The 576,716-nt window shown below is 37.3% G+C and overlaps 3 protein-coding genes across 5 annotated transcripts; 2 read left to right on the forward strand and 1 right to left on the reverse strand.

Moving 5' to 3' along the window:
* Positions 1-87,355: 87,355 nt before the first annotated feature.
* On the reverse strand, positions 87,356-407,646 carry LOC150085456 (jouberin-like). 2 transcript variants are annotated; one of them, XM_090373258.1, is made up of 24 exons: positions 407,611-407,646; positions 393,183-393,219; positions 380,467-380,980; positions 363,168-363,363; positions 356,386-356,481; positions 353,053-353,146; positions 343,579-343,674; positions 326,072-326,170; positions 309,685-309,810; positions 303,280-303,359; positions 288,521-288,664; positions 274,675-274,729; positions 259,440-259,558; positions 246,932-247,230; positions 232,429-232,481; positions 227,125-227,219; positions 222,524-222,657; positions 218,880-219,020; positions 177,921-178,189; positions 157,199-157,264; positions 152,048-152,213; positions 134,748-134,794; positions 119,278-119,360; positions 87,356-87,460 (listed from the first exon to the last, which is right to left on the reverse strand). In XM_090373258.1, exons 1-24 carry the CDS (start codon positions 407,625-407,627, stop codon positions 87,391-87,393), a joined length of 3,096 nt encoding a protein of 1,031 aa, XP_090229384.1. In that variant the 5' UTR covers positions 407,628-407,646; the 3' UTR covers positions 87,356-87,390. The 2 variants fall into 2 exon arrangements, with proteins under 2 accessions (XP_090229384.1, XP_090229385.1); XM_090373259.1 differs by lacking the exon at positions 87,356-87,460 and adding an exon at positions 118,793-118,854.
* A 29,614-nt stretch (positions 407,647-437,260) lies between these two features.
* Positions 437,261-439,117, forward strand: cass (apoptosis inhibitor cassowary). The gene has a single exon (XM_090373260.1). The coding sequence runs from the start codon at positions 437,386-437,388 to the stop codon at positions 438,982-438,984; it is 1,599 nt and encodes a 532-aa protein (XP_090229386.1). The 5' UTR covers positions 437,261-437,385; the 3' UTR covers positions 438,985-439,117.
* Positions 439,118-482,483: 43,366 nt separating this feature from the next.
* Positions 482,484-510,256, forward strand: Nthl1 (Nth-like DNA glycosylase 1). Of its 2 annotated transcripts, none has more exons than XM_090373261.1 (4): positions 482,484-482,907; positions 494,817-494,987; positions 504,072-504,337; positions 510,109-510,256. In XM_090373261.1, exons 1-4 carry the CDS (start codon positions 482,506-482,508, stop codon positions 510,245-510,247), a joined length of 978 nt encoding a protein of 325 aa, XP_090229387.1. In that variant the 5' UTR covers positions 482,484-482,505; the 3' UTR covers positions 510,248-510,256. The 2 variants fall into 2 exon arrangements, with proteins under 2 accessions (XP_090229387.1, XP_090229388.1); XM_090373262.1 differs by lacking the exon at positions 510,109-510,256 and adding an exon at positions 509,418-509,710.
* Positions 510,257-576,716: the final 66,460 nt, after the last annotated feature.

The following is a 576,716-nucleotide window of genomic DNA, read 5'->3' on the forward strand; positions in this document are numbered from 1 at the left end:
CACTGTGATCACTGCCACCTAGTAGTTCATTTATCTGCAGATTCTTAATGCATGAAGAATCACTACTGATAATCAAATCAAGAGTATTACTCCCTCTAGTTGCCTCCAGAACATGCTGATGTAGAAAACAATCATCCAATAAATCCACAAAGGCCTTGCTACTGTGTGGGTGACCAGCCCCAAATTCCAGTCAATATCTGGGAAATTAAAATCCCCCATTATAAGACTCTCTGATTTACTGGCCCACTCTATTCTCCGAACAGTTTCTTATTATACTCATCAGAGTCATTAGGCCTATAGCACACTCCTACTCTCAATTTTGATCTCCCAATGCTTATGTCACACCAAACTGACTCGACACTGCACTGTCCAGCGATGTCGACTGGCTTCACTTCCTTGGATTTTATTTGTTTTTTAACTAATAGCATAACCCCTCCTCCCTTCCTATCCTGTCTATCCTTTCTGTAGACATTGTACTCCCCAAATTCCAGTTCTGCATTCCTTATATCTGTGTGACACCACGTCTCTGAAACCCACACAATATCTGCCTTTGATGTTTTGAGCAATACCTCAAAGTCATCAAATTTATTTACTAAACTCCTAGCATTGGTGTACACACAAGTATACATGCACCTGTTCTTTTTCTTAGCTACCCTAACACAACCCATGTGTTTACTTGTACCCCAATGATTCCCAGCAGTCTCTGAAATATCCTGCATCTTATTTTCCAGGCTGCGGCTCATTCCAATAGAAGCAGTGCAAGAATCACTTTCACCTCTGCCAGTGGCTACTGTTAATCTATTAGTCTTTGTATCCCCCCAATCTAGCAGTTTTCCGACCCACCTAACACTGCCTCGATAGCATCAGCAAACATTCTTGCACCCTTTCTATTTAAGTGTATCCCATCCCTGTAGAAGCAGTCTCTCCTGTTAACAAGTACAGACCAGGCTGAAAAAAATTCTACCCCTTGAGCCCTGCACAATCTTTCCAGGGCCGAATTGATTGACAGGGCTCTCATCATATACTCCCTCCTATCGTGTCTGGGCAGAATTGCAGACACTTTCAATTTCAACGCTAATTCACGGCTTTTTTTCATCAATGACCTGTACTTGTCAAGTAATTCCGCCGGTCTCCTGCTCTTAATATCATTAGTGCCAACGTGTACAACTATATCACCTTTTGTGCCCTTAAAAGATGATATCCGCTCTACAACGTCATCAACTTTTGCCCCTGGCAGACATACCCTGGTCCTGTTCCACCTAGCCGACCGGGCTAGCCGATTGGGTAAAGTACCTGCCCGGCAACCCAAAGGTCGCGGGTTCGATTCCCGCCTCGGGCTTGGATCAAAGTACTGCAAAAACCTTGGGAGGTGCAATATGGCCACAGAAGCCGATGCGCCAACAACTACCAAATCAAAAAAAAAAAAAAAAAAAAAAATCCTGTTCCACCTATCCTTTTTACAAAGCATGTTTCCCGTTTCCCTGACAATAGATTCACCAACAACTACTAGTTCCTTTGGGACCAGCGCATTCTGCCTTGGGGGTTGCCGCTGTGTTGCGCGATGACCAAGTGCAAGCTCTGGCATTGGTGTGGGCAGCTGAGAGCTTGATGGGCCCCTCACTTGTAATCCTTCGAGGGCATCCACCCTGTCCTTCAAGCTCTCATATAGGCCCATAACAACGCTGAGTTGTCGCCTTATCTCCTTACACTCCTTGCATCGCACACATACAAAGACATCCCCCATGGCAGTATCATGTCCCATACTTGACTGCTCCGCAAACATCAAGCAAATAGTGCATCTTAAAAGGCTGTGATTCAGAGGACACTGCCCCCCTCAGTTCTCCCCTGGGCCACAGCATTCCCATTAGCTTGAGCCTTTTGCTGAGTAAGCGGCAGTACTAAAAGAAATGCCACTTTTTTGAAAGACAAACGGGATTGTTGATATGAGTGCCGGATTACTTTTCATTATTTTCCCGGATTGGAAAAATCATGATTGTTTTTTTTTTATATATATATACAGGGTGATTCACTACCAGTGCAACAAACTTGCAGGAGGTGTAGGGGGCACAAAGACGAATCGGAATCACATAGCATTGCAGGGTCCGAAATGCCTTCGTCATGCGGTAGAGGACGTTGAACGGGAGGTCGCGTGAACAGCGATCCAGGTGGAAGTCATCATTTGCGAACCGGTTCCCGAGGCAGTAGGATGGACGAGTATTCAAACGTTGAACTGGCCGACATGCACCTCGCGTATGGAGCTGCAGACTGTAACGGGCGCGCCGCTCTTCGCTTCTACCAGGAACGTTTCCCGCACAGGCGTGCTCCTCATCGTACGATTTTCGCACAAGTGCACAGAAGGTTACGTGAGACTGGTTGTTTCAGGAGAGGTACCATGAATCGAGAGCGAAAGACGAGGACGCCAGACAATGAGGAGAATGTCCTACGTCTTGCAGAAGGCAATCCGAGTACGAGTACTCGAGCGATAGGCCAACAATTGGGTATTTCCCAATCCACTGTATGGAGGATACTGTTAACAAACCAAATGAGTTCATACCATCTGCAACGCGTCCAATCATTGGAGCCTGCGGATTATCCACTCCGGAGGACTTTTGCTACTTGGTTTCTTCAACAGAAACGGTTCGCAAATGCGGACTTCTAGCGGGATCGCTGTTCACGCTACCTCCCGTTCAACGTCCTCTACCGCATGACGAAGGCATTTCGGACCCTGCACTGCTATGTGATTCCGATTCGTCTTTGTGCCCCCTACACCTCCTGCAAGTTTGTCGCACTGGTAGTGAATTACCCTGTATATATAAAATGTCATTACAATCCGATAAAGGATTCCGGATTGTAAATGCCATATTTTGCAATTTCCTATATTTGTACTTTAAACTGCATATGCGAGAGACTATCAGGCAGGTGACTATAGTGGAGAGAAATTCATTTGGCGGTTGAATGTCATTTGTTACCTGTCCTCTTCTCTCTTATTTAGTATACAGTATCTTTCACAGTATCTTGCTTACGTAAGTTAAAAAACCCACCCAGTACCACCATCCTGGTTCTCTCCAGAGACCTCTTCACTACTTATCTCCTGACTGGTCATGGTGTCATCAAAGAAAAACTAATTACCCTAGGCTTGACTGAAAACCCGTTTTGCTCCTATGGCCTCCTGGAATCCTGGGAACACATAATGTACCACTGTCCGCTATATGAAGACCTCCGCTGCATACTGAACGCAACCATCCATTTCAACCCGAAGGACCAGGAGCACTATCCTCTGGAATCAAAGGAAACATACAACGCCTTCACAAAATTCGCCCATGACCTGTTTGAGCGACGAAGAACAAGCCTATCACCATAACATAACTCTCCCAAAGGAAAAGACACCATTCATATGCCAAGGGAACTGACCATTCCAAACTAACCCATGGAAATAAATCACGTTTTCATGACTATGAATCTCGGACGGGATTCCTCCCACGAATGATCCTAACAGCTTGGAAACCAAGACTGGGATGCTGTCCTAGTCACGATTTTTTTACTGGCTGTCAACCGACAGCTATTGCCAATGTGCCGTACAGGCGATTTGAGCCAGCTCCCTTGTCGGCCACTGTTCCTCCCCTTCCCTGGGCGTGGGGGTGTAGACGGCCTCACTGTCCCCTCCCTCCCGCGGCCCCCACTTTCCCCTATGGTGGGGCATGGGCATGTCCCACTGTAACTGGAGTTGTCTCCCCTATCGGCTCCATATTTCTGTCTATCTTCCCCCGTGGGATAAATCCCAGGTTCGAATGGTTACTAGAAGATTCCTTCCTGATGTAACCTTTACATCCTCTAATTTGGCCCAATCCTGGCTTTCCCTCACCATGGAGACTTCCTTCCTAGTTGGTGAAAAACTGCACCAACTAGGCCTCTGCACGACTGACCTGTGCTACTGTGGAGTCAAGGAAAACTGGAGGCACATCCTTTTTGACTGTATTTTGTACGAAGACTTGAGACAAGGTTTAGTGAATACCATCCCAATATCGGAAAACCAATTGGACCAGATACTCCAAACCCCTGAACGTTTATTTGCCCTTCACAACTTTGCTACGGAAGTCTTTGCTCGAAGGAGGAGATCATATAGAGTGGTCAACACCCCTGGCATTGGGCCTGAAGTGGATTAGACAATGTTTTTTTTTTTTTTTTTTTTTTTTCTTCTCTTTGCATTCTGTTTGGAGTTAGCCACTCCAGACTTACTTTTCTTTATTATATATATTTTTTTTCCAATCTAAATTTATTTTATTTTATTTTATTTATTTTTATTTTTTAAAATTTTTTATTTCTTTTCATATATCTATTCATTTATTATCATTATTATTATTATTTTATTTATTTTTCCCCCATAACCTGCACCACGGGTGCGGTTTTTTTTTGTGTTTATTTATTTTTATTATTTTTATTTTTATTTTTATTTATTTTTTTCCTATTACCTACACCATTGGTGGTTATTTTTTTTTTTTGTCTGCCCCTCTGGAATGGGCCCCCAGAGGATACTGACCTACCTGCTGGCAACATCATGTGGGTCAGAGTCTCTTTTGAGAGAGTACGTGCATTACTGGGATTGGCCCACCTTCCCGTGGTGTGGACGAGTACCCAGAATCATCTCTCCAGGTGATTGATGCTTCTGGGTAGCCACACTTGTCTACCAGACACAACAACAGAACACACACAAATCTACGTCACACACATATCTCGCCCATTTGTAGTGATACTGTTCTTCACAGAGATACAAGGCAGAGTTTTTTTTTTTTTTTTTTTATGAGAACCCCAAACACGAGAGATATTATAACCTATAGTACTTAGTACCGTGCTTGGGTTGGAGGTTGAGAAGACGAAAGAAGATATTTGTTGATATTGGACTTGAAATTCTGTAGATTGTAATTTTCAGGAAATACGTACGAAGCAAGGTTGTTCCAGAAAACGGCAGTTGAATGAATAAATGAGGAAGATGAAAAGTTTGTTCTGTGGGTTTGAAATTGGACAGTAAATGGATGTTGGCTGGTGGCGGCACGTGTTCGGACTGTTTTGAAAGAGAGAGCGGGAATTATAGAAGCCAATTCAGAAGAACAGTGCCCATGGAAGTATCTGCAGAAGAGGCATGCAGCAGAAACAGTGCGTCTATGAGAAAGCGAGTGGAGAGACACTGTTAGAGATGAATCATTAATTAACCTAACTGCCCTCTTCTGAATGGAATCAAGAAGCCTGAGAGAGGTTTTGGGGGCACCCCAGATGTGGGAACAATATTCCATGGCAGGACGGATTTGCGATTTATACAGAGTGAGCAGCTGTTTGGGAGAAAAGTAACGCCGAGAGCGAAAGAGAAAACCAAGTTTTTTAGATGCAGAGGAAGCAATATTTGTAATGTGCTTGTGCCAAGAGAGATTAGAAGTCAGGGTAATCTCCAAAAGAGATATATCATTTTGCCTAGAAATCGGAGTGTCACTAAAGATAAGCATAGGAGCAGAAGAATCCTTTTTGCGAGATACAAATGTATAAGACAAGATTGAGTTTTAGAAGGGTTGAAATCAACTAAGTTGTCTTTGCCCCACTGGAGAATTATCTGAAGATCGGCATTTAAGGAATTGGCAGCAGATTTTCGAGAACTTGAAGCTGATTGAGCTGGACAAGGTTTCTCAAAATGGAAAGTTGAATGCAATGTGCTATCATTGGCAAAACTATGGATAGGATTTCCAGTCAATGGAAGAAGGTCATTGATATACAAGAGGAAAAGAGTGGGGGAAAGAACTGAACCTTGGGGGACACCGGCATTAGTGGAGAAGTTAGAAGACAGAGAACCATCTACCATCACCCTCAGTGAGCGATCAGAGAGAAAACTGGATAACCAATTACTAAAAACAGTTGGCAAACCATAAGATGGAAGCTTGTTTAGAAGACCTTTATGCTAAACACGATCAAAAGCCTTTTAGATGTCAAGAGCAACTACTTGTGTTTCACCGAACCTTTCCATTGAATTAGTCCATAAATGGGTAACATAAGCCAGAATATCACCAGTGGATCGACACTGACGGAATCCATACTGGCGATCGTTGATCAGACGGAAGGTTTCTAGGTAGTTTAAGAGTTGGCGGTTAATTGATTTCTCCATTACTTTAGAAAGAGTAGAAGTAATTGCAATGGGACGATAATTGGATGGGAGGGATTTGTCACCCTTTTTAGGAACTGGCTGGATATGAGCAAATTTCCAAGCAGAAGGAAAAACACCTCGGGAATAAGAAAGTGAAAAAAGGCGGCAAAGAATAGGAGTAAGTTCAGGAGCACAGGTTTTGAGAACAAGTGGAAAAATACCATCAGGACTGGAGCTTTCTTAGCATCAAGATTCATCAAAATCCTTCTGATATCCTTTTGACGGTAGACCGCAGGAGGCATTGAATGGAGCGTGTTAGGAATGGTGGGAGGTGTTTTACCAAGATCATTAATACATGAGCTGGAAGAAAAATGGGATGCTAGCAGGTCAGCTTTATCCTTGGCTGAAGTGACAACAGAACCATCTGGTTTGGACAGAGGTGGGAGCAGAGATGGGCAAAAGTTGCGGCCAATAGCTTTGGCAAGAGACCAGAATGCTCGGCTACCATTAGGGCAAGAAGCAAGTTTTCTACTCTTAGCCTGTTCAAACTCTAGTTTGGACTGATTAATAACTGCTTTACAATTGTTGCGAGCTTTGGTGTAGGCAGAAAATGAAACTGAAGAATTGGAAACAAGCCAGTTAAGATATGCAACGTTCTTCTCTTGGACAGCCTTAGCACATTTATTGGAAAACCAAGGTTTAGATAAAGGACGAGATTTTAAAGTGGAGTGTGGGATAAAGGATTCCATTCCTGCAAGAATAATTTCACTAACACGATCTGAGCAAACGTTGAAATCAGAAGTTTTGAAACAGTAATCCGACAAAGGATAAGAAATCTCGCAGGTCATCTCATTTTGCATTCTTGTAATGCCAAACAATACGAGGTTGGGAATAGCCATGAGATAAAGGTTCCATTGGAGAAGAGACAATCACCAAGTTGTGATCTGAAGTGCCTAAAGGACCTCTCACTTCAACCTTGTACTTAGAAGGGTTGTTTATGAGAAAAAAGATCAAGCATATTGGCTGTATGATTAGGATTGTCCGGTATTCTTGTAGGTAAATGAACAATCTGTGCTAGGTCATTAGTAATTGCAAAAGCCTCAGCATCTCGACCTGCTGGGTCGGTGTGACCAGAAAACGGAAGCCAGCTGGAATTGTGAACGTTAAAATCACCAAGGAAAATTACCTCACTGTTAGGAAAGTTGGACTGGAGAAAGTCAAGTTGCAAAGAGAGGAAGTCAAAGAGCTCCAAGTGATTAGTGGAGTTGGGAGAACGGTAGAGACAACAGATGAATTTTACACAATGAGGTAGAGAGATTTTAAGCCAGAGAAGATCAAAGAGAGGAGATTCCAAATTACCAAGTCTCTGACAGGGAATATCAGAACGGATATATGCACAAGTACCACCTTTGAGGCGAAAGGAATCATACAGCAAATAATTTGGACATCTGAGATGAGCAGTAGTTGAATCAACTGATAACTGAGATTCAGTCAGAAAAAGTACATGGGGTTTGGCAGACTGCAAGTGGAAATGGACATCGTTGAGATTAGAATTGAGACCACGTATATTTGTGAAATGAATTAGGAAGTCCTTGGGAGGTTTAGATCTTTTCGCAGATAAGCTTGCTCTATTATTTTGACAATTCATGGTGTATTCAATAGTAAGAAAAAGTATGTGGGCCATGCTGTATGAAGTAATGAAATTTTTGGATATGGCGTACATGTGGTAAGAATATACCCAGATCCTTGACATAACGTGGCCTCGACAATGCTCTCCGCATACACACTACTCGGACTCCCTCCAGTTACTATCTGGCAGAGTAGAGGTAGCAAGATTATACACTAGCTGATCCGGAAGCTTCCTAGAGAGTTACCAATAGGTTCAGTCCGGTGTACTAACTAGCGGCCGGCCTGCGAACACCGTTTTAGAGCTGTACCCTCGAAATGTAAGGAATATTGGATCTCGCCACGACATTCATCATAACCTCAAAAATCATCAATCATACTGTATGAAGGAAGAGATACGGAAGGGTTGGCCGGAACTTAGCTCTAGAGATTAAACATGGGTTCCATCACTTCAAGCCTCCAATAAGCAAAGTGGTGGTATTTCACCGGTTGATGAGAGTCATCTACCACCTAGTACTGCCTGGTAACATAGAGGGGCGGCGTTCCTCCATGTGGTGTGGGCGCCACACCTCGACCCCTGCTTACGTTGGTTCACACCTGGGTGGTCACCCACCATGTACTTGTGCATGAAGGTTATACCCAGGATTACTAACAGTCCCACCATCGTGAAGTGCAAGCAGAGGATTTGGCTGTCAAAGACCGTCCGGACTTCGCCGAAATTGGGTCCACTTTGACTTGAGTGTCACCCGAATATCAGTTCCATCAGCGTTTTAGACTCCCAGGTAGCAAGAACAGCTTGTCTGGCATATCTGAGAGAATGTCTGTGACAACCTCAAGGACCCGTTGAACAGATGTTCTAGGTGCCGCCCTTTACAAAAACACATGTCCACACATCTTTCTCCCGTCTTCAATCTTACCCCCTATGACAGGATGACAGCAACCTTTGGCCTTGCTATGGGGACAGCATCTTCACCCCCATCACGAGGAGGTAGGTCGCCCTATCTAGCAAAATCGTCATCATCGACGCCCAAAAAAAAAAAAAAAAACCTGCACGCAAGTGAATTCAACACAAACTAAATTCAACAATCTAAAATCAATTTCGCCCACCATTTTTGGCTTTCTTCTAGTGCTTCCTCGCTACGCTACGCGATCACTTTTTTTTTTTTTTTTTTAGGTCCAAGCCACTGAAATCTCAGGAAATTAGGTGGCAGGATCTGCCAGAGTAAAACTTAAACTACTGGTTGCCTGGTCTGCCTCCAAGGGGCGAAAGTGGGGCAACGTCGGGCCTCAGCAAAGGTCTGGCGGCTAAATGCCCAGAAGAACAACGGTACACGACACCACACACTTCAAGATCCATACACTTTTAAATCTCTGGCCTTTACAGTGAACTGTATCACCACACAATATAAACTACGCGGAGATGGGGGAACCCCTGGTGCCGTCTGACCCTAAATACACTTTACACTTTACGTAAGTAATGCGTTTCTTAGACTAACAGTTTGTTGACGAGAAGGGGTGGAATTTCAATTTGATTGCATAGCGGAATAGTTAGTCAATGACCTTGGTTCGGCTATACACGGTTTTCATGGACAGCAATTTTTCTAGAAGGGTGTTCATATATTCTTACAATACATATCAATTAAGTAAACTATAGTTAACACATCATATAGGGCTCCGTAGCCGAGTGAGCAGGAGCGGGAGTGCAGTAGCACACGCTCTTTGAGTAGACCGGGGTTCAAGCCCTTGACTGCTGAATATGGTCGATCTGCCAACCCGGACTGGACCAGCGTGGCAGATTATGGTCCATTTCCCTCAGCATGAATTGTTGAGGAGGCTTCCACCCTGCAGTGGGTTGATAATGGCTGCACTTTACTTTTTTACGTACATATTAACTTACACAAGTAGGTAATGAACATTTTATTTTAAAATTAACAGTTCGTTTCTCAAAGGACATTAATTTAGAGACCCTCGTTACAGAAAACAAGCAGTGGGTCCAATCAATCGATTCGCAAAATATATGACAGATACCCTATACCTGGAGAAAAACAATTACAGCTTGCCCTTCATTGGATTTGGGGTTGGTGAAATATATATACTTTCTGTAGAATTGAGGACCTATAGTTTCTATCAGAACAAAAATTTTCGGTACCAATTTGATGAGAATTGCAGCATTCCAGTTTATATTTGGGAATAACAAATTTAAATTTCTAAAGTTTAATGTCTGCTTCTAAATCGAATCCTGTTTCTTCTTGTTGCATCGTAAGATACAATATTTTTGACTTCAAGTCTCTCTCCATCTGTTAGATAATTAGTTGTTATAATTATGTTTAAATTCCTATAGACGACAATATATTTCCATGGGATAATGCCAAGTGTGCCAAAGAGAATTTAGTTCAATACCGTGGGAAGGTTATTCAAACGTCGATTTAGACTTCTCATCATCCAGTACTGCAAGGCATATACACGGCTTTTGGTATGTAGGAGGTCATTTGTCATTTGTGTTAGTGCTTATCTTAGTTGCCACCTGGGCTTTCGCCCATATGCAACTAGTTCTCAGCTGTGAATCTATCTTTAACCTTTTCTAGGTTAGTTGTTAGTCATGGTACACAACTCAAATTAACACAATTCAATAACTGAATGACAGGATGACAGCAACCTTTGGCCTTGCTATGGGGACAGCATCTTCACCCCCATCACGAGGAGGTAGGTCGCCCTATCTAGCAAAATCGTCATCATCGACGCCCAAAAAAAAAAACAAAAAAAAACCTCCCGTTTCACTCATCCATTCACTCCAAATGCCTGTCTAGTTCAGCCTTAAATTTATTTAAGCTATCAATTTCCACAACAAGAGATGGAAGTCTGTTCCAGCAATCAACTACCCGCTGGCTAAAGGCAAATTTCCGCACATCTATTCTACAACTGTCTTTACCTCAATTTGAATCTATGCCCCCTCAGGTTCGTAATCTGAGCAAGAGGAAGAATCCCATCAGCATTGAGCTTGCTCAACACATTCAAGGTCTTACACACCTCAATCACGTCACCTCGCATGTGTCTAGTCTCCAGGCGCTGCAATTTGCAGAACTTAAGCCTTTCTTGGTAAGAGCACCCCCTTTGTTCCTCTCACCAATCTTGTCGCCCCTCTTTGTATTCGTTCTAGCAACTCTACATCCTTCCTAAAATATTTAGTTAACTCAACAAAATAGTCACATCTTAGACGTAACTCCCCCAAATTAGCCTGGGTGTAGGAGGTGCAGATATCCAGGCTAGTAATGCATAAATGTTGATGGCATTAACATATATTAAGAGATATTAGAAGGAGCTTCTAGTTTGTAAAGTCTATTAGTTCTTGATGAAGACTTCAATGTACAGCATAAAATTTATTTTTCAGATCACAGAAGTGATACTGAAAGGTGAGGTTCTTATGCCAAGTTATACTCCGTATACATATTCACTTTGCGGATTTAAACCATACTAATGAAGATAAGAACATCATTTTCAACACGGTTCTTTGAAAAAGTGAGTTGTGCTGATTTTTTTTTTAGCTGCAGTACAATTAATAAACACAATTATTTATGTCAAGAAAAATTCAAGGTTTATCCTTTGCACAGAGTCACCAGTAGCTGAGTGAATGAAGAACTTCTTGAGGTCATCAGCATAAGTCAAAAAATTTGAATTTTCTGATAAGAAGAGAGAAAGATATCAACAGCTGTAGCAACGAGCGTTTAGGAAAAAATTTCCACTTTCCGATACCTTTGAAAACTAATTCTTCACCCTTGTTTTTTTTTTTTTTTTTTTTTTTTAGTAGTTGTTTGGCACATCGGCTTCTGTGGCCATAATGCACCTCCCAAGGTTTTTGCAGTACTTTGATCCAAGCCCGAGAAGGGATTCGAACCCGCAACCTTTGAGTTGCCAGGCAGGCACTTTACCCACCCGGCTAGCCCGGTCGGCCTTCACCCTTTTGCTTAACAAGCAGTAAACTACTGTGAGGATTATAGCCAAAACTCAAAGAAGATTCCCAGTAATAAATGTGGCCTTTATGTCGAGGGATGTTACATCCAATTGACTTTTCCTGTTAAATGTCCTTTGTATTTCAAAGGGAGTTTGAAGCAGGTTAGTGATAGTGGTGACTGATGGTTAGTGATACCGGATAGCTGATGACATTACGGAGATATGGTCTATTGCCGAAACAGTGTTCAATTATTCTTGTACAGAGTGTTTTTTTTTTTGTTTTTTTTTTTTTGCCAACTCGTAATGAGCACCTAGTAGAGATCGGTCTGTAATCGCTCACACATTTTCGGGATTTGAATTTTGAACATGATTTGGCATAATGTTTTGGAACTGGTTCTGTAGTGATATTGGTCTTTTTCAATTATGGTATATGAAACAGACGTATTACTTTAGACTGCGTGTGTTATTCAATCCTCAACATAAAAATGCTCCATCAATGGCATCGAATCTAAACCACACAACTAATTCATATTGCATGCACACTATCCTCCAACATGTACTGGAAAATTTAACCCCAGGGGACGTAATGGTTAATTCCAGAGTCCATGGAAGTTGATAGCACCAGTTAAAATAAAAAAAATTTATATATAAAAATTATGCACGCTCAATAACAAGTAGTGGGACTGAACGAGAAAAGCACTTGGACCCCTTCACAAACCATAATAGTAGACAGTACGCCTATCCATTCACCAGACAGCAGAAAGAATGCGACACTAAAATTCAACTTCTGGAAACATCGCACACCAATGGTGGAGAGAAGAGAGGTGCTCAAACTGCAGTCTGCAATCTAATGCAAACTCAAAATCATTTAACTATAGTGCGATGATCAATTGTTATTAAAATCCAGGAAAAAATAAGCAATACGAGGAAAATGTTGACGGCACACTGTGATCTGAAGAACGTCAGTATTAGTAGTCGTAGTGGCAACTGATACAAGAAAGCAAGTTCATATAGCACCAACGAAAAAAAAAAGTACTTATCTAACCGTCCCCTCTAAATTTGTCTAATGCTTCCTTAAATTTATTCACACTTTCCTCTTCCACAACACCAAATAGAAGTTTTCTAACAATGAATTACTCTGGCTAAAAGCAGTTTTCCGCACATCTATCCTGTAGCCATTCATTTTCAATTAATACTGCAGTACATTGTCCGAGAAAGAGTAACGATGTCACATGTTACCATTTACATGTATTTATAAAATCAAAGAAGTTCCGTGAAATTTCCGGATTTTAATAAAATTAAACACAATTTTTATTAAAATCTAGACGAAAATAAGTAAAGTACATTACAAATAAGCTAAGTGAATATTATGCTGTGAAGTATGTGAAGTGAAATGCAAACAATTACTTTTATATATTATTAGTTAACCTATTAGTCATCAATTGGCAATAAGTTACAAAATTATTTACTTTTCGCTTCTGTTAATCACAGAAAGTGAAAAGTCAATTTAAAAATTCTAATGGGACACATGAATTGAAAAATAAAAACTAATAAATTGAGAATTTTCGGTTAGAATCCTTGGTTAGAAAAGTTCAGAATCCTTATTTAGAAGTATAGTTATTATTTTATTCGCCGGGTCTCAATCGGTGGATTGTTGTCACTGCCTTTTCACACACACACACACACACACACACACGCTCAACACCCGCGCACAAAAACATAATGATTCAGAGAAATGTTTTTGACCATACCTTGAAAAAGATAAGTATATCAGAAAATGGCTTCTGTCAATTTAAATAAGAATTTTTCTATTTCATCATGTAATGAAAGCTAGCAGCAACAAAAAAAAAAAAAGAAAAAAAAAAAACCCAGAAATAAAATTGATGTATAAATAATTGAGGGCATTCAATCGTCTGTAACCTAGAGCAAAACTGCCTAGTAATCTCCTATAATTCATTTTAAAATGACAGAATTCTTTGTAAAGAAAGCAGAAAAAGAAATGAGTACCCTCTCAGTATGTCCTCTAAGAACTAAAAAAAGCTCCTCTCCCTTCCCGTAAGAATTCTCTATTGTATATTTTTGAGTTCATTTAAGCAGCAGATTCCTCCGCATTGCGGCTATACTACGTCAATGCTCTTCATCGGGCAGGTATGAAAACTATAGCAGACTTATATACACTAAATATAATCATTATTAGTAGGTTACTGTAGATTATAAAATCGATTTTTTTTTTTAAATTTTGCCCCGAATGTCTGGTGCAGAACAACATATTCAACAGAAAGAACACTACTGGCGCTCTACAAAAATATAAAAGATATTTGGCTTCTTTCCAGCATCATTTATCAATTTTATTTATGTGTTACACGCCACATCGTTATGTTTCCGGTCTCATAAGGCATCACCTTAGTTCTCAAAAAGAGTTTGAGAATTTCGTATGAATTTCATCAGAGGTTCATATAAATATGAATTTTCATTAGTCAAGCTAACTAATCAATTTGGGTTCTTGCTCAGAATAACGACAAATCTTAAATACAATTCCAGTCGAATGTGGATACCAATAACCTTTATTTCATGATCCCCCTATATTTCATTACTGAAAATCTCAAAAAGGCTCATCATTTACTGGCATAGATAATTAATCAATAAATTATACTAGAAAGATAGTCTGGAGTTATTCTTTTTTATTAAATATATTGCCATTTCTTCTTAAATACCTTAAAGAAACACAATCTCATATATTTATTTATGACCAGCTGAGAAACATAACAAAATGCAACATTTTCCTTCAATTTTAAAAACAACAGTTGATTATTCTTCTTTACAGTTTAAAGACACACTTTATGCTGAAAATAGTAGTAGTAGTGGCATGTGATGCAAGAAAGCAAGTGTATGAGCTTATGCAACATCAGCTAAAAAAAAAAAAAATACAAAATAATTCCCTCTAAGTGTTTCTCCAGTTCCTCCTTAAATTTATTTATCCTATCAACTTCCACAACGACAGATGGAAGTTTGCTCCAGCAATTAACCACCCGCTGGCTAAAGGCAAATTTCCGCACATCTCTTTTCTACATCTGCCTTTCCTCAATTTGAATCTATGACTTCTTAGGTTCGTAATCTGAACGAGTGGAAGAATCCCATCAGAATTCAGCGTGCTCAACCCATTCAAGGCCTTATACACCTCAATCAGATCACCTCGCAGATGCCTAGTCTTCAGCCACTGTAATCTGCAGGACTTAAGCCTCTCTTGGTAAGAGGATCCCTTCATTCCCCTCACCAATCTTGTTGCCCTTCTCTGTACACGCTCAAGCAAATCTACATTCTTCCTAAAACGAGGCCTCCAGACCTGTACGCAGTACTCAAGGCGTGGCCTGACCACTGCCTTATAAAGAGGGACAATCACCTTTTCCCTGCTAGCAAAATTCCTACATAGCATTGAGAAAATCCTGTCAATCTTATTGCACAATTACTCCCAGGTCTTTTTCATTTTCTACCACCTTAAGTGTAGAACCACACAGTTGGTACGTTTCTCTGTGATTACTTCTACCGATATGCAGTACTTTGCATTTGTCAATGTTAAACTTCAGTTGCCACTTCTCAGCCCATCTGCCCAAATTTTCTAGATCCTGTTGCAGTAGCACACTGAAATTACTGTCATTAACAACACTGGCAACCTTTGTATCATCTGCAAACTTTGACACTAAGCCTGATATACCTTCATCAATATCATTGATAAATATACAAAACAACAGTGAACCGAACCCTGTGGGACTCCACTAATAACATTAGTCCAAGAAGAGCAGCACCCATTGATTACCACCCTCTGTCTTCTCCCACTCAACCATCCTTTTATCCATTGTAGCAACTTACCCTTAATACCATTCTGCTGCAATTTTTACAGTAGTCTTCCATGCGCAACAGTGTCAAAAGCTTTCCTGAACTCCAGGTATATGATATCAAAATTATTTTTTGCATCCAGTTCCTTTGTAACCACATCATAAGACTTTCCCTTAACAAACCCATGCTGTGTCTGAATTATTGCTACAGTCTTGTCTAGATGATCACGCAATACATCTTTAACCAATGACTCCATTATTTTTCCCGGAACAGAAGTTAAACTAACTGGTTTGTAATTACTCGTGTCATCCTTCGATCCCGCTTTGTGAACTGGGGATTCATTTGTACATCTCCAGTCCATGGGGAACTCCCCTGAATCCAAGGATGCTCTCATAATTATGGCTAAGGGTTTGCTTACTTCCTTTGCCGCCTCTTTTAATATAACTGAGTAGATCCCATCCACCCCAGGTGCTTTTCTTATGTTTAACTTCAACAATTTCTCCTCCACTTTGTTCTCAGTTATTACAAAATCATTAAGCACCCTGCTACAATTTGATAACCTTCTGGCATTTTAAAATCTTAATAATTCCTCATGTGTGAATGTAGATGCAAAATACTCATTCAGTTTGTTTGCTATCTGAGCAGGATCATCAACAGTAGAACCATCGATATCAAGTGGACCAATCAGATTCATCCCCTTCCTTTTAGAGTTTATATAAGTAAAGAAATCCTTGCTGTTTTTCTTAGCATCCTTTGCCAAAGATTTCTCGTAATCTGCCTTCGCCTGCCTAACCTCCTTTGTGACTTGATTACAGACTAGCTTATATTTGTCATAGGCTTCTGTGTCGCCTGATAATTTATATGCAGCTCGTGTATTTTTCTTCTCTGCTAGGAGTCTCAATAGTTCATTCGACAACCATTTAAGCCTAAACCTTGAACAATATTTCTTAATAGGTATGAAACTTTTAGTAGCTTCCACGATTAATTCCTTGAATGCTTCCCACTTAGAATTTGCTGTTGGTAACATCGTCAATTGATCCCACTGTACAGAATTTAAAAACTGTCTGAGACCACTGTACTCACCTTTACGGAAGCAAAAACCCTTTCAATTACCCCTGATGGTAATTATATCTTGAAGTACATGCCACATCAGTACACTATGATCACTGCCACCTAGTCGTTTCTTTATCTGCAAATTCTTAATACACGAATCATCACAGCTGATAACCAGATCAAGAGTATTACCCCGTCTGGTTGAATCTCGAACATGCTGCTGCAGAAAACAATCATCCAATAAATCCACAAAAGTCTTAGTAGTGTGTGAGTGACCAACCCAGAAGTTCCAGTCAATATCTGGGAAGTTAAAATCCCCCATTATAAGACATTCTGATTTACTAGCCCACTCTTTTCTCTGTACAATTGTTCATTGTACTCATTTGAGCCATTAGGCCTATAACCCACTCCGACTCTTATTTTGGCAGCGCTTATGTCACAAACCAATGGCTAAGTTCCTACCATGTACGAGTCGCTCGCATCAGCAGTTAGTAAACTGACACATACAAACCCTCCTTTAATTTATGCTAATTTTGCAACCTGTAGAAGTAGCCATATAACCATTTGGTTAACAAAGCATAAGTAAGAAAAGAGAACTTTTGTGTTTTTTATTTTTATTTTTTTTAGTACCCTAAAATTTATTATTTGAAATAGTTCAGGTTCATAGCAGACGTTCCAGCTTTACCAGCACTACACTAATTATTCATGATTATAGTATTTTACTCGCAATTATACTTAATCAGTCCACTGGCTCTGTGAGCATCAATATTATGAAAAGTTTAATATATAATAATATATTTGCAAATGTTGTTTCTTGTTATGACTCTTGTTTTCTAAGTTCATAACAAGCACACATTAATATTAGCTGCTTAAAATTAAATAATTAATTAAATAAGTTTATAAATAAATTTTAAATAAATCAATAAATAAAATATTGTACCTATCTTCACAGGCGGCCTGACTGAAGGTGATCGCTCGACTGCCCTACTGGCCTTTTAAAATCCTAAGAATAAACCAGTTCATTTTAATAGTAAGAATAGAACATAAATTAAAAGGTACAGTCTGAAATAAAAAAAAGGATTTTATTGTTCTGTGGGAAAACATAAATGGCAAATTTCATTAAATAAATAAAAGAAGAATATAGTGTTAATATTTATCTTTGACTTATGTAACACTTCATTAAACAGAATCAAAAAAGTTTCGCAATACTGCCCATGCCACATATTCGGCACTTTAATTTGTATAAGGTATACCACGGAAAATTCTGTTCACTTAAAAAGACGTTTACAACTCTCAAGAATAATGTATTGAAATATAAACCTATTTGCTCATAGTCGCAAAATGAAACATGAGACAAAATAAGATACAAATGAAATAATTTATTATTTCATTTGTATCTTATAAATAATGGAATACACGTACGCTAGCGATAAGTTTACGCATGAGCTGCAAAAGATAAGCCAAGTGCGCCATTACGTTGATGAATGAACTTTAATGAATGAAGTCAACGTCGACAAATTAAACAATAGGGGGACGCTGACACACTAAACAACGAAGGCTGTAGCAGTGAAAAACACGCCACCTACCTTTTTCTTCACTTACGTAATTAACGAAGAAAATTCTGTTGATTTTAATCGATTGAATCTTGACTAAGTAGTAAGGAGTTATTTTTAATGAATAACAATAGCATGGAAAGTACGTTGCGTCATAATTTGGAAAAAAAAAATAAATAATAAATAATAACAGTTAAGGTTAAGAGCTTTTTAATAATATAGGTTGTTGATGTAAGTTTTGGCAAAAGAGCTACAATGGCTATACATTGGTCCTTCAAGATATCTTTTATAAGTTTTTTTTTTAGATGCGCGTGCTAATCAGAAGTACGAAAATGTACTTATCTTCTTTACAAAGTGAAGAATTCATCTAAATTTGCGTCATTTCTCAAGATATACTTCGTGTTATAGATTCGTGTAAACTTCTAAGAGATAAAAATGTTTCTCGTCCTTTCTTGCTGATAACAGGGGGAATCACGCAAAATATGTTTTACTGTAAAAACAAAAAACAATATGGCTGTGAGTACACCGCGGGGGGGGGTCTTCCCTTCTGAGAAGGTAAAGATAATGAGTTATATGAATGTGCCCGATATATGTTCTAGCAAGAACCACTTCTTCTTGTGTTACTTTTCTGTTGTCTGCGCGATAGCACAGTGGTATCGTCATCGTCCTCCCCACACCGAGTGGAAAAGGCCCGGGTTCGAATCCCGTCGATGACGCGAGGAACTCTAATGGGCTTTTATCACTCCGTCGATGAGTTAGTCGGTCTCAGACGTAGAGGTTTTTTCCCCCAGAAACTGGGGGAAGGGGGTTTCCTCCAGCAAAACAGGCAAATCGACCTGAGAACACGCAATTTACAGACACAAATACACGTTTATGTATTGAATTACGGGTAACCTTAATATAATATATATACAGGGTGTTTCAGTTAAACGTTTCAGAACTTCTAAGAGGGGTAGGGTACATCCTGACAACTCGAAATCGTATAGCAATGTGGGGTCGGAAATGCTTTCCTGAAGCGGTGTTGTACACAGAAGCACCATAAAGAAAAGAGACCGTAAGTGAGAAATCGTTTTAATAATACATGAAAAGAAGCAAAAGGTACATGGATTAAAGTAAGTGTTCGAAGTTTCTTCCACGGGCTACAATGCACGCCTCACATCTCCGACGCATGGACATCCGAACATTCTGGAATACTCCAGGCGAATTTCGAATTTCTTCGGCAGCTACTGCGATTCTTGCAACCAGCTCCTCAGCATTGTCAACAGGGGTGTCATAAACTAGCGATTTCATATGACCCCAGAAATAAAAATCAAGACATGATAGGTCGGGTGACCGAGCAGGCCAACGCACGGGACCACCACGTCCGATCCACTGTTGACCAAATGTGACATCCAGGTAGTTACGAACATCTCCGCTATAATGGGCAGGGGCTCCATCGTGTTGGAACCACATTGTCTGTTGCGTCGATGCAGAAATCTGTTCATCTCTCAAAAGTTGTGGCAATACTTGCTGCAGAAAGATAAATAAATAAATTTTCTGTTTATACTCCGGCACGACAACCAAGTCAGTAGAGTTTACAATAAATCGTCAATACAAATATTTATCGTATTTAGTAGTCACGGGCTCAAGTAGATAGGTCCGGTTAGACCTATCTACTTGATAATCCATGTACCTACGGTAATCCATGTACCTTTTGCTTCTTTTCATGTATTATTAAAACGATTTCTCACTTACGGTCTCTTTTCTTTTTATGGTGCTTCTGTGTACAACACCGCTTCAGGAAAGCATTTCCGACCCCACATTGCTATATGATTTCGAGTTGTCAGGATGTTCCCTACCTCTCTTAGAAGTTCTGAAACGTTTAACTGAAACACCCTGTATATATATATATATATTTTTTTTTTTTTGTTGTTACGTTTCTGTTGTTGGGAGTCCAGAAATATGGTTGAGTCTTAATTTCCATAAATTTGTTCTTCGTATATTCTTGCCATATCTTTTCTACTGCAAGTCATAAACTTTTCGAAAAATGGTTTTCGTCCACATATCACATCTATATCACATATCAATCACATTTAAATTTATTGGTCGCTTTGCTGCCTGATCAGCGTTTTCATTTCCGAAGATTCCGAAAATGGGTTGGGATCCAGCAAAATACTACAGTATGTTGTCTATCTTGTAGTATGATAAATTTGATTTGTTTCAACAGGGGACGGTAATTACATCTTTCATTCTGCACTGAACTGTAGAGCTCAGAGTCAGAACAAATATGTAGCGTAATGGTTTGGGAATCGAAGTACTTTGTAGCTAGGTTGATGGCAAAAAGTTCTACAAAGAAATTGCTAAATTATCTTGGTAGCAAGAGAGAAACAGTAAAAGCATGAAAGAATGCAACAGTATCTATTATTTAATCTGATTTTGAGTCACCATTGTATATCTGATTATAGTGAGCACAATTTGCAAGCATGAAGTTTTTTTTTTTTTTTTTTTGTAGTTGTTGGCGCATCGGCTTCTGTGGCCATAATGCACCTCCCAATGTTTTTGCAGTACTTTGATCCAAGGCCGAGGCGGAATTCGAACCCGCGACCTTTGGGTTACTAGGGAGGCACGTTACCCACCCGGCTAGCCAGGTCGGCGCATGAAGTTGTCAATGTCTAGGTCTGCAAGAGAATGTTTAACCACTGGCTGAAATAACTATCACATTTGACCAAAATTGTAATTCAAAGAGGATCGGACGGGTTCAACTCTTGATAGATTTTAATAAAATTACTTGAAATGAAGAAACTTCACTTGTGTATGTATGTGTAGAATTTATTTGTTACTAACAGTCTAAAATCATACATTTCGTGGATATGTTCTCTTCCGCTCCTTCAATGACTGAAAAACTAAAAATAAGATGGTTTATCTATTCATTATTTTTACATTAAATTATTAATTTTTGTCTTTCAGTTATGACTAAAAAATGAATAGCAAATGCTTAAAAAACGGTACTCACCTTGTATAAATCTGCAATAAATTTATTGGTAGATGGTGGCTAAATTTAGGTTGGAAGAAGCATTAAAAAGAACTAAGGCGGAGAATGGGGTGAAAATATTTTAAACAGATTTTAAAATGAGCGCAAGGAAGTAGAAGCGCAGATCTCCGATCCTTGGTTGTCATAAAGAGGTTAAAGGACGCGAATGAAAAAATGAAAAAAATGAAAAAGAGAGAAGACCGGTGGTGCCAATGAAGATTGGGAACCGAAGTACTTTGTAGCTAGGTTGATAGCAAAAAGTTCTACAAGGAAATTGCTAAATTATCTTGGTAGCAAGAGAGAAACAGTAAAAGCATGAAAGAAGTATAATGTAAAAGCATCTTTTTCATTTTTTCATTCTCGTCCTTTACCTCTTTATGACAACCAAGGATTGGAGATCTGCACTTCTACTTCCTTGCGCTCATTTTAAAATCTGTTTAAAATATTTTCACCCCATTCTCCGCCTTAATTCTTTTTAATGCTTCTTCCAACCTAAATTTAGCCACAATCTACCAATAAATTTATTGCAGATTTATACAAGGTGAGTACAGTTTTTTAAGCATTTGCTATTCACTTTTTAGTCAGATTTATCACGGTATTATAAGATTACTATAATTTCACTTTCAGTTATGTTAATTTTTATTTTTACTTTTAAAATCTTTAATGTTATGTAATCCAATTAAAATTGTTAACAAAATTATAATAAAAAATAATAAATAATAATAATAATACAGTAGGCCCTCGATTTAACGGACCCCGATTTAACAGACTTCGGATTTAAAGTACAAATATTTCTGTCCTAAAGGAAAAATATAGAACCTATTTATATCTGATGTGCGACGCTATCAGACAAGATGTGCTGAAAATTCCTTCTAATGAAATAAAGGCTGTTTTACTGCTAGATAATGCACCCTGCTCACCCTAATGCTGAGAGGTTAGTTGGCAGGGATGGGAGAATTAAATGTGTTTTTCTGCTTTCTAACACTACATCACTGATACGGCCCATGGATCAGGGTGTAATCGTTGCTTGTAAGAGGTTGTATTAGACGTTTTTTGAAGAGGTGATGGTTGTTTTGAAAGAAACAGAAGACGCAGAAGAAGAAAAAGATACAAGAGGCATCAGGACACTGCAAAATTTACAGGCATACAACATCAGATCCTGCTATATTCAACTTAGCAGCTGCGTGGAAAGATATGAAGATTATTACCTTGGCCAATGCTTGGAAAAAGTTGTCGTACGACGTAGAACCTGGGATGGACTTTGATGATGATGACAAAGACGAAGAATCAGTTGCACCTCATTCTATATGGTCTGTTATAGGACAGCATATGGATGACATCATACCTTACAATGATTTATCATCAGACCCTGATGTGCTTCCTTACTATGAACATTTTAGAGAATTTCAATGTACAGTAATAAGGAAGCAGCACCAAGGTGTAAGGCAACTGAAGCTTTATGATTTCTTCAAGACCAGTTCAACAACTGGATCTGTTTCACCAGAACCCTCTACCAGCAAGGAATTAACACCTCTGCCTCCATATGGCAGTTGTTTCTGACTCTGAAAATTGTGATTCTTTCAATTAAGTTAATATTAATATTGAATATTATATATCTGCATTTAAATGTTTTTTGTATGTTTTTGATTAAATGGAGTTTAAGAATTTATAAGTATTTTTTCCCTCTAAAATGGATTTTAATGAAAAAACTAATGTTCACATTGAAAACAATTTTGTGTGAGCTTTAAGGGAAAAAACGTGGTGGAAACACTCCATTAGTTACATTTTTTTTTTTTTTTTTTTTATGTGAATCCCAAACACGAGAGGTATTAGAACCTATAGTACTTAGTACCGTGCTTGGGTTGGAGGTTCAGAAGACGAAAGAAAATATTTGTTGACATTGGACTTGAACTTCTGTAGATTGTAATTTTTAGGAAATACGTACGAAGGAAGGTTGTTCCAGAAAACGGCAGTTGAATGAATAAATGAGGAAGATGAAAAGTTTGTTCTGTGGGTTTGAAGTTGGACAGTAAATGAATGTTGGCTGGTGGCAGCACGTGTTCGGACTGTTTTGAAAGAGAGAGCAGGAATTATAGAAGCCAATTCAGAAGAACAGTGCCCATAGAAGTATCTGTAGAAAAGGCATCCAGCAGAAACAGTGCGTCTATGAGAAAGCGAGTGGAGAGACTCTGTTAGAGATGAATCATTAATTAACCTAACTGCCCTCTTCTGAATGGAATCAAGAAGCCTGAGAGAGGTTTTGGGGGCACCCCAGATGTGGGAACAATATTCCATGGCAGGGCGGATTTGCGATTTATACAGAGTGAGCAGCTGTTTGGAAGAAAAGTAACGCCGAATGCGAAAGAGAAAACCAAGTTTTTTAGATGCAGAGGAAGCAATATTTGTAATGTGCTTGTGCCAACTGAGATTAGAAGTCAGGGTAATCCCCAAAAGAGATATATCATCTTGCCTAGAAATCGGAGTGTCACCAAAGATAAGCATAGGAGCAGAAGAATCCTTTTTTGCGAGATATAAGACAACACTGAGTTTTAAAAGGGTTGAAATCAACTAAGTTGTCTTTGCCCCACTGGAGAATTACCTGAAGATCGGCATTTAAGGAATTGTTAGCAGATTTTCGAGAAGTTGAAGCTGATTGAGCAGGACAAGGTTTCTCAAAATGGAAAGTTGAATGCAATGTACTATCATCGGAAAACTATGGATAGGATTTCCAGTCAATGGAAGAAGGTCATTGATATACAAGAGGAAAAGAGTGGGGGAAAGAACTGAACCTTGGGGGACACCGGCATTAGTGGAGAAGTTAGAAGACAGATAGCCATCTACCATCACCCTCAGTGAGCGATCAGAGAGAAAACTGGATAAGCAATTACTAAAAACAGTTGACAAACCATAAGATGGAAGCTTTTTTAGAAGACCTTTATGCCAAACACGATCAAAAGCCTTTGAGATGTCAAGAGCAACTACTTGTGTTTCACCGAACATTTCCATTCAATTAGTCCATAAATGGGTAACATAAGCCAGAATATCACCAGTGGATCGACACTGACGGAATCCATACTGGCGATCGTTGATCAGACTGAAAGTTTCAAGGTAGTTTAAGAGTTGGCGGTTAATTGATTTCTCCATTACTTTAGAAAGAGTAGAAGTAATTGCAATGGGACGATAATTGGATGGGAAGGGTTTGTCACCCTTTTTAGAAATTGGCTGGATATGAGCAAATTTCCAAGCAGATGGAAAAACACCTTTGGAATAAGGAAGTGAAAAAAGGCGGCAAAGAATAGGAGTAAGTTCAGGAGCACAGGTTTTGAGAACAAGTGGAGAAATACCATCGGGACCTGGAGATTTCGTAGCATCAAGATTCGTCAAAATCCTTCTGACATCCAATGGAGCGTGTTGGGAATGGTGGGAGGTGTTTTACCAAGATCATTATTACATGAGTTGGAAGAAAAGTGCGATGCTAGCAGGTCAGCTTTATTCTTGGCTGAAGTGACAACAGAACCATCTGGTTTGGACAGAGGTGGGAGCAGAGATGGGCAAAAGTTGCGGCCAATAGCTTTGGCAAGAGACCAGAATGCTCGACTACCATTAGGGCAAGAAGCAAGTTTTCTACTCTTAGCCTGTTCAAACTCTAGTTTGGACTGATTAATAACTGCTTTACAATTGTTGCGAGCTTTGGTGTAGGCAGAAAATGAAACTGAAGAATTAGAAACAAGCCAATTACGATATGCAACATTCTTCTATTGTACAGCCTTAGCACATTTATTGGAAAACCAAAGTTTAGATAAAGGACGAGATTTTAAAGTGCAGTGTGGGATAAAGGATTCCATTTCTGCAAGAATAATTTCACTGACACGATCTGAACAAACGTTGACATCAGAAGTTTTGAAACAGTAATCCGACCAAGGAAAAGAAGAAAAGAAGTCTCGCAGGTCATTCCATTTTGCATTCTTGTAATGCCAAACAACACGCGGTTGGGAATAGCCATGAGATAAGGGTTCCATTGGAGAAGAGACAATCACCAAATTGTGATCTGAAGTGCCTAAAGGACCTCTCACTTCGACCGTGTACTTAGAAGGATTGTTTGTGAGAAAAAGATCAAGCGTATTGGCTGTATGATTAGGATTGTCCGGTATTCTTGTAGGTAAATAAACAATCTGTGCGAGGTCATTAGTAATTGCAAAAGCCTCAGCATCTCGACCTGCTGGGTCGGTGTGACTAGAAAACTGAAGGCAGCTGGAGTTGTGAACATTAAAATCACCAAGGAAAATTACCTCACTCTTAGGAAAGTTGGACTGGAGAAAGTCAAGTTGCAAAGAGAGGAAGTCAAAGAGCTCCAAGTGATTAGTGGAGTTGGGAGAACGGTAGAGACAACAGCTAAATTTGACACAATGAGGTAGAGAGATTTTAAGTCAGAGAAGATCAAAGAGAGGAGATTCCAAATTGCCAAGTCTCTGACAGGGAATATCAGAACGAACATATGCACAAGTACCACCTTTGAGGCGAAAGGAATCATACTGTGAATAATTTGGGCATCTGAGATGAGCAGTAGTTGAATCAACCGATAACTGAGATTCTGTCAGAAAAAGTACATGGGGTTTGGCAGACTGCAAGTGGAAATGGACATCGCTGAGATTTGAATTGAGACCTACCAATTCTAATCTCATGCGATTCTACCAATTGTGCTACCCATGTGGGCTGAAATAGAGAATCAAAAGGAACACATGCATCATGCGAGTATACTAAGAAGTAACGAATCAAGAGACAGACTTGACATTGTACAGAACGAAACTACACACAAGTGGTTGGTACGGTTCCCGACTATTCAGTTTACTTGAACAGCGAATAGCAGACCACAAAAGGACCAACATAAAAGACAACCTGACAGCTCTTGCAATCTTGGAAAAAATCAAGAAGAATGTGAGCGGCCAACTACAAACGACAACCAATACGATCACAACGGAACCAGAACTGGAGGAGGAGCAGCAAGTACAAGAATAACAACCCGGAACAACAACCTGTTACAGGGAGAGGGTCCAGAAGAAAACAGACAACAGGACATTTGATGAAAATCAGACAGCATTCTACAGGAAAATCGTACACGAGAAGGAAGGCAACGAATACCCCCCTCCCAACCACAAGTTACTCGAAGAGTTCTGGGGAAACCTGTGGAGCAGATCTAGAAAGTAAGAAAACCAAGGGCGTACAATAGATGACAGAATGGAAGGTTCGGGAGGACAATAGTAAATAACGAGGTCCCTGGCGAACCCCAGGAATAGATAACATCCACAACTACTGTTACAAGAAGTTCAGCTGCGCGCGCACACACACACACACACACACACACACACACACACACACACACACACACACACACACACACACACACAGCACTAATGTTGTATTATAAGGCAACCTTCATCCCTGCGATAACTTATGCTGCTGCAGTGTGGTACAGCAAAACGACGCTTGCAGTCAATAGGAGAACTCTGGATACGATACAAAGGACCATTTTACTAACAACCACACGAGCATGCAGAACAGTAAGCACACCAGCGTTGCAGGTGCTTGCTGGAGCGCTCCCCCTCGATTTGGAGACTGTAAAAGCTGGCTTGCTCTTCCTGCATGCCAGGGGGGTTGCTGCCACCTTCCAGGATTTCATAATTGACCCAGCGAGTAGTACAAAAACAGAAAAAGTCCGATTACAGGCTTACCTACTTCGGGAGTGGCAACAAAGATGGACCGATACAACAAAAGGAGAAATCACAAGAAAATTCCTTCCCAACCTCAGCAAAATATATCCCAAGCAACCAGCCTGGTACTTTCCGGGGAAGCATTTGACTTCGCTCCTTACTGGTCATGGTCCCTTTAAGGAGAAGCTGCTCGGGTTCTGCTTTGTTGAGGACCCCAACTGCACATGTGGGGAGATCGAGAACTGGAACCACTTGGTCTACGACTGCCCAGAATACGAAGATCTCAGAGGCATCCTGATCACAAAGATACACTACCTTCCGAAAGGACTGGAATCCCACTTCATTGACACAGAAGAGGAATACAGAGCACTTTCTCAATATGCGCAGGACCTCTTCGAGAGGAGAAAACTGCTAATTACCATAAATCGTGTCTGAAGAAATATCACCACAAGTTAAACTGTACAAGACCATAAAATACTATCCAACAGAGTTACTACAGAGAAAAACCTTGAGACAAGTGAGTGAAAAACACAAGGACGGCGCTTACCCCATGAGCGACTGGACTGAAACCGGCTCAATATTGAAGAAAAGAGACCTAACGCAGCACAGCTGCCAAACGCCATTTGGCGAATTGAAGAGGGCACCCTAGCCTCCTTCATCTTTAATACCCATATCCCCGGTGGGGGGGGAGACGGTCTTACTGTCTCATCCCCCTCTCACCATTCCCACTTTCCCTTCTGGTGGGGCATGGGCATGCCCCACTGTGACTTGGAGTTGCCTCCTCTCTCGACTCCATACTTCTGTCTTTCCCCCCCCCAGACTTCAGTATCCCCACCCACTCTACCTGCACATACGCAAGCGAATGCCCTACACATCGGAATTGATTTAGTCATCTCCAAATTACGTTTTTCGCCCATACACTCGGCGTTTCAAAAATTTAGCGTTATTCCCTATAGAATTTACCAAAATAAAAAAAAAAAATAAAAAAAAAAATATATATATATATATATATATATATCTTAGTTTATTTTTTAATTTTCATTTCCTCTTTTTATTTTATTATTTTTTTTATTTTTTATTTTTATATATATATATTTTTTTTTTTTTTTTTTTTTTTTAGGTCCTAGCCGCCGAAATCTCAGGAAATTAAGCGGCAGGACCTGCCAGAGTAAATCTTAGTCTACTGGTGTTTCCTGGTCTGCCTCCACGGGGCGAAAGTGGGGCAACGTTGGGCCTCAGTAGGGGTCCAGCGGCTAAACGACCAGATGAACAACGGTACATGACATTACACATATACAATATCCATACACTTTTAAATCTCTGGCATTTCCCAGCGAACTGGTTCACTCACAATGAAAGCAACGCGGAGATGGGGGAAACCCCTGGTGCCGTTTGACCCTAAACACACTTTACACACACACACACACACACACACACACACACACACACACACACACACACACACACACACACACACACAAGCAGAGCAGTTCACCAAGATAATAATGCACTCTGACGCAATCCCAGAGTCTCCGACTCAAGGAATCGCCTACCTGAAGGCCAAGGATAAAGACATCACAAACACCACAAAGTTCAAACCAATCACCTGTCTCTCAACAATGTACAAGATCCTGACCAGCTGCATAATTAAGATATCAGATCCCTTAGATAGTCAGAACGTCATGGCTGAGCACCAAAAGGGACGTAAGCAGATGAGGAAAGGATGCAAAGAGCAATTGACATTGATGCTGCAGTTATGGAGCAAGCCTACAAGAAGCATCGCAACCTGTACACGACCTACTTCGACTACCCCATAGCTGGCTGATAGAGACACTGAAGATCTACACAGTCAACCTGACACTGATACACGCCCTAGAAGCAACCATGGCAAAAGGAAGGTCCACCATCAAGGTCAAGATCATCACGACCAGACCGACCCATCAGAAGAAGAAGAATCTTCCAGACAGATGACTTGAGCCCACTGTTTTACACTCAACCCATTGTCCACCATGCTCAATAACAGCAAGTACGGATATACCCTAAAAGAAGGGAGAAAGAATCTGTACACGCTCTTTCACCTGATATACATCGATAACATCAAACTCTATGTCGCAACCGAGAATCGACTCCAACAGCTACTCTGGTTCACCGAAGAGTTCTCCACTGTCATCAGGATGCAATTTGGCCTAGACATATGCAAAACCAATGGATTACATCAAGGCCATCTAGTCGGACTAAACTACCAGCTGAAGACCGGTGAAGAGATTGAAGCCATGACAGAGGAAGAGACATACAAATATCTGGGGATGATGCAGGCCCACAAGTTAGGATCCAAGGAGATCAAGGCCCGCCTATCTGAGAAATACCATCAGAAATTCAGAAACCTATTAAAATCAAAGTTGAATGGCAAAACATAGTTACAACCATAAACACTTACGCAGTCCCAGTACTAACGTACTCCTTCGGGATCGTGGATTGGAACAACACCGAGCTGGAGGAGATTATGAGATCGACCACGATGATGACCAAGAGCTGCTAACGTCACCCAAAGAAGGCCATCGAGAGACTCGCCATAGCGCGTAAAGGAGGTGGGAGGGGATTAAATGATTTCATCGTACAAGAGAAGGCGATTAAGAACCTGTGCGATTAGTTCCAGGAAAACAAAGCACCACTCTACCAAGCCATAAGAAAGAGAGACAAATGCACACAATACTCAACTTCAACAAGGAGACCACACTCACACCGATAGAAGAAATAAAGACAGAAAGACGGGCGAAGAAGGCACTCCATAGCAGACACTACAATGACCTCCAAATTATGATATTAGGGTCCCTCGTAAATGAGTACATCTACCTATATATTTATTTGTCTCTTAATTGCGTGTATTCTCTGGTCGATTTGCCTGTTTGCTGGACGAAAAAACCCGTTTCTAGGGGAAAAACCTTGCTATCTACGCCTGAGACCGATTAACTCAGCCACGACACGGAGTGAAAAGAGCCCACTAAAGTTCCTCACATCATCGACGGGATTCGAATCCGGGCCTTTTCCACCCGGTGTGGGGAGGATGGTGGCGATACCACTTTGCTATCCGCGCAGACATTACAATGACCTCCATCAAGATTACATATATAAAATGGGTTCCAATGCTTGGCTCACGAACGGAAAGCTCTTCACTGAGACCGAAGGATTCATGCTCACTGTCCAAAACCAAATAATCAACACCAGGAAATACAGGAAATATATAGCCAAGACCCCAGAGTAACAGATGACACATATCGTTGATGCCACCTGGCCCCAGAAACAATCCAGTACATCACCACAGGATGCAAGGCGATCACTCAAACGGAGTACACTCACAGACTCGACCAGGTGGCCAGGATAATACATCAGAAGCTAGAGCTAAAATACCAGTTGATCAAAGAAAGTTTACCGTATTACAAATACGAGCCTCAGGCCATACTAGAGACCTCTACTCACAGACTATACTGGGACCATACCATAACGGACAAGACGATCTGGCACAACAGACTAGAAGTAACATTCATCCCAAAGAAGGATATGGCTACCTACCTGATCGACATAGCGGTGCTCAACACCAGCAACCTCTAGAAAAACAACGAAGAAAAGATCAGGAAGTACAACGACCTAAGACAGGAGGTCAAAGAAAGGAAATATGTCATAAGGAACAAGCAATGACCATCGAGATCACCGCTTCAAAGACCGGCATAGCGCCAAAGGGTCTTCACAAGAATCTAGTAGCAATTTTACCTCACCAAAAACACCTACAAGAAACTCCAAAAAGTAGCAATCCTGAATACCTGTGGGATATCAGAGTTACCCGACCAATAACAATAATATTCGAACACAAAAACCATCCCATGCACTTGGTAGGAATACCCCTCATGGGATGGTAAAAGAAAACGCCATCAAGAGAAATAATAATAATAAACACTAAGGTGAAACACTTGTAATCCTGCAGTTGCACCGTCAGAAAAACACCAAAGTGCTATATTGACAAGCTATTTCTTGTAATATGGATACAGCTATATTTGACTACGTATTCCGGGTCCAAGTGTTTCTTGTAGACAGATGCCATGTGGGTTGTAATCGTTTATTAAATAGTAAACATCATCGTTGTTGCTCTACAAACCTTTGCAGTTCCATTAAATTAAGTGTGTCATTAATTCTTCTTAGGACAGAAAATCTAATATGACTGTTTTTCTAGAATTCTTTTAACGAATCTCAGTTTTGACTGGTTATTTTAGAAAAATAAGTTGGAATTCATATCACTTTGTGTGTATCTCGAGGATTGGGTTCTCTTCTTCCTTTAATTGGTTATCCAGATGCATGTGTGATCCTTTGGGAACAATAGTTGTTGATGAATCGGTTCAGGTTTTTTTGCATTTATGAAGGCGCACTTTCTGGAAAGATTGATAAAGCGGTGTTACAATCTTGTTCTGCATTTTCTAGATTCATAGATTGTTTTGGTATCAAGAGAACCGTAAGTTCCGGGTAGTGATTGAGATGTTGAGTGAGACAGAAACGTGTGCCCATATCTCAACAATCTGCTTATTTCTTAAAGAACATGGCACAAAAAGGTTTGAAAGTGAGAAGTATGATAATAGCTTCCTGACAGATTTTGTTCTCTGCATTTCTCGATTTTTTTTTTTTTTTTTTCAATCTCTTCCAGTGTTCACAAGATTTAGAGCATGCTGCATGATTTCCATTGCAATTTGGTCAATTAGCTATGCTTTTTGGCCATTCTGTTTGATCATGCTCGATGGAATCATATCTTAGATAGACTGGAATACCACAATATTATTTTTGAGATTGAACATATTTTTGACATTTATATCATCTTAGCTTACTAATAATATAAGAAAGTACTTACTCGACAGTTTAAACAGCCAGCTTTTACTTGATTGAATTGGATTATAAAATGTGAAGATAATAATGCTTCGCGTAGGTACTAGAAAGCTATCAAAATCTTATCAGAATAGCTTGAGCAACCTGCTGATCGCTCAATTCTTGTACAAGTTTGTTTTCTGAGGCATGCACGACGTCCCATTCAGAATGGCACCTTGGAGCTATTTGGAGTCGCGTGTGGCGAAACTTGCATGTTTACTCCTGAAGGATGATTCAGGAATGCAGTATCATGCTTTTGATTGTGTTTCAACCAACAGAAAGCGGGATTTAAGTCTTCTTTCCATTTCTGGTAGTCAGCAGCATTCTCCAAGTACTACTGGATGTTATATGGAGATAGTTTACTGGCTAGTTCATAAACGAGTGAAATATCAAAAATGTAAGACAAAAAGTGCCTCCAATTTTTGTCTCTTTGAACTGATCTTGAATTGTCATTGTCATTTTGATGCAGCTCTTTGAATGGACTTAGCTTTTTGATCTGTGTAAAGCTATCAAAATCCATATCCTCCTTGACCCCTAGGAGTAAGAACATTTTCTCCCATATTTACGACCTAGTCTCGTAATGAGACATTCACGCAATTGGAAACGAGTTAGGCCTAAAGGTTATAATTCAATGAAAAATAGATTCTTATCCGCGAATGGAGTTCTTATACCACAGGTATTTTCGATTATTCCCCGTGAATTATAAATTATGATTCTCCTATAATCGGGTTAACCCTGGGGGTGAGAAATTTATCTCTAAGGTTTGCAACCGTTTCTTAAGAGACAGTTAAGCAATTGTAAACTTGTTAGGCCTAAGAGTAAAAAATTCATGAAAAATAAAAAGAAATACTCACCTGTTGATGTAGTTCTTATATCACAGGTATTTCATGTTACGTAACTGTGTTTCACAAACTCTATTTTGTAATTAAAGCTTCTTATACAACCTAATTAACTAATAATCACACTAGAACAAAATTGTGTTAACGAATTAAATACGACGGCTCTGGTGCGCCCTCCTAATAATATATGTTGGTATTCTAATAAATATTAAATATATTAATAATAATTGAAATAGGGAAAATTTTAAGGTCGCTCTTTATAGATATGCTCAAAAATACCAAAATAAAATAATAAATAAAAAATTTTAAAGCGAAAAATAAATAAAATAAAATAAATAAATAGAAATAAATAACATGCGCAAATAATGGAAATTATAATCAGAAACTATACAAACGTATTATAATAGCCTTTGAATAAGTATATTTTATGTGATGTGTCGCACGGTAGAAAATCATATTTCATCGCAATTTTCAGTTGGTTCTGATGTTGGCATTTGAATGGAGGGTTTTTTTTTTTTTTTTTTAATAAAATACAATTGCAGCTATGATATATGAGTTTCTGTTGAGTTTAGCAGGTTTTATTGCTAGTTATTAATAATTTGCTTGCATCTATATAAGAAATCTGTAGAAAACAAAACGACATTATTTCCAATTTGTATGTGGAAGCAAACAGACTGACAATAAAAACAGTGGCAGAATTGTGAAGAGGTAAGATCTGTGTAAAGCTATCAAAATCCATATCCTCCTTGACCCCTAGGAGTAAGACAATTATAGTCTTGCGAATTGGTATTCAACTAAAATGAATATTTTTCTATCCCCCAAGTAAATTTATTCTAATAATATGTGGTTCAGTTTAGTGCATAAAGGAATTTTAAATTTAATTATGAGAATCGCCATTAAACCCTACTGTACACCAGTCAAAAGACCTTAGGTTGAGAAGCGAATGGGCATTTAAATTCTTTCGTCCACATATTTCTGTTTCTTGATATGCCGTCCTAATCAAAGTGATTCTCATCAGATATGTAGAGTGATACTCATACATTGGACATAAGCTCCAAGTTGGACGGATACTGCAAATAAGTACGTAGTGCAGGAACACCAAATCAAACGAGGCTACCGCTGATCGAAATTGAAATTTCTCATATATATATAATGTAAACGATTAATATGTCAAGCAGAACGACGCACAAGAACGTCTAATAACGAGTATGTTACTTCTCTGATGTAGAAATTTGAAGATGCAAAAATGTGTGTAAACGTTGGTTGGTTGGTTTTCATTTTTTTGGCGCATTAGCTACTAAGGCTATAATGCGCCAAGACCACGTGTAAACGTTAGCAACCAAACAAGATGGTTAGCGAATGACCACCAAAAAAGTGTTTACTGGCTTTATCACATGTAAGGCAGTGATAAAGCCAAACTGTCACAGATGACAGTTTTTGAATGGGGTTAGATTATTGGGCTGTCAGAAGCTGGAATGTCAACATAACGATTGCCATCCGTGTGGATCGTGATACCCGAATGCTTGAAAGCTGTTGGCAACAACAAGAACTCAGACAAGTTGTCAGAGCTCTGGTAGCATCAGAGAACGAGAGGATCGACTGATTTGACGATTGGTGAAAGGAAATAGATCTGTCACAATCTGCCAGATTTCTAACGTTGTAATGCCATCTCTGTCTACAACTAATTGGGAAGCACAGCTAGCAGACGACTGCGAGAATGTAGGAAGAATGCTTGGAAGCTGCCAAGAGTTTCCAAACATTCAGCTATCACGATCCACACGGATGGTAATTCTATGTTGACCATCCAGCTTCTGACAGCCCAGTGATCTGAGACCCCTTTCAGAGGACCGTCAGCTTTACATTCCATCGTCGTCAGCGTCTGCAATGATGTAGGAAGAGAGCTGCTTAAGGACAAGAATGATATCAAGTTGTCTTTGGTAACTTATCACGTTTGTGTTTGGAGATAAGCCCAGGAAAGAGGTAATCCAGCCTGCATAAGGGGAGCGGCATATCGAGTCAACACCCGGGATTATAGTATGAGGGTTCGTCAGTTATAATAACTTCTGGTCATTACTGATGGCACGTTGACAGCAAGACATGATGTAGAAACCAGTCTAAGACCAGGAATTTCGCCCTTTCTATGCTCGATCCCAAACGTCATTTTTCAGCAGGACAATATTTGCCCGCATACGGCTTTCATACCCGACAGTACTGTGGACATGCTTCCTTCGCTTACACATTTACTTGATCTGTCGCCCCTTGAAAAATGTGGAAAATATGATAAGACGTTCGCCGACTTCCACTTCTCAGTCCTTTACCACTGTTGACAAAATTAAAGAAGTGTTGGAAGCATGGATGTGTTCAACAAGATGGCATTCGCCACCTTTTCGATGATCTACTGCAACGTTTGGTCCCTTGTATCGCTGTTCATGAAGGCTGCACTTCTTTTTGATGTGTACCGCATTTTTGAAAGCATATTCTGCTGAACTGATACACAAACTTAATCATTTCTTGTCTACATTCAGAGGCGGATTTAACGGCGGGCGCACCGGGCGCGCGCCCTGGGCCCCGACTTCTGAAGAGCCCACGCAAAACCCCAACAAATTAGTTGAATATATTAGTTCAAAACTTTGTGATTATTATTATGCTATTATTAATTACATTATACATATATTATATTCAAATTTTATTGGAAATAAAACATTAATAGTAAATAATATTTTTTATTTATTTAAAAAATTGGTTAACTTTTATTTTTATTTTCCCTGTCTCTCTCTTTTTTTTAAGGGCCCAATATTTTCTTCTGCGCCCGGGGCCTCAACCGACCTTAATCCGCTTCTGTCTACATTGATATCAATGACTCCACTTATTTGGATCAAAGCAAGGTGCTGCTGCCGGCGTTGTTTTTTAAGGAAGCAAGTGTAACAAGAACTAAAATGCGCTATTAAAGCAGGTTGTTCATTTAGATAGGACAATAATTTCAATGACGAATATTGTAATTTAACTTCACAACAAAAAATGAAATGTGTTTGGAGAAATATGTTTCCTGAATGTGTTTGGGGAAATATGTTTCTTGAATGTGTTTGGTAAACAGAACACATACAACCTTCTGTTCAAAGATAAGAACAGAAACAGGTTGCCATATTCAGAGACTAATTAAAACAATGTACGGATTGCTTCTTGGACTCAACATACTATTCTTCAATGAATCCTATCGCATTTAAGTTCAACTAGCTGCAAATGTTAAGAGTTGTGTTTTCTAGCAAATGAACTGAGATGTGCCCATCTGCTGGCACTCACTTTTTCTTTTAGGGGTTAGTCAAGGGCGTGATGTACTCCTTCCAGGTTCAGATCAGCTCCTGAATGAGTTGAAAGGCCAAACCATCCGTACTATGCAAATGTTAAGTGTGTGTTAAGCGCCAAAGCGACTAAAGATATGAAGTGTCAATATATTGTATCTACAAATTGCGTGTATTCTATGGTGGTTCATTTGTCTGTTTTCTGGAAGAAAAACCTGAATTTCCGGGAGAAAAACCATTTATCTCTCTCCTAAGACCGACTAACTCATCCACGCATTGTGAAAAATCCCATAAGAATTCCTCACGTCACTGGAGGAATTCGAACTGAGGCCTCTTCCACCTGGTGTGGGGAAGAAGTTGATTATAACCGCTGTGCTACTGTGGAGGCAATCACCATAATGAGCACCTATTCATCTGATTTTGAACGCTGCTTGGCATTTCATTGCAAAGAAAATGCACCCAAGTGGGGGAAAGTAAGATGAAAAAAAGTCCACTAGTTTACTAGTTTCAAGTTCTTTATATAGCGGAATATTTGGAGTGGCGGAATATTCAATAAATATTCATAAACTGATACTAAATTCCATGATATTTACAGATATCATGGAAAAGAGTAGCCATAATAAATTAATTTAATTTCTTTAATTCATTTTATCAATTTCAAGTATAATATTTAAATAATAAATAAATAAATAAATAAATTTCAAATATAATATTTTAAAAAATAGAGAAATAAATTAATATAGTATAATATGTCATATGATTTGGGACTATTACAATTAAATCATGGACATGTTAGAACTGTCAACTTAACGTGAAGGTTAATTTTAGAAACATGACCAATACGTAATTAGTAGATTAAAAAAAAAAAAAAAAAAAAGGCCTCCAGCCCCTGGCACGTCGATCTCCATAATTAACTATGAATTGTATTTTATTTATATTATTTATTGTGTCTTTATTTTGGATTTACGCTTACTATACTAAAAACTTCTATCATATTCATTATTTAATTAAAGTTTTACGCAGAATTTACGCTGTTGTTAACGAAAGCATAAATCTAATGAAGTGGTTAGGAGACAATCCATGATAGTTATAGGTCTGTCCAGGATGTCACCTAACCATTCGCTTTTTTTCAAATATACGGTTTTTAAGTAGACCGTGCCATCGATTATTGACCGACTAAGTGACACCATCCTTGTTATTGTCCCACATTGCTCGTCAGCGAGCAGCTTTTAAATAAAAATGTTTGTGCTCCGAAGGGAAGAGAAATTTGCAACTAAGATAAACTTGCAATGTTCATAGTAGCTAGGCACAAGTTTAGGTGAAGAATCGATCATGAACTTGTGAGCGATCGTCCAATCAAGGTGATTGGACGATCACCTTGATACCCATAATATCTTCTGATTGTGCGGTGGATCCGAGGACAAAATAACAAAAGCATAGAGCTGGATCGAAAACAGGCATCTTTAAATGTGTAATATTTAGTTTGGGATCACTTACCCTCCCTAGCTTCTGCCTAATCACTCACATGGCTCCACAAGTCGCAAGTCTGCCCTTCATTCTTTCAAAATACAGTCCAAAAATTAGACCTTTGTTCCAGACCAGGGAAACTTTCTTAACTAGAGCGCTGCCTATCCTTATATCTGAATTGCTTTCTTTCTTTCTTTTTCTTTTTTTGCCTAGGCTGATTTGACAGAGCTAAGTTTAAGACCAACTGAGGTTAAGACGTTAATAGATAATCTACACATTCATGTAAAAGGAAAATTTATTCATCATTGTTTGAGATTATGAAAAAAATTTTGTCTGCGCAATAACTGATAACTGATATCCGGTGAGAGGGGGCAAGAAAAGGCCACAAATAACACCTTCGATAGGATCCCCCCTTCCCTCCCTGAGGTATCTTTACTGATTGTGTACATTGTCTAAAGATTTTTTTGGGTGACCAGGAGACATAGTTTTAATGATTGCCTCAATGGTATCTAATAGGCAATGCCAGATTTCAGTTGTCTCGAGCTCTGGTGCACATATTTTGGAGAACTTAAAAATAGGATTGCGGGATCACCCCACGGATCAGCAATAATTATATTAATCCATGGTTAATACAATTATCGCTTATCGATTTTTGGATTTGAAGAAATTGCGCCATTATGCCCTTCCCTTATAGTAAATTTGGCCTTGCCAATAGGTTCTCATCTATATTAAAATATCTTCTAAGAATGTGAATTAGAGATAAATTTTATGCAAGCCAAGTTGGAGATTCACAACTCAATAAATAGAATTAAGTTAAACAAGGTAGCATTAATTTCATTACACTTTCTTTCCTGTACAGGAATGAATCAAAAGTCCGGACACATCAAACGATATTGGTCGGGGACATGTCGAACCGTTTCTTTAATGACCTTCTGTTTCTTCAATGGTTTACATAAGATAAAATCATAATGAACATTTTAATTTTTGTTCTTTATATGTTTTTACACCATTCCAACCATTCCCCCGGATTCATTTGTTCATAGTTTACTCGACTTCGTCACACTGTTAATATCAGATTCCAGCCGCTTAGTTTCCAGTATTGAAATTAACACTGTTTTTGTTTTCAATTATATGCTGCATTCCGTTATTTTATTTCCAGTATATATATAAAGGAAGGCATTACCAATAAGTTTTGTTTTTTGCTTTTCCAAAGAGCAAACTCATATAAGACTAGAACGCGTAATGTAAGACGTTAGTCTTACAGTACGTGTTCTCATGATGTTAGTTGACGATAACGCACCTGCTGGGGAGGTGGCCAACAATAAAACTACAAGTGGCAGCTGGCAACCAAGTCACGATCTTAGATATATGAACAGGCTTCACTCACGTTTTCATCCTTGAATCTTAAAAAAAAAAAAAAAAAAAAAAACCTCCCTCTGGGGCATTGCTCTGATCATAAGCCTCGATTTCAAATACGTGAAAAAGAAATTTACTGTCGGTGCGATGGCAAACACAATGGTGAAAATCCCACGCAATGATTCCTAGAAATCTGCTTTTTTTAAGATTTTATTCAGTTTAGGCCAGACTATGCTTTTGAAATATTCAGTGAGTATTATTACGATGTTAATTTTTATTGATTCAATAAGTTAATAATAGGTACATCTTGATAAAGCCATATACAATAATGTTAACTGTGAGTGACCGAAGTCTTACCGTCAAAAATTTGGTAGCTTGTCTTGAAAGCGGTGACCTTTTCTTTCTAATGGAATTCTGTAGAATGCTTATTCTGAAGGGCAAAGAGTTCCGGAAAATCGGCGTTTATGGCAGAGATTTTACCGAACTCTAGCAATTGTTATTGTTGTTTTGCTGTTTGGCGTTTTTTCTTTGGCAAAATTTTCTCTTGCCTTAAAGTGATTTAAATCTAAGTATTTTCCACAAGGTGTAGAAGGACAGATCATAACCATTGTGTTACCCCAGAAGGTTATCCCTGGAAAAATCTAAAAGAGATCCTCTAAAAGTCTGCATCCTGGTATATAGTAGAGCGATTTTAATTAGTTTTAAATAGTGAAGGTTATTCTTTTCATATTTACACCTGGATGAGAGTTATTCGTTTTCTAAAGCAGCCAGCTGTATCCATTCAGTGAACGCATCTCTATAAAAGACAGGAAATGTGAAGTTCCCCTTTTCTGTAACGTTATTAATATGGAATACTGTTGAATAAAACGGTAGGACTAATCCAGTCCCAAGTTAACTTCATTGGCTCCAACGCTACTATGTGTAAACTTGCTCGTCTTTTTGTGTGTGTTATTGATACAATAATTCAGCGTTGCCCTGAGAATTTATATCTCAGATATTTATATTTCATATCTCAGAGGAATGTCGCTTCTTAATTCACTCTGCTAAATCCCATTATGAACGTGTCGAACAATTCTGATTTCCAGAACTTGCAAATCAGGAGGGCTATAAAGGGCACACTACAACATCCACACTCATTTCTAATTTAATGTGTCCTAATGACCTGTTTAGGATTTCTCCGTCTGCAGAATGCATCGAAACCTTTTGGAAGATTCGTAGAAGTACGAAGTTAATGGTAGGAAGATGGCAAAACAGTTGCAAGCTTAGTGCGGTCAAAACGATAAATGTATAATGAACAGTAATTTCTCGGTTATGGTAACTACATCAGAAGAGGTGCCACGAAGTCCTTATTAAACACGTGAACTATGCAGGACTAGCCCATCAGTTTTCGGTGCTCATAGTCTCATAATTATATTTAACGAAAACAGGCAGTATTTTCACAGTCAGTATAACTGAGTTTTATAATAATGATAATATTAATAATACTCTTCCGTAAAATATTTTATAGAATTCCATGAAGTTTTTCTTTGATATCTCATGTCTTATAGTTTTAACTTAACTTTCGGACATCAGTGTACAATGCAGTGTCTAACTCAAAGGCGTATAGCAGATGCTATTTCATTCTCCAACTCAGGGAGTTCTTTCGGTTGAGGATTAAACTTGGAATCAGTGGTGCACCCATAAATTTTGTTTGGGATGAAGGAGGGTGATCGCACTTCCTATATTGGTAACTTTTACAACAGTGAACACCTGAGAGTACAGTTATATATCATAAACAAAATATTCTTGAGGAGAGGGTATTTATACCTCTTATCCCTCTTACAAGTGCACCTATGCATGGTACTGAAAGCTTGGGATTGAAGGTAATACTAAGATCTGTAAAGATCCACATTTATTTTATTTCATTTTGTTAGAGATGCACTTTTACGTATTGACAATAACGATCTGAAAGTAACACAAAAATAATTAATGAAAATTCCCTTCTGAAAACATAGATCATAAATATATATTTCGCACTGGAACAATGGTTTGTAGTCTAATAAAAGAGTCAGATGTCTAGCAAGTTTTTGAGAGGAGAAGGAGCAGTACCTTAATCATGCCCTTTGTGATGCTCAAATATTATTAATAATCCGACCCTTCATTTTCTAAGGTAGTTCCTATCCAAGAAGGAAGCCAAGGATGGAGATTTTGTCATTCAGTGACCACTTTGAAATCTTTCCATTCCATTCGCACATAAATTTTGCACTCTTAATTCAGAGATTACGAGTATGTACAACCACCGCCGTTCTTTAAGCATGCCATGTGTATAACTACAAATTCTGGGATTCTGCGACGTTTTCAAACGTCTCTCATTCTTGTTATCAATTATGCCATACCACTGCAACCTTCTGGCTTCCCTACCTCTTCGGTCTTCCTCCCACGGTGACTGACCTGGTGGCATAATAGTTATGCCACTGGTCATGTATCATGTACCAAGAATTGATAGTGTGCCCTCATGTATTGAATTTGTTGTGTTATTATAAGTTTGCAAGTGTCCGACTACTTGGTCATGTGGAAAACTGGATACAAGTTGAATTTCCTCTCTCCCCTTTTCTTTTTTTTTTTAGAAATATATAGTCGTTTCTTCATACTAGTGAGAACAGCTAAAGTGTTAGGAATTGGGAACAAGCAATTATCCCATGGCAGAATTATCAAAATAACTGCATGCACTTTCCATAAATTGATCGCGGACACCTGCTTCGCATGTTTTAGGACACTTAGATGGAGCCGTGAGTATCTGGCCAGTTCATATGCAAATGAAGATACAAACATCCTTGGGGTTGGTGATGACTGTGAGAGAAATTAACACCATTAGCCAAGCCTGCCAGATGTCAGAAAATTTTCTGATGGCAGACTCGGAAAAATAAATAAATAAATAAAAAAAAAAAAAAGGAACAGAAGGATTATACAATAGTGAGAAGTAGCCAAGTGATTTCTTGAATGAAGAAGTTGCCAGGCTGAGAGAATAGTGAAAAAGTCTAAGGAAATATGCAATCGGTTTTAGGTTTTTCATTCCATTAGGATAAGATAAAACAAGTTCAGTCTTCACTTTTTTTTTCTATGAATTTTCTTTGACGAACTGAATGATACAGATGGAGTCTGTATCATTCAGTCTGAAATGATACAGATGGAGTTCCTCACCTCTCAAGAAGTGACATACAACTATGACCAAATATTTTTAGTGAAGATATTAACTTTTATGGCTAAGAGTGGTCTGCTTTTGCGATCAATTGTATCAAGAGAGATTCGGTTAAGCTGTTTACAATGATTAAAGTCAATAAAAAACGACTGCGTTGGAAATTGGAAGTAATTTTATTCATTTAGGTTTTGTGTGGTATATTTGACGTTCAGAAATTAAGAGAATTGATACTTACCAGTTACGGATATAAGTATTGTTTCATTTGTTAGGTTATAATGATTAACTTTCAGATTAAGGTAATATAATTACATCTTATATTATCAAAAGCAAACGGACACCTATTTCTAAAAACCTTTTATCGATGCAATATTTAATAACGTGTCGATCTACCTCTGCTCTTAATTACAACTGTATCCTTGTCGGCAGGCTCCAAACTGATTTTTGATAACAGGCAGGCGGTATTTTGGTCCCTTCCTACTTCAAAACAACGGTCAATTTAGCTACTGATCGCGGATGCGTTGGCCTAGTCCGAAGCATTAAACGGCCTTAACTCCACTGAACAAAACACGCTCCTCCAGTACTCATGCATTTATTTTACCGTTGCTGTTAGCACCTGTCCAACTTGATTTTGAAGTCTCCAGGCTGAGAGTTGAACTTAACTATTTGATCCTCTAGTTAGTAGGAAAAGAAGCTGTGAGCTGACCAGTTAAAATACAATATTTCAACAATGTTATTCCATATTACTGCTCTGAACTGTTGCTTGATGGGTTTGTCGTCTATGTTTCTGCGTCTTCCCGCAAGATTCTCGAACGTCCCTCCCCGTGCCCTTTAACAAGCATTCCAAACCAACTGTAGGGTCCTTTGGCTTTATGGCTTCCCCAGCGATAGCGTACCTGGCAGTATGGTAGTTTCGCCATTTACAGGATTCTACGATACATCCGTACAAAAACAGTGGCTTGTTGAAAAGGAAACAGTGGTAGGGTATCTTTCAAGCTTTTTTCGAACCCAGTTGAGTTTTTTGGTTTCACTCTACTTTTTCACTCTACTTTCACTCTACTCTTGAATTCATCGATTTAATTCTCGGAAACAGGCAAATCATTTGAAGAAGATGCTCTGTAATATTACACAAATCTGTTGCTCGTATATCGTACAACGACCTCAGATTACACTGAACAACAATGGAAACCTTTTCAATGGAAACATGAGAGGCTTATTTGACGCTGATTTTGAATTTACAGTCCGTTTTTCCTAGCACCATTTCGCAAGATACTTCATATTTTAGCTTGCAAATGCATAGGTTTTGATCCATCTCTTCATATTAGTTGGACTTCTGATTTGAGGAGTTCTGGAGTCGGGAGTTTTTTAGATCTTGCTGGAGCAGTCAGTGACTCAGTTCCCGACAGTTTCTAGACTATTCTACCACACCTTCTCCCTACCTGTCAAAGGGACATATATATAAAGTTATTCGTTACATATCAGTAAACTCGTGCTCTTTTTATAGTTTTTGGTATCAATTGCAGTCCATGCTTTTAAAATGTCAGGTCAGAGCGTTAATTCACCTGATAGCATTTGTTATGTGTGCGATGCTTATATGTGTATCTAAAAACACACTTCCTCCATTTCCATTTAAACTTTATCATAGATAACCTTGGCCAGTTAGTGTTGAACACGATATTGCTACCATGGAGAAACGTTACCAAGGAAGGTGAAAGTCCAGTATGCTAGCAGAGTATTGCTGGACATTGATCCAATCCTTAATGTTCAGGTTCCAATAATCATTGGCAGATGAAAGGACAATATAGAGATGAACTGTGAGCAAGGAGGACAACAACCTTTTAAGCACAACGTAAACACTCTGCAATTTTGGTGAAGAATCCAAATTCGTATTCGTTTAGTTAGAAGGTTAGCTGGAATGTTATATATATATATATATATATATATATATATATATATATATATATATATATATATATATATATATATATATATATATTATTATTATTATTTTTTAAGCATTTCATAGAATTTTAGAAGGGCAGAAATATCCGTAATATTTGGCGCCCGGGAGAAAAAAAAATCGGTGCTCCAAACCCCAATTCTTCCAACAAAAATTTTGTATACTTACTTCACGTTTGTGTGTAAGGAAGAACATGAAAATTACATTTTTACTTCAACTGCATATTCTTATATTGATTAAATTACTTGAAAATGAACATCATATAAACATTACAATATATATATATATATATATATATATATATATATATATATATATATATATATATATATATATATATATATATATATATATATATCACTAACGATAAGAAAAACACAGCACAAATTAACAAAATACAAATACAAAATTTTACATAAATTTCACTTTTCTGGTTTTTGCAGCTTACTATTTTATTTACATCAATTTCACCTAATACTTCGTGTTTTTGATATACTCCTTTTCTGAGATATTTAAAAAATCAAATTCATCGCAATGGTTCTTTAACAACTGATATGAACTATTCATTAAAACCGTTAGAGCATCCAGTATTATATAAAAGAATTTTACGTAATACTGGATACGACAGCTGCATACGCACTAGACCCAGACGTCCACGGCAGCCGTCATCGACGTATAGTAGCGCGCCCTTATCATGCTCGGCACCTGTGAGCAGTGCACACACACACACACACACACACACAATTTAGACCGACCCTAAAGATGGGGAAACTATTTGAAATTCCAGTTCCACGAAGGAACTATTCGTAGCCTATATAAATATCTACAGAAAGGGGAAAAATGAGAGAATTAAATAAAATGGAGTAATATTAATGAATGTTCTAAAATACGATATCAGGAAGGGCAGTGTTGATATCGAAAAACCTTTTCATTAAAGAGTATACTCATCATTTACTCGTGATCATATTTGCATTACACAGTTTTGGATTAATGAATGGGCTGTGATACACATTGCAGAAAACTGAGGTATTTGTCTTCTTGCTAGATATACAAATATTTGTATATCTGTATTTGTATAATCAGCTTAAATGATGTATAATCAGTATATAATTTGTATAATCAGCTTAAATGATGCAGACCAAAATTTAAAGAAACGTGATCAATATTTGGACAGTGATCAAGATGTATGCAATGTACTTACAGAAAAATGAGTCGCTCGACATGCATAGCTTAAATAATGCAAGTTCTCTACCATCTTTTATGCCCACTACTTTATAATGTAAGTGTTAATGCTATCTTAATGAGAACATTAAAACATAGGTGGGCGCAGTCATTTATATCTTACAATTAACTCATTTCTGCCAACATGCTGTTCTATATTAGTAATGTCAAACAAGAGAGTAGAAAACTGGTCAGACAATTTTTAAAAAATCGACATTTAATGATTCAATAAAAACGCTGTCTCTGCCATCGTCTATAGCTGTCCGTGTCTACTAAGTTTGTTTCGCTGCTACAGACGAAGGTTAATCTCAAGCAGAGGCTAATCGATCAGCCTTGTGTACGCGAATCTATGTAGACGTGTCTGAAACTGGTAGCAGTGTTGAGGCCTGTGTAGAGAGGAAGTAAATATAATCAACATATGTTACTAACCCTGTGGGTGTCTCCTCATATTCATGCCACCCCTGGGAGGCCTTTTGAAGATAGGATTAATTTTGGCTAATAGGTTTTGCTTCAAAAATTACGCATTTTGTAGACGCAATGGCAAAGATGACGTATATACTTGTGTGTATATATATAAAACCAGCTGGATAGAATACTTAAAGCTGAAAAAATAAATAGATAAAATAAAAACCATAAATACCGTTCCTATTTATATTTAGTCGAAGTAGTAAAAAGAAGAAGTGGCTCACTCAACCTCTATTTTCCGAAGGTTTCCCAGTGGAAGAATGATCGAAATTTAGTATGCTGTACTGTACTGTACATGTTATGAATATCTGGAAAGATTACGTGAAAGTGAAATAGTTTCGTATTCAAAGTTTAATGAGTTAAAATACGTTCTGACTTTATGGAGAAGGATATTTTCCACGAACATCAAGTAAGAAAGAAGTGATAGAATCACGCTTCTTCCCGTTTCCCTTCGTCTACGCCAGAGTTTCACAAGCTGGAGTCCGCGACCCCCCCCCCCCCTGGGGGTCCGTAGACCAGTTCCAGAGGTCTGAGAAACGTTCAGACGATATCAAATAATATGTGTTTATTTTCCTAAAAATATATTGATAGAATCACAACAAGTTTCGATAAAGAAGATTACTTATTTTCGATGCGATTAGTATGTATACAAGTCGCTTCCAGAGCGCGTTTAATCCCCACCACTAGTGGGCGTTTACAATTATGTGCTTATGAATCCTTGACGCGGTCAAATAATAGAAAACAGCTTGCAGAGTTATTCTGTGACTTGCAGACGTTGCAGACTGAAGCGACTCAAACATTTAATACTCTTTCCAACAGCATATTTGTGTGAAAAGATATTCTCTGCTCTGTTATATACAAAATCAAAATGTAGGCTTGTTAAATGTAGAACCTGATTTGAGAGTACAAGTTAGTACCATTGAGCCAAATATTTTGGAACTGGTTTCTTTAAACAGCATCATCCTTCTCATTAATTAAATTTATACAAAAAAAAAAATTATAAGTGGGAACCGATGGTCCACACCATTTGTACGAATGCAGGGCTATGTCAAAACTTTTAAATACAACACTCCGATACAAAAAAAAAAAAAAAAAAATCCTGTCCCTCTGCACTACATGAAAAGGTCCCACGAATGCTATTAAAACATGCTTGTATTCAGTCGCTTTCTGGCCTCCATCTTAACATGACCTTGTATATGTGGGTGTATCACTAGTCGATTACATTTCGAAAGGAATCATTAGGTTTTTTTTTTTTTTTTCAAGTTAACATTTAAGGTGATGTATCTGGAAATATTTGTACACAATATTTTTATGGCATCAGCAATAAGTTGGTACTCTATATTGCTAATACTGATTTGAGGTAATACGAAGTAGTTCATGCACTGATGAGCGAATAATTCAACTGTGTGGAGGCATCAGAAATCCTGCACTACCTTCTTATTTTTTATTGAATTTTGATCATGCTCCTTGGAAAGTTCTCAGGTTTCATGAAGCCTCTGTCATAAGAACGACGGATATGCAGCATCGCCTATAAGAAACAAGAACAGAGTCCATTGATCAGAGAAGATTAAAGATACCGAAAACAAAGCAGTCTATCAAAGGTTCAACAGTGATAGTGTCGATTATGAAGTATGTTACAAGTTAGTTAAATTTTAACCACCCTCTGTATCAGAATCTTACGATCTTGATGACGAACTATGCGAACAGTTAGGGCGGATCGTGTGGAGCGCAATTTTACCCTCCCTCTTCACGAACTGAGCCTTTTCTGGGTAACACCCTGTTCGTTCCACGGACACACTGAAATATCTATATATACCGCACCTTCCGTAAATGTCGTGTTTCGCATAATAAAATTATCATTTCACCGCCTTCCATATTTCAAGGGCAGCGCTGCCCTTTAGCTGGAAGCGGACGTCGTGTAACTGGATCAAGAGGCAGCGGCAGCTCTTTCCTTCCAGGTTGATTTCCTAGCACACAGCAACAGCCATTCCTGTTCTCCTCGATGAAGGAAAAGGAAATAATCAAACAAAAGCGGGAAGCACTTGAAATATTTATGAAATGTAGTCATTAAAAATACGTGTGCGTAAATAGGCAAGACAATTATCATCTTTCTTTCTTTTTTTTTTTTAAATTTATCTCCGTTCTGAAATCAGCAAAACTATAATCAATTCGAAAAACGTGGTTTTTTTCTATGAATTCAAATAAATTTTTTAATATTACCTTAATCTGTATTGGCGCATTAATACCCACTATAAAAATTTGTTACAAAAGTACCTTCAATTTGTTAATTTTATGAAACATTGGCAATTTTTTAAAAATTCTATGAATTATAAAAAATATAATTTTTAAAAGTAAAATTGATTTTGTGATTTATGGCAGGGCAACTCAAGTACTGTAATTTTATAAAAATTACTTGTAAAATTTATTTTGCTCAGCTATGAAAAAGCAATGAAGAACAGTGCCATGGATTATTCATTCTGAATTGGCATCCGTAATTCTACTACTTTGAAATCAATCCCAGCGCTTTTATTAACCAGACTACTCACAGTCTAAAGGCAGACTCATATTTCTCTTACTTCACTGATACCTTTACGATTGTTTCCTGTAACAATCTTTCTCCATATATACAGTGCTCGACAAATTTAACAGAACAAAATGTTTTTCACTAATATTTTATTGTGAACATTCGGTGCACTGTTCACAATAAAATAGGATCCCGTTTTAGCCTAAAAACAGATTATTTATTTTTCATCTGGAGACAACGAGGAATGCGGTCCCATCCCTCGAACATCAGAGAAAGGGACACTTACAGTCGAGGCGGTATTGTCGTGTGGGGCATGAATAATGATCAGCTGCAGCACTTCTCTTCATGTTTTTGATAGGGATACCGTAACTGCACAGAGGTAGCGAGCACAGCTCCTCGAACCCTATGTGCGACTTTTTAGGGATGCGATTGGTCCAGATTTTCTTTTCGTGCACAACAACGCCACTGCACTCAAGCGGAAGAGGAATACCTTGAAACTGAAGATATCAAACGGCTGCCGTGGACAACCAACTCCTCGATCACTTGGTGAACTAAGGTCTGAACTGGTGGAAGAATGGGATTTGTTGCCACAAAATCTTCAAGACACCCTTATATCGAGCATGGTTTACTGTCAGGCATGTTTAGCCATTAGAGGGGACCATACACCGTACTGATGTTATGTGACCATATTTTCGAGCATCTTGTATCGACTTCTGTAATGTGATCATTTTGATAATTCTTGTACAATCCTATACTTGTCCGAAGTTTCTCGCTGTCTCCTCATTATTCTATGGTGTACTACCATACCAAATTTTGTCCCGCTTTATCGCATGCTGCACAAGTTCCACCACGCTTCTACGTGTTCTCTTAATTTTGTCGAGCAGTGTATTTCCAATAATTCTAAACCTACAGAAATTCAACCTCTTAGAGTACAATAGGTTCAACAACCTTTCGCGCTTGGGTCGCCATAAAGAATGTAAAGGATTATATTTTTTCTTATGACGGTTCCCAAAGGACAGTTATTTGTCACGATATTTCTTTCATATTTTTAAATGCCCTCACCTCATCAATAAATCATTTACTCTTTCAGCCATCACTGGATTATTTATTTTGAACTCATAATAAGATTGAATACACTTCGTTATGAGGTTTTGTTAGATTAGTTTTCATTTGATAAAATGTGAATAAACGAAAGAAATATACTACAGATATTAATTCTCTGAATTGTAATATTAAGTGGAATTAACATTTAAATAATTCGATAAGGACCATATTTAATTTTGCCTTATTTGTGTCTTTTTTTTTTTTTTTTTTTTTCATCAGTTTCATTGACATCGATCTTAATAGGCCATCGATCTTAATAGGCCATCGATCTAAAGGATACCATTCATTATAACTAGAGCTCATAAAGATCAATAAGTATATTTTTCCTTACATTCTACATCATTTCTAAGTGACTATGATACAAACCTGTGATTTTAAAGGGACTTCTACCAAAAGTAATAGAACAATTATTGTGTAGGCTGCTGAAGATACACAAACTTTAAAGGAGGTTTAAGAACTAATATATATATACATTAGTTCTTCTCTGAATTTATTCAGACAACCCACTTCCACAACAACAACAGATGAAAGTTTGTTCCAACAATCAACCACCCGCTGGCTAAAGGCAAACTTCTGCACATCTATCCTGCAACTATCCTTCCTCAGTTTGAATATATGCCCACTCATGTGTGTAGTATGAGCAAGAGGAAGAATGCTGCATGTGATTAGTCTCCAGATGCTGCAATTTGCAGAAACGAAGTCTTTCTTGGTATGTTCTCTGCACCTGTTTTTTAGAATGCATCTTTCCTAAAATGAGGCATTCAGCCCTGTATGCGGTACTCAAGGTGTAGCCTGATCATTGCCTTATACAATGGGACATCGTCTCCTTATTTCTGCTGGCAATATTATGTATATAATTGACATACTGTCTGCATACTGTCTGCACTGCTCATAGAACTTCATATCTGAATGTACAATTACATTCAGGTCTTTTTCGTTTTCCACTACCTGATATAGTCCCACATAGTTGACGTGTTAAACTGGGATTACTGTTACCCATATGCAGTATCTTTCATTTGTCAATATTAAACCTCAATTGCCATTTCTCAGCCTAACTGCCTAATTTTTCTAGCTCTTGTTGCAATAGTGAACGGTTCAGAACGGTTCTAATGGTTCTAAAATACCAAGGGCCTTGATTATCTTGAAATACTTACTTTGATTACTGTCAATAACGAGCCTGTCAACTTTTGTATCATCTGCAAACTTAAACGTGAAGCCTAATACATATTAAATATAGATCAGACGCGTAGGGAAAGAACAATTTACAAGTTAGAGACTACAAGAATATTATCCTATGCTCTAGTCATGTGGATTCGAATACGCAGAATTATAAGTAAAATGAACGCTACAGTATTTCTTGGTTGGTGAAGTCAGTTTGTGTGTGTGTGGGGGGGGGGGGGGAGAATTCTTATACCAAGACCTTGTCAAGCCTTCTAAGTGTTTTGATGCAAATAGGAAAATGCTGCCTATTGCACTAAAAGGTCGAAGTAAGACCATTATTTTGCCACACCCCTGAGACCTAGCGCCTAGATAATGTGGCTTCCACGTTAACACAGCCTTGCCCTACACCTAGGTACAAGTCCATCGATCAAAGAACCCAAATCATTTCCACTTAGAGTTAGAAAGCAGCAATGATGTTGCACTGCTCTGTCTGTGAGGGCGATTTGATTTTTAGATATAGCCTATATATTTTGGTCCTAATGACAGCATCGATTCGTTGTGGAACGCTTTTGACCAGTTCTTTATAGCAGGTAAGAAATTAGTGTCAATTCCTCCTTCAGTGCAGTCGCAAATTCAGCTCTAAACGAGGGACGTACGGGCCATGCCCTAATGCCATGTTTAAATCCATTCTGCTGTGAGGCGAATATGATATTGTATAATGTTTATCGTATAAATTTTTTTTTTTTTTTTTTTAGAATGCATACAACTTACGTAATTATTTAATCTTTTATCGCGCACCACAATGTTTTTAGCCATCATCTGGCAACCTTTTCCGCTTTATAAGCTATTTTACAAGATCGAGAGATCGACCTAGCAAAATTTTTTAAAAGTGTGTAATAGTAGTTAACGAATTAATTATAGTAGTTATTGAATTATATCGGATTAATTATAGCAGTTATCGAATTATAGTGTTTATTATAATTACATATTGGAATTGGACAAGTAGAAAATTTTAAGAAAATTTGAAACTAATTCAAATAAGTAATTAAGGGGATTTCTGGCATTGCTGTTCTCTGGAAAATTATATTATATTTTTATTTCTGTACACTGCGTTCGACCATTTCCGACTTCTCCCTCTTTTAAATACCCCAGCATATACGCTGCTTAGGGGAAGGTTTGTAACTTCAAATAAACTAACTTAAAATAATAATAATAACTAGGGGGCCTTTTCCCCTACTCGCCAACCCCCGCACACGCTTTTCTAGGTAAAATGAAGAGATATGATGTAGTAAGTCAAATTTTTTCTATGTAAAAGACATACCTGATCGATATCTAATCAGGAAATTACCTATGTAATTATTTACCTGTGCATCTGTAGTGAATTATTGCCCCACCCACTTGTACACGTGCCTCGTATCCCTCTTCTCCCTTTCACTTCTCCACCCTCCCCCACCACGCGGCATTCTCAAGGTGGAATAAATATCACTATGTAATTATTTACCTGCGTTTACATAGTTCACTTAGTATTTGTAAAATAATAAGAGAGGTTACCTCAATATATTATGTAAACCACTTCCGTATGATAATCTCCAGAAATTAAAACGAAAAAACTCGAAAATCTTTTTATACGGAAGTGTTCTACGTACTGTATTGAGGTAAACTTCTCTTATTATTATTTTACAAATATTGATATCAACGTAGAACGTATTGAGCATTACAGCTCTGGTTCATACTATATAGTTCGCTTAGGAAAATGCCTTTTGCTTCGGGTTCCATAATGCATAAGGAATATGCAACAATAAAATTGTAAAAAGAAAGAGTAGGACTAAAAAATATTTACAAACTATACAAATATTCAAAATATTTACAAAATACTAAACTATTTACAAATATACAAACTATATCGGACCCCTTCATCAGCTGACATTACAATGGAACATCAAATATTCCATTGTAATGTATTAGACAGTGAACCACGTGCACGAGGTTGGTGAACGTTATGGAGGCAGTTGTCTTTCAATGGACGACAACAATGCAATAATTTACCTGCCCATTGCTAGCGAGGTAATTGCCCCGCCTTCTTCTCCCATTGGCTCGAATAAATATCACTAGGAGGGAAACTTTTTAATGTATAGAGAGATAATAAAATAAACTATGGCGTTGAAATTTAGCAATCTCTGCAAGTAAACTGAAAAAGTCGAAAATTTAAAAATCTCTACAAGTAAATTTCACAGAAGTACTTTAAATAAGTTTATCCTAATAAATAACACGTTAAAAATTATTATTTTTTTTAGTTAGAGAGTTATCCAAAGACTGTATTTTAGGTGAAAAATCAGGATTGCTTTCACCACTCCCCAACTATCAGAGATTTTGAAAAAGTAGCAGCTCTAGTGATTCCATGTTCTGTTTCTATATACACCGATGAGCCAAAACATTATGATCACCTACCTAATATGATGTTGGTCCTCCACGTGCAGCCAAAACAATCTTGTAGCGTCCTATGCCTCGTACCCGGCGAGGCATGGACGCTACAAGATTTCTAAATGTGTCTTGTGGTATTCGTACCAACACGTAACCAGCAGATCCTTTAACTCCTGTAAGGTCCGTGGTTGAGACGCCGCAGATCGGAGTTGCTGGTCCTCCACGTGTAGCCAAAACAGCTCGTACCTGGCGAGGCATGGACGCTACAAGATATATATATATATATATATATATATATATATATATATATATTAAAAAGACCGATTTATTTCTTTTTATAATGAAATAAATAAAAAAAAATTTAAAAAATAAATTTAAATAACTTAAACCCAAATTGCGTGGCAACCCTGAAATGTTGTTGCGGCACCGCGGTTGAAAAGCACTGACCTGAACAAACAAGTCAGTGGTGGATCCCAACTAGAAATGCGCAATATCTCTAAAACAATTCACTTAATGATCCATGTTTACTAGGCTTTTTTTGCATATTGTAGTCTGTACAGTTCACCTTTAAATTATTGACCATAACTTTTGAAATACTCTGTATATTCGACGCAATATGGTTTAACTCGCTGATGCGCCTAAAATCCTACAATAACAACATTAAGTCCCAACGACGAGAAACACACACACACACACACACACACACACACACACACACACACACACACACACACACACACACACACACACACACACACACACACACACACACACACACACACACACACACACACACACACACAATGACCCCAGTCTCCTAGGAACTTCATTGTGGGCATATTACATAGCGACAGATTATGTTCGCCAGGCATTCCTCACACCCGTAATCAATCTGAAGGCTGGAAGCGACTATATGACCTGTATCCACTGTCCATGGTCCAAGAACGACGGGATATAAACTGACAAGCGACGTCTAGCATTCGATGGTATGATGTGGGCCTGTAGACAGCATCATTCTCATGAAAATCCATGCCTGCAGCTCCATACTCACCTTTACAAACCTTGAACATCTGAGGCCAAAAAAAACTGGCAGGTAGGTATCAGTGATACCAACCTGCCAGTTGTTTTATTTTTTTATTTTATGTCTTCTTTTCCATCTGACCTTTTGCGCACATTTACACCTCATTCATTCATTTTTATTCTAAATCAGCTATGGTTGACTTTGTGAAGTTTAAAACTTGTGGCTGTCGCCCCCCCCGCTCCCCCAAATGGCAAATTGCTGATATAGTATCGGACGGTTAAACATATAAGAAATCTATAAGAATTTTGTCGCAATTCATTCTGTTTGTTTGTGATACAGCTGCTAATACCTACAAACTTTTAAACCAAACCTGGTTTGAATAAATATTGTTCACACCGTTTACTACACTGAGAGGGTGGTGTCTGAATACTTTTAGAGGAACAGTATGTAATAATGTCTATAAATTGTGTTTACAGTATGGCCAGTTTGCCTGGTGAAAATTTCGAGTTCCGAAGACCGACTAACTTGTTCCAATGCGAAAAAGGTCCTCTAATCTTCTTCCTATTAAGATGGACTAGAACTCAAGCCTTTTTCCACACTGTGTAGAAAGATAGCAATAGCACTATTGTAGCAGTAGTTGGCATAAGGTGAAATACAGTATTACAAATATGTATAGTTAAATATTTTACATGTGGTATTATTTAAAACACAAAATTACGATTGTAGTTTCTCTTTGTCGTTCCACACGTACACAAACTTCAGGAACTGTTGTTTAAATTATTCGAAAAGTTGCGCAAATTAATTAATTATCTGATTTGGAAACAAAACGCATAATCTTGATATTTAAAGTACTATTTTTGCGAATAATAATCATCGATTACTAATGCGAGATAAGAGAGAAATTTTCAGGAAACACTTATAGTACGATATCCTGCCATCTTTCTGAAGGAACCCATTTAATTCATTTATAAATCATGAGAATAACCTTTCCGCTGAGGCTAAAACAGATTAAGCTACCATCATGGTCATGAAACATTAAGGGGAAAAGAGCCTCTACTCGTCCAGACACACGCCCTTGGTATTTCTAGAACCATTAGAAAGTCAAGAGTTCGCTTTGCGTGATGCATACTTCCGTTCACAACTGTACCCCGAGATATTTTCGAGTCCAAATTAGACCAACATTTTGTGTATATCTTCCCACCCTCATTCTTAACACATGAGGGTAGTAATATAACCAATAAGAAATATTAAAGGAGAAAATTGTTAAAGAAATGAAAGTCACTGTCATTTTATGAGTCAGGCGTAAAGCATTTCCTGTTTGTAAAAAAAAAAAAAAATGATTATTTTAATGCAGTTTACCTTAATGCTTGTTAAATAATATATAATCTGGTCTATGGTAATTCTAATAGTTTTTCAGATATTCAATATTTTCATTTTATTTTCCATTACATTTCTATTCAAGAATATACAATAGACCCGGCGCCGGATTAAGATTTTGTAGGCCCCTGGGCTACAGGTACTGTGAGGCCCCCACTAATATTTTCAAAAGGCAAAAAAATTAAAGAAAAATTAAATTTATTTTACAATGCTAACAACAATTAAAATTCAAACATTTGCTTTGCGTAATTTCTTGGAAACAAATTTCTCCAAAATATCAGTAAATTGTAATTTCTTGAGAACATTGTTTTCAATTGCCATGAGAGCTGTTTAGTCGTTCTTGTGCCATTGTCGATCTGTGTACATTTTTTAGATGGTTCATCTTTGAGAAACTCCTCTCTCCAGTCGCATTAGTTATCATTAAATACAAGTAAATCTGTAGTGCTATTTCAACATTAGGGAATGAAGAAATTTATCCATTGTTTACTACAAGGGTGTAGATATCAGAAGCTTGTAGTGTTTCATGCTTGTGCCTGAATTCATCAAATTGCCCAACAAAGTTCCTGAAGTGAAGAATTTCTGGCACAAATCCAGGTTCGATGTCATCTGAGTAAATCTCCTGAAACTTGGCTGCTGCTGCTGTTGATATGTCTTCATCATTCATTGTTGGAAATTCGACCAGGAAACCAAACAATGAATGAACATTTTTATATGCTTCAATGCGATGAGAAAGAGCTGAGCATAACTTGTCTATGATAGGTAGATATGTTTCCACCTTAAACTTCTGTCTTCCTCCCAAAGCAACATCTTCAGCATTACCATCAGTGATTCGTTTTATTTTCCAATGCTCTCGTTTTGGTTCGTCACAGTATTCCGTATTTTCTACTTTGTCTTTTGCTTTATTTTCAAACACTTCAAACTGATCCCGCTGTGACATCAAAAAATCCAGTTTAAGAAGTTTAATAGCTGATTGAAGTTCCAGTGTTTCTACTTGAAGTGATTTGCTGACTTGATTGAACCTCTCTAGTATGACAGCCCAGAAGTCTGCCAAGAGAACTGTTTCCAACTTTGATAGCTGCTTGAGTATTGTGTTTGCTTCATAACGTGTGTCAACCTTCTGGTTTCCATCTTTTGAGATTAACTTCAATGCTTCTTGAAAAAAGCTGTAGCCTTTAGACAAGGCTTTTGTGGCATCGGCCTTTGCAGACCATCTAGTATCTCTTTTAACTACCAATGTAGATTCACTTCCACTTTCAGCTTTAAGGCACTGAAGCATTACAGACCAATGTTGAGTTGAACCAGAAAAGAAATTGTAAAGTTTTTGTATAAGACCAAAGAATGAAACTGCTCCAGCACATACACCTACCAAATTAAGGGAGTGTGCAGTACATGGAATGTAATGTGCAAGATGATTGATATTCATAATATGTGCTTGAAGCCCTTTATAGCATCCTGACATGTTTGATGCGTTGCCATAAGATTGTCCTCTTAGATTAACTACATATCATTTGTTCAAAGAATTTCAAGACAATGTTGGCAAGAGCTTCTCCAGTGACTTGCAATGGGAATGAAAGTGAGAAAACATTGAACAACCTTATTATCTGATATTCCAACATTGCGAAGAATTACAGTCAGCTGATTAGTGTGAGAATTGTCTGGTGTTGAATCAACACTTAGAGAAAAGTATTTGGCTTCCTTGATTTCTTATACAATGGTTTTCAATACTTTATTTCCCATAATCTCTTTGATTTCTTCACATATCGTTGAAGATAGGTATGAAGCTTTTCCTCGTCCTTGATTACCATAATTTGCTATTTGAGAACTAAGAAAAGGATCATATCCAGCAAGTAATTCAAGTATCCCGAGGTAGTTGCCATTCTGTTGAAAATTACTTCTGTATCACCACGAAATGCTAATCCACGAGATGAGAGAAACTTTATAGTTGAAACTACTCTTTTCAGTACTTTTGCCCAGTATTCCTTTTCCTTTGTGAATTGGATTTCCAATATTGAATCAATTCGTCCAAGTGCTTTTCGTCTAGAAATCCATGCCATCATAGAGGTCCGATGTCCAGAACTGTTCTCATGGTCTGTAATTCGTATAGAGGCATGTTTCTAGTCTGAAAATCCACCATCGGAAAACTAGGTTTTTGATCCATGTATAACATCAAAGAGAACGCAAGCAAAGCAATATACATTTCCTGTTGAGGGAGAATACATTAGCTATTTCCTTTTAATTTTATCACCAATTATGTTTTCGGAATATCAATGAACGTGAAAATTTTCTTTTCTGTCTTTCGGATAAAGAAAAGTCATCATCATGGTGCTGGCGTTCCACGGAACCTCGTTTACACCACAAGTCACTTGCCTCCTTTGTTATATTTGAGTTTGTCCACAAACCAATGTCATTTTGATACTTAGATCCCAGGTCATCATTCTTCTGGTGGACAAGCTCAGCATCAACTCCTGTGGCATTGACATCATCAGAGACAACTTGAACTTCTAGTGCCACAGTCATTTTTCCATCATATTCATTTGTTGTTTGCTCTGTTTGTTGTTCTGCTTCTGCCTTGCGTTTGAACCTAAGATCAAATAAATTTGGAGATTGACTGAGCAGTTCTTCATGCTTCCGCGTCTCCTCTTGTTGTCTTTTTCTTTTGTTTCTCCACTCTGAAACCTCTTCTTCTCCGACATGATTAATCTGAAAGGGTGAAACAATTGGTAAATATTGATTTAACTGAATTATATTTATTCGACTTTCTGGCTGACACGACTCAACGGAACCGGCCAGGGGCACAAATAAGAATATAGTTTGTCAAAGCATACGGCTTGGCGAGCTCGGAGAGCCTTTGCCTGAGAGAGGCACTGCCCGAAACCAGTACAGATGCGGTACAAAGTAGGCTCTACTTCAAACTAGTGTTTCTTTTTGCCGTAGTATGTTTACTGCAAATGTATTTACAGTATATTAATTGAACCTTTTTTAAATAGATAATTTAGAGTACTTATGCTTTGATTCAGAATTCACAAATTAAATAACTTTTCACTTAATCTCTGGAGGCCCTCCAGTTGGCGGAAGCCCCTGGACTGTAGCCCCCTAAAGCTCATGCCTTAGTCTCGTCCTTAATAGAACTTGAAAACTCAAAAACATTTTGAATATTTATCAGGTGGTAGTCGGCGGTAAAAGGGCACATGAAAAATGAGGCTGGCCGGTCTAAAAAAAAAAAAAAAAAACCAGCAAGTTCAAGTTTATGTACAGTATTATGTTTCATTAATAATGTCTAAACACTTTTCTTTTTTATATATTTTCTTTTTTATATAAAAACAGTTTCTTTTCTGTTTTATATATTTCCTAGATTGTATGTCATTATTACTATATATTTGTAGTACTGTATATAAAATTGTTCATTTTTCCAGACATTCAGTACTAGCTGACAGTAAGTATAGTAATAAGGCGGTTCGGTCACTGAAATCATACGGTACTATTTATACTTCGTATTAAAAAATATTGGACAATTGCAACATCCATATTGGGGGCATCATTCTAATCAGCAACATATGTGTTAGGTAAGTACATTGCCCACTGGAACTAATCTGGAAGTACAGGTTAACATTTTGTCTTAATGCTAGTGACTGTCTTTCAGTGGAACGAATTATCCACGAATACTTAGGTTATATGCACAAACCTTTAAAAAAAAAAAAAAGAAAAAAAAAAGCAGGACTTTACAACAATCCGGAACTGCTACGTTCGTGAGAACGCCGGATTTATGAGATTTTACTATAAAATGAAGCAGAATATATTATTCCTAAAACTGACTGAACATAGCTGTCATAACAACACAATAAGTTATCCTAGTTACTTAAAATAAAATGAAAATTTTTTAAATACAGTATCTGCAGTTTATTAGTACCGAATATACAGTAGATACAGTTTCGAATATAATTATACTTCCTCAGAAGAATTATAATTTCGTTATGCAAATAATTAAATAATACAGACAGTTCAGTTTTTAAATTTCACTATAACTTATTAATTTCTATCTGTTTCTTATTAACGGAATAATTAAGTAATCAAAATTAAAGAGAGAAATTTCACAGAAGTTTGTTAATACGACTACAATGGCTGCATGCTGCAATGCGGTTGTCTGCAAAATAGGTACAGTACTTCCTAGTTCTACTAACTTCGTAAATACTTCTTAAACACTAGCGAGAAACATATGAGTGTCTTTTTATTATTATTAGCCATATGGTGCAAGGAAGCCTGACGCTTATGCTGCACAAGACAAAAAAAACCATTTTTTTTTCGGAATTACCCGGAGAGAGAGAGAGAGAGAGAGAAAACAAGAGTCAGAAGTAGAAGGGAATCACCAAGAAAGAGAAAAATGATGATATCCAGCTCAGGACCCTGGGTGTGCCAAGCCCATACTCACCAGATGTGAGCCCCCGTGTTAGAGTAATAATATTGAAGTCTCACAGCTTCTAGGTTAATTATCTAGTTCAGTGGTATCCAACCTTTTCCCATACGGGGGCCGTATTCAAAGTTAGATTTGTTTCGCGGGCCGCACAGAGTGATTCGAAAAAAAATTGCGGCACATTTTCTATATCTTGTTACTCGTAAAAGGAAGTTTCTATTTTCATGTTAACGTTTTTACTTTTCAAGTTATATATTAAAAAAATGCAAATTCCCAGACTTTATTTGCAACAAATCTATGTCAGTGATTTTATTTTTTAGATTTTATTACAATTATAAAAATATGACTTACTTTTTTTTTTTAAATACTTTACTTTTGTTTTTGTTTGAAATACTTTACTTTTGTTTTTGTTTGAAATACTTCACTTTTGTTTTAAAAAAAATATATACTTTACTTTTGTTTTTAAATGCTCATTTTAGAAAATTTACAACCTGAAAAGGTTCACTGCTTTTCAATATTAAGGTGAATAAATAAATACAGTACATAATGATAAACCTAAAATTGAAATATTCGAAAATTTTATTAAGTGCAATACACAATAACATTTACTGGACAAAACTTAACATTTAATGAGATGATTGAGGCCGGATATTTTTAAATAATTGTTCAAAATTTGGTTGCAAATTTGTGACGCCAATCTCAATACATAATGAAGATTATGTCCTGATGGTATTTCTCCACTTGTTCTCAAAACCTGGGCTCTTGAGCTTAATCTTGTTCTATGTCACCTTTATTCACTTTCTTATTTCAAAGGTGTTTTTCCTTCTGCTTGGAAATTTGCTCATATCCAGCCAGTTCCTAAAAAGGGTGCCAAATCCCTCCCATCCAATTACTTCCACTCTTTCTAAAGCAATGGAGAAATCGCTTAACCGTCAACTCTCAACGATCGCCAGTATGGATTCCGTCAGTGTCGATCCACAGGTGATATTTTGGCCGATGTTACCAATTTATGGACAAATTCAATGGAAAAGTTCGGTGAAACACAAGCAGTTGCTCTTGACTTCTCAAGGGCTTTCGATCGTGTTTGGCATAAAGATCTTCTAAACAAGCTTCCATCTTATGGTTTGCTGACTGTTCTTTGTAATTGGTTATCCAGTTTTCTCTCTGACCGCTCACTGAGGGTGATGGTAGATGGCTCTCTCTTTTCTAACTTCACTACTAATGTTGGTGTCCCCCAAGGTTCAGTTCTTTCCTTCCATTCTTTCCTCTTGTATATTAATGACCTTCTTTCATTGATCGGAAATCCTATCCATAGTTTTGATATCTGCTGATGATAGCACATTGGATTCCACTTTCCAGTTCGAGAAACCTTGCCCTGCTCAGTCAGCTTCAATTTCTCGAATATCCGCAATTAATTCCTTAAATGCCGATCTCCAGGTAATTCTCCAGTGGGCAAAGACAACTTAGTTGATTTCAATCCTTCTAAAACTCAGTCCTGTCTTATATCTCGGAAAAAGGATTATTCTGCTCCTACGCTTATCTTTGGTGACACTCCGATTTCTTTAGAAATGTGTTTCTCCTTTAGCTCAGCACAACATTCAAAGTGAACTAAATTGTCTTGCAAAACTGGGATTTAAAGAAAAACAACTTATTCTGAAATGATTTGATGTCACCAAACAAATCAGACCAATTTTCCTTTCCCTTGTAGTTTTAAATTAAGTGCATTTAAATGACTAGAAATGTATGTATGAATTGCAAGATCAAATAGCCACTTCATATTTGATAGTTGTTTTATTGGTTTCCCTTTTTCCGTGTTGAAACATTCGGTGATGTTTCAACAGCCACATTACGGCCATGCGATCTTGTAAAATTTGTAGTTGAAATAACCACATTCATAACGTTTTGGAGATCCAATACTTTCCCATAAATAGCTCCTTGATGCACAATGCAGTGAATTCCAATCGGAGTTTCAGCTCCGATATCTATCATTTTCTTTGTTATTCTACCCATGAGCCCAATGTTTTTACCAATCATATTTTTTGCAACGCCAGTTGTGACTTCTACCAGGTTTTTAATATTTAATCCTAACTTTTCGATAGCTTGGCAAAAAAGTTTCAAAAGATTTTCACCTGTAGTTGTTCCACGCATACTCTGTAGATCAGCTAAATCTTCAACTGGTACAAAATTATCAGTAATTCCACGTATGAAGATGAGGAGTTGGGCTGTGTCATTTACATCAGTATTGTCTTCCAGTGCCAAACTAAAATATTTCATTTATTTTATATTTTCCAAAAGTTGTTCGAACAAATTCTTTCCAATATCTTCTACTCTTGGCATAATTGTTTGTCGAGACAAACTAATGTCTTGTATCATTGTTCGTTTCTCCGGACAAATTTCTTCCACAACTTTTAACAAACAACTCTTAACAAATTCACCATCATTGAACGGTTTACTTCCAAAAGCGATCGAATGTGCAACTTGATAACCGGCACATACAGCAGATAAATTTCTTGACTAACAAGTTTTAAGTACGGCATGTTTTGTTGTTTTCTTAATTCGTTTCTTAACTCTGAACACTTTTCTTTTCTCAGCACTCCTTTATGATCATAAGATTTATGATTGGAATCAGTGTCGTTTTAAATTATATTCTTTAAAAACTCAGACAGTCTCCTGACACACCAAACACACTGCTTTTTCGTGGTAATCAATGAAGAAATAGCCTTCAATTCACCATGGATCAAAAACACGACACTCCAAATCGATTTTCCCCTTTTGGAACATTTTTAAGAATGATTTTTTTAAATTCAATACAAATTAATAATTAATTCAATGAAATGAACAAGCTATATCAAAATACGTAACTGTATTTAGCGTACATATGACTGCACTGAACCACATGTACATGTTTGATACAGTCGAGCTGAACGCTTGCATACCTGTACACGCAGTGGAGATCGATGCTGTTTCAGTTCACTTTCCGCGCGGACCTTATAAAAATTATTCCCAGGCCGGATCCGACCCACGGTCGTAGATTGGACACCACTGAGTCCTAGTTGATGGAATATTTCATTGGAAATAAAGCCTAACATAAGTAATACAAGAACGCTTTTAAAAGTGTATATAAATATGAATTGTGATAAATAAAGATAACAGACTACAGTATTTAGAAAAATAAGAAACTTAACTTTGAAACGGAATACTGCACTCTTATTTTATTTCTAATGATGTTTTACAACTGACTTTTTTTTCCCTTCCTCGTGATTTGAATAAACTTCTGAGTTTCCACTTTCCGAGATTTAATTCTTGAACACTCAAATTCTAAAGGCTGCTGTTTATCAAGGAATTATAGGAATGTGGTTCCAGTCCAATTTGATCACTTTGTTTGGGTTCATTTATGGAAGCTTAATAGTGAGAAATGCAAGGTATTGCATATGGGTAGCAGTGATGGGGGAGGGGGGTACTGTGTGCTACTACATTTAGGAAAGTGGAAAATAAAAGGACCGGGGACAGTGTGCAGTCAGATATGAAGTTCTCTGAGCAGTGCAGACAGGCTGCCAGGACAGGTCATGGGTTTTTTTCAATGGTATAGAGGAATTTTGAAAGCAGGATAAGGAAGCGATTATCCATTGTACAAAGATTGGTCAGGCCGCATCGTAAGTACTGCATACGGGTATGGAGGCCTCAATTTAGGAAGGATGTAAATCTCCTGGAAAGGGTTCAGAGAAGGGCAACGTGACTGTTGAGGGGAACAAAAGAGCGATCTTACCAAGAAAAGCTTCAGTTTTGACAATTGCAGCGTCTGAAGACTAGGCATCTGCGAGGGAATCTCACTGAGATGTTTAAGGCTTTGAATGGATTGAGAAAGCTCAATGCTGATGGCATTTTCCCTTTTGCTCAGACTACACAACGTGAAGGGACATAAATTCAAATTGAGGAAGGATGGTTGCAAGGTAGCTGTGCGGAGGTGTGTCTTCTGTTGTTATGGAAGTGGATAGTTTGAATAAATTAAAACAAGAACTAGACAAATTATTGGGGGGATAAATGATGTGGGACGGGTGTTTTTAGCAACTTTAGTGCTACTTGGTCAATCGCCTGTAAACATAAGTTCAATTACACACGATTAAAAGGTCGCCATACATGTTTTATATTGTAATTCAGTGTTTCTCAACTGGGATTCGCCTTCCGTTTCTCGGTGGTTCGCAAGCAGTTTGTATTTACAAAGTATTACAAGATATATTCAAAAAGTATTACATTATTTTGTATATAAAATATATACAAAAAGTGTTAACTGAGTACACTCTTCGCAGTCTGAACTAAATCGTTTACAGCAATCAGTATACCTATCTGGTGTCCACTTTAACATCTACGCATCAAAAGGACTATTGTGCTGTATCCTGTTAAGGCCTGACAGCACTGAACGTCTTCTCAGAAATACGCCTTGAGCGAAAGACTGAAGAATCTGATATGACTCCCAACTTTGAAGCAGGAATAACTTCTGTCTTGGTTGAAAATTAGTAAGTGTATGAAGCGGAAGTTTAAGATACTGCGAGAAATGAAACAAGTTGTGATCCCAACTTTCGTGTGATCCATACGAACAGAGGTCCGTTTGAGACAAATTGAACCTACAAAGACTCTGGTTCATCGATCCATATCCTGTCAACAGGTAAGACATGCATATATCCAAGCAGAACCACAATTAAACACGTTTATCCAAGAGAAATGAAACTTCTCGTATAAATTTTCCCGTCGTTGCACCAATGGAAGCTGTGTCCCATCAGGATAGATGCTAGATATCAACTAACTTGTCCCACAGTCTCCTTAGTATCATCTTAAAGGTTGATGACTATTCCCAAAAATTCAGTCTCAATCTATTTTTTCAGTCTATATAAAAATTTTCTATAAATAACCTGCAAGTTTAAAGGTAATGTTCTGGTCAATATCTGCAGAACAGGCGTTGAGACTGTCCTACAAGCCTTAACCATAGATAGCTAAATGGTTCGCTGCAAGGAGACGAGTTTAGATTTGAAGTGATTGAGCTTTGGCCTGTGAAACCACGCACCGGCAGCATACGTGGCCACAGGGAGGAAAACTGCATTCTAATAGATCCTTAAAGTTTTTATATAGAGACCCCGTTCAACATGGGACACGTTAACCGTTGCACCAGTAAAACTAGGCATTTTTGATGACAAGTTTGTCAAGTGATGAATAAAATTAAGACTGGAATTAATGAACACTCCTAGAAGTCTGTGTTTTCTCTTTAACTATGGGGAGAAGAATATTGCTGATCTCGACCAACGGAGGATGAAAGATATTTAACTTTGAGCCAAGAATCATCATCTTTGTTTCTGACAACCTGATTTTAAGCTTATTGGTAACAGTCCGATCGTGGAGATTCTGTAGAACAAATTTGCAGTAGTTTCAAGCGCGGCCCTCGAATTACCACTGACCAAGATGGCGAGGTCGTCCGTGTGCGATGTTACTTTAACATTATTGAAAGATCGGGAGATCCACTGCTGCAGCAACATGTTCCATGTAAAAGGACCCAAAATAGAGCCATGTGGGCACCCTCCTCTGGCTCTGGGGATTCCATCAACTCCACAGCCCTCCCAGAACAGGCAAAGATTATAGGGCCCATCTCCTCATGGTGTAGATGAATATTGGGCAGGCTTTCCTGGTGACAAAGCCACACACACACACACACACACACACACACACACACACACACACACACACACACACACACACACACACACACACACACACACACACACACACACACACACAACCTTCAGCTGGCCTTGGCAGTTTTTGCTTCTCCACTGTGACACTTTTATGCAGTTTTTGGGCCACCACTGATAAACTATGTCCATTAAGCCCATGTGTAATATATACAAAATTGAATGTTCTCCGGTTGATTTTTTTTGTTTTTCATCGATGAAAACACGAGTTTCCAGTGTGCCTAACCTTGTTGACCACGCCTGAAACCACTAACTCGGCCACAGAGCAAAAAGAGCCCATAAAAGTTATGGTTTTTACTGGATTTGAATCCAGGCCTTTTCCACCTGGTGTGGGGAGGACAATGATTACAACGACTGCTTTTGCACAGACAGATATTTAGACATGTATAGTATCTTATGTACAGCAGCTCCAGAATGTTAGTATCAGTATTAGTACACTGAATGGACAGAAATCATAGGATACGTACCTAGTAACGGGTAGGCCCACCTTTTGCCCGGGTAAGGGCAGTCACACGGCGAGGCATTTAATCCACTGGCCCCGAAAGCGTTCCACAGGTATTTCCATCCACGCATTCTGCACCACTGTCCATAATTCCGTTGCATTCCTGGGTGAATGATCCAAAGCTCGAACGGACCTTTCCATAGCATCCCAAAGATGGTCCACAGGGTTCATGCCCAGTGAACGGGGAGCCCATTCCATGGTGGTAAAATCTGCAGAATTCTCTTAAAGCCATGTTCTAGTCACCATGGCTTTGTGGAGAGGCACATTGTTGTGCTAGAAGAGTCCCTTGCCCTGTGGGTGCATGATGACCATGAAGGAATGCAGATGGTCTGCAAGGAACAACATAACCTGGACCATTCAGAGATGCGTCTAGACGTACCAGAGGTCCCAACGCATGCCAGTTGAACACGCCCCAGACCATTTCCGAACCCCACCTGCCCGCACAGTTCCTTGTTGACATGACAGGTTTCTGCCAATACACACCTTCCGGTCTGCTCGAAATAACTGGAAATGGGACTCATCGCACCTGTCTCGAATCATCCAAGGGCCAGTGCTGATGTTCTTTCTCCCAGTTGAGTCATAGAGTCCTGTGTCGCGGTGTGGTCGGCGGCTCCAATAACCTATTGCAGCTAATGATCACCTGTTCTTTGTGGAAACGTTTCTGGCACCTCTCTCATTGAAGCCGGTGGTGATTTGTGCCACTGTCGCTCTCCAGTTGGCTAAAACAATGCAAGACTTGTCTAATGAAAATGCACGCAGTTACGTTGTGGAGAGCAGTGTATGTCTAATTCTTATTTAGCTTACTAACTGAACAGTACTTATACGTTAATTTAATACTCTTTGATTTAAAATGAATACTACGAAAAAGAGCAAAACGTATCATTTTCATCAAGTGGGATCTAGAATACTTTTTTGTAATGATAAAAGAAAAATGTTGTTTGATTTGCAATGCTTCCTTGGCTATACCCAAAAAAAAAAAAAAAAAAAAAGGAAATTTAGAAAGGCACTTCAACGCACTGATTAGTAGTATTTCTGTATACGTATTATTATTATTAGCCATATAGTGCAAGGAAGTCTGAAGCTTATGCTGCACCAGCCAAAAAAAAAAAAATTTCAAATTACCCTGAGAGAGATGTTTATTATTATTATTTTGTTTTTAGGAGCATTAACAACTAAGGCCATATTGCTCGGGGATATGCGGTGGTCATTCCCTGACCTTTCCGCATCCTCCGTATTTGGTGGCGACGGGCCCGAACCCCGGTCTAATCAAGAAGCGTGTGCTACGCACTGCTGCTCCTTCCCACCTGGCTACGGAGGCGCCCGACCTGAGAGAGAATGAAAGTCAGAAGTAGAAGGGAGGGGCATCACCAAGAAAGAGAAGAATGATGATATCCAGCTCAGGACCCTGGGTGTACTAAGCCCATACTCACCAGATGAGACCCCCCCCCTAAGGTTTAAATATCAATTTTTGGCAATGTCTAAGGATCTCAAAGAAAGAAAAAAAATTCCGATCATTTTGCAAATATGCAAGATCATTTGCAAAAATGTCCTGTTTTTGAATTTAATAGTGAGAATTCTGAAATTGAGGAAGTTGTGGATGATTTCGAAACCAGATTCAGTGATTTTAAAACAATTGAAGACATAGTTCAATATATTTCTTATCCATTTAATATCGACTTAGATACAAAACAAATTGCAGAAAAAATCGCTGATATTTTTCTCATGGAGAAAATATTACATTGCGAAACGATATCTTCCTAAAAGCCAGATCATCAGATGACGACTTTTGGAAAAAATATCTGCCGAGAAAAGTACTTAAATTTTAAAAAAATGCAGTGAACTTTTAAATTCCTGTTTTGGTTCCACATGTCTATCTTTTTTCTATTTGAAACAGCCTTTTTCTATTTGAAACAAACGAAGACGAAGAATCGCTCTACTCTTACGGACTTGCATACAGAAGATTCTTTACTGATGGCTTAATTACGGTATATCCCCGATTTTGAAAGCTTGGCAAACTGTATAAACTGTTTTCGAATAAACTGTATTCGATGACATGAAGACACAAACTTCGCATAAATTAAAAATTTACGTAAGAATTCTGAATTGTATTTAATTTTAAAATTTATAAAAAACTTTTTTCAATATGTGTTATTTAACTTTTTTAATAACCATTGTGCAATGAAATTCTTGAGATGGTAGATTGCGGCACATTTTGAAGAAAAAAAGTAGATCGCATCACAAATTAGGTTGGTTGGTTGCCCCTGCTATAGAATAAATAAACACATTTACCTTTGATGTGGATGAAGCTATGTCCATTGTCTCTTATCTTGTCCACTCATTTGGGGGCAAAAAGTAGCACATTTAGTGCAGAGAATCCCAAGTATAAACCGCAATGTGCAAGAAAGCAGGAAGATCAGATCACACTATGGAAGTATAACCCCCATTCCATGTACCGCTCGTGTGTTCATGCAAGCTTACTAACAACTTGTAAACTTGTCGATCAAGGGCACTTACATTATTGTGAAAGCAAAGGAAGGTCTTATAAATTGTGTGTAACTTTCTTCTATTGAAGAACAGGACCTCTGCAATTTTCAGAGGTCCTGTCATGCATGCCATCCCTTGCTTGCTATATAGCACACATTGTGCAATACTAGCATCCGGCCGGGAAGTAAACCAACACAAACCACAACTTGCTTTTCATGCATACAGCTTTAATGTACCTTGTGACTTTATAATAATAATGTATATTCCTTACTCTCATATTACGGTCGGCCTTCATTATAATCTCTCAGTAAAAATGCAGGCACCCAAAAGTGACTTGCCAGGCACTATGTTATGACTGTCTTAAACTATACTGCACCATTGTACATAGTCTGTACAAGTGTGCTTGTGGGCCAACTTGCATGTTGTGCAGGCTGTAAAACCAAAGAATAAATCACAGGGAAAAACCTTATGCCCGCTCTTATGAAAAACCTTATGTCCACCATCTGAGACTGGCTAACTGCAATCCCGATTGAAGAGGCATTTAAAAATTCTTCTGGCCATCCTGGACCCCTCCAAATGACTTGTCAGTCATTTGGAGAGGTCCAGTTTTTCCAATAATGGAAAAACCACTCTACTGTTATGGAGGACATTTTTCTAAAAACTTTTGTGAAGGGGTTCCTGGGCCAGAATATGGCAGTTCTTCAATGTGTATGTGAAGATACTGCCTAGCCAAGCAGAGTAACGTAGTGGTGAATATGTTTTGTATTGTGATGTTGGGTTGTGTTGAGTGATTGGCCTCTTAGCCTAGTGCAGAATTTGCACCTTACTAACTTCTGTCCTTGCTCTGTGGAGGTGGGCCATCTGCTATCATCATTCTAAGTGCATATTACTGATAAAAGAATCCCATCAAGTTTCACAGTGACAGGATCAACTAAAACAAAATCTGCATACACATTGGAAAAGCTATATTGAGGTAAACTTCTCTTATTATTTTACAAGCATTTGAAAAGCATAGTATCATTATTACCACCAGCTCCTGAATATCAGTCCTGCCTCCTCAATCATGTTCAAGCCAGACTATAAAAGAAAACAGCAACTTTTAGTAACATTACATTGGAGACTGTGCAGCAAAGCCAAGTTATTTTATTCATAGATCCCACAGTAACTTTTAATGAAGAAATGCATAAAACAGCTACAGTAAAGACTAATTCACATTGGGTCTAAATATTACCATGAAAGTACAAAAGGGGGTGGTATCACTGGATTCAAGTTCATATAACCCAGAAATCTGAGTGCACAAGTAGTTAATCTGAGAACAAAATTTGCAGAAGCATGACTCGCAACTGTAATGTAATCCTCTAATAATTCTGCACTTTTCTATGTCTGAAACTGTTATCTCTGCTGGAGTGAACCTTGCATGGAAATGTACACCCACCAAAATAAGGAAACAGATTACCTCATCCAGTCTACTTCCACAAATTAGGAAAGAAAGAATCTGTTTTCTTGCAACTATAAGGAAGAAATCTGTGTTCCTGTTAATATAAAATTCATAAGTATTCGTAAACAAAAGAGCTATCTTTCCACAAACCTGATACCATGAAGTATCATGCCAGACTTTGCACTGATTTCACATCACGAAGAAGAGTATTCACACCACCCTTCCAAGTTTAGCCTGAATGAAACACTATTATATTTTCACTACTCTAAAATCTATATACATACACATCAATAACATGAAATAATATCTTCTGTATATGATTTAATATTACAGCATTGAAGCGAAAAGGGCAAGGCCCACTATATACAGAATGGGATGAAGGGCATCCAATTCTGTACATAGTGGGATGTATAGCAGGGATAAGGAGGTGATTATCCCCTTGTATAAGGCCCCACCTTGAGTATACAAGTCTGAAAGCCTCATTAGGAAGGATGTAGAGTTGCTAGAAGGAGTACAGAGAAGGGCAACAAGACTGGTGAGGGAAAGAAAGGGTGCTCTTAAGAAGAAAGGCTTAAGTATAAGGCCCTGAATGGATTGAGCAGGCTCAATGCCAATGAGATTCTTCCACTTGCTCAGATTATAAACCTGAGGGGACATAAACTGAAATTGAGGAAAGGCAGTTGTCGAATAGATGTGTGGAAATTTTCCTTTAGCCAGCGGGTAGTTGATTGCTGGAACAAACTTCCACCTGCTGTTGTGGAAGTTGATAGCTTAAATAAATTCAAGGAAGAAGTGGAAAACTTTTGGAGCGAATGGATGGGTGAAATGGGAAGTTTTTTTTTTTTTTTTTTTGGCTGATGCTGTATAAGCTTGCTTTCTTGCATCATATGCCTCTACTAATGCTAAATGTTAATGTCCTTCAACCCATTCTGTATTTTTTTGGCTAGGAGGCCAAGAGATTCGACATATCAACTCCCCATTTCTTAAGTGACATTTGTAGTAAGTGACCTTTGCCTGCAAAATGTGAGGAAGTGATTTCTTACAGTGATATCATTACGTAGTGCTCCATAATCCAAATGCAGGTAACAACTGGTAACTATATAGTTAGTATCTTTGAAATTTGTCTTTGTATCCCTCCAATTTATGAAAATGCGATCAGTTTTTCCAACAAATTTCAACTCCTAAATGAAGTTTTTATAATCCAGTTATGAGTAGATCCACACTTATTTAATCATGAAAAGCAATTCGAAGAGTCAAGATAAAACTCATCTTTACCAAGGTCAGAACCAGATAGCTTTCAGATAAAGAGCTTTCCTAATAGTTCTTTTGTATCTATATCTGGTTCAGCATAAAATATGATGATGCATTTATTTAATTATGTGGGTCTTTTTGCTGCAAAGCCAGATTCATGTAGACCACATTTTGCTTCATTCAATTTCAATATACTGCATTTTATCAATCTTTATAACCACCATCCTGTCCTTTGCTCTCCAAGTATGTCTTTGACATTTCTTAAGCCTGACTTAATTTCAGATAAGCACTTTTGAAATTCTCAACTGGAAGAATAAGGGGAACTGTCTTTAGTCTTTAATATAATTGTAGGCAGGGAATCTCTATTTACAAGGTGTCAGGGTAATCTTCACTACTTCATTATATTCTATTGAAATACAATTGAGCAGCAACCTAGAAAGCAAGGCAGTGGGAATTTCCAGGACTGCTGGGAGTCATAGTGGAACAAGTCAGAGAGACCTAGATAGACTTCAAGAATGGTCAGAAAAATGGCAGCTGTGCTTTAATCCAACAAAGTGTAAGGTATTACACCTGGGAAACAGTAATCCCAAAATAACTTATTCACTTGGTGGAGTTCAACTAAACCCAGTACTGGAGGAAAGGGACTTGGGTGTTACGATACGGTCAGACATGAAATTCTCTGAGCATTGTAAACAGGTTGCAAGGAAGGCCCATGGTGTCCTATCGATGATCTATCGAACTTTTGCAAGTAGAGATAGGGACGTGATAATCCATTATATAAGGCCTATGTTAGACCACACTTGGAATACTGTGTTCAAGTATGGAGACCGCACCTAAAGAAAGACATCGAGCTTCTTGAAAGGGTGCAAAGAAGGGTAACTCGCCTGGTGAGATCGGCAAAAGGGCGTCCGTATGAAGAAAGACTTCGAATATGTGGGTTGCAGAGTTTGGAAACTAGACACCTTAGGGGAGATTTGATTGAGGTGTTTAAGGCTCTGAGAGGCATCAGTAAAATGAATGAGGACAAAATTTTCAAGATTATAAATGATGCTAGAACTAGGGGACATAAATTCAAGTTACGCAGGGAAATGTTTAGATTGGACTGCAGGAAGTTTTATTTTAGCCAGCGAGTTATAAATTACTGGAATAAGTTGCCTTCATGGGTGGTAGAGGCCGACAGTTTGGGGAAATTCAAAGGTCATCTGGATAGTACTTTCGGGTAAGGGAAGCGCATAGGATGATAGGATTAATTTCCTTTTTATTTAATTTTTAATTTCATTTTATTATTTTTATTTATTTATTAATTATTATTATTTATTTATTTATTTAATTTTTGTTTTTATCATTGTTTTGTTCGGATTTTTTTTTTTTTTTTTTTTGGCTGGTGCAGCATAAGCCATAGGCTTTCTTGCACCATACGGCCGTTACTAATACTAATACTAATACTAAAGTAAATACATGGGCTGTGTTAGGGTAACTAAGAGTAGAAACAGGTGCATGTATACTTGCATGTGCACCAATGCAAGGAGTATAGTTAATAAATTCAATGAGCTTGAAGTGCTAGTCAAGACATCAAAGGCAGATATTGTTGGGACATCAGAGACATGATGTCACACAGACATAAGCAGTGCGGAACTGTAATTTGGGGAGTACAATATGTACAGAAAGGATAGACAGGAGGGATTATGTTGTTAGTAAAGAAACACATAAAATCTAAGGAAGTGTATCCAATTGACGTTGGTGGACAATGCAATGTTGAGTCTGTTTGGTGTGACATAAGCACTGGGAAAGGAAAAATGGGAGTAGGTGTGTGTTATAGACCTAATGAATCTGAAGAGTATAATGAGCAATTGTGCAGAGAAATAGAGTGGGCCAGTAAATTAGTGTGTCTTATAATGAGGGATTTTAATTTCTCAGATATTGATTGAATTTGTGGGTTGGTCACTCACACACTAGCAAGCCTTTTGTGGATTTATTGGCTGATTATTTTCTACAGCAGCATATTCGGAAGGCAACTAGAGGGAGTAATACTCTTGATCTGATTAATAATAATAATAATAACATTAGCAATAGTAGAGGCATTTGATGCAAGAGAGCAAGCTTATGCAGCATCAGCCAAGAAAAAAAAAAAAAAAAACCCCACTTCCACTTCACCCCTCTGTTCGTTCAAAATACCTGTCCAGCTGAGCCTTAAACTTATTTAGGCTATCAACCTCCACCACAAGGGATGGCAGTCTGTTCCACCAACCAAACACCCGCTGGCTAAAGGCAAATTTCCGCACGTCTATCCTACATCTGTCTTTCCTCAATTTGAATTTATGCCCTCTCAGGTGATTTTTCTGAGCTAGAGGAAGAATCCCATCAGCATTGAGCATGCTTAAACCATTCAAGGCTTTATACACCTCTATCAGATCACCTCGCTGGTGCCTAGTCTCCAGACACTGTAATTTGCAAAACTTAAGCCTTTCTTCGTAAGAGCACCCCTTTGTTCCATTCACTAATCTTGTTGCCCTTCTCTGTACTCGTTCCAGCAGTACAGTTTTTGCATGATGCATGAAGAATCATTATCAGTAATGATTCTTCATGCATCAAGAATCTGCAGATAAAGGAACCAATAGGTGGCAGTGATCACAGTGTGCTGAAGTGGGATTTACTCAAAGAGGTAACTACCATCAAGGGTAAAGGGAAGGGTTTTTGCTTTCGTAAAGGTGACTACGGCGGTTAGAGACAGTATTTAAATTCTATACGGTGGAACCAACTGATGATGTTACCAACAGCAAATTCAAAATGGGAAGCATTCAAAGAATTAATCTTGGAAGTTACTAGGCTTTTCATATCAACAAAGAAATATTGTTCAAGATTTAAGCCTAAATGGATGTCATATGAACTAATTAGACACGTGACACAGAAGTCTATGATAGATATAAGCTGGTCTGTAACCAAGTTACAAAGGAGGTTAGGCAGGCAAAGGCAGATTACGAGAAATCTTTGGCAAAGGATGCAAAGAAAAACAGCAAAGAGTTCTTTACTTATGTAAACTCTAGAAGGAAGGGGATGAATCAGATTGGTCCACTTGATATCAATGGCTCAACTGTTGATGATCCTGCTCAGATAGCTAACAAAGTAAATAAATATTTTGCATCTACATTCACACATGAGGAGTTATTCAAGGAGGGGAATGCCAGAGGTGTATTCAATTCTGGCAGTAAGCTAAATAATCTTGTAATAACTGAGAGTAAAGTGGAGGAGAAATTGTTGAAGATAAACACAAGAAAGGCACCTGGGGTGAATGGAATCTATCCAGTTATATTAAAGGAGGCGGCAAAGGAAGTAAGCAAACCCGTAGCCATAATTATGAGAGCTTCCCTGGACTCAGGGGAAGTACCCGTGGACTGGAGATGTGAAAATGTGACCCCAATCCACAAGGGAGGATCAAAGGGAGAAACAGGTAATTACAGACCTGTTAGTTTAACTTCTGTTCCAGGGAAATTAATGGAGGCACTGGTTAAAGAAGCATTGCAGGATCATCAAGACAACACTTCAGTTATAGCTCGGACACAGCATGGGTTTGTTAAAGGGAAGTCTTGTCTGACTAATTTGATTGCATACTATGATGTAGTTACAAAGGAACTGGTTGCAAAGAATAACTTTGATATCATATATTTGGATCTTAGAAAATTCTTTGATGCTGCTGCACAAATTAGAGCAGTGTGGCATTAGAGGCAAATTGCTGCTATGGATAAAGGGATGGTTGAGTAGGAGAAGACAGAAAGTGGTAATCAATGGACAATGCTTTTCGTGGACTAATGTTATTAGTGGAATCCCTCAGGGTTCAGTGTTGAGACCATTATTGTTTTCTGTATTTATAAATGATATTGATGATGGTATATCAGGCTTAATGTCCAAGTTTGCAGGGTTGTTAATGACACTAATGGCGGTACACTGCTGCAACAGGATCTAGAAAAGTTGAGCAGATGGGCTGAGAGGTGGCAAATGAAGTTTAATATTGACAAATGTAAAGTACTACGTATGGGAATCAGTAATCCCAGAGTAACGTATCAACTGACAGTGGTAGAGAAAGAAAAGGACCTGGGGGAAATTGTTCAGGCAGATATGAAGTTTTCTGAACAGTGCAGATGATCTCCAAGAGTAGCTCAGGGTGTCTTGTCAATGATATACAAGAATTTTTCTAGCAGGGATAAGGAGGTGATTATCCCCCCTGTATAAGGCAATGGTCAGACCACACCTTGAGTACTATATACAGGTCTGGAGGCCTCATTTTATGAAGGATGTACAACTGTTGGAACGAGTACAGAGAAGGGCAACAAGATTAGTGAATGGAACAAAGTGTTGCTCTTACGAAGAAAGGCTTAAGTTTTGCAAATTACAGTGTCTGGAGACTAGGCACCTGCGAGGTGATCTGATCAAGGTGTATAAAGCATCAAAATTGAGTATGTTTAAGCATACTCAATTCTGATGGGATTCTTCCTCTTGCTCAGAATAATCGCCTGAGAGGGCATAAATTCAAATTGAGGAAAGACTGTTGTAGGATAGATTTGCAGAAGTTTGCCTTTAGCCAGCGTTTAGGTGGTTGATTGCTGGAACAAACTTCCATCTGTTGTTGTAGAAGTTGATAGCTTAAATAGATTCAAGGCAGAACTTGACAAACACTTGGAGCGAGTGGACGGGTGAAATAAGGGGTTTTTTTTTTTGTTTTTTTTTGGCTGATGCTATATAAGCTTGCTTTCTTGCATCATGTGCCTTTGCTAATGCTAATATAGTCGTGTTGGCCTAATAGTCCACTTTCTCCTTTTGTCACAGGAGTTATTCTGTATGGAAAGTTACTATCCAGGATGGACTCAGGTTGAATAAAATTCCCATATACGTCTATATCTGATGGCACATTTTCAAGGTTGGAATTGACCTTTTGTGAACCCCTTCAAGAGACCAGAGTTTAACACAGTTAAGATAGAACAATCACTAACTTGATTCTTCTCAATCTTTCCTAGACACTGATCAAAACCCACCTGTACTACTACACTGCATTCTCACTCATGGTTATATGACTTAGTCCCTTGAGAAGAGAAGAGAGAGTTCTCCTGCTGGCACTGTTGATGACCACTCCATCTTCTCTCAAGAACTATGCATCCAAGCTCATGAGGAAGTCACATAACTAGACCCCTATTATTCTTCCATGTAAAAGTATATCACATTATCAAGCTCTGGTCTCAAATCCTCAAAGTAGCAGCTCATTTGGAATTCCAACTGCCGATGCATCTCCTGAAATGAAAATTCTACCATTTGTGTAAATTGTGTCATGTTTGTGGCAATACAAGAATCCATGGATATTAAACTTTCACTTTGTCGTTATAACAGATCCATAAATCATCAAAATAAAGTATCATCTGCTTATGAGGAACATGGCCATATTCTCCCTTTAACTTGTTCACTACCTCCTAAATGTGAGAGAACTCATTCAGAGTGTCATAATTTTTGGAACATTGAAAAAACTGACATCTCCATCATTCTAAAAATTTGTACATAATGGTTGAAAATTAAAAGTTTGGAATTTATTACTAAATGCAAACATTTACTTTTGTTGCTAAACTGTAAATCAGAACAAATCTTAAAATTTATAAAAAGTTTCTTCATGTATGTAAACTGGCATCAACACAAGCAAAAAACAAAAGAAACTGCCAGACAACAGTGACAAGTCGTTAATTTCACATGCCTTTATGTTTAACAACACTAGTTGGTTGACTACTTAATAATGACCCCTTGTACGTGTTATGGCACAGTGCTTGAGTGCATTTTGAACACAGATATGCATTGCAGAATAGCACTCTTAGTGCCATTTTACACTTATATGCATAAAGGCAGTGAAATTAATTAGAAATTAGTGAACCTTTCATATATGATTTGTAACAAAGTAGTAGTAGTAGTAATGGAGGCGTGTGATGCAAGAAAGCAATTGTATGAGTGTATGTAGCATTAGGCAAAGGGGAAACAAAAAAAAATTTCACACATCCATTGCCTCTAAAAGTTTGTCCAGTTCTTCCTTCAATTTATTTAAGCTATCAACATCCACACTGACAAATGGAAGTTGTTCCAGCAATTAACCACGCGATGGCTAAAGGCAAATTAGTGCACATTTATTCTACAACTGTCTTGTGGCAAGGCAAATTAGTGCACATTTATTTACTGTCTTGATGGCTAAAGGCTAATTAGTGCACATATTCTACAACTGAGCAAATGGAAGAATCTCATCAGAATTCAGAGAGCTCAACCCATTCAAGGCCTTATACACCTCAATCAGATCACCTCGCAGGTGCCTAGTCTCCAGAGGTTACAAATTACAGAACTGAAGTCGTTCCTGTAAGAGCAACCCTTTGTCCCCTTCACCAATATCGTTATGCTTCTCTGTACTTGTTCCAGTAGTAGCTCTACATGCTTCCTAAAATGAAGCCTCCAGACCTGTATGCAGTACTCAAGGTGTGCCTTATACAAGGGTATAATCACCTCCTTATCCAGCTAGCAAAATTCCTGTATATCATTGACAAGACTCCATGACCTGCTCTGGCACTGTGTCTGCACTGCTCAGAAAACTTCATATCTTACTGTACAATTACCCCCAGGCCCTTTTCATTCGCCACTACCCTGAGTAGCGGAGAATGAAAGCTACTCTGAGGGTGCTGCTTCCCATATGCAGTACTTTGCATTTGCTAATGTTAAACTTCAGTTGCCACCTCTCAGCCCATCTGCCCAACTTTTCTAGATCTTATTGGAGTAGCATGCTGTCATTAACAACCCTGCCAACTTTCGTATAGTCTGAAAACTTGCACATTAAGCCTGATATACCTTCATCAATATCATTGAAAAAAAATAGAAAACAGCAATGGACCCAACACCAAACCCTGGGGGACTCCACTAATAACATTAGTCTATGAAGAGCAGTGTCCATTGGTTACCACTCTCTGTCTTCTTCCACTCAACCATGCCTTTATCCATAGCAGCAACTTGCTCTTAATGCCATGCTGCTCCAATTTGTATAGCAAAAAAAGTACAGTATCAAAAGCTTTCCTGAAATCCAAGTACAGTAGACTCGATTTTCTGGGGTAGATGGTAAAAAAAAAAATCCCAGATAATCGATTTCCCCGTTAATCCAAAATACAGTAAGTACCCAACATACAAAGGGTACTAGGAAAGTTTTGCAATATGACGCAACAATGAATCACAGGAAGCTGCTTGTTGCTGCATGTTGAGACATGTTCATACATACATAGCAGCTGCCACGCCAAGTCGATGGGCTCAGTTATTCATTAGTAGTGAGAGTGTAAAGTGCTTGCGATGGCATCGTGGTCACGAAATGAGATAAGGACAGTTTTGCGGTATAATTTTGTGCGTGGTTTAACCATAGACCAGTGCTTAGAAGAAATGACTCTTGCACTAGATGATGATTGTCCACATCGTACAACGATATTCAGGTGGTATAGAGAATTCCAAAGGGGAAATTTCACTCTGGAGGATTCTGAGAGGCCGGGAAGGCCACGAACGTCAGTTACGGAGGAAAACGTTACTGCTGTGAGGAAAATGCTTGACGAAAACAGGCGAGTGACCTACCAACAGATAGAGGATACTTTGGGCCTAAATGCACCAGCAATTCGTTCGATTCTGCAAGATCATTTGCACGTGAAGAAACTTTGTTCTCTCTGGGTGCCGCATCAACTGACTGAAGAGCAGATGACACGACGTGTGACTTGATGCCGGGAGATGTTAAAAAAGTTTGATAAGGGACAATCTCAGTATGTGAACAACATCGTGACAGGTGACGAGACTTGGCTGTACTATTATGATCTGCCGACCAAGGCTCAAAACAAAGTTTGGGTCTTTGATGATGACGACACACCCGTAATTGTCAGAAAATCCCGATCTGTAAAGAAGAAAATGATAGCTGTATTTTTCAAATCGAGTGGAATTGTGGAATGTGTCTTTTTGGACACGCAGAAGACAGTCACAGCTAAGTGGTATACTGAACAATTCCTGCCTAAAGTCATTGGATCTATGAAGAACCTGCGGCCAAAGTCAAGAATGGACACCTGGTACCTCCATCACGATAATGCTCCAGCTCACAGCGCCAAAGCCTGCACCGAATATTTGACCACGACAGGACTGAAACTTCTCGAGCACCCTCCCTACAGTCCAGACCTTGCTCCCTGCGACTTTGCACTGTTCCCGCATGTGAAAATGAAGCTAAAAGGGAGACGGTTTTCCAGTGATGAGGACCTTCTACGGGCTTGGGACGAGTGTGCTTTACTCCCTAGTGAAACTTGGCAGAACTGGTTTAAAGATTGGTTTCGGAGGATGGAGAGGTGTATTGAATGTAGAGGAAATTACTTTGAAAAAATTAAATAAACAAAGCTGTATTGCAACTTTCCTAGTACCCTCTGTATGTAAGAGATATGTTCCAGGACTTATTACATAAGTCGAGTAACTCGGGAATGACTAATAAAATATTACTACTATATCCCTAATATGCGAAAATTACAAAAACTACATAATGTCCTCAGAAGAATGAAGAAAAATATTTATATATTTATATTAATTCAATTAAAAACTTTATCTAGGGCCAGTAGTGAAGTAGCCAGAGTGGCACATAAGAAAAGAAAACATAAAAGGAACAAAAAACGCATGTTATTATACTGTAAAAACTGATGTATTTCGTAGCCTTAGTTATTATAGTTGACTTCATTGGTGCCGATTGCTTCAGTGCTTCTCGTATTATGTCTTTCTCCTTTATTGTGTTCACCGTTGCAACTGACAAATCTGAATTCCGTGCAATACTTGTTAATGTTTGGCCATTTTCGTACATCCTTATTATTTTAATTTTCTGATCCAACTTGATCACTTTCCTTTTCTTGATAGATTTACTAGTACCGCTGTCACTTATTCTCTTAGTCAGCACAATGAAAACAGTCAAAATTAAATTTTCTGGAAAGAACATCATAGGGTTAAGGCAAAAGCAATTTGTGCTTTCCTGGTTATTGGGCTTTTCTGTTAGTGCAATTCATTATAAATGGGTAGTAAACTTGATCTTATTCCATTTGCGATAATAATGATGGCTGGAATTCTATAGGTTTTTACATATTATGGTGAAATGTGTGTCCCCTTCACTGAAATCTTCAGTCATATAAAAAATATACAAATAATGTAATGTAAATCCGAAGTTACGTAAGTCGGCGACTTACAGTATCGAAAAATGTTCAGCAACCTATGTAAAAAGTGTGGCGATAGATAAAAAACTTACCATTCATTACTCATACCATCCAATGCAATGCTTCCTTTTATTTTTTACAATGCCATGTATGGTTTGGTCACCAATATTTTAATGGTTCTTTAGAGATTTAACGGAGTTAAATGTATGAATTATAATGTTGGTGACTAATTTTCAAGTTTTTGTGTAATTGAAGCAAATTCTTGTGTTTGCCCATCATTTTTGCGATTTCTGAACAAAGAAAAAAAAGTTACTCTAAAATAAAAATTCCGACATCCCTGACAAATAAAACAAAATTTCCCCTTTGCGGTGCGACAAAACGCAACAATCAACGATGCACTAAAACAAACTAAACATTTGGTCTCTCTCTTTTTTTTTTTTTTTGAGCGACATTACACTACTCTCCCAACGACGACTTATAACGCCACTTCTTGTCGCTTATTTACGACTTGCAAAACAACTGTTTATACCTCTCTATTTTTATTACTTGAATTTTATATATTTCTGGTTGATCTTTTTTTTTTTTTTTTTTTTAATTTGGAGTCTTGAAGTGTTCCGGTTAATACGATCCTGGTAAATTGAGAGTGCTATATATGATATCAGAATTTGTTTTTTGCATCCACTTCCTTTTTGATGACATTGTAGTATTCAATCAGATTGGTCAGAAAATACTTCCCCATTAACAAACCCATGCTGTGTCTAAACTATAACTGCAGTCTTGTCTAGGTGATCCTGCAGCCCGTCACCACCAAATACAGAGGATGCGGAAAGGTCAGGGAATGACCACCGCATATTCCGGAGCAATATGGCTTTAGTTGCTAATGCTCCTAAAAACCAAAAAACAAACAAACTTTAACCGGCCACTCTATTATTTCCTGGAACAGAAGTTAAACTAACAGTTTGTAATTACTCGTCGTCCTTTGAGCCCCCCTTAGTGAATTGAAGATACATTTGCACATCTCCAGTCCGTAGAGACCACCCCTGAGTCCCAAGAAGTTCTCATAATTATGGCTAAGGACTTGCTTACTTCTTTTGCTGCCTCCTTTAATATAACTCGATAGATCACATCCACCCCACATGCCTTTCTTATGTTTAACTCTGTAGCTCTGTTATTTGTTTTTAGGAGCATTAGCAACTAAGGCCATATTGCTCCGGGGATATGTGGTGGTCATTTCCTGACCTTTCCGCATCATCCGTATTTGGTGGTCACAGGCTCGACCCCGGTCTAATCAAGAAGCATGTGCTACGCACTGCTGCTCCTGCCCACGGAGGCGCCTTTATGTTTAACTTCAATAGTTTCTCCTCCACTTTCCTCACAGTTATTTCAAAATCCTTTAGCTCCTTGTTATAGGTTGATAAACGTTTGGCATTCCATTCATTAAATAACTTCTAGTGTGTGAATGTAGATGCAAAATACTCGTTCAGTTTGTCAGCTACCTGAGCAGGATCATCAACAGTTGAACCATCAGTATTATGTGAACCAACCTGATTTTCTTTTCCTTCTGGAGTTTATTTACATAAGTAAAGAAGTCTTGACTGTTTTTTATTGCATCCTTTGCCAAAGATTTCTCATAGTCTGCCTTTGCTTGTCTAACCTTCTTTGTGACTTGATTATAGACTTACTTACCTACCATAAGCTTCTGTGTCAACTGATACTTTATTTGCAACCCATACATTTTTCTTCTCTGCCACAAGGCCATGTTCATCAGACATCCATTTAGGCCTAAACCTTGAACGGTATTTCTTAGTTGGTATGAAAAGCCTAGTAGCTTCCAAAATTAATTCCTAGAATGTTTCCCATTTAAAATTTGTTGTTGGTAATGTCATCAGTTGCTCCCACTGTATAGAATTAAAAACTTGTACCGGTAGTTGTGGATGTTATCTATTCCTGGGGTTTGTTAGTTGGGGCCTTTCTGATCTGATCGACTGTTTTACTTCTTCCTCCCAAATCTCCCATTCTGTTATCTCTTGTATGTTCTTGGATTTCTTTCATTCTAGATCTATACAGGATTGGCTGTTATAGCCAACTTTACTGCTCCACAGGTTTCCCCAGAGCTCCTTGAGTACCTTCTGGTTGGGGGGTCCATTGCCTTCCTTCTCCTCTTATCCAGTTTTCCTGTAGGAGGCTCTTTGGTTTTCATCGAAGATTGCATTGTTTAATTTCCTCTGGAGCTCTCTTTCTATCAGCATAGTCTCTTGCTGAGTCTAACTATTCTCCTATTCTCTGATTTTTGGTCTCATGTTGCTGTGGATGTTGTTTCTCTTGAGGCTGCTCTTCACTTTTCCAATCAGTTTCTTACTCCTATTATCCCATTGGTACTGGGTCCATGGGGTAATAGGAGTATTGTATTGGCCTACCTCAACACTTAATTCTTCTATCTTTTTCTGAAGTTTTCTTTCTGACACTGGTGGTTCCTTGTTTTCTTGGTTCTTCTGCTGCTGGTCTCTCCTATCTCTTCCATTAATCCTAATGTCTGCTATGGCAGCACAGTACATAACTGTGTGGATATCCTCCAGTGTTGCACCGTTGTTGTGGGAGGTAATGTGGTACTATTTGCCAATTGAAGTGGTCTATGATTCTCCACGTTTCTATGGGGGCTCTACTTCGGTATCACATGGGTCTTTGTGGGATTCATTCCTTTGAATTTTGTAAGGGTCTTCTTCCACTATTATTATAATTTATTACTAGTATTATTATTATTGTTGTTGTATTGTATTTCTCTTATTTCTATTAAGGAATTGTGTTTTATGTTTTTTTTGTTTATGTTTAGAAAGATGCTTTAGTAATGGCACTTGAAGTTAGCATAGCAGTTATGATGGTCATTCCTTACCGCTGTGTGAAAAAGACCACAGTTCAAATCTCATTTTGGGGGAACAAACTTTTTTTTGATGTTTTTTCACAAGGTGGCCCAGTTAGTTGGTCCTGGATGATGGGTGCATGATCTGGAAATTTGGGTTTGTTGTCCAGCAAACTAGTTGATAGACACAATATAGTGATGCCGCACTGCCTTTGTTGCTAAACATTCATCTTACTATCCATCGATTTTATGGAAACTAACATGAAAAGTATGGTGCCTTAACAAGCATTTTGTTTATCATTTACACTGTTACTGTATTTTCTTTATTTGGGTACAAATAAAGAAAATACGATAATAGTGTAAACAGGCAGTTCCCACTTTACGAGTTCCCGGGTTTATGAGTTATTTTTTTCAAGTATCAACAAAATTGAAAATATGAACGTTAATTACAATAAATAAAAGCTAAACATTCATAAATACATTTCAGAACTATGCACATAGCTATATAATACAGTACTACTGTGCATACATTTGTTTGTTCAGGTAGAGATAAGGAGGAAGGTCCAACTATTAAAGAATTCCATATTTTAGATGCAATAAAAATAAAATGAGCATGGGACAAAATTACAGAGAAGAACATGCTGTGTTGGAATAAACTTTGTCATCAGTTTATTGATAACTTTGAAGGATTTCAAGAACTAGCAGAGATTGTACAAAATGAAACAGAAGCAGTCATAAATGTTGCTAACAAACTGCAGCTTGAGGTTTCTACAACTGAAGTCAGTGATCTGTTTCAAGTATTATACAATGGAGAGCTCACAAATGAAGACCTCATTGAAATGGCAAAATGTAAAGAAGCTGAAGAAGAAGAAGGTTGAACAGCTGAAACTCCTGTTCATTCCTTTACTCTCAAGGGGCTTGATGATGGTTTCAACACATAAAATGCAACTGAGATTTTCGACTCAAGATTCAAATTTTGAGCACACTAGAAAAGTTGCACAATAAAAACTACTAAGAAATTAAAAATACATTTGTTGGAAGACGAAAGCACTAAATTCCTGTATGAAAGTCGACTGAAAGATAAACTCAAATCAGATGAAAGTGATAATGTTGAGGAAATCTGGTCAAACATATGGTTTATATCCAAGAAAGTCTTGGATATAAACCTAAAAAAATAAAAACTGGCTAAGAACTTGGAATGAAGAATTGAAACAAACAATCAATGAGAAAAAAAAGACCTATAAACTGTTTCTACAAACTAAAGACCTACATCTACACATAAAATATAAAAAGCTTCGAGCAGAAGTCAGAAAACTAACGAGAAGAATCCGACGAGATGACTGGGATAAATTTGTTAAATCTTTAGAACGTGATATCACGGGCCCACAGAGAAGAGGTTTTAAAATTTTTAAGAAATTACAACTAGACACAAATGATCAAATAAAAATCAACCCCATCTCCCAAGCAGAATGGAAGCAACACTATTCCAAACTATGGTATAACTCAGGCACTAGGGAATTGGAAGATGAATCTGTGATAACCAAAGATGACGAAAATATAACAATGGAAGAACTAGAGTTAATATTACAAAAATCAAAAAACCGAAAAAGCACAGGCATAGACCATTTTAATGTAGAACTATTTAAATATGGGGGCACCTTACTAAAAAACGCACTACTAAAATTATTTAACATCATATGGCATAAGCAACAGATACCCAAAGATTGGGAAACAGGAATAGTAATCATACACAAAAAAGGCTCCAGAAATAAACCTAACAACTACAGAGGGATAACACTGTTGTCAACTGCTGCAAAGCTATGCTCTAATATACTAAAGAATAAACTTAATAAATACAGTGAACAATTCTTAGAAGAAGAACAATGTAGGTTCAGAAAAGGGAGAAGCACAATAAATGCCATTTTCAAGAATTCAATCTACCAACATTTCTGCTCTTTATTGATTATGAAAAAGCATATGACAATGTAAACTGGGAAAAACTGTGGCAGATTCTACGTGAAGAAAATATTCCAACCCAACTCCAGAAAGCGATCCAAAGCCTATATAAAAACTCAAAAGTCTGTATAAAATATTCTAATGGCCAACTATCAGACCCAATTAACACCAATAAAGGAGTGAAACAAGGATGTGGACTGTCACCAAATTTATTTAATATCTACATCAATAAAATTCTTAAAGAATGGAAACAAACAATTAACAATGGAATACAGTTGAACAACAGGAATAAAATCCAAACTATATTATATGCTGATGATCAAGTTATAATGGCAAAATCCGAAGATGAACTACAGATAGCAGCAAATGAACTTAATGGCGAGATCAAGACCACCTACAAGAGCTACAACGGAACAGGTCTTAAAAGACCTAAGCCGGACCAAGTTCATGATGATGATGATGATGATAGAAAAGTTGCTACAGATTTAAAAAAATGCTAATGCATCCTATTGTGAAATTTATAAAGAAAAGAAAAGACTGTCTTGGAAACAATGACACTTGAAGCATTTCCGAAGAAGACGACAACTTCTTTTTCTTCTTCCTTGTGCTTCCAACAAACCAACAATGAGTGATGACCCATCAACAAGTAAAGAACCAACAATGAGTGTGAATTTAGTCAATGATGATAAAGAATAAACATTCTTTAAACCTTTGCATGACATAAATAATTTCTTTTTTTTATTATTATAATTTGCTTGATTTTAAAGTCTATGTTTTCATATCTTTGGATAAATAAATCATTGTTAAAGCATAAACTATTGTTTTGTTGACCTTTGCTTAACATTACTATGGTCAAATTTCATTGTTGAGAATGTAACCCCTGTTTTTAACAGTATGTCCATGGGAAATAAATTTCTGCTTTACAGGCATGTGCTAGGAACAAATTAATTCGTTAAGTCAGGAACTACCAGTGTGTATTATATTATTATTACTGTATTATGTTTATTGATTTTTATTTTATTGATTTATTTATTTTGATTTATGTTTATTGAACAGCCAACAGCAGTGGAGTATCATTATCACAAGCCTGAGCCCTGGAGCAACATCATTAATTAATTTTTTAAGGCTTTCTCCTTTTTCTATTTGTTTTGGACCCACTCCCCTGCTGAGTTCAAGGTCCTAGTGCAGCTAGACTACCTCCACTATAAGATGATACACATTGGCCAGCAGACTAGACAGGAATACACTACAATGATTATATTAATGTGGATTAATAAGTTCATTTATTTTGATAAATAAAGATCTTAATAGTAATTTTTGAAGGTAACCATGCAGGTTTTGTTATTGCACACTAATAGTTTGCTACTTATCAAATAATAGGTTTTTGGTGGCCTCCAATTATGAAAACTAATGTGAAAAGTATGGCACCATAATGATGCAGCTTATTTCAAAATGTTTTAATTAAAAAATTTTTGTCAGTTTACAAAACTGCACTACATTTGACATTAAATAATGCAAATAATTAAGTAATAAATACAATCTGATTTACTTAACAAAAAGTATATTCATTAATATAAGTGATTTTGTAAAACACATTTGTAAATCTCTTCTTAAATATCAAAACTAAAGTGCTTTTTTTTTTTTTTTCTTTTCTTCTTATACTCGATGATTATTGAGAAACTGCTAAGTTAAAATATGAAAATTTCAAAATATGCAGATTTGTAAATCCTTGAAATTATGTGGCTAGTGTCAATGTGCAAATTTGTTTGAAAATACAAATTAATAAAAAAATTTAAGAAAAGACTGGAATTATATAAATTGCAATATCTAGAAACTAGACAACTACAAGGTTTTTTTTTTTTTTTTTATAGGAGCATTAGCAACTAAGGCCATATTGCTCCGGGAATATGTGGTGGTCATTCCCTGACCTTTCTGCATCCTCCGTATTTGGTGGTGATGGGCTCGAATCCCGGTCTAATCAAGAAGAGTGTGCTACTCCTTCCCACCTGGCTACGGAGGCGCCACAACTACAAGGAGACCTGATTGAAGTGTTTAAGGTTTTAAATGGATTGAGCAAAATAAATGCTGTGGCATCCTCTCTTTCTAGGATGGCACACACAAATTTAAAATGGAAAAGGATGGTTGGTTGCAGGATGGATGTGTAAAATTTGTTTTCGGAACACACTTCCATCTGGTGTCATGTAAATGAATAGAAAAACTATTAAAAGGGATGAACAAATAAGGTTTTTTTTTTTTTTGCTGATGCTGTACAAGCTTGCTTCCTTGCATCATTTTGTCACCATTAATACTATCAAGACAGAGTTCAATTCTGTTTTTATAAAATTTTATTTACAATATGTACAGCTTTCAACAGTCAATCAGAATCAACACTGCTATGTTTTGATATTCCAAGTCTTATCTTTTCTCGATGTTCTTTTACCAGACTTTTTGGTTTTCCTTTTTCTAGACGAAAGCAACAAGAATAAAAAACTCTCAAAATCAGTATCTCAAAATTAGGTATACACACTTTAACAATCCATAAATTGTGAATTCAATAACAAATTTAGATACCTTTTTTTTTATTATTTAATAGTTTAATTATATGTTTGGCTACTATTTAAAAGGAAAAAAAAAAAAAAAAACTAATTTAAGATGTTTAAAATGTACTCCTCCAGCACAGATGCATAAACAACATGTTTTTTCAACAACAGTACTACCTACAAGTGCACAAGTAAGTTGGAATTACAAGTGTGTCCTGCTGTATCGCCAGACACAGATCCTCTAGTGCTTTTGATTTTTTAACTTACACCTTATCTTATATAAGGTGTAAATTAAATTTAACTTACACATTATAATTTTTTAACTTACACCTTATCTTATCCCCATGAAAAAAAAATCTAAGGGACGGAGACCCAGAGACCATAGAGGTTATTCAAAAGCACTTCCTATGCAAATCTATCCATTGTTCATGAAATTCCCTGTCCAGATAGTCATGGATGGCAGCATGAAAATGTGGAGGTGCACCATCCTGTTGAAAATATGCCATCATATTTGAAAATATGCTTTTGCATAATTCCTTCACATTTCAAAATAATTCTCCCCAGTTACAGCTACCACTGAATCTGTAAGGTCTGATAATCCTGCAAGAGGAGATTACCATCTGCACAGTTTCTCTGATAAGTTAATATTTTTCTGCAAGGTGAGGAGAGGATTTTCACTGGCTTGGTAAACAGAGTTGAGATGATTCAAATGTCTATTTAGTTTAAGGTTCTCATAACCCTAAACTGATCCAGTTGCAGTTCCCATGAACACTGTCTTGTTGATTTCTGTGGAGAATATTCAAACACATTCAAGAGATCTACATTTTCAATACTTCTTGATATCCTTTTCCTCCCACTGCTTGTCTTATTGATATTGTGTACAGTTCCACGATAAACAAATTTATAAAGCAGATGGCTTATTGTTAGATGAGTAGGCACCCTTCTTCTATATTATCTTTCCCATGCATGCTGAATCTCTCTGACATTTTCAAATTTCCAGTACCATTTAAAAATTGCCTTTCTCTCATTACAACTTAATTGCATGATCTCCATCATTTCTATGGGTTTTAGTCAATCTGAGAGAAAAAAAAAAAAAAAAAAAAAAAATGAAACTGTATACATAATTCTGATTCATTCTGTATTAGATAAAAAGTACTTGGCTATTCGCCACTCTAGTGGTATACTCTTCATTCTAAGTATAGATATACGTTGGTTGGAGAATAACAGACATGTACCTGTAAAAAATGAACGACTCACTGCATTTAGATGAATTATTCATTCCATAGCAGATTTCTAATACTGGAGAAAAAAACTTATTTAGAACAACTTCCAAAGATAATTTTTGATAAGTCAGCTTTAATAATACCTGTTATTATTAGAGATAATAAATCAGTATTAGATTTTTTAAATTAATCTGCTTGCATTACGATTGACTCACTGGATAATTGTTTGTCCTTAAAATGGTACTAAATGAATTATCTGATATATGCAGTAGTGTTTGTTGTAAGAGTTACTACAGATTATTGGAATTCCTTAGTAAATCTCTGTGCCTACATTAATAATACATTATGGTATTTATAATAGGTGATATACAAAAACAGAGTTATTATTATAGTTTCTTATATTTTCCAAGTAAAATTAAACCAATTCATTTAAATCAAACAACGCTTACAAAGTCAATGGAATATTCAAAATTTATTAGAAATCATGACACATGGATAGTTACACCATGATAGCAACTCTGCCATCACAGGGTAACTATGAATGTACTGTGGACACTGCAAGAAAAATTGTCAGCCTGAAATTTATTGAACAGATATATGTATATATTTCATATTAATATTAATAATTAATACGAAAATTAACATTGAAAACAATACCTTCTTGGTTCAGGAGCACAATACATGTTAAAAGCTACAGAAAATGGTGACCAAAATTGTAACTAAAAAATAATCCCTTTTAATTTAAATTCATTAATAAAATATTAAAAAAAAATCAATATTTCCACTATGTACGATAACTAAAATCTATGTAAAATATAACAGACTATGTATAATTAAAATTTAGAAGTTTAAAAATGAAATAACACTATATATATTAAAATAAAATGAAAAAAAATCTCAACACAGGAGCTTTTGACAATAAATATTCTTTTCAAGTAAATCTATATGCCTGGTACATCTCTGTTGAGAAAAACAACATCTGTTGCTGAAAGCTTCTGTGATCTTTATTTTATTTTAAGTACAGGAACTCCCCAACTTACGTAATACTCAACTTATGCAAATTCGACTTTACGTAAGTTTTTGCCGGCCGGTGCAAACTGAAAAATATGGAAACATATTTTGCATCTGTAGGGATAAATGGAGGTATTATGAAAATACAGGGTGTCCACAAATGATTACCCTGATTACATTTTGTTACAAAAATTTTATTACTATTGGGAGGTTAACAAAATTTAACCAAATTGTACGCTAATATTAAAAGTTTTTATCAATACATCAATACAATTATAGAGTTTTAAGCCCAGTAAGTTAAGTTTACTGTTGTTGCTGCTATTATGCCGTCTGTACAAGAGAAATTTCAGTATGTTGTTTGGTTAGCTGAAACAAAATCTCCTGTGACTGTGCAGAGAATGTTTAGAGCCAAGTACAGTAGAAATCCTCCAGACAAAGCTTATTAAATCGTGGATGGAAATATTTTTGGCAACTGGGTCAGTTGAGAAAGGGAAAAGCATCGGCAGACCGCCCATTTCCAAAGAAACAGTGGGTGCAATTCAAGATGCTTTTACGTGATCACCTAGTAAATCCGTGCAACGAGCTTCACAGTAGTTACAAGTACCAAAGTCTACAGTGCACAAAGTGTTACAGAGATGTCTAAAGCTATATGCCTATTGTTTGTTTGTTATTTTGGTTTTTAGGAGCATTAGCAACTAAGGCCATATTGCTCCGGGAATATGCGGTGGTCATTCCCTGACCTTTCCGCATCCTCTGTATTTGGTGGTGAGGGGCTCGAACCCCGGTCTAATCAAGAAGCGTGTGCTACGCACTGCTGCTCCTTCCCACCTGGCTACGGAGGCGTGCCGCTATATGCCTACAAAGTTCAAATACTTCAACAGTTGAAATCAAATGATCATCGTAAACGTGAGGAATTTGCTAACCTCATATTGAATAAAATTAACGAGGATAATCAGTTTTTGCAAAACATTTGTTTTTCAGTGAGGCCTCAGTTCATGTTAGTGGTGTAGTCAATAGACACAATGTGCGTATTTGGGGATCCGAAAATCCACATGTGGTAAAAGAGCATATTTGAAACAGTCCCAAAATCAATGTGTGGTGCGCCTTATTGCATGATTACATTATTGGACCTTTCTTCTTCCACAAAAACACGATTAGTGCAAATGTGTTTTTAGACATAATCATTAATTATGCTATACCCCAATTGGAACAGAGGCAGCCTGCTGTTATTTTTCAGCTGGATGGAGCAACCGCTCATTTGGCTCAAGTTTTTCGTGACACTTAGGATAAGATATTTCCAAACCGTTGGATGGGCAGGGATGGACCGATTTCGTGGCCCCCAAGGTCACCAGACATAACCCCACTTGATTTCTTTCTTTGGGGATATGTTAAAGACTTGGTGTATGTGACAGCTGTTCCAGATATTGAAACATTATGAGAGCGGATTACACATGTAGTCGAATGCATCACCTCACAGATGTTAGAAAATGTATAGAGAGAGAGAGAGAGAGAGAGAGAGAGAGAGAGAGAGATCGAATATTGCCTTGATATTCTTTGTGCCACAAGAGGCACTCATGTTGAACTTCTTTAAAGTCCTTATGTATTGACAAAAGATGATGAAGGGAAAGGGGTCAATGGAAAAAGAGCAAGTGCTGGCAGAGCTAAGAAAAGAAACAAGATTCATTTAGAAAAGAAGATGCATACATGTTTGAAAAGCAAGTATCATTATCGCCACCAGCTCTTGAATATCAGTCCTGCCTCCTCAATTATATTCAAGCTGGGAGTATAAAAGAAAACAACAACTTTTAGTAACATTACATTGCAGACTGTGCACCAAAGCCAAGTTATTTGATTCATAGATCCCACAGTAACTTTTAATGAAGAAATGTATAAAATAGCTACAGTAAAGATTAATTCACATTGGGTCTAAATATTACCATGAAAGTACAAAAGGGGATGGTATCACTGGATTCAAGTTCATATAACCCAGAAATCTGAGTGCACAAGTAGTTCATTTGATAGCAAAATTTGCAGAATTTTGTGTTTGTATTGGAAACAAAATGCCAGATCGAACATACATTGCCAAAGAGGAAAAGTCAATGCCAGGTTTCAAGGCTTCAAAAGATAGGGCCATGCTCTTGCTTGGGGCTAATGCAGTGGGAGATTAAGGGCATCAATAAAGCCATCCTACCCGTGCATTTCCGATCGAACCAGAGAGGATAACGATATCTCTCTTTGAGGATTGGTTTAAATTCTGCTTCATTCCCGAGGTTGAAAAATATTGTAAAGACAATGTTCCTTTCAAGATTTTGCTTCTATTAGATAATGCTCCTGAACATCCTACGCATCTAGATGATTTCAATTCGAACATGAGAGTCATATTTCCACCACAAAACACGCCTTCACACATCCAACCTATGGATCAAGGTGTTATTTCGGATTTACGCACAACATTTGCTCATGCATTGTCTGCAGCAGACAGCAAGAAAAATTTTATGTTAAGAGATTTTTGGAGATCTTACAATATTTACCACGCCATTATTATAAGGCCTGGGTGGAAATTACTAAAAGTTGTTTAAATGGCACATGGAAGAAAATATGCCCACGGCGCTTAAAAGGCTTCGAAGGATTTGAAAATGACAAATCATATGAAGAGGTTACGGATAAGATTGTAAAGGTTGCAGAGCTGCTTCAGTTGGAGGTTGTTGCCAAAGACGTGGAGGAGTTAATAGAGGAAGAAAATGCTGTTTAAGCTCAAAATGAACCAAATGAGGAGCCAAGATGGCAATGGTGAGGTTTCAGAAGACGGATCCCGACAGTGAACAATTCTTAAAAGTTAACAGAGGGGTGAATATGCTTGCTTGCTACAAAGAAATCGATGATGAAAAGAAAAAAGTCATCGTCCAGTCATCCATTAATATGTTCTTTCGTAAGGTCGAGCAGCCAAACCCTTTTAAATCTCCACAGCCCTCAACTTCCACAGCGACCTACTTATCAGTTGAAGAAGTCGATTCTGGCAACAATGCTCAAGAAGTAAAACTTACTGACGTTATGCCTGTCTCCTCTCTTTTTTGTAATTTTATAATTTTAAAATTTTTTAAATTGCATGCTTTTGTAATTTTTCTTGCGCACGAGATAAAAAATTGAATAAATACAATAAATAATTCTATTTACATGTTCGTCTAACATTTCTTTTTTGATTCAATCAATTCAGCAAGGACAGTTACGATTGCTGCACAAGCATGGGGGAAATTCCGGCTTACGTAGAGTTCCGCGGAACGTAAACCTTACGTTAATCGGTGAGTGACTATATATATAGTGCTATTTCAATTTAACTTCTAAATTTTAATTGTACAATTCCTTTTTATTTTATCCAGATTTCAATTCTTGACAGTGAAAAAATTGGGTCCTGAGATAATGTGCTTGAATGCAAATTCACACATTGCAAGATTAAGCCTGCACAATGCACAAAAAGTGCACAGACCACTGTTATCTGCTGCAATGTTATGGTGGGTGCAATGAAACAGCTACAATGAAGTATACTCTTATGGCCTTGAATGCCCAAAACATAAGCATGCATTTATTTATTATTTATTTTATTTTTATTTTATATTTTATTAACAGATTTAAATTAGGGGTATTCTTATTTATTTACAGTTTTGTTCAGTGTTCTATAGATTTTAATATTTTTCATATTAATATTTTCTTGATGTTAATGTCACTATTTTGTCACATTTAAAATTATCGGGACAGTTTTTTTATTGTTTTCTTTCAGTAGCACACTGCATTTTATTGTTGTTTTATACAATTTTTATAAAGAGACCTTGAACTGAAATAATACTTGTTATATTGGGAACGACAGCAGCTCTGGGCAGTGAAGTTTTTTCGGCTCCAGCTAATAGAGTTTTTCTTAAATTTTTGCTGTTTTATTGTCATATTAATTTATTTTCTAGAAGTAGCTTTATATTCCTAGTTACGATACTTAGTTTATTTTGAATTTAGATAGAGATTTTCTAGGTTATTACTTAGTATCGGTAAAACTTGTACAGTTCAAAACTTGCCACCATTGTTGTAATATATTAGAATGTTACAGAGTAACGTAAAGTATATCTTGAACTTGATAGTGTAAGGTATAACGTAAAACTAGATAGCACAACACACAGCAATGTATTAGGAATCTGTTAGCTTAGTATAGTATTGACAATTAATCAATTAATTTATAAATCTTATTAATATTTATTGTTAATTAAATTGTATTTAAATGGAAATCACGCCCCAAACTACAGGAGCAAAGCAACATGCACAAAGTAGTGAAAGTGCTGTGGTTCGGGGGAGAACCAAAGGGGGCGAGTCTCCAACGCATTGCAGTCTAAATAAATGTGCAAAATGTGATGTTTGCGGATGTTTCTAGAACAGGACATGATGAGCCATGGAGGATGCCTTTGTGTGCGTTAGGTGCAGAGAATGGGAAAAAATCAGGTACTAACGCAGTGTTCTGATGGCGTCTATAAGAGTTTGAAGAGTTGGGTAGATGCCCTTGAAGGAATTAAAATAGGGCCCATCAATCTCTCAGCTGCCCAACGCAATGCCAGAGCTCACACTTGTGCTCCAGGCAACACAGCGGCAATCTTCAGGGCAGAATGTGCTGGTCCCACAGGAGCTAGTTATTGTCAGAGGCTCAACTGTAAGGGAAACAGGAAATATATTGTGAAAAAGGATAGGTGGAATAGGACCAAGGTATGTCTGCAAGGGGCAAAAATTGATGACATTGTAGAGTAGATATCTTTTAAGGGTACAAAAGGTGATATCGTTGTATATGTTGGCACTAATGACATTAAGTGTAGATCTTCAGAACAAGTACAGGTCAATGTTGAAAAAAAGTTGCGAGTTTAAGGGTTATATTTGAAAGTGTCTGCAATCCTGCCAAGACATGATAGCAGGGAGTATATGATGAGAGCCTTGTCAATCAATTCGGCCCTGGAGAGATTGTGCAAGACTCATGGGTAGAAATTTTCTCAGCAGATTGCTTCTACAGGAATGGGATACACTTAAATAGAAAGGGTGCAAGAATATTTGCTGATGCCATTGAGGCAATGTTAGGTGGGTCAGAAAACTGATAGCTTGAGGGAGATTCACGGGCTAATAGATTAACAGTAGCCGCAGGGAGAGGTTGAAATGATTCTTGCACTGCTTCTATTGAAATGAGCAGCAGCCTGGAAAGCAAGTTGCTGGGGATTTCAGGAACTGATGGGAGTCATGAAACAGTAAATACATGGGATGAGTTCGAGTAACTAAGAGTAAGAATGCACGTATACTTGCATGTTCAGCAATGCTAGGAGTATAGGAAATAAATTTGATGAATTTGAAGTGCTGGTCAAGAGACCAAAGGGGGATATTGTTCGGAAATCACAGAAGTGGTCCCACACAGATATAAGGAATGCAGAAATGGAATTTGGGGAGTACAATGTCCACAGAAAGTAATGATAGGAAGGTAGGAGGAGAGATTATGTTGTTAGTTAAGAAACACACAAAATCTAAGGAAGTGCATCCAGTTGACATAGGTGGACAGTGCAATGTTGAGTCAGTTTGGTGTGACATAAGCACTGAAAAAGCAAAAATGAGGGTAGGAGTTTGTTATAGGCCTAATGACTGATGAGTACAATGAACAATTATACAGAGAAATAGAGTGGGCTAGTAAATCAGAGTGTCTTATAATGGAGGATTTTAACTTCCCAGACATTGACTGGAACTTGTGAGTTGGTCACTTGCACACTAGCAAGGCTTTTGTGGATTTACTGGAAGATTGTTTTCTACAGCAACATGTTAGAGAGGAAACCAGAGGGAGCAACATTCTTGATCTGATTATCAGCAGTGATAATTCATGCATTAATAATTTACAGAAAAAGGAACCACGAGGTGGCTGTGAGCACAATGTACTGATGTGGGAGTTACTTAAAGATATAACTAACATCAGGGTAAAGGGAAGGGTTTTTTCTTTCGTAAAGGTGACTGCAGTGGTCTCAGACATTTTTTAAAATTTATATATTAGGACCAACTGATGATATTACCAACAGCAAATTCTAAATGGAAGCATTCAAGGAAGTAATCTTGGAAGCTACTAGGCTTTTTGTTCCAACTAACATCTATCCCCGGGGGCTCACATCTGGTGAGTATGGGCTTGGCACACCCAGGGTCCTGAGCTGGATATCATCATTCTTCTCTTTCTTGGTGATTCCCTTCTATACTTTTGACTCTCTCTCTCACTGTCATTCAGGGTTACTCGGCAACTCTTTTTTTTTTTCCTGTTGCAGCATAAGCCTCAGGCTTCCTTGCATCATATGGATATTAATAATAATAATAATAATAAGAAATACTGTTCTAGGTTTAGGCCCAAATGGATGGCAGATGAACTAATGAGACTTGCAGAGAAGAAAAATGCATGGGATGCATATAAGTTATCAGGTGCCATGGAAGCCTAGATATAAGCTAGTCTGTAATGAAGTCAAAAAGGGGATTAGGCAAGCGAAGGCAGATTAATAGAAATCTTTGGAAAAGGATGCAAAGAAAAACAGCAAAGACTTCTTTACTTATATAAACTCTAAAAGAAACGGGATGAATCAGATTGGTCCACTTGATATCAGTGGTTTGACTGTAGATTGTTTAGTTTGGCAGCTATCTGAGAATGATCATTCTCAGATAGCTGCCAAACTAAATGAGTATTTTGCATATACATTCACACATGAGGATAGGATGAGATGTTTATCAAACTCTAACAAAGATTTAAATGATTTTGTAATAACTGAGAGTAAAGTGGAGGAAAAATTGTTGAAGTTAAACATAAGAAAGGCATCGGGGGGGGGGATCTATCCAAAGTCCCCATGGACTAGAGATGTGCAAATGTATCTCCAATTCACAAAGGGGGGTCAAAGATGATACGAGTAATTAAAAACCTGTTAGTTTGACTTCTGTTCCAGGGAAACTAATCGAGTCACTGGTTAAAGAAGCATTGCAGGATCATCTAGCCAAGACTGCAGTAATAAATCAGACACATCATGGGTTTCTTAAGGGGAAGTCTTGTCTGACAAATCTGATTGGATACTATGACATGGTCACAAAGGAACTGGATGCAAAAAATAATTTTGATATCATATACTTCGATTTCAGCTTTTGATACTGCTGCACATGGAAGACTACTGTACAAGTTGGAGCAGTATGGCATTAAGGGCAAGTTGCTACAATGGATAAAAGGATGGCTGAGTAGGAGATTTTTTTTTTTTTTGGTAGTTGTTGGCGCATCGGCTTCTGTGGCCATAATGCACCTCCCAAGGTTTTTGCAGTACTTTGATCCAAGCCCGAGGCGGGATTCGAACCCGCGACCTTTGGGTTGCCAGGCAGGCATTTTACCCACCTGGCTAGCCCAGTCGGCTTTGAGTAGGAGAAGGCAGAGAGTAGTAATCAATGGACACTGCTCTTTGTGGACTAATGTTATTAGTGGTGTCCCCAGGGTTCGGTGTTGGGCCCATTGTTGTTTTATATATTTATTAATGATACTGACGAAAGTACATCAAGCTTAATGTCAAAGTTTGTAGATGATACAAAGGTTGGCAGGACTGTTAATATCAGTAATGACCGTATGCTGCTGCTGCAACAAGACCTGGACAAGTTGGGCAGATTGGCTGAGAAGTTTAATTCTTCATTTAACATTTGTCAATGTTAAATGAAGTTTAACATTGACAAATGCAAAATACTGCATATGGGTGGCAGTAATAGCAGAGGAATATATCAACTGGGTGGTGTTACACTCAGTGTTGTTGTTGAGTTTAATGACACATAGGCTACTAGGGCCATATTGTGTCTTTCTAATGTTGAATATGAAATATTAACTTCATTGTAATACCTGTTATATTTTATGGTATATTCCTGCTATATGATTTAGGAAAGTAAATAGTTCTTTTTTTATCAGGATCATCTCCCAGAATCTTCCATTAAATTTATTCATGACTGTGTATCCTAATTTGTCTTGCTTTGGCTCAGTTTTTTGAAAACAATTAGGTTGGTGGTAGTGGGAAATTTGTGCAACTGGTTCCAAGCACGGTTTTCTGCTTGTTTCATTTTGGAGCAATCTTCATTCCACCACTGGTTTTGGTATACCCGCCTGTGCTGGCTGAATTTGGAATGGAAATTTTTGCTGCTGATAATACTGGGAGGTTATAAAATAAGTCTCCCTATTCAGGAGAGTCTAGTGTCAGAACGGTTAGAGATAGTGCTGTGAAAATCAGTGGGTATGTCATTTAGGGTATAGGGAAGCGATTTGTAGAAGAAAAAAAAATTTGTTTAAATTTCCTCTGCCAAGGGAGAAATTGGCACTGTAAACATGAGATGGAATATTTAACTTAGGATTAGATTTTATCAGAACTTAGAAATCTACAGATATTGTTCTTTGTGCTTTCCTTCACCTGAGATGATATTCTGAAAACAGAGGACTGCGTGCAACAGTTTCGCGTAGCATCTCATTGGGGATTTGATTTGGTTTTTTATGGCGCATTGGCAGCTAAGGCCAAATGCGTCAAGTCAAATTTTAAAATGCTATTAAATATTTTGGTAGCCAAGGCTACCACATCAAACAATTATTGTGTTAAAAAGGTATAAAAGTAAAAGCATAAAACTTAGATCTTTGTATAAAAATTAATAAATTGTAAAAAGTTAAAAACGTCAGACATATTGTGTCTTTCACCTATAATCTGACTGAGTGTAAATGGCTCAGTCAAATTATTAAAAGCGGTAAAATACAAGCATCGTGCTTCTATAAAAACGGGACATTCTATTAAAATATGACGGACGGTTAAAATAACTACACATCTCACACATAGGTGGGTCATCCACCCTCAGCAAGTAGGAATGGGTTAGATGACTATGACCTATGCGGAGCCGAGCAAGAACAACTTCCTCTCTTCGGACCCTGCGTAGACTGGACTGCCATTGCATAATTACAGGCTTGATGTGATGTAATTTATTTGTGGCCTGTCCATGCCAAGAATCTTGCCATTGGGAAAGCAGTTTAGAACGTATTATTTGCCTGTAGTCTGTATAGGGGACTGACAGGCAATGATTATGCAGGGAAATGGCTGATTTGGCAGCGGCATCAGCCGATTCATTTCCCCGGATCCCAATGTGGCTTGGGATCCAGCAAAAGCGAATATCGAATTCTAATTTCTTGAGAGAAAAAAGAATCTGCCGGATCCTGGACAGGATCGGATGAGGGTTAAACCCCACCGATACCAGAGCCTGCAACACGCTCGATGAATCGCAATAAATCATATACCTCTGGTAGTCGTGATTTTTAATGTGATCTAGGGCTGTTTGTATTGCATGCAACTCTGCAGTATAAATGCTAGTTTCTTGTGGGATCTCATAGGATAATGTTTTGTGAGGGAACACAACAGCAGATCCCACATGACATTCTAACTTTGAGCCATCTGTATAGATTGGCAGAAAGTCAGAATACTGCTGTCTATGTGATGCAAAGAGTTGCTGGTAGACAGATGGCGGTGTAGTAGCCTTCTCCCAGATCTTAAGGGAGAAGTCGCAAGTTGGAAAATGAGCATGCCAGGGTGGAAAGAATTGCCTTGGTGACTGGGCAACGTTGTCTACCGTCAAGTTCAGATCCTAATTCATTCAGCAGCCCTTGAATGCCAATACCAAAAGGTTTGTTGGCAGTCTGACGGGTGTTGTAGAGGTTTTCCCAGCGTGGCTCAAAAACGGATGGCCACGTGGGATGATCGGGCAGGGATTTTAATTTGAAGGCGTACTGTAAGGACAACTGCTTACGTCGAAGAGACAGAGATGGTTCATTTGCTTCAACGTAAAGGCTTTGGACAGGAGATGTGCGAAATGCTCCAGTGGCTGTCCGGATGGCTTGATGGTGGATTGGATCTAACCACCAAAGTGCACTATCTCTAGCAGAACCATAGACCTGAGACCCATAGTCGAGTTTGGAACGGACAAGTGCCCGGTAGAGACGAAGAAGGGTAGCACAATCTGCGCCCCATGAGGTTGACGAAAGGGCACGAAGGATGTTAAGCCCTTTGACACATCTTGTCCTCAGCTGACGAATATGTTGTAAGAATGTCAGCTTTTTGTCGAAAATAAGTCCAAGGAATTTGAATTCTGCTACAACTGGGATGTTATTTTGCCCAAGCCTTAATTCTGGGTCAGGATGAAGATTATGTTTGCGACAGAAGTGTACACAAACAGTCTTCTGTGATGAAAATCTGAACCCATTAGCCAAAGACCAAGCTGTAAGATGGTCAATGGTTTTCTGTAGTTGCCTTTCAATGACCCTCATATTGCATGAATGACAAACTATAGCAAAGTCATCAACATAGAGGGCATTGTTTACAGTGGGTGGAAGTTGTTCTGCGATAGAATTTATTTTGATTGCGAAAAGCGTGACACTTAGAACAGATCCTTGTGGGACTCCCTCTTCCTGAGAGAAAACTCGAGAGAGGGTGGATCCTAAACGGACTTGAAATTGGCGATTCGAAAGAAAGTTTTTAATAAAAACAGGAAGGTTACCTCTAAGACCAAAATTATAGAGGTCTTTTAAAATCCCAAATCGCCAGGCTGTGTCGTACGCTTTTTCAATATCAAAGAAAACTGCTACCAAATGCTCGGATTTAATAAAAGCATCACGAATGGATGTTTCCAATCGGATTAAATGATCCAGAGTGGATCGATTTCTTCGGAAGCTGCACTGTGTCCTGGAAAGCAGACCATTTGTTTCTAAATACCATACGAGGCGAGCATTAACCATTCTTTCCAGGACTTTGCACAAACAGCTTGTCAGAGCAATAGGACGATAGTTACTTGGATTGCTAGGGTCTTTTCCTGGCTTTGGGAAAGCAAGGACGATAGCCCTTTGCCAGGAATCCGGAAATTGTTTGCGAATAAAAATTCTGTTAAACAGAATTAAAAGTTGATCCTTTGACTGTGGTGAGAGGTGTTTAAGCATTTCGTAGTGGATATCATCAGGCCCCGCGGCACTTGCATGTGTGAGAGAGAGTGCTGTATTTAACTCTTCCTGTAAAAAGGGCTTGTTATACGATTCAAGCCCTTTTGAAGAGAAGTTCGGTGGGTTTTTCTCACTTTTCTTTTTCAGGGCCAAAAACTCTGCGGGGAAAAGATGTTATTGCAGAGATTTTTGCAAATGTTTCCCCTAAAGTATTTGCGACTGCAGTTCGATCTGCAATTGGACATCCGTTGTGCTCGAGGATCACTGAAGGGCATGGTGAATATTTTCCCTTCATTTTCCGGATCTTATCCCAGACTACTTTTGAGCTAGCAGCCTGAGTTATGGAAGATGTAAAGCGAATCCAAGATTTCCTTTGGCTCTGATGTCGTACATAGCGTGCTTTTGCATATGCACGTTTGAATGATATTAAATTTTCAGTGGTGGGATATCGGCGGAATATCCCCCAGTCTTTGTTTTGTGCTTTTTTTGCTGCTGTGCATTCTGAATTCCACCAAGGTTTGGGAAATAGTGGGAACCGGCTGGATGATTTTGGGATTGCAATTGCAGCTGCTTGGACAATCGTTTCTGTGACATACATGACTGCTTCATTGATTGGCTCCTGACTGACTGTAGTGATGTCAAAGTTTGCCAGATATTGAAAGGCATTCCAGTCAGCCCGATCAATCTTCCACCGCGGTAAACTAAATGGCAGGCAGGGTCTACCACTAGTTAGGGTTGTTATCACGGGGAAGTGATCGCTTCCATATGGATTTTCTTCTACTTCCCAAGTAAGTGAAGGAAGGAGAGAAGGGGAGCAGATAGAAAGATCAATGGCAGAGGATGTACGGGTAGGCATGTGGAAGAAGGTGTTTGTTCCCACATTTAGGAGGGAGAGATCATTGTCAGTGAGCATATGCTCTATGACTCGTCCCCTTCCATTGATGTCAGCACTACCCCACAGAATGTTATGTCCATTGAAATCCCCAAGAATTAAACAAGGGGAAGGCAATTGCATGATAAGATCATCAAGGTCTTTCTGGGGGATGTCAATCCCAGGTGGCAAATAAACAGAGCAGATAGTTAATAAGAACCCCACTGTAAGGCGAATTGCTACAGCTTCAATGCTAGTTGTAAGCTGCAAAGGCTGAAATGGGATCTGGTTGCCGACGAGGATTGCGACTCCTCCGTGGGCAGGATCATCCACAATTCTATCCTTACGAATGATGGTAATGTTATGCATGGTGGGGTCATCATTTGCCTTTAAATAAGTCTCCTGTATGCAAAAGCAAACTGGTTTGTGCTTTTGCAGGAGTGCCTTGATGTCGTCAGTATTTTGCCGGAATCCACGACAATTCCACTGTAGGAATTTAGCCATTATTTGGACTTGGTGGGTCCATCAGGCGGCTTCCGAGGTGCTGAGGGCTTAATTTTGTCAGTCTTGGATTTATCTTTCCTGGGGAAGTATGGACGCTGTCCTGTGTCCATTTCTTCCTCAGCGAAGAGTTCCAAAACTGACTCATCATGTACCTCCTTCTGCTCGACATCCATGTTTTCCTGGGTACTAGGTGTTACTTCCCCTTTCTTATTCTTTTCCTTTGCTTTTGTTACTAGTGGAGCATTAGGAGGTACCGATATAGGAGTGGCAGCTGATTGGTCCTTCTGTGCAGGTTTTTGGGAGCTTAAAAGATAACGTGCAATGGGAGTAAGTGATTCTTTTGGAGGGACGGACATGTCCGTCTGAGTCCCAATCGAACACCTCCCTGCTACCTTCTGGGCGTAGGTAGGTTTTTTGATGTTAAGAGGTTTCACTGCTTTTCTTGCCTCCTGGTACGATATGTTTAGCTTTGCCTTCAGCCGTTGAATTTCTTTTTCTTCTTTCCACCTCTGGCATGCCCTTGAATAGGCCGGATGTTCTCCCTCACAGTTAATGCAGGTGGGTTTAGTGGCTGAACATGCTGTTGTTTCGAGGTCCTTTGCACCGCACCGGGCGCATGCAAGGACTCCACGGCAGGCCATTTGAGAATGTCCATACTTCTGACATTTAAAACACCGTAAAGGGTTCAGAATGTATGGATGTACTGGACAGTTGATGTATCCAGCTTTAATCTCATCAGGAGGTTTGGGAGAGTTAAAAGTCAGGATAACACTCCTGGTTTTAACAATTTTCCCATCCCTTCGCGCAGTGATTCTCTTGACGGCAGTAACTCCTTGTGGTTTTGGTTTTGTGTTCAGTGCCCGGGCTCCCCACCCACCATGGAGCCCAAAGGGACGCCCACTACCTGGCATGCAATAAATGCGCTCGGGAGTGGGACGCCAGGGCTACCCAGACACTATACCCGCACCGCCGCCAGCCTGAATCCTGTCCCTCGGACCATGAGGGCAGGGGCGTGGCATTGACACGGTTGACCCTAGCAGGCGAGCCTACTAGCCGATTGATCCTAGCCGGGCCTTCCAGGACCACCCGTCTTGTCGAAGCAGGGGCCAAAGTGGTGTATTGAAGCTGGGCCCCTCAACCACCAGGATCCCCCTTTCCGAATTTCCACGGGTCGCAGCGCACGGCAAACACGCCGGATTCCATTGATGTAAGCCTGGAACCTGGGCTGTGGGCGTTGGATCCCAGTGATGCTAGTCTGGAAGTCCAGCAGCGTCACTGGGAGGTCCCCTCACCACGTACAGGTGCCCACGTCGAGGGGTCTCATTGGGGAAGTTGTCTATATGCTGTTTAATGCTTGCTTTCAAATCGACAAGCATCTGTATGCCACCACAGTAAACTCTGTCTTTCGAATATCCCCATAGCCAGAAATCACAGGATTGAGATCTGCTGATTGGGCTGGCCAGAACTGCGGAAAGTGTCTAGAAATGATGTCATAATTTTACAAATGTTGAACGGAGCAGTTCCATGACTTGTCCACCAAAGTGGGGAGGGACACCATCTTGCATGAACACTACAGTCTCCAAGCATTGCCTTTCTTGCAGAGCGGGAATCTCTTAGAAGAGCCCAGTACCATGCACTAGTTACCGTACACCTTACGGGGTACAGTAACTGTGTGGTGTAGACTCTTCAAAGAAAAATGATCCGATTATAAACTCTGCTGTGAATCCACACCATGGACTTTGTCTTATATGCACAGCAGATGGACGAGAAGTTTCTCATATTCGGCAGTTTTGTGCATTTACAGCTCCCATGAAGAGCGAAACGTGCCTCATCAGACCACAAGTTCATTCGAGCCCATGTATCGTCAAGTTCCATACGAGCCAGAAATCGTAGAGCAAAGTCTATTCGTTGTTGCTGATAGCAAGACTTTAGTTCTTGCACTACGTGAATCTTGTATGGGAACCAGTATAAAATTATTCAAAACACTTTATGTATAGTAGACCAAGGAAGCTTCAAGTCTCTTAACACACCTCTAGCAGGCACTACTGACTGGTAGTTTTTCACATTCTGACCATTGCAACCGCCACTTCATCCACTACTTCCGTTCCGATACTTGGTCGTCTGGTCCCCTGCCTGGAATTATACCTAACTCCCCCGGTTGGTCGCTTCAGATTTCTTTATTAGCTTTCTAAGTCTCACTGACGTCAAAGGTCCTTTACGCAAACCTTTTTAAGTTTCCGATATTCATATAATGCAGCATTAGCGTTACTCTTATTCTGGTAGAACAGTTTTACTAAAAGAGCATGTTCCTTTTTTGTAATAGCCATAATGGTTATTGACAGTGGCGTTGCCCTTTCTGCTTTTATCTAACAGGATGTCATTTGTGTAAGCAGCGTGTCTTGAAGTAAATGACAACTTTTACATATGTGTAGTGCCGTTTCCCCCTGGATAAATTTAACAAATTTTTTTTCTTCTACAAAGTGCTTCCCCATACCCTAAATGACATACCCGCCGTATTTCACTGCGCTAACTCTAACCGTTTCGATGCTAGGGTCTCCTGAATAAGGAAACTTGTTTTATAATCATCCGGTATATGGCTGGTAATGTGATTGGTTGCGTCATCAATATTTTGTTGCTCTACATACTGGTTGTTGGGTAGGACACAAGTGAGTAGTTTTTCCAGCCTGCTTTATGAAAATTCCAAGAAGTATGGCCTTTAGGACATGACACGACCTGTGTTTCAATTGAACTGATGATAGGAAAATGATCACTGTGGAATGGATCATTCAGTACTGACCATTTCATGCTTGGAAACAGAGCTGCTAAGCATATGGATAAGTCTATAGCTGATGTAGTACCTGTAGGTAGTTGAATGTGAGTTGAGAGCCAGAATTTAACAGTCAGGTTGTGGTTATCCAGGGATGTTTCAATTAATTGGCCTCTCATATCCATGATGGAAGATCACCAAATGGATGGTGACTGTTGAAATCACCAAGTAAACAGACAGAAGGTTGTAGTTGTGATAAGATTATCAAGTTTAGTCTGAGTGCAAGGCTAATTTGGTGGGATATAAATGGATGCAAGGGTTAGTGATATTCCCACTGTCCTCCGAACTGCTACAGCTTCTAATGGGGTTTGTATTTGGAGATGTCTTGAAAGTATGGTATTTTTGACAAGTATAGCCACCCCCCCCACGAGCAAGAGTGCTGTAATACCTGTTTCACCTAAACATAAGTGTAATTTTTAAATTTCAGAGAAACTTGTGATGATAAAAAGGTTTCTTGTAAGCATACATCTACTGCATTAGTTTTAATTAATAAATCACTCAGGTCATCCATATTACTGTGTAATCCTCTACAGTTCCATTGTAGCAATTTATTCATTGGTTGGATTTATTTGAGGAAGACTGATCTGATTGTTTTTTCTGAGAAGATTTCTGTCTACTTAGTTTTGATTTTTCATTTCTGGGAAAAAGTTGTATCCTGTATCCATGGTATAATTAGCATGTAACGCTAGTACCGTGTCATCATCCTCTGATTGAACATCAATTTCCATGTTGCTATTGTGCATTTTCACTTTTTTCTGATTTTCAACAATACTTAATTTTTTTGTTTCTGGAAAGGTTGAGACAGCATCAGTTGGGATACTGATTGGCATATTGCTGGTTTCACTGACTGTAGGTTTCTTATTGTGTGTTAGCACAGTGGCAAAGGAAATATTGTCTTCTATGGAGGCATGTGTTTGAGTTGTAGCTGAGTGGCTGTTTTTGGTGACCGATGCATATGATCGGCTAGGCATGATTAGCAATATTCACTTTCTTGCTTCAGGGTATGTGACTTTGTGCTCCACTTTATATTTCTGGATATTTTTGCCTGTTTTCCAAAGGTCACATACGTTGGAAAATGCAGGATGGCTTCCTTTGCAGTTTGGGCAAGTAGGAGTGGAAGCTGTACAATCTCCTTGGGAATGCTCCTGGAAGCCACAAACAGAACACACAGCATTGCCTCGGCATGCTGTCTGTACTTCTGGCACTTAAAGCAGCGAATGGGATTTGGGATATAAGGCCGAATCTTGCAATTTAGGTAACCTGCTTTTACATAAGATGGAAGATTCGGAGTACTGAACATCAAAATAATGGATCTGGTTGGTAGTAGGTTGCCATCTTTCTTGGTCATTATTCTCTGACCATGCAGAGAAGGGCAACAAGATTGATGAGAGGAACAAAGGGGTGCTATTACGAAGAAAGCCTTAAGTTCTGCAAATTGCAGCATCTGGAGAGTAGGCACCTGCGAGGCGATCTGATTGAGGTGTATAAGGCCTTGAATGGATTGAGCAGGCTCAGTGCTGATGGGATTCTTCCTCTTGCTCAGATTACAAACCAGAGGGGCCATAAACTGAAATTGAGAAAGACAGTTGTTGAATAGATGTGCAGAAATTTGCCTTTAGCCAGCAGGTAGTTGATTTCTGGAACAAACTTCCATCTGTTGTGTTGGAAGTTGATAGCTTAAAAAAATTCAAGTCAGAACTAGAAAAACATTTGGAACGAATGGATGTGTGAAATGGGAAGTTTTTTTTTGGCTGATGCTGTATAAGCACGCTTCTTGCATCATATAGTAATGCTATACAGCAGGCCCTCGTTATAACGCGGTTCGCTTTACGCTGTTCTTATATTATAACCCGTATCTGACTATAACGCTGTCACAGATCACTATAACGCTCTTTTACAGATTGCATTTTTGCATATTTAACGAAATCGTTTCATTTGATGGAGTCGATAGCTTGAAAATGAATAGCAAAACAGCATTAAAACGTTTCCCACGCTGACTTGAGAAATTGTCCCCCGCTCAGTTAAATTTTCTCGCACGCTAATTTAATTGCAGTATAGTGAGTTGTTACGTAGTTCAGAGATCAACATTTTAAAAAATGATCGAGTATATTGCTTGTAATATTTACGTTATATGCATTTATTCGAAGTCTAGTCATCACTCAGTACAGTATTAGACATCGTGCCTAACGGACAGTTTACTTGAACATTGTATCATAATTAATGCAACCAACGCAGTTACATTTTCGAAGAGTTAATAATGGCCGATAAGAATGAAAAAGCAACAACGTCTGAGCGCAGTACGAAAACTATAAATGTAAGAAAAAGACTGAATTTGAAAATTAAATTAGAGTTTTTGAAGCGAATCGATTCCGGTCAATGACAAGCGGATGTGTGCCATAATTTAGGACTTGCGAGTTTAACTGTAAGAACAATTATAAAAAAATAAAGAATTAATTTTAGCAGCGGGAAAGATAGCAGTTCCACTGCAAGCAACTAGTGCTAGGCCGACTATTAGGATTGAAATGGAAAGACGTTAACTAATTTTATTGAAGATAATATCCAATGCAAAATTCAGTTAAATATTGCAAAAAAAAAAAAAAAAAAAAAACAGGGAGAGATTAGCCAATATGATGATCTGAAGAAAACTCACCTAAAAAAAAAAAAAAAAAAAAATGTGGAACCATTTAAAACTGGTAAGGGCTGGTTGAATAGATTTAAAATCTGGGGAGAAGCGGCAAGTGCAGATCAAGGAACCAAAACTTTCAGTAAAGAACTTGTTAAAATTATTGAAGAGAGGTATTGTGAGTTATACTTCTCAACTAGTTTATAACATAGATGAAGCAGGACTTTTGTGGAAACGAATGTCTAAAATAAGTTTTATATTGAAAGAAAAAAAACATGCCAGGTTTCAAAGCGGCGAAGGATCAGGTGACTTTATTGTTGGGTGGTAACGCTGCGGGGGATTTAAAAATAATACCCCTTTTAGTTTATTAGGCACCAGCGAGGTGATCTGATAGAGGTGTATAGAGTCTTGAATGGTTTGAGCATGCTCAATGCTGATGGGATTCTTCCTCTAGCTCAGAATAATCACCTGAGAGGGCATAAATTCAAATTGAGGAAAGACAGATGTAGGATAGACGTGTGGAAATTTGCCTTTAGCCAGCGGGTGGTTGGTTGGTGGAACAGACTTCCATCCCTTGTAGTGGAGGTTGATAGCCTAAATAAGTTTAAGGCTCAGCTGGACAGGTATTTTGAACGAACAGAGTGGTGAAGTGGAAGTGGGTTTTTTTTCTTTTTTTTTTTTTTTTTTTTTTGGCTGATGCTGCATAAGCTTGCTTTCTTGCATCAAATGCCTCTACTAATGCTACTAATGCTATTTCGAAGAGGGCCAACCCAAAATCGACACATTTTTTGATTAAATTCATCATTTAAGTTAAATCGATTTAGATCAATTAAATTCATGATTTTAACTGGAATTTTAAGTTTAATTTTGATACGTAAGTAGTTACGTACGTATATACGTATGTAATGCAGAATATTTTAAATGTATAAATATTTGAAAATTAAATATTTTGACCGACATTTGTGCATCTTTTCACTACCGTTTATTACTGATTAGGAAATATCCTATGGCACCGACCGCAACTTACAAATGCATATGTTACCTTATGGTAAGGCGGCGTTCGCTTAGCGCTCTGTTTTTCCGGAACGAATTATCAGCGTTAAGCGGGGGGTCACCTGTACTAATGCTATCTTCAGAAGGTGCAGAATACTCATCAAAGTACTGAATATGAATGAAGTGGGTACATTTTCCCTGATGCATCTGCTCTGTGTAGATAGTCTGTTTGCAGGGAATCATATAAATGAGTTATGTAGAACAGTAATGTTGTCATCTAATATAGTTAGGGAAGGACGTTACGTGGTTGTTTTCCATTAAGATTATTACTATATTTAATACCACTATTATACCATGTGAAATTAATAATAATAAAGTTTATTAAGCTATTCGCTCAAACTCCTATACATTAAGGTGATGTTTCAGGTATCTTACTGATACCCATTATCAGACCATGCTGTTGGGGGAACTAAAATAGAAAGGGCTACAAATTTGAATATAGTAAGTCCTTGACTTACGTAAGCTGAGTTACATAAATTAGAACTTACGTAAATTTTTTTCACAGAAATTAAAAAAAATTTTTTTTTTTTAGGAGTGTAAAATTTAAATCAGTACAAAAAAAATCAGTATAAAAAAAAAATAGGAGTGAATAATGTTTCATTTCTTTCGAATGAAAAAGGATGATTTTCAAGTGCATATTATACAAGGACATTATCAAAAAACAAAAAGGTAAATCACGACTGGTTAATGTATTCACTTTCAAAATCTAGTATATATTGTTTTTGTTGTAAATTATTTGGAACTGCAAATATTAAATTGTGTTCAACTGGCTTTTCTGATTGGAAGCATGCTAGTATTAATTTGCAACAACATGAAATATCTTCTACTGATATTTCTAATTACAATAAATACTTTATAATGAAGTCCACATTAACAAAGCAAACAACTGTAGATAAAGAACAATGTTGCTTGTATGAACTAGACACAAATCAGTGGACTGAAATTTTGAAACAAATTTTTGCTGTTGTTCAATATTTAGCTGGCCAGTCTTTTGCATTTCGCAGTTCCTCAAGTGAATTGTACGTTCCCAATAATGGTAATTTTTTGAAAGCAATTGAAATTTAGCTAAATTTGATCCGTATATAATGGATCACCTTTTCAATATTAAAAAAAAATTAGCAGTATGCCACATTATCTGGGGAGTAAATTTCAGAATGAAATTATTTCTTTAATTGCTGACAAAATAAGGAAAGAAATATTAGGTAAAGTTGAAAATAGCAAGTATTTCTCAATTATTCTAGATTGCATCCCTGTTGAAAAATTAACATTTATCATACATGCTATTGTATATTCTGGCAATGACGTAGAAATAAGGGAACATTTTTTAGGATTTCATCAAATTAATGGCACAACATGTAAGGGGTGATGTATATTAGTACTAAATGGCTTATTCCCAAAATATAGCTTAAAACTAAATAACATGAGGAATCAAGGTTACGACAACAATTTCAATATGAGCGGAAAACATATTGGCCTTCAAAAAATTATCAAAGATGCAACTGTCATGCAATGTTAGTACCATGTAATTCTCATACTTTAAATTTAGTAATCAATGATGCAGCAAAAGTCACTTTCTAAATAGTTCAATTTTTCGATATTGTGCAAGAGTTATACACTTTCTTTTCTTCCTTCCCACACAGATGGGAAAAATTAATATAAAATATTTCAAAATTCATAGTAAAATCTGTGAGCAATATGCATTGGAAAAGTAGAATAATAGCAGCTACACGATTAAGATTTCAACTTAGCAAAATTTATGACACATTGTTACAATTAATATCTTACCAAAGTAGAGACATAAATACTAAAAATCTTGCTCAAACCCCTTGCTACAAAGATTCATTCTTTTAAATTCATTGTATCAATTATTGTATGGTACGATATTCTAAATAAAGTCAACGTTGAAATTAAGATGTTGCAAAATCTTAAAATAAATATTGCAGAATGTACAGAAGCTTTGAAAAATTTGATAAAATATTTCAAAATGAAAAGGTCTGACGAATATTTTGAAAAGTGTATTTCTGAGGCATTCTCATTATTGAATAACTTGGATTTGGAAACCACATGTCCTGTAGTGGCAGCTTTGTGAACAAAATGTGCAAAAAATAAATTTGACTATGGGTCGCCAGACGACCCAATCACAGCCCGAAAATTAAAATATAAGGTGGACTGTGATTTTACACTTTTAGATATAGCAATAAATTCAATGCAAACTAGATTTTACATGTTAGCAGATATGAATTCGTGTTTCAACTTCTTGTTAAATTTTTCTGATTTAAATGATGAAGATCTTAAAATGCATTGCAGTAATTTACATATAAAATTGACAGATCCTTCTATATGTGAAAGTGATATAATGATAAAGAACTTTTTGAAGAGCTGAAAGCATTAAATATTAGTAGTGATGATCCAAAAGAGTTTCGTAAAATGATATGTAACAATAATACAATAAATGCAGTTCCAAATATTGTGACAGCACTGAGAATTTTTTTGACTCTTCCAGTTTCTGTTCCAACTGGTGAAAGATCTTTTTCTAAATTAAAGATCATTAAAAGTTATTTAAGATCTACAATGCTTCAAGAAAGACAAAGTGACCTTGCAATAATTGCTGTAGAAAATGATATTTCACAGAGCATTAATATGGATGATTTAATCAAAGTATTTGCTACAATTAAAGCATGAAAATTTATGTAACATTAAAAGTTGTAAGCTGAATGCATGAGTTTTTTTTAATGCTGTTTTATTATTTTTTTGTAGTCTAGTGTCTTTAGTTTTATATTTAAATTCTTAATAATATGTGCACCCATATAAAATTATTGAAAAGAAATAAAAAAATTCTAAGCTAAAATTTTTATTGTTTCCTACTTTAAAATGCATATTTTTTAAATTAAAATGCAAGTGCACATACTCCTACAAACAACAAATAGTAAACTACATTCATTATATGAATTTTTATTCTCTGAGAGTTATATTATGCCTTACAATTAGAAAATTAGTTATGATAAAATATAATTAGTGGGAAAATGTACTGAACTCTTGTCATTGTATCGAAGAATGCATGCAGTGAGAATAGAACCCCGAAGCTCCATAACTGTTTTACCGGCTTTTAATTCCATAAGTTTACCTGTTAAATAAAGCCTAGAAAATCAAGAGCATATGCAAAGTTCATAGCATGGAAATTATTAAAATTTTGTCAAATATCATTTTAATCAAAATTAATTTTCTGAAGAATTAAGAAAATGCCCATTAAGCAGCATGAAAGTGTATTTCGTAATAATACCATCATCTGATGATTTCATAATACGGTATCTCATGATTCTCAGTCATAAATATGGAATGAAATCTGTAAAAATTACAATTCTTTCCCAAAATGAATGAAAATGTTTCCTTAACTGCATTTTTTATAAGAGAGTCAATACGAATGCCATTGCTTAAAGATATTATTAAATAGATTTCTAACTATAAAAGTTGTTCTAATCTGAATAAACATCTCAAAATTCGAAAAAAAAAAAATTATTCTATTACTAATATTCAAGCCAATTTTCATATGTAATAACGAAGATCTTGAGCATACTTCAATATGGTACTAGTCAACAATGCTAACCCAAAATCTTATTTTTTGGCTAACTTTTAACTTCTTTTGCATAATGCAAAGGAATTGGATCCAAAACTAAAAATTTTAAAATAAAAATAGAAATATTTATGGAATTTTCTTTAAAATGATGCATGTCCCATTGTAGTTAGTTAATAAATAGTAATTTAATTCTGCAAACGAAAATGATGCCACAAGTTGAAAAGTTGAATTTTATGTTTATTATTTTAGAAACACAATTTACCATATTTCTCTAAGTCAAAAGATTTTTAAAATAGAACGGGCGGAAGGACACTTCAAAGATGGGCGGAAGGACACTTCAAGAATTATGTAGTTTTGTGTATCAGTTTCAGTAAAAATTTAATTTTAATTTGTGCCATTGTGTTCATATTACTAGTTGAGGCAGTCCTTGAGGTTGTCACAGATATGTTCTCAGATATGCCAGACAAGCTGTACTTGCTACCTGGGAGTCTAAAATGCTGATGGAACTGATATCTGGGTGAAACTCAAGTCAAGTGGACCCAATTTCGGCGAAGTCCGGACGGTCTGTGACAGCCAAATCCTTTGCTTGCACCTTCATGATGGTGGGACTGTTAGTAATCCTGGGTATAACCTCCATGCACAAGTACATGGTGGGTGACCACCCAGGTGTGAACCAATGTAAGCAGGGGTTGAGGTGTGGTGCACACACAACATGGAGGAACGCCACCCCTCTATGTTACCAGGCAGTACTAGGTGGTAGATGACTCTCATCAACCAGTGAAATCTCTTCCATCATGCAGTATGATTGATGACTTTTGAGGTTATGATGAACGTCGTGGTGAGATTCAATATTCCTTACATTTCGAGGGTAAAAAAAATAAAGGTAAAGTGCAGCCATTATCAACCCACTGCAGAATGGAAGCCTCCTCAACAATTCATGCTGAGGGAAATGGACCATAATCTGCCATGCTGGTCCAGTGCGGGTTGGAAGATTGACCGTATTCAGCAGTCAGGGGCTTGAACCCCGGTCTACTCAAGGAGCGTGTGCTACTGCACTCACGCTCCTGACCACTCGGCTATGGAGGCCGTCTTTTCGAGGGTACAGCTCTAAAACGGTGTTCGCAGGCTGGCCGCTAGTTACACTGGACTAAACCTATTGGTAACTCTCTAGGAGGCTTCTAGATCAGCTAGTGTATAATCTTGCTACCTCTACTCTGCCAGATAGTGACTGGAGGGAGTAGAGGTAGCAGTGTGTATGCAGGGAGCATTGTCGAAGCCACGTTATGTCAAGGATCTGGGTATATTCTTATCACATGTACGCCATATCCAAAAATTTCATTACTTCATACAGCATGTCCCGCCCACCCACTCTTTCTTACTATGGAATACACCATGAATTGTCAAACTAATAGAGCAAGCTTATCTGCGAAATGATCTAAACCTCCCAAGGACTTCCTAATTCATTTCACAAATATACGTGGTCTCAATTCTAATCTCAACGATGTCCATTTCCACTTGCAGTCTGCCAAACCCCATGTACTTTTTCTGACAGAATCTCAGTTATCGGTTGATTCAACTACTGCTCTTTTCAAATGCCCAAATTATTCGCTGTATGATTCCTTTCGCCTCAAAGGTGCTACTTGTGCATATGTCCGTTCTGATATTCCCTGTCAGAGACTTGGCAATTTGGATTCTCCTCTCTTTGATCTTCTCTGGCTTAAAATCTCTCTACCTCACTGTGTCAAATTCATCTGTTGTCTCTACCGTTCTTCCAACTCCACTAATCACGTGGAGCTCTTTGACTTCCTCTCTTTGCAACTTGACATTCTCCATGGTGATTTTATTGTTCACAACTCCAGCTGGCTTCCGTTTTCTAGTCACACCGACCCTGCAGGTCGAGATGCTGAGGCTTTTGCAGTTACTAGTGACCTTGCACAGATTGTTCATTTACCTACAAGAATACCGGACAATCCTAATCATACAGCCAATACGCTTGATCTTTTTCTCACAAACAACCCTTCTAAGTACACGGTCGAAGTGAGAGGTCCTTTAGGTACTTCAGATCACAACTTGGTGATTGTCTCTTCTCCAATGGAACCTTTATCTCACGGCTATTCCCAACCTAGTGTTGTTTGGCATTACAAGAATGCAAAATGGGATGACCTGCGAGACTTCTTTTCTTCTTTTCCTTGGTTGGATTATTGTTTCAAAACTTCTGATGTCAACGTTTGCTCAGATCGTGTCACTGAAATTATTCTTGCAGGAATGGAATCCTTTATCCCATACTCCACTTTAAAATCTCGTCCTTTATCTAAACCTTGGTTTTTCAATAAATGTGTCCAAGACTGTCCAAGAAAAGAATGTTGCATATCGTTATTGGCTTGTTTCTAATTCTTCAGTTTCATTTTCTGCCTACAACAAAGTTCGCAACAATTGTAAAGCAGTTATTAATCAGTCCAAACTAGAGTTTGAACAGGCTCAGAGTAGAAAACTTGCTTCTTGCCTTACTGGTAGCCGAGCATTCTGGTCTCTTGCCAAAGCTATTGGGCGCAACTTTTGCCCATCTCTGCTCCCACCTCTGTCCAAACTAGATGGTTCTGTTGTTACTTCAGCCAAGGATAAAGCTGACCTGCTAGCATCGCACTTTTCTTCCAACTCATGTAATAATGATCTTGGTAAAATATCTCTCACCATTCCCAACACGCTCCATTCAATGCCTCCTGTGGTCTTCCGTCAAAAGGATATCAGAAGGATTTTGATGAATCTTGATGCTAAAAAAGCTCCTGGTCCCGATGGTATTTCTCCACTTGTTCTCAAAACCTGTGCTCCTGAACTTACTCCTATTCTTTGCAGATTTTTTCACTTTCTTATTCCAAAGGTGTTTTTCCCTTCTGCTTGGAAATTTTCTTATATCTAGCCAGTTCCTAAAAAGGGTGACAAATCCCTCCCATCCAATTATCGTCCCATTGCAATTACTTCTACTCTTTCTAAAGTAATGGTAAAATCAATTAACTGCCAACTCTTAAACTACCTAGAAACCTTCCATCTGATCAACGATCGCCAGTATGGATTCCGTCAGTGTCGATCCACAGGTGATATTCTGGCTTATGTTACCCATTTATGGACTAATTCAATGGAAAGGTTCGGTGAAACACAAGTAGTTGCTCTTGACATCTCAAAGGCTTTTGATCGTGTTTGGCATAAAGGTCTTCTAAACAAGCTTCCATCTTATGGTTTGCCAACTGTTTTTAGTAATTGGTTATCCAGTTTTCTCTCTGATCGCTCACTGAGGGTGATGGTAGATGGCTCTCTGTCTTCTAACTTCTCCACTAATGCCGGTGTCCCCCAAGGTTCAGTTCTTTCCCCCACTCTTTTCCTCTTGTATATCAATGACCTTCTTCCATTAACTGGAAATCCTATCCATAGGTTTGCCGATGATAGCACATTGCATTCCACTTTCCATTTTGAGAAACCTTGCCCTGCTCAATCAGCTTCAACTTCTCGAAAATCTGCTACCAATTCCTTAAATGCCGATCTTCTGGTAATTCTCCAGTGGGGCAAAGACAACTTAGTTGATTTCAACCCTTCTAAAACTCAGTCTTGTCTGATATCTCACAAAAAGGATTCTTCCGCTCCTATGCTTATCTTTAGTGACACTCAGATTTCTAGGCAAAATGATATATCTCTTTTGGGGGTTACCCTGACTTCTAATCTCTCTTGGCACAAGCACATTACAAATATTGCTTCCTCTGCATCTAAAAAACTTGGTTTTCTCTTTCGCTCTCGGCGTTACTTTTCTTCCAAACAGCTGCTCACTCTGTATAAATCGCAAATCCACCCTACCATGAAATAGCGTTCCCACATCTGGGGTGGTGCCCCCAAAACCTCTCTCAGGCTTCTTGATTCCATTCAGAAGAGGGCAGTTAGGTTAATTAATGATTCATCTGTAATAGAGTCTCTCCACTCGGTGTCTCATAGATGTACTGTTTCTGCTGCATGTCTCTTCTACAGATACTTCCATGGGCACTGTTCTTATGAAATGCCTTCTATAATTCCCGCTGTCTCTTTCAAAACAGTCCGAACACGTGCCGCCACCAGCCAACATCCATTTACTGTCCAACTTCAAACTCTCAGAACCAACTTTTCATCTTCCTCATTTATTCATTCATCTGCCGTTTTCTGGAACAACCTTCCTTCATACGTATTTCCTGAAAATTACAATCTACAGAAGTTCAAGTCCAATGTCAACAAATATCTTCTTTCGTCTTCTCAACTTCCAACCCAAGCACGGTACTAGGTACTATAGGTTCTAATACCTGCCGTGTTTGGGGTTCACATAAAAAAGAAAAAAAAAATAGTGTAAAAGGGCACCAAATACCTGCTGCATGCAAGCGGCCAAGGAGCTAGGAACGACCCTGTGCACCACTGATCACGCACCTCAATCTAATCCCAAAGAATTAAAAATACAAACCAAAACAATTCACAAAGGTTTCCAATTACAATATTACAAAAGTATGAAATAGTTGACTTAATGTCTGAAAAAGAGAAAACTTTTCTGTTGCACCTGACTTTAAAGCATCTTGGTGCCACCACTATTTGTCACTAAGCTTGGAACATTTTTTAATCTTATTATCCAATAAAATATTAGAATTAAGAAAAAAATTTAATGTTCCCTTTCCTTATTTAGATCTGAAAAGAGATTAAAGTGTCTTATTTATATTTTGTGTTTATGTTGTTACTAGCAGGATTATAGACATTTCATTTAAAAAATTTATTTTTTGAGAATTTTTTCTCATATAGCACTTGATCTGACGTCCTGTCTGATCCATTGCTACAGTTTTTTAACTAATGTGTTAATAGTTGATGCTTTCCCTGTTCAAAAGGTCACTGTACACCACTGTAACAGCTGTTGCTCTTACAGTGATTAAATTTTGCTTCTTTTGACATTATTTTCCCTTCATTTATCTAATAGAACTATTTCTCAATGAAACCAACACTAAAGAAATAATTATTTAGATCTGAAAATTAGTATTTATAATAATGATCCACAGCTTCTTTATGCAAAAAATTATAAATGATTTTGAATTTACAACTAATCTTTCAGTTCACGGGTCATTTAATCTTTATATTAGTATTTATCACAAGCAATTAAAATTTATAAATTTGTAACACAGATACAACTTTAACTCAGGCTTTAAATGAATTAATTAGTAAAAATTGATCAGAAACAAAGTCCTCAAAGTTTCATATTATTTTATTTTAAGTTTTGTATTAAGACCTTACAACTTAACTTATCCAAGAAACACAATTCCAAAAGCTTTTGAGGCTAACACTGAATCATACACCATCTTCTGTTAAGTAAAAGCTTCTCTTTCTCTCCCCTTCCCAACTGCATCTATTTTAACATTAAAAAGATGTGTGTGTGGGGGGGGGGGGGAATTTTGTTGTTCTGAAGGCTCTTCCACCTTGGCTGAAGAGCATATCTAAGTTATTTTTCTCTTAACAGGTGTGTTTTTTTGATCACCTGTTCATATTACTTCATTTATTTTTCAGAACATTTTTCTTTTATGCAAATAACTTAAAAGCTGATTATATCAATTGACTCAATGCCTAAAAAGTCACTACCAGTATCAACAATATGATTATATAACTTGTAGAGTACTTGCCTCATTTTGCACTTACAATTAACCAAACTAAAATCTGTACTCCAGTACTCACGATTCCCCCTTCTTTAAGAATTGGTCCACAATTTGTCATCCTTCTAATACAAAAAATGGAGAACAGAACTATCTTGGAAAATCAAGAGGAGTCCAATATAAAGTGTGTGTGGTACTTACATGCACAAGTGGCATCTTACAATTAAAATTTTTTTAATAGTAAAATTTTTTTCATAATTAAAAATTTATAACTTATGATAATAAAAAATAAAAATAAAGTACTTTTTTCTTTTGAAATGGCAGTTAGTTATTTGGTTTTTAGGAGCATTAGCAACTAAGGCCATATTGCTCCGGGATATGCGTTGGTCATTCCCTGACCTTTCCACATCCTCCGTATTTGGTGGTGACAGGCTCGAACCTCGGTCTAATCAAGAAGCGTGTGCTACGCACTGCTGCTCCTTCCCACCTGGCTACGGAGGCACCTGAAATGGCAGTGTTCATTCACAAATTTTTTCAGAAACTTAAAAATATATGTACTTTATAAACTAAAAATATTTTTTAAAAAGTGCAGAGGCTCTGCAGGTAGGGAAATTAGTGCAGTCACACCATGAGCGCCATGTGACATGATCACTGCTGTAGCACCTATTTGCATCGACTTTCTTACTGATAACTTGTTTCTAATGTAATTAGTTGGTTGCATTCTTACTAAGACTATGAAAAAGAAAGTCAATGCTCATCATGCCATATATATGGGATGTTGCAATTTAAAGGTACAAGAGTCTATCTTGCTTTATTTTATGCTTGGGAAACTTGCCATCCTTTGTGATATTCATGCTAAAATCCAATGGGTCTTTACACCAAGACAGATGCACTGGTGTCTCACTGCACTGTACCCTTTTCTCTCCACCTCACTTGAACCTTAGAGATTATACCTTCTAATTTTGTTCCACTATTAATAACTAACTAATATGAAAAAAAAAAAAAAAAAAAAAAAGAGAGAGAAAAGGTTCATGACAAATATCCTAAACAGAAAAATAATCAAGATAAAGCTGTGTAATTTACAATACTTTATAAATATTTCATGTTAAAAACTGTATGTCAACTCAAAACAAAAACTAAAACTATGTCAACACCAAAAACTAACTAAATAAAACGTATCTCCAGAAATCAACTGGTAGGTTGCATGTAGCCCAAACAAAGTCCCATGAACTACACAAAAATCCACAGATCAGAACTGTCTAAATGGGCAGTTGATGTCATCCATTTGACATCTTAACATAAAAAACAAAGGGCTTGCTTTATAGAAATTTGTGAAAATCTCAAAGAAAGAAAGTAAATTAACAGAAAAGGAAAACAGGCAAACACAACACTACAGGCATATTTTACCTGACTGGTGAAATTTCGTCTTCATTGTCTTCTGGACCAGATACAATCGCCAATTTTCCTGACTGGGTAATTACAGCTGTCAACTAGAAAATAAGTTGCATTTTTAAACAAAACATAACAAACATAATATTGCAATCAAAAATTAAGAATACGCAACTTTTTGAAAAAAAAATTGGGTGTTCTTAAAGTGTTTATTATAAATGGATTTTCATATTTTTGATTTTTGCTTGTAAAAGAATCTAATTTTGTACCCTTGTTTTTTTTTTTTTTTTTAATTGCCTGCACTATTCAACATTTGAACCAGATTATGCTGCCATTGCATTTTCTTTCTTACAAAGTGTGGATGTAGTAGTAGTATTAGTGGCATGTGATGCAAGAAAGCATGTGTATGAGCTTATGCAGCATCAGCCAAAAAAAAAAAAAAACAACACACCATTCCCTCCAAATGCCTGTCCAGTTCCTCCTTAAATTTATTTAACCTATCAACTTCCACAACGACAGATGGAAGTTTGCTCCAGCAATTAACCACTCGCAAGCTAAAGGCAAATTTTCGCACATCTATTCTACATCTGTCTTTTCTTAATTTGAATTTATGCCCCCTTAGGTTCGTAATCTGAAAAAGTGGAAGGATCCCATCAAAATTCAGCATGCTCAACCCATTCAAGGTGTTATACACCTCAATCAGATCACTGCGCAGGTGCCCAGTCTCCAGCTACTGTAATTTGCAGAACTTAAGCCTCTCTTGCCGACCGGGCTAACCGGGTGGGTAAAGTGCCTGCCTGGCAACCCAAAGGTCACGGGTTCGAATCCCGCCTCACGCTTGGATCAAAGTACAGCAAAAAAAAAAAAAAAAAACTTTGGGAGGTGCATTATAGTCACAGAAGCCGATGTGCCAACAACTACCAAAGAGAAAAAAAAAAAAGCCTCTCTTCGTAAGAAGATCCCTTCATTCCCCTCACCAATCTTGTTGCCCTTCTCTGTACACGCTCAAGCAAATCTATATCCTTCCTAAAACGAGGCCTCCAGACCTGTATGCAGTACTCAAGGCGTGGCCTGACCATTGCCTTATACAGAGCGACAAATACCTCCTTTTCCCTACTAGAAAAATTCCTATATATCACTGACAAAACCCCATGACCTGCCCTGGCAGCCTGTCTGCATTGCTCAGAAAACTTCATATCTGACTGCACAATTACTCCGAGGTCTTTTTCATTTTCTACCACCTTAAGTATAATACCACACAGTTGGTACCTTTCTCTGGGGTTACTTTTACCCATATGCAGTACTTTGCATTTGTCATGGTTAAACTTCAGTTGCCACTTCTTAGTCCATCTGCCCATTTCTAGATTCTGTTGCAGTAGCACACTGCCATTACCGTCATTAACAACCCTGCCAACTTTGTATCATCTGCAAACTTTGACACTAAGCCTGATACACCTTCATCAATATCATTGATAAATATAGAAAACAACAGTGGACCCAACACCGAACCCTGTGGGATTCCACTAATAACATTAGTCCACGAAGAGCAGCACCCATTGATTACCACCCTCTGTCTTCTCCCACTCAACCATCCTTTTATCCATTGTAGCAACTTACTCTTAATACCACTCTGCTTCAATTTGTACAATAGTCTTCCATGCGCAACAGTGTCAAAAGCTTTTTTGAAATCCAAATATATGATATCAAAATTATTTTTTGCATCCAGTTCCTTTGTAACCACATCATAATATCCTATCAAATTTGTCAGACAAGACTTTTCCTTAACAAACCCCATGCTGTGTCTGAATTATTGCTGCAGCCTTGTCTAGATGATATTGCAATGCATCTTTAACCAGTGACTCCATTATTTTACCCAGAACAGAAGTTAAACTAACTGGTCTGTAATTACTCGTGTGACCCTTCCATCCCTCTTTTTTGAATTGGGGATACATTTGCACATCTTTAGTCCGTGGGGACCTCTCTTGAGTCCAAGGCTGCTTTCATAATTATGGCTAAGGGTTTGCTTAGTTGCTATGCTGCCTCCTTTAATATAACTGGATAGATCCCATCCACCCCAGATGCCTTTCTTATGTTTAACTTCAACAATTTCTCCTCCACTTTGCTCTCAGTTATTACAAAATCATTAAGCACCCTGCTACAATCTGATAACCTTCTGCCATTTTCAAACCTTAATAACTCCTCATGTGTGAATGTAGATGCAAAATACTCATTCAGTTTGTTTGCTATCTGAGCAGGATCATCAATAGTCGAACCATCGATATCAAGTGGACCAATCAGATTCATCCCCTTCCTTTTAGAGTTTATATAAGTAAAGAAATCCTTTCTGTTTTTCTTTGCATCCTTTGCCAAAGATTTCTCATAATCTGCCTTCGCCTGCCTAACCTCCTTTGTGACCTGATTACAGACTAGCTTATATCTGCCATAGGCTTCTGAGTTGCTTGATAATTTATATGCATCCCATGCATTTTTCTTCTCTGTCACGAGTCTCATCAGTTCATTTGATAACCATTTAGGCCTAAATCTTGAACAATATTTCCTAATAGGTATGTAACTTTTAGTAGCTTCCACAATTAATTCCTTGAATGCTTCCCATTTAGAATTTACTGTTGGTAACATCGTCAGTTGATCCCACTGTACAGAATTTAAAAATTGTCTGAGACCACTGTACTCACTTTTATGGAAGCAAAAACCCTTTCCTTTACCCCTGATGGTAATTATATCTTTAAGTAAATCCCACATTAGTACACTGTGATCACTGCCACTTAGTGGTTCCTTTATCTGCAAATTCTTAATACACGAATGATCACTGCTGATAACCAGATCAAGTGTATTACCCTCTCTTGTTGCCTCTCGAACATGCTGCTGCAGAAAACAATCATTCAATAAATCCACAAAAGTCTTACTAGTGTGTGAGTGACCAACCCAGAAGTTCCAGTCAATATCTGGGAAGTTAATATCCCCCATTATAAGACATTCTGATTTACTAGCCCACTCTATTTCTCTGTCCAATTGTTCCTTGTACTCATTCGAGTCATTAAGCCTATAACACATTCCTACTCTTATTTTTGCTTTCACAGTGCTTATGTCACACCAAACTGACTCAACAGTGCACTGTTCATCTATATCAACTTGATGCACTTATTTTGATTTTTATGTTTTTCTTAATTAACAGCAGGACACCTCCTCCCTTTCTATCCTGTCTATCCTTTCTGTACACATTGTACTCCCCAAATTCCAATTCTGCATTCCTAATATCAGTGTGACACCACGTCTCTGATATCCCAAATAGCATCATCAAATATTCTTGCCCCCTTTCTATTTAAGTGTATCCCATCCCTGTAGAAGCAGTCTCTCCTGTTAAGAAGCACTGACCACGCTGAAAAAAATTCTACCCCTTGAGCCTTGCACATTCCCTCCAGGGCCGAATTGATTGACAAGGCTCTCATCATGTACTCCCTCCTATTGTGTCTGGGCAGAATTTCAGACACTTTGAAATTTAATGTGGGGAAGTACAGCATGAGAAATGCCTATTTTAGATGCCTATGTGGTATAAAATATTGGAGCGGTAAATAATCGACACGTTCCTTTGTAAAACTACTTTTTTTTTTTATGAAAAACCCTAAACATGAAAGTATTAGAACTATAGTAGTATAGTCATTATTATGCATAGTTTGAAGGTTGGGAAAACAGAAGAAGATACTCATTGATATTAGACTTGGATTTTTGTAGATTGTAATTTTCAGGAAATACACGTGAAGGAAGATTGTTGCAAAAAGCTGAAGCTGAAGGGATATATGAGGAAGAAGAAAAGTTAGTTCTGTGATTTTTTTGAAGTCGGACAGTAAATTGATGTTGGCTGGTTAAGCATGTGTATGGACTGATTTGGAAGAGAAAGGGGGAATTACAAAAGCCAATTCAGAAGAAAAGACATGCAGAAAAGTTGGGTTATTACAGTAGACTGTGTAAATAATGGCACTCAAAATAACGGAACATTTGTGCTAACAGCACATTCAAATCGGATGTTTACATACAGCACAGTGCTGAAAAAAGAAAAGAGCAAGTCCGTGATTACTGTATTTAAGTTTGCCATTTTGAAATGAATTCTGTACTGATACCACAGATTATAACGCTGTTTTACATTTATTTTAAATTAAAAACCCCTCACTGTAAAGAAGTACAACATTAAAGCTTTGTGAAAAAACTTGATATAATTCAAACTATTACATAAAAAAAAAGTTCTTGTTTATACTTCGCAAGTTCTTGTTTGCAATAAATTATCAATACAAACATTAATCGTATTTAGCAGTCACGGGCTTGAACCCCGATCCACTCAAAGAGCACGTGCTACTGTGCTCTCGCTCCTCAGTCCTGATCACTTGGCTACGTCAGGCCTTTGGGGTCATCTGACTATCACTGAACTTATGGGCTTTTTATTAATCAGCCATGGAGTGAAAAAAAGCCCATAAGTTCCTTGTGCCATTGAAGGGATCCGAACCTGGGCCTTTTCTGCCCGGTGTAGGGAGGATGGTGGTGTTGATACCACTGTGCTACCTGTGCAGACTAAACTTTATATAATAAAGAAAACAGAATGGATTGGGGGTGTATTAATGGCAGAATATAACATTGGATTGTCAACATGTTTGTATTTTTTATGTGCAATTAATAAAATTGCATTCTTAATCTGTCTATTTCTTTTTTAGCCTCATTATTTCTGCATTAAATATATTAAAAATAAGACTTTCTAGATAATGGCACTTTGAATCCCCGAAGGTGCTGTTATTCTGAAAGTCTACTGTATAGGGTTTTAGGTGCATCAGCAACTTAGGCCATATTGCATTATCTATAACATGTCTGAAAACTGCATGTATTCTGTGTCAATTTGCTGTTTGCTGGACAAAAAACCTGAGTTTCTGGGAATTAAAAACCATGCTACCTTCAGCTGAGACTTGACTAATTCAGAAATGTGAAAAAGGTCCAAAAAAATTCGTGTCATTGACGGGATTCAAGCTCGAGTCTTTTCTATTCAGTGTGGAGAGGACAATGATTATACCAACTGTGCAACCCACAAGGCCTATGTAGAAGAAACAGAATGTCTATGAGACAGTGAGTAGAGAGACTTTGTAAGAGACGGGTCATTAATTAACCTGAATGTCCTCTTTTGAATGGAGTCTAAAAGCTTAAGGGAAGTTTTTGGGTGAACTACCCCAGATGTGAGAACGATATTCCATGGTAGGTGGATTTCAGATTTGTACAGAATGAGTAGTTGTTTAGAAGAAAAGTAATGCCAAGAGCAAAATGAAAACTCAGTTTTTGATGCAGAGGAAGCAATATTTGTGATGTGCTTATGCCAAGAGAGATTAAAAATCAGGGTAATCCCTAAAGAGATATTGATCTTGTCTATAAATCTGAGTATCACTGAAGATAAGCATAGGAGCTGTACAATGCTTTTTGTGAGATATGAGACAGGGCTGAGTTTTAGAAGAACCAAGTTTTGAAATTAAATGAGTAACTTTGCCCCACTGGAGAATTATTATTATTATCAGCCATATGGTGCAAGGAAGCCTGAAGCTTATGCTGTACCAGCCAAAAAAATTTCTTTCTGAGTTACACTGTGTGTGTGTGTGTGTGTGTGTGTGAGAGAGAGAGGGGGGGGAGGGAGGGAGGGAGGGAGGGAGAGAGAGAGAGAGAGAGAGAGAGAAGTAGAAGGGAATCACCAAAGAAGAGAAGAATGATGATATCCAGCTCAGGACCCTGGGTGTGCCAAGCCCATACTCACCAGATGTGAGCCCCTGGGATTACCTGGAGGTCATCAGCATTTAAGCAATTGGTAGTGGATATTTGAGAAGTTTGAAGCTGTTTGTGCAGGGCAATATTTCTCAAACTGGATGGTACAATGCAATTTGCTATCATCAGCAATACTATGGACAAGATTTACAGTGTGTGGGAGAAATGACTGAACCTTGGGGAACACCAGCATTAGTGGAGAAGTTAGAAGACAATGAGTCATCTTCCATCACTCGCAGAAAGTGACCAGAGAGAAAACTGGATCTCCGAAAAAAGCAGTTGGCAGTCCAAAAGATGGAAACTTGTTAAAAAGACCTTTAAGTCAAATATGATCAAAATGCTTTGAAATGTCTAGAAAAACTGCTTGAGTTTCACCAAACTTTTCCACCATATCACCAGTTGATTGACACTGATGGAATCCATCAGTGTCAATTCATATTGGTGATTACTGATCAGATGGGAGGTTTCAAGATAGGTTAGGAGTTGGCAGTTAATGAATTTCTCTATTACTCTGGAAAGAGTAGAGGTAAGTGTAATGGGATGGTAATTGGGAGGGATTTGTCACCTTTTTTTAGGAACTGGCTGGATTTGAATAAATTTCCAAGCAGAAGGAAAAACACTAGTGGAATAAGAAAGTGTAAAAAAGGCAACACAGAACAGGAGTAAGCTCAGGACACAGGTTTTGAGAACAAGAAAGCTCCAGGTCCTGATGGTAGTCAGGACCTGGAGCTTTCTTGACACCAAGATTTTTCAAAATCCTTCTGATATTCTTTTGATAGAAGACCACACGAAGCATTGAGTGGAATGCACTGGGAACGTAGGAGGTGGTTTACCAAGGTCATAAATACAAAGTTAGAAGAAAAGTAGGATGCTAGTACGTTGGTTTTATCTTTAAATAAATAAATCTTTATTGTGAAGTAGAGTTACAGCACAATATCCCATCACGGCGACGAGCGCCAGGGGTTCACATATAGCAGTTAGGGAAAAGCTAAGTACAGCGAACAAATACAAAATGCTACAAAATACAGTTTACAAATTCAAAAGGCTACAAAATACCGCGAACAAATTCAAAAGGCTACAAAAATACAGCGAACAAATTCAAAATACAGCGAACAAATACAAAAGGCTACAAAATACCGATCACAAATGCAAAAGCAATACAAATACAGCATAAAAACGCAGAGCTAGACATAAATACAGAAATAAATACAAATTGGCCATATTTCAGGGTTCAAGGGCTTTGATAAAGTTCTGTCTGTCCTACTTCTTACTTATTATGCTGTCGATGTCGGCGTCCACACGGTTGAGGGCAACGAGCATCTGCTTGGGAAGAAATCTGTCAGTGAGTACAAGCCTGTTGTGGTGAGCCACGAGTGCTGGTACCGACCTTAGGCTTGGCTGTGGAATCCTCCAAGAGCAAGCGTTCCAAATATTTGGAGATGATATCTGGCCTGTGATGAGTTTGGCTGTGAAGACCAGCCTCTTTTCCACGATCAGGAACTTCAACCTCGGGATGTCGAGTGCTTGTGCCATCATGGTGGTTGTGGTAGCGGGAGGTAGACGAAGCTTGTTATTGGCCCATTTCAGTAACCAGTATTCAGCGGTGTACACCCGCTTGAGGTTTGTAGGTGCAGCAGAGGCCCATATTTCTGCACCATAGAGAATGGCGGGGTAAACGGTGGAGGTGATGAACCTTTTGACAGTGACAAGATGTCGGACATGTAGCAGCTGCTGCTTTGAGATCCACCGTAAACGAGAGAATTTGGTACTGATTTTGTTGATCTGGTTGACAAAGGACATCTTTTGGTCAAACAGAACGCCAAGATCTGTGTGCGAGGGTACGTTTGGTATTCGTACCCCTGCGAGTGAAACATTGAGTACTGTCGGCATGGATTTAAGGGAGAATATAACCTGGGCAGACTTCACTGGGTTGATTTTTAGATTGAAGTTTGCCAGGTACAATTCTAGATCCTTAAGTTGGGAATTGATCTTGTTGCTGAGCTGAACGGGATTGTCGCCAGGGTTAATTTGAGTCAGCAGTTTGAGGTCATCGGCATAGCATAGGAGACCATTCGTTGAGGCAATAATGGGCACGATGATAGCTGTGAACAGGACACCGGATAGGACACCCCCCTGCGGTACTCCAGCAGTAATGTCGCAGGATAGGGTGTGTTGTTGCCGATGGAGAATAAGTATTCTGTGACAGAGAAGCGATTCCAAAAAGCACAGCATATCTTTAGTTGAGGAGATAACAGAACTATCAGGTTTTAATGGAGGAGTGGGAGTATAGATGGGCAAAAGTTGCAAGCAAATAGCTTTGGAAAGAGACCAGAATGCCAGACTATCATTTGGATAAGAAGTATGTCCTGATGATAGTCAGGACCTCTTAGCTTGTTCAAAATCTAGCTTTGACTGATTAATAACTGCTTTACAATTGTTGCAAGCTTTAGGGTAGATAGAAAATGAACCTGGAGATTTAGGACATGAGCCAATTCTGATATGCAGCATTCTTATCTTGAACAGCCTTAGTACACTTATTAAAAAACTAAGGTTTAGATAAAGGATGAGATTTTAAGGTGGAATGAGGAATAAATGATTTCATTCCTAAAGGAATAATTTCACTGACATGATCTGAACAAATACTGACATCGGAAGATTTAAAACAGTAACTGAACCAGGGAAAAGAAGAATAGAAGTCTTACAGATCATCCCATTTTGCATTCATGTAATGCCAAACAACAAGAGGCTGAGAATGGTCACAAGAGGAAGGCCCCATTGGAGAGAGACCATCACCAAGTTTGATCTGAGGTTCCTAGAGGACCACTCGCCTTGATCGTGTACTTTGAAGGGTTGTTCACAAGAAAAAGTTGAATGCTGAGTTTGTGGTTAGGACTGTCTGGTATTCTGGTAGGTAAAACTTTTTTATTTATTATTTTCTTTTACACAGCTTCTTTCTGCAAGTTATTTCATACTGCCTGCTGCAGTTCCACACTGTAAAAATTACGTCTCCCACCTACTTGGAGGATATAAAAAAAATCATGAAAAGGATGAGGAATAAAGGCATAAATAGAAAGTTTATTTTGTCTGGTTGCAGCAACACAAAATAAACTTTCTAACTTTAAACTTTTTAAGATTTTTATGAACAAATATGTAATATAATACTACAGTGTATTCTAGGTAAGGCATGGTTTAACACAGTTGGTTTTATCAAAGTATCAATTTCAATGAAGAACACCACAATGCATTGATTTTCAACAGTTTCATTCAAAAATTTGGCACTAGCAGGATCCCTTAGATTTCCATATTCATAATGCACATCGCATGAATGGCAGATTAAAAAGAAATAAATGGCATAGAGGTACATTTATTATATAGACCTAACTGTTATATTTTATTTAGACATACAATGTTTACCATATTTTTTTTTATAAACAAAACAGCAGGCTGGTCACTCACACACTAGCAAGGCTTTTGTGGATTTATTGGATGATTGTTTTCTACATCAGCATGTTCGGGAGACAACTAGAGGGAGTAATACTCTTGATTTGATTATCAGTAGTGATTCTTCATGCATTAAGAATCTGCAGGTAAATGAACCACTAGGTGGCAGTGATCACAGTGTGCTGAAGTGGGATTTACTCAAAGAGGTAATTACCATTAGGGGTAAAGGGAAGGGTTATTGCTTTCGTAAAGGCGACTACGATGGACTGAGACAGTATTTAAATTCCATACAGTGGGACCAACTGATGATGTTACCAACAGCAAATTCAAAATGGGAAGCATTCAAAGAACTTATCTTGGAAGCTACTAGGCTTTACATACCAACTAAGAAATATTGTTCAAGGTTTAGGCCTAAGTGGATGGCAGATGAACTAATAAGACATATGGCAGAGAAGAAAAATGCATGGGATTCATACAAATTCACACATGACACAGAAGCCAATGATAGATCCAAGTTGATCTGTAAACAAGTTACAAAGGAGGTTAGGCAGGCGAAGGCAGATTACGAGAAATCTTTGGCAAGGGATGCAAAGAAAAACAGCAAAGAGTTCTTTACTTATGTAAACTCTAGAAGGAAGGGGACGAATCAGATTGGTCCACTTGATATCGATGGGTCAACTGTTGATGATCCTGCTCAGGTAGCTACCAAACTGAATGAATATTTTCCATCGACATTCACACATGAGGAGTTATTCAGCGAGGGGAATGCCAGAGGTGTATTCAACTCTGGCAGTAAGCTAGAGAATCTTGTAATAACTGAGAGTAAAGTGGAGGAGATATTGTTGAAGATAAATACAAGAAAGGCACCTGGGGTGGATGGGATCTATCCAGTTATATTAAAGGAAGCAGCAAAGGAAGTAAGCAAACCCTTAGCCATAATTATGAGAGCTTCCTTGGACTCAGGGGAAGTACCCATGGACTGGAGAAGTGCAAATGTAACCCCAATTCACAAAGGAGGATCAAAGGGCGACACAAATAATTATAGACCTGTTAGTTTAATTTCTGTTCCTGGAAAATTAATGGAGGTACTGGTTAAAGAAGCACTGCAGGATCATCTAGACAAGACTTCAGTCGTAGCTCAGACACAGCATGGTTTTGTTAAGGGGAAGTCTTGCCTGACCAATTTGTTTGGATACTATGATGCAGTCACAAAAGAACTGGATGCAAGGAATAACTTTGATATTATATACTTGGATCTTAGAAAGGCTTTTGATACTGTTGCACATGGAAGACTGCAGCACAAATTGGAGCAGTGTGGCATTGGAGGCAAATTGCTGCTATGGATAAAGGGGTGGTTGAGGGGGAGAAGACAGAGAGTGGTAATCAATGGACACTGCTCATCGTGGACCAATGTTATTAGTGGAGTCCCTCAGGGTTCAGTATTGGGTCCATTATTGTTTTCTGTATTTATAAATGATATTGATGATGATATATCAAGCTTAATGTCCAAGTTTGCAGATGATACGAAGGTTAGCAGGGTTGTCAAGGACACTACTGACACTATGCTACTGCAACAGGATCTGGAAAGGTTGAGCAGATGGGCTGAGAGGTGGCAAATGAAGTTTAACATTGACAAATGTAAAGTACTACATATGGGAAACAGCAACCCCAGAGGAACGTATCAACTCTGTGGTACTACACTGACAGTGGTAGAGAATGAAAGGGACTTGGGGGTGGTTGTGCAGGCAGATATGAAGTTCTCTGAGCAGTGCAGACGGGCTGCAAGAGTAGCTCATGGAGTATTGTCAATGATATACAGGAATTTTTCCAGCAGGGATAAGGAGGTGATTATTCTCTTGTATAAGGCAATGGTCAGACCATACCTAGAGTACTGTATATAGGTCTGGAGGACTCATTTCAAGAAGGATATAGAGATGCTGGAACGAGTACAGAGAAGGGTAACAAGATTAGTGAATGGAACAAAGGGGTGCTCTTACGAAGAAAGGCTTAAGTTTTGCAAATTACAGTGTCTGGAGACTAGGCACCGGTGAGGTGATCTGATAGAGGTGTATAAAGCCTTGAATGGTTTGAGCATGCTCAATGCTGATAGGATTCTTCCTCTTGCTCAGAATAATCACCTGAGAGGGCATAAATTCAAATTGAGAAAAGACAGATGTAGGATAGATGTGAGGAAATTTGCCTTTAGCCAGCGGGTGGTTGGTTGGTTGGTGGAATAGACTTCCATCCCTTGTCGTGGAAGTTGATAGCCTAAATAAGTTTAAGGCTCAGCTGGACAGGTATTTCGAACGAACAGAGGGGTGAAGTGGAAGTGGTTATTTTTTATTTATTTATTATTATTATTTTATTTATTTATTTTTTTTTTTTTTGGCTGATGCTGCATAAGCTTTCTTTCTTGCATCAAATGTCTCTACTAATGCTAATGCCTTTGTTTCTTCTAATTTAAAATTAGAAGAAACAAAGAAGTAACCTTAAAATAATTATTTTAAGGTTAGTCTAAACACAAAAAGCTTAAAAAGTGTAGCCACTTTCCACTACATTCAGATTAAAGCTTTTATGCTTACTTTATTGATCTATTACCCTCACAGATCTCATATTCTCATCTACACAATATGCAGATGAGAATACCAGAACTGGTAAGACTAAACTAATCTATCAGCATAACATGTTTTGTCTTTATCTGCTATTAGCTGTCATGTATAGCAAAAATATTTTGAATGTTATGCAAAAAAATTTTTTTGAGAAACATGTACAGTCAGTCCTCGTATAACACGATAGTTGTGTTCCTAGAAACCCTCGTGCTGTGCAAAATCGTGCAATATAAACAACAGACCCTATGGGAAAAGTAGGGTTAGGTGCCGACCACCCAAGATTGAACACACAGTTGTAACTGAAACATTACAAAACACAATAAATAATTGTAATAAAATACGTAAGTATTTAATTACGACTATTACATAATAAAATATTGCTAATGCTTTTGCTTCTATCATAAGCAAACTTGTTTTTTGTTTGATTTTCTATCCAAGCAGGTGACAGCCGTTCCATCCCTTCCAACTCTTTGTGTCTTGATCTAATGGATTTTAATTACATTTTGAGTTGTTCCTGCTATGAAATTTTTTATTTTCTCTGCATTCTTTCTAATTCTCGGCATTGCCTCATTTAAGCCTGTAGCACGTGCAATATCATATGGTCTTTCATTTTGCTCAAAGCTTTTCACAATTTCATATTTTTTCTCTATTGACAGTGGCAGACTGGCCATAAGCCTTACCGGAGAAACCCCGGTGGGCCGAAGGCCGGCGTGATTTTGGCCATAAACCATAGCATGAGGCCACTACAAATTTTCCTGGGTAAGAATTTTTGACCCAGTCTGCCTCTGTTTATCGATATTGCTTTTCTTTTTCTCTCTCTGAATCTGTAGTGTCTTCACCAGGATGCTTCCTTTTCACACCTTTTAAGTATTTCACTCATTTTTAGCGAATAAAGCACAATTACAAAATGAGGAGGCATGCTTGATACACAAAAACAAATCTGCGCGTGCGTGTAGCAACTGAATAAACAACACCGTAAAGGCAGAGATACACTATTAACACTTCACATTTTACTAAAGCACATTTCTGGGGGTTACTACCATAAACCAATAAAAACAATTTCCAGCTGCATTTCTGCTAGTGAAATCTGTTATAAACTGGTAGTAAACTCGATCTAATGGTATTTGCGATAATGTCGATAGCTGAAATTGTGTGGGTTTTTACGTTATTATGGTGAAATGTGTTTCCCCTTCACTGATATAAAAAACATAAATACATTTTCAGAATCTTCTCTTCATTCCTATCGTGTTGTGTTCAGTTGGGGTGATTCCGCGTTCGACTGCCATTTCTTGACAACACAAAGGCGAATCGTGCATAAGCGAATTCGGTTCATGTTATATACTATATTGTTCCCCTATTTATAAATCGTGTATTATCGAATTCGAGTAGGGTAAACACGTGTTATACGAGGACTGACTGTACTACTGTATTAACATGAATTTTTTTTTGAAATGTAATTCCTTTTTTATTTACAGTATTTGATCAAAGAAGCTCTCCGTCTTTTCTCTTCTACATTTAAGAAAAAAATAAAATAAAATAAAGAAAATATTTTTTCTGTAATATTTCGATATTCATCTTAATGTAGAAATTCTTGTTGAAAGTAAGGGGAAAAGTACATTTGTTGTGTTAATGATGCAATAAGTTTCCAGAAATAAGAAATCAATCCTCTGTGACAGTATATTGATTTCACTTGTCACTGATTTGGTGTGGCCTGATCTGCTTCTGATTAGAGGAATTCTTAAAGGTGGGAGCTGAGTTGGAGGGAGCTGGGCATTCCCCTGTGAGTTATCAGAGTTTGTTTCAGTCTCATGACATGCAAATCATCCTGTGCACACTTGCAGTTTACACACATCAGACTATGCACATTCCTTTGGCAGACATATGATTAGAGAACTACATGTTGATTTTTCGGGTATTGGTTGAGATCCTACACACACCGACAGCAAAATTTTTTCCTGTTATATAAATGTTACAAACAACCCTACATTTTCTGGATATATTTGCTTTTTCTTTCTGGCAGATGTAGAAAGAAAAATACACACTTCTGTTTATCTTTTTCAGGAGTATATTCTTCATGTGTAGGCCTTGAAGAATATATATTAAGATGTATGTTTCATGTGTGGGCCTTGGGGTATACATATATAGATCAATATTTTGAAGGTTGCTTCAAACGATTTGTCTGTTAATATATGAATTACCATGAAATATTTCTATATGTGCTGCCATCTCTTTATTTGTGTTCCCAGATAATTGTAGACACAGTTTATAGCAGATGGTAGCATGAAAATAGGTCAGAAATTAGAGATTATTGCATCTGTTGAACTCAGTTTTCTGATTTTGGCTTATAAAAGTTGAAAGTGAAGAATTTCAGTGGAATCCAGATTCAGAATTTTATAAACTGAATCAAAGAAGTAACAAAGGGTTTTATTTATGAATTTTTTCTAATTATTTTGAAAAATTCTGATTCCATTTTTGACAATAATTTTACCCTTAGTATTGGGAAATAAAATAAAAATAAGAATATATTAACATATTTATGTACAAAGTTAAATTTTTTAAAAAAATTTCGGTATTTTTGTGGAAAACCTAACTCCACAGAGCTAGCTGAAACAATTAATAAAACAATTTTTGTAAGTATTAGCCCCCAGCCAGCTACACGGCATTGATGAGATCCCAAACAATATTTCAGCTATTCTTGCTCTTTACTCTGTCCACACAGCTGAGACAGATAGCAACCTAAAAGCCATTTTTGAAAAACATTTCCTTTAATTTCTCCACTGAAAATCACAGACATCTGTGTGTGTTAAAAAGGAAAAATGCAAGAATTGGTTATGTCTAATTAAAAGTATGTGATTAGTGGCATGTGTCGCATACAATTATTTACAATGAGCTGGCTTTATCAATGCACACTTTCCTCCAATCAGTAATACTCTGATTTTATGACATTGAAGCACCATTTGGAATTAAACTGTTGATGTGCACTGTTTCACGCAGCAGTGTTATGCTACCAACATGAAGCAGCCAATTTGTTGAAGCACACGAGTTTTTCGGTTTGCATGATGCTACTTTGCTTACTGGTAAGGGAGTTTTATTTTCACAAAATAATTTAAAATGTGTCTTAATATAAAAATTGTATTTTTCGGCTGTGTTCAGAAAAGACTGGAAATAACGGTGGCATTAAAAAAATGAACAACCTTGAATTATTTTGTGCTGATTTTTAAAGCCGTCTACGCATGAGCACACTTAAATACACATCAATACACACATTAATCTCTCTTCTAAACAATTTTTTTGCACTAGTTAGCAATAATTAGGTATTAATTTTTCAAAACTTCTTCAATTCGATGCTAGATCCTTTACCATGAATACAATATTTGGCCTTGAGCCCTTTAATTTTTTCATATTAATATGTACTATTCGTATAACTACTGCAACTGTTGTATCCAAGAACACAAGTACACCTAAATGGGGAAGCCTAAAGCACTTTTCAATAACATGTTTTTTATTATTTTAGTCACGTTTCATACTCGAAAAAGCTACCAATGTGGAATGTATGAGCTGTCCTCCCCCACCAAAATACAAAATTTTTTGGGTGCCACTGTTCAAGAACATTCTTTGATTTAAACAAATTACCATTTTTGAAGTTCCTTCTAATTCCTCTTCTACAGTACCTGCCAATTCTGGTAAAAAATATAAGACTTTCATTAAAAAAAATTATATACACAGATGGATCAATACACATATTAATCTCTCTTCTTAAATAAAAGTAAATATATGCAATTTTAATATTTTTTCAGCATTAAAAGAATAAAAATACAGGCTTATTTCATTATGCACATGCTGATTATTTCAGAAGTCCCTTATACTGCTCATGTAGTTCTCCATCAAAAATCCGTAGACATTTCAATACAAAATGTACCTTACATAGAGTAAAAATTATTACTAACTGTCAGATTTATTATACATTGCCTAATTTTAAAACTGGGCAAAGTATATGAGGCCTGTCAAAAAAGTAATTAGATTAATTTTATAACAAATGTAGTGGCAACACTGTAAACAAGTGACATGCAACAACATGTTGTTGTTGTTATTTGGTTTTTAGGAGCATTAGCAACTAAGGCCATATTGCTCTAGAGATATGCGGTGGTCATTCCCTTACCTATCCGCATCCTCCGTGTTTGGTGGTCATGGGCTCGAACCCCGGTCTAACCAAGAAGTGTGTGCTACGCACTGCTGCTCCTGCCCACCTGGCTATGGAGGCACCACAACAACACATAGTGTGGCCCTTCACCTAACCTCAATGTGTGTTTCAACTCATTAGAGGCAGTATATCTCATACTAGTGCAGTTGGAGAGGGCACTGAATACCCTGACCAGTGTAGTCACGCGAATAGTGAGCTCCGTGGAAAAAAAAGTTATTTTTATTGTGAAAAACATCGAATTTCTGATCGCAGATGGTGTTGGAAGAAAGAGGAAATTGGACTGGATGTACCGGTGACCTTTTGTGACTTTTTGTCAACTATTTTTAGAGATATGAACATTTTTAAGAAATTTTCCTATGTAAACCAGTACAGCAATATGCTGGCAGCATATGTTTAGAATAATCGTTTTGATTAGAGCGGACCAAACTTCGGGAAGTCTAAACACCTACAAAATAATCTCTCTTTATTGCCCTCATAAGATTCTTTAGTTATTACCCGTAAAAAAAAGAGATACTTTTACATAGTCTAGAGATATTTTATATGTTCTTTACTTGCGTTCCCGATCTCTTATTATCGTAACAATAGCGACACCATATTGGCCGCACCTTGGATCGGTAACGAGTGAATTGCTTCAAAGCTGTTTAATATCGCACGCTGAAAATAATTGCCAACTATGACTGTCTATGATACTGAATGTATAAAGACGCAGGAATACTTGCATAAATTGCTTGTTCAGTATAATATGAAATATTTACAGAAATTGGAAAAGCCCTGGGGGTACGTGGTCGTAACTGACATCTAGTGCTGTCGAAACCACAAAGACATACAGATGATAATGGATAACCCAAAAATTGCCACCTTGGGTTTGACTGCAGAATTGCCAAAAAAGAGAGGACCTGCTATCATTGTCTTTGACATAGACAAGGACTTAACCCCGGAACAGTTAGCCACAGAGATCATAAACAGAAATCTGAGACCGACCCCCCAGCAACTACAGGAACAGCGAACCCTGGTGCAGCTCAGGTACTCCATCAGATCTAGGGCAGGACCAAACAGAAACTGGGTTCTAGAGCTGGCCCCGACTGTCTGGCAGCAACTAAAGAATCAAGAGAGAATCTACATTGAATGGGGATCCCACCGATTCCGGGAGCATGTGGCAATCCCGAAATGCTTCCGGTGTTGTAAATACGGCCACACAACCCATATGTGTACACAAACAGAATCAACCTGCGGTCACTGCTCTGGCAGGGGACATGAATATAAAACATGTCCAAACAAGGAGCAAGATTCAATCTGTACAAACTGTAAGGCAGGGAAAATGGACCATTCACATTCTATCAGAGACCCGAACTGTCCAGTTTATCTCAAAGTAAAAGGGTTATACCAGTCACGAACTGACTATGGAGAGACGCCCTAAAGAGTACAACAGATCCAAAATTGCAATAATACAGCATAACGCGCAGAGAGCTAGAGCAGTGGCCCAGCAACTTAGGGTCATAGCGGACAAGGAAGCAGCTGCTGCCTTCTTCTTCTTCAGACCGCTGAAGAAGGCAGGAGCCTTCGAAAGCTTTGGTTTTATCGATTTTAATTTAGTATATTTTAATGTATTTTATTGTTCTTAACCCAGTATATTTTAAATGTATATTTCATATATTTTAGTTGTAAAGTTAATATAATTTATTGTAAATACAGACAAATATAACTTATTATAAATACATAGTTATCAAGATTCCAGCTTTCGTTTTCTTTGTGTTTTATTTCTACATAAGGTTGGTGAAAAACATTTAAAACTACAATATGGATATACCCAACCTCAGAGGCCTGTTTGAAGAATAGATGACATCAAATTCGCGGCAAATCACGTAAGAAATAATAAGTGCCCCAGCCTCGATTATCTCGAGCCGGAAATTATCAAAAAAGTAATGGACCTGACCCCTGAACTCCTCCTAAATCTGTTCAATAACCGTTTGGATCAAGGCATCTTCCCAAGAAACTGGAAGACTGCGGGACTGAAGCTGATCCCAAAAACACCCACGAAGCCTCCACAACAGCCAACCACCTACAGACCGATAGCTTTGCTACCAGTGATCAGCAAACTATTTGAGAGAATGCTATATGCCTGAATTGACATACATTACAAGAGTGCTGAACTGCACGTGTCTATCCAGTTCAGCTTTAAGCCCAAGTCTTCGACATTAGAGGCACTTAGACATCTGCTGCACAGTGAGGCCAGTTCCAACAGTAAATACTACCTAATCATCTCCATAGATTTTTCAGGGGCTTTCGACACCATTTGGTGGCTGAGGGTCCTGGCAAGATTAAGGCGGGCCAACCTTCCATGCAACTTGTATATCACTATCAAGTCTTACATTACCGACAGGAGTATTAGTGTCCTGGCACCCTATGGTAGGGTAAACTGCCGTGTCTGCAGGGGTTGCCCCTAGGGTTCCATTCTGGGGCCGCTCCTGTGGAACATTGTATTGGATGAGTTCCTGGCCATGGACCTTGGTGACGTCCAAATCCAACCTTTAGCCGACGACTTGATCTTGAAAATTGCTGCCGACAGTAGAGCACAGTTGGAGGTAAAAGCAAACCATGCCATCAAGATACTACAGGACTGGGCCATCTTACACTACCTAAAAATCTCACCAACTAAGACATCCTCAATCTTACTGAAAGGCTCCCTTGACCTGTGCAGGCCGCATGAAATAAAGGTGAACAACACCACAATTAAACTCCAAAGCCAGCTTAAGTACCTGGGGGTGATATTAGATTGTAATCTTTCCTTCAAGCAGCATCTCACACATCTAGGAACAAAGATAAGGAAGTACTCTTAGCCCGTGTGGTCCGTCGTGACTGGGGACTTAAACGTCATGTACTCTCCTTATATTATAAAATGACATTCCTACCAGCTATAACCTAAGCCTCTGCGGTTTGGTATCACAAGGCATCAACCGACATAAATAGATGCATAATCGACTCAATCCATAGAACTATCCTGTTAACCATTATCAGAGCCTACAGCACCACTAGTACTGTTACCCTACAGGTCTTGGCTGGAGCCCTTCCCCTTGACCTGGACATCACACGCACTGGAATAGCCTATTATATAACCAAAGGAATGCCTTGCACCCACCTAGGCTACACAGTGGATAACAGTGCAACCCACAAGACTGAAAAGAACAGGCTACAGAAATACCTAAAACAAACCTGACAATACTGCTGGACAAACACAACAAAAGGGAATATCACCAAAAAGTTCATCCTGGATGTAGACGGAGTATACCCCATTCTCCCAACCTGGCTGCAACACGGACTTTACACAACCTACCTCCTTACAGGTCATGGAGCTTTCAATGCAAAGCTTACAGCATTGAGAATAGTGGAGGACCCGCGTTGTACTTGCGGGGAACAAGAAAGCTGGGTGCACATTATGTTTGAGTGTGCCCAATATGAAGACCTTAGATGCAGACTAATAACTAGAGTTCACTATCTACCGAGGGATCTTGAGTCACATCTACTAGATACACAAGAGGAATATTTAGCCTTAACTGATTTTGCCCAGGGATTATTTACCAGGCGCCAAACACTAACGGCCATATACAGAAAACCTTAACGGAATGAGACAAAACAAACCTGCAAATAGCAGCGAGACAACACAGAGAAGCTGACTATACAGACCTTGGATTGACTACAAAATGCACTGGAAAAAGACAAGTGACAATATATTGTCTAACCACAAGAGTCATGATTACTGCCAATGGAAGCGAAAAACACCTTTAAATAGTCGTGACATCAGAACAAAGGGACACTGCCCCAAGACCTTGCAGCATAGACCCACTACATAATGACAAAAGGTAGTGTAAGGACTAGCAAACATCACGGAAGGGATAAAACCCCATAATGACAGCCAGTAGACTTGATTATGACCCCAAGATAATGACCAGAAAATAAGACCCAGACCATGCAGTCTGGAAGGATGACATCCCAGATTTAAACCCCTATTAGTGTCCCACCTAGATGAGACTCAACGGCCAGCTTTTTAGGGCCTGCAAACTGATGGAGACGACATACGGTGGCACTCTCCCACTGGGACAGCCTACTGGCGACCCAAATCCGCACTCTCTTGTGCGGACCTTTCTTTCCAAACTCCTGGGGAGGGGGGAGGAGAGCTTGCCTCTCCTCGCCTCCCCAATTTTCTCATTCTGGTGGGGCACTGACATGCCTCACTACCTGCAGGGGCCATCTACTCTGTCGGCCCCTTATTTCCAATTTATTCCCCCCAGTCTTCATCCCCCCAAATTTTTGTCTTGCACAGCGTTTAGCCCTACATGTCAAAATCAAAAGAGAACATCAAAATTCTTGCCCGAACCTATTTGGTTTTTAAAACTCACTTTCACCGCATAGCCCCACGTCACATACTATTAATACTAACTTGTTAAGTATCACTAATTTCAACCTTGATTTTTTTTTTTTTTTTTGGTCCTAGCCACTGAAATCCCAGGAAAGTAAATGGTAAGACCTGCCAGAGTACAAATATTGGTAACATCAGGTCTCACTAGGGGCCCGGCGGCTAGCAGGCCGGACGAACAATGGGCCCAACAAACTACATAGTACATACCTCACACACTTTTAAATCTATGGCTTGTCCGATACAGAGAACATACGTGGAGATGGGAGAAATCCCAGGTGTCGTCAGACCCCGAACATACCTAATACTAGTGCAGTTATAGCAAATGTATGCTTGTTAAGTGTGTTACAATAATGGACCGGCGAAATACTGAACAACAATATGCAAACAAGTTTTGTGTGAAACTGAAAGAAAGTGCAAGTGATGTGTACAAAAAACTGAGAATGGCATATGGAAAGGATGCCATGACACAATCTGAAGTGTTCCATTGGCACAAGATGTTTTCGGAGCCACATGAAATGGTGAAAGATGAGACACATGCCAGATGGCCAGCAACCACTCAAACTGATGACAATCTCCAAAGAGTAAGGGCATTAATTTGTTAAGATTGAAGGCTAACAATCAGAATGCTAGCTGATGAACTGAATTTAAATTGAGATGCTGTTCACAAAATTTTAAGTGAAGATTTGGTCATGTGAAAAGTGTGCCCGAAAATGGTTGTGCAGGTTTTGAGTGATGGACAAAAACAAAACTGCATAAATGTGTGTCTAGATTTGCTTCAAAGGTTAGAAATCGATCCAGACATGCTGAAATGAGTTGTTACGGGTGACGAAACTTGGTTTTTCCCAGGACGATCCAGAAACCAAACGCCAAAGTGAGGAGTGGCACATATCTCCACATCTGAAGAAATCTCAAATGATCAAATCAAAAGTGGAAACAATGATTGTGTGTTTTTTTGATTATTGATGTAGCATTCACAAAGAGCTTCTGCCAGAGGGGCAAACGATGAACTAAAATTATTACAGAGAAATTCTCATGAGTTGTTATGGAAACGAATCCTTCATGTGCAACCAGAGATCAGTCAAAATTGGATCCTCCACCACGACAATGCACCATCCCATTCTGGTTTCTCCATTACAGAATTTCTGGTACAGAAGAGCATTTCAGTCCTCCCACAACAGCTGTATTCACTGGACCTCGCTCCATGTGCTTTCTCTTTGATCCTAAAACTGAAAAAAAATTTAAATGGAATCATTATGAGTTGATAGAGACAATTCAAAAGGCTGTAACCAATGCTATAAAGGAGCTGACAGATGAAGACTAACGGTCTTGCTTTAATGACTGGAAATGCCAATGGAGACATCGTGTAGCTGCAGAGTTGTTATTACGCATAAAATTCAAAATAAAAATTTTATTGATTTAATCTCATTACTTTTCTGATAGGCCTTGTATACTTTTATACTCTGCATTTTACAAAAAGTAAAAAGACTATATTTGATACATTTTACTTTATTGTGTTAATTAACAAAACAAAGACTTGGTTAATTAGCAGGTAGACAATAAAATTTTGACAAATGTTTGCTGAAATATTAGACCATAAAGAAATAATTGAGATAGGCTGCTTGCTTGTAAAATAGTAATAGTAATAATATTCACCATATAGTGCAAGGAAGCCACAGGCTTTTGCTGCAGTGGAAAAAATAAAAAAAAAAAATTAATAAAAAACAAGTAGATAAGAAAATGCAAATTATGTTTGTATTTTCAATAATCAACAATCCAGCTGACCTTTGAATTTATTCAACCTGTCAGCCTCAACTATCTGCAAGGGCAACTTGTTCCAGCAATCAATGACTGACTCACTAGCTGAAAAAAAAAATTCCTACAATATAATCCAAACTTCAACCCCTGTAGTTTGAATTTATGACCCCTACTTCGGGAATTCTTTATAACAGTTAGAATTCCACCTTCGTTCATTTTACTAATCCCTCTCAGAGCTGTGTAAACCTCAACCAGGTTACCTCTAAAGTGTCTATTTGCCAACCTCCATAGCCCACATAATCGGAATCTTTCCTCGTACGTCATTCTTTTGCTGATCTCACCATTTGATTTTCTCATCTTTAGACCCCTTTCAAGAAGCTCAATGTGTATTTTCAGATGAGGTCTTCATACTTGAACACAGTATTCCAAATGTGGTCTTACAATTGCATTATACAGTGGGATTATGACCTCCCTATCTCTACAGAATAACATTTGATAAATCATCAATAGGACACCATGGGCTCTCCTGGCTGCCTGTTTACACTGTTCAGAAAACTTCATATCTGCTATATTGTAACTCCCAGATCCCTTTCCTCCTCCACTGTTTTTAATTAGACCCCACCAAGTGTATAATTTATTTGTGGGTTGCTATTCCCAAAGTGTAAGTAAGACCTTGCATTTAGTAGCATTAAAACATAACTGCCACTTCTCTGACTATCTCTGAAGTCTGTTCAAGTCATCCTGAAGGAGCGCTGCTTGACATGATCATTAACAACTCTGCCAATCTTTACATTATCTGCAAATTTTGACATCACGCCTTCTATCCCTTCATCGATGTCATTTATGAAAATGAGAAACAACAGTGGTCCAAGAACTGATCCTTGATGGACCCCACTCCTGACGTTACACAAATCTGAAGAATATCATTAATCTCAACCCTCTGCCTTCTGCCCTGCAGCCACCCAGCAACCTATCTTAGAATGTTACCAGTAATCTCAACCTGTTCAAGCTTATACAGTAACCTCTCATGAGAGACTGAGTCAAATTCTTTGCTAAAATCCAAATAACTATTCAAATTCCAAATAAAATCCAAAATAAACTATAAATTAGCTATGAAAGGTAGTAAGCAGAGTCAGCTTTAGAACAGGATGATAACACTGAGCACTAAGTGACTGGGGGACACATTAAACCTCAACAATTTGTTGAGATAGGTTATTCTTTATCTATTAATTCCACTGCAAAAATACATTCTGCCGTGTTTCTGCATGAACATAGTTAAATAGCTTTGATAAGAACTGCACTGCTGGTATCTCTGCAAGTTGTATCATATTGTATTGTGTTGTACCTTGTAGTGTATAGAAAAAATGTGTTATTGGCGATTTCTCACTGAAAGGCAATAACTGAGCATAAGTCAAAAGAAGAGTGAAATTTGTTCTGCCCCACTACAGGACTTGTGAAATCAACATTCTGTTTTATGGCTTCAAGTGCATTTATTTTCACACACATTATTCTATTTGGTTAAAGTAAAACTGGCATGGCTAATGAGGCACTGTGGTTCTAAAATTAAATGAAAATGAACCAATGATTAGAATTCAGTGCATCTTTCCCTTACTCTGTTGCGTAAATTCTGTATCTTGTCAAGTGGTTATGTCAACTGTTGCCACTGAACATTCTGAAAGCCATAAAGTAGAAATTGAACATGAAATAGTCAATGTCAGCAGAGACTGATGGATTACATATCACTTACAGAAAAGGACTCAATAGCTGTACCTAGTCAACTACATTAGAAGAAAAATTGGAGACTGTTACTAAAGACAGTCGGATTTCAGTAAACATTATCTGATCCAGCATTGCCTAAAGAAATTCAGTCCCTGGATTAGTACTGATCCTGGACCACCTGATATTAATGACATATAATTTTGTTAGAGATGAAACCAATTAATATTTTTCAAAAAAATTTCATTAAGGAAATTATGAATGGTGACGAGCTAAAGAATCAATGGCTTTTATAATTAAAAAGTAATGATGGGTCTTTCTGTTTCTGTTTTAAATTATTTCTAGTGGGCTCTAAATCAACTTCACAACTGGACAACAATTGGTTTTCAGGACTGATAGTACCTGAGTATCTGTTTAAATGAATGTGACAGGTCATCTTCTCACATCAAGGCATACTATAAATCAATTGAAACAGAATCCAAGACTTCAACTGAAGGGGCATTGATGCTCAACATCAGCAATTGATTAATCAAGAAATTCAGCACTGCAAAAGCATACTTGAATGCTCTATATTAATTACTTTATTTTATCTAAGCATAACTAAGCATCTGGAGGTTCTTCAAATTTTTCACAGCTAATAAAGGGAAATTTTTTCGGGCTAGTAGAATTATTTGGCAGATTCGATGATGTGCCATGTGAACATTTCGGCATGCATCTGCAAACAATTGATGACTATTACTGCAGGAAAAATATACTAAATGAACTTATAAACCTATAAGGCAACAGACAATGAGAAAACATTCAAAAGAGGGGGCAAAGAGAGTCAAGTATTTTTCCATTATAATGGATTGCACTTCCAATTTGAGCTAAGAGATTTCATTCACAATAAGATTTGTAGATAATGAATATGGCATGATATGTGTGAAAGAATGCTTTCTGGGCTATAAGAATGCTTACAAATCTAAATGAGATTTGGCAAAGCTTCTAAAAAATGTCCAAGTTTGCAGGATCATCAGCAGATTCGACTGCTGATGATCCTGCTCAGGTAGCTGACAAACTGAATGAGTATTTTTCATCTACATTCAAACATTAGGAATTCTGTGGAGGAGTGAAGGTCAGAAGTTTATCAAACTTTAATAGGGAGCTAAATGATTTAGGAATAACTGAGAGCAAAGTAAAGGAGAAATTGTTGAAGTTAAACATAAAAAAGGCACCAGGTGTTGTGGGATCTATTCAGTTATATTAAAAGAGGCAGCAAAGGAAGTAAGCAAACCCTCAGCCATAAATATGAGAGCATCCTTGGATTCAGAAGAGATCCTCCACTGGAGATGTGCAAGTGTATTGCCAATTCACAAAGTGGGCTCAAAGGGTAACACGAGTAATTAACTGTTAGTTTAACTTCTATTCTGAAGAAAATAATGGAGTCACTGATTAAAGAAGCAATTCAGGATCATCTAGACAAGACTGCAGTTATAGCTCAGATACAGCATGGGTTTCTTTGGGGGAAGTCTTGTCTGACCAATTTGATTGGATACTACGATGCGGTCACAAAGGAACTGGATGCAAAAATAATTTTCATATCATATACTTAGATTTTAGGGAAACTTTTGATACTGTTGCACATGGAACACTGCTGTACAATTTGGCATTAAGGCAAGTTGCTGCTAAGGATAAAGGGTTTGTTGGGTGGGAAAAGTCAGAAAGTTGTAATCAATGCACACTGCTCTTTGTGGAATAATGTTATTAGTGGATTCCCCCCCCCACCGGTTCAGTGTTGAGCTCATTGTTTTCCATATTTATCAATGATACTGATGAAGGTATATCATTCTTAATGTCCAAGTTTGCAGACTACATGAAGGTTGGTAGGGTTGTTAATGACAATACACTACCTGCATGAGGATTTAGAAAAGTTGGGCAGATGGGCTGAGAGGTGGCAACTGAAGTCTGACAATTGCAAAGTACTGCATATGGGTAGCAGTAACCCCAGAGTAATGTACGAACTGTGTGCTACTACACTCAGGGCAGTGGAGAATGAAAGAGACCTGGGGGTAATTGTGCAGTCAGATATGAATTTTCTGAGTAGTGCAAAGAGAGCCAAAGATGCTCATGGGGTCTTGTGAACAATATACAGGAATTTTACCAACAGGAATAAGGAGGTGATATTCCCTTTTATAAGGCAATTCTCAGGCTTCATATTCATACAGGTCTGAAGGCCTCATTTTAGGAAGGGCATAGAGTTGCTGAAACAAGTAGAGAGAAGGGCAATGAGATTAGTGAGGGGAACAAAGTGTTGCTCTTACCAAGAAAGGCTTAAGTTCTGCAAGTTGCATCTTCTGGAGACTAGGCACCTGCAAGGTGATTGATTGAGGTATATAAGGCTTTGGATGGTTTGAGCAAGCTCAATGCTGATGGGATTCTTCCTCTTGGGCAGATTATCCATTTGAGGGAGCATAAATTCAAATTGAGGAAAGACAGTTGCAGAACAGATGTGAAGAAATTTGCCTTTAGCCAGCAGTTGTTTGATTGTTGGAGCAAACATTCTTCAGTCGCTGTAGAAGTTGATAGGTTAAATAAATTCAAGGAAGAACTGGACAAACTTTTGGAGAGAAGGGATGAGTGAAATGGGAAGTGCTTTTTTTTTTTTTTTTTTTTTTTTTTTTGGAAGCTTGTTTTCTTGTAATATGCCTCTACTAAAGCTAACATCAGGTCACATCTTGCCTACTGCCTACAGGTCTGGAGGCTTCATTTTAGGAAGGGTGTGGATCTGATGTAATGGGTGTAGAGATAGCAACAAGATCAGCGAGAGTAACAAAAGGGTACTCTTACCATGAAGACTTCGGTTCTGCAAACTGCAGTGCCTGAAGACTAGGCACCTGTGAGGTGCCTCGTCTCCAGGATTGATTGATTAAGCTGAATGCTGATGACGTTCTTCCTCTTGGTCAGACTACACGCAGGAGAGAGCACATATTTACCTGATGAAGGATGGTTGCAGGGCAGATGTGCAGAAATTTGCTTTCAGCCAGTGGATGGTTGACTGCTGTAACAAACTCATATGTGGTGTTGTGGAGGTGGGTACTTTGAATAAATTCAAAGGAGAACTAACTAGACAAATTGCCAGAAGGGATAGACAGGTAATATGGGAAGTCTCTGCTTATTTTATTTATTTTATTTTTTTTTGGCTGTTGCTGTATAAGTTTGCTTTAATGCATCATTTGCCACTGCATGAATTGTTGAGGAGGCTTCCATCCTGCAGTGTATTGATAATGGCTGCAGTTTTTTTTTTTTTTTTGCCGCTAGTATTAATAGCGGTAAAATGATGCAAGAAAGCAAGCATATACAACATTGGCCAAAAAAATAAAATAAAATAAAAAATAAAACCTCCCTACTTCAACTATCCATCCAATAGTTTGTCTAATTATTCCATGAATTTATTTGAGCTATCCACTTCCACCACTTCAGATGGAAGTTTCTCCAGCAAGCAACCACACACTGGCTCTGTTAGTTTAACTTCTGTTCCAAGGAAATTAATGGAGGCACTGGTTAAAGAAGCATTGAAGGATCACCTAGACAAGACTTCAGTTATAGCTCGGACACAGCATGGGTTTGTTAAGGGGAAGTCTTGTCTGATCAATTTGATTGGATACTATGAGTAGTCACAAAGGAACTAACTGCAAAGAATAATTTTGATATCATATATTTGGATCTTAGAAAGGCTTTTGATACTGTTGCACATAGAAGACTGCTGCACAAATTGGAGCAGTGTGGCATTGGAGGTAAATTGCTGCTATGGATAAATGGATGGTTGAGTGGGAGAAGACAGAGAGTGGTAATCAATGAACACTGCTCTTCGTGGAGTCCCCGAGGGTTCAGTGTTGGGTCCATTGTTGTTTTCTGTGTTCATTAATGATATTGATGATTGTATATAAGGCTTAATGTCCAAGTTTGCAGACGATACGAAGGTTGGCACGGTTGTTAATGACACTAATGACAGTACGCTGCTGCAACAGGATCTAAAAAAGTTGAGCAGGTGGGCTTGAGAGGAGGCAACTGAAGTTTAACATTGACAAATGTAAAGTACTGCATATGGGAAGCAGTAATGCCAGAGTAACGTATCACCTGTGTGGTATTAATGCTACAAAAGTGTGGTACTAATGTGATAGCTAATGCTATAATAAAAAAAAAAAAAAAAAAAACCTTCCCACTTCAACTATCCATCCAACAGTTCGTCTAATTATTCCATGAATTTATTTGAGCTATCCACTTCCACCACTTCAGATGGAAGTTTCTCCAGCAAGCAACCACCCCCTGGCTAAAAGCAAACTTCGGCATATCTATTATACAACCATCCTTCCACAATTTGAATTTATGCCCCCTCATATGTATTCTATGCAAGAGGAAGAATTCTATCAGCACTGAGCTTGCTCAATACATTCAAACTGCCTTAAACACCTCAATCAGATCAACTCGCAGATGCCTATTCTCCAGACACTGCAATTTGCAGAACTGAAGCATTTCTTGGTGAGGGAACACCTTTGTTCCTCTCACTAATCTCATTTCCCTTCTCTGTATCCACTCCAGCAATTCTACATCCTTCCTAAAATGAGGCCTCCACACCTGTATGCAGTACTCAAGATAGGTGCATTATAGCCATAGTAGCTTATGCGCCTTTAAACTCCCATAACAACAACAACAAGTACTCAAGATGTGGCCTGACCTCTGCCTTATACAATGGAATAATCACCTCCCTATCCCTGCTAACAAAATTCCAGTATATCACTGACAAAACATCATGTACTGCCCTAAAACACCTAAATCAGATTACATTACAGATGCCTAGTCACCAGTTGCTGCAATGCAGAGAACTTCATATCTGACTGTGCAATTACCCTGAAGTGGTTTTCATTTTCCACTATTCTGAGTGTAGTACCACACAGTACGTTAATCTGGTATTTTTGCTACCCATATGCAGTACTTTGCATTTGTGAATGTTTAGCCTCAAATTCCATTTCTCATCCAAACTGCCTAATTTTTCTAGATCTTGTTGCAGTAGCATATAGTAAGGTTGGCAGGATGGATAATGATGATTAACGACCCTGCTAACCTTCGTATCAACTGCAAACTTAGACATTAATCCTGATATACCTTCATCAATATCATTAATAAATGCAGAAAACAACAATGGGCCCAGAACCAAACTCCGTGGTATTCCACTAATAACATTAATCCACAAAGAGCAGTGTTCATTTGTAACAATTCTCTGTCTTCTCGCACTCAACTATCCCTTTATCCACAGCAGTAATTCCCTCTTAATGGCACACTGCTCCAATTTGTAGAGCAGTCTGTTATGTGCAACAGTATCAAAAGCCTTCCTGAAAACGAGTACATTCATCCCTCGATTTGCGGGGATTACGTTCCAGGAAAACACAAAGCAGTCCAAATCCGCACAATGCGAAAACATAGTTTATAGGATATAATGAGAGTTCTGTACCACCTGTACAAAAAAAAAAAAAATTGAAAAAAATTGTCTTCATTTGGTAAGAAAAAAATTAGAAACATGTCCATAAAATTAATCTTGCTAATACTTACCTCTAGATTTTTAATCTAAATTCATTGCTTCTTTGTCGCTGTTTTCTGTGATAAATTTGTAACAGTATCCCGCACTTTTTGAAAAAAATTAGTTAAAATTATTTGCTTAGAAGCATGCTGTTTTTCTCTATAAATTTCTTCAAAAGGAACTAAAGCTACTGATAAAGTTCTGCAAAAATTTAAGCTCCTCTCCAAATTAGGATCCATATCCAGAGCTTCTTGGTTAAGCTGATTTGCAAATCTTAAAAACTCGCCCCATGCAAATTCAATATTTTTTACAGCATCAAGAATGTTATAATTCCATCAATAATCTCGAATTGAAAGATTGCCTATTCCATCAGTAGCTTCTACCAATTGCAAAAAAGATCTTAGGTAATAAAGTTTAAAGGAAGCTATAACACCTTGGTCCATCAGCTGAATTAACAAACTTGTATTTGCTGGAAGAAAGGTAACTTTCACATTTGGGTGCAGATCAGACAAATGTGCAGGATGACTGGGCACAATCAACATGCAATTCTTTACAATCAAGAATGAGCAAGAATTTGAATGCTATGTTCTTCTTCAGGCAATATCTTTTTTGTTTTGATGCAAAAGTAATTTAAAAACCAATCTTCGAAGATTTTAGCTGTCATCCAGGATTTTTTGCTCAATTTCCAATGAACAGGTAAGGAGCTTTTTTGATATTCCTTTAAAAACATGAGGATTTTCTGATGTATAAAGTAGAAGCAATTTACACTTAAATTCACCCTCTGCATTGTCACATAACAAAAGTGTTAACCTATCTTCTGCAGCCTTGAAACCTGGGGTAGTTTTCTCTTCTTTTGAAATGTATGTTCGGCTTGGCATACGCTTCCAAAATAAGCTGGCCTCATCAGCATTAAACACTGGACTTGCTAGATAGCCCTTAGTTGCAATAACGTCCTTGAAAGTTTTCGAATACAAAGAAGCAGCTTCTGTATATGCACTGGCTGCTTCACCTGTTAAATTTGGATTGTGAAGACTTTGATGTTTTTTAAAATTTTTAAATCAACCCTTACTGGCCTGAAAGACGTCTGCATTGGATGGACTGGCTTCTTTTTCTTGTAAGCGATTAAAAATTTGCAGAGCTTTGTTGTGAATAATATCTGAACTAAGAGGCATTCTCTTTTGATTAAGGTCTATCCAGAAAGAAAGTAATTTTTCAGTTTTCTCTGTTAATGGATTTCTCACTTTTGTAGTGCTTTTTGCAGCCAATGATATATAATGATATTTTTCTTAAGCACATTTCTAGAGGTCATGACCATAAAATAATAAAAACAATTTGCACTTTCCGGTTTATTGGGCTTTTCTGTTAGTGCAATCTAATTATAATGATCTGTTCCACATCATTCTTATAACATTCTTTTAATTATGAACTTTTAATTTTCTCAGCATTTTCCCTAATTTGTTGAATGCTAGATTCATTTATGCTGTATTTCTTGGCCAATGCCACAACCTTTTTGCCATTTTCTAACTCCTTAATGATTTTTAATTTTTCCTCTAAATTTAAAATTATTTTTGTTGTAGCTTTCTTCATTTTAGGCACTAATTAAACACACACTTTATATAGACAAGAAATATTAAATCAGCAAAAGCAATGCTTACCGATTAAAACACTTTACATTGCAGGAACTAGAAAAGATTCTGTATGAACAGCTAACATTGGATAACTGATGAAGGGGGCTCCCGAATGAGGAAGTTGTTTCAAAAATAACCAGACAAACACACCACCATTTATTGCTATGTTTGCTTATAAGAATCAGTTTTGAATGCCTGTGATATTTTTCTAAAGCACATTTCTAGAGGTCACAACCATAAAATAATAAAATACAATTTGTACTTTCCGATTTATTGGACTTTTCTGTTAGTGCAATCTAATTATAAACTCGATCTTATCGCAATTGCAATAATACCGACAGCTGGAATTCTGTGGGATTTTACGTTATTATTATGTGTATTTCTCCTTCAATGAAATCTTCAATCATGTAAAAAACATAAATAACTTTTCAAAATCTGCTCTTCATTCTTATTTCTGAAGCTTCGTAAACAAAAATCATGCAGGTAGCGAGACTCGCCTCACAATCTAAAATCTAAAATTTTGGTAATAAATACCTGACCGCACAATAAAAAACCAAGCAAATTGAGGGATGACTGTACACTGCTTCCCAGTTATACCATGGGATTTTGTGGGATAGATGTTGTGACCCACATTATAAGACAACTGTACTATAACAGATGTCTGCAACTTTTATTTCATTAATTTCTTCTCTAGATGTTTAAGAATCTTTTTAATATTGCACTATTGAGCACAATAAATGTAGCTTTGCATGCAGTAGTTTTTGACAACTAAAAAAATAAACCCATGTGAAATAAAGTGAACAGCAAAATAGTCTTGTATGACATGAATTTGCTATTCACAGCATATACAGTACTGTATTTATGTCATGCGCAATCACAAACGTATACACAGTAGTCATAAGTCAAGTGTTCATAACTTGTGAAGGGATCCTGTGAGTTATCCTATTTCAATTAGCTTTTTACTCTTCACAGAGTTTAATTGATACTGGCTGCTTTGGGAAGCCCTCATTATATAAATTTAACACTAACAAGCAAGGTAAACATAGGAATTTTCAACCCAAGAGAGTTCCCTTCTGAGACTAACTTTTTTTAGGTGGCATCTAGATATTGGATAACTTTGTCTATTATTTATATACATATTTGATATTTACAAACACAATATGTAAGCAGAAATATGTGCACATGCATTATTTTGAAATTTTGTACACTTGATAGATTTATTAATTTTGAAAATGGAAGGGAATAATAGTTTCATGTTTATTTTATGTTTATACCATTGTTTTTTAATTTTCAGCAGAATTGATAAATGTGTTTTGTTGAAAATAACAGGTGTAAAGAACACAAAATTTTTAAATTTAAAATTTTTCATTAAAAATATATTTAATATAAGTACTGCAATCCATTAGGAAAAAGTCCAAGCATTAATATGCCCAAGCAGAATTTTAAAAAAATTTCCCAAGAAAGAAAAGAGAAAGTTGGGCACCTGTGAGATATTTTACTTTATCCACTCTGATATAGAACAAAATATATTTTTATAACTGAAAGTTTTAAATAATATATATAATATATACACAATTAAAAATTGGTTAAAATATTTCATATGCAAAAAATACTGAAATTATAAAAGCTGGATGACTATGCTTAACAATATTTTGCAAACATTACCAGATGTCATAACATAGTTGGCAGGAAAAAATCCTTGTCTACCAGTCTTCACATTCTCTCCAAACCACCAAGAATCACTCTGACAATTCAAAACATTTAATGTATCTCCATTCTGAATTTTAAGTTCGTCTGATTGATGTGGTTCATAGTCTTGCAAAACTATCACCTATTAAATAAAATGAGATTTTAATTATTTTCACCAGAGCACAGTACATTCCATGTAACATATGGAGTATTTTCAATTTCCCAATAAACCATGAGTTTTACAGGTTTGAAAATTAAATGGATATAATTATACTAAAGTAACTTAAGATTTTTTTTTGTGTATAAGACTACTTTTTTAATAAGCCATGGTTATAAATTTATATGAATAATGTTTAATCATTCCCATGTTTTACAATGTTCATAAACAATGTTTTCTTAAATGAATATTTTGAATTAGTGTTAAAGTATAAAGGGTTAATTTGATTTATCATTGGATGATCAGACCAAAGTTTCTACTACTTTGGTCTGATCATCTTATGGTAAATCAAATTAACACTTTTATATCATGTGCAAAAATTGCTGCTAACTGCAACAAGTTATGTTTGTGAAGGACTTGCTATCTACATCCAAGCTATTATTAAATAAACAAAAAACAAAATAAACAAAAAACAAAATTACAAAACAAAATAAACAAATGACAATACAAAAGAAATTATATTGATCACCAAGAGCAGCAAAGAATTCTGCATAGATAAGGCACAACTTCAGCCCAGAATAAGGCAAGAAACTACCTATACTAATGCACAAATCAAAAAAGCAAATACTGACAGCCAATGTACGGTGAATAATAATAATAATAATAATAAAAAAGGAAAGTTTGGGGAACCACCACAACCACTTCATCAAGAAGCATCAGTTGTGAATTCCCAAAGGCTGTATTTCTGTTGCAACTTGCTTGCTGAAAGTGAAGTAATCATAGCTGTCCCTCTATGACTGAAAATTGCTTTCACTTCATGGTGAAATCTATATCAGTAATGATAAGGGAAAAATTTCAGAAAGGTATTTGAATTTTTTCACTTACCATTACTATTATTTGTTTCAGTGCGAATTATTTGTGTTCCTCTTTCCATACTTTATCTTCATCTACTGAAGGAGGAAAAGGGAGTTCTCCAGAAATATCTCATGTAATTTTACAAATCACTTTTTTTTTTTTTTTTTTTTTTTTTTTGTATTTCTAACTAGAACTAACTTTAACCATTACAACTAGAGCTTGTCTATCAGGTACTTTGCATTCTATACAATAGTATACATCTAACTGCAATAACAATTATTCCTGCTATAATTTTTCTCATTTATTACAGCAGTTTTTTCTACTCCTACATTTAATCATTATTCCTGAATAAATGTGTTTTAAAGTTAACCATGAAGAGCCCATGCAGAATTTATTATTAACCATTATTCACTTATTCAATCCACAAAAGTTATGTCATAACTTTTATGGATTGAAAAACTTACTTTTCACAACAATAACAGTAAAAAGGATAGTATAGCCACAGCAGCAGCCTTCATGCCAATTAAACCCATTTCACAACAATGAGATCTCCTAATTTACACATTTAGTGTCAGAATACAGAATGAGTCACGTAAAGTGTTACAAGCAGGTTTTCTCGAAATCTATAAAGCTAGGAATGTTTTTTTTTTTTGTTTGTTTTTTATATATATATAGTAACTCCAAATATGAAAGGTGTATTAGAACTTATAGTACTTCAGTACCATGCATGGATTGAAGGCTGAGAAGACAATAGTTGTCAGGGATGAACTAAACTTTAATTTTATGCTACTAGGAACCTTTCAGTTCTCTTTTAGGTAGCAAAATATGGGAAGTTACTCAAAAATTTAAATTGGATTGAATAACATTTACTTTGATAAGTTTTCATACTACTCCAATACCACTACAGAGTAACAGCATTCTCTGAGCCTTAATATCATTTATATCTGTTATGTATCACTTGATTCAATTTTGTCAATTTCTGGATCTGAATTCCAGAGAATTTAATTCTTGTAAATGCAAGTCAATCAACAATGGTTAACAGACACGAACTCCACCTCTGATTTTGAAAGCAATTTCCATACTGCCATCTATTAAAACTGTGTTTATTATTAACGAGAAACATAGATAAGGGATAGCAACAAACAATGAAAAATATGAAGACAATCCCAGAGCAACGTATCAACTCTGTGGTACTACACTGACAGTGATAGAGAATGAAAAGGACCCGGGGGTAATTGTGCAGGCAGATATGAAGTTCTCTGAGCAGTGCAGACGGGCTGCAAGAGTAGCTCATGGTGTCTTGTCAATGATATACAGGAATTTTTCTAGCAGGGATAAGGAGGTGATTATTCCCTTGTATAAGGCAATGGTCAGGCCACACCTTGAGTATTGTATACAGGTCTGGAGGCCTCATTTCAAGAAGGATGTAGAGCTGCTGAAACGAGTGCAGAGAAGGGCAACAAGATTAGTGAATGGAACAAAGGGGTACTCTTACGAAGAAAGGCTTAAGTTTTGTAAATTACAGTGTCTGGAGACTAGGCACCAGCGAGGTGATCTGATAGAGGTGTATAAAGCCTTGAATGGTTTGAGCATGCTCAATGCTGATGGGATTCTTCCTCTTGCTCAGAATAATCACCTGAGAGGGCATAAATTGAAATTGAGGAAAGACAGATGTAGGATAGACGTGCTGAAATTTTCCTTTAGCCAGCGGTGGAACAGACTTCCATCCTTTGTCGTGGAAGTTGATAGCCTAAAGAAATTTAAGGCTCAGCTCGACAGGTATTTCGAACGAACGGAGGGGTGAAGTGGAAGTGGGTTTTTTTTTTTTTTTTTTGGCTGATGCTGCATAAGCTTGCTTTCTTGCATCATATGCCTCTACTAATGCTAATACTAATGCTAACAATCTGTATATAAATGTACATTTATTTGAAACGACCTTGAAAAATGTATATATTCTGGAAAGCACACATATAAAAAACACACAATATATATATATATATAATTCTGAAAGGGTCAACTGACAGTTTAACTATAAAAGGTTTTCCTTTCATGACTTCAATACAAATCACAACCATACTGCGGAAGCAGTAGGTGTGACTACCACTTACTCGGTCTTGCTGTGTATGTGGGAGTGTGGTGCTGCATATCCCATTTCAACTGGCTTACTGATTTTCTCACGGTTTCTTTTTATTGACATAAAAGTAAACTTTTCTTAAAAGAAAATTCGGCCAAGTAGACGAGGTTGTAAACTCGCCTGTGTTGTTTTAATGTGCTTTTATGAAATTTCAAGGATTCTCAGTTTATCAACAAATTTGCTAGTACTATTTTTCTGTATAGCAGACATAGCCAAACTGTGGCTTGCAAGCTTCGTGCAGTTCTTTGATGCTTAAACTGCAGCTCTCGGAGAAATAAGGACTGACTTTTTTTTTTTTTAACAATATTTTTCCTGTCATTTTGCAATTGGATATATGATAATATTTTCATAATATGCTATTTTAGTAATGAGCATGTTAAATGCAGTTAAAACAAGGTTACTGAAAGCTCAATAATAGCTCAATCTAAAAAGTAAATTTTAATTGCATATGTGGATTTCATTTAATAAATTTTTTTTATTTTTTATTTTATTGAGTATCATAAATTTTCATTTCATATGTGAATTTTATTTAATTTTATTAAATAAAATTCACATATGAAAAAAAGTTATATAGCAGACTTGTGCACTTCAAAGACTTGTGACTCATACTTTCAAACACCATTTTGTGCTGCTCTCAAGCCTTCAAAGAGTATCCTGTAGCTCTCAGGATGACTAAGATTGACCATCCTGGTAACATGGTATCATAATTCTGCAATCACAGCAAGAATTATTTGTGAATACTGTTATGGTTCTTTTTTAATCAATTTCTGTGAAGAATTAAGTACATAGCTGGCCAGGGAAAATGTTTCACAAAATTTAAAGGCAAAATACCCTATGACTGAAAATACAGCATTTACTAAGTATTTATACATAAATAGCTAAGGTACTTAATGTAATTATACATTATATGCTTCTATTTGCTTTGAATCAATGGTTTTCAAACTGTTTTTTTTTTTTTTTAAACTTTGACATTCTACAAATATTCTGTAAATTTTTTATTATTTATTTTTTATTTAATTTGTACACAAGTACTATATATTGTTGTTTCTAATCGTATTGAGGTTCTTCTGCAGAAAACCTGCATTTGTAAAAGGCTGCACAGCAAAAAAAGTTGAAAAATACTACTTTAAACAAATAACCTCACAAATATGCACAAAGAAAACAATTCTAGATTATGCAGAGGGAAATTCAAACATTAATTAAGCAATATTCACAATAATTTACACTATTATTCATTTTTTTCATTGATATGAAATTTAATTTTAGAACTGTAAAAAGCAGGTAATTTAGGTTTTTTGTGCATACTGTTAAGGTGTGCTCATTGCTTGAGATGACAGTACTGGTAAAATAAATATTCCACATTTATGCTACCAGTACTGTTAATTTTTTAAGCCTTAATTTTGAGTAAGCAAACATGCAGCTAACCATATTTAATATAATTTAACATTAGTATTATGTTACAGTAATTGAAGCTCTGATGTTAACTCTTTGTACATTTCTAGTGCAAGATTGTAATACAAGATAACAAACTTCATATTCCCACACGGGGAATGTTACTGACTAAAATTGGGTGATAATTTGAATTATCTATTCAAATTAACAAGTTTTACTGTATAAGGAACAAATTTCTGTCATAATTTTCAATGTGAGTGTGGCTTTTGATATGGTTAATGTGAATTAATTATGCTCCGAAAAAAAAAAAAAAAAAAAAAAAGAGAGAATTTGTCTTCTTGGGATTTTGTAAACTAAATACACAAACAGAATAAAAATTCAATTAATATAATTTACAATTTCATTACATTACATTAAATATGGTTAGCTGCATGTTTGCTTACTCAAAATTAAGGCTTAAAAAATTTATAAACACAAAATATAATTTAAAACATTTACATTACAGGTATACTAAAAATGAAATTATAAGGTTAACATATAAAATATTTATTATATATATTTGAACTTAATATGAAAAGTAAAATTTTACCTTTTTATTTGTATGGTTTCCTGAATGAAGTGCAGCTGAAGTTTCCACTAAAGCATTTTTCTTTGGCTATTCAACATAATACTGGATGAATAAATATAACTTAGATACTATTTTTAAGCAGTCAACTGCATTACATCAAAAGTTAGTGATACTGCAAATCATTATTTAGTTTGCAAAATGAGTGGCCTGATTGCAGCCCTCCTTCTCAAATGGGACCTTTAGTTTATATGGGTTGGTTTGCACCATGTGGCTACTGTATTTATCTTTCAATGTAAAGCAATTAGCTGGTTAAAATATACTCAGTTATAAAATCAAACAGTGGTTCAAATCACACTTTTCACACATGATAAACAACCTTTCTCATGTAAGCACACGAAAAGATTATTTTCACATTTAAAACAATTATAACATAAAAACTACTAAATGTTAAAACCATTATAGGTAACAATGGTGTCACTCTGATATAAGGTGTGTAAAATTTGAATAAAGTGAGTAAAATGTGCACAGAAAGGACAGACAAGAGGAGAGGAGGGGGGAAGGCAGTTATGCTTTTGGTTACGAAGAACAGATTCTAAAACAGTGCACCTAACAGACATTGGTTGTATGTCTAGTGTAACATAGGCACTAGGAAAGCAAAAATATGAGCAGGGTATGCTATAAGCCAAAGAACTGCAACAACTATAATAAACAACTACAAGCAAACAGAATGGACCAGTAAATAACATGTAGGGGATGGGATTTTAACTTTCTGGATACTGATTGGAACTTGCAGGTTCATAGTTCACTTAGTAACAGAACATTTCTGGATTTGCTGGACGACTGCTTTTTATATCAATATGCTATAGGTGTTAAAAAAGGCAACAATATTCTTGATTTTATTATCACCAGTGTGTATTAAGAATCTTCAAGTAAAGGAATTAACAGGTGTCAGTGATCATGGTGCATTGTGGAATTTATTCAAAGAAAAAGTACTGTCAAGAATAAAGGAAAGGAATTTTGTTTTTTGTAAAGTAATAACAATGGTATTAGGCTTTTTTAAAATTGTTTTCAATGGGACCAACTGATGTTTGTAACAAATGTAAATGTTAAATGGGACATGCTCAGGAAAGTAAATATAGAATCAAGGCTTTTTTTATACCAATTAAGAGATACTGTTCATGATTTAGACCAAACTAGATGTTAGTGACCCTCATTATCTGGTGCAATACCATCACTTTGCTTAATGGAGGTTTGAAATGGTGACAACTATGTCTGGTCTCCACAAAATATTTCTGGTATCCTGTTCTCTTCTGTCATGCAGGTCTTTTGGAGTTATGATGGACATCAGGGTGAGATCCAATATTCCTTACATTCCTTACAATATTCCGTACAGCTTTAAAACAGTTTTTGCAAGCTGGCCACTAGTAATTGCACAGAACTGAACCAGCATATAATCTTAATACCCATACTCTGCCAATTGTGACTGGAGGGAGACTGAATGGTGTGGGTGTGTGTGTGTGTGTGTGGGTGTGGGTGGGACACTACTGAATCCAAAAATATACCTGGTGTATGTCAAGGAGACAGATATATATTTTTATTGTGTGTATATGCCATATTTAAAAATTTCATCAATTCATACATGTCCCCCACCCCACATACACTGTACATCATGTTGCAACACAGGGGTAAAGATGATCGTATAGCTTATGTCAGTTAGATGGCCTACGGGAATGAAGACACCGACGCCATGTGAGGTGCATATGCCTCACACTACTAAGAAACCAGCACCCATCATTGCTGAAAATGCAGACAATCTGGAAGGTACAGTTCTTTTGGCTGGAGCCAGATATGCACACACATCTATTTGATGCAAAAAAAAAGTGAAGAACAACTCAACAGATAATATTACACTGTGCTACCATTTAATGGTATATGACCTGTCCTTGGCATGAATGGACATGTATATAGGCATTAGGGTGCAATAAGCAGTTTATGCACAGACACCTGAATTTGGTGTCAATCTTTTCTGCAACTCCATTTCTGACCATTTTTGTGAAGCCAGGTTAGCTGTGACCAACAATGAATTCTGAACATACTTAGTCTGTTGCACATGATCATCCAGACTAATGATCAGACATCCTTTTCCTGAGTATGTGTCACATATCTTCCAATCTTTCCCAGGCTGACATCACCTACCAGACAATTTAATTCCAGGTAACACATTGATGAGTTCTGCTGTCTGGCACTGAGGTCTGCTCATGCAGACATGCCAGCTGTCATATTGGACTTGTGGCACACACCCCTTTTATATTCACGAAAAGAGGTCCACTGGAAGCAAAATATACATGTGACATTAGCATTAGTAGAGGCATATGATGCAAGAAAACAAGCTTATACAGCAGCAGCAGCAGAAAAAAAAAACCCCTTTTCTCAATTTGAATTTATGCCCTCTCAGGTGCAGAACCTGAGAAAGAGAAATAATCCCATCAGCATGACATCATTTAAGTTATAAAAAATTTATAATTCTCTACAGCCAGTAGGCATTCCCTTTGATTCTTCTAAACCTGAGAATGGAGCAAAAGTCAGGCAATCTCTCCAATATACCTTATATGTAGCTTTAGTTTCTCTAATAAATTTCACATATGATAATTTACACAATCTTGTGTTCTTTTGTATACTATGATAAAAGCATGTACACTCCTCCCCTTCACTACATTTTTCTATGATTTTGAATGCTTCTTTTTGCCAGGTATTCTAAAGGCAAAACTAAAAGAAAATTCATGGAAAATAAAGTGTAAAAAAAAAAAAACATACAAGATAGGCTCAAAGCTTTCCAGGGCTGAATTTTTTAAAACTATGTGATCAGCAAATATGAAAAATTTTTAATTATATTTTGTAATCTGTTTGTTTGTTATTTGGTTTTTAGGAGCACTAGCAACTAAGGCAATATTGCTCTGGGGATATGCGGTGGTCATTCCCTAACCTTTCTGCATCCTCCGTATTTGGTGGTCACGGGCTCGAACCCCGGTCTAATCAAGAAGCGTGTGCCACACACTGCTGCTCCTGCCTACCTCGCTACGATTTTGTAATCTAGAATGTTTAAATTTTTCTAGAAAGTGGCCCTTTGATTGCACACACATACAAAGGATTTATTTTTATTTGTTGATGAGTAAATCATTTTTTATCAGCATTTTTCAGAATGTTGAATAAAGATTGATGAAATTTGGTTTTTAGTGAAGAAATCAGCCTCAGAGATTGTAGAAATAATTTTTGAAGCATACAGTGAAAAAAGTTTATGAAGAGGTAATGTCTGAATGGTACACACACTTCAGAGATGGATGTCACTGAGGATGATGTAAGGTAGGAGAAACCTTTCACATCAACAAATGACAAATTTGTCTCCTGCATTACAAGTAATATTAAGGCCAATTGTAAAACAAGAACTGAAGACAATGATTGACATTTTAAATATAAAAAATTACACAGCTTTTTTATTTCAAGTTTTTTAATAGCAGATATGATGGGAACAAGAGTTGAGCTTTTCAAAAAATTAGTTTAAATTTATGATTACACTCCAAGATTTCTAAAAACAATAGTAACAGGAGATGATGTGCAATGTTATCTTTACAGCTTGCAGAAAATTATTTTTTGATTATAACATCATAATTCATTATGAATTTATAATGAGAGGTCATATGACTATGTACCTAGAAATCATTAAATGCTTAAGAGATGGGATAAGAAAGAAGTAAATCCATCTGTGGGCGAGGGAAAAATCTGAAATTACTCCATTACAATAACTTTTGAATCTTTCCAAAAATTCTGTATTGAAATTTCTTTCTTATTCATCTGGCACTGCACCATGTGATTTTTATTATTTTTTTCCCAAAGTAAAGAACTCATCAAAGGAACAATAAGTTTCCAGTGAAGAAGTGATGGCAGTTAAGAAAATACAATTAAGGAACTTTCAAAGGGACTTCTGAAGATTTCTGCAATTATAATAATTCAATGAAAGAATATATAAAAAGCCAAAATCATTATTTTGAAAAATTCAATGTGTAATTATCTGTAAATATCATATTTGTTTAAATAAAAATTCAGTCCTAGAACTTTATGATCCTATGTTGTAGTTTTCAGTTTGCCATCCATTACTCATTCATAAATTTAAGGATGATATTGTCCTGCATTTTAAATGTAATATGATGCCTTTCTTGCTTTGATTGTCTGTATTTGTTAACAGGAGATACTGTTTTTAGAGGGATGGGATACACTTAAATAGAAGGAGTGTAAGAATATTTGCTGTTGATATCAAGGCAGTCTTAAGAAAGTCAGATGACTATTAGTTTGGTGTGTGTGTGTGTTGGAGGGGACTAATAGTTTAACAGCAGCCACAAGCAGAGGCAAAACTGATTCTTGCATTGCATCTGTAAGGACATGCATCAGCCTGGAAAGCAAAGGTGTGGGGGATTACAAAGCTCGCGGATCTTCATGGGATAAGCAAATATATGGTCTATATTCAAATTACTAAGAGCAAAAACCACATATTTTTGCTTATATACTAAAGCTAGCATCAGCGTACAAGCATTAATATTAGCATTAGCACAGAGTAAATAGATTTGATGAATATGAAGTATTGGTTAAACTATCAAGTGTGGATATTATAGAGGCATCAGATATGAGGCATCTGATGCCTCTATAATATCCACAATTATAGTACTCATAGTACACAGTACTATGAGTACTGTGTACTATGAGTACTTGGGAAAGAAGGGGGACAGAGGTTATGCTCTTAGCTAAGAAGCAATAGATTCTAAGGCAATACACCCAATTGCCATAGGCTGCTTGTGTAATGTTGAGTCAGCTTGGTGTGACATGTTATAAGCACTGGGAAAAAAAATATGAGAGTAAGACTATGTTATAGGCAAAATGACTGTGACGACTAAATGAACACCTATACAGTAATACCCCAAAGTTACGTGATAGGTCGATCCGACGAAAATCGCTTAAGTCGAATTCGCGTAAGTCGGGGTACAACTTTGCATATAAATACATATAAATTTAATTGGGACCAAGGACTAACAAAAACACTAATTTAGAAGAAAAATATTAATAAAATTGCAGTTCTTTATACATATTAATACAAAATATGTATTAAAAAATAAATGATTTACGTAAAAAAGTTATTTCGATGTCGATGGCTTCATAAAATCTAACAAATTCTTCTGACAACACAGCGCCTTCTTTTTTTCACGCAGAATTTCTTCGTAGCAAGCTAATAATTTTTTTATTTCTTGCTTTGTAGCTATAACGCGTCCTTCGTTGGAGTCTATGTTTTCTAAAATTTTTAAGCCCTTTAAAATTGAGCCCTTTTCAATTTTCAACCCGTCAAGTTTGCAATTGTCATGTGCTTTTCGCCGATGCTTCATTTAGGCCTGTAGCACGTGCAATATCACATGGTCTTTCATTTCGCTCAAAGCGTTTCACAATTTCATATTTTTTCTCTATCAACAGTGGCTGACTGGCAATAAGCCTTACCGGGGAAACCCCGGAGGCCGGTGTGATTTTGGCCATAAACCATAGCATGAGGCCACTACAAATTTTCCCGGGTAAGAATTTTTGACCCGGTCCGCCTCTGTTTATCGATAATGGCTTTTCTTTTTCTCTCTGAATCTGCAGTGTCTTCACCAGGATGCTTCCTTTTCACACCTTTTAAGTATTTTACTCATTTTTAGGGAATAAAGCACAATTACAAAGCGAGGAGGCATGCTTGATACGCATAAACAAAGCTGCGCGCATGTAGCACTGAATAAACAACACCATAAAGGCAGAGATACACTATTAATACCTCACATTTCTAGGGGTTACTACCATAAAACAATAACAATCCAGTTGCGTTTCTGCTAGTGGAATTTGTTGTAAACTGGTAGTAAACTCGATCTAATTGCATACCGATAGCTGGAATTGTGTTGGTTTTTACGTTATTATGGTGAAATGTGTTTCCCCTTCACTGATATAAAAAACAAATACATTTTCTGAATCTTCTCTTCATTCCTATCGTGTTGCGTACGGTTGGGGTGATTCTGCGTTCGACTGCCATTTCTTGTAAACACAAAGGCGAATCGTGCATAAGCGAATTCGGTTTGTGTTATATTATAAGATATCGTTACCGTATTTATAAATCGTGTATGATTGAATTCGTGTAGTGTAAACACGTGTTATACGAGGACTGACTGTATACGGCTCGACCGACGCGATCCATTTCTCTTGTGAAAACGATGTAATTTCCGACAAAAGTTGAGCACGAATTCGAACGCACACATATAAATACAACAGTTGGAATATAAATTCTTGTATATGTGTGCAGCTCATGCACAGTAAAGTTGAATTTTGTTCATCTTTCGCTCTCATTCTCCGCCATCGCACCGTATATCGATAACATATGAAAAACGACCTTGAAGATAGTGGGCGGCAGTGCTGCCAAACAAAAAAATCAAAACCGCATAACTCCGAGTTCGCGTAAGTCAGGGTAGTGTAAGTCGGGGTATTACTGTATAGACCAGGGCTTCTTAAACTTTTTTCATTCACGACCCCATTTATGATTGCGAGTTTCTTGGCGACCCCATATAAATATAAAAGAAAGATAAATTAATATTTTTTGATGATTTATTTATTAGGTAACAATATACATATACATATGAAAATATATAGTTTTAGAATTCGTTTTGAAACATACAAAAATCTAAAATTAAAAATTGCACAAAAAATTGTAAAATTGTATTTATTATAGTTACAAAAATTATATGCCCTATTTTTCATCAAAATTGCATTTTTTGCAATAACATAAATAAAAGGGGATTCTGACCGTCTTAGTTCGCTCGAATATATTCGAACGCAGTCGTTGAGTGGTAAGTATTAAATTAAAATTAAAGTAAAAAATTTAATGAGATGGATGTGCCTGTTTTTTATTGCATAACAAATTAAATCTTGGTGCAATGTTTGACACTGCTGGACGTAAGACCTCTTCAACATTTTTTAGCGCTGAACGATACTGGGATTTAATGTGTTAAAGCTGAGAAAGTAACTTCACATAAATATGTGGTGTTGAATGGCAGAAGTACATTTAACGCCATATCAGCGATTGTGGGAAATTCAGTTCTAGTTCCGATCCAGAATTCAGTCAAGGACTTTTTTTGAAATTGTAGTTTTAAGTTTGAGTCACTCGAAAGCTCAGCAAATTCCTCTTGAGCTTTAAGTGGCAGGTGATCAATCTCACTTAAGCCAATCCAAAACGGCTTTTGAATCCAAACTATTTTTTGGAAATCAATATTTAATATAAAATATGTACGGAACTGTGTTTCTAGCGCTTTTAAGTGATCTACAATAATTTTTGCAATAAAAGTTTTACAATGAATTTTCTCGATTATAAAATTGTCGACACTGGAAAACATTTTGAACGAATTTTTTTCTACCCTACTTTTCCAAATGTTGATCTTTTTGATAAAACTTTCAATTTTATCATTCGAAGTAAATATATCGCAATTTTTTTCCTTGGAGAGACAAGTTGAGATCGTTTAATTTCGCAAAAATATCTGACAAATAACACAGCTTGGATAGCCATAAGTCATTTTGAAAAAAAGCAGCAAGTTCACATTTTCGTTCGGTTAAAAATATTTCGATCTCGTCCTTTAATAGCAATAATCTTCTTAAACTTTGACCTCTTGACAACCATCTTACTTCTGCATGTAATAATAAAGTTGTGTAGTTGGAATCCGTATCCTTACAGAGATTTGAAAATAAGCAGCTGTTAAGGGCATGGCTCTTAATAAAATTTATAATCTTAACAGCATCCTGAAGCACATCGTTCAATTCTGGTGCTAATTTTTTTGCTGCAAGGGCCTCTCGGTGAATAAGGCAGTGAGTAAAAGTTATATGATCATAATGAGCAGCTTGAAAAAATGATTTAAAACCAAAATTTTTGCCGGTCATCACTCTTGCAACATCTGTGCATATTCCACAGCAATTTTTCCATTCTAAACCTTCAGTTTTTAAAAATTCGTCAACTTTACAATATATGTCTTTCCCTGTAGTATGGTCTTCCATAGGACGACAAAATAACAATTCCTCCTCCACGCTTTCTTTATAAACGTACCTGACATATACTAACAACTGAGCCAATTTAGTAATATCAGTTGTTTCGTCCAACTGAATTGAAAATTTTGGGCTTTCTTTAATTCTTGTAATAAGTTGCACTAATTGGTCCTTGTTAATATCAGAAATTCTATTCGAGACAGTGTCGTTCGACAAAGGAATTTTTCGAATATCATCGCCATATTTACTTCCATGTAGTATTTCTACCATTTTAATAGCAGCAGGTAATACAAGATCTTCTCCAATGGTGAACGGCTTTTTATTTTTAGCAATACAGTACGAAACTTCATATGACGCTAGTAAACATTTTTCACTAACGGTTATAAATTTTTCAAAGAATTTTTTTTCTTTATTTAAAGATTTATACAGTCTTTCAAAATATTCTTTTGGTTTATTGACATACGAAACATGCTTTGATTCAAGATGTCTTTTTAATTCTGATGGCTTCATACTCTCCGGAGCCAATAATTCATTGCAGATCAAACAAAGAGGTTGTTCATTACCCTTACAATTTTGAAATGTAAAGCCAAATTGAAGAAAAGACTCATCATATTTTCTTTTTCGCACATAAGATGCCTGTTTTTCAATATTTTGTCCTGCCTAAGAAGAGTTTGTAGCATTATTATCTGCGTCATTGCTATTCTTATTTAAGTTCAGCCATTTATCCATGGCCAAAAATTATTTTGATCCTAAAATACAATAAATATATAAAAATAACATATTGCATATAATAATTGATTTATTAATTACTGAATAAATAAAAAAAACTAAAATCTCGTTACGGCGGAACACTGACAATTGACTACACTAGAAGAGCATCAATACTACACTAGTTCACATTACAGTCAGTGTTATTGAATCATAGTCTCGCTGCACATGTGCGCGTGCATTCCTCCCTTTGTTTGTGTGCAGGTGTGTGAGTGTGACTCTGCACAAATACACATCTAGATGTTATAAAATCGTGTATTTAAATATTTGACATTAAAATCTCTCGCGACCCCAGAATTTTGCTACGCGACCCCAAATGGGGTCGCGACCCATAGTTTAAGAAGGCCTGGTATAGACAAATAAAGTATGCCAATTATAGGCTGGTCAGTCACTCACATAATAGCAGAACTTTTCTTGATTTATTGGAAGAATGTTTTCTACAAAAGCATATTACAGAGGTAACAAGAAAAAGCAATACTCTTAATCTGGTTATCAGCAATGGCTATTCATTTATTAACAATCTCCTGGTAAAGAAGCCACTAGGTAGTAGCGATTATAGTGTATTGATGTGGAATTTACTTAAAGATATAACTATTGTCAGGGCTAAAGAAAAGGAATTTTGCTTTTGTAAAGGTGACTACAGTGGTCCTACATAGTTTTTAAATTATTTTCAGTGGGACCAAATGATGATGTAAATAACTAAATTGGCAGTGTTCAGGGAAGTAATTGCAGAAGTTATTAAGCTTTTTTGTACCAATCTGAATTATCAGGGGACATAGAAACTACAAATATAAACTAGTCTGCAATCAAGTCACTAAGTTGGTTGAGCAAGATAAGGCAGATTATAATGAGCCTTTGGTTAAGAATGCTAAGCAAAGTAACAAAGGCTCATGAAGGAAAGAAATGGAACACATTAGTCCACTAGACATGAATGGCATAAATATTGGTTATCTTTTTCATGTTGCTAACAAACTGAATAGATATTTTTCATCTATATTCCTCCACGAAAAAGTTTTTAGGGATGGAATATCAGAAGTACACCAAATTCTAACTGGGAGCTAAATGATTTGAATGAGAGGAAATAGAAACTGTTGAAGCTAAAAGTAAATAAGGCATCTGGTGCTAATGTAATTTATTCATTTATATTAAAAGAAGCAGCAAAAGAGTTATGCAACTCTTTAGCCATAATTATGTTTGTTATTGTTATTTGGTTTTAGGAGCATTAGCAACTAAGGCCATATTGCTCCGGGATATGCAGTGGTCATTCCCTGACCTTTCCGCATCCTCCATATCTGGTGGTGACGGGCTCGAACCCCGGTCTAATCAAGAAGTGTGTGCTACGCACTGCTGCTCCTTCCCACCTGGCTACGGAGGCGCCTCCATAATTATGTGAGCATCCCTGGATTCAAGAGGATGATCCAGATTGGAGGACTGGAGATGTACAAATGTTCTCTCCTCTTTGCAAAGAGGGATCAAAGGACAAAGTGAGTAATTACAGACCAGTAAACTTGACTTCTGTTCCAAGGTAAAATAATGGAGTCAGTAGTCAAAGAAGTAATGCACAATCATGACATTATAGGAATGAAGGTAAACTGCAATCATAGCATGGATTTTGTTAAGGGGTGAACTAGTCTGACCAATCCGATTAGCTATTATGGCATAATCACAAAGCAACTGGATGCAAAAAATAATTCTGACATCATATATATTTAGACTTCAGTACAGCTTTTGAAACTATTCTATATGAAAGGCTGCTATACAAATTGGAAAAATATAGCATTGGGCCAAGTTACTGCTAGGGATAAAGGTGATCAAGGAGCAGGAGACAGAGTGGTTATTAATGGCCACTGCTCTTTGTGGATTAATGTTATCAGTGGAGTCCCCAAGAGTTCAGTGCTTGGCCTTTTGCTGTTTTCAATATTTATTAAGTCATATTAAGAAAAAGTCACGAGAAAGTCGTATTAAGTATAACATCTAAGTCTGCTGATGATACAAAGGTTGGCAAGGTGGTTAATGACAGTAATCAGGGTGTGTTACTCTAAAATTACTTGGATATATTAGGAAGACGGGTAGAAATGTGGAAAATGAAGTTTAACATTGATAAATGTAAGGTCCTGCGCATTTGGGCAGTAATTCCAGAATAATATATCATTTGGGTGTCACCACACTCAAGGTGGTGGAGAATGAATAATACCTTGGGGTATTATACAATCCGATGTGAGATTCTCTGAGCAGTGCAGATGGGCTACTAGACTGGCTCACAGGTTCTGTCAATGATATACAAGAATTTCACTAACAGATGGGGGGGAGGATTCTGTTCTATAGGGCAATGGTTAGGCTGTATCTTGAACACTGCCAGGTTTGGAAGGATGTAGATGTATTGAAACAGGTGCAGAAAAGAGCGACAGGATTACTCAGGGACACAAAAGGGTAGTCTTACAAGAAAGACTTCAGTTCTGCATATTGCAGCATCTGGAGACTAAGCACCTGCGAGGTGACATGAATGAAGTGTTTAAGGCATTTAATAGAGCTAGTAAATTAAATGGTGATGCCATACTTACTCTTTCCTCAGATTTTTTTCTTTATGAAAACACTAAACTCAAGAGGTATTAGAACATATAGTATTTAATGCCATCATGGATTAGAGGTCAAGAAGATGAAAGAAGATATTTGTTGACATTAGACTTGAATTTATGTATATTGTAATTTTCAGAAAATAAGTATGAAAGAAGGTTGTTCCAGAAAACGGAAGTTGAAGGAATAAATGAGGAAGAAGAAAAGCTGGTTCTGTGAGTTTGAAGTTGGACAGTAAAAGGATGCTGACAGGATGTGGCAAGTTATCAGACTGGTTTGGAAGAGAGCGAGAGAGAGAGAGAGAGAGAGAGAGAGAGAGAGAGAGAGAGAATTATAGAAGCCAATTCAGAAGAACAGTGCCAATGGGAATATCTACAGAAAAGGTATGCAGTAAAAATAGAATGTATATAAGACAGAGAGAGTGGAGAGACTTTGTTAGAGATGAGTCTTAATTAACTTAACTGCCCTCTTTTGGATGAAGCCCAAGAGAGGTTTTGGGGACACTGCCCCAGATGTGGGAACAATATTCCATGGTAGGGCAGATTTGTGATTTGTACAGAGTGAGCAGCTGTTTGGGAAAAAAAGTCACACTGAGAGCGAAAGAGCAAACCCAGTTTTTAGATACAGAGGAAGCAATATTTGTGATGTGCTTATGTCAAGAGCGATTAGAAGTCAGAGTAATCCCTAATAGAGATATGTGATTTTGTCTAAAATCAGTGTCATTGAAGATAAGCATAGGAGCAGAAGAATCATTTTTAAGAGATATAAGATAGGACTAAGTTTTTGAAGGATTGAAATTAACTAGGTTATTTTTGCCCAACTGGAGATCAGCATTTAGGGAATTGGTGGTAGATATTCAACAGCTTTTTGTACATGGCAAGGTTTCTCAATCTGGAAGGTGGCATACAAATACGAAAAAGTATGGATAGGATTTCTCGGCAATGGAAGAAAGTGATTGGAGAAGTGCCAATATATCACTAATAAATAAAGGCAGTTCTAAGAATGTTGTTGGTAACTCCAGACTGGTTATTTTGACTTCAGTGGTAAGAAAAATTTTAAAGGCAATAACTGAGAGTGCAATCCAGAGACATTTAGATAGACATGTCATTTTGAATAGCACAGAATATAGTTTTGTTAAGGGAAAATCATGTTTAACTAACTTAGCAAACTGTTTTGACACAGTTACTCACTGGATGTAGGGAACAATTTCGACGTAGTTTATTTGGCTTTCAGAAAGGCACTTAACTCATCCCTCATGAGAGGTTATGGTATAAACTGGAACACCTTGGAATTACTGGAAAAATTCTAAGTTAGTCTGCTGGGTGGCTGCAGGGCAGAAGGCAGAGGGTTATGATTAATGGATATTCTCAGATTGGTGTAAAGTCAGAAGTGGGTTGCTCAAGGATCATTTCTTAAGCCACTGTTGTTTCTGATTTTCATAAACAACGTCGATGATAGGATAGAAGGCTTTATGTCAAAATTTGCAGACAACGTTAAGATTGGTAGAGTAGTTAATGATTGGTATCAAGCAGCATTTGTTCAGAATGACAACAGGTTGGACAGAAAAGTGTCAGCTAAGTTTTAATAAACAAAAATGCAAGGTCTTACACTTGGGAAATATCACGTCCAAAATAAAGTATACACTTGTTCAGGTTGAAGTAATGACTGCAGAGGAAGAAAGGGATCTGGGAGTTATAATATGGGCAGATATGAAGTTTTCTGGGCAGTGTAAACAGGCAGCCAGGAAAGTCTATGGTGTTATATCAATGATTTACGGAACATTATCCTGTGGAGATATGGAGGTCCCACTGTACAAGGTGATTGTAAGACCACATTTGGAATACTGCATCCAAAGATGGGCAACACTTATGATGATATTGGCAAAAGGATAACCATATAAGGAAAACCTGATTATGTGGGCTACAAAGCTTGGTAGCCAGGTGACCTGATCAAGGTTTATAAGGCTCTGAGAGGGATTAGTAAAATGAATGAAGTGGAATTTTCATCATTATAGAGAGTTACAGAAGAGGTGTGTAAATTCAAATTTCGGAGAAAGAAATTTAGACTACATTGTATGACATTTTCTTTTAGCCAGCAAGTCGTTCATTGCTGGAGCAGGATTGCCTTCACAGATAGTTGAGACTGACAGTTCGGAAACTTCAAAGGTCAACTAGATAGTTACCTATGGCACGAGGGAAGCAAATAATTTGTATTTTCTTATCTACTTGTTTTTTTTCAGCCAGTGCAGCAAAAGCTTGTGGCTTCCTTGCACTATATGGCTATTACTATTATACAAGAGGAAAAGAGTGAGTGAAAGAACTGAACCATGGGGAACAGTGTTGAATCCAGAGCATTTGCAATGGGGGGGGGGGGGGCCTCCGTAGCCAGGTGGGCAGGAGCAGCAGTGCGTAGCACACGCTTCTTGAATACATTGTATGACGTAGAAATGCAGTATTTATGAATGTTTAACATTCATTTTTTTGCAATTAATGGTCACATTTTCGATTTTGTTGATACTTGATACTTGGGGGGAAAAAACTCGTAAACCCGGGACTCGTAAAGCGATTTTTTTGTTATTTGGTTTTTAGGAGCATTAGCAACTAAGGCCATATTGCTCCGGGATATGCGGTGGTCATTCCCTGACCTTTCCGCATCCTCCGTATTTTGTGGTGACGGGCTCGAACCCCAGTCTAATCGAGAAGCGTGTGCTACGCACTGCTGCTCCTTCCCACCTGGCTACGGAGGCGCCTCGTAAAGCGAGAACTGCCTGTATACCATTGACAAAACCACATTATTTGTCCTTGCAGCCTGTCTGCACTGCTCAGAGAACTTCATTTCAGACAGCTATTACCGCCAGTTCCTTTTAATTTTCCAATACTCAAGTGCAGTACCACACAGCTGATACAATATTTCGAGATAACTGCTAATCATATGCAGTACCTTTCATTTGTCATTATTAAACTTCAATTGCCATTTCTCAGCCCATCTGCATAATTTTTCTAGAACTTGTTGCAGCAGCATACCTTCATTACTGTCATTAAACACTCTGCCAACCTTTGTATAATCTGCAAACTTAAACATTAAGCCTGATATACCCTCATCAATATCATTAATAAACACAGAAAAACAATAGGCCCAGCACCAAACCCTGTGGGCCTCCATTAACAACATCAGTCCACAAAGAGCAGTGTCCATTCATAACCACTTTCTGTGTTCTCCCAATCAACCATTCTTTATCCATAGCAGTAACTTGCCCTTAATGCCACACTGCTCCAATTTGTACAGCAGTCTTTCATGTACAACAATATTGAAAGCTTACCTGAATTTCAAGTATATGATATCAAAATTATTTTTTGCATCTAGTTCCTTTGTCACTTTGTCATAGTATCCAATCAAATTGGTCAAACAAGATCTCCCCTTAACAAACTCATGCTGTGACATATTTGCACATCTCCAGCCCATAGGGATCTCCTCTGAATCCAGAGATGCTCTCATAATTATGGCTAAGCATTAGCTTACCTCTTTGCTTTATCCCTTAATATATTTGGGTAGATCTCATCCATCCCAGCTGTCCTTTTTATGTTTAACTTCAACAATCTCTCTCTCTCTCTCTCTCTTCTACTTTCCTCTCAATTATCATAAAATTGTTTATCTTCCTGAAGAATTTGTTTTTGGTAAAAACATTAGTTGGTCCCTCATCTTTAGCCTTTTATGTAAATCCTGCATAAATTCACTGTGACCACTGCCATCTAGTGGTTCTTTTACCTGCAGATTTTTAATGATGATGAATCGCTGCTGATGACCAGATCAAGAATAGTGCTTTCTCTTGTTGCCTCTCTAGCATGCTACTCACCTTCACTTCTGCCTGTGGCTATTGTTACTCTATTAGTCTGTGTATCTTCCCCCACCCCCACAAGCTTGCAGTTTTCCAACTCTCCCAACACTGCTTTGATAGCATCAACAAATATTCTTGCACCAATTCTGTTTAAGAGTATCCTATCCCAGTAGAAGCAGTCTCTCCTGTTAGAAAGCACAGACCATGTGGGAAAATTCTACCCCATGCACTTTGCACAATCTCTCCAGGGCTGAACTGACTGACAATCTTCTCTTCATGTCCGCTCTCTTATCATGTCTAGGCAGAATTGCAGACACTTTCCAATTAACCCCAACCCACGACTTTTTCACAATGTTGCCCTATACTTGTTAAGTAAATCCTCAGATCTCCTACCATTAGTGCCCTGGCAGACATAACCTGGTCTTATTTCACCTATCCTTCTTTTTGAAATATATATATCTGTATTAAGTGAAGAATTATTTGTAAATTTTAACATAGAGATCAGCACCGATTAATGCCATCTAAGTGAAAGATTGTGCATTACATCGGTCTGTATTGATATGTTCTAGATATGATAGAATACGGTAGAGTAAAAATTTATTGGATTGGCAATGAGGTAGCAGGTTGAGTGAGATTAGGTGCAGTCTGCGAAAGACCTGTGCATCAAAAATGCCCAAGTAACGTGCAAAGGCCCGACGCCGGCACAGTGAAAAAAACCTAGAAGTACAATATGTAATATAAAGTGAGAGTAAAACAAAATGAGATAAAACGTAAAGCAAAAAGGCAAAAAAAAGGTAGTAGTGGTAGAAGCATAAATGGAAATATGATAGAGCAAAAATATATAAAATAAAATAAGGCAAAATTATAAAAGTTATAAAATTTGTTAATTATGGGTTAGTAGATATATTGAAAGGGACTTTTTCTAGGGCTAACCCTCTCAATATATTGGCCCATATTTAACGTGGCTATCTGTTTCTGTTGTCAACTGCCCGCAAAACTAGGTTCGAATATATATAAGATAGTATGACAGTAATAATGTAGTACCATGGTGAATCAAGAAATATAGCAGTATTATAAAACAAGGGCCAAAAGCTGATAATAAGCAAAATGTAGTAAGCAAAGTAATTCGGAAGTAATATGATATCATGGCCTAATGCTGGTAACAAGCAGATTTTGATTAGTAGTTTATGGGCGAGATGACTATTAGCCCAACAGACAGCATAGTAGCATATAATAGAGCAAGAGTTCCATCCACTGTAGTTACATTTTTATATTATCTATGTTGAATAGGCAGCATGGGCTAAAGGAAGGAGAACAGAAATAGGATAAAGAATAGCAATAGTACTTCAATCCCCCTCGAATTGCTCTAATAGTTCATGAGGTATGAAAGAGTAGGGTTATATATAGTATATAGTATATATAGTATATGGCCATATATAGTATATGGCTAAAAGTATAGAAAAAGGGAAGAATACAATTGTACGTGGGAAGAAACCGGAAGCGTAACTTCCCGTCCCTTAAAGAAAGGGATCCTGGTTTATGGTAAGTATCACATCGTATAAGATGTAGGAGATATAGTGTAACAGAAGATAGGAAACTGAAGATATAATAAAGACTTAGCATAATGTAGATATGATGGACCAAATGGTTGATATGTACAAAGGGTACTAGGAAAGTTTTGCAATATGACGCAACAATAAATCACAGGAAGCTGCTTGTTGCTGCATGTTGAGACATGTTCATATGTGCATAGTAGCCGCCGCGCCAAGTCGATGGGCTCAGTTATTCATTAGTAGTGAGAGTGTAAAGTGCTTGCGATGGCATCGTGGTCACGAAATGAGATAAGGACAGTTTTGCGGTATAATTTCGTGCGTGGTTTAACCATAGACCAGTGCTTAGAAGAAATGACTCTTGCACTAGATGATGACTGTCCACATCGTACAACGATATTCAGGTGGTATAGAGAATTCCAAAGGGGAAATTTCACTCTGGAGGATTCTGAGAGGCCGGGAAGGCCACGAACGTCAGTTACGGAGGAAAACGTTACTGCTGTGAGGAAAATGCTTGACGAAAACAGGCGAGTGACCTACCAACAGATAGAGGATACTTTGGGCCTAAATGCACCAGCAATTTGTTCGATTCTGCAAGATCATTTGCACGTGAAGAAACTTTGTTCTCTCTGGGTGCCGCATCAACTGACTGAAGAGCAGATGACACGACGTGTGACTTGGTGCCGGGAGATGTTAAAAAAGTTTGATAAGGGACAATCTCGGTATGTGAACAACATCATGACAGGTGACGAGACTTGGCTGTACTATTACGATCTGCCGACCAAGGCTCAAAACAAAGTTTGGGTCTTTGATGATGACGACACATCCGTAATTGTCAGAAAGTCCCGATCTGTAAAGAAGAAAATGATAGCTGTATTTTTCAAATCGAGTGGAATTGTGAAACGTGTCGTTTTGGACACTCAGAAGACAGTCACAGCTAAGTGGTATACTGATCTATGAAGAACCTACGGCCAAAGTCAAGAATGGACACCTGGTACCTCCATCACGATAATGCTAGAGCTCACCGCGCCAAAGCCTGCACCGAATATTTGACCACAACAGGACTGAAACTTCTCGAGCACCCTCCCTACAGTCCAGACCTTGCTCCCTGCGACTTTGCACTGTTCCCGCATGTGAAAATGAAGCTAAAAGGGAGGCGGTTTTCCAGTGATGAGGACCTTCTACGGGCTTGGGACAACGAGTGTGCTTTACTCCCTAGTGAAACTTGGCAGAACTGGTTTAAAGATTGGTTTCGGAGGATGGAGAGGTGTATTGAATGTAGAGGAAATTACTTTGAAAAAATTAAATAAACAAAGCTGTATTGCAAAACTTTCCTAGTACCCTTTGTATATATATATATATAGAACAAATTCCTGGTGAAAAATATATATAAGTAAGTATGCTAACCAGCCGGTGAACGTGAAGATAGAAAGACCAAGAAGTGGAGCACGTGTATTATTTATCTGATGCTTGTAGATGTGGGTGCCCTCTGGATTCGGGAGTTAGTGAAATAAAATCAGAAACCGAGCCAAAAAATGATGCTAAAAAAACCGTAGTGCCCTCTGGAATCTGGGTGTAAGAACTAGCAAATTGTACATATAATTGTATATATGATTTACTTGTAACAGGCAGCAGTGCAAATGCAGAACAGCAGATGGTACTCTAGAGACTAGTGCATATGGCAAATAGCAAAATACAGTGATATAAAGAAAAAATACTTTATATTACATATTGTACTTCTAGGTTTTTGCCACTGTGCCGGCATTGGGCCATTGCACGTTACTTGGACATTTTTGACGCACAGGTCTTTCGCAGACTGCACCTAATCTCACTCAACCTGCTACCTCATTGCCAATCCGATAAATTTTTACTCTACCATATTCTATCATATCTAGAACATATATATATATATATATATATATATTTTTTTTTTTTTTTTATGAAAACCCCAAACACGAGAGGTGTTAGAACCTATAGTACTTAGGTTGGAGGTTGAGAAGACGAGAGAAGATATTTGAAGACTTGAACTTTTGTAGACTGAATTTTCAGGAAAGACATATGAAGGAAGGTTGTTCTAGAAAACGGCAGTTGAATGAATAGATGAGGAAGATGAAAAGTTGGTTCTGAGAGTTTGAAGTTGGACAGTAAATGGATGTTGGCTGGCGGCGGCACATGTTTGGACTGTTTTGAAAGAGAGAGAGTGGGAATTATAGAAGCCAATTCAGAAGAACAGTGCCCATGGAAGTATCTGTAGAAAAGGCATGCAGCAGAAACAGTACGTCTATGAGACAGCGACTGGAGAGACTCTGTTAGAGATGAGTCATTAATTAACCTAACTTCCCTCTTCTGGATGAAATCTAGAAGCCTGAGAGAGGTTTTGTGGACACCACCCCCAGATGTGGGAACAATATTCCATGGTAGGGTGGATTTGCAATTTTTACAGAGTGAACAGCTGTTTGGAAGAAAAGTAACGCCAAGAACGAAAGAGCAAACCAAGTTTTTTAGATGCAGAGAAAGCAATATTTGTAATGTGCTTGTGCCAGGAGAGATTAGAAGTCAGGGTAATCCTCAAAAGAGATATATCATCTTCCCAAGAAATCGGAGTGTCACCAAATATAAGCATAGGAGCAGAAAAATCCTTTTTGCGAGATATAAGATAAGACTGAGTTTTAGAAGGATTGAAATCAACTAAGTTGTCTTTGCCCCACTGGAGAATTACTTGGAGATCGGCATTTAAGGAATTGGTAGCGGATATTCGAGAAGTTGAAGATGATTGAGCAGGGAAAGATTTCTCAAAATGGAAAGTGGAATGCAATGTGCTATCATGGGCAAAAATATGGATAGGATGTCCAGTCAATAGAAGAAGATCATTAATATACAAGAGGAAAAGAGTGGGGGAAAGAAATGAACCTTGGGGGACACCAGCATTAGTGGAGAAGTTAGAAGACAGAGAGCCATCTACCATCACTCTCAGTGAGCAATCAGAGAGAAAACTAGATAACCAATTACAAAAAACAGTTGGCAAACCATAAGATGGAAGCTTGTTTAGAAGACCTTTATGCCAAACACAATTGAAAGTCTTTGAGATGTCAAGAGCAACTACTTGTGTTTCACCAAACTTTTCCATTGAATTTGTCCATAAATGGGTAACATAAGCCAGAATATAACCAGTGGATCAACACTGACAGAATCCATACTGGTGATCGTTGGCCAGACGGAAGGTTTCTAGGTAGTTTAAGAGTTGGCGGTTAATTGATTTTTCCGCCACTTTAGAAAGAGTAGAAGTAACTGCAATGGACGATAATTGGATGGGAGGGATTTGTCACCCTTTTTAGGAAATGGCTGGATATGAGCAAATTTCCAAGCAGAAGGAAAACACCTTTGGAATAAGAAAGTGAAAAAAGGCGGCAAAGAACAAGATTAAGTTCAGGAGCACAGGCTTACCCAATAATAGAGTAATGGACAATAGCTACTAATTCTGATATTATAAATGATTATAAATATTAATATTATAAATGATTAAGAAATATAGAAAACATATATTAAATAACATAAAACTGAAATAAAATAGCAGAAATAAAATCATTTAAGAATTGATAAAATATAATATGGATAGAAATATAAAATATTAAAATAGTTGAAATCTATCTTATATTTTTATCAAATATATAAATTTAAAGCACTAAAAGTGCACCAGAGTGTGAAGGTGTCTTTTAAAGCAAGGTGCTTTTTCATCAACTCAACTGTATGATAAACTAACCATATAAGCAGATGGTCATTTGGCAATATAAATCATGTTTAAATAAATTAAATAATAAGGAAAGAAGGCAATCAGTCAGAATCTGATTACAACAAGATCCCTCACCCACTACATTATCACATTCAGTCAACAAGCTATCAAAAAAAGAAAAAGATCACTGTCACTTACTATAACTTTCATTACAGAGTCCAGCTTTTTTATTACTTTGTGAAGCCTTAATTTTCTATCCATCGCAGGATCAAAAGTAACAGATTTTTGCATATCACTTTCATCCTGCTCTTCATGGCTGCTGTCACAAAAATCTTCTGTGCTCATTTGTTTTTTCCAAAGCCTCTTCATGTTTTTAGTAGAGTCTGGTGTATTAGAAGAAATTGGATTGGAATGTGAAATTTGTTCTGGTTTGATTGTAGTAAATAATCCTAAATCAGAGGCATTTGCTAGAAATAGAACAGAATAAAATTAGTGATGTAGTTTGATTAAAAAAATAAATAGTAGTGATTTAATTTTAAATTTATGGTCTTTTAATGTAACTTTTAATGTAACAAAAGCCGAGAATTGGGGTTGAATTTGAAAGTGTCTGCAATTCTGCCCAGAAACGTTGGGAGGGAGTATATGATGAGAGCCTTGTCGATCAATTCGGCCCTGGAAAGATTGTGCAAGGCTCAAGGGGTAGAATTTTTTTCAGCCTGGACTGTACTTGTTGACAGGAGAGATTGCTTCTGCGGGGATGGGATACACTTAAATAGAAAGGGTGCAAGAATATTTGCTGATGCTATCGAGGCAGTGTTAGGTGGGTCGGAAAACTGCTGGCTTGGAGGGAGACAAAGACCAATAGATTGACAGTAGCCACTGGCAGAGGTGAAAGAGATTCTTGCACTGCTTCTATTAGAATGAGCAGAAGCCTGAAAAACAAGATGCATGATATTTCAGAGACTGCTGGGAGCCATTGCGGTACAAGTAAACACATGGGTTGTGTTAGGGTAGCTAAGAATAAAAACAGGTGCAGGTATACTTGCGTGTACACCAATGCTAGGAGTTTAGTAAATACATTTGATGAATTTGAGGTATTGCTCAAAACATCAAAGGCAGATACTGTTGGGATATCAGAGACATGGTGTCACACAGATACAAGGGATGCAGAACTGGAATTTGGGGAGTACATCTACAGAAAGGATAGACAGGATAGGAAGGGGGGAGGGGTTATGCTATTAGTTAAGAAACACATAAAAACCAAGGAAGTGAAGCCAGTCGACATCGCTGGACAGTGTTGAGTCAGTTTGGTGTGACATAAGCATTGGGAGATCAAAATTGAGAGTAGGAGTGTGCTATAGGCCTAATGACTCTGATGAGTATAAGAAGAAACTGTACAGGGAAATAGAGTGGGCCAGTAAATCAGAGAGTCTTATAATGGGAGATTTTAATTTCCCAGATATTGACTGGAATTTGGGGGCTGGTCACTCACACACTAGCAGGGCTTTTGTGGATTTATTGGATGATTGTTTTCTACATCAGCATGTTCGGGAGGCAACTAGAGGGAGTAATACTCTTGATTTGATTATCTGCAGTGATTCTTCATGCATTAAGAATCTGCAGATAAATGAACCACTAGGTGGCAGTGATCACAGTGTGCTGAAGTGGGATTTACTCAAAGAGGTAACTACCATTAGGGGTAAAGGGAAGGGTTATTGCTTCCGTAAAGGCGACTACGATGGACCGAGACAGTGTTTAAATTCTATACAGTGGGACCAACTGATGATGTTACCAACAGCAAATTCAAAATGGGAAGCATTCAAAGAACTTATCTTGGAAGCTACTAGGCTTTACATACCAACTAAGAAATATTGTTCAAGGTTTAGGCCAAAATGGATGTCAGATGAACTAATGAGGCATATGGCAGAGAAGAAAAATGCAGGGGATACATACAAATTAACACATGACACAGAAGCCTATGATAGACACAAGTTGATATGCAACCAAGTTACAAAGGAGGTTAGGCAGGGGAAGGCAGATCACGAGAAACACTTTTTTTATTTGGAGTAGTGGAGAAGTATATTGCTATTTATGTAAATTTTATGCCACTATTCAACCCTTTTTGGGTTTTATCAGTGGGTAGGTAGCCAAGTACTGCAAAGATCTGAATGACCGAGTGACGAGATACAGTGAAACCTCTTTTAAGAGATACTGCTCGAAAAGAGACACCTCTTGTTAATGAAACTTAGGCTTGGATCCCACAGCCAGAAGCATTAGAAATTACAAGTTAAATTACCTCTCTAAAATAGACACTTTAATAGGTATCTTTTCATATTTTCAACCTCTCTGGACTGGACACTTTCAAGGGTAATTGATATACACCGATGAGCCAAAACATTATCACCAGCGAGTCGTTATGCAAATTTTTTTTTGAAGCAAATGCAGGTGAACTTTGGCATGTGCGTGGGTTGGGACACAGTAAAAAAAACACCTTATACTGAGCTCCGTTAATTAGTGTTACTCTTGTTCTTCAGATGGGAAAGGCAGCGGACTTAAGTGAGTTCGACAAAGGCTAAATTGTAATGGCCAGATGACTGGGTCAGAGCATATCCGAAACGGCATAGCTGGTGGGGTGCTCATGATCAGCAGTGGTTAGTACCTACCGAAAGTGGTCTGAGGAGAGAAAACCCATGAACCAGGGGTGAGGTGTTGGACGATCATGACTCAACGATGCTAGAGGTGAGCGAAGGCTCTCTCTCGGATGGCACATGGCAACCGAAGGGCAACTCGCCAGTAATTGGAACGTTGGTGACAGGAGTAATGTGTCACAACACAGTACATCGAACCCTGCTGAAAATGGGTCTGTGTAGCCGCAGGCTGCTCTGAGTGCCTATGCTAACCACAGTTCACTAGCTACAGTGCCTACAATGGGCACGCGAGCATCGAAACTGGACCTTAGTGATTGTAAGAAGGTCATCTGGTCCGATGAATCACATTTCCTGTTGTTGGTTGGTCGGTTGTTTGATTTTATTGGCGCATTAGCAACTAAGGCTATAATGCACCAAAACCAGTGATATATAAAAATTTTAATTTCACTGACCTAATTACTTAGGTCACCATGTCAAGATATAAAATAACAAAGGTATAAAATGTAAAAAAGATAAATCAATAAAGAAATAACAATAACATGTAAATTTTAAATACAAGTAAAAACCTTTATTGATTTAAAATAGCTAAAAACAGCAGACACATTGTCATTGTCGGATAAAATCTGACTGAGTGTATACGGCTCAGTTAGATGATTAAAAGCGGTAAAACGGATATTGCTAAAATCTGGACAGTCAACTAAAATGTGTCTAATTGATAAAATTGTGCCACAGGACTCACACAATAGGAAAGTCATCAGCCCTCAGCAAAAACGAATGAGTCAAATGATTATGCCCTATGCGGGTACGGGCAAGAACAACTTCCTCCTTACAATTCCTGTGCAGACCAGACTGCCACGGTTCGATTACAGGCTTTATAAGATATAATTTATTCGTAGTCTGTCCATTCCACGAATCCTGCCATTGGGAGTGTATCTTCTGGTGTATTATTTGCCTGTAGTTTGTATAGGGGACTGACAGGCTGCGGTGTCAGCCAAATCATTTCCCCTAATCCCAATTTGGCTGGGAATCCAGCAGAAGCGGATATCATATTCACTTTCATGGAGAAAGTGAATCTTCTGCTGAATGCAAGACAGAAACGGATGAGGATTATATCTCACAGTTATTAAAGCCTGTAACACGCTGAGAGAGTCAGAATATAAAATGAACCGTTGGTATTGGCATTCACTAATGTGATCCAAGGCTAACTCTATAGCGTGCAGCTCTGCAGTAAATATGCTGCATTCAGAGGGAATCTGCTCCGATGTAGTGGTGTCTGTAAAGACAGCAGCAGATCCCACATATGATTCAGACTTTGAACCGTCTGTGTAAACTGGCGTGAAGTCAGAATGTTCACCTTGGTGTGCTGAATAAAGCTGCAGGTAGACCGATGAAGGAGTGTCCAACTTTCCCCAATTTCTAAGAGACAAGTCACATGCTGGAATATGAGCATGCCAGAGTGGAAGGGGTTGCTTTGGTGTTTGGGCAACCTTGTCTACCTTGATATTAAGTTCTTTGAGTAGCTCTTGGAGATGAATACCAAAAGGACAATTGGCAGTCTTTCAGGTGTTGTACAAATTTTCCCATCGTGGCTCAAAAACGAATGGCCACGTGGGATGGTCTGGCAGAGATTTCAGTTTTAAAACGTACTTTAGAGACAACTGCTTACGTTGAAGCGATAACGGCGGTTCGTTTGCTTAGACGTATAAGCTCTGGACAGGAGATGTTCGATATGCTTCAATAGCGATACGGAGAGCCTGATGATGGACAGGATCCAGCCATCGAAGTACACTGTCTCTGGCCGAATTGTATACCAGGGACCCGTAATCTAGTCTGTATCGTACAAGTGCACGGTAGATGCGTAGTAAAGTGCATTGATCCGCACACCAAGATGTAGAGGAAAGAGAGCGCAGAATATTCAGCCCTCTTATGCACTTTGTGTGGAGTTGACGGATGTGATCCAGAAAGGTCAGCTTTTTATCAAATAAGAGTCCCAAGAATTTTGTGTCCGCTGCTACTGGAATAGCATTTTGTCCAAGCCTTAATTCAGGTTCAGGATGAAGATTACACTTACGACAAAAATGTACGCAAACGGTCTTCTCCAGCGAGAACCTGAAGCCATTAGCAAGTGGCCAGGAATTAAGGCGATCAATGGCTTTTTGCAGTTGTCTTTCAATAACCCTCATGTTGCATGACTGACAAAATATGCTAAAATCATCAACATAGAGGGCACTGTTTACAGTTGGAGGAAGTTGTTCTGTGATGGAATTTACTTTGATGGCGAAAAGCGTGACACTTAAAACTGATCCTTGTGGTACTCCCTCCTCTTGGCTGAAGGAACGTGAGAGTGAGGATCCCACACGAACTTGGAAAGATCGATTGGCTAAAAAGTTTTTGACAAAAATGGGGAGATGCCCTCTAAGACCAAGGCTATGCAAATCTTTTAAGATGCCAAATACACTTTCTCCATGTCAAAGAATAGACACTAAATGTTCACGTTTTAGGAAAGCATCCCGGATGGATGTTTCCAGTCTAATAAGATGGTCCAAAGTGGACTGGTTCCTTCGGAAGGCGCAGTGGATGTTGGAGAGAAGGTCATTTGATTCTAAATACCAGATTAAACGAAAATTAACCATTCTCTCCAGGATTTTGCACAGACAGCTAGTCAGAGCAATAGGACGATAATTAGTAGTGACTTTTGGATCATTTCCTGGCTTAGCAAAGGCAAGAACGATTGCCTTGCACCAGGAATCCGGAAACTGCCCTTCAATAAAGATTCTGTTATATAGAAGGAGCAGATAATCCATAGATTTTGGTGAAAGATGCTTAATCATTTCATAATGGATGACATTTGGTCCAACAGCACTTGCTTTGGAAAGAGTGAGGGCTCTTTTCAGTTCCTCTATAGTGAATGCCCCGTTGTAGGGATAAAGGCTCTTAGACTTTAAATTAAGAGCCTGTTTTTCAATTTTATGTTTCAGGACCAGGAACTTTGGGGAATACGAAGATGTTGCAGAGATGTTAGAGAATGTTTCCCCAAGAGAATTGGCTATTGCAATTGGATCTGCAATAGTGCATCCATTATAATCTAGGATTGAAGAAGGGTGGGATGCATATTTTCCCTTCACTTTCCGGATTTTATCCCAGACCAACTTAGTACTAGTGGACTGAGTAATTTATGAAGTAAAACGGATCCACGATTCCTTTTGACTCTGACGGCGGATGTAGCGTGCTTTGACTCGTGCGCGTTTAAACGCTATAAGGTTGGTCGTGGTAGGATATCGGTGGAATATCCCCCACGCTTTGTTTTGAGCCATTTTTGCTGCTGTGCATTGTGAATTTCACCAAGGTTTGGGAAATGGTGGAAACCGGGCAGATATTTTTGGAACAGCATTCGCAGCTGCTTGGACAATAATTTCTGTGATGTACGTTACTGCATCATTGATAGGCAGTTGACTGACGATACTGAGGTTAAAATTTGCCTGATGTTGGAAGGCAGACCATTCAGCCTGATCAATCTTCCACCGTGGTAACCTGAAAGGAAGACATGGTGTCCCACTGTATAACGAGGTTATCACAGGGAAATGATCACTTCCGTATGGGTTTTCCTCCACTTCCCAAGTGAGTGAAGGGAGCAGATAGAGAGATCAATGGCAGAAAACGTATGGGTAGGCATGTGGAAGAAGGTATTTGTTCCAGTATTTAGAAGGGAAAGGTCATTGTCATTTAGCATACGCTCTATGACTTGTCCCCTTCCACTGATGTTAGCACTACCCCACAGGGTGTTATGTCCATTAAAATCCCCGAGAAGTAAGAAAGGGGGAGGCAACTGCGTTACAAGATCACCAAGGTCTTCCTGGGAGATGTCAGTCCCAGGTGGCAAATAAATAGAGCACACAGTTAATAAAAATCCCACTGTAAGGCGAATTGCAACAGCATCTATGCTAGTTGTAATTAGCAAGGGCTGAACTGGGGTCTGGTTGCCCACAAGGATAGCCACCCCTCCATGAGCAGGACCATCCGCAATTCTGTCCTTACGAAAAAATGTTATGTTATGCATGGTGGGGTTATCATTTGCCTTTAGGTAAGTCTCCTGCAAGCAAAAGCAAACTCGTGCTTTTGCAGGAGGGCCTTGATGTCATCTGTATTTCGCCAGAATCCACGACAATTCCATTGTAGGAATTTAGCCATTATTTTGGCTTGGTGGGTCCATCAGGTGGCTTCCGAGGTGCTGAGGGTTTACTTTTGTCAGCCTTGGATTTATCTTTTTTCGAGAAGAATGGATGCTGTCCCGTGTTCATTTCTTCCTCCACAAAGAGTTCCAAGACTGATTCATCCGGTACCTCCTTATTCTCTACATCCATTGTTTCTGTTATTACTGGAGGCTCTTTACCACTTGGTTTTGGTAGTGGTGGAGCACTAGGAGGAACGGATATAGGAGTTGCAGCTGACTGTGTTTTTTTGGTGGGCTCTTGTGAACTTAATAAATAGCGTGCAATCGGAGCGAATGAATATCTTGGTGGTATAGTCATCTCAGTTTGTGTCCCGATAGTGCACTTAGCAGAAACCTTCTGGGCATATGAAGGTTTCCCGCTATTTATTGGTTGGATACGTTTTCTGGCCTCTGGGTAGGAGATATTCAGCTCTGTTTTTAACTTTTGGATCTCTTTTTCATTCCTCCACCGCTGGCATGCTCTAGAGTAGGCGGAGTACTCTTCTTGGCAATTGACACAGATCGGTTTTGGAGCTGAACATTCCTTGCTCTCGTGGTCTTTAACACCACATCGATCACAGGCAGGGTTATCACGACAAGATGTTTGTGAGTGGCCGTATTTTTGGCATCTAAAACATCGCAGTGGGTTTGGGATATAAATCCTCACTGGGCAGTTCAGACAGCCTGCCTTGATGGAACTTGAAAGCCGTGGGGTGTTAAATGTTAGGATGAGAACTCGGGTAGGGACGAGATTCCCATCCTTTCTCATTGATATTCTTTTGACAGCCATCACTCCTTGTTCTTTCAATTCAGATCTCTTCTTCACAAACATGAAGGTCCCACTCTGAAATGACACCTCGTGAAGAGTTCAAAGTTTTGTGGGGATTACGATGATAGGTATTCCCCCCTATTGATGTGGCTTTCAGGATTTTTTTCCGCCTGTTTTATAGCTTTGACCAAAAGGTCGCCAGAACGCAGTCGTTTTGCACATTTGGGTGATCCTGCCAACCCTTCTAATCCTTTCTGGATAAAGAAGGATGACATCTTTCCAATGGACTACTCTCCGGTGGAATGGAGAATGAGGAAAAGCGGTGTCACTGATGGTGGTGGTGTATCCTCAGTCCTGGCTCTTTTTGCAGAGGTGTTATCTGCGTTATCATCTCGATTAGGTAGGGGCCCTTGTTGGGGCCACAGAAGAAGAAGGGTTTATAATACTCATAGGAGTAAAATAAAAATTTCCGATGCCCTAAGTACCTCACCCACCACAGAGCCCCACGAGGGGACACCCACTCATGAACTAGCAGGTACTGCATACACGAATGGGACGCCAAGTTAGCTTAGAGGCACCATACCCATGTTTCCAATAAGCTTTGATCCCGTCCCAGGACCAAAGGGAGGGAGGCTTATTGGAACGCAGTTGACCCTAGCAGTAAGAACCACCCGCCGATTGATCCCAGTCGGGCCGGTCCAGGACCACCTGTCTTGTCGAAGCAGGGGCCAAAGTGGTGTATTAAGGTTGGGCCCCTCAACTACCAGGATCCCCCTTTCCGAATTCCACAGGTCGCAGTGCACGGCTGCACACGCTGGATTCCAATGATGTAACCCTGGAACCAAGGTATGGGTGTTAGATCCCAGTGATGCTAATCTGGAAAAACCAGCAGCATCACTGGGAGATCCCCTCACCACGTACAGGTACCCACGTCGAGGGATTTCCTGTTGTACCATGTGGATGGCTGGGTATATGTGCATCGTTTACCTGGAGAAGTGATGGTGCCTGAGGCACTGCGAAAACAAGCCAGTGGCGGCGGTGTCATGTTTTGGGCGATGTTCTGCTGGGATACCCTGGGTCCAGTCATCCATGTGCCGGGCACTCTGACGTCTACCGCCTACCTAAACATCATTGCCGACAAGGTACACGCTTTCATGGCAATGGTCTTTCCTTCTGGCGGTGGCATCTTCCAGCAGGATAATGTGCCATGCTACATCGCAAGGATTGTTTGAAACTGGTTCGTGGAACATGAAGAAGACTCCAGGTATTGCCCTGGCCTCCAAATTCCCCAGACATCAATCCCACCGAGCACCTGTGGTCTGTGTTGGAACAGCGACTTCGATCTGCGGCGTTTAAACCACGGACCTTACAGGAGTTATAGGATCTGCTGGTTACATGTTGGTACCAGAAAATAGATTGCTAGGTTGCTAAAATGGATTGCACAGCTACGTATTTAAACCAATTTAAGCTTAAACATTCAAGAACACGGTTCATGGGTGACATTTATAAATTTTGTAGCGTCCATGCCCCACCTGGTATGAGCTGTTTTGGCCGCACATGGAGGACCAACATCATATTAGGTAGGTGGTCATAATATTTTGGCTCATCGGTGTATATGCATATTTTTGTATGGAAAAGGGATTTGCAGTGAAGGCTATGAAAGTCGAGATCATTAGTGATAGTGGCAATAATTAGACCAGTGATACTCGTGGATTATGCGGAGCAGATGGCACAAAATATATTATTAATATGCTCACCACTACCTGTAAATAATTTTTACAAATTTATCTGGACTTTCCAATGCAGTTCCACTAGCATACATCATTTAAGGCAATAAAAAGGAAAACTGAGAAATGTGTTGCCAGAATTTAAAAAAAAATAAATAAAAAATAAAAAAAAAACTATACAGGATTTCAGTTCATAGTACTGCAGATAAAAAGTAGGAATACAGCCCGAATACATTCCTTTCGAAAAAAAATTAAAAAACAAAGAATTAATAAATAAATGAATAATACTCTATCAGTGGACTGCACAGGTAATTTTGAGAGCCTACGGTGATTTTCTGCAGCCCCAAAAATACCATACTTGGACACTTTCTTCTAACTGAGCAGTATCTGTTTTGGAGAGGTTTTATTATATATCCATAATATGTGAGATGCAAGATGGTGTAGCAATTAAAATAAACTCAAGAAAATTTAGGGCAAATGCTTCATTCTATAAGAATTTTAAGACATCCTTGTACAGGTAGGGCACATCCTCGTGTACTAAGTAATAAACCTAGTTTGCTTATTGTGACATACAGAAATGAAGTTACATCATGAAGAATAATCTTTTAAAGTTCCTTATACATCATGGTGAATAAAATGCTATAATCCTAATTCACTGATTCCTGAATACATATCCACATTCTGCTGCAGTTCCTAGTACTATGCACAAGGCAATAAGACATGGATATGAACAATGAATTGGATAGTAACACTTTATATACTGAGTATGGACTGGAACTAACGTATGTATGAACTAGAACTAACTTATGTATTACTTATATACTGTGAATGGGCAATAGACTAGTCTACTACGGAGCAGAATATGGATGGGTAACAATATACGGAACAGTCTGGCTTGGGACTGAAACAGAATGCCCAGTTTAAAAAGAGACCCAGAAGACCCTGAAGAAGTTATCCTTGGCATAAACAAGCCATTTAAGAAGCTAGCTGAATAATAATCAATATGATCTGATGGAATCAATTTCTGTTCAGATCATACTGACACAAAAAAAAAAAGGTTGTTATATCATGATGCAAGCTAAAATGGATTGCACAACTATGTATTTAAACCAATTTAAGCTTAAACATTCAAGAACACGGTTCATGGTGACATTTGATACATGATGCTAACAGAAAAAGTACCAAGGTGAAATAACTCTACCAAGATATAATAAATGAAGAGGAGAGTTATTGCACCTTTATATTTGTTTTCTCTTAGTAACATGTAATAAGCATCACCACTATATATCTTAGTCAATAAATGTTAATATAAAGAAGTTTACAAGGCAATATTACTCATGATTTATTGTTTGGTTCTGTACTAAGACTGACCTGTACAACAATTGACTAATTTTAACAAAGATATCACCTCTAAAATTATTTCTGACATTTTCAAAGGTCCATGATTTTCTGCTTTATTTTTCAAACACTTCAAAATCAGTTAATCAGAATTTAAAAGATATGCATCTGTCACATCCTCATAAAAGCCCCTGTAAATGGTTATGCTTCTACAGGTTGAGTATCCCCAATCTGAAATTTCAAAAACTGAAAAGCTCCAAAAACAGAAAAATCTTTTGAAAAATACTCGAAAGTTCTGGAAACTGGGAGCCCTGGAAGGAAAGAGCTGTGATGCGGTGCGTTGACATCAATAAAGTGGCAATTATCATCAATGCAAGGTGTTTATGTCCATTAATGTCCATCATGTGTTTATTAATGTCCACTAATGTCCATTTATGTCCATTAATGTGTTTATGTCCATCAATAACTGAAAAAAAATTATGTTAAATATTATAATGATACAAAAGTGCTGTACACTACAAATATGCAAAATTTATTTATTTAATTTTTTTAAATTATTAATTAAGATTTTTTGCAGAACACTTTCTCACAGAAGACAGTTTGAGAAATACTGGTGTAGTCAACCCTTGACAAGTATGCATATAAAGAAAGTTGAACTACCATCAGAGCTTTCAATGCCTGTATCAGCTCCTCAAGATTGTTACATCATCCCCCACATCATGTTATTACTAATTAGCTAGTAGTTAAATTTGATTATTGGCTAATTTAATACACAAGAATTAAGCTGTGTGATATTCATTATAAAATTATATTTTGATTTATACGTATATGCTAGTATAAAGCATATGTATTTTGCTTATATATATATGCTTTACATAAAAAAAAATATACTACACTTGCTCAATCATCATACTAATGCTACTAGTGCCAATCTAGATGATTACAATCCAGACCTGCAATGTTGAATTGGGTACCTGAACCCCTACATAAGTTGATCTCTCTGTAAATTTACTTTATATATCAGTACTGGGATTTGGTTCTTATTTTCCCATTTCTTCTATCCTGTTGTGAAAAGGCAATAGCACACCAGGCATTTTCATATTATTCCTATTGCTATAATGCCAAAACTTATTCATTGCAGAATGCACTCTTAGTTTAAAATGCTAATCTTGAAAGTTAATGAATTTTCAGAGATTGATGTACATTTCTCATTCCCCCCCCCCCTATTCAGTTCACTCACTCATGTTCATTAAATTCATATGCCATTAAGAAAATTCATCTGTACTAATGTTATGCAGCAGAACCTTGGTTATCTGTGATAATGATGGGAATCAGGATACTGGTTAATCATGAAGCAAATGCAAGGAATTAATTTGCATAATTTGTGTAAACAGTGATTCTGTACTGTATATATATTTATCTACAAGAGAAGTTAATATTTATATGTAGATTTTTGAATATTGATCAGTTTTTTTTTTTTTTATAGATCTCAATATTTATTTAAAAAATCAAACTGGTTTTTGGTATAATAATTTATTTTGAATTACTGCACGTGGACTGTAAAGTAGTTTAAGCCTCCTGTTAGGATCTATGTTTTGTACCCTGTGGAACCTCTACTTTGCTCCTAGCAACTGAGGGGAAACTAGTTGTTCATCTTGTTAATAGGTGAAACAGGTTAATAAAACTTTATTAAAAAAATTCCAAAAATGAATTATGAAGTTGTCTCACAATGTGCTGTCTTGATCTACTTATTTGAAATTCACTTTGAAGTTATTTTAAGATCACCCCTTTTTTTTTACAAATATTAGTTCATTTTGCTGCATATTTATTATGTAAAAAGCGAAGTATACAATTGCTTGCTTGACTGGTTTCTAAAATATTGAGTATATTCTAGAAATAAACATAATCACCACTTATCCAGTATTTAGGCCACTGGTTTCATTAGCCTCTTAATTTGCTTAGTGGTTGACCATGCTTCCCCCCCCCCCTTTTTTTGTTTGTAGTAGAGAAATCCTTTGATTAATTTTAAATTCCACTTGTTTATAAATGTGTGTAAGCCGATTAGTTTCTTTTGCTTGTTTAAAGTTTCATGTAATGTAGTCATTGTAGTTGCCAGTCATAGTCAAAGAATTTGCTTTCCTCCATCCTTACTAGCAGTAGGGGGAATTTTTTGACACTAATGCTCTATATATATATCAGAGGTTGCATATCAGAAGTGTGGGATGTATGTCCCTAGGGTTGCACTTGGTTTTTGAGAAGGGGTACACGTTGATTTTTATGAAGCACTTTTTTTTTTAAACGAAATATGGACAAATCATCCCAATAATCTAGTCATGAAGTCAATATTATTCATTGAGATTAAATGTATTGAAGTATATGTTAATTTATAAAAGAGCGTATACTCAGCTAAATTTTGTCAAATTTTTATTTGACATTAAATGTATAAACTACTATGCCTGAAATATTTTATACCTTGGGTGTGCAAGGTATAAAAATTTGGGAAAACCTGCTCTTTATCAGGTTTTTATGCCAATTTATCCTCCAACGGTTTACAAAAAAAAAAAAAAATGTATGTGGTATTTTAAACAATTTTAGGGACAGCATTTGAATTTTTGCAGGTTATGTTATAGTGTGTATTGTGAAGTTTATTGTGAAGACTATGACAAAAGCCTCTACATGCAAATGGAATGGGCAAGTAAGCGTCAATGCCTTATTATGGGTGATTTCAATTTGCCTCTAATTGATTGGAGTAAATGGGAAGGAAACTCGACATGGGGAACAAAATTTTTAAATCAACTAGATGACTGTTATTTGTATCAACATGTCAGGGAAAGTACTAGAGAAAAGAATATCCTAGACCTCATCATCACACATGAATCAGATGACATAACAGGGCTGACAGTAGAGGAACCAGTAGCAGGAAGTGATCATGGAGTTCTACGGTGGATGATGACGAGAGAGGTAGCAGAAGTAAAAGGCAAAGGAATGGGTTTTAATTTCAGAAAAGGAAATTACGATGCCTTAAGGTACTACATGGCCTCTATTAACTGGGTAGATATCGCGCAGAGAATGAATACAATTGAACTGTGGTACGCTTTTAAAACATTAATCACAGATGCCTTGAATGCGTATATACCATTAAAAAAATACTCCACGAGAAGGGTTCCAAGTTGGATGAATAGTGAAGTTGCCACATTACTTGAGCAGAAAAAGGTGGCATGGAAAAGTTACAGAGCAATAAAAAGTACTGAAGCCTTATAACAGCTACAAGGTGAGGTGTAATAGAGCCACAGAAAAGGTTCGACAGGCAAAGGCAGTTTATGAGAAATCACTAGCAAACAGAGCAAAGAGGGGGGATAAAGAATTCTTCACATATATAAATGCCAAGAAGAGCAGGACAAACCAGATCGGACATTTACTTAAGGGAAAGGGGATAGTAATAAATACACCAGCTGCCATTGCAGATGAACTCAACAGTTATTTTGCATCGATATTTACAAATGAAAAGCCTTTTGTGGCAATGGGAAATTGTGGGAGCGAAGTTAAAAAATATGTAATTAATGATATTGAAATTTCGCAAGATTATTTAATGAAAAAACTTTCGAGCCTACAGACTAGTAAGGCTCCTGGAGTTGATGGAATATACCCTATAATCTTAAGAGAGGCGGCAAGCGAGTGCATTAAACCATTGAGGCTAATTATGCGAGCATCACTAGACTCTGGGGAGATTCCCTTGGATTGGAAAAGTGCAAATGTATCTCCCATACATAAGGGTGGCTCTAAAAGTGAAGTTGGAAATTATCGACCTGTCAGTCTGACTTCAGTAGTAGGGAAAATCATGGAGGCAATGATCAAGGGTGGAATTCAGGATCATTTGGATCGAATTGAAATTCTCAAGGATACTCAGCATGGTTTTGTAAAGGGAAAATCATGTTTAACAAATCTGGTTCGCTATTTCGAAAGGGTCACTCACGAGCTGGATTTAGGGAATAATTTCGACATTGTTTATTTAGATTTCAGCAAAGCTTTTGACTCAGTCCCACGTGAGCGGTTGCTTTATAAGCTGGAACAGGTTGGAATCACTGGGAAAATCCTTAGATGGATAGAAGGATGGCTTCAGGGCAGGAGGCAGAGGGTTGTGATAAATGGCTATTCCTCAGATTGGGTTGATGTAAGAAGTGGGGTTCCCCAAGGATCAGTATTAGGACCACTGTTGTTTTTAATTTTCATAAACGACATTGATGAAGGGATAGAGGGCGTGATGTCTAAATTTGCAGATGATGTTAAAATTGGTAGAGTAGTTAATGATCACTGTCAAGCTGAGCTTCTTCAGAGAGACCTAGATAGACTTCAAGAATGGTCAGAAAAATGGCAGTTGTGCTATAATCCAACAAAGTGTAAGGTATTACACCTGGGAAACAGTAATCCTAAAATAACTTATTCACTTGGTGGAGTTCAACTAAACCCAGTACTGGAGGAAAGGGACTTGGGTGTTACGATACGGTCAGACATGAAATTCTCTGAGCATTGTAAACAGGTTGCAAGGAAGGCCCATGGTGTCCTATCGATGATCTATCGAACTTTTGCAAGTAGAGATAGGGACGTGATAATCCCATTATATAAGGCTTATGTTAGACCACACTTGGAATACTGTGTTCCGCACCTAAAGAAAGACATCGAGCTTCTTGAAAGGGTGCAAAGAAGGGTAACTCGCCTGGTGAGATCGGCAAAAGGGCGTCCTTATGAAGAAAGACTTCGAATATGTGGGTTGCAGAGCTTGGAAACTAGACAGACACCTTAGAGGAGATTTGATTGAGGTGTTTAAGGCTCTGAGAGGCATCAGTAAAATGAATGAGGACAAAATTTTCAAGATTATAAATGATGCTAGAACTAGGGGACATAAATTCAAGTTACGGGGGGGAAATGTTTAGATTGGACTGCAGGAAGTTTTATTTTAGCCAGCGAGTTATAAATTACTGGAATAAGTTGCCTTCATGGGTGGTAGAGGCCGACAGTTTGGGGAAATTCAAAGGTCATCTGGATAGTACTTTTGGGTAAGGGAAGCGCATAGGATGATAGGATTAATTTCCTTTTTATTTATTTTTTATTTCATTTTATTATTTTTATTTATTTATTAATTATTATTATTTATTTATTTATTTAATTTTTGTTTTTATTATTGTTTTGTTCGGATTTTTTTTTTTTTTTGGCTGGTGCAGCATAAGCCATAGGCTTTCTTGCACCATACAGCCGTTACTAATACTAATACTAATTACTCACTGTTTGTTTAGTTTATTTTCCTCTGCGGTGCAGAGGTATTGTCAAAAATTTCAAAAAAACTTGATACCCCAGGAAAACATTGATAAGAAGAAGAGGAAGCGTTTAAGTTTATCTATAGAACAGAAAGTGAATTTGTTGAAGAAACTGGGCAGTGGTGTACGTGTGAGACATCCTACAGAGGAATTTGGTATTGGAACGACCACCATCTACGACCTGAAGAAAGAGAAGGATAAACTGTGAGTTTTATGCTGAAAGTGATGAACAGAAGTTAATGAAAAATAGGAAAACACTGCATAAAGTTAATAATGAAGATCTCAATTGTGTTTTGAAAGAGTGGATCCGTCAGCATCGCAGTGAACACATGCCACTTACCGGTCAGCTGATCATGGAACAAGCAAAGAACTGAAAAGTGAAGTGAACTGTGAATATTCAACAGGCTGGTTACAGAAATTCAAGAAAAGATATGGCATTAAATTTTTAAAGATTTGCGGTGATAAAGCAGCTGTTGATCACAAGGCAGTGGCAAAATTCATTGATGAGTTTGCCAAGGTCATCGCTGATGAAAATTTTAAGGCAGAACAAGTCTATAATGCTGATGAAACATCATTGTTTTGGTGTTACTTACCCAGGAAGACACTAACTACAGCTGATCAGACAGCCCCAACAGGAATTAAGGTTGCCAAGGACAGATTAATTGTGTTGGGATGAACTAATGCAGCAGGCACGCATAAGTGTAAACTTGCTGTGGTAGGCCAAAGTTCGCATCCTCGCTGTTTTAAAGGAGAGAATTTCTTACCAGTCCATTATTATGCTAACAGAAAGACATGGATCACCAAGAACATCTTTTCTGATTGGTTTCACAAAAATTTTGTACCAGCAGCTCATGCTCACTCAGAGAAGCTGGACTGGATGATGACTGCAAGATTTTGTTATTTTTTGATAACTGTTCTGCTCACCCTCCAGCTGAAATACTCATCAAAAATAATGTTTATGCCTTGTCATCATCAGCCATTTTCAATCCACTGCAGGATGAAGGCCTCTCTAGCAAATTTCCAGTTCATTCTGTTTTGTGCAATGGCCATCCATTTACTACCCACAAACTCTTGAATTTCATCTGACCATTTCCATTGTTGTCTTCCAGGTTTTCTCTTAGCTCCTCTTGGGTACCATTCTGTTATTTTCTTAGTCCATCTGTCATCATGTCTTTGAGTACGTGTCCTGCCCAAGACCATTTTAGTTTTTTAGTTTTGATAAGAATGTCCTTTACTTGAGTTTGCTGCCTAATCCATGTGTTTCTCTTCGTATCTAACAGTCTGATTCCCAATATAATTTGTTCCATTCTTCGCTGTATAGCTCTCAGCTTCTCTTCCATTCTTTTGGTGAGTGCCCACGTTTCACTTCCATAAGTCATGGTGGGGAGTATACATTGGTTCATTATTTTACGTTTCAGACAAATTGGGATATTGCTCCTCAGTATGTGATTATATTTCCTGAATGCTACCATCCAAAATTTATTCTTCTCTTGACTTCCATCCATTTATCATTATTACAGCTAATGACTTGTCCCAGATAAGTATATGACTCCACCTTTTCAATTACTGCTCCTTCAATCATTATATCCCTTTCTGTGGCATACTTGCTCATCATTACTTTTGCTTTAGCCATATTCATCTTTAGTCCAAAATCCTTACTAACTCTGCATAACTGATTAAGATTTTCCTCTAATTGTTTGGGATCGTGGCTTATGACCACAATGTCATCTGCAAATCGTAAATGGTTTAGGTACTCTCCATTCACATTGACTCCTTTCTGTGACCAGTCTAATCTTCTGAAAGCTTCTTCAAGGGCAGCAGTAAACAACTTCGGAGATATTGTGTCTCCTTGTCGAACTCCTTTCTCAATATTAAATTTCCTACTGTCTTTGCCTAGTCTAATAATGGAGGTAGCACTCTCATATATTTTCTTCAAAATCATAATATATGGGATATCTATGCCTTGTCTTTCCAGTGCCCGAAACATTGTCTTATGCTGCATGGAGTCAAATGCCTTTTCATAATCCACAAATGCCAGGCATAACGGTGTTTTATATTCATTTGCCTTCTCCATTAGTGCCATTACGTGAAGGTGATCCATAGTTGATAATCCTGTCCTAAAGCCATCTTACTTGCTCTTTCGGTTGATTCTCATCAAGTATTCTTTCTAATTGGTTAGTAACAACCCTTGTGAACAACTTGTAGATGTGGGACAACAAGCTACTTGGTCTATAATTTTCAATTTCTGATTTATCTCCTTTCTTATGCAGCAAAACTATGATTGCATTATTCCACTCCTTAGGTGCTACACTTTTTCTAATGTATTTTTTGAAGAGTCTTGCCAGTTTTTGTGTCATGTCATGTCTCTTCCTCCCAATTTTAACAACTCTACAGTAATTTCAGCTTCCCTCAGAGCTTTCTGATTCTTCAACGCATGTTCTACCTCATCAGGTATGTTGTATGTGTTACTAATTTGCGATCCATCTTCCCCACTGCTGGTATCATTCCCTCGCTCCTTGTATAACTCTTTATAGTAGTCTTCTGCTATTTGAATTATGCCTTCTCTGCTATTCATAAGTACACCATTGCTATTCTTCAGTTTCAGTATCATTTGTCTTTCTGTATTACTGCTCATGACTGCTGATTTAAATCCTTTGTTTTCCCTTAATGCTTGTTCTACTTTTCTTGTGTTAAATTTTCTTATGTCCTCTCTGAGTCTCTTTCTAATGGCTTTGCATAACACAGTATACTCAATTTTCTCCCTGTCAGTGTTTTTCTTGCTCTTCATTTGTCGTCTTTGGTTCATCATGACAAGTGTTTCTTGACTGATTTTTTCTTCTTTGGATTTCTTTTTACCTATAGGTTTCTTGGGCTTTATCACTTTCAGAAAGTTGTAATATTCCTTATCAATATCTTGGTCCTGAACATTCCGCAGAAGCTCAAACTTGTTCTTAAGTTCCAGTACATACTGCCTTTTCTCCTCTTCTGTTATCTCAATGACCTTTGTATTATTTACTCGAGTCAGTTTTTTCCTTTCTTTTCTTACATCTATATCAAGTGTGCATCTTACGATTTTGTGATCACTTCCAACATTTACCTTGTTCAGGACAGTAACATCATTCACGATATATTTTCTGTTAGTGAGGATGAAGTCGATTTCATTAGTTGTTAATCCATTTGGGCTCTTCCATATCCACTTTCTGTTCACCCTTTTCTTGAAAAAAGTGTTTTCAAGACATTCCTCTAGATTCTACAAATTCCACAAGTCTTTCACCTCTTTCATTTCTTTCACCAATTCCAAAATTTCCTATATAGTTCCCCTTTCTATGCTGTTTTGTCTCTTTCCAACCTTAGCATTGAAGTTCCCCATAATGATAAGTGTAGTAAGTTTTCTGTTCATCTAGAAGACTCTCAATTACGGTGTACATTTCTTCAACCTCTTCATCATCATGGCTTGATGTTGGCGCATAAATCATTATAACCTTTAGTTTTTTTTTTTTTTTTTATGAAAACCCCAAACACAAAAGGTATCAAAACCTATAGTACTTAGTACCGTGCATGGGTTGAAGGAGAAGTATGGGGGGGGGGGGCGGAAACTTTGCTCTAGAGACTAAACATGGGTTTCACCATTTCAAGCCTCCAATAAGCAGAGTGGTGGTATTTTGCCGGTTAATGAACAAACCTCTTAGAAATCCTCCTACAAACCTCTTAGAAATCCTGAGTAGTAGTCTTGACACCCTTGGTGATGTACTTTTGAATTCCAAAATGTTGTTTTTTATATCTTTATGGACCAGAACACCAGCTCCACCTTCACTCCTTTCACTGGAGTACAGCAGATTTCCATTTTATAAACTTATAAGTTATTAATTTCTTCTTCTTGTTTCAGTCAAACCGATGATATTCAATTTACATTTTCTAATTCCTTTTCCACCTCCAGTATCCTGTCTTCACTGATGAGCGATCTTACATTGTAACAGGCCAAGTTCAGTTTCCGTGCATGGCAGCCTGATCATACCCAGAGATTCTTAGCACCCTCTGCTTCCACTCTGATCCTCTCGCTGCCGTAAGAGGGGGGGGAGTGAAAGCCGCTGGGGACTGAGGGCCATTTGTTTCGTTGTGCTGTCATGTGCTGGAGGGTTTGGTCTTTTCCTCTTCACGCTGACCAGGCGTCTTGAAGAGAACCACTCTACACGTTCGTTGCCACCTAAGTGACGTAACAGTGCTTACCATCGAGGTGTGCATGAGTGGATTTTAGGGAAGCAGGCCAACCGGACTTCTCCTAAATCTTCTGAAATAGAAAGGTATTGGATCTATCAGTGTTTCAGACTGAGTGTCTGATAACACACAGCATGCCTGTTCCCCTCTAAGCCCCCTTATGCCCTGTACTTTCCCCCAAACGTGACTTCATTAATTCAGCCATGTGATCAGGATATCTTCAGATCAATGAAGTGTAAATATAAAAACGCTTTTTGAACAGCATGATGCTGGTAGCAGTGAAAAGAGGCATGGGCACGGACGCCACAAGTGGGTAGGCGAGGTAAGCATCACTTACGGGCGGCAAAAAAATTTTTGACACATACGAGTCGACCTCTGTTCAATGAACTTTTTTATAGCGAAAATTTCTATTTAGCGATATTTTTAAAATCCCCCTTGATAATTACATTTAAAATCGCTTCCGTAGAACAAACAAAATTTCCATATAGCAAACGAATTACGAGAGACTTAACTGGGAATGCATTGTTTGCATTTTTCATTAACTCTGGCCTTCAGGCAATTGAGGCAATTAGTGCTGCTACTAAGCACAAATTAAAAGCCAAAGGGATTACCATTCTGCAACTTAATGGTACTTGCAAAACCTATCCAACTGCCTGTCCCACACATCCAGAAGTCGTGCTGCTCATCTGATTGGTTAACGTTTACCAGTATTCAACACAGTAGGCAAATAATTCATTTGAAATAAATACAGTACAGTCAGTTCTGCTATAATGCAGTACATGTGTTCCTAAAAATCTCTGTGGTATAGTATTTTGCACAATAAAAAAACAGGGCTTATGGAAAAAATAGGGCTAGGGGCAGGGCACTCAAAAAAAAGAAAAGAAGAAAAAAAAAAAAAAAGTTCAGTCTGGTAAGTAAAACACTAAAAAACGTTAGAAACTCAATAAAATTGGGATAGGGGCTGGGCACCTATCCCCCAAATTTAAAATATATCACTCTCAATCTCTCTTGACAAGATATGAAGTTTGTTTGTTTGATTTATATTTCTCTTCACTGACATTTTCTCTTTTTTTTGGATTGTAAAAGTTAAAACAATAAAAAAGATAAGCAATCAATAACGATGAGTACCGCACGCACAAACTGCACAAGTGAGATACGGGGTAACAAGTTTAAGAAGCTTAAAAAATAGGAATGAAGAGAAGATTCTGAAAATGTGCTTATGTTTTTTATATGATTGAAGATTTCATAGAAGGGGAAACACATTTCACGATAATAATGTAAAACCCACAGAATTCCAGCTATCGGTGCAAGATCGAGTTTATTTACCCATTTATAATCGATTACACTAACAGAAAAGACCAATAAACCGGGAACTGCAAATTGTTTTTACTGTTTTGTGGTAGTGACCTCCAGAAATGTGCTCCTCTGCTCACGCTATCAAGCCTCATGAAATTTCTGTTCGAACAGAAAAATGTGAGCTCCTGAAAACATGAGTCGGCCTACAATATCACGTGTTATCTTTGTAAATACAGCGAATGAAAACAGTGTGTCTTTGACCAATACAACTACAGTAAATGGGAAATATAGCCCTCACAAATATGTGAGGGCTATATTTCCCATTTACTCTTCGTAAACTTGTGTATTGCTGCGCAAGTCGCTACAGGTTTTGCATTCACCTAGTGTTACTCGCAGACGAAATCATGCATGAGCAAATGTGATAATCGTGTTATACTTGCATTGTTCCCTAATATGTCAGTCATGTTGGAGCAAATTTGCGTTGCGAAAATAGCAGAACTGACTGTATGCGAAATTGCAGACTTAAGTTAATTTGCTGATTATCTGGATCTGTGTTTCATATTTATATTTTGCAGAGTTATTCTCCAGATCATGGCTACAACCCTGTACTTTGGCTAGAAAGAGCGGAAGATGGCTGTGAAGGCACCTCCCACTCATTGCTTTCCTCTCTCTCTCCTCCTCATCTGCATGTTACTGGGGGGGGGGGAGGGATGTCATCACAATATCAGAGCTCAAATGAAGAAAAAGAAACAGCAAAATGGAAATTTTTTCTTTTTAAACAACTAACAAAAATTAATACCCCGTATTACCACTGATTCTTCTTTCCCATACATTACTAGATGATATCATGTGCATTAACAATACAATGAGAATTGCTTATGCATGTCAACAGAAATGCTTTTTATTTACTTATTTATTATTTAATTTTTTGTTCTAGGGGCTTCCGCCCTCACACCCCTGCTTTTGCACTTTACTTGATGATTTCATGAGCAATAACAATGAGAACTGTTCATGCAGGTCAACAGAAATGCTTCTTTTTTTATTTTTTTCTGGGGGCTGCTGTCCCCACACCCTCACTAATATGAAGAGAACCTGATACTAACAACTCATACAATTACTGCGAAAAAAATCAAATCTTCAAAAAACAAGTTAAAAAAAAAAAAAAAAAAAAATCATCAGTCCTCGCATGCCGGCTTGTACACTTCATCAAACATCCACACTGAAAACACTTGCATTCTGAAGAATGGTGTATGAGTGTGAATACCAAATTCACACTCATACACTATTCAATTACAGTCTTACATCCATCCTTTTGCAAATGGAATATCAATAACTGAGGGCAGCAGAGCAGCATGACAACAACTAAAAAACAGCACGATAATTTTGCATTTCCTGCTAAAATCAGATATGAATTTGCATCCAATCAAACAATGACAAATGCAAAATGAGGAAAATTACGCATTCCCCGAACTGTGCTCACTGAATTGATTGAACCAATAATCAGCCTGAACTGTGCTCGCTGAATTGATTGAATCAAAAAAGAAATGTTCGACGAAACACGTAAGCAGAACTTTTTATTGTATTTATTCAATTTTTTATCTCATGCACCGGAAAAATTACAAAAGCGTGCAATTTAAAAAAATTTCAAAATTATAAAATTACAAAAAAAAAAGAGGAGACAGGCATAATATCAGTAAGTTTTACCTCGAGCATCGTTGCCAGAATCAACGTCTTCAGCTGATAAGTACGCAGCTGTGGAGATTTAGATGGGATCGGGCCGCTCAACCTTAGGAAAGAACGTATTAATGGATGATCGGACGGTGGCTTTTTTCTTTTCATCGTAGATTTCTTTGTAGCAAGCAAGCATATCATTCACCCCTCTGTTAACTTTTAAGAATCGTTTGCTGTCAGGATCCATCTTCTCAAATATCACCACTGCCGATGCAAATTCACGAAATGCCATTGCCATCTCTCTGGTGATGAAGTGTCTTGGCTCCTCATTTGGTTCATCATGAGCTTCGTCAGCATTTTCTTCTTTCATTATCGCTGCCTGCAAGTCAATAAGTTCTTCGTTAGATAATTCCTTCTCTTCTTTCTCTATTAACTCCTCCACTTCTTTGTTATCAACCTCCAACTGAAGTAGCTCTGCAACTTTTAAAATCTTATTTGTAACCCCTTCATATGATTCGTCTTTTTCAAATCCTTCAAAGTCTTTTACATGCTGTGGGCCTTTTTTTCCCTTCCATGTGCCATTTAAACAACTTTTAGTAATTTCCACCCAGGCCTTATTAATAATGGCATGGTAAATATTGTAAGATTTCCAAAAGTCTCTTAATGTAAAATTTTTTCTCGCCGTCTACTGCAGCGACAATGCCTGAGCAAATGTTGTGCGTAAATAGTATGCTGTTAAATTTGAAATAACACCTTGATCCATACGTTGGATGAGTGAAGTCGTGTTTGGCAGTAGAAATATGACTCTCATGTTCAAATTAAAATCATCTAGATGCGTAGGATGTCCAGGAACATTATGTAATAGAAGCAAAATCTTGAAAGGAACGTCACCGTTTTTACATTATGTTTCAACCTCGGGAAGGAAGCAGCAATTAAATCAATCCTCAAAGAGAGCTATTGTTATCCATGCACTCTGGTTCGATCGGAAATGCATGGGTAGGGTGGCTTTATTGATGCCCTTAAATGCAAGAGGATTTCCAGAATGGTAGACAAGCAGTGGTTTTAATCTGTAATCTCCCACTGCATTATCCCCAAGCAAGAGCTGGGCCCTATCTTTTGATGCCTTGAAACCTGGCATTGTATTTTCCTTTTTGGCAATGTATGTTCGACCTGGCATTTTTTTCCAATACAGAGCAGTCTTGTCAACGTTAAAAATTTGCTTCGTTGAATAGCTGCCTTCATCAATAATTTTTTCCAACACATTACAAAATTTCTCTGCAGCTGCAGAATTGGCACTGGTGATGTCATCGCATACTTTAATGTTTTGGAAATCAGCGCGATGCTTGAACCTATTAAACCACCCATTTCTTGCCATGAACTTGGCTTGGGGTTCACCGTACTTATCCTTAACATCTTTATAAATACTTCTTGCTTTTGCTTGAATGGCCATTGGACTCAGGGGCACTTGCTTCTGAATCTGATTTCCCATCCATATGATTAACAGCTGTTCCATCTTCGATGTAGCACCTGAACACTGTTTTGTGATCACTGTTAATCTTAAGAGCGTTGATCCTTTGATGTGATCTTTTATACATGCACTGTCCTTTAAAATAGTATTCACTGCTGAAGTAGCGAGACCTAATTCCCTTGCAGTAGATGACACACTTTGTTCTGCTTCGTACTTCTTAATCATTTTCATCTTCATTTCTAAATGAAATTTGTTTTGTTGCCTGGCACTACCACCACTTGCACTTTTCGTTGGTTGCTTTCCCTTCATTATTGTAATACGTAAATAGGAATGAAGAGAGGTTTCTGAAAATTTGTTTTTTATATGATTGAAGATTTCAATGAAGGGGAACACATTTCACCATAATGGCGTAAAAACCCACACAATTACAGTTATTGGTATTATCGCAAATGCAATAAGATCGAGTTTACTACCCATTTATAATTAGATGCACTAACAGAAAAGCCCAATAAACTGGAAAGTGCAAATTGTTTTTATTGTTTTTTGATTGTGACCTCCAGAAACGTGCATTATAAAAATATCACAAAGGCGTTCAAAATTGATTTTTTATAACAGGACATATGATAACGATGAAAGGGTAGTGCAATTTCGATTATAAATATGATCTTTTAGAGAGATAAATAGCTTAATAATATACGAAAATTTTCAACTTCAAAGGACTTGGAATGAATTACAAAAAAAACACACCGTGTTATTGGGTTCACATTACGATATATTTATGATACCTCCATTTATTTGTACGGGATGCAAAATATGTTTCCATGATTTTTTTTAAGTTTGCACCAGCCAGCAAAAACTTACATAAAGTCGAATTTCCAGAAGTCGGGGAGTTCCTGTACATAATTTAATAACCTTGAGGACTGTAGATTCGGCGATAATGATAATTTATTCTCACTGGATGTTACTTCATTATATACAAATGTAAATGTTGAATTCACATTAGATATTTTTTGGGATGTGTTAATAACTCTATACCGATCAATTATATGAAGCTTCCTATTTAGGAAATTTTTTACTTAAACTTTTAGTTGAAGTCAACTATATCACCTTTTGAGACAAAGTATAGAAACAAATTTTTGGTTTGCCAATGAGATTGAGTCTTAGTGGCTTAATGTTGGAGGTCTATCTCTCAATGATTGAGTGTATATATTTGATGCCTTTTTCTATCCTTATGGAAAGTATTTAGATAATGTTCTGGTTATTACTGATAGTAGCACTATTCAAGACATTTTACATTCATTTAATAATATTCATCCTCGATTCAATTTTACATTGGAAAGGGAAAATACGGATATTAAGTCATTAAATTTTCTAAATTTCATGCTTACTCGGGACATGAGTAAAATCCAATTTAACATCTATTGTAAACCTACAAACACTGGTATGCTTCTACATTATAACAGCTATCATCTGTTCACCTACAAAAGGTCTATTATCTTTAATCAGTTTCTCAGTGCTTATAAATATTCGATGACGGAACCTGTCTTTAGACTCAGAAATATAGATATTAACCAGCAGATTCGTAAACCCCGTGCTACAATAAACCGAATTAGGGTACAAGCTAAGGATAGGATACATAAAACTATACCAACCAACAATAGTAACATCAAGAAATACTTTATTTCTGTCCCATATGTTGAATAGCACAAGCAGCTTAACAGATTCTTTAAAGATACCGAATTTAAGATTGTGACCAGACCAATACAGAAATTGCACACTATACTGTACAATCGGTCAGTCCTTTCCTCATGATACAAATAAATGACTTGGTATACATTTCTTGTAGTGATTGCGACTGGTCTTACCAAGGATCTATGGAATTTCCGCTGAATATTCGGGCAAAAAAGTACCCGTCCTCCATTTGTGCTTCTTGTTCAGCAGCGTCAGAATTAGTCTTTCATGCCATTAACGAAAACCATACATTTTTATTTAATGAGGCCAAAATACTTAGTGTCCAATGTAATTACACCAGACTATTAATTGCAGAAACCACTGAAATTAAATTACACGAGAATTCTATTAATGTTCGCCGTCCCTATCCAATCTCCGATTCGTGGTCTTTTGCACGCACGTGCGAAGACAAATCATGGCCTTTCATGTGCATGTGCGAGGACAAAATAATCTCTCTATTTAAGATTCAAGCTCACATACTCCGTAATTTCCATTTCTGTGATCCTGAAATGCAGTCGAAAAGCAGTATCAGCTCCAGGAAGGAAAATCGTTTTTCACAATTTACCTTAAACTTTTTAAATTAATTTATTAAATTTTTGAATTGTTTTCAATTGATTTTTTAATGTAATCATTTCGCATTAATCTTTTATTCGTTTTAATTTCTGGAGAGTATCATATGGAAGTGTTCTACATATCACATTGAGGTAAACTTCTCTTATTCTTCTACAAATGTTAAAAAACATATACAACAGCTCAACAGGCAACTGACAAGTGTGTAGCTGCTTAAAATGTTTACTTTGAAAAATATATAATGTTTAAGTTTGCTCACAAAGGAAAAAGGTTGTTAATCAGAGTAAAAGTGTTTTCATTGTAATTTTCTTTATAGTGGCGCAGTCCTGGAATTTAACTGCTAAACTTTGTGCATACACTTTTTATAAATGAAAGATTATATCAAAAGTTTGTGTTGAAAAGGCAATGTTTTTTACAATTAATCTGTTGTATTTTATGAGGCTATCATGAATTGCTTTAGTGTTGCATTACAAATAAACAGCGGTTCTCAGAGAAGTATATTTTGTGGAGGAGGGACACACACTTCATTAGTTCAAACATGATAATCCAGTGATGATTTAGCTCATATCTTAGTCTGCTACTTTTTATAAAAGATAAGTACCTATTGTCTTATATAGAGAGAAACCTGAAGTTTATTATGCTATAAATTTTCTAAGTTTGCTCTATACATCTTTTGGAATTTCAATTTGGGAGCTAAATCATTACCAGACTGTTACTGCTGTGCTGATGAGATGTGTGACCTAAATCTCATGAGATTGCAATAACAATTGAAATAGTCATCTGGGGTTAAAGTGGAAAAGGCAATATTTTTTTACAAGGAATTATCTTGTTTCATCTTCTCAACCTTCAACCAAACCCATGCACAGTACTAAGTACTATAGGTTAGAATACCGCTTGTGCTTGGGATTCTTATATATAAAAATATATATATATATATAGCATTAGCATTAGTAGAGGCATTTGATGCAAGAAAGCAAGCTTATGCAGCATCAGCCAAAAAAAAAAAAAAAAAAAAAACCCACTTCCACTTCACCCCTCTGTTCGTTCAAAATACCTGTCCAGCTGAGCCTTAAACTTATTTAGGCTATCAACCTCCACCACAAGGGATGGCAGTCTGTTCCACCAACCAACCACCTGCTGGCTAAAGGCAAATTTCCGCACGTCTATCCTACATCTGTCTTTCCTCAATTTGAATCTATGCCCTCTCAGGTGATTTTTCTGAGCTAGAGGAAGAATCCCATCAGCATTGAGCATGCTTAAACCATTCAAGGCTTTATACACCTCTATCAGATCACCTCGCTGGTGCCTAGTCTCCAGACACTGTAATTTGCAAAACTTAAGCCTTTCTTCGTAAGAGCACCCCTTTGTTCCATTCACTAATCTCGTTGCCCTTCTCTGTACTCGTTCCAGCAGCTCTACATCCTTCTTGAAATGAGGCCTCCAGACCTGTATACAGTACTCTAGGTGTGGCCTGACCATTGCCTTATACAATGGAATAATCACCTCCTTATCCCTGCTGGAAAAATTCCTGTATATCATTGACAATACTCCATGAGCTACTCTTGCAGCCCGTCTGCACAGTTCAGAGAACTTCATATCTGCCTGCACAACCACCCCCAAGTCCCTTTCATTCTCTACCACTGTCAGTGTAGTACCACAGAGTTGATACGTTGCTCTGGGGTTGCTGTTTCCCATGTGTAGTACTTTACATTTGTCAATGTTAAACTTCATTTGCCACCTCTCAGCCCATCTGCTCAACCTTTCCAGATCCTGTTGCAGCAGCATAGTGTCAGTAGTGTCCTTGACAACCCTGCCAACCTTTGTATCATCTGCAAACTTGGACATTAAGCTTGATATACCATCATCAATATCATTTATAAATACAGAAAACAATAATGGACCCAACACTGAGCCCTGAGGGACTCCACTAATAACATTAGTCCACGATGAGCAGTGTCCATTGATTACCACTCTCTGTCTTCTCCCCCTCAACCACTCCTTTATCCATAGCAGCAATTTGCCTCCAATGTCACACTGCTCCAATTTGTGTAGCAGTCTTCCATGTGCAACAGTATCAAAAACCTTTCTAAGATCCAAGTATATAATATCAAAGTTATTCCCTGCATCCAGTTCTTTTGTGACTGCATCATAGTATCCAATCAAGTTGGTCAGGCAAGACTTCCCCTTAACAAAACCATGCTGTGTCTGAGCTATAACTGAAGTCTTGTCTAAATGATCCTGCAGTGCTTCTTTAACCAGTGCCTCCATTAATTTTCCTGGAACAGAAGTTAAGCTCACAGGTCTATAATTACTTGTGTCAGCCTTTGATCCTCCTTTGTGAATTGGGGTCACATTTGCACATTTCCAGTCTATGGGTACCTCCCCTGAGTCCAAGGAAGCTCTCATAATTATGGCTAAGGGTTTGCTTACTTCCTTTGCTGCCTCCTTTAATATAACTGGATAGATCCCATCCACCCCGGGTGCCTTTCTTGTGTTTATCTTCAACAGTTTCTCCTCCACTTTACTCCCAGTTATTTCAAGATTCTGTAGCTTACTGCTAGAGTCGAATACACCTCTGGCATTCCCCTTGCTGAATAACTCCTCATGTGTGAATGTCGATGCAAAATATTCATTTAGTTTGTTAGCTACCTGAGCGGGATCATCAACAGTTGACCCATCAATATCAAGTGGACCAATCTGATTCATCCCCTTCCTTCTAGAGTTTACATAAGTAAAGAACTCTTTGCTGTTTTCCTTTGCATCCCTTGCCAAGGATTTCTCGTAATCTGCCTTCGCCTGCCTAACCTCCTTTGTAACTTGGTTGCATATCAACTTGTATCTATCATAGGCTTCTGTGTCATGTGTTAATTTGTAAGTATCCCATGCATTTTTCTTCTCTGCCATATGCCTCATTAGTTCATCTGACATCCATTTTGGCCTAAACCTTGAACAATATTTCTTAGTTGGTATGTAAAGCCTAGTAGCTTCCAAGATAAGTTCTTTGAATGCTTCCCATTTTGAATTTGCTGTTGGTAACATCATCAGTTGGTCCCACTGTATAGAATTTAAATACTGTCTCAGTCCATCGTAGTCGCCTTTACGGAAGCAATAACCCTTCCCTTTACCCCTAATGGTAGTTACCTCTTTGAGTAAATCCCACTTCAGCACACTGTGATCACTGACACCTAGTGGTTCATTTATCTGCAGATTCTTAATGCATGAAGAATCACTGCTGATAATCAAATCAAGAGTATTACTCCCTCTAGTTGCCTCCCGAACATGCTGATGTAGAAAACAATCATCCAATAAATCCACAAAAGCCCTGCTAGTGTGTGAGTAACCAGCCCCCAAATTCCAGTCAATATCTGGGAAATTAAAATCTCCCATTATAAGACTCTCTGATTTACTGGCCCACCCTATTTCCCTGTACAGTTCCTTATTATACTCATCAGAGTCATTAGGCCTATAGCACACTCCTACTCTCAATTTTGATCTCCCAATGCTTATGTCACACCAAACTGACTCAACACTGCACTGTCCAGCGATGTCGACTGGCTTCACTTCCTTGGTTTTTATGTGTTTCTTAACTAATAGCATAACCCCTCCCCCCTTCCTATCCTGTCTATCCTTTCTGTAGACGTTGTACTCCTCAAATTGCAGTTCTGCATCCCTTATATCTGTGTGACACCACGTCCCTGATATCCCAACAATATCTGCCTTTGATGTTTTGAGCAATACCTCAAATTCATCAAATTTATTTACTAAACTCCTAGCATTGGTGTACACGCAAGTATACCTGCACCTGTTTCTATTCTTAGCTACCCTAACACAACCCATGTGTTTACTTGTACCGCAATGGCTCCCAGCAGTCTCTGAAATACCATGCATCTTGTTTTTCAGGCTTCTGCTCATTCTAATAGAAGCAGTGCAAGAATCTCTTTCACCTCTGCCAGTGGCTACTGTCAATCTATTTGTCTTTGTCTCCCCCCAAGCTAGCAGTTTTCCGACCCACCTAACACTGCCTCGATAGCATCAGCAAATATTCTTGCACCCTTTCTATTTAAGTGTATCCCATCCCTGTAGAAGCAATCTCTCCTGTTAACAAGTACAGTCCAGGCTGAAAAAAATTCTACCCCTTGAGCCTTGCACAATCTTTCCAGGGCCGAATTGATCGACAAGGCTCTCATCATATACTCCCTCCTATCGTGTCTGGGCAGAATTGCAGACACTTTCAAATTCAACCCTAATTCTCGGCTTTTGTTCAACAGTGACCTGTACTTGTTAAGTAATTCTGCCGGTCTCCTGCTCTTGATATCATTAGTAAATATATATATATATATATATATATATATTTACTAATGATATCAAATAAAATATATATATATATATATATATATTTTTTTTTTTTTATGAGGCTATCATAAATAGCTTCAATGTTATATGATATGAATAAACAGCACTTTTCTGAGAAGTATAATTATTGCGCAGAAGGGAAGGGTTAGATTCTTCGTAAGTTTAGCATTTGATAATCGGGTGATGTTTTAGTTCACACTTTAGTCTGCTATGATCTATCTTTTATAAAATACATACATACATAAGTATTGCTATTAACTCACAAAAACCTGAAGTTAACTTTGCTCTAAATTTTCTAAGTCTGCTATATACATCTTGTGGCATCTTTCATCTTAAGAATTAAATATTACTAGGCCCTGACATTTTCATGTTTTTGTGACCAATAAAGTCACAATTTCAGAAATCCAAATCTTTTATAAATAATAAAACATTTTTTTTTTTTTTTTTATGAGAACCCCAAACACGAGAGGTATTATAACCTATAGTACTTAGCACCGTGCTTGGGTTGGAGGTTGAGAAGTCGAAAGAAGATATTTGTTGATATTGGACTTGAACTTCTGTAGATTGTAATTTTCAGGAAATACGTATGAAGGAAGGTTGTTCCAGAAAACGGCAGTTGAATGAATAAATGAGGAATATGAAAAGTTGGTTCTGTGGGTATGAAGTTGGACAGTAAATGGATGTTGGCTGGTGGCGGCACGTGTTCGGACTGTTTTGAAAGAGAGAGCGGGAATTATAGAAGCCAATTCAGAAGAACAGTGCCCATGGAAGTATCTGTAGAAGAGGCATGCAGCAGAAACAGTGCGTCTATGAGAAAGCGAGTGGAGAGACTCTGTTAGAGACGAATCATTAATTAACCTAACTGCCCTCTTCTGAATGGAATCAAGAAGCCTGAGAGAGGTTTTGGGGGCACCACCCCAGATGTGGGAACAATATTCCATGGCAGGGCGGATTTGCGATTTATACAGAGTGAGCAGCTGTCTGGGAGAAAAGTAATGCCGAGAGCGAAAGAGAAAACCAAGTTTTTTAGATGCAGAGGAAGCAATATTTGTAATGTGCTTGTGCCAAGAGAGATTAGAAGTCAGGGTAATCCCCAAAAGAGATATATCATTTTGCCTAGTAATCGGAGTGTCACTAAAGATAAGCATAGGAACAGAAGAATCCTTTTTGCGAGATATAAGACAAGATTGAGTTTTAGAAGGGTTGAAATCAACTAAGTTGTCTTTGCCCCACTGGAGAATTACCTGAAGATCGGCATTTAAGGAATTGGCAGCAGATTTTCGAGAACTTGAAGCTGATTGAGCTGGACAAGGTTTCTCAAAATGGAAAGTTGAATGCAATGTGCTATCATCGGCAAAACTATGGATAGGATTTCCAGTCAATGGAAGGTCATTGATATACAAGAGGAAAAGAGTGGGGGAAAGAACTGAACCTTGGGGGACACCGGCATTAGTGGAGAAGTTAGAAGACAGAGAGCCATCTACCATCACCCTCAGTGAGCGATCAGAGAGAAAACTGGATAACCAATTACAAAAAACAGTTGGCAAACCATAAGATGGAAGCTTGTTTAGAAGACCTTTATGCTAAACACGATCAAAAGCCTTTGAGATGTCAAGAGCAACTACTTGTGTTTCACCGAACCTTTCCATTGAATTAGTCCATAAATGGGTAACATAAGCCAGAATATCACCAGTGGATCGACACTGACGGAATCCATACTGGCGATCGTTGATCAGACGGAAGGTTTCTAGGTAGTTTAAGAGTTGGCGGTTAATTGATTTCTCCATTACTTTTGAAAGAGTAGAAGTAATTGCAATGGGACGATAATTGGATGGGAGGGATTTGTCACCCTTTTTAGGAACTGGCTGGATATGAGCAAATTTCCAAGCAGAAGGAAAAACACCTTTGGAATAAGAAAGTGAAAAAAGGCGGCAAAGAATAGGAGTAAGTTCAGGAGCACAGGTTTTGAGAACAAGTGGAGAAATACCATCAGGACCTGGAGCTTTTTTAGCATCATGATTCATCAAAATCCTTCTGATATCCTTTTGACGGAAGACCACAGGAGGCATTGAATGGAGCGTGTTAGGAATGGTGGGAGGTGTTTTACCAAGATCATTAATACATGAGCTCGAAGAAAAATGGGATGCTAGCAGGTCAGCTTTATCCTTGGCTGAAGTGACAGCAGAACCATCTGGTTTGGACAGAGGTGGGAGCAGAGATGGGCAAAAGTTGCGGCCAATAGCTTTGGCAAGAGACTAGAATGCTCGGCTACCATTAGGGCAAGAAGCAAGTTTTCTACTCTTAGCCTGTTCAAACTCTAGTTTGGACTGATTAATAACTGCTTTACAATTGTTGCAAGCTTTGGTGTAGGCAGAAAATGAAACTGAAGAATTAGAAACAAGCCAATTACGATATGCAACGTTCTTCTCTTGGACAGCCTTAGCACATTTATTGGAAAACCAAGGTTTAGATAAAGGACGAGATTTTAAAGTGGAGTGTGGGATAAAGGATTCCATTCCTGCAAGAATAATTTCACTGCCACGATCTGAGCAAACGTTGACATCAGAAGTTTTGAAACAGTAATCAGACCAGGGAAAAGAAGAAAAGAAGTCTCGCAGGTCATCCCATTTTGCATTCTTGTAATGCCAAACAATACGAGGTTGGGAATAGCCATGAGATAAAGGTTCCATTGGAGAAGAGACAATCACCAAGTTGTGATCTGAAGTGCCTAAAGGACCTCTCACTTCAACCTTTTACTTAGAAGGGTTGTTTGTGAGAAAAAGATCAAGCGTATTGGCTGTATGATTAGGATTGTCCGGTATTCTTGTAGGTAAATGAACAATCTGTGCTAGGTCATTAGTAATTGAAAAAGCCTCAGCATCTCGACCTGCTCGGTCGGTGTGTGACTAAAAAACGGAAGCCAGCTGGAGTTGTGAACGTTAAAATCACCAAGGAAAATTACCTCACTGTTAGGAAAGTTGGACTGGAGAAAGTCAAGTTGCAAAGAGAGGAAGTCAAAGAGCTCTAAGTGATTAGTGGAGTTGGGAGAACGGTAGAGACAACAGATGAATTTGACACAATGAGGTAGAGAGATTTTAAGCCAGAGAAGATCAAAGAGAGGAGATTCCAAATTGCCAAGTCTCTGACTGGGAATATCAGAACGGACATATGCACAAGTACCACCTTTGAGGCGAAAGGAATCATACAGCAAATAATTTGGACATCTGAGATGAGCAGTAGTTGAATCAACTGATAACTGAGATTCAGTCAGAAAAAGTACATGGGGTTTGGCAGACTGCAAGTGGAAATGGACATCGTTGAGATTAGAATTGAGACCACGTATATTTGTGAAATGAATTAGAAAGTCCTTGGGAGGTTTAGATCTTTTTGCAGATATGCTTGCTCTATTATTTTGACAATTCATGGTGTATTAAATAGTAAGAAAAAGTGGGTGGGACATGCTGTATGAAGTAATGAAATTTTTGGATATGGCGTACATGTGGTAAGAATATACCCAGATCTTTGACATAACGTGGCCTCGACAATGCTCCCCGCATACACACTACTCGGACTCCCTCCAGTCACTATCTGGCAGAGTAGAGGTAGCAAGATTATACACTAGCTGATCCGGAAGCTTCCTATAGAGTTACCAATAGGTTCAGTCCGGTGTACTAACTAGCGGCCGGCCTGCGAACACCGTTTTAGAGCTGTACCCTCGAAATGTAAGGAATATTGGATTTCGCCACGACATTCATCATAACCTCAAAAATCATCAATCATACTGCATGATGGAAGAGATAGGGAAGGGTTGGCCAAGCTCTAGATTTTTTTTTTTTTTTTTTTTTTTTGATTTGGTAGTTGTTGGCGCATCGGCTTCTGTGGCCATATTGCACCTCCCAAGGTTTTTGCAGTACTTTGATCCAAGCCCGAGGCGGGAATCGAAACCGCGACCTTTGGGTTGCCGGGCAGGTACTTTACCCACTCGGCTAGCCCGGTCGGCCCAAGCTCTAGAGACTAAACATGGGTTCCACCACTTCAAGCCTCCAATAAGCAAAGTGGTGGTATTTCACCGGTTGGTGAGAGTCATCTACCACCTAGCACTGCCTGGTAACATAGAGGGGCGGCGTTCCTCCATGTGGTGTGGGCGCCACACCTCGACCCCTGCTTACGTTGGTTCACACCTGGGTGGTCACCCACCATGTACTTGTGCATGAAGGTTATACCCAGGATTACTAACAGTTCCACCATCGTGAAGGTGCAAGCAGAGGATTTGGCTGTCATAGACCGTCCGGACTTCGCCGAAATTGGGTCCACTTTGACTTGAGTGTCACCCGAATATCAGTTCCATCAGCGTTTTAGACTCCCAGGTAGCAAGAACAGCTTGTCTGGCATATCTGAGAGAATGTCTGTGACAACCTCAAGGACCATGTATAAACATGTATAAACAATGGTGTCGTACAGTAGACAATCTCTTCTTACCCACTGTGCTCCTTTTAACTTCAACCCAAGAAGAAAAGGCATTTCTAGACTGGAAATTGTACTGTCAGGCATTAGGGACAAGTTTCTGCTTTGGATAAAAAGTTGGTTGAGGTGGAAGAGAAGACAAAGGGTGGTTATCAATGGAGTCCCTCAGGGTTCAGTGCTATGCATAGTGTTATTTTTATATTTATTAATGATACTGATGAAGGCATATCAAGCGTAATGTTTAAGTTTGCACATAAAGGGTGGCAAGGTGAGTAATCAGAGTAATCAGGGCATGCTACTGCAATAAAATCTATAAAAATTAGGCAGATGGACTGAGAAATGGCAAATTAAGTTTAATATTGACAAATGAAAGTTGCTAGATCTGAATAGAGTTATGTTAATATGGTGTTATGTTAATCTGAATCCTAGATTAACATAACAACTGTGTTGTGGAGAATGAAAATTATCTGAGGGTAACTGTGTGCAGATATATACGAAGTTCAGCAGTGTAGACAGGCTGATACAACAGCTCATGGGGTTTGTCAATAATATACAAGGATTTTGTTAGCAGGGATAAGGAGGTTTAGCAAGGATTATCCTGTTGTATATAAGGCAATGATTAGGCTGCATCTTGAGTACTGCATACAGGTGTGGAGTTGCCAGAATGGGTGCAGAGAAGGGCAATGAGATTGGTAAAGGGAACAAAGGGGTGCTCTTATCAAGAAAGGTTTTAGTTCTACAAACTGCAGTGTCTTAAGACTAGGCAACTTGATCAGATTTCCTTGTCTTGAGATGCTAAGTCTCAAGACAAGATCTGATTGAGGTGTTTAAAGCTTTGAACAGATTAAGTAAGCTCAATGCTGATGGCATTCTTACTCTTTCACAGACTATACACATGAGAAGGGGCATAAATTCAGTTGAGGAAGGATAGTTGAGGGACTGATGTGCAGAAGTTTGCCTTCAGAAAGTGGGTAGTTGATTGTTGAAACAGGCTTTCATCTAGTGTTTTGAAAGTGTGTGATCTGAATAAATTCAAGGAAGAACTAGACAAACTATTAGAGTGGATGAACAGGTGATGTGAGAAGTGGTTTTTTTTTGGTTTTTTTTGCTGATGCTGTATAAGCTTACTTTCTTGCACCATTTGAAACTAGTAATACTAATACTAAATAAGAAATTTAAGTTATTTTAGTAATAAAATTAAACTATTAATTTTAGAAACGTTATGAAGAAATTAATCTGTGATTCAGATTTCATCACCTATAATTAAGATATATTCTTATTTTTATATTACTTTTAACAAATCTAACACTGCAGGAATCCTTCACTAATCATGAGGATACATTCATGAAAAATACCACATTTTTCAAAAATCACAGTACAAGGCTAAGATCCTATAGAAAACAGGGAGTTAGGGGAAAAAATAATAATTATGCCAATGAAAAAATATACGGAAAAACAATTTTTTTAACTCCCTCCCTATGTACTAGAAAGGCATATTTACTGCATTGCAGTGACACAGTTGGTTCAGTGCATCCCCAACAATGCAATTACTGTTCTCCAGGGATTCCATGGCCTTATTTTTAGAGCCGCTAAAACCATGTACATGGGGAGTTTCCAAACTATCTAAATCTAGCGTCATCCATTAGTCTCTCACTGGTATCAGTGTAGTTACAATTCCCATACCCCTCCACACCAAATGGAAGGAAAAGACCAGAGTTCAAATCTCAGTGGTGATGCAAGGAATTTTTTTTTTTTTTTTCCATAAGTAGTACAGTTAGTGTTTCAGGAGTGAACTGCATGGTTTCTGAGAATTCTGAGAATAGGTTTCAGTGAACCGCATGGTTGCAAATTCTCCTGGACAATTTGGTTTTTTTGCCCAGCAATCAGCAAACTGACTGAATAATGCATACAATAACAATATATTGGCAGCTCATAGCCTTAGTTGCTTTGATGCTTAACATACACCTTAAACTGTCCACTAGACTTGTCTGTGTAATCTACAGTAGGCGGGAGCAATAAAAAATTGCAGATTATAAAATGCTGGTATTGAGATAAAACTACATTATCTAAAACCTGCAGTTGAGGAGGGATTCCTGTATTTGATAATTCAAATTATCGAATATTATTATTATAAGAGTTCTTATCTGTTACCTTACCTTAAGAGTTCTTATCTGTTACCCCAACTGGACGTATTATCTAGATGTTCTGGGGCCAAAGATGTTTCACGTGAGCGTGTAGCTAATATCAGGGAAGAGAGCCTAAAAAACTTCAAGGGTTGTGTTAGGGTTGTTAAATATACAAGAACAGTAAATCTTAATTGTTTATACAGTAACGTTAGAAGTGTCGTCAATAAAATGAGCGAATTCGAACTGCTGGTTAAAACAAGTAACGCAGACATAATAGGGCTTACAGAGACGTGGTGCCACCCGGAAATTGGGGATGATGAGTTTCAGTACGGCTTGTATAATGTATTTAGGAAGGATAGAGTAGATAGAAGGGGTGGTGGGGTAATGCTTCTTATCAGAAGCAGTCTGAGTGCGATGATAGCTTTCCCGGATTCAGACATTTCACATGCTAGTATAGAGTCTGTATGGTGTGAGATAGTTGGAACATGTCAGGATGTCAGGGAAAGTACTAGAGAAAAGAATATCCTAGACCTCATCATCACACATGAATCAGATGACATAACAGGGCTGAGAGTAGAGGAACCAGTAGCAGGAAGTGATCACGGAGTTCTAAGGTGGATGATGACGAGAGAGGTAGCAGTAGTTAAAGGCAATGGAATGGGTTTTAATTTCAGAAAAGGAAATTACGATGCCTTAAGGTACTACATGGCCTTTATTAACTGGGTAGATATCGCGCAGAGAATGAATACAATTGAACTGTGGTACGCTTTTAAAACATTAATCACAGATGCCTTGAATGCGTATATACCATTAAAAAAATACTCCACGAGAAGGGTTCCAAGTTGGATGAATAGTGAAGTTGCCACATTACTTGAGCAGAAAAAGGTGGCATGGAAAAGTTACAGAGCAATAAAAAGTACTGAAACCTATAACAGCTACAAGGTGATGTGTAATAGAGCCACAGAAAAGGTTCGACAGGCAAAGGCAGTTCATGAGAAATCACTAGCAAACAGAGCAAAGAGGGGGGATAAAGAATTCTTCACATATATAAATGCCAAGAAGAGCAGGACAAACCAGATCAGACCTTTACGTAAGGGAAAGGGGATAGTAATAAATACACCAGCTGCCGTTGCAGATGAACTCAACAGTTATTTTGCATCGATATTTACAAATGAAAAGCCTTTTGTGGCAATGGGAAATTGTGGGAGCGAAGTTAAAAAATATGTAATTAATGATATTGAAATTTCGCAAGATTATTTAATGAAAAAACTTTCGAGCCTACAGACCAGTAAGGCTCCTGGAGTTGATGGAATATACCCTATAATCTTAAGAGAGGTGGCAAGCGAGTGCATTGAACCACTGAGGCTAATTATGCGAGCATCACTAGACTCTGGGGAGATTCCCTTGGATTGGAAAAGTGCAAATGTATCTCCCATACATAAGGGTGGCTCTAAAAGTGAAGTTGGAAATTATCGACCTGTCAGTCTGACTTCAGTAGTAGGGAAAATCATGGAGGCAATGATCAAGGGTGGAATTCAGGATCATTTGGATAGAATTGAAATTCTCAAGGATACTCAGCATGGTTTTGTAAACGGAAAATCATGTTTAACAAATCTGGTTCGCTATTTCGAAAGGGTCACTCACGAGCTGGATTTAGGGAATAATTTCGACATTGTTTATTTAGATTTCAGCAAAGCTTTTGACTCAGTCCCACATGAGCGGTTGCTTTATAAGCTGGAACAGGTTGGAATCACTGGGAAAATCCTTAGATGGATAGAAGGATGGCTTCAGGGCAGGAGGCAGAGGGTTGTGATAAATGGCTATTCCTCAGATTGGGTTGATGTAAGAAGTGGGGTTCCCCAAGGATCAGTATTAGGACCACTGTTGTTTTTAATTTTCATAAACGACATTGATGAAGGGATAGAGGGCATGATGTCTAAATTTGCAGATGATGTTAAAATTGGTAGAGTAGTTAATGATCACTGTCAAGCTGAGCTTCTTCAGAGAGACCTAGATAGACTTCAAGAATGGTCAGAAAAATGGCAGCTGTGCTTTAATCCAACAAAGTGTAAGGTATTACACCTGGGAAACAGTAATCCTAAAATAACTTATTCACTTGGTGGAGTTCAACTAAACCCAGTACTGGAGGAAAGGGACTTGGGTGTTACGATACGGTCAGACATGAAATTCTCTGAGCATTGTAAACAGGTTGCAAGGAAGACCCATGGTGTCCTATCGATGATCTATCGAACTTTTGCAAGTAGAGATAGGGACGTGATAATCCCATTATATAAGGCTTATGTTAGACCACACTTGGAATACTGTGTTCAAGTATGGAGACCGCACCTAAAGAAAGACATCGAGCTTCTTGAAAGGGTGCAAAGAAGGGTAACTCGCCTGGTGAGATCGGCAAAAGGGCGTCCTTATGAAGAAAGACTTCGAATATGTGGGTTGCAGAGTTTGGAAACTAGACACCTTAGAGGAGATTTGATTGAGGTGTTTAAGGCTCTGAGAGGCATCAGTAAAATGAATGAGGACAAAATTTTCAAGATTATAAATGATGCTAGAACTAGGGGACATAAATTCAAGTTACGGGGGGAAATGTTTAGATTGGACTGCAGGAAGTTTTATTTTAGCCAGCGAGTTATGAATTACTGGAATAAGTTGCCTTCATGGGTGGTAGAGGCCGACAGTTTGGGGAAATTCAAAGGTCATCTGGATAGTACTTTCGGGTAAGGGAAGCGCATAGGATGATAGGATTAATTTCCTTTTTATTTATTTTTTATTTCATTTTATTATTTATTTTTTATTTCATTTTATTATTATTATTATTTTTTATTTATTAATTATTATCATTTAGTTATTTATTTTATTTATTTTTTGTTTTTATCATTGTTTTGTTCGGATTTTTTTTTTTTTTGGCTGGTGCAGCATAAGCAATAGGCTTTCTTGCACCATACGGCCGTTACTAATACTAAATACTAAATTATTATTAGCCATATGGTGCAAGGAAGCCTGAGGCTTATGCTGCACCAGCCCAAAAAAAAAAAAAAAAAAAAAAACCATTCCCGCATTACCTTGAGAGAGAGAGAGAGAGAGAGAGAGTGAGTGAGTGAGTGAGTGAGTCAGAAGTAGAAGGGAATTACAAAGAAAGCAAGAAAGAACCCCTGGGGTACTTTAAATGTAGGCTATCAAAACCAAAATACTGTTATAATCAAAAATAATATATATACAGTACATCAGATTTTCAAGTTCTCACCTTTAGGATCAAATTTGTATAAAAGAATAGGCATGCTTTCATCAATCGAACAAATGGCTATCATGTGGTCATGAGGATGATAGTCAATGCAAGAAACAGGACCTTGATAAGGTAATTTTAAATATTCTGCTATTTTGTTTCCTAATGAAAAAAATAATAATAATAAAAATTAATGTGCAATTAGTAATTTTTAATGCATCTATTTTACTCATAAAAATGTTAATACTGTTAATTGTCCAAAACCTGAAAAACTCCAAAAATGTTTTCAGATTTTTTTTGGATTTTGGAGAATAAATCTGATAAAGCATGAATTTCCAAAGTAAATGTCAAATTCTGAGAATAGGTATAAACAGAATGCATCAATATCCTACTTTTTTGCCAATTTATATATAATTATCAATTTTTTTTTTCTGGATGATAAGACTGACTTGCATTTTAGAAGGTAAATTTTGGGAAACAATACTTTGTTACATACATTTTAAGCACAAATTTGTGAGTGTTAAAATGTCTAAACAAAATGTAAACCTAAACAAAGCTTTTACTCATTGTACAATGCCAATAATCCATCTTACTACTGCACACTTGTCACTACTGATGTTATGGTACAACATCAGTAATGACAAGTAATTTTTGAGTTGTTACACACTCAAAAAGTGTGTAATCTTCAGCACATCAAGGACATTACTAATTACACATTTCTTGAAAGGCATAGCAACTGAATTGTGTTGGCTGCTGCATTTGCTCTGTTGGTGTCAAAGACTGATTTAGTGCATCTTTTTTTTTTTTTTTTTTTGTAGTTGTTGGCGCATCGGCTTCTGTGGCCATAGTGCACCTCCCAAGGTTTTTGCAGTACTTTGATCCAAGCCCGAGGCGGGATTCGAACCCGCGACCTTTGGGTTGCCAGGCAGGCACTTTACCCACCTGGCTAGCCCGGTCGGCAATTTAGTGCATCCACCTGGTCCAATTCTCATATACAAACAGTGGGACTTCTGCCTTCATTCATTTTACTAATCCCTCTCAGAGCCTTACAAACCTCGATCAGGTCACCTCTGAGGTGCCGTTGTCAAGCTCTGTAGCCCATATACTTGGAGTCTTTCCTTGTATGGTTGTCCTTTTGCTGATCTCACCATTCGAGTTGCACGTCTTTAAACCCTTTCAAGAATCTCAGTCTTTTTTCAGATGAGGTCTCCATACTTGAACATAGTATTCCAAATGTGGTCTTGCAATTGTCTTATACAGTGGGATTATGACCTCCTTATCTCTATAGGATAATGTTCAATAAGTCATTGATAGGACATCATGGGCTTTCCAGCTGCCTTTTTACACTGTTCAGAAAACTTCATATCTCCCATATCGTAACTTCACGATCCGTTTCCTTCTCCACTGTTTTTAATTCAATCCCACCAAGTGTAAGACCTTGCATTTAGCAGCATTTAAACATAGCTGCCACTTCTCAGACCATTTTTGAAGTCTGTTCAAGTCACCCTGAAGGGATGCTGCATGGCACTCTGCATTAACGACTCTACCAACCTTTACGTCATCTGCAAATTTTGACATCATGCCTTGTATCCTTTTGTCATTGTGTACAAGTGCATCCAAAGAAGGAAATGCTGATCTCCACAATTAACTAACCAACAGTTATCTAACTTTAGCAGAAACACTGAACAGCATGCGGATGACAACTGACATGATTAGTGTGTCATGTACAGGAAGGAAGTTATCATCACTACAGCTCAGAATTAGTGAAGGAGGTGTGAATGCAACAATTACCACTTGGGTTATTCAAATATGTATTCATGGTTTGTTCCATGACAACTGACACTAGGCCACAAACTTCAGGACAGGAAGTTTCTTCAAAGTTATTGGCAAGTTATGAAGCAGATACAAATGCACAGATTTCTATTGATGATGTGTGTGTGTGGATTCACCACCTTGAACCAAAAACTGAACAACATATGGAGCAACATCACCAAAACTTCCTATGCAAGAAGAATCTCAAGACATTTTCCTTGTCAGGAAGAGTGACAGTCACTGACTTTTAACACATGAAATCTGTGATTTTTATGGACAGTACAGATGACAAACAAAGTATAAATTCTGAGATATAGATCCCTACCTTGAACAAATTCAAGAGCTTTTTACAGCAAGTCAGAAGAAAAAAACCAAACAAACAAGGGAGATTCCCTCTTTTTGCATAACAATGCATAAGGGAAAAATGTTCAAAGGAGATGGCTCCAAAGGGATTATGTTGATGAAGCTGTCGCTGAAGTTATTTGGTTGTTTTTTTTTAGGAGCATTAGCAACTAAGGCCATATTGCTCCGGGAATATGCGGTGGTCATTCCCTGACCTTTCCACATCCTCCGTATTTGGTGGTGACAGGCTCGAACCCCGGTTTAATCAAGAAGCGTGTGCTATGCACACGCTTCTTGATTAAACCGGGCTCCTTCTCACCTGGCTATGGAGGCGCCTTGTTGTTGAAGTAAAAAAGTTTAGAAAAATTGTTTCCAAGAGACTGAAGCAAACTTCTGATAACAAGGAATACTAGCCTTTGTGTGTAGGTAGCATAGCTATAGAGAAAGATGGCGATTAGTGGAAAAGTAGTGTATGTATATAAGATATGTAAAAAAACATTTTATACATTTTTTCAGTTTTTTAAAATAAATTTTTACAGAGAGAAAAATTGTAGAGTAATACTTTACAGTGATCCACATAGGTATTACATTTTTATATTCTATTAATTGTAATGCAGTGTAATTAATATACAGGTAACCCTTGATTTACGTGCAGTGATTGTTTTATTTTATTAGAATTCTTCATAGTTGTAATAATAGTCGATGGAGGCATATTCATAGTACTACACACATTAGGGTGGCTTTCAACAGATTCCACCCTCCAAATATTGCACTAGGATTCAATGAACTTCTTTTACCAGACATGGTATCTCTTTATTCTATTAAATTAAAAACTTTATAACACGATTAGCAAAAACTGAACATGGATATCACTATTATTATTATTATTATTTAATTTATTAACAGCACAATTAATAAAAAATGTTAGCGTAATAAATTTCCAACACGTGTAAATAGTGTAAACAACCACCAACTGAATGCTTCACCACATGGATCCTTACCACCTGCATCCACGAGTGGCTACTTTGAGGATAGGAATCTTTCTCGTCTCTGATACGGATGCGCTAATTGCTGATTGGCTCAGATTGTTCTAAATCATGCAAACAGTGCATGATACATAGCACAGTACAATGTCGATAAATTGTCTGATGATTTTAAACTTTTAATTTTTAAAAAAATTTCAAAAAAAAAATAAAATAAAATAATAAATAAATAAAAATGGCATTGTGGTTAGTGATCGGCACTATTGTGAATCGGTGCAAATCAGACCAGTACAAAACGAGGGCTACCTGTACTTTTTTTATTCTTCTCTACTAAATTTCCATTGTGTTAAAATATTTTAGGCATGGGTTCTTTTGATTTCAGCATCTTCTAACTTGCTGAATACCAAAATAATTTTAGTCTTTTGCAGAACAGAGTATAGGTATATGAAGAAACAATGGCAGATTTAAATATATATGACATGATGGACAGTTCACACTCATCTAAAAATTATTAAAACATATATTTACCTGTATCTGTACTCCATGCAAGGATTCTGCCATCTTCTGTTCCTGCAAACACTAGGCTGCCACAAGGTGACAAACAACCTTTTAACAGGTGCTGGAAATTGAGACCTCCTTTATACTGCTGCATTATTATCTCTCTAAAGAGAAAAATTTTTTTTAATATTTTTAACACGCTGATTACTTTTTTTAACTAAAATAAAGCTGTAAAGATCCTATTAATAAAATTTATCTTTGTAAGATTAAATGAATTAAAACAATTAAATATTTTAATGAAGTGAAAGCTTAACAATGAGGCCATAAAGGAAAACTTAAATATAAGGATCGGTTAAATGAAAACAGCAAAAGTTAAATAAATGATTTATTATTCAAATGGTAAGAACCTCTTATTTTTCAAAATACAAGGTTTAATTTTAAAAAAATTGGTGAATTATCTTCTTATAATCCAATGCACAGTGGTAGCTAAAAGAATATGAATAAGGCTTACAACATCTTTTGAGCATGCACACACCAAGTTTTACTTGTTATGACTAATGGAAAGCAGTTCTGAGTAAACACTTGTTTTTCTCACTTGTCACGTGTACTGAAAATGGCGAAATATAAACAACTAGTTGTACCCAGCATAACGTACGCCATATTTCTGATTATGGCGAAAATATTTAATCTAGTTCCTTCAGTCTTCACCATTCTTGTTTAGCGGTGATATAATTCTACAGCAGTCACCTGTGAGATATATGCATATGTCTCTATTTGTAGGTGGTTCCCAGTCTTCTCCAACAAATATTGCAGCACCTCCATTTTGGATGTAGGTGCATTATGTCGTCTCTTATCTAAGTCCAGGTCTTCTATAAATTCATGCGCACATTCATTGTTGGATTGGCCTGGGTTATTTGATGAATTTGTTTATATGACTCAGAAAATGGGTTAACTTGTTGCAGCATCTTGTCCAATTGTTGCATTACTTCAGCCACACACCCTTGGTTTGATTGTTTTACAAGCTGCTTTGTTGTTGCTTCAGCAGAATCAAAAATATAAAGTTGTACATATCCTGGCTTATTTGCCTTGTTTGGATATAGCGGTGAGACCAAATGGTAAATCTGGCCGTGTATTCTAAAATAGTATGGACTAGTTCTAGGCAGTGGTTTAATCTCTGTGACTATTGATGCGAACGCCACTGATGAGTTGTACTCTTGTATATGTTTTCTGTAGTTATTTGCTTCATGTGTATCCCCTGTAAGCAGCTCTCGTAATAGAGTAGGTGTCTCAGACAGTCAAGTGAAACCTTTCCATTAAGAAAGCATTTAGGGTATTTATTCAATGTGTTTAACTCATGTCTCCAATATCTTGCATTGCAATACTCACAATTGTAACACATTTCCTATGTCATGCTCTTGCACATTAATTACAGCTTGTTGATGATTTGCATCCAGTACTTCTATTTGATTAGTCCTATGGCATTTGCTTCTCTTTCTTCCATGTTTACTGTCCATCTTCATAATAATAGAGTCTTGTTTTGGTCTCTTAATATATTAGATCTCTCCTCTAATGTTTCATTAGCATTTCTTCTACATTTTCTCGAAGTTTTTACACACTGTTCAGCCATTTTTACACTTCTTAAAATTTAGAATGGTTTATAAAAATTGAAGACAGATAAAATAAACAGTTAAAATAAATATACATTGATAACTTTCAGACATAGGTTGCCTTTCTTCAGTCGAAAAACATCAGTACAAAAATTAATAAAGAATGTCCGGTATGGTACTCATGCAAGGTGAACTGCGTGAACAGGTGCTGGCAATAATTAGCAGTTGGAAAAATGTTAGTACAAAAATTAATAAAGAATGCCCAGTAGGGTGGTCATGTGAGGTGAACCGCATGAACGCTGCCAACAATTAGCAGTTGGAAAATTTGGGCAATATACCAAGCATTTTATATATATATACAGATCTGAGAACATTAAATTGTGTTGTAAACTCCAAAAGTCAGTCACAGAAACATATCAAATACTCATCACAGTTTACAGAGATGATTCTACAATGAAAAAAGACAATTTTTAAATGATTTCAAAGGTGTTGTGAGAGAAATTTTTCACTTGATGGTGAAGAAAGATGTGGTCACCTGCCAACATCCAAAAATGATCAAAACATCAATGAAGTCAGCACCATCATTCAATAATTGACTTGATGATTGAGCATTTGAAAAATTTTGGAGAAGACATCTCTTTCATTTGGTTTGGTTCAAGCCATTTTGACTGAGGATTTGGGCATGAGGCAAGTGACTGCCAAGTTTATTCCATGCATTCTCACTTGAGATCAGAGACAACACTGAATCCTTATTTCATCTGAGTTGTTCAAGCAAGCTGTGTTGGGTCCTGCACCTATCAGACACTGCATGAGCACCCTAGGGTGAGGCACTTGGGCAATGCAAGGAATTTTGATTTTGTGGGCAATGGAATATTGAAGATTATTCCAAGATAATGTTCCTGCTCAGTTATTTCTGAATATCTATTCAAACACATATGTTAATCACTTGACTTTGCATCACATGATTTTTATTTTTTCCAAACCAAAGAAGTCATTAAAGGGATGGCAACTTCTGGTAAAGCTGAAGTTATAGCAGTCACAACAAACTCAATCAAGAACTTTCAAAACTCTGAAGAAAGCTTTGTGTAAACTTTATGACATCGAATATCACTAATGGATCAGTAGCCATATGCCATTTAGATAATAAAAATGATTTTATTTTTCATTTTCATTAACATTATGTATTTCTTCAATATGTATCTGACCTTATAAAAATTTCAAGTAGTAGTCTCTATTGGTTACCATGATATAAGTGCCCAAATTTGATCCACACAAAAAACAATAGTATTACATTACTAAAGGAGAAACGGTGGGGGGGGGGGGGGGGGGGGGCATTACCAATATATGATATCTGATATTTTAGCATTATAGTGCCAATATAATTGTTTACTATTGAAAAATATATATATATAATTATTTGTATTGGCACATATAAAAGCAAAACATTCATAAATACCCATGCTGCAAGTTTGAAATTTTTGGGATCTACCAGGTGTCAACATGGCACCCAATAAGAAGAAATTTTATATGGTCACTAAGATAGGCCAATAGCTTTGAAATGGTGCCGTCTGGGTGGCGGTACTCTGAGAATAAGTAACAATAGCCTTCTCTATCAGTGAAGCGTTACTTATTCAATAACAAGAGCACAATATGAGATACAGAGCAAACCATGCCTTCCACACTACCATCATAGTTTCTTAAGAGTTATCTATAGTGTATCTACACTGATATTATATAGATAGTCACTAAGGTAATATTTGAGCAATTATTGAAATTACTGACAAGTTCAAAGAGAAACCAGAAGTACTAAAAACAGAAATGCAATTTACAAGCAGAATGATCATATCAAGCAAGCCTATACATAAGCTAATCTAACAAGTTAGTTAATATATGCAATGCATTACATTTCAGGTGCATTAGCAAATAGTAATAATTCATGATTTATGAGAAGAAAAAAAACAAAACAAAACCCTTTTATTATGAGAGAACCATAACATTTCATTTCTGCGCATCCATCACATTGCCCATTCGTTCCTTTAACTAGCACATGGCAACAAACATATCTACAATATAAAGTAATTAGACAGCCTATGTGATATGTACGAAAATAATAAACAGTAATTGTTGGATTTCTTTTAGTCTGATTTTAATGAAATTTGGACAGGCTTGTCAAATCATTCTAACAGAGTGATATACATGTATAAAATTTCATAAAAATAAATCAACTGGGAGTTGAGCTATTATATGCATAATGAAAAAGAAATAATAACTGCCAGATTTCTGCTGGTTCAATTTTTATGAAATTTGGGATGGCTCAACAAATCTTTTTAAAAGGCCATATTACATGAAAATCTATCTACCAGGAGCCAAGTTATTAGTGCAAACAGATGGACATGCTGAAGACAATAAGTGCATTATGTATATATGCTAATGCATCTAAAAATTAGAAGAGGAGAACATAAAAAGAATATAAATTATGGTAGGATCAATCCATACATGAGACAGATGATAAAATATATTTTGAAAAGGTCAAGACATTAGTCTGTGACGGCAACAAAACTAAATGACAGATTAAAACAGGATTCATCATTGATCAATTCTAGATGGGAAACTCTTAATAGAACCAATGAAACAGAAAAAAAATTTGAATTTTTTTTTTTATTTGGTAATAAAATATATGTATATAGCCAAAAGAGTAATATTTTACTTATATGCATATATAAGTTATATTTATTTAATTCTAATTTAGATTATAAGGTAGATAACAACATTCACAAAGATGAATGAAGTATATGTATGCAGTTTAAACAAAAGAAAGGAAAAAAGTTATGTATTTCAGAATAATCATATGTGAGTAGCAGCAACAGCAGGAAAAAAAAAAAAGGGTTAAGAGAAAAATAAAGGAGAAGCAAACAGGAACAATATGGGGGAGGGAGTAGTCTGAAGATGAAACAACACATATGAGTGCTTCCCACCACATCCTTTCCTCCCTAAGCAAAAATGCATATTTTTCTATATACTTACACATTAAGATCAACTAATTTCAAAGTACTGTCTCTGCAGTGGAGCAGTAGTTTTCTCTGTGAAGGGTGAAGAATAAGCTTGTTAATTGGAGTATTCTGAAATTATAAACAATATATACTATAAAAGATCAGATTAAAACTTCCATACTTCAGAAAAGTCATTGTATAATTACAGAAAATGCACTGCAATGGAACAAATATTACAACAAAGATCGAAACTATTATTTTTCAGATTACCTAGATTGGATATATATACAGGGTGTTACATCCAAAAGTGATGGTCAATAATTTAAAGGTGAACTGTACAGACTACAATATGCAAAAAAACCTAGTAAACATGGGTCCTTAAGTGAATCGTTTTCGAGATATTGCACATTTCTAGTTGGGATCCACTACTGACTTGTTTGTTTAGGTTAGGTTATGCTCATTCTCTCCCTTTCCCCTCTCTCAATGCTCTGAGACGTAGCAGGCATACTAGTACTTGTCAAAGGGTAGTCAACATGGAAAGAGGTTACAGCAATGAAAAGTATGCAGACATGCACTTCATGTATGGTAAAGCCAACAGCAGTGCACTCGAGGCTGCAAGTTTGTACCAAGAAGCATTTCGATGCCAAAGGCAGCCCAATAGGTGCACATCCATCAGGGTACATCAATGCCTTAGAGAACATGGGCGCTTCCCACATGGAGTATAGGCAGGTAGGCCCAGAAGCATAACACCTGATGTTGAGGAAATGGGGTGTTAGAAAGAACAGAACAAAATCAACAAGGAGAGTTGCTCTGCAAGAGTGTGTACTGAGTCATAGGAGTGTGTGGTGAATTTTACATCGCCAATTACTGTACCCCCACCATATCCAGCATGTACAAAGTCTCAGCAATACAGACCCCCCCCCCCCCGAGTGAACTTCTGCAGTGGATGCAACAACAGTGTATCCTGAATCCCCAATTTTTAAACAACATTTTGTTCACTGACGAAGCTGGGTTTACTCATGATGGTATTTTTAATTTTCATAACTGTCATGTATGGTCCAACAAAATCCTAATGCAATTCACAAGTTATGACAACAGCAACATTTCTCGTTGAATGTCTAGGCAGGACTACTAAGAGACTGTCTAATTGGACCACACTTTCTGCTAAACAGACTAACAGGAGAGCTGTACCTTCAGTTCCTGCAGAATGTTCTTCCAGACCTCCTTGGTGGTGATAATGTTCCACTTCAGCAACACCAAAACATGTGGTTTATGCATGATGGTGCACTGGCACATTTTGCTCGAGTTGTGACTCGGTATATAACTAGAAGGTATGATCAACGGTGGATAGGTAGAGGTGGGCCTGTAATATGGCCTCCCAGATCACCAGACTTAAATCCTATGGATTTTTGTATCTGGGGTCATATAAAAAGCTTGGTGTACACTTCTGACATTAACAGAGTTGAGGAATTGCAGTCGGGTTGAAGGAGCCTTTCAGAAAATCAGAATTGACCCAGGAGAAATGGCCTGAGAGGGTTTGCAACTCAATGCAGAGAAGACTACAAAGCTGCTTATGGATGCAAGGACAGCATTTTGAAAACCTTTTGTAACATCCTGTAATATGTAACATCTGTAAAATTCTGTGGTGTTGAAACCAAAAATTAAAAATGTGTTATCTTATGTTTAATAAAACCACTCTTAGCAAAGGATTCACAGCTTTTTGCTAAACTAGTGCTCCCATAGTCAGTGGCAGATCTTAACAGAAAATGTGCATTATCTCAAAACTGGTTCATTTGCGGCCCGATGTTCACTGGGACTTTTTTGCTTATTTTAGTTTGTACTTTTCACCTTTAAATTATTGACCATCATTTCTGAAACACCCTGTATAATGCATACACACACTATTCTCCAACATGTATTTGTGCATTGGAACACATGAAAAATAATTCAGTTCAGAAAACAATATCAGTATAAACAAAAAAAAAGGAAAAAAGAAAGTAAAAAAAAAAAGTATTTCAGAATAATCATATGTAAGTAGCAGCAACAGCAGAAAAAAAAAAAAAAAAAGGGTTAAGAGCAAAAATAAAGGATCATTTTGTTTATACTAATATATAGGGGATATTGTATATAAGAGGGCAGAAAGTTCAGTAGCAGGCAGTTCCGGCTAGTCATTTCATCTGAAGAATGTTATCACGTGAAAGAATTCACTGACTAATTGGGCTATGTGGAAGAGCATTATATGTGACAAAATTATGCAAGGAAGCAAGCATACACAGCTAAAAAAATAAAAAATATCCATTTCATTTGCCCATCCTATCTAATAAATTGTCCAATCCTTTAGATTTATTTAAACTAATCACTTGACCTGAAAGTTAATTTTTACATATCTATCCTACAATGAACCTTTTCCAATTTAAACTTGTAGCCCCTTGTGTGTGTCATCTGAGAAAAGTAATGATACCATCAGCATTTAGTTTACTCAATCCATTTAGAACCTTCAACACTTCAATTACGTCTCCTCTTCAGATGCTGCAATTTATAGAACTTTTGCAGCAAAAGTATGCTTTTGTACCCATGACTAATCCTATTACTCTTTTCTGCACCCACTACAACAGATCCATATCCTTCCTAAAATGAGATTTCCAGCCCTGTTTGCAGTATTCAAGACACAGTCAAACTATTGCCTTATACAACAGGATAATCACCTCTTTTCTCTGTCAGTGATATGCCGGAAAAATTCTTGCATATCACTGACAGAACCCCATTCCTGTATATCATCCAGCTGCCCTTGCAGCATGTAGGTACCACTTTGAGAACTTCACGGCAGACTACAATTACCCCTTTGTCTTTTTCTTTCTCCACTGTCTGAAGATAGTATCACACAATTGGTGTGTTACTCTGGTATTACTGCTACCCAAATACAGTACCTTGCATTTATCAATGTTTTAACTTCAGTGGTCTCCTTTCAGCCCAACTACCTAGTTTATCCAGCTCTTTTCCCTGATTGCTGTTTTGATCCACTTAGTCCACCTCTGTATCATCAACAAATTTAGACGTTAAGCTTGACATTTAATTATTAATATACAGTGAAAATAGTAAAGAGCTGAATACTAAATCCTGAGGGGCTCCACTAACAACAGCAGTCCATGTTCATTTATGGTTCAATCCATAAAAATGAATTCAGGGCATATGACACTTCTGAAAGCCTCACACAGGGCTCAAGGACCTTGTCCCTATATTTCTGAGTCATTACTATGTCTCTCTTTCAATGATGTGGAGATTGGTACAGATGTTCATCATGATAGCACTTTAGGCCATCACACAATACAACAATAGTTGACCTTTTATTTGATGTTAGAGGGATAGGAGTGTGTTCCATGTTCTCTCTGGCTGAAAACATCAAGTATCAGTTTTAAAACTGAATTTCAACTCATCTGTAACAGAGTGTTGGCCTTGACTCCAGAGAGTGTTATCTGCATGAAGTCAGATGGCTTTGCATGCAAGAGGGGATAAATGAAACAAAAATCACAGGCCATGTTGCAGAGAATCCTCTTTGCTGAAGGCCTTTTCAGTTTATAGTTTACTTTAAATTGTCATTCCTGTAATCAGCAAGTACTCAAGAGAGGCATCAAGACTGCTAGAATTCCTGAATGCTGGAAAAAAAAAAAAAAAAAAAAGCCTCATTTGCAACGGCAATTTATATAATGAAACTGACAATTGAAATGCTAATCAATCATATTACACATCAAATTGACTGATTGACAATTTCTTGCCCAATTACAGAATTTCACAAAAGTGAGTTGCCAGAGCAGTTCAAAGAGCCATGTACCTTACATTAAATAGACCTTTACCAAAAAACAGTCCCTCAAAACAGTCACCCCTAAAGTTAAAAATTTAAGTTCACTGAAAGAAACATCATGCACACTTGGCAAATGGCATCCCTCTGTTTTATTAGATGCTTAACTGAACAATCTGTCATATTTTTCTCTTCAAATGATTCCTGAATAAGGAATGATACTGAATAAGAATAGCTACTGATGGAAAAATCAAGACAGATATCAGAGAATACTGCTTTGTGAAGTTGTATGATGATGAAATATTTATTATTCTGACCTGTGTCATTCCATTCTCTAAGTATGATCATAGCTTAGATTAAGCTATAATCATACTTATATAAACGAATAACACAGGTCAGAATAATGTATAAATTAATGTTTCATACATTATTCATCACTGATAAATAAATAAAAAAAAAAACTATCTACCAGATGACAGAACCAGCTATACAAAAAGCATATGCTGTTGTCACAAGCTGGTAATGGCATCTTTAGTATACTGTTGAAATAGTAATTAATAAACAGCATACCTTTCAACCCACTAATTAAACAGTCCTTTAGATGTTTCTCTTCAAGTTCTATTCATTTCATCAATACGAGGATATAGTCATAAACAAACACACCATCTCCCTATAGTAATCACTAATTACACATTTCTAAGTCTAGAAGAACTAGGAAAAGTACAATTACTTGTTTTGATAATCACACGAGGTTAAGTGATGCACAGATTCAAGGATATATTGATATATATCATCCTTGGAATATGTTATGGTATTTCAGCAGAAGCTGTGTGGCAACATGCACAGGCATTCCAATCAATATACATCAAACTTGTGCACATTTATTATTCATTGATCAGTGACCATGCAACTTTTTCCAGTGTTGATCATGATCATCTATACACCGGGTGACAGAGTATCCTGAACAATTTTCACCATGATTTAAGCACTAATATACACTATGGTCTCACTCCTAAGCATGTCAGATTCTGAACAAAAAATGCCTTCTTATTGTACAGCTTGCTAGCTTGTGGGATATGGGCATAATGTTGTTCTAAACATTATGCCCATATCCCACATTTTCAAGACTTCAGTTTATGAATAGGTGTTCAGGAATTCTCTATATTTATAATCCTCCACACCAGAGGAGAGAAAACCTACATATGACATGCTGTAGGGCACTAGCAACAATTTTTTTTCTGGTCTGAAGGCTGTTCATCTGATCAATCCCTATGTGCTGCTTGCTCACCTGTGTTATGGTTGATATCTACTTGCACTTCTGCACAAGAAACTGCCAACCATTGAAGAGGTCCTATATTCATACCTGCATGCACTGCCATACATGCAGTTCAGTTGATATACATAGTTCAATAACAGTTTCCAAGTGGACTGGATGAAGAAATACAGTATGGCTGACACGTTGAAATGGAAAATAAATGCATATAAATAAGTTAATAAAATACATTTAAAGAGAATAAAATTCAAACATTTATATTTTCTTACCTTTACTTCTTCCAGACGAATTTGTTTTTCTATGCTAAATTTATAACAAGGTCCTGAAAAAAAAAAAAAAAAGATTCTGAATAAATATCAAGTCTAGCATTTATATTCATGTAATACAGTAGTACGCAATGATTCTTATGCTTATCTCCAAGTCATGATTACTAATTACTCTGAAATGTATGAAACACAAAAAGAAATTAAAATTTAGAAGGAAACCCCCCCCCCACCCACTGCAGAATTCCAAAAGAGTTAGTGTTAATTTTAGCCACATAATAAAAGGAAGCCATATGCTTTTTCTGTACCAGTAAAAAATAATATTTAATAATATAAATAAATAAAAATAACACACAATAATAATAAAAGAATAAAAATAACGATACATGAATCAAAATTAACGATAAAAATATTTTAAAAAATTAAAATATATAAAAAGGTAGATCGAGTTGACCTCTGAATTTGTTCAAGCTGTCAGCCTCAACTATTCATGGAGGAAACTTCTTTCAGTAATCAACAAAAAGAAAACTTCCCGAAATCCAATTTAAACCCGTTCCCCCGCAATTTGAATTTGCGGCTCCTAATTTGGAATCGTTTATAGCAGTAAAAATTTTGCCTTCATTCATTTTACTATCCCCCTTCACAGCCTTATAGACCTCAATCATGTCCCCAGTCCTAAACAAACACAAGGTTATCTTTTGTTTAATGTATTATGCATACTGAAATAGATAAGCTTTAAACTTCTCTTTATAGAGGAACATGAGATAAATTATGAAATACAGTACATTCCGGTTATTTGGGACGCATCGGAACTAGTGCATTTTGGCCCGATTAAGCGGCTGCCCCAATTATCCGAAGTTTCACGTAAATAGTTAAAAATACAATGTACCCCCCCCCACTCTTTACAATTGGTTCACTGTACAATCAAATCACGTTACGATGGAGTCACCATCGTAACGTGATTTGATAGGTAGCATAGTAAAGTACCGTTCACTATACGATGTGCAGTAAGCGGCATTCATTGTGATCACGTTTGTGAATTGAATTTTAATTCTATTAAACAGCGATTCTAATTAGCGAAAATAGGAGGAATATAATCCACAGGCTATAAAAGCAAAGATATATTAAGCACAAATTTACCCTTTATTACCTTACCAATTAAAAAAATTAAATGATACGTGAAAATCAGAAGAATATACGTGATAATTGGAATAATTAATGCGTACTGTAATATGTACATGTGAACTAGTTGACATTTCTGTTCACTGACATTTGTGGGTGGGGGTTAAAATTTAAAACAGTAAAAAGATAAGCAATCAATAAAAAAGAACACGGCACACACAATTTGCAAGTAACACAATACACGCAAGTGAGAATGGAGTAACGAGTTACAAAGCTTTAAAAATAGGAATGAAGAGAAGATTCTGAAAATTAATTTTTTTATATGATTGAAGATTTCATGGAAGTGTAAACACATTTCACCATAATAACCCACAGAATTCCAGCTGTCGGTATTATCGCAAATTCAGTAAGATCGAGTTTACTGTCCGTTTATGATAGATTTCACTAACCGAAAAGCGCAATAAACAGTTGACTGCTAATTGTTTTTATTGTTTTATGGTTGTGACCTCCAGAATTTCAACTGAACCATATGGTACCGTCGGAGACAATGGTAGGGTAATCTGCAGTGCTGCGGTCTCCTGCCCCAATTAAACGGCATGCTGTCCCAATTAAGCGAAGTAAACCCTGGCTATTTTCTCAATTGGTTTCTGTTTTTTAAGATTTGCCCCAATTAACCGGTGGCCCAAATAACCGGAATCCACTGTATATGAAAAAGTTTTATAGAAGCATGTCAATATGCAAAAAGTGCCAATGTAGCTTGAGGAAAAAGTCTTTCTTCAACTACGAGGAGTGTTATGAAAGTAAGGAGAGCTTCCTTGGACACAGGGGAGGTACCCATAAACTGGAGATGTGAAAATGTGACCCCAATTCACAAAGGAGGATCAAAGGCTGACACAAGTAATTATAGACCTGTGAGTTTAACTTCTGTTCCAGGAAAATTAATGGAGGCACTGGTTAAAGAAGCACTGCAGGATCATCTAGACAAGACTTCAATTATAGCTTGTACACAGCACGGTTTTGTTAAGGGGAAGTCTTGCCTGATCAATTTCAATACTATGATGGATACTATGATGCAGTCACAAAAGAACTGGATGCAGGGAATAACTTTGATATTATATACTTGGATCTTAGAAAGGCTTTTGATACTGTTGCACATGGAAGACTGCTACACAAATTGGAGCAGTGTGGCATTGGAAGCAAATTGCTGCTATTGATAAAGGGTAGTTGAGGGGGAGAAGACAGAGAGTGGTAATCAATGGACACTGCTCATCGTGGACTAATGTTATTAGTGGAGTCCCTCAGGGTCCAGTGTTGGGTCCATTATTGTTTCTGTATTTATAAATAATATTGATGATGGTATATCAAGCTTAATGTCCAAGTTTGCAGACGATACAAGGGTTGGCAGGGTTGTTAAGGACACTACTGATGCAATGCTGCAGCAACAGGATCTGGAAAGGTTGAGCAGATGGGCTGAGAGATGGCAGATGAAGTTTAACATTAACAAATGTAAAGTACTACATATGGGAAACAGCAACCCCAGAGCAACGTATCAACTCTGTGGTACTACACTGACAGTGGTAGAGAATGAAAAGGACCTGGGGTAATTGTGCAGGCAGATATGAAGTTCTCTGAGCAGTGCAGACAGGCTGCAAGAGTAGCTCATGGTGTCTTATCAATGATATACAGGAATTTTTCTAGCAGGGATAAGGTGATTATTCCCTTGTATAAGGCAATGGTCAGGCCACACCTTGAGTACTGTATACAGATCTGGAGGCCTCATTTCAAGAAGGATGTAGAGCTGCTGAAACGAATACAGAGAAGGGCAACAAGATTAGTGAATGGAACAAAGAGTTACTCTTACGAAAAAAGGCTTAAGTATCGAAAATTACAGTGACTGGAGACTAGGCACCGGCGAGGTGATCTGATAGAGGTGTATAAAGCCTTGAATAGTTTGAGCATGCTCAATGCTGATGGGATTCTGCCTCTTGCTCAGAATAATCACTTGAGAGGGCATAAATTCAAATTGAGGAAAGACAGATGTAGGATTGATGTGCGGAAATTTGCCTTTAGCCAGCGGGTAGTTGGTTGGTGGAACAGACTTCCATCCCTTGTTGTGGAAGTTGATAGCCTAAATAAATTTAAGGCTCAGCTGGACAGGTATTTTGAACGAATGGAGGGGTGAAGTGGAAGTTTTTTTTTCTTTTTTTTTGGCTGATGCTGCATAAGCTTGCTTTCTTGCATCATATGCCTCTACTAATGCTAATTCCTCCTATTTTTCCTCAGAAAATTTAATTTCTAAAACTATGCCTTTTACATTAATTAGTCCTCAATCACAGTTATTTTAACACAAAGTCACTATCATTTTCTATGCACTTCTGCCATCTATGAGTCAGATACTGTATTCCAACCACGTAAAAGTTCTTACTTTTGCTCTGGAGGGCTTCACGAACACTATGCTTGAGCTGGTCGTTGGCTGAAAAATTGATTCCAAGGAGTGCATCCTTCAGTGGGCTGAAGAGGTGATAGTTGGAAGGTGCAAGATCCGGGCAATGAGAGGGGTGGGAAACAACAGTGCATCCTAGTTTTGCAATGCCTCCATTATGCACAGACTAGTATGGGGTTGTGCATTGTCATCGAGAAGTATTAAAGTATTACTCATTAAAGTATTTGTCTGGTCAAACTCTATGGCATGGATGTGGGCTTTCAACTTTTTCAATGTTTCCACATACCAATCTGAGTTGATTGTGTTGCCATGCTCCAAGAAGTTCACAAGCAAGACCCCATTCTTTGTCTCGAAATACTGTCACCATGACTTTAAATGCAAAAAGCTGTCTTTTGAACTTCTTGTGTGGTGAATTTTGATGGTGCCACTCCACTGACTGTCTCTTTGTTTCAGGGTCATAATGGAGGACCCAGGTTTCGTCACCTGAGACTAAGTGTGAAAGAAAAACCTCTCCTTCACACTTGTAGCACTGGAGAAGTTCTATATAGATGACTTTCCAGGCTTTGTACTCATGTGTTAGCATTTTCAGAACCCAATGGGCACAAACCTTGTTGTAGCCTAATTCCTTTATGATATTTATCACAGCATCACACAATTTGCGTGTTGTGATCTGGTGGTCTTCTTTGATGAGCAAATTGATCCAGCTCTTGTTGTCTGTTGTCAAGACGTTACTGGCTGTCCGCTTCGGGGCTTGTCAACAATGTCACTTTCCCCACTCTTAAAGTGTCTTACCCACTATCTAACTATACTCATATCTACAGTATTGTCACCATAAACATTCTTGAGAAGTGTATGGATTCGATAGGTGTCACTTCTTCCTTGGTAAGAAATTCAATCACCACTCTTTGCTTGATATGTATATCTGTAACATCCACCATTTTGAATTATCCATGTGTTGCACTAACGAGACTGATCACAGCACCATTCAATATTGGTGAAACTAGAGACCTCTAGTGACATGCAAAATGATCTATGGTGCCACATTTGAAAGCAAAAAATTAGGAGGGTAGCTGAGTGGTCAGGAGCGTGAGTGCAGTAGCATATGCTCTTTGAGTAGACCGTGGTTCAAGTCCCTGATGCTGACCGGGCTAACCAGGTGGGTAGCCTGGTTAGCCCGGTCGCAACCCAAAGGTCGCGGGTTTGAATCCTGCCTCAGGCTTGGATCAGAATAAAATGCAAAAGCTTTGGGAGATGCATTATGGCCACAGAAGCCGATGTGCCAACAACTAACAAAAAAAGTCCCTGACTGCTAATACAGTCGATCTGCCAACCTGGGACCGGCATGGCAGATTATGGTCCATTTCCCTGAACACAAATGATCGAGGAGGCTTCCATCCTGCAGTGGATTGATAATGGCTACAGTTTACTTTTTTTTTACTTTCGTACCAGTCCTCATATATAAATCTCATATGTTCCAATACCATGACTAGGAGTTGCCATGGTGTTAACATGTGGGCAATCCCTTTAAAAGTATAGAGATGGTGGGAATGTAACCACCTTCTCTAGGTGGTTACATTCCCACTATTTCAGCATGGTGGAATGTAACCATCTGACTGTGACATACCAAAATAAATGAATTAGAAATAGTGGGCCCATGCATGGTCAGCATGGTCCCCTGAACTATTTTTATGGGGATACCTCAAAACCATGATGTACCAAACACACGTGGAACATAAGTAAAACCTTGTCTTCCACATTCAGGATGATTACTATGTAATTCAGAGCACTGTAAGCAAGTTCTAAAGTTCTAAATGAGAGTGCCAGTCAATGCCACACATATAGGTTATGCTTCTAAGCGCAAGGCTTTTGTTTCAAGTGGCTTCTATGATTGCTGAACATTGTGTAAGGGCATTTAAAAACCTGTTATTAGAGAGAACTAATTATATTCACTCATACTTGGTATACCTTGAGAGCACACCTACTAAAACTGTTTTTGCCCATAATTTTTCAAACACATAATTGTTCTTTCTTGGCCAGTTGACATTCTGCATTCCACCATACTTTTGGATATAGTGGAAGTTCTGTGAGTAGATTGCATGTTGCACCCTGCATGATCTGCTATATACAGTAGTTTTTTTGCTACCTAAATAATTGCACAATTAGGCATTCTCTGGTTGTTTTGTTAAAAAAAAAAAAAAAGGCTGTAATTTGAAAGGAAACTTTTCCAGACACATGTTCATATGAATTTTTTACTTTTATTTTGTATATGAAGCTATCCCTATAATTTTATTGGTGCAATTTAGAAATACCAATATTCTAGTGTCTCAGCAACACATGGTACATAATGCTTTATAGCCACTGTTTGCCTTTCTATTTTTTTAATTTTGTCTGATTGTTTTTTATTTATTTATTACATATTTTACAATCTGTTTAATTTTGTTGTTATATATATGTTATTTGAGATTTTTCTGTATACAATATGCAGACTACAATATGCAAAAAAAGCCTAGTAAACATGGATCCTTAAGTGAATCGTTTTCGAGATATTGCACATTTCTAGTTGGGATCCACCACTGACTTGTTTATTTAGGTTAAGTTATGCTCATTCTCTCCCTTTCCCCTCTCTCAATGCTCTGAGATGTAGCAGGCATACCAGTACTTGTCAAAGGGTTGTTGTTGTTATTTCGTTTTTAGGAACATTAGCAACTAAGGCCATTTTGCTACAGGGATATGCGGTGGTCACGGGCTCGAACCGTGTGCTACCACTGCTGCTCCTGCCCACCTGGCTACGGAGGCACCTGTCAAAGGGTAGTCAACATGGAAAAAGGTTACAGCAACGAAGAGTATGCGGACATGCACTTCATGTATGGTAAAGTCAACGGCAGTGCAGTCGAGGTGGTGTTAAAACTAAAAATTAAGTATGTATTATCTTATGTTTAATAAAATCACCCATAGCAAAGGATTCACAGCTTTTTGCTAAACTAGTGCTCCCATAGTCAGTGGCGGATCTTAACAGAAAATGTGCATTATCTTGAAAACGGTTCATCTGCGGCCCGATGTTCACTGGGACTTTTTACTTATTTTAGTTTGTATTGTATTCTGGAACCAATTATCCTCATTATCCAAGGATAATTGGTTCCAGAAAATTCCACTTAAAACAGGGACCAATTTTCGTAATGTTTATTATTTAAATAAAACTAAATGCAACTAGGTATAATATTTTAAGAGTTTATGATTCTATATCTATATAATATCGGTGTATATACACCATAGCCAAAATAGCCAACCCTTAAAGAAAAACTATGATAGTAGTGTGAAAAGCATCATTTCATCTGAATCCCATATTGTACTCATCCTTCACAACGAGTTGTCCATATATTGCACTACCTCGAATAGAGAAGAGACTATTGTTACTTTTTCTCAGTGGGCACCACCACCACCACCACCCAAATGGCACCGATTCAAAGCTAGTTGGCTTTTCATCGGAGGGTGGGCAGGTACCCTGGCATTGCAAGTGAAGCGCTACTTATTCGAGGTAGTGCAATACACGGGCAACTTGTTGTGAAGGATGAGTAGATATGGCGTAACTACACCGATATTATATAGTAAAGTTTATTATGTACTTGTACATAGTAAAAAATGGATGAAGGAACTGAAAAATGAGAAAATGATTTTATTAGATATTTTTTATTATAATATGTCACACAATGTAAGATTAAGTAAAGTTCATTGACATTACACTATTTTTCAGTTGTACGAATAAAGAATGAATCCAGAGTTGTTCGTGTTTTTTTTTTTTTCGTATTTTTTCAGATAAAATTGTGTTGTCGCATTTAGTTATGTCTTTAGCTTTGCGCTTAACATTTGTTGCACGATCATGAAGAAGATTGTTGTCACAAAAAATATTCAAGTGCTTGGTCAATTTTCTCAAGGGAAAAAGCTTCAATTCTTTAATTTGCAAATCCTCATAACTGGGAGGACTCAGATAATGAATACTCGGATACCGGGGACCTCCTGTGTATATATATAAAAAGATAAAGATGCAATGAAATTATGAAAGTCTTATCAAACAGGAATGGGCTGTAAGAGTTTATGCAAAATTTATAAAATGTATATAAGATCGGGCTATGCATCCAGGAACTACGGTAGATGCAGAAAGGACCAGCAACCATAATGAATAATAGACAAAAAAAAAGGTAAAAATCACTATATTTGTGCATATAGTAGGAGAGTGTTGAGATATAAGGTGTATTAACTAGGGAAAAATAGGGAGAACCTGTAAGCAATAAATCAATTTACCTGAAATAAATATAAAATGCAATTAATAAGGACATAATAATTGTAAGGAACAAAAACTGTGGGTCCTAGGACTTTAACTACTTCTTCAAAGGGTCGGCAGCGAAAATCGCAGGAGCCACAACAATAGTCCAGGTCTTTGTTTCTGTTATGATGTACACGTAAACGATATACATTACAGCCGACCTGACAGAGACCAGAAGGAAGAATAAAATAATAAATAAACTATAAAATAACAAATAAAAACCTGTGGAAAGAAAAGTATAAAATTTAAACTCAAAAATATCTAAAAGGTTGGGCAAATACTAGAGAACTTACTGTCTGTATGGACTGGAAAACATTGTTGTCAATGGTGATTGACAACACTTAGCTCTCCTTCAATCACCATTGACAACAACATTTTCCGGTCCATACAGACAGTAAGTTCTCTAGTTTTTGCCCCACCTTTTAGATATTTTTGAGTTTAAATTTTATACTTTTCTTTCCACAGGTTTTTATTTATCATTATTATTTTTATTTGTTATTTTATAGTTTATTTATTATTTTATTCTTCCTTCTGGTCTCTGTTGGGTCGACTATGATGTATACATATACCGTTTACGTATACATCATAACAGAAACAAAGACCTGGACTATTGTTGTGGCTCCTATGTTTTCTGCTGCCGGCATTAAAGTCCTAGGACCCACAGTTTTTGGTCCTTACAATTATTATATCCTTATTAATTGCATTTTATATTTATTTTGGGTAAATTGATTTATTACTTATAGGTTCTCCCTATTCTTCCATGAACTTCCAAAATCTCCCTATTCTTCTAAAATCTGAATGAGCCAAAATTTATTTATTTTTATGCTGGCAGCATAAAATAATTACATTAAGTGTGGTTATTGTGATCAAGTTTGCAAATTGAATTTTGATTCTATTAAAAAGCAATTCTAATAAGAGAAAACCAGAGAAATATAATACACAGGCTATAAAAATGAAGATATAAAGCACCAATTTACACTTTTATTACCTTATCAATTAACAAAATTAAATAATACGTGAAAATCAACAAACAAACTGAATGATGAATCTATAAACAAAATGAATGCTGTCCACCTCAACTACTCTTGCTGAAAAGAGTGAGAGACTATAAGTTACTATACCTTATAGCAATAAGTTACTGCACCTTACACCTTATATATATATGTGAAATATGAAAATGAAGAAGTGGAAGGGAAAAGAAAAGAAAATGAAAGAAGAAAAAAAAAAAAAAAAAAAAGAAAGAAAAAAGAAAAACAGTACGTATACCTGAATGCGCCCAGCAGCAAAACAGGATACAGGTATATAAATAAGTGTTACAAATGAAAGTAAAATGAAATAAAAGTAAATATAGATGGAGAAGTTATTAATCACAAAATGCCAGGCCTAGTTGCAAAAAAAAAAAAAAAAATAAATAAGAGAGAAAGAATGTTAAGAACCTAAAAAAAAAAAAAAAAATCATTAAGTAGAATTAAAGTTGAATTAATGCCGAATTAACAGGCTAATCATATATACAAAAGCTGAAAGAAAAAGAGGGGAGGGTAATAGAGATAAAAATTATAAAATTAAATCCAAAAATAAAAATTAAAGAATTAAAATTTTAAAAATTATAAATTGGTACATAGATCAGGTATTTCATCAGGAGGCTACACCTGATCACGTACCAAACACTGTGTTTCCATGCAAACTCATGTTGATGGAGAAGCTATTAAGGCGCCTCTGTAGCCAGGTGGGAAGGAGCAGCAGTGCGTAGCACACGCTTCTTGATTAGACCGGGTTCGAGCCCGTCACCACCAAATACGGAGGATGCGGAAAGGTCAGGGAATGACCACCGCATATCCCGGAGCAATATGGCTTAGTTGCCAATGCTCCTAAAAACCAAATAACAAACAAACAAACAAGAAGCTATTAAAATGAAATAGAAATGGAAAAAAAAAAAAAAAAATTAATCACTATTTCATTTTAATAGCTTCTCCATGAACATGAGTTTGCAGGGAAACACAGTGCACAGTGTTTGGTACATGATCAGGTGTAGACCCCTGATGAAATACCTGATCTATGTACCAATTTTTAATTTTTAAAAAATTTTTAATTCTTTAATTTTTATTTTTGAATTTAATTTTATAATTTTTATCTCTATTACCCTCCCCTCTTTTTCTTTCAGCTTTTGTATATATGATTAGCCTGTTAATTCGGCATTAATTCAACCTTAATTCTACTTAATGATTTTTTTTAGGTTCTTAACATTCTTTCTCTCTTATTTTTTGTTTTCAACTAGGCCTGGCATTTTGTGATTAATAACTTCTCCATCTATATTTACTTTTATTTCATTTTACTTTCATTTGTAACACATATATATATACAGGGTAATTCATTACCAGTGCGACAAACTTGCAGGAGGTGTAGGGGCCACAAAGATGAATCGGAATCACATAGCATTGCAGGGTCCGAAATGCCTTCGTCATGCAGTAGAGGATGTTGAACAGGAGGTCGCGTGAACAGCGATCCCGCTGGAAGTCAGCATTTGTGAACCGGTTCCCGAGGCAGTAGGATGGACAAGTATTCAAACCCTGAACTGGCCGACACCTTGCGTATGGAGCTGCGGTCTGTAACGGGTGCGCCACTCTGCACTTGTACCAGGAACGTTTCCCACACAGGCGTGCTCCTCACATACGATTTTTGCACGTGTGCACAGATGGTTACGTGAGACTGGTTGTTTCATGAGAGGTACCATTAATCGAGAGCAAACGACGAGGACGCCAGACAATGAGGAGAATATCCTACGTCTTGCAGAAGGCAATCCGAGTACGAGTACTTCGAGCGATAGGCCAACGATTGGGTATTTCCTAATCCACTGTATGGAGGATACTGTCAACAAACCAAATGAGTTCATACCATCTGCAACGCGTCCAATCATTGGAACCTGCGGATTATCCACTCCGGAGGACTTTTGCTACTTGGTTTCTTCAACAGAAACGGTTCGCAAATGCTGACTTCCAGCGGGATCGCTGTTCACGCGACCTCCTGTTGAACATCCTCTACTGCATGACGAAGGCATTTCAGACCCTGCAATGCTATGTGATTCTGATTTGTCTTTGTGGCCCCTCCTGCAAGTTTGTCGCACTGGTAGTGAATCAACCTGTATATATACACATACAGAGTGATTCAGAACTTTATACTTTAACTTCATAGCTAATATCTGACGTCTTTTTCTGGTTTTGTGGTCTGAAGATCTAAGTGGCCAATGCTGTGCATTGCCAGGGAAGCAAGATACACTATCACTGACAACAATACAAATGCCAACATGTGTGCTATCACCGACGAAATTATCACAACTTATTATTAAAATCATCCCTAAACTTAAAATATCCACAACTCCATATACATTGAGAATCAGATCAATGTATGTACGTGATCATATGATATTTTTTACTTCACTTGAAATGACATCAAGAATAGGCTAAAATGTAAAATATATATTTGAAGTTAGCCATCAAACTATTAATTCACACACATGAAAATATCGTTAGGGTAGCAGAAAATGTTAATTCAAGCCTGAAAATTACACCTACAAAAGATTATGACACCTAACAAAATTGTAATAGTATTGTTTGTTATTTGGTTTTTTTAGGAGCATTAGCAACTAAGGCCATATTGCTCCGGGATATGCGGTGGTCATTCCCTGACCTTTCCGCATCCTCCGTATTTGGTGGTGATTGTAATAGTAGTAGCTGAAGTAAGTATATTTATGTTTGTGGAAAGAGGATATCCTTTTGTTTAATACCAGAACTGAAGCAGTGGTGAGTTGTTGTGTATGTTCTGTGCCTCTGAAATGGTAAGAAGAAGTATCTCAGAATGCTCAGTGACTGGGGATGAATCACAGGTACACTATTTCATATCAGAAAGCAAGTACAGAAATAGTGCCAGCATATCAACTCACCTAAACTGAAAAAAAATCCAAACCCAGGTATCAGACCAGAAAAGTGTTACTTGTATTTTTAAACAATAAAGAACTAAATCTGAAATATTATATATACAGAGAATGATGAGCACTATAGCAAACAGAACACTTGCGATAAGCCGATAGCATACACATTGCTGTGACAGCCTTGCAAAATTACAATGGGTGTATAGTTGAATTTTACAATAAAGATACTCTCTCTCTCTCTCTCTCTCTCTCCTTTTCCCTCCACCCCATCTCTCTTGAATTATCTTGAATTTCCCCCATCCCATCTCTCTTGAAATATCTAAAATTTATGATTCAGACCCAACACTGAGATTTGCTATCCAGAGATCTGTAACGTGGATCTATAATGATCCATATTACAGATCTTAAACAGAAAACTATATAGATTTTGTTTTAATGTTATACCGATGTTCCACATGGAACAAATGATCTAATACAACATGATGGTAGCATGGCTCATGCATCAGACACTACAAAATAATTGGGATATTACAGCTGATGGCACTCACAAGTATCCTCTGCTGGCAGCCTGTCCCAAACAAATGCACCTACAGTGGACACATAACAAGAGCCATTGGACAGTGGATGACTGGAATGGTTTTCCTGGTTCATTGAATTACATTTCCAATTACATCAAATGGATGGACAGATAAAAGTGTGGCGTACTCAACACCAGGCTCTAAAACTCTAAAAACTCTATTTGACAGGCAGGAGGGGGGGACAGCACAATGGTCTGAGGCATGTTTGGATGGGAGACTCTGGTCCAAATTTTACTGTGTCTCACTGGAATCTAATACATGCAGCATCTTACTGGAGACTCATATAGGTCTATCATTTTTGACCATGTGCATCCATTTATAGTCACTGCCTTTCTCCTGGACCACCAAGGGATTTTTCAATAAGACAACACTCCACATCACAGAGCAGTAATGGTGTTGGACTAGTTCAATGAATATTCTAAGTTCTTCATCCTTTCATAGCAACCAAACTCACCAATGTTAGCCCAACTGAACATGGATGGGACGTTATGAAATGTGCTGTTAAATACCTACCTAGTACAACCATGTATTAGGTAGGTGTTTCTAATGCAAAGCTATCTAAGTACAGTAGAGTGTCAAAAATCTGAACAAGCCAAAATTTATTTATTTTTATGCTGGCAGCATAAAATAATTACAGTAAGTGCCAGTTATTGTGATCAAGTTTGTGAATTGAATTTTGATTCTATTAAACAGCAATTCTAATAAGAGAAAATCAGAGAAATATAATCCACAGGCTATAAAAAGGAAGATATAAAGTATCAATTTACACTTTTACTACCTTATCAATTAACAAAATTAAATGATACGTGAAAATCAACAAACAACTGAATGATGAATCGACAAACAATTAACAAAATGAGTGCTGTCCACCTCAACTACCCTTGCTGAAAAGAGTGAGAGATCTGGCAATAAAGAAACAAAAATTTGAAAATGATGCAGCAAAAAATAAGTAATTTTTTCATTAAAGGCCTATACCAGTGGTTTTCAATATTTTTTTAATAACAGCACCCCTAAGTAATTTATTGTATTTTGTGGCACCCCTACTCAATTTTCTGCCTGTTAGATCTGATTCTCTCTCTCTGTGTATATCTAATATTAAACAAATGTATTATATATGATAGTTATTACAATAATATAACTATAAACAAAATTACAATTCATAATACAAATTTTATATATATATAATTTTATTCTTTATATATAGAGGTACTAAATAAACATCAATTACAGGTTACCACAAAATTGAAAAGATACCATACACCTTTTTATAATGAAATAAACATAAATTTAAAAAAATAATAAAATAAAATAAATAAGTTTAAGTAACTTTAACCCAAACTATGTGGCTGAAAGTTCCATTTGTTTTGTTATCTATGAATAAAAATACAAAAGTACAATTTAGTATTTTTATTTCTAAACTTATGAAACTTTTTTTTTTTAGTCTCCAGAACAGTATTTTTGATAAGTTCAAAAATCGGAAGTCCAAACTACCCAATGTCCCAATTAGTTCAGATTATTGACGCTCTACTGTATGTTTTGTTTATTGTTTTATTAAAACAGCATTTATATAATGATGTAACAAAATTAAATAGTTTTGAAGTTTATATTTGAACAGCTGTTCTTGTAAAATTTTGCATGGTCATCCTAGCATAATAATAGTAAGTTTTTTAGCATATTAAGTTTTTTTATTGTTGCTATTTTACAGAATTAGTGTTGAAACAGCTAAGGTCATGACACCAGTATATAATGTCTGTAAATTGCATGTAGTTTATGGTTTGTTTGTCTGCTTCTGTTGGATGAAAAACTATATAACCTTCATTCAAAACAGATTAACTTAGTCATGGCATAGAAAAAAGCCTCGAAAATTCTTCCCATCTCAATGGAATTAAAACTTAAATCTTTTCCACAAGGTACATAAGGAAGGCAATTGTAATAATTGTGTTAACCATGACAGTACAAATAAATCCAACCTATTTATTTAATAAGTTTCATTATTAACTGGTTCCAAGTTAGATAAATAAATGCACATTATAAAGTGTATTTTCAAAAGTAGAGAAAATTCATAATAATAACTTTTATTAAATACAACTTTAAATACAAAATAAGAGAAATTTACTAACCACTGATAGATTTTCTGCATTTTACATTCCAAATTTGACATTCTCCACCACTGTCAGCAGAATACAGCTTTGTGCCTTCTATATTCCAACAAAGTGAATTTATAATATTGTGGTGGCTCTCAACTTCTTGTAAAAGTTCACCTTCTTTATCACTTGATGTGACTAACCATGCTCTAATCATGTGATCATAACTTCCAGTTACTATTAGGGAAAATGTACTTGGATTGAATTTAGCAGTGTAAACATAGGAAGGATGAGGAAGAATTACTTCTAGTATCCAGTTTTCAACACTCCACACTCTGAATCACAGAAAGATGTAAACAGTTAATAGTGCTGCATACTAACAATAACATTACTAAAAAACTTAGGCTTGATAATGTTAGAAAAAAATCACTGATATCATTTATGGTTTTTTAACATCTCAATTTGATTTAACATCTCAATTTAAAGCAGACAAAGGATCTGCTAACTATTAAGGAGCAAACAGATTATTTAAATTAATTAATATTTCCAGTGATGAAAGTCCAATTAACTAACTAGATTATCTGTTTGCTCTGTCAGATAAGCACTTTTGGATACCACAAGGATTATATTATGTGTAAAAGCACATAATTTTACAACTATAGTTTATTAAAAAAACTATAAAGAACAGCAACTAAATATTTTTTTGAATTAAATGAAAAACCTCATGTCAAAATACATAACTTAAACTGGCAATATTAGTATTAGCTAAATAGTGTAAAGAAGCCATAAGCTTTTGATGCACTAGACAAAAAAAAAAATAATAATAAATAAATAAAAATAAAATAAAACAAATAAATAATAATAAATAAAAATAAAATAAAATAAATAAATAGCAAAAATAAAATAATAGCAAAAATAAAATAAATAAATAGCAAAAATAAAATAAATAAATAGCAAAAATAAAATAAAAACTATAAACAATAAAAAATATATATAAAAAATGAAAATACACTACCTATGTATTTCCTCTCTCACATTCAAAAGCCAGCTGAATTTACCTGTCAAGCTGAATTTTGAATTTACCCAAACTGTTGGCCTCAACTACCCACAGAGGTAATTTATTCTAGTAATTAGCAACTCTCTGTTTAAAACAAAAACTTCCTATAATCCAGTCTAAAGCTCTTTCCATAACTTGAATTTATGGCCCCCTGGTTCTGGAATCATTTATGTGAGTGAAAATTTTGCCTTTCCATTTTATTCGCAGTGCCTTATAGACCTGAATCAGGTGCCTGTTTACCAAGCATTATAGTCCACATTTCCGAAATCTTTCCTTACAAGAGTGCCCTTCTGCAGATCTCACCAAATGGACCTTTTCAAAAGCCTGGTTGTTTTTTTTTTTTTTTTTGTTTAAGTAGTCTCCATACTTGGACACTATATTCCAAGTGTGGTCTTACAATAGTCTTATACAGTGAGATTATGATCTCCCTAGCTCTATAAGCAAATGTTTAATAAATCATTGATAGGACACCATGGAATTTCCTTGCTGCCTGTCTACACTGCTTGGAGAACTTAAAGTCTGCTCATATCGTACCTCCCAAATTCCTTTCTTCCTCTACTATTTTTAATTCAGATCCACCAAGTGAATAAGTTATTTTAGGTTTGCTATTGACCAAGTGCAAGACCTTACAGTTTTCTGCATTAGAACTTAGAAGCCACATTTCTGATCATCCTTAAGCTTATCAAAGTCATCTTGAAGAAACACTACATGGTGCTGATCATTAACCACCATCTCAATCTTCACATCATGCCCTCTGTTCTGATGTTAGTGTTATTCATGAAAATCAGGAACAATGATGTTCCTGATTTTTCCAGAACCAATCTATGGGGATTTCATTTCTAACATTAGACCAAGAGTAATCATTAATTACAATACTACCCCGGAACTGCTCCTTAGATTATACAATGCATGACTAAAAACAGGAACTTATCCAGCCGACTGGAAACTTGCAACCGTGAAGCTCATACCCAAGAATCCTTCAAAGCCTCCAGAACAACTGGACTCTTATCGGCCAATTGCCCTGCTCCCAGTGGCAAGTAAGCTATTTGAAAGGCTGATAGGTAAAAGAATAACTTACCACTACGGACTAAGCATGGCAACACAATATGGATTCAAGCAAGGAACTTCAACCATCAAAGCCCTCAGTGGTCTTTTTAGGGCGGCAGCCGTGTGTGACAAAAAATATTTCCTTGCCATCTCAGTCGATTTTGCTGGGGCACTGAATGCTATTTGGTGGCCGAGCATCCTAGCTAGACTGAGAAGAGCAAACACACCTATGATTTTGTACAAAGTTATGGAATCCTACTTAACCAACAGAGAAATCCAGGTAATAGCATCATATAATAAGTTGACCAGCTTGCTCTACAGGGGCTGTCCCCAGAGTTCATTTCTAGGGACAGTGCTCTGGAATATGATCCTAGAAGAATTCCTGGACCTGGGGGAAGTAAACTCCCAGGCCTTCGCAGACGATCTAATACTGACAGTTGCTGCTGAAAGCTGAGCACAAATGGAAGTCCAAGCACTTAAACTCCTTCAAGACTGGGCCACTGTCCACTTCTTAAAAATATCAACTACAAAAACTAAATCTCTACTGTTGAAAGGCAGCCTAAACTTAAGAAGACCACCACAAATTAAAATCCATAGCCAGATAATCAAACTAGCCACTGAACTGAAGCATCTAGGTATCATTCTAGACACCAACCTGTCCTTTCACCCTCATCTCAAATACCTGAGAGAAAAAATAAGAAGATATGCCAGATTAATTGCCAGAATAACAAGAAAGGACTGGGGATTCAAAAAATGCACGCTAACACTGTACTATAAAGCCTTCTTCACCCCGGTGATTACGCATGCTTCCCCTGTGTGGTTCCACAGAGCCACAACGGTGGTTATCAAAAATATCTTACACACCATACAACGCTCAATTCTCATGGTCATCACCCGTGCCTGCCGTACTGTTAGTACACATGCCCTCCAAGTCCTGGTGGAGGTCCTGCCCCTCGACCTAGAAGTTATACGCTGCGGAATGACATACCACCTGACCAAAGAATTACCCTGCACTCTGGGGGAATACACCATCAACGTAGCAGGGAATAAAAGAGAAGAAAGGACCAGACTTGAGAATCATGTGCAGCAGGCATGGCAGGAAAGGTGGTCAGCTTCAACAAAAGGGGAAATCACCAGGAAGTTCCTGCCTACAGTCGGCCGCGAATATCCTAGAGCCCCCTGTTGGTTCCGACCAGGTCTATTTACGTTTCTCCTGACAGGCCATAGTGCCTTCAACACCAAGTTAACTTATTTTCGAATAACGGAAGACCCCCCCTCTGCACATGTGGAGAGACAGAAACATGGTCAAACATTATGTACAGCTGCGACCATTATGAGGACCTCCGCTGTCAACTTATGATGGAACTCACATATCTACCAGCAGGAGTGGAGCATCACCTAGACTCGAGGGAGGAGTTCCTAGCCTTCATGAAGTTTGTGCAAGAGGTGATTTCTAAGTGAAGAACACTTATTGCTATTCATCACAACTAAAGCCAGTAACTGAATGAAACAACTCAACCTAATTGAACAGAAACATTCAAATGAAAAGATTGAGCTAACCACACTAAGGACCTTTTGCAACAGGACCAGGACTGGACACGGACCTGATGCAGTCCACTGCTCAACTGTCTCGAGATCCCTCTGCGGCGGAAGACTCCAGTGATCACCAAGTCGTTATTTGGTTTTTAGGAGCATTAGCAACTAAGGCCATATTGCTCTGATCACCAAGTCAGACTTGACTCTACACATCTCCTGAACCTGACACCAGTGGCTGTGACCTCTGAAACAAACTCACCGGACATGACTATTGCTGCAGCTTGCTGCTAAGGCCATTGGCCTCCCTGTACCAGTGCACTCTTGCAAGGTACTTTCTTCCTACTTCCTGGGTGCAGGGGAGGAGAAGTCTATTGTCTCCTCCCCTCCTTGCCACCCCATTTTCTTCCATCTGGTGGGGCATGGGCATGCCTCACTGACCATCTGGAGTCGCCTTCTCTATTGACTACACCTGTCTTAACCCCAGTCTTCAGTCTCCCCACCCATTCTCTAACTTTGCGACCATATCTAATGAAACCAAAAATTTCCAAACCCACACTCAAAAACTTAAGTGAACCGTGCAAGAACCCTATTACTATTTGGCCTAACACCCTTTCAGCATAAAATATAGCAACTTTTTTTTTTTTTTTTTTTTTTTTTTTAGGTCCTAGCCACTGAAATCTCAGGAAATTAGGTGGCAGGGCCTGTCAGAGTATATATAAATATACTGGGTGTACCTGGTCTGCCTCCACGAGGCCAAGTGCAGGCAACGGTGGGTTGTGATGCTCATCAGTCAAAAAAAAAAAAAAAAAAAAAATTCACTCAACCATTCCCTCTAAATGTTTGTCCACTTTCTCCTTAAATTTATTTAACCTATCAATTTCCACAATGACAGATGAAGTTTGTTCCAGCAATTAACCACCCGATGGCTAAAGGTAAATTTCCGCACATCTATTCTATAGCTATCTTTCCTCAATTTGAATTTATATCCCCTTAGGTTCGTAATCTGAACAAGTGCAAGAATCCCATCAGAATTCAGCGTGCTCAACCCATTCAAGGCCTTATACACCTCGATCAGATCACCTCGCAGGTGCCTAGTCTCCAGCTGCTGCAATTTGCAGAACTTAAGAAGTCTCTCTTGGTAAGCGGATCCCTTCATTGCCCTCACCAATCTTGTTGCCGTTCTCTGTACAGGCTCAAGCAAATCTACATCCTTCCTAAAATGAGGCCTCCAGACCTGTATGCAGTACTCAAGGCATGGCATGACCACTGCCTTATACAGAGGGACAATCACACAAAAATTCCTGTATATCATTGACAAAACCCCATGACATGTTCTGGCAGCCTGTCTGCATTGCTCAGAAAACTTCATATCTGACGGCACAATTACTCCGTCTTTTTCATTTTCTATCACCCTAAGTGTAGTACCACACAGTTGGCACGTTCCTCTGGGGTTACTTCTACCCGTATGCAGTACTTTGCATTTGTCAATGTTAAACTTCAGTTGCCACTTCTCAGCCCATTTGCCCAAATTTTCTAGATCCTGTTGCAGTAGCACACTGCCATTACTGTCATTAACAACCCTGCCAACCTTTGCATCATCTGCAAACTTCGACACTAAGCCTGGTATACCTTCATCAATATCATTAACCTTTCCTCCTAAGAGCAACCCTTTGTTCGATTCACTAATCTTGTTGCTCCTCTGCACTCGTTCCAGCAGCTCTACATCCTTCCTAAAATTAGACCTCCAGACCTGTATACAGTACTCAAGGTGGGGCCTGACCATTACATTATATAAGGGGATAATCACCTCCTTATCCCTACTTAAAAAATTCCTGTGTATCATTGAGAAGACACCATGAGCTATTCTTCCAGACCATCTGCACTGCTCAGAAAACTTCATATATGCCTGTACAATTACCCCCAGGTCCTTTTCACTCTCTACCACTATCAGTGTAGTACCACACAGTTGATACGTTACTGTGTGGTTACTGATAGCCATATGCAGTACTTTACATCTGTCAATGTTAAACTTCTCCTCTCAGCCCATCTGCCCAACTTTTCTAGATCTTATTGCAGTAGCGTGCTGTCATTAACAATGCTGCCGACCTTTGTATCGTCTGCAAAATTAGACATTAAGCCTGATATACCTTCATCAATACCATTAATAAATATAGAAAACAACAATGGATCCACCACTGAACCCTGTGGGACTCCACTAATAACATTAGTCCACGAAGATCCTTAGGTCCTAGCCACTGAAATTCCAGGAAACTAGGTAGTAGGACTGCCAGAGCAACTTGTTGTGACAATGGACTGGACATACCTGGCTAGCCTTCGTGTGGTATGGGCAACGTCGGGCCCCACTAGGGGCCTGGCAGCCAATAAGCCAGACAAACAATGGGCACAACACATCACACTGCACAGACATGGCTCACACACTTTCAAGTCTCTGACATGACAGTGTACTATTCTCGATACAGCAAACACACGTGGAGATGGGAGAAATCCCAGAGGGTGTCTGACATGAACATACCTTATACCTCTATGAAACAAGCCAGTTTAACAAGATAAGCACGAGACAACAGTCATAGACATTTATACACATACATATGTGCATGTGCTGATCAACTGCTCATACTTGCATTACATCAAAAGATGTAATTTGTAGTCAGCGTGTTAATACAGTATAATTTATTATAAGAAATATTTTGCTCCTTTTTTCCCATTTTTCAGAATTAAAGTGCCTAGGACCTACAAACATTAATATCCGGTCCTGGATCAGAGATGTTGTGTCACACAGAGATCACAGAATGCAGAATTAGAATTTGGAGAGTACAATGTGTACAGAAAGGATAGACATGATAGAGAGGGATTATGCCATTCAATAGAAAACACAAAATCTTAGACAGTGCATCCAGTTGATATGGGTGGCCAGTGCAAAGATGAGTCAGTCTGGTGTGATATAAACACTGGGAAAGCAAAAATGAGGGTAGGATTCTGTTATAGGCCTAATGACTCTGATGAATACAATGAACAACTGTACAGAGAAATTCAGTGGGACAGTAAATCAGAATGTCCTATAATTGGGATAATTGGGGATTTTAACTTCCCAGATATTGATTTGAATTTGTGGGATAGTCACTCATAGACTAGCAAGACTTGTGGATTTATTGCATGATTGTTTTCTACAGCAGCATGTTCGAGATGAAAAAAAACAGAGGGAATAATACTCTTGATTTGATTATCAGCAGTGATTATTTATGCAATAAGAATCTGAAGATAAAGAAATCACTAGGTGGCAGTGATCCCAGGGTACTAATGTGGGATTTACTCCAAGAAGTAACCATCAGTGGTAGGAGGGTTTTTGCTTTCATAAAGGTGACTACAGATGTCTGAGACAATTTTTAAAGTCTATACAGTGGGACCAACTCATGATGTTACAAACAGCAAATTTTAAGTGGGAAGTATTCAAAGAATTAATCTTAGAAGCTACTAGGCTATTCATACCAACTAAGAAATATTGCTCAAGGTTTAGGCCTAAATGGATGTCAGATGACCTATGAGACTCGTGGCAGAGATGAAAAATGCATGGGTTGCATATAAATTATCAGGCGAAACAGAAGCCTATGGTAGATATAAGCTAGTCTATAATCAAGTCACAAAGGAGGTTCAGCAAGCGAAGGCAGATTACGAGAAATCTTTGGCAAAGGACGCAAAGAAAAACAGCAAAGAGTCTTTACTTATGTAAACTCTAAAAGGAAAGGGGTGAATCAGATTGGTCCTCTTAACACAGATGGTTTGACTATTAATGATAAGCTCAGGTAGCGGACATACTGAATGTGTATTTTGCTTCTAGATTCACATATGAGGAATTCTACAGGAAGGACGCCAGAAGTTTATCAAACTCTAACAGGGAGCGAAATGATTTTGTAATAAATGTGAGGGAAGTGGAGGCAAAACTGTTGAAGTTAAACATAAGAAAGACACTTGGGTGGATGGGATTTATTCAGATATATTAAGGAGGCAGCAAAGGAAGTAAGCAAAACCTTAACCATGATTATGAGAACATCCAGGAGAGGTTCTCACTGGCTGGAGATGTGCAAATGTATCCCCAATTCACAAAGGGGGATCACGAGGAATTACAGACCTGTTAGTTTAACTTCTGTTCTGGAAAGTATAATGGAGCCACTGATTAAAGATGCAATGCAGGATCATCTAGACAAGCCTACAGTTACAGTTCAGACACAGGATGGGTTTGTTAAGGGGAAGTCTTGTCTGACCTATTTGACTGGATACTACCATATGGTCACCAGATGGAAAGAATAATTTTGATATCATAGACTTGGATTTCAGGAAAGCTCTTGATACTGTTGCACATGGAAGACTGCTGTACAAATTGGACCAGTATGACATTAAAGGCAAGTTGCTGCTATGGATAAAGGGATGGTTGAGTGGAAGAAGACAGAGTGGTAATCAATGGATGCTGCTCTTAGTGGACTAATGTTATTAGTGAAGTTCCCCAGGGTTTGGCATTGGGCCCCTTGTTGTTTTCTGTATTTATCAGTGATGTTGATGAAGGTATATCAGGCTTAATGTCCAAGTTTGCAGAAGATATGAAGGCTGGCAGGATTGTTAATGACAGCACGCTACTGCAACAGTATCTAGAAAAGTGGGGCAGGTGGGTTGTGAGGTGGAAACTGAAATTTAACATTGACAAATGCAAAGTACTGCAAATGGATAGCAGTAACCTTAGAGTAATGTACCAACTGTGCAGTACTATATGAAGTTTTTTGAGCAGTGTAGACAAGCTGCCAGAGAAGCTCATGGGGTTGTGTCAATGATATACAGGAATTTTTCTATCAGGAATAAGAAAGTGATTATCTCTTTATTTAAGGCAATGGACAGGTCACACCTTGAGTACTATGTACAGGTCTGGATTCCTCATTTTAGGAAGCATGTAGAGTTGCTAGAATGAGTATAGGGACGGGCAACAAGATTGGTGAGGAGAACGAAGGGTCCTCTTACCAAGAAAGGCTTAAGTTCTGTAAATTGCAGTGTCTGGAGACTTGGCACCTGCAAGGTGATCTAATTGAGGTGTATAAGGCCTTGAATGGTCTGATCAAGCTCAATCATGATAGTAATCCTCTTGCTCAGATTACACACCTGAGGGGGGCATAAATTCAAATTGAGGAAAGCCAGTTGTAGAATAGATGTGTGGAAATTTGCCTTTAGCCAGTGGGCAGTTTGTTCCAACACTTCACTGTTGGAACAAACTTCCATGGAACAAAGAACCAGCCAAATGTTTGAAGCAAATGGATGGGTGCAATCAGAAGTGTTTTTTTTTTTTTTTTGGTTGATGCTGTGCAAGCTTGCTTTCTTGCCTCTTATGCCTACTAATGCTAATGAGACAGATTTAAAGTAAAAAAGGACAAATGCAGGCTAGAAGTATGAAAATCTGCTTGCAGTTGAATTAAAAAAAAAAAAGTTCTTGTTTATACAGCAGTATGACCACCAGGTCAGTGGAGTTTACAATAAATCAATCAATATAAATGTTAATCGCATTTAGCTGTCACGGGCTTGAACCCCAGTTCATTCAAAAAGCACGTGTCACTGCACTCCCGCTTCTGACCAATTGGCTAATCCAGGCCTTTAGCTACTCACATAAACAAACCTTCACTTAATTGTGTGGAAACTGGAAATGTTGTGTAAATTTAGACACCAATTAGAAGGGTATGAGGAAAGATTTGAAAAAATACTTTAACAAGACTGATCAAACTGCTAATGAGAAATATAAGCCTTACAGTTACGAAGAATTTTAGAATTATTACAATAAGTTTTTTTTAAGGCCAATGACACTTTGTAATTGATTTTGTGCACTAATTTGTCAATATGAATACTACTACTAATAATAATAATTTTTTTTTATAAAAAAAAATTGATTTAAATGTTGCTGCAAATTAAAATATAGTGAAACCATACAAATCTTGCAACATTTGGAACTTAGCACTTGTTGACTTTTAGAAGCCTGTTTAGAAGGATTTTAGAATCCGTATGTAACTGCTGGTAGTAAAGTGCATAGATCATTAACTGCTATAGAAATATTATATAATATTTCATAGGAGAGAAGCGGTATTTGCCACAACAGCAAATTACAGTGGGGGTCCCAACATCCGATGGTAATTCGTTCCATTAAACCCATTGTGTGTTGAAAATATCGTAAGTTTCAACCAATAATACATTGATTTCCTGTAATTCATTCCACAACAACACATAAAATAGGTATTCCTTACATGTTATACTTCATTTTTACATTAAAAATGGGTGTTTTATAAAGATTATTTAATAAATAGTTATAAAACATCTTAAAATAAAAAACAAAAAATAAATTAGCATTTTTCTTATTGAAGTGCAGAGCTGATGAAATCAATGGTGGCATAGTGGTGATGGTGGTGGGAATATATCAAGCAGTAGGTGCCTTTTCGGTCATTTGTCACTACTGGCAAGTTTTTGATGACTTTTTTGTAGCTTCCTGAAGTAAGAAATGACTTCGTCTTCCATTTTGTCCATCATGAGTTCAGTGTTTTCAATGCCGGGGTGTTTTTTACCACATCTTTTAAACGCTCCCAACAAGAAATGACAATCTTCAACTTTTCATCTGACACTTTTTGGGTGTCTTTTTCTTCCTCTTCCTCTCTAATGCCATTCTCCGTAATTTTCTCCAACTCTTGTAGTTCCTTTGCTGTCAGCTCACACCCATGAGCATCAATAAAGTCCTCCTCTTTGCCAACCTCCAGACATATTGATTTACCAAGAGTGACAATATCATTTGTCAAAGCACCATCATCTTCAAATCCATCAACATTATGGATAATTAAAGGACAGATGTTTTTCAAGGCTGAATTTAAGCACCTGGTGGAAACACCATTCCAAGAATTTAAAATCAGCCTCACACAGTCTAGCATTGTTGAAATTCGACCTCCAAAAATCTTTGGGGGTGACAGCATTTTCACCAGAGGTCGCTGCAAAGCAACTTGTGAACATTTCATGGTGTAGATTTTCTTGAAGTTTGCACTCACTTGCTGGGCCATTGGTTGAAGAAGGAGTGAAATTTTACTTGACCAAAGTCAAATTGTGCCTCAAGAGATTGAACAAGTTTGGGATCATGGCCTGGCGCATTATCCAGCAGGAGAAGTGCCTTTACAGGAAGCTAATTTTTCTCACGATAACTCTTCACTGATGGATAGAAAACTTCAAGCTCCCATTCATTGAAGACATATCCTGTAACCCAGGCCTTGTTACTGCACCAAAACACTCTTTGTCGACCTTTTGTTGTTTAAATACTCTGGGGGTGTAGAGTGATACACAAGCAAAGGCTTCAGCTTAAAATATCAGGAAGCATTGGCAACTAACAGGAGAGTGGGCCTATGTGTCATAGACTTATGCCCAGGTAAACTAGCCTCATCCTTAGTGCCGTATATTCTCCTGGGCATTTGCTTCCAGAAGAGGCTGGTTTCACCAGTGTTAAAAACCTGCTGTGGAAGATAACCCTCCTGATCAACAAATTCTTGGAATTCAATTTTAAAGGTCTCAGCTGCTTTTTTATCAGCACTGGATGCCTCCCCACCTTTCAACACTTGATATTTGCCCTTTTTTTGAAGTGCTTGAACCAGCCTCTGCTGGCTTTAAAGTCTTTAAAGCACACAGCACTGCCACTCGTTGATGGAGCTTTAGGTTTCAGATTGTCATAGATCTGAAACAATCATACGTCTGATGTTCCACATACCACGCATTGAACAATAATGGTATTAAACGATAACAAAGATGCTAATTTGTTGAGAACAATCGTACGAGTAATGTGGCCATGCATCTGAAAATTTCCACCTGTGTATCAGCTATATCGGAAAGCTATCAGTACCTGAAAATAAGAGATCATATGGAAGGTATATCAGTACCAGAGAATATCACATTTCAATGTCATTGTAAGTTGAAGTCCCACTGTATAGCATATTTCTAATCACTGGGAAGCTCCCTGTACATCATCATCTAAACTTTAGTTAAAAATAAAATAAAAACTGCCACAGTGATAACTGTAAATTACATACAGCCATGGAAAACTGCTCATGGCTTTCAGAAGCAGTGCGTTTTCTGGCGTCAATAAAACTCACAATATAACAAACAGTTTTGGTAATAAAAAACCTAATCATGCCTAAAACTACTGTTATTCAAACTGTATATTATCATATAAAGTGGAAAAGTGAGCAGTAGTGTATTTTTGCTTTATTTAAAAAAAATTTTTTTTTTAAATAAAGGCCTGGGTAACTCTTGTGGCCATCAAAGCAGCCATCACAGGAAAGTGCCCTAAGGTGAGTGATAGCTCACAACTGAGAAATGAATGTCCAATAAAATTAGTTACCAAAGTGATTTCTGGTAAGGTTAGCCACAGTTATATTGCTAAAGCAAAAAACCAAATGTTATTTGATGTTAGAGTACTACCTTAGTTCTTGCAGGGAATCCCCACAACTGTAGTGAAAGAGTTTCATTGCCATTCAACATGATGCATGGCAATGAAAGTCAAACTATGTTGGGCAGTCTGAAGGAAGGGAATCATCCATATACATGACAGATATACAGATGTGGCTAATTTGTTCAGGAAACACACTGCTTTGACATGTTTTGTGTGTACATAACTTACAACTACTCCACAGTAATTTGTAGATTTTTTTTTTTTTTTTTTTTTAAATAACATTTTCAAAAAGTGCTGGATTTTTTGAGATGGGATGAATTATAAAAACCAACATGTAGGAAATATTATTCATACTGAACTAGTTATTTGTTTAATTTAAATGCTGTTAAATATCAATTTACAAACTAAATTTATATTACATTTTGAGGGAGCAATATTACTTTACAGTACAATCAGCAGAAGCAGTCAATAAATATGTATCATCACTGGACCAATCCATATCATAAATAATTCCATTGTGTGCTACTGTTATTTTTGCTAGCTGATTTCCAAATGGAATCTGAAATAAGGAAACAAATATAATATTCATATTTTGAAATATATATATATATATATATATATTAGATACTATGAATCAGAGCTGTAATGCTCAATACGTTCTACGTTGACAGTAATATTTGTAAAATAATAAGAGGAGTTTTACCTCAATATAGTACGTAGAACACTTCTGTATGATACTCTCCAGAAATTAAACCAAAAAAAAAAAAAATCGCAAAACTTACATTAGAGGAAAAAATTAAAAACCAATTTAACACAAATAAAATCAATTTAATACAATTAAAAATCAATTTAACGAATCTAACGAAAATATTCAAAACAATTTTCCTTCCTCACTTTCTTCCTGAATATTTTCGTTAGATTCTTTTTAATATTTTTAATTGTGTTAGATTGGTTTTTAATTATTTTTTACTCTAATGTAAGTTTTTCGATTTTTTGGGTCTAATTTCTGGAGAGTATCATACGGAAGTGTTCTACGTACTATACTGAGGTAAACTCCTCTTATTATTTTACAAATATATATATATATTTTTTAAATTAAATAAAATAAAACATAAGCCAGTAGTATGGCAAAAACTGTAGAGTGAAAAATTAACATAAAAATAACCAAATAAACAAACGATTGAAAAAGAAGAATAAAAGTTAGACATAAATAATAGCCCAGAAACCCCTATATAATTTCGAACTTTAAATCCAATTAACATGAACGTATATAAAATTTAGAATAATACCAATTACATGTTAATTTAGCGGTACTCCTCCCAGTTCCAAAAGACGTGAAATATCACCAAAAAAAAAAGGGGGGGGGGTTAAAGGAACTACTGAAAGATAACAAAATCAGAATAAATTAAAATAAAATAGACTGACCATTATGCCCCATATCGACAGAGGGCCACGAGGCCAATTATTCTTCTTTTCGATCGTTTGTTTATTTGGTTATTTTTATGTTAATTTTTCACTCTACAGTTTTTGCCATACTACTGGCTTATGTTTTATTTTATTTAATTTAAAATATATTTCGGCTTCATATGGAGGAATTGCAAGTAACTGCCTCTAATGAATGCTCAATTATTTATTTTATTATAATGTAACTTTTGTCAATATTTAATGGTAGTATATATTTCGGCTTCATATGGAGGAATTGCACGTCGCTGCCTCTAATGAATGCGCAATTATTTATTTATTTAATTTATTATAATTTAACTTTTATCAATATTTAATATAATTCAAAGGTAGTATGGGTTGATATGCTAATTTAGCAGCGCCTGTGCTGCCATATATTTTCCTTTCTTCTATATAAACTGATTCAGCTTACAGTATGTCAGTGGTGTGGCTCTGCTTTAGAGTGCTGTCTGTTCTATAACTTATTTTTCGCTGCATAAGGACCACCGCCGTGCAAATCCTCTGCATTGGAGGATCGATCGGGGGAAGAAGGGTGATTTGGTACTTCGATCTTTTCACCATTGCGACGATTTGTATAGCGATTGAAATGCAGCGATTCCATGACCATTATTGGCCTCATGGTCCTCTGTCGATATGGGGCATAATGGTCAGTCTATTTTATTTCAATTTATTCTGATTTTGTTATCTTTCAGTAGTTCCTTTAAACCCCTTTTTTTTTTGGTGATATTTCACGTCTTTTGAAACTGGTACCTCTCGGGGGGGGGGGGGGTACCGCTAAATTAACATGTAATTAGCATTATTCTAAATTTTATATACGTCATGTTAATTGGATTTAAAGTTCAAAATTATATAGGGGTTTCTGGGCTATTATTTATGTCTAACTTTTATTCTTCTTTTTCGATCGTTTGTTTATTTGGTTATTTTTATGTTAATTTTTCGCTCTACAGTTTTTGCCATACTACTGGCTTATGTTTTATTTTATTTAATTTAAAATATATTTCAGCTTCATATGGAGGAACTGCAAGTCGCTGCCCCTAATGAATGCTCAATTATTTATTTTATTATAATGTAACTTTTGTCAATATTTAATGGTAGTATATATATATATATATATGGAGAGTGTTTTACTATATTTTACCAGCACTTTTATCTTATTTTTTATAATCTTTATTAGGAGGGTGGGATGCAAAGTAATGCCTCTTAGTTCACCAGTTAAACAAGGTCAGACTATGTTCTCCACATAGCTAATAGCTTGTAGTTAGTACACGTATAATAGCATTTCTATGCGGTTGTTCATTTATAAGTTACACTGTTTTAAATGGAAGCACCTCTAAATACATGGTTCAAACAATGTGCAGTTATTGAGTTTTCGACTGCCAAAAATATTAGGCATCTGCAAATGAATCCTGGATTCATGCTATGACCCAGAAAACAAAGAGATAGTCCAAGGTATTTTGTCACAAAACACATCTCCATATAAATAAAAAAAAAAAAAAAAGAAGAGCGAGAGAAAAAAAAAAAAAAAAAAGGAAGTCCAAGCAGCAACCAGTAAAGTGATGCTGATTGTTTTTTTAGAGAGAGAGAGAGAGAGAGAGATAATCTTTAATGCCCTTCAAGGCCAAAAAGCCAGGGGTTTACATTTTTACAGCCTCCCGAAACTTCCGGGAAAATAGAACAATTAATTTACAAAAACAGGTAATTTTACAAAAGAAAACATTTTAGGAATCTATGGGTGTTATCCATGCTAAAATTTTGGAAAAAGGAACCATAATCTATTTATACAGGAATACTGAGACATTGTACAAGTTCAAGAAAAAAAAAAAAAAAAAATGAAAAGAGCAAGGCTTAGCAATACAGCTATATTACCTAAATACAGCAATGTACAACCTCACTGTAGCTATGAAACACTGACAAGAATTTTGTTACTGGGATTTGAAGTTGTTCTGTATCCTCTTTATAGTCAAGCTGGCCCCCAGGTGTATTTTTTGTTCCCAAAACTTAAAGAACTCCAATGCAACAGATATAGCTCTTATGATGATAAAGTAGGTATAAAGAGATGGCTGGCATCTCAGCAAAAAAGACTTTTACTTGAAACACTATTCAAAAACTTGTTAAGCACTAGAGAATGTATTGAATTAAAAATTAGGGGAGGTTTTGTAGAAAACTAGATAGTGTAATACGTAGTACTGTATTAGGAATCTGTTAGCTTAGTATGGTATTAGCAATTAATCGATTAAATTTATATATCTTATTAATTTTTATTGTTAATTAAATTGTATTTAAACAGAAATCATGCCCCAGGCTAGAGCAGCAAAGTAACATGCACAAAGTAGCAGAAGTACTGTGGTTCAGAGAAGAACCGAAGGGGGCGATTCACCAACGCATCACAGTCTAAAGAAATGTGCAAATTGTGACATGTTTGTGGAGTTTTCTCGAACAGGACATGATCTAGCCATGGAGGATGTCTTTGTGTGTGCTATGTACAGAGAATGTGAAGAAATTAGATGCCAACTCAGCATTCTGATGAGCATCTATGAGAGTTTAAAGATGCAGGGAGATGCCTTCAAAGGAATTAAAATGGGGCCCATCAAGTTCTCAGCTGCCCAACTCAACGCCAGAGCTCACTCTTGTGCACCAGTCAACACAGCAGCAATCTTCAGGGCAGAATGCGCTGATCCCACAGGAGCTAGTTATTGTTGATGACTCAACTGTCAAGGAAACGGGAAATATATTGTGCAAAAAGGATAGGACCAGGGTATGTCTGCCAGGGGCAAAAGTTGATGACGTTGTAGAGCAGATACAGAATTTTAAGGACACAAAGGGTGATACTGTTGTACACATTGGCACTAATGATATTAAGTGTAGGGGATCTGCAGATTTACTTAACAAGTACAGGTAAATGTTGAAAAAAAGTCATGAATTAAGGTTAAATTTGAGTGTCTGCAATTCTAACCAGATATCACAGGAGGGAGCATATGATGACAGCCTTGTCAATCAATTTGGCTCTGGAGAGATTGTGCAAGACTCATGGTGTAGAATTTTTTCCAGCATGGTCTGTGCTTGTTAACAGGAGAAATTGCTTCTACAGGGATGGGATACACTTAAATAGAAAGGGTGCAAGAATATTCGCTGATGCTATCAAGGCAATGTTAGGTGGGTCGAAAAATTGCTAGCTTGTGGGGGATTCACAGACTAATAGATTAACAGTAGCTGCAGGCAGAGGTGGAAATGATTCCTGCACTGCTTCTATTAGAATGAGCAGCAGCCGAGAAAGCAAGTTGCTGGGGATTTCAGGAACTGATGGGAGTCATGAAACAAGTAACTACATGGGTTGTGTTAGAGTAACTAAGAGTAAGAACAAGTGCATGTACGCCAATGATAGGAGTATAGTAAATAAATTTGATGAATTTGATGTGCTAGTTGAGACATCAAAGGCGGATATTGTTGAGATATCACAGATGTGGTATCATACGGATATACGAAATACAGAATTAGAATTTGGGGAGTACAATATGTTTTTTTTTTTTTTTTTTTTTATTTTGGTAGTTGTTGGCGCATAGGCTTCTGTGGCCATAATGCACCTCCCAAGGTTTTTGCAGTACTCTGATCTAAGCCCGAGGCGGGAATCGAACCCGCGACCTTTGGGTTGCCAGGCAGGCACTTTACCCACCCGGCTAGCCCGGTCGGCTTTGTGGTGAATGAGGGGCGGTGCCGATCAGCGTCTCTTTAAACCTAGCAGCACCGGTACAATATGTACAGAAAGGATAGACAGAATAGGAAAGGAGCAGGGGTTATGCTGTTAGTTAAGAAACACAAAATCTAGGAAGTGCATACAGTTGACATAGATGGACAGTGCAATGTTGAGTCAGTTTGGTGTGAAATAAGCACTGGGAAAGCAAAAATGACAGTGGGAGTTTGCTATAGGCCTAAAGAGTACAATGAACAATTATACAGAGAAACAGAGTGAGGCAGTAAATCAGATTGTCTTATAATGTGGGATTTTAACTTCTCAGATATTGAGTGGAACTTGTGGTTTGGTCACTTGCACACTAGCAAGGCTTTTGTGGATTTATTGGATGATTGTTTTCTACAGCAGCATGTTAGAGAGGCAACCAGAGATAGTAACACTCTTGATCTGATTATCAGCATTGATTCTTCATGAATTAAGACTCTGCAGATAAAGTAAAGGGAAGGGTTTTTGCTTTCGTAAAGGTGACTATACTGATCATAGAGATTTTTTAGGTTGTATACAGTGACACTAACTGATGATGTTACCAACAGAAAATTCTGTATGGGAAGCATTCAAGGAAGTAATCTTGAAAGTAATCTTGGAAGCTACTAGGCTTTCTGTTCCAACTAAGAAAAACTATTCTAGGTTTAGGCTGAAATGGATGTCTGATGAACCAATGAGACTCATGGCGGAGAAGAAAAATACATGGGATGCACACAAATTATCAGGCAACACAGAAGTCTATGGTATATATTAGCTAGTCTGTAATAAAGACACAAAAGAGGTTACACAAGAAAAGGAAGATTATGAGAAATCTTTGGCAATAGATGCAAAGAAAAACAGCAAAGACTTCTTTACTTACAGGTATATAAATTCTAAAAGGAACGGGATGAATCAGATTGGTCCACTTGATACCAATAGTTTGACTGTAGATGATCATTCTCAGATAGCCGCCAAACTAAATGAGTACTTTGCATCTACATTCACACATGAGGAGTCATTCAAGGAGGAGAGGGCCAGATGTTTATCAAACTCTACCAGCGAGTAAAATGATTTGTAATAACTAAGAGCGAAATGGAGGAGAAATTGTTTAAGTTAAATATAAGAAAGGCACCTGGTGTGGATGGGATCTATCCAGTTATATTAAAGGAGGTGGCAAAGAAAGTAAGCAAACCCTTAGCCATAATTATGGGTGCATCCTTGGACTCAGGGGAAGTCCCCACATACATAGAAATGTGCAAATGTATCCAATTCACAAAGGGGATCAAAGGGTGACATGAGTAATTACAGACCTGTTAGTTTGACTTCGGTTCCAAGGAAAATAATGGAGTCACTGATTAAAGAAGCATTACAGATTATTTAGACAAGACTGCAGTAATAATTCACACACAGCATGGATTTGTTAAGGGTAAGTCTTGTCTGACCAATTGATTGGATACTAGGATGTGGTCACAAAGGAACTGGATTCAAAAAAAATAATTTTGATATTGTATACTTGGATTTCAGGAAAGCTTTTGATACCATTGCACACAGAACACTATTTTGTACAAATTGGAGCAGTATGCCATTAAGGGAAAGTTGCTAGATTAGATAAAAGGATGCTTGAGTGGGAGAAGACAGAGAGTGGTAATCAATGGATATTGCTCTTCGTGGACTAATGATATTAGTGGTGTCCCCCAGGGTTCAGTGTAGAGCCCATTGTTGTATTGTATATTTATCACTGATATTGATGAAGGTATTATCAAGCTTAATGTCAAAGTTTACAGATGATACAAAGGTTGGGAGGATTGTTAATAACATTAATGACAGTATGCTGCTGCAACAGGATCTGAAAAAGTTGGGCAGGTGGGCTGAGAAGTGGCAACTGAAGTTTAACATTGACAAATGCAAAGTACTGCATGTGGGTAGCAGGAACCCCAGAGAAATGTACCAACTGGATGGTGTTACACTCAGGCTAGTGGAGAATGAAAGAGACCTGCAGGTAATTGTGCAGTCAGATATAAAGTTTTCTGAGTAGTGCAGGCTAGCTGAGTAGGTCGTTCGGTCTTGTCAATGAAATACAGGAATTTTGCAAACAGATAAGGAGGTGATTATCTCTTTGTATAAAGCAATGGTCAGGCCACATCTTGCGTACTGCGTACAGGCCTGTAAGCCTCATTTTAGGAAGGATGTGGAGTTGTTAGAATGAATACAGAGAAGGGCAACAAGGCTGGTAAGGGGAACAAAGGAGGCACTCTTATGAAGAAAGGTTTAATTTTGCAGTGTCTGGAGACTAGGCATCTATGAGGCAATCTGGCTGAGGTGTATAAGGCCTTGAATGGATTGAGCTGGCTCAATGCTGATGGGATTCTTCCTCTTGTTCAGATTACAAACCTGAGGGGGCATAAACTGAAATTGAGGAAAGACAGTTATCGAATAGATGTGCAGAAATTTTCCTTTAGTCAGCAGGTAGTTGACTGCTAGAACAAACTTCCATCTGTTGTTGTGGAAGTTGATAGCTTAAATAAATTCAAAGCAGAACTAGACAAACATTTGGGTCGAATGGATGGGTGAAATGGGAAGGGTTTTTTTTTTTTTTTTTTTTTTTTGGGCTGAAGTTGTATAAGCTTGCTTTCTTGTAACATATGCCTCTACTAATGCTAATGCTAAAAAAGATAAATCAAAATGAGTATTTATTTCTATTTCTTCGTAAATTATGCAGTAAGAAGCATTACTTTTCAGTCCACTTTCTGTTTATTATCATTTCAACACCAAACAATGTGACATATCATTAACAAAAATTAAGATAAAGTTTACTGTTATACTTATGTGTTATCACTATAAAATGAGTTAATAAGTTGCAATTTGATCAGTTAGAAAATATTTTAATATTTTCTCACTGACCAAATTGCAACTTAACTCCAGTTATTAATTACACAAAATGTTAATTTTGCCAATTTTATATATTATACAATGATATTCTCATGTGCTGATGATTGTAAAAGATATGCATTTGGAAGGTATAAACTCCCCCCAATTCCACCAAACAAAATTTCTGACAATGTCGCTGATAAAAAAGTCAGGTCACGTACACACTATTTGACATAAAAGATGAGTTCAATTATCAAATAACAAGAGTTAAAGGTGTTAAAAACTTCTATATTTGACCTCATGACTACTTACCATGTGAACATCACATGTTGATGTTCACATAATGAGCAGCTGTGAGATTGGATTTGTATAGTTCTCTTTTTGGGAGAGGGGATGCAGGTGTAGGTAGTAGCAGTAGTGGCATGTGATGCAAGAAAGCAAGTGTATGAGCTTATGCAGCATCAGCCAAGAAAAAAAAAAAATCACACCATTCCCACCAAATGCCTGTCCAGATCCTCCTTAAATTTATTCAACCTATCAACTTCCACGACAGATGGAAGTTTGTTCCAGCAATTAAGGAGGAACTGGACACCCGCTGGCTAAAGGCAAATTTCCGCACATCTATTCTACATCTGTCCTTTCTTAATTTGAATTTATGCCCCCTTAGGTTCGTAATCTGAACAAGTGGAAGGATCCCATCAGAATTCAGTGTGCTCAACCCATTCAAGGCCTTATACACCTCAATCAGATCACAGCGCAGTGCCTAGTCTCCAGCCACTGCAATTTGCAGAACTTAAGCCTCTCTTGGTAAGAGGATCCCTTCATTCCCCTCACCAATATTGTTGCCCTTCTCTGTACACGCTCAAGTAAATCTATATCCTTCCTAAAATGAGGCCTCCAGACCTGTACGCAGTACTCAAGGCGTGGCCTGACCATTGCCTTATACAGAGGGACAATCACCTCCTTTTCCCTGCTAGCAAAATTCCTATATATCATTGACAAAACCCCATGACCTACCCTGTCAGCATTGCTCAGAAAACTTCATATCTGACTGCACAATTACTCCCAGTTCTTTTTCATTTTCTACCACCTTAAGTGTAGTACCACACAGTTGGTACGTTTCTCTGGGGTTACTTCTACCCATATGCAGTACTTTGCATTTGTCAAAGTTAAACTTCAGTTGCCACTTCTTAGCCCATCTGTCCAAATTATCTAGATCCTGTTGCAGTAGCACACTGCCATTACTGTCATTAACAACCCTGCCAACCTTTGTATCATCTCAAACTTCGACATTAAGCCTGATATACCTTCATCAATATCATTGATAAATATACAAAACAACAGTGGACCCAACACCGAACCCTGTGGGATTACACTAATAACATTAGTCCACGAAGAGCAGCACCCATTGATTACCACCCTCTGTCTTGTCCCACTTAACCATCCTTTTATCCACTCTAGCAACTTACCCTTAATACCATTCTGCTCCAATTTGTACAATAGTCTTCCATGCACAACAGTGTCAAAAGCTTTCCTGAAATCCAAATAGATGATATCAAAATTATTTTTTGCATCCAGTTCCTTTGTAACCACATCATAATATCCTATCAAATTTGGCAGACAAGACTTTCCCTTAACAAAACCATGCTGTGTCTGAATTATTGCTGTAGTCTTGTCTAGATGATCCTGCAATGCATCTTTAACCAGTGACTCCATTATTTTACCCGGAACAGAAGTTAAACTAACTGGTCTGTAATTACTCGTGTCATCCTTCGATCCCCCTTTGTGAATTGGGGATACATTTGCACATCTCCAGTCCGTGGGAACCTCCCCTGAGTTCAAGGATGCTCTCATAATTATGGCTAAGGGTTGGCTTAGTTGCTTTGCCGCCTCCTTAGCTCCTTTAATATAACTGGATAGATCCCATCCGCCCCAGGTGCTTTTCTTATGTTTAACTTCAACAATTTCTCCTCCACTTTGATAACCTTCTGCCACTTTCAAACCTTAATAATTCCTCATGTGTGAATGTAGATGAAAAATACTCATTCAGTTTGTTTGCTATCTGAGCAGGATCATCAACAGTCGAACCATTGATGTCAAGTGGACCAATCAGATTCATCCCCTTCCTTTTAGAGTTTATATAAGTAAAGAAATCCTTGCTGTGTTTCTTAGCATCTTTTGCCAAGGATTTCTCGTAATCTGCCTTCGCCTGCCTAACCTCCTTTGTGACCTGATTACAGACTAGCTTATATCTGCCATAGGCTTCTAAGTCGCTTGATAATTTATATGCATCCCATGCATTTTTCTTCTCTGTTACGAGTCTTATTAGTTCATTAGATAACCATTTAGGCCTAAACCTTGAACAGTATTTCTTAATAGGTATGAAACGTTTAGTAGCATCCACGATTAATTCCTTGAATGCTTCCCACTTAGAATTTACTGTTGGTAACATCGTCAGTTGATCCCACTGTACAGAATTTAAAAACTTTCTGAGACCACTGTACTCACCTTTACGGAAGCAAAAATCCTTTTCTTTACCCCTGATGATAATTAAATCTTTAAGTAAATCCCACATCAGTACACTGTGATCACTGCCACCTAGTGGTTCCTTTATCTGCAAATTCTTAATACACGAATGATCAATGCTGATAACCAGATTAAGAGTATTACTCTCTCTGGTTGCCTCTCAAACATGCTGCTGCAGAAAACAATCATCCAATAAATCCACAAAAGTCTGAGTGACCAACCCAGAAGTTCCAGTCAATATCTGGGAAGTTAAAATCCCCCATTATAAGACATTCTGATTTACTAGCCCACTCTATTTCTCTGTACAATTGTTCACTGTACTCATTCGAGTCATTAGGCCTATAACACACTTCTACTCTTATTTTTGCTGTCACAGTGTTTATGTCACACCAAACTGACTCAACAGTACACTGTTCATCTATATCAACTTGATGCACTTATTTTGATTTTTATGTTTTTCTTAATTAACAGCAGGACACCTCCTCCCTTCCTATCCTGTCTATCCTTTCTGTACACATTGTACTCCCCAAATTACAGTTCTGCATTCCTTATATCTGTGTGACACCACCTCTCTGCTATCCCAACAATATCCGCCTTTGATGTCTTGACCAACACTTCAAATTCATCAAATTTATTTATTATACTTCTAGCATTGGTATACATGCAAGCATACATGCTCCTATTACTAGTTACCCTAACACATCCCATATATCAACCTATTTCTTGATGACTGCCATCCGTCCCTGAAACCCCAACACCCCTCACTCCAGATCGCTACAGGCCTGACGTAGCCCAGTGGTCAGGAGCGAGAGTGCATAGCACGCGTTCCTTGAGTGGACCGGGGTTCAAGCCCGTGACTACTAAATACGATAAATATTTGTATTGACGATTTATTGTAAACTCTACTGACTTGGTTGCCGTGCCGGAGTATAAACAGAAAATTTATTATTTTTTTATTTATTACTTATTCTAATAGAAGTTGTGCAAGAATCACCTTCACCTCTGCCTGCGGCTACTGTTAAACTATTAGTCCTTGTATTCCCCCAAGCTATCAGTTTTCCGACCCACCTAACACTGCCTCGATAGCATCAGCAAATATTCTTGCATCCTTTCTATTTAAGTGTATCCCATCCCTGTAGAAGCAGTCTCTCCTGTTAACAAGTACAGACCAGGCTGAAAAAAATTCTATCCCTTGAGCCTTGCACAATCTTTCCAAAGCTGAATTGATCAACAAGGCTCTCATCATATACTCCCTTCTATCGTGTCTGGGCAGAATTGCAGACACTTTCAAATTCAACCCTAATTCCTGGCTTTTTTCCAACAGTGACCTGTACTTGTTAAGTAATTTTGCCGGTCTCCTACTCTTAATATGATTAGTGTCAACGTGTACAACTATATCACCTTTTGTGCCCTTAAAAGATGATATCCGCTCTACAACGTCATCAACCTTTGCTCCTGGCAGACATACCCTGGTCCTGTTCCACCTATCCTTTTTGCACAATATGTTCCTCGTTTCTCTGACAATAGAGTCACCAACAACTACTAGTTCCTGTGGGACCAGCAAATTCTGCCTTGAGGCTTGCCGTGATGACCAAGTGCAATCTCTGGCATTGAAGTGGGCAGCTGAGAGCTTGATGGGCCCCTCAATTTAGATCCTTCGAGGGCATCCACCCTGTCCTTCAAGCTCTCATATAGGCCCATAATAACGCTGAGTTGTTGCTTGATTTCTTTACACTCCTTACATCGTGCACACACAAAACATCCCCCATGGCAATATCATGTTCCGTTCCAGAGAGTTCGGCAAACATTTCACAAGTTGTACATTTTTTTAGGCTGTTATGCATTGGAGAATCGGCCCCCTCAGTTCTCTCCCGAGTCACAGCACTCCTGCCACTTTGTGCCCGTTGCTTTGCTGCTCTAGTTTGGGGCATGAGATGTGAGTTAATCTGTCAATGTGCAATTTAGTAAAAAGATACAGAAGAATATATATTTTAAATAAGTTCTGAAGTTTTCAAAAAGAGTTGGAACAGCTGTTCCAAATTTATCACAATGTGTTTTTGTAGGTGTGGGGAGAGAAATGGAAGGACAATGGAATCACAATTAACCCTAAAAGCTTCCAAGGACCAAAAAAACACATATTGAAAATTTGGTGTTGACCTAACTTTTCCCTCTTCAGTAATGCTCTCTATCTGATAATACAGATTTTCATGGGGCCGAGGAATTACTGGGCGATACTGCATCAGAATTAATCCCAAAATCTTCTCAAGTAGTAAAGGAGCATATTCTGAAAACTTGATATCAATCTGACTTTTCTTTAGTAGAGCAGTGCCCAAACATCTGAAACATAATTTTGATTTATACACAACGATAATTTGTAAAAGTAATTTTATTTTCATAAAATTCATTAATTTTATGATAATAAAACTGCTAAATTTCTACTGGTCTGATTTTAATTAAATTTCAGATCTCAACAAATGTTTCTAAAAGACCCAAATATAAAATTTCATCAAAATCTGTCCACTACAAGCAGACAGGCAAATATGGTGAAGCCAAGAGATGCATTACGTATATGTGAATGCACCTCAAAAAAAAAAAAAAAAAAAAAAATCAAGTTAGTAAAGCATTACATTTCAAGCATATTCAATTATCAAATAATGGTTTAAAAACTACTGTACGCAGGAAGTGTTTGCCAAAGAGTCGCAATGTGATGTTCATGTGACAAATAGCTGCAAATGAGATTTGTGCAACAGTTCTTTTTCTTTAAGAGGGAAAACAGGGACACAAAGAACATGGGTTAACCAATTGATGTGATATTTGTATAAAATCATCAAGAGAAATACTCTAAATAGGTGCTGAAAATTTGAAAAAGACCAGAGCTGCTATTTCTGGTGTATAGCAATGTTTCCATATAGAGGGGAGGAAATTGAGGGTGCTATGATATTTGAACCTAAAATATTACGACAAAACATGAGGCAAAAATTTAGCATCTATTAGATGCTTGCTTCTAGAGTAATGCCTGGAACATACTTTATTTAGATTTATTCATTTTTGGGGAGTGGAGCTGGGAAGGGCTGGAATTGTAATTGGTCTTAAAAGCTTCCCAGGAACCAGCAAAACAGATGCTATTTCACTTTTCTTCTTCAAATCAGAACTAAAACCTTCTCGGGGGGGCTAAAAGAACATATATTGAAAATTTGGTATCAATTTTGATTTCAGAGATTTGTGTAAATTAAGTCAAAAATCTGAAAAACTTCCATTTATTTATAGAGATAACTTGAAATTTTGCAGGAGAAAAAAAAAGCCAAATTCCTGTTGGATTCAATTTAAATGAAATTTAAGATGGCACAACAAATCTTTCTAAAAGACCTAAATATAAATGTTATCAAAATCTACCTATTGGGGGCTGAGTTGTTACATGGGTAGACACTTTATGCATTTATAAACATGCCTTTAAAAAAAAAAACTATCATATGCACCAAATAATGTAATAAAACTAATATTGATCAGTGTTATTACATGTACTGTTGTACTTCATTACTAATAACATATTGATATTCAACAAGTAACAGAAAATTTTTGGTACTTAAAAGCAAATTTGAATTTGATTGAATAAAATTATTTGAAACAATCTCTCTCTCAAAGAACAGCAACCAATACTAATAATTATTTGGAATGTTCATAGCAAGAGAATAATTGTTACTGACTGAGATGTTGATGAAGCAAATCAAATAACCATAATCAAGTGAGTCAATTATAACCACTCAATTATGCCCATCATTAATCATTTTAATGATAAATTGAATGTTTTATCATAATCAAATGAATCACCTGTAGCCTTTTGATTATACCCATCATTAATTACAAGTTCTCAGAATACCATTGAAAAAAATAAACAATATGAATAGTACATAAAATATAAATATTACCTGCAGGAAATTGAGTATTAGACAAATTCAAAATTATTTCTGGAAGTCCTTGTTCACCTTAAATTCAATTTTTTCTGATTTCACTACCTTCTTATATATACTCCCTCCACAAATCCCATATATCCTACACCTATGACAGTGATATAGATGACTTGGAACTAAAATACATCTTTCTAAAATAAGTACAGTATGGGATCTCTTATCTGGAAGCTTGGAGTATGAAAGTTTTCAGTTTTCAGAATTTCTCAGTTTTTGAGTTCTGCAATGCAATTTACATTTGGATTAAACAGCAAATTCACAGCTTTCACAAAAATGGAGTTTTTGTGAAAGCTGTGAATTTGCTGTTTTTTTTTAGCAATTTTTAGAAATATTAATTATTAAGTGTAAATTAATATTTAATGCTAATACTGTGTAGGCATAAATTAATTTTTTTCATTTTATTTTAAAACTCTTCTAAAGTGTAAAGTGATCAGAAATGAGCAACTTTGTCATGGTGCTCACCAGTAAGCTTTCTTAAGTTGGATCATGTTGGATTTGAGGTTTCAGTATGAACCGGATTACCATCAAATTCTTCAAAAGTACGAACAGCATCAGGTATAAGTTTTCTCAGCATCTATTCATCAACCAAATAGAAACTTCTTTCCAAGCTTGTCCAATTATTTCAGCATGATTAAAAATATTAAATTTGCTTTAAAATTTTTCCACATTGTTTTTCATTGGTTATGTTAGTTTCAGCAATTAATTCCCAAAAATTGAGGTGAAAATAACACGCCTTCAAAACACTTATAAATCCCTGCTCCACGGGTTGCATTGCAGATGACAAATGTAGTATTAAAAAGACTATCTTAACATTAGGACACATGCTATCAGATTTGAAAACATGAGTAGTGACACTGTCTAAACTAAGAAGAATCCTGAAATCCAGTTTTTACCTCCAAAAAATTTCTTTACTTCTCATACAAAAAACTCAATTACCAGTCAAAAAAGATCAGTGATAGTGAAGCTTTAGCTTTAGCTTTATTTTTCAAAGCTCTAGTATTTTTGAATGCAAGTGCAGAAACTATTTGCTTAACGGAAATTAATCAGATGTCAGAACTGCAGGGACTTGGATAATGAATACTCAGGTAACAAGGACCCCAGTACATATTTACTACTGAAATAATATAAAAAATTATATTGTACCTCATAAGCTGTTATCTGATGACCAGCACTAGAAGCAGATCCAGCAGCTAGTATTCTGTTTTTAACAGAATAAAAAAAAAAAAAAAAAATTATATATATATATATCAACATATATACAAGGAATAGAAGAATAAGATATATACTGTGAAGATTTTTATTTGGTTTTTAGGAGCATTAGCAACTAAGGCCATATTGCTCCGGGGATATGCGGTGGTCATTCCCTGACCTTTCCGCATCCTCCATATTTGGTGGTCATGGGCTCAAACCCCAGTCTAATCAAGAAGTGTGTGTGCTACACACTGCTGCACCTGCTCACCTGGCTACGGAGGTGCCCATATACTGTGAAGAAAAAAAAAAAAGTGTGAAAGAGAGAGGAATTTTATGGAGTAGGCCCACTGCAAAGCAAAAAGACCCCATGGCCAAATATATAAATAAAAAATATGTAAAATAAAGCTGTATAAAAGTGGTAAGAAACAAGCAAATCTACTGTATATGCAAAAAAACAAACAAAAAAATGCACTGTCATGCAACATACAATGTCGGTATCATTATCAAGATTCAACCACCAAAACTGAGAGGAAAGATGGCAAAACGTGGGTCTCCGTTTCTGACATAAATGTTATCCGAGTAAATAGTTATTAGAATTTGAATTTAGAGTTTAGCAAATATGGAAGGTTAAGGCAAAAAACACAAAAGAAAATACAACTGATGACAAGCATGCAGTTTAAAGCTGACACTAAACTAGGTGTAAAAAAGGGTTAACTATAAACTACATGCTTATTATAGATAGTATTTTCTTTCATAAGCGTTTTTGGCCTTATTGGCTAAATTCCAAATTCAAATTCTAATTATTATTTACTTGCACAATTACAGAGACCTACAACTTGTTGTCTTTTCTCATAATTTTAGTGGCTCACTTGATAACAATACCAAGGTTGTATGCTATATAACATTGTTTTCTTTTTATGTATACTATACATTTTCTTGTTCCTTACCACTTTTATACAATCTTATTTTACACCTTTTAAATATATGTACAGGGTAGTCCATAAGTAAGGAAATATGTTTGTCTGTAATAAAAATGCCATTTTAATATATATATTTTTTAAATTTAGGCTAGCACAATAGAAAAGGCATGCATAAACATAAAAAATAAATTCTGCCATTTGTTCAATCCAATCACCATTTTGTTCTTTACAAAACTGTACTCTTTTGGTTACAGAGAGACATAAAGTAAGGCACGATTGCTCAGAAATGTTCTCAAATTCTCTAACTATTTGCTGTACGCTGAAGCTTCAACAAAGGACCTATGCTTATTACTAAATATTTTATCTTTTAAGAATCCCCACAAAAGCGATTACAGGATTGCTTAAATCTGTGGAGCATGGTGGTTATTCAATAAAACCCCACTGTCCAATCCATTGATCTGGGAACTTTTGATGTAAAAATTCGTGGCCAATTAGCATTAGCAGAGGCATTTGATGCAAGAAAGCAAGCTTATGCAGCATCAGCCAAAAAAAAAAAAAAAAAAAAAAACCACTTCCACTTCACCCCTCTGTTCGTTCAAAATACCTGTCCAGCTGAGCCTTAAACTTATTTAGGCTATCAACCTCTACCACAAGGGATGGAAGTCTGTTCCACCAACCAACCACCCGCTGGCTAAAGGCAAATTTCAGCACGTCTATCCTACATCTGTCTTTCCTCAATTTGAATTTATGCCCTCTCAGGTGATTTTTCTGAGCTAGAGGAAGAATCCCATCAGCATTGAGCATGCTTAAACCATTCAAGGCTTTATATACCTCTATCAGTTCACCTCGCTGGTGCCTAGTTTCCAGACACTGTAATTTGCAAAACTTAAGCCTTTCTTCGTAAGAGCACCCCTTTGTTCCATTCACTAATCTTGTTGCCCTTCTCTGTACTCGTTCCAGCAGCTCTACATCCTTCTTGAAATGAGGCCTCCAGACCTGTATACAGTACTCTAGGTGTGGCCTGACCATTGCCTTATACAATGGAATAATCACCTCCTTATCCCTGCTGGAAAAATTCCTGTATATCACTGACAATACTCCATGAGCTACTCTTGCAGCCCGTCTGCACTGCTCAGAGAACTTCATATCTGCCTGCACAACCACCCCCAAGTCCCTTTCATTCTCTACCACTGTCAGTGTAGTACCACAGAGTTGATACGTTGCTCTGGGGTTGCTGTTTCCCATGTGTAGTACTTTACATTTGTCAATGTTAAACTTCATTTGCCACCTCTCAGCCCATCTGCTCAACCTTTCCAGATCCTGTTGCAGCAGCATAGTGTCAGTAGTGTCCTTGACAACCCTGCCAACCTTTGTATCGTCTGCAAATTTGGACATTAAGCTTGATATACCATCATCAATATCATTTATAAATACAGAAAACAATAATGGACCCAACACTAAGCCCTGAGGGACTCCACTAATAACATTGGTCCACGATGAGCAGTGTCCATTGATTACCACTCTCTGTCTTCTCCCCCTCAACCACCCCTTTATCCATAGCAGCAATTTGCCTCCAATGTCACACTGCTCCAATTTGTGTAGCAGTCTTCCATGTGCAACAGTATCAAAAGCCTTTCTAAGATCCAAGTATATAATATCAAAGTTATTCCCTGCATCCAGTTCTTTTGTGACTGCATCATAGTATCCAATCAAGTTGGTCAGGCAAGACTTCCCCTTAACAAAACCATGCTGTGTCTGAGCTATAACTGAAGTCTTGTCTAAATGATCCTGCAGTGCTTCTTTAACCAGTGCCTCCATTAATTTTCCTGGAACAGAAGTTAAGCTCACAGGTCTATAATTACTTGTGTCAGCCTTTGATCCTCCTTTGTGAATTGGGGTCACATTTGCACATTTCCAGTCTATGGGTACCTCCCCTGAGTCCAAGGAAGCTCTCATAATTATGGCTAAGGGTTTGCTTACTTCCTTTGCTGCCTCCTTTAATATAACTGGATAGATCCCATCCACCCCGGGTGCCTTTCTTGTGTTTATCTTCAACAGTTTCCCCTCCACTTTACTCCCAGTTATTTCAAGATTCTGTAGCTTACTGCTAGAGTTGAATACACCTCTGGCATTCCCCTTGCTGAATAACTCCTCATGTGTGAATGTCGATGCAAAATATTCATTTAGTTTGTTAGCTACCTGAGCAGGATCATCAACACTTGACCCATCAATATCAAGTGGACCAATCTGATTCATCCCCTTCCTTCTAGAGTTTACATAAGTAAAGAACTCTTTGCTGTTTTTCTTTGCATCCCTTGCCAAGGATTTCTCGTAATCTGCCTTCGCCTGCCTAACCTGCTTTGTAACTTGGTTGCATATCAACTTGTATCTATCATAGGCTTCTGTGTCATAGGCTTCTGTGAATTTTTTCATAATAAGCTGGTGCTTCATCCTGCATAAAAAAAAGCAATGTTTAAAACTGATTTTGGATTGCATTATTGGAATAATTATATCTTTTAGCAATGTCAGGTGGTTTCCTCTTATCAAAATTCCTTCAAGGAAAAAAATCTGAACCATCTCTTGTCCATAAAATCCTTGTTAGAGAATAAATGGGGGTTGTTAAGATAAAAAAAAAAAGTTATTAAAACCCTTCCATCATGCAGTATGACTGATGTCTTTTGAGGTTATGATGGACATCATGGCGAGATCCAAACTTCCTTACATTTCAAAGGTACAGCTCTAAAACAGTGTTTGCAGGGTGGCTCCCAGTTAGTACATCGGACCGAACCTATTGGTAACTCTCTAGGCGGCTTCCAGATCAGCTAGTGTATAATCTGCCTACCGCTACTCTGCCAGATAGTGACTGGAGGGAGTCCGAGTAGTGTGTATGCGGGGAGCATTGTCGAGGCCATGTTATGTCAAGGATCTGGGTATATTCTTAACATGTGTACGCCGTATTCAAAAATTTCATTACTTCATACAGCATATCCCCCCCCCACTTTTCAAAAAGATCTAAACCTTCCAAACACTTCCTAGTCCATTTCACAAATATACGTCATCTCAGTTCTAATCTCAACGATGTCCATTTCCACTTGCAGTATGCAAACCCAATGTACTTTTTCTGACAGAATCTCAGTTATCGGTTGATTCAACCACTGCTTATTTCAGTTGCCCAAATTATTTGCTATATGATTCCATTCATCTCAAAGGTGGTACTTGGTGCATATATCCCTTCTGATATTCCCTGTCAGAGACTTAGTAATTTGGAATCTCCTTTTTTCAACCTGCTCTAGCTTAAAATCTCTCTACCTGATTCTGTCAAATTCATCTGTTGTCTCTACCGTTCTCCCAACTCCACTAATCACTTGGAGCTCTTTGACTTTGTCTCTTTGCAAATTGACTTTCTCCAGTCCAACTTTCCTAACAGTGAGATAAATTTCCTTCGTGATTTTAATGTTCCCAACTTCAGCTGGCTTCCATTCTCTGGTAACGCAGACATAGCTGGTCGAGATGCGAAGGCTTTTGCAATTACTAATGACCTGGAACAGATTGTTCACTTACCTACCAGAATACCGGACAATCCTAACCATACAGCCGACACGCTTGATCTTTTTCTAACAACCAACCCTTCTAAGTACACGGTTGAAATGAATGGTCCTTTAGGCAACACAGATCACAACTTAGTGATTGTCTCTTCTCCAATGGAGCCTTTATCTCATGACTATTCCTAACCTCATGTTGTTTGGCATTACAAGAATACAAAATGGGATGACCTGCGAGATTTCTTTTCTCCTTTCATTGGTCAGATTACTGTTTCAAAACTTCTGATGGCAATATTTGCTCAGATCGTGTCAGTGAAATTATTCTTGTAGGAATGGAATCCTTTGTTCCACACTCCACTTTAAAATCTCGTCCTTTATCTAAACCTTGGTTTTCCAATAAATGTGCTAAGCCTGTTCAAGAGAAGAATGCTGCATATTGTAATGGCTTGTTTCTAATTCTTCAGTTTCATTTTCTGCCTACACCAGAGCTTGCAGCAATTGTAAAGCAGTTATTAATCAGTCCAAACTAGATTCTGAACAGACTAAGAGTAGAAAACTTGCTTTTTGCCCTAATGGTAGCCAAGCATTCTGGTCTCTTGCCAAAGCTATTGGCCGCAACTTTTGCCCATCTCTGCTCCCATCTCTGTCAAAGCCAGATGGTTCTATTGTCACTTCAGCCAAGGATAAAGCTGATCTGCTAGCAACCCAATTTTCTTCCAACTCATGTATTAATGATCTCGATTAAACACCTCCCACCATTCCCAACATGCTCCATTCAATGCCTCCTGTGGTCTTCCGTCAAAAGGATGTCAGAAAGATTTTGACAAATCTTGATGCTAAGAAAGCTTCAGGTCCTGATGGTATTTCTCCACTTGTTCTCAAAACCTGTGCTCCTGAACTTACTCCTGTTCTTTGTCGCCTTTTTTTTTTTCACTTTCTTATTCCAAAGGTGTTTTTCCTTCTGCTTGTAAATTTGCTCATATCTAGCCAGTTCCTAAAAAGGGTGACATTCCCTCCAATCCAATTATCGTCCCATTGCAATTACTTCTACTCTTTCTAAAGTAATGGAGAAATCAATTAAACGCCAACTCTTAAACTACCTAGAATCCTTCCATCTGATCAATGATTGCCAGTATGGATTCCGTCACTGTCGATCCACTGCTGATATTCTGGCTCATGTTACCCATTTACGGACAAATTCAATGGAAAAGTTTGGTGAAACACAAGTAGTTGCTCTTGATGTCTCAAAGGCTTTCGATTGTGTTTGGCATAAAGGTTTACTAAACAAGCTTCCATCTTATAGTTTGCCAACTGTTTTTTGTAATTGGTTATCCAATTCTCTCTCTGACTGCTCACTGAGGGTGATGGTAGATGGCTCTCTGTCTTATAACTTCTCCAGTAACTTCTCCACTAATGCGGGGCAGTGTCTCCCAAGGTTCAGTTCTTTCCCCCACTCTTTTCCTCTTGTATATTAATAACCTTCTTCCATTGACTGAAAACCCTATCCATAGTTTTGTCGACGATAGCACATTGTATTCCACTTTCCAGTTTGAGAAACCTTGCCGTGCTCAATCAACTACAACTTCTCGAATATCCACTACCAATTCCTTAAATGCCGATCTCCGTGTAATTCTGCAGTGGGGCAAAGACAACTTAGTCGATTTCAATCCTTCTAAAACTCAGTCTTCTCTTATATCTCGCAAAAAGGATTCTTCAGCTCCTATGCTTATCTTTGGTGACATTCCGATTTCTAGGCAAGATCTCTCTTTTGGGGATTACCCTGACTTCTAATCTCTCTTGGCACAAGAACATTACAAATATTGTTTCCTCTGCTTCTAAATAACTTGGTTTTTCTATTTCGCCCTTTGCATTACTTTTCTTCCACCTGTAAAATTGTAAATCCGCCCTAGCATGCAATATTGTTCCCACATCTGGGGCAGTACCCCCCAAACCTCTCTCAGGCTTCTAGATTCCATTCAGAAGAGGGCAGTTAGGTTAATTAATGACTCCTCTCTAACAGAGTCTCTCCACTCGCTCTCTCATAGATGTACTGTTTCTGCTGCGTGCCTTTTCTACAGATATTTCCATGTTCTTCTGAATTTGCTTGTATCCCTCTCTCTCTTTCAAAACAGTCCGAACACATGCTGTCACCAGCCAACATCCATTTACTGTCCAACTTCAAACTCACAGAACCACTTTTCACCTTCCTCGTTTATTCATTCAACTGCTGTTTTCTGGAACAACTTTCCTTCATATGCCCAAGGCGCCTCCGTAGCCAGGTGGGAAGGAGCAGTAGTGCGTAGCATACGCTTCTTGATTGGACCGGGGTTCAAACCTGTCACCACCAAATATGGAGGATGCGGAAAGGTTAGGGAATGACCACTGCATATTCCCGAAGCAATATAGCCTTAGTTGCTAATGTTCCTAAAAACCAAATAACAACAACAACATCATATGCCGATCTCTGCTATTGATCTAAAATTACAGCATACAGAAGTTCAAGTCTAATATCAACAAATATCTTCTTTGGTCTTCTCAACCTCCAATCCAAGCACGGTACTAGTATTATAGGTTCTAGCACCTCTCATGTTTGGGGTTTTCATAAAAAAAAAAAAAAAAAAAAAAAGTTATGATTAACAGTTCTACTTTAAATATGTCTTCATCAGTCCACAAAACACTGTCAATATCTGGGTTTGTAACACTCAATGACAAAAACTGCGACGTGTAAAAATTATTATGGGAATCCTATAGTCTCGAAACTTGATACTAGACATGTTGGACAGACAACTTGTGTAGTCAAGATTCACTAATATCAGCAGGTCTCATCTACACAAGTAGTCTGTCCAACAAGACAAAAACTGTTTGACAAATTCCAATCTTTTACATGGGTCATACTCAATTCAAACTTTGTAGAAACAAGGGATGATAAACATTGCATTCAAGTTCCTTTTATGTTTCTATTTAACACATACACTGCCACTTAGAGAGAGTGTCCAATGTATCTTAATTTTCATATGATGATAAACATCAACATCCTCAGCATTTTGAAAATTCGTAAATGATGGTTGAAAAGTAAAAATTTGGAGTTCATAGCTAAAAGTAAATATTTACTTTTGTGCTGAGGTGTAAATAAGAAAAAAAATCTTAAAATTTTATAAGTCTATTCGTGTACATAAATTAACATCAAAACAATCAAAAAACAAATAAAACTGTGTACTAAGTCTATAAACAAAAACCAAACGCTGCTGCAAAGAGTTCAATTGGTGTGCCAAAATTTGAGTAGTTGCTAATTTCAAGTGTCTTTACTTTTATGGCATTCATTTATTGATCACTTAAGAATGACTACCCGTATATACATTACGGCACAGCACTTGATTGCCTTTTGAACTCATATAATGTATGATGGTATATCACGTCTAGTACCTTTTGATGCTTATGTGTGTAAATGCAGCAAAAATGGTAAGCTTCTTTTAGGTATTTCATGTTCCAAACTTTGTTCTCTTTGAGATTTTTTTGAACTTCTTTTGATATCCTCTTTTACAAGTTTCAAATTAGAAACAGTACACAGTCTACCAGGTTCTGGTAGACACTGTGTACTGTCCCCAATTAATCAAACTTCTTCACAATTTACTTTAAAATCTTTATTGTGGGTTGTTTATGTCCAAAAAAATTCTTAAACTGGTAACTTCTACAGCATTTTCATATTTTGAATGCTTTACAATTTCAGCCCTCTCCTTCCTTGTAAGGCTTATGTAATAATTATTCTGAAATACTAAAAAAAGATTATAAATTAATTTTAAAACAACTTATATTTGCATCACAGCAGTTATTCAAAACATTCCTTACTTATGGACCACCTGAAACACAGGATGGTTATAATTAAAGTGCATTGCTTTGGCCAGCTGTATATACAGTGAATTTCCCAGATATGAAATTTAGAATAAATAGTGTCTAGACCACTGCTACTCAACCTTTTATGCTGAAGGACTTGATTTGAAATTGAGTTCCAGGTAAGGAAATAGGTGGTTTAACGTCAGTACAGCCTTCTTTGAAAAATAACTTAAGCAAACTGTGCCATTTAAGCCTAATAAGAAAATAACGTATAGTTTATATGTAATTTAATTATGAATATCAATTAAAAAAAATTTTCATTATTGCAACAAACAAAAGTGATTTCAAAGCACATGCAGCTGTGTGACATGTATAATACATAATTACTACTGTAAGAATGTAACAGGTACCATATAGGTACTCAAAGTGTGTTAAAACTTTAGCATAAAAGTACTAGGCAGGAATTAGGCCAAAATAAAGACTAAGATAGCCTGTGCTGGTTTGCTTTGTTATACCCTAGAAATAAACATAAAATTAGCAATAAAATAGAATAAAATAAAATGATTATGCGGCTAATTATTGATAATTGGATACACCGAATGGCACTTTTTCGAGAGCTAACACCATTCACAATATATCCCATCAATACTTAGCAAGGCTATCTGTTTCTTATTGTTACTTGCCTGTTTAACTAGGTCCAAATAATAAACTTTAAGGTAATCTATACTTAAATTTAACAGCAAACAGGCAAGATAACAGTTGGCCCGACAGATACCTTTGAAACAAAACTGAAAATAATACAGAAAATGAGTGTCAACCACAATTTTCACTTGAGTTGTGGTGTTTTTTATTTACATTTATACATGTGCAAAAGAAGCTTATGCTGACATAAGGAGAAAAGAGATAACAATAAGTACTTTACTTATAAGAATAAGTTTTTCTTATTCAATTTTTTCTCTTGCATTAATCTAATAGATCTTGAGGTATAAAAATTTAGAGTTGACACACACACACACACACACACACACACACACACACACACACACACACACACACACACACACACACACACACACACACACACACACACGTGTGTGTGTGTGTGTGTGTGTGCGCGCGCGTGCGTTTGTGTGTATCTCTTTCCTTTAGATTAGTGGGAGACTGAATATTAACTAGATAAATCTTCTCCTTGCCCATAACCAGAAAGATTCGAAGAATGAGATGGCAAAATTCCAGAAAATTATGTGATCAATTGAATTACCTGTTGTGAGTGGCAGTCTAGTGTATGATGGTTGCACATATAAGCAGATCTATGCAAATATTCTCTCTCTCTCTCTCTCTCTCAAGCGTGCAGAAATCATAAAAATGTCAGAAAAGATCACGAATGATTGAAAAATGATTTCAGGAAGAAATCAGTACAAAATTTGCTGTAAACCCAAATATATATAATAATGTAGATATTGGAGAAGAATTTTGCCAGTTTTGCTCCATGGCATTCCCCCATTTTTAAAGATTTAAAAAATATTTTGGAATTCAAAAGTACATCATCATCAAGGGTGTCAAGACTAATACTCAAGATTTCTAAGAGGTACAAGCTAAAGGCATATAATGATATATGCACCAACATCAAGCCATGATAATGAAGAGGTTGAAGAAATGTACACCAAAATTAAGAGTCTTCTAGATGAGCAGAAAACTCACTACACCATTATTATGACGGACTTCAATGCTAAGGTTGAAAAAAGACAAAACAGCGCAGAAAGGGGAATTATAGGAAATTTTGGAATTGGTGAAAGAAATGAAAGAGGTGAAAGACTTGTGGAATTTGCAGAATCTCAAGGATTGTCAGTAATGAACACTTTTTTCAAGAAAAGAGTGAACAGAAAGTGGACATGGAAGAGTCCAAATGGATTAACAACTAATGAAATCGACTTCATCCTCACTAACAGAAGATATATCGTGAATGATGTTACCGTCCTGAATAAGGTAAATGTTGGAAGTGATCGCAGAATGGTAAGATGTACACTTGATATAGATGTAGGAAAGGAAAGGAAAAAACTGACTAGAGTAAATAATACAAAGGTCTTTGAGATAACAGAAGAAGAGAAAAAGCAGTATGTACTGGAACTTAAGAACAAGTTTGAGCTTCTGCAGACTGCTCAGGACCAAGATATCAACGAGGAATATTACAACTTTCTGAAAGTGATTAAGCCCAAGAAACCTATACGGAAAAAGAAATCCAAAGAAGAAAAAATTAGTCAAGAAACACTTGTTATGATGAACTGAAGGCGAAAAATGAAGAGCAAGGTAAACACTGACAAGGAAAAAATTGAGTATACTGAGTTATGCAAAGCCATTAGAAAGAGACTCAGAGAGGACATAAGAAGATTTAACACAAGAAAAGTAGAACAAGCATGTAGGGAAAACAAAGGATTTAAATCAGCAGCCAAGTGCAGTAATACAGAAAGACAAATAATACTGAAACTGAAGAATAGCGATGGTGTACTTATAAACAGCAGAGAAGGCATAATTCAAACAGCAGAAGACTACTATAGAGAATTATACAAGGAGAGAGGGAATGATACCAGCAGTGGGGAAGATGGATTGCAAATTAGCAACACATACAACATACCCGATATTCTTCCTGTTGAGGTAGAACGTGCATTGAAGAAAATGAAGAATCAGAAAGCCCCGTGGAAAGATGAAGTTACTGTAGAGTTGTTAAAATTGGGAGGAAGAGACAATACAAAAACTGGCAAGGCTCTTCACAAAGTGTATTAGAAAAGGTGTGACAACTAAGCAGTGGAATAATGCAATCATAGTTTTGCTGCATAAGAAAGGAGATAAATCAGAAATTAGAAATTATAGACCAATTAGCTTGTTATCCCACATCTATAAGTTGTTCACAAGGGTTCACAAGGTTCACAATTGTTCACAAACAATATTTGATGAGAATCAACCGAAAGAGCAAGCTGGCTTTAGGACAGGATTCTCAACTATGGATCACCTTCACGTAATATCACAGCTAATGGAGAAAGCAAATGAATATAAAACACCATTATGCCTGGCATTTGTGGATTATGAAAAGGCATTTGACTCCATTCAGCATAAGGCAATGTTTTGGGCACTGGAAAGACAAGGCATAGATACCCCACATATTATGATTTTGAAGAAAATATATGAGAGTGCTACCTCCTTTATTAGACTAGACAAAGAGAGTAGGAAATTTAAAATCGAGAAAGCAGGTCGACAAGGAGACACAGTATCTCTGAAGCTGTTTACTGCTGCCCTTGAGGAAGCTTTCAGAAGATTAGACTGGTCGCAGAAAGGAGTCAATGTGAACGGAGAGTACCTAAACCATTTATGATTTGCAGATGACATTGTGGTCATAAGCCAAGATCCCAAAGAATTAGAGGAAAATCTTAATCAGTTATGCACAGTTAGTAAGGATTTTGGACTAAAGATGAATATGGCTAAAACAAAAGTAATGATGAAAAAGTATGCCACAGAAAGGGAAATAATGATTGAAGGAGCAGTAATTGAAAAGGTGGAGTCACATACTTATCTGGGACAAGTTATTAGCTCTAATAATGATGAATGGCTGGAAGTCAAAAGAAGAATAAATTTTGGATGGATAGCATTCAGGAAATATAGTCACATACTGAAGAGCAATATCTCAGTTTGTCTGAAACATAAAATAATGAACAAATGTATACTCCCCACCATGACTTATGGAAGTGAAACTTGGGCACTCACCAAAAGAATGGAAGAGAAGCTGAAAACTACACAGCGAAGAATGGAACAAATTATATTGGGAATCAGACTGTTAGATAAGAAGAGAAATACATGGCAGCAAACTCAAGTAAAGGACATTCTTATCAAAACTAAAGAACTAAAATGGTCTTGGGCAGGAAACACAGCTCGAAGACATGATGACAGATGGACTAAGAAAATAACAGAATGGTACCCAAGAGGAGCTAAGAGAAAACCTGGAAAACAACAACAGAAATGGACATATGAAATTCATGAGTTTGTGGGTAGTAAATGGATGGCCAGTGCTCAAAACAGTAGGAACTGGAAAGTTGCTGGAGAGGCTTTCATCCTGCAGTGGATTGAAAATGGATGATGATGATTCCCCCTACATGACAAGTATGGATATTTAAACCACCAATTAACTGAAAATGAATATCATTCCATAGGAAGTTCCAAAGCTATGTCATCCACCTTCAACTTCATCCTGATCAGAAATTGAACAGAAGAGTTGGTGCATTGTTAGGCATCATATAGAGTTAACTTGTTCAGTGTGAATCCTATAAGAAACCATTGCAGGAGCACTTTAGAGACATTTGCCTGTGGAATATCCAGGTTTTATAATACCATTCTGGCACTAATGGATGAGTACATTTCATTTGGTGCCATTAGATGGTATGTCCCACACTGGGAAATAAGCATGTTTCTTTAAATAACCTCATCATTTTGTGTGATCCATTTGGGGAAAAAGTACCCTTTTTAAGGTTTTTAAACAGCAGTATTCCCAAACTGCAGCCAGTACATTATTGTTTTGGTAAAAGAGCTTTGCCAACAGGCGGGCTTTCATATGCAGTACCACATTGATTTTTGCTAACTACTGTGGTCTCATCTGCTTTTTTTATATCTGAGATGTTGCCTCACTAGTCATAGCATTAAGATTTACTTTGCAAACTGACTGCATGCAGTGCCATATGCAGCAGTGTCACTTTTTGGAACTTATCTTTATTTTTGTGAAATTAAAATTGTAAAATTTTGTTGAAGGTCTGGCCCACCCCCAACAAGGTTTTACTCAGCTCATGAAAGAATTTGGAAAATTATTGCTAGTCAGAGTATACATTCTAAAGGCCATTCTAATATATGGAGCTATAGCATCACATGATATCAGTCTGTTTCAAGGCTGTTCAGATATCAGCATGCATCCTAACAATGTCATCAGAGCTGGCCCCAAAATTTGGGGGCTCTGTTCAAGAATTAATTGCAGGGCCCTAGGGTCCAGTGAAAAACTTATCTGGGGTGTTTTTTAATAGTGATTTTTTTTTAATTTTTCAAATTTTACAGTAATAGTTAAATATTAAATAGTTTCAAATTTTACAGTAAAAGTTAATTAAATTATATATTATACTGAACAAAAATTTAAATTATGAATAATATTCAGTACGTTAATCAACAATATTGTTTTGAACATTTGAGCATGGGGCCCTGTTCGACAGAACTGGCTGAACATGCTTGTGGCTGGCATTGGTTGTCATAAGGAAATGTATAAAATAATAAAATTCACATGGATAATATAATTTACTAATATAATTGTAACAGATATTTTAATTTTTAACTTCTTTTATTTCTGCTTGTAAAATTAATACAATGAACCCACTGGACAGATAATAAAGGTATTTTTAACCAGGCAATATTGTCCCCAGGTTAAGCAAAAACTCTCATTAAAACTACTATGTTTAATTAGCAATAAGTTATTCTTACTTTCCATCATGTGAAAACTTGATTACCAAACAGTTCTGAGACTGATTGTGCAAAGTTAGCATGAGACTGTTGGGAATTTTACATGCTTGTCCAGCTAGTCTAGTCCATTCTGAAGAAAAACTGTCTCTATAAGTTGATGAGGTACTGCAATAAAAAGAAAAAAAAAAAAAATACAAGTCTCTACTTTCTCTCTCTTTCGCAAAATTTTTGAAAAATTATATGGGTCAAATACTGATTAAAATTTAAAAACTCCACATATAATAAATTAATATTCCATAAACTTTCTAATGATAAAAAAGATTATAAAGAGCTGATTGAAAGATATCTAAAAATAAAATGGACGAAAATATCAACCACAACAACTAATCAAATCATCATTCAAATAACTTGGTTTTATTCAGAATGGCTTGGCTCAGTAACATTAGTATTTCTCTCAGAGCTTTTCACTCACTAAGAAAATGTTTTCCCCCCTTTTTATGGCTGATATGATTTTTAAAGATCATTATGATTGTAGATATGATCTTTGATAGATAATTCCATAGATGTTCATTATGATTTCAAATGAAACACAGACTTTTGGAATAAATGGTTCAGATATGCACCTAATTAAAAATTATCACTTGTGGCATTGAGGTATACTGGTTTCATCATGTTCCCAAGCAAGACATAGAACTCTGCTTGCTGCTGGTGAAATCAATTTGTCTCATCATCCAAGTGAAAGTAAATACTTTCAAATACCTAAGATATAGTATAGAAGGGAAACAGGCTAGATGTCATGGCTTCACATCTGTATCACAACAGATTAGTTGGATATCAAGGACTGTGTGAGATTTTGTATTGCACGGAGTAATACTATGCCATGCTTCAAGCTGCCTGGTTGTTTTGCCTTTATGGCTAACTATAACTGCTATATTGTTTTGTTTTGCTGTAGTAAAGCATTGGTTAGCTGGGACCGCTTTATGTAATAAATATCAATGAGTATCAATTGTGCAGTAAAGAACATTAATTGTAGCCTCATAGAGCAACCAGGCTGGTTATTCAATCTCTGCATTCAGAAACTATTCTAAATGTATGTTGCATATGCAATATTTTTTACTGATCATAAAGGACACTTTTATTTGTTCTGCAGGTGTGGTAATCAGTAAAGAATAATTCATTTTGCATTTGTCTGAATTGTTTATTCCAAAAGTCTATTTTTTTAATTTTTTTTTAATGAAAACCCCAAACATGAGAAGTATTAGAAACTGTAGTACTCAGTACTGCACATGGGTTGAAGGTTGAAAGGAGATATTTGTTGACATTAGCCTTGAACTTCTGTAGATTATAATTTTCAGAAAATACATATGAAGGAAGATTGTTCCAGAAAACGGAAGTTGAATGAATAAATGCAGAAAAAGAAAAGCTGGTGCTGTGAGTTTGAAGCTGAAAAGTAAAAGGATGTTGACTGGTTGTGACACACTTTGGCAAGAAACATGTTTGGACTGCTTTGGAGACAGAGCAGGAATTAGAGAAGCCAATTCAGAGGAACAGTGCCAATGGAAGTATCTACAGAAAAGACATGCAGCAAAAACAGAATGTATATAATACAGACAGTGGAAAGACTTTGTTAGAGATGAGTCATTAATTAACTTAACTGTCCTTTTTTGAATGGAATCTAGAAGCCCAAGAGAGGTTTGAGGACACTGCCTCAGATGTGGGAACAATATTCCATGATAGGATGGATTTGCACACAGCGAGCAAATTGTGAAGAAAAGTAGCACTGGGAAAGAAAAAGGAAACCCAGTTTTTCAGATGCAGAGGAAGCAACATTTGTGATGCACTTATGCAGAGAGAGAGAGAGAGAGAGAGAGAGAGAGAGAGAGAGAGGGAAAGGGAGAGGGAGAGAGAGAGAGAGAGAGAGAGAGAGAGAGAGAGAGAGAGAGAGAGAGAGAGAGAGAGAGAGATTAAAAGTCAGGGTAATCTCCAATAGAGATAGATGGTCTTGCCTAGAAATCAGAGTGTCATTGAAGATAAGCATAGGGCAGAAGAATAATTTTTGCAAGATATCAGACAGGACTGAGTTTTAGAAGGATTGAAATCAACTAAGTTATCTTTTCCCCAGTGGAGAATTACCTGGAGATCAGCATTTAAGGAACTGGTAGTGATATTTGAGAAGTTCAAGATGTTTGTGCAGGTAAGGTTTCTCAAACTGGAAGGTGAATTGCAAAATGCTATCATCAGCAAAGCCACTGATAGGATTTCTGGTCAATGGAAAAAGGTCATTAATATACAAGAAGAAAGGAGTGGGAGAAAGAACTGAAGCTTGGGGAACACCAGCATTAGTGGAAAAGTTAGAACACAGAGAGCCATCTACCATCACACGCAATGAGCAGTCAGAGAGAAAACTGAATACCCAATTACAAAAAAAAAAAAAAAAACCCAGCTGGCAAACCCATAAGATGAAAGCTTATTTAGAAGGCCTTTATGACAAACACAATCAAAAGCCTTTGGAATGTTAAGAGCAACTGCTTGAATTTCACCAAACTTTTCCATTGAATTTGTCCATAGATGGGTAACAGAAGACAGAATACCAGCAGATCGACATTAACAGAATCCATACTTGCAATTGTTGATCAGATGAAAGATTTCCACACAGGTTAAGAGTTGGCGTTAAATTGATTTCTTCATTACTTTAGGATGAGTAGAAGTAAGTGCAATCGGACAATAACTGGATGGGAGGAACTTGTCATCCTTTTTAGGAACTGGCTGGATATAAGAAAATTTCCAAGCAGAAGGAAAAACACCTTTGGAATAAGAGTGAAAAAAGGCGACACAAAACAGGAGTAAGTTTGGGAACATAGGTTTTAAAAACAAGTGGAGAAATACAATCAGGACCTGGAACTTTCTTAGCATCAAGATTTTTCAAAATCCTTCTGACATCCTTTTGATGGAAGACCACAGGAGGCATTGAATGAAGTGCAATGGGAATGGTGGGAGGTGGTTTACCAAGATCATCAATACACAAGTTGGAAGAAAAATAGGATGCTATCAGATCAACTTTATTTTTGGCTGAAGAGGCAATAAAAATCTGGTTTTGACAGAAGACAGGAACAAAACTGGGCAAAAGGTCCGGCTAATAGCTTTGGCAAGAGACCAAAATGCTCGACTACCATTCGACAAGAAGCAAGTTTTCTTCTACTCTTATGCTGTTTGAAATCTAGTTTGGACTGATTAATAACTGCTTTACAATTGTTGCGAGCTTTGGCGTAGGCAGCAAATTAACCTGGAGATTTGGATGCAAGCCAATTGCAATATGCAACATTCTTACCTTAAACAGTCTTAACACATTTATTGGAAACCCAAGATTTAGATAAAGGACAAAACTTTAAGGTGGGGTTTGGAAGAAAGGATTTCATCCCTACAAGAATTTCACTGATATGATCTGAACAAACACTGACATCAGAAGATTTGAAGCAGTAATCTAACCAAGAAAACGAAGAAAATAAATCTTGCAGATCATCCCATTTTGCATATTGGACTTTGTTTTTCTCAAACCAGGTTTTTATGCTGTTCATTATAGGGGTGGAGCACTGTTGTGCTTGAACATGGATAGCTCATTTTCACACCACCAGAACTTGGGCAGAATTATCAGTGTATACCTTGGCACTGATGCTTTTTGGCACTACAAGTTCAAGCAGTTCAAGTCCGAATCACAAGAAGAACTCCCCACTCTGGACAACTGTACCCTTTATAATTCATTTCATGAGGAAAAATTCCTCATTTCCACAAATTCCATGATATGGGGAAAAAATGTCCAAGTGAAACTGATAGAGATGTATTTCCCTTGTGCAAGAGGAGAGTCTTTAAACTGTTGTTTTCACAAGTCAATGAGAAGCAGTCACTGTTAACAGATATACCTGTAACCTAGTCATCATCAAATCACTGATGTTACTGGAAAAAGAAAGGTCACCTGTCATAGAGAAAAGCTAAGATAAATTTTTCTGTAGATTGCATTAAACAGATATGTTTATATCCTTTGCAAGCAAGTTCCATCCTTGTAATATGGACTCCAATTCTTACTGACTCTTCAACAATTTTCAAATCTCAAACCAAATTATTCAGTTCAGCTTGAACAATCAAGTGCAACTGTTTTTCTTGGGATAGTAAATATTCTTTTATCATTATCTGACAATTTCTTGTGAAGTGGGTCTTCTTAACAAGATGCAACAGGTTCATCCAAATTCCTACTTTCAAGTTACTTAGGAAATAACATATTTTCAGTGGCCTACTGAACTGCATGACAGCAGGCAGACTGGAGTAGAGAATTTTCTTACTTTAAAAGGAAAATACAGATCTTAATGAAACAAAATAACAACCTTCAAAAATGGTCTCTTTGCTCCTCTCATCAGGTCATGAGCACTGAAAATAGTATAGATGTATTTTTAACAATTGAAATTAAAATAAAATTGAAAATTAAGAAAATTAAAACCACAAGGCTGCACACTAAAAGGACCAACATAATTAAACGATGTAGACTGAATGATTTACATATAAACTTACTGCAGCAACCCTCATAGCACAAGTCACTGTTATAATTTTCATATTGCTCATTTACAAGCATATGCCAAGATATAATGTAATAATTGAACCATTCCAAATCAGCTAATGTAAAATGGTACTATCATCTTTTGCAAGGTGAACTATTGAAATTAATTTTTTGCCTCAAGGCACTTTTTTTCTTATATGAAGCAGCCAAAATTTCTCAAAAACCCGACACGAAAGAAACACTGAAAACAACATAAGAAATAACTGTCATCATATGAGAAAATAACAAATGTTGAATGGTTATTTATTACATTATAAAAAATTTACTACATTACTGAATCATAATTCATCAATCACAATAATTCTATATTCAACAAAGACCAAGGTTTACCCATATATCTAGTTTCTGAAACAGTGAAGATATGATGAATGCAAGGTGACTGCAGAACATCAAGGCTACAAGGATCACCAAAAGATAATTCATACATGGGTAACTAGAGCTCTCTTGCTCTCTCTCTCACAGATCCACCTTAGCCTAGGGAATCATAGCCTGACTTAAAGTACATATAAGAAAGCTCACATTCGTGACAGATCATCCAAATGTTCACTACAGAAGGGATAGCATATTATTAAAGTTAATGAATTAATTTGTTTTTGCATGTTTATTAATTTCATTGTTTCCATTCCTTTCCTTTTTTTTTTGAATTGATAAATAATTACTTACCACTCAGTGATTTTGAATTGTTCCTGTGTGAAGTTGGCAAGCTGTGATTTCAATTCACAGAAAATAACAGCAAGAAATGCAAACATGTCACTTTCTATCCAAAAATAATTAAAATTTAACACCACAAGTTAATAATAATTGGTTCTGTTAAGGATGGTAAATGATTACCAACACATATCTTAGAGATCAACAGAAAGCATTGACCAATAAGAAATACTGCAAGAGGTACAAAGGAGTCAATTAGACAAATGGCATCTCCCAGGAAACACCAATGAGCATTCCAGATCAAAAGCATTGATATTTGGTTATAGATCACAAAATTCATAGTTCCAGATAACATTTTCTAAAAAAAAAAGAGAAAAACATTGATTTACTGTTAGTTTAATCCTCCAGTGAAAAATTTATTTTCAGAGAGTTGTGTAATAAATTTTTTTTTAACTATTGAATTCTTTTTGGCACCAATATACTTGAAAAATTTTACAAGTTCAAATATATCATCACTTTCATAAAAATCTTGACTTCAACAAAAAAATTTATATGCTATAAATAAATCATAACACAGTTACTTTGATTTTTTAATATTATTCTATCCTATTCTATAGACCTGATAAGGATTTAAAACTGGATCCACAAACTGTTTTGCAGTTACTCTGTGGTGAGTTGGTTGGCTATTTGTATTTCTTGGATGACTAATTTCTACAGCAGCATGTTAGATTGGCAACAGGAGAAAGCAATACTCTTGATCTGCTTATCAGCAGTGATTCTTCAAGCATTAAGAATCTGCAGATAAAATAAACACTGGGTGGCAGCAATCACGGTTTAATAATGTGGAATTTAATTCAAGACATAATTACTATCAAGGGTAAAGAGAAAGGCATTTGCTTTTGCAAATTCTAAATGGGAAGTAATCACGGAAGCTACTAAATTTTTCATACCAACAAAGAAATACTGTTCAAAGCTTCGACCTAAATGAATGACAGATGAACTATCGAGAAGAAAAGTGCATGGTATGGATATAAATTATCAGGTGAACAGAAGCCTGAGGTAGATATAAATTAGTGTGTAATCAAGTCACAAAGGAGGTTAGGCAGGCTAAGGCAGATTATGAGAAATTTCTGGCAAAGAAAAAAAAAGCAAAGACTTCTATGTTTATATTAGCATTAGTAGAGCATATGATGCAAGAAAGCTAGTTTATGCAGCATCAGCCAAAAAAAAAAAAAAAAAAAAAAAAAAAAAATGCTCCCATTTCACCCCTCCGTTCGTTCCAAATACCTGCCCAACTCAGCCTTAAATTTATTTAGGCTATCAACTTCCACAATAAAGGATAGAAGTCTGTTCCACCAACCAACTACCTCCTGGCTAAAGGCAAATTTCTACACATCTATCCTACAACTGTCTTTCCCCAATTTGAATTTATGCCCTCTCAGGTGATTATTCTGAGCAAGAGGAAGAATCCCATCAGCATTGAGCATGCTCAAACCATTCAAGGCTTTATACACCTCAATCAGATCACCTCACAGGTGCCTAGTCTCCAGACACTGTAATTTGCAAAACTTAAGCCTTTCTTCGTAAGAGAAACCCTTTGTTCTGTTCACTAATCTTGTTGCCCTTCTCTGTACTCATTCCAACAGCTCTACATCCTTCTTAAAATGAGGCCTCCAGACCTTTATACAGTACTCAAGGTGTGGCCTGACCATTGCCTTATTTTTTATTATTATTTTTTTTCCGTAGTTGTTGGCACATAGGCTTCTGTGGCCATAATGCACCTCCCAAGGTTTTTGCAGTACTTTGATCCAAGCCCGAGGCGGGAATCGAACCCGCGACCTTTGGGTTGCCGGGCAGGCACTTTACCCACCCGGCTTGACCGGTCGACAACCATTGCCTTATACAAGGGGATAATCACCTCCTTATCCCCGCTACAAAAATTCCTGTATATCATTGACAAGACACCATGAGCTACTCTTGCAGACCGTCCGCACTGCTCAGAAAACTTCATATCTGCCTGCACAACTACCCCAGGTCCTTTTCATTTCAACGTATCAACTCCGTAGTATCACAGAGTTCATATGTTGTTCTGGGGTTATTGCTTCCCCATATGTAATACTTTACATTTGTCAATGTTACACTTCATTTGGTACCTCTCAGCCCATCTGCTCAATTTTTCCAGATCCTGTTGCAGCAGTGTACTGTCGTTCGTGTCCTTAACAACCCTGCCAACCTTCATATCGTCTGCAAACTTGGACATAAATCTTGATATACCATCATCAATATCATTAATAATAGAGAAAACAACAATGGACCCAACACTGAACCCTGAGGGACTCCACTAATAACATTAGTCAGTTTGGTGTGACATAAGCATTGGGAGATCAAAATTGAGAGCAAGAGTATGTTATAGGCCTAATGACTCTGATGAGTATAATAAGAAACTGTACAGGAAAACAGAGTGGTCCAGTAAATCAGAGAGTGTTATAATGGGAGATATTTCCCAGATATTGACTGGAATTTGTGGGTTGGTCACTCGCACACACTAGCAAGGCTTTTGTGGATTTATTGGATGATTGTTTTCTACATCAGCATGTTCAGAAGGCAACTAGAGGGAATAATATTCTTGATCTAATTATCAGTAGTGATTCTTGATGCATTAAGAATCTGCAGATAAAGGAACCACTGGGTGGCAGTGATCACGGTATGCTGAAGTGGGATTTACTCAAAGAGGTAACTACCATCGGGGGTAAAGGGAAAGGTTTGTGCTTTCGTAAAGGCGACTACAATGGTCTGAGACAGTATTTAAATTCTATATGGTGGGACCAACTGATGATGTTACCAACAGCAAATTCAAAAGGGGAAGCATTCAAAGAATTTATCTTGGAAGCTACTAGGCTTTACATACCAACTAAGAAATATTGTTCGAGGTTTAGGCCTAAATGGATGTCAGATGAACTAATGAGACATATGGCAGAGAAGAAAAATGCATGGGATACATAAATTAATGGGTGACATGGAAGACTATGATAGATATAAGCTGGTCTGTAACTAAGTCACAAAGGAGATTAGGCAGGCAAAGGCAGATTATGAGAAATCCTTGGTAAAGGATGCAAAGAAAAACAACAAAGAGTTCTTTAACTATGTAAACTCTAGAAGGAAAGGGATGAATCAGATTGGTCCACTGGATATTGATGGTTCAACTGTTGATGATCCTGCTCAGGTGGCTAACAAACTAAATGAGTATTTTGCATCTACATTCACCCATGAGGAATTAATCAGGGAGGGGAATGCCAGAGGTGAGTTAAACTCTGGAAGTGAGCTAGATGATTTTGTAATAACTGAGAGGAAAATGGAGGAGAAATTTTTGAAGATAAACATAAAAAAGGCACCCAAGGTGGACGTTATCTATCCAGTTATATTAAAGGAGGCAGCAAACCTTTAGCCATAATTATGAGAGCTTCTTTGGACTCAGGGGAGGTACCCACAGACTGGAGATGTGCAAATGTGACCCCAATTCACAAAGGAGGATCAAAGGGCGACACAAGTAATTATAGACCTGTTAGTTTAACATCTGTTTCAGGAAAATTAATGGAGGCACTGGTTAAAGACGCACTGCAGGATCATCTAGACAAGACTTCAGTTATAGCTCGGACACAGCATGGTTTTGTTAAGGGAAAGTCTTGCCTGAGCAATTTGATTGGATACTATGATGTGGTCACAAAGGAACTGGATACAGGGAATAACTTTGATATCATATATTTGGATCTTAGAAAGGCTTTTGATACTGTTGCACGTGGAAGACTGCTGAACAAATTGGAACAGTGTGGCATTGGAGGCAAATTACTGCTATGGATAAAGGGATGGTTGAGTGGGAGAAAACAGAGATTGGTAATTAATGGACACTGCTCATTAGCATTAGTAGAGGCATATGATGCAAGCTTATGCAGCATCAGCCAAAAAAAAAAACCAGCTCCCATTTCACCCCTCCGTTCGTTCCAAATACCTGTCCAGCTCAGCCTTAAATTTATTTAGGCTATCAACTTCCACAACGAAGGATGGAAGTCTGTTCCACCAACCAACTACCCGCTGGCTAAAGGCAAACTTCCGCACGTCTATCCTCAATTTGAATTTATGCCCTCTCAGATGAGTATTCTGAGCAAGAATCCCATCAGCATGCTCAAACCATTGAATGCTTTATACACCTCAATCAGATCACCTCACAGGTGCCTAGTCCCCAGACACTGTAATTTGCAAAATTTAAGCCTTAGTACCACACAGTTGATAATAATTTATCAACTGTGTGTTACTACACTCAGGGTAGTGGAGAATAAAAACAACCAGGAGGGAATTGTGCAGTCAGACATGAAATTCTCTGAGCAGTGTAGATGTGCTGCCAGATAGCTCATGGGGATTTGTCAATGATATACAGAAACTTTGCTAGCAGGGATAAGGAGGTAATTATCCTTTTATATAAGGTCATGGTTAGGCTGCATCTTGAGTACAGTATACAGATCTGGAGGCCTCACTTTAGGAAAGATGTAGATCTGCTGGAATGGGTGCAGAGAAGGCAACCAGACTGGTTAAGGGAACAAAAGGTTGTTCTTACCGGGCGAGCAAGAGAGGGGGGGGAGAGAGAATCTTTTATTGCAACAACATTGATCGTAGCTGGTTACAAGGTTCAAGCTTCACGGCCAAAAGCCAAGGGTTTACAGATAAGAGGTATTAAATAACATAACATATTAAAGAACAAAACAAGACATTAAATGATATAGGGTGCCGTTAATTTACATAAGACATTAAGGTGACGAAAACTGGTATTAAACAAATTACATTACAAAGATGGCATACCATGAGATTTATAACATTAAACTTAAATAAACCAAATGACAACTGATACACATATGATTTACAGTAATGATTATTGTCCTCACAGTTTATGGGAGAGAGCAGCAAGAGAAAGGTGCCAGGCTCATTTTCCGTTATGCTCATTAGTTAATTAATTCACAGGGATCTCCAAGTGGTTATGAAGGGTATGCTGTCTTTGGATGTGAAGAAAGAAAGCTTTTCCTTGGTACACTGTTTGAACGAACGTAGAGTATTCCTTACTGGGAGCACCAGTGTAGTTTCACTTCTGTTTAGATGGCTGCGATGGGTTGTAATGGTTTGTCAAGAGATGGTGTGCCACATCTCCTGAGGGCGCTATTCCCTATTTTAGTTAAGGGGTTTGGTGATTGGCAGATGCAGCTGACAGTTCGTGGTCTAAGGGGTGTGTGGACCCAAATATCCCATGTCTATATCGTCAGCTGACAGCAAATTTCTGAAGGTCGGCATCGATGTCCTGGATCCGTGTATGGTAAACAATCTTTTGACAGAAAACAGAAAATTTTGCCAAATAAATTTATTTCAATGAGAGATTTGGCACTCATTGTTCTCACCATTTCAAGGAATAGTGGCTCAAATTTCAAACTCTGCAAATTCCTAATTCAGCTTCTAGATTTATATCAATGAGGCAAGATCAGTTCTTGGACTTCAGCTGAGTCATAGAAGAAAACAGTGACTTGCACAGCCACACAGTCTCAAAACAATATGACAACAATGGCTTTCAGGGAAGGATAATACTGCTCATCTTCTAACAGGTTTTTTTTTTTTGCCACATGAAATGTCAGAGATTCATTGTGAATCTGCAGTTTCAATTGCTAGCTCTGTAAAATATAGCATGTCAATCTTGAATTTTTGCTTGTTCATGCTAACAAATTCACAAGTTCTTTGGATGGCTTCTTCAATACTGAAACTAAATGGATCTTTAAATGAACTAAAATGCCAGGTTGAAGCCATCAGAGTCAGTAAAATGCTGGTTAAATTTCTGCATCAAATTCCTGAGCCAATCCACATATTGCTGAAGCTTTTCCAGTCTAAAATTGACATCTCTGGTCTTTCCAAAATAGCTTTCCAGGGTGGAAAGTGGGTGAAATCCTATTTTTGTATTTGAATCAGCATCGGATTGATTTTTGATTTAAACTCCTGAATGATTTGAAATTGGTCGCAAATGAGTTTTCCTTTTCCTCGCAATTTAGTTTTCAGCCCATTCAAGTGACTCATTATGTCATTAAAAATTGTAAATTGCATTGCGATCCTTCACTCTCAATGCCTGAAAACATTTTAGACTGTTCTTTTTCAACGAGAAACTGGTGAATTTGAAGATACATGACAGCAAACCACTTTAAAACCTTTCCACAACTCAGCCATCGAATATTTGTATATAAACAATTATCAAAATCACAGTTACCTAATTCTTTGAGCGATTCCACAAACTGCCAATGAACAAGAGCGTTATTGCTAATTCACAATTTCAATTACTGCTTTCATCACATCAAGTAGCGTTTCATTCCCAACCATTTGTAAACAGAGACCTTCTTGGTGAAATATGTTTGTCAAGCACTTGTACAGAAACGCAACAAATCTTGATTTTTTTGCTAGCCACTGATGGGGCTCCAACTGTTGTAACTGAAACCAACTTGGTCAAATCCAGGCTAAATTTTTTTGCTACCACCAAAAAAAAAAAAAGTGTTGAGCAAATCAATCGCAGACATGTCCTCTCAGACCATCTGTCAGCAGCTCTTTGAGTATTGTGGTCACTTGACACATATCGAATCCAGAAAACAAACTGTGCAGTGTTACTGATATTGGTTGAAAACAATAGTTCTCCGACTTGGATGAAGGTTTTGAAACTTCTGCATGATACTAGCTTTCACTCTTGGTTCATAATCCTGTAGCAAAATTTCCATAACTGAGATCAATATTTCTTTCACCAATTCTGTGTCTGCAAATGGTTTCTTTTTTTAGCTAGGATAAATGCAGATTTATAGCTAGAAAACATTACCAGTTCAGATAATGAAAGGAAGTATTTGAGGTTATGCTGATGCTCAAGAACAGATGATTTCAATTGAACAACTTCCCTGGAGCCTTTTTGAGTGCCAGGTAGGAACTTGCCAACAAATTCATCGTGCACCTTTTTGAAATGCTGAACATTGTACTTCTTGTTCTCTGGAAAATCATCTTGCAAAGAAGGCACACCAGTTTTTCATTCATCTCCATCACCGCATAATCAAACACCCAAGTTTCCTAGAAGCTTCACAGAACAGTCTTCCGATCTCTTTTTTGATTTGAAGAACTGTTCACTGTTGAACCTGCTTGGTCATTAATGATTTCAGGAGGACTTTTATCACACTTCTTCTGTTTTGCAGTTCTTATCACAAATTTATCCATGTCTGAAAAAAAGAGATAAAGTAAATATATTACAATTTTGCCTGTACTGGTGGCTAATTATAGTATCAAATTAGTAATGCCGAACTTGCAGAAGTATTTCAGCTCGTGAAAAACTGTAATTTTGCTTTACAAATGTACAACATTCTTATGAATCGCCTTATAATGCTATGGAATAGATGAAATACCTAATAAAAAGTGAATCAATTGAGAGAAAAACAAAACTATAATTTTAGTCAACTAGGAAATGATGATGAAACCCCCGGTATTCTTCAATATGCCTTGAAATTATACTGTTGATGCTAAAGAAATCAAGATCATGTTTGGTTTTTAGGAGCATTAGCAACTAAGGCCATATTGCTCCGGGGATATGCGGTGGTCATTCCCTGACCTTTCCACATCCTCCGTATTTGGTGGGCATGGGCTCGAACTCCAGTCTAATCAAGAAGTGTGTGTGCTACGCACTGCAGTATGGGTTATGAAGAGCAGCGCATCACTGTGATGCTATGCATAACTGCCGATGGCCAAACATTGCCACCATATATAATTTTAAACCACAAAACAATACCAAAGAATGAGACCATCCCTAAAGATGTTATTGTGTGAGGACAAAAAAAATGGATGGATGATGGCTAAGCTGATGGATGACTGGCTAAAAGTCATCTGGAATAGACATCTGGGTGGTCTGCATAACCCACCTAGTATGTTAGTTCTTGAAGCATTTCGTGGCCATTTATCTGAACAGTTAAAGAATATGGTTGCTATTCCAGGTGGCATGACTAGCCAACTGCAATCCCTTGACATTTCAGTCAACAAACCATTTAAGGACTATTTGAAGAAGGAATATGAGTCCTGATTGTTGATTGAAAACCTTCCGTTGACACCTTCTAGTAAGATAGAGAAGGTGCCAGATCAAAACTTGTAGAATGGGTGTCAGTGGCTTGGAAGAAAATCCTGAAGAATAGTGGAGCACTCTTTTAAGAAATGCTGCATCACTGAGGCATTAGATGGTGGTGAGGATGATATTGGGGGGAAAACAGACTCTGAGTCAAAAAGGGATTTAGAAAAATCAGACTCTGAATGTGAAGAAGTTTTAGACTCCAATACTACAAAAGCAATTGAAGTATAATACATGATAAAATGTCAGTAAATTGTATTCTGTTGAAATAAATTTTTTGTCAATTTATTTCAGTGTTTCATTTTTTCCTTGTTAGGGGGTACTGAAAATAATGGTGCATCTTACAATCAATAGCATCTTAGGATGAATGAAATACAGTATTATTTAAGCAAATAAATAAGATGCAAATAGTACATTTACAAATAATAGCTGTTAAAATAAAACTAGAAAATAAAATCGTTGTCAACTAGAAACCCTACTCAGATAAGCTCAGACCAAGTTTCTTGAATGAAGTTGTTTGACAAAATCAGTAAAGTTGATAAAAGAGTCAGGGTTTTATATGTTCAATATATGGAGTTAGTCGTTCAACGGGCTAAAATTTATCATGGTTTGTGTGGTTGGTATTGAATTTAATAAATTTAACAGATCTGAGAGTTCTGGTAGGTATTCAAAAGGTTAATACAATGGTTATTAAAATTTTATGCCAACTTCTTGTCTTTGCATATTAAAGGGATTCATTCTACATTCACTTTTATTTTTACTACTCTTTATTTTATTAAAATAAAGAGTAGTAAAAATTATTATGATGGTGAGATACTCCATCAATCTGCAAAATATATTTCATGACTCTAGTTTGAATGTTTTCAATTTTGTCAGAGAAAGCAATGGAAATCAAGTTCCACACAGGAGATCCAAATTCAAGAATGGGTATGACTAAGGCTACAAAAAGAGATCTAGTGAATGCAGATCTATAAAGAGGGGAAGAAAAGCACTTTTCATACTATGGTATTTATGTTTAGCAAAAAAGGTTATACCTAAAGAAAATACATGAAGTTAAAAGCGTAGTGCAGGAAAATGAATGCAATACCATCCTGAAAACATTGCATGTTACTGAGGAATCAAATTTTTATTTTTAAATAAATTTCAATTTTAAAATGTAACTTTCCAAACCTAAAATAAATGCTGAAAATTTTTAATAAGGTTATCGAATTTTCTACTGTTGAGAATATTCATCATTTTAGCATATCATATTAAATGCTTCAAATATATTGTTTTATTTAAAAAAAAAAATTCCTAGAATTTTTCTTTAGTAATAGTAATTATAAGCAAAATGTCATCACCAAAACATCATCAAAAATGTACCTAAGTGAATTATGAGATGAAGCCGTTCCATTGGCATTAAGCTTCCTGTTCAGTTCTTCCATTGTTGTTTGACCTTTTTCCTTAAAAGAAATTGCCGTTAATAATGCTTATTAATAAGTATATTTAATAAAATTATTCTGTATAAAGTATATTACATATTATATACAGAGTGTTTCATTTAATGTGCACTAGCTGCAGTGGCAAAACTACAAATTCTGGATGCTGCTGTCTGCAAAACTACAAATTCTGGATGCTGCTGTCTGCAAAACTACAAATTCTGGATGCTGCTGTCTGCAAAACACTTGACAAACTTTCTGCACTGTAATGTATCCATCAAGCTCGCAACTGCTCTTTAGAACCATTTAAAAGGTAACAAAGTAATGCCTCCCAATTTGTTGTTTTCAAATGTGGCACTGTAGTTCATCACATATCACTGAGTGGACACTAGAGGTCTCTATTTTCACCATACTGAGTGGCACTGTGATCAGTCTTGTGAGTGCAGCACACGGATAGTTCAAAATGGTGGATGTTACAGATATACATATCAAGCAAAGAGTGGTGGTCGAATTTCTTACCAAGGAAGAAGTGATGCCTAATGAAATCCATACACATTTCAAAATAGTTCATGGTGACAATACTGTAGATGTGAGTACAATCAGACATTGGGTAAGACACTTTAAGAGTGAGGAAAGTGACACTGTTGACAGGTCCTGAAGTGGCTGGCCAGTAGTGTCAGTGACAACAGAACAAGTGTGAGAGCGATGCAATTATCAAAGAGTATCATTGTATCATTACTTGAAAATTGGGTGATTTTCACGTTATGATAAGTTATGAAAACCTGCTGTGATAATCATCATAAAGGAACTAGGCTACTACAAGGTGGGTCCCAAAAATGTTGAAGGAAAGTCATCTGTATGGAATTTCTCCAGAGCTACGAGAGTGAAGGATAGGTTTTTCTTTCATGCATAGCCACAGGTGAAGAAACCTGGGTCCACCATTATGATTCTGAAACGAAGAGAGAGTCAATGGAATGAAACCATCAAAATTCACTGGGCAAGAGGGTTTGGATTCCTTTCTGATTGTTCAGCATGGTGCTTTACTAAGCGGCTGGTTTTATAGGATGGGCCGCCAGAACTATCCTAACCCCCAATACAAACGGAAGGCTGCAGCTGTTGTTGGTTAGTGGGTCCATCGTGCATATAAGCACAAATAGGACAGTAGACCCAGGCCGGTTACATCTTGCCTGGGGACGAGAATCAGGTGGAAGCTGCCCAGGTGTTCACTGCTCCCTGGTGGTGAAGTGGCCTAAAGTTTCTATACCAACACAGAGAACAAAGGTGGAGATGAGCTACTGCCTTGGAGCCACCACGACACACACACACACACACACACACACACACACACACACACACACACACACACACACACACACACACACACACACACACACACACACACACAGGATGATGGAAATGTATATACTGTGTGTATTAATAAATGGGGGGAAAAAAATGGAAATGGACCTAGCTGGGTGAGGCTTACAAGTAGTGCCACTGACCATCCTCTAGCGAGGGGATGCCCCGATGCACCGTAACAACCCAGCATTACAGTGCATCGGGGCCGTAACGCTGGGCTGTTATTTTCATCAGCAATATCTATATCATTAAATTTTCCATTTATTTGTGTTCTAAGTTTTTTTGTCTTTAAGGGCTATATTTTGCTTCACTAATCTGGATTATCATTTAATCCGGATGACCTCTCCCCCAATTTATCAAGATTGGCGAGGGTTTACTGTAGTTTATTTGGTGGTTAATCAATTTCTCCATTATGTTAGAAAAAGTAGAAGTGCAATGGAACAATAACTGCACGGGAGAAATTTTTAACCCTTTTTAGGAACTGAACTGGCTGGATATGAACAAATTTCCAAGAAGAAGGTAAAACACGTGTGAAATATGAAAGTGCAAAAAGGCGACAGAGAACAGGAGTAAGTTTGGGAGCACAGGTTTTAAAACAGGAGGAGAAATACCATCAGGACATGGAGCTTTCTTAGCATCAAGATTGTTCCAAATCTTTCTGACATCCTTTTGACAGAAGACCACAGGAGGCATCGAATGAAGTGCACTGGGAATGGTGGGAGGGGGTTTACCAAGACCATCAATACACGAGCTAGAAGAAAAGTAGAATTTTACCAGAATGGTTGACTAACATTTGACGAGAAGCAAGTTTTCTACTCTTAGCATGTTCAAAATCTAATTTAGAGTGATTAATAACTGCTTTATAATTGTTGCAAGCTGTGGTGTAGAGAGAAAATGAACCTGGAGTAATTAGTAATTTGGATGCAAGCCAATTGCAATATGCAACAATTTTTATCTTGAACTGCCTTAGCACATTTATTGGAAAACCGATTTTGATAAAGGACAAGACTTTAAGGTAGATTGTGGAATAAAGAATTTCACTGATATGATCTGATTAAACATTGACATCAGAAGATTTTAAGCAGTAATTCAACCAAGGAAAAGAAGAAAATAAATCTTTCAGATCATCCCATTTTGCATTCTTGTAATGCCAGACAACATGACGAGGAGAATGGTCAAGACAGAAGGGCTTCATTGGAGAAGAGACCATCACCAAATTGTGATCTGAGGTGTCTAGAGAACCACTTGCCTTGACTGTGTATGTAGAAGGATTGTTTTTAAGAAAAAGAAAAGTATGTGTTTAGGACTATCAGGTATTCTGGTAGGTAGATGAATAATCTCTGCAAGTTCATTAGTAATTGCAAAAGGCTCAGCATCTTGACCAACTAGGTCCGTGTCACTAGAAAATTGAAGCCTGCTGGAGTCCTGAACATTAAAATCACCAAGGAAAATTACTTCTTTTGTAGAAAAGCTGGAATGGAGAAAGTAAAAGAGTTCCAAGTAATCAGTGGAGCGGAGCTGGGAGAATGATAAAAGCAGCAGATGAATTTCACAATTTGGGGTAGAGAGATTTTAAGCTGGAGAAGGTCGAAAAGAGGAGATTCCAAATTACTGAGTCTCTGACAGGGATTGTCAGGGCAGACAAATGCACAAGTACCACCTTTGAAGCAAAAGGAATTATACAGCGAATAATTAGAACAACTGAGATGGGAACCGGTTGAATCAACTGATAATTGGGATTGTTAGAAAAAGTACACGGGGTTTGGCAGACTGTAAGTGGAAATGAGACCATGTATATTTGTAAAATGAATGAGAAAGTGTTTGGGAGGTTTACATCTTTTTGCAGATAACTTTGTTCTATTAGTTTGACTATTCATGTATTCAGCAGTAAGGAAAGCTAGGGAGGACATGTCGTATGAAGTGATTAAGTTTTTAAATATGGTGTACATGGCAGGATATAACCAGCTCCTTGACATAACATGGCCTTGACAATGCCCCTGCATGCACACCACTTGGACTCCTTCCAGTCACTATGTGACAGAGTAGAGGTAGCGAAATTATACACTAGCTGATCCAGAAGTCTCATATAGAGTTACCGATAGGTTCAGTCCAGTAGACTATCTAGCGGTCAGCTGCAAACACTATTTTAGAGCTGCACTCTCAAAATGTAAGGTTGGATCTCACCGTGGTATCCATTATAACCTCAAAAGACATTAATCATACATCATAATGAAAGAGATAAGGGGTTGCTGGAGCTTTGCTCTGGAGATTAAACATGGGTTGCATCGCTTTAAGCCTTTAATAAGAAAAGTGGTGGTATTGCACCGGTTGATGTAACACATCAACCTGGTAACACAGAGAGGTGGGGCGCCTCCGTAGCCAGGTGGGAAGGAGCAGCAGTGCTTCTTGATTAGACCGGGGTTCGAGCCCGTCACCACCAAATACGGAGGATGCGGAAAGGTCAGGAATGACCACCGCATATTCAAGGAGCAATATGGCCTTAGTTGCTAATTCTCCTCAAAAAAAAAAAAAAAAACAGAGAGGTGGCATTCCTCCATGTGGGGTGAATGCCACACTTTGACCCCTGCTTACATTGGTTCTCAGCTGGCTGGTCAACTCCAGTATACTAGGTACCATATCTGAGGACTAGCACATGGAGGTTATACCCAGGGTTACTAACAATCTCATCATAAAGGTGCAAGCAGAGGATTTGAATGTCATAGAATTGACCAAACTTTAATGAAATTCAGTACACTTGATTGAAGTGGCACCTGAATATCAGTTCCATCAGCATTTTAGACTACCAGGTAGAAAAGGCCAACTTTGCATACCTGAAAGAATGTCTGCGACAGCCTCAAGGACCAACAAGGAATTGCATCATGTGTGCAAACTTTATTTCATGCTTGTTATCGGATGATCAAATGGTTTAAAAACAGACTAGGCACACTGGTGATGGACACCCTTCAACGTCACAAAACGAAGAAAATCTCAATTGAAATGATAGGTGAGTGACTGTTGTTGATATTGGACTGTCATAAAGTTGGACTGTCTATAGGTTCAGTACAGACAATCCTGATGCAAGATTTATGGAGGGGTCATGTGTGTGCAAACTTTATTCCATTCTTGCTATCGGATGATCAAATGGTTTAAAAACAGACTAGGAACACTGGTGATGGACACCTTTCAATGTCACAAAACGAAGAAAATCTCAATTGAAATGATAGGTGAGTGACTGTTGTTGATATTGGACTGTCTATAGGTTCAGTACAGACAATCCTGATGCAAGATTTAGGGAGGGGTCATGTGTGTGCAAACTTTATTCCATGCTTGCTGTTGGATGATCAAATGGACTATAGGTGATTTGTTCAAAAAATCTACACAGGATCCTAGCTTTCTAAGAAGTGTCACTGGGGATGAGAGTTATGTGTTCACCTATGGCCAAACACTCCAAGACCAAGGTGGAATCATCCAAATGACACACAAAAATGTTCCAATGGCCCAAGAAGTCCTGTGCACTAAAATCTAATGTCAAAGTCTTGCTGATTGTTTTTCGATGATGAGGACATAGTGCACACAAATTTGTGGCTTGAGAGGAGAAGTATTACTGCTGCTTACTACATTGAGATTTTTGACACATTTGCATGAGAATGAAAGGCAAAGATGAGCTCAAAAATTGAAGGACAGCTAAATCCTGCACCATGACAATGTGCCCAGTCACACAGCGATGGCAGTTCAGCAGTTCTTGGCTGCAAACAAAATCAGTCATGCAGAAGCCTCCCTATTCCCTTGATCTTGCACAATCTGACTTCTGTCTGTTCCCTAAGCTGAAAATGGGACTTCGGGGTCATCATTTTGCTATAGTGGATGACATCAATACTAAAAGACGTCCTATGTGTACTAAAAAAAAAACACGATTTTAAAGAATTTTTCAAAGCTTGGGAAGACCAATGGAGCAAGTCTGGGTGTGTGTGTGTGTGCGTTATGCAGAAGGAATACTTTGAAGGTGATTACGTTAGCAAACGTTCACTCAAACTTTTCTAGTAAAATTCCAGCAATTTTTTGAATGTACCTCATAGATAGTGCATGTATGTAAAACTGTATGTCAATCTGGTTCTCAATGAGCTCCAATGGTAAAGGTTTGCATTTTTTTTTTATTTTTAATATTTCATCCTTAAAATTATCAGATAAAAAGAAAGGTTAGATCTCGAGTGATGCTGTTTTAAAAAAAAAATAGCAGGATGGTCACTGCATTAGAAGTAATAACGCTCAGTGAATTGAACTCTGAAATCAGAAAGCAACTGGAAGGCAATTTGCCTATAATTCTTAAGGAAAAGAGCTGAATAGGTGCTGAAATTAAAAGTGCAGCTTCCCATTGCAATCAACAATTATGAGAAAATGTGCAAGATTTGCGGCTGAGATTTAAAGATATTTGATTTTTTTGGATTTGAACCTAAACAAAACACTACATGCCTTTAAATTTTCCACTGTTCAGGTTAAGGCTGTGGGTCCCTTTAGGACAGTGAAAGACCAGCATGGATATAGATCAAAGGATAAAGTTTTCGGTGTAAATAAGAACTGGTTTATGCATTTCAAAGTTAGGTATATTTTGTGTAACATCAAGGTGCAAGGAGAAGCTATTAGTGCTAATGAACAGGCAGCTGAGAATTTTTCTAGGAGATCAGCAATAATCAATGAAAAGGGAAACTATTGTTATACCTCCAATGCTTCAATGTTAGCAAATCACTGTTAATGAGATTGGACTTTTTTTGTAAGCAGAGTCCATCAAGAAAGAACCTACATCAGCCAGAAATAAAAACAAATTAATGCCTGTTTATAAACCAGGAAAGGAAACTAACCCTTTTCCTTGGTTCAAATGCTGCAGATGATTTCAAGCTCAAACCCTTGCTTGTTTATCATACTGAAACCTAGTGCTACTATATGTTTTACTTGTTTGCAGTATTTTTCAAGTGCTAATACTAATGTCACATACCTCTTGCAATGGAACCATTGATCTTAGTGCAGGTTCAACATCAGATGGCACACTAAGTGGTTTCACAGTAACATACAAAGTGGAGGGATAATACATCCTAGGAAAACTAGACCACCAGCTAAATACCTGCAAAAAAAAAAAAAATCCTGTGTACACTTATATATCTTAAACTGAAGAAGACAAAATAATAAAGCTTACTGATATTAAATACAGGATTGTTAAAATTAAAGTATCCCTATGTAGAGGGCTCTGGAGCGAGTTGTAAGACTCATACTGAAGAGAAATTTGGACAACAGATACAATAAAGAATGTGCTCGCCATTTATTGGGAAAAAAAATAATTTAGTTATAAAATTTGTCACTGTATACTACGTAACTATCTTAGTTACGATTATGCAAATAACTTACATTATTTTCATAATCGTAAGTTATTTTTTTGACACAGCGCCACTACTGTACTGTATAAAAGCAAAGCAGTTTCTTCAAAATCATACAGTAGATGTTTGCCTGCACTACAGCATCAATGCCAACAACGTTGCAGGAAAAGGCACTATTAGTGAAGCTGTACTATCAGAATAGCAACAATGCAGCTGCGGCTATCAGAGTATTCCGTGGTCAGAAGTGCATAAGGCATGGACCTATGACTGTTTGTGCTGTCCGAAAAATGATTGCGAAATTTGAAGCGACAGGACATCTTGGTGTTCAACCAGGTAGAGGTCGAAAACAAGTGGACTCCTCTCATGTTGAAGATGTGTCTATGGCTTTATCAAGTCAATCTCCATGTGGTAGTGCAAGTGTGCCAGCTGTTTCTCGTAAAGTGGACATGCCATATTCCATGGTAAGGCTAGTAATGCGTCAAGTGTTGTGGTACTATCCTTACAAGATGCACATGCTATAGCAGCTAAGGCATGGTGATGCAGATATTCATTTCACATACGCACTTCAGTTTCTGGCATGAATGACAGTGGATATCACTTGACCATGGAACATCCTTTGGAGTAATGAAACCCAAACTTCTGCTTAAATGGAAAAGTGAATATGCACAACTGTCACATTTGGGCAACAGAAAACCCTTGAGTTATCCAAGAGGTCCCATTGCATTCTCAAAGGTGACAGTGAGGTGTGGATTTACAGCCACATTCATGATTGGGCCATATTTTTTTGAACAGGTAACACCGACTGGACCCCGCACCTGTTCCGTCACTGGACAGCAATATTATGAAATGTTTGCAAATTTTGAAATACCAGAGCTATAACAACGTGGGTGCCTTCAGGATACCATATTCATGCATGCAAGATGGTGTCCAAAGATTGCTAAGGCAACACTTTACAGACAAACTGGTCATCAGCTGTTGTTTCCAGACATCTTGGCCACTCCGATCACCGGACCTCACCCCATGCGACTTCTGGTTGTGGGTTTTTTTGAAGAACCAGATGTATCAGGAAGGATGTCAAACTCTGGCAGATCTGAACGACAGCACTAGACATCGTAAGCTGGCTATTCCAGTTGATACATTACGTTCTGATATAGAAAATGCTGTTCTTTGAATGGGAACTGTTGTTGACAAAATGGAGGACAGACACAGTGAACAACTGTGGCACTGTTCAAGTGATTTGTATTGCCACAGCACCATATAGTGACAAATTTTGTAACTAATTTTTTTTTTCCAATAAATGGCGAGCGCATTCTTTATTGTACCTGTTGTCCAAATTTATCTTTGGTATAAGTCTTAGAACTCGCTCCAGAGCCCTCTATATAGGGATACTTTAATTTTAACAACCCTGTATCAGAAGATGTCTAAGTTTTGATGCCTTTAGGATTAAGTCTGTTGCACTTGATTCTTAAGTTGAATTCATTGCTTTTTTTCTATATCTAAGCCATATATGTTTTTGGATGAACAACATCTTGTTTCGACTTTATTTATGCAATTGTCTCTTTCTTTCTCTGATTTTTAGGCAATATATTTGTTTGTTATTTGGTTTTTAGGAGCATTAGCAACTAAGGCCATATTGCTCCGGGGATATGTGGTGGTCATTCCCTGACCTTTCCACGTTCTCCGTATTTGGTGGTCACGCGCTAGAACCCCGGTGTAATCAAGAAGCATGTGCTATGCACTACTGCTCCTGCCCGCCTGGCTACAGAGGCGCCTAGGCAATATAGGGGAATGTTAAAAATCCCTTGTTCTGAGTGCCCGAGTACAAAAGCATGTCAAGTTGAGTATTTTTTATGTATAGCGACAAACTGTACTCCTTTTTTAAAGGATATTAATTTCATCATTGGTGAGAGGTCTGCCACACAGTGGTCATGAACATGTTTATTCGGAGATAGTGTCCCCTCATTAAGGTCAGGATTGAGGTGGGAAATTGCCAATAGGGCTGGGAGATTCATGCCCCAGTCCCCACACACTTCCCTATAAATTTTACATTTATGAGAAAGTGGGGTGGGCAAGATCCTATTCTCAGAATTTTTTTGGGAGATAGCTGTCTGGAAGATTAGTGGCGTTTTGCCAGTTCTTATGAATTAGTGTTATCTATCTTATACTGAATTAACACCCTTTCATTGGGATCAGAGATGGAGAAGGGGGGGAGCTCAGAGAGTGTTGGGTAAAAACACTGAAAATCCCAGGACAAGGAAACCATTTACACTAGATTTAACACAGGCACTTAAAAATTCAACAGAGGTCATTACAGAAGCATGGTCAAAGACAAAGAGAATCTCTCATCTTTGGGGGAAAAAACTTTACAGAAAATTAAAAAAAAAAACCCAAATATATAATTGCCAACTTTTGAATTTCAAAAAGCTGGAGATCACACATTTTTTTTTTTTTTTTTTTTTATGTGAACCCCAAACACGAGAGGTATTAGAACCTACAGTACTTAGTACCGTGCTTGGGTTTGAGGTTAAGAAGACGAAAGAAGATATTTGTTGACATTGGACTTGAACTTCTGTAGATTGTAATTTTCAGGAAATACGTATGAAGGAAGGTTGTTCCAGAAAACGGCAGTTGAATGAATAAATGAGGAAGATGAAAAGTTGGTTCTGTGGGTTTGAAGTTGGACAGTAAATGGATGTTGGCTGGTGGCGGCACGTGTTCGAACTGTTTTGAAAGAGAGAGCAGGAATTATAGTAGCCAATTCAGAAGAACAGTGCCCATGGAAGTATCTGTAGAAGAGGCATGCAGCAGAAACAGTGCATCTATGAGAAAGCAAGTGGAGAGACTCTGTTAGAGATGAATCATTAATTAACCTAACTGCCCTCTTCTGAATGGAATCAAGAAGCCTGAGAGAGGTTTTGGGGGCACCACCCCAGATGTGGGAACAATATTCCACGGCAGGGCGAATTTGCGATTTATACAGCTGTTTGGAAGAAAAGTAATGCCAAGAGCGAAAGAGAAAACCAAGTTTTTTAGATGCAGAGGAAGCAATATTTGTAATGTGCTTGTGCCAAGAGAGATTAGGGTAATCCCCAAAAGAGATATATCATTTTGCTTAGAAATCTGAGTGTCACTAAAGATAAGCATAGGAGTAGAAGAATCCTTTTTGGGAGATATAAGACAAGACTGAATTTTAGAAGGGTTGAAATCAACTAAGTTGTCTTTGCCCCACTGGAGAATTACCTGAAGATCGGCATTTAAGGAATTGGTAGCAGATTTTCCAGAAGTTGAAGCTGATTGAGCAGGAAAAGGTTTCTCAAAATGGAAAGTTGAATGCAATGTGCTATCATCGGCAAAACTATGGATAGGATTTCCAGTCAATGGAAGAAGGTCATTGATGTGGGGGAAAGAACTGAACCTTGGGGGACACCGGCATTAGTGGAGAAGTTAGAAGACAGAGAGCCATCTACCATCACCCTCAGTGAGCGATCAGAGAGAAAACTGGATAACCAATTACTAAAAACAGTTGGCAAACCATAAGCTTGTTTGTAAGTAGAAACAGAACAGGTAATTTTACAGAAAAACGACGTTTTAATTTTAAAGACCATACTACACTAGTAATTAAATTTTACTGGAAAACACACATTTTATATTAAAATAAATACACCCACAGGATTGTTCACTGATAGAATATGTCTTTAAAAATTAGCTTACCTAACAATTTTCTATCTGTGGATTTCTGTATGGATATTCTATTAGACATCAACTTTATGGCTTTAAGAAAGATACTATTACACACTTTGCCCTCTTCAGAAATGTTGAGTCAAAGTTTTGTTCATAACTATGGCGCTGCTGCCTGGGCTTCTTTGTCAGGAGCATTTCCAAAGCTCCACTAGAAAGAGAAGATCTAAATTCAGTTTTTATTTTTCCAACCCAGCTGAATATTCACTCAGCACTACTATAAGGAATTACTAAAATGCCAAGCATGACTTGAGATAATTTGTTATATTTCAAGCTTCCTTGTGTACTTCTCAGTTCTTCGACCAAGGACCACTGTAACATCAATACTGTCTTTTCTCATAATTGTTTGTTTGTTATTTGGTTTTTAGGAGCTATTTGTTATTGTTATTTTGGTTTTTAGGAGCATTAGCAACTAAGGCCATAATGCTCTGGGGATATGCGGCGGTCATTGCCTGACCTTTCCGCATCCTCCATATTTGGTGGTCACGGGCTCAAACCCCGGTCTAATCAAGAAATGTGTGCTACGCACTGCTGCTTCTGCCCCCCTGTCTACAGAGGCACCTCTCTCATAATAGTGTCAGGTAGGTTCTTACACTTAAGCTGACAGAACTGATGCTGAAAATATCTACTATTTCATCTATTCCTTTATCTTATAATCACTAAGGAGTATGGGGAAATATGTCCACAAAAAATTTGAAAATGATGTACTGCCAATGATGAAATTTATGCTACCTCAGCATTTATAAGAATATCATTCTTACATGGGAACTTGTGCACCATGTAGTCACATGCAGCCATAAAGTACTTCTTCACTGAGCAAAAGAACAGAATCTTCTCCTCTTCATGACCTTGGCAGTAGAAATGCCTCTGACTAAGTCAGAATCATCAATCTGGTGTTGTAATATTACAAATAAAATCTTCCTTTGCATCTAATATTACAAGGACTTTGTAATATTAGATAAAGGGGAAGATTATACACCTCCTTAATGATCCTTCACTTATGATCCCTCAGAAAAAAAAAAAAAGATTCCACAAAAGCATTAAAAAAAAAAACAGACTAAACAGTTTTTGAAGAGACTTCTCAATGAAAATAAAATCAATGAAATCACATTCAAAAAGAAGAATCCCAACCATCTGTAAGCCCTCTTACATCTTTGCAGATGTCAACTTACAAACAAGGCTTTCCAGTCAGGCTAAACATAAGCAGAAGGCAGTACCCAGGATACAACTTAGCCCAACGGCTGAGATTTTCTTTTTCTGTTTTCTTCTGTCACCCCATTACCATCAAGGGTAAAGGGAAGGGTTTTTGCTTTAGTAAAGGTGACTACAGTGGTCTCAGACAGTTTTTAAATTCTATACAGTGGGATCAACTGATGATGTTACCAATGGTGAATTCTAAATGGGAAGCCTTCAAAGACTTAATCTTGGAGTCAACTAAGCTTTTCATACCAACTAAGAAATACTGTTCAAGGTTTAGGCGTAAATGAATGTCAGAAAATTAATGAGGCTCATGGCAGAGAAGAAAAATGCATGGGATGCATTTTTATTCTCTGCCATGGCAGATATAAGCTAGTCTGTAATCAAGTCATAAAGGAGGTTAGGCAGACCTCTGCCTAAGAAAAGAAAAGAAAAAAAAGCAAAGAGTTCTATACTTATGTAAAATCTAGACAGAAATGGATGAATCAGATTGGTCCACTTAACATAGATGATTCGACTATAGATGATCCTGCTCAGGTAGCTGATAAATTGAATGAGTATTTTGCATTTACATTCGCACATGAGGAGTTATTCAAGGAGGGAATGCCAGAAATTTATCGAGCTCTAACAGGGAGCTAAGTGATTTTGTAATAACTGAGAGCAAAGTGGAGGAGAAATTGTTGAAGTTAAACATAAGGGGGGCACCTGGGGTGGATGGGATCTATCCAGTTATATTAAAGGAGGCAGCAAAGGAAGTAAACAAAGTGAGCCATAATTATGAGAGCTTCCTTGGACTCAGGGGAGGTCCCCATGGTTTTTAGGTGTGCAAATATCTCCAGTTCAGAAATGGGGTTTAAAAGGTAGTAGTAGTAGCAGTAGTAGAGGCATATGATGCAAGAAAGCAAGCTTATGTAGCATCAGCCAAAAAAAAAAACAAAAAAACCCATTTCACACATCCATTCCCTCTAAATGTTTGTCCAGTTCCTCCAATTTGTTTATGCTATCAATTTCCACGACATTTGGAAGTTTGTTTCAGCAATCAACTGCCCACTGGCTAAAGGAAAATTTCCGCACATCTATTCTACAACTGTCATTCCTTGATTTCAGCTTATGCCCCCTCAGGTTTGTAATCTGAGCAAGAGGAAGAATCCCATCAGCATTGAGCCTGCTTAATCCATTCAAGGCATTATACACCTCAATCAGATCGCCTCGCAGTCTCCAGACGTTGCAATTTGCAGAACTTAAGCCTTTCTTCGTAAGAGCACCCCTTTGTTCCTCTCACCAGTCTTGTCGCCCTTCTCTGTACTCATTCTAGCAACTTTACATCTTTCCTAATATGAGACTTCCACACATGACGTGTGACCCCTCACATATGGCACAGCCACAGGCTTCATCAAACAATTAACTATTGCATCACGCAGTTTCATATACATGACTGTCAGTGTATGCCCTCATGTTCCACACTCTTTACTGTCAGTTTGACTGATGAAGGTTACCATAATAATCGAAAGCTTTTATACTGCATGTATTTAATATATGTGTGTTTTACAATTAGTATTAAACCCATCATTATTTATTGTCTTCCGTTTCACTCTGTGTCACACAATAATCCACAATAATAATGAATCCAGAGCGCACAGGCCTCTTTAATCATGTTGAAATGCAAATTAATGAGAAGCATGAAAATCAAATTCATCCCTCAAATTCGTCCCAAGACAACCTTTAAAAAACCTGTAAAATTCATTCATCTTGCCAAATTTCCCACAACTACATAAATATGTTCAAAATATTGGCATGAAAACAAATAGTAAAAAGAGGAAATATAGGAAAAATTATATTAAATTTGGTTTTTCATCTCTTGGCAATGAGGACTATGCACGCCTACAATGTGTCATTGGCAGAGAAGTTCTGGCCAATAGCAGTTTGAAACTTTCCCTCTTGCCTCGTCATTTAGAAACAAAACACAAAAATCATGCAGCAAAGCCAGTTGATTTTTTAAGTGGAAATTGCAAGAAATCAAAACATCTAATATTGATTTGTATATAGAAATCGAAAATCAAGGCAGTGAAATAGCACTTCAGGCATTATACTTAGTAAGCTGTAAAATAGCAAAAGCTGGGCAAGCCTGTACTATTGCAGAAAATTTGATTTTGCCATGTGCTAAAGCTATTGTCAGGTGTAAGTTTGGTAATAATTTGAAGAAATTGGATATGATACCCTTTTCCAATAATACAGTGTCTCACCAAATACATGATATGTCTGAAGATGTTGAATCTATTATTATTACAGAAAGAGTAAAAAAAGTACATTTTATGCTTTGCAATTAGATGAGACCATGGATGTTTCCAATCTAGCCAGTTTAAGTGGAGGAAAACATGCTGTAGGACATTTTTCATTTAATTAACTCATATTTTGAAGGAAAAACAAATTGATCGGTCTTTGTGTTGTGGAATTTGTATAGATGAAGCAAAATGAATGAGAGGAAAATTTGCAGGCCTTATTATTTGCTTCAAAAATATATGTGCTAATGTCTCATGGAGACACTGCAGTCCTAAACAAGCTCTAGCGTCGAGACGAATGTCTCAACAACTTAAAAGTGTACTTGATGATACTGTCAAAATAGTTAACTTTATAAAATTGATATCAACAAATTCGAGACTATTCACTTCTTTATGTAAAAAAATGGGCAGTGAGCATGTAACTCTTTTAACATACACATGCGGATATTAGATGGCTGTCATGTGGAAAAGAAATTACACATTTGTTTGAATCAAGACAAGAATTAATTCTTTTCTTTGTGGATCATACTTTTCATCTCAGTGGGTGTACAACAGACCAAATATGGCTTCAAAATTTAGCTTATTTGTCTTATATTTTTTCGAAGATAAATGAACTACATTTATCATTATAAGGGTGCAAATACAACGGTTTACACTGTTCAAGACTGAGTGGAAAGTATGATAAAAAAATGTAAATTTTGGGACGACTTTATTGATAACAGTACAGAGTGCTTTAGCACTTTACACAATTTTTTAACTGAAAATGAACTGACTTTGGACAAAGCTGTTAAAAAATCCATTAAAGAGCATCTCAACTTCCTATAAGTTACTTTTAAAGAGTATTTTCCAGAAATATCACAAAATCTGAACTAGATTCGTAATCCATATGATGAATCTTTTGTGGCAATGGCTAACCTAAAACTGACAGAAGAAGAAAACCATTTTTGATATATCAACAGCATTTGAACTTCAAAACTTATTCAAGACTGAAAATCTTATAACCTTTTGGCTTGTATTAAAAACAGAATATCCATCATTTAGTGAAAAAGCTGTGAAAATCCTGCTGCCATTTTCAACTACGTATATGTGTGAGAGAGCTTTTGCAATTTATACCTCATTCAAGCTGCAATACAGGAACAAATCTGATGCAGAACCAGATTTGATGCTCTGTCTGTCTTCTGTTGAATCAAATATTTCTACTTTATTCGGCAAAAAAAACACAAACAAACCCAAAAATCACATTAAATTTATCATTTATTTGATTTATAACTACATATTAATATTATGTTTAAGGATTTTATTACATATATTCTGTGAGACATATAGTCGTACAAAAGTAAAAATTTGCTATCAGTGAAATAAAGGAAAGATCTTGTATGTAAAAATAAGGCTAGTTGATTAGCTCCACAGAAAAGGAATGTAATACAAATCTGGCTAGAATTCAGGAAACACTTCTCAGAAGTCAGGAGCTGTTTGTTTGTTATTTGGTTTTTAGGAGCATTAGCAACTAGGCCATATTGCTCCGGGGATATGCGGTGGTCATTCCCTGACCTTTCCGCATCCTCCGTATTTGGTGGTCACAGGCTTGAACCCCGTCTAATCAAGAAGCATGTGCTACGCACTGCTGCTCCTTCTCACCTGGCTACAAAGGCACCCAAATTCAGGAGCAATGTCTATTCGATGTCTATTCATAATGGTTATATTACATTTTTCAATATGTCAAGTGGCTCCTGTAGCCCTTCCAGATCCCATATTTACTCCAATTTTTACTTTATATTATTATCTCGCTCATTAACGAATGAGATTAAAGACTAAGAGAGTGAGATACAGATAGAACAGTTAAGGAACAATTAAGATCGAAGAAATAAGCTTTTGAAATGAAAAGAGCAGAATGATTAGGACAAATTGTATGAAAAGAACAGACTTGAGATAGTGGAAAATAAGTAGCTCAATGAGTACTAGATATAATTTTAGTTCTATGTTTCCCAGAGAAAGGAGTGCCCTTGACTTAAACGAATCATAAAGAATGGCAATTGAAAGAGTTTCCAGTGAGAAAGGCAGGGAAGGAAAGATACTTAGCCCGAGGAGCTGACAAATAAATTTGTATAATGCCGAGTCGTTACATTCATAAGTTTCTTACATTTACCTTGTGCAATATAGTCAAGCTTTTTAATGAGTGAGATAATATAAATTAAAAATCAGAGTAAATATGGGATCCAGCAGTGCTACAGGAGCCACTCGACACATTAGAAAATGTAATATAACCATTACAAAGGCAATATTTCCTTCCATCATGGCTGGAGCAATCTTAATTCAGGTCCTTCTGCACCATTAGTAGGAGTCATATCGAGAGTAAAAGGAAGAACTTATGGAGAGGGAAAACGTACATTTAGGAATGGACCTTCTTAAAAGAATTAATGTAAGTTCTATTAATGTCTTTAATAATTAAATAAAGGCAAGGAGAAATGAGGCAAAAATAGAGAAATGATTCATGGAAGAAATATAATATATTTCTTCCACCCCAATCATATGGAATATTATGTGGAATTTTGGCACGAAGAAGAGAGTAGTGCGTGAAAAAGGAGAGCGTAGTTTTGTTTTTTTTTTTTTTTTTTTTTAAGGAGCATTAGCAACTAAGGCCATATTGCTCCGGGAAATGCGGTGGTCATTCCTTGACCTTTCCGCATCCTCCGTATTTGGTGGTGACGGGCTCGAACCCCGGTCTAATCAAGAAGCGTGTGCTATGCACTGCTGCTCCTTCCCACCTGGCTACAGAGGCGCGGAGAGCGTAGAAGGATCGAGAGAGTCCAGTAGCTAACCGGGGAATTGAGGTCCATAAGAAAGCTTCAGAAATATAGATATAGTGCCGAGTCATTACGGCCATAGGTTTCTTATATTTACCTTGTGCAATATAGTCAAGTTTTTTAATGAGTGAGATAATAATATAAAGTAAAAATTGGAGTAAATATGGGATCTGGAAGGGCTACAGGAGCCACTTGACATATTGGAAAATGTAATATAACCATTATGAAGGCAACATTTCCTTCCATCACGGCTGGAGCAATCTTAATTCAGGTCCTTCTGCACCATTTTAGGAGTCATATCGAGAGTAAAAGGAAGAAGTACATTTAGGACTGGAACTTCTTAAAAGAATTAATGTAAGTTCTATTAATGTCTTTTCAGGATAATTTTAAGTTAAACTAAGTTAAGAAATTAATAGTACAAAGGAGGGCATTAACTTAATTATTAAGTTGATTAAAATTATTATTATTATTTTTAGCAATAAAGGTTATTAGGATGATAAACCATAGATATACATTGCAGCTTAAAACAATATAAGAGAATGTTTAAGATAGTATGTTAAAAAGCAGCAATATATGAAACAGGAATTATTGACCATAAGTTGCATTTATCACCATGAAAGTTTGAAAAATTTATTGTGGCAAAGGACTGAATCAAAAGAGACTGTATTTAACTTTGTGATGATTTAACAATTTCAGTATTAAGGAATATGTACTTAGTTAAAGCTTAATAAAAAGATGGCACTCACCTAAATAATCTGTTATGGTTATTTGAATTATGAAAGTGGTGTGGGAAATCTTTGATTAAAACTAAAATCAGAAGTTAAGAATCTTGATTAAGAAAGCATAATTTAAAAAAAAAACTTATCCCAGAGGAGGGGGAGGTGCACCCCATCATCCTCTAGTTGTCAATTACAATACTGTATAAATAAAATATCTTAAAATTAAAAAAGGAATAAGGTCAATAGTCGTGAACGATGGACTTTCGATAGATTCATCTTCAGTTGGCGTTAAAATGAAGAGCAGAAGGTTGCTGTAGATCCTAAGTACCCGAAATGTTTTGCTGGACATGTGGTAACTTAATTCAAGTGAGATTCCAAATGGAAGACAAGGAAACCGGAAGTTGTGTGTTTAAGACGTCAAGATCGGTGTTGAGACGGTAGCATTCTATTATGAGGATTTCGTATAGGAGTTTATAGTTTGAATTTAATTTGATAATGGTTATTGTGGCATCAACTAAGGGGTTATGGTTATGAGTGTGTACGTGCTGAGACAGTTCAGTATTTCCTTGTGTCTGGAAACTATTGACATGGTAGTAGGTGTGTGTGTTTGCGATGGTGGAGTTAGTTAGTTAGTTAGTTATTTGGTTTTTAGGAGCATTAGCAACTAAGGCCATATTGCTCCGGGATATGCGGTGGTCATTCCCTGACCTTTCCACATCCTCCGTATTTGGTGGTGACAGGCTCGAACCGCGATGGTGGATGATCCAAATTTATTAGTAGTGGTCCCAATGTAACATGCGTTATAATTGGGTTGACATTTGATTAAATAAACTATGTTATTGATGTCCTTAGTGTCATATATGCAGTTTTTAGAAATAAGTTGAGTGTTTCATTTGAAAAGGAGGAAGAGAGAAACCTTGTAAAATTTTTGAATGAGATATTATGAAATACTTGCTTATTTGTAGTACTTAAAAATGTGTAAAATTTTGTGTTAATAATAGATGATTTGGTGATAATTATTGGTGTCCTCGTAATTGCTCATAAGCTATTGATATTTTACACATTTTCCCAAAAAGAGAAAAGTAGTAAATCACATTTATTACCCAAATATCTTGGACCTTCTGACCATAGAAAGTAGTCAGGTAGCTTGTGGGCTGTGGTAAGGGTTATAAAAATTATAACTAATAATAAACAAAGGTAGAATAAAGTAATATAAAATTAAATATAAAGTAAAGCATTGCCAATGAAAGAAACCACATCTACAATTCCTTATAATTAGTTTACTATCTTACAGTATATTGTGTTAAATAAATATGTTTTCCATACTAAATTTTTTTCAATCTCAAAGACCATTGTTATATATAATTTTACATTATTATGCACTATTGCTTATAAAATGTAGTACTGGAAATATTTTATAATAAAAATTCAGACTAGTATACAATTTCAGAGAATATAAGCATACAAATTCACGATAAACATATTATGTTGAAAGGGGTTCGCGAGTCAAACAAGGTTGGGAACCCCTGCCTTAGAGCAAACAATTTGAAGCTCCAAATTCAGATTGATGAACACATTCAACACACAAAACATGGGAACAATGGTTAACAGGCATTGAAGTTGCACATAAAACCATCTGTGAGGACAAGGCTTTTTTCATCTCTTATCCAAAAGTACTGAATGTTGCATATCAGCAGAAGAATTATCAAAAAACACTTAACAGAACATTGGTAGGGTCTTCTACCTCTTCCCTACTTGGATAGCTCTTCTTCATAGTGACCATGATAGAAGCACCAGAGCAGAACCACAGGTTAAATCTACATACAGTCGAAGTTCTATATAATGACCCCCCCCCCCCTCCTCGGGAATGAGAAAAATGATTGTCATGTCGGAACGACGTTCTATCAATAGTTCATAAAATCAGCAACGAGACAAGTAAAACCTTGAAGATTTAATGCAGTTCTACTAATACAATATAGTATAATCTTATTTATAATATTTATTACAGTATTAAACATGAAACTTATGATTGTAAATTTTGCATTGATTGTAGAGTGCAGTGAAGTAATCAAGACCCAACAAGAGAATTGTTTTATACTTTAAAATAATCTGTCAAAAAACATACTGTTTCAATGGTTGAGCATTTTTTAAAGAGAATTATGAAGGTGTGCAATAGCAGTTATTTCACTTTTGCAGTTAGGTGCTTAAAAAAAAAAAATATATATATATATAGACATGCAAATTCCAATCCTTGATGTATTGAATCTTCTTCAACCACAATAGGTTCCTCTTCTTTGTCACTACAAATTTCAGAAGATTCCATTGTCTGCAATGAGTTTCTCTTCATTCATGCATATCCTGAAACATTAAATGTTCACATCCATTTCTGTGTAATCTTTTAAGCTTAAGTTTTCCTGTAAGTTTAGGTGATGATGCATATGCCCAAATATTTCTTTTCTATTATTGGACTGTTCTTCGCAATTAATAGAGGAAGAAGCACGCAAAACTTTACACTTTGCATCATTCAAGGTGGTAAATCCAGCATGTTTGAAGCAGTTGGTGATCACTTTTTCATCAACTTCATCCATGCTGAAACACATTGCCTGCAAGATGCCGATTTTGTATAATTTTGTTTAATAGCATTCTTAGGTAGTTTTTCTTAAAACACTGGATTACCCCTCGACCAAGTGGCTGAAGAAATGAGGTTGGCATGTATTCGACAGTGATTGCATAGAGGTCATTTATTTGACAATGAGGGGTGCAGTTATCCACAAACAGCAAAATTTTTCTATTCTTCTCGCTCATCCTGCGATCTAAGTCTCTGATCCATTCTTCGTAGATTTGTGATGTCATTCAAGCTTTAGGTGTAGTCGGTAATGTCTTCAACCCTTTAAAGCATCGAGGCTTCTCAGCTTTCCCAATAATTAAAAGAGTATGCTTCTCTGTGCTGGACATGTTTGCTACTAGAAGAATGGTAATCCGTTGTTTGGCCTTTTCCCCACCACTACCTTTCTCACCTTTAAATGTAAATGTTTTATGCGGTAGCAATTTAAAAAAAAAAAAGAGTTCGATGTGGTTATATGTCAGCAAAACATTTTTTAAAAGATTTTCCTTCCATTCCTTTGTAGCGTCAATGTCCATGGCTGCACTTTTGTCACACTTTTTTGAAAGACCGGCCATGACCAGTCTCGAATTTCTGGAACCATCCATCTGAACTTTTAAATTCTTCAATATCCATTTGATGCACAGAGGATTCTGCTTTAGCTTTTAAAAGATTACTGTCTATTTTTTAGCAAGCATCATCATTAGCCACTCCAAAAGTACCTTTTCAAGGTCTGGATACTTTACCTTTTGTGCTCAAATCTTACCCAGTGCAGCAGATTTCTGTAAACGGTGAAGGTAAAGAAAGCCTGCACGAGAAGCATGCAAAAGTTCAATGGAATTTACCGGTAAAAGTACTTTGCCATAACGGCATTTGTATTGTTGCTTGCTCAGTAAACATACAGTGAGTTTATCGGTCAGGAGTAGAAATTGAACCCCATGGGAGATTGAAACCCTTCCGAAGTGGAGAGGGTAACCTGACCTCTTTCTTTAGAATTACTGGTGGACTAGTGGATAAATTGTTTATCAAAAAAAAAAAAAAAAAAAAAAAGGCAAAGGAAGCCCACACGAGAAGCACGGCAAACTTCGAAAATGTTTACCGGTGAAACTACGCTACGAACATTTTTTACGACGCCAGAACTTCCAATATGGCCCTGTTCGTGATTCAATTAGTTAATTAAATTAGTGATTCTAAAGAAAAAAGGTCAGGTTACCCCCCCCCCCCACTTCTGGAGGGTTTCAAGCTCCCGTGGGATTCAACTTCTACTCCAGACCGATAACACCCACCATCTGTTTACCGAGCGAGCAACAATACAAATACCATTACGGCAAAGTACTTTTACCGGTAAATTTCATCGAACTTTTGCATGCTTCTCGTGCAGGCTTTCTTTACCTTAGCCCTGTAAACTTTCAATCTTTTTCTGATCTTTCAGAATAGCGAACGGAGTACTCTTAGGAATGCTGAACTGTTTGGTGATGCCAGTCTTAGAATGCACACAATCTACAGCTTGACAAATCCCAATTTTATCTGCAATTGGCAAAGCTATCCACTTTCTTTGAGCCATACCAATAAACATACACTCTAACTAATGAAATCAACCTCTAGCCGATATTCATTTCATTACTGAACTGTGAGAAAAGAGCGTGGGAAATCTTAACAAATGAGTTCTCACAGTCAAGCTGCAAGCTCGTCAATTACATCAATATACTTGAAGCATTCTGTCATTTTCATTTTTAAATGCGAATATTGTAATAAAAAAGTAAATATTTATGGCTGTTATATAGAAATCCTTTTATTTTCAAAGTCGTTATACTGAATGTAAAATAACATTAGGTTAATGAGAAATTGGCTGGGACCAACCACATAGGACGTTATAACGTGTTGGGACATTAAAATGAGGGTTACTATAAAGAGCTTCGACTGTATAGAGCACTCTAGAAAACTATCAGTACAGCACAGGTAGTGGTTTCAGGTGATAGCCAGAGTGAATAACAGCCACAACCATAACATCACAATCAACGAGGAGAATGATTCACATTATCCATCTCTTCAACCTCTCTGCTCAACAACTTGCATAAAAGAGGGACTTTTGAAGAATTTTATATATTTTTTTTTCACACCATGCTTGAACCAGTTTCTCAGGCAAGAGTTGCAGCCCTACACCCCAAACCAATAGGTTTTTTCATTTTGCAAAACAGGCAAAATAACTATAGGATACATGCAATTTTTTTTAATATACACAATAAACTGATGCCTCATAGTTTATTGTGTGTATATAGTTTCAGCAAAAACGAGAAACATAGCTACTCTTATTGCTGAAGGAACTAGAGGAATTATTGATACAATAATCACTTAAAATTACAATAGATACCTTTTGACTACTAGTTAAATCTATCTTAGGTTCTAATTAAATCTTAGGTTCCAGTTGTAACTGAGATATGTGGAGGCGCTAATGATACTGAGCTTCAGTTTCTAATATATTTTAGCCACAGTGTATATTTCGTATGCAAGATTCATTTGGATCAAATTGTATTCGACATTACCAAGATGCCACATAAACTGTACTGGAATATTATTTAATGAAATACTGTAGCTAAGTTCAACTGCAAATGGAATACAAGACAGTTATTAGTATTCAATTTTTTTAAAAATTTCATTAATTTTTATATTACCTCATTTACATCACACTGATGAGCTCTCTTCTGAGGGGGATTAAATAACTGTAATCTTAATTGTTTTCCAATATTAAGGATCCCATTTGCTCCACGAAGCTAAAATAAAAATGGAATCATAAAGGAAAAGCATCCTCATCATCATTAGTATTAGTTGCTATAAGGTTAAAGGAAAAGCATCCTCATCATCATTAGTATTAGTAGCTATAAGGTTAAAGGAAACCAGGCTTTTGTTGCACCAGCCAAAAAATAAATAAATAAAAAATAATTTTAAATAAATCAATAAATAAAAGTAACTATGTGAATCCTTTCTCACAATGGGTACCTATTCAAACTGCCCACTGAATTTCACCCTCAACCACTAACAAATTAAACGTATTTCAGTAATTTCTCGAAAAGTAAAACTCATTGGCTAAAAGAAAACTTCACGCAATCCAGTTAAATTGTCCTTCCTTGTGATTTTAAGCTATGACTCCTGGTTCTTGACCTTTTATAACATTGAAAATTTGGCCCCCATTCATTTTACTTACCCCTCTCAGAGTCTTACAGATTTCAATTGGGTCCCCTCTAAGGTGCCTAGTTACCAAGTACTGTTGGCCATTTATTCAAAGGCTTTCCTTATACAGATGCCATTTACCAATCTCACTAGGCATATTGCCAGTCTTTGAATGGGCAACGAGCCTGAAAGAAGTTTGATATCTTTCTGAAGTGCAGTTTCCATACTGAATAGAGCAGCATTTCTCAAACTGTTTTCCAAGGAACACTAATGTTCCATGGGATGTGAACAAGTGTTCCGCAAAAAATCGTAATTATTAATTAAAAAAAAATAAAATAAATAAATTTTGCATATTTGTAGCGTACACCACTTTTGTATCATTATAATTTTTTTTCGGTTATTAATATACTAGCATAGACTAATAATCAAATATACTGCGGAACACTTTATTTTGGCGGGCTTTGCAATGAGGTAATGACACCTACAAAAAAGTAGAAATGTGGTGATCTAGTATGCCATTCATATGCGATTTAGCCTGGAGTACATGGGTTGAAAGAGAGGAGGTTGTTGTTATTTGGTTTTTTAGGAACATTAGCAACTAAGGCCATATTGCTCCGGTGCGGTGGTCATTCCCTGACCTTTCCGCATTTGGTGGTGACGGGCTCGAACCCCGGTCTAATCAAGAAGGGTGTGCTACGCACTGCTGCTCCTTCCCACCTGGCTACGGAGGCGCCAAAGAGAGGAGGAAGCAAACCGATATCATAACTAAACTCACTTTCTTGTATAAATTTTTTTTTGATAATCATTAGTATTTTGAAATATTATTATTAAAATATGTGACCATAGATTTGTGGTTGAAAAAAGGAACTTTAAAATGAGAAGCAAGGTACTTCTATAGTGTAACTGTGGTCAATGAAAAACGAACATAATACTGTCACACTTCAAAGTGAGGATGACCAATCGCAGCCTTTTGTTCCCAAAAATCCAAAGTGAAAGAACAGGAACCAACTAATAAAGGACCAAAACGAAAGTATAATGACAGTTATTTGAATTTCGGCTTTACATGTGTTGGAAATAAATATGCTCCTGATGCACAGTGGTCATATGTAATAAAATATTAGCAAACAGTTCTTTGGCTCCTGCTAAACTTGTGTTTCGTAAGTGTTCTGTGAATATGTTGTGAGATGAAAAGTGTTCCGTGAATATGTTGTGAGATGAAAAGTGTTCCGTGAATATTATTATCATTATTAGCCATATGGTGCAAGGAAGCCTGAGGCTTTCGCTACACCAGCCAAAGGGAAAAAAAAAAAAAAAATCCCGAGTTACCCTGAGAGAGAGAGAGAGAGAGAGAGAGAGAGAGAGAGAGAGAGAGAGAGAGAGAGAGAGAGAGAGAGAGAGAGAGAGAGAGAGAGAAGAAAGGAATCACCAAGAAAGAGAAGAATGATGATATCCAGCTCAAGACCTGGGTTTGCCAAGCCCAGCCCATACTCAGCAGATGTGAGCCCCTGTTGTGAGATGAAAAGTGTTCCATGACTAAAAAAGTTTGGGAAACGTTGGAATAGAATATTGCAAGTGCAGTCTTACAATTGCTTTGTACAGTGAGATTATAACCTCCTATCTCTGCAAGAAAACATTCTATAAATCACTGATAGGACATCATGGAGCTATCCTTGCCACCTGTCTGTTTCACTGCACAGAGAATAACAAAGCACCCTATGAAGTGTATATGTTATTTTGGAGTTGCTATTCCCCAAGTGAAAGACCTTGCATTTTGCTGCATTAATATGCAGTTGCCACTCTACAATCACTGAAGCCTATATAAGTTGTCCTGAAAAAGTGCTGCCTGGCACTGTTCAATTATTCTTCCATCATCATCATCTGCAAATTTTGAAATCATACCATGTATCCCTTTGTTAATGTAATTTAAGAAAACCAGAAACAACAACAGTCTGAGTGCTGATCTTTGGGACCTACTTCTTACATTAGGCCAATCTGAAGAGTAAGTATTAATCATAACCCTTTTTTCCTCCTGCCCTGTAGCCACCCTGCAATCCATCTAAGGATTTTCCTTGTGATCCCAACAAGCTGGAACTTGTTGGGAACGCAAGGAAACCTATCACTTGAAACTCAGTCAAATGCTTTGCTAAAATCCAAATAAACAATGTCAAAATCATTTCTTACATCCAGCTGATGAATGATTCCATCAAAATAGATAACCAGGTTAGTTAAACATGATTTTTCCCTTTACAAAACTGTACTGTTTCCTTCAGAATTTAATTTCTATCTAAATGACTCTGTACTGATCCCATATTCATTGCCTCCATAATTTTCCCTACCACTGAAGTCAGACTGACTGGTCTGCAGTTATCTTTTTGCTCTTAGAACAGCCTTTATGTACTGACGATATGCTGACACTTCTCCAGTCCAAAGGAATCTTTCCTGAATCGAATGATGTCCTCATAATTAATGATGCAATGTACTTTCTTGTCACCTCCCACAAAATTTCTAGGTATATACCATCAACTCCAGAAGCCCTATGCCTCCCAGCTTCACTCAAACAGATTATCATCACTGTGAAGGGTCTTTTTTCTTTACTTATATAAACTCTAGAAGGGGATGATTACATTGGTCTGTTAAGGCAAAGAATGGTTTAACTGTTGTTGATGATCAGGCTCAAGGTGCTTAAAAACAATAGATATTTTGCATCTATGTTCACACATGAACAATTTTTTAGGGATGGAGATGACTGAAGTGTAACAAAATCTAATAGGGAGCTAAATGATTTTGTGATAACTGAGAGGAAAGTGGAAGAGAAACTGTTACAGCTAAATGTAAATAAGGCAACTGGGGTGGATGGGATCTATCCAATTATATTCAGTGAGGTGACACAAGATATAAGCACACCTTGGCCATAATTCTGAGAGCAGTGTTGTTTTCAAGGGACGTCCTATAGACTATAGAAGTGTGAATATTCTCCAGTTTACAAAGGGGAAATCAATGGGTGACGTTGATTTCCCCTTTTGTAATCTGAACAAGTGGAAGGATCCCATCAGAATTCAGCGTGCTCAACCCATTCAAGGTCTTATACACCTCTTTCAGATCACCGCGCAGGTGCCTAGTCTCCAGCCACTGCAATTTTCAGAACTTAACCAAGAGAGGCTTAAGTTCTGCAAATTGCAGTGGCTGGAGACTAGGCACTGCGTGGTGATCTGATTGAGGTGTATAAGGCCTTGAATGGGCACGCTGAATTCTGATGGGATCCTTCCACTTGTTCAGATTACAAATGGCATAAATTCAAATTAAGAAGGGACAGATGTAGAATAGATGTGCGGAAATTTGCCTTTAGCGTGGGTGGTTAATTGCTGGAACAAACTTCCATCTATTGTTGTGGAAGTTGATAGGTTGAATAAATTTAAGGAGGAACTGGACAGGCATTTGTAGGGAATGGTGTGATTTTTTTGGCTGATGCTGCATAAGCTCATACACTTGCTTTCTTGCATCACAATGCCACTACTACTACATGAATAATTACAGACCTGTTAGTTCATGGGAAAATAATGAAGTCACTGTATAAAGAAGTAATGCAGGATCATTTGGACAGGAATGCAGTTATACTACAGTCACAGCATGGATTTGTTATGGAGTGATCTTGTCTGAGCAATCTGAGTGGATACAATGATGTAGTAACAGAAGTACTGGATGCAAAAATATAATTTTAACATCACATACTTAGATTTCAGAAAAGCTTTTGACAATGTTCGACATAAAAGAATACTATACAAATTGGAGCAGCATGGAATTAGGAGCAGGTTACTGCTGTGGATTAAGGAATAGCTGAATGGCAGAAGACAAAGCTCCAATTTGAGGATACAAACTGGAAAGGCAAAGAATTTTGAGCTTTTGGAAAGAGATAAGTTTTTGGAAAATTTTGCAGTTTTTTTAATTAATTAACATATTAAATTGTATTCAAGAAATATTTTAATAGTCCTAGTCACATTCATTAGCTTCCTTTTAGCTTTAGCTAGAGATTCTGTAAGTTAAGACATAATATTTGTAAAGCTTTTGCATTGTAATTGGGCACAAATATTGTATCACACAGCTAGTAGCATAGTCCATGGTAGTGGAAATGTAGGGTTTTAATTGTGGTAAATAAGTAGCTTGTAGGTACTAATCACGTAGGTTGGTATATTTTTTTTTTTTATTTTTAGCTAAGAAATTTTATTTCTAGTAAGACAATAACTAATTTAAAACTCTATGAATAGCATAGCATAATACATACAACATAATCTTGGGTAGTATTCGTATTAAACTGAATTTAAATGAAAACCACGCCACAGACTATTTGTAATTTCAGATTAACATACTGAATGTGTTTTACTACACTCAGGGCAGTGAAGAATGAAAAAGATCTGGGGTAATTGTGCAGTCAGATATGAAGTTTTCTGAACAGTGCAGACAGGCTGCCAGAGCAGTTCATGGGATAATATCAATGACATACACGAATTTTACTATCAGGAATAAGGAAGTGATTATCTCTTTATAAGGCAATGGACAAGCCACACCTTGAGTACTACATACAGGTCTGGAGGCCTCATTTTAGGAAGGGTGTAGATCTGCTGAAATGGGTACAGAGAAGGGCAATGAGATGGGTGAAGGGAACAAAAGGGTGGTCTTACCAAGAAAGACTTCATTTCTGAAAACTGTAGCATCAGGACAATAGATTTGCGAGACAATCTGATTGAGGTGGTTAAGGCTTTGAATGGACTGAGCAAGCTGATGATTCTTCCTCTTGCTCAGGCTACACATGTGAGGAGGTATAAATTCAAATTGAGGAAGGATGGTTGTAGAATAGATGTATCATTAGTAAATATTGAAAATTTGCCTTTGCCCAGTGGGTTAATGATTGTTGCAACAAACAAACATCTGTTGTTGTGGGTAGTCTGAATAAATTCAAGGAAGAACAAGGAAAATTATTGGACAGGATGGACATATAATGTAGGATTTTTTTTTAGTTTACTTTATAAGTTTGCTTTTTTTGCATCACTACTGCTAATACTAAAGAGTGGCACTGCTCTTCTTGGAATACAGTAATTAGTGGAGTTTCCAGGGTTCAGTACTAGCCCCCATTTTTGTTTTCAATATTTACTAATGATACTGATGAATGCATATCAAGCATATGCAGACAAAACAAAGGTTGGCAGTATGGTTAATGACACTAATCAGAATAAACTGTGACAAGAGCTAGAAAAATTAGGCAGAGGGGCTGAGAAGTGGCAACTGAAATTTAATATTGACAAATGCAAGGTACTGCATATGGGTAGCAGTAATCCCAGAATAAAATACCAATAATATATCATTCTTCACTAGCCAGAGTTTGGTATCACACTCAGAGTAGTAGAGAATGAAAAAGACCTGGGGGTAATTGTGCATCAGACACAATCTCTCAGCAGTGCAGATGGACTGCTAAGACAGCTCATGGGCCGTTTGTGAATGAAATACAGAAATTTTTCCAGCAGGGCCAAAGAGGTGATTATCCCACTGTATAATAGAATTATTAGACCACACCTTGAGTACTGCATACAAGTCCAGAAGCCTCATTTTAGGAAGGATATATCTATTGGAATGGGTGCAGAGAAGGGCAGCAAGATTTGTGAGGGGTTTGGGTTTGGTTTGGGGTTTATTGGCGCATTAGCAACTAAGGCTATAATGCGCCAAATCCAATTTGTGAGGGGGAAAAGAAGGTTATGCAAACTGCAGTTTGGAGACTAGGATCCTGTGAGGGGATCTGACTGAGATGTTTAAGACTTTTAATGGACTGTGTACGATTAATGCCGATGGCATCCTTAGTCTTGCTTGGACAGCACACATAAAGAAGCACCAATCTGAACTGTGGAAAGATGGTTGCATTAAAAAGGTGCAAAAATTTCCTTTCAGGCAATGGGTAGTGATTTTTGGAACAAACTTGTCTAATGTTGTGGAAGTGAGTAATTTAAATAAATTGTAGGAAGTACTACACAAAGTATTCTGTATTTGGCTGGTGCTGTATAAGTTTCTAGTGTTGGTAATGGTAAATGATGCTTTCTTGCATCATTTACCATTACCAATACTAAATTCATCCACAAAATCAGCTGGGTTATCTCAAGACTTTTCTGCATCCATTACGCAAGTCTAATCTGATTTATTACATTAACGAATTGACACACCTACACTATTATATCACGTGTTATATTATGTAATTTATGTTTGAAATGATACAATTCAAAGGAATTGAACAGCCTTAATAGGCGGTTCAATGGATATGCCAAAAACCTATTTATATCTATGTTTCAGGGAACTCACCATTTCCCATTTTCAGGCCCTCTTCCAAGTAACTAATCTGATTTGTTTTTTTATTCTTTATGTATATGTGAAAAACTTCTTGTTTCTCTTCTTTGCTCTCTTAATCAGTAATTACTCATCATCAGCCTTTGCCAGCCTGATTTTTCTGGGTACTATTACAGACTTAGTACTTTTCAGTCGCTCGGTAACTTTCCCATACCATCTTTTAATGTCTTATTAAACTGGCAAGCTAATTATTTATCCATCTTGGCATCATTATCTTCATGCAATATTTTCTTAATGTTCATCATCACCAGCCATTTTCAATCCACTGCAGGATGAAGGCCTCTCCAGCAATTTTCCAGTTCCTTCTGTTTTGTGCAATGGCCATCCATTTACTACCCACAAACTCATGAATTTTATCTGTCCATCTCCATCGTTGTCTTCTAGCTCCTCTTGGGTACCATTCTGTTATTCTCTTAAGTCAATCTATCATCATGTCTTCGAGCTATGTGTCCTGCCCAAGACCATTTTAGTTCTTTAGTTTTGATAACCCCGGGGGCTCACATCTGGTGAGTATGGGCTTGGCACACCCAGGGTCCTGAGTTGGATGATGGATATCATCAGTCTTCCCTTTCTTGGTGATTCCCTTCCACTTTTCCTCTCTCTCTTTCTCTCTCTCTCTCTCTCTCTCAGGGTAACTCGGGAATTTTTTTTTTTTTTAGCTGGTGCAGCATAAGCCTCAGGCTTCCTTGCACCATATAACTAATAATAATAATAAGAAGAAGAATAAGAATGTCCTTTACTTGAGTTTTCTGCCTAATCCACGTGTTTCTCTTCTTATCTAACGGTTTGATTCCCAATATAATCCGTTCCATTCTTCGCTGCGTAGTTCTCAGCTTCTCTTCCATTCTTTTGGTGAGGGGCCAAGTTTCACTTCCATAAGTCATCGTGGGTAGTATACATTGGTTCATTATTTTACTTTTCAGACAAATTGGGATATTGCTCCTCAGTATGTGACTATATTTCCTGAATGCTATCCATCCAAAATTTATTCTTCTCTTGACTTCCAGCCATTTATCATTATTACAGCTGATGACTTGTCCCAGATAAGTATATGACTCCACCTTTTCAATTACTGCTCCTTCAATCATTATATCCCTTTCTGTGGCATACTTGTTCATCATTACTTTTGTTTTAGTCATAGTCATCTTTAGTCCAAAATCCTTACTAACTCTGCATAACTGATTAAGATTTTCCTCTAATTGTTTGGGTTCGTGGCTTATGTTGTTGTTGTTGGTTTGTTGTTTAATGGCAAAAGGGCTGCTAAGGCCATATTTTGCCTGATTCTATTTACTACTACTGCAGTTGAAATGTTAAAATCTGTTTAATGATCATGTCTGCTTCAAGAATGCAAAAAACTCAGCTAGATTTGCATTGTCTCCAATGAGATGAGATAATGTTAAAGGTTCTTGCAGATGTGAAAGCGACGTGAAAATTGTGTTTCGAGCATTAACGTATTGGTTAATTTAGTAGGATATGCTTCACCGTAAGTGCAGTCTGACAATATGTACAAATAGGCGGGTCTTCCCCCACGAACAGATAAATTGATCTCATGCTTGATGTCCACAACTGAGGTTCCCATTTGAATTGCAGCAGCTTATTACTGCCTGCCAGATCTGCAACCATTTTGATTCACAGACGTTTTTTATAACTGACTTGTAGTCTGTATACAGCACTTAGTAGTTAGGAGAGCACACAGTGATCAGACGTTTGGCGGCTTGATCTGCATGGTCATTTCTTTTGATGCCTACATGACCTGGTATCCAACAGAACGTAACTGATTGGTTGGCAGCATGTAACACAATTATCTGTGATCTGATTTGCTTTAAGACAGGGTGGATTGGGTTGGATGAATTTTTTAGCGCTGTTATTGCACTCAAAGAGTCAGAATAAATCATTGTTTGCTTACAGGACAGATCAGTTATGTGATCTAGAGCTATCTTTATAGCAAAAAGTTTGGCAGTATAGACACTGCATTCCTTCCAAAGGGACACAGAACTAAAATAAGATAGTGGAAACTGCTGCTGCACCTACTATTGCACTTGTTTTTGAGCCATCGGTATATGTGTATATATATATATATATATATATATGAAAATACTGAGAATTTTTAGCTACATGAGCAGCATGGAGTTTCCTGATGGTAGGATCTGCTGTCTGTTTTTTCCCCCCATTGTTGGAAAGAGAAATCACAGACAAGTATATAACTAGACTATTGAGGTTCATGATAACTGTAGTAGCCTTATTCCAATGGGCTTGTTTTCATTAGGTTTGTTTTCATAAAAGGTGGTCCACTGGGGCTCAAATAAGTATGGCCAGGTAGGAAGAAAGGGAAGACTGTATTTTTGCTGCATACTTCAGTGGCAACATTTTTCTCTGAATATGGAGTGGGGTTCGTGCACCTCTATATATAGACTATGTACAGGGGATGTTCTGAATGCTCCTAACTAAAGCAATCCTTAGAGCACTATGATGGATAGTGTCTAGCCGAAGTAGTGCACTTTTCCTGGCCGAGTCATAGATTGGAGCTCCATAATCCAAGTGAGATCTAATTAAAACCTGGTATAATCGAAGCAGAATGTATCGGTCAGCACCCCACGTGGATGAAGATAGTACTCTGAAGATATTCAATTTTTTTAAGCAAATGGTTCTCAGATATGTGATGTGCTGTATGAAGTTTAATTTATTGTCCAGGATTAGACCAAGAAATCTAATACTATTGGAAAGAGGTATGGTAAAATTTTTAAGTTTTAATTCAGGCTTGGGGTGGATCTTATGCTTTTTACAGAAATGAATACAGTTTGATTTTTGTGCTGATAAGTGGTAGCCATTCCGAAACATCCACAGCTCTATTTTGTTAATTGAGATCTGAAGCTGTCTCTCGATAGAATTCATATTTTTCCCTTGGTATGAGATCATGAGATCATCTGCATAGTGATATAATTCAACTGTACTTGGAATATCATGGATGATATTGTTTATTTTAATTAAAAATAGAGTAGGATTCAAAATAGATCCCTGAGGAACGCCTTCCTCCTATATATGAATTTTAGAAAGAACATTTTGATAATGAACCTGAAAGGTTTTGCCCTGGAGAAAGCTTTAAATAAACAAGGGAAGCCTGCCTCATAGTCCAAAGATATGAAGATCCCATAGAATACTGAAACGCCATGTTGTATCAAAAGCCTTTTCTAAGTCCAAGTTACCATAACTAAGTGGTAACTTGGACTTAGAAAAGGCTTTTCAAAGATCAAACATCAGAAATCCTTTTGTCAGAAATAACCATAACTAAGTGGTTATTTCTGACAAAAGGATTTCTGATGTTTGATTCTGCTTTAGTCATCATATCAAAAGTAGATCTGTTTTGCCGAAAGCCACACTGATTTTTATGCAGAATGTTGCGTGACTCTAAAAACCAGGTGAGGCGTTTGAGAACCAATTTTTCCAGTGTTTTTCCTAAACAACTAGTTAAGGAAATTGGACGATAGCTAACTGTATTAGAGAGCGATCTTTTCCTGGTTTAGGAAAAGATCACTCTCTAATACAAGTGAATGTCTCCAAGAGAGAGGATAAATATTTTCCTGAAAAATTCTGTTAAAAAATATTAGTAGACTTTGTAAAGCTATGTCATTCAAGTGTTTCAGCATAATATAAAATATGCCATCCGGGCCAGTCACACTATTGGGTGCTCTGTTAAGAGCTTCCTTTAACTCAGATATTGTAAAACGTTGATTACATAGGAGAGACCAGTGTTGAAATTTACCTTGTGTTTTTTTGCTGCCTCTTTAATTTTCTGGAATGAAACACCATATGAATATGCTGCTGAAGTTTTAGCAAAAGCTTCAGCGAAAGCGTTTGCTATGTCTTTGTCTTTGGGGGAAGACGGTTCTTGTCCATTACAGATCAATACAGGAGAGGATGGCAATAGATATTTGCCATTTAGATGTTGGATTTTCCTCCAAATTAATCTAGTATCGGTGTTTTTTTTGATAGTGGATGTGAACTGTATCCAAGAATCTTGTTTGGCCTTTCTTCTTATTTACCTTGCTTTAGCATTGAGTTTCTTATAGTTTATAAGATTAATAGTAGTGGGATGCTTGTGGAAAATACTCCAAGCTTTATTCTTTTCCTTTTTAGCTCTATTACATTCTTCATTCCTCCAGCAGTTTTTGCACCTGTGTGAACACGTAGACGACTGAGGAATAGCTTTATCAGCTGCTGCTAGTATTTGTTTTGTAATATGGTCAGTAGCTTCATCTATTGATTGATTCTGTATGTAGTGTTTATCTAAAGTGGTACTTAAGGAGAATGTTATCCAGTTTGCCTTTGAGAATTTCCACCTTCTACGAATTACCGGATAGTTAGAGATAGCTTGAAATTTGAAAGTAATAGGGAAATGATCACTATTATGTGGATTTTCCAATACTGCCCAATGTATACTTGAGTACAGAGCAGGGGAGCAGACAGATAGATCTGTGGCAGAAGTATTTCCTGTAGGAAAATGCACGAGTATGTGCACCTGTGTTCAGCACAGTTAGATTATGTGTATGTCTAGTAATGTTTCTATTAGCTGCCCTCTTTTATCCATATGTAGACTTCCCCACAAAGGGTGGTGTCCGTTAAAGTCACCCATCAACAAATAGGAGGTGGTATCTGGGCAAGGAGATCATCAAATTCTCTGAGTATAAATATTTGATTAGGGGGAAGATAAATAGAAACAAGTGATAAAATTATTCCAAATTATATGTGTACAGCAACAACTTCTAGATTAGTTTGAAAGGGAATTTGCCTAGATGGAGTATTAACAGATCTAAAACCACTACACCTCCATGCACTGCAGTTGTTGCATTCCTATCACGTCTGTACAAAGTATATATTTTTTTATAGAAGGTGTTACTTGTGGAGTTAAAAAAAAAAGTTTCCTGTAAGCAAATACCTGCAGGATTAAGATCTCGTATTAGGTCATAGAGCTCATCTGTATTTGTACATAGTCCTCGACAATTCCACTTTAAAATGCACTGCATTATTTAGGCTTAGTGGTAAGGTGATCTGGTTGCTTTTTAGAGGCAGTAGCCTTACGGCGATCTTTTTTTGGAAAGTTAGGATGTCCAGTGTCCATATCTTCTTCAACATAAATTTCTAATACAGGTTCTTCTTGTGTTGTGTCATCTATGTCCATTACTGTAGTATTCGTTTGTTTCTTAGCAGAGGATTCAGCTTTTTCCAACGTGGTCTCACTTTGGGACTTGATGCCACTAGTAGAGGGGTGGAAATGGGAGTATTACATGTTTGATCTTTATTGTTTTGCTTAACAGATGGCTGAGGAGCTGAAAGCATAGCTCTAGCCCATTCAGCAAGCGATTTGTCAGGTAGAATTGAGTCATTGGTTTGAGTTGCAACTGAGCAACATTTCTTTATGACATTAGCATATGTACGTGCTGGATCATCTTTCATTATTTGTCGTCTGGCTTCTTGATAAGTCACCTTATGTTCAACTTTATATTTCTGTATTGTTTTTCCAAGTTTCCATAAATCGCCGTTTTTTGAATATGCAGGATGATCCCCCCTTGCAATTTGGGCAAACTGGAGATGCTGCAATACAATCTGCTTGAGCATGTTCTTGGGAACCACATTTTGGGTATACATTGTTTCCTCGACATGTTGTCTGAGAGTGTCCGAATTTTTGGCACTTATAACAGCATATTGGATTTGGAATATAGGGGCGGATATGACAATTTAGATAACCAGCTTTAACAGTATTTGGTAAGTTGGCGTATTGAAAGTGAGTATTATACTACAGGTTGGAATGAGATTGCCATCCCTATGAGTCAGAATTCTCTTAGCTTGTATGACCTTTTGATCTTTCATTTCTTACACATGCTCCTCTTCTGTTACATTCAACAGATCCCATTCAGAGATAACACCTTTGGAACTATTTAGGGTTGTGTGGGGTGAGATTTTAACAGGAATTCTCTCAAAGGTTGTAAGTTTTAACAACAGTTCAGAATGTTTAGGCTGTGTCATTTCAACTAGTAAATCCCTGATTGTAACCTTTTGACCATTTTAGGTGATCCGGCGGCATTTTCTAGGAATCTCTGTATCATAAATGGAGAGAGTTTACTCACTGGTTGACTAGACAATGAATGGATTATAAGAAAGGTTGGATACTCTGTTTGATCATTGTCTTTTTTTTAAGCACTTACTTTACGCATTTCCTTGATCAGAATTGTACCGATCTTCGGTATTTGAGCTCGAAGGCTCTAATGCTGGATAGTTTTCTTTATCCATGTCATCTCCTTTTCTCCCTGGGGGATTAGCTTTTCGACCCAGCCCTGCCACGGGAAGGCAGGAGCAGTGCCACTTGTGGCCAAGCGTAGGAGTTAGTACAGTTAGTAAACTAAGAAAAAGTAAAGAAAAAGGTGCTTTCCTTTTTCTGGCTCTCTTTATATACTTTTAAAAAGTAGAGCTAATTAACAAAAGGACTTATAAAATGAAGTAAAACAAGAAAAAACTCGGTCGCTCTAGAAAACACAGTCTAGGAAAATCACTCTATGAAGTCGCAGATCGCTTGGCACACGGGGCCACATGGCTTATGACCACAATGTCATCTGCATATCATTTACTAAATGGTTTAGGTACTCTCTATTCACACTGACTCCTTTCTGTGACCAGTCTAATCTTCTGAAAGCTTCCTCAAGGGCAATAGTAAACAGCTTCAGAGATATTGTGTCTCCTTGTCGAACTCCTTTCTCAATTTTAAATTTACTACTGTCTTTGTCTAGTCTAATAAAGGAGGTAGCATTCCCATATATTTTCTTCAAAATCATAATATATGGGGTATATATGCCTTGTCTTTCCAGTGCCCGAAACATTGCCTCATGCTGTATGGAGTCAAATGCCTTTTCATAATCCACAAATGCCAGGCATAATGGTGTTTATATTCATTTGCCTTCTCCATTAGCTGTGCCATTATGTGAAGGTGATCCATAGTTGATAATCCTGTCCTAAAACCATCTTGCTTGCTCTTTCGGTTGATTCTCATCAAGTATTCTTTCTAATCTGTTAGTAATGACCCTTGTGAACAACTTGTAGATGTGGGATACCAAGCTAATTGGTTTATAATTTCCAATTTCTGATTTATCTCATTTCTTATGCAGCAAAACTATGATTGCATTATTCCACTCCTTAGGCATTGCACCTTTTCTAATGCATTTTGTGAAGAGTTGCCAGTTTTTGTGCCATGTCTCTTCCTCCCAATTTTAACAACTCTACAGTAACTTCATCTTCCCTGGGGCTTTCTGATTCTTCATTTTCTTCAACACACGTTCTACCTCATCAGGAAGAATATTGGGTATGTCATATGTGATACTAATTTGCGATCCATCTTCCCCACTGCTGGAATCATTCCCTTGCTCCTTGTATAATTCTCTATAGTAGTCTTCTGCTATTTGAATTATGCCTTCTCCACTATTTATAAGTACACCATTGCTATTCTTCAGTTTCAGTATCATTTGTCTTTTTTGTATTACTGCTCATTGCTGCTGATTTAAGTCCTTTGTTTTCCCTTAATGTACTTTTCTTGTGTTAAATCTTCTTATGTCCTCTCTGAGTCTCTTTCTAATGGCTTTGCATAACTCAGTATACTCAATTTTCTCCTTGTCAGTATTTATCTTGCTCTTCATTTGTCGTCTTCAGTTCATCGTGACAAGTGTTTCTTGACTAATTTTTTCTTCTTTCGATATCTTTTTACCTATAGGTTTCTTGGGCTTTATCACTTTCAGGAAGTTGTAATATTCCTCGTTGATATCTCGGTACTGAGCTGTGTGCAGAAGCTCAAACTTGTTCTTAAGTTCCAGTATGTACTGACTTTTCTCCTGTTCAGTTATCTCAAAGACCTTTGTATTATTTACTCGAGTCAGTTTTTTCTTTCTTTTCTTACATTTATATCAAGTGTGCATCTTACCATTTTGTGATCGCTTCCAACATTTACCTTGTTCAGGATGGTAACATCATTCACGATATATCTTCTGTTAGTGAGGATGAAGTCGATTTCATTAGTTGTTAATCCATTTGGGGTCTTCCATGTCCACTTTCTGTTTGCCCTTTTCTTGAAAAAAGTGTTCATTACTGACAATCCTCAAAATTCTGCAAATTCACAAGTCTTTCACCTCTCATTTCTTTCACCAATTCCAAAGTTTCCTATAGTTCCCCTTTCTGTGCTGTTTTGTCTCTTTCCAATCTTAGCATTGAAGTCCTCCATAATGATAGTGTAGTGGGTTTTCTGCTCATCTAGAAGTCTCTCAATTTCGGTGTACATTTCTTCAACCTCTTCATCATCATGGCTCGATGTTGGTGCATTAATCATTATAACCTTTAGCTTGTACCTCTTAGAAATCCTGAGTAGTAGTCTTGACACCCTTGGTGATGTACTTTTGAAATCCAAATGAATTCTTAATGTTACATGTGCATTTATGGCTTTTACGATTATTGCTTTAAAGATATTCTACAATGATAATGTATTAACTCTCTCTTTCTCTGCTATTTTCCCAGTTGATAGTTTCCACATAGCATCTTAAACTGTAATAGTCCCTTTTCCTGAAATCTAACATTCTATGCTTTTAGCAGTTGCAACCTCTTTCTCTATCTTCCAACTAAGGACTTGCACGATCACTTGTTGCTAATGATTTCTATACTGTGAGCCCTATAATGTTTATTTTGCTTGTGGGTAATGATCACATCTAGAATAGTTTTACCCCTAGTGTTTTCTATAACGTGCTGATGCAAGTAACAGCCACCTAGTTTATTTTAAAATTTTGTCTTACCCCCCAGTGAGCTTTCCTTACACATGTTCAGCAATGGCTGAACATGTGTGGCTGCAAAGGAAACATATAAATCCCCACAGGGCAGATATTATCAAATACAAAAAGGAGCAGCAATGCTGATGCTCATTAGAGTCAATACCTATAAAATGCCAAAAACAACTAATAAATAGAAACAGCAGCACCTATATACATCCTATTTTGAGTTGCTAATGCTTCGCCATGATACAATCCAATGGAAAGTAAGCGGAGAGGTAGGGTAATGGGTTTTTTTTTTTTTTTTTTTTTTGATTTGGTAGTTGTTGGCGCATCGGCTTCTGTGGCCATATTGCACCTCCCAAGGTTTTTGCAGTACTATGATCCAAGCCCGAGGCGGGAATCGAACCCGCGACCTTTGGGTTGCCGGGCAGGTACTTTACCCACTCGGCTAGCCCGGTCGGCTAGGGTAATGGGAATGAACAAGTTGACAGAGTGATTGAGTATGGTAATGAGAATATTATGACATATAATAATAGTTATAATGGATAAGTAAGTAACATGTTACAAGTAATATGTTGATGCAAGCGATGGAAATAAAATTATGTTTCTGAGAGGCATGTGTGGAAAGACCAGGAGAGATAGAGTACGAAACATGGCCATTGGGAACGCATATGAGAAGAATGATTACAAGAAATGATTGAGAGAAAGAGACTGAGATGGTTTCATAATGTAAAGAGAATTGAGAATAACAGACTGCCAAAGCAGATGTTAGAAATGAAAATAGAGGGTAAAAAACCATAAGGAATGCCAAGAAGATGGCAAAAAGAGATGTGGAGAAAGGAGGCATATGCTGGGAGGAGTTGGGGAGGGAGAGAGAGAGAGAGAGAGAGAGAGAAAGAAATGGTGGGAAGATAGAGCTAAGTAGAAAAGACTTGTTTCTTAATTGACACAGCAAGAAGCTGGAATGACAATGGATAAGTAGGTAAGTAAGTATATAATAATAATACTGAAATTAAAAGATAAATTTTGGATACAGTATGGTTGGTGTCTTAATTGAACTGAAATGTATCGTGTTCTTGATCTTGAAGGGTTCTTTCAACATGCACATAAACTGGCGATTCTGTGTGTTACTATTGTCTAGATAAGTAGTAGTAATGGAGGCATGTGATGCATGCAAGAAAGCAAGTGTATGAGCTTATGTAGCATCAGCCAAAAAAAAAAAAAAAAAAAAAAACAATTTCACACATCCATTCCTTCTAAAAGTTTATCAGTTCCTCTGAATTTATTTAAGCTACCAACTTCCACAATGACAGATGGAAGTTTGTTCCAGCAATTAACCACCCGCTGGCTAAAGGTAAATTTCGGCACATCTGTTCTACAACTGTCTTTCCTCAATTTGCATTTATGCCCCGCCCCTCAGGTTCGTAATCTGAGCAATTTTTAGAATCCCATCAGAATTCAGTGTGTGTTCAACCCATTCAAGGCCTTGCCTTATACACTTCAAGTCACCAAATACGTTGTTACAAATAGCAACTAACAACAGCTGATTAAGCATGTATCTTTGTACCTTGCAATTGCAAGATACAAAGTCAATCCTCACACTTTTTTTTTTTTTTTTTTATCATGCCTTATATATGTCTGAGAACCAACAATGCCAATGCTGGTTAGAAGCTAGTTTGATACTGAATAAAATAGTATTTTATTTCCATAAAAAGATACTTTTCTATTATAAATAAAATTAATATTACTAAAAAAATGAAGTGGTATACACAAATGAGCAAAATTAATATTGTTGAAAAATAATAAAATGAACATAAATATCAAAATTATACCTTCAAAAATGCCCATGCAATTCTATGCCAGCCTTTTTCTTGCTGAAGTCTTCTGGGTGTAATATCTGGTGCAGATGGGCTGAGGAAATCAATGACCTGAACATAATTTAACAATCTTCATCATTATATAAAAATTATATGAAAAAAAATCTTTGTGTAATAATTTAATTTTTATCTGAAAAATAAAGCTTATTATCAAAGGTTCTAACACTTAATACATTTCAAATATCTATCCTAATTCATAAGTAATTTGGCTTAAGTAAGGGCGTTAGTTTTACCAAACTGGATTAAAACCATTTACTGTCCAAACAAATGGAAGAGTTAATCATGGTGAATTTTCAGGGAACAGTGTGTGATAATTCAATGAATACTTAACCTGGCCAGAGGCATGAAAAGGATTGTTCTTCCTCTAATTCCACTGGGTCCCTTAGACCCCGACATGCCTATATTTGAAAAATCAGCTAAAAATAATTAAATATTGTTCACTTTTTTTGATGTCACCTTTATTTTCAATCTTTTCTGAACACAACTGCTAAAATTTCATTTTTTATATTAAAAGCATATGTTTGAATTAATTTTGGAAATTAAAACTCCCTTTTAAACCAGCTGGCAAGCAAAATAAAAATTTAAAACCCACCACTTTAACAAACACCTGCAATCAGATGACAGCCTGCCACTAACAGGACTGCTTGCTGCATGAAACATAAAGCCAAAATGGCAACAGTTTGATTCCCAACAATGCTTCATTGTCACAAAGCTAGAGAGCGTTACTGATTGTAGGAAAAAGTGCAGCAGTAAATACAAGTTGCTATCAATAAATGAACCTCAGTCTAATCAAAGAGAATGTGTTACTGCATTCCCACTCCTGACCACTTGACTACGGAGGCTGTCACATGCATATAATTAGGTTTAACTTAATTCATGAATTTTTCCTAATTGTGCAATAATTAACAGAGATTTCTGAAATTTTCAGTGGAGAAATCAACGAAAGCATTTTTAAAAATAGCTTTTAGGAGTTTCAGCTGTGTGAATGGAGTAGATGGAAGAGCATGAATTGCTGAAATATTGTTTGGAGTCAAAAATCAAACCCCATGTGATTAATAAAGGGTTAACCCTTTATTAGTCACATGGGGTTGATTTTGTTTTTTTGAAATACTTCTATAAATGAATCTTAAGATGCACACAGGAATCTAAAGTGTTTAGTGTGCCACTACATCCCCACATGACTGGTGAGCCAATTTACATCTCAAGACAGAGAGACATAAATGTTTAGAAATAGCTGATTTCATGTTTTCATATTATAATTTAATTTATAGCATTAAATATTTCTGGTTATTGTTTTAAATTTCATGTTTTCTGTAGAAAAATTAGTGATTCTAATAATATTTAACCGTACAGTTAGAATAGGTTCCAAAGTAATTTAGTTCAATACCTGTATTAAGCGCTTGTTGTTGAACGCAAGTTTTCATATATATCATAACAAGAATAAATTGCAATTCAATTTACAAATACATGGTCTCATTTCAAATATAAATAACATCTATTTCTATCTTCAATCTGCTAAACTTCAGTTAGTTTCTTAATGGAATCTCAACCACCATTCAAAAAAAAAAAAAAAAAAAAAAAAAACCTACTCCACAAAATACAGCCTAAATACCACTACGAAAAGCCATCTTGTCAAAACTGAGAAACAAGATACATGTAGAAGATGCTATTTAAAAAAAAAAAAAAATCCAAAATAAGAAACCACTTACTAACAATTTAAGTAATAAAACATGTATTCAAAGAAAAGGAACACATACATGAAATATCTCAAAAGTAATGCATATTTTTCATGGGAAAGAAGCTACATATGCAAACAGTATGAGGCAAAGGCTAAAATTATACAGAGAAAGCTTTTTCACAATTTTCATTTTGCAAGAGCTATCTATAAAATTTCAAATTGGAGGTAGAAAACATTAACTGGGATAACGTTTCAGGCGAAGCTGTAAATGAGGTATGCAACATCTTTATTATGCTTCAGGTGAGATCCCCAAAGATTGGGGGGAAGAGGGAGGGGTGGTTATTAATGGCCATTAAGCTTCACAGACTAATGTTTATTAGTGGAGTTTCTTAGAGTTCGGCGCTGGGGGCCTTTACTGTTTTCAATATTATCAACAATACTGAGGAAGCCATATCAAGTTTAACTTCTACATTTGCTAATGATAAAAAGATTGGCAGGGCAGTTAATGATAAGCAGGGTATGATACTCCAAAGTGATCTAAATATATTAGAAAGTAGGGCTGAAAACTGGCAACTAAGATTTAACACTGATAAATACAAAGTACTGCTTTTAGGTAGCAGTAATGACAGAATAGTATATAATTTTGGCTGTATCCCACTAATGTAATGAAGAGTGAAAATGGCCTTAGGATAATTGTAGAGTTCAACATGAAGCACTCTGAACAGTGCAGACAAGTTGCAATGCCTGCTTATCTGCACAGTAGTTATCCCACTGTATAAGGCAATGTTTAGGCTAAATCTTAAATACTTCATAGGTTTGAAGGATGTAGATCTCTTGGAACAAGTGCAGAGAAGAGCAACAAGAGTAGTCAAGGGCACAAAAGGATACTCTTACCAAGAAATGTTTAGGGTCTGTAGATTACAGCATGTGAAAACTAGGAAGCTACAAGGAGACTTGAATGAAGTGTTTAATGCTTTAAATGAATTGAGTAAATTAAATGCTGATGGCATCCTTACTCTTTCTCAGATGACACACACATAGTAGAGATATAAATTTGGTTTCAGCCAGAGAGTAACTGACTGTTTGAATAAACTTCCACTTGGTGTTGTGGGAGAAAGTAGATAATTTTAATTAATTTAAAGCAGAATTAAACAAATTATTAGGGATGGTCAAATGAAGTGGATAGTGGCTTATTTACTTATGTTTCTTATTTGCTGATGTTGTATAAGCTTGCTTCCTTGCTTCATTTTTCCATTATTAATACTAATACAGTACTTCTAATGAAATGCATGTCTTGAAAGAATCTACTACTCCCACCGAGAAGTTTGGAAACACAGCATATGACAATAGTTTCGTTAATTTTTTTTTGAAATTAGCTATGAAAATGTAAGGCTTAATATAAAAAATAAACACTAAAAGTACTTTAAGAATTTTATTAAGCATTGAAAAATTTACAGCAAAAAAATAGTGAAATGATTAATACAAGATTTTATCACTGCTTTACATAGTTTGCATGGCATTCTGGTGATTAATTTTATAATAGTATCTTGACAAACATTATTCCAAGCGATCTTCAAGATCCCCCAAAATTTTGTGAAAGTGGACAGACTTCACTGACTTGACAATCTAGATCAGTGGTGTCCAACCTATGGCCCGTGCAGAAAGTGAACTAAAGTGTTTTCTGTATTTATAAATGATATTGATGATGGTATATCAAGCTTAATGTCCAAGTTTGCAGACGATACAAAGGTTGGCAGAGTTGTCAAGGACACTACTGACACTATGCTGCTGCAACAGGATCTGGAAAGGTTGAGCAGATGGGCTGAGAGGTGGCAAATGAAGTTTAACATTGACAAATGTAAAGTACTACACATGGGAAACAGCAACCCCAGAGCAACGTATCAACTCTGTGGTACTACACTGACAGTGGTAGAGAATGAAAGGGACTTGGGGGTGGTTGTGCAGGCAGATATGAAGTTCTCTGAGCAGTGCAGACGGGCGGCAAGAGTAGCTCATGGAGTATTGTCAATGATATACAGGAATTTTTCCAGCAGGGATAAGGAGGTGATTATTCCATTGTATAAGGCAATGGTCAGGCCACACCTAGAGTACTGTATACAGGTCTGGAGGCCTCATTTCAAGAAGGATGTAGAGCTGCTGGAACGAGTACAGAGAAGGGCAACAAGATTAGTGAATGGAACAAAGGGGTGCTCTTACGAAGAAAGGCTTAAGTTTTGCAAATTACAGTGTCTGGAGACTAGGCACCAGCGAGGTGATCTGATAGAGGTGTATAAGGCCTTGAATGGTTTGAGCATGCTCAATGCTGATGGGATTCTTCCTCTAGCTCAGAAAAATCACCTGAGAGGGCATAAATTCAAATTGAGGAAAGACAGATGTAGGATAGACGTGCGGGAATTTGCCTTTAGCCAGCGGGTGGTTGGTTGGTGGAACAGACTTCCATCCCTTGTGGTGGAGGTTGATAGCCTAAATAAGTTTAAGGATCAGCTGGACAGGTATTTTGAACGAACAGAGGGGTGAAGTGGAAGTGGGTTTTTTTTTTTTTTTTTGGCTGATGCTGCATAAGCTTGCTTTCTTGCATCAAATGCCTCTACTAATGCTAATGCTAAAACAGCATTTCAAATTTTGTTAATTATCAAAAACATTTTCTCATTAAATGTTATGTTCAGTAAATGTAATTGTGTATTGTACTTAATAACCTCCATGGGTATAATAACCTCCTGGGTATAACCTCCATGCACAAGTACATGGTGGGTGACCACCCAGGTGTGAACCAATGTAAGCAGGGGTCGAGGTGTGGCGCCCACACCACATGGAGGAATGCTGCCCCCTCTATGTTACCAGGCAGTACTAGGTGGTAGATGATTCTCATCAACCGGTGCAATACCACCACTTTGCTTTTGGAGGCTTGAAGTGGTGGAACCCATGTTTACTCTCTACAGCTAAATTCTGGTCAACCCTTCCCTATCTCTTCCCTCATGCAGTATGATTGATGACTTTTGAGGTTATGATGAACATTGTGGCGAGATCTAATATTCCTTACAATTCGAGGGTACAGCTCTAAAACGGTGTTCGCAGGCCGGCCGCTAGTTAGTACACCGGACTGAACCTATTGGTAACTCTCTAGGAGGCTTATCGATCAGCTAGTGTATAATCCTGCTACCTCTACTCCACCAGATAGTGACTGGAGGGAGACCGAGTAGTATGTATGCGGGAAGCATTGTTGAGGCCACGTTATGTCAAGAATCTGGGTATATTCTTACCATGTGTACACCATATCCAAAAATTTCATTACTTCTTACAGCATGTCCCACCCACTTTTTCTTACTGTTGAATACACCATGAATTGTCAAACTAATAGAGCAAGCTTATCTGTGAAAAGATCTAAACCTCCCAAGCACATCCCAATTCGTTTCACAAATATAAGTGGTCTCAATTCTAATCTCAACGATGTCCATTTACACTTGCATTCTGCCGAACCCCATGTACTTTTCCTGACAGAATCTCAGTTATCGGTTGATTCAACTACTGCTCATCTCAGATACCCAAATATTCATTGTATGATTCCTTTCACCTCAAGGTTGGTACTTGTGCATATGTCCGTTCTGATATTCCCTGTCAGAGACTTGGCAATTTGGAATCTCCTCTCTTTGATCTTCTCTGGCTTAAAATCTCTCGACCTCAGTGTGTCAAATTCATCTGTCATCTCTACCGTTCTCCTAATTCCACTAATCACTTGGAGCTCTTTGACTTCCTCTATTTGCAACTTGACTTTCTCCAGTCCAACTTTCCTAACAGTGAAGTAATTTTCCTTGGTGATTTTAATGTTCACAACTCCAGCTGGCTTCCATTTTCTAGTCACATTGACCCAGCTGGTCGAGATGCTGAGGCTTTTGCAATTACTAATGACCTTGCACAGATTGTTCATTTACCTATAAGAATACCGGACAATCCTAATCATACAGCCAACGAGCTTGATCTTTTTCTCACAAATAACCCTTCTAAATACATAGTCGAAGTGAGAGGTCCTTTAGGCACTTCAGATCACAACTTGGTGATTGTCTCTTCTCCTATGGAGCCTTTTATCTCATGGCTATTCTCAACCTCGTGTTGTTTGGCATTACAAGAATGCAAAATGGGATGGTCTGCAAGATTTCTTTTCTTCTTTTCCTTGGTCGGATTACTGTTTCAAAACTTCTGATGTCAACGTTTGCTCAGATCGTGTCAGTGAAATTATTCTTGCAGAAATGGAATCCTTTATCCCACACTCCACTTTAAAATCTCGTCCTTTATCTAAACCTTGGTTTTCCAATAAATGTGCAAAGGCTGTTCAAGAGAAGAATGTTGCATATCGTAATTGGCTTGTTTCTAATTGTTCAGTTTCATTTTCTGCCTACACCAAAGCTCGCAACGATTGTAAAGCAGTTATTAATCAGTCCAAACTAGAGTTTGAACAGGCTAAGAGTAGAAAACTTGCTTCTTGCCCTAATGGTAGCTGAGCATTCTGGTCTCTTGCCAAAGCTATTGGCCACAACTTTCGCCCATCTCTGATCCCACCTCTGTCCAAACCAGATGGTTCTGTTGTCACTTCAGCCAAGGATAAAGCTGACCTGCTAACATCCCATTTTTCTTCCAACTCATGTATTAATGATCTTGGTAAAACACTTCCCTCCATTCCCAACATGCTCCATTCAATGCCTCCTGTGGTCTTCCGTCAAAAGGATGTCAGAAGGATTTTGATGAATCTTGATGCTAAGAAAGCTCCAGGTCTCGATGGTATTTCTCCACTTGTTTTCAAAACCTGTGCTCCTGAACTTACTCCTATTCTTTGCCGCCTTTTTTCACTTTCTTATTCTAAAGGTGTTTTTCCTTCTGCTTGGAAATTTGCCCATATCCAGCCAGTTCCTAAAAAGGGTGACAAATCCCTCCCATCCAATTATTGTCCCATTGCAATTACTTCTACTCTTTCTAAAGTAATGGAGAAATCAATTAACCGCCAACCCTTAAACTACCTGGAAACCTTCCATCTGATCAACAATCGCCAGTATGGATTCCGTCAGTGTCGATCCACTGGTGATATTCTGGTTTATGTTACCCATTTATGGACTAACTCAATGGAAAGGTTCGGTGAAACACAACTAGTTGCTCTTGACATCTCAAAGGCTTTCGATCGTGTTTGGCATAAAGGTCTTCTAAACAAGCTTCCATCTTATGGTTTGCAAACTGTTTTTAGTAATTGGTTATCCAGTTTTCTCTCTGATCGCTCACTGAGGGTGATGGTAGATGGCTCTCTGTATTCTAACTTCTCCACTAATGCCAGTGTCCCCCGAGGTTCAGTTCTTTCCACCACTCTTTTCCTCTTGTATATTAATGACCTTCTTCCATTGACTGGAAATCCTATCCATAGTTTTGCCAATGATAGCACATTGCATTCCACTTTCCATTTTGAGAAACCCTGCCCTGCTCAATCAGCTTCAACTTCCCGAAAATCTGCTACCAATTCCTTAAATGCCAATCTTCAGTTAATTCTCCAGTGGGGCAAAGACAACTTAGTTGATTTCAACCCTTCTAAAACTCAGTCTTCTCTTATATCTCCCAAAAAGGATTCTTCTGCTCCTATGCTTATCTTTAGTGACAATCCGATTTCTAGGCAAAATGATATATCTCTTTTGGGAATTATCCTGACTTCTAATCTCTCTTGGCACAAGCACATTACAAATATTGCTTCCTCTGCATCTAAGAAACTTGGTTTTCTCTTTTGCTCTCAGTGTTACTTTTCTTCCAAACAGCTGCTCACTCTGTATAAATCGCAAATCCACCCTACCATGGAATACTGTTCCCATATCTGGGTGGTGCCCCCAAAACCTCTCTCAGGCTTCTTGATTCCATTCAGAAGAGGGCAGTTAGGTTAATTAATGATTCATCTCTAACAGAGTCTCTCCACTCGCTGTCTCATAGACGTACTGTTTCTGCTTCATGCCTTTTCTACAGATACTTCCATTGGCACTGTTCTTCTGAATTGGCTTCTATAATTCCCATTCTCTCTCTTTTAAAACAGTCTGAACACATGCCGCCACCAGCCAACATCCATTTACTGTCCAACTTTAAACTCACAGAACCAACTTTTCATCTTCCTCGTTTATTCATTCAACTGCCGTTTTCTGGAACAACCTCCCTTCATACGTATTTCCTAAAAAGAAGTTCAAGTCCAATGTCAACAAATATCTTCTTTCATCTTCTCAACCTCCAACCCAAGCACAGTACTAAGTACTATAGGTTCTAATACCTCTCATGTTTGGGGTTTACAAAAAAAAAAAATAAAATTTTTGAATATTTTCAATTTTAGGTGTATCATTATATTTATTTATTCACCTTAATATTGAAAAGCAGTGATCCTTTTCAAGTTGTAAATTTTCAAAAGTAAGCATTTAAAAGCAAAAGTAAGTAATATTTTTATAATTTTAATAAAATCTAAAAAAAAAAAAAAAAAATCACTGACAGACTTGTTGCACATAAAAGTCTTGGGAATTTGCATTTTTTATACATCGCCTGAAAATAAAACACGGTAACATCAAAACAGAAACTTCCTTTTACATGTAAGATATGGAAAATGTAACCCACTAATTTTTCTCGAATCACTCAGTGTGGCCCACGAAACAAATCTAACTTTGAATATGGCCCCTGTACAGAAAAAATTTGGACACCACTGGTTCAGGTGATCACATAAATAAAAAATCTATCGCATGAAATCGGGTCACTGCAGTAGCAAAGCCATAATTTGCAATGGCCCCCTCCTGTTCGTTAGTTGCTAGAAAGTCCCTACATAGCTTACAGCCATGTTTTGGGTCATTATCTTGTGAGTTCCATTTATTTTTCTTGAAACACTCATTTCTGATCAATTCCTTTATTTCTTACTCAGCTTTCAGCTCCACACTTAAAAACACCTTACATTTTATTTTTAAAAATAGTTAATTTTATCTTTTGGATAATATAAGGATGTAGCTGTAAAGTCACTAATCATTTATTATGGCGCATTCAATTTACCAACAAGAGAGAGAAATTTCCTCCCTCCACACAAGAAAACATCATCATCACTGCTTTCACAGTTTAGATAGGATATTTCACATGTGTATGGATATAACTACTAGCTTATATTACTGCACTTTGTATTTCTTTCATGGTCCACTATTTTGAGGAGTCTCATAGTCCACTATTATAGTGGATTATGAGACTTTTTTTTTTTTTTTTTTTTTTTAGTTTTTCAATTTAAAACTGTTTTGCTTTAATGGCAAATTTCCTACCATCAATTATAAATTTGAAATCCATCTTTTTGGCAATATCAGGTGACTGCTGACATATTCTAAATATATATTTTTAAATATTTAAGCAATTTTTAAAAAGGATACCTCTCTGTGTTAGAAAATTTAGGAAATTTTAACTGAACATTAAAAGTAAATCAAATATTTAAATATGATTCTGCAACTTCAAGTAAAATGCAGAATCATGCAAAGTGCACTTTTGCTGATGGTAAGAAACTAAAATATGATAACTGTGTGAAAAATGTGACTAAGTGATAAATTGGTAAAACAGATTTGGATAATTTGAATAATGATAATGACAGAAATGATAATTTACTAAATCAAAAACTAGTTACCTACAGTACTATGCATTACCAGTCTCTTCATATGTTCCTAAAAAAAAGATGTCTTGTTTCTTTATTTAATAATTCTTACCTCAAAAAACAGAAAAACTTGAGGATCCTCCTGAATAAAATATGCAAAACTCTCATTAAAAATGAGCTGTTCTTCCCAGGCTGGAATTAATGATCTGAAACAAAGTTATGTAGTATTCATTATATATTCATTTTAAAAATATATTATTTTTGTCATTACTTTGGTATACAATTATCTATTGTATATATTCTTGTGTTGTGTCCCTAACAACTATTTATATTATCATCTTAAGTGCTTAATCAGGAAGATGTATTCAATTAGTAGCAATTTTCATAGGGGATACTATCATATGTTATTAATTTATGTGGTGTTTATGTTAATTCTGTAATTAGTTTTTTTGATAAAAATTAGATCATAAAATTCACTTGTTCTTATAGCCATTGATAGGATGGCCTTTAATGTTTCTATCTGTACCTGAAATATTTATTATTAATGTATTCAATGTATTTATATAAGGCAAATAAACATTATTATTTACTTATATCATTTTAGCACATATGCAGTTCTTCATGAAAGATATTCTAAATATTGTACATATAGCTTTTATACATATCCTGTAAATGGATATATATAAAAGCATATCCATTTACAGAGGGAAAAAAAAAAAAAAAACTACAGATAACCCTCATATAATGTGGTAGTTAGGTTCCTATAAAATCTCATGTAGTGTGGGACTAAGACCAGTACAAAAAAGGGAGGGTTATGCTTCAAAAGCTAACAAAAATAAAAAAAAAAAAAAAAAAAGGAAACTTAATTTTTATTAAAAAATAGTAATAACTGAACAAATGTCTTACAAACTGTGATGCATATATGTTAGATATATGTACATTCATTTAACTTTCTTCCTCTTCATCGCTGCTAAGCACAATCAAACAAAAACATTTTTTCTATTTGATTTCTCTGCAGAATATCTTCACTGTCTGAACTTTCTTCTGCAGCATCTAGATTTTGTGTATCTTCTGCTCTCTTTAAAAAATAGAGCAGAAGATACACAAAATCTGGGTTTGTTTGCTTTTGCTTGATAGAACTTTGTAAATTTCATGAATTTACAAAGTTCTATCAAGCATTTTTGAAGCTCCCTTTAGAACTTTGTGCTCCTTTCAGTCGAAGGATCTGCATTCAAAAAATAAGATCCTAATTGCTCGGCTAAGTTTATGCCTTCCCATATGCTTTTTAGTGTAAAATTTGCTGGCCAGGCTAGCCAGGTGGGTAAAGTGCCTGCCTGGCAACCCAAAGGTTGTGGGTTCGAATCCCGCCTCGGGCTTGGATCAGAGTAAAATGCAAAAACTTTGGGAGGTGCATTATGGCCACAGAAGCTGATGTGCTAACAACTAACAAAAAAAAAAAGTGTAAAATTTGGAACTTCAATTTTCATCTGCGCTATCGTTCTCTGAATTGACTTGGTTTACCTCCAATGACATATCCACCAAATCGTGTGACGTGGTGCATTATAACCATGGTTGTTTATGCACTATAAAAATCAAAACCACCAACTCCACTTCGCCAGCCTCTTTTTTTTTTTTTTATCAGTAATTCTTAAACATCTACAGTAGTCATATCATCAAAACCTTCCCCTCCTACTGACTTATCACACCGATTCTGTTTTCTGCAGTTCGATTCAGTCAGTTCAAACATTCTGAGTACTGTAATTACTATTAATAGCGGCAAATGATGCAAGAATTTTCATCTGTGCTATCATCTGAATCAATTTGGTTTACCCCTGATGCCATTTCCACCAAATCCGCTTCGCCAGCCTCTTTTTCTACCAGTAATTCTAGAATGTCTTCAGTAGTCACATCATCAAAACCTTCCTCTCCTACCGACTTAGCAAGTTATACTATCGCACCGGTTCTGTTTTCTGCCCATTTGACCGTATTTCCTGAATGAACTGACTCTGGCCATACATTTTTCCAACACACATTTAATGTCGACAGTTTTACTTCTATGAGCAATAAAACTATGATTCTGATACAGTCCACAATTGAAAAATGGTTCCATGCCTCCATCACTTCAATATATTCGGAATAGATATTCAATGAAACACCCTGTATAATAAAGTAAGTTTGGATTGTTCAAACACTTGTTTGAAGACATTTTACTCACTGTTCAGAACAACTTTGACACAATAACCTCAAAAATAAAATAAGCTCATACTGGTAAACACTGCTGCATGGAGTCCACAAGAAACAAATGCTGCAGGCAGTGTTGCTAACATGTGAAGATTTAGTTTACAAATTCCTAGTGTTTACTCCTAACTCAATGCATTCAATAATATAACTCATGACATCAACTTAAATGGTTTGTGAAAAAACAGTATGTGATAGAAAAAAATGATATTTCTGAAATCAATGTAAAAAATGGGTTAAAAACAGCTGTTAGTTTACAAATATCAAAACCATGGATTGGTGTAATTTAGCACTGCAACAAAACTGTACCACATCAAGCAACATAATCATATGTGCTTTCAGTTATGCATTATTAAAGACACTCAGATTAACAAATTTAAACTATGGAACAGTACTTCAGCTATGAATATTCATGGACTCCGATTTCTTTTAGTTCAATGCAAGCATTTCAAGATAAAATACACACAAATATCATTTTTAAACCCCAAACTATTTGAGAAATGAGAAATCAGGGTTTTTTTTTTGTTCCTTCTTCATTATATCTCCAAATTGTTCCTAGAGTTCACATTAATCTGAATTGCAACCATCTAACAAAAGATACCAACACAGCCCTTGCAGCTAATACAGTGACACCATTCTATCACTATTCTTCTACATTATATTTTCGCCAGATGTGAGCCCCCAGGGGCGCACACCCAGGGTCCTGAGCAGGATATCATCATTCTTCTCTTTTTTTGGTGATTCGTTTTCTCTCTCTCAGGGTACTCAAAATTTTTTTGTCTAGTGCAGCATAAGCCTCAGGTTTCCTTGCACCATATGGCTATTAATAATAATATATGGAGAAGGCCCAGGTAGAGGGCTTTTTTTTTTTAAATGCTACAGGTTGAATCAATTCAACTTGGGCAAAGGCTGCATATTTTTTTTTCTCCCGGAAACTCAGGTTTTTCATTACATAAAACAAGAAAATTAACCATAAAAAATGTCAATTTATCCGGTATCTCATGGCTTTACTTGACCCAAAACAAATCAACAAAAAAAAAAAGTAACGGCACAAAATGCTATCTCAGTTACTTCATAATGGTTTATTTATCCTCTTTTCACTACGCAAATAATCGAATATGAAGCTTTATTCATATCAGCGCATAAGCAAGTCAAACATGCAATTAAAAACTATTTAAACAACAACAACAACAAAAAAAAAACATACTTTTTTTGCTTAAAATTGAATGGCTGTGTCATGACAGGCAGAATATAGTCTACTCCATCCCATTGATTTTCATAGAATGATGTCACAGATCTATCTCTACAAAAAAAAAAATAATAAATAAATAAATAAAATAAGCATGACAAGGTAAATAAAATAATATTAAAAATATTTTAATATGACATCATATAATATGTCTTTTTTTTTTTTTTTTTTTTTTTTGATTTGGTAGTTGTTGGCGCATCGGCTTCTGTGGCCATATTGCACCTCCCAAGGTTTTTTGCAGTACTTTGATCCAAGCCCGAGGCGAGAATCGAACCCGCGACCTTTGGGTTGCCGGGCAGGTACTTTACCCACTCGGCTAGCCCGGTCGGCATATATAATATGTCATCATACAATATGTCAACACACACTATTATCATTTCACGGGTGCTCACATGTAAACATGCCAAATGTCAAATGTGTGAGAGCTATATTTCTCATTTAGTTGTATTGGTTGGAGACTATGCATGCTTATGTATATAGCTTAATTAATACAGATATATATAGATACTAATTGATATTTCTGTTCACAGACTTTTTTTTCTTTTTTTTTTTTGGATTGCAAAAATTAAAACAGTAATAAGACTAATGGGAGAAATAGCATAAAGGCTTAATTTTCGGTACTCACCTCAATTGATCTGCTTTGTTACATGATGTTAAAGTGGAATAGGATTAAAACTAATTAAGAATTTTGGTTAAAATTAATAAATAGAGACGTAAACATTAAAAGATATGCGATTAAAAGTAGCCCCGGGAAAAAGAGGTGCACCCAAACTTATTCCTGGTTGTCTTGTATAAAATATTAAAGTGAAGGTTAAAAGCAGCCAATAGCCGTAACAAGAGACTTTTGTATAGACGCCTTCAATTGGCAATGATAGATGTAAGAAGAATTATGTATTTAAAGAATCTGATTTCCCTTGATGCGTTGTGAAACACATGGGAACCTCACATGTGACAGGTTCCAGGTGAAAGATTTGTCGGCAGTTTTGGGTTCAAAACATTAAGTTTAGTATAATGGTGACACCATTCTATAACGAGTGCTTCATAATGAAAGGTTTTGTAATTGGATTTTAAATTAATAATAAGAACAGCTGAATCAATTAATGGGTTGTGGTTATGAAGGTGAACGTGTTGAGTGAGTTCAGTGCTAGTGTGATCTGTTTTGAAACTATTGTAGTGGTAGTATCTGAATGTGTTGGAAGTCTTTATTGTACTGTATTTTGCAGATGTGCAAATATCAAAAAAAAAAAAATATTGGAATATAGCATGTGTTGCATCCTGGTTGTCTGATTTGATTTGATTTGGTATTTGTTGGCGCATCGGCTTCTGTGGCCATATTGCACCTCCCAAGGTTTTTGCAGTACTTTGATCCAAGCCCGAGGCGTTAATCGAACCCGCGACCTTTGGGTTGCCGGGCAGGTACTTTACCCACTCGGCTAGCCCGGTCGGCTTCCTGGTTGTCATTGTCATTTATTTAGTAAAACAATATTATACACGTCGCTTATAGGGTAATGGTGTGTTTTTTTTATAGGTGTTAAACATAGATCCTAATTTATTATACAAAGAAAATAGAGTTATATCAGTGTTGGCAAATATTTGACGAAGTTGTTGAGCAAGTCTATAGTGGAAAGGGAGGACAACGTGTATTTTGTTTGTTATCACAGTTTGTGTTGTGTGGATTATTAATTCTCTGTTTGGCAACAGAAATTATGTGAAGGATTGGTTGTAAGGGATATTGTCTAGCAATAAACTTCTTTGTGAGATATTGGAGTTCTGTAAGTAGATAGTCATGTGAAGAACAGTATTTTATGGCATTATGAATTTGATTATAAAGGACATATTTTTTAATACTAAGTGGGTGGTGCGATCAGAAATGTAGGTATTTACCTGTGATTGTTTCTTTTCTATAGATTTTAGTTCCTAATTTTGTACCTGTTTTATATATTGTGAAGTTAAGGAAATTAATTTTATTGTCTTTTTCTATTTCAAGAGTGTATTTAAGACTGTCATGAATAGTGTTGAACTTAACAAAGAGATTGTCAATGGAAGATTTGTCTCCCATTAACAATATGTCATCGGCATAGTGCACGTACGAGTTTATCTGTGGGAAACAGTTGAAGTACTTGATTCTCAATGGTGGCTAAATAGATTTCGGATGGGGGGGGGGGGGGGCAGAGATTCCTAGTCCCATATATTCAGGACAAAATATTTGTTCGAATATTTTGTCCTGAAATCAGAAATGTCTGGCATCAAGCAAAGTCGAGGTAAGTTCTAAAATGCTGTTTATACTAAGGGAAATGCATTTGATTAAAGTATCATCAGCTGCTAGGAGTTCTCGTAAGGATTGTAATGTGAAATCTAAATGTACATTAGTGTATAGGGAAACAATGTCGAAAGAGGCTAATATATGTCCTTCAGAAATTGTAGTGGAGTTTATGCATTCAAAAGCTGGTTGGTGTTGAAAACTCTAAATTTTGAGAATCTTGTGAGGGGTGATATGATTTTTACCAAGAAGGTGGAAAGACTGACAAAGGCAGATTTGCTGAAGGAAACAATTGGTCGTAAGGGGTGGCCGGGTTTATGTAATTTTACGATACCAACCATACAAGGAAGGATATTGCTACAGATGCCTTGTGAGGTTCCCATGTGTTTCACAATGCATCAAGGGAAATCAGGACTCTTTAAATACATAATTCTCCTTACATCTATCATTGCCAACCGAAGACGTCTATATGAAAGTCTCTCGTTACGGCTATTGGCCGCTTTTAACCTTCACTTTAATATTTTATACAAGACAACCAGGAATAAGTTGGGCGCACTTCTTCTTCCCGGGATACTTTTAATCACATATCTTTTAATGTTTACGTCTCTATTTATTAATTTTAACCAAAATTCTTAATTAGTTTTAATCCTATTCCACTTTAACATTATGTAACAAAGTAGATCAATTGAGGTGAGTACTGAAAATTAAGCCTTTATGCTATTTTTCCCATTAGTCTAATTCTTATACGGTACTTTAAGAGGCCCTATCAATCACTTAAAACAGTAAAAAGATAAGCAATCAATAACAACAAACATTGGACACGCAAATTGCACAAGTGAGATAGGGAGTAACAAGGTTACGAAGCTTAAAAAATGTCAAACGTGTGAGAGCTATATTTCCCATTTACTGTAGTTGTATTGGTCGGAGACACACTGTTGTCATTTACTGTATTCACAAAATAACAGGTGATATTGTAGGCCAATGCACATTTTCAGGCATTCACATTTTTCTGTTTGAACAGAAATTTCGTGAGGCACTATAGCCTGAGCAGAGGAGCACATTTCAGGAGATCACTACCATAAAATAATAAAAACAATTTGCAGTTCCCAGTTTATTGGACATTCCTGTTAGTGCAATCTAATCGTAAATGGGTAAAATTCGATTTTATTGCATTTACGATAATACCGACAGCTGGAATTCTTTGAGTTTTTACGTTATTATGGTGAAATATGTTTCCCTTTCCATGAAATTTTCAATCATATAAAAAACATAAATAAATTTTCAGAATCTTCTCTTTATTGCTATTTTTTAAGCTTTCTAAGCTTGTTACTCAGTCTCACATGCAATTTGTGTGCCGTGTTCATCGTTATTGATTGCTTATCTTTTTTGTTGTTTTAAATTTTACAATAAAAAAAAAAAAAGTGAACAGAAATATCAATTAGTTAGTATGTATATATATCACAGTATTAATTAAGCTATGTACGTAAGCATACATAGTCTCCAACTAATACAACTAAATGGGAAATATAGCTCTCGCACAATTTAAATGTTTACATGTGAGCTCCCACGAGGTGATAATAGTGTGTTTCCACTTAATATCTATATTATGTGAGTAATGACAATTATATAGTACTTGTATAATACTAAATATCAACAAGAAAAATAAGCCAAGAAGCGCGCGCGCACACACACACACACACAGGTATTCAAAGAAAGTGCCCCTTAAAATTGTAATTGTCGTCCGAATTACGTAAGTATATAGCAATATTTCTTACAGATTGCATCAGATAAAATTGACATGCATAATTGATGATGTAATATTGCATCAGCTGTTACTTTCTGCTATATAAGCACGCTCTGCTAGAGTTGCAGTCATTCCTTGCTTGTGTCAGGATGGCGAGTTATGTGTAGTTGACGCCACAGAAAGAGTGCTATTGTTGCTTGCTTTATGTGAGGAAGGATGTTTTTCCCATCATATTGCTTATAGTGTCTTGTAATCAGTTGATAGTGAGTAGATTTCTTTCCAAACTCAAGAATACTGGTTCTGCTGATAGAAAAAAAAAGGAATCGGATGCAAACGAGTCTCTACATCAAAACAGGACTGTGTTTTGAAGTGCTTATGGCTTAAAAACCGTAAAGCTTCTTCGTCTGAGTTGAAAAGAAAATAGGAAGAACATACAGGAGTGGTAGCAAGTGCAGGAACAGTCAGAACACACCTCTTCAAAAATGGACTTATAGCCCGTCGTCCTAAGAAGAAGCCCCTCCTCACACAAAAAATGAAAAAGGCCTGATTGATTTGGTTTAAGGAGCATGTCAAATGGATCCCTGAGCAGTGGAAGTCAGTTATTTTCTTGGATGAGAAGAAATTCAACCTGCATGGCTCTGGAGACAAACGATTCACCGTAGACATGGTGAAGAATACAATCCAGACTGTATGGTGGCCACAGTGAAATTCCACAGCAGCCAAATGATATAGGGGTGCATTTTGTATCATGGAGTAGGTCACCTGCAGTTTATAAAAGGTTCCATATGTGTCAATGGATACTTGGCTATATTGGAAGGCAAATTGCTGCCAACCATTAGAGACCATTCCAACCTGCCAAGTAACTGCATCTTTCAGGACGACTCTGCTCCTTGTCATCGGGTGAAAAGTGTAACTAGGCACTTCTGTAGTTACTTCAGCTTCATTTCTGCATAAAAGGTCAACAGTAATGTGTCAGACCTGGGGGTAATTGTGCAGTCAGATATGAAGTTTTCAGAGCAATGCAGACAAGCTGCCAGAGCAGCTCATGGTGTGTGTTGTCAATGAGAAACAGGAACTTTGCTAGCTGGGTAAGGAGGTGAGTATTCCTTTGTATAAGGCAATGATCAGGCCACACCTTGAATACTGCATAGGTCTTATTGGAGGCTTGAAGTGGTGAAACCCATGTTTAGTCTCTAGAGCAAAGTTTCCGGCATCCCCCTCCCCCCATACTTCTCCTTCAACCCATGCACGGTACTAAGTACTATAGGTTTTGATACCTTTCGTGTTTGGGGTTTTCATAAAAAAAAAAAAAAAAAAAATCTGTCGTTGTGGAAGTTGATAGCTTAAATAAATTCAAGGAAGAACTGGACAAACTTCTGAGTGATGAATGATAGATGAATAGGAAACTTCTGACAGATGAGTGAGAAGTGTTTGTTTTTTTTGGCTGATGCTGTATAAGCTTGCTTTCCTGCATCAAATGCCACTATTAATATTAATGCTAATGCAAATAAATAAATATATATATATACGCACACTAGTATTCAAAGAAAGTGTATCACCCCTTAAAATTGTAATTGCCGTCCGAATAATGTAAGTATATGGCAATATTTCTTACAGATTGCATCAGATAAGATTGAATGCATAGGTGATGATATAATATTGCATCAGCTGTTACATTCAGCTATATAAGCATGCTCTGCAAGAGTTGCAGTCATTCTTAGCTTGTGTCAGGATGGCGAATAGAGTTTTTTTTTTTTTTTTTTTTTTTTGATTTGATAGTTGTTGGCGCATCGGCTTCTGTGGCCATATTGCACCTCCCAAGGTTTTTGCAGTACTTTGATCCAAGCCCGAGGCGGGAATCGAACCCGCGACCTTTGGGTTGCCGGGCAGGTACTTTACCCACTCGGCTAGCCCGGTCGGCGCGAATAGAGTGCTATCGTTGCTTTTATGTGAGGAAGGATGTTTTTCCCGTTGTATCGCTTATAGTGTCTTGTAATCAGTTGATAGTGAGTAGATAGGAAAAAAGGGATCGGATGCAAACGAGTCTCTACATCAAAACAGGACCGCATTTTGAAGCGCTTATGCCTTCAAAACCGTAAAGCTTCTTTGTCTGAGTTGAAAAGAGAATAGGAAGAACATACAGGGGTGGTAGCAAGTGAAGTAACAATCAGAATATATATATATATATTTATTTACTGCTATTTATTTATTTATTAATTATATGTATTATTATTATATATATATATAAACTTCTCTACACTTCCACCCGCTTACTATATATCTTTGCATTTTTATATTTTTGATACTTTTTTTTAAAAAAATATATATATAAATATGCATATACATGTGATATGAGTTATTATTCTGCATTACCTCAATCAACTAAACCACAAAAAATACCTTGCAGTCACCACTAATTTTAATTATAATGATTTCAGGAATTTTTCAGAATTTTATGAGTTACAAATGTAATGAGAAAAAAATAAAATTAAATTAAAAAAAGTTGAATTGAAATCAAAATATGAGATTACTAAACTGAAATCCTTTAAAACATCAAATTATAATGATATAAATTCTGAATACATTATTTTTAATATTACAGTTTTAAAGTGGCAAAATGCTAGTCTTCTAAAATAAAGCAATACAGAAAATTAATAATGTAATTTAATTAGCAACTAATTCAAATTACAATATTAATTTTCTGTAAAAAAGAAACCTCTTTGTATGAAGATTTACCTATGTAATTTCTTTAAATAGTTTCCACTTTCAGCATTAATAATATGTATTCTTACTACTGGATGAGAAATTAGAATATCTGGTTTCAATCTATCAGTATGATGGATAATGATCCCAAGAACCTGCTCATCATAAGAAACATCACTATCAATGTTTCTGGCTATTTCCAATCTGTTTTCTTCCTTATTTTCTTTCCCTTTTATGAAAGACAATATGCTAAACTTAGCAGATTTATCCAAATCCAGCATTCAATAAAACGAATATGTCAATAATAATAAAGGTATATTTAGTTAAAAGCCAATATTTTAAAACATGTTCTAAAGCTTCCAAAAATTAGAATAACACATAATATTGAAAATAAATATTTATACACAATATTTATGAACAAATAAACACACTTAGATAAATTATAGAATGTCTTAATGTACCGTTTGAAATTGACTCAAAGTTTGAATAGCATAAAGCTTAATGAGCGGTACTCACCTTAGATAATCTGCTATGTTACATGAAGTTAGGATGGAAGAATAATTTGAGGCTTAAGGTAATTTGAAATGATTTAAAATAAGTTAAAATTGTAAACACGGAATTAAAATATGCCCAAGTAAAGTAGAAGTGCACAACTTCGTCCTTGAAGAATTAATTTAAACTTTAAAATATGAGACCGGTGATGCCAAAAGTCATGAACGACCGACTTTCGTGTTAACGCCATCAGTTGGCAATACTAAAAGGAAAGGAATCGTGTGTTTTTAAAGACTTTCCCGTGATGCACTTTGTGACATGTTGGAATCTTAGGTGCATGAGATTCCAGACAGAGGAGAGGTTGGTGGGTAGTTTTGTGTTTAATAAGTTTGGTATTATGGTGGCACCATTCTATAATAAGAGCTTTGTATTGAAAGATTTTGTAACTGGATTTTAATTTTACAATTGTGATGGCCGAATCAACTAGGGGGTTATGGTTGTGAAACTGTACGTGTTGTGTAAGTTCAGTACTGGATTGACTAGTCCTGAAGCTGTTATAATGGTAATATGCTCGTGTGTTGGAAGTTTTTGAGGAACCGTATTTTGTGATAGTGCTCCCGATATAGCATGCATTGACAATTAATTAAATATACAATATTATTCATGTCGTTTATTGAGTATGTGAGTGTTTCTTTATATAATTAAACAGAGTTCCTAACTTACTGTATGAAGAGAATATGAGTGTGATATCAGTGCCTGCGAACACTTGGCGGAACTGTCTAGCGAGACTGCTGTGATAGGGAAGGATAATGCGCATGTTCTGTTTGGTGTTGTGTTTAATTAAGCTATTGGTATTATTCTTTGCAACGGAAATTACGTGTTGGATTAATTGAAGTGGATATTTCCTGGTGGTGAATTTTTCTGTGAGTTATTGTAATTCAGTGAATAAATCATCTTGTGAGGAACTGAACTTTATAGCATTATGCATTTGATTATAAAGGACGGCTTTTTTCATGCCACCCAAAAAAAAGGACGACTTTTTTTTGGGTGGCGTGACTCGAAATGTAGATATTTTCATGTGCGTGTGTTTTTCCTGTAAATCCTGGTTCCTAGTTTGGTGCCTATTTTGTACATTGTGAGATTAAGAAAGTTGATTTTGTTGTTGATTTCTATTTCGAGTGTGTATTTTAATTTGTCATGTATCGTGTTGAATTTAATAAAGAGATTATCAATTGTAGTTCTATTTCCTATTAAAAGTATGTCATCTGCATATCACATATAAAGTTTAATCCCAGAAGGGTAAGGTTGTTGTACTTGGGTTTCAATAGCGGCTAAATAGATTTCTGATAAGGGAGCTGAAATTCCTAGTCCCGTGGGAAGGCCAAATATTTGCTTAAATATCTGGTTTTGAAAACAGAGGTGTCTAGCTTCAAGTAAAAACGAGGTGAACTCTAAGATATTATTTATGGTAAGAGAGGTGCAATTGATTAAAGTGTCATCAATCATCAGAAATTCGTGTAAAGCTTGTAGTGTGAAGGGCAAATGTACGTTTGTATATAAAGAAACATCAAAGGAGGCTAAGATGTCTCCGCTAGTAATTATGGCAGAGTTTATTTGTTCGAAGGCCTGGTTTGTATTGCTGACTTTAAATTTTGAGAATCTTGTGAGGGGTGATATAATTTTAACCAAAAACTTAGATAAGTTAGCGAAAGCAGACTTGCTAAAGGAAACTATTGGTCTTAGGGGGTGGCCAGGTTTGTGTAATTTTGTGATGCCCAACATATGTGGGAGGATGTGTTATTGCGTTTAAATTAATTCTTCAATGACAACCAGAGATGAAGTTGTGCACTTCTACTTTACTTGGGCATATTTTAATTCTGTGTTCACAATTTTAACTTATTTTAAATCATTTCAAACTACCTTAAGCCTCAAATTATTCTTCCATCCTAACTTCATGTAACGTAGCAGATTATCTAAGGTGAGTACCGCTCAGTAAGCTTTACGCTATTCAAACTTTGAGTCAAATAAACACACTTAAAGTGTTACCATTGGGTTTTTAATCTTGGTTCACATCTCATGTATTTCATAGTTGAAAGCACTGCACTTGGCCTATAACACTATCCAACAGAAAAATCTTAAGTTTCAGTTAACAGGCAGCCAGATTACTCCTTTTCTCTTTCTTGTACATAATTAACATTTTTGATATTATATTCATTTTTAGCACAAGAGTTCTGCAATGTGTAACCAGTGATATTATATTTTATTATATAATTTGTTATATATTTACACATGTACAATTCTGAAGCAAGAAGTATAAACAGGTATAAATTTATGCTCACGAAAACCTGTGGTCATAATTCTTATCCCTTACACGGGGCTTAGAAAGAAAAAGAGCAAGGGAAGAGGGGAAAGTTAAAAGTAAGAAAGATGAGAAAGTGGGGGAAATTGAAAGAACTTTTTGAAAGATTCTCTAACAAAAGGAAAAAATTATTAAATTACAGTGCAACCTTGATTTAACGTGCCTTTTCATATTGCAGTTTCAGTATGATCATGTGCCCCAAAATGAATTATGAAAAAAAGTAGTGTGTTCAAAGAACTAGGCAATTTCATATTAGAAACTGGAAAAAATGAATACTGTATATAGTTATATCTATCGTACATCCTACTACCATATTTCCAAGATGGGAAATTAGCTAAAAATTGGCTGTATATTTGTTTTGATATATTTGGTATTGAGTTGCAGAGTAATTTTGTAAACAGGACTCATCAGAGACTGCTTAAAACTGTAGACACTCAGTTTCTCTCCTCGGCTAGAGATGCAATAAAAGAGCATATCAGTGTAATGATAATTATGAACAGCTACCTCTGGGAGGGGGATAAGGCCACCATTCATCAAGTGCTTTACATTAGTTACAAAGTAAAATTTTTAAACGACAGGTGACAAGTGATTTATGGAGAAATCACAACTTTACTTCAGCACTATGACAGGCCAGACAGTTTAATTTCAATTTAGTTTTCTCAAAACAGTAAATTCTACAACACTAGAAATAAATACATGACAAAATTAATAAACCAGTAGAACTGAAGTAATGGAAACCAAAAGAAAAAAATTGTACAGTTGAAAAAAAGATTATCGAAATAGGATATTTCAACGCAGGATATTTCACGAGTATTGAATTCCAGAAGGAACAATCTGTAGCTGGACAAAAGAAAAAGAAAATTTGCATTCATTCACAGACTTCACAGAAGATGAAGTAGGCCTCCAAAGAAAGAAAACTAAACTCTCTGATAATAGTGATGTGGACCAATGCTTATACAAATGGTTTCTACAGAGTGTAGTGAAGGAGCACTGATAAATGGGGTAATCTTGAAAACACAGGCACTTAAATTTCATAAGCTACTTGGTGGAGATGACACACTTAAAGCTTCTGAAAGGTGGCTTTGGAGATAGAAGGCTCATCATAGGATATCCCAGGTTAGTCTTGTAGGTGAATCTGCATTTGGTGACATTTCAGCAGCAGAAGCATTTCCTGAATTTCTGCCTAATGTGATTCAAGATGGTGAATTCACAGATGAACAGTTGTATAACTGTGACAAAACAGCCCCATACCATAAACGTTTTCCTCTCAACAAACCACTGGATACTAAAAAGTCATCCAACAAAACAGGCATGAAAACTAACAAAGAGAGAATTACTGTGTACAAACAAGGCTAGAAATCGCAAGCTAAAGCCATTGTGCATCAGTAAAAGTTGAAGTCCTTAGTGTTTTAAGCATGTCAAAATAAAATCTCTACCTCTGATTTAAAAAATAGCTCCAACGCTTAAATGAAGAGTGATATTTTGCTTTATGGTTTGAAAGCGAGTTGTACCATCAATGAGACACTACCTGCTTTCCAAAAACTTGAAGAAAAGGCTCTGTTACTGTTGGATCAATGCCCAGCTTTAGCTGATGTTGTGAAATCAAAAGATGGCAAAATCAGAGTCTCCTTTCTGCCAAGAAACACAACAGCCTGAATCAGGGCATGACTCAAGCCTTCAAAGCCTCCTATTGTGGTGAGCTACTTGCTGGTGTTGTGAACTCAGAAATTGAAGTTCTATAACTCTGAAAACATTAACACTGAAAGACATCGAATACAATATTGGATTAGTGTGAGAGAAAGTAAACTCAATGTCAATCTCAATGGAAAAATGTACTGGAAAAGATAACCTTGAATTAGCAGCATTTTCAGAACAAGAAGCAAAGCCTGCTTTTAATGTACTTGGTGGAGGTCTTGGAGCAAATGACATGGCTGCTTGGATTGAGGTGGATGAAGGAGCTCCAGCTGTACACTACTTGAGTGAAGAAAAAATTGCAGCCTTTGTGAACAGTGGGAAGACAATTGACAAACAGAAAGCCAGTGACATATGAAGTGACTCAGACGGTAATGTGGATGAAAAAAAAAAAGCATCAGAAATTAACAAAGTAATTGAAAACATTAATGATGTGATGTCATAGTTAAAATACCAGAGTGATAGTGAAGATCTTCATTTATTGCATCTGACCACTATTAAGAATTATGTACTGAAAAAATGCTGTCAAACTAAATTACATGACTCTTTCAGAATGGATGCATAAAATGTAAGTCCACAATAGCACTGTGTATTAGTAGAATATAAAGGAAAATGATATAATCTTTAATACTTTATGCCTTTAATCTTTAATACTGTATAATTCATAAAACATTAGTAAATAAAATATTTATTTACTAAGTAAAGCTTACTTATGTTAAAAAAACTGGGAAAAAAAATGGAAAAGGTTTTTCAACTATATTGCATTTCACTTATAATGTGGGTATTAAAGTTGTTGCCTGACACTCACATTATATCAGAGTTGGTTGTACTGTATTAATAATACAAGAACTTAACAAGGTGATTCCGTGAAATAAGGTGCTGATAAATTGTCAGAATATCACCACCAAATTCCAGTACACAATTTATCTGAATGTGTATTAATAAATAACAAATTTGTATATATACAATATTGATATTTACACACACACATATATATATATATATATATATATATATATATATATATATATAAAATAGATAATATAGAGGCAATATTAAAAAAGTGCAGAAAAAAAGAGCGAAGAAACAAAATCAAAAATTTTAAATATATTAAATATAAGGCAAATATAGCCAAAGTTATAAGCCAATAAATAATAAATTTAGACTGGTATCACCTGATCATAATGTATAACCTCCGTTAGAGGTGAGCACTTAAGCTTTCCTGTTTTTCAAGTTGCTGTATTAGGGTTTCCATGATATGATATTATTGCTTCAGCAGGCTGGAATGTTAGTGAATGTCTGTCATTGTCCATTGCGGTAATCTGCATTTACATTTGAAATGCAATTATATTCATGGCTGTTGCATCCAGTGTCCCTCTGATAAGAAAAAAAATATTTTTTTGTTGGCTAGTGCAATAGGAGAGATAGAGTACTGCAGCTTTTCCAATCTCTGTCTTTTCAGAAGGAGGATGGAATTCCTAAGCCCACTTTACAATGTCAGCATAAAAATATGCAGAGAAAACATCTTTGGGAAGTAGCAACCACTGTTCAATGGCCATCTTCACCTGGGAATCCTGGCAGCTGTCACCTTTTTTGTAAAACTAGGCAATGATAAAGTCTTGGTAGCAAATAAGTCCTTAGGATGAACAGCCTCTGCTGGGGCTTGAGTGGTGCTTTACAAAGCCTCGCCAGCAGGTCATTCAGGGTGGCACCTACGTGTGTTCTTCCCATAGGAAAAAATTCTACCCAGAGGTAGTTCCCAAGTCATGGTAACCTATCTTCACCCATATAAAAGAGGCAGCGCACCACCTGCATTCTCCTTTCTCTCCCAGATGATATTAAGGAAAGCCTCCATGATTTTGTTAAATTTACTTTAAGTCCCTGCTTTTTCAAGAAATTGTAGGTCCATTCTAAGAGACACTGCAGTCCAGTGGATGTAGTAACTGCAAGGATGAGGTCATCAATGAATGCCAAGGTTACTTTACAGTTACTGATATCATAACCAATATGCTTTGGCATATCCTTAAGGAGGGTCCAATACCAGATTAAAGAGAAGCAGATATAGTGGGTCCATTTGCCTCTTTCCTCATGTCAGTTGAATCTCCTGGCATTTTCCCAAGAACTTCAAACTCATAATACAGGATTTGTGCTTCTCTTGAACATACATCACAAAAGTTGTAGAAAACCGGTTCCTTCAAAGGGCTTCAATGACAGTAATATTTGAGGCACTATCGAATGCCTTCTGGATGTCAATCGATTCCAAATGCAAATTCTAAAGTTGCTCCTGGAATGGGATAGCATGGATTGAAGCAGAAAAACATATTTGGCAACTCCATCAACTAGAACAAATTCCTTTTGTCTAAGGTTTAAGGAGATCACTGACATAACCCCCTTGGCTAGAATTTTATGATACGTTCTTAATAATACAGGCGACAGAGTGATGGGCCTGAAATCTGCTGGATCCCTAGAGGCACTTTTCTTTGGGACAAAGATGGTATATGCCTTATATAAAAACTTAGGTAGTCGATTTGACCATAAAAATATATGAAAAAGATCTATAAGGACTTTCACAGGGATATGTTTCAGAAATACAGGAGGGACTCTATCTGGCCCTGGATCAAGGATCAATCACCACATTTGGGAATGATGCTCAGAGCTCAGAAGTGGTAATGGGCTTGTATATAACCCTCCCAACATCTTAATTTTTTTTCAAATATTCCAAAGAGTATGTACATAAATGCTGGAACTCCTCATCACTACCACAGAAGACTCCTTCCCAGAAAGTTATGAAATCTCGGAAACTAATAAAATCATTAGAGGCAAAAGCATCATCTAGTATATTGTGTGCACATCGCTTTCAGTTCTTCTGAAATAGTCTCTGAGTTTCCACATATTCTTTCTTTCTTTCTTTCTTAATAATCTCTTTGTAGAGCTGTAATCTCTGTCCAGTCCAACATTGTTATTTCATGGTCTTGGCCTCCTGATGGTAAAATTGACCATACAATAGTAATGTTCATAAATAAGTCCAATTGCTCAAAATCTAGTCTAGAATCTAAAGCTTCTACCAACGTACTTTTCAACATCCTATGATTGTACGAAGATTCTGGAATTTCAGCCAGTGATTACTCTGGGTGCAAGATAAATTGAGAAATTGCTTTTTTAGAAGAAACCATGAAGAAGAGTCCTTAAATGATAAAATATGCAAGGGAATCATGGATTGAACAAAATGGAGGTCACTTTGAACAGCAGCTGTAGGCGTTTTTCTTTTAGACATTGATTTCAGTTTCTTTTTATGTTCCAACAAACTACGGTAATGTTTAATATCTCAAAAATAAAGATTTTTGAGACATACGTGTATAGGAAAATTTTTTTCTTGTGTGTGTAAAAAGTACATAAGTTAAGAGATATAAGTAATAGAGGTAAAGAGATATGGGAAAAAAAATAAAGAAATAAATGGAAAAGAGTAAACAAACAAAATAAATCAAGGCATAAAAAATATACAAATAAAAACAGATAGGATGTTGTAAAACGTATAACCCCGGTGTCATTACTGAGAGGCAACTATCAAAAAATAAAGATTTTTGAGACAACATGTTTATAAGAAATTTTTTTTCTTGTGAGTAGTAATAATCCCTGGAAGTAGTTGATGACAATAGTGACATTAGAATATGTACAATATGCGTGTGTATATATATAAGTCAGGAGATATAAGTAATAGAGGTAAAGAGATACAGAAAAAGAGTAAAGAAATATATGGAAAAGATAAACAAATCATTTTAATCACAAAATAAATCACAGTATACATTAAAAAAATATATTAAAAAATGTACAAATAAAAATAGATAAAGATCGTATTACATACTTTTTTTTTTTTTGTTAGTTGTTGGCACATCAGCTTCTGTGGCCATAATGCACCTCCTAAAGTTTTTGAATTTTACTCTGATCCAAGCCTGAGGTGGGATTCGAACCCATGACCTTTGGGTTGCCAGGCAAGCACTTTACAAAGCTGGCTAGCTCGGTCGGCCGTATTAAAATAAAAATAAATAAATTTTCTGTTTATACTCCGGGATGACCAAACAGTCAGAGGAGTTAACAAGATAGACAGAATACAATAAACAGCACCGTATTCAGCAGTCATGGGCTTGAACCCCGGTCACTCAAGGCACGTGTACTTATGCACCCGCACGCCTGACCACTAGGCTACGGCGGCCCTTCCATACAACCCCAGTGTCATTATCAAGAGTCAACCATCAAAACTGCATGAAAAGAAGACAACAAAGTCTCTGTTTCTGAAGCAAAGCACATGCCAGGAAATAATAATAAAACAGAGAATTAAGAAATTAGAGAATTTAGAATGAATGTAATGAATTTAAAATTTATGCGGTTAACGCCAAAAAGAATATATACGGGGAGAATACAACAGTAGGCATGAGATTTATGGCTGACTCAACAGAGGAAAAAAAAAAAAGGAAAGTAGTAAAATAACTCACTGTAATCAATTGCAATCAAAAAGAAACCAAAACAAGCAATACAATGGAAATATCTGGAACATAAAAGACAAAGACAACAGAGACCTTAAGCAAAAGTGGGGGAAAAAAAGAAGTTGAAAGTGTGTACTTTGAGTCATGATAAATACAGCCCAGAAAAGGAAAAGAAGTAAATAATGCATGAACAAAGTATTTAGCAAGAAAATTTTTTATTTTTATTAGCAAGAAAAGGGTACTAAAACTTTTTGCTGCAATGGCATTTGAAAACATAATGCCACCACATCAAAAATGCAATAGCCTAGAGAAGGAGAAAAAAAAAAAAAAAAAGAAAAAAAAAAAAAATTAGTATAGGAAGAATATAGTTTCTTGCTATGTGTGCATAAAACTAATGGCTTACAAGAAATAAAAATAATATAGGAAAGTAAAAAGTAAAGACAGAAAAAATATCATCGCTCAGGAAGTTTGGGGTTAATATTGCAGCATAATCCTGTTTCTTTAAATGGGATGTTGAACGTACAAACACAAACTTCGAAAGACCCTGTACACATGCACACTAGAACTAGGGACCATAAATTCAATTCAAGTTGGGGAAGGGGGGGAGTTTAGACTGGATTGCAGGAAGTTTTATTTTAGTCAGTGAGTTATAAATTACTGGGATAAGTTACCTATATTATATGGGTGGTTGAGGCTGACAGTTTGGAGAAATTCAAAGGTCAGCTGTATAGTTAGCTAGACGAGGAGGGAAATGCACAGGTTGTTTATTTCCTTTTCATTTATTAATTATTTATTTTATGTACTATTTTACTTTTTCTTTTTTTTTTTTGGCTGGTGCAGCATAAGCCATAGGCTTCCTTCCACCATATGGTCATTACTAATACTAATACTAAAAACTATATGTGTATACAGTGAAACTTCCCTTTAACGGACAGCCACGGGGAACGAGAATGTGTTCGTTAAAGAGAAGTGTCCGCTAACAAAAAGTCTGAGGGAGAAAAAAAAAATTAAGAAAAAAAAATCGTTAAATTTAATGTAAAATTAAATTAAAATATATACAGATTTTGAACAATATTTTTGAAAATAATTTACAATTACATACACAAGAGATAAAGAAAAATCATTAAACGTTTAATGTAAAATTAAATTAAATTATATACAGATTTTGCACAATATTTTTGTAAATAATATACATACAATTGTGCTATGCATGTTATGACTTTATCTTAAGAAAAATACATACAGTAATCACTTATTTTCTTCTGCACCTTCTTCCGGCTGATAATTTTGTTTTCAACATTTGTTTGGAGTGAAGAAACCATGGAAAGTCCTTCGGTATCTTCTTCAGTGGTGAAAAACATTTTTAATCGATTGATTTGTATGAGTGCTTCTTCTATTTTCATTGGTGGTTCGTCTTTAATATGTTCTTCGACAGAATGACCTCCTTCCATTTCTTCATCCTCATGAAGGACTTCTTGAAAAATATCGATGACAATGTTGTTGATATCTAGAGCACCATCTTCTGTAGTGAGGTTCGAGTCTATATCTTTGTAGCCAGGGTCACTTGTAGCGGAAGTATCGTACATTATCAATAGATGTTGAAGTTCTTGTTCTTCTTGGTGCTCCACATTGCTGTTCACAACTTCAATTTTTGCGTTTGAGAAGCCAGACTTTACAAAACAGTTCACGACAGTTTGTTTTCTAATTGCGTTTACTGAAGAGGAAATCCACTGAATTGCATCTAGGATGCTGAGTTTCTTTGCAAGGTCACTCGCACATGTCACATCGTTCATGTTTGCAATGAGATGTCTTAAAACAAGTTTTCTGTAGTGAAGTTTAAAATTTTTTATTATCCCTTGATCCAAGGGCTGACACTCTGCAGATGTGTTTGGTGGCAGAAAAACGATTTGAATGATACAATTCAATGTGCAGGTGAGATGCAGCATTATCCATGAAAAGAATAATTTTTCTGTTTTGACGAATCATGTTTTGGTTAAAGTGACTTATCCATTCGCTCATGATATCTCGTGTCATCCACGCTTTTTTATTAGACTTCCAGTCAACATTCAAAAGATTCAACTTTATGCCCTTGAAACAATGAGGATTTTGTGGTTTTCCTATAACAAGAGGTTGTTCAAAGTCTCCCAGCATATTTGTACACAATAGTACAGTCAAGCATTCCTTAGAAATTTTTCCGCCCTTGCACTTTTCATTTTTTACACTCATTGTTCTTTCCGGAAGAACTTTAAAAAATAACCGTTTCGTCACAGTTGTAAATATCCTTAGCTTCAAAATCACGACATGAATCTTCCAGTTTGATGGTCCACTCTGTTACAACTCCAGTATCAACAGATCCACCTTCACCACTTACGGTTTTCCAAGAAATTTTATGCCGAGTTTTGAACTTGTCTAGCCATCCCACAGAAGCTCTGAACTCATTTACTCCCATAGATTTCGCAACCTCCCAAGCCTTTTCCCTAATAATAGGCCCATTAATCAGAATTTTTTTAGCACGTGTGCGACAAAACCACTCATACGTAACATTGTCAATTTGAAGTCCAACAGTTTTCGGGAATGATTTTTGAACCTGATCATTTACGTGTTGCCAAAATTGTTTGAGCAGTTCATTTTTTTTCTTTAGGATGTCGCTTACCAGCGTCTTCCCGATTTTGAATTTTGCAGCGAGATTGCGAACACTAACTTTTAAAGTTAAATGTTTACGAGAAGACATTGTGCACTTCACACGACACTGAACAAAACTGAAAACTCAAACTCAAAAGACGAAAGGCTGACAAAATCTCCCCTCCTGCACACACCGAATTCATCAGAAGTTTTACACGTGCCTTAAAATTCTTGAAAAAGGGTTTAGAACCACAACATAAACCTTGATAAAATTTCGAGAATCGGAAATAGAAAATAAACACACGATTGAGGCAATACATGGAAGAAACGTTCCTAGAAAAAGGGCCGTGAGCTCGCCTGCTGTCCGTTATGGGGAGATCAAATTAAGTGCTAATCTAAACGAAACAGTGCAGATTGCCTGTCCGCGTCCGTTACAGAGAATGTCCGCTAGACAGAAGCTGAAAACACGTTAAAACCAATAGAGGAGAGTTGGGGAATTTGAAAATGTACGTTATAGAGAGATGTCCGTTAAAGAGAGGTGTCCGTTAGATGTTTCACTGTATGTGTATATATATATATATACAGTGAAATATATATATATATATATATATATATATTGGTATTAGGCGAAGGATTGTTTATGAATTTTGTTGTTATAGATCGTTTATTGAGATCAGTACCGATTAATGCCATCTAAGTGTAAGATTATGCATTACATCGGCCTGTATTGATAAGTACTAGATATGATGGAAAAAATATCAGTTTGGTAAAGTGGTAGCAGTTTTGGGTGAGATATGGTGCAATATGTGGACGCCTTGTGCGTCAAACACCCAAGTAACGTGCATAGGCCAACGCCGGCACCATGGAGAAACCTAGAGATACAATATATAATAAAAGGTGAGCGTAAAACAAAAGATAAAACGTAGAGCAAAAAGATGAAAGCAGTAATGGGAGTGATATATGATAGGGCAAACTATAAGATAGAGCAAAATATATAAAATAATGAGGCAAAATTGTATAACAATACAGAGGCAAAATTATAAAGCAATGAGGTAAAAAAGGAGTCAATTATGGGTATGTAGATACATTATATATATACAGCAGGCCCCCGTTATAACGCGGTTCACTATAACGCTGTTCTTATATTATAACCCGTATCTGACTATAACGCTGTCACAGATCACTATAACGCTCTTTTACAGATTACATTTTTGACATATTTAACGAAATCGTTTCATTTGATGGAGTCGATAGCTTGAAAATGAATAGCAAAACAGCATTAAAACGTTTCCCACGCCGACTTGAGCAATTTTCCCACGCTCAGTGAACTTTTCTCTCACGCTAATTTAAGTACAGTCACTTGTTACGTAGTTCCGAGATCAACATTTTAAAAAATGATCAAATATATTGCTTGTAATATTTGCGTTATATGCATTTATCCGAAGTCTAGTTAGTCATCACTCAGTACAGTATTAGACATCGTGCGTAACGGACAGTTTACTTGAACATTATATCATAATTAATTCAACCAACGCAGTTATATTTTCGAAGAGCTAATAATGACTGACAGGAATGAAAATGCAACAACGTCTGGGCGCAGTACGAAGACTATAAATGTAAGAAAAAGACTGAATTTGAAAATTAAATTAGACGTTTTGAAGCGAATCGATTCCGGTCAACGACAAGCGGATGTGTGCCATAATTTAGGACTCGCAAATTTAACTGTAAGAACAATTATGAAAAAATAAAGAATTAATTTTAGCAGCGGGAAAGATAGCTGTTCCACTGCAAGCAACTAGGACTAGACCAGCTATTAGGATTGAAATGGAAAGACTAATTTTTTTGAAGATAATATTCCAATGCAGAATTCAGTTAAGTTAAATATTAAAAAGAGAGAGAGAGAGAGAAAGAGATTAGCCAATACGATGATCTGAAGAAAACTCGCCTAAAAAAAAAAAAAAAAAAAAATGTGGAACCAGTTAAAACTGGTAGAATAGATTTAAAATCCCGGGAGAAGCCGCTAGTGCAGATTAAGGAGCCGAAACTTTCAAAAAAGAACTTGTTAAAATTATTGAAGAGGGGTATTATGTGTTAAAAACTTCTCAACAAGTTTTTAACATAGATGAAGCACGACTTTTGTGGAAACGAATGCCTAAAAGATGTTTCATATTGAAAGAACAAAAAACATGCCAAGTTTCAAAGCGGCGAAGGATCGGTTGACTTTATTGTTGGGTGGTAACGCTGCGGGCCATTTAAAATTAATACCCCTTTTAGTTTATTTGGAAGAGGGCCAAAGTTCAACTCAAAATCCACACATTTTTCATGATTAAATTCATCCATTAAATTAAATCAATTAAATTCATTATTTTAATTGGAATTCTGTTTACTTTTGAGACGCAAGTAGTTACCACATAATTATACGTATGTAATGCAGAATATTTTATATGTGCAAATATTTGAATATTAAATATTTTGACCGACATTTGTGCATCTTTTCATTACCGTTTATTATTGATTAGGAAATATCCTATGGCACCGACCGCAGCTCACAAATACATATGTTACCTTATGGAAAAGCGGCGCTCGCTTAGCGCGGATTCACTTAGCGCTCTGTTTTTCCGGAACGAATGATCAGCGTTAAGTGGGGGTCACCTGTATATATATATATGATAATTAAAATAAATCTGATATTTAAAATAAAATAAAAAACATCAGCCAGTAGTACGGCAAAAATGTAGAGCTAAACGAAACGTAAAATAATATAAAATAAACAAACAGGGAAGGGAAAGTAAAGATAATAAGACAAAAAAGTAGTCGATAATCCCCTGTATAATTTAGTCATTAAACCCAATTAATAAAAACGATGTAAATTTTAAATAATGCCAATTATAAAAAATTTAGCGGTACTCCCCTTGAAGGTACCAGTTCCAAAAGACGTGAAATATCACCAAAAAGGGGTTAAAGAAACTACAAAAAACTAAAATATCAAAATGATAGACTGACCATTATGCCCCATATTGACAGAGGACCACGAGGCCAATAATGGTCATGGAATCGCTGCATTTCAATCATCATACAAGTCATTGCAAAGGCAGAAATATCGAAGAACCAAACCACCCTTCCATTCTCCGATAGATCAACCAATGCAGAGGATTTGTATGGCGGTGGTCCTTATGCAGCGAGAAATAATCTATAGAACAGACAGCACTCTTGATCAGAGCCACACCACTGACATAATGCAAGCTTAACCAGCTTATATAATAGAAAGAAAAGAATAGATGGCGGCACAGGCGCTGCTTATTTAGCATATCAACCTACTACTAACACTAATCTATATAATGTAATGTAAAAGTTAGGCAAAAGTAATAAAAATAAATAAATATAAATATGAAGCTATCATTAGAGGCAGCAAATGCACATCCTCCACATGAAGCTAATTATATCTGATAATTAAAATAAATCTGATATTTAAAATAAAATAAAAAACATCAGCCAGTACTACGGCAAAAATGTAGAGCGAAACGAAACGTAAAATAATATAAAATATTATTTTCAGGTACCTTCAAGGGGGGTACTGCTAAATTATTTATAATTGGCATTATTTTAAATTTACATCGTTTTTATTAATTGGGTTTAATGACTAAATTATACAGGGGATTATCGACTACTTTTTTGTCTTATTATCTTTACTTTCCCTTCCCTGTTTGTTTATTTTATATTATTTTACGTTTCTTTCTCGCTCTACATTTTGCCGTACTACTGGCTGATGTTTTTTATTTTATTTTAAATATCAGATTTATTTTAATTATCGGATATAATTAGGCTTCATGTGGAGGATGTGCATTTGCTGCCTCTAATGATAGTTTCATATTTATATTTATTTATTTTTATTACTTTTGCCTAACTTTTACATTACATTATATATATATATATGGTATATTAGTATTAGAAATATTATACACTATATTGCCAAAAATATCAAGACATCCCCATGATGTGGGAAAAATGATCTAGACACACATCATCCACATGTGAGGAATAGTTATAAAAGCAAAAAAGAAATTCTGTTCATGCTAGAGGTAAGCAAATCAATGAAAACATAGTAAACAGAGAGAGAGAGACAGATTTTCTGTTTATACTCTAGAGTGACCACATAATCAGAGGAGTTGGCAAGATAGAACACAAGAAACACAACCGTATTTAGTAGCCATGCAGACCTGAACCTCGGTCACTTAAAATGTGTAATTATGCACCCTTGTGCTTAACCACTTGGCTAGATAGGATGAAGCAGCTTAGCAACTTACAAAGGAAGACATTATAGGATGCAATATTAGCAATCAATCTGTTGTTGCCATTGCAATATCCCAGATCAATAGTGGCTGACATTACCAAATGGAAATGTCATGGTGCTACTACAGACAGAAAAAGTTCCAGAAGACCTCAGAAATTGACAGACAAAAGACTTGAGGCACCAAGAAGAGTGATACATGCATCCTGTCAGTTTTCATCAAATTTTCAACCAAGAGTTCAGGGAAGTCACAGGAATTGGTATTAATACAAAAAATATACATAGGAATTTGCATAGCATAGGATTTTATGGAAGGGGAAGAAATGCAACCAAGCATAACACTATGCAATGCACAGCATTGACTTTCCTGATGCACCACCTGTAATTGATCCTTGGAATGCTAGAAAGCTAGGCACCTCCGTAGCCAGGTGGGCAGGAGCAGCAGTGCGTAGCACACGCTTCTTGATTAGACTGGGGTTCAAGGCCGTGATCACCAAATGGCCTTAGTTGCTAATGCTCCTAAAAACTAAACAACTACTACAAAGTTAGAAAGCTGTGTTATAGAGTAATGAATCACAGTACACAGTTTTCATATCTGATGGCTGTGTCTGGAAGTGGTGCATGCAAAGTAAATGCTATTTAATAGTGTGTATCATCTCAACTGTGAAGGTCAGTTTTGTTTTGTTTATTTTGTTATTTGGTTTTTAGGAGCATTAGCAACTAAGGCCATATTACTCCGGGGGTATGCGGTGGTCATTCCCTGACCTTTCCGCATCCTCCGTATTTGGTGGTCACGGGCTCGAATCCCAGTCTAATCAAGAAGCCTGTGCTACGCACTGCTGCTCCTGCCCACCTGGCTACGAAGGCGCCGTGAAGGTCAGTCAAGGTTCTGCTACTGTCTGAGGTTGTTTCTTGTGGTTTGGTCCTTGAACTACTGGCTGTTCTTGGGACAATGAATGATATATGATACATTGATAATCTAGACAATTCCACTCTTCTTACACTGTGACAGCAGTAAGGGGAGGACTGTCTTTTTTTTTCAGCATGGCAATTCACCATGTCATACTACACAGCCTGCAGTGACTTGGTTTGAACACATGGGCAAGGCCAACATGCCTGCAATCAGTAACTAAATTAACTGCTGTGCTGCAGGAAGAATGGACCAAAATACTACCTTCCTGTTATCAAGAATTGGTTCAGGAACTGTCAATGATGATACGGTGTGTAATTAAGATTAAAAGGTGGCCCAACACATTATAAAAAATTGTATCAATAAAAGGCTCCTTGAAACATGACAATCTCTGTTACTTTTGGCAAGCATATACACATATAGCTATCTGTATACATTCATTTTATTTATATTTTTTGTTAACAATGATTTTTTTTTAATGATTTTACCTTCATTTGCTTCATTAACATCCGTGCTTTTAACTTGCTCATTCAATCTTGACCCTTTTCTAGTACTTCCCAATGTTAATGAGGATGATGGCAGAATATCTGGAGAATGTGTAGTATCATTATTAGAAACTACATCTTCATGTTTTATGTGGATCTGTCTTACAGGCGCTGATGAACTTGAAGTGTTTCCCCCATTTTCTATATTTACATCTTGAATTGGACCATTATTTTTTTTCTTTCCTTTAGATTTCCTTTTTGAAACAGGAGGAAGTAGGTCAGATTTCAATATATTACTGGATATGTTAAAAGTACTGTCTGTAGATTTTGGTTCTGAATGGAGAGGTAGTGGTTTCTTGAGGTTTTCATTCCTTTGCCGAAGGTCTGATTCAGCAGTAAATCCTAAATTTGAATTACCAACATGATGAAGAATTCTGGAATGCTTTTTATTTTGTATATAAGGAGAAACGTGCATTTCACTCATTCCAGAGCTGTGCAACAATGGTGTTTCTTCAACCTAAATGACAACAAAAACCTTAAATAATCAGATTACTATATATTAAATAGTTAATATTAGTCCATTATAATATTGAAAACCAGCTTTTAAAAATTATTTCAAAAAATAGACTAATCACATAAAATTCAAATAAAAAATCAGCTTGATTGAGGATCTGAATTTTTTAACCTTCCTATTTAAATTTTTTTAATGAATCTGTGGTGATATTGGTTGTAGTCTTGTAAGAGTATACTTAATAACCATAGTTCAACTAAGAATTTGGCAGTAAAAACCTATTTTATTTATTACAATATTCACTTTCAGCTTGTTAAGTGCAGAGTATTTTAAAAGAGATGAATAAAATAATAAAAAAAAAAAATCCCAAAAGGAATGTACACATGAAAATGAAAAACCGAGACAGACTTGTCAACAGCGACAAGAACCCCGGGCATCACTAGCATTTGGAAAAGAAGTAATTTTCTTACTCCTAGCCTTTCACAAAATGGAGTTTGAATGTATTGATGACTTGTTTAAAACTTGCAAGCTTTAGCGTACACAGAGAAAATTACGCTGGAAATTTTGATACCAACCGTGATATGCTATTTTCATAACTTGATCAATCTTAGCAAATGTGGTTTAGAGGGCTAGCTGTTTGCTTTGCAGGTAGGCAAATGAACAAGTGGTGCAAGCTGGTCCACACAACTAGAAAACTGAAGCCAGATGGGGTCAATGACATTAAAATCATCAAGGAAAATACTTCACTGCTAGATTTGGATTAAAGAAAGTTTAGCTACAAAGAAAAAAATTTTAAAAAATGTCCAAAAGTTCTGAGCAATTTGTAGATAGGAGTAAATATGAATTAAACAGAATAGAGTGAAGAAATTTTAAACCAAAAGATATCAAGAAGAGGAGATATTACTTAGGAAATCTCTAACAAGGAATATTAGATTGGTACATACACAAGTACACTTTTAAAGGGGAAGGAATCATAAACAAATAATTAGGATATATGAGATGTGTGATGGTTGAGGCAACTAATATTTCAGATTCTGTCAGAAAAAGTAGTAGTACTAGTAGTAGAAGAGGCATGTGATGCATGAAAGCAAGCTTATGTAGAATCAGCCAAAAATAAAAAAAAAAAAAAACCTCTGATTTCACATATCAATTCCCTCTAAACATTTGTCTAGCTCCTCCTTGAATTTATTTAAACTATCAACTTCCACAACAACAAACGAAAGTTTGTTCCAGCAATCAACTATCTGCTAGCTAAAGGCAAATTTCAGCACAACTATTCTATAACTGTCTTTCCTCAATTTGCATTTATGTCCCCCCAGGTTTGTAATCTCAACAAAAGGAAGAATCCCATCAGAATTGAGGCTGTTCAACCCATTCCAAGTCATATACACTTCAATCAGATCAACTTGCAGGTGCCTAGTCTCCAGAAGCTGCAATTTACAGAACTTAAGCTTTTCTTGGTAAGCCCACCCCCCCTTCATTCCCCTTGCCAATCTTGTTGCCCTTCTCTATACTTACTGAAGCAACTCTATATCCTTCCTAAAATGAGGCCTCCATATCTGTAAGCAGTGACTCAATGATTGGCCTGACCATTGCCTTATACAAGCCTATAATCGTTTCCTTATCCCTACTAGCAAAATTCCTGTATATCATTGACAATACCACATGACCTGCTCTGGCAGTCTGTCTGCACAATTACTCCCACATCTTTTTCATTTTCTACCACCCAAAGTGTAGTGTCACACAGTTGGTACGTTTCTCTGGGGTTACTTCTAGCCATATGCAGTACTTTGCATTTGTCAATGTTAAACTTCAGTTGCCACTTCTCAGCACATCTACCCAACTTTTCCAGATCCTGTTGCAGCAGTACACTACAATTACTGTCATTAACAACCCTGCCAACCTTTGTATCATCTGCAAACTTCGACATTAAGCCTGATATACCTTCATCAATATCATTGATAAATATACAAAACAAAAGTGGGACCAACACCGAACCCTGGAGTACTCCACTAATAAAATTAGTCCACGAAGAGTAGCATCCAATGATTACCACTCTCTGACTTCTCCCACTCAACCCACCCTTTTATCTATTCTAGAAACTTGCCCTTAATACCATACTGCTCCGATTTGTACAGATGTCTTTCATGCGCAACAGTGTCAAAAGCTTTCCTAAAATCCAATTACATATCAAAATTATTTTTTCATCCAGTTCCTTGTGACAACATCATAATATCCAATCAAATTTGTCAGACAAGGGCTTCCCTTAACAAACACATGCTGTGCCTGAATTATTAATGCAGTCCTGTCTAGATGATTCTGCAATGCTTATTTAACCAATGACTCCATTAATTTCCCCAGAATAGAAGTTAAACTAACTGATCAGTAATTACTTATGTCACCCTTAGATCCCACTTTGTAAATTGGGGATACATTTGCACATCTCCAGTCAGTGGGGACTTCTCCTGAGTCCAAGGATGTTCTCATAATTACGGCCAAATGTTTGCTTACTTCCTTTTCCGCCTCCTTTAGTATAACTGGATAGATCCCACCCACCCAAGGTTCCTTTCTTATGTTTAACTTCAACAATTTCTCTTCCAGTGTAGACGGGCTGCAAGAGTAGCTCATGGTGTATTGTCAATGATATATAGGAATTTTTCTAGCAGGGATAAGGAGGTGATTATTCCCTTGTATAAGGCAATGGTCAGGCCACACCTAGAGTACTGTATACAGGCCTGGAGGCTTCATTTCAAGAAGGATGTAGAGCTGCTGGAACGAGTACAGAGAAGGGCAACTAGATTGGTGAATGGGACAAAGGGGTGCTCTTACGAAGAAAGGCTTAAGTTTTGCGAATTACAGTGTCTGGAAACTAGGCACCAGCGAGGTGATCTGATAGAGGTGTACAAAGCCTTGAATGGTTTGAGCATGCTCAATGCTGATGGGATTCTTCCTCTTGCTCAGAATAATCACCTGAGAGGGCATAAATTCAAATTGAGGAAAGACAGATGTAGGATAGATGTGCGGAAATTTGCCTTTAGCCAGCGGGTGGTTGGTAGGTGGAACAGACTTCCATCCCTTGTCGTGGAAGTTGATAGCCTAAATAAGTTTAAGGCTCAGCTGGACAGGTATTTCGAACGAACAGAGAAGTGAAGTGGAAGTGGTTATTTTTATTTATGTTACATTCTTTTTTTTTTTTTGGCTGATGCTGCATAAGCTTGCTTTCTTGCATCAAATGCCTCTACTAATGCTAATGCTAATCACAAGCACATTACAAATACTGCTTCCTCTGCATCTAAAAAACTTGGTTTTCTCTTTCGCTCTCAGCGTTACTTTTTTTTTTTTCCAAACAGCTGCTTACTCTGTATAAATCACAAATCCGCCCTGCCATGGAATATTGTTCCCACATCTGGGGTGGTGCCCCCAAAACCTCTCTCAGGCTTCTTGATTCCATTCAGAAGAGGGCAGTTAGGTTAATTAATGATTCATCTCTAACAGAGTCTCTTCACTCACTGTCTCATAGACGTACTGTTTCTGCTGAATGACTCTTCTACAGATACTTCCATGGGCACTGAATTGGCTTCTATAACTCTCTTTCAAAACAGTCCAAACATGTGCCGCCACCAGCCAACATCCATTTATTGTCCAACTTCAAATTCACAGAACCAACTTTTCATCTTCCTCATTTATTCATTCAACTGCCGTTTTCTGGAACAACCTTACTTCATATGTATTTCCTGAAAATTACAGTCTACAGAAGTTCAAGCCCAATGTCAACAAATATCTTCTTTCGTCTTCTCAACCACCAACCGAAGCACGGTACTAAGTACTATAGGTTCCAATACCTCTTGTGTTTGGGGTTTACATTAAAAAAAAAAAAAAGAAGAAAAAAAAAAAGTTATATATTTTAAAATTGTTTCATTTTTGATTTAATTATAGTCAGACCTCATTTTTAATGAACTTCTTTACAAGGCAAATTTTTCTGAATTTCCCTTGGTAATTACATTTAAAATAATTTCCGTAGAACGAGGAAAATTTCCATATAATCTACGGTTTATGAGAGACTTAACTTTGTACGCATTGTTCCCGCCTCTGGCCTTTAGGCAATTTAGCAATTACAAAGTGCGAATAAAGGATCGAAGAGATTACCGTTACATAATGTTCTTCTTCTTCTTCTTCTTTGGTCCTTAGCTGGCGCTGGGGGAGGCGGTTGGCCACGCAACCAGTATGCTGCTGTAGGTGCCGCAGGGTTTCGGACTTGCTCTGTGATGTTCTTCCATACCTTACGATCAATGGCGTCAGTCCTGGCCTGGTTAAGGTCGAGACGTCGGCTCTTCAAGTCATTTTCCACTTGCTTGGCCCACGTTTTCCTAGGCGCGGTCCGTTGGATGCTCCATTGGGTGGGTCGTTGTCTCCAAAGGAGTCTGGATGGTATTCTGTTCGTGCCCATTCTACATACGTGGCCAAACCATCTAAGCCTTCGCTTCTGGATTTGGTCGGCAATGGTTGGTTGCTGTTGGCATCTGGCGCGGATGGTATCATTAGTGATGCGGTCGCGAAGAGAGATGCCCAAGATCTCCCACAGGCATCGCATTTGGAATACCTCAAGTTTGTTCAAATCTAACTTGAGACAAATCCATGTTTCCGATCCGTAAAGAAGAATGGGCAGGATCAAAGTCCGGAAGAGTCGGATTTTAGTCTTTGTGGAAATGTTGGTCCTCTTCCACAGACACCATTTGAGCGAGGCGAACGCAGTGGCCGCCTGTCCAATTCTGCTGTGGATTTCCATGGTGGATGCAACTTTCTTCTCCTGGACCAGCGACCCAAGGTATTTAAAGTTACATAATGTTAGTAGTGTCCATAAAACCAATGCAGCCACCTATTCCACCTACCAATAAGTTGTGCTAGTTAATATGCTTTCAATTTAGTCAGAGGATTATGGCGTATTCTTGACTTGGATAATATCCTCTAGTCAACCTGTGTTGTTCCCCTTTAGCATTAGCATTAGTAGAGGCATATGATGCAAGAAAGCAAGCTGATACAGCATCAGCCAAAAAAAAAAAAAAAAAACCCTTCCCATTTCATCCATCCATGCATTCCAAACATCTGTCTAGTTCTGCCTAGAATTTATTTAAGCTGTCAACTTCTACAATGACAGATGGAAGTTTGTTCCAGCAATGAACCATACACACTGGATGAAGGCATACTTCTGCAAATCTATTCTACAACTGTCTTTCCTCAATTTGAATTTATGTCCCCTCAGACAATTAATCTGGGCTACAGGCAGAATCCCATCAGCATTGAGCTTGCTCAAACCATTCAAGGCCTTATACACCTCAATCAGATCACCTTGCATAGTCACCAGACACTGTAATTTGCAAATCTTAAGCCATTCTTTGTAAGAGCAACCCTTTGTTCAATTCATTAATTTTGTTGCCCTTCCCTGTACTCGTTCCCACAGATCTACATCCTTCCTAAAATGAGTTGCCAAACCTGTATACAGTACTCAAGGTGTGGCCTGATGATTGCCTTATACAAGGGGATAATCACCTTCTTATCCCTGCTAGAAAAATTCCTGTAAAACAATGACAAGACACCATGAACTACTCTTGCAGACTGTATGCACTGCTCAGAAAACTTCATATCTGGCTGCACAATTACCCCTGGGTCCTTTTCATTCTTGACCACTTTGAGTGTTGTACCACGCAGTTGATATGTTATTCTGGGGTTACTGCTACCAAGATGCAGTACTTTACATTTGTCAATGTTAAACTTCAGTTGCCACCCCTCAGCCCATTTGCTCAACGTTTCTAGATACTCTTTCAGTAGCGTACTGTCATTAGTGTTATTAACAACCCTGCCAACCTTCGTATCATCTGCAAACTGAGACATTAAGCCTGATATACCTTCATCAATATCACTAATAAATATAGAAAACAACAATGGACCCAGTACTGAACACTGGGGGACTCCAATAATAACATTAGTCCACGAAGAGCAGTGTCCATTGATTACCATTCTCTGTCTTCTCCTACTTAACCATCCCTTTATCCATAACAGCATTTTGCCCATAATGCCATACTGCTCCAACTTGTACAGTAGTCATCCATGTGCAACAGTATCAAAAGCTTTCCTAAGATCCAAGTATATGATATCAAAATTATTTTTTGCATCCAGTTCCTTTGCAACCACATCATAGTATCCAATAAAATTGGTCAGACAAGAGTTCTCCTTAACAAACCCATGCTGTGTCCGAACTATAACCAAAGTGTTGTCTAGATGATCCTGCAGTGTTTCTTTAACCAGTGCCTCCATCAATTTCCCTGCAACAGAAGTTAAACTGACAGGTCTGTAATTAATTGTGTCACTCTTTGACCCTCGTTTGTGAATTGGGGTCACATTTGCACATCTCCAGTCCATGGATACCTCCCCTGAGTCCAAGGAAGCTCTCATAATATTGGCTAAGGGTTTGGTTACTTCCTTTGCCTTGTGAGAAGTTATTAAACTGCATTGTTTTATCCTTAAAGGTCGGTTATTAATGCAACAGAGTAATTTTAAATTAAATAAAGAAAATAATGATATCACTGATGATGAGGAATTGAAAGAAATTTTAAACATGCTACCTAAAATCGTGGAATATGGAAGAACTTTTGTCTCCATGGCAAGAGGCATGAGAGCCATGGTATGAAAAATGAATAAGAAATTTAAGTTTTCTAACAAAATATGAAATAAAAATTAATGATTTTAGAGATTTTGTCAAAGACAGTTTATCTTTAAAATTGAGTGAAATTCTCTTTTCAATCAAAAAAGCCAGAAATATTTTTGAAACCATTACAATTAGCAGTGCGACCTTTCAGCATAATGAATAATCTTAACAACTTTGACAATTAAACACATTGCAGATATGATGACCATACATCTAAATGGAAAACCATTCAATTCAATCCAAATCGTTACACCAAGTCTTTCCTCTGTAATCACTGCTCAGTTATTGGGCAAAGCAGAAAATCAGCAACAAATATTAATAAAGAAGTAAATTCTATACAGTAATTTTTAGAATAAATTTTTCTTGAATATTTGAGTAATATTTTTTTTAATGTAACTTTGATTTTTGTGTACCTTTTCTAGAATAGTTTGCATTTTACGTAATATTTGTTTTTATATTGTAGAATGTTTTGTGACAGTTTTTATCATTTGTGATATGAGAAATATTTCATGTTATTTTTTATCCGCAATATGAAAATTTTATCATGAAAAAAAAATGTATCCGTTATATTTCCCTAAGTGTAAAAAAAAATAATAAAAAAAGTTGTGTATTGCCGAGCATGTGCAGTAGTGGTTTTATGTGAAACATACTTTGCATTCCATTAAGGTATTTTGATTTGTATATATTGATTAAGAAATAAGAGCTTTTGTATTGTAAATATTTTATTGATCATTTGCAAATTTCTATAATTTCTGGAAGACAAGATATAATGGATTTATGATAACTAAAGTAATAGACGTATATATGCTACTGCAATGTATCTAAATGTCTCTGATAAACAGAGTCGATTGAGGTACCCAATCTTGTAGTTGAAATGGCATACACAGCTGTTGGGGGCATCTAACAATGGAATCTAACAAAAATGCAAGACAAAAAAAGAAACTGTTGACAAATATTTGTATTGTTGCAGTCACATGACAAATAAGTGTATTGTTGCAGTCATATGACATATAATTGTATTGTTGCAATCATACTTGCAGCAGGAAGTATGATTGTGATGACATATTATTCAAAAATTCTAAAAAGTTAGAACTCGACATATATCGTACTGGTCACGAAAAATGTGTCACACGTTCTAATCACACTAACTGTGAGTGCTCGGGAAGCGCCTCTGGAGGATGCTGCAGATGATGTTACTTCCGTAACTGATCAGATTTACTTGGTAGGTATCCTTCCGCACCGAGGATGTTTCACATCAAAAAGTCAGCAAAGGTTCAAGCCCATTGTTAAAATATTCACAACTTGCCACTTCCCACCTCCTTAATGTAACATGACCCTCTTTACCAGTGTTTGATTCATACCCACTATTCAGACTACCTTCCTTCACAATTGGCATAGTAGGGGCAGCAAGAGATATACACTAGATGGTGCAGATTCCTCACTAATGAGTTGCAATATACATGGTTGTTAAAATTAAAGTATCCCTATGTAGAGGGCTCTGGAGCAAGTTCTAAGGCTCATACTGAAGAGAAATTTGGACAACAGGTACAATAAAGAATGCGTTCGCCATTTATTGGAAAAAAATTTAGTTACAAAATTTGTCACTGTGTCACTATCTTAGTTACGATTATGTAAATAACTTACGATATTTTCATAATCGTAAGTTATTGCCACAGCACCACTACTGTACTGTATAAAAGCAAAGCAGTCGCTTCAAAATCATACAGTAGATGTTTGCCTGCACTATAGCAGCAATGCCAACAACGTTGCAGAAAAAGGCACTATTAGTGAAGCTGTACTATCAGAACAGCAACAATGCAGCTGCGGCTATCAGAGAATTCCGATGTCAGAAGTGCATAAGGCGTGGACCTATGACTGTTTGTGCTGTCCGAAAAATGACTGTGAAATTTGAAGCGACAGGACATCTTGGTGTTCAACCAGGTAGAGGTCGAAAACGAGTGGACTCCTCTCATGTTGAAGATGTGGCTATGGCTGTCGTGGATTTATCAAATCAATCTCCATGTGGTAGCGCAAGTGTGCCAGCTGTTTCTCATAAAGTGGACATGCTGTATTCCACGGTGAGGCTAGTAATGCATCAGGTGTTGCGGTACTATCCTTACAAGATGCACATGCTACAGCAGCTTAAGCATGGTGATGCAGATATTTGTTTCACATATGCACTTTAGTTTCTGGCACAGTGGATATCACTTGGCCATGGAACGTGGGCTTTGGAATGATGAAGCCTACTTCTGCTTATATGAACAAGTGAATACGCATAACTGTCGCATTTTGGGCGACAGTTATCCAAGAGGTCCCGTTGCATTCTGCAAAAGTGAGAGTGTGATGTGGATTTACGGCCACATTCGTGATTGGGCCATATTTTTTTGAACAGGTAACACCGACTGGACCCCCGCACCTGTTCCGTCACTGGACAGCAATATTATGAAATGTTGGCAAATTTCGCAATACCAGAGCTGCAACAATGTGGGTGCCTTCAGAATACCATATTTGTGCAAGATGGTTCACCACCCCACATCCACTGTTGTGTCCAAAGATTGCTAAGGCAACATTTTACAGATGAATGAGTCATCAGCCGTTGTTTCCAGACACCTTGGCCACTCCAATCACAGGACCTCACCCCATGCAACTTCTGGTTGTGGGGTTTTTTGAAGAACCAGGTGTATCGAGAAGGATGTCAAACTCTGGCAAATCTGAAGGACAGCATTAGACATGTTCTGGCTATTCCGGTTGACACGTTATGTTCTACTGTAGAAAATGTTGTTCTTCGAATGGAAACTGTTGTTGACCAAATGGGAGGACACACTGAACAATTATAGCGCTGTTCATGTGATTTGTATTGCCACAGTGCCATATAGTGACAAATTTTGTAACTAATTTTTTTTCCAATAAATGGTGAGCACATTCTTCATTGTACCTATTGTCCAAATTTCTTTTCAGTAATTTTTGGAAAAACAATATTTTCCAAAAATTCACCCTTAAACTTCATTAATCCGTTAATATCTTCCTGTGCATGTGAAATTATGCCATCTGAAGGAAATATTCAGGGCTGGCGGTAGTGTTTGTGGCACCCGAGGAAAACTTTGTAATGGCACCTAATTCATATTGTATCTTAACACACACACATACACTGTGCTGCCACTTTATTAGGTACATCCCTGCTGTGCACACAAATGGTTTGTCCCACAACGTTGCAAGTCATATGACCACAGTTGTGGATATAAATGCAGCAGAACATTTATATCCACATTTATATCCTTTGTAGTATCAGATAAGTATACAAACCGTAGAAAGAATGGGGAAAAGGAGTGATCTAATGGACTTCGAACGTGGCATGGTAGTAGGCGCAAGACATGCTGGACAAAGCATCTCTGAAACGGCAGTTCACCTGAACTTTTCACGCACCACGGTTTCAAAGGTGTATCAAGAATGGTGCAACGAACATAAAACATCCTCTCAATGGCACTTGTGTGGAAGAAAATCGCTTGTTGATGAGAGAGGTCATAGGAGGGTGGATAGAATTGTGCAAGCAAACAGACGGGCCACAATGTGCACATCACGTCAGAATACAACCTTGGTGCGCAGAACAAATTATCGCAACGGACCACTTGTCACACTTTGTCGAGAATTGGCTACAACAGTCGATGCCCACATCATGTACCTTTGTTATCAATGAAGAACAAGAGAGCACGCCTCCTGTGGGCACGGCAACACCAGCATTGGACTATCAAGGATTGGAAAACAGTTGCTTGGTCTGACGAGTCGAAGTTCCTGGTGCATCAAGTTGATGGAAGGCTCAGAATTTGGTGAAAACAACATGAATCCATGGATCCGTCATGTCTGACAACTACTGTGTGAGATGGTGGGGGCAGTGTTATGGTGTAGAGAATGTTTTCTTGGCACACGTCTTCTTTCTGGGCACATAGGTCCATTGATGCCCATAGATTCAGGTCTGAATGCCACATCGTACCTAAACATTGTTGCTGACCAAGTGCATCCGTTCATGTTGATAGTTTATTCTCAGTCAGATGGTTACGTCTAGCAGGATAATGTGCCGGTGCACAAAGCCTGAATTACTATGGAATGGTTCCAGGAACATGACAATGACTGTTCTTTGCTGCAGTGGCCCGCTCAGTCTGCGGATCTCAATCCTATTGAACATCTTTGGGATGAGTTGGAAAGGGCTGTTCGCTGTATGCCTACACCTCCGTCAAATCTCAAAGAACTGCGTGACACACTCATGTCTGCATGGTTCTCCATTCCTGCACAACATTTTCAACAACGTTTTCTTGTTCAATCCATGCCTAGACAAATTCAGACTGTTTTGAAGGCTAAAGGAGGCTCAAAATGCTACTAGGTAGGTGTACCTAATAAAGTGGCAGCAAAGTGTATATATATGCAGTAGTGCATCTAGCAGCACCTATTTTATGTGGTGCCAAAATAGGTTCTGTGGCAAGTGCCTCACTTGTGCACCCCTAGTGCCAGCTCTGGCAATATTTCATTATCTGCACTACTACTATTGTGCTATTGCCTCATTCTCAATAAGTCTAATTTGCCTGTATATGTAAAGGCTTCCACCTGCTATCAGTTTTTAATCAGCATCAATATGGCATACAAGCAGTTACCTCTGAGGCAAAAAAAGTAATTACTGCTCTTGATGGAAAAAAATTTTCTAATCGATATATTTCTAAAAGGTTGGCTGAAATTAGCATTATGTAAAGTACAAATGTAATAGTACAATGTTATAAAACTACAGAAATATATTTTGATGCAGTAGTTGTAACAAAATAAAATTCTTACACTTTATTTGCATGGCCTTGCAGAAGGCCTGCAAACCCTTGGCCTTCATTGGAAGCAGAGTGATACTTGACATTAGGACGTGGACCTATGTTTAACTTAAAAAGACAACTACCACTATCCATGGTGGTATCTCAGATTTTTAAATGAATAGCAAATTCATCTTTTCTGGTAATGCTATATGATCTAAAAAGATAGCTTAGGCAACACTATAAATAACAGTATCTGTCTCAAAGTTGAACATAAACCTGAGCTATAAGGTAGGTTCAATACTCAGTCCTTGATTTTCATGGAAACAGAAAGATGTATTTGTGATCGAAATTGAATGCAGGTAAAGGATATGAATTTCATTTGATTTCATCTATTGCACTAAAATATATCCTTGAAATCCTATAGCATCATGTTCTAAAGCTCAAAAACATGCTAATTAACCCCTATATTTAAAATACTTTTATTGTTATCTTTATAAAGATTATATTCATAATCTACATTTTTGTGCACTTGTTATATTTTTACTACCTTACTCATTAGCTACTGAACTCTAAGAGATTATGAGTGTTACTCATGTTTTTGTCATACGAGGTTTCAAAAAACCTTAAAACTTTAACTGACTCTTTCGGAAGGAAAGAGATTTTGGAATAATACTTATTTACATTATAACTGACAATTAAGACTACTGAAATTGCTTACCTTGTTAGCGTGGCTAAATTTCTGCTCGAAAATATCCCTATCCAATAAGAAAAAAATAAAAAATAACTATTAATATTGGGTGATTAAAGCTTCATCAAACAAAGCAAAAATTCTGGGGACAAATTTTTTAGTTAAAAAATACAATATTCCTTTTTTTGTGGTTCTCAATCTATGAGCTGTGGATCCCTGGAGAACTATGGACTTATTGCAAGGGGTCCGCAAATGCATATATGCACACCAAGCATTTTCAAATTGTTTATTTAGCTCCAACATGAATAAATAATACACCTCACACATATGAACTGCTGTTTTTTAAATGTACACTCTTGAAATTAATAAAATCCAAATTCATTTAAAACTATTACTAAATTCATAGCAGCTTCTTATTGTTATTATGTATATTTTCAATTAACAGCTATTAAAAGTATAATTACTATCATGTAGATGATAGAGCTTGTGAAAATACTTTCATATTAAAAAGGAGTCCTTGTACTCAAAATGGTTGGCAACTACTGGCTTTTGCCATTCAAAATCAATCTTTGATGATGCTATCACGAAATAGAAGCATGATGGTACTACTGCTGTTCAGCAACAATGCACAGAAGCTCATTCTATGTGACCACAGGACACTCAGAAAGGTAGTAAACAATCTCATCAGACATCGCTGCAAAATATTAACCACGAGTTTAAGGTATTAACAAGGGTTTAGGTCTGTACAAACACACCATGTATGGGGTTCCACAGCATATAAGGTGTGTGTGTGTGTGTGTGTGTGTGTGTGTGTGTGTGTGTGTGTGTGTGTGTGTGTGTGTGTGTGTGTGTGTTTACATTGGAGAGCAGTGAAAATCAGTTCTATGAAGTGATGAATCTCCCTATCTACACGTGAAAATTTGTTAATAATATTCATTGCTTATAAGTGTCACGAGATTATAGTTATGTGATACAGATAATTTGAATGAATTATATCTTTAATTCATCACTACAGTTTTTCAAATAATAGTTTTTTTGTTGTAAATGTTGTTACATTGTTATGTAAAACACATGGCTTACCTTGTGAAGACTTTCTCACTAATAAGGAAAGCAGAATTGGAATTTGGGGAGTAAAATGTGTACAGAAAGGACAGACAGAGAGAAGGGGTTAAGAAACACATGAAATCTAAGGAAGTGTATCCAGTTGACATGGGCGGACAGTGCAATCTTGAGTCAGTTTGGAGTGACATAAGCACTGGGAAAGCAAAATTGAGGTAGGAGTGTATATTATAGGCCTAATGACTCTGAAGAGTACAGTGAACAACTGTACAGAGAAATATAGTGGGCCGGTAAGTCAGAGTGTCTTATAATGAGGTATTTTAACTTCCCAGATATTGACTGGAACTTGTGGGTTGGTCAATTGCAAACTAGCAAGGCTTTTGTGGATTTATTGGATGACTGTTTTCAGCGGCAGCATCTTCAAAAGGCAACCAGAGGGAGTAATACTCTTGATCTGATTATCAGCAGTGATTCTTTATGCATTAAGAATCTGCAGATAAAGGAACCACTAGGTGGCAGTGATCACAATGTGCTGATGTGGGATTTACTCAAAGAAGTAACTACTATCAAGGATAAAGGGAAGGGTTTTAACTTGTGTAAAGGTGACCTCAGTGGTCTCAGACAGTTTTTAAATTCTATACAGTGGGATCAATTGATGATGTTACCAATAGCAAAGTCTAAATGGAAGCATTCAAGAAGGTAATGTTCAAGGCTACTAGGTTTTTTGTTCCAACTAAGAAATATTGTAAGGTTTAAGCCTAAATGGATGTCAGATGAACTAATGAGATATGTGGCAGAGAAGATAAATGCATGATGGGCTGAATATATTTTAATTAACCATGAGTTTAAGGTATTAACAAGGGTTTAGGTATGTACAAACACACCATGTATGGGGTTCCATGTATGGTAATCAAGTCATAAAGGAGGTTAGACAGGTGAAGGTAGATTACGAGAAATCTTTGTCAAAAGCTCTCAGCTGCCCACACCAATGCCAGAGCTTGCACTTGGTCATCACGCAACACAGCGGCAGCCCCCCCAAGGCAGAATGCGCTGGTCCCAAAGGAACTAGTAGTTGTTGGTGACTCTATTGTCAGGGAAACGGGAAACATGCCTTGTAAAAAGGATAGGTGGAACAGGACCAGGGTATGTCTGCCAGGGGCAAAGGGTGATGACGTTGTAGAGCGGATATCATATTTTAAGGGCACAAAAGGTGATATAGTTGTACACGTTGGCACTAATGATATTAAGAGTAGGAGACCGGCGGAATTACTTAACAAGTACAGATCACTGTTGAAAAAAAAGCCGTGAATTAGGGTTGAATTTGAAAGTGTCTGCAATTCTGCCCAGACACGATAGGAGGAAGTATATGATGAGAGCCCTATTGATCAATTCGGCCCTGGAAAGATTGTGCAAGGCTCAAAGGGGGTAGAATTTTTTTCAGAATGGTCTGTACTTGTTAACAGGAGAGACTGCTTCTACAGGGATGGGATACACTTAAATAGAAAGGGTGCAAGAATGTTTGCTGATGCTATCGAGGCAGTGTTGCGTGGGTCGGAAAACTGCTAGATTGGGGGGGGGGGGGATATAAGGACTAATAGATTTAACAGTAGCCACTGGCAGAGGTAAAAGTGATTCTTGCACTACTTCTATTGGAATGAGCAGCAGCAGCCTGGAAAATAAGATGCAGGATATTTCAGAGACTGCTGGGAATCACTGGGGTACAAGTAAACACATGGGTTGTGTTAGGGTAGCTAAGAAAAAGAACAGGTGCATGTATACTTGCGTGTACACCAATGCTAGGAGTTTAGTAAATAAATTTGATGAATTTGAGGAATTGCTCAAAACATCAAAGGCAGATATTGTTGGGATTTCAGAGACGTGGTGTCACACAGATATAAGGAATGCAGAACTGGAATTTGGGGAGTACAATGTCTACAGAAAGGATAGCCAGGATAGGAAGGAAGGAGGGGTTATCCTATTAGTTAAGAAACACATAAAATCCAAGGAAGTGAAGCCAGTCGACATCGCTGGACAGTGCAGTGTCGAGTCAGTTTGGTGTGACAAGCATTGGGAGATCAAAATTGAGAGTAGGAGTGTGCTATAGGCCTAATGACTCTGATGAGTATAATAAGAAACTGTACAGAGAAATAGAGTGGGCCAGTAAATCAGAGAGGCTTATAATGGGGGATTTTAATTTCCCAGATATTGACTGGAATTTGGGGGCTGGTCACTCACACACTAGCAAGGCTTTTGTGGATTTATTTATTGTTTTCTACATAAGCATGTTTGGGAGGCAACTAGAGGGAGTAATACTCTTGATTTGATTATCAGTAGTGATTCTTCATGCATTAAGAATCTGCAGATAAATGAACCACTAGGTGGCAGTGATCACAGTGTGCTGAAGTGGAATTTACTCAAAGATGTAACTACCATTAGGTGTAAAGGGAAGGGTTATTGCTTTCGTAAAGGCAACTACGATGGACTCAGACAGTATTTAAATTCTATACAGTGGGACCAACTGATGATGTTACCAACAGCAAATTCAAAATGGGAAGCATTCAAAGAACTTATCTTGGAAGCTGCTAGGCTTTACATACCAACTAAGAAATATTGTTCAAGGTTTAGGCCTAAATGGATGTCAGATGAACTAATGAGACATATGGCAGAGAAGAAAAATGCAGGGGATACATACAAATTAACACATGGCACAGAAGCCTATGATAGATACAAGTAGATCTGTAACCAAGTTACAAAGGAGGTTAGGCAGGCGAAGGCAGATTACGAGATATCTTTGGCAAGGGATGCAAAGAAAAACAGCAAAGAGTTCTTTACTTATGTAAACTCTAGAGTTTACTTATGTAAACTCTAGAAGGAAGGGGATGAATCAGATTGGTCCACTTGATATCGATGGGTCAACTGTTGATGATCCTGCTCAGGTAGCTAACAAACTAAATTAATATTTTGCATCGACATTCACACATGAGGAGTTATTCAGCAAGGGGAATGCCAGAGGTGTATTCAACTCTGGCAGTAAGCTAGAGAATCTTGTAATAACTGAGAGTAAAGTGGAGGAGAAATTGTTGAAGATAAACCCAAGAAAGGCACCTGGGGTGGATGGGATCTATCCAGTTAAATTAAAGGTAGCAGCAAAGGAAGTAAGCAAAACCTTAGCCATAATTATGAGAGCTTCCTTGGACTCAGGGGAGGTACCCATAGACTGAAAATGTGCAAATGTGACCCCAATTCACAAAGGAGGATCAAAGGCTGTCACAAGTAATTATAGACCTGTGAGTTTAACTTCTGTTCCCGGAAAATTAATGGAGGCACTGGTTAAAGAAGCACTGCACAATCATCTAGACAAGACTTCAGTTATAGCTCGGACACAGCATGGTTTTGTTAAGGGGAAGTCTTGCCTGACCAATTTGATTGGATATTATGATGCAGTCACAAAAGAACTGGATGCAGGGAATAACTTTGATATTATATACTTGGATCTTAGAAACGCTTTTGATACTGCTGCACAAATTGGAGCAGTGTGACATTGGAGGCAAACTGCTGCTGTGGATAAAGGGGTGGCTGAGGGGGAGAAGACAGAGAGTGGTAATCAATGGACACTGCTCGTCGTGGACTAATGTTATTAGTGGAGTCCCTCAGGGTTCAGTATTGGGTCCATTATTGTTTTCTGTATTCATAAATGATATTGATGATGGTATATCAAGCTTAATGTTCAAGTTTGCCGACGATACGAAGGTTGGCAGGGTTGTCAAGGACACTACTGACGCTATGCTGCTGCATAGCGTCAGATAAGTGGCAAATGAAGTTTAACATTGACAAATGTAACAAATATGGGAAACAGCAACCCCAGAGCAACATATCAACTCTGTGGTACTACACTGAGAGTGCTAGAGAATGAAAGGGACCTGGGGGTGGTTGTGCAGGCAGATATGAAGTTCTCTGAGCAGTGCAGACGGGCTGCAAGAGTAGCTCATGGTGTATTGTCAATGATATATAGGAATTTTTCTAGCAGGGATAAGGAGGTGATTATTCCCTTGTATAAGGCAATGGTCAGACCACACCTAGAGTACTGTATACAGGCTTGGAGGCCTCATTTCAAGAAGGATATAGAGCTGCTGGAACGAGTACAGAGAAGGGCAACAAGATTAGTGAATGCAACAAAGGGGTGCTCTTACGAAGAAAGGCTTAAGTTTTGCAAATTACAGTGTCTGGAGACTAGGCACCAGCGAGGTGATCTGATAGAGGTGTATAAAGCCTTGAATGGTTTGAGAATGCTCAATGCTGATGGGATTCTTCCTCTTGCTCAGAATAATCACCTGAGAGGGCATAAATTCAAATTGAGGAAAGACAGATGTAGGACAGATCTGCGGAAATTTGCCTTTAGCCAGCGGGTGGTTGGTTGGTTGGTGGAACAGACTTCCATCCCTTGTCGTGGAAGTTGATAGCCTAAGTAAGTTTAAGGCTCAGCTGGACAGGTATTTCGAATGAACAGAGGGGTGAAGTGGAAGTGGTTATTTTTTATTTATTTATTTATTTTTATTTTGTTTTGGCTGATGCTGCATAAGCTTGCTTTCTTGCATCAAATGCCTCTACTAATGCTAATGCTAAAAAGATTAAGAAAAACAGCAAAGAGTTCTTTACTTATGTAAACTGTAGAAGGAAGGGGTTGAATCACATTGGCCCTCTTGATATTGATGGTTTGACTGTTGATGATCCTGCTGAGGTAGCTGACAAACTGATTGAGTATTTCACATTTACATTCAAACATGAGGAGATATTTAGGGAGGGGAATGTCAGAAGTTCATCAAACTCTGGCAGAGAGCTAAATGATTTTGTAATAACTGAGAGCAGTAAAGTGGAGGAGAAATTGTTGAAGTTAAACATAACAAAAGCACCTGGGGTGGATGGGATCTATCCAGTTATATTAAGGAAGGCGGCAAGGGAAGTAAGTAAACCCTCAGCTATAATTATGAGAGCTTCTTCGGACTGAGGGAAGGTCTCCATGGGCTATAGATGTGCAAATATGTCCCCAAATTACAAAGGGGATTAAAGAGTGACGCAAATAGTTACAGACCTGTTAGTTTAACTTCTGTTCCAGGGAAATTAATGGAGTCTCTGGTTAAAGAAGTAATGCAGGACCATCTAGACAAGACTGCAGTTATAGCTCAGACACAGCATGGGTTTGTTAAGGGAATTTCTTGTCTGACCAATTTGATTGGATACTATGAAAACAGTACTGAATATGATGCAGTCAGAAAGAACTGGATGCAAAAAATAATTCTGATATCATATACCTGAATTTTAGGAAAGCTTTTAATACTGTTGCAAATGGAAGACTACTGTACAAATTGGAACAGTATGGCATTAAGGGCAAGTTGCTGCTATGGATAAAGGAATGGTTGAGTAGGAGAAGACAGAGTGGGAATCAATGGACGCTGGTCTTCATGGACTGATGTTATTTATCTCTGATGTTATTTGGTTTTTAGGAGCATTAGCAACTAAGGCCATATTGCTCAGGGATATGCGGTGGTCATTCTCTGACCTTTCCGCATCCTCCATATTTGGTGGTGACGGGCTCGAACCCCGGTCTAATCAAGAAGCGTGTGCTACGCACTGTTGCTCCTTCCCACCTGGCTACGGAGGCGCTCTTCATGGACTAATGTTATTAGTGGAGTCCCTCAGGGTTCAGTGTTGGGCTCATGTTGTTTTGTGTATTTATTAATGATATTGATGAATGTATATGAGGTTTAATGGTATCAGGTTTAATGTACAAGTTTGCAGACGATACGAAGGTTGGCAGAGTTGTTAATGACACTAATGACAGTATGCTACTAAAACGGGATCTAGGAAAATTGAACAGATGGGCTGAGAGGTGGCAACTGCATTTTAACATAGAGAAATGTAAAGCACTGCATATGGGTAGGAGTAACCCCAGAGTGACATATCAACTGTGTTTAATTCAATCAGAGTAGTGGAGAATGAAAAAAGACCTGGAGGTAATTGTGCAGTCAGATATGAAGTTTTCTGAGCAGTGCAGACAGTCTGCAAGAGTAGCTCATGGTGTTTTGTCAATGATATACAGGAATTTTTCTAGCAGGGATAAGGAGGTGATTATCCCCTTGTATAAGGCAATGGTCAGGCCACACCTTGAGTACTGTATATAGGTCTGGAGACCTCATTTTAGGAAGGATGTAGAGCTGCTGGAATGAGTATAGAGAAAGGCAATGAGATTGGTGAATGGAACAAAGGGTTGCTCTTACAAAGAAAGACTTAAAGGCTGCAAATTTCAGTGTCTTTAGACTATGCATCTGAGAGGTGTATAAGGCCTCGAATGGTTTGAGCAAGCTCAATGCCAATGGGATTCTTCCTCTTGCCCAGATTAATCACCTGAGTGGTCATAAATTCAAATTGAGGAAAAGCAGTTGTAGAATAGATGTGTAGAAATTTGCCTTTAGCCAGCAGATGGTTGATTGCTGGAACAAAAGTTCCATCTGTCATTTTGGAATTTAACAGCTTAAATAAATTCACTTCCGAACTAGATAAACATTTGAAAAGAATGGATGGGTGGAATGGGAAGGTTTATTTATTTATTTATTTTTTTGGCTGATACTGTATAAGCTTGCTTTCTTGCATCATATGCCTCTAATAATACTAATACAGTGGGGCCTCAACTTACAATGACATCGACATCCAATATTCTCAAGAACCGACATACTTTCCATACGATTGTTTATTTTAAGGACCAATGATATTTGCAGATACTAATGGCTTTTCGATATAGCTGTAACCATACATCAGTGGAAATTTCAGACATGCGGCTCACGGAACGTCACTCATACGATTGTTCTCAACCAATTAGCATTATTTTTAATTGTTCAACAGATGGCACACAGAACATCACTCGTACAATTGTTTCAGATCTATGACAATATGAAACTTAAAATCTAAATCAACCAGTGACAGTGCTGCATGCTTTGAAGACTTTAAAGCCAGCAAAGGCTGGTTTGAGCACTTCAAAAAAAGGGCAAATATCAAAAATTCTGAAAGGCATGGAGAGGCATCCAGTACTGATAAAAAAGCAACTGAGACCTTTAAAATCGAATTCCAAGAGTTTGCTGATCAAGATTATCTTCCCCACCAGGTTTTTAACATTGACGAAACCAACCTCTTCTGGAAGTGAATGCCCAGGAGAATGTACATCGCTAAGGATGAGGCTAGTTTACCTGGGAATAAGCCTATGAAAGATAGCCTCACTTTCCTGTTGGGTGCCAATGCCTCTTAGATTTTATGCTGAAGCCTTTGCTTGTGTATCATTCTAACACCCCCATTGTATTTAAACAACAAAAGGTCGACAAAGGCATGTTGGGAGTGTTTTGGCGCAGTAACAAGAAGGCCTGGGTTACAGGATATGTCTTCAATGAATGGGAGCTTGAAGTTTTCTATCCTTCAATGAAGAGTTATCTTGAGAAAAATAAGCTTCCTGCGAAGGCTGGATAAGCCAGGCCATGATCCCAACCTTGTTCAATCTCTTGAGGCACAATTTGACTTTGTTCAAGTCAAAAATTTGCCACCCAGCACCACTCTTCTTCAACCAATGGACCAGCAAGTGATTGCAAACTTCAAGAAAACCTACATCATGAAAATATTCGCAAGTTGCTTTGCAGTGACCTCTGATGAAAATGCTGTCACCCTCAAAGATTTTTGGAGGTCGAAGTTTAACATGCTGGATTGTGTGAGGCTGATTGTAAGTTCTTGGAATGATGTTTGCACTAGGTGTTTAAATTTAGCCTTGAAAAACATCTGGCCTTTAATTATCCATAACGTTTACGGATTTGAAGATGATGGTGCTTTGACAAATGATATTGTCACTCTTGATAAATCAATGGGTCTGGAAGTTGGGAAAGAGAATATGTTATGTTGTTGTTATTATTTGGTTTTTTGCAACTAAGGACATATTGCTACGGGGATATGCAGTAGTCATTCCCTGACCTTTCCGCATCCTCCGTATTTGGCGGTCACAGGCTCGACCCACGGTCTAATCAAGAAGCGTGTGCTGCGTACTGCTGCTCCTGCCCACCTGGCTACGATGGTGCCAAAGAAGAGAATGTGGAGGACCTTATTGATGCTCATGGGCATTAGCTAACAACAGAGGAGCTACAAGAGTTGGAAAAAGTTATGGAGAGTGACACTGGAGAGGAAGAGGAAGAAAAAGACAACCAAAAAGTGCCAGCTGAAGACTCATTGCTTGTTGGGAGTGTTTAAGAGAAGTTGTAAAAAAACACCCCGACATTGTAAACACTGAACTCATGATGGGCAAAATTGAAGATTAAGTCATTTCTTACTTCAGAAAGCTACAAAAAAGTCATCAAAAACAGTCTACTTTGGACAGTTTCTTTTCCAGTAGCAACAAAAGACTGAAAAGACACCTGACGCTTGATATAGAGTCCCACCACCACCACTATGCCACCATTGATTTCATCAGCTTTGCACTTCAAGTCTAAGGTAAATTCTAATTTATTGTTTGTTTTTTATTTTAAGATGTTTTATGACTATTTATTAAATAATATTTATAAAATACTAATTTTTAACATGTAAGAAATACCTATTTTATGTGTTGCTGGGGAATGAATTACAGGAAATCAATGTATTATTGGTTTCAACTTACAATATTTTCAACATACAATGGGTTTTGTGGAACAAATTACCATCAGATGCTGGGGTCCCCACTGTAATTAGTTTTCCTTTCACACAAGCATACCTCATCATGTGTAGCACCACCACAGGTGCATGGTTAGAGAATAAAAAAAAAAAAAAAAAAAAAAAAAAAGTTAAATGATTTTTATGAGAGTTACAACAGTCTGAAATTGTGTGCATGATGCTTTGAGTTATAATATGATATTAAGGATCTTAATATCCTTAAGAGGTTCATGAAAACCTCTTAAGGATCGTAAGAGGTTTTCGTAACCTCTACTCAGTAAAACTAGATACGTTTTACTGAGTAGAGGTTATGAAAACAAAACTTAGCTGATAGTTATTTGCACATGGATGATAAACTGCTTAGAAGATATAAACACATGGCAGTACTGTAAAATCAAAGAATAAGGGTTCACAGTTTAATTTAGCCCATTCTAAACTTATTTGGGCATAGGTAATGTTTCATAATTAAGTTGGGTGAGAAAGAGACGCAAGACAGTGAGTGATGAAATTATAGAGAACTAGTAGGGCCTCTGTAATTTCAGCACTAAAAATTGAATCTGGAATCTGGATTGTATCTTTATGAAATACAATTCTTCAGTATATTTCTCTGAACAAGACTCCTTATCTTAAGTTCTACTCTGATAAAACAAGCACAGTTATGCATTTGTTTCTTACAAAGGTGTTGACTGTTATCTTCACTATAATTTAAATTCCTTGGCAAGACAGCTGAAGACTTGTAGCGACATTGGGGAAACGTTTATGTTGTTGACGGTTTAGTTGAGATAACTAAGGATTTACAACTAAGGGGACAAAATACACAAGAAACTATACATTGTGTACAACACTATTCTTATCAGATGAGCGGGTGTGGAGGATGCTTGGAGAAATCCGTTGTTTAAGTGCAGTGCCAACAATGAAGTTCAGAGCAAGAGGTGGAGTTATGGTGTGGCCATGGGAACCATGAATGCTAATATCTTAACATTTTGGACCATTCTATGCTCCCTACAATGAGGCAATACTTTTCTAAAAACCCATGTTTGTTTCACCAGAATAATGCCCCATACAATATTACCATGCTGTTTGAGAATGGTTCATGGATATGAATGTACAAAAGTTGGAGTGGCCAACAGACTCCCAATTTAAACCCTATAGAATACCTACAGGATGAAGTGGAATGCTGGACAAAGGCTAATCCATTCCACATTGATGGTACAACTGATCACCATAGTGGCCTACCATTTGTTAGTGGAAAACACACACACACACACACAATGAATGTGTCTGGTTACTTTTTGCATGGTAGTGTGTATGAAGTACACTTCCATATTCTATTCTTCCTTTCTTCTACATTTCAGAAGGGTAATGTTATTAGTAAACTATACATTCAAAATTTGGAATCTGTCAATGTGTCCTATTTGACCATTCTTCTTTGAACCTCATTGGAGAAATTACACAGAAATAAGATTCACAAAAACAAATTTGCAGGCAATTAGACTAATCTATCAAGATTAGTCCATTTGGCCTTCTGTGGACTATAGCTTTAGTCAAATGTGTAGTCCACTGGTGATTGCCAGTAGAGAAAACATTCTCTAATGGGCCCAAACATAAGACAACTTCATTTGGCCCATACTTAAAATTATGCTCAATATAATCAGATATATAATAATGGTTTGAAGTCAAACACAGTAGGTAGGAGATGCATTTTTACTTGCTTGCATGTTTTGTTCTCTCTACCAAAGAGTTTAGCAATTTGTCTTCAGAACTTTTGCCAATCACTTAGCATTTGAGATCTTCAAACCAGCACATAGCATATCACTCATTCTAACTTTTTAAGTGGTATCAATTCAAAATGAAACATATACTAACAATCCTCTGATGAAACAAATCAGATCCCAACCAATCCAGTTATAAGACAGACAGATAGTATAATGTGTAATTCTGTTCAATCCCAGCTGATTCATTCTGAAATTCAGGAAGAAAAACAACCAATAAATTTGGATATGAATGAAATGAAGATCTTTGTAGTCCTGTTCAGGACTACAAAACCATCAAAAAAAGCCAACTAATACTACCACCAGTGACAAAATATTTGACAAGTTCATAATAATCTAAACTGTGGAAATTAAGATAGTACCTTCCTTCTGGGCTTCTAGTACTAGGCAAGTATGACAAGAAGTGGTCCTTGACAAGGTATGCATTAGACATTCTCATACACCTCAACTTTTTCTTTTTACTTGCAATGACCCTCCACAAGTACTCATTGCTACATTATTCTTAAAGTAAAACATATTTTACTTGATTTCCCTTGTTATCAGCAGAAGAGAAAAGATACCCACATGACCAAGTTGAACTCTTCGCCTTTCAAAAGAAGGACATATGTTTTTTATCTCATTTAATCAGTATATTCATCTTGAAATTTGCTTCATGAACGGGCGCTTCCGTAGCCAGGTGGGAAGGAGCCGCAGTACGTAGCACATGCTTCTTGATTAGACCAGGGTTCGAGCCTGTCACCACCAAATACGGAGGATGCGGAAAGGTCAGGAAATGACCACCGCATATTCCCGGAGCAATATGGCCTTAGTTACTAATGCTCCTAAAAAAACCAAATAACAATAACAAGCTTCATGAACAATATCATCTGATAGCCACATATGGGCATTATAGCCTTTGTGCTAAAATTACCTATATTAATAGCTACTTCTTAATATGAAGTCTGTGCAAAAAATATCCAAATTATGCACATTGTTTAAGGATAAGATTTTTTTTTTTTTTTGATTTGGTAGTTGTTGGCGCATCGGCTTCTGTGGCCATATTGCACCTCCGAAGGTTTTTACAGTACTTTGATCCAAGCCCGAGGCGGGAATCGAACCCGCGACCTTGGGGTTGCCGGGCAGGTACTTTACCCACTCGGCTAGCCCGGTCGGCTTTAAGGATAAGACAAAACATAATATGTTTAGATATATCTCATCTTTATCTTCATGCAGTAAGCTTTTTTCATTTACAGTTTGTTACTGTCAGCTGATAACAATGTTTTTCACCTCATATTACAAAATGTTGGAGTGCACTGAATAGTGTGTGTGTGTTAAATTTTGCTTTAAAATTTGAAAAATTACAAGTGAAAAATATGTGCTTCTTAAAATAGTACATGGGAATTATGCAATGTGCTGTACACAAATTCTCGATGGCACCATCATTTCAAGGGCGGTAGGAAATCTGTCAAAAGTTATCTCCAATCTGGACAGTCCTCAATTTCAACAAATGAAATCTGCCTCAAGTTCAAACTCTGGAGAGTGAAATGAAAATGATTAACTGTTCATGAAATTGCTAAAGGAATTTGTATCTCAGCAAATAATATCATCCATTTTAATAAAAACACCAAACATGACCCATTTCTGCAAAAGTTTGTTCCACAGCTGTTAACAGAGGAACAATGTGAATACCACCAGAAAATCACTTCTAATTTGTTTAAAGACTAATGTGACTTTCTGGTGGTATTGTGTACGGCATGTCTTTTGTATGCAATAAAGAATTCTTCTAATGGTGAGACATTTTTGAAATGTATCATAACTGGAGATGAAATGTAGATTTATGGGTATAATTTCAAAGCCCTTGTCCGGTGGAAGTTCCTTCTTCCCCTTGACCCAAAAACAAAGGCCATGTTGCTGGCAGTTTTTACTTGAAGGGTGTTGTCCACCATGAATAGCTGGGGGGGGGGGGGTAATAAGAGCTCTCTGTTTAAGTTCTGCAATGCCTTTGTGATGCAGTTCAAAGAAAAAGACCAGCAATGTGGAACTACAAAGACTGGTTACTTCACTATGATAATGTGCTGTCCCAGTTATCACTACTTTGTCAGAGTATTTTGGCCAAACACAGACTTTCTCAAGTACAGAAAACCCCATATTCTCTAGATATCGGGGTTTCTGTACTAGAAAGAACAAAGAATGACATTGATTTGATAAACAGTACCGTGCAACGTGTGATAAACAGTACAAACAATAAACAGTAACGTGATGGCTCAGCTTCCAGCGAGTTCAAAATTTACTTTCCAGAAGTGCTTTCAATAGGGGAAAGATTGCTGGGCTAAGTGCATTGCCTCAGAAGGCGATTAAGCTGCCCATCCTTTAAGTGCTTACTGTCACTATATCGTAGTCTAGGTACTTTTTTGAACACACCTCCTGCAATTTATTCTAACTGCAATATTGCTTTTTATATTTCTAGAGATTCCCCATCTTTATTTTCATGAAAAAATTTTCAATAACGTAAGGGATCTTATTACTTTCAACTGTCAATATATGAAATATCAAATTGTAGTTCATCAGCATGTGAGGCAAAACATTTTATTTTGGAGAAGCTTTATTAGCTGGAATTAGTCATTTATGAAATTGAAATATGATCAGTAATGGTGTTATGGTCTCTAAAATCATATATTTCTGAAAAATGTATTTTAATGTTTAGATGGTTAAAAAGTAAAAGACTTCATTCAATCTTTGAAATGTTAGATGCAAACAAACAACACTAAAATAAAATGCCCACAAGCTTTCTTGCTATATTGTGCTTTAGTATCTTTGTTTCCAAAGTAATAACACCATCTTTCAATCATAAGGTTTAGACAACTAGATGAAAATAATAAATTAACTCAAAAATTAAAAGGCAAATAACCATCAAAAATAGGTTATTAAACACTTACTTCTCAGATGTCTTCATAAGCTGCTGAAACTTTGCTTTGGTTTTCAGCTTTATAAATGATTCTCTTGTAGCATATGGGCTAGCTGTAATTAAGCAGCTAGGTTAACCTAAACATATTCACCAAGTTAAAAATATTTAACAAATAACCCAATATAAAAAAAAAACCTCTCATACATCCCATAGTTAATGGCATAACTATCAGAGGTAAGAGATTCACCCTTGTCATTTGTTTCAACAGGTATAACTCAAAATTTGGTATTAGCCACACATCAAGGTAGCTAATATCTTTTGCTGCATAATAAAATAAATAACTAATTAAAAAATAAATAAACCTACAAAAAATAATAACAAAATACACAAATAAAGAAACAATAAATGATCTATACAAGGTGTGACTATTAAATAATGAGACTGCATGTGCAGCCACTATACACCAAGTGCCACCAGTGAAACAAAGGCACAGCAGCTCCCTAGTTGTCTGCCAAGTTACATTCCAATATGCTCATTCACTTTGCAATGAGACAGGTCTTCATTACCTATTGTGTTTTTGCAGAGTCATGGAAAAAAGATTCAATCAACAAATCAACTTCAAATTTTTAACAAAAAAAAAAAGAAAACACTAACCGAAAGTTATGAGTTGTTTTGTCAAGTTTATGGGGATGATACTATGTCAAGAGCTCATATGTTTAAGTGGCATAAAAGATATTTAAAAAGAAGAGGCAGAAAATGATGAATGACCATGCCGCCCAGTATCTATGAAAACTAATGAAAAATTGGTGCACAAGGTAAGGACAATGATTAGAAGTGATTATTGTTTAAGCATTAGAATGATTGCATCAGAGCTCAATATGGGCAAAGAAACAGTTAGACAAATTTTAACTAAAAATTTAGGAAAGTGTGTGCCAAGATGGTGCCAAAAATTTTGAATGAAGATGCTTTGAAAAAATTGAAGATCCAGACTTTCTTAGTATTGTAATTACTTGTGATGAAAGTTGGCTGTTACAGTATGACCCAGAAACTAAAAGACAGTCAATGCAATGGAAGACCAAACAATTTGTCTGACTAAAAAAAGCAAGAATGTCAAAATTAAAAATGAAAACCATGCTTCTTGTTTTCTTTAATATTAAAGGAATTATTAGGACTGAATATGTCCCACCAAATGAAACTATCAATCAAACATATTACACTAAAGTTCTGATAAGGCTGCGTGAAAAAATTTGAAGGGAATAACTTGTAAGGTAAGAAATATTTCATTATATTTATTTTATTGCAAGTCTTGTTATTAAACAGCCACACTTTGTACGTTTCCTACCTCACATAAGTAACTATCCAGCTGACCTTAAAATTTCCCCCAGTTGTCAGCTTCAACTATTCCTTGAGATAACTTATTCCAGAAATTAACATGTTGGCTGAAAGGAAATTTCCTACAATCAAATCTACATCTTCTTTCTCTATACTTTGAATTTATGGCCTCTAGTTCTGGAATCATTTATAATAGTGAGAATTTTGCCTTCATTCATTTTACTATCCCATCTCAGATCTCCTCTAAGGCATCTGGTAGACAGGCTCTATAGCTAACAACATTCAGTCTTTCCTCATATGGGTGTCCCTTTGCAGATCTCACCAAGTGGGTCGTCTTTGGACCCTTTTCAAGGTGCTCAATGACTTTTTTTTTTTTAGGTGCAGTCTCCATACTTGAACTCAGAATTCAAGTGCAGTTTCCATACTTGAACTCAGAATTTCTAAGTGCAGTCCTACAACAGCCTTATGCAGTGAGATTGTGACCTCACTATATCTACAAGCCAATATTTGATAAATCAATGACAGGACATCATGGGCCTTCCTTGCTGCCTACCTACTTTGCTGAGAAAACCATATCATAACTTCCAAACCCCTTTCTTCCTCCACAGTTTTTAATTCAACCTACCAAGTGTATAAGATATTTTGAGGTTTCTATTCCTTAAGTGTAAGACCTTGCATTTTGCTGCATTAAAACATAGCTTTCACTTTTCTGACCATCTCTGAAGTCTATCCAAGACATTCTGCAAGCTTGTTGCTGATAATTAACCACTCTTCCAATCTTTATATCATCCTTTGTATCCCTTGCCTTGTATCCTTTTTTTGATGTCATTTATAAAAATCAGAAAACACAGTGATCCCAAATTAGATTCTCTGGAGACGACACTTCTAACATTAGCCCAATCTGAAGAGTAATATTAATCACAATCTTATGCCTTGCAATCCATCTTAGAATCTTACCCATGATTGCAAGCTTATACAGTAAGCTGCAATGGATTCAGGTATGAGATTATAAGTGCCAGGAAGCAGATCTTTGTGCTAGTAGAAATGGGTATGTTTTTTGGAAATTTTTACTGTCTTTTTGCTTAATTAACATATTAAATTGTGTTATCTTAGCTTCAGTTCTGCAAATTGCAGTGTCTCAAGACTAGGCACCTCCGGGGAGATCTGATTGAGGTGTTTAAAGCCTTGAATGGATTGAGTAAGGTGAATGTTAATGGTATTCTTTCAGTAAGTGAAAGAATACCATTAACACAGGAGGAGGCATAAATTCAAGTTGAAGAAGGATGGTTGTAGGACAGATGTGCAGAAGTTTGCCTTCAGCCAGCAGGTGGTTGATTGTTGGAACAGGCTTCCATCTGTTGTTGTTGTGGAACTGGATGGGTTGAATAAATTCAAAGGAGAACTAGACAAATTCTTGGAGGGGTGAACTGTTTTTCTTTTTTTCTTTTTTTTTTTTGGCTGATGCTATATAATCTTGCTTTCTTACAGATAGACTGAGTCAAATTCTTTGCTAAAATCCAAAAAAACAACACAGAAATTATTTCCTATATCCAGCTCATGAGTAACACTGACAGCTACAGATTTTCTCCTAACAAAGGAAAAATCTATGTAGCCTTCAGAATTCTACTACTGAAGTCAGACTGTGTGGTTGGTAGTTACACACTTCTCCTTCAAAAAACTGCCTTAATGTATTAGTGATACTCTTTCAAAATTACCGAGAATGATCCAACAACCAGAAAACATCCTAGAGGTAGGCTATGGTGGGAGACAGCTCGTTGATATGGAAGGCTGATGAAGAATGAAAAGAATCTGACAGTATAATAGGCAGGTCACATTAGTCAAATGACAATACAGTACAATAATAGTGTGCATCAGACCCTATAATGGATGGGATATAGGAACAGACAATCTCACCAAGTTCCACTCTTGTCAGTTAAAAACAAGCTGATAAGCGTGTAAGTTTACAAGTACAGTGGCTAACTCTAATAAAGGACAAATGAATGATGGAAAAAGGTTGACTAGTCTGACAAATTCCAGTTGTTCCATGTCGATGGCAGGACCCATTGTGCCAAGTGTCCCAACTGTGGGCTGATATTGGAACTTTAATGGTATGGAATGGATTTCTGTAGCACACACACTAGATCTCCTGATACCAGGATCAATATTTAAATGCCACAGTCTGCCTGAAAATTGTTTCCAATGAGATGCATTGCTTCATGTTCAGTGTTTATTCATCTGGCAATTGTTACTACTAGCAGAATAATGCTCCATATCACAAATGATTTCAGGCAACATTCTCTTATTATTGCTCTTTTTGAAACACCAGCAAATTATCTACTTCTTTAACAGAAGCACCTTTTCTTCAATCATAACTAGTATACTTGTAATAGAGAAAATGGGTTAACCTTATACTCTAATTTCAGTGTTATAAGCAAACAAGCATAGAATATACATGCGTTCAAAAATAATAGAAGTAACTAAGTTTTGTCTGATATCTGTATTACACAATATTACAATGGTAGTATTAAATATACAGTAATACCCCGACTTACGCGAACTCGGAGTTACGCGGTTCTTGATTTTTTTCGTTTGGCAACGCTGCCGCCCACTATCTTCAAGGTCGTTTTTCATATGTTATCGGTATACGGTGCGACGGCGGAGAATGAGAGCGAAAGATGAACAAAATTCAACTTTGCTGCTTTTATCTTTTTTTATATCAGTGAAGGGGAAACACATTTCACCATAATAACGTAAAAACCAACACAATTCCAGCTATCGGTATAATCGCAAATGCAATTAGATCGAGTTTACTACCAGTTTATAACAGATTTCACTAGTAGAAATGCAACTGGATTTTTATTGTTTTATGGTAGTAATCCCTAGAAATGTGAGGTGTTAATAGTGTATCTCTGCCTTTATGGTGTTGGTTATTCAGTTGCTACATGCGCGCAGCTTTGTTTATGCGTATCAAGCGTGCCTCCTCGTTTTGTAATTGTGCTTTATTCCCTAAAAATGAGTAAAATACTTAATTAAAAGGTGTGAAAAGGAAGCGTCCTGGTGAAGACACTGCAGATTCAGAGAGAAAAAGAAAAGCAATTAGCGATAAACAGAGGCGGACTGGTCAAAAATTCTTACCCGGGAAAATTTAAAGTGGCCTCATACTATGGTTTATGGCCAAAATCACACTGGCCCACCGGGGTTTCCCCGGTAAGGCTTATGGCCAGTCCGCCTCTGTCGATAGAGAAAAAATCTGAAATTGTGAAACGCTTTGAGCGAAATGAAAGACCATGAGATATTGCACATGCTACAGGCCTAAATGAAGCAACGACGAAAAGCACATGACAATTGCAAACTTGACAGGTTGAAAATTGAAAAGGGCTTAAAAATTTTAGAAAACAGACTCCAACGAAGAACGCGTTATAGCTACAAAGCAAGGAATAAAAAAATTATTAGCTTGCTACGAAGAAATTCTGCGTGAAAAAAGAACGCGCTGTGTCGTCAGACGAATTTGTTAGATTTTATGAAGCCATCGACATCGAAATAACTTTTTTACGTAAGTCATTTGTTTTTTTAATACATATTTTGTATTAATATGTATAAAGAACTGCAATTTTATTAATATTTTTCTTCTAAACTAGTGTTTTTGTTAGTCCTTGGTCCCAATTAAGCAAAATTTATATGTACAGTATTTATATGCAAAGTTGTACCCCGACTTACGCGAATTCGACTTACGCGATTTCCGTCGGACCCACCTATAGCGTAACTTCGGGGTATTACTGTATATTAAAAAATGGCCACATATTGTATTTCTTTAATTTCAAATAAATTTGATTTTGCCTAGCTACTTTTTTTTTTTTTTTTTTAATGTTGAAATTTCTTGATATCAGTGTAAAAAAATTATCAATCTGGAAATTAAGTCAAATCCACAGCCTTCCTAAAATAAGGCTTCTGTCTGAGTACAGCATAGGTCTGGAAGTGACATTTTAGGATGTGGAACAGATGCAGAGAAGAGTAATGATTAATGAGGAAAAGAAAAGGGTGCCCTTATGAAGAAAAGCTTCGGTTCTGAAAATTGCAGTATCTGGAGATTAGGCACATATGAGGAGATCTAATTGGGGCGTTTAATGTTTTGAATGGATTGAGTAAGCTCAATACTGATGGAATCCTTCCCTTTGCTCAGATTACACACAAGAAAACATAAATTCAAATTGAGGAAGGATGACTGCAGGTTAGATGTGTAGAAATTTGCATTCAGCCAGCAGGTGGTTCATTAATGGAACAATTCCACAACAGCAGGTGGTTCATGAACCCAATCCCACAACAACATATTTTTTTTTTTTTTTTTTTTTTTTTTGATTTGGTAGTTCTTGGCGCATCGGCTTCTGTGGCCATATTGCACCTCCCAAGGTTTTTGCAGTACTTTGATCCAAGCCCGAGGCGAGAATCGAACCCGCGACCTTTGGGTTGCCGAGCAGGTACTTTACCCACTCGGCTAGCCCGGTCGGCACAACAACATATGGAAGACTGTTGTATTCCATATGCTGTTGTGGGATTGAGTACCCCGGTCTACTGATGTTATCTGTCTCACCGAGACCTGGCTCCAGCCACATCAAGAGTCTCTAGTCACTGCTGACGCTACTGGATACAACACCTACTTCAAATCCAGATCTGTAATGAGGGGTGGAGGAGTAGCCTTGTTTGTACGTGACATAGCACTTCAAATCATCTCGGTCGCCTACTCAGATTCAGAGCTTTATGAGGCATTACTTGTCACTTTAAAAGTCCGCACAGTACTCTTAGATATAGCAGTAGTTTACATTCCACCTGTCCCTAGTCTAGAAATGATAAATAATGTAGTAGACTGGCTTCTCATCAAATTACATGTGTCAGCCACCCATATAGTATGTGGAGATTTCAACCTTCCACCACAGCTCAATAACTTGCTGGACACCATGTTAAATAAACTACAGCCATGCTCCATCTCTCTTATCAATAACCAACCTACAAGAGGCGAAAATAGACTTGACCTAATTCTGTCTTCTGGTAAATGTATAATTGATGTACCCCCTGAAACGTTCTTTCCATCAGATCATAGCCCAATTGCAATGCTCATAATGCTACCGTATGTGGACTTCAATGCCAAATAAAAAATTAAGAGCCAGCTTGTCACTTCACCAGCCTTTCTGGACCTAAATAACTGCTTATTTGCTGCCAGCTTTATCCGGTGGGAATGTCTATTCAAATGTGATGCCATATTTGCAACAGCTCTCTTAACCAGTTGGATCAATTCTATTACAGAATTTGCGGCTTCCAAAGTAGTAAGGATATCATCAAAATCGAAAACCTGGTGGAACTTGTTTAAACTAAAGCAAACTCTGCACAGAAAATGGAAACTGTCTAAGGACGCACAAAATAGAATTAACTACTCGAGGGCCAGAGCAATATTTAATAGGGAAAAATCTAGAGCAATCAAACGCTACAATGAAAGAAACACTTGACATGGGGAAGCTACCTTGATGCATACATAAAAGTTACACAAATCAGGGGCTTGACAAAGAAGCGTGGATGGACCACATCTGCAGATTCTCCAGCATATATCACGTCTCATGTTGGGGAGTTTGACTGGGATCAATTAGTTGACAATGAGATGGAGTCTGTTCTTATCACTAAAAAGGCACTAATACAGAGTATTAACTCCCTCAGGGCAACTAAGACAGCTGGAGTTGATGGAGTCCCCCACTTCATGGTAAAGTGTCTCAGCCCTTACCTAATTGAACCACTCCAAGCAATTTATAGCTCTATCTTTGCTTGCCAAGTTTCCCCCCTGAGAACTGGAATAAGTACGCTGTAATTCCAATGCCGAAAATTACAAAGCCTAACCTCATGGGGCACTATAGGCCTATATCTACTGCATCTACCCTGTTAAAAGTACTGGAGAAAGTTCTATTGCCAAAGTTGTCGAATCAGATACTGGCCAGGCAGCCTCAACAAATTCATTATTCAATAACTACAAGATCAACAATTACTAACCTCCTCACAGTTCAAGCCGCGATACTAAATGCTTTCCAAGCCAGAAAGGAAATTGAAATAATTTATGCCGATATAAAAGTAGCCTTCGATAGTCTGGATGTACATGCCTTACTTTATCTGCTCCAACACGCCTTCCAAATAAAAGGAAATCTGCTGAAGTTCCTACAGGCCCTACTTACTTGTCGGTCCATTTATTACCGTACAGAGAGTCAGATCCTCGAACGGCAACTCCATGCAGGAGTTCCACAGGGTGGAGTCTTATCTGGACTCCACTTTACCACCATGATGATCCTGTTCTGCAAGGGTAGGGATGATGTATGTACTTATGCAGACAATATTAAGATCCTAACACCCATCCAACCATCCATTACCAATAGTGCATTGTGTGACCAGATTAATTATAAGCTTCTGAATTTATTTGTGTACTTAGATAAATTTGGCTTGGCCCTAAATCCGCAGAAGACTAATCATGGTGTACTAGCTCAAAAAATTGCCTATGCTCGTACACCTGAAACTTAATGGCAAACCTATCCCAGTTGTTGAGACGCATACAGATCTGGGAGTAACATTTGATACTAAACTTATGTTCAAGTCACATATTGACCTGATTGTAAAGAAAATGAACTACTTACGTTGGGCAACAAAACAGCACCTCTTGCACATGAAACAGACAACAACCGCATGATATTTAAGAACTACAGTGTATTCAGCCATTTTGTATGCCACCGAATTGTGGGCATCAGCCACCCCTACCCACATTAGGAAATATATGTGAGTGAATTCTGGCTGCTGAAGTGGGCAAACCATAACAACTCCTCTAACCGTTTGGTTGTCCCGGAGTATAAACAGAAAATTTATTTATTATTTATTTATAAGCACCATCTCCCTCAACGGTTAAGGACCACGCAGCTCTCTGAACAGCTTAAACTGCAGTGTTTACCATACATCATTGCCTGGAAACAATTAATAACCACAATCAAAATGATGACTGGCACGATATCATCACCATGCTTCTGGCAGCTTTGTGAGTGGCACATCCTGCCATCTGCATTAAGAAGCACCAAATCCTTGAGAATGAAGACCAACAGACTAAAGATGGCCGACAGGTTTATACACGCCAGTCCGTTACAATCAATTCAGTGCCTAACACATATCGGAATTGACCTACTAAGGCTCATAGAAGATCCGAAATATAGGAAACAAACCGCAGTGTGGTTTGCTGAGGCTACTGTTGCCTAGTAGTTGTGTGAATTTCTGTCAAGAACTGTGTGTACACAAGTGAATAGTGTACATCTCACACAAGTTGATTCAGTGGACGTGATGTTAAGATGAACTTTTGTATTACAATTGCCAGGACTCTAGACAGAAATGTAGTGATGAGTAATGCAGTTTATATTTCATCTTTTCGTGTATATTTAACCTTTCTTGTATATTTTAACCATTCTTTTATTTACATTTTATGGTAATCCCCTGACATTTTTTGCCATGAAGGGAATTTGTCACTTACCAATGTACACCTATATTTTATATTTGGTAGGACAAATAAAGATTTATATACCCTGAATAAATTCAAGGAAGTACTAGACAAACTATTCGAGGAGGATGGACAGGTGGGAAGTTTTTTTTTTTTTTTTGGCTGATGCTGTATAAGCTAGCTTTCTTGCATCATTTGCCACTGCTAATACTAAGTCTGAAAATTGTCTGTATTTAATTAATCTCAATTCATTAATAGCAGTCCCTCCTCCATCTAATAAGATTATTGTTGATCCCTAAAATATATATACTTGCACATATATTATACACAGATATATATATGTATAGAGAGAGGGAGACTAAAAGACTTACACAGAGGAATTTCTTCTTCTTCTTTCATGTTGTCTTTCAGTCTTGCCATATCATGTCATTAAAAATATTATTTTAAAGAAAATACTGCTTGTAGAAGAAAAATATTCTCTTGAAAAAATGGACAAACATCTGAAATAATAATAAAAAACATTATGTTAACATACTTGTCACGTTGTGAAAATATTAAATGAAAAGAAAATATTCTGGAGTGAGTTCTGGTTATACATCAGTAGGCTTATTATATACATTTGGCCTAGTTGTTACCAACATAACCGAAATTGGGGTCGTATTAATGTCTGCATTTGGACATGAGTGCTTGTGCTTGCCAAAGTTAATTCTACCTTACTTGTTCCCTTGGTCCTCTTCACTCTATATTCTGTAATTATTTTTCAGTATAGTGTGTGTGTGTGTGTGTGTGTCCAAAAACCAGTTATATTGGGAAAATATATATAATCTAAATACACTGGTAACTGGGCACTTCACATCCACATGTGGCCCTCCTTTCATATGCAAATGTAAAAGCAAGGCCACCTTTCAATTCCATTTTAACTTTACCAAAACTTTGCCTTGGCACCACCACAGCAGGTTAATTTATTCCAATGAGCTACAACACACTGCCAAAAAATAGCTACATGAGATCCAGGCCTCTGTTACTCTTAATTTGTAAATATATACCTCCCTTATTCATTTTACTTACCCTGCACAGGGCCTTATACATACAGCTCGACAGCTATCCCCACTCCTAAACAGGACTGGCCTTAAGCCAATTTAGCCAACTGGGCCCTGCACAGGAAATAAAATCTTCTACTTGTTCTATGTGTACTACTGAATGCAGTGTAGCAAAGATCTTGGAATTTAACAAAATACAATGGCTCTTCAATAAAAGAATGATCATAATTTTTTTATGAACAACTGTACCGCTTACTATATGTTTAAAGATAGACATGATTCAATTATAAAAACCAGCAGTCCTGAAGCTCCAACCACTGCTGTCACCACAGAAACTATAAATATTGCTTCTGTAATCATGAGAGAAGATTGTTGTATAACAGTAAAGCAACTGGCAGAGATGTTGAGAATATCAGTGGGAAGCATACAAGGTATTCTCTATGACCACTTGCATATGAAACGTGTTTGTGCATGATGGGTTCCAAGACTACTCACACCTGAGCAACAGCAAGTTCACATGGCAGTTTGTCAGGAGCTGCAATGGATGGTTATTACAGATGGCAAGGTTCTGCTGCACAAGGTGATAATCGCAGATGAGACATGGCTTCATTTCAACCCAGAGAGTAACCAACAAAGCTCTGTTTGGAAGTCTACATCATTGCCAACACTGAAAAAAAAACAAAATCTGTGGATTCTGTGGGACAGTTATGGTCATCTCTTTTTTTGACATTCAAGGAATGGTTTACCAGCATGTTGTGCCACATCACATGACTATTATTGGACCTTACTACAGACCTGCACTGCACAGTCTGTGGGATCACATTTGCCGCAAACAACCACAGCTGCAAACAGGTGGATGGATGCTGCATCACAACAATATGAGACCTCACATTGCTCATACTGTACTTAGCCAGCATTAATATTAAATGTATTCCTCGTCCATCCTACAGCACTGATCTTGCACCCTGAGGTTTTTTTTGTTTTTTTTTCTGAAGTTAAAGGAGCTGCAAGGAAAATGTTTCTGGTTGTCAGAAAAAGTTACAAAGACATCAGAGGCAATTTTCAAACGCATGTCAAAAAATGGCTTCTACCATGTTTTTGAAGAATGGCTGAAACGTTGGAGTAATTGCATTTCATCAAATGGGGACTACTTTAAAAAGGACCATCAAAATATGTATGACTAATAAAGGTATGCTGTGAACAAAAAATTATGATCATTCTTTATTGAGCCCTCATAATAAGAGAATTTGCAGTGAGAAAAGCAAGAAAGAGTATGCTTTCAGTATAAATAGAAACAACTGTTAAACTAAAAGACATGGCTCTTGTCTTCTTGCATTTATGCAAAAAGACAAGAGCCATGATTATGTACAAATCTACACATGTTTAACAGTAATGGTCTATTGCAAAATAGTCCTTTGTCACACACATTCAATTTGTGCAATTTCTGTCATATGAAAAATATGACACAAATTGCATACATTCTTTTAATAATAATAATAAGAGCGGTCGGTTTGAAAAGTTGGAGACAGTCTCCCATGGAAAAGAGTGGAAAGAGTGTATGAGAGTGAAAAGAGTATCTCCAGTATGGCTACCACAACTGAAGGGCAAGGCCATCTGGGCCAACCAAGTGGAAGTGCTTCATGTGCAACTGCACTAGTAACCACCCAGGAGGGAAGAAGAAGCCAACACATGGAGGATCAAAATGAATATGTTCATCATGCGAGCAAATGTACAGGAGGTAAAGTGCCTGCCTGGCAACCCAAAGGTGGCGGGTTCGATTCCCGCCTCAAGCTTGGATCAGAGTACTGCAAAAACCTTGGGAGGTGCATTATGGCCACAGAAGACTATGTGCCAACAACTACCACAAAAAAAAAAAAAAAAAAAAAAAAAAATGTACAGGATAAAACTACACATTAAGTTGGTTGGAATGATTCCTCGACTGTTCAGGTTACCGAAAGGCAAATAGCAGACCAGAGACAGACCATCACCAAGAAGAACCTGACAGCTCATGCAATCTTGGAAAAAATTAAGCAGGATGTGAGTGATCAACTACAAGCAACAACAAATATAGACCCAACAGAACCAAAACTGGAGGAGGAACAGCAAGTGCATGACCTACTACCTGGAGTAGCTGAAGTTGTTGTTATTTGGTTTTTAGGAGCATTAGCAACTAAGGCCATATTGCTCAGGGGATATGTGGTGGTCATTCCCTGACCTTTCCGCATCCTCCGTATTTGGTGGTCATGGACTCAAACCCCGGTCTAATCAAGAAGCGTGTGCTACACACTGCTGTTCCTGCTCACCTGGCTACGGAGGCGCCATAGCTGAAGTGGAAACAGACGAGATTGCAATATCCAGAATAGAAGAGTGGAAGAAGGCCCTAGCAGAAGTTGAGGGAATGGACCGCACAAAGACCCACACCATACCATAGCAGAAAATGACAGAATCCTGGGGCAAGTCACAGACCACCTCAAAAAGCAAATAACACCAGATTATCTCAACAACAATGAAGAAACACTAGAAACCATCTGCACAGCCATTTACTGTGCTGCTGTAGCAGCCACCAGGGTTAACTGGAGAGAAACTAGAGACCAACATAACACAAAATGCAAACACAAGGAACCACCAGCCTCGGAAAGAAGGCTACAGCAGAAGACAAGAGATAAGAGTGAAGGTAGGCCAACTAACCTAATAGAAATGGGGCAACAGAAGTAAGAAGTTGATCAGAAAAGTGAAGGCCATCCTCAAGAAAGACAACATCCACAACAAACACGAGAACATAATCAGAGGATTGAAGAATACCTTGACACCTTCAAGCAGAAACTCCTAGTACTTGGCAAGAGACTTTGCCATTACAAGGAGAGAGCCAGAAGAAAACAGACAACAGGACATTTGATGAAAATCAGAGAGCCTTCTACAGGACAATCAGACAAGAGGAGAAGGAAGGCAATATATCCCCCCCCCCCACCAACCAGAAGGTGCTCCAAGAGTTCAGGGGGAAATCTGTGGAGCAGTGAAGTTAGCCATAATAGCCGTGCACCCTGGATATATCTAGAAAGGAAAAAAAAAAAAAAAAAAAAACCAAGAATGTACATGAGATGACAGAATGAGAGATTCGGGACGAAGATGTACAACAGTCAATCAGTAAGTCCTACAACTGGCGAACCCCAGGAATGATAACATCTACAACTACTGGTATGAGAAGTTCAGCTGCACAGGCACAGTGGAGCACTTCACCCAGATAATAATGCACCCTGACACAATCTTAGTCTGACTCAAGGAATCACCTACCTGAAGGCCAAGGACACCACAAACCAGGCAATGTACAGACCAATCACCTGTCTTCCAACAATATACAAGATCCTGCATAACTAAGGTGATATCAGACCACTCTGAGAGCCAGAACATTATAGCCAATAAGCACATCTGCTTATTGGCCATAATGTTCATCCTCTACTAGGGTCAATAAACACATCTGCTTATTGGCCCTAGTAGAGGATGCAAGGAGCAATTGACAATTGCTGCTGCAGTTATGGAACAAGCCTACAACAAGCACCGTATCCAGTACATGGCCTATATAGACTACCACAAAGCTTTTGAATTTATGCCCCATAGCTGGCTGACAGAACACAATCCATGGCAAAGAACACAATCCACTGAAGATATACAAAGTCAACCTGACACTGGCATGCTTCTCAGAAGCAATCATGGCAAAATGGAGGACCACCATCAAGGTCGAGAACATCAGGCCAGATCAATACCCATCAGAAGAGGAATCTTCTAGGGAGATGCCCTGAGCACACCATGGTTCAGTCTAGAACTCAACGCACTGTCTACCAGGCTCAATAACAGCAAGCATGGATATACCCTAAATGAAGGGAGGAAGAATCTGTACACCCTCTCTCACTTGATGTACATGGATGACATCAAACTCTATGCCGCAAATGAGAATCAACTCCAACAACTACTCCAGATCACCGAAGAGTTCAACACTGACAACAAGGTGCAATTTGGCCTAGACAAATGCAAGACCCATCCATGGACTGTATCAGGGTCATCCTGTGAGACAAAATTACCAGCTGAAGACCGGTGGAGAGATTTAAGCCATGACAGCGGGAGACATATAAATATCTGGGGATGATGCAGGCCACCAGATAGAATACAAGGAGGTCAAGGCCTGCTTCAATGAGAAATACCTTCAGAGACTGAGAAGAGTGCTAAAGTCAAAGCTGAATGGTGGGACCAGTGCTAAGGTACTCCCTCGGGATCGTATATTGGACCAACACTGGACTGGAAGAGATTATGAGATCGACCAGGATAATAAAGACTAAGAGCCACCAACACTACCCAAAGTTGGCCATCGAGAGACTAACAATAGCCCATAGAGAAGGAGGGAGGATACTGACTGACCTCATTGAACAAGAGAAGGTGATTAAGAACCTGTAGGATTACTTCCAAAAAACACAGCACTATAAAAAGTCATAAGAAAGAAAGACAAACGGGACACAACACTCAACCTCAACAAGGACAACACCCTTACACAGACAGAAGAAACAAAGACAGAAAGATTCACAAAGAACACAATCCACGGCAAACATTACAATGATCTCCATAAAGACTACATAAATAAGATGGCTTCCAACGCTTGGCTGACAAACAGAAGGCTCGTCACTGAGACCAAAGGATTCATGCTCACCATCCAAGACCAGGTAATCAACACTAGGAACTACAGGAAATAGATTACCAAGGGCCCTGGAGTAAAAGATGACACACATCAATGATGCTACCTGGCCCCAGAAACAACCTAGCACATCACTGCAGGATGCAGTGTGATCACCCAGATGGAGTACACTTACAAACATGACCAGGTGGCCAGGATAATATATCAGAAACTAGTGCCAAAAATACCATCTGATCAAAGAAAGCTTACCATATTACAGGCACTAACCTCAGGCTGTACTAGTGAGCTCTACTCGCACATTATACTGGGACCATGCCACCATAACAGCAAGATGATCCTGCACAGCAGACCAGACATAACCCTCATTGACAAGAAGGAAATGGCTACCTACCTGATTGACATAGCAGTGCTGACCAGCACCTCCAGAAAACATTAGGAAGAGAACAGGTGGTACTCAAACTTAAGAGAGCAAGTCAAAGATATGTGGTATATGGAACAAGCAATGACCATCCTGATCATTATGTCAACCATCAGATGGTGCCAAAGAGCTTCCATAAGAACCTAGCAACAATAGGCCTGCCAGAGGAAGCTTATGTGGAACTCCAGAAAGCCACAATCCTGAACAACTGTAGGATAGTAAGACAGTTCCCTGACCAACAGTATAATAGTAATCGGACACAACCAACAACCCCATGCACTTGGTACCAGTTCCTGTTGTGGAACTGGTACCAAGAAAAAGTTTTAAACAATAATAATAAAATAAAATATGTGCATACTACAAGGCTTTGCAAAACTGCCCTAAATAAGGCCCTGCACTTCTTATGGCCAATTCTGCTCTTAAGAAGCCTTTTTGCCAATGCTTTGCAGTCCACACCTAAATATTCCTCACAGGAATAATTAGAGCTCCTGCCAATCTGGTTATTTTTCTATGTACCACTTTTAAAAGTACCTTTTTTTTTGGTGAGGCCTCCAAACCTGAATACAATAATGCACAAAACATTCATGTGGAACTATATCAAAAGCCTTTCTAAATCTAAAAATAAATTATATCCAAGTTGTTCTCTGCATCTAATTCCTTTGTGTTCACCTATTACGCTAACCATCTCGAGCAAGCTCTCTTAGACAATGTCATGTACCACACACGATTGCATCACCTTAATGGCAGTATAAATACAGTTAGGAGCAGATTAAGATCGGTTGAGGCCCCGGGCGCAGAAGAAAATATTGGGTCCCTTAAAAAAAAAGAGAGAGACAGGGAAAATAAAAATACATGTTAACCAATTTTTTAAATAAATAAAAAAATATTATGTACTATTAATGTTTTATTTCCAATAAAATTTGAATATAATATATGTATAATATAATTAATAATAGCATAATAATAATCACAAAGTTTTGAACTAATAGTTGAACATATTAGTTCAACTAATTTGTTGCGGTTTTGCGTGGGCCCTTCAGAAGTCGGGGCCCAGGGCGCGCGCCCGCCGTTAAATCCGCCTCTGAATACAGTGCACATGCCACAAGCCCAGTATTCTGTGCTATTGCAATGGCTAAGTTTTTACAATTAAAAAGACAGAGGAAAAGCGTTGCTGCTGTATTGAATGCAGAGGAGCACATGAAATAGTGTGCAGATTCTGCACATGAAATAGCTAAAAGAAGTCACTGTATTAAGTCAACAGTGACACATTTATTATTAAAATTATCAGAAACTGGCAGTCTAAACCAGGGCCGAGTTAACGCTTTGACTGGGGGGGGGGTCACGGAAAAGGGGCCTCATTTTCAGTGTAAATGAATAATAATGTAGTGATAAAAATTTCTGATAATAATAATAAACCAAGAAAACAAGTAATATAAAAGCATTCTTAAACTTAACTTGTTAAGTGTTTAAATTTTATTCTTATACCTTTTTATCGTAAAATAAACAAGTTAAAAGTTTCTATTAAAATTGTTTTTATCATTATTTTTCAAGTCAAAAAACAAAACATTTTTGATCTCTTACTTTACATTTTTATCAAGGAATTATTATTCACAATATAAATATAAAAACCTATGTAGTATTTGTATTTATACGTATATGTGTAATATACACACACACAATAGATTTGATAAGTGTATGAGTAAGGGTGTGACCTATCAGGTGTAGTTATAATGGAAAAAATTATATAAAAATGTCTGAAATTTCATTACAATGAAATTTCAGACAATTTTTATTTTTTTCCAGTGCTGACCTGTCAGGTGTAGGAATGGAAAAAAACATTCATACACTTATCAAATCTATTTATCTATATTTCATTATGGTTGCTAGGTATTTCTGCTATTACTAGCAGTGTTCTAGATCTATAATCCAGCACAATATATTATTAATTTTTTTGTTCTTTTTTAGCCGTTGTGATTCTTCACTACAACTTATTAGTATTATTAATTATATATATATATATATATATAAAAGGGGCCTCAAATTTAAATATGGCCAGAGGCCTATTTCATCCTTAATCCAGCCCTGGTCTAAACAGAAAGAAAGGAAGTGGATGGCCATGAATATCACAAATTTCTGGTCCATTTGTGTGTCTGAAACATAAGGTCCTCGTTGACAGATCTCAAAACAGCATGGGAGGGGGATACAGGAATAAAGGCATCTACATATTGCTACAGTATGTAGATGCCTTTTCTCATTGGGATTAGTAGCACACACACACATTGCCCAAGGAAAAAAGCCAATTTAGATGCAAAAAATGAAAGCCCAACATCTAAAGTGAGGAAAAGAGCATGCTGGATGGTCTGAGGATCAGTGGAAATACATTATTTTCTTTGATGAATCAAAATTCAACTTGCATGGTTCGGACGGCCAGCAGACTGTTAATTGAAGAAAAGATAAATTTCATCCTGACTGTATCATCACCATAGTGAAACACTGCATTTCAAATAATATGGGTCTATATTTCACATACAGGAGTTAAACATCTTGAATTTGTGAAAGATACAGTGAATGTTGAGGTGTACAAGGTTATTCTTGAGGCAAAATTACTTCCCACAATTAGGGATCACTGTGGGGATATTGCCAATTGCATTTTTCAGGATGACTCTGTTCAATGTCATAGAGCAAAAACCATAAGTACTATTTCATAAAATTAGCATAAGTTTATAATAAAACAGGCCTACGTGCTCTGGATTCATAATGCGAAAATTTATTTTTATTTTGTTACACAGAGCATTAAAAACTACGATAAATGAATTAGCTTTCGGCTGGGTGGCAGCCTTCATCAGATTAAAATACTTTGAATGGCAGTTGGAATAGAGATGCACTGCCAGGATGGTGCGTGAGGCACGTGGTTAATTGTTTGTTGATGTTTGTGGCTGTGACGTATGGTGGTGACGTGGCCAGCGTTTGTCTATGGACAGAATTACTGCTTCTGTGATGGGGTTAAGTTGACAACCACTGTTCCTGTTCAACGAGGTATCCGAGCATTTTATATTTAACGATTCCAACCAGGTGCGCCTTAGGTAATGGTGGGACTTGTCCACAACCATTACCTAAGGTTGTGGATGCGATAGACCAGAGTGGTTTGGTCTATCGCATCTCTTGCCGTGACTGCACGAGTTGCTACTTCGGAGAGACTGGACGTCGACTCGAGAAACGCCTCTCAGAACATAAAAGGGCGATCCGTTTGGTGGATGTAGAACACTCAGCTATTGCCGAGCATGTCTGGACAACCCACCATGACATCGACCCACACCGCGATGTCGTGGTTGTGGACAAGTCCCACCATTACCTAAGGCGCACCTGGTTGGAATCGTTAAATATAAAATGCTCGGATACCTCGTTGAACAGGAACAGTGGTTGTCAACTTAACCCCATCACAGAAGCAGTAATTCTGTCCATAGACAAACGCTGGCCACGTCACCACCATACGTCACAGCCACAAACATCAACAAACAATTAACCACGTGCCTCACGCACCATCCTGGCAGTGCATCTCTATTCCAACTGCCATTCAAAGTATTTTAATCTGATGAAGGCTGCCACCCAGCCGAAAGCTAATTCATTTATCGTAGTTTTTAATGCTCTGTGTAACAAAATAAAAATAAATTTTCGCATTTTTTAGCATAAGTTTTAAATTTATGAAATGTCACATTCTTGCTTAAACAAATGTAATTTATTTCACTCTCTTTACTGTGCACAGCTGCAAAAATAGTTGAAGGATAAATCAATTTGTACAATAACATGGCCTGGGAACAGTCCAGATCTCAATCCAATTGAAAATTGTTGGAACAAAATGGGTGTTTCAGTAATGCAAAAGAAACCAAAAACACTTAGACAGTTATAGGAGACACTGATCTGAGATCATGTTCATGATCTCAGATCATGAGATTTCCCAGGAATACAGTCAGATTCCTGGGAAATCTGAGGAATCTGAGATTTCCCAGAACCTTATCCAATTGATGCCACAACATGCAGCAGTTATCAAAGCAAGGGATGGGCCAATGAAATATTACTGTGCATTTTGTGTTTTTATAGCTCCTTTTATAGAATTTTTGTTATTATATGAACCATAAGTTAAATGCTATTATTTTGGAGAAAAGTTTTTATTTCATTGTATATTTACCCATAAGACATAAAAGTAACTTTTTCTGCAATTTACAGTTTCATATGTGCACTATTATTACTTATGTTATTTTAGCTATTTCTAAAAGATCAGCTGCCAGTATAAAGACAAAACACTTAAAAATTGAGGTGATGCAATATTTTAAGCACTATTGTACCTTACCAAATTGGTCAAACAAATTTTCCTTTATCAAAACTACTTTGTGACTCATAACATTATTATCAAGGTTTAGGTTATCAAATTTAGTTTATTAATTAATTCTAGGAAAGTTGATTTAATAATGGCAAAATTGAAATTTTTAAAAGTTTCAATTTTGAAACTACCAGAACATTACAAAAATACCAGAACATTAAAAATTGAAATTTTTAATGTTCTGGTATTATATTGGTGAATAAAAATTCAATATGGCCAATATTTTCCTAATGCAACTCACTGCTGTTTACTTGAGCTTCTTAACTAAAGTTTTCCATGTTAACATCTTTTTTTTTTTTTTTTTTTGTTCTATAGCTCAGCACTCTACCAAAAATAAATGACACTGAAATTTTAACACAAGAATATCAAGTATTGCATTAAATTTGATGGTCAACTCTTTTTCTTATTGTACTGTAAATAAAATATTGTATTTCCAATATAATAACTGGAATATTGACTGGTATATGGAACATGGGCATTCTTTATACATGAATGTCAATGTTTCCCTCACCTTCCTGCCATCTGCCACTCATTTGGAAAGTTAATCAATTCAATTCACGTTGATGACTGGAGAAATTTTGAAGTTATCTTCAGTCAAGGCTGAAGCCCAGGGGCTGGCAACCTTTCCACTATATGAGCTACTTTAAAAATAAAAAAGATCTCAAGATCAAACCTATCAAAATTTTTTTATAAGTGTATTTCTATTTTAAATAAAACATTCTAGTTGCAGAATAATTATAATTTTTTATTATAAAAAATCCATTAGGTAGATAAAAATTTAGAAGTAAATTGGATAGATAATTAATGAGATTTCTAGCAATGGTGTACTCTAGAAAATTATATTTTTATTTCAGTGTGTAGTAATAAACTATAATACACTTTGTGATCAACCATTTTTCAACGCCTGCCATAGATGAACTCAGGTGGAAGGAGTAGGGTTCCCCATGAATTAATTCAGGTTCTTCAGTCTACACAACATGCAAACTGGCTTATGAACAAACTTCTGCAGACAAATGCACAATACAGATATAAGCAACAAGCATCATTCCATTCCTAGCCCTCACGGGTAGCACAGCAGTTGATTGCAATTGCAACTGTTCCACACCTGTGGAAAAAGTCTAGACTCAAACCCTAATGGGAAAAAAAACTTTATGGGCTTTTTTCACACTGACTGACTGTGTGGCCGAGTTGGCAGGTCTTTGCCAATGATGGTTGGTGCCGCCCCCCCCCCCAAAAAAAAAACTCTAATTTTTTTCATCCAGATCAGGTGAACTAACCAAAGAACACACATGCTAGTAGAGGCACAAGACTGTCATTGCATGAACTTTGGTTTGGGAAAATTCATTTGGTTTGGCAAAAAAAAAAACAAACAACAAGGAGATAATAAAATACAAATTACATGTTTTCCTCCTCACACAGGTGACCTTTGAATTTATTCAAACTGTCAGCCTCAACTACCTATGAGGACAACTTGTTTTGGTAATCAATGACTCTAAAATAAAACTTCCTACAGTATAATCTCAACCCCTGTAATTTGAATTTATGGCCCCTAGTTCTGGAATTATTTATAACAGTGAAAATTCCACCTTCATTCATTTTACTAATAAATTTCAGAGCCTTATAAACATCAATCAGGTCACCTCTAAGGTGCCTGGTTGCCAAGCTCTACAGTCCACATAATCAGTCTTCCTTATATGGTTGTCCTTTCAATGATCCCACCATTCGAGTTTGCCCATCTTTGGACCATTTCAAGAAGCTCAATGTCTTTTTTCAGATCAGATATCCAATACCCGAAACAGTATTCCAAATGTGATCTTACAATTGTCTTATACAGTGAGATTATGACCTCCCTATCTCTAAAGAATAATGTTCAATAAATCATTGATAGGACACCATGGGCTTTACTGGCTGCCTGTCTACACTGTTCAGAAAACTTCATATCTGCCCATATCGTACCTCCCAGTTCCCTTTCCTCCTCCACTGTTTTTAATTGAACTCCACAGGTGGGGTTTAATTAAAAACCAACAGACCTGTGAGTTTAACTTCTGTTCTGGGGAAAGAAAGCAATCACTAGTTAAAGAAGCAATGCAGAATCATCTAGACAAAACTGCAGGTATAATTCAGACACAGCATGGGTTTGTTAAGGGGAAATCTTGCCTGACCAATTTCACTGGATACTATGATATGGTCACAAAGGAACTGGATGCAAAAAATAATATTGATATCATATACTGTACTTGGATTTGATACTATTACACATAGAATGATTGGTGAGAGGAAGTACAGAGAAGGGCAACAAGATTAGTGAGAGGAACAGATGTTCCTCTCACTAATCTTGCAGCCCTTCTCTGTACTCATTCTAGCAACTCTACTTCCTTCCTAAAATGAGGTTTCCAGACCTGTACACAGTACTCAAGGTGTGGCCTGACCATTGACTTATACAAAGGGATAATCGCCCCTTCTCTCTGCTAGCAAAATTCTTATATATATCATCGACAAAACTCCATGACCTGCTCTGGCAGCCTGTCTGCACTTCTCAGAGAAATTGATATCTGACTGCACAATTACCTAGGTCTTTTTCATTCTCCACCTCCCTGAGTGCAGTACCACACAGTTGGTATGTTTCTCCTGGGTTACTGCTACCCATATGGAGTACTTTGCATTTGTCAATTTTAAACTTTATTTGCTACTTCTCAGCCCATCTGCCTAACTTTTCTAGATCCTGTTCCAGTAGCATACTGTCTTTACTGTCATTAACAACCCCGCCAAACTTTGTATCATCTGTAAACTTGGATAATAAGCCTGATATACCTTCATCAATATCATTAATAAATACACAAAACAACAATGGGCCCAGCACTGAACCCTGGGGGACTCCGCTAATAATATTAGTCCATGAAGAGCATTGTCTATTTATTACCACTCTCTGCCATCTCCCACTCAACCATCCCTTTATCCATTGCAGCAATTTGCCTCTAATGCCATACCGCTCCAATTTGTACAGCAGTCTTCCATGTGCAACAGTATCAAAAGCTTTCCTGAAATTCAAGTATATGATATCAGAATTATTTTTTGCATCCAGTTCCTTTGTGACCACATCATAGTATCCAATCAAATTAGCCAAGTATTAAATATTATCCAATCAAATTAGTAAGACAAGACTTCCCCTTAACAAACCCATGTTGTGTGTGTGTGAGCTATTACTGCTGTCTTGTCTAGATGATGCTGTATCACCTCTTTAACCAGTGACTCCATTATTTTCCTTGGAACAGAAGTTAAACTAACAGATCTATAATTATTTGTGTCACCTTTTGTGAACTGGAAATACATTTGCACATCTCCAGTCCATGGGGACCTCCACTGACTCTAAGAATGCTCTCATAATTATGACTAAGGGTTTGCTTACTTCCCTTGCAGCCTCCTTCACATTATAACTGGATAGATTCCATCTGCCCTAGGTGCCTTTTTTATGTTTAACTTCAACAGTTTCTCCTCCACTTTGCTCTGAGTTATTACAAAATTACTTAGCTCCCTGTTCGAGTTTGATAAACTTCTGGTTTGTTATTGTTATTTGGTTTTAGGAGCATTAGCAACTAAGGCCATATTGCTCAGGGGATATGCGGTGGTCATTCCCTGACCTTTCCGCATCCTCCATATTTGGCGGTCACGAGCTCGAACACCGGTCTAATCAAGAAGCGTGTGCTACGCACTGCTGCTCCTGCCCACCTGGCTACAGAGGCACCTAATATAAACTTCTGGCATTCCCCTCCTTGAATAATTCCTTATGCGTGAATGTAGATGCAAAATACTCATTCAGTTTATCAGATACTTGAGCAGAATCATCAATAGTCGAACCATCTATGTTAAGTGGACCAATCTCATTCATCTCCTTCCTTCTAGAGTTTACATAAGTAAAGAACTCTTTGCTGTTTTTCTTTACGTCCTTTGCCAAAAATTTCTCATAATCTGCCTTCACCAGCCTAACCTTCTTTGTGACTTGATTACAGACTAGCTTATACTTGCCATAGGCTTCTGTGTCGCCTGATAATTTATATGCATCCCATGCATTTTTTTCTCTGATACAAGCCTCATTAATTCATTCGACATCCATTGAGGCCTGAACCTTGAACAGTATTTCTTAATTGGTATGAAAAGCCTAGTAGCCTCCAAGATTAAGTCCCTGAAGGCTTCTCATTTAGAATCACCATTGGTAATATCATCAGTTGATCCCACTGTATAGAATTTAAAAAAACTGTCATCACCTTTACAAAAACCCTTTCCTTTACCCTTGATGGTAGTTACATCTTTAAGTAAATCCCTAATCAGTACACGTGATCACTGTCACCCAGTGGTTCCTTTATCTGCAACTGCTTAATGCATGAATAATCACATCAAGGTTATTACTCCCTCTGGTTGCACCTCAAACATGTTGCTATAGAAAACAATCCTCCAATAAATCCACAAAAGTCTTGCTAGCATGCAAGTGACCAACCCACAAGTTCCAGTCAATATCTGGAAAGTTAAAATCCCCCATTACACGACATTCTGATTTATTGGCCCATTCTATTTCTCTGCACAACTGTTCATTGTAACCATCAGAGTCATTAGGCCTATAACATATTCCTACTCTCATTTTCCCTTTCCTAGTGTTTATGTTGCACTGTCCACCCATGTCAACTGGATGCACTTCCGCAGAATTTGTGTCTAATGGCATAACCCCTTCTTCCTTCCTACCCTGTCTGTCCTTTCTGTACACATTGTACTCCCCAAATTACAATTCTGCACTGCTTATATCTGTGTAACACCATGTCTCTGATATCCCAATAATATCTGCCTTTGATGTCTTGATCAGCACTTCAAATTCATCAATTTTATTTACTATACTTCTAGCGTTAGTGTACATGCAAATATGTGCACTTATTCTTATTCTTAGCCCATGTGTTTACTTGTACCATGATGACTCCCAGTAGCCCTTGAAGTCCCCAGCAACTTGGCTGCTGCTCATTACAATGGAAGCACTGCAAGAATCACTTTCGCCTCTGCCTGCAGCTAACGTTAATCTTTTAGTCTTTGAATCCCCCCAATCTAGCAGTTTTCTGACCCACCTAATAGTGTCTCAATAAGTGTATCCCATCCCTGTAGAAGCAGTCTCTCCTGTTAGCAAGCACAGACCACGCTGAAAAAAATTCTACCCCATGAGCCTTGCACAATCTCTCCAGGGCCGAAATGATTGACAAAGCTCTCATCATATACTCTCTCCTATCGTGTCTGGGCAGAATTGCAGACACTTTCAAATTTGACCCTAACTCGTGACTTTTTTTCCAGCATTGACCTGTACTTATTATTATTGGCTACATGGTGCAAGGAAGTCGAGGCTTATGCTACACCAGCCAAAAAAAAAAAAAAAAAATTCCCCGGGTTACTCTGATACAGAGAGAGTCAAAGTAGAAGGGAATCACCAAGAAAGAGAAGAATCATGATATCCAGCTCGGGACCCTGGGTGTGCCAAGCCCATACTCACCATATGTGAGTCCCTGGGGTTAAATTTGTTAAGTAAATCTGCAGGTCTCTTACTCTTAAGGTCATTAGTGCCAATGTGTACAACAATATCATAAGGAAATAACTTCAAAATCAGCTGCTTTGATATTACATTACTCTAAATATCGAAATATAAAAAAACAAATACCGTATATAACATATAAAGAATATATATATATATATATATATAAATACTGAGATATAAATTTGAAGTGCTGTGATACATGCTTGTGTGTTTATTTTCAAATTATCTTATTTTATTGGTCATGTGAAATTAAAAAAAATACCAAATTTTTTAGTTTGTAATAAAAAATTTGTTCATTAGATCGTATGTATAGCTTAGCTTGATTTGTTCATTTAAAAAAAAATGATGAAAAAAAATGCATTCATAAAACATTTCTGTATATATACAAAGGGTACTAGGAAAGTTTTGCAATATGACGCAACAATGAATCACAGGAAGCTGCTTGTTGCTGCATGTTGAGACATGTTCATACATACATAGTAGCCGCCGCGCCAAGTCGATGGGCTCAGTTATTCATTAGTAGTGAGAGTGTAAAGTGCTTGCGATGGCATCGTGGTCACGAAATGAGATAAGGACAGTTTTGCGGTATAATTTCGTGCGTGGTTTAACCATAGACCGGTGCTTAGAAGAAATGACTCTTGCACTAGATGATGATTGTACACATCGTACAACGATATTCAGGTGGTATAGAGAATTCCAAAGGGGAAATTTCACTCTGGAGGATTCTGAGAGGCCGGGAAGGCCACGAACATCAGTTACGGAGGAAAACGTTACTGCTGTGAGGAAAATGCTTGACGAAAACAGGCGAGTGACCTACCAACAGATAGAGGATACTTTGGGCCTAAATGCACCAGCAATTCGTTCGATTCTGCAAGATCATTTGCATGTGAAGAAACTTTGTTCTCTCTGGGTGCCGCATCAACTGACTGAAGAGCAGATGACACGACGTGTGACTTGGTGCCGGGAGATGTTAAAAAATTTTGATAAGGGACAATCTCGGTATGTGAACAACATCGTGACAGGTGACGAGACTTGGCTGTACTATTACGATCTGCCGACCAAGGCTCAAAACAAAGTTTGGGTCTTTGATGATGATGACACACCTGTAATTGTCAGAAAATCCCGATCTGTAAAGAAGAAAATGATAGCTGTATTTTTCAAATCGAGTGGAATTGTGGAACGTGTCGTTTTGGACACGCAGAAGACAGTCACAGCTAAGTGGTATACTGAACAATGCCTGCCTAAAGTCATTGGATCTATGAAGAACCTGCGGCCAAAGTCAAGAATGGACACCTGGTACCTCCATCACGATAATGCTCCAGCTCACCGCGCCAAAGCCTGCACCAAATATTTGACCACGACAGGACTGAAACTTCTCGAGCACCCTCCATACAGTCCAGACCTTGCTCCCTGCGACTTTGCACTGTTCCCGCATGTGAAAATGAAGCTAAAAGGGAGGCGGTTTTCCAGTGATGAGGACCTTCTACGGGCTTGGGACAACGAGTGTGCTTTACTCCCTAGTGAAACTTGGCAGAACTGGTTTAAAGATTGGTTTCGGAGGATGGAGAGGTGTATTGAATGTAGAGGAAATTACTTTGAAAAAATTAAATAAACAAAGCTGTATTGCAAAACTTTCCTAGTACCCTTTGTATATTATTTCTTCCCAAGCAAAAAAGGTATATTTTATATTCAAATTCAGACCAAAAATCAATAATAAAAATTACAATAAATGCTGAGTGGTATTATTTAAAATAACAACATTGTAACTACTTTCTAAACTCTTTTATACTTTAAAAAATGAAAACCTGATAATTAATGAAATATTATATATCATTAAAATAATAAAATAATGACAAAGAGAAAACAGAAAAGCTCAAAATAAAGCAATAGTATTCCTAGGAAACCAAAATATTTTCAGTTAATATGAAAGTGCAAACTTCATGTAAACAACTTAAGATTTTTTATATTTACTATATCATGTATATTTTATGGACTGTAGAAATATAAGATATATCAGGGCTGAGAATGGAATAGAGTGCACCTGAATGTCATTCCGGTTCGTCACGAGCACCAGTACATACTTGATTATTAAAAATAAGATATTATATTAACCAGCTTTCTGTTTCACAAGATTTTCCCTTTCGACTGCTGTTTGATTTCCATATCTACTAGTAAGAAATCTCCAACTATAGTAAATAGCACTGATAAAGAATGATACATGATATAATGAGCCGACTGGGCTAGCCGGTTGGGTAAAGTGCCTGCCTGACAACCCAAAGGTCGCGGGTTCGAATCCCGCCTCGGGCTTGGATCAAAGTACTGCAAAAAACCTTGGGAGGTGCACTATGGCCACAGAAGCCGATGCGCCAACAACTACCAAAGGGAAAAATGATATAATGACTGTAAGTCATACATCATTGCTATAGCATTCCTAAGAAACTAAAGTATTTTCAAATTTAGAAGTGCAAGAATTTTTGCTATTTTTGCTATTTAAGACACCATGGCCAAAACAGCAGACAATTCTTTGTGAGAGTGTTACTACAGCAGTGAATTCTACTCCTAGAATAACAAATTCACACCAGAAACGGAACATACAATTTCATGACCTTCCCTAATAAAAATGACTTACACTGATGATGTTAGACTCCTATTTGCTACTTATATATATTTTTTTATTATTATTAATGAGTGACATTACACAATATACTTGTAAGGAAGTAAATCAATATTATTTAAAAAAAACAACACAGGTATCATCATTATCACAAGCCTTTATATAACATGATACTAAAAATGTTAGTGTAATATCATTAAATTAATTATAAATTTATTTTTTCGATTTGAATACTCCATTCCTACTCATTTATGCAATAGCATTAACAACCTATCACAATTGATAATAGCTAAAGAAGTATATTATATATATAAAGTGAGAAAAAACAAAGAATAATAATAATAAATAAAGTGAGAGAGGCAGAACATAACTAATACAATATGCTTAATAAGAAATAAATACAGTAATTACAATATTTCATTTATTATTATTATACTTTATTAGTTATCTTCCTCACTCTCTTTCCTTATTATAATTTTTTTTCTTGCTTTATTGTCCATGCTCCGGTACTTTTGTAAAATACAAATTTCGCACCTGTCACAAACAGTTTCGAGGGACCACACTTTGAGTAGCCCTGGCTAGTGCAGTTATGGAAGTGAAACTTGGGCGCTAACCAAAAGAATGGAAGAGAAGCTGAAAACTACACAGCGAAGAATGGAACGAATTATGGATGGATTAGACAGCAAACACAAATAAAGGACATTCTTATCAAAACTGAAGACAAACAGCTCGAAGACATGATGACAGCTGGACTAAGAAAATAACAGAAGTGGTACCCAAGAGGAGCTAAAAGAAAACGTGGAGGACAACAACGGAGATGGACAGATGAAATTCACGAGTTCGTGGGTGGTAACTGAATGGCCATTGAACAAAACAAACTGGAAAAGCTGCAGAAGCCTTCATCCTGCAGTGGAATGAAAACGGCTGTGATGAGTGCAGTCAAAGGCAGCAAATGCTAAACCTACGCAGAGCATGGGCAACAAAGTGGGGGAAACAATGTGGAAGATAGAGAGAGTGATAAAATGGGGATAGAAGATAAAAACAAAAGTATAATAAGAGATAATTACAAAATAAGGAAACTTGATAATTACTGATCACTTTTTTTTGGTAAAAAAAGAATGGTAAAACATTTTGTTTTTTTTGTACCTTCTATCACTCACTATTTCCTCCATATTTTAGCTATTATAAATTGCGATTGGTCGCTAATACAATTACAGAAATCGAGCACTATGCGACAGAAATAGTTTATACCTTTGTAGAAAATTCCTAAATTTCCAAATATATACATAATATTTTTTAACAAAGGTTATGTATATATATATAATTTAAGTTTAATTACAGCATATAAGTATCTGGCTATTAACATATATATATATATAATAGACAGATACTGTATACACAGTACCACAGAGTAGTATTTGTTTGCAAACACGTGCGTTACTACACAAAAGCGTGTGTTTGAAATCATGATTTTGGTACTTTTTATAACAACCTATTAAAATGCTTTCGTTTGCATTATATATGTTTAATTTTTTAACGTCCATACACAGTATTTCAGTACGTCTACGTTTATTAAAAATACCTCTTATTCGCTTTCACAAATATGGAATAAATCCGAGAGTAAATCCGAAACCAATTGCGTTCCATGAATACCAATTCCTTCGTACATACTGAGGCGGAAAGGACCATCATTATATCTGCTGATTTATTTTTAGTTGTTTTTCATCGTATATCTGTGAGTAGTAAAGTAATCTAAATTGTTACATGATTTATAACAGGTAACTATGCTATACAGATATGTGTTTCATTTTAATCTAAGAGTGAAATTTCAACGACAACAAATGTTTCTGTTTCAGTGAGAATCACGTTTTACTGAGTATGCGTTTGAACATTTGAGTAAACCGCTTTGTATTATAGGCGTGTTAGTTTATATTGATAGTGTGAAAAAAAAATATATGTCTTCCTTTTGATCAGTACTCATTCTGTGTGGCTGTTTTTAATTATATATCAGGAGTGGATTTCTTTTTTTTTTTTTTTAAGAACAGTTATTTGCATTTTTATAGTGTATCGTTATAAGTGAATGCCTATTTAGGCTTGATTAAGCCTAACACGTATACAGTATATGGTACATTGAATCAGTGTATGGCAATTATTGCTATAGTTTACAATTTTAAAAAGTGTTAAATCTAGCTACTTAAAAAAAAAACCCATTGTTTTGTATGCATACGTAAGTATATATATATATATAACTTTATACATCTGGCTATAGAATTAGGATGGATCAAATTGAGAAATTGTACCAAAATTATGAGATATTAGCCGATTCCAAGGAAACTATAAGTGACCATGAACAAGAGTATCGTGAAATTCTTGAAGCAGTGAAGGGAACAAATAATGAAAAGCGATTGGCATCTCAGTTTATTGCACGTTTTTTTAAAGATTTTCCTCATTTGGCTGATAAAGCAATTGATGCACAGTTAGATTTGTGTGAAGATGAAGATGTATCCATTAGAAAACAAGCAATTAAAGACTTGCCTAGTTTCTGTAAAGACTCGAAAGAATATGTTCCAAAGCTTGCTGATGTACTTGCACAGTTATTGCAAACAGATGAACCTTCAGAGCTCAATGTTGTTCATTCTTCGCTTATGACACTCTTAAAATTAGATGCAAAAGGTACTTTTACTGGCTTGTTTTCCCAAATTTTGAATGGAGAAGACTTGGTGAGAGAAAGGGCAATAAAATTTCTTTGCACAAAAATGAAGACTTTGACCACTGAAGTGTTGACTCGTGAAATAGAGGAATACTTATTACAGGAGTGCAAAAAGGTGTTACAAGATGTAACAGGTGAAGAATTTGTTACCCTTATGGGTATGCTTACAAGTCTTAAAGTAGCAAAAACTGTTCCTGGACAGCAGGCACTTGTTGATATTGTGACAGAACAGGCAGATTTGGAAAAGGACTTTGATCATGCAGACACAGACAGTATTGACAGATTGATGCAGTGTATTCGACAGGCATTACCATATTTTTCGCCATTTGTAAGTTCTGGACGCTTCATAAGTTATGCTTGCACCCAAGTTCTACCTTTGCTTTCAAAATTGCCAACTTTACATGAAGGAGTTGATACAGCCCTTGAAATCTTAAAATTACTTGCAGAAATGTCACCATATGCTTCTAATATGGAAAACAGTGAAGAGTGTTTGAATTTAGTTTATAAAAGACTCTTAGAATATATGCCACTACCACCTCTTGAAGAAAATACAGAAAATTCTTCACAGTCGGAAGAGCCAATATTGCAGCTGTCCTATGTAGAATGCTTGATGTATACATTCCATCAGTTGGCAAAGATTCATTCAGAATTTTTATGTGCACCAGATAATTCTGAGAGGCTAAAAGACTTAAAGTTAAGGTTACAGTATCTTGCTCAAGGAATCCAAGGATATATCAAAAAGTTGAGAGAGAGTTTATTAGGAAAGAAGGGGGAAGAATTGAAGACAGAAGAAAACAAATTGAAAGTCACAGCACTGCGTACAACATCCAATATTAATACACTCATTAAGGACCTCTTTCATAATCCTCCTTCATACAAGAGCACCATAACCTTATCATGGAAACCATCTAGTGTTAGTTCGAGTCCTTCAAGCAAATTACCCGAATCAACTTCAGCAGCCACAAAAAGAAAAGAAAAAACGCCAATTACTTTTGATGAAACTCCAAAAATGAAAAAAGGAAGTAAAAATGAGCGTGAACTGTACATACCTCCTAGTGGAAAATATAGCACAAAGGTGAAAAATTTTCAAATTCCTGCAAGTGAAAGAGGTAGAGAACGTGGTTATGGGCAGACAAGCAGAGGAAGAGGCCAGAGGTTTTATTGATTGAACAAATTCATGGTTGTACATTGAAAAAACCATCAGTTTCATTCTTTTACCATTGTTGTGATAAATGCCGTTGTAATACATTGATCAGTGTTCTGTTCACAATATACTAATAAATGTTATTCTTTATCCATACCAGAATTTTTATTTATTTTTGCTATCAAAACACAAATCATTTTAAAAGTAACATTAACTGCATTAACAAATACTTCAGATTTTAAATTGCCACAATTTATTCCAGCCCAATTAGAAAGCTAAAACAAAGATTCTTTTTTGAAACTGAAAATTGACAGTTTGGTTTTAATAAGTTTCCTGAAAGAGCTGATCTTTACAATATTTAATTGAAATATTTAAGACCTAGGAATATTTCGATAATTCAGATATAAAATTTTCTGATGAGTCAAATCATTTAACATTCAGTAAAACTGCAATAAGATTGGCTTATTCTCTTCCACTCCTTCTCCAACAGCATAAAAATAATAGATTTAGCAGTGTTATTTCCTGAATTGGTTACCAGTCAAAGTCATGAGATTGTGATTTATCTTGAATTTGATTGGGTTCGCTAGGTTAGGGCTACATTATATTTATTTTTTGGAAAGAGTGTATTTTTTGAATAAGAGGCACTTAGTGATCTAGACACCATTGTATGCTGTGTAAGTGCTCCTATTATGCAGTTTGCCTGCCAGGCTACCAAGGCACATTATTAAAAGTTAAAAAAGAAGTTGTGGAGGTCAAAGGCCAAGATGATGAATAAGCATGTGGGGGGCTCTCCACATTATTTTGGTTCAAGCTGTTATTTGCCCATCACAATAATAATGGATACAAAAGGCAAACAATGTGTCAGAATGGGAAAAATTGTTTGAATGAAAATCCTCTATTTGTTAAGGGTTGCATTTGTTGATGGATGCTTTCCAAAACTGCAGAGAATCTATTGAAGAAGATGAACATTCAGATTGATTTCAACTTCAAGCAGATGATATAGTTAATAAAGTGTAGGGAAAAATCCATTAACCATCCAAGAAACGATGAACTGGGAATCTCCTTTGGATAATACCAGGTGACTTGATTAAAACCTTGTCAAGTGTTAGAAAAATTGATTTCAAGATTGTTGAATGGTGACTAAAAGGTTCACTGTCAGGAACTGTGTGAGGAGCCAAAAAGAAGGGGTGGGAAATTACCCTAATTTCATCAATTGTTACCATTCATGAAATGTTTATTTCATGAATTATAAAATAAAATTCCAGTTGTTGTTTCAGTGAAAGTTACCAAACTACCCCATCCACAGGAAAGCACAACCAGTTTGGCCAATGTGAAGACTTTTTTTTTTTTTTTTTTTTTGACATTTTAAGAATTATTCATCCTGAGTTTGGTCAGATGATAAACCAGATATATCATAAAGAAGTTCTGATTCTGTTGAGGTCAACTGGAAAATGTGCACACTGCAGTAGATGGCAGAATAATTGCAGAACTCTAATCATGTCAGAATTTATCAACCCCAAGAAGGTGCAGTGTGTACTTTTGTTCGACTGCAGTCGTCAGTGGTACAAAAAATTCATGAAGGATTCCTGTTTATGCAATCATACCACTGGTCGAGGTGGTGACTGCTTAAAAAATAATCAGTAATGATGAAATGGAGCTGGTTCAAGAAAACTTTACACAAAGCCCAGAGAATGCCCTACAGAGTACAGTTAGCTTAACATGTCAAGGTCAGCAGTGTATAACCTGTTACATTGCAATCTGAAGATGAAACTAAAAGTTACAGCTTGTACAGAAGCTGTTGATTGCCAAGAAGGCCGAATTTTGTTGGTAAATTCTGCCACAGTTACAGTTTCACATTTATGCTACCATCTACAGCAGCACACATTCTCTGGTTGGTGAATAAAAACTTTAGGCTGAAACTATTTCCAGATGAAGACATCATCTGGAAATAGTTTCGGGTTTCTATTATGTACCTTATTCACACAATAGTTTTGTTTTGTAAAGGAAATTTGTGGACACCCTGTATTTGATGACATCTCAACCATCCAACAGAATGTAACAGCAGAACTCAATTGGTTCACAGTTGAAGGCATCCAGTGATGCTTCCAGAAGGAGTGGAAATGTTGGAGAACTTTGATATCAATGGGTGTGAAACTGCTTTGAAGGGGACTGCTTAAAAGAAAAGATCTATATACTGTAATATTATAAACGGTAGCATTTTCTTCTAACTTCCCTCATTCCAGAACCTCTTTATAATTAGGGGTGATTACTCATAGAGTATCACCCCTGAACAAATTCATAATGAAAGATACCCTGAATGTCAATGAATGTTTTTAAATTTGATCAAGTCATTTGTGCTTTAGATGCTGTGAGTTTGCTGAATTTCACTGCGATAACTAGGATTTTCTTTTGGGGTTAGGGTCAGTGACCACCTGACATGAGTCAGTGGAGATTCCCAGTTCATCAGAAGTTTCTCAGAATTAATTGCTAATCATATCGAGTTTTTTTTCTTCCTGCATTTTAAATGTTTTTTCATTGCTTGAAATTGAAGGTCACTTGGAGTGTTAATCATCCTTAACTGATTGTACTGTTGTTGAAACATTTCTGCTCCATTTTTCCTGTTCTTCACGCTCAACTTGATGCACACACGTTCCAATTTCATATCCATTACAGTTGTGACAGAGGCCTAAGACATGTCTGGACTTTGTGCTGCTCATTACTGGTTCGGTGGAATAGAGAGAGCAGCCTGAAACAGTAATGTAATCACTCTCCTACACTTGCTCATCTTCTTTGGACCTCTACCATTTCTTTTATAATAAATAGTCTTTGAACTTTTTTGATCACTCCTGTATATTTTTATATATACAGGAGTGAGTAGGTGAAAAATAATTTTTAAAAATTTGAATAATAGATGTCAAAGTTTAAAGGAAGAGGTTGAATCAAGCATGATAAATTCAGGGAGCCATGGGAGTGATCTTTCATTAACAGCACCCAGTCTATTTGTAATACATACATAGCCATATTCTTGAAATGGCCTTGGAAATTCTAGAAATATAGTTTAAGAAATTCTGTGCAAAAGACTTTCAGTAATACCGCTTTTCACCTCTCCAAAAATTACAGATGGATGAGAGAAAGAGTAATGATAAATAAAAAATAATTCCAAAAATTCAGTAATGCAGGTAAAGAATTATGGAATTAAAAAAAAAAAAAAACCCATGCATTTTGACAATTTGTGCTAGTATATGTAGGCACAATTATCGCCTTAGTAGCTGTTTTGCCAATATACCATCAAAACACTCAACTAGTACAGGAGTCAGCAGTGATGTATTACAAGACAGTTTCATTTAATCCTAACAGAACACTGCCAATTTCAAAATTAAGCCTTCATTTATCCCTGTTCATTTTGAAAACCCACTCACTCTCTTCCCATTTTTGCAAAATAACCAAGTATAGTAGTTTCAGAATTGGTGTATTAGGCCAATCAAGAAAGAAAGTAAAATGAAAGGCCTACCACTGAACAGCTATTGGCAATTGCTATCATGTAAATATAATTAAGATTTGGTTCAAAAGCTTTTAAGGTACTAATCAAGTATTAAAATGAATACATAATATGTAGAGGGTAAAATACATAATTGAGTTACAGTAACAGCAAAGAGAAAATGAAAAAAATTATAAATGATTGTCTGAAAGGAGAATGATAACTGGTTAGTCATGAGTAGTTAAAACAAATGTATTTATTTTGTTTGGTTTCTTATAAATGATTCTTGTTAAAATTATATAACAACTTAAATACTTTAAAGAGTTAGACCAGTTAATAATTAACTAAATAGATACACTGTATAGTAACTAAATATTAAGAGGTGTGAGTTTAAAATATCAGTTCAGTGAAATGTTGAATAATCAGCTTATTTGACACTAGTGCCATCAGTATATAACTGCAGGGTCACATCCTGCATGGGAAGTGGGGGGGGAGTTGTTGGTTTCAGCTCCTCCCAAAGAGATTTGATTTTAAAAAAAAACTTTTTGTCACAGAAGTGGTTTCGATTTCCAACCTCCCAGGTGCAATACTGTATAATTGAACATTGTGCAAGCCTGCTAAATATAGCTTAAGATTAATCAAAATCTAAGATAACATATCAAATACTGAAATAGTGATAGTCTATTAACATAGCCTGAATACTTAGCAAAGTAGATTGCATATACAAAATAAGTTGCCATTTATATTACCTGACATCACCATATAATGTCAAGGACTAATAAAATAGAAAGTGATGTGCTTTAAGTAAAAGTTACTTCATCTGATCCTAGTCCTTGATAATGCTGTAGGATGATAGGTGGTATAAATGGCAATTTTATATTGCTATGGACTACATTAGTAGCCCAGTATAATTTCAGTTCTTATTTTTTGTTATCTTAGATACAGATAATTAACCTATATATGGGTTGGCTGTAATTAAAGTGTATCTTTGGTTGCCTCTAAGTGGCAAACTATGAATCACCCGGAGATGAATTTAGAAAAGACTCATTCTAAACCATGTGAAAATGTAGGTTACAAAAATTGGGTAAATGGGGTTGGTCCTTGAGGTTGTCACAGACATTCTCTCAGATATGCCACACAAGCTGTACTTGCTACGTGGGAATCTAAAACGCTGATGGAACTGATATTCGGGTGACACAAAAGTTAAGTGGACCCAATTTCGGCAAAGTCCGGACGGTCTGTGACAGCCAAATCCTCTGCTTGCACCTTCACGATGGTGGGACTGTTAGTAATCCTGGGTATAACCTCCATGCTCAAGTACATGATGGGTGACCACCCAGGTGTGCACCAACGTAAGCAGGGATCGAGGTGTGGCGCCTCCGTAGAGAGGTGGGAAGGAGCAGCAGTGCGTAGCACACGCTTCTTGATTAGACCGGGGTTCGAGCCCGTCACCACCAAATACGGAGGATGCGGAAAGGTCAGGGAATGACCACCGCATATCCCGGAGCAATATGGCCTTCGTTGCTAATGCTCCTAAAAATCAAAATAACAAACAACACCACATGGAGGAATGCCGCCCCTCTATGTTACCAGGCAGTACTAGGGGGTAGATGACTCTCATCAACCGGTGCAATACCACCACTTGGCTTATTGGAGGCTTGAAGTGGTGAAACCCATGTTTAGTCTCTAGAGCTAAGTTCCGGTCAACCCTTCCCTATCTCTTCCATCTTCCAGTATGATTCATGACTTTTGAGGTTATGATGAACATCGTGACGAGATCCAATATTCCTTACATTTCGAGGGTACAGTTCTAAAACGGTGTTCGCAGGCCAGCCGCTAGTTAGTACACCGGATCGAACTTATTGGTAACTCTCTAGGAGGCTTCCGGATCAGCTAGAGTATAATCTTGCTACCTCTACTCTGCCAGATAGTGACTGGAGGGAGTCCGAGTAGTGTGTATGTGGGGAGCATTGTCGAGGCCACGTTATGTCAATGATCTGGGTATATTCTTACCATGTGTACGCCATATCCAAAAATTTCATTACTTCACACAGCATGTCCCACTAACTTTTTCTTACTATTGAATACACCATGAATTGTCAAACTAATAGAGCAAGCTTATCTGCAAAAAGATCTAAATTTCCCAAGCACTTCCTAATTCATTTCACAAATATTCATGGTCTCAATTCTAATCTCAATGATGTCCATTTCCACTTGCATTCAGCCGAACCCCATGTACTTTTTATGACAGAATCTCAGTTATCGGTTGATTCAACTACTGCTCATCTCAGGTGCCCAAATTATTTGCTGTATGATTCCTTTCGCCTCAAAGGGGGTACTTGTGCATATCTGATATTCCCTGTCAGAGACGGCAATTTGGAATCTCCTCTCTTTGATCTTCTCTGGCTTAAAATCTCTCTACCTCATTGTCAAATTCATCTGTCGTCTCTACCGTTCTCCCAACTCCACTAATCACTTGGAGCTCTTTGACTTCCTCTCTTTACAACTTGACTTTCTCCAGTCCAACTTTCCTAACAGTGAGGTCATTTCCCTTGGTGATTTTAATGTTCACAACTCCAGCTGGCTTCCGTTTTCTAGTCACACCGACCCAGCTGGACGAGATGCTGAGGCTTTTTCAATTACTAATGACCTGGCACAGATTGTCCATTTACCTACAAGAATACCAGACAATCCTAATCATACAGCCAATATGCTTGATCTTTTTCTCACAAACAACCCTTCTAAGTACACCGTCAAAGTGAGAGGTCCTTTAGGCACTTCAGATCACAACCTGATGATTGTCTCTTCTCCAATGAAACCTTTATCTCATGGCTATTCCCAACCTCGTGTTGTTTGGCATTACAAGAATGAAAATGGGATGTCCAGCGAGACTTCTTTTCTTTTCCCTGGTCGGATTACTGTTTAAAAACTGAAGTCAACGTTTGCTCAGATTGAGTCAGTGAAATTATTCTTGCAGGAATGGAATCCTTTATCCCACACTCCACTTTAAAATCTCGTCCTTTATCTAAACCTTGGTTTTCCACTAAATGTGCTAAGACTGTTCAAGAGAAGAATGTTGCATATCGTAATTGGCTTGTTTCTAATTCTTCAGTTTAATTGTCTGCGTACACCAAAGCTCGCAACAATTGTAAAGCAGTTATTAATCATACTATAATTTTTAGTGTTTTCCACCAACCATGGAATAAAACGAAAGACGAAAAACCCAAATTTTTAAAATATTTAATATTTACAATAAATGATTTACAAACAAAATATTACTGATAGTAATTTTAAAATAAAATAAAACAACTGTGATATACAGGATAATAATAAAATGCCGAATTTAAAATGCAATAAAATATACTGGGTTAAAAGCGCTAAAATACTAACTGAAGCTTTCAAAGGCTTCTGCCTTCTTTCTCAACAGTGTAATTTCTGTTCTGCGGTGCATCATTAAATACCAGCAGGTTCACGGTGCATCTCACGTGAACGTGTACTGTTCCCGTCAGAACCGGAAGTGGCTCGGGAGCGTTTCAGGCAAAAACGTTCATCCCCTCCAAGGATTACCGCCTCAAAGAGGGGATGAATGCGTGTGCCCCTATCTCTATTTATATTTTCTCAGTAGAACTAATTCGCAAGCTCTCGAGCCACTTGCAGTCCCAAAATCTATGCGCCCGATCAGTGATGACCGCTTCATCTGGGGAGATTTGATGTTGCTTCTCCCAGAAATGTTCAGCTACGGCGGATTTGCCATAGTCTGCATTTCTTATCGCATTTGTATGCTCCCCCAGACGATCTTTGAGACGCCGTTTTGTTTCTCCCACATAACACTCCCCACATTCCGGGCATTTAATACTGTATACGACCCCACTTATATTTTCATTTAAGACAGGGTCCTTCACCTGTGACACGATTGTGTGCAGCTTCCTGCCTGAGAGCTGCACACAACGTGTCTGGTAATTCCTTAATACGCGAGCTAAACGCTCAGATAAACCCGGATAGTAGGGAATGTATGCGGTGGCTATTGGCGTGAAGGACTCACTTCTACTCTGCCCTCCACTAATGTATTTCTCTATGATTCTCCGGGGGTAGCCACACTTCAAAAGATCCGCCGTAACACGTTCATACTCCAAGTTTCTATCCTCTGAGGTACTACAATGGGATTTTGCTCTATCCACTAATGCTCTTACTACACTGTTCCTGTGATAATTAGTCTGCGCTGAGTTGTAGTGTGAATATTGGCCCCTGCACATAGATTTTCTAAATACTTTTGTTTTCAAATGCTGGCCTTCTCTACAAATCAGCACATCCAGGAACGGCAAAACCCCTCCTTCCTCTACCTCAGAGGTGAATTGTATGAACGGGGAGAAGCTATTAAGAAAATTCAACGTATCATCCTCACTCCCTTCCCGAATAACTGAAAACGTATCATCAACATACCTTTTCCACACTACAACTCAGCGCAGACTAATTATCACAGGAACAGTGTAGTAAGAGCATTAGTGGATAGGGCAAAATCCCATTGTAGTACCTCAGAGGATAGAAACTTGGAGTATGAACGTGTTACGGCGGATCTTTTGAAGTGTGGCTACCCCCGGAGAATCATAGAGAAATACATTAGTGGAGGGCAGAGTAGAAGTGAGTCCTTCACGCCAATAGCCACCGCATACATTCCCTACTATCCGGGTTTATCTGAGCGTTTAGCTCGCGTATTAAGGAATTACCAGACACGTTGTGTGCAGCTCTCAGGCAGGAAGCTGCACACAATCGTGTCACAGGTGAAGGACCCTGTCTTAAATGAAAATATAAGTGGGGTCGTATACGGTATTAAATGCCCGGAATGTGGGGAGTGTTATGTGGGAGAAACAAAACGGCGTCTCAAAGATCGTCTGGGGGAGCATACAAATGCGATAAGAAATGCAGACTATGGCAAATCCGCCGTAGCTGAACATTTCTGGGAGAAGCAACATCAAATCTCCCCAGATGAAGCGGTCATCACTGATCGGGCGCATAGATTTTGGGACTGCAAGTGGCTCGAGAGCTTGCGAATTAGTTCTACTGAGAAAATATAAATAGAGATAGGGGCACACGCATTCATCCCCTCTTTGAGGCGGTAATCCTTGGAGGGGATGAACGTTTTTGCCTGAAACGCTCCCGAGCCACTTCCGGTTCTGACGGGAACAGTACACGTTCACGTGAGATGCACCGTGAACCTGCTGGTATTTAATGATGCACCGCAGAACAGAAATTACACTGTTGAGAAAGAAGGCAGAAGCCTTTGAAAGCTTCAGTTAGTATTTTAGCGCTTTTAACCCAGTATATTTTATTGCATTTTAAATTCGGCATTTTATTATTATCCTGTATATCACAGTTGTTTTATTTTATTTTAAAATTACTATCAGTAATATTTTGTTTGTAAATCATTTATTGTAAATATTAAATATTTTAAAAAATTTGGGTTTTTCGTCTTTCGTTTTATTCCATGGTTGGTGGAAAACACTAAAAATTATAGTATGAGTATACCCAACCCCAGAGGCCTATTTGAAGAACAGTTATTAATCAGTCCAAACTAGAGTTTGAACAGGCTAAGAGTAGAAAACTTGCTTTTTGCCCTAGTGGTAGCCGAGCATTCTGGTCTCTTGCCATAGCTATTGGCCACAACTTTTGCCCACCTCTGTCCAAACCAGATGGTTCTGTTGTCACTTCAGCCAAGGATAAAGCTGACCTGCTACGATCATATTTTTCTTCCAGCTCATGTATTAATGATCTTGGTAAAACACCTCCCACCATTCCCAACACCCTCCATTCAGTGCCACCTGTGGTCTTCCGTCAGAAGGATTTTGACGAATCTCGATGCTAAGAAAGCTCCAGGCCCCGATGCTATTTCTCCTCCTGTTCTCAAAACCTGTGCTCCTGAGCTCACTCCTGTTATTTGCCGCCTTTTTTCACTTTCTTATTCCAAATGTGTTTTTCCTTCTGCTTCTAAATTTGCCTATATCCAGCAGTTCCTAAAAAGGGTGACAAATCTCTCCAATCCAATTATCGTCCCATTGCAATTACTTTTACTCTTTCTAAAGTCATGGAGAAATCAATTAACTGCCAACTCTTAAACTACCTAGAAACCTTCTGTCTGATCAACGATCGCCAGTATGGATTCGGTCAGTGTCGATCTATTGGTGATATTTTGGCTTATGTTACCCGTTTATGGAAAAATTCATTGGAAAATTCAGTGAAACACAAGCAGTCTCAACATTTCAAAGGCTTTCGATCGTGTTTCGCATAAAGGTCTAAACAAGCTTCCATCTTATGGCTTGCGAACTGTTTTTTGTAATTGGTTATCCAGTTTTCTCTCTGACGCTCACTGAAGGTGATGGTAGATGGCTCTCTGTCTTCTAACTTCTCCACTAATGCTTGTTTCCCCCAAGATTCAGTTCTTTTCCTCTTGTATATTAATGACCTTCTATTGACTGAAAACCCTTTCCATAGTTTTGCCGACGATAGCACATTGCATTTCACTTTCCAGTTTGAGAAACCTTGCCTTGTTCAATCAGCTTCAACTTCTCGAATATCCAACACCAATTCCTTAAATGCCGATCTCCGGGTAATTCTCCAGTGGGGCAAAGACAACTTAGTTGATTTCAATCCTTCTAAAATTCGGTCTTCTTTTATATCTCGCAAAAAGGATTCTTCTGCTGCTATGCATATCTTTGGTGATATTCCGATTTCTAGGTAAGATGATATATCTCTTTTGGGGATTACCCTAACTTCTAATCTCTTGGCACAAGCACATTACAAAGATTGCTTCCTCTGCATCTAAAAAACTTGTTTTTCTCTTTCGCTCTCTGCGTTACTTTTCTTCCAAACACCTGTTCACTCTGTACAAATCGCAAATCTGCCCTACTATGGAATATTGTTCCCGCATCTGAGGCGGTGCCCCCCCAAAACCTCTCTTGGGCTTCTAGATTCCATTCAGAAGAGGGCAGTTAAGTTAATTAATGACCCGTCTCTAATAGAGTCCCTCCACTCTCTATCTCATAGGCATGCTGTTTCCGCTTCATGCCTTTTCTACAGATACTTCCATGGGCACTGTTCTGGATTGTCTTCTATAATTCCCCCTCTCTCTTTCAAAACAGTCCGAAGACGTGCTGCCACCAGCCAACATCCATTTACTGTCCAACTTCAAACTCACTGTAACTACTTTTCATCTTCCTCGTTTATTCATTTAAGTGGCGTTTTTTGGAACAACCTTCATACGTATTTCCTGAAAATTACAGTCTAAAGAAGATAAGTCTGATGTCAGCAAATATCTTCTTTCGTCTTCTCAACCTTCAACACAAGCGCGGTACTAAGTACTATAGGTTATGATATCACTCGTGTTTGGGCTTTTCATAAAAAAAAAAAAAAAAAAAAAATGGTTTGGAGGATTAAAATATGTGATAGCGGATTTTTTAGGGGAAAGAGTGTAAATGTAAAAAAATAAAATATATTTAGCATTTTATATACTTTGGCAGTGCAACGTTATCATTAGCCATATAGTGCAAGGAAGCCTGAGGCTTATCCTGCACCAGCCAAAAAAAAAAACATTTCCGAGTTACCCTGAGAGAGAGAAGTAGAATGAAATCACCAGGAAAGTGAAGAATAAATGATATCCAGCTGAGGACCCTAGGTGTGCCAAGCCCAAATCAGATGTGAGCCCCTGGGATAACATTTAAATTAAGAAATATTTATTTAACAATACATATATGAAATGTTTTATCGATATACATCGTAACATAGTAGCGAAGAATCGGTTTTATATCATTCAAGAATACCCATGAGGGGACATCCATCAATTTCAATACGGAGTTACACTCACGGTCAAATGACATGACCGTTGGGTCATAGATTTAAATTGTTGAATTAAATCGAATTTGTGTTCCTATTAGTCGTCCTCTTATATTTACTATTGAAAAGTGCTGGTTCATCAATTTCAACTTCGATAGGTATACCATTTTCTGAAATCTCCACTAGTTAACTATCTGAATGAATTATTGATATCATGCAGATCTCTCTGAGATCTTTGATTTTTCAATAACAGTGTTTTTATTGATATATAAATCAAGAGCAATGCGAACTTGAGACCAGTCTTTCGACCAGAATTATAGAAATATTAAATTTTGAGAACAATGTTCTACTGTCATCAAAAAATGATTTATGTCTAATACTCTTTGTTTTATGGCAAGATTTCTTACAACCCCATCTAAACATAGCAGTTTTGCATTTACTTTTTGTAAGCCGCATTTGAAGATTGCAAACTTCACAAAAAGCTGTATTTTGCAAAATGATCCTGACTCCTAACAGTCCTGGAAATCCCCATTGCCTTGCTTTCCAGACTACTGTTCAATTGCATTTCAATAGAAGCAGTGCAAGAATTACTTTCACTTCTGTCAGCGGCTACCTTTAATCTATTAGTCCGTGTATTCCCACAAGCTAGCAGTTTTCCCCACCCACCTAACTCTGCCTCGATAGCATCTGCAAAGTTAGGTGTGTTGGGAAATTGCTAGCTTGGGGGGATACACGGACTAATACAGTAACAGCCGCTGGCAGAAGTGTAAGTAATTCTTGCACAGCTTCTATTCAAATGCAATTGAGCAGCAGCCTGGAAAGAAAAGCAATGGTGATTTCCAGGACTCCTGGGAGTCATAGTGTAACAAGTAAATCCATGGGCTGTGTTAGGGTAACTAAGAGAAGAAACAGGGGCATGTATACTTGCATGTACATCAATGCTAGGAGTATAATTCATAAATTTGATGAGCTTGAAATGTGAGTCAAGACACATAAGACAGATATTGTTGGGATATGCTTGTTAACATAAGCGACTGCTTCTAGAAGGATGGGATATACTTAAATAGAAAGGGTGCAAGAATATTTGCTGATGCTATAGAGGCAGAGTTAGGTGGGTCGCAAAACTGCTAGGTTGGGGGGATGCATGATTAACCATATAGATTAACAGCCACTGGTTGAGGTAAAAGTGATTCTTGCACTACTTCTATTACAATTCAAATGAGCAGCAGCCTGGAGAGCAAGGAAACGGGAATTTCCAGTATTGCTGGGAGTCATAGGGGAACAAGTAAATTCATGGGCTATGTCAGGGTAACTAATAGTAGAAACAGGAGATTGTATACTTCCATGTACCCCAATGCTGGAGTATAGTTAATAAATTCGAAGAGCTTGAAGTGCTAGTCAAGACATCAAAGTCAGATATTGTTGGGATATCAGAGACATGGTGTCACACAGACATAAGCAGTATAGAACTGGAATTTGGGGAGTACAAATGTGTACAGGAAGGGAGGAGAGGTTATGCTGTAAGTTAAGAAACATATAAAATCTAAGGAAGTGAATCCAATTGATGTGGGTGGGCAATTCAATGTTGAGTCCGTTTTGTGTGACATAAGCACTGGGAAAGGAAAAATGAGTGTGTGTGTGTTATAGGCCTAATGAGTATAATGAGCAATTGTGCAGAGAAATAGAGCGGGCCAGTACACTGGAGTGTCTTATAATGGGGGATTTTAATTTTCCGGATATTGACTGGAATTTGTGGGTTAGTCACACACACACTAGCAAGGCTTTTGTGGATTAATGGGATGATTGTTTTTTACAGCAGCATGACGGGAGGCAACTAGAGGGACTAATACTCTTGATTTGATTATCTGTAGTGATTCTTCATGCATTAAGAATCTGCAGATAGAGGAACCACTAGGTGGCAGTGATCACAGTGTGCTGAAGTGGGATTTACTCAAAGAGGTAACTAACAGGGGTAAAAGGAAGGGATTTTGCTTTTGTAAAGGCGACTACGATGATCTGAGACAGTATTTCAATTCTATACAGTGGGACCAACTGATGATGTTACCAACAGCAAATTCAAAATGGGAAGCATTCAAAGAATTTATCTTGGAAGCTACTAGGCTTTTCATACCAACAAAGAAATATTGTCCAAGATTTAGGCATAAGTGGATGTCAGATGAACTAATTAGATATGTGACAGGGAAGAAAAATGCATGTGATACATATAAATTAACATGTTACACGGAAGCCTATGACAGTTATAAGCTGGTCTGTAAACAAGTTACAAAAAAGTTTACGCAGGCGAAGGTAGATTACGAGAAATCTTTGACAAAGGAGGTAAAGAAAAACAGCAAAGGGTTCTTTACTGATGTAAACTCTAGAAGGAAGGGGATGAACCTGATTGGTCCACTTGATATTGATTCAACTGTTGATCGTCCTGCTCAGGTAGCTAACAAACTAAATGATTATTTTGCATATTCATTCACACATAAGTTTTTTAGATAGGGGAATGCCAGAGGTGTATTCAACTGTGGCATTAAGCTGCATAATCTTCTAATAACTGAGAGTAAAGTGGAGGAGAAATTGTTGAAGATAAACACAAGAAAGGCACCTGGGGTGGATGGAATCTATCCAGGTATATTAAATGAAGCAGCAAAGGAAGTAAGTAAACCTTTAGCCATAATTATGACAGATCAGGGTACCTACCTTGAGTCCCCATGGACTGGAGATGGTCAAATGTGATCCCAATCCACAAAGAAAGACAGGTAATTACAGACCTGTTAGTTTAACTTCTGTTCCAGGGAAATTAATGAAGGCACTCGTTAAAGAAGCACTGCAGGATCATTTAGAAAAGACTTCATTTATAGTTGGGACACAGTATTGTTTTATTGGGGGAAGTCTTCTCTGACTAATTTGATTGGATACTATGATGTAGTCACAAAGGAACTGGATGCAAAGAATAACTTTGATATCATATATTTGGATTTTCGAAAAGTCCTTGATACTCTTGCACATGGAGACTGCTGCACAAATTGGAGCAGTGTGGCAAGGAAAATTGCTGCTATGAATAAAGGAATGGTTGAGTGGGAGAAGACAGAGTGGTAATCAATGGACACTGCCCTTCGCGGAATAATGTTTTTAATGGACTCTCTCCGGCTTCAGTTTTGGGTCCATTGTTGTTTTCTGTATTTATAAATGATGCTATATCAGGCTTAATGTCCAAGTTTCCAGACGATACGAAGGTTAGCAGGGTTGTCAATGACACTAATGACAGTACACTGCTGGAACAGGATCTAGAAAAGTTGAGTAGATTGTCTTTGAGGTGGCAAATGAATTTTAACACTGATAAATGTAAAGTACTATATATGGGAAGCAGTAATCCCAGAGTAAAGTATCAACTCTGCGGTACTACACTGAGAGTTGTAGAGAAAATGAAAAGGACCTGGGGGTAATTGTGAAGGCAGATATGAAGTTTTGTGAGTAGTGCAGACGGTCTGCAAGAGTAGTTCCTGGTGTCTTGTTAATTATATACAGAAATTTTTCTAGCAGGGAAAAGGAGGTGATTATTCCCTTGTATAAGGCAATGGTCAGGCCATACCTTGAGTACTGTATACAGTACTGTTTGGAAATCGAAATTGAGCATCTTCTAGATGAGCAGAAAACTCACTACACCATTATTATGGGTGTTGTTGTTGTTGTTTGGTTTTTAGGAGCATTCGCAACTAAGGCCATATTGCTCCGTGGATATGCGGTGGTCATTCCCTGACCTTTCCGCATCCTCTGTATTTGGTGGTCACGGGCTTGAACCCCGGTCTAATCAAGAAGCGTGTGCCACTCACTTCTGCTCCTGCCCACCTGGCTATGGAGGCACCTTATTATGGGAGTCTTAAATGCTAAGGTTGGAAACGACAAAACAGCGCAGAAAGGGGAGAATAGGAAATTTTGGAATTGGTGAAAGACTTGTGGAATTTGCAGAATCTTAAGGATTGTCAGTAATGAACACTTTTTTGAAGAAAATTGTGAACAGAAACTGAACAGGGAAGAGTCCAAATGGGTTAACAACTAATGAAATCGACTTTATCCTCACTAACAGATGATATATCGTGAATGATGTTACCGTCCAGAATAAGGTAAATGTTGGAAGTGATCACAGAATGGTATGATGCACACTTGATATACTGTATACAATTATACAAGGAGCGAGGGAATGATGCCAGCAGTGGGGAAGATGGATCGCAAATTAGGAACACATACGACATACCCAATATTATTCCTGAAAATGTAGAACATGCATTGAAGAAAATTAGAATCATAAAGCCCCTGGGAAGATGAAGTTACTGTACAGTTGTTAAATTTGGGAGGAAGAGACATAACACAAAAACTGGCAAGGCTCTTCACAAAATGTATTAGAAAAGGTGTGATGCCTAAGGAGTGGATTAATGCAATCCTAGTTTTGCTGCATAATAAAGGATATAAATCAGAAATTGGAAATTATAGGCCAATTAGCTTGTTATCCCACATTTAGAAGTTGTTCAAAAGGGTCATTACTAACATATTAGAAAGGATACTTGATGAGAATCAACCGAAAGAGCAAGCTGGCTTTAGGACAGGATTTTCAACTATGATCACCTTCACATTAAATAGCTAATGGAGAAAGCAAATGAGTATAAAACACCATTATGGCTGGCATTTTTGGATTTTGAAATGCCGTTTGACTCCACCGGCATAAGGCAATGTTTCAGCCACTGGAAAGACAAGGCATAGATACCCCATATACAGGGTGATTCACTACGAGTGTGACAAACTTGCAGGAGGTGTAGGGGACACAAAGACGAATCGGAATCACATAGCATTGCAGTGTCCTAAATGCCTTCTTCATGCGGTAGAGGACGTTGAACGGGAGGTCGCGTGAACATCAATCCCGCTGGCAGTCAGCATTTGCGAACCGTTTCTGTTGAAGAAACGAAGTAGCAAAAGTCCTCCGGAGTGGATAATCTGCAGGCTCCAGTGATTGGACGTGTTGCAGATGGTATGAACTCATTTGGTTTGTTGACAGTATCCTCCATACAGTGGATTGGGAAATACCCAATCGTTGCCCTATCGCTAGAGTACTCGTACTCGGATTGCCTTCTGCAAGACGTAGGACATTCTCCTCATTGTCTGGCTTCCTCGCGTTCGCTCTCGATTCATGGTACCTTTCGTGAAACAACCAGTCTCACGTAACCTTCTGTGCACACGTACGAAAATCGTATAATGAGGAGCATGCCGGTGCGGGACACGTTCCTGGTACAAGCGCAGAGCGGCGCACCCGTTACAGTCCGCAGCTCCATACGCAAGGTGCCTGTTGGTGAGTTCAACATTTGAATACTCGTCCATCCTACTGCCTCGGGAACCGGTTCGCAAATGCTGACTTCCAGCGGGATCGGTGTTCACGTGACCTCCCGTTCAACGTCCTCTACCGCATGATGAAGGCATTTCGGACCCTGCAATGCTATGTGATTCCGATTCATCTTTGTGCCCCCCTACACCTCCTGCAAGTTTGACGCACTGGAGTGAATCACCCTGTATTATGATTTTGAAAAAAATATGCGAGAACGCTATCTCCTTTATTAGACTAGGCTAGACAAAGACAGTAGCAAATTTAAAATCGAGAGAGGAGTTCGACAAGGAGACACAATACCTCCGAAGCTGTTGACTGCTGCCCCCGAAGAACCTTTCAGAAGACTAGACTGGTCTCAGAAAATAGTCAGTGGGAATGGAGAGTACCTAAACCATTTACGATTAGCAGATGACATTCTCGTCATAAGCCACGATCCCAAAGAATTGGAGGATATTCTTAATCAGTTACGGACAGTTAGTAAGGATTTTGAATTAAAGATGAATATGGCTAAAAAAAAAGTAATGATGAACAAGTAAGCCACAGAAAGCGACTTAATTATTGAAAGAGCAGTAATTCAAAAGGTGGAGTCATATACTTATCTGGGACAAGGTGGAGTCATATACTTATCTGGGACATGATAAATGGATGGAAGTCAAGAGAAGAATAAATTTTAGATGGATAGCATTCAGGAAATATAGTCACATACTGAAGAGCAATATCCCAGTTTGTCTGAAACGTAAAATAATGAACCAATGTATCATCATCATCAGCCATTTTCAATCCACTGCAGGATGAAGGCCTCTCCAGCAACTTTCCAGTTCCTTCTGTTTTGAGCACTGGCCATCCATTTACTACTCAAAAACTCATGAATTTCATCTATCCATCTCCGCCTTTGTCTTCCAGGTTTTCTTCTAGCTCCTCTTGGGTACCATTCTGTTATTTTCTTAGTCCATCTGTCATCGTGTCTTCGAGCTATGTGTCCTGCCCAAGACCATTTTAGTTCTTTAGTTTTGATAAGAATGTCCTTTACTTGAGTTTGCTGCCTAATCCATGTGTTTCTCTTCTTATCTAACAGTCTGATTCCCAATATAATTCGTTCCATTCTTCGCTGTGTAGTTCTTAGCTTCTCTTCCATTCTTTTGGTGAGTGCCCAAGTTTCACTTCCATAAGTCATGGTGGGGAGTATACATTGATTCATTATTTTACGTTTCAGACAAACTGGGATATTGCTCTTCAGTATGTGACTATATTTCCTGAATGCTATCCATCCAAAATTTATTCTTCTCTTGACTTCCAGCCATTTATCATTATTACAGCTAATAACTTGTCCCAGATAAGTATATGACTCCACTTTTTCAATTACTGCTCCTTCAATCATTATTTCCCTTTCCGTGGCATACTTGTTCATCATTACTTTTGTTTTAGCCCTAGTCATCTTTAGTCCAAAATCCTTACTAACTGTGCATAACTGATTAAGATTTTCCTCTAATTCTTTGGGATCGTGGCTTATGACCACAATGTCATCTGCAAATCGTAAATGGTTTAGGTACTCTCCGTTCACATTGACTCCTTTCTGCGACCAGTCTAATCTTCTGAAAGCTTCCTCAAGGGCAGCAGTAAACAGCTTCGGAGATATTGTGTCTCCTTGTCGAACTCCTTTCTCGATTTTAAATTTGCTACTGTCTTTGTCTAGTCTAATAAAGGATGTAGCACTCTCATATATTTTCTTCAAAATCATAATATATGGAGTATCTATGCCTTGTCTTTCCAGTGCCCGAAACATTGCCTTATGCTGTATGGAGTCAAATGCCTTTTCATAATCCACAAATGCCAGGCATAATGGTGTTTTATATTCATTTGCTTTCTCCATTAACCTGTGATATTACGTGAAGGTGATCCGTAGTTGAGAATCCTGTCCTAAAGCCAGCTTGCTCTTCGGTTGATTCTCATCAAGTATTCTTTCTAATCTGTTAGTAATGACCCTTGTGAACAACTTGTAGATATGGGATAACAAGCTAATTGGTCTATAATTTCCAATTTCTGATTTATCTCCTTTCTTATGCAGCAAAACTATGATTGCATTATTCCACTGCTTAGGCATCACACCTTTTCTAATGCACTTTGTGAAGAGCCTTGCCAGTTTCTGTGTTATGTCTCTTCCTCCCAATTTTAACAACTCTACAGTAACTTCATCTTCCCTGGGGCTTTCCGATTCTTCATTTTCTTCAATGCATGTTCTACCTCATCAGGAAGAATATCGGGTATGTCGTATGTGTTGCTACTCTGCAATCCATGTTCCCCACTGCTGGTATCATTCCTCGCTCCTTGTATAATTCTCTATAGTAGTCTTCTGCTATTGAATTATGCCTTCTCTGCTGTTTATAAGTACACCATCGCTATCTTCAGTTTCAGTATCATTTGTCTTTCTGTATTACTGCTCATGGCTGCTGATTTAAATCCTTTGTTTTCCCTTAATGCTTGTTCTACTTTTCTTGTGTTAAATCTTCTTATGTCCTCTCTAAGTCTCTTTCTAATGGCTTTGCATAACTCAGTATACTCAATTTTCTCCCTGTCAGTGTTTTTCTTGCTCTTCATTTGTCGTCTTTGGTTCATCATGACAAGTGTTTCTTGACTAATTTTTTCTTCTTTGGATTTCTGTTTCCGTATAGGTTTCTTGGGTTTTATCACTTTCAGAAAGTTGTAATATTCCTCGTCGATATCTTGGTCCTGAGCAGTCTGCAGAAGCTCAAACTTGTTCTTAAGTTCTAGTACATACTGCTTTTTCTCCTCCTCTGTTATTTCAAAGACCTTTGTATTATTTACTCGAGTCATTTTTTTCCTTTCCTTTCCTACATCTATATCAAGTGTACATCTTACCATTCTGTGATCACTTCCAGCATTTACCTATTCAGGACGGTAACATCATTCACAATATATCTTCTGTTAGTGAGGATGAAGTTGATTTCATTAGTTGTTAATCCATTTGGACTCTTCCATGTCCACTTTCTGTTCACCCTTTTCTTGAAAAAAGTGTTCATTACTGACAGTCCTTGAGATTCTGCAAATTCCACAAGTCTTTCACCTCTTTTATTTCTTTCACCAATTCCAAAATTTCCTATAGTTCCTCTTTCTGCGCTGTTTTGCCTTTTTCCAACCTTAGCATTGAAGTCTCCCATAATAATAGTTTAGTGGGTGTTCTGCTCATCTAGAAGACTCTCAATTTCAGTGTACATTTCTTCAACCGCTTCATCATCATGGCTCGATGTTGGTGCATAAATTATTATAATCTTTAACTTGTACCTCTTAGAAATCTTGAGTATTATTCTTGACACCCTTGGTGATGTACTTTTGAATTCCAAAATGTTGTTTTTAAAATCTTTATGGATCAGAAACCGAACTCCACCTTCACTCCTGCACTGTTTCCATTGGTGTACAGCAGATTTCCACTTGATAAACTTATAAGTGATTCATTTCTTCTTCTTGTTTCAGCCAAACCGATGATATTTCCAATTCACATTTTCTAATTCCTTTTCCAGCTCTAATATCCTGTCTTCACTGATGAGTGATCGTACGTTCGTAACAGGCCAAGTTCAATTTCCGTGCATGGCAGCCTGGTCGTACCCAGAGATTCTTAGCACCCTCTGCTTCCACTCTGATCCTCTCGCTGCCGTAAGAGGGAGAGTGAAAGCTGCTGGGGACTGAGGGCCATTTGTATTGTTGTGCTCTCATTGCTGGAGGGTTTGGTCTTTTCCTATTCACGCTGACCAGGCGTCTTGAAGAGAACCACTCTACACGTTCGTTGCCACCTAAGTGGACGTAACAGGGCTTACCATCGAGAAGGTGTGCATGAGTGGATTTTAGGGAGGCAGGCCAATCGGACTTCTCCTAAATCTTCTGTAATAGAGAGATATTGGATCCATCAGTGTTTTAGGCTGAGTGTCTGATAACACACAGGATACCTGTTCCCCTCTAAGCCCCCTCTAAACCAATGTATACTCCCACCATGACTTATGGAAGTGAAACTTGGGCACTCACAAAAAGAATGGGAAAAGAAGCTGAGAACTACACAGGGAAGAATGGAACGAATTATATTGGGAATCAGACTGTTAGATAAGAAGAGAAACACATGGATTAGGCATCAAACTGATGTAAAGGACATTCTTTCAGAACTAAAGAAATATATTGGTTCTGGGCAGGACACATAGCTCGAAGACATGATGACAGATGGACTAAAAAAATAACAGAATGGTACCCAAAAGGAGCTAGAAGAAATCCTCGAAGACAACAATGGAGTTGGATAGATGAAATTTGTGAGTTTGTGGGTAGTAAATGGATGAACAATGCACAAACCAGAACGAACTGGAAAGTTGCTGGAGAGGCGTTGATCCTGTAGGATTGAAATGGCTGATGATGACACAGGTTTGAGACCTCATTTTAAGAAGAATATAGAGCTGTTGGAACGAGTACAGAGAAGGTAACAAAATTAGTGATTGGAACAAAGGGTTGCTCTCATGGTGTTCGCAGGCTTTCCCGTTATTGTGTACTTGCCGGATAACCTTTTTCACCTAAGGATTAAGACAATCAACTCATACAAATACTCAACATTCAATGTATAAAATAAAGCTACGGTCAGGACTATCACTAGCATTAGTATTCCAGGAAACCTGGGTTTGATATGATCGGCTAGCGATTTAGTTATTTAGTTTTTTATCTCGTGCCCTCAATCTTATCCTGATATATGGAGCATAAATCCGCGAAACAAGAAGGCGCTGTGGTCTCCACTCTGCTCCTTTCAGATGATTAGACTTCAGAGCGGCCGCAAATGGTGGTTCTTTTACAATAACTTATTCAGTGACTTATGTGTAACTAGAGAATAGTCAAGAGGCAGGAGTGAACAAACAATACATGATTTATTGGATATAGACATATATGATACAAATGAATCAAAGCAGGCAGTGGCTGGTTGCTTCTCAGCATTAAGGAATATGTCTCTATACCTTATTCGCGATATACTGAAGATTGCATAATATACCAAACGTTAAGATATATTTGGCACATGTATATTAGTGATTTGTGTTTTTCGTGAGGCCGTAATTATGTATTCATTGCTCGTACTAAAATGCGTCAATAGGCATCTCGTTGTCCGAATATCTAGGCAACTGTGTAGAGTTGACTTGCATATTTACCAATATTTGAGAGTATTCCATTTAATAGTATTAACAATAGGAAAAATGTTGTCATGTAAATCTGACTGATAATACTACATTTAATAGTATTAAGAATAGGTAAAATGTTGACACGTAAATCTGACTGATAATACTACATTTAATAGAATTAACGATTGGTAAAATGTTGACATGTAAGTCTGAGAGGAGGAATGTAATTGTTGACAGTCTGACAGAAGGGGGTAGGTCTTATTGTTGGGTCGTTCCGTTTAATTTACTATTAAAGTACAAGCAAACTTACCAGAAAATATCTGCATCCCTCCAGAGTTTGAAGGCTTTTCAGAGCGTTCCATAGTACGTATAATTCTTTTCTCCAAACACTACTTCGATTACAATCAGTCACCACTTCCACAACAGACCAGAACGAAAAACAAAACTCTCTCTGAAGAACGAAATCCTCTTTTCTGCCGTCTACAAATATATATCGCTCGCTCCCTCTCCTAAATTTGAATCCTCGTATTGGTCAAGAGATTCATTTTGAGGGGGAAAGAAAAACGATTGTCTTGGAAACCTGACCCAATTAAAAATAGAATCTTGTGGATAAAAAGAGGAACTTCGCATCTACATGAGGCGGCATATCCAGATTGTTCAGCATTGGTCACTAAATCTACAGTCTCTTATTCGTACCAATCTACAGAGGACAATCGCTTCGTAATTAGGAAGTTCAGGTTAGCATTAGCATTAGCATTAGTAGAGGCATTTGATGCAAGAAAGCAAGCTTATGCAGCATCAGCCAAAAAAAAAAAAAAAAAAAAACCACTTCCACTTCACCCCTCTGTTCGTTCCAAATAGCTGTCCAGCTGAGCCTTAAACTTATTTAGGCTATCAACCTCCACCACAAGGGATGGAAGTCTGTTCCACCAACCAACCACCCGCTGGCTAAAGGCAAATTTCCTCACGTCTATCCTACATCTGTCTTTCCTCAATTTGAATTTATGCCCTCTCAGGTGATTTTTCTGAGCTAGAGGAAGAATCCCATCAGCATTGAGCATGCTTAAACCATTCAAGGCTTTATACACCTCTATCAGATCACCTCACTGGTGCCTAGTCTCCAGGCACTGTAATTTGCAAAACTTAAGCCTTTCTTCGTAAGAGCACCCCTTTGTTCCATTCACTAATCTTGTTGCCCTTCTCTGTACTCGTTCCAGCAGCTCTACATCCTTATCGAAATGGGGCCTCCAGACCTGTATACAGTACTCTAGGTGTGGCCTGACCATTGCCTTATACAATGGAATAATCACCTCCTTATCCCTGCTGGAAAAATTCCTGTATATCATTGACAATACTCTATGAGCTACTCTTGCAGCCCGTCTGCACTGCTCAGAGAACTTCATACAACCACCCCCAAGTCCCTTTCATTCTCTACCACTGTCAGTGTAGTACCACAGAGTTGATACGGTGCTCTGGGGTTGCTGTTTCCCATGTGTAGTACTTTACATTTGTCAATGTTAAACTTCATTTGCCACCTCTCAGCCCATCTGCTCAACCTTTCCAGATCCTGTTGCAGCAGCATAGTGTCAGTAGTGTCCTTGACAACCCTGCCAACCTTTGTATCATCTGCAAACTTGGACATTAAGCTTGATATACCATCATCAATATCATTTATAAATACACAAAACAATAATGGACCCAACACTGAGCCCTGAGGGACTCCACTAATAACATTAGTCCACGATGAGCAGTGTCCATTGATTACCACTCTCTGTCTTCTCCCCCTCAACCACCCCTTTATCCATAGCAGCAATTTGCCTCCAATGTCACACTGCTCCAATTTGTGCAGCAGTCTTGCATGTGCAACAGTATCAAAAGCCTTTCTAAGATCCAAGTATATAATATCAAAGTTATTCCCTGCATCCAGTTCTTTTGTAACTGCATCATAATATCCCGTCAAATTGGTCAGGCAAGACTTCCCCTTAACAAAACCATGCTGTGTTTGAGCTATAACTGAAGTCTTGTCTAAATGATCCTGCGGTGCTTCTTTAACCAGTGCCTCCATTAATTTTCCTGGAACAGAAGTTAAGCTCACAGGTCTATAATTACTTGTGTCAGCCTTTGATCCTCCTTTGTGAATTGGCGTCACATTTGCACATCTCCAGTCTATGGGTACCTCCACTGAGTCCAAGGAAGCTCTCATAATTATGGCTAAGGGTTTGCTTACTTCCTTTGCTGCCTCCTTTAATATAACTGGATAGATCCCATGCACCCCGGGTGCCTTTCTTGTGTTTATCTTCAACAGCTTCTCCTCCACTTTACTCCCAGTTATTTCAAGATTCTGTAGCTTACTGCTAGAGTTGAATACACCTCTGGCATTCCCCTTGCTGAATAACTCCTCATGTGTGAATGTCGATGCAAAATATTCATTTAGTTTGTTAGCTACCTGAGGAGGATCATCAACAGTTGACCCATCGATATCAAGTGGACCAATCTGATTCATCCCCTTCCTTCTAGAGTTTACATAAGTAAAGAACTCTTTGCTGTTTTTCTTTGCATCCCTTGCCAAGGATTTCTCGTAATCTGCCTTCGCCTGCCTAACCTCCTTTGTAACTTGGTTGCATATCAACTTGTATGTATCATAGGCTTCTGTGTCATGTGTTAATTTGTAAGTATCCCATGCATTTTTCTTCTCTGCCATATGCCTCATTAGTTCATCTGACATCCATTTTGGCCTAAACCTTGAACAATATTTCTTAGTTGGTATGTAAAGCCTAGTAGCTTCCAAGATAAGTTCTTTGAATGCTTCCCATTTTGAATTTGCTGTTGGTAACATCATCAGTTGGTCCCACTGTATAGAATTTAAATACTGTCTCAGTCCATCGTAGTCGCCGTAGTCGCTAAGTAAGGAACATACCTTTGAGGTTTCACCTCAAAGGTATGTTCCTTACTTAGCAATACTCCAATTTCTCTGCCGAGAATTAGACTTTCTCATTGTTTTAATGAAATCAGCGACATTTGTCCGAATCGATCGAATGACGATCTCTTGCTGTCCTTTAGCCGGACTCACAATACCGGACTCACAATATTGCTGCATCCCAAGTTCGAAGTCAAGGTGTGTATATCAGAACAGACAAAAATAGCTCACTACATGTAATGGTTATTATTCTCTGAGTATAGCAGTGGCAAAAATATAGGGAAACTTGTTGATGGGAATTAAAATAAGAAATAAAACTGCACGCATTTTGTTATAATGCTCAATGCGGTTGGGATTCTTCCTCTTGCTCGGAATAATCGCCTGAAAGGGCATAAATTCAAATTGAGGAAACGGGGTTGTAGGATAGATGTACCGAAGTTTGCCTTTAGCCAGCGAGTGGTTGATTGCTGGAACAGGCTTGCAACTGTCGTTCTAGGGGCTTGATAGCTTGAATGGATTCAAGGCGGAACTTGACAAACATTTGGAGCGAGTGGATGGGTGAAATAAGAGGTTTGTTTTTATTTTTGGTTTATGCTCTATAAGCTTGCTTTCTTGCATCATGTGCCTTTGCTAATGCTAATATCAGAGACGTGGTGTCAACAGACATAAGCAGGGGAGAATCGCAATTTGGGGAGTACAATGTGTACAGAAAGGATAGACAGGACAGGAATAGGGGAGGGGTTATGCTGTTAGTTAAAAAACATAAAATCCAAGGAAGTGCATCCAATTGATATTGGTTGACAATGCAATGTTGAGTCTGTTTTATGTGATATAAGCGCTGGGAAAGATAAAATAAGTGTATGTGTGTCATATGCCTAATGATTCTGATGAGTATAAAGCACAATTGTGCAGAGAAATAGAGTGGGCCAGTAAATCAGACTGTCTTATAATGGGGGATTTTAATTTCCCAGAGATTGACTGGAATTTTTGGTTTGGTAACTCACACACTAGCAAGGCTTTTGTGGATTCATTGGATGATTGTTTTCTTTAGCAATGTATTCGGGAGGAAACTAGAACGAGTAATACCGTTGATCTGATTATCAGTAGTGATTCTTCATGCATTAAGAATCTGCAGATAAAGGAACCACTTGGTGGTAGTGATCACAGTGTGGTGATGTGGGATTTAATCAGAGAGGGAACTACGATCAGGGGTAAAGGGAAGGGTTTTTTGCATTCGTAGACGTGACTACGGTGGTCTGAGAGAGTATTTAAATTCTATACGGTGGGACCAACTGATGATATTACCAACATCAAATTCAAAATGGGAAGCATTCAAAGAATTAATCTTGGAAGCTACTAGGCTTTTCATACTAAGAAATATTGTTCAAGGTTTAGGCCTAAATGGATGTCAGATGATCTGATGAGACATCGGGCAGAGAAAAAAAATGCATGGAATAGATATAAATTAATGGGTGAAATGGAAGCCTATGATAGATATAAGCTGGTCTGTAACCAAGCCAGAAAGGAGATTAGGCAGGCAAAGGCAGATTATGAGAAATATTTGGCAAAGGATGCAAAGAAAAACTCTAGGAGGAACCGGATGAATCAGATTGGTCGACTTGATATCGATGGTTCGACTGGTGACGATCCTGCTCAGGAAGCTAACAAACTAAATGAATGTTTTGCATCTACTTTCACACACGAGGAGTTATTCAGCAAGGGGAATGCCAGAGGTGTATTCAACTCTGGCAGTAGGCTAGATAATCTTGTAATAACTGAGAATAAAGTGAAGTAGGAATTGTTGAAGATAAACATAAGAAAGGCACCTGGTATGGATGGAATCTATCCGGTTATATTAAATGAGGCAGCAAAAGAAGTAAGCAAACCTTTAGCCATAATTATGACAGATCCCTTGGACTCAGGGTAGGTACCCATGGACTGGAGATGTGCAAATGTGACTCCAATCCACAAAGGAGGATCAAAAGGAAACATTGGTAATTACAGACCTGTTAGTTTAATTTCTGTTCCAGGGAAATTAATGGAGGCACTGGTTAAAGGAGCATTACAGGATCATCTAGTCAAGACTTCGGTTATTGCTCTCGAACGTAGCATGGGTTTGTTAAGGGGAAGTCTGGTTTGACCAATTTGATTGGATACTATTATGTAGTTACAAAGGAACTGGAAGCAAAGAATAATTTTGATATCATATATTTGGATCTTAGAAATACTTTTGATACTTTTGAACTTGGTAGACTGTTGCACAAATTGGAGCAGTGTTGCATTGGAGGAAAATTGCTGCTATGGATAAAATGATGGTTCAGTGGGAGAAGACAGAGAGTGTTAATCAATGGACGCCGCTCTTCGTGGACTAATGTTATTTGTGGAATCCCCTACTGTTCAGTGTTGGGTTCATTGTTGTTTTCTGTATTCATTAGTGACATTGATGATGGTATATCAGGCTTAATGTCCAAGTTTGCAGACGATACGAAGGTCGGCAGGGTTATTAATGACACTAATGACAATACGCTGCTGCAACAGGAGCCTGAAAAGTTGAGCAGATGGGCTGCGGGTTGGCAAATGATGTTTAGCATTGACAAATGTGAAGTACTGCATATGTGAAGCAGTTACCCCAGAGTTATGTATCAACTGTGTGGTATTACACTGACAGTGGCAGAGAGTGAAAAGCACTTGGGGGTAATTGTGCAGGCAGATATGAAATTTTCTGAGCAGTTTAGACGGTCTGCAAGTGTAGCTCATAGTGTCTTGTGAATGATATACAGGAATTTTTCTATAAGAGATAAGGATGTGATTATTTCCTTGTATAAGGCAATGGTGAAGCCATACCTTGAGTTCTGTATACAGGTCTGGAGTCCTGATTTTAAGAAAGATGTACAACTGTTGGAACATGTACGAGAAGAGCAACAAGATAGTGAATGGAGCAAATGGTTGCTCTTACAAGGAAAAGCTTACATTTTGTAAATTACAGTGTCTGTAGACTAGGCACCTGAATGGTGATCTTATTGAGGTGTATATAATCTTAAATGGTTTGAGCATGCTCAGTGCTGATGTGATTCTTCCTCTTTCTCAGAATAATCGCCTGAGAGGGCATAATTTCGATTTGAGGAAAGACAGTTGTAGGATAGATGTTTGGAAGTTTGCCGTTTGCCAGCGTGTGTTTTGTTGTTCCTCGAAGAAACTTTCGTTTTTCGTTGTAGAAGTTGATAGCTTAAACAGATTCAAGGCAGAACTAGACAACCATTTGGCGCGAGTGGATGGGTGAAGGGAGAAGGGTGTGTGTGTGTGTGTGTGTGTGTGTGTGTTTTTATTTATTCATTTTATTATTTTATTTATTTATTTTTTTTTTTTGGCTGATGCTATATAAGCTTGCTGTCTTGCATCACGTGACCTTCCTTGCTAATGCTAATGTGATTTTTCGCCAACCAAGAAATCGAGTGATCATTATTTCTACTGCATTAATTCATCAATTGCATTGAACTGTAGTTGTTATTTTTGACTTCTTCTTCCTCAGAATAAACTATATTTGATATGCAGTTTGGAAGTTGTTGTATGGACATGAAATATGGTTCCGAAAAATTTTTTATGGTACCCATTAATAGAATTTAACCCAAATGAAAATTTAAAAATTTGGCTGGTTAATTGATAAAAATAACGGATTTTGAGCATGCGGTTAGTGGAAAGTTTTATTAAGAGTTGGCATCACTTGGTCCAAGTGTGATCTGAAGATTATCCAAAGTCCTTTTCATTTACCACAGCCCTTAGTGTAGTACCACACAGTTGTTTCTTTACCCTGGGAATACTGCTGGACATATGCAGTACCTTGCATTTGTTAATGTTAAACTTCTATTGATATTTTTCAGGCAGTATGCCTAATTTTCTAGATCTTGTTATAGTAGCATAACTTGATTACTGTCATTAACCATCCAGCTGACCTCTTTATCTTCTGCAATCTTAGCATCTCCATCAGGCATTAAGCCTGATTTACCCTCATGAATATCATTAATGATTACAGAAGAGAATAATAAGCGCAGAACCGAACCTTATGGCACAGAGTAGTAACATATCTTACTTCTCTGTCCCTACGGGAATCCATTAAAAATATTAGTCCAAGAAGAGCAGTGTCCATTGATAATCACTCCCTGTCTGCTTCCGCTCAATCATTCTTTTATTCATTGCAAACTTTCTCATAATGCTACAGTGGTCCAATTTATACCACAGAGAAGTAAGATCTGTTACTATTCTGTGATTTTACACCAGTCTTTTATGTGCAACAGTATCAAAATCTTTCTTGAAATCCAAGTATGTGATATCAAAATTATTTTTTTTTGATATCCTATTTGTAAATCTAGGTATCGCTGGTCAAACAACGGAATTTATAGATGTTTAGGTGGCGTTAGTTAAATACAAAAAGGAGGTAACTGCAAAGCAAATGTGTTGTATTTTGCGATGTCAATTTTCTGCATGTTTTTTGTTGCGCAATATTTTTCCTTTTGGTAATAAAAGAACATGCTTTATACCTTATATTGTTCTTGCTGGGGGTGAACTTGATTTGTGAGAAATATATGTTTCGATAATTTGACGTGTTATACAAAAAAAATAATTTCCTGTTACAATTCGCGTTCCTGTATGCTCTTCATTAGCAGTTTTAGGTGGACATTTTTGTTATTCCTGTTGTTTTGTTTTGTTTCTGTTGATTTTCTGTAAATTGGAGAATACATTTATGGTTCTGTTGCACTTGGAAGACTTGAACATGTTTTTCATGTTCAACAGTCTTCCAAGTGCAACAGATTCACGTACTGTAACTGTGTAATACTATGTGAATATAAGACGATCAAGCGTCTTTTTTTTTTTTTTTTTTTTTTCTAACTGATTTTTCAAAAGGATATTGTTTTTTTTTTTTGTTTTTTTTTTTCTTTCTGGACACTGTTTCGTAAAATGCTGTACATGTTTTGAATAATGTCCTTTCATTACTGGTGCTAAGTAGCATGGTAAAAATGCATTTAGACCTTAATTAATACTCTCACTTCAATCGTTCTCCATGTACAAGTACCGCCATGACTAGATGAAAACCTGGCCGCTTAATTACTTTCGCTCATACCGCATTATAAGAAGATTTCCTGCAACCCAGTTTATAAACCAACAACGTAGGGCTGATTGATATGCTGGGTTTGATAGTTCAGAAAATGTGATCGTCTAGTCTGTTCTTTACTTATGTAAACTCTAGAAGGAAGGGGATGAATCAGATTGGTCCACTTGAGATCGATGGGTCAACTGTTGATGACCCTGCTCGGGTAGCTAACAAACTAAATGAATATTTTGCATCGACATTCACACATGAGGAGTTATTCAGCGAGGGGAATGCCAGAGGTGTATTCAACTCTAGCAGTAAGCTAGAGAATCTTGTAATAACTGAGAGCAAAGTGGAGGAGAAATTGTTGAAGATAAACACAAGAAAGGCACCTGGGGTGGATGGGATCTATCCAGTTATATTAAAGGAGGCAGCAAAGGAGGTAAGCAAACCCTTAGCCATAATTATGAGAGCTTCCTTGGACTCAGGGGAGGTACCCATTGACTGGAGATGTGCAAATGTGACCCCAATTCACAAAGGGGGATCAAAGGCTGACACAAGTAATTATAGACCTGTGAGTTTAACTTCTGTTCCCGGAAAATTAATGGAGGCACTGGTGAAAGAAGCACTGCAGGATCATCTAGACAAGACTTCAGTTATAGCTAGGACACAGCATGGTTTTGTTAAGGGGAAGTCTTGCCTGACCAATTTGATTGGATACTATGATGCAGTCACAAAAGAACTGGATGCAGGGAATAACTTTGATATTATATACTTGGATCTTAGAAAGGCTTTTGATACTGTTGCACATGGAAGACTGCTGCACAAATTGGAGCAGTGTGGCATTGGAGGCAAGTTGCTGCTATGGATAAAGGGGTGGTTGAGGGGGAGAAGACAGAGAGTGGTAATCAATGGACACTGCTCATCGTGGACTAATGTTATTAGTGGAGTCCCTCAGGGTTCAGTATTGGGGCCTTTATTGTTTTCTGTATTTATAAATGATATTGATGATGGTATATCAGGCTTAATGTCCAAGTTTGCAGACGATACGAAGGTTGGCAGGGTTGTCAAGGACACTACTGACACTATGCTGCTGCAACAGGATTTGGAAAGGTTGAGCAGATGGGCTTCGAGGTGGCAAATGAAGTTTAACATTGACAAATGTAAAGTACTACATATGGGAAACAGCAACCCCAGAGCAACGTATCAACTCTGTGGTACTACACTGACAGTGGTAGAGAATGAAAGGGACCTGGGGGTGGTGGTGCAGGCAGATATGAAGTTCTCTGAGCAGTGCAGACGAGCTGCAAGAGTAGCTCATGGTGTATTGTCAATGATATATAGGAATTTTTCTAGCAGGGATAAGGAGGTGATTATTCCCTTGTATAAGGCAATGGTCAGGCCACACCTAGAGTACTGTATACAGGCCTGGAGGCCTCATTTCAGGAAGGATGTAGAGCTGCTGGAACGAGTACAGAGAAGGGCAACTAGATTGGTGAATGGGACAAAGGGGTTCTCTTACGAAGAAAGGCTTAAGTTTTGCAAATTACAGTGTCTGGAAACTAGGTACCAGCTGGGTGATCTGATAGAGGTGTACAAAGCCTTGAATGGTTTGAGCATGCTCAATGCTGATGGGATTCTTCCTCTAGCTCAGAAAAATCACCTGAGAGGGCATAAATTCAAATTGAGGAAAGACAGATGTAGGATAGATGTGCGGAAATTTGCCTTTAGCCAGCGGGTGGTTGGTGGGTGGAACAGACTTCCATCCCTTGTCGTGGAAGTTGATAGCCTAAATAAGTTTAAGGCTCAGCTGGACAGGTATTTCGAACGAACAGAGGGGTGAAGTGGAAGTGGTTATTTTTATTTATTTATGTTACTTTTTTTTTTTTTTTTTTTTTGGCTGATGCTGCATAAGCTTGCTTTCTTGCATCAAATGCCTCTACTAATGCTAATGCTAATGCTAGTCCACCCATATTAATTGTACCCACCGATGGTAAAGAATTAACCGAAAAGGGTGGATTCCGGAACCAAAAGAGGTAGTTTAAGCTCCTGTAATAGTGCTTTCTGGCGGACCAAAAGAGCACTATTAGCTTTTTAATCCTTTTTGGCGGCTGTTTTTCATGTTTTTACAATTTTTTTTTAGATAACATTGATTTTTTTTTTTTTTTTTTTTTTGCAGTATTTGTGAAGTAACACTGTATGAACAATTTTTGTACTGCCTCTACTGTTTTGCTACCTACAACTTTTATTTGCATTCTGTTCAAGAGATTTCATTAAATTAAACTAAACGGATCTTGAATATTATGGATGCCATAGATGTAATATTATAATAATAATCAGGACTGTATCAAGCCATTTTAGGACCCGAGGAAAGAAAAAAATTGTGCCCTCCCCTAAAATAAAAAAATTAATAAAAAAAAAATGGCTTGTTTAAAATACATTTCTGGTACACGTTTTTTAATAAAAATAAAAAGATGACAAAAAAGAAATAAAAACTGTTTAAAGTGAATTTTATTCTCATAAGCAGTATTTATTATAAATATATAACAGATTTATTTATGCATCATTCATTTCAACAATTATTTAAAACTTTCTTTTGGTTCCCCTTTCAGCTCAACCTGAGGCAAGAGCCTCATTTGCCTAATCTTTGGCATGGCTGTGATGATAATAGTAATACTGATACTGCCATTAAAAGAAATTCATAGAAAGCATTTTACCAATTTAACAAAGATTAGACTTGCACGTGTTTTTACGATGTTATATATACCCACAGCCGACCGGGCTAGCCGGGTGGGTGAAGTACCTGCCTAGCAACCCAAAGGTCGCGGGTTCGAATCCCGCCTCGGGCTTGGATCAAAGTACTGCAAAAACCTTGGGAGGTGCATTATGGCCACAGAAGCCGATGCGCCAACAACTATCAAAAAAAAAAATATATATATATATATATACCCACACAAACATTTGCAATGTTACACCACACTGACTTGTTATTACACTGGTAACATGTGTCCACTAGTTGTACTGTTTTAGAATCATGCTTCTTACCCAGAAACATAATCCTTCTGTCATGTTTCCTCTTTCTGTACATGGGATAATAATCGCCATATTCAAATCTACATCTTCACTGTTAGAGTGATACTACATTTCTGTTGTTATACCTGCAGTATGTGAATTTGATGACTTAAACCAATACTTCAAATTTATTAAATGTATTTACTGTACCTTTATCATTAGTGTAAAACAGGAGTGTCAAACTGGTGGCCCGCAACAGGTTTTTTTGGGGCCAGTGCTCCCTCCATGGAAAATAATGTTTCTAAAATCCTTTTCTGTTGCTTTCCACTGCTGTCTGCGATTGTGCAATTTCCAGAATTTTCTATTGCCTATGTAACTATATAATATCGGTGTAGATACACCATAGACAACTCTTAAGAAACTACGAAGTAGTTGTTGTAGTAGGCATCATTTGCTCTCTTTCTCATATTGTGCCAATAGCCTCGAAAAGATGCCGTCTGGGTGGTTGTACTGAGAATAAGTAACAATAGTCTTCTCTATTAGTGAAGCATTACTTATTCGAGGTAGTGCAATATCATGGCAACTCGTGAAGGCAGAACACAATATGAGAAACAGAGCAAATGATGCCTACTACAACAACTACTTCATAGTTTCTTAAGAGTTGTCTATGGTGTTTGATGACTTAAACCAATACTTCAAATTTATTAAATGTATTTACTCTACCTTTATCATTAGTGTAAAACAGGAGTGTCAAACTGGTGGCCCGCAACAGGTTTTTTTGGGCAGACCCATATAATAGCAGACCCATATTATATAGATAATAAACTCTTAACATATTATGCCTAGTGCATTTAGTTATTTTTAAATATTGCCTATTTAAGCGATCGTTTCATGTGCTGAGTTACACTGGGCTTTTATACTGTTTGAGTTGATTACATCATAATGTGAGTGAGCTAATAAAGGTGTTGCTGTTTCTATTTAATGAAGTCAGTAAGCAAACAGTTTTGCGTTGCGACTCATATACACTTGATTCCAACACACTGTCGCTTTCCAAACCAACCGGAAAAAGAAAGGTTGTTGATGAGGGGAAACAATTCCAAGAAAGATGGGAATTGATTTACTTTTGCACAGAGGTAACAGGTAAAATTGTGTGTATTATTTGCAACGAATTGATTAGTGTTGTCAAAGAATATAATATTAAACGACACTATGATACAATTCACAAAGAAACATTTTCCCGCTTCAACGGTAAATTAAGAGAAGAAAAGAAAAACTAAAGGACATGAAGCACTCACTTCAAAGGCAGCAAAATGTAATTACAGAAATTAATGAAGGCAGTGAATCGGTAGTGAAAGCCAGTTATGAAATCACCTATTTACCTTTGTAAAACATTCCAAGCCTTTCAGTGAAGGCTCCGTGGTTAAGGAATGTTAAAAGCAACTGAAAACGTCTGTTCCAGAAATGTGTGTTCCAAGAAATTTTGTTCTCAAGAAACACATTGGCTGAACAGATAACCGAGATAGCAGACAAATTGCGTGAACAACTGCAGGAAGCATCCTCAACATTTCGATGTTTTTCACTTGCACTTGACGAAAGTAACAATATTCAAGACGTGCCGCAAGTTGCACCGTTCCTTCGAGCCTGCGATGACAATTTGAAAGTAACTGAAGAGTTTCGGAAATGATTTCCATCCATTGAACTACTACTGGGGAAGACATTTGTGATGCTGTATGGAGCATTCTGGAGAAATACAAGTTTTCTCTTAAGAGATCATGGCTGTGGCTACTGATGGTGCTCCAGCGATGACAGGCAAAGTCAAAGGATTTGTATCAACACTAGAAGCAAAACTGAAGGACAAGTATTCAGACAAACAAAAATTGCAATCTTTCCACTGCATTATTCATTAGCAGGTTCTGTGTTCAAAAATACTGAAAATGTGCTCAAGACTGGCCAAACTGTGAACTTCATCTGGTCCAGAGGACAGAATCACCACCAGTTTGCTCTCCCTCTTAAGGACTTGGAAAGTGAATTTGAAGGGCTGCCATATTACATACAGGTTCGTTAGTTGTCTTGCCACAATGTACTAAAGAGGTTTTTGTTTTTATTTTCAGAAGAAATAATATTGGTCCTAGAAATGAAAGGTCAGGATTTATCACTTCTGAAGGATCAGTCTTGGGTTCAAGATCTGGTCTTCCTAGTAGATATTGCAGGTCATCTAAACATCAAACTACAAGGAAAAGATCAGTTGATAACAGACATGCATGTTGAACTGGCTAGTTTTCAAAAAAAGTTGATTGTGTGGAAAATAAATCTGACTTACTTTTCTATATGTGAACAGTTGAAAAATTGGAGTCAAAGTTATACCTATGCAAAATATAATGACAGAATAGAAGAGATTAAAGACGGATTTGATAGGCACTTTAGAGATTTCAAGGAGTACCAAGAAGATTTTTCTCTTTACTTGGGTCCTTTTTCTTTTAATGCCGAGAGAGCTCTAATTTCCATACAAATGGAACTAACTGATCTGCAGAATGACTCGGTTTTAAAAGAGAAATACTGAGAAGTTGGGATCCCAAAAATCTTGCATTTAGGGCAAAAATACCCAGAGATAGGAAAGTTTGCCACACAAATTCTGTGTTACTTTGGGAGCACATATTTATGTGAACAACTGTTTCGCACATGAAAGCTAACAAAGTAGCCCACAGATCAAGGCTAACCAATGCCATTCTTTCTTCCATAATGAAGATTGTGTCTTCTCAATCTTTGACTCCAAATCTTGCAAAGCTGGTTGCAAGCAAACGGAGTCAAGTGTCTGGCAAAAAGGCCTAAATTACCTAATTTCATGTATATTCCCTCGTTGAAATATTGTATTATCTGGAATAAACTTGCTTTTCATTATTTGTTCTTTTGTTTATTCAGACTTTTATTTCCTTTCAATTAGTTATTTGTGCATTCTCAGCTGCAAGTATCAATCAGCAATAAGCAACAATTGGGCAATTAAAAAGTGTCTTTAGGCTTAGCAATGGCAAGGTTTGTATGTTGTGTGCGGCCTGCATGAGGTAAACTAATATGGGAAATGGCCCAAATCAGTTTGACCACCCCTGGTGTATAAGCAAGTATGTTTGCATTTTGTACTCTTAGTAAATCTAATACAGCCCACATATTTGCTTGTCTCATGAGCAACTTCAGTGGGTTTTTTAATCCTTCACACCTTGCTTTCCATTCTGCTGCACATTCCAATAGAAGCACTTCATGGATCCATTTCACTTTTGTTCACAATTGCCATTACTCTTACAAACTAGCAATTTTGTAACACACCTAACACTACCTTAATAGTCTCAGCAAATATCCTTGTATTTCTTCTATTTAAATGTATCCTGTCCCTGTAAAACAGTCTCTCCTGTTAATAAATATAAACCATGCCAAGAAAAGTTGTACTACTTTTTAACGTTTTCTTCTTGCAAACACTTTGATCATATTCCACCTATCCTTTATTATTATTATTATTATTAGCCATATAGTGCAAGGAAGCCTGAGGCTTATGCTGCACCAGCCAAAAAAAAAATTTCTGAATTACCATGAGAGAGAGAGAGAGAGAGAGAGAGAGAGAGAATAAGAGTCAGAAGTAGAAAGGAAGGGAATCACCAAGAAAGAGAAGAATGATGATATCCAGCTCAGGACCCTGGGTGTGCCAAGCCCATACTCACCAGATGTGAGCCCCTGGCATGTTTCCTTGACAGCAGAGACACCAACATTAGTATTTATTATTATAATTTTTTTGCATTTTTCAATGTTAAACTGAAGTTTAACAGGCCACACAGGTCAGGTCTTGCAGGATGTAGATCTGTTGGTTCGAGCATAGAGAAAGACAATGAGATTGGTGAGGAGAACAAAGGGTTGCTCTTACCAGTAAAGGCCAATAAAAGTGGTTCTGCAAATTGCAGCGGCTGAAGACTAGGCACCTGTGAGATGATTTGATGAGGTGTATAAGGCCTTGAAAGGTTTGATCAAGCTTAATGCTGATGGGATTCTACCTCTTGCTCAGATTACACACCTGAGGGGACATAAATTCAAATTGAGGAAAGACAGTGGTAGAAAAAGATGTATGGAAATTTCCTTTAGCGAGCAGGTGGTTGATTGCTGGAAGAAACTTTAATCTGTTGTTGTGAAAGTTGATAGCTTAAATGAATTCAAGGAAGAACTGGACAAACTTTTGGAACAAATGTCTGGGTGAAATGGGAAGGGTTTTTTTTTTTTTTTTTTGCCTAATGCTGTATAACCTTGTTTTCTTACATCATGTTTCTCTACTAATGCTATCCTTTCTGCATAGCATATTTCCTTGACAATAGAGACACCAACAGTTAGTATTTATTATTATAATTTTTCAAAGTTTGGAAGGGAAGGGTTAGCCTACACTTGTATCACAGTTGATTTGAAGCATATTAGAGAAGTTTTGTATTCCTTGACTGACTTTAAGTGCCATCCTGAAAAAATTATATATCACGATAGCATATTAATATTAAACGATCCCATCTTTCACTTTTGTAAACTTGTGTACTAATGATCTAACATGCATACACAGTGGTTAGTGTGCACCTGCATCATCTGAGGAGTCAGATGATGCAGGTGCAAATTATTTTATAAAGCCTGCAATTGGAATGACAGTCTCCATCACAGATTGTCATTTTGGCAAGCTTTATAAAGGAGGTTCAGATACCAAGGGATTATGTGTGTATGTGTCGTTCAACAAGAAAATGGGCAAACAATGTATTTTAAGTAAATTTGAGTGTGATATGATAGCTGGTGACCTGTAAACATCACTGACACCACCATTCTGTTGGGAGTTTCAAAGGTATATGAGGGTATACAAGGCATCATTATTAGTGAGACTGTTTGTGCTGCCACTACACCAAGTGCCACTTGTGAAACAAAGGCACAGCAGTTGACCTTGATCTTTTCCCAAGGTCACATTCCAGCACCCTCATTTGCTTTGCAGTGACACAGGTTTTCGCTATATTGTGTTTTTGTAGTTTTCTGGAAAAAATAACTGACAAAAGAATCAAACAATGAATCGACCTCAAATTTTTAACAAAACTTTTTAACACCAACTGAAAGTTGAGTTATGTCAGGTTTATGGAAGATACTATGTGAAGGGCTTGTGTATTTGAATGGCATTTAGAGTTTTAGAAGGAAGAGAATGCAGAAGATGAACAACCAGACCATCCAGTAGGACACTGATTAGAAGTGATCATTGTTTAATCATTAGAATGGTTGTATCAGAAATCAATAGATCAAGAAACAGTTAGGCAAATTTTAACTGAAAATTTAGGCATGAGAAAATTGTGCTAAGGTGTTGCCAAAAATTTTTGAATGAAGGTCAAAGAATGAGAAAACTCCAACTTTGTGAAGATGTTTTTATAAAAAAAATTGAAGATACAGGCTTTCTGAGTACTCTAATTAATTGTGATGAAAGTTGGGCTGTTTGAGTATGACCCAGAAACTAAAAGACAGTCAGTGCAGTGGAAAACAAAACAATCCCCCAGACCAAAAACATGAATATCAAAATCAGAAATGAACACCATACTTCTTTTTTTTTTTTTTTCAGTATTAAATGAATTATTATGGCTGAATACATCCCACCAAATGAGACTTTCAATCAAACATACTACATTAAAGTTGTGACAAGGCTGCATGAAAAAATTTTGAAGGAAGAGACCTGAATTATGGAAAGATGGTTGGATGCCCCAGCACACAATGCACTCTTTTTGTGCCAGTTTCTGGCCAAAAAACAAATCCTTTATATGCACCCTATTCTCCAGACCTAGCCCCGTATAACTTTTTTTTCTCTTCCCTAAACTGAAAAATGTACTTGGGGAACCTGTTCCATTTTCAGTTCATTTGAAGAAATTCAGAAAAAAATTACCAAAGTGTTAAAAGGGCTTACAGAAGATGACTTCCAGATTTGTTTTTGTACTTGGAAGAAATATTTAGAACAGTATGCATGCAAGCCCAATTCAATTATTTTGAAGAGGATAACTTGTAAGGCACAAAATATTCCATTATATTTATATTATTGCAACGGTCATTATTTAATAGCCACATCTTGTATGTAATATACATCACAGGCCTTTGTCTCCTCCGTTGTGAATGAATTCTTCTACACTTAGTAGTCTTTATTTACAACAAAGTTGTGTTGGCTTGAAAGCTGTTTAAACAGAATTTTATGGATTCATTTTTGTACTGTGATCAAGTTAGTTAATCTCAGGCAGGGGTTACAGTTTTTTTTTTTTATCCTGCAAAATAGACAAACTGACTACAGATCAATTGCTACTTACTGAGTGCATACTGATGCCTCATTTATTTTCCTTAGCAAAAATACAAAACATCTGACCCACAGAGTCCCATACAGTAGCGGATTAAGGTCGGTTGAGGCCCCGGGTGCAGAAGAAAATATTGGGCCCCTTAAAAAAAAGAGAGAGACAGGAAAAATAAAAATACATGTTAACCATTTTTTTAAATAAATAAAAAATATTATGTACTATTAATGTTTTATTTCCAATAAAATTTGAATATAATATATGTATAATGTAATTAATAATAGCATAATAATAATCACAAAGTTTTGAACTAATAGTTGAACATATTAGTTCAACTAATTTGTTGGGGTTTTGTGTGGGTCCTTCAGAAGTAGAGGCCCAGGGTGTGCGCCCGCCGTTAAATCCACCTCTGGTCCCATATATTGTTTATATATACCATTCATATATAAACTATATTACTTAAATTTTAGAAATCAGTAGTTTCTAAAATTTAAGTAATGGGCACAGAATGAAGTACATCATAGAAAATCTTGGAATTGGTTTACTCTTACTCAACTTTGCATGTTCTTTAGTGAGTGCTATAGATTGGCAAATAGAAAATTACAATGAATGTGCATGCACAAATTATTATTATTATTAGCCATATGGTGCAAGGAAGCCTGAGGCTTATGCTGCACCAGCTAAAAAAAAAAAAAAAAAATTCTAAATTTCCCTGAGAGAGAGAGAGAGATGGAAGGGAATCACTAAGAAAGAGAAGAATGATGATATCCAGCTCAGGACCCTGGGTGTGCCAAGCCCATACTCACCAGGTGTGAGCCCCTGGGGTCAAATTATGGAGGAAAGACTGTTCAAGAGTGATGTCTGTATGAAATGTCAGGTGCTAGTCAGTAGGGACCTGTAACTGACATTCCTTCCACAATTTCTCTCCCTTAAAAATGTCTGAACCCATTATAAATCACCTTTGTGGAAACAAAATTCCATCCTACCCTTGAAATTAGCTATTTCTTTGAATGAATATCACAATCAGTATGCTAAGAACACTGTTACCTAAAGGTTCCTTTAGGTGACATAAATTATAATATTAGAGTCCCCTGTAAATGATTACATCTACCCATATATTTATTTTGTCTGTAAATTGTGTGTGTTCTCTGGTCGATTTGCCTGTTTGCTGGATGAAAAAAATCCCAGTTACTCGGGGAAAAACCTTGCAATCTACGCCTGAGACTGACTGACGCAGCCATGGAGTGAAAAAAGCCCATTAAAGTTCCTCATGTCATCAACGGGATTCGAACCCAGGCCTTTTCTATCCAGTGTGGGGGAGGACGGTGACAATACCACTGTGCTACCTGCTCAGACTTCCTTTAGGTGCCAGTGATCACAGCAAATGACCAAATAAAGAATATTGGCACAGAAACTAGTCATCTAGCTGATCCACAAATGTTTACTGCTGAGTGTGAGCAGCCAATCAGTGAGTTGCGGTTGATATCTGGATAGCTAAATTCATCAGTTATTCAATTATTATATTCATCAGTGTTTTGTTTTCAATCTGTGTATTGGTCTGTAGTGTACTTCCTACTCTTAAATCAGCCAGTATAATACCTGACTGACTCAGTATTATACTGGCAATCTGTCTATGTGTTGTACTGTTTTCGAATTTATGTACTTGTTAATCAAAAGCATAACTCCTATCCCCACCTCTTCTGCCATCTTTGTCCTCTTTTGTGTACACTATAATCAACATATTCAAATTCTTCATCCTCAATATCATGTCTGTTATACCTGTAATGTTCAGATTTGGTGATATAACCATATTTTAAACTTATCAGATATTGGCATCAGTAGAGGCAATATGATGCAAGAAAGCAAGCTTATATAGCATCAGCCAAAAAAAAAAACCCCTTCCCATTTCACCCATCCATTTGCTTCAAATGTTTGTCTAGTTCTGCCTTGAATTTATTTAAACTGTCCACTCCTACAATGACAAATGGAAGTTTGTTCCAAAAATTAACTACCTGCTGGGTGTAGGTGAATTTCTGCACAGCTATTCTACAATTGTCTTTCCTCAATTTCAATTTATGCCCCCTCAGGTAATTAATCTGGGCAAGAGGAAGAATCCCATCAGCACTGAGCTTGCTCAAACCATTCAAAGCCTTATTCGCCTCAATCAGATCACCATGCAGGTGCCTAGTCTCCAGACACTAATTTGCATAACTTAAGCCTTTCTTCATAACTAATCTTGTTGCCCTTCTCTGTACTCATTCCAGCATCTCTACATCCTTCCTAAAATGCGGCCTCCAGACCTGTATACAGTACTCAAGGTGTGGCCTGTCCATTGCCTTATACAAGAGCATAATCACACCTTATCCCTGCTAGAAATATTACAGGCTGTCTGCACTGCTCAGAAAACTTCATATCTGACTGCACAATTACCTCCAGGTTCTTTTCATTTTATACCACCCTGAGTATAATACCACACAGTTGATATGTTACTCTGGGGTTACTGTGATCCATATGCAGTACATGTACTTTGCATTTGTCAGTGTTAAACTTCAGTTGCCACTCTCTCAGCCTATCTACCCAACTTTTCTAAATCCTTTTGCAGCAGCGTACCATTATTCTCATTATTCTCATTAACAACCCTGCCAACCTTTCTATCATCTGCAAACTTGAACATTAAGCCTGCTATACCTTCATCAATATCATTGATAAATATAGAAAACAACAATGGACTAACACCGAACCCTAGGGACGCCACTAATAACAGTCAATGACGAGCAGTGTTCATTGATTACTACTCTCTGTCTTCTCCCACTCAACCATTATTTTATCCACAGCAGCAACTTTCCCTTAATGCCATACTGCTCCAATTTGCACAGCAGCTTTCTATGTGCAACAGTATCGAAAGATTCCTCAAATCCAAATAAATATATGATATCAGAATTATTTTTTACATCCAGTTCCTTTGTTACCACATCATAGTATCTAATCAAATTGGCCAGGCAAGATTTCCCCTTAACAAACACATGCTGTGCCTGAACTATACCTGCAGTTTTGTCTAGATGATTCTGCATTGCCTCTTTAACTAGTGACTCCATTACTTTCCCCAAAGTTAAACTCGCATGTCTGTAGATTTTTAATTAAACCCCACTTGTGGAGTTTAATTAAAAACAGTGGAGGAGGAAAGGGATCTAGCAGGTACAATTTGGCAGATATGAAGTTTTCTGAACAGTGTAGATAGGCAGCCAGTGATGATTACTGAACAGTATAATTTGGAGATAGGGAGGTCATAATCTCACCGTATAAGGCAATTGTAAGACCACATTTGGAATACTGTCTAGATGATCCTGCAGTGTTCCTTTGACTAGTGTCTCCATTAATTTTCTCGGAACAGAAGTTAAACTAAAAGGTCTGTAATTACTTGTGTCAACCTCTGATCCTTCTTTATGAATTGGGGTCACATTCGCACATCTCCAGTCCATGGGTACTTCCTTGAGTCCAAGGAAGCTCTCGTAATTATGGTTAAGGGTTTGCTTACTTCCTTTTCTGCCTCCTTTTATATAACTGGATAGATACCATCCACCCCAGGTGCCTTTTTTATGTTTATCTTCAACAGTTTCTGCTCCACTTTGCTCTCAGTTATTACAAGATTATCTAGTTTACTGCCAGAGTTGAATACACCTCTGGCATTCCCCTCGCTAAATAACTCCTCATGTGTGAATGTTGATGCAAAATATTCATTCAGTTTGTTAGCTACCTGAGCAGGATCATCAACAGTTGAACCATCGATATCAAGTGGACCAATCTGATTCATCCCCCTTCCTTCTAGAGTTTACACAAGTAAAGAACTCTGTGCTGTTTTTCTTTGCATCCTTTGCCATTTCTTGTAATATTCCTTTGCCTGTCTAATGTCCTTTGTGACTTGATTACAGACCAGCTTATATCTACCATAGCCGTCTGTGTCACCTGTTAATTTATATGTATCCAATGAATTTTTCTTCTCCGCCACATGTGTCATTAGTTCATCTGACCTCCATTTAGGCCTAAACCTTGAACAATATTTCTTCGTTGCCTAGTAGCTTCCAAGATTAATTCTTTGAATGCTTTCCATTTAGAATTTGCTTTTTAGCTCCATTTAGAATATATTAACTGTACTCCTAGCATTAATTTATAAGAAGTAAATATGTACCTCTTTAATCAAAATGGGAGAAAATAAATCTATACGAGGGAAATAAAAAATTTTAAATAAACAGTGTGATGTATGTACATTATGTATGCACATATTAACAAAATTTTAATGTGGATTATAGCAATAACAAAACATTGCTGTTTTTTTCCAGTTATGGCCAGGAGACAAAGGATACAAAATGTAAGAATGCAGACACGGAGTTCTTGTATATTAGATAATCTTTTGCAAAAGAATTCAACAGAGTTTAATGCATGTGAAGTTATTAATCATACAGTGAGATCTCAGGATGATATTTCTGAAAGCCAAAATGAACCTATGAATACTTTTGAAAATTCAAAGTTCCGAAGGCAGAGAAAGCGCTCAACACCTGTAGTTATTGAATATGATATGACAAGTTCTGGTGCTAATTGCCAAACTATAAAAAGAAAACTGATTAAAGAAGACAAAGATAAGCTACAGTTATCATCATGGCAACCTGAAAATTGGCAGACTGTCTTGAAAAATATTAGAAAAATGAGAAAAAAAATTCCAGCTCCAGTTGATACTCTAGGAGCTGAACATTGTCCAGATGATCAGGTCCCACCAGAAGTAAGTATTTCCAATTTAAATGAAAAAAAAAACATTGACTCTGTTTTAGAACGTGTCTGTTAAAATACTATTTTAAATTAGGATTGAAGTTTAGGTTTTCATTTAAAAATCTATAAAAATTATTCATTTCATATAACTGCTTTCTAGTATCTGTTGCACATACACAACTCAAATGAACTGAGTAGGCCTTCACATGCCATAGCATAAGTGGGGGGGCACAATTACTTTAAATATCCTATTGTCTACTGCATATCATGGAGTTGGGGGGGCTCCTGGAGTCACTTTACAATTAACACTTTACACTATACCAATTACCATCCCCACAGATGTATACTAATGTCAGAGATAGAACCAATAAATTATGGAGAAGAACATCTACTCATCTGTGATAAAACACTATATGTCTGCTGCATTTGTGGAAAGGATAGCACTTATAAATACCTGGGTATGCTACTGATGAGAGTGTAAGAAACAGGGTACAAAGACAGTTGACATGTTTGGTTCAGCTGTGTCTGAGTGTTCAATCCTGTGTTGCTAATGTTTTTTAAAATTTTTTGTAATATTTTTAAGTTTGTAAATGAGATGTAATCCTCCCATTTGCCTTTCAGGTGACACAGAAGCCTATGGCAGATATAAGCTAATCTGTAATCAAGTCACAAAGGCAAGCGAAGGCTTGCCTTTGTGACTTGACAAGGAGGTGAGGGATAAGGAGGTGATTATCCCGTTGTACAAGGTAATGTTCAGGCCACAACTAGAATACTCTACACAGTATTCTAGGTGTGGCCTGAACATTAGGAACAATGTAGAGTTACTAGAATGAGTACAAAGAAGGGCAACAAGATTGGTGAGTGGAACAAAGGGGTGCTCTTACCAAGAAAAGCTTAAGTTCTGCAAATTGCAGTGCCTGGAGATTAGGCACCTTGTGAGAGGGATCTGACTGAGGTATATAAGGCCTTAAATGAGTTGAGCAAGCTGATGGGATTCTTCTTCTTGCTCAGATTAAGAACCTGAGGGGGCATAGATTCAAACTGAGGAAAGACGGTTGTAGAATAGATGTGCGGAAATTTGCCTTTAGCCAATGGGTAGTTGATTGGTGGAACAGACTTCCATGTTTTGTTGTGGAAGTTGATAACCTAAAAAATTTAAGGCTGAGCTGGACAGGCATTTGGAACGAATGGAGGTGTGAAATGGGAGGAGGTTTTTTTGGCCGAAGCTGCATAAGCTTGCTTTCTTGCATTGTATGCCTCTACTAATGCTAAAACTGTTTGCTTAACCTTTGTTCCAGGAAAAATAATGACGTTACTGGTTAAAGAAGTAATGCAATTATGCTGTAGTCAGAGCATGGATTTGTTAATGGGAAATCTTGTCTGACCAATCTGTTGGATACTATGATGCAGTAATAAAGGAACTAGATGCAAACAATTATTTTAGTATATACTAGGATTTCAGGAAAGCTTTTGATATTGTTTGCACATAAAAGACTGTCCAAATTGGAGCACAGTGTGGCATTAAGGACAAGTTACTGTTGTGGACTAAGGGATGGTTGAGTGAGAGAGGGCAGAGAGTAGTTATTATTGGACACTGCTCTTTGTGGATTAATGTTATCAGTGGAGTCCTTTATGGTTCAGTGCTTGGACATTGTTATTTTCTGTATTTATTAATGATATTTATGAAGGTATATCAGGCTTAGTGTCTAAGTTTGCAGATGGTATAAAGGTTGGCAGTGCAGTTAATAACAGTAATCGAGGTAAGCTATTGCAACAAGATCCAAAAAAATTAGTCAAATGGGCTGAGAAATGGTAACTGCTACCCATATGCAAGGTATTGCATATGGGTAGCAGTAATCCCAGATTAACGTACCAACTGTGTGGTACAACTCATGCTAGTGAAAAAGAAAAGTCTTGAGGGTAATTATGCAGTGAGATTTGAAGTTCTCTGATCAGTGTAGACAGACTACCAAGACAACTCATGGAGCTTTGTCAATAATATGCAGGAATTTCACCAGCTGGAATAAGGAGGTGATTATCCCATTATATAACGCAGTGGTCAGGCCATATCTTGATTACTGCATAAAAGTCTGGAGGACAGCTGTAGAACTGCTGGAATGGGTGCAGAGAAGGGCAGCAAGGTTGGTGACGGGAACAGAGGGGTGTCTTACTATAAATAGGTTCAGCTCTGCATATTGCTGTGTCTGGAGACAGGCACCTATGAGGTGATCTGATTTGAGATGGTTTTGACTGGATTGAGCAAACCCAATGTTGATTACACTCTTCCTCTTGCTCAGATTACACACATATGAGGGGCATAAATTCAAATTGAGAAAGGATATTACAGGATAGATGTGCAAATGTGCCTTGAGAGGGCGCCTCCATAGCCAGGTGGGAAGGAGCAGCAGTGCATAGCACATGCTTCTTGATTAGACTGGGATTTGAGCCCGTCACCACCAAATATGGAGAATGTGAAAGGTCAGGGAATGACCACCGCATATCCCGGAGCAATATGGCCTTGTGTAGACAGACTACCAAGACAACTCATGGAGCTTTGTCAATAATATGCAGGAATTTCACCAGCTGGAATAAGGAGGTGATTATCCCATTATATAACGCAGTGGTCAGGCCATATCTTGATTACTGCATAAAAGTCTGGAGGACAGCTGTAGAACTGCTGGAATGGGTGCAGAGAAGGGCAGCAAGGTTGGTGACGGGAACAGAGGGGTGTCTTACTATAAATAGGTTCAGCTCTGCATATTGCTGTGTCTGGAGACAGGCACCTATGAGGTGATCTGATTTGAGATGGTTTTGACTGGATTGAGCAAACCCAATGTTGATTACACTCTTCCTCTTGCTCAGATTACACACATATGAGGGGCATAAATTCAAATTGAGAAAGGATATTACAGGATAGATGTGCAAATGTGCCTTGAGAGGGCGCCTCCATAGCCAGGTGGGAAGGAGCAGCAGTGCATAGCACATGCTTCTTGATTAGACTGGGATTTGAGCCCGTCACCACCAAATATGGAGAATGTGAAAGGTCAGGGAATGACCACCGCATATCCCGGAGCAATATGGCCTTAGTTGCTAATGCTCCTAAAAACCAAATAACAAACAAACAAACAAACAAACCTTGCCTTGAGCCAGGGTGGTCGCTTGTTGAAACAAACTTACATCTATTGTTATTGGAGGTGATGTGGGATGATTTTATTTTCTATTGTTGATGTTTTATATGCTTTTCTTGCATTTGCCATTACTAATAATAATTTCAGTGCCTGGTTTTGTAAATAGCAATAGTTAATTATTTTGCCCTTTTTGCATGTTATCATTGAATATTTTTCCTCTCCTTCATAATGAAAAAAAAAAAAAAAAAGGTCCTGAATACCAGTACATTTCTGCATAAAAAGAAAAAAAAAAAAAATTAACAAACTTTTATAACATCTAAATAGAGAAAATAAATTTAAAATACAATTTGCTCCATTTCATAATGACATACATCACTTTTCACATTAACCTTGCCTGAAATGCATTAATTATTATTATAAATTTAGAAGAAACATTCCATAATGTTGTTTTGCCGGAAAGGCAAATCTACATTTTTTTATGTTCTGTAGTGTTCCACCTTGATCAAGCTGAGGCCCTGACACAATATATTTATCTTTTATGTAATTGTCCCATTTTTTTCTCTTTTCCGTTTGGTTCTCCTCCTCCCTGAACCATAATGCAATTGCACCATCTGCATGAAGGATGATATTCCACTGATAATACTCTCTCTCGAGCTCTCTCTAGCTCTGTATCCAGAGCAAAAGTGGCATTTGAACAAATAAATGGGAATCTCGTTACCAAAAAAAATAATTTCAAAAGAAACAAACACTATTTTGTGTTTTGTGTGTAATGAAAGTTCTTTAAATAATTTTTCTTAGTAGTATTTTCCAAGGACTGTTGCTTGTTTCTACTTCAGAAACTAAGTTTCTGAAGTAGAAACAAGTTGAAATGCTTCAGATACACATCCCGTATTTTGTGAAATTACCTTGAATTTATTTGAAAAGGCACTTTCCAAAATTGAATAAGATTTCTTCAATTTGGAAAGGCACTTTCCAAAATTGAATAAGATGTCTCACTAAGGATTATCACTGTTTTTATAAATTGACAAATTTGTCAGTGTATATGCTGTTTTATATATTTTTATAAAAATCTAATTTTTATGAATTAGCTTACTTATCAGTCATTTTTACTTTACTGGTTAGTGTGATTTTTTTTTTTTTAATATGTTATATATCTCTCAAGGATATTAATGTGGTGGTAGTGGCGGGTAACCTGGCAGGTGACCCTTGAAAATAACATTCCTGCATTAATCTTTAATCAATGATTAAAAATTTCATAAATATAACCAAACTTTTAGTGTAATAGTTTCTGAAGTGATATTTTTAGTCTTCATACAGAAATTGTGTGTGAGAACTTGTCAGGTTACCTATTTGGCCCTCCAGGTTGGGGGTTGCAATGGGCTAGCTCCTCGTTCAGTGTAAAAAATACACAAATGCTAAACGACCTACAAGTGAAAATGAAAATGGACTGCACGGAAACGACTTGGCAAACGGAAAAGGACTATGATTTTGGGATGCTGGAATATTCAAGGCCTTTTAATTCAAAGAAACTTTCTTTCGAATGAACTGCAAAAATTCAAGTTAGACGTCGTCGTGTTATCAGAGACAAAGAAAAAGGGATGTGGAGAAGAAATAATGGGAGAATACTACCATTTTTGGAGTTTGTTATTAGTTATTTGGTTTTTAGGAGCATTAGCAACTAAGGCCATATTGCTCCAGGAATATGCGGTGGTCATTCCCTTGACCTTTCCGCATCCTCCGTATTTGGTGGTGACGGGCTCGAACCCCGGTCTAATCAAGAAGCGTGTGCTATGCACTGCTGCTCCTTCCCACCTGGCTACAGAGGCGCCCCATTTTTGGAGTGGAGTTGATAAGAGTTGAAAGAGCAAGAGCAGGAGTTTCTATTGCTGTTAAAAAGAAATTGAGACACAACATCAAAAACTGGCAATTTATTAATGAAAGAATGATCTCATTGGAACTGAAAATGTACGGGAGAGAAATATGTATTTTGGGAATATATGCCCCGACTAATGACACCACCGATACCTTGAAGGATGAATTTTGGGAGGATCTGAGAGAACTAATAGAAAAAATTCCTAAGAACAAAGAGATATTTCTAATGGGAGATTTCAATGCAAGAGTAGGAAATGAACAAAATAGCAAAGTTATTGGAAGATTTGGAGAGAAAGAGAGGAATGACAACGGAGATAGACTATGCAATCTTTGTGAACAGTTCGACTTGAGAATAAACAACACATTTTTCCAACACAAGGATATCCATAAATATACTTGGTCACAGGAGACAAGACAAATTAGATCAGTTATAGATTATATTATTTCAAAACATTCTACGAATATTTAAAAAATACTGTTAAAAAAATAGCTCATGAAATCCTAGGCAAAAAGAAGAGCCAAGGACCCCTGGATTACAGAGAAAGTAAGAGCTGCTGTAGAGGAAAAGAAACTTGCATATCAGAAATGGCTGGGTGATAGGAATGATGCATATAGGAACATTTATGTTGAAAAAAAGAAAATAGCCAATCGGTTGGTAGTAGAAGCAAAGAATGGGAAAGGAAATGCGCAACTATTAATAGCAAATTGGGCTTCAAGCAATCAGCAGAATCGTGGAAGGTCCTTAAAGACTTTAGAAAACAGAATAAACGCAATGCTGGTTTGCAATTAATACCTTTGAAAGACTGGATGGAGTACTATGAAGGACTTTTAAAAGAAGACTGGGAAGAGTTCAAGACGATGGAGGATTTTGGTGTAGAAAAGGGCTTAAAAGTTTCTGTTAGGGAAGTGGAACTCCTGCTAAAGGAAGGAAGGAAGGAAGGAATGGCAAATCACCTGGACCTGGAGGAGTTTACATGGAACTTCTGAAATATGGAGGAAGAGGAGTGGCTGTTCTGATACAAAAACTGTTAAATAGTATACTGAGAGGAGAAGAAATACCGAAAGAAATGATAACAGGATATATTACATCAATTTATAAGAAGGGCGATCGGAAAAGCTGTTCAAATTACAGAGGAATATGTGTCCTGAACCCGCTGTTAAAGATCCTTGGAAAATGGATCAGGAACCATTTAGAAGCCCGAATAGAGGTATCAGAAGAACAAAGTAGTTTTTCAGCTGGGAGGTCATGTATAGATCATATCGCAACAGTACGACAGATTCTTAAAAATGCCAATCAAAAGGAAAAAAAATCTTCATGATTTTCATTGACCTTGAAAAGGCATATGACAGTGTTCCAAGACACTCTTATGGGAAGCACTAAAAGAGGCAAATAATGATGGACAACTGATTAACATTATTAAGGCAATTTACAGGAATAATAGATGCAGAATTAAAGTGGGATCATCTTTGTCACCTGAATTCCACACTTCAAAAGGCTTATTACAAGGTTGTTGCATGTCACCAACACTTTTCAAAATTTATATCGACATCTGCCTAAGATCCTGGTCAGAAAAATTTAATAAAATGGGATTGCCGATTAATAAGAACACCTATATTCACAATTTACTTTTTGCAGATGATCAGGTGGTGATAGCACAAGACTTAGAAGCTGCAAAGTATACATGTCTTCATTTGTTTGAGGAATATAAACAATGGGGTCTAAAAATCAATTTTAGCAAGACTGAAATGTTGTCTTCAGGGCCAGGACACGTTCTAAATATTGCAGGTTTTAAAATCAAACAAGTTGATAAATTCAAATATTTGGGATCAGTCTTACAAAGTGATGGATCATCCCAAGCAGAGATCAATAAGAGAATTACAGATGGCAGAAAGGCTATTGGCATGTTAAACTCTGTTCTGTGGAGCAAAAATATCCTAAATAAAACAAAGAAACTTATATTTCAAACGATTGTACAAAGTCTTCTATTGTATGGAGCGGAAACCTGGACATTGAATAGGCGAGCGGAAAACAAATTGCTCTCTACAGAAATGGATTTTTGGAGACGCTCAGCAGGAACTTCTAGAAGAGACAGGAAATGGAATGAAGAAATAAGGGAAAAAATGGAAGTGAAAAAGACTATTATTGACACCATCGAAGAAAAGCGTCTAACATGGTATGGCCATGTAAAACGGATACAAGAAAACAGATATCCAAAGGCTGTCCTGGAATGGATACCTCCTGGAAGAAGAAGAGGACATGGATGGATGGAGTACGGGAGTGCATGACAGCCCGAGGCTTAACTGACCAAGACACCTCGAACCGCACTTTATGGCGGGAAAAAATTCCTAACACGAAATAACTTGTAGGCTGAGGAAACCCATTGTAAGTGGAAACACTCCTCTTGAAGAAGAAGTTTCTGAAGTGATATTTTTAGTTTTCATACAGAAATTGAGAACTTGTCAGGTTACCTATTGCTGTCTCTGCAGCTATTCAGTTTTTTGTTTGGAGAGTGGCATGATACCAGACAAGTGCTGATGTTGTGTTTATTTAAAGTTTCAGGTATTTTTCTTCTCCCACTAGGTCAGAAACCATCTATGTTCTTATCCTATTTGGTTTTGAAAGATTTATTATTGTTTTCACAGAGTTAAAATGGTAGTGGGAAACCTGATATTCTCTCCAGATGGCCACTACACTGTGGGAAGCGAGATATGTAGTTGAAAATTTTGTGCACAGTGAGGCATGCCATATTTGAAATAAATTTTGAAATAAACCTGAAAGTGGAAGAAACTAATAGTATCAAATATATATAATATGTTTTTTTAATATTTATGTGCATAATAGTAGAAATATATATACATGAATATGTTCAAAATTTCACTTTCTTAATGGTCATTTAAATTGGGAAATGGAAGAGAATAAAAGATTGATATTTCTATTTTACAAGTAAAGCATATTTCTTTGCAGAATTAATATTTGTTTTTTGAAAATAAAAGGTATGAAACACACAGTATATTTTAAAATTTTGAGTTTTTTTATTAAAACTTAAAAAGTATATACAATAAGCAGGGCTGCAGCAAGTGGGTAGGCGAGGTAAGCGTCGCTTACAGGCGGCAGTTCAAGAGGGCGGCAAAAAATTTTTGGCATATGCAAGTTGGACCACTGTTAAACAAACGTCTTTATAGCGAAATTTTATATTTAGAGATATATTTTGAATTCCCCTTGGTAATTACATTTAAAATAGTTTTTGTAGTATGAAGAAAAGTTCCATATAACGAACGGATTACCAGAGATTTATTGGGAACACATTGTTCACACCTTTGGCCTTCAGGCAATTAGTGCTACTACTAAGCACGAATTAAGAGCCAACGGGATTGCCATTCTGCAACTTAGTGAATCATAAGTGATTTGCAAACAATCAGAAACTCAAAATGAGGTAAATTATGCATTCCCAATAATCAGCCAATCATAGAACTCGACCGGACAGTCACTCTGCTCTTCAGCCATGCCCGCAACGGAGATACCCATTTTCTGGATTAAGCCAGAATAATAAATATGATACTGTTTTTAACAAGGCAATGTATAGCATTCAGAGGCTCTTCAAAGGATTTATATGATAATGGTAACTTTTTAGAACTTGGTTGAAAGAATTGCTAAATATGATTCAGTTATAGCAGAACATATTTGCCGTATTCAGAAATCTGAATCGAAAAATATCGTGCATTATTTTGGTGATCAAATACATAAAGTAATTATTGAAATAATTTCACAAAATATTACAGATAAAATACTAGAAATGACTAGAGAAGCTAAATATTTTGCTATAATCGCTGAAGACTAAAATAAAGGTATGGATACAAGGAATTGTGCTAAATCAGTAGCCTTAAAAATAACATTTTATAAGTTTCTTTGTTTGATTATAATTTAGCATGATATTTTAAATCAATTTAATTCGGTAGATAAAATGCTCAAAAAAAAAAAGGGGGGGGGATTCTGATGCACATGAAGCTCTTGAATGTCTACAAAATATCAAGAAATTTTTAAAGAAAATAGAACAGAGGAAGCCATCCTAAAAATATGGCTACTGTCATCGCATTGAAGCTTAGTTTCCAGAACTGTAAGGAAAGTATTGAAAAAATGTCATTTTGATTATGAAAGTATTCAGGATCCACAACAAAATTTCAAAATTAATTTTTTCTTTCAAATTATGGCACAACAATTTTCTCCTTAACTGAAAAGTTTACAAATATGAAAAAACATGTAGAAATAAATTAAAATGTTTTATAATATTTCTGAATTTAAAATATGGTGAGATGGCAATTTATTAAATCATTGCAAAGATTTACATATTAAGTTAAGTGACATTTATCATAATGAGTCCGATATTAATGGTTTAGCATTATCTGAAGAAGAAGAATCTTTATTGAATACGTAGATAATGATTTACAATAGCATAGTTGCAACTACCTGTCACGGCACAATGGCCAGGGGTTAAAAATTTACTATAAAGACAAGGTTGCCTGAATACACCAAAAGCATAAAATAAAATGATAGGTAAATCAAATAAAGCACTAGAAAAGGAAATGAATTGAGTGTACTATATACAGAACACATTAAGTGAGTGTATATACCATTGGTTACATAAGAATATATATTGAATTACATATAAAAAAAAAAAGTCCAAAGTGTGTTAGCTGTCTAATGATACCAGGGGTTTCCCCCATCTCCGTGTTGTGTGCTCTGTTCGTGTAGCAGTTGTTTGGTTGGTTTTTAGGAGCATTAGCAACTAAGGCCATATTGCTCCGGGATATGCGGTGGTCATTCCTTGACCTTTCCGCATCCTCCGTATTTGGTGGTGACGGGCTCGAACCCCGGTCTAATCAAGAAGCGTGTGCTGCGCACTGCTGCTCCTTCCCACCTGGCTACGGAGGCGCCGTGTTCGTGTAGCACAGTACTCTGTTGAGGCCAGAGATTTAAAAGTGTGTGGGATATGGTTGTCGTTTAATGTTATGTTCTGTTGTTTCTCTGACCATTTAGCCGTCGCACCCCTAGTGGGACCATATAATTCGATACATTGACATTGACTTGAATTGAGTTAGTTTACATTGCTCGGGACACCAGTTATAATATTGGTGGCCTTGACCATCGCCACTGAGTATTCTTTTTCTGTACTTTCGATCTCTATTAAACTTGTTGAAGTTGACATCTAAATCTTGAATGCGTGATAACATCTGCTGAGGAAGAAACTGGTCCGACAGGTGAAGACGTGTTTGAAGAGGGCATAGCTGTGGAGTTGCTCGCAGATGCGCCACTGGGATCCTCCATGCACAGTTGTCCCAGAAGGAGGGAGAGGAGATGAGGCCAGTCATGAGCTTGATGGTTATAACGAGTCTCCTTTCATCGAGCCAGGTGAGCCTTGGGATGTTGAGTGTTTTGGCTTTAGCGGTGGTCTGGAGCTGGGGAGATAGGCTAAGCTTGTAACAAGCTCACTTGAGGAGAGTCAGTACTTGGAGCAGCTTCCACTATCATCAGACCAGAACACTGGTCTGATGGTAGTGGAAGATGCAGATGCCCAAATCTCAACAGCATAGAGAAGTGGGGAATAAACTATTGTAGCAATATACATGGTGGATTTGTCAGTTACATGTTGTAGATGCTGCTTGCATATCCATTTCAATTTGGCAGCTTTTGTGAGAAGCAGGTCTATATGTTGGCTGAAGAGAAGCTTTGAGTCAAATCTGATCCCTATGTCAATGTGGTTTTGAACAAGTGGGATGACTAGAACTTAAAGAGTACTTGAAATTTATATTAAAGACAATATTACATCATTGGAAGTTTTACAATATATTTTTAAAAATGATTTTACAGATACTTTTCCAAATGTAGAAGTTGCTTTAAGAATTTTTCTAACTTCACCAGTTTCAGTTGCCTCAGGTGAATGGAATTTTTCAAAATTAAAATTAATCAAATTATTTACAATCGGCAATGTCTCAGCAATTACTCTTTAATTTGGCAATAATTGCAATATAAAATGATCTTTTGGGAAAAATAAACATAAATGAAATAATTAATAAATTCACACATTTTAAAGCAAGGAAACAAATTTTTTTAACATTATAATTTTCCTTTCATTTTATTATTGTGGGTACGATTACTTTTATTTAGAATTTAAAGTTTATTTCCAGAATAAATCAGAATGATTTTGTTATTTTTGTTTGTTGTTTCATTATATTATATGAGAGATATATTGTAATTCTTTTCTTTTTCAATAAATTAATAATAATTATTTTTTTTTTAATCCAAATATTTTGGGGGGGCAAATTTGATTTTGCTTACTGGCAGCACATAGGGTCACAGTGGCCCTGACAATAAGTATTACAATCTATTAAGAAAATATGAAATATGGCACTATTTGAGCAGAATTCAAAAAAATCTCAAAATATTTTTCAAAAATTGAAAAGAAAGTTGAGTACCTCTCAGGTGACCTTCCACCATTTTTGCTGAATTTTGGGTGCCAGCACTGTCTTTTTAATAAGATAGCTTATACTGGGGTAGTGATTACATTGCTGAACCCTGTTTATGGACTTGTTCAATGAAAATGTAATTCATATAACTCTACTAGAGTTTCAGAAGCAGTTTGAATAATAATTATAGAATTTCAGATATATGTGAAACTTAAGTATACAAAACTTAAATGCTTAAGTATACTGATATATAGGGTTGATGCTCGGGGAGGGGGTAATGGGAGTAATATTCCCCAATGTATCACAAAATCATCTTCACACATTTGTCCTTGAGAGGAAACTGAAGGGGTTAAATTGTATAGTTAGATATTCTTATGTTTAAAGAAGCTGTTATAGAAATGGTCTGGATTTTTTATTCTTTACTCATTATGTTAATTTTTGCTTGCCATACCTTTGGTAGGTGTTTCGATACCAGACATTAATATCGCTGATGTTGTCTAGTCAGACTAAAGATGAAGTAACTCATGCTGCAGTACAGAGGTTAATAACTCATGGGCTAACTGTTAAAAATATAATTTGTACATCTGATGAATTACTAGGGAAACTCATATATCCAGTTGGATTTTGGAGGGTAAGTTATTTGTAGTTTTCATACTGTATATCCTTTAGTGTTTGAATTTTGAAAGTATAAAATGAAATTGTGGTAAGGCTTTTTAGTAATTAACTATATACAAATAATCCAAAATAATGAGTAAAACTATCGTTAATAAATACATGATTAAATTGATATGAATAAATGGAAAATATAAAAAGAACAAAAAAGATAAACAAAACAGTGATGGACTCTGTTTTATTACATCACTTGTTAAATTAGTTTCAGTGTTGTGTATATAAATCAATCATAATATATGTAATATCATATAAGACACATTTGGTAAAATTAACCTGTCAGTAGAAATGAAGGTTAATAAGACACTGGTAATTTTTGTGGCTCTTTTGTGCTCTTCAAACCACCCAGAAATGCCAGTCAGCATAATTCTAAGGAAGGAGGCATTTTGTATTAAGTCTGAAAAAAAAATCAGCAAAAAAAAGATATTACTTACTGCAAAATAGTTTTGTATCTTCCTCTCTCGGTGTTGTGTTTATAAATCAATCATAATACAGGAATAACTCACATAGCGCGGTTAATGCATGCCAAAAAAATACCGCGCTGTGCGAAACCGCGCTGATTGAGGTATTATTAGTATGTATTTTAATGTAATGCATTCCGACAATTTCATTATATGGGTCGAGTTGCAAAAATATATAGGCGTTTGTTTACTATAAATTGATGCCCACGAAATTCTTGCAAAAAAAGAAACTAAAATGATAAAAATGAAAAATACTAGTAAATACAGTACAAATGATTTTTATTGCAGTATGTACATACCAAAAGAATTAGATAGTATGAATCAGAGCTGTAATGCTCAATATGTTCTACATTGATATTAATATTTATAAAATAATAAGAGGAGTTTATCTCAGTATAGTACGTAGAACACTTCCGTATGATACTCTCCAGAAATTAAAACGAAAAAATCGAAAAACTCACATTAGAGTAAAAAATAATTAAAACCAATTTAACACAATTAAAAATTAATTTAACGCAATTAAAAATATTAAAAAGAATCTTAAAAATTAAAAAGAATATTAAAAATTAAAATCAATTTAACACAATTAAAAATCAATTTAACGCAATTAAAAATATTAAAAAGAATCTAACGAAAATATTCAAAACGATTTTCCTTCCTGAAGCTGACAACGCTTTTCGACCATATGTCGTGATCACAGGAATGAAAATACAATTTTATATTTTCGTTAGATTCTTTTTAATATTTTTAATTGCATTAAATTGATTAATTGTGTTAAATTGATTTTTAATTGTGTTAAATTGGTTTTTAATCATTTTTTACTCTAATGTAAGTTTTTCAATTTTTTTCATTTTAATTTCTGGAGAGTATCATACGGAAGTGTTCTACATACTATATCGAGGTAAACTCCTCTTATTATTTTATAAATATCAAAAGAATATAAGTGAAGTATGTACTGTATTTTATTTTGAAAAATAACTGATCAGCTTAGTTTGCACAGTTTTTTTTCTTCTTTTTATCTGCATGCATCTCTTTATAACATCGAATGTCATTTTGCAACTTACTTTCTTACCTCATTCGATGTTTGGATCTAGAAGAACACTTGGCGCCATTACATTTCTTCTTTCCACTCATATTTGCGTATAAAAGTGTAACATTTTTAAAAAATAATCTTTAATAAAAATACACAGCAAAAATATTTGTACAGCTTACGCACAATCAAGACCTCACCGCTTGGAATCTAGTGTGTTTACTAATCTATCAAAGCTAGCAGAGTCCGTATATAATGGGAGTTGCGACAACAGTCATTGTGGCCTTGACTCCATAACACATCGGCCTACGTGCTGGCATTATAATACATACATGCATATCAAATGTATTGGTGCGTAACGCAGTTAATTTTTTTTTAATTTGTAAACTGCGCTATAGCGAAACCCGCACTGTTCAAAACTGCACTATGCAAGGTATTCCTGTATATGTAATATCATGTAAGACACATTTGGTAAAATTAACCTGTCAATAGAAATGAAGGTTGATAAGACACTGGTAATTTTTGTGGCTCTTTTGGGCTCTTCAAACCACCCAAAGTATGAAATGCCAGTGAGCATAATTCTTAGGAAGGAGGCATTTTGTATTAAGTCTGAAAAAAAAGCAGCTCTCTCTCTCTCTCTCTCTCTCTCTCTCTCTCTCTCTCTCTCTCTCTCTCTCTCTCTCTCTCTCTCTCTCTCTCTCACTCACTCACTCACTCACTCACTCACTCACTCACTCACACACACACATACACATACAAACAATAGTGATTGACCTGTATACAGTTTTTATTGAAAAAGCACCGAAACATTTTTGGTTCCTTTTGCACACAGTGAAAAACTGTTTTGAGTGCCTCTCCACAATGTAAGACTTGCCCACATTGCAACCATAACTAGTTCACTACATTGTTTGTAAGAGTTACTTTGGTTAAGGCTATTTAGAAAATGAAACATTAATTGCTATTGAATAGTTACAGAAAATTCACACTGCAATTAGGTAGCAGAAATGACCTTGCAATTTTGCTACCTCAGTACCAAGGTACTTAATATTTAGAATAACATAATCATTCAAAAAAAAATAATAAAACATATAGCACTTACCCTCATTGCAAATGCACAACTTCTACTAAGGGGAGACACCTTCACACTCACTAAGGCATGAGTACTACTTTATAATAAATAAAGAAATAGAACTAAATAAAGGGGAACTTGCAAGTCCCATCTCTTCAAGATGACATTGGTAATTGGGAGTTCACAATTGCTGATATCTCCTTGAAGAGGTGGTGTTTGCGAGTTCCCTATCTTTAATTCTATTTCTAATGAAGAAATAAAATTGGCAGTTGTGTCATAGATTGAACAAAAGCTGGTGTCAAATAGAGAACTTCACATCTTCCTTACATTATGTATGAAAGATTAAAAGTGTGCACTCCTCATCACAATTTTATTTTTCCAAACCATTAGCAACTTTCATGGAGTTGTATTTGATCTGATGGAAAAATAATCTATTGGCAACTGCATTATGGGTAATGAATTTGTGCCTAAAATTAATAGTTAATGCAAGTGGAAACATTTTTTGAAATTTAGTGTTGTTTTATTGAGTTAAAGGCATTTAATTTATGTTGCTGGAATTGAACCGTATTAACATTTGATGATCGTTTAAAAGGAAAACTTGCAGATTGGAAAGTGGAAGAAGCTAATTTGAAAGGATTTGTAATAAAATTAAAGTTTCTTAAAGGTATATTCATAGATAGAGATTCAAGTAGCACAAAACTTATTGAGGTAAGAAAAAAGTAATCATTTTTGTAAGTGACATGACTGGAACAGAAAGGGAATTCTAACGAGAAGATGGCCAGATTTACAGATATAGCACAAGAATGCTTGAAAATAAGCTTGCTGTTCTTCAAAGATCACCTATTTAACTTTGGACACTGAATAGACTCTGTGTGCTGTAAAGGAATAAAACGTCTCCTTATTTCTGCTACAGACATCATCTGTGTTAACAAATGTAATCCATTTTCAGTACTTTGTCCGAGGATATCATGACTTGGATGGAAATGGCTGCAGGTATTTCCGGTGTGAGTCATGAGTTCATCACTTGTATAGCCCATGATATGTGTTCTAAGATCGGTGTAGTATACAAACCAAGTTCAATTGATTATTCTTTTCTTTGCACCCAGTATAAGGAGAGCACCAATCTGAAATTAAAACTTGGTGCATTACTAAAAGAATTTGAGTTCTAGAATTTGATTGCTTGCTCTAGAAATATATAACTGGGAGCTTGTTGGGGTCTCAAGTGGTGCATTCCCAATTCAGGTTCCAGAACAGTATAGTCAAGTGCATACTGCTTTGGTTCAAGAAGATTGTTTTATTGACACTATTATCAGGGAAATAGGTAACATTTTCTGTAATAAAGATAAGTGGACTAGAACCAGGTTCCGTTTGCCGGTGGCAGTGATTGATGATATTGCCAACAGATTGTTAGATTTTAAGGGAGATAAAGAGAACATTATTATTCAAGTGGGGACCAATGATATAAAATGAACACAATGTGATAATATTTGGGATAAATATAGAGCTATGCTGAAAAAATGCCACAAATTGGGTCAGAATATATGTGCATCTGCAATTCTACCAGGACATGTTAGGAAGGATTATATGCTGCAACCTTGTGAATTAATTCAAGATTTGAGGGACTGTGTAAGGCTTCTGGGGGAATATTTTTATCAGCTTGGCCTGCACTTGTTGGTAGAAGGGATTTTAGAGATGGAATTTATTTAAACAAAGGTGGTGCAAGGGTTTTTGCCAGTATATCATTGAGGATACCTTAAGGATTCAGGGAAACTGCTAGTTAGGGGAATAATGTTTAGGTAGACATGCATTTATCTGATGATATGGATCAAAGTAATATTTGAACACATCTCAAGAATTCTTGTTCGTTGCTGCAACATCCAATTTTGGAAAGTTATCCTGAGGGTAGCAGATGAACAGGAAGCTAAAGCTAGAGAAACGAGCTTAAATGACTTCAAGGTTATATGTAAAGGCAATAAAGTATAAAAGAATACTTAGTTTCAACTGTCTACAGTAATGTTAGGAGTGTTTTCAAGAAAATGATTGAATATGAACTCGTGGTTAAGAAATGTGGTGCCACACAGGAATTGAGAATGATGAGTTTCACTATGGCAGGTACAATGCATTTAGGAAAGATAGAGGCGTCTCCGTAGCCAGGTGGGAAGGAGCAGCAGTGCGTAGTACACGCTTCTTGATTAGACCGGGGTTCGAGCCCGTCACCACCAAATACGGAGGATGCGGAAAGGTCAGGGAATGACCACTGCATATCCCGGAGCAATATGGCCTTAGTTGCTAATGCTCCTAAAAACCAAATAACAATAAAAACAATAAAGGAAAGATAGAAAAGACAGAAGGAGTAGGTGGAGGTATGCTTCTTATCAAAAGTAGCCTGAGCACGAAAAGAGCTTTTGCAGAATCAGACCTGCCAGCATAGAAACTGCATGGTGCGAGTTAGTTGGAAGTAAAGGTAATGAGAGTAAGGGTAATTTATGGGCTAGAAGATTTTGAAGAGCATGACAAGAGTTTACATGCAGATGGAATGGGTGAGCAAGTGTGAGTGTTATTATGGGTGATTTCAGTTTATTCCTAATTGATTGGAATAAGTGGGAGGGAAACTCAACATAGGGAACAAAATTTTTAAATAAACTAGATGATTATTATTTGTTAGAGAAAATATTAGGGGCAAGAATATTCAGGACTTGATCATTACTCACAAATCAGATGACATCATGGAGCTCACAGTATGGGAACTATTGGCAGATAGGCGTTCGTTCGATCATTAATTTGAAGATGAAGAAAGATGTTGCAGTAGTTAAATGTAAGGGTGTGGGTTTTAATATCAGGAACGGGAACTAGGACAGTTTAAGATGCTAAATGCCATCTATCAGTTGGCCAGATTATGGAATGCCTTTTAAGCAATAATCACATGAACACGTATATACCATTAAGCAAATAAGAAGCCATGAATGCATATATACCATTAAGAAAATATAGTACAGTGAGGATGCCAAAGAGATGAAAAGTACTGAAGCCTACAACAGCTATAAGTTAATCTGTAACAATGCCCTAGGTTAAAGGTCCCCCAAAAGGTCAGGGCAGCCAAGGCTCAGTATGAAATCGCACTGGCTAAGAGAGCAAAGAATAGAGTATTCTAGAAAGAGGAGTATTGTTTCAATATTATAAAAGATGTAGATAATTCTAGAATGTTTCACAATAATATAAATTGAGGAGTTAAGAGCTATAACTTATAAAATTGAACGCTCGTCATTCAGAAAGAGTGTTTGGTTTTGGGTTTGGAAATACAGAACTGAACATTGAAAAAAAAAAGTGCTATTATAATTCTGTATAAAGAAAGTTATTCCATGAGAAGTATGGCAAAAACTAGGTGTTTCATTGAAATAAGTACAAATTACCATTTGATGATTCAAGGAGATTGGCAGTTTAAAGGATAAACAATGATCAGGATGACTGCACATAACAATGGAAGCATAAAAGTTAAGACCATACCACTGATTTCTAAATGCAGTCAGCAACTTACTGTACCTGAAATCTGAGCTGAGTTCAATGGGAACAGAGAAACTTCTATACACCCGCTGTAAAACTTTGTCTTAAACAAGTAGGACTTCATGGTTGTGTAGTGGTCTGAAAATTCTTATTAAAACTGGAAAAATTGAAAAAAAAAATGGATGGCTTGTGCAAAGAGCCATCAACATTGGACAATTAAAGAGTGGAAAAGTGTACTGTGGACGGATGAATCCAAATTTGAAATTTTTCGATCCAAGCTTAGAGTTTTTTTGAGATGATCAACCAAAGAAAAAATGATGTCACATTGATTAGTGTCTGCTGTTAAGTATGGTAGTGGTTCCATCATGATTTGGGGTTGCCTTCTGTTTTTTTTTGGAGTGGGTGACATTATCAGAATTGAAAGAATTATAAGAAAAGAAGGCTATAAAAATAATCTCGAACGTAATACAGTATCCTCTGGACTTCAATTTTGTGCAAAAATTTTGTTACAACAAGACCATGTCCCAAACCACAGCTGTAAGCTATGTAGGGACTATCTAGCAACTAATCAACAGGAGGGGGGTGAAAATTATGGTGTGGCCACCCAGTCGCCTGTCTTAACCCAGTCACTTGGAATAATGTTATTCAAGGCACTATTATAAAATTAATCACCAGAATGCCATGTCTTTGTAAGGCAGTGATAAATCTAGTGGAGGAAATTCCACAAAATACAAACTATAACGCTACACTACAAACTATTTCAAGATTTTTTATTAATAAAAAATCTTGAAATAGTTTGTACTATGTTGTTTTCTTGTATTAAACCTTACATTGTCATATGCTGTGATTTCAAACTTTTAGGTGGGAGTGTACATATGTGTTTTTTTTTGGCGCCTCCGTACTCCGTAGCCAGGTGGGAAGGAGTAGCAGTGCGTAGTACACGCTTCTTGATTAGACCAGGGTTCGAGCCCGTCACCACCAAATACGGAGGATGCGGAAAGGTCAGGGAATGACCACCGCATATTCCCGGAGCAATATGGCCTTAGTTGCTAATGCTCCTAAAAACCAAAATAACAACAACATATGTATTTCATGGGTGGGCCTATAAAATATGTATGCCTCTGGGAATATATATATATAGTTTTCGTATATAGACTCTGTGATTAAATTACTTAAAATGTATGCATACATTTTAAGGCCATTTCGGGTAATATGTCCATTTATGTACAAATTGTCTATAAATCTTCAAATAGATATTGCCATATTTTATCCGTGTTTCTTAGTAAATGTAGACAGTTTATAATAGGTGATGGTAAGAAAACAGCTTTGAAAATAAAAAATAACTCACAGCTTGTTTAGCAACAGTTGCCTGATTTGGATGTACAAATGCCAATGCCAAAATTAAAAAAAAAATTGCATAATTCTGAGCTGTAAGTTGATGAAACTGAATCATATGATACATAAAGCTTATTTTTTGCATAATTTCTCTATAATTTTTTGACACAATTGTTTTTAAAAATTCTGATTTGATTTTTGACAGTAATTTAATTCTAACGTTGGACAATAAAGTCAAAATAAGAACAAATGAATATTTAAAAAGTTTTATATACGAAGAGTTCATTTTTACAAAACTTCAATATTTCACAAGCACCCTACAGAGCCCACTGTCACATGAAATTCATGACTTATAGCCCATTTGCTCTTGGAAAAATTTACCCCAGTGGGTCAACACATGTTCCAGGAAATCATTTGTGAAAGGGATAAATGCTGATCACTACCTAATTTTCCAGTGGCTGGAGAAGAACTTAACTTCAACACTTCCAAAATCCAGTCTTGATTTATTTCTTGCAAAAAGAATTGTTGCCTGCTCCCATGCTCATATTCAGCAGCACTTAAATTTCTAGACAGGAATGCATATCTTAAATAATCCTTACCTCTTATCTTTTAAACTTACCACAAATCTTGTTCCCTGTGCTTCAGAAACCAAGTTTTCTCCTTTGCTCTTGCTTTTCTTTTAAAAACCTGTTACTGCTGTACAAAACACAGTTCTTCCCGACTTGATATTGTCCTCACATTATTAGGGTAGTGCTCCTATAACTTCTATAAAGTTCCTTGACTCTATGCAAATGGGAGTAGTAAAGTTAATTAATAATTGCTTGCTGGCTTATAACTTTGAGACAGGAGAAATTGTTATGGACTTTTTTATAATGTGGCTGAATTAGTTGGTCTAGGGCAAGGTTTGCATGCTTCTCAGAAACACTGGTTTTTCATCCAGCAACAAGACAAACCAACAAAATACAAACACACAATTTACAGACACAATATACTGGCACCTCATAGGTTTAGTTACCTCAGCAATTAATCTACAATGAACCTTGTTTATGCTGCATGACTTTTCTAGATATTTCTGTGTTCTTCTGAAGTAGCATCTGTAATTCTTCCATATAACACATGCATCAACAACCACTTACAGTTGAACAACAGGCTCACTGAGATATTTTCCAGAATTTATTTTCATCCTTATATTCCATGTATTCCTTGGAAATTACAGCCTACAGAAATTTAGGTTCATTATTAACAAATATTTTCTCTTTTCTCAACCCATATACTTGTGCTAATACTTTATATGGTTAGAATAACTTTTCATGCTTGGGATTACCTTAAAAAAAACTAGGAAATTGAAAAGTTTGTTAGTCTGAGAAAGGATTTGAAAGAAAAACTCTTATAATTATAACAAGAATATCACAATAAATTTTTTTATTGAACTATATTACAAAATTTTGTGTGATGCAAGTAATTAGTTTCTCATGTAATTTCATAAAAAGTTCCTTTCTTTGTAAACAATGTAATGAACAGATCCTTATTTCATGTGGTCAGTTAACATTTTCTGTAGTAATGCTTGTATTAACTGGGTAAAATGTTGATTGTTTTTGTTTCTTAGAACTTTAAAAGTGATTATGAAATCTTATTTTAATATTTGTTTAGAGAAAGGTGGACTACATTAAAAAAACTACAGGAATTTTACATGAAAAATATAATGGAGATGTTCCCAAAACTCTAGAAGAGCTGTGTAAACTTCCAGGTGTGGGACCTAAGATGGCTCATCTAGTTATGACAATTGCATGGAATAAGACAGTCGGAATTGCTGTCGACACTCACGTTCACAGAATATCTAATAGACTGGGCTGGGTAGAAGTTACTACTAAGGAACCAGAAAAAACTAGAATCTGTCTTGAAAGTTGGCTACCCAGGTAAGTATTTACATCTTATTATTTATATTCAACAAACAGTTTCTTAGAAATGCCATCCTGATGTTGTGTATGAGCTCATTTCTCTCTCTCTCTCTCTCTCTCTCTCTCTCTCTCTCTCTCTCTCTCTAAAACAGCAATTTGCCTCAACATGCACGCCATCTTTTTTGGAGTGCATGGCAAGCATTTTTTGTCATGCAGATTGGATAACATCTTTCAATTCTTGTGTGGTGGATGAAAGTAGAACTATATGCTTTTGTTTTGAGATCAGTTTTTGTAGTTTAGGAAGGGCTACAGTGATTTAAAGTAATAGTCCTAGTCCACAATTGTATTGAAGTGTTAGCTGGACCTCTGTGGACCATCTTTCTCCACTGATGCAATCCTGATTGTATTGGTCTCAATTTTCTAGCCACTCATATTTGTTTCCTTATTCCTGGTTGTTTAGAGAAAGGTAGACTACATTAAAAAAAACTACAAGAATTTTATGCCTTTTGATATTAATGCATTGAGAATGTACCACTATAGCTACAACGACATAGCCACAAATAGCATCTGATATGCGTACCTGTGTAAACTCTTTTTGTTTTTCCTATATTTCTAGAAATCTTTCCTTTCTGACTCACCAAATATATTGATATGGACTTCAAAGCTCTTCTTAGGGGCTCAACTTATCATAGCACTGAATATAGTATATGCTTGGACCTGGGATCATGTGTTCTTAGTCTTTTGCAATATATATAAACTAGTGGGCCTCAAATTTTAAGGTTTCTTTCATGTATTTTACTATATATAATTTATTGATGAATATATAAATAAATAATCCTTTATGATTTTCTGGTGGGCTATGTTATTAAAAAATTTGAAAGATGCTGGTCTGTTGAACAATAGTTACATCTCCATGTTTTCTGTGGTTTCTCTCTCTAAATACTTGTTTGGTTCCTTAAAATGTTATAGGTTAATTCTCATAATTACTTGTATATGCTCTTGAAAAGGATATTGAGAATATGTAGCCTGCATTGATATATCTTCTGTGAATATTGTTTTCTCCAAATTGTATACAGCATGTACAGCTTTTATCATAGCACACAGACTCCAAAATTCAGGTAATCAAGAAGTAATAAGCAAGTGTGCCAGGAAGTTTTCTGATCAGAGGCATAGTTAGTGAGAAAAGTGAGTGACTTTTTCAGTGATGTCATATCTGGTTGCAAGCTTACAAGTGTATGGAATGAAAGAACATTACGAAATGCTTAAATAATAGTCATATGCATTACAATTTAGGCATATAGTTCTGAACACTGCACTGTACTTCCTACTCAGTAGATCTTGTGGAAGAGCAGCAGTCACCACTAGAAAACCTCTCTCATTACCCAGCTAAGTCAGGTGACATCGTGACTTAGTTGACATCCTGACATCAGGTGACATCCTGACATTGAGCATATTTAAGTCAGGTGACATTCTGACTTAAATATGCTCAAAATTTTGGATCATTGCATGCATGAGACAAGAAGTGCCATCTCTTTGCCAGCCTGTGGGCTTGCATATACCACAATATCTGAAGAAAACATGCTACTATTGATTGTTGCCAGACCCTCCCACAGCACTTGCAAGATTGCAGGCCTAATGGGTTTGCATCTGAACACATTGCATTCCATTCTGCATGAATGAGGGAACACACTTGTACTATTTTTGATAAATGCAGAGTTTTTTTGCTGGTCACTCACAGCTCCCGAGGGAGCTGCGAGTTTCTAGGTGCCGTTTTATCCTGGTTGCTGCAACATGATGCAAAAAACAACACTTTTTCTAGACACAAGTCCCACTTTCCCACAAAGGAATTTTTCTATGCCCACAACAGCCATTGGCAGACTGACCAAACCACCTCTTTAACAGTGTTGACTGCCATGTCAGCCATATATGTCTGACACCATTAGGTTTTTTAGGCGCTGCGTCAGACATGTATGGCTGACACCCTCTGTTTCAGTCGAGTCGTATCAGCTGTGTAGCGCTGCCAATTGATCGGAATTTACATTATTTTTGAAAAGCATAGTCCCTGGTGATACCTCTGATGAAAATTTCATGGCACTATGAGAAAAAATAAGTGAGTAACTGCTGATTATTTATTATACAAATTTTACAATTACAAAATTATGTAGATTTGTGGTCTTGACCAAAACACTCTAAAAACATGAAAGGCTGATGATTATAGTCTGGGCAAAGTCTTTTCATCTTCCTTTACTAGTGGAGGGTTCATCAACCATTTGTGGGGCATGCTTTGTTGACATTAAAATATTAATTTTAGAATTACTAATCAAATTATTTACTAAATATTTTTTGACCCCGAGGGTAATTTTTTTCTTAAACTAGCTTGGCAGCCAACATGTTAATGCATTCACATGCACACCAAATCTACTGTGTCATCAACAGGTGGGTGGGATTGTTCAGGAATTTGCTTAATTGGGCTATACTCCTCCTTGAATGTCTTAACATTACCAATTTTGCCAATTTCTTATGTAAAATACTCCCTGAACTTCTGTTGAATGTACCTTTGGAAATAAAGTGACAGATGTTCTGTCACAATGGAAGGCCTCTGCATTTTGGGCCTTTGCTTTCCTGACTGATGAATAGGTTGTGGGGATATCTGAAGATTCTTATACAAGATTTTGTGCTTCATATTTATAGCAAATACTGTTGATGCGAATATGCAGCAGAATATACTGCGATTAGCAGTTTTTTTTTTTTTTCCTTTTCTTGGATGTGAAGACTGCATTTTGAGCACTTGCTTTGATGCCAGTATTAACAGTCAGTGTCAGTGCACATGGCTCGTTAGCAGTGGTAATACCTGTTTGTACTAGTTGCCATGCCTGTGCAGTGGTGTGTTTTTTGTTTTCCTGTTACACACCATTGTCACACTGAAGTAAAAAAAATATAAGATGTCAGGAAGACTTTTGATACTTTGCGCATAAAATACTTCTGTACAAACTGGATAATTGTAGCATTAAGGGTAAGTTACCTCTATGGATAAAGGGAGAGTTCAATGAAAGGAGACAGAGTGGTTATCAGTGGGCACTGCTTTTCATGGACTAATGTTATTATTGGTGTTCCCCAGGGTTCAGTGCTGGGCCCATTGTTGTTTTTAATATTTATCAATGATGTTGAAGGTACATCAGGTTTAATGTCTAAGTTTGCAGATGATACAAAGGTTGGCAGGATGGTTAATGATAGTCATCAGGGTGAGCTACTGCAACAAGGTCTAAGAAAGTTTGGTTGATGGGCTGAGAAATGGCAGCTGAAGTTTAACATTGACAAATGCAAGGTACAAATGCAAGATCACCTCACAGGTGACTAGTCTCCAGATGCTGCAATTTGCAGAACTGAAGCCTTTTGTGGTAAGAGCACCCTTCTGTTCCCCTCACCAATCTTGTTGCCCTTCTCTGTACTCGTTTCAGTAGCTCTACATCCTTCCTAAAATGAAGCCTCAAGATATGCTGGACCATTGCCTTATACAGTGGGTTAATCACTCCTTATCGCTGCTAGCAAAATTCCTGTATGTCACTGATAAAACACAATGAGCTGCCAGGCAACTGCTTCATATCTGATGAAGATATAACTTCATATCTTCATAAAATATTACAATTTACTTTAAGAATGATGAATTACAAAGGGTACTAGGAAAGTTTTGCAATACAGCTTTGTTTATTTAATTTTTTCAAAGTAATTTCCTCTATATTCAATACACCTCTCCATCCTCCGAAACCAATCTTTAAACCAGTTCTGCCAAGTTTCACTAGGGAGTAAAGCACACTCGTTGTACCAAGCCCGTAGAAGGTCCTCATCACTGGAAAACCGCCTCCCTTTTGGCTTCATTTTCACATGCGGGAACAGTGCAAAGTCGCAGGGAGCAAGGTCTGGACTGTAGGGAGGGTGCTCGAGAAGTTTCAGTCCTGTCGTGGTCAAATATTCGGTGCAGGCTTTGGCGCGGTCAGCTGGAGCATTATCGTGATGGAGGTATCAGGTGTCCATTCTTGACTTTGGCCGCAGGTTCTTCATAGATCCAATGACTTTAGGCAGGCATTGTTCAGTATACCACTTAGCTGTGACTATCTTCTGCGTGTCCAAAACGACACGTTCCACAATTCCACTCGATTTGAAAAATACAGCTATCATTTTCTTCTTTACAGATCGGGATTTTCTGACAATTACGGGTGTGTCGTCATCATCAAAGACCCAAACTTTGTTTTGAGCCTTGGTCGGCAGATCGTAATAGTACAGCCAAGTCTCGTCACCTGTCACGATGTTGTTCACATACCGAGATTGTCCCTTATCAAACTTTTTTAACATCTCCCGGCACCAAGTCACACGTCGTGTCATCTGCTCTTCAGTCAGTTGATGCGGCACCCAGAGAGAACAAAGTTTCTTCACGTGCAAATGATCTTGCAGAATCGAACGAATTGCTGGTGCATTTAGGCCCAAAGTATCCGCTATCTGTTGGTAGGTCACTCGCCTGTTTTCGTCAAGCATTTTCCTCACAGCAGTAACGTTTTCCTCCGTAACTGACGTTCGTGGCCTTCCCGGTCTCTCAGAATCCTCCAGAGTGAAATTTCCCCTTTGGAATTCTCTATACGACCTGAATATCGTTGTACGATGTGGACAATCATCATCTAGTGCAAGAGTCATTTCTTCTAAGCACTGGTCTATGGTTAAACCACGCACGAAATTATACCGCAAAACTGTCCTTATCTCATTTCGTGACCACGGTGCCATCGCAAGCACTTTACACTCTCACTACTAATGAATAACTGAGCCCATCGACTTGGCGCGGCGGCTACTATGCACGTATGAACATGTCTCAACATGCAGCAGCAAGCAGCTTCCTGTGATTCATTGTTGCGTCATATTGCAAAACTTTTCTAGTACCCTTTGTATAGTCATTGAATGCTTTTTATTATTACTCCATATATCTGCTTGTTTTTAATTCTTAAAATTATTTGTACTGTGCATTTTATTGTAAAAATGTGTTTTAATTTTATTAATTTAATTTTAAATTTATTATTTAACTTTTAATTGTCATTTTATTTTAATTCAACAGTTCAGTTGGAGCATTAAAGAAGAATGTATAATATATTATGCACTTGATACAAGAATCAGCAAAGTGGCACTGGTTCCAAAAGTGGCATCACTGACTATTTAAACAGCTACAAGTGCAAGAAAGTTTCATTTAATTTTCCAAAAAAAAGTATTTTAATTTAATTTCAAAATGAAGCTCCTGAAATGCATATCAAAAGGGCATATTTACTCCATGTGTATCCACGTTTACAAAGTAATAGCAGATTGTTTACTTACACATGGACCATCTGATTTAATAAATCATCTTTCACTTGTGACCCCCAGATATCCTTGACTAATACCTCAGAGAATTCAATTAAAAAATGCTCATTTCTAGTATTTTGCATCAAGGGAGGGATTGGGGGAGAGGGGAGAAAAGATGTACAGAATTTAAATGTGTTTAACACTTTTATGAGAATGGTGATATTCTATTTCACCTTTTTTCGCTAAATAGAAATCCAATTTTAACACATTAAAATTTCGCACTTCTTTTTGCTGAAATGCTTAGAATACTTACATGTCTTTTTGTTTAAAAACTGAAGGGTCTGTTATCTCAAAGGTTATCTTTCAGGCCAAATACAAAATAAAAATTTTACATTTAATGTAGGACTACACATATATTTCTAATTTTCACATTTATTTTAAGTATATATATGTTATGTGGCTTCTTTCAGGTATCTGTGGAGTGAAATAAACCTAATTTTGGTGGGTTTTGGCCAAACAGTGTGCCTTCCAGTTAAACCAAAATGTCAAGATTGTTTAAATGCATCCCTTTGTCCATATGGAAAGAAAATATTAAAGAACAAGAAGTAGGAATTTTATTTTTTAGATTATACCAAGGATTTTATTGAAATAATGAAATAAAAAAGTTGCTTTGTAGAATTCATAGGGTATCGTTTAAACTTTTATTAGTTTAGTCTGAAAAGTCTTTCATGAGAAATAATTCTCATATATCTTTTGAATTAAAATACATATCATGAAACTTTATTTTCACATATGAACATTCATTGAATAATTTGATTTTAACCCATTATAATTTTTTTATATTATTTGTAACCATTCTGTTTACCGAGGAGTAAATTAGTGCTTTCCTTGGTAAGTTTCTTCCCCTAAGCTCCAGCGGTTCCTCTACTGAAAATTTGATGTATTGAATAGGATTATTTTGATTCTGTTCATTAGAGATTTCTCAGTCAAAAATGCACATATATATGTGATTTTATGTTACACAAGTTCAAAAATTCAAAAAAAAAAAAAAAAAAAAAGTGGGGAAAAAAAAAGAAGAAAAGAATGTGTTTCATTAATGGATGCCCATTTATAGATTTAAATGTTTAAATAACTTAAAAATGGCAACCGTAAGTTAAATGTAAGTCTGTGATTCAATTATAGTATGAATTTAGGTATGCATATTAGGTTGATATATGTATTAAGTAATGCTACAATCAGCTTAAAGAGACTGAAATATTAAAAACTTAAAACTACTTGATGCTGGGATTCTCTGAGTAAATCATTGACTGTATTTATGAAACATTGTTTCACAGTTCTAAGAAGTCAGTTGCCTCTGCAGGTTTAGAATTAGATATTCCTTTGTCTACTGTTCATAAGACACTTCTGAAAAAATGTATTTCACATCTTGTAAGCTGCAAATGATATAACTGATAAACTGTGTTGATGTGTGTGTGTGTGGAGATAATTAGAAAAAGATAATTATCTTAGCAAAATCATATTTTTTTATGGAGCAATGTTTCCAATTTTAAGGAGTGTAATAAGCATAACTCTTGAATCTGGAGGTTCTAGCCACCTAATTAATACCTAGAAGATGGAAAAATACTCCTATGATGAATGGGTGATGTGTACTTAGAAGTGCAGAAGTGATAGGACTCTGTTTTTCTTTACAAGAAAAACAATAAACTATAATATGTATTTTATCTGCTGGAAAAGCATAATTTTGATTGTGCTTGTCCAGAGCTTGAGAGATGTGCTATTATTTTCCAGCAAGCTGAATGATTGCCATTAGAATATTGTCAAAATGTGCACCTGCACATTTTGACAATATTCTAATGGCAGTCATTCAGTGTTCAGTTTTAAATAAGTGGATGGGCAAGGGGGACAGTAGATTTATTGGCTTCTCCATTTCACAGGATTTCAATCCAATAGAATTCTTTTATTGGGATTATGTTAAGAACTATGCATATTCCTCAAATGTGGTATTGTCACACCAGGAAGAATATCAGAATAGCTATAATTACTAGATATGTTGTACCACACTGACAGTGGTAGAGAATGAAAAGGACCTGGAGGTAATTGTGCAGGCAGATATGAAGTTTTCTGAGCAGTGCAGATGGCCTGCAAGAGTAGCTCATGGTGTCTTGTCAAATGATATACAGGAATTTTTCTAGCAGGGATAAGGAGGTGATTATCCCCTTGTATAAGGCAATGGTCAGACCACACCTTGAGTACTGTATTACAGATCTGGAGGCATCATTTTAAGAAGGCTGTAGAGCTGTTGGAACAAGTACAGAGAAGGGCAACAAGATTTGTGAATGGAACAAAGGGTTGCTCTTATGAAGAAAGGCTTAACTTTTGCAAATTACAGTGTCTGGAGACTAGGCACCTGCGAGGTGATCTGATTGAGGTGTATAAAGCCTTGAATGGTTTGAGCATGCTCAATGCGGATGGGATTCTTCCTCTTTCTCAGAATAATCGTCTGAGAGGGCATAAATTCAAATTGAGGAAAGACAGATGTAGGATAGATGGAAGGAAATTTGCCTTTAGCCAGCAGGTGGTTGGTTGGTGGAACAGACTTCCATCCCTTGTCGTGGAGGTTGATAGCCTAAACAAATTTAAGGCTCAGCTGGACAGGTATTTTGAACGAACGGAGGGGTGAAATGGGAGTGGTGTTTTTTTTTTTTTTTTGGCTGATGCTGAATAAGCTTGCTTTCTTGCATCATATGCCTCTACTAATGCTAAGTCATCAATCATACTGCATGATGGAAGAGATAGGGAAGGGTTGACCGGAACTTAGTTCTAGAGACTAAACATGGGTTCCACCACTTCAAGCCTCCAATAAGCAAAGTGGTGGGGTGGTATTGTACCGGTTGATGAGGGTCATCTACCACCTAGTACTGCCTGGTAACATAGAGGGGCGGCATTCCTCCATGTGGTGTGGGTGCCACACATCAACCCCTGCTTACGTTGGTTCACACCTGGGTGGTCACCCACCATGTACTTGTGCATGGAGGTTATACCCAGGATTACTAACAGTGCAAGCAGAGGATTTGGCTGTCACAGACCGTCCGGACTTCGTCGAAATTGGGTCCACTTGACTTGAGTGTCACCCGAATATCAGTTCCATCAGCGTTTTAGACTCCCAGGTAGCAAGTACAGCTTGTCTGGCATATCTGAGAGAATGTCTGTGACAACCTCAAGGACCATATTTTGCTGTTATGTCAAAATGGAATGCATGTGCATTGCATTTTGCACTCTCTTAGAGTGTTAGAATTTTCATAGTTTAACAATACCTTGCTTCTTTGCATCATTTTCCACTAATAATACTAACATTTGGAGCGAGTGGATGGGTGAAATAAGGGTTTTTTTTTTTTTTTTTTTTTGCTGATGCTATATAAGCTTGCTTTCTTGTGCTAATGCTAACACTGAATGCTAATACATATATATTTTGCATATTTCTCCTTCCCTGTTGTATCTCTGAATTTGTTAGTGGGACCATATCTTCCCATGTACCTTTTCTCTCTAATTATATCCAAATGATAATATCTTTTTTTTTTTTTGTTCAGTTTATTGATAATTATAAGTGAGGTTATTTATTTAGTTTGAGTCTAAGTGACATTGTGTGAGTGTTGTTATTTGATGATCCTGCTCAGGTTGCTGACAAATTGAATAGTTATTTTGCATCTACATTCACATGAGGAATTCTTTAGGGAAGGGGATGCTGGAAGCTTATGAAACTCTAACAGGAAGCTAAATGATTTTGTAATAACTGAGAGGAAAGTGGAAGAGAAATTGCAGAAGTTAAACATAAGAAAGGCACCTAGGGTGGATGGGATATACCCAATTATATTATGGAAGGGAGCAAAGGAAGTAAGCAAACCCTTAGCCATTATTATGAGAGCATCCTTGGATTCATGGGAAGTTCCCCTCAGACTGGAGATGTGTGAATGTATCCCCAATTCACAAAGTGGGATCAAAGGGTGCCACAAGTAATTACAGACCTGTTAGTTTAACTTCTTTTCCAGGGAAAATGATGGAGTCACTGGTAAAAAAGTAATGGAGTTCCATCTAGACAGTGCAGTTATACTTCAGTCACAGCATGGGTTCGTTAAGGGGAGATCTTGTCTGACCAATTTGATTGGATACTATGATGCAGTAACAAAGGAACTGGATGCAAAAATTATTTTGATATCATATGCTTGGATTTCAAGAAAGCTTTTAATACTGTTCAAGAGTAGAAAAAAAAGCTGTTGCGGAATGGGAGTACCAATTAATGACAGATATTTATGGAATCTCAGTTTGCCGATGGTGACATAGTCATAGCACAAGAAGCATATGATTTGGAATACATGTTAAGAAAACTGCATCTTACATGTGGGACCTCAATATCAATTTCACAAAAACAGAATTTCTAAGCACAACAGAACATCTAGACGAATTGGAAGTCACACAATCTATATTAATCGATTTAAAACTTGTTGACTTCTTCGAGTATCTTGGCTGAATTTTGACTAAGGAAGGACTGGGGAAAGAGGAAGTTAGCACATGAATTCTCCAAAGTAGGAAGATTTTTTGTGCCCTCAATAGTATCTGGTGGGGCAACAATATCTCCCTTAGAACAAAGACACATATCAAACAGTTGTTAGTGGAATCAGTACTTTGCTACAGATGTGAGGTGTGGACACTGAAAGAGGGTGACAAAAAAGAAGCTTAGGGCCAAAAGAGATGGAATACCTTTGTTGAAGTGCTAGTTTCCAAGCTTGAAAGGGTTACGAACAAGGAAATTAGAAGATGTTTGCATGTAGATGAAGATATTATACAGCGAATTGAAAATAGAAGGCTGAGATAGTTTGGACATCTACGCATGAATGAAGAGAGATGGCCTAAAATTTTATATGAGTGGATATCACAAGGGAAGAGAAGACGAGGATGCACAAGAAAATTATGGAAGGCGGGTGCAATATCAGCTATGAGAGAGAGAGAAAGTTGAAGATGCCCAAGACCGGCAACTTTGGAAAGTGGGAATGACAAGGCAACTATTTGTCTTATAAAGTCGAACATAGATAAATTTTAATACTGTTGCACAAAAAAGATTGCTATACAAATTGGAGTAGTGTAGCATTAAGGACAAGTTACTGTGATAGATAAAGGAATGGTTGAGTGTAAACAGACAGGAGAAGTGTTTATCAGTGGACACGCATCTTCATGGACTAATGTTATTAGTGGAGTCCCACGGGATTTGGTGCTGGACCCATTGTTATTTTCTGTGTTTATTAAGTGATATCAATGAAAGTATATCAGGCTTAATGTTTAGGTTTGCAGATGATACAAAGGTTGTTAGGGTGGATCATGATAGCAATTGAGGTAAGCTACTGCAGCAAGATCTATAAAAATTAGGTATATTGGCTGAGAAATGGCTGATGAAGTTTAATATTGACAAATTCAAAGTACTGCCAATGGATAACATTAATCCCAGAGTAATGTACCAACTGTGTGGAACCATACTCAGGGTAATAGAAAATGAAAAGGACCTGTGGGTAATTGTGCATAAGATATTAAGTTCTTTGAGCTGTGCAGACTGGCTGTCAGGACAGCTCATGGAGTTTTTGTCAATGATATACAGGAATTTTGCCAGCTTGGATAAAGAGGTGATTATTCCATTGTATAAGGAAATGGTCAGGCTACATCTTGAGTACTGCATACAGGTCTAGAGGCCTTATTTTAGGAAGGATGTAGAGCTGCTGGAACAGGTACAGAGCAGGATAACAAGACTGGTGAGGGAAACAGAGGGGTGCTCTTACCAAGAAAGGCTTCAGTTTTGCAAATTACATCATTTGAAGGCTTGGAATCTGCAAGGTGATTTGATTGAGGTGTTTAAGGATTTGACTGGCTTAAGCAAACTCAGTGCTGATGAGGATTCTTTCTCTTACTCAGACTATGCACATTGATGGGACATAAAATTCAAATTGAGGAAGGATGGTTGCAGAACAGATGTGCAGAAATTTGTCTTCAGCCAAAGGGTGATTTATTGCTGGAACAAACTTCTATCCATTGTTGTGGAAGTGGATAGTTTGAAGAAATTCAAGGAAGAACTGAACAAACTATTGGATATATATATAACTAATGGTTATGTGAAACGGAATTTTTTTTTTTTTTTTGGATAATGCTTCTTGTTAATACTAAATAACTGAAGGTAAACTATCTAATATTTACTATGCAGGTTGAAGTGCTTAATTGCTCACTATTCTTCAAAATATAACAAACTACAGTCAAACTTGGTTATAACAAGCATCAAGGGAATGACAAAATTTCCTCGTTATAACCATTACTCACTATATTAGTGATGGTTAAATCTACCTAAAATTTTTTTTTAATTCTCAATAATTTGATAAAAAGATAGATTCAAAAAACAAAAGAAATATTAGAGAGAAAAAATAATATTAGTATATACCTGCATATTATTTATATTAATAGGCTTGTATTCGGTTTTTTAAATCGATACAGCCAACCATTGTTATATACAAAATCATGATGTCCAAATTGTTTAACAAATTTTTCCGCTTGAGCCTTCAAGATCTGACCATCTGTTGAAAATCCACCACTTCTTTGTATAGTGTATAGTGTGTTTAAGGTCTAACGGCACCAGGGGTTCTCCCATCTCCACATAGTTTACATTGTCGTGTGATACAGTACACTGTAAAGGCCAGAGATTTAAAAGTGTATGGATATTGTGGTGCGTAGTGTCATGTACCGTTGTTCTTCTGACCGTTTAGCCGCTGGGACCTAGTGGGTCCCAACGTTGCCCACACTAAGCCCCGTGGAGGCAGACCAGGTACACCAGTAATTTGTTTTACGCTGGCAGGCCCTGCCACATAATTTCCTGAGATTTCAGTGGCTAGGGCCTAAAAAAAAAAAAAAAATTGGGGAGATAACACTAGAATTGGAAAAGCCTGGTGAATACGGTTTAATTTTGTCAAATTTAAATTTGGATGTGCGCTAGTGTACAGCTGGTGGGGCATGGGCATGTCCCAATGGATATCATTGGAGTCGTATTCTTTTTCGTCTCCATACTTCTGACTTTTCCCCCCAGCCTAAAGTCTCTCTCCCCTACTCTGTCTGTACACTAGCACACATCCCACACGTCCAAATTTAAATTTGACTTCTTTGTACAGTGAACCATTGAAGCAATGCTTCGTCGATGTTTGTAACCTCGCATTTTTCGGTTATATTCTTTTCCAGTGCTGATATGTAAAGATGTTTATTCTTCCACATTGTCGATACTGTTGCAGAGGACAAAGAAAACTTTTTACACACTTCATAATTTCAAATAGTTTTGACTTTTGTGAATCGAGTGACGCTTTTCTTTTGTTAGTAGACATGTTTTCAAAGGAAGCGTTCGTTTCTGATTTTATTTTAAAATGACAGTAAAATGATCTGCTCACAAAGTTCTTAGAAGTCTCAAAATAAATTTATGGTTCTGTGAATACAAGACAATCTGTAAATAGAGTAATGCGACAAGCAAAATGCCAGTGCACTGTTGTATAGCCCTGTCCCCGAAAGGACAAGGTCATAAACTGGCCGCTAATCCGATCCAGGTGGTCATAAAAGCTAAGTCACCCTTTTCATTTTTGTCTATTCCAAGAATTGGGGTTTTTTGACTGCCTGAGCAATTAAGAATCTTTGCATAGTTACCAAAATTTGTACAATATATCTGTGTAGCACACTCGTTATAACCATGAGTGATTGTATGGGAACACATAAATTAAAATCATTATGGCTTTTTGCTCATTATAGCCATGATCTCGTTATAACCAAGTTGGACTGTATTTGTTCGTTTTTTATTTGAACTGATTTTAAGTGCCCGTTATGCTTATAGATCATTAATTATACACCTTTTGATTTTACACAAAGTAAATGGGGCAGGGTCTACCCTTTGTATAGCAAGGTTCAAGATTCTTGTGTTGAGTACATCCCCACCTGTCTATTTGTGTGGTGCAATTAAATAGGCAGTTCATCATACCAGACAACTCATTCCAGTTATCCAGTATCCATTGGTTTTGACCCTGCGCACATTTACTTGTTACGAACCACTTCAGAATACTTGGGTGTGTGCTTTTGGCTGCAGTTGTTCCTGTTAGGGTCTGATGCATGGTCCATATTAAAATAGGTTTTTCCACTCCCTGTTGTATTGCAGGATCAGTTACTCCACTGTGGCATATTTTCCAGTGGTCCACACTTTGGTTCCTCCTTTCACATGTTAAGGATGCATACATTGGTCAATACATCACTGGACTACATATGTGAGGGGGTATCAAAAATTTCTTACCGTGGCCTACATAAAACATCAGTAGGAAGATGCCATTTTTAATATAAGTTGTCTACATATTCAGTAGCTAACATGTGAAATTTCATTCCCATAGGTCAGCGGTTCCAGCCGGGGGTTTGCAAAAGTGTTCCAAGGGGTTTGCACTAAAAATTCTGTAATGGCGTCTGCTTAGATTTGCATAGGTATATTATTGTAAACTACAAAATATAACTAATAATAAACAATAAAGTAAAATAAAATTAAATAAAAAGTAAAGAATTGCCAAAGAAATAAACCACATCTCCCACAATTCCTTATGATCACTTTACTATCTTACAGTATATCATGTTAAATAAATATCTAAAATTATTTCTTGACTAAATGTCTAAGAGTATGAAAAAGGCTGTTTATGCATGGGTAATGTGAGATATAATGAAACGATGCTTGCATACTACCTGGGTAGTAGAAATGATGGAAGTGCATTACTCATGCATAAAAAACCTTTTTCATACTCTTAGACATTTAGTCAAGAAATATTTTTAGATTAAACCATTCAAACCATCAAGCATCTCTCATATTGTGGAGTTATACTTCATAACTGGGTTGTGACTATTATAACAACAGGGTACCTGCCCACCCACCGATGAGTATGCCAACAAGCTTCAAAACGGTACCATCTGGGTGGAGCTATCCGCTGAGAATAACTAACATTACTCTTGTCCGCTGTCTATTCAAAGTAGTGCAATACCTCGGTAACTCATTGTGAAGGTATTCACAATATTAGATATAATCAAACGATGTATGCATACTACCCAGGTAGTAGAAATGATGGAAGTGCATTACCCATGCATAAACAACCTTTTTTTTTTTTTTAAGTAAATATGTTTTCATTCTTAAGGATCATTGTTGTATAGGTACTTTTTTTTTAGAACCTATAATACTTAGTACCATGCATAGGTTGAAAAGATGAAAGAAGATACTTGTTGACGTTAGACTTGAACTTCTGCAGATTGTAATTTTCAGGAAATACGTATGAAGGAAGGTTGTTCCAGAAAACATTAGTTGAATGAATAAATGAGGAAGAAGAAAAGTTGGTTCTGTGGAATTGAACTGGGACAGTAAAAGGATGTTGATTGGTTGCGAGCGTGTTCGGACTGCTTTGAAAGAGAGAGTGGGAATTATAGAAGCCAATGTGCTTTATGCCAAGAGGGATTAGAAGTCAGAGTAATCCCCAAGATCTTGCCTAGAAATTGGAGTGTCATCGAAGATAAGCATAGGAGCAGAAGAAGAATCCTTTTTGCAAGATATGACAGTGCTGACTTTTAGAAGGATTGAAATTAAGTTTTCTTTGTCCCACTGAAGAATTACCTGGAGTTCCACATTTAAGGAATTGGTAGTGGATATTTGAATAGTTAAACTGTTTGAGCAGGGCAGGGTTTCTCAAACTGGAAGGTTGAAAGCAATGTGCTATCATCAGCAAAACTATGGTTAGGATTTCCAGCCAATGGAAGAAGGCCATTAATATACAAGAGGAAAAGAGTGGGGGAAAGAACTGAAGCTTGAGGAACACCAGTGTTAGTGGAGAAGTTAGAAGACAGAGCCGTCTACCATCACTCGCAGTGAGCGGTCAGAGAGAAAACTGGATACCCAATTACAAAGAACAGCTGGCAAACCATAGGATGGAAGCTTATTTAGAAGACCTTTATGCCAAACATGATCAAAAGCCCCTGAAATGTCAAGAGCAACGGCTTGAGTTTCACCAAACTTTTCCATTGAATTTGTCCATAGATGGGTAACATAAGCCAGAATATCACCAGTGGAATGACACTGGCGATCGTTGATCAGATGAAAGATTTATAGATCATTTTAAGAGTTGGCAGTTAATTGATTTCTCCATTACTTTGGAAAGAGTAGAAGTAATTACAATGGGACGATAATTGGATGGAAGGGATTTGTCACCCTTTTTAGGAACTGGCTGGATATGAGCAAATTTCCAAGCAGAAGGAAAAACACTTTTGGAATAAGAAAGTGAAACAAGATGATACAAAACAGGAGTAAGTTCAGGGGCACAGGTTTTGAGAACAAGTAGAGAAATATCATCAGGACCTGGAGCTTTCGTAGTATCAGATTCATCAAAACGATCAACATAATACTTTTGACGTAAAATCACAAGATTCATTGAATGGAGTGTACTGGGAACAGTTTGAGGTGATTTACGAAGATTATCAATACATGAATTGGAAGGAAAATAGGATGGTAGCAGGTCAGCTTTGGCTAATGTGGCAACAGAACCATCTGGTTTTAACAGAGATGGGCAAAAATTGCCTCTAATAGCTTTGGAAAGAGACCAGAATGCTCGGCTACCATTTGGACAAGAAGGAAGTTTTTTCACTCTTAGCCTGTTCGAAATCTAGTTTGTACTGATTAATAACTGCTTTACAAAGTATAAATAATATTTAATAATAATTTTTATTATTACGCATTGTTGCTTATAAAAATGTAGTACTGGGAATATTTTATAAAAAAAAAATCAGTATTATTATACAATTTCAGAGAATATAGGCTTAGTGGTTTGTGATAAAAATATTGTTAAAAGGGGTTCGCAAGTCAAAAAAGGTTGGGAACTGCTGCCGTAGGTGATTGTGCACTAGAGGTGGAGCCCGGAATCTGAGGAAGGATGCCATGGTTGTCAAAGTGGAGTATCGAGCAGTGATCAAGTTCCTGCATTTGCAGGGCAAAAGAGCTCAGGACATTGACGAAGAAATGAAAGCTGTGTATGGGCAGAATTGGTCATCCTGTAACCCTGAAAAAAAGTGGAAATGGGAGTTCCAGTGTGGTTATACAAGTGTCTTTGATGAGCCAAGAGAAGGAAGGCTATCAACATCCACAGACAGTGAGACAGTTGCAAAGGTTGAGCAGCTGGTGCTGAGTGACAGATGTGTGACAATTCAGTTCATCGCAAGTGCAGTGGGAATTAGTCTGCCCACAGCATTTTACATGACCATCTGCACATGTGTATTGTCATTGCACAATAGGTTCCAAGATTGCTGATGCCTTTGCAGAGGCAATGTCGAATGCAGTGTTGTCACCAACTGTTGGATTTGTGTAATGCAGATGTCGAGAACTTTTTGATCGGTTAGTGAAAAATGACGAATGCTGGGTGTACCAGTATGATCCGGAGACTAAAGACATGTCAAAGCAGTGGAAGCACGCCTTCTCCCCACCTCTCAAAAAGGCAAAGACCACTCCATTTGCAAAGAAGGTGATGTTGTCTATGTTTTAGGACAGAAAAGGGATTATCCTCACAGATTACCTACCTCGTGGTTCCACACTTACCAGAGAATGCTACAGAAATCTTTTGAAAAAGTTATGCGATGCTTTGAAGGTGAAAAGGCATGGAATGTTAACCAAAAGTATCCATCTTCTGTCAGACAATGCACCGGCTCACACTTTTCAATTACAGGGTAATTGAAAAGTCATACAGCTCGTTGTGGACACTAATTAATTTGTGTTACGGATTGAAATATAAAAACAAAAAATATTATCTTACAGATTTAAGGTGAATTATTATGCTAGGTATGTGCTCATGGGGATCTTTCCGTTCCCTCAAAAGATTGACACCAAGAACTAGGTGCCAGACTATGTCTATCTTATGTCTGACTTATAGACAAATATCATTATCCATCTTCTGTTCAGAAGATGTGATTTGCCATATGAAGAATACCAACTTAGCAACAGAACAGAAATTGCCGATGAACTATTGCATTGCTTAGATTCTGCTAGGAAAGAGAAATGGAACATAATGACAGCAGGTATGAATTTCCGACACTCAAGTAGAAAAGCATGGACACTTCTGAGGAAACTCGGAAGTAGTACTCCCAAAAATATTAATAAGAGCTCAGAAGTCTCCCCAGGAAAAGTAGCCAATAGAATTCTCAGCATATCCAAGAGACCAACCGATACCAACAAAGATGAAGTCAAAAAACTCAAGAAGGAGCTAAGAACCAGATTATCCTTGGCTGAACCAACCTCCCAATTCTCAGGAGAATTTACAGTAGCAGAGATTTCAACAGCCCTGAAGGAAATAAAACCAGGCAAGGCAGCCGGAGTGGACGGAATATATCCGGAGTTCCTGAAACACTGGTCCAAGAGCTCTGGACTGGCTAGTTAAATTCTTTAATGACATCTTGCAGAATGGTAGGTTCCTGCTCTTGTTCAAGAGAACCAAAATAGTTGCCATTCTAAAGCCTGGGAAAAGTGGATATTGCCCTGAAGATTATCATCCAATTGCACTTTTAAATATATGTTACAAATTAATTGAAAGAATGGTTTACAATAGAATCTCAACTACAATCTTCCAACACATGCCAATTGAACAAGCCGGATTCCGACCAAGCCGAAGCTGCTGTGATCAGGTACTGGCACTTACTAGCCACATCAAGAATGGATTTCAAGATAAGAAGAAGAAGACCATTGCAGTCTTTGTGGACTTGACATCAGCTTATGACACAGTATGGCGACAAGGAATGATTCTGAAATTTTTGAAGATTATTCCTTGTAAGACCCTCGCGATCCTACTTAACAATATGCTATGCAATAGAGTGTTTGAAGTACATTTAAACGGCAGAGTGAGCAAGCCTTATATATTAAATGATGGTTTACCACAGGGATCAGTTCTTGCTCCATTATTATTTAATATCTATACTGCAGATCTTCCAGCAACTGCTTCTAGGAAATTCATGTACGCAGATGACATAGCTCTGACTGCCCAGTCTACTGACTTCAAAACAGCCGAAATTGTACTTACAAAGGATCTTCATAACCTGAATAAATATTTTCATACATGGTGACTTAAACCTAACTTAAATAAAACTGAAGTTAGCTGCTTTCATCTGGATAATCAAAGGGCTAATTATATGCCTCAAGTGGAATATAAAGGCCAATGACTGAAATACAACCCCTGCCCAAAATATCTGGGAATCACAATGGACCGAACACTGACATATAACCAACACCTTTGTAATATTGCAGCAAAGATAAAAACTAGGAATAACATCTTGCACAAACTCAGTGGAACAGGCTGGGGAGCAAACGCAACGGTGCTATGAACATCAGCCCTTGCCTTAGTCTACCCAGTTGCAGAATACTGCTGTCCCGTATGGCTTAATAGTGCACACACTGTAAAAGTTGATACCCAACTGTGAATGACACAATGAGGACAATAGCAGGCACCATTAAATCAACACCTTTAAAATAGTTACCAGTGTTATCTAATATCCATTCCCCTCATATAAGAAGAGAAACAGCTTTGCTGAAAGAATGGCAAAAATGTCACAGAAATCCTCAATTGCCCATACATCAGGACTGAAAACCCCAGAAACCGGAGAGATTAAAATCCAGGAACCCCCCCCCATGGAAACTGGGCGAGAAACTTATTAAGTCACATTTTAATGCTGATCAGACCTGGCGTGAAGAATGGTCCACTTCAAACCCCGACCACCTGGGTTTAGTCAATGATCCATGCAGAGCTGTACCTGGTTTCAACTTACCAAGAAAGGAATGGACATCCCTGAATAGAATCCGAACAAGCCATGGAAGATGCAAGTTCTGGCTGCACAAGTGGGGAAAAACTGAAAACCCATTCTGTGACTGTGACAATGTGCCTCAGACTATCCAGCATGTCGTCTTGGAGTGCCCAAAGAGGAGATTTGAAGGAACCATCCAAGATCTACATAGTGTTATTGACGATACTATCAACTGGCTGAATAAACTGGACATTACATTTTAATTCATCAAAATATTATCTATAATTTTCTCTGTAAATATTATTTTTAGGCTTATTGTAATTTATTTATATTTTTTGATATTGTCTGTTACAAATGTATCCTCATTTTGCCATACAAAATAATAATCATTATCCATGATTCTGCCTAAGTGTAATTGTATAGTATCAACTGAACAGGCAAATCTGCTATGCAATTAAAAATCTGAGACACTGCCAAAACAGCTGTTTCAAAATTTTCTTCTTTTCTGTTTTTACTTCAGCTGGCATGTGGCCTCTATTAGAAAAACATATGCCGAACTAAGTGAATTTTAGTAGTCAGAGGTGTATTTTTCCTATGTGAACAGCCAAGTGGTATATGAAAGAAAACTACCATTTAAACACATCTGCTGCCCCTTATTTGCAAGGGTCCTTTATTTGTGCCCCAAGGCACAAATATAGAACCCTCGCCATCTCTTGTCTGTAGCATTCTAACATCAACAGATGCAACAGATGCATTCCCGACACGGTCCATTCAATGCCTCCTGTGGTCTTCCGTCAAAAGGATATCAGAAAGATTTTGATGAATCTTGATGCTAAGAAAGCTCCAGGTCCTGATGGTATTTCTCCACTTGTTCTCAAAATCTGTGCTCCTGAACTTACTCCTATTCTTTGCTGCCTTTTTTCACTTTCTTATTCCAAAGGTGTTTTTCCTTCTGCTTGGAAATTTGCTCATATCCAGCCAGTTCCTAAAAAGGGTGACAAATCCCTCCCATCCAATTATCGTCCCATTGCAATTACTTCTACTCTCTCTAAAGTAATGGAGAAATCAATTAACCGCCAACTCTTAAACTACCTAGAAACCTTCCGTCTGATCAACGATCGCCAGTATGGATTCCGTCGGTGTCGATCCACTGGTGATATTCTGGCTTATGTTACCCATTTATGGACTACTTCAATGGAAAGGTTCGGTGAAACACAAGCAGTTGCTCTTGACATCTCAAAGGCTTTCGATCGTGTTTGGCATAAAGGTCTTCTAAACAAGCTTCCATCTTATGGTTTGCCAACTGTTTTTAGTAATTGGTTATCCAGTTTTCTCTCTGATCGCTCACTGAGGGTGATGGTAGATGGCTCTCTGTCTTCTAACTTCTCCACTAATGCCGGTATCCCCCAAGGTTCAGTTCTTTCCCCCACTCTTTTCCTCTTGTATATCAATGACCTTCTTCCATTGACTGGAAATCCTATCCATAGTTTTGCCGATGATAGCACATTGCATTCATCTTTCCATTTTGAGAAACCTTGCCCTGCTCAATCAGCTTCAACTTCTCGAAAATCTGCTACCAATTCCTTAAATGCCGATCTTCAGGTAATTCTCCAGTGGGGCAAAGACAACTTAGTTGATTTCAACCCTTCTAAAACTCAGTCTTGTCTTATATCTCGCAAAAAGGATTCTTCTGCTCCTATGCTTACCTTTAGTGACACTCCAATTTCTAGGCAAAAGGATATATCTCTTTTGGGGATTACCCTGACTTCTAATCTCTCTTGGCACAAGCACATTACAAATATTGCTTCCTCTGCATCTAAAAAACTTGGTTTTCTCTTTCGCTCTCGGCGTTACTTTTCTTCCAAACAGCTGCTCACTCTGTATAAATCGCAAATCCGCCCTGCCATGGAATATTGTTCCCACATTTGGGGCGGTGCCCCCAAAACCTCTCTCAGGCTTCTTGATTCCATTCAGAAGAGGGCAGTTAGGTTAATTAATGATTCATCTCTAACAGAGTCTCTCCACTCGCTTTCTCATAGACGTACTGTTTCTGCTGCATGCCTCTTCTACAGATATTTCCATGGGCACTGTTCTTCTGAATTGGCTTCTATAATTCCCGCTCTCTCTTTCAAAACAGTCCGAACACGTGACACCACCAGCCAACATCCATTTACTGTCCAACTTCAAACCCACAGAACCAACTTTTCATCTTCCTCATTTATTCATTCAACTGCCGTTTTCTGGAACAACCTTCCTTCATACGTATTTCCTGAAAATTACAATCTACAGAAGTTCAAGTCCAATGTCAACAAATATCTTCTTTCGTCTTCTCAACCTCCAACCCAAGCACGGTACTAAGTACTATAGGTTCTAATACCTCTCGTGTTTGGGGTTCACATAAAAAAAAAAAAAAAAAAAAATTTGAACAAGATTCAGAATTCACATCACACAAATAGAATCAGTATCAGATGACATATTATAAATAGCTGATATAACATACTGTCTATCCCCTTTCCCTTTCAGTCCTGATGCTCCAGACTATGGATCCATTATAATTTTACCAAAATTTACAATAACTTTTCCTATAAAATTTTACCTTTAGGGTAAAATTTTATAGGTAAACATTTTTTACACTAAATTTTATCAGTGGGGATCTTTCTGACATGTATTAAGGATGATGCTTTGTTTTTCACAAACTAAAGAATTAAAATTGTTGAATTTTAATTCTTTAGTTTGTGAAAACAAAGCATCATCCTTAATACATGTCAGAAAGATCCCCACTGATAAAATTTAGTGTAAAAAGTGTAAAAAGTTTAGTGTAAATCTCTGAAAAAAAAAAAAAAAAAAAAAAAAAGATCAAAAATTTTACTTTTTTTCTTGTGAAAAATACTAAACCAGATAAAATAACTTCAACATAAGCAAAGAACTATTTTGGAAGGAGTGTTTATGAAGATATTAAAGACAAGTACAGCGAACCCTAAGCCAAGTTTGTGGCAAGAAACGGGTGGTTTAATAGGTTCAAGCATCGCACTGGTTTCCACAATGTTTAAGTAAAATTTTTGTAATTTTTCCTGTGCATGAGATAAAAAAATTTAATAAATAATTCTATTTACATGTTCATCGAATATTTCTTTTTTGCTTCAATCAAATTCAGCACGCATAGTTGCGAGTACTACATAAGCAGTTAGGGAAATTCCGACTTACATAAAATTCAACTTGCGTAAAGTTCCGCAGAACGCAAACCGTTAAGTAAGTCGGGGAGTGGTTGTATTATAAACTTTAAATTGGGTATTTGGTCTGTAAATTATAAGCATTCTGTGGTGAATTTGCCATATATGAGAGAACACCTTGCAACGCTTGCCTGAGACCAACTAACTCATTCTCCAGCCATATATGAAAAAAAAAAAAAAAAAAAACCATAAAATTTCTGTCTTTAGTATTAGTCACATGGTGCAAGGATGCTCTAGGCTTTTGCTGCAGCAGCCAAGAAAATTAATTAAAAGATCCTTGTAGTAGTAATAGCCGCATGTGATGCAAGAAAGCAAGTGTATGAGCTTATTCAGCATCAGCCAAAAAAAAAAAAATCACACTATTCCTCCAGATGCCTGTCAAGTTCCTCCTTAAATTTATTTAACCTATCAACTTCCACAATGACAGATGGAAGTTTGTTCCAGCAATTAACCACTCGCTGGCTAAAGGCAAATTTCTGCACATCTATTCTACATCTGTCTTTTCTTAATTTGAATTTATGCCCACTTAGGTTCGTAATCTGAACAAGTGGAAGGATCCCATCGGAATTCAGCGTGCTCAACCCATTCAAGGCCTTATACACCTCAATGAGATCACCGTGCAGGTGCCTAGTCTCCAGCCACTGCAATTTGCAGAACTTAAGCCTCTCTTGGTAAGAGGATCCTTTCATTCCCCTCACCAGCCTTGTTGCCCTTCTCTGAACATGCTCAAGCAAATCTACATCCTTCCTAAAATGAGGCCTCCAGACCTGTACGCAGTACTCAAGGCGTGGCCTGACCATTGCCTTATACAGAGGGACAATCACCTCCTTTTCCCTGCTAGCAAAATTCCTATATATCATTGACAAAACTCCATGACCTGCCCTGGCAGCCTGTCTGCATTGCTTAGAAAACTTCATATGTGACGGCACAATTACTCCCATGTCTTTTTCATTTTCTACCACCTTAAGTGTAGCACCACACAGTTGGTACGTTTCTCTGGGGTTACTTCTACCCATATGCAGTACTTTGCATTTGTCAAGGTTAAACTTCAGTTGCCACTTCTTAGCCCATCTGCCCAAATTATCTAGATCCTATTGCAGAAGCACACTGCCATTACTGTCATTAACAACCCTGCCAACTTTTGTATCATCTGCAAACTTCGACACTAAGCCTGATATACCTTCATCAATATTATTGATAAATATATAAAACAACAGAGGATCCAACACCGAACCCTGTGGGACTCCACTAATAACATTAGTCCACGAAGAGCAGCACCCATTGATTATCACCCTCTGTCTTCTAGCACATAACCATCCTTTTATCCATTGTAGCAACTTACCCTTAATACCATTCTGCTCCAATTTGTACAATAGTCTTCCATGTGCAACAGTGTCAAAAGCTTTTCTGAAATCCAAATATATGATATCAAAATTATTTTTTGCATCCAGTTCCTTTGTAACCACATCATAATAACCAATCAAATTTATCAGACAAGAATTTCCCTTAACAAACCCATGCTGTGTCTGAATTATTGCTGCAGATAAAACTATTTGACTCCTTCCTCAGTTGGTGTCTATCTAGCTAATCTTTAAACTTTCCCAAGTCTCAACCACCCATGGAGATAACTTATTGTAGTAATAATATTATTAGTTATTGCTTGTTAATTATAATTAACAACTCTCTGGCTAAAACAAAACTTCCTGTAATCCAATCTAAACCTCTTCCTTTATAATTTATTTCCTGTAGTTCTGGAATCGTATAACTGTAAATTTCACAGTCATTTGTTTTACATTCACCTCCTAGCCTTATACACCCCAATAAAGTCTCTTCTAAGGTACCCAGTTTCCAAGCTCGCTCTATAGACTATATATTTGATGTCTTTCCTCCTATGAATGCCCCTTTGCCAATTTCACCAGGTGAGTTGCTTCTCTTTGGACTTTTTCAAGAAGCCAATGTCTTTGTTTTTTTAGGTGTGGTCTCCCTAATTGAATACAGTATTCCAATTGTGGTCTTACAATTGCCTTATACAGTGTTAGTATGATCTTCTTGTAGCTGTATGCAAATCTTTGATAAATCATCAATAGGACACCATGGGCCTTCCTTGCTGCCTTTCTACATTGTTCATAGAACTTCATATCCACTTGAGTTTAGTTAACCCACCAAGTGTATAAATTATTTTGGGTTTGACTCTGCATTTTGCTGCATTAAAACTTAGCTGCCATTTCTTTGACTATCCCTGAAGGCTATCTAAGTCTTTCCAAAGAAGTGCTGCTTGTGATTGTTAACCATTTTACTGACATCATCTGCAAATTTTGACATCACATGCTCTATTTCTTTTTTCAATATCATTTAATAAAAGAAAAGAAAATAATTAAATAAAACCATGGTGCCAGTACCATTCCTTAGAGAATTCTGCTTCTTATGTTAGCCCAATATGAAGAATTAATCACAACTTTGACTGCTGCCCTGCAGCCATCATGTGATCCATCTAATGATTTTTCCTTTGATTCCAACATGTTCTAATTCTTGCATGGGAATGAGTTAAATGCTTTGCTGAAGTCGGAGTAAACAATGTTGAAATTATTTCTCACATTCAGCTCAAAATAGCTAACTAGGTTAAACATGATTTTCTCTATACAAAACCATGCTGTGCTTCCTTCAGAATTTGATTTCTATCAGAATGGGCCTGTAATGCAATCTTGATCATTGGCTCCATGATTTTCCTTACCACCAAAGTCTGGACTGGTTGGTATTTATCTATTTTGCTCGTAAGAGTCATCTCTATGTATTTGTGAAACATTGGCAGTTCTTCAATTCAAGGGAATCTCTTCTGAATTCAGTGATGCCCTCATAATTAACCTTAATGGTTCAATACACTCTCTTGCTGTATCCCTCAAAATTGTAGAATATGTCCCATCAACTCCAGGAGCCTTACTTGCCTTTAGACTCAAAATTTTTTCTAATAAATAATCTTGAGAAATTTCAATATTGCTAATTTCATTCTTTGCCAGCTTCACTCATCCAGTTTCTCGTCAGTTTGAAGGGGCTTTCTTCTGTAAATATTGACACAAAGTACCTATTCAATTCATCTGCAAATCAGCTGGGTTATAAAAGACTTCTCCACACCCATTACACAAAGGTCCAGTCTGATTCATCCTTCTCTTTGTATTCACACTTGAAAATTTCCTTGTCCCTTTTCTCTGCTGTCTTGACCAGTGATTTCTCATAATCTACCTTTGCTAGCTTAACTCTTTCTTTGGTACTATTACAGATCAATTTGTAGCTGTTATAGGCTTCAATGCTTTTTATCACTCTGTAACATTTCCATGCCATCTTTTTTTGCTTTATTAAACTGACTAATTCATTATTCATCTATCCTGGAATTCTCCTTCTGCTGTATTTTTTCAGTGGTATTTATGCATTCTCCAACTTGCTCCATTAAATTAGGGGTAAATTGAAATCATTCATAATAAGATATTCACAATTGCTCACCCATACTGTTTGCATGTGGAGACTTTGTTGTAATCTTCACAATCTTCTGGTCTGTAGGTTACTGTCACACTCATTATACCTTTGCTTACAATTAACTCACACCACATATTCTATACTAGCATGCATATAACTTCTGAATCACACGAAGGTTTTGTTGCACTTAGACTGCTTTTGATAAGAAGCATGATCACACCACCCCTTCTATCTTCCTCGTTCTTCCTAAATACATTGTACATATCATAGAAAAAACACATCCCCAATGTCTGGGTGGCACCGTGTTTCTGTTAGCCCTGTTGTCAGTGTTAGTTATCCTAACCATGAGTTCAAATTCACTCATTTCATTTAATTATAATGGATAAAGAATTGCCTCCATAATAGAGTATAAGTTGGTCCCTCTGTTGCTTTGGAAGCCCTAGAATTGAATATAGTTTTGAATCTGGCAAAGATGTGTGTGGATTATGTGTTCACAGCCATTCCTCAGGGGTTGGAAGTGCTGCTCCTCCAATATCTCTTACTACGGAGCTGAAGGCAAATTGTTCTGTTTTTGGATATCCTGATTCAGCATGTGGCTTTGCGATTGACGTAAGTATATGGAGAATTTGTGTAAAGAACATTTACACAAATATGTTTCATGCCCTGAAACATATGAACAACACTGCATGCACGTTATTTAATCATGTAGGATCCCACTGTACTTCCACTGCTAACAGGGACTTATTACTGGGATCAGAGCATATTTGTCATGGTGCTGGTATCCCTATACTACCTTCTGGATAGATTTCAGTTTTATGTGTATAACTCTGTTTTTCATTCAGATTGCAATAATGGGTTAATTGCCACAGTTTACATTCCCCACTATCTGGGCATTTCAGAACATCTTGCTGGGATGCTCTGAAACAACGTTACCATATTGGTTGCATGCAGTTCTCCAGTTTGATATTGCATTAATGGTTTCTGTATCTAAGCCTTGTATTCTCTTACTGTAACATGCATATTCCATCTGTTGATTTACATTCCTGGATTCTGGGATGTGTTGTATTAGGGAAACAGACCGGAGGCTTTGTACTGCTAAAATTGGGATATGTGGGGACTATTTGCCAGACCAATTTGCAAATTCTACTGTTGCAGAACATTACTGGTGTGACCAGCATGTTAATTGTAACCACATTCTAACTTTGCCAATGCATTTGATTTTCATCACTCTTGGTTAGAAGCACTGACCAAGTAAGTTCTTCTAACTAATATTTATAGGTGTGGTTATTGTACAACATGATGAGCAGTGGTGAGCTTCTTATACTTTGACTAGCTCATGTTGTCCTCTCCCCAAATCTTTTAGATGATGCCTTCCTTTCTTTTCTTATCTTCTGTCCTCTTTTCCACATGTGTTTTTAATCCTCTTTCCTTTTGATTTCCTTATACATTTTTCACTTCTTTTACATTGACTTTTTTAAATCTGTTTTATTCTTATATGCTTTTTTGTCATTGGTTTTTGATTCAATGTTATATAATGATTATTAATACTACTTTTCTTTAAGTTGATAAAGGAGCACATCACTCTGAAAGCTACTTTATTTCTATATTCTTATAAATGTGTTATAGTTTTTAGTACTTTTATCATTTTAGTGCAGGGCCAGGCAAACTATGGCCCACCACACATTTTTGTGCGGCACGCGAGCTTTAATTGTATTTTCAAAAAAAAAGTTTACTTATTTTGTGCCTTTTGCGACGCCTTTTTGAAAAATAAATTTGTATATGCAATACATTATAGAATTTGTCGACTTGTAAATTGTTTTATCATCTCTGTATTGTTCAAATTGATATAGAATTTGAAATTGTGCGCGAACCGGAGCGAGCCAACGGGCGCTTTTATAACGGTATAATTTGTGATTATAAACTAACCGCGCGAAACTACGGTAACAGACAGCCGGTGATGACGACAATGGCTTTGCTGCGGTGGCGGAGTAATAGGATAGGACTACTGACCGGCTGCAGTTCCAATCTGTTTTCTCTGACGGTCATCCCGCAGTTAGTTTTTTTGCGTTATCTTCAGTTATCATCTTGGTGCCAGTAGTGATAAAAATAATATTTACGCCCTTTTAAAAATTAATAAAAAACAAAAAATTCAACAAGAGCATCGTGTCTTCAATGAAGAGTGGAACACAAAATATTTTTTTGCTAACATAAATAACAAGACTATTTGTCTCATCTGCCGGGAGAGTGTCTCAGTGCTGAAAGAGTACAATATTAAAAGACATTTCACTACTAAACATTCCGCCGACCGGGCTAGATGGGTGGGTAAAGTGCCTGCCTGGCAATCCAAAGGTTGCGGGTTCGATTCTCGCCTCGGGCTTGGATCAAAGTACTGCAAAAACCTTGGGAGGTGCATTATGGCCACAGAAGCCGATGCACCAATAACTACCAAAAAAAAAACCCTACTAAACATTCCGAATATGGTTCCAATTTAACTCCGGAAGTGAGAAAGAAAACTACTGATGGATTGATTCAAAATTTATCTAGACAACAAAATGTGTTTACACGGCTAACTAAGGAACAAGAAGCTACTGTAGAGGCCAGTTTTGTTATTTCTCATATAATTGCAAAAAGCAACAATCCTTTTTCTGATGGAGACTATAGTAAAGAATGTATGACTGAAGCTTGTGGAATTATGTCCTGACATTAAACACAAATTTGAGAATGTAAGTTTATCTCGGCGAACCGTAGTAAGAAGAATTGAATGTATCGATACAAATTTGAACGAGCAATTATTATCAGTATTAGAATCCATAACATGGTACTCTATAGCTCTCGGCGAGAGTAACGACCAAAAGAATACTACGCAGTTATTAATTTTCATACCTGGATGTACCTCTAATTTTGAAATTATTGAAGAGCTTCTTTCAATGGAATCTCTTAAAGACACCAGACAATGGGAGCTGATATATTTGAAAAAGTTGAAAAATGCTTAACAAGATATAATTTACAATGGAACAAAATGGTAAGTGTAACAACTGATGGAGCACCAAGTTTGACAGGTAAAAATGTTGGAGCGTTAAAGAAAATTCAGGATAAAATTTGTGAAAATTATCCTGATTATAATTTAATTACAATTCATTGTATTATACATCAACAAGTATTATGTAAAAATGTGTTAAAAGTTGAACATGTCACATCTTGTATTATTAAACTAGTAAATTTAATACATTCGAGGGGCCTGAAACACAGACAATTCATTAATTTTCTTCAAGATATTGAATCCGAGTACATAGATATTCCTCATCATAGCCAAATTCGATGGCTTAGCTTAGGAAAAGTTCTTCGGCAAGTATGGGATCTTAAAGATGACATGATTCTATTTTTAAAACTGAAAAATATTATGGACTTTCCCGAATTAACTGATAATAACTGGATTTGTGATTTTGCATTTACCCTGGACATCGTGACACACTTAAATACTTTCAACACCGTGTTACAAGGGGAAAAATTTATACGCCCATGATATGGTAAAAAGTTTGAATGGATTTAAATTTAAACTCCAGTTGTTCCTTCGACATTTATTGATTAACAAGGTAGACCACTTTCCAACCATCAAGTTGCTGAAGATTCCAGAAAATAAATTTGAAAAATATATATTGTGAAATTATCAATGCTTTGAATGACAACTTTTCACGAAGATTTGGCGACTTTCGAAAAATTGAGACAAGTTTGGAAATATTTTGTGACCCATTTTCAATAGAAATTGATAGTGCACCAAGTGAACTACAACTTCAGATTATAGATCTGCAGTGTGATACCGATTTAAGGGAATTGCACCGTCATGAGGAAATCTGTAAATTTTACAATACTCTTAATTCGGACAAATTCAACAAACTTAATGATTTTGCCCGAAAAATGTTGGTTATTTTTGGATCAACCTACATGTGTGAACAAACATTTTCCCTCATGAATCTAAATAAAAATTCTTTACGATCGAGCATCACCGATGAACATTTACAGAATCTCAACTACAAAATTAACACCCGAAATTAAAAAAAATGTTAAAAGATGTAAAACAGTTCCATTCATCTAATTAAATTCTTGGTTGTTAGAGAATAATTTTTTTTTTATGTTATATTTCTTCTTCATGATAACAAATAATATATATCTAAAAATAGTATTTTACGTGCGGCATGCCTTCTTTTTGAATTCCTAATGTGGCCCTTCAGCCAGAAAGTTTGCCCAGGCCTGTTTTAGTGTATAATATAGAGCTTTTATTCTACAAGTTTTTTGTGTTTTATTTCATTTTATCAATAAAATTTTAAATAACATTCTTTACTGTCAGCTGTAACAAGATTTATAGTATGCCAGGTAATGTTATCCACTGAATACCTGTGCTTATGGAAAAGATATCCTTGTGCTTTGATTGATGAAAGGCACTTGGGAAGAAACATTAAAATATTAAATATCCAGCAGAATAACAAAACAGTAATGTAATACTGTAATATAATCAAAAACCATTACAAATTGGCAAATCATGTGTAAAAATTGTGTAATATGAGTTTGATTACCCTGTATAAACATACTATTTATTATGCATTAAATATGGGGTGTTTAAATTGAAAGGTACCAGGGTCTAACTTGCTTATTTTTAGTTTAGGTTATTTGTCACGTGGAACTTTTTTATTATATTTGGGCTGAAAATTTATTTATTGCTAAAATTGGTTTACATTTATTTCAGAAGTACACCGATAAGTTTTAGGCTAGACCTAAGATGGGAAGCAGCTTCCCCATAAAAAAAAAAAACAGTTGATTGTCAGAATTTAAATTTAGAAATTGTTAAATCCAAATGGTAATGCTTAGTCCAAATTCATTAAATTCAAAACTTTTAGCCCAAATATGACAAGAAAAAAGCCTAGAGAACAAAGTTTAAACCTAAAAAAATAAGCAAGATAAACCACAGTGCCTTTTAATTGAAACACCTTTATAAAAAGGCAGAATTACTTAACAAGTACAGGTCACTGTTGAAAAAAAGCCGTGAATTAGGGTTGAATTTGAAAGTGTCTGCAATTCTGCCCAGACACGATAGGAGGGAGTATATGATAAGAGCCCTGTCGATCAATTCGGCCCTGGAAGGATCGTGCAAGGCTCAAGGGGTAGAATTTTTTTCAGCCTGTTCTGTACTTGTTAACAGGAGAGACTGCTTCTACAGGGATGGGATACACTTAAATAGAAAGGGTGCAAGAATGTTTGCTGAAAGGCAGTGTTAGGTGGGTCGGAAAACTGCTAGATTGAGGGGATACAAGGACTAATAGATTAACAGTAGCCACTGGCAGAGGTGAAAGTGATTCTTGCACTGCTTCTATTGGAATGAGCAGCAGCTTGGAAAATAAGATGCAGAATATTACAGAGACTGCTGGGAGTCATTGGGGTACAAGTAAACACATGGGTTGTGTTAGGGTAGCTAAGAAAAAGAACAGGTGCATGTATACTTGCGTGTACACCAATGCTAGGAGTTTGGTAAATAAATTTGATGAATTTGAGGTATTGCTTAAAGCATCAAAGGCGGATATTGTTGGGATATCAGAGACGTGGTGTCACACAGATATAAGTAATGCAGAACTGGAATTTGGGGAGTATGTCTACAGAAAGGATAAACAGGATAGGAAGGGAGGAGGGGTTATGCTATTAGTTAAGAAACACACAAAATCCAAGGAAGTGAAGTCAACATCACTGTTAGTGCAGTCAAGGTTAGTGCAATCAAGGTTAGTGCAGTCAACATCACTGGACAGTGCAGTGTCGAGTCAGTTTGGTGTGATATAAGCATTGGGAGATCAAAATTGAGAGTAGGAGTGTGCTATAGGCCTAATGACTCTGATGAGTATAATAAGAAACTGTACACGGAAATAGAGTGGGCCAGTAAATCAGAGAGTCTTATAATGGGAGATTTTAATTTCCCAGATATTGACTGGAATTTGGGGGCTGGTCACTCACACACTAGCAAGGCTTTTGTGGATTTATTGGATGATTGTTTTCTACATCAGCATGTTCGGGAGGCAACTAGAGGGAGCAATATTCTTGATTTGATTATCAGTAGTGATTCTTCATGCATTAAGAATCTGCAGATACAGGAACCACTAGGTGGCAGTGATCACAGTGTTCTGAAGTGGGATTTTCTCAAGGAGGTAACTACATCAGGGTAAAGAGAAGGGTTATTGCTTTCATAAAGGCGACTACGATGGTCTGAGACAGTATTTAAATTCTATACACTGGGACCAACTGATGATGATACCAACAGCAAATTCAAAATGGGAAGCATTCAAAGAACTTATCTTGGAAGCTACTAGGCTTTACATACCAACTAAGAAATATTGTTCAAGGTTCAGGCCTAAATGGATGTCAGATGAACTAATGAGACATATGGCAGAGAAGAAAAATGCATGGGATACATATAAATTAACATGTGACACAGAAGCCTATGATAGATATAAGTTGATCTGTAAGCCAGTTACAAAAGAGGTTAGAAAGGCGAAGGCAGATTACGAGAAATCTTTGGCAAGGGATGCAAAGAAAAACAGCAAAGAGTTCTTTACTTATGTAAACTCTAGAAGGAAGGGGATGAATCAGATTGGTCCACTTGATATCGATGGTTCAACTGTTCATGATCCTGCTCAGGTAGCTAACAAACTAAATCAATATTTTGCATCTACATTCACACATGAGGAGTTATTCAGGATGGGGAATGCCATAGATGAAGTAAACACTGGCAGTGAGCTAGATGATCTTGTAATAATTGAGAGTAAAGTCGAGGAGAAATTGTTGAAGATAAATACAAGAAAGGCACCTGGGGTGGATGGGATTTATCCAGTTATATTAAAGGTGGCAGCAAAGGAAGTAAGCAATCCGTTAACCATAATTATGAGAGATTCCTTGAACTCAGGGTAGGTACCCACAGACTGGAGATGTGCAAATGTAACCCCAATTCACAAAGGAGGATCAAAAGCTGACACAAGTAATTATAGACCTGTGAGTTTAACATCTGTTCCAAGAAAATTAATGGAAGCACTGGAAATTAATGGAAGTTAAAGAAGCACTGCAGGATCATCTTGACAAGAATTCAGTTATAGCTCAGACACAGCATGGTTTTGTTAAGGGAAGGTCTTCCCTGACCAATTTGATTGGATACTATGATGTAGTCACAAAAGAATTGGATGCAGGGAATAACTTTGATATTATATATTTGGATCTTAGAAAGGCTTTTGATATTGTTGCACAGGAAGACTGCTGCACAAATTGGAGCAGTGTGGTATTGGAGGCAAATTGCTGCTATGGATAAAGGGGTGGTTGAGGGGGAGAAGACAGAGAGTGGTAATCAGTGGACACCGCTCATCGTGGACTAATGTTATTAGTGGAGTTCCTCAGGGTTCAGTGTTGGGTCCATTGTTGTTTTCTTTATTTATAAATAATATTGATGATGGTATATCAAGCTTAATGTCCAAGTTTGCAGACGATACAAAGGTTGGCAGGGTTGTTAAGGACGCTACTGACGCTATGCTGCTGCTGCAACAGGATCTGGAAAGGTTGAGCAGATGGGCTGAGAGGTGGCAAATGAAGTTTAACCTGGACAAATGTAGAGTACTACATATGGGAAACAGCAACCCCAGAGCAACGTATCAACTCTGTGGTACTGCACTGACAGTGGTAGAGAATGAAAAGGACCTGGGGGTAATTGTGCAGGCAGATATGAAGTTCTCTGAGCAGTGCAGACGAGCTGCAAGAGTAGCTCATGGTGTCTTATCAATGATATACAGGAATTTTTCTAGCAGTGATAGGGAGGTGATTATTCCCTTGTATAAGGCAATGGTCAGGCCACACCTTGAGTACTGTATACAGGTCTGGAGGCCTCATTTCAAGAAGGATATAGAGCTGCTGGAATGAGTACAGAGAAGGGCAACAAGGTTAGTGAACATAATGAAGGGTTGCTCTTATGAAGAAAGGCTTAAGTTTTGCAAATTACAGTGTGTGGAGACTAGGCACCGGCGAGATGATCTGATAGAGGTGTACAAAGCCTTGAATGGTTTGAGTATGCTCAATGCTGATGGGATACTGCCTCTTGCTCGGAATAATCACCTGAGAGGGCATAAATTCAAATTGAGGAAAGACAGATGTAGGATAGATGTGCAGAAATTTGCCTTTAGCCAGCAGATAGTTGGTTGGTTGGTGGAACAGACTTCCATCTCTTGTTGTGGAAGTTGAAAGCCTAAATAAATTTAAGGTTCAGCTGGACAGGTATTTCGAACGAACGGATGGGTGAAGTGGAAGGGTTTTTTTTTTTTTTTTTTTTGGCTGATGGTGCATAAGCATGCTTTCTTGCATCATATGCCTCTACTAATGCTAATGAATTATTTCAAGAAATCAAAATTAAATTCAAATGAAATTTCATATGTCGATGAAGAAGGTGGAAATGAAGAAAACAACTTACCATTATAGGTTTTAGGTTGTAGGTTTTAATACAGATAACATCGATGAATTTGTACATGTCGATGACAACTTATTAACTAGTGATCTTCCTACAAAGAGTGACATTGTAGATGCTGTGCTCAACAAAGACAATAATGACGATGGTAAAGATGATGATATGATGACAAATTGAAAGTGAATCAAAATCAGTTGCGAAAATCTCACAAGCTCAAGCTGAAATGGACACACACATTAGTCAATTTATTTTTTTTAAGGAACTGAGGCAATTAATGATACTTTTTTAATGTGTTGAGTGTTTTAATGTGAAACTTAAGAAATATCAAACTGAAATCTTTAAAACAAACATCAATTTTAAGATTCATAAATAAAGACCAATTTGAAATCGTGTTTATTATTAAATAGAATTGTTTTCAATTACAGAGAAATAAATTGTGTTTAGTATTAAGTGTATGGTTTTACAATTACAGACAAATAAATTGTATTTAATATTAAGTATATTGTAGTTTATACAAGCATATTAATACAAATAATATGTAGGTATATACTTATATCATTTTTTTCTCTCTAATATTTCTTTTGTTTTTTGAATCTATCTTTTTATCAAGTTATTGAGAATTTAAAAGTATAGGAGGTACATTTAACTCATCACTGATATAAAGTGTTCATTGTTTAATGGCCCCAGGCATATCCCCATCTCCGCTATCAGTGATATAGCGAATAACGGTTACAACGAGGAAATTTTGTCAGTCCCTTGATGCTCGTTAAAACTAACTTCAACTGTTTATTTATTGTAATTATAGCAATTTTTAATTGAGATAGAAATTATTCTGTTAGCGATTGCTAATACCATTATGGAAATTGAACATTATGTGATTGAAGTATATATTCATTAGTTTTGTGGAAAAACTGCTAGTTCCTAAATTTGGAAAACTAAATTTGACACACACACATATATCACCAGCAAACATTTCATTACTTGCTGGTTAACAGTGAGTTACTGGTGATTATTTGTGTTTATATGAATATCAAATTTAGGAATTAATAGCCTTTCCACAATGGTAATAAATATATTTATTTATATTATTTTTATAATCTAATTAATATTTATTTAATAATAAAAATACAGAATTGTATGTTTATTTTCTGCATTCTTTATGTTCAAGCCATTTTGACCTTGGATATGAAATGGTTAAAAATAGTAACACTACTCAAACGGATACATTTTTTGTTTTTTACTAAGTCCAAGACAGTTTTTAAATTCCCTTCGGTGGGACCAAGTGATACTGTTACTAAATGCAAGTGTTAGGTGAAGTGCTGTAAAACTACCCCAGGGGCTCACATCTGGTGAGTATGGCTTGGCACACCTAAGGTCCTGAGCTGGGTATCATCATTCTTCTCTCTTTTTCTCTTGGTGATTCCCTTCTACTTTTGACTGACTCTCTCTCTCTCTCAGGAAAAATTTTTTTTTTTTTTTTTTTTTTTTTTTTTTGCCTGGTGCAGCATAAGCCCCAGGCTTCCTTGCATCATATAGTTAATAATAATTGTAAAAAGATAGTTAGCTTTTCAAACCAGCTAAGAGTATTGTTTAAAGTTCAGACCTAAATAGACTTCAGAGGAACTGATGAAATAGGTGGCAGAGAAGAAGAACAGTGCATGGGATAATTATAAATTATCAAGGGACACATAAGCCTACAGGAAGTAGGCTTATGTGTCTCTACTTCCTGTATTTCTGTTTAAACTAGCCTGCAGTTAACTTACTAAGAGGGGCTAAGCAGGCTGAGGCAGATCATTAGCATTAGTAGAGGCATTTGATGCAAGAAAGCAAGCTTATGCAGCATCAGCCAAAAAAAAAAAAAAAAAAAAAACCACTTCCACTTCACTCCTCTGTTCGTTCAAAATACCTGTCCAGCTGAGCCTTAAACTTATTTAGGCTATCAACTTCCACGACAAGGGATGGAAGTCTGTTCCACCAACCAACCACCCGCTGGCTAAAGGCAAATTTCCTCACGTCTATCCTACATCCGTCTTTCCTCAATTTGAATTTATGCCCTCTCAGGTGATTATTCTGAATAAGAGGAAGAATCCCATCAGCATTGAGCATGCTCAAGCCATTCAATGCTTTATACACCTCTATCAGATCACCTTGCTGGTGCCTAGTCTCCAGACACTGTAATTTCCAAAACTTAAGCCTTTCTTCGTAAGAGCACCCCTTTGTTCCATTCACTAATCTTGTTGCCCTTCTCTGTACTCGTTCCAGCAGCTCTACATCCTTCTTGAAATGAAGCCTCCAGGCCTGTATACAGTACTCTAGGTGTGGCCTGACCATTGCCTTATACAAGGGAATAATCACCTCCTTATCCCTGCTAGAAAAATTGCCGACCGGGCTAGCCGAGTGGGTAAAGTACCTGCCCGGCAACCCAAAGGTCGCGGGTTCGATTCCCGCCTCGGGCTTGGATCAAAGTACTGCAAAAACCTTGGGAGGTGCAATATGGCCACAGAAGCCGATGCGCCAACAACTACCAAATCAAAAAAAAAAAATCAAAATCTAGAAAAATTCCTATATATCATTGACAATACACCAAGAGCTTCTCTTGCAGCCCGTCTACACTGCTCAGAGAACTTCATATCTGCCTGCACAACCACCCCCAGGTCCCTTTCATTTTCTACCGCTGTCAGTGTAGTACCACAGAGTTGATACGTTGTTCTGGGGTTGCTGTTTCCCATGTGTAGTACTTTACATTTGTCAATGTTAAACTTCATTTGCCACCTCTCAGCCCGTCTGCTCAACCTTTCCAGATCCTGTTGCAGCAGCATAGTGTCAGTAGTGTCCTTGACAACCCTGCCTACCTTTGTATCGTCTGCAAACTTCGACATTAAGCTAGATATACCATCATCAATATCATTTATGAATACAGAAAACAATAATGGACCCAACACTGAGCCCTGAGGGACTCCACTAATAACATTAGTCCACGACGAGCAGTGTCCATTGATTACCACTCTCTGTCTTCTCCCCCTCAGCCACCCCTTTATCCACAGCAGCAGTTTGCCTCCAATGTCACACTGCTCCAATTTGTGCAGCAGTCTTCCATGTGCAGCAGTATCAAAATCGTTTCTAAGATCCAAGTATATAATATCAAAATTATTCCCTGCATCCAGTTCCTTTGTGACTGCATCATAGTATCCAATCAAATTGGTCAGGCAAGACTTTCCCTTAACAAAACCATGCTGTGTCCGAGCTATAACTGAAGTCTTGTCTAAATGATCCTGCAGTGCTTCTTTAACTAGTGCCTCCATTAATTTTCCTGGAACAGAAGTTAAACTCACAGGTCTATAATTACTTGTGTCAGCTTTTGATCCTCCTTTGTGAATTGGGGTCACATTTGCACATCTCCAGTCTGTGGGTACCTCCCCTGAATCCAAGAAAGCTCTCATAATTATGGCTAAAGGTTTGCTTACTTCCTCTGCTGCCTCCTTTAATATAACTGGATAGATCCCATCCACCCCGGGTGCCTTTCTTGTGTTTATCTTCAACAATTTCTCCTCCACTTTACTCTCAGTTATTACAAGATTCTCTAGCTTACTGCTAGAGTTGAATACAGCTCTGGCTTTCCCCTCGCTAAATAACTCCTCATGTGTGAATGTCGATGCAAAATATTGATTTAGTTTGTTAGCTACCTGAGCAGGATCATGAACAGTTGACCCATCGATATCAAGTGGACCAATCTGATTCATCCCCTTCCTTCTAGAGTTTACATAAGTAAAGAACTCTTTGCTGTTTTTCTTTGCATCCCTTGCCAAAGATTTCTCGTAATCTGCCTTCGCCTGCCTAACCTCCTTTGTAACTTGCTTACAGATCAACTTGTATCTCTCATAGGCTTCTATGTCATGTGTTAATTTGTATGTATCCCATGCATTTTTCTTCTCTGCCATATGTCTCATTAGTTCATCTGACATCCATTTAGGCCTGAACCTTGAACAATATTTCTTAGTTGGTATGTAAAGCCTAGTAGCTTCCAAGATAAGTTCTTTGAATGCTTCCCATTTTGAATTTGCTGTTGGTAACATCGTCAGTTGGTCCCACTGTATAGAATTTAAATACTGTCTCAGTCCATCGTAGTCGCCTTTACGAAAGCAATAACCCTTCCCTTTAACCCTAATGGTAGTTACCTCTTTGAGTAAATCCCACTTCAGCACACTGTGATCACTGCCACCTAGTGGTTCATTTATCTGCAGATTCTTAATGCATGAAGAATCACTGCTGATAATCAAATCAAGAGTATTCCTCCCTCTAGTTGCCTCCCGAACATGCTGATGTAGAAAACAATCATCCAATAAATCCACAAAAGCCTTGCTAGTGTGTGATTGACCAGCCCCCAAATTCCAGTCAATATCTGGAAAATTAAAATCTCCCATTATAAGACTCTCTGATTTACTGGCCCACTCTATTTCCCTGTACAGTTTCTTATTATACTCATCAGAGTCATTAGGCCTATAGCACACTCCTACTTTCAATTTTGATCTCCCAATGCTTTTGTCACACCAAAATGACTCGACGCTGCACTGTCCAGCGATGTCCACTGACTTCACTTCCTTGGATTTTATGTATTTCTTAACTAATAGCATAACCCCTCCTCCCTTCTTATCCAGTCTATCCTTTCTGTAGACGTTGTACTCCCCAAATTCCAGTTCTGCATTCCTTATATCTGTGTGACACCAAGTCTCTGATATCCCAACAATATCTGCCTTTGATGTTTTGAGCAATAACTCAAATTCATCAAATTTATTTACTAAACTCCTAGCATTGGTGTACACGCAAGTATACATGCACCTATTTCTATTCTTAGCTACCCTAACACAACCCATGTGTTTACTTGTACCGCAATGACTCCCAGCAGTCTCTGAAATATCCTGAATCTTGTTTTTCAGGCTTCTGCTCATTCCAATAGAAGCAGTGCAAGAATCTCTTTCACCTCTGCCAGTGGCTACTGTTAATCTATTCGTCTTTGTATCCCCCCAAGCTAGCAGTTTTCCGACCCACCTAACACTGCCTCGATAGCATCAGCAAATATTCTTGCACCCTTTCTATTTAAGTGTATCCCATCCCTGTAGAAGGATGGGATTATGAGAAGTGTTTGGCTAAAACAATGAAGTTTGTCAACATGACATCTTCAGCGGAGATACAGGTACATTATAGAGAGGAGGTATATAAAGCCCTGAAGGGAATCATTAGAATTGAAAGAGGAGGAAGAGGTATATTTTCACTGGTAGAAGACAGTAGCACCAGGGGTCATAGGTTGGGGAGTAACAAAATTCTAAAGTAGTTTAATTTTGGGCAACATGTTTTAGATCATTTGAATAGATTGCCTTCTGCAGTGGTCGAGACAGAGAGTTTGGTAAAGTTCAAAGTGGTTTTGGATAGACATTAGGCTGCATCTTAAGTACTGCATACAGGTTTAGAAGCTTCATTTTAGGAAGAAAGTAGGTATGTTGAAATGGATGCAGAGAAGCATAACAAACTCTTACAAGAAAGACTTGAGCTCTGTAAATTGGAGCCTCTGCAAACTAGGCACTCTCTTGAAGGAGGCCTGGCCCCTCCGTGGGCAGGAGCAGCAGTGCATAGCACACGCTTCTTGATTAGACCTGGGTTCGAGTGCCCACCAAATACAGAGGATACGGAAAGATTGGGAAATGACCACCGCATATCCCCGGAGCAATATGGCCTTAGTTGCTAATGCTCCTAAAAACCAAATAACAAACAAACAAGCAAGGAGGCCTAATTTAAGTGTTTTAAGGTTTAAATGGCTTATGGGATCTTTGCTGTTTGTTTCCCAAACCATACACATCCAAGGAGATGTAAATTTAAATGAAAAAAGGTTGCCACACAGCACAAAACTTTCTAGCAACGGCCGACAAACTGAATTAACATAAATTTAAAATAAATTTATTAAAATAAATAAATAATATCTACATAAGATACTAAAATGAAATATAAAATAAAAGTACCTCTTCATCAGCTTCTGAAGAGGTATTGTATTATTGTATTTTAACACTTTTATCTTATTGTATTTTAACATTTTTATTTTTTATTCGTTTTAGTATTTTATTTAGATATTATTTATTTTAATAAATTTATTTTAAATTTATGTTAATTCAAGAGTGTCGGCCGTTGATAGAAAGTTTTGTGATATGCAACCCGAAGCTCAAGGCCTATTTTCCAATGAAATAAGGTTGGTTGGAGGATACATGTATGGAAATTTAGTTCCAGCCAGAATTTAATTGATTGTTAGTATAACCTTCTGCTTGGTGTTGTGGAAGTGGTTAGTTTGAATAAATTTAAAGATTGGATACGTTATTATAAGGATGGGCACACAAAATGGATACATATTAAAATTACATTTAACACATTGGGAAGAATAAAATTAATAAGTATATGGATAAGCCCTGTGAGAAGTGAATACAATGAAAACCAGTACTTAAATATAGAAACATTGAAAAGAACAGAAGGGGAGGACTAAATTGAGGGCAAGAGTAATATTTCATATTATATGGCTTCAGTATTTTCAGGGGATGGCAGTCTAAATTAGTTTGTAATTGGCTCATTAATTATGCTGTATTGGATTTCAATTTAAAGTATTCAAAATTTTTAGGTATGTATTGTTTCCACAGCACTCTTCCTCTCAATGCCCCCAACATATGAGGCTGTATAAGCTTACTTCTGTCACTACTAAGACCAGCACCAAGATGTTGAAGGCATTAAAATCGAGATCAGTAAACAAGTTCTAGCAGTGCTTCCAGTATTGGCATAAAATAATGACTTCAGTTATATCTGCTTAAGGAAACTGCTTTGAAGGGGATGAAAAGAAGTAATTGAAAAGTTCATTTTTAATTTACTTCTAAAGTCATTTCTGGCACTTTCTAGTCCTACCTCATTCTTTGAAACTGCAAAAAAGATTTTATATATACTAACTGATGAATAAATTAACTATTTTTATTTGTTATCTTTTTTTTAAAATTATTATCAATTTTAAAAATGTAGAGTGCACTCTACATTTTGAATAAAGACTTGGTATTGAAATAAGAAACCTGTTTTCTCTAGTTTTATCTAGGTTTGCAGAGCTCAGTATGAATTGCAACGTATAATTACAGTATATGGGATTGGTGATTAGTGTTTTGAAGGTCCGTTTTCATAAATAAATAAAATAAAAATAATTTGGTGTCATTACAGGTGCAAGAACACAAGATATAATTATAAACTTAAACATATTTTAAAAACATGAAATAAAATACAGTATTTTATTTTATTTTTTTTTTTTCTTTTATATTATGATACAATCCTAAAATGTGTAGAGCATCTCCACCTTAGCGGTTTTTTTTTTTTTTTTTTTTCCTGCAGTGAATATACAGTAAACCCTCGCTCCAGTTACAGTTAATCCGGATCAAAATATGAAAATTCTGTTTACAGTTGAGTACTTTGAAAGACACAGAATTTAAGAAGGCAGATGAGTAACTCTGACTGCATGCTGATTGAGTGCACAGAGAGAGAGATGGAGCATACATTACATTGTCTTGTGTGTTGTTCAATATTGTTGTTGACTCTGAATCGGACAGATCTTATTGCTTATATTGCTTTATTTGTATACTTCTTTATACATATCTATCTATGTACATAAATTAACATATTTTACATAATTATGGGTTATAAAAAAGTAAAAAGTAGAATAAAAAAAAAAGAAAGACGTTACCTTAACTATCATTAACAAGCTCAAAGTGATAGAACAACTTGAAAATGGTGTTCCTTAAAAAAAAAAAAAATTTGCTGAAGAATTTGGTATTGTCCAACAGTCTCTCAGATATTAGCATTAGTTAAGGCATATGATGCAAGAAAGCAAGCTTTAAATGTCACTTCAAATGTTTGTCTAGTTCAGCCTTAAATTTATTTAAGCTATCAAATTCCACAACAACAAATGGAAGTCTGTTCCAGCAATCAACTATCCGCTGGATAAAGGCAAACTTCCGCACATCTATTCCGTACTCAATTTGAATCAATGCCCACTCAGGTTCTTAATCTGAGCAAGTGGAAGTATCCCATCAGCACTGAGCTTGCTCAAACCATTCAAGGCCTTATACACCTCGATCAGATCACCTCGCAGGTGCCTAGTCTCCAGATGCTCCAACTTGCAGAACTTAAGCCTTTCTTCATAAGTGCACCCCTTTGTTCCTCTCACCAATCTTGTTGCCCTTCTCTGTACTTGTTCTACTACTCTACATCCTTCCTAAAATGAGGCCTCCCGACCTCTATACGGGTCCTCCATAGCCAGGTGGGCAAGAGCGACAGTGCATAGCACAAGCTTCTTGATTAGACTGAGGTTCAAGCCTGTGACCACCAAATGTGGAAAGGTCAGGGAATGATCACCGCATATCCCCGGAGCAATATGGCCTTAGTTGCTAATGCTCCTAAAAACCAAATAACAAACAAACAGACCTGTATACAGTACTCAAGGTGTGGCCTGACCATTGCCTTATACAAAGGGATAATCACCTCCTTGTCTCTGCTAGCAAAATTCCTTTATATCATTGACAAAACTCCATGACCTGCTCTGGCAGCCCATCTGCAATACTCAGAGAACTTCATATCTGACTGCACAATTACACCCAGGTCTTTTTCATTCTCCACCTCCCTGCTTTAAAATAAACACAGAGTTTAAAATTTGATGTGGGGAACAGGACCATACTTATACTTTTTGGGGCCAGAGGTGCTAAGCTCTTGTGGGGCCCCTTTAAAGATACCAGAGTCAAAAAAAAAAAAAACTTGCGTATATAAATATAGTCAGAAAAAAACAATTGTTTTTACCGAACTGTTTTGTTTTTGAATTTGATCCTCTTTCATTTAGATGATCCAGATTCATATTTTTGCTGCATTATTAACTGCTAAATTAAACTAAATTTCACAGTTTTCAGATCTTAGCTTATATAGATTCTGAAATCTATGGGCTATCCAATTAAAATAGTTTCTGTAGAACAAATAAAATTTCCATATAACGAACGGATTTTGAGAGACCTGGGTATGCTTTGTTCGCATCTCTGGCCTTTAGGCAATAGAGCTGCTGCTGTAGAATGCACAAATTAAGAACTAAAGGGACATTCCACAATTTGGTGGTGTCCATAACACATTTACAACCAACTCCCACATACTGTATCGAGCAGTTGTGCTGGTCAGCTGCTTTCTTGTGTTCATAGCCAGTGGAAAAGATTAAGGCATATTCCAATGATTTTCCTGTATCCTGGAAATTAATCTGTTCTTTCTCAGAAATGAGTTATCCACACTTTCAGTAAATTTCACCTATCTGTTTTTATGGGCTCACTTGTACCTAGTTTGGATCAGGACGTTAAAAAAAAAAAGAAATTGGTTTAAAAATTTGATATTTCAGAGGTTCTGCAAGACCCCCTTCTATGGTGAGACCCGAGGCTGGGGCCTCATGTGCATGTTCATAAGTACGGCCCTGGTGGGGAGTGATAAAAGCAGTGTATCAGATAGACATTAAAAAAGCCAAAAGTGTTGCTGGAAGAAGCTGTATTTAAATGGTATTCACAGCAACGATCAAGTGGTGTTGGCATGTGATGCCAACGCCACCTGCTAATTGTATAAAAAAACAAAACAATACATTTACCCATCTATGGATGGATAAATGTATTGTCTTTTTATAGTTTTTAAATAAAGGCTCTACAGTGATTTTTTTCTATTTTTCATCAGCACTATATCATTAAATTTTCCATTTATTTGTGTTCTACGTTTTTTGTCTCTTGCTTCACTGATCCGGATTATTGCTTAATCCAGATGACCTCTTCCCCCAAATTAAACCAGATTATCGCTTAATCTAGATGACCTCTTCCCCCCAATTAAACCGGATTAGTGAAGGTTAGGATTAGGGACTTAGAGGGGAACAGGTATTCTGTGTGTTATCAGACACTCAGCCTAAAACACTGATGGATCCAATATCTCTCTATTACAGAAGATTTAGGAGAAGTCCGGTTGGCCTGCCTCCCTAAAATCCGCTCATGCACACCTTCTTGATGGTAAGCCCTGTTACGTCACTTAGGTGGCAACGAACGTGTAGAGTGGTTCTCTTCAAGACACTTGGTCAGCGTGAAGAGGAAAAGACCAAACCCTCCAGCATATGACAGCACGACGAAACAAATGGCCCTCAGTCCCCAGCAGCTTTCACTCTCCTTCTTACGGCAGCGAGAGGATCAGAGTGGAAGCAGAGGGTGCTAAGAATCTCTGGGTACGACCAGGCTGCCATGCACGGAAACTGAACCTGGCCTGTTATAACGTAAGATCACTCATCAGTGAAGACAGGATATTAGAGCTGGAAAAGGAATTAGAAAATGTGAATTGGAATATCAATGGTTTGGCTGAAACAAGAAGAAGAAATGAATCACTTATAAGTTTATCAAGTGGAAATCTGCTGTACACCAATGGAAATAGTGAAAGGAGTGAAGGTGGAGTTGGGTTTCTGGTCCATAAAAATTTTAAAAACAACATTTTAGAATTCAAAAGTACATCACCAAGGGTGTCAAGACTAATACTCAAGATTTCTAAGAGGTACAAGCTAAAGATTATAATGATTTATGCATCAACATTGAGCCATGATGATCAAGAAGTTGAAGAAATGTACACCGAAATTGAGAGTCTTCTAGATGAGCAGAAAACCCACTACACTATTATTATGGGAGACTTCAATGCTAAGGTTGGAAAAAGACAACACAGCACAGAAAGGAGAACTATAGGAAATTTTGGAATTGGTGAAAGAAATGAAAGAGGTGAAAGACTTGTGGAATTTGCAGAATCTCGAGGACTGTCAGTAATGAACACTTTTTTTCAAGAAAAGGGTGAACAGAAAGTGGACATTGAAGAGTCCAAATGGATTAACTACTAATGAAATCGACTTTCATCCTCACTAACAGAAGATATATTGTGAATGATGTTACCGTCCTGAATAAGGTAAATGTTGGAAGTGATCACAGAATGGTAAGATGTACACTTGATATAGATGTAGGAAAGGAAAGGAAAAAACTGACTCAAGTAAATAATACAAAGGTCTTTGAGATAACAGAAGAGGAGAAAAAGCAGTATGTACTGGAACTTAAGAACAAGTTCGAGCTTCTGCAGACTGCTCAGGACCAAGATATCGACAAGGAATATTACAACTTTTTGAAAGTGATAAAGCCCATGAAACCTATAGGGAAAAAGAAATCCAAAGAAGAAAAAATTAGTCAAGAAACACTTGTCATGATGAACCGAAGATGACAAATGAAAAGCAAGAAAAACACTGACAGGGAGAAAATTGAGTATACTGAGTTATGCAAAGCCATTAGAAAGAGACTCAGAGAGGACATAAGAAGATTTAACACAAGAAAAGTAGAACAAGCATTAAGGGAAAACAAAGGATTTAAATCAGCAGCCATGAGCAGTAATACAGAAAGACAAATGATACTGAAACTGAAGAATAGCGATGGTGTACTTATAAACAGCAGAGAAGGCATAATTCAAATAGCAGAAGACTACTAAGAGAATTATACAAGGAGCAGGGGAATGATGCCAGCAGTGGGGAAGATGGATTGCAAAGTAGCAACAAATACGACATACCCGATATTCTTCCTGATGAGGTAGAACATGCATTTAACAAAATGAAGAATCAGAAAGCCCCGGGGGAAGATGAAGTTACTGTACAGTTGTTAAAATTGGGAGGAAGAGACATAACACAAAAACTGGCAAGGCTCTTCGCAAAGTGCATTAGAAAAGGTGTGATGCCTAAGCAGTGGAATAATGCAATCATAGTTTTGCTGCATAAGAAAGGAGATAAATCAGAAATTGGGAAATATAGACCAATTAGCTTGTTATCCCACATCTACAAGTTGTTCACAAGGGTCATTACTAACAGATTAGAAAGAATACTTGATGAGAATCAACCGAAAGAGCAAGCTGGCTTTAGGACAGGATTCTCAACTATGGATCACCTTCACGTAATATCACAGCTAATGGAGAAAGCAAATGAATATAAAACACCATTATGCCTGGCATTTGTGGATTATGAAAAGGCATTTGACTCCATACAGCATAAGGCAATGTTTCAGGCACTGGAAAGACAAGGCATCGATACCCCATATATTATGATTTTGAAGAAAATATATGAGAATGCTACCTCCTTTATTATACTAGACAAAGACAGTAGGAAATTTAAAATTGAGAAAGGAGTTCAACAAGGAGACACAATATCTCCGAAGCTGTTTACTGCTGCCCTTGAGGAAGCTTTCAGAAGATTAGACTGGTCGCAGAAAGGAGTCAATGTGAATGGAGAGTACCTAAACCATTTACGATTTGCAGATGACATTGTGGTCATAAGCCACGATCCCAAAGAATTAGAGGAAAATCTTAATCAGTTATGCACAGTTAGTAAGGATTCTGGACTAAAGATGAATATGACTAAAACAAAAGTATTCCACAGAAAGTGAAATAATGATTTAAGGAGCAGTAATTGAAAAGGTGGAGTCATATACTTATCTGGGACAAGTTATTAGCTGTAATAAATAAATTTTCTGTTTATACTCCGGTACGACCAAACAGTCAGAGGAGTTTACAAGATATACAGAATAATGATAAATGGCTGGAAGTCAAGAGAAGAATAAATTTTGAATGGATAGCATTCAGAAAATATAGTCACATACTGAAGAGCAATATCCCAGTTTGTCTGAAATGTAAAATAATGAACCAATGTATACTCCCCACCATGACTTATGGAAGTGAAACTTGGGCACTCACCAAAAGAATGGAAGAGGAGCTGAGAACTACACAGCAAAGAATGGAACGAATCATATTGGGAATCAGACTGTTAGATAAGAAGAGAAACACATGGATTAGGCAGCAAACTCAAGTAAAGGACATTCTTATCAAAACTAAAGAACTAAAACGGTCTTGGGCAGGACACATAGCTCGAAGACATGATGACAGATGGACTAAGAAAATAACAGAATGGTATCCAAGAGGAGCTAGAAGAAAACCTGGAAGACAAAGGTGGAGATGGATAGATGAAATTCATGAGTTTGTGGGTAGTGAATGGATGGCCAGTGCTCAAAACAGAAGGAACTGGAAAGTTGCTGGAGAAGCCTTCATCCTGCAGTGGATTGAAAATGGCTGATGATGATGAGTGAGGGTTTACTGTACTTGCACCACAGTTAGTAACGAGGCAGACAGTTTTTATGGTATCCTAAGAAATTAACTCTCAACATGCATACTAGTGGCCACAGCATGTATTGGAATGAGTGTTTATCTAGAAACAAAGTAGGTACAGTATTAATCATTGCAAAAATTCGTTATGGGCACGGCTGTCATGTGTTTTATGTTTCAGTCTTGTACACTTAAAAAATTGAATTCTCTCTCTCTGCTTTCAGGGCTGGCCTAAATATGGGGTTGAGTGAAGTGTATCTCGTACAGCCTTAGTACTGGCTTACAAGATACACTTCCTTGAGATAAATATTCTCTCCATTGCAAGTAAACATAAAAACTATTCATTAAAAGGAACATTGCTTTTCCCCTTCTGCGGTTTGTAAATTAATTCTCTTTCCAGAGAATTATGCGAGGGGCGTATGAATTTTTTTTTTTTTTTTTTTTTGTTACAGTAGATTGCGTATTAATGTGTTTTTGTTTTGGAGTAGGGACTCATAAATTTTGAGAGACCCTGAGATTTTATATCGCACCTTTGGAATTTCTAATGATTGCTATAAAAATGTAGTGTGGAAAGCAGGTGCATACTGTTTTTTTTTTTTTTTTTTTTTTGTTTAGGTACGCAGTTTCATAAAGGACACCTCGTTAAAAACGATAATTAGCTACGTTTTATAATAGAAACTGAAATTTTAAGTTGCTTGTTCCAGAATGGTGTTAAATTCATTAATTAAGGTGTCTAAACAGATGCTCAACAATTTGTGTTGGACCCAGGCATTGTTTAGACATAGGGTTTCTAGGACACCTCAGTTCCCTTGGACAGACCTCGCCTGGCTGAAACGAAGAGTGTTTTTTTATTCCTTCAGGAACATATACAAGCAGACGAAAACGGTACAGTACTTAAATATCAATTAATGTAATTTGTGGGCGGCAATTTAGTTGCAGAAACATAAGACACGGTCCAGTAACTAACATCATACGTGGAACGTTTCCTGTTACAGAGTACAGCGTCATGAAAGCAGAAAAGCGTAATAAGAAAAAAAAAAAAAAAAGAAGCCGTACAGCAAGCATACCCTTAAACCGTGGAGGCTAATAACGTCAATAATAGATTCTTGGAAAATATTAATTTAATTAGGCTATAGCATGAACCGAAAGTGAGTGGTATCTCCTCTCACTCTGTTTCGCTCTTCCCATTAACAAATTATTAACTGTAATGTTAAAAATGAGGACAGAGAGAGAATCAGTATCACCAGTGGTAGATGACTCTCATCAACCGGTGAAATACCACCACCTTGCTTATTGGAGGCTTGAAGTGGTGAAACCCATGTTTAGTCTCTAGAGCAAAGTTTCCGGCATCCCCCTCCCCCATACTTCTTCAACCCATGCACGGTACTAAGTACTGTAGGTTTTGATACCTTTCGTGTTTGGGGTATTCATAAAAAAAAAAAAAAAAATTACCATGTTTTCTGTAGTTCCGACTTGCCCTACGCTAGAATCGTTTTTCGCTTGCTACATTTAGCGTTAAAATATTTATTATTCATAGAGGCTGTCAGTTTTAGAATTTTTTGGAAAGGTCGACCTCAAAATATTACTAGCCCTTCATTCGCAAGAAAAAATTTAAGGGAATGCGTGAATGAATGAGAGTCATGAGGGTTGCCCGGATTTACAGAAATAATGCACTGACGCCTCATAGCTTTAATTGTTTGGCCCAAACAAAACAAACAACCTCCTGTAAGGACTGAAAAACAAGAAATATTTCGGAGAGCGTGGGGGGCTACCCCTACCTGAGGTTGGCTGACTACAGCTGCTATTGAAGAAGCCGTCAAGGATTCCGTTAGTTTCCAATGGGATTCGAATTCAGACCTTTCAAACGAGAGACAGACAGATGGAAAACTACTATCTCAGAGAGGTTGTGTTCAAAGGTTTATACCACAACCTAACCGTTAATGTTCCCTTGAACGAAAGATTATACCATGCGAAGTTTGGCTGCATTGTCTCTTGTGAGATTAGAGATAAAGGAATAGACAGTCTTTTTAGATATTAGATTTATATTACTCTCTTTTATTTAACTCAAAAAATTATACTTACTATTTTGCATAATCTTAAATCAAAGTATGTTTACATTGTTTTGAATAGCTGTTTATCTCTCCTTGCTTCACGAATACCCTTGTATCCTGAGCTTTTGTTCCGTAACGTGTTAAGCATTTAGAATAAAGTAATTGCTGTACAGTAAACCAGTGGTGGGATTCAAATAATTTAACAACCGGTTCGCCGCCCTAATGACCGTTCTACGTATAAAAAAACTATATACCGAAAGGTAGTTTATTATTTCATGCAGTTGATACTTAAATAAGAACAATAAAAGAGGTCCACAAAACTAGATTATGTTATAAGAAAGAGTTTTAAAATATTAATGAAAAAATATTAAATAATACCTGACAAAAAACAATAAAACTGTTATTTAAGATATTTCCATATTGTTTCTTGATTGGCGTCCTCGCTTGCAATTTTCTTCGCTTTTATCTGAGCATCATCGGCTGAGTGATTTATCCTTAACCACTGTAGGAGTAGGATCCCATTCCTTTAGAGGTAGATCGATTAGACTAATAGTCATTGTGTTTGATATATTAGAAACAGTTAGGCGACTTCTCTTCTCTGAACATATTATGTTCATCTTTGAAAAACCCCTTTCCGCTTCTGCTGAACTTACAGCAATTGTTCTGACAATATTTTTAGCTCTTTGAACACTTTCAGGATAATTCTGAAATTTTTTAAAACGTTTTCCAAGAAATCTCGATAATCATTAATATCAATTTGGTAATTAAAAATGTCATTAAATACGAGCAATTGTTCTTCAGCTGCTTTCCATGGAACTAGTACTTCTTCAATATTCCAGTAATCTGGCTCCAAAAAATTGAGAAATTGCAATTTATTCCTATCTTGAAATTAGCTACAACTTGCTTTTAAATGTTTACAATCCATTAGTCTTTTTTTTTTTTTTTTTTTTTTCAAATTCGTTACGATGTTTTCTAAAAGTCTTTCTCGAGGAAGCCCGAGACAAATCGATGATTTTCTACAAATTTTATATTTTTGAAGGTTTTTGAAGTAATTAATTCATCAACTTTTTTTTCGTATGGACCCTTTTCCTTTCCAACCATTTGAAATGCTTTAGTAGATCTTATCACGAGTTTTTCAGCCTTTATTATGTCTATATTTCTTGCTTGCAGTGCATTTGAAAGAACAGAAATTTCGTTTAAAATATCAATCATCAGTGCCAAATCAGTTATAAAATATATTTTTTCAAGACGGGCAGCCATACCTAAGTACTTTTTATTTGAATAAAAATAGTGATGTAGCGCTGGATAAGCGGGCCACACAGCTAGGGTTGACCTTAAACCACAGGCAGCCCATCTTGGTCCCAAAACTCTACCAATCTTTATAATTTCAATTCCAAGTTGTTCGGATATTTTGGAAAGTTCAATTTGGTTCTTATTGGATTGATGAAAAATAGTATATATCTTATCAATAAATATTTTAAAATGATTTACTTGCTTTGTTTCCTTTATCGAATCATCTAAAACAAGATGGAGGCGATGATTTAAACAGTGCCATATTATTATGTTTGGAAACTCTTTTGCAATCCTAGTGCTCACTCAAGATTTTCTTCCAAGCATAACGCTGGCACCATCGGACCAAAATCCTATTAATTTTTTTTCTAGGTAGTTCTTAGTAAGTCCAACATTATTTAAACTTTCCATAACTGAAGAACGTATTGTCTCTGCATCTTGTTTTTCCAGTTTAACTAGTTCAACGAAAATTGTTGGTGATGTAACTGAATCCAAGGCCAGTTCTAATGCAACAAATTCTGATTTTGGTTTCTTATTGAAAAAAATCTGTCAAACTCTGTTGCCTTTTCATCCTTTTAAGGACTACTGCAAAAAAATTTTAAAAAGTTTTATTTTAATAGCAGGAGCGGATATGTGCCAATATATTTGAATATTTTTACTGGTTCTGTCCACGTGTGGTCATATCATAAACTTTTATAAACAAAGCACTATGCTTATACCATTGATAAACATCAGTCAGAACATACATTTTCTTCATTTTATCGATATTAAACGAAAATTTCTTGCTGAATTAATAAATGGCGTAGAATACCAGGCGCCCACCTTAGAGAGAACCCTGATCACAAGTGCCATTTTAACAACCGGTTCGCCGAACTCAACAAAAAATTAGGTATCGGTTCTGCCGAACCGGCTGAATCCCACCACTGCAGTAAACCGTATTTTACTTTCTAATAGGGGAAACAGAGTGTCTATTAAATCTATTTTTCCCCCGAGACCATTTGGACCCCACATAATTGAAAATTTAATTACTGTGGTACAAATGACTCGGTATATGTCTGTATTATAACTACTTAAATAGAGTTAAAGAATTAAAAAAAAACAAGCTTTTATTATTATTATTATCTATATGGTGCAAGGAAGCCTGAGGCTTATGCTGCGTCAGCCAAAAAAAAAAAAAAAAAAAAATTCCCGAGTTACCCTAAGAGAGAGAGAGACAGAGAGAAAGTCAAAAGGAAATCACCAAGCAAAAGAAGAATGATGATATCCAGCTCAGGAGCCTGGGTGGGCCATGCCCATCCTCACCAAATCTGAGCCCCTGGGATTTATTTACCTTGACTTAACTGGTTGATCGTAGTACATAGTAGAAAGAAGATAATTTACCGTCACCGTATAGTGGTACTCTTTTTTCAGTAAAGTTTAATTTGTCCTTTGAATCGAGAGTTTACTGTGTTATTATTAACTCCTCCATAGGCATACTTTGCAGCACAACTAATCTTTATCAAGTCTATAAAATGCATGGCATCGCAAATTGCATAAACAGTGAAATCACTTGTCATTGCTGCTGTTATTGTGTTTGCGCCAGAGTAACTAAGGCTAAAAGGTATGAATCCTTGTATTGATGCTGTTTTCACAGTTTGAAAACAGTAATGGATAGTGATTTCAGACCAGTGTTGAATCCAGGGGGATGAGTTTTACCCCCGGTGGAATAAAATTTCTCCCCTGTGAAAAATAGTAATTTTTATTTTATAAAACACGAATTCAATAAATTTATGTAAAATAAACACAACACGAAAGATCACATCAACTAATGTGGTACTTGTTAGGTGGTAAACGGTGAAAATAAATTACTAAAATTCAAAAGACACGAAATTTTCAAAATAATTAAATGGGCAATATTTCTGGTTGCATAAATTGTAACTAAAAGCCACTATTTCAAGTGTCCGCATTTTCGTTTTATGGTTTTCAGGTTCCCTTAATTTTCACACGAACCATCTCTTGGTAGTGTTTCACACAAACGGTCTACTTGTGACGAATTCTTTGTTTGTATATCGCAAACAAGATTTCAGGCCGCGAATAGGTTCGCCTGAATTGGTTCCTGACAGATGCTATTGTAATTATAAAGTGTCCCGCGGCTTTCAGAGTCTGCAGCCACTAATTCAGTCTTCAGCAGTTTCGCTGTATGGTTTTCACATTCCCTTTATTTGTTTGTTTCACAGCAAGAGTCTACTTGTGGCTAATTCTTCCTTTGTATACCACAAACAAGACGGTTTGGTCGCAGCCTATAAACTTTTTATATCCTTTTTATTATATATGCATCTGTACTGTAATATTGAAAGATTGCATGAAGATGAGCTTAGAGGGGCCCGAATGAATTATCGGAAAAATTAATAAATGAAGTGATTGATACACATGCAAAGAAAAAAGCAAACAAGAATAAGATTATTACAATACAGTACTTGCATGTTTGATTATAATTTTTTATATAATTTTTTTTGCAAATTTTAATTGGTGATTTTCATAGTATTTAAACTGATTACTGTCGGTAATGTGGCTTTTGTGAACTGACTATTAGTATTTAGATGTTAAATAATAAATATTTCCTTTTGTTTCCTATTTTGTTTTTTCATATTCTCTTATTATAACATTCATAAATATGCATAATCTGTATATTTATCTTATTCTGTATAAATATATAGTACTTCATACTATCATATTATGATAGTATGAAGCAGAGCTATAATGCTCAATACGTTCTACGTTGATATCAATATTTGTAAAAGAATAAGAGAAGTTTACCTCAATATGATACGTAGAACACTTCCGTATGATACTCCCCAGAAATTCAATATTAAAAAATCGAAAATCTTACATTACAGTAAGAAATAATTAACAGTAATTTGCTTTAAAATTGATTTTTAATTATTGTTAATTATTTCTTACTGTAATGTAAGATTTTCGATTTTTTTAAATTGGAAGTGTTCTACGTATCACATTGAGGTAAACTTCTCTTATTCTTTTAGAAATATGCATATTATGCATAAATATAGAGATTTGCTTGTAACATATACATATGTTGCAAACATTAAATAATAATAAAAAATATACTACGTTCTTCCCCCCTGTGCATGTACCCCAGAAGTTTACATTCCCAGACACACACACACGGTGCAAACGCTCTGAATTCAGCACTGTTTCAGGCCCTCCCAAATAGCAAAGTGTTACGATCGCTGTCTTTACACCCATTGTTTGTTGCCGACCGGGCTAGCCGGGTGGGTAAAGTGCCTGCCTGGCAACCCAAAGGTCGCGGGTTCGAATCCCGCCTCGGGCTTGGATCAGAGAAAAAAATGGAAAAACCTTGGGAGGTGCAATATGGCCACAGAAGCCGATGCGCCAACAACTAACAAAAAAAAAAAAAAAAAAATACCCATTGTTGGAATGACAGACAGCGGTCTTCTTAACCTTTGCCATGAGATAATGGCTGTATTGTGGCAGGCATAATTTCAAGTTAAAGTTATCAAAGATTTTGAAGGTGTAACCATGTGAAGTTAGCTATACTCTGTCCTATAAGGGGTTGGCAGTAGTTGGACACGATACGATTGGATTACTGATATGATTCTTACCTCTGAAAGCGAAGTTTTCATCGATTTACTTCAGTTAGCGATGTGTGCTGGGCTGGTGATATCAATACAATACGACCTCTGTGGGGGTGGGTTTCGTTATCTTTATTATTCTGAAAATCCTATTCCTCAAAGAGGCCTACAATTATATTATATTATGTTATATTTTTTTTATATCCCCTTATTTTAACCCCTCCCACTTTTACACCTGACTTGATTGATTTCAGAAAATTCCCAGACTCACGGGGACCCCTAATATATTAAGGTATTCTTCCACTGGACTGGCTGAGTTTAGAAATGACAGACACACACACAAGAATGTAGAATATACAAATTTGTTTTTTATTGTCATATTATATATAAGAAAATTACAATAACCTTTAACAGAATACAGTATTTAGTTTGACACTTGTTATTTTACTAATTTTTAAATGTGTATATATCTTGTAATTTACAGTCAACCTTGTTATCAAAAGAACTACTAAATCCTAATACTTATATATATCTACATATATATCACTGTGTCTCTTCATGTTGCTCTACAAAGATTTCAGTAGGTCCGGGCATTTATTACCCCTCACAATGCACAATCTGTCTCTTTGCTCCTTAACAGTCCATGTAAGTCAATAAACCACCATCAGCCAATGAACAGACAAAATATAATTTCATAAGTGCTCGTTTCCCAACTTATTAGGAAATACATGTATATTCATTCCAGAATCCTTACTTGCAAACATGTCAACAGTCAACAATATCCAACCAATTTACTTAGTTACCTTTCCGTTCAATTAATCCACTATTTCACAATTAGGGCTAGATGCTCATTTAATTGTTTACCTGTTTAATCATTTTCTACCCCAAATAAGTCATACTCACAGCAATTTAACATTCACAATAATTCAAGGACAAAATTTTTACTTCCTACTACAGATTAACTTACTCTTAAATTGCATTACTCTGATCTCTATACTAAATTAAATTATCACTCCTTAAGTATTACACTCGTTCAAATATATATGTATATATATTTAGTACTTTGACATTCTCTCTTAAACTTATAGCGTCCTCCTAGAGTCCTTTTCATTATTAAATTAGTTCCCCTTTTTTTTACAAATTATATTCTCAGTACTTATTCTAACACTTACGCAATGGTCTGGTATTCCTCCCTGCTCGGTCTCTCTTCCTATCTGTTCGGGGTGAGGACTGGAAAGCGAAAGGTTGCTCATCCGGGGAACACAGTAATCTATCCTGGGTTTCTCTACCGGGTACTGCACGGCTGAAGATAATAGCGGATCTTATCTCCTTTCTTCCTCCATCTGCGTTGCGTCCGAGGACTGGGATACCTTCCGGGTCGACTAGTCACTCAACTGCTCAATCGAGAAATTTGCCTCTAGGGCGTTTCACCATTCTTCCTCCATTGACTGCATTAACTTCTTCAAGGGAACGATACTTCCGACTCTAGACTTTCACAAAATAAATTCTTATAATCAATTCTCCCACTACAGCTTCCATCTCCCCAGGACTGCTTCCACCACAAAAACTCCTCTCCGAATGATCAGTATCAATTTCTTCTTCCCTTCTCTCCTTTCTCTCAAATTTCCCACCGCTTTCTTCCTGGCCAATCGTTGACTTCCCTATCCTTTCCTTCGTGATCCTATTCGTCTCCCTTCATTTCCGTGGGCGTGCTTTCTTTTTCCTAGTGTGACCGAACTTCCGATAATCTGGAAAATACTGGTAATTTCTCGAAATTAAACGTAAGTTCCGGTCAGCTAAGAGAGTTTCAGGCTTTCTTTGTGACCTCACCCCCCATTACTACGTCGCCCACACCTGCTAGAGGTCGAACCGTGAAATTTATTAATAGGGCCACTTCCGCACTCAGTGCCCTTTCTATAGTGTATATGCTCCTGTCTTAAGTGGGATTTGTTTTCGGTCCATTATGATTGCTTTTACTGACTCGCTTAAGGAATTTTTCCATACAACCGAGATTTAACTAACTGGGTGTGTTTGGACTAACCTTCGAATTTCAGTGTTTCTTAACAAATGATACTTGACTGAAACTAACTATATATGCCACAATTAATTCTTCCAATATTTAACAACCTTTATTAAATTATTGTAAGGCTGGGTCCTTACACCTCTTGCTATCTCGATTTCAGAGGAATCTGACGTAGCATTATTGGAGAACGGTATCCAACATGCAAATATTTGTACTTGGCACTTCATATCATGTGCCCCTCGCAGCTAACATAGTGGTTACTATCGTTGTCCCAACACGCCATTTAGAAAAAGCCTAATTTTGAGTTTGGTATAGATGGGAGGATATTTTAATCTTTTTCCACATTGGCCGAATTAATCGATCGCAGTGAGAGTTGCATGGTTGGTTTTTATCTCCTGTGAACCCCTATTTGCTAATTTTTCATTAAACAAACAGATAAGCCGATCACAGAATACATGCAATTTACAATGCACTGACGACTCTTGGCCTTGTGTAAAATCTGATCAGCAAACAGGAGTCGAAATGGAAAATATTATGAAACGGAACGCTCGAACTAGAAAAGCAACATTTTTTTTTTTTTTTGTTTATTTTAGTATTTGTACCGAAAACACACAAGGCCATAAGAACGTTAGTATGCTGTCTAAATTAATTGTGTGCATTCTGTGGTTGCTTTTGCCCAAGGCCAACTAATTAACTGTGTGCAAATTGGGAACATCTACATCAAACCTCAGAAAAGGGTTTTCTGAGAATAGATTTTTATCCTTCGGAACAAATTATAGGCTTTTATTCTCAAAAAATAAGCCATGGCGTATATCAAGGTTGGATCCACGTGGCTAGCACACGTCGAGAAGAGGTTGCTGCTGTGCTTATCTTCAAAACACATTTCTAGACAAAATCCCGTATCTCATTAGGGATTAACTTGACTTCTAATCTTTCTTGGCACAAGCACTTCTCATATATTGCTTCTACTGCATCAAAAAATTTGGTTTTTCTTTTTTTCTCAACGTTACTTTCTTCTAAACAACTACTCACTCTGTAAAAATCTCAAATTCGCCCTACCATGGAGTATTGTTTCCAGATCTGTGGTGTTTCCTCCAAAGCTTCTTTCAAGCATCTTGACTCCATTCAAAAGAAGACAGTCATGTTAATTAATGACCCACCTCTTACAAAGTCTGTCTACTCTCAAATCATAGACGTTCTATTTCTGCTGCATACTGTTTCTGTAGATATCTCCACGGGTGCTGTTCTGAATTGGCATCTGTAATTCCCCCATTATTTTTCAAACCAGTCTGAATAAATATCTCAGTCAGCATCCATTCATTGTCCACTTCTAAATTCACAGAACCAGAATATTTTCTCTTCCTCATTTGGCCGTTCTACTTCTGTTTTTTGAAACAACCTTCCTTTACATGTATTTCTCAAAAACTGCAATCTACAGAAATTCAAACCTAATGTTAGAATGGTATGTTCTTGTCTTCAACCCAGAGCTCCCCCCCCCCCGAAAATATTTGTTCGGGTAAAAATAAAAAAATCCTTAAAAATTGCCCTGGAAGCAGCAGCTATGCTAATACCATTTCACCTCTATTCGCTGCAGTTTCGCTTGTGCTGTTCAGCTAGCTAACAATAAACATGCTTTGTGTGAAAAAAAATAAATAATTGTTCGTAGACATAGTAAATTCTATCATAAACATAACTAAAAAACTTACATTTTTACTCAAATTGTTTAAATTTTTTTTTATTGTTGTTTCGGACGAGGGCAGTGGGGGCCCCTTTCGGTCGTGGGTCCCAGTGCACTGCATTGGCTGTATTGGCATAGTTACGCCACTGGCTAAGAGGATATGTTTCATTCTGTTCAAGTTTAGTCTTTATTATTTTTGTGTGAATTTTAAATTTCGTAATTTTCTAAAAATTTTATCGAACACATTATTACCTGTGCGTTTTTAATAAAATCATATGAATTGTATTGGATTGTACGTGGTATAGCTTAGTGAAATATTCGTGTATGGGCAGTAGCCCTTTAGAACATGTACTATAAATAAAAATTTCAATTTCGACAGAACGATAAGGCTTCTAGAACTCATCCTTTCATATTATATTTGTTTCTTTTATTTCTCTGATGATTTTGGCCTCGTGGAATGTATATTAAATCCTAAACACTTCGTTAAAGTTTGCATCTGTTAAATAAATTACAGATATTTAGCAGAAATAAATTAACATTCTAAAATTATATAGTATTGTATTTTTTTTAAAAAAATAACTTTGTTGCGTTTGTTAGATTAAATTGCGTATTGCAAGCGCTGTTAAAAACAACAAACATCAAATGGCACTAATTAAAAGTAGAGTACCTTTTTTGTTGAAAACAGTGTATTTCCTTTGCATATGCATTATGTAGTCTCCTGACTCAAAACCGGCAAGTAAGCCAATAAAAGGAGAAATTCCTGTCTGTTTTCCTGCAAGTGTAAGTAATAAATATAGGTAAGTGCTGCTCATGAAATACTGTACATCATTTCGTATGCATTGTCTGCTTCAACAAATGTTTTCGGAAACAACATCCAGCTGCATATCGGGAGAATAGGAATGTTTTATAGTTATTATGAGTTTTAGAGCTATAAACACCCAAAATTTAAAACTAAAGTTGCCTAATTCTAGTCGTAGCTCTCCTCTTATTAGAGATTTATCATAATTCATGTTTATTGCTTTTAACACTACTGTATTGCTAAGAAGAAGTCCGCTCTAGAGGTGATCCTTATTATTACGAATTTTGTTACAATTAACTATTCAAATTATTTAAATATGCCCATTTTAAATTACGTATTGCCTTTTTGCTTTTACACTTGCCCTATTATCTTCTTCATTGCCAGTATTTCATCTGACTATGAAATTTAGCAATGTACCTGGTAGTACATTATTGCCACGAAAGCATGCTCCATATCCAGAGTTTTCACTAAATATTTGCCTCTGCCGCGCAAGATTTTCGACTGCGTCATCCCCCGCATACAATCTTTAGCAACTGTACCATACTAGTCGTCGGGCCCTCTCCCCCTTAGTGGCTGATCTCATAATATGGTACTTTATTTACTGCCCACGTCGTGATTTTTCTATCGTCAGCCTGTACTGTCAGTACTCAGCATCCTTTATGCGTACTAAAAGTACAGGTTCATGTTATTTTTGCTTCATATCGATTCCTGTATACGTCAACTCTTCCGTCACTTCGGAATACTGTAGAGAGCGATTTGTCAGACTACATGACCTTCCATTCGCCTTTCCACTCGATTTGTTTTTCGCACCATCGCAGCCTTTTGTATGGCTCATGTCCAAGCAACCCTGTAGCTTGGACATGAATTACTACTATAGTCCCTTTTCAATGTCGCTTTGCAAAGTTTTTCACTTAAAAAGAAAGTGAAAATTTAAATTTAAATTTTCACTTTTACTTTCCTTCATATTAGCTTACGAATTATTGAGTCGAGGTGAGTTACGTATATTAAATTAAGCTTTTTGGTAATTAATTATAGAAAAAAATTTCTTCTTGTCGACGACGGGTCAGAAAATAAAATCATGAAAAGTCATGATTTTATTTTCATCATGGAAATTGCCACGATGAACATGGCAATTGAAAAAAAATACAACCATGACAAAAGCAATGATTGTTGTATTATCTGACCCACTGTCGACAAGAAGGAAATTACCAAATACTGTTTTGTTTTGTAGGCACATTTAAAGGGTTACTCTAAGCAGTTTCCCAAAATGTTGCTATTCGCTGTAGACATTAGCAGAACAGCTGATGAAGGAAACGAAATATCTTCACTTTTTGCATTTCTGTCAAATAAGAGGAGAGAAAATAACGAAAATCTCTTTAAGTTCACATACAAAGGGTACTAGGAAAGTTTTGCAATATGACGCAACAATGAATCACAGGAAGCTGCTTGTTGCTGTATGTTGAGACATGTTCATACGTGCATAGTAGCCGCCGCGCCAAGTCGATGGGCTCAGTTATTCATTAGTAGTGAGAGTGTAAAGTGCTTGCGATGGCACCGTGGTCACGAAATGAGATAAGGACAGTTTTGCGGTATAATTTCGTGCGTGGTTTAACCATAGACCAGTGCTTAGAAGAAATGACTCTTGCACTAGATGATGATTGTCCACATCGTACAACGATATTCAGGTCGTATAGAGAATTCCAAAGGGGAAATTTCACTCTGGAGGATTCTGAGAGACCGGGAAGTCCACGAACGTCAGTTACGGAGGAAAACGTTACTGCTGTGAGGAAAATGCTTGACGAAAACAGGCCAGTGACCTACCAACAGATAGCGGATACTTTGGGCCTAAATGCACCAGCAATTCGTTCGATTCTGCAAGATCATTTGCACGTGAAGAAACTTTGTTCTCTCTGGGTGCCGCATCAACTGACTGAAGAGCAGATGACACGACGTGTGACTTGGTGCCGGGAGATGTTAAAAAAGTTTGATAAGGGACAATCTCGGTATGTGAACAACATCGTGACAGGTGACGAGACTTGGCTGTACTATTACGATCTGCCGACCAAGGCTCAAAACAAAGTTTGGGTCTTTGATGATGATGACACACCCGTAATTGTCAGAAAATCCCGATCTGTAAAGAAGAAAATGATAGCTGTATTTTTCAAATCGAGTGGAATTGTGGAACGTGTCGTTTTGGACACGCAGAAGACAGTCACAGCTAAGTGGTATACTGAACAATGCCTGCCTAAAGTCATTGGATCTATGAAGAACCTGCGGCCAAAGTCAAGAATGGACACCTGGTACCTCCATCACGAAAATGCTCCAGCTCATCGCGCCAAAGCCTGCACCGAATATTTGACCACGACAGGACTGAAACTTCTCGAGCACCCTCCCTACAGTCCAGACCTTGCTCCCTGCGACTTTGCACTGTTCCCGCATGTGAAAATGAAGCTAAAAGGGATGCGGTTTTCCAGTGATGAGGACCTTCTACGGGCTTGGGACAACGAGTGTGTTTTACTCCCTAGTGAAACTTGGCAGAACTGGTTTAAAGATTGGTTTCGGAGGATGGAGAGGTGTATTGAATGTAGAGGAAATTACTTTGAAAAAATTAAATAAACAAAGTTGTATTGCAAAACTTTCCTAGTACCCTTTGTATAACTATACTAGAGTGGAATCCGCCAAGTGTTTCCGGGATTTTGAAGAAACGACGGTTCCGGTATTGAAAAGTGTTTTAGATCGGCTGATATTAAAAAAATAATAATAAATTTTCTGTTTATACTCCGGGACGACCAAACAGTCAGAGGAGTTAACAAGATAGACAGAATACAAGAAACAGCACCGTATTCAGCAGTCGCGGGCTTGAACTCCGGTCACCCAAGGCACGTGTACTTATGCACCCGCGCGCCTGACCACTAGGCTACGGCAAGCTGCAGTTTTCATTTTAATCAGTGTTTAATAAAAATTCTGTATTTGGAGTAGGTAAACAAGTAATGGAGGAACCAAGTAATCAGGCTGCATCATCCAAAATTCTAGTGTAGCACATATGCAAAGATGCATTCATTTGTTTGTTTGTTTGTTTTTTTACCTTTATCTTTTTTTTTTTTTTTTTTTTTACCTTTTTACTCAATAAATGAAAAAACAAATGAATGCATCTTTGCATATGTGCTACACTAGCATTCTGGATGATAGAAGATTTGAATAATAGAGCTGTTGGCTGTGCACTCAGGGAGATACGCCTCTTTGACTTGACAACGCAACGATCACGTGGAGATTTGAAAGCGCTCCTGCAGTACTAAAGTAATGGACGAATGGAAATTAAGTTGAACCCGGTAGTGTAACGGGAAAATGTTTCGTGTATGTTTTTATTGCGGCCGGCTTTTATTTGGCTTGTCCACTCGGCTACGGCTGAGTGGGCAAGCCAAAGGGTACAGTAGTACAAACGTTAGTTTTCCGTGACTGTTAAATACAATACTTTTCTTATATTTACTTCATGTGGTAAACTCCTCTGACTCTATTTGTTCATCCCAGAGTATAACAGAAAAGTTTATTTATTTCGATTGAATGACTTACTGCAATGAATAAACAAATAATTCTTTATTATTATAATAAGAGATATACACCCATGAGCCAAAACATTATAATCCTTACCTAATAGCGTTTTGAGCTGCCTTTCGCCGTATACAGGAAACCCCCGATTTACGGGAATTCGACTTTACGTAAGTTTTTGCCGGCTGGTGCAAACTTAAAAAATTCGTGGAAACGTATTCTGCATCCTGTAGAAATAAATGGAGGTATCGTGAAAATATCATAATATGAACCCAGTAACATTTTTTTTTTTTTTTTTTTTTTCTTTTAGTAATTCGTTCCAAGTCCTTGGAAGTTGAAAATTTCGCTATATTACTAAGCTCTCTAAAAGGTCATCATAATGGAAATTACACTACCCTTTCATTGTTATCATATGTTCCCGTTATAAGAATCAATTTTGAACGCCTTTGTGATATTTTTCTAAAGCACGTTTCTGGAGGTCATGACCAAAAAACAATAAAAACAATTTGCACTTTCCGATTTATTGGCTTTTCTGTTAGTGCATCTAATTATAAACGGGTAGTAAACTCGATCTTATTGCATTTGCGATAATGCCGATAACTGCAATTGTGTGGGTTTTTACACTGTTATGGTGAAATGTGTTCGCTGAATTCCCTTCACTGAAATCTTCAATCATATAAAAAACAAATATTCAGAAACTTCTATCCATTCCTATTTACGTATTACAATGATGAAGGGAAAGCGACCAACCAAAATTGGTCCCATATGGCTAATATTGTGCAGGCAGTGATCGCTGCTATAGGTGCCTTGGTTCTGCCACCTCTCCTTTATTCATCGGACTTAGCCCCGTGTGGGTTCTTCCTATTTCCTCGTCTGAAGAAAGCTCTGTTCAGAGCTTTCTTCAGACGAGGAAGCAAGCGTTTCGTGCCCGACACAACAATGCTTGCAGAGCTACAATGGAAGCACCCACAGTCTTTCGAAAAATTGCTTTCAAGAAGCATTTAATGTGTGGATACGACAGCGGCGAAAATGCGGAAAGTTCAAGGGATAGTATTTCGAGAAGGAGAAATCCACAGAAGTTTCAGATAATGATAATTAAGATAGGCTCTTGTACCGGTGCCGCAAATTAAATGATCACTCCCTCGTAGATCTGCTGAAACGGGTGCAGAGAAAGGAAACCAAATTGGTGAAGGGCTACAAAAGGGTGTTATTACCTAGAAAGGTTTCAGTTCTGCAAATTGGGCCTCCGTAGCCGAGTGGGCAGGAGCGGGAGTGCAGTAGCACACGCTCTTTGAGTAGACCGGTGTTCAAGCCCCTGACTGCTGAATACGGTCGATCTGCCAACCCGCACTGGACCAGCGTGGCAGATTATGGTCCATTTTCCCTCAGCATGAATTGTTGAGGAGGCTTGCATCCTGCAGTGGGTTGATAATGGCTGCACTTTACCTTTTTTTTCTGCAAATTGTGGGATTATAGTGCTGGATTGCACTGATAGATTTATTAGGCCCAGGGATGAGTGCCAGGTTGCATTTACCCACGTGGTGGCTGTTCCCCAGTGGAAAAGCGATCTGATTTCACAATACACAGCACAACATCCACACATACACATTTACACTGTTTGGGTCAGAACACTGAGTTTCTTTTGCCAACAGAGTACACAGGTGGATATAGACGTATGTCTGGGAGCCACCTAGCGACACGAATATACAGTACAATACAAAATTACCTAGAAAGGCTTCAGTTCTGCAAATTGCAGCATCTCAAGACCAGGCACCTGCTGGGAGATCTAATTGAGATGTTCAAAGTCTTGACTGGATTGAGAAAGGTGAATTTTAATGGTATTTTTCCACTTGCTGTGGCACACTGTGGCCACAGATACCGATGCACCTAATAAATCCCCAAACAAACAAATAACCATTTGCTGAGACTACACACATGAGGGGGCATAAATTTAAGTTGAAGGATGGTTGCCTTCAGCCAGCTTGTGGTTGATTGTTGGAACAGGTTTCCATCTGTTGTGGAAATGGATGGATTGAATAAATTCAAGGGAGACCTAGACAGATTCTTGGACGGTACGGAATGGTGAACTGTGTTTTTTTTTTTTTTTTTTTTTTGGCTCATGCTATATACGCTTGTTTTCTTGCATTATTTGCCATTACTACTATTTCTTGATAATACCAATCCTGGGCATGGGATTGGTAGATTTTGACTACTTGCACGGTCTGCACACTTGTACTGTTTAAAGTTACTGGATTTCTTCTTGTGGGGCCTCAAGACTTGTTTATGCTACCTTGATTATTAATGTGCAAGTTCAAGAATGGATAATGGATGGTTGTCAAACAGTTGAGAACACTCTTCAAACGTGTTGCTTAGTCTATGAGAAAACGCCATGAGATACACCGATGAGCCAAAACATTATGACCAGCGAGTCGTTATGCAAATTGAAGTAACTGCAGGTGAACTACGGCGCCGGTCAGGACACGGTATAAAAAAACATCTGATACTTAGCTCCATTAATCAGAGTTACTCTTGTTCGTCAGATGGGAAAGGCAGCTGACTTAAGTGAGTTTGACAAAGCCCAAATTGTAATGGCCAGACAGCTGGGTCAGAGAATATTCGAAATGGCACGGCTGGTGGGGTGCTCACAGTCAGCCGTTGTTAGTACCTATCAAAAGTGGTCCGAGGAGGGGGAACCCACGGACTGCCGGCGAGGTGTTGGATGACCACGGCTCATCGATGCTCGAGATGAGCGAAGGCTCTCCTGGATGGTACATGGCGACCATGGTGCAACTCGCTGGTAATTGGAATGCTGGTGACGGGAGTAGTGTGTCACAACACTACATCGAACCCTGCTTAAAATGGGGCTGTGTAGGTGCAGGCACTCTGAGTGCCCATGCTGACCACAGTTCACCAGCGACAGTGCCTATAATGGGCACGCGAGCATCGATACTCGATTTTGAGTGATTGGAAGAAGGTCGTCTGCTCCGATGAATCACATTTTCTGTTGCACCATGTGGACGGCTGGGTACATGTGTGTCATTTACCTGGGGAAGTGATGGCACTTGGATGCACGTGGGATGAAAACAAGCTGTGGCAGTGGTGTCATGCTTTGGGCGATGTTCTGATGAGATACCCTGGGTCCAGTCATCTAAGTGCCATGCACTCTGACATCTACCACCTACGTAAACATCAGATGGATAACCAATATGGCTGCCTTACCATTCGGATGTGCTGTATGCTGCTCCCCAAAAATGTGTTCGGAATTTGTGTTTTAAGTTAAGCCAGTTATCAAAATTGTGTATCTAAGGAATAATATTCATCACTGGATCACAGTAGTGAGATTTGTTTCTCTTTTTATTGGGTGTTTAAGTACATTTCAACTCGTTTTCGATGCAATGCTGGTAACAATGTGTCAGCTCACCATGGCGGCATTGTTCTAGCATTGGAGAGGGTGGCAAACCAAATATTTCTCTGTCACCACAGTTGAAGTGCACTCTTGACTGGGGAAGGGGTGACCCCTGTGTTTCTAAATAGGGCACTGATTGTGTCCCAACAGTTCTGTGACTTTTGATTTTGCTATTCTGGTCATAATTATGTACAGAAGAACTAAAATGTCCACATTTCCCTCTTGAACGAGCAACGCCATTGATTGCCCGAGGACACTACGCTGTGGATAATATCCTCACTCTCCAATGCTTTCCTGGAAGTGCTCGCTCCTTCCAAAGTTCAGGCACTCTCCGATTTAATCCCTGCCCGGAGCTTGATTTGCGGCAAAATAGGAAACAACTCACCTTCCATCCGAAAAATAGAAAATAAAATCCTCCTGGCATCAAAGCTATAGGGTGGCTCCACTTATTCTGGCTGCACATTAAATAAATTAAGATTACATTTAGATCAAAGATAAATGGATTCAATAAATCGTTCCAACCTCGTTAATCTGAAGACAATGGAAACGGATGACAAAGCAGGAAAATCAAGTGCATCGCAGCCACAGATAGCAAACAACGAAAACCCTGAGATTATAGAAAGTGAAGACATTGACTTTGCACAATCTGGCTCCACTACAGCCAAAGGAAAACACAAAAAATATGTGGCACCAAAAATGGAAAGAGTGACTCACTCCAAAAGCGAGAATAATGATTATGCTGAACAAACTGTGACACAGGCAGACAACATTGGGGAGAAACCCCCGGACAAATCGTAGGGCACCCTTTAGACCTGACACTACCGCCGGGCATGGCCCTGGAACAGTCGCTTACCTACCCTATGAATGGCACTAGAGAGTTTGTTCAAAGAGCAAGCAAACAGGGTTTCAGCGGTCCTTAGGGCAGAGATAGTCTCCATCTGGATGAAGATGGAGACGATATTAGTCCAGACAACTTGAAAAGGAGATTTCCCAACCCAAGCTAGAGATCCTCCAAATCAGTGGGACGAACCAAATGCCATAGCACGTTCCCACATACTCGCAGGCACTGAGGAACAACAAAAATACCACAAGTGTGAATACCGGCACAGGATGCCCCAAAATGGGCAGAAGAAAACCCTGCTAACTAGACCCAACTGGTAGTTTTGAAACCAGCAGCACCGGAAACATAAGTCTAGTGAAGCAGTTAAAGAGACTGTCATGGACAATCTGAAGGACGACTTTAAACAAAAATAAGATCCATCATTCAAACTGAAACAGAACAAGATATACAGGGTTACTAAAAACCCCAAAATACCCTGGCTGGGACTGCTTGCTGAACCTCCTACGGAAAAAGGGCCTTATGTAATGATACATGACCTAAGTAATGATATCACCCCTGAAGGGTTAGTCCAAGAAATCTACAGGAAAAATCTCAGTGAATTGCAACGGGACGGAGTGCCAGAGCAGCACATCACACTGAGGTTCAAGATCAGGGCCAGGACTGGGGGTGCTGTCAGCTGGGTCGTGGAGCTGTCCACAGCTACCTGGAAATCCATAAAGCAACAGACAAGGGTGTATGTAAATTGGGGCAGTCACCGCTAGAGGGAGTATGTGGCTATCCCCAAATGCTTCAGGTGTTGTCGTTTTGGCCACACAACACACCTGCAGGCAAACGCACTCTACATGTGCCAAAGATGGCCACGAATATAGAAACTGGCCAAACAAAGCTGAAGCCCTGGTCTGCATCAACTGCAAGGCCCTGAAGCTGCCACATGACCACTCTATAAAGGATAGCATCTGCCCAACATACAATACAGCAAGGAGTACACAACAGCTACAGATAAATTATGGGAGAGTAATCCAAAACAATACAATCATTTCGGGATAAAAATTGCACAACATAATGCACAGTGTTCTAGGGCAGTTGCTGCTCAGTTAGTTAAGAAACCTAATGAAAAAAACCTGGACGTCCTTATACTCCAGGAGCCGTATACACATAATAAAGGAGTGAGAGGTTACCCCCTAAAGTTCAAGATTGTCCAAGTGGAAGGGGGATACTCCTTGGGCAGCTGTCGTGGTTTGTAACCCAGATCTTACAAAAATAATCGACCTTTGCACAAACGGCAGTGTGTGCCCATATTGCCTCACCACTGGGGGAATTTTACGTCTCTTCAGTCTATGCCAGACTGGGAGAGGACATTCTCCCTGTCACAACGTATCTGCAAACTCTACAGCACCAGCTTCTGAGTGCCAAAATTATTATTAGAATGGATGCAAATTGCAGGTCCCTGGCCTGGCATAGTGAGACACCGGATAGGGGAGGTACATATAATGGACAGCGACTGGAGATGTTCATAGCAAGCAGTAGCTTTACTGTCCTGAACCTTCCAAATCAGCTTCCCACGTTTTGAAGTACAATGTGAGAACCAAACATTGATCTTACCCTTGCAAGCCACACAATAGCAGGACACCTTATCCCATGGGAGGTACAAAAAAATTATTATTTTAGGGTTGCCCGTAATTAAATACATTAACCCGTATTTGTATCTGTAAATTGCGTATGTTCTATGGTTGATTTGCCTGTTTTGCTGGACGAAAAAACCCCAGTTACGGAGGAGAAAAACCTTGCTATCTACGCCTGAGACCAACTAACTCAGCCACGGAGTGAAAAAAGCCCATTAAAGTTCCTCGTGTCATCGACGGGGTTCGAACCCAGGCCTTTTCCACCCGGTGTGGGGAGGACGGTGACGATACCACTGTGCTACCCACGCACCCATGGGAGGTACAGGACCATTTGACCACATCTGATCATAGGGTTATAACCCTCAGTCTGCACCGAACCCTAATTCCACGACAGACCAGACTTCTCTCGCCAAGGTATGCCATTCCCAAGGCCAACTGGGAACTCTTCCATTGGACACTGAAGATGGGAGCAGAAAACATCCGAACTGAAGGCCTCAACTTAAATGACCTCCAGCAGCAGGTGACAAAATTAATCATGGATGCAGTGGACATAACCATAAAAAAGAAATGCCTGGGCCCCAGAGCTGTTCCCTGGTGGTTACTGGAACTAACTGACCTCAGACACAGAGAAAACAGAGCCTGAAAAGCATTCCAACGAGCATGCAGAACCTGGCCACAGGCGGAGGTGGATGAGCTAAGGCAGAGGTATCACAAGGCAAGAAATAACTACATGGCCAAGATTAAGCAGAAGAAAAAAGAAACATGGGAAACCCTGGTCAGTGCAAATGGCAATGCTGACCCATGGGGAATTATTTATAGAGTTGTCACTAACAAGCTCCCTAGAGGGGAAGTGGTTACAGCCACCGAAACCGCACCACTAAGTTATACCAGAACCTGGAAATCATCAATTGACAACATATTAGACCAGACTGAGGAACAGAAAAATCTGTGAAGAAAACTCCTCTTATTGTACCACGGCAGTTGAGCCCCCCCCCCTTTACAGTCATGGAGCTGAACATACTAGCAGCAAACATCAAAAACAGGAACACCACTGATGATGATTGGATTGAATCAGAGATGCTCAAAAAGTCAGTAGAGAAGATACCAGACATTATTCTAAATCCCTTCAATCGCTGTCTTTTAGAAGGCTATTACCCTAATAAGTGGAAAACAGCAAGAATAAGACATATTTAAGAATCCAAACAAACCCCACGATGAGCCAATATTGTAAAGATCCATAGCTTTGCTTTCTACCTTGAGCACACTTTTCGAGCGGCTTCTATACCAGAGATTAGAGACTCACTTCCAGGAAGCGAACATGATGTCGCTGAACCAATTCGGCTTCAGAAGAGGACGCTCAGTGGAAGACACTTTGGAAAACATAATTGAGGCACTAGAAAACTGCAACATAAAGTATTTTGTACTCATATCAATAGACTTTCCTGGCGCTTTTGACTCTCTCTGGTGGCCCGGAATCCTGGCCAGACTTTGGTGCGCCAAAATTCCATTCCGGGCAACCTGTTCTGCTGACTTAGATCATATGTGGATGACAGAAGGATTACAGTGACTACTCCCTTTGCCACTGTCTCCAGGTAGGTCCACAGAGGCTGCCCCCAGGGAGCTGTCCTGGGGGGGAGGGGGGGGGCTTCTGTGGACTCTTGTGCTGGATGAGTTCCTCAATATGGAAATCCCTAATATAAGAATGCAGGCATATGCCGATGATCTCATACTGATGCTGCAGGCTAATAGCAGGACACAGCTGGAGACCCATGCACATCATGCCATTTCTGTCCTGCAGGGATGGGCAAATGGGAACCTATTAAATATCTCACCAGAAAAGACACATTCAAAACTCCTGAAGGGCTCCCTTTATCCCAGGAGGCCTCCCCCAGATCAAGATAAATGGAACAACCATTAAACTCCAAACAGAAGTCAAATATCTTGGAGTCATCCTAGATAGACACCTCAGCTTCACACCGCATCTTAGTTACCTCAGAGTAAAATTCAGGAAATGTTTCGCCCTATTCGCTAGAGTTACACGCAGAAACTGCACTGTGAAGAAGAGGGCACTCACCATCCTCTACAAGGCATTCTTCATCCCGGCACTGGCCTATGCAGCGGGAGCTTGGTACACTAAGGCAAGCACTGCTGTTAACAGAAGAAAACTGGAAAGCATCCATAGAATAATTCTCACAACAACCAGAGCATGCTGCACGGTGAGCACCCACACTCTCCAGGTCCTTGCGGGATGACTCCATCTGGATTTGGAGATTGTGGGCCGTAGGCTGCTGCACCAACATGCCAATGCTAAGACATGACAATCTGGAGTGACCATCATGATATTTATGAATGGGGCAGTCATGTTCCCTTGCATGGAGCTTTACATACATTTCCGGGGAGGGGGGCTTTGCCTGCCTCCTCTCCTCCTCGCCAAAGGGCCATTCTCCCTATTGATCCCATATTTCTATTTCTACCCCCCAGTGTTCAGTCTCCTCTCCCATTTTATCTTTCACAGTGCGTAGTCCCACACGTCAAAATTTTAAACTTCAAAAATTTAGCCCGAATTTTCAGGCACTAATATCCTTTCAGCGTACAAACCCAACTTGCGTTCTTAAAATGAATTAATTAGACAAAACTGAACCGCGATATACCGTATACTTTTTTTCTTTTTTTTTAAGGTCCTAGCCACCGAAATCTCTGGAAAGTAGGTGGCAGGATCTGCCAGAGACAAATGAATAAATGGATACACCTGGCTGGCCTCCCCGTGGCAGATTATGGTAATGTTGGTTCCTCTTTAGGGACCTGGCAGCCAACAAGCCAGAAGAACAATGGGCACAACACATGATCCCCACACTTTAAATCTCTGGCTTTGAAAGAGTACTGTCCTCAATACAAAGAACATACGCAGAGATGGGGTAAATCCCTGGTACCGTTAGACCCGAAAATACTCTATACTATATTGCCCTGGCCTCCAAATTCCTTAGACATCAATCCCATTGAGCATTTGTGGTTTGTGTTGGAACAGCAACTCAGATTTGCTGCATCTCAACCACAGACCTTGCAGGAGTTAAAAGATCTGCTGACTACTTGTTTGTACCAGATACCACAAGACACATTTAGAAATCATGTAGCGTCCATGCCTCGCCGGGTACGAGCTGTTTAGGCTCCTTATATGATGTTGGAGGACCAACATCATATTAGGTAGGTGGTCATAATGTTTTGGCTCATCGGTGTATGTATTGTTGCTCAAACAGGCCATTGTGAACATTGCTCTGATGTTAGATGTAAAAACAAAATTCTCAGCGATCATTTACAGACCACATCAATTATTTAAATAAAAAAAAAAATTACTTGATAGGTACCCTGATCTTCATCCTATACAGGGTGTCTCAAAAATATTGGTACAAACGTTTAGGGAGGTAGGTAACATCTAAAGGAATGTGAATCGCATAGGAACCTATACCCGGAGATGTCACCGTAAGTCGGTACACGGCGCTGTTCATCAGTTCGCGAGAGGGAAAATTTCTGGTCGCCGCACGAAGAGCATGCATCAGTATACGAACTGTGAGCTGGCAGACATGCACCTAGTGTATGGATTAGCGAAGAGCCCATACGGTGTGTGCCCCCATGCGGTACAACATCGCTTCGCAATAAATGTGTGGGCAGGTATGGTCGGTGACTGCTTAGTTGGCCCATACCTGTTACCATCCCGCATGAACTCCACTAAATATCGGATCTTTCTTGAACAAGTTCTACCAGGGTTACTTGACGACGTTCCAGCAAATGTGAGACGCAACATTTGGTTTCAACATGACGGGGCGCCTGCCCATTATGGAAGGTGTGTTCTTGACCATTTGAACAGGCGTTTTGGGCGTCGATGGATTGGCCGTGGTGGACCCGTTGCCTGGCCCCCACGCTCACCTGATTTATCGAGCCTTGATTTCTTTTTGTTGGGGGGGCCCTCAAATCTATCT

The sequence above is a fragment of the Mastigoproctus giganteus genome, chromosome 5 (assembly GCF_048544385.1).
Source record: "Mastigoproctus giganteus isolate SK-2022 chromosome 5, ASM4854438v1, whole genome shotgun sequence".
NCBI lineage: Eukaryota > Metazoa > Arthropoda > Arachnida > Uropygi > Thelyphonidae > Mastigoproctus > Mastigoproctus giganteus.

Excerpts from the sequence above, each read along its gene's own strand:
- Nthl1 (XM_090373261.1), top strand. The coding sequence starts at position 482,506 with ATGCAGACACGGAGTTCTTGTATATTAGATAATCTTTTGCAAAAGAAT. Across the intron at positions 482,908-494,816 it reads ATGATCAGGTCCCACCAGAA|GTGTTTCGATACCAGACATT; the intron begins GTAAGTATTTCC and ends TACCTTTGGTAG. Across the intron at positions 504,338-510,108 it reads CTTGAAAGTTGGCTACCCAG|GTATCTGTGGAGTGAAATAA; the intron begins GTAAGTATTTAC and ends GGCTTCTTTCAG.
- cass (XM_090373260.1), top strand. The coding sequence starts at position 437,386 with ATGGATCAAATTGAGAAATTGTACCAAAATTATGAGATATTAGCCGAT.
- LOC150085456 (XM_090373258.1), bottom strand. Across the intron at positions 274,730-288,520 it reads AAGTTTTCACATGATGGAAA|AATACTAGCTGCTGGATCTG; the intron begins GTAAGAATAACT and ends TGTTAAAAACAG. Across the intron at positions 232,482-246,931 it reads ATGCAGAAAATCTATCAGTG|GACCTTGTTATAAATTTAGC; the intron begins GTTAGTAAATTT and ends TTTTTTTTTCAG.